The sequence below is a fragment of the Halichoerus grypus genome, chromosome 2 (assembly GCF_964656455.1).
Source record: "Halichoerus grypus chromosome 2, mHalGry1.hap1.1, whole genome shotgun sequence".
NCBI classification, from domain to species: domain Eukaryota; kingdom Metazoa; phylum Chordata; class Mammalia; order Carnivora; family Phocidae; genus Halichoerus; species Halichoerus grypus.
Genome location: NC_135713.1, coordinates 203,922,042 through 204,378,499, shown reverse-complemented (window position 1 = coordinate 204,378,499; position 456,458 = coordinate 203,922,042). Strand labels below are relative to the sequence as shown.

Here is a 456,458-nt window from a genome sequence, read left to right as displayed (position 1 = left end):
GGATTCCTTAGTATTCTACTCTATAGGTGTGCCCCCTACATATATCAGTCCCCTACTGATAACCTATTTTCATAAACAGTGCTGCAGACTCTGTACGTATGTCCTGGAGCCTTTGTAAGAGTCCTTAGAGAAAATCTTATCTATGGAATTTCTGGGCCCTAGAGTTTGTGCATTTACATTTCAGATATATGGTTTACTTGCCCTGCAGTGATACTTCTACCATTGGCAATGGGCCAATGATGGGACAAACTTTATATTTTAACTTAATAAATTACTCATGTCTTTTTATTGTAGACCCAGCAATAGTTGGAGTAGATCGCTTGTATTGTGTAGTGTTCCTGCTGTCTTTTATGAGGGGGATTAACATATTATGATGTCATTTGCAAATGTGCAGATTGTCAAAGCCTTGGAGACCGGATCCTTTAAGAATGTCAAAGTCTTTGTGTCCAGCCCAGTTTTGGGGACCAGAGGGTGTGTTTTTCCAAAAGCCCTAAGTCATCCTAGTCAGATGTCCCAGATTTTCTTGTCTTAGAGTGAGCGAGTCCTTTCTACTTGTAGTTACTGTCTTCTTTCTTCCTCTTCAACCAGAGCTCAGAGACAACAACAGACTCCCTAAACGCAAAGGGCGCACTTCCGTAACATCAAATGATATACTTCAAGGTGGAGTCCCCATCAAGCGCTCAAGTTGCTGACCCAGCTCTGGATTTTCCCAGTGGTTATGGCTCAGATCAGACCTTATCAGGAGTCAGTGGCATAGGAAAGCCCCTCTGAAGGGGTTACCAGGGAACGAAGCAGAGGTGTCTCTGCTACTACAGTCCCGGGTAGAGAACAGCACCCAAGGGCCCGTGATGAAGGTGGCCTGGCAAAGTCCCATCACCCGTCTATGTCCCAATTCAGAGTAGAGTCAGATCGTCGCAGGACAAGAGAGCTGCCGCCGCATAGCTTAGCCCATCTAAGAAAAGATGAACGAGAGGCACACCCTGGTCCAGTTCAAACAGGACTTACCTGCAGCCACTGTGGCCAGAGATCAGCATCATCAAGTATCCCCAGATCAGCAATAGGGGGGTGTATCCAAGCCGGGTCAAATCTATCCCAGGCCAGTTCAGCATGGATTAAGACCACTTGGCACGGATCCGCTTGCATGGCACCATCCTAGCACTTACCCACACGGTGTGGTACCCCTCAGCATGGGTCAGTTTGGTATGATGCCACCTGGAATGGATGAGCAGGGCTTGGTACCACCTGGCATGGATCAGTATGGCATGGTGCCACCATTGGTACCTGGCACAGAACAGCAAGGAGTGGAACTACCTAGTACAGCTCAGCCTGGTATGGTTCCACGTAGCACATATCAGTATGGCATGGTACTTCCTGGCATAGACCAACAGCCTGGTGTTGATCAGCATGGATTGGTACCCTTTAGTATAGATCAGCATGGATTTTTAATATCTGGCATGGATCAACAAGGATTAGTACTGCCTGGCATGGATCCACATGGATTGGTTCCACATCTTACAGATCAACATGGTTTGGTATCCCCTGGTTTGATGCAAGTTGCTGCAGATCAGCAAGGTTTTATACAGCCCAGCCTGGAAACATCTGGATTCATTCAACCTAGTACAGAGGAGCATGATATAATCCAGCCTGGGGCAGATCAACGCAGTTTGGTACCAACTGGTACAGATCAGGCTGCTTTGGCCCAACCTGGTGCAGGTCAGCGTGGTTTAGTGCAGCCTGGTGCAGGTCAGCGTGGTTTAGTGCAGCCTGGTGCAGGTCAGCGTGGTTTGGTCCAGCCTGGTGCAGGTCAGCGTGGTTTAGTGCAGCCTGGTGCAGGTCAGCGTGGTTTGGTCCAGCCTGGTGCAGGTCAGCGTGGTTTAGTGCAGCCTGGTGCAGGTCAGCGTGGTTTGGTCCAGCCTGGTGCAGGTCAGCGTGGTTTGATGCAGCCTGTTGTAGATCAGAGTGGTTTGGTCCAGCCTGGTGCTTACCTACCTGATTGGGTACAACCTGGTGCATATCCCAGTGGTTGGGGACAACCTGTTGCATATCCATCTGATTTGGTACAGACTAATGTATATCCATCTGTTTTGGTACAGCCTAGTGCAGGTCAGCCTGGTTTGATACAATCTGGAATGGGTCAGCAAGATTCAGCCCAACTTAGAATGGATCAGTATGCTTTAGTGCAGCCTGAAATGGATGAACATGGTTTAGTCCAAGTTGGAATGGATCAGCATGGTTTATTCCAACCTGGCACAGTTCAACCTGGTTTAGTGCAGCCTGGTGCAGGTCAGCGTGGTTTGGTCCAACCTGTTACAGGTCAGCGTGATTTGGCCGAACCTGGAATAGCTCAGCATGATCAGGTCCAACTTGGAATGGATCAGCATGGTTTGGTCCAACCTGGAATGGGTCAGCATGGTTTGGTGCAACCTGGTGCAGGTCAGCCTGGCTTGGTGCAGCCTAGAATGGATCAGCATGGTTTGGTCCAGCCTGGAATGGATCAGCGTGGTTTGGTCCAGCCTGGACTGGATCAACATGGTTTGGTGCAACCTGGAATGGATCAGCATGGTTTGGTCCAGCCTGGTGCAGGTCAGCCTGGCTTGGTCCAACCTGGAATGGATCAGCGTGGTTTGGTGCAACCTGGTGCAGGTCAGCCTGGCTTGGCGCAGCCTGGAATGGATCAGCCTGGCTTGGCGCAGCCTGGAATGGATCAGCATGGTTTGGTCCAGCCTGGTGCAGGTCAGCCTGGTTTGGTCCAACCTGGAATGGATCAGCATGGTTTGGTGCCGCCTGGTACTGGTCAGCCTGGCTTGGCGCAGCCTGGAATGGACCAGCGTGATTTGGTCCAGCCTGGTGCAGGTCAGCCTGGCTTGGTCCAACCTGGAATGGATCAGCGTGGTTTGGTGCCGCCTGGTACTGGTCAGCCTGGCTTGGTCCAACCTGGAACGGATCAGCGTGGTTTGGTGCCGCCTGGTACTGGTCAGCCTGGCTTGGTCCAACCTGGAATGGATCAGCGTGGTTTGGTGCAGCCTGGAATGGATCACCGTGGTTTGGTGCAACCTGGTGCACGTCAGCCTGGCTTGGTCCAACCTGGAATGGATCAGCGTGGTTTGGTGCAACCTGGTGCAGGTCAGCCTGGCTTGGCGCAGCCTGGAATGGATCAGCGTGGTTTGGTGCAACCTGGTGCAGGTCAGCCTGGCTTGGTCCAACCTGGAATGGATCAGCGTGGTTTGGTGCCGCCTGGTACTGGTCAGCCTGGCTTGGTCCAACCTGGAATGGATCAGCGTGGTTTGGTGCAGCTTGGTGCAAGTCAGCCTGGCTTGGCGCAGCCTGGAATGGACCAGCGTGATTTGGTCCAGCCTGGTGCACGTCAACCTGGCTTGGTCCAACCTGGAATGGATCAGCGTGGTTTGGTGCAACCTGGTGCAGGTCAGCCTGGCTTAGTCCAACCTGGAATGGATCTGCGTGGTTTGGTGCAACCTGGTGCAGGTCAGCCTGGCTGGGTGCAGCCTGGAATGGATCAACGTGGTATGGTCCAGCCTGGTGCAGGTCAGCCTGGCTTGGCCCAACCTGGAATGGATCAGCGTGGTTTGGTGCCACCTGGTGCAGGTCAGCCTGGCTTGGCGCAGCCTGGAATGGATCAGCGTGGTTTGGTCCAGCCTGGAATGGATCAGCGTGGTTTGGTGCCGCCTGGTACTGGTCAGCCTGGCTTGGCACAGCCTGGAATGGATCAGTGTAGTTTGGTGCAACCTGGTGCAGGTCAGCCTGGTTTGGTCCAACCTGGAATGGATCAGCGTGGTTTGGTGCAACCTGGTGCAGGTCAGCCTGGCTTAGTCCAACCTGGAATGGATCTGCGTGGTTTGGTGCAACCTGGTGCAGGTCAGCCTGGCTGGGTGCAGCCTGGAATGGATCAAGGTGGTATGGTCCAGCCTGGTGCAGGTCAGCCTGGTTTGGTCCAACCTGGAATGGATCAGCGTGGTTTGGTGCCGCCTGGTACTGGTCAGCCTGGCTTGGCCCAACCTGGAATGGATCACCGTGGTTTGGTGCAACCTGGTGCAGGTCAGCCTGGCTTGGTCCAACCTGGTATGGATCAGCGTGGTTTGGTGCAACGTGGTTCAGGCCAGCCTGGCTTGGCGCAGCCTGGAATGGATCAGCGTGGTTTGGTGCCGCCTGGTACTGGTCAGCCTGGCTTGGCCCAACCTGGAATGGATCACCGTGGTTTGGTGCAACCTGGTGCAGGTCAGCCTGGCTTGGTCCAACCTGGTATGGATCAGCGTGGTTTGGTGCAACATGGTTCAGGCCAGCCTGGCTTGGCACAGCCTGGAATGGATCAGCGTGGTTTGGTGCCACCTGGTGTAGGTCAGCCTGGTTTGGTACCATCTGGTACAGGTCAGCCTGGTTTGGTACAGCCTGGAATGGATCAACGTGGTTTGGGCCAACGTGGTGCAGCTCAACCTGGTTTGGTCCAACCTGGTGCAGGTCAGCCTGGTTTGGTGCAGCCTGGAATGGATCAGCGTGGCTCAGTCCAAACTGGTGCAGCTCAGCCTGGTTTGGTACTATCTTCTACAGGTCAGCCTGGTTTGGTGCAGCCTGGAATGGATCATCGTGGCTTGGGTCAACGTGTTGTAGCCCAGCCTGGTTTGGTCCAACCTGGTGCAGGTCAGCGTGGTTTGGCCCAACCTAGAATGGACCAGCGTGGGTTGGTACAACCTGGTGCAGGTCAGCCTGGTTTGTTTCAGCCTGGCATAGGTCAGCCTGCTTTTGTCCAACCTGGTGCAGATCAGCGTGGTTTGGGGCAAGTAGATCAGCGTGGTTTGATACAAGCTGGCACAGATCCACATGGCTTTTTTCAACCTGGTGCATATCCTCCTGGTTTGGTACAGCCTGGTGCATATCCGCCTGGGTTAGTACAGCCTGGTGCCTATCCACGTGGTTTGGTCCAACCTGGTGCCCATCCACAAGGTTTGGTGCAATCTAGTGCCTATCCACGTGGTTCGGTTCCACCTGGTGCCTATCCTCGAGGTTTGGTCCAGCCTGGTACATATCCAGAAGGTTTCCTGCAGCCAAGTACTGATCAGCGTGGTTTGGTTCAACCTGGAATAGATCAGCGTGGCTTGAGGCAACCTGGTACAGAACGACGAGGCTTGATACCACCAGGCACAGAGCTTCGTGGCCTTCCAACATTCCACCCTGAATTTCCAAGATTTTTCTCACATCCATATCAGCATGGTGTAATACCTCCTGGCAGATATCAACATGATCAGGTGTCACCACTCCTAGCCAATCAAGGTTTGGCATCACCAGGTATTGGCCAAGAGGGTTTATCAGAAACTTACCAGCAAGGTTTGTTACATCGTGGCACAGACCAGCATGGCCTAACACCATTAAGCACCCGTGTGGGATCTGTACAGCGAGATGGACAGCACTTGGTATCACCTGGCCCGGATCAGCAGGGCCAGGTACAAGCAGGTACAGACCAGCGTGACCGTGCATACTCGATCCCAGAATCTTGTGACCTATTGTATCCCGGCCCTCACGGCCCAGGCGTTCTGGGGGTAGATCCGTACGTCCAGACAGGTTTGGATCCAAAACAAATATATGCCTCGGACCAACCTGGAATTTCTGTCTGGACTACTCCAAGCCAAGCAGCCACCTTTGCCAGGAGCACGGACTCTCTTAACTATCTCTACCGAGTCTCATCAGAAAAGAGTGATTTCCAGAGCGAAAGACAGGATTCACTGGATAAATTGGCTCCGAGCTTCCCCATGGCAGTGGAAACATTTCGTCTGATGGGAGAGCTCATTGGCCTCTATGTAGAGCTCAAGGAGAACATGAAAGAGCTGGATGAGGAGCAGGAGGGCCAGACCGACTTGGAGAAGATCCAGCACCTGCTCGGGCTCATGGGTGGGTTCCACTGGTGCGGAGGATGGACCACTGTCTGTGTATTCAGCATCCCCTGGCCTCATCTGGCGGCTGGGCTTCTTTCTGAGTCACTGCAAATAGCATGTCCCTTCTTAGCCTTTCTGGGCTCTACGATAGCCTTTGGGGTCCAAAAGATAGAATTAAACCAGTCGGAGCGAAGCAGCCTCAGGAGAGGAGTGAGGCGGTTCCGGTGCCCTGGCAGACCCTGTGGACAGCAGCTGAGGACGGTGGGCGGGGAGGGAGGATGCCGAGGAATTCAACTTCACCTTGGTCCATGCACAGCTGTGGGCCCGGAGAATAATTAAGATTTGAGAGATGGGTGGAAAGTATGGGTCAGTGGTCCCAAAGCCCTTTAGGATAGTAAGCACTGGGTGGATTTTTTAGAGGGTAAGGATACCCCCCTTTCCTTTCTTCCCATCCTCCCCGCTTCCCCAGTCACCAGGAAAAGCAGAAGTGAGGTGTCCTGCTGCTCACTGGGGTAGCTTCCGTGTGGGGGCTGGGAATGGGGATTGGGAGCCTGCTGGAGATCTAAGCCTTCTGACTAATAAGGCCTCCACTTTTCACAGTCAAAAAGAGTATACCTGCTGACCTGCAGGAACAGCTGAAGACCTTGAAGTCCTTGACCAAAGAAATTTGGCAGGAAAAAGCAAAAGTAAGTAAGGGAGGGTCCGCCCACTTTGCCTTTGAGTGCCAGTAATCTGATCACTTCCCATTTGTATTTTGATGGATCACAGGATCCTTGCAGGACATCATTATCTCATTGGATCTTTACAAACCCGTCAGGTAGGAAATGCACCTCAGCTATCATCATGTTCATTTCCTGATCTCAAACCTGATGCTCAAAGCTCTTAAGATCTGGCTGAGCCAACAAGGAGGCCAGTGCTCCTTTCGTTACATGGGGGGCCATTTCCAACAGCTCCCACTGGTACTGAGGCAGCCTTGGAGCCAAGTTTGTGGGACTGTCTGGGGCCGGTGGCCATGGAAGGGGTTACTAGGTCTTCAGTTGTTCTCTTAAAGCCAGCTGTCCACGTGATGGACGGATGGACGGACAGGTGGATGGATGGATGGATGTCCAGAAGGGACACACTGACAGATGGTTTTTGTTAGAGGCTTAGATTAGGACGAGGACTCGGGAGAGGGGCTTGCTCGAGCTGCGGACACATATGCAGAAGGCAAAGAACTCAAGCCTACCTGACCTTCCTCTTCATTGGGTTTGTAGATGGACAGGATACAGAGAATCCTGGAGGGCACCGGGGAGCAAGAAATAGGAAAAGAAATGAAGAATGGCCAGCTGAGCTTGCAGCTGGGAATCCTCAGGTAAAATGCCCCTGCTGAGGGCAGCTTGTGTCCAGGCATCTCATCTCCCCAGCCGAGGAGGTGATGGCAGCCTTCGGTTCACTCACAGTCTGAACTGGCCCCTGTCTTTGACCCAGGTTGTGTCTGCCTTTCAGGGTGTCCGTTTGTAGTTCAAGTTGCTGGTGGAAGTTTCCGAGGTTCTCAAAAGAGTTCAGCACCAGGGCTTGGGAGGAAAACAGCTACCAGTCTCTGTCCCCAGTTGGAGGCTGGAGGAGAACACTTGCCAGAGGCCCCTCAGAGCCCTCTCTTTGTGGTGCCAGGTCGCACCCCCTAGAAACCTCTCAGGCCAGCATGGGGGTCCCCACTTCCCAGACAAGCAGCACCCGGGACTCCCTAGACAGAGCCTGCTGCAGGGAGGGCCCAAGAGCTGTGGTGTGCGTCTTCTTTCTGTCCCTGATGGGACTGGTGGGCCTGGGCCCTGGGGTGGGTGGCGGGGCCAGGCTGTCTCTTTCTGCACATCTCTCAGAGTTACCGTGGCTGACATTGAGAAGGAACTGGCCGAGCTGAGGGAGAGCCAAGAGCGGGGCAAGGTCAGCATGGAACATTCAGTCTCCGAAGCCTCCCTCTACCTGCAGGACCAGGTGAGACCAGAGCTCTTCTCAGAGTGAGCTGTGGATGGTGGGACTACTAGACTCTTAGCTGACATACAATTTGCAAATATTTTTGCCCATCCTGTGGGTTGTCTTTCCACTCTCTTGTTAGTGTCTGCCTTTAAGATTTATTTATTTGAGAGAGAGAGAGAGAGCACAAGTGGGGGAAGGAGCAGAGGGAGAGGGACAAGCAGACTCTGTGCCAAGTGTGAAACCTGACGTGGGGCTCAGTCCCACGACCCTGAGATCATGACCTGAGGTGAAATCAAGAATCGGACACTTAACTGACTGAGCCACCCAGGCACCCCGATAGTGTCTGCCTTTAAATCTTGAGTGATGCTTCGTCGTCGGTCATCCCAGAATGTTCCCATTGAAGAGCTTCTGGACCAGGAACAGCCCTCTGAGTGCTTGCAGAGGATAGGATAGGAAAAGCCACTCGGCCAAGGGGACTCATGTCAGGAGCCCCCTCAGTGATAGAGGCCCCATTCTGGGCCACTCCCACGTTTGCCAGGACACTGGCATGTACCATTTCTTTCTTTCTTTCTTTCTTTTTTTTATTTATTTGAGAGAGAGAGAGAAAGCACAAGCTGGGGAGAGGGGGAGTAGAGGGAGAGGGAGAAGAAGACTCCCTGCCGAGCAGGGAGCCCGACGCGGGACTTGATCCCAGGACCCTGAGATCACAACCTAAGCCAAAGGCAGACGCTCAACCAACTGAGCCACCCAGGCGTCCCTGGCATGTACCATTTCTTGACCCCAAGCCAATTGTCCAGTGTGGGGCTTGAGGAGCAGAAGATTATGTGTCCGCAGCTCCCGTCTAAGCTTAGCAACCTCCAGGGTTTCCGGGGGCCACACTCGGAGAGAAGCCACGCCTCGCCGGGCAGGCCCAGGCTCCCGCCACAGCCTCTTCGAGGCACGGGCCCCCACTCTCCCAGATCGCCCACCGTCTTAGCTGCCTACGTCCAAACACACTGCTGCTTTCCCATGCTGCTGCTTGTCCCGGAACATCCTTGTCGCCCCCACTTACCCAGCGGGCTCCTACTGGTCCTTCACAACTCCACTAAAATGTCCATAGTTTAGGGAGGCACCTTCCTCTCTTCTAGAGAGAATTAATCCGTCCTTTTTATCCCACGGGCCCTCTGACATGCTCTTACGGACTCTTCAGAAGAGTGTAGGCTCTTCCGGGTGCAGAGCAAGGGTCTCACGAACTCAGGCAGTAGGGCGCTTGGTTGAAAGTGCCTTGGTGTGCGGGGGCTGGAAAAGGCAGGAACTCCTGGGCCAAGGGGGCCGTCTGGCCGGGGCCGCTCCTTCTCTCTTTCCGTGTCTGTTTCTGTGTGTCCCTGTGCCTCTGTGTCCCTGTCCTTATCCATTTCTCTCCAATACCTCCACATCTCCCTCCCACTGTGCTCCCAGCCCGCTCTCCCTTCTCTCACACATGGCCCACGGGGGCTGCCTAGGCCCCGCGCTGTCACACACTTCCAAGAGAGGGGGTTCGGTTGGTCCAGCCCCTCTCTGAGCCCGGCCAGAGGTCCCACGGCTGTGGGACCAGCTGCCCCAGAACTGGGTGCCAACCCGGGCGGGACCAGTCGTGTGGTGACGCACGGGGACCGTGGGACACAGAAGAGGACAAGAGAGCCAGTGCAAGGCATCTGCTCTTGCCCAGACCGAGAGAGGCCCCCGCAACAGAAGTAGCACCCATCCCGCTGATTTCTTGTTACTGACATGCGGGGTGGGGACAGAGCCTGTGTGAGCCCACCCCTCCCGTCCCCAGGGCCCCAAGCTGCGTCTGGGTGTCGTCAGGCTCCCCTAAGTGTTTGTGGACTAACGGCCATCACCACTCGAGGGTTTAGCTAGAGGAGATGTGTCCTCACACTGAATCAGTGAGCTGGCTGGAGAAAGGTCCAGAAGCCTCCCTCCTGTAGGGGTTTTATTCAGCATCAAGGCTACACTCGCTGAGAACTCTGTTCACTATTTAACAGACGGGCACTGGGCACCTCCTGCGTGCCCCACATTCTGTGAGGCACTGGGGGTGCAGCAACTGCCCGAATCACGCGGGCGCTGACAGCGTGGACAGAACGTGGCCATGCCTCGCTCACTGCCCTGCACCTGCCTTCTTGCCCGCACCCAGCTTGACAAGCTCAGGACGGTCATCGAGAGCATGCTGACCTCGTCTTCCACGCTGCTGTCCATGAGCATGGCTCCTCACAAGACCCTGTCAACCCTGAAACCTGGCCAGATTGACCCTGAGGCCACCTGCCCCGCCTGCAGCCTGGACCTGAGCCATCAGGTCAGCACGCTGGTGCAGCGCTACGAGCAGCTCCAGGACATGGTCAACAATCTGGCAGCCTCCCGGCCTTCCAAGAAAGCCAAGCTCCAGAGCCAGGTGACTCCCACTGGCCCCCCTCCCAGCGTGGCCACCCATGCCCCACAGTGGGGAGCCACAGCCCAGCGGCCCACAGAGTGGGGAGCGGCTGATAGAGCTTTAACTGGCCTAAGGGCCAGTTTTCCATAGTGGAGCCCTTTACTGACCCCACAGGAGTCCCTGGGCCTTTCACTAGGTCACAGCGAGGACAGCAGCCGAGCTGGCTCTGGGGACAAGAGACCTGGCTCCGTGGGGATGGGACGGCACAGCTGGCTGAGGGGTGGAGCCGTGCACTCATGTGCCTCGGGGGACACTGGCAGAGCTTTAGGGTTCATTGACTCCCCTTCACACCAGTCTTCCAGGCCCCTTCTTGATTCCCCACCAAAGGGCAGGCTTTCCGGTGGGGACAGGGAGAGTCACAAGTCCCTGAGTCCTGCCTCTTGGCTCCTGGAGTTCAGATCCAGCCCAGGGCAGGTGGGGAGACTGTAGCCCCCATCCCAGCTCTCGGGAGCCACAGGGCAGCTCACCACTCTGGAGCCTCTACTGGTCACCCCCAGCGGCAGACCAGTTCCCCCAAGGCTAGACCATGGGGCGGTGGGGGACTGAGGCTCACATCCCGTTGGGTGGACACACAGAAAGAGCAGAGAGCCTCCCCACTATCGGGGGGCAATTGTGGAGAGCCAGAATGGGGTCCAAAGTTGGCCTACCTGCTGGGTGATTTTTTTTTTTTAATTTATTTGAGCGAGAGAGAGTGAGAGTACACGAGCAGGGGAGCAGCAGAGGGAGAGGGAGAGGGAGAAGCAGGGAGCTCCCTGCTGAGCAGGGAGCCCAAAGCGGGACTCGATCCCAGGACCCCGAGATCATGACCTGAGCTGAAGGCAGACGCTTCACCGACTGAGCCACCCAGGCGCCTCTGGGTGATGTTTTAAGGGCTGATCAATCAGGGCAGCAATACTGCCCAGTGGCCCCAGGGAGCCTGCCTTTGTGCCACCTGCCACAGGATGAAGAGCTGCTGGGCCATGTCCAGAGCGCCATCCTGCAGGTACAGGGCGACTGTGAGAAGCTCAATATCACCACCAGCAACCTCATCGAAGACCATCGGCAGAAGCAGAAGGACATTGACGTGAGGGGCCCGCAGGGCTGCCGGGGCGGGGGCGAGGCCGTTCCCGTCCTGGCTCCTCATTCTCTGCTCCCTCGCCTCCCAGGTACTGTACCAGGGTCTAGAGAAGCTCGAGAAGGAAAAGGCCAACAGGGAACACCTGGAGATGGAGATTGACGTGGTAAGGGCCAGGCCCGGGAGAGCCACCTTGCGTCCCACAAGTTCTCAGCGGTCATTCTTTGAAAGGCCAGGAGTGAAGAGGAGCCCAGAGGGGGAGCTCAGCGTCCAGGCTTGATGCTTCAGGGCAATGGGGCCCCTCCATGGCTCTCTCCCATGTGGGGGGCCCCCTCCTCTCTTTCCGGGCAGAAAGCCGATAAAAGCGCCCTAGCGGCCAAAGTGAGCCGTGTCCAGTTTGACGCCACCACGGAGCAGCTGAACCACATGATGCAGGAGCTGGTGGCTAAGATGAGCGGGCAGGGGCAGGACTGGCAGAAGATGCTGGACAAGCTCCTGGTGGAGATGGACAGCAAGGTGAGGGCAGGGGGCAGCTCCTGTCTGGATGCTGCAGATGGCCCCCCCACCCCCGCCTGGCTTTCCCAGCGCTCACTGGTCACTGCCCCACTCACCCCACCCCCCTCAGCTGGACCGCCTGGAGCTGGACCCCGTGAAGCAGTTGCTGGAAGATCGCTGGAAGTCCTTGCGGCAGCAGCTCAAAGAGCGCTCTCCACTCTACCAGGCAGACGAGGCGGCGGCCATGCGGAGGTGGGGCACGGACGACAGCGGGGGCTGGGGGGGTCCCCAGATGAACAGCTCTGGGGGAATGGCTGATCCCACTGGACCATCCCACAGCTGCCGTGACAGAATTTGAGAGCTTGAAAAGCTCTTCCAGCTTAGGCCAGTTCCTTAGGGCGGAGAAAGGGCGGGGAGAGAGGCTAAGGCTCTCTGGCACGGCTGTGCTCCGCGGGGCCGCCGTGCCGGGGACAGGCCCACAGTCCCCAGAGCTGAGCCTGCTCGTGGGGGGCTGGTCCACGGAAGGCTGGAATCCCAGGGTTTCCATTATTGGCCGCCAGAGGGCCCCCGAGGTTTACACAGGGCATCCATCAGGGGCCCTTTGAAGCCCTGCTGGCTTTGGGTTAGGACAGGTGGGTGCTGGATGGGCGCCCCAAAGCTGGCATGCCTAGGAGCTAGTGTGTTCCCAGGGAACTGGGACCAGATCTGCCACCAGGGTGGTGAGCCGAGCTTCCGGCCCGCCTGGCCTGCAGAGGGGCTATGGCCTTCTGTGTCCTCCGTCTCTCCCATTCCCGACCCTCTGGGCAGGGCACTCACCATCTGTGTGTATCCCACTCCTCACAGGCAGCTCTTGGCACATTTCCACTGCCTCTCCTGTGACCGTCCCTTGGAGACAGCTGTGACTGGACAGTGAGTGCCCACACCTGGCCAACGCCAGCTGGTGGCGGTCATGGGGGCGGGCCCAGCAGGGCTGTAGCTCCTCCATTCCCTACCTGCCTCCAGCTCTTGTCCTTCCTCGTCTCCTCTCCCCTGGGTCCATTCCTGTGTGCCTGACCGCTTGCTAGCCCTCCGTCCTTCCCTCCGCCTCACCCTGGACCCGAAGCCTCCTCAGGCACGTAGACTGTGGAGTCCTGGATTTGGGAATGGGATTTCTCACTCCCCAACCCTCCTCTTCTTTCTGTCCCTGCCCAGATTTATCCCTGTGACTCCTGTGGGCCCAGCCCTGCCCGGGCACCGTTCCCTCCGCCCCTACACTATCTCTGAGCTGGAGCAGGTCCGGCGTCAGAGCCGCAAGTACGGGGCAGTGGGCTCCCGGGCAGGGCTTCACAGGCCAGACGGGGGCAGAGGCTGGAGGGCGAGTGTGGGGGGCTCCTCCTCCTGGCTGGACAGTGGGGGGCACGGAGTGATTTCTGGGCTAGCCCCCCAGTTCTTCCCCGTAAGAGGAAGAATGGAGACCTACTTAGTAATCCCCTGCCTTTGAGTCCCTATTGGGGGTCCCGGTGGGACATTGCCAAGGGTGCTGGCTGTCTGGGGGAGCTCCTCTTTACCTCCTTACACTCCCCCCGGATGCTTCAGCTGTCTCAGCAGCCCCGGCATGGGAGGAAGGGAGGGGGTCATCACCCAGCCAGAGGGTGGGCTCAGTGAATGTGGGGGGAGAAGGTGGGGAAGTATTGCACACTCCCTCGGGCTCCTGCCCCCCTCCCCGCTGCATTTCCATCTCCCAAGGATGGGGGTTCGGCAGTAAGGATGGTTTCAAACTGCACTTTGGAGCCCTCGGGGTTCCAGGGAGGCAAGGCTAAGTGTGCAGGGCTTCTCCCCATTTCAGCTTCTGCCCTGCCCCATCCGTGGTCCCTCGGAGTGCTATGGGAAGGGCTCCTGCCCACACAGGGTCCTGCTTAAAAAGGCGCAGATAAAGCGGTGGAGTGGGCCAGGGTCTGAGTGTGGGCTCAAGCTGGTGTGGCCCCCTTACCCCTCCGTCTGCCTGCGCCCCACAGCCTAAAGCTGGGCAGTACTGCCTTCCCTCGGGGCGAGTTGGCGCACATAGAGCGGAGCGTGGGGCGCCTGCGCACCATGCACTCCAAGATGCTGATGGACATCGAGAAGGTGCAGATCCACTTTGGAGGCTCGGTCAAGGCCAGCAGCCAGATGATCCGGGAGCTGCTGCAGGCACAGTGCTTGAGCTCCCCCTGCTACAAACGGTAGGACCGCACAGACTGGGCCGCTGGCCGCGGGGCTCAGCTTCTGCGCGCCCACAGCCCTGAGAATGTCTCATCCACCGCTGGGGAAAGCCCTGGCAAGGGGGGGTGGCGGGGCAGGGGGTAGAAGGAGGGTATTAGAGGTCTTCAGGGTGGCCCAGCAGTGGGGTTGCTCGGCTCACCCATTCCCTTGCTCCTGCCCTGGCTCCCGGAGACCCCCGACACAGCGGTCCCACCTCTGGCCGGCTGGCCCCCACCATAGGTGGGTCGCAGGTGACACCTCCTCCCGGTGACCCTGCCGTCCCCATCACAGGGTGCCGGACACCGCCGACTACACGTACTCGAGCGTACCCCGGCGCTGTGGGGGCAGCCACACCCTCACCTACCCCTACCGCCGCACCCGCCTGCAGCACCTGTCCCCGGGCCTGTGCCCCCCCGAGGAGGTCCAGATCGCCATGAAGGTAGGGGGTGCTGCCTGGGAGTGAAGAGGGAGGGCCCTGACGTGACCCCACGTTCTCAAGTCATTCTGGGAAAACCACCTAAGTCACCAGAAGGGCGGATGGCCAGCCCTCTGCCCGGAGGCTGTTTCTGAAAGCCTCTGGTTCTTAGGCTTTGTTGGGAAGAATGCCATCCTGGCCACCTGCCCATCTAGCACTACCATCCCCACCATGGGCCCTCTCTTCACCCTGGCCCTGCCAGAGCCCTGGGGGAGGGTTCTGAGCACCGTTTGGTTCTGGGAGTCAGGAGAGGACGTCACTCGGTGCCCCCCAGCCCTTGTGGAGGAAGGACCGGGGGGCACACTCTAGGTGCCACATGGTAATGGATGTCCCCCTCCACCCCCACAGCATGATGAGGTGGATATCTTGGGCCTGGATGGACATATTTACAAGGGACGGATGGATACAAGGCTGCCAGGCATCCTGACCAAAGACAGTGAGTGTCCCGGGGGCCCAGAGGCTCCTTGCTCGAGTCCCCGGGGGTCTGTCCAGTTCCTGGAAGGCCGTGGGGCCCCTGGATCCTGGGTGCCTTCTTCCTCCGCTACCTCCCTGATTGCAAACGTCCTGAAAGCCCCAGGTCAGTGTTTGCAGGTCGGGGACAGCCGTCCACTCTCAGCCAATGAGCCGGGACATCATGGCCGCATCTTTCTTGTCAGCCTTCCTCCTCGTGCTGCCTCACTGGCTTGCCTGCCTCAGCCTCTGTTCCCAGCACCACCGGGGCCGAGTTCTGCCCCTCCTTCAAAACTCAAAATGACCCTCCTCAGCCCCCCACCACTTGGAGAATTTCCCACCCCCCTGATGCCCACCTCCAGCGACCCAGACCGCACTGTTTATCACTCCCCACCTGCTCTTAGAGCGCTGTGTGCACCTGTCTAGCCGCCTGCCCTCCTGAACTGTGAGCCCAGGTCAGAGCCCACCCAGCAGCAGGCACAGGGCTCCTGGGTGTAGGTCCCCAGAGCATAACTGAGTGGGTGGGGGGGTGGATGGACGCACGGACATGGGAACGAATGGAGTGCTTAGAAGGGGCATATCCATCAGTTCAGACCGGGAAGGACCCCGGCTGAGGCTGGCTGTGACCGGTGGCCCTGCAGCCCTCTCCCCATCCCCACGGGTCCCCACAGAGCTCTCACTCGGCGTCTCAGAACTGACCCCCCCCCCCTTCGCTGTCCCCCGCCAGCCTCCGTCTCCGGGATGGCCAAGCACAAGGCCAAGCAGTCGCGGCCCCACGTGCATAGGCAGCAGTCCCTGAGCGACAACGGCCAGCTGCCCTCGCGGCCTCAGAGTGCTCAGATGCTGGCGGGCAACAGTCCAGGTAGCTTCCCTTCGGCTGGAGCAGCCTTCCAGGTGGCCTCCCCACTGCCCCAGGGCCTCTCCTGCTTGCCCCGCCGGCCCCCTTTCCTGCCCCTGATGGTCTCTGCCCTCATTTCCCTGGAGAGAGGAAGTGCGTAGGAGCCGAGAGATGGGATGGGAGGGAGAAGAGAGAAAGTCTGTCTTTACTGAGTTCTGTTATGTGCCAGGGCTGTACTGTCCCCATGTCCCAGAAGAGGCAACAGGGGCAGGGTTGCAGCCCAAGGCTCTGCCTCCAGACCCGAGTCCTGCCCCGGCTCACAGGGGCTCACTCTGCTGAAGCTGGTGCTCAGCTCTGGGCGGCAGCTGGTGGGCACCCCTCAGTCCGACCTTGTCTGGGGAGGAGCTTCTCCTCACCCCCAGGCCTGGAAGGCCCCCTGAGTCCCCATTCTCCCCTGAGGGGCTAAATCCTGCCTGAAAGTCTGGGCGCTAAGGGTCCCCCAGGGTCCAGCCACACTTGGGGGCCAGAGAAGGACACAGGCCTGGAGCCACGAGGCCGGACCACCTTCAGGTGACTCTGAGCAAGTCTCCCCCCGTCTCCAGACCTGTTTCCTCATCTGCCCATAAAGGGGTGCTGGATTGGTGCTACTCAGAGTCGGGGCGCCCAAGAAAGGGGATCTAACGAAAGGGGCTGACCTTCTTCCTATACAAAGTTACGTTCTCCCAACACTTTGCAGATGCCTGCAGGAGGTTCAAGGGCCGCCCCCCCTTCCTCCACCCCTGTTAAAGGCCCAGCCCTAGATGCCCTTTACCACCCATTCCAGTTCCAGCGCTCAGTGAGTGCCTGGAGGAAGCGGAGACAGAAATGATAGCCCTGGTCGTGGCACCTCGCCTTTAGTGAGGGTTCTCACCAGCCAGGCACTGTGAGGGGCTTTACACGTACGAACAGGTTTTAATCCTCACACCAACATTAAGAGGTAGGGACCACTGTGAGCATCACTTACAGCTGAGAAAATGGAGGCACAGAGAGGTTAAGGTACTTGCCCAAGGTCAGACAGCTAGGAAGCAGCGGGAGTGGGATTCAGACCTAAGCTGTCTGCCTCCGGAACCTATGCTGGTCACAACGCATGGCAGGTGACTCAGTGGCGGACGGGCCGGGACAGACGACTCGGTGGCGGACAGAGTGCGGGGCTGTGACTGCATTCTTGGGGGCACTTAGCTTCCTCCTTCTTGGCACTCCACTGTCTACTCCGAGGGCACCTAAAATGTTAGGGGAGCAGGGGAGGGAGAGAGGGCAGGCTTAGGAACAATTCCTGCACCTGTTGGTGTGAACAGTGCCTCAACAGCCCCTGCATTACTAGAGGAAACATCACTGAAGAGGCAGGCTCTTGGCCACCGACGGAGGGCTTGATTATTTTTAACTCCCAGAGATGAGCAAGGAGCTCTGCTCAGGAGCTCCCGTGCAGGCTTGCACTGCCCACCACAGCCCTGCGGGGCCCCCTCTCCAGCATTCTGCCCGCCCCCCAATCGGCCTGCCCTTCGTGCAAGCTGGGGAGGGCCTGGCAGGCTGCGGTGGGTGTGGGGAGTGGGACAGAGCCACCTCAGCCCCCATGTCTCACAGCTCCTCCTCGTCCGCGGAAAGACAGACCCTTGTCCTCCGAGGGGCACCTGGCCCAGCCCAACGCGGCCCACCCGCCCAGCCCCAGCGAGATGGAGATGCAGATGGACTTGCCTCCCGGGGAGGGGCTCGAAGAGCCCACCCGGGGACCGCGGTCCACCACTGCTCATTGACCAAAGTTATTAATAAATGTTTGGGAAGAAGCTTGGGGGCAGCGAGGCTTCTATGGGCTTGTCTCGGGAAGATGGAGTGGAAGGGGAGGGACCCAGCCCGGGTCCAGGTGGCCGGCCTTCAGTTATTGGACAGGTCGGACTTACAGCCTGAGAATGAGACCATGACCCCCCCCCCCCAACAGATGAAGCTACCCTCCAAGGGTGCGGGGGCTTCAGGAGAAGCTGCAGAGGCCGGACCCCAGACCCGGGGGCTGGCGGGCCGCAGTAGGACCCACTCTCACCCCTGTCAGCTCTCTCCTGACCTCAGCGGGACCCCGAGGCTGCTGCCTTCCGGTCTGGGGAGGCTGGCCCACAGGGTGGCCTGGCCGACTGGGGCGTTCGGGAGGGGTTGGGGTTCGTGGTGTCCGTGCACCAGCCGTGCCGTGCAGCCAAGGTGAGGGTGGCAGCGCCCGGCTCCTGGCACCATGTCCCGGGGGAGCAGGGCCCCCGGGCACCTGGGAAGTTTTCGGTTTGCCGGCCTCTGCAGCTTACCCTTGAGCAGCTGCTGCAGAGGCCGAGGGGCTGCCTGGCCTAGGCTGGTTCCCTGCTCCGCTCACCCCTCCCCAGAAAGAGCAGAAGGGGGTCAGGAGGGGGTTTGCCAGGTGACTGCCATTTGCCCAGCAGCCTCCAGGCCTAGCCTTTGTCCTGCCCCAGCCCGCTGGGCTCCACTAGCCCCAAACAGGCACGAGGGTTCAATGCTACCCTGAGTCCTTTGTGCTAAGGGTCTTGGCAGGTTTGAGGGGACAGAGGAGCGAGGGGCGGGGACTGAGCTCAGCAGGTGCAGCAGCTGTAAGGGACGAGCCCCCAGGTCCCACTGGAGTCCTGGGGACAAGGGGGAACTGCCCTCCCCCTGAGGCCTCTGAAGTCACAGAAGCAGCTTTTCTGTCTTCAGGTCTGTCCTCATGGGGGGCCCCCACCCCCAGTCCCCATCACCCCGACATGGGAAGGGGAGGTCTCACACAAGAGGCCTGCTTTAAGGTGTGAGTGGATGGGGTGACAAATGACACACGAAAGGAAAGTGTGGCAGGAAACTGCCCAGAAAAGGGTTTCTCCCCAGTCCCGTGTGGGCAAAGGAGGGTGGGGTTGGCTGGGGGTGTCATGGCGTAGGGCAGGTGCTCCCTATGGGGTGGGGGGGGCTTTCCCCTACTTTCCCCATGGGCTGAGACCCCATCCATCTTCATGCAATGATCTAATGCTCTGGCTAGACAAGAGGAGGGGAGCAGCTTGAACCTGGGGGCCCGGGTCGGCAGGCCTCACACCAGGCACCCTTTCCTCCCGGAGCAGGGGGCGGGGCCAGCTCCAGCCCCTCTGCTCCGGCTCGGGCTCCTATTTCTCACCTTGCCTGAGAGATGTCAGAAGGTTGCCAGCTCAGTGTCCCTGGCCTAGAATCCAAACTCACCAGCTTGGCAGGGAGGGGCAGAAGCAGGCCATCCCAGCCCTCCACACCCAGGCCTCCTCCGCGCAGGCAAGGACGGGGAGGGGAGGACATTCCCCAAGCAGCACAGGCCAACCCCCATCCTTGCACCTGGGCCAGGCCGCCCACCCTCCCCAGGCTGTGGTCCCAGCGTGGCCGCCCACATGCCCTGCAGGGACTTCCCCTTGCAGCCCCGGAAAGCACAGGTGGGCTGGCTGAGGGGTGAGGCCGGGAGGAGGCCCAGGGGTTTCCAACCAGGAAACAAAACTGAAACGACTAACCCAGCCTCAAAGTAAACCATCCCATGCAGAGGGGCTGAGGGCAGCTGTGGGCAGGTTCTGCTCGGCTCTGCAGGGGCCGCTGGGCGGGCAGGCTGGAGGAGGTGGCCTGGCCTACTACGCAGGGCCCTTCTCAGGTGTCACTCCCACTTTGGGTATGAACCTCCAGCCCCTGCAGCCCCAATCTACAGCATGGTCGATTACAGGGCTCTGGCCCCCCGAGGGAGAAAACAAGCCCCCCCAACACACACACGTTGAAGGGGTCTTGGGGGGCAGGGGGGTGCAAGGTAGCATCCCTCCTCCCCAGCATGAGGCTGGAGAAATCCCAACCCTGGGGCCAGCCACCCACTCCTCCAGCCCCACCTCAGCGCCAGCACTGCCGGATCATTTGAGCAAAGGCCCCACTGGGCCAGGAATCCCCAACACTGCTTCTGTTCTAATGGCTGGAGGCTGTGGGGAAGGTGGGAAGGGAAAGGAAGCCAGTCCCTTTGGGGACCCACCCTGTCTCTGTGGATCCCGGACAGCCCTGGTTGACCTCTGGGGGATGGCCGCTCAACATGCACTCAGGGCCAGGCTCCCCCAAGAGGCTGAAGACAGGAACAGAAGGGGTGGGCCCAGCGGGAAGATGCCTGGGGGGCCTGAGCGGCGGGGGGGGGGGGTCCTGCCAGGGGCCACAAAGTGGAGGAGTAGCTCCCCCCACCGCAGACAAGGCTTTAGGGCCAAGCGCCAGCCTGTGGCAGGCCACACTGCAAGGGCCAAGGGGAGAGGGTCACGGAAACCAGTCAGGCCCAGGCCCCACTCTCCCTCCCATACTCAACTGGACCCAGCCGGTTCCATCAACCCCCTGGTCTGGACACCCCTTCTCTGAATATCCAGACCAGCCACATGGCACCGAAGCCCCACCCCCAATCACAGCACACCAGGAGCCCCACCCCCCCCTTCCCAAGGAGAGCCTGGTTTCCTACCAAGGCAAATAAAGGCACCGCAAACTAGGGAAGTTAGAAAAGTCTCTTTTAAGTTTTTAAATTAAAATTTCACCCTGGTGAGATGATTGATCTGGGAAATAAATCCAAGGCAAGCTCTCCACTCTGTCGGGTGGGACACACAGTGGGAGAGACAGGGTGGCCGAGGAGGATCAGGACCCCTGCTAGGCAGAGCCTGAGTCTCTGGCCCAAGCCAGCTCTTTAGTTCTGCACAAGCCCCGCACATCTGGCTGGCGACGGGTGACACCAGAAGAGACCCGGAGCTGCAGGGCCCCTGAGGAGCCAGCCACGGAAGTCCGGTTAGGGAGAGCTCGGATGGCAAGGGGCCTCCACACCTTCGGCCGACGGGCGCTTCAGGGAGCCCCTGCTGTGGAACTCCTTGAGTGGATCCACGGTGGTCCTCGATTCCCGAAGGCGTGACCTCCGAGAGGCAGCTAGCAGACCCCTCATGACTGCAGGATCACCCCACCTGGCTTCCAAGCACCTGCCCTGGGACGAGGGGTGGAGGGAAGGGGTGCTGGCCCAAGGGGACGCTCTGGCCCTTCCCTGCCGACCCCAACACCTCGGTCAGCCAGCCCCATTCTCACATACATTAGTTATATTTATATTTTCATATATATTATAGTTATATATTAAAAAGAGAAAAAAACTTGTCTGAAGAGAAACTCCTGAAGGACCCAAGTGGCTCAGGAAGTTTACTATCCCTCCCCAACCCACAAAAATTATTTTATAAAATCTTCCAGTGCGATCTTCAGGAAACCCCCACCCGCCCCGGCTCCCCCCACCCCGGCCCTCCTGTGTCCCCACGACCCTGGACTGCCCCCCCCCGCCCCAGCTCCAGCCCAGCGCCCGGCAGCATCCAGTCTCATCTCTGGCCATCCATGGCAGCCATGGCTTTCTGCTGGGCACCACCCTGCTGCGCTCCGGGGGGCCACGTGGGCTGTGGGTGGTGGAGGTGGTGGAAGCTGTGGGCCGTGGGGGAGGAGGGCGGGATCCAGGCGGCCTGGTGGCTGGGTGGGGACGAGGCCCAGAAGGGGCTGAAGCTTGCAGGGGGGGAGCAGGCCACGGCCGTCATGGGACTATTGCTGCCCTGCAAGCCCTCGGAGGCACGAAGCTTGGAGAACATGGCCAGTGCGTCAGGGAAGTTGGGCGGCGTGGCAGGTGTGTTGCTTGGGGTGCACATCTGCTGGGAGAGAACACAGGTGTCGGGAAGGTTATGGGCACACGCCACCCAACTCTGAGCCATGCCCAGTGGACCCCCACCAGAGCCTACGGTGGGGCTCACCCAGGCCGGCCCCTCCTCCATTCCCATTTTCCAGTTCACGGGCGGCTTCCACAGAACAGAAGCACCCTTCTCGCCCTGAGCCAATACAAACAATAAAGACAAACCCCGACAATTTTTATCAAAACCAAAGAGTGTTCCCTGAATGCCGGGCAGGGATGCCCCCGAGCAGTGTCCGCAGCAAAGGGTTAATTCCAACCAGAAGCCAGGCTGCCCGATTCAAGTGAGGACAAGGGAGCAGCCCAGGACACCAGCGCTTAGCGCCTCAGCCTGGGTAAGAAACCAGCTGGCGCCCTCAATAATCCGCCCTCAGATGTTCCGAGGTTGTTGGTCAAAGGAAGGCAGCCAGACGCAGGGTCTCCCTCCACTGCTCAGGGAGAAGAGAAGCCGCACCTTCCCAGCGTCTGGGCTCACTCCACTCTCAGCACCAGCGGGCAGACCTTGGAGGCTCTGTCTCATGATCCCAGTTGTCACAGTGCCCGGGCACAGATGAGGAAACTGAGGCCCGGAGCTCAAGTCGACGGACCAAAACACACCCGCTGCAGGCCACAGGCTGCGGAAGATGGGATTCCTGGGCTCGGATTCCCAGGGCGGTGAGGGGGGTCCGAGGCCCCAGCCCTTCAATCTCTAGCCAACCCTGACTCGTCTGTGCTTCACGCTTCGGCTCCCCAAGGACAAAAACCAGGGATTTGGGTTTTCTGTGTCCCTAGCATCTCCTCCGTGATGCGTTGGCGGGATGCCAGCAGAGTCTCAGCCTGTTCAGTCCCCTCAGCCCTCCTCCTGGGGGTACTTACAAACACCCCAACATCTGCTGTTTTCTGCCACTACCCTGGGAGGGAAACTCCCCGAACTCTCCAGTATCCCCCACCCTTTCTGATCAGGGACCCCAGCCGGGAAGGGCAAGGACTGGGGTAGGGTGCTGTACTGTGACTGGCGCCCCCCCCACCCCCAGCAGCATGGTGGGGCCAGGGGGTGCCACTCAGAAGTCTCTCCCAGGACCCTGGGGAAGAGGCAGCAGAGAGCAAGGCCTACACAAAGCCCGTTCTGACCTCACAGCAGCTTCTCCCTTTCCCAGGAAGCCAGGGAGTCCTTCTTTGAATTTCTCCTAATTTTAGCAACACCAGCCCCTCCCCCAGGCACGGGGCTGGGGGAGCAAGATTCTAGGGCTCTTCACCTCGCAGAGGGAGCTTTTCACAGCTCTGCAGTTAAATCCCAGCCAGAAATGGGGAGGGAGGCGCATCTGTCCTGTTAACTGGGCCAGCACCCTATCAGCAGCCAGGGAGCTCCAACCATTGTCTTCCTCAGGGGCGGCCACGGGAGACCCAGCAGGCCTGGCCCCACCCAGACCACTTCCCTCCTCCCTCCACTATTCCCCGCCCCCCACCCCAGGGCTGACTTCTCGGCAGCAGGAAACAATGAATGGGGGGTTGGGGGGAGAGGCCAATTGCATCACAGCATCGTGACTTCCCCAGTTGACCAAGCCAGTGAAGCTGGTCTCAAGAACCACCCTGCCGCAGAGAACGGCCTGGCTCGCCTGGACCGGGGGCCTCCTGTGCCCACCTGGCTGTGTGAGCTCAGGCAAGTTCCTTAACCTCTCCGAGGTTCGCCCTACTTCGGTAAAAGCAGGGGTTTGGACCAGATGCTTGCAAAGCCCCTCCAGCTCTTTGCTTCTAACAACTATGGACGGAGCCCACTGCACCCTGCTTCCAATCTAGTCCCTCACTCCTCTTCTCAGTGCCCCTCAATTCAACCCGGAGCCCCCCCTGTCTGGGAGGATGCCTCCAACTGTGTGAATATACAGTAACGCATGGGGACAATCATTTATCAGTTACTCGTGCCCTGGGGTCACTTCTGGTATTGCTATTATGCCATCACTGTTGTCTTGCTTTTATTTAACTTTTTCCTTTGTCTCTCTCAAAAAACTACAGACTCCTTGAGGGCAGGAATGGCATTCTCCACTGTGCTGATGAAGTACTCAATACGCGCTGTATTGATGGATACACCGATTATAATATCTGTTACAAAACCGGCCTTGAGGGAAGCTTTAAGAGATTATAATCCCTGGGCGCCTGGCTGGCTCAGTTGGAAGAGCATGCGACTCTTGATCTTGGGGTCGTGAGTTCCAAACCCCATGTGGGGTATAGAGATTACTTAAATAAATTAAAAAAAAAAAAAAAAAAAGATTATAACCCCTTGGGATTTGCAGAGAAAGAACAACGAGGTCTAAAGGGGCCAGTAGTCCCCGCTCTCCCGGGTCAGCCTCCCTATTCACAGCATCGCAGAATGGCTGTGCCGGAAGCCCCTGGGCTTTTTTGAATGGCCACAAGCTGGTGGAGCAAACCTCAAGGCTCTTTTGAGAGAGAGGAGGCAGGGTGCTCCCAGGCTCTGCTGCGAGGTGGGAGCCAGAGCTTTCCCATGGTCAAGTGCAGGGGAGGGTCTCCTGGAGATGACCCCTCTTGGTTTACAAGGAACCTGGCCTTAGCTGCCACGGCCCTGCAGCTCCCCCAATTCTCCCACTGTATTCCAATGTTTTTTGTCTTTTGATTTATACACAGCATGAGCCATTCCAAGCGGAAAGCCGGTTAAAAGGTCAAGAAAGACCCTTCTACTTGTCCTTTGCAACTAGATGAAAACAGGGCACCAAGGACAAGACACAGCAGAGGAACCATCTCAGCTCCTCCAGGAAAGGCAGCAGCTCTGAGAAGGGAGCCACGGGTAAGGACACCAAGTGTTAAAAATGCCAAAAATGCACTCTGAAAGCCACAACAGATCTCCTGGGGAATAATGTTTTACAATCCCTATGGTGGAGCCCAGTCCCTCCTCCCCCAGCAGAGCTAATAGGTAACTAGGGGGGTGGGGTGGGGAGGGGAGGGGAAGGCATTCAAGCTTCTAAAGTGAAAGCCATGTCCTGTGCCCCCGGAAAGCAGAACACCCCACTGGCCAGGAGGGCAAAGGCTCAGGCCGAGGGGGCCAGCTTGGGAAAGAGAAGAAAGCAAATCCAGACCTGAACCGCTCTGTTTCCTGTACTTTGTGTCTTTACATACTGAAATTAAATGCAAATTCTTGTCCTTATCTTGTCAAAATCCCTCCGTCCTCCACACTCAGGGCAGGTCCCTTTTCCAACAACAGGAAAGAGAGAACATACCTCTCTGGGTAGAGCCTCGCTCCCTGAGCCAGGGTGGATTTATCCCTTTCCTGTTCCCTGCAGAGCTGGCTTGTTTGGATGCGGGGCTACCACTCCGACAGCAAGACGGGGCTCCCGGTAAACACAGACACCCCAGCTCCGGCGCCCTCAGGCCCTTCACTCGGGCTCCCAGTTCCCCCAGACAGAGTAGTTATTATCCGAGCCCCCTCCCCACGCCCCGCCACCCGCTACTGCCCGGCCACCCCGCCCTCCTGCCCGCTCGCCCCGGGGAGCGCGGCCGGCCCAGGCCTGAGGTGGAGGGTACGGCAGCCCGGGAGGCCGGGCCACGAAGTTGGGCGAGCCGGCCGGCCCCGGGAGCCGCTCTTTCCTGGAAGACATTTTGGCTCTTTGTTTACATCGCGGCGCGGCGCTTCCCGGCAACATGGCTGTCACCGCCGGCGGCTGACAGCGGCCCCCCGGCCCGCGCCCTCGGCCTCCGGTGGGCTGCGGGCCGGGGAGGACGCCCCAGCTCCCCGCCGGCGCCCGGACCCACTTACCATCTGGTGGTGGTGGTGGCTGTTGGGAATGTTGGTTTCTTGGAAAAACGTGCTCAGGGCGGTCTGCGGACAAACACAGCGGCAGGGCGGCGGTTAACGGGGCCGGGGCCGGGACGGGAAGCCCCCCCCCCAACCACCGCCCGGCCGGCCCGGCCCCGCGAGCACGGCTGCTCCGCGGTGTCCCCTCGGACGGCCCGGCCCGGCCCGCGGCGCGCCAGGGGGCGTCCCCGGGCCGCGCGCCGGTGTGTGTGGGGGGTGCCGCCGGCAGGGCCCTCCGCGCCGCCCCCGGCCCCGGGCCCGCGCCCCACGCGAGACCGCGCGGCCGCCGATCGCCTGGCCGGGCGACATAAATAGAGCTCCCCGTCCCCGGCGGCGCGCCGCCGGCCGCCCCCGCGCCTCCCTCCCCCCCGGGCCTCAGCCCGCGCGCACCTCGAACTGCCAGTGGGCCGCCTGCAGCAGCTGCTTCGCCTGGTCGGCCGCGCAGCCCGCGGCCAGCACGAACTGGTTGATCATGACCTGGTGCCGCAGCTCGTCCATGTTCACCGACATGGCTCCGGCCGCCGCGCGATCCCGGCTCGGCGGCCGCGGGAGGCCGGCCGCCCTCGGCTCGCGCTCGCCGCCGCCCGCCCGCGGCCTCCGGACCCTCGCCGCCCGCCGCACGCCGCCCGCCCGGCGAGTGTCCCGGTCCGGCTCCCGCGGCCGCCGACACCACAAACAACGGCGCGGGGCGGGGCCGGTGTCCAACGTTCGGGGGCCGCGAGTCGCCGCCGCTGATTGGCCCGCGCCGCTCGGCCTGCGCCCGACTCTGGTGCGGACGTTCGATTCGAATCCTGCAGCCTGCGGCCCGCACTGTTTCTCTTTTCGCCCGGTCGCGCCCATTGGCGGAGGTCGGCGCCGTGGGGCTGCCCGGCATTGGTCGGCCGCTGTGTTTTGGCCCGTCCGGGCTCCTGGTTGGCCACGGCCGGGAGTTTGGGGCGGAGCCGCGCGCGCTGATTGGCCTCCCGTGGGCCCGTTTGAACTCAACTTGAAAACCTTGAGTGTCTGCTGATTGGCCGAGGGCCCTGTGTTTGCTGTTGTAGGCTTGGGGGTGGTGCGGCCAAGTTCATTCATTACTTCATTGAAACTGAACATGCTCAGCTGGAAAAGCAAGACAGAGTGGCTTTGACTCATTTCCTCTGAAAGATGTGGTCATCTCGAGACACAGAATGATCAAAATAGAAAACAGAGGCTTTGCAGTTGCTCAAGTCCCAAAATTGTTTATTTTTTTAAGACTTTCAAGCAGCTCTACTTTTTTTTTTTTTTAGCCTTTTATTGAAATATAAGGTACCCGCTTTCTGCCTCCTTTCAGTCACTATCCTCCCCAAAGGCCGAACAGTCTCTTTCTGGTTTTTAGACCAAAAACTTTGCTATCTGAAGATGTAAACCAATGTTAACATACACTAAGCATAGTTGCAAAGGGGAAAAATTAGTGACTTTTTCAGTCATTAATATCCCAAGCCGGGAACTTTTCTTTTTCTTAAATCGCTTGACCTAGCTGCAGTTTTAATTTCTACCATCTTTCTAAAAATAGTGTTTCTAGGGGCGCCTGGGTGGCTCAGTTGGTTAAGGATCCGCCTTCAGCTCTGGTGATCCCAGGGTGGTGGAATGGAGCCCCTTGTCCAGCTCCCTGCTCAGCGGGGAGTCTGCTTCTCCCTCTGCCCCTCCCCCCCTTGCTCTCTCTTCAAATAAATAAATAAAATCTTTAAAAAAAAAAACAGTATTTCTATACGTGCACTGGCTCTCAACCCTAGCCATTTATTTAGTTTTTTAAAGATTTTATTTATTTATTTGACGGTGGGGGAGATGGTGAGGGCGGGAGCACGGGCGGGGGGGGGGGTTGGGGGAGGGAGGGGCGGGCTTCCCGCCGAGCAGGCGGCCCAATGCGGTACTCGATCTCAGGACCCTGGGATCATGACCTGAGCCGAGGGCGAACGCCTAGCCATCTGAGCCACCCAGGGGCCCCCAACCCTAGCCATTTAAAAACAAGATTTGTTTATGTGTGCTGAGCTTCCATCTTCTGGATAAGGATGTGACCTTCAGGAGTGCCTGTCTGGCTCAGTAGGAAGAGCATGTGACTCTTGATGTTGGGATTGTGAGTTCGAGCCCCACCTTGGGTGTAGAGATTACTTAAAAATAAAATCTTAAAAACAACAACAAAAAAAAGGGATTTGACCTTCAGGGCTGTGTCTGGGAATTGTAGGCGTGGGGAAAGAACTAGGAGTTGAAGCAGATGGAGGAAGGGGCAGAGAGGTTACAAAGGTAAATATTGCTAGGGATTCACTGTTAGAATTTCTGTTTCTGAAAAACTTAGCAAGTTTTGGATCTGAAATAGCAATCACACGGTATATTGAAATTAGTTAAGGATCTGCAGAATAGGACGCTAGAAGAAAGCAAGCCATGGTTCTATTTTGACTTTGCCTAAAGTGAATGTAAGTCTCTAAGAAAACTTGACCATATAAAAAATAAAATATAAATAAGAGAAAAAATTACACCCGATGTTTATGTACTGATGAAAAACAGCCTCGGGCATTATAATGAGCTTGTCCCATTTAGTTAGTCTTTTTGTTTGTGTGCTTGCTTGTTTGCTTTATTTTGAAGGGGAAGGAGTCAGCTTTTTGACTGCTTCTTTTGCCATAATAAGGCGCACATGGGCTGAGCCCCAGAGTGTGGCTGGAGAGTCAAGTACAGCTTGCAGCCCTTCCCTTCCAGTAATTGCAAGGTGAAAACAAAAGTGAGCAGCCAGCAGCTTGTATTGCAGGGAGCTCAGCCCCAGAACAAGGAAGTACTGTCATTGTGGGGTTCCAGTTTTCACAAGTACATACAGGTGGCAAGCATGCCACGGCCATGAGTGGTAGGATTTACCTGGGCAGAGGCATTTCAGCCTGCAGGATCCCTTGGGTCTTGATTAAGAAGTTCTCCAGGAAAACCAGCGTCCTGAAAACACCAAAATTGCCACCCCACTCCCTCCACACCCCCAGAGAGAGGGAGAGCAACAGAGCTCTGTCTCTGATCTTGCTGTGAGAGGTGGGAATGCTCAGTCAATACTTTGGCTTCTGAGAATCTGGTTGGAGATGAATTCGGGTATGGCTTCCCCTTCTCAGGCTGGTTAACACAGGAGTGTCCCTGTCCTGGGAGCGCAGGGAGAATGAATGAGGTCATGTTTGTAGAGGGCTTTGAGCTGCTGGGATGAAAGCAACTCTCCAAGTGCGAGGTATTATTAACCGAAGGTATCATTATTTTAATCTGAGAGGACAATGTGCGGCAGGTAAAACAGAGCAATAAAAACCTGCCCATTAATAACAAGTCAAACAGTGGTAGCCTCAGAAGGAAGAAAATCCTCGTTCCATCAATGGTCTGAGCTATAGAGGGAGCCGAGACCTGGAAGAGAGACGGTCACAGCCGGTATTTCCTGGGGCGGCTCCCAAGGATGTTGTGAATGTAAGTCGGGGAGTGGGTGCTGAGACAGGCAGCAATGGCCAGACCACAACAAACCACCACCACCTACCAAGCACTTCCTGTGAGCCAGGCACCTTTCTAAGAGTTTAATGTTAGTGAACTCATTTCAATCTTCACAAGAATCCAGAGTCCCATTGCACAGCCGGGCAGGTAAGGCACACAGGAGGGGAGGAGCCTCCCCAAGGTCACAGTAGTAAGAGGTGGAGTGAGGCACGGTGTGGGGTCTGGTTCCAGAACCTCATGGTTACCCCTTATGGCTCGCCCCCTTCCTTCGTGCTGGAGAGGTTGCCTTTTCCACACAAGGGCTGTCAAGGGCACTGGGATTTCCACTGGGGATACTTGGACATGAGTGAGCCCCCGATGGGGAAAAGGGGACACCAGCTGTCTTTGTATCTTCGTATTTCTTGTTTCCCTATTGCTGCTTCAAGTTGCCAGAACAAAGGGACAGGTGGCCAGGAGAAGCAGAAAGAAGTTGGGGGAAGGCGAGGGAGGGTGCGAAGGATGCCCGCGCCAGGATGAGAAGGCAGCACGAAGGCCAGCAGCACTGAGGCCCCCCTGGGCAGCTGGCTGAGGCTGGACGGTCCGGCCCGGGAAGCGGGGGCTCAGGTGCTGACCGGTGGGATGGCTCCCTTCCCCTGTCTTGGACTTCCAGTGCTGCTCCTAGCTTTTGTTTGCTTCCCGCAACCTATGTTGTGCTACTACTTTTCAGTGAAAATTGAAGCTATTTCTACTATAGATAGTAGGGTAGGTAGACCTTGCTGCTTCGAAGCATTAGTTTTTTTTCCCTAGTCTTTCTCCTTAAAGAGGATGGGGGCTAGTGCAGGAGTACTCCCTCTACTCCAGGCAAATCCCAGTTCTCCTCTGTGATAATTGAGATTTATGTCTATTGAGAATATACTATGAACCCAGCTCTGTGCTAAATCCTTTGTTTGAATTACCTTATTTAACAGCCCAGTAAGGTGGGGACTGTGCCTATCCCCAATTAGCAAGTGAGAAAAGCAGGGTCAGAGGGGCGCCTGGGTGGCTCAGTCAGTTAAGCGGCTGCCTTCGGCTCAGGTCATGGTCCCAGGGTCCTGGGATCGAGCCCCGCATCGGGCTCCCTGCTCAGCGGGAAGCCTGCTTCTCCCTCTCCCACTCCCCCTGTTTGTGTTCCCTCTCTCGCTGTCTTTCTCTCTGTCAAATAAATAAATAAAATCTTAAAAAAAAAAAAAAAGAAAAGAAAAAAAAAAGCAGGGTCGGAGAGGTTAAGTGACTTGCTCAAGGTCACTCACCTAGCTCCGGGTGGAACTGAGCTCTGAACTCAGCATGTGTGTTTGCCCCCAAAGCTGGCACTCTTAAATATCATAATCTACTTTCTATCCCTGCCTAGCCCCTGGCATCCACCTTATCTCCTCCCTTGGTGTTACTAGAAAGATAGAAAAGTGTGTCTGGGTTGTTGGAAGTAGCAGGAAGGTCAAAGCCATTCTGCAAGTGATGAGTTCATGCTGGTTTACACCAGATTACATTTTCACCAAATGCCACATGTCCCCCAAGGGACAAAGGCCATACCACTCCCAACGTAGTAAATGGCATTTCCTAAAAGCGGCACTTGGGGCCCGCACTCTGTCCTGCGCCAGCAGCTGGGTGATAAGGTGGCCCCACCTCCCGTGGCCAGGTGTGTCTCATGGTAGGTGAGTCTCTGACAACCTTTCGAAGGGACACCGGAGGTGGGGTCTTTGCCAAAGGGGAGAGAAAGGCAGGGTAGAGAGACAACTTTCTAAGGAAGGTTCTCCTTCTCAGGGGCCTTCGATTGTCCGCTTGGACTCAGGCTCCCAGCCACTTCCTCTCAATGGTCTAGGAATTGACTGGCGTGGAGCCGGGCCTCTGTAGCCTCACCCTTGCATTCAAAAACGTGGGAGATCCGTTGCTATGGCAGCTGCTGACTTCAAGTTTTGAGGCAGCCTTCTTACCTGACCCACCCTTTTTTTTGTTTTTTTGAGAAATATATCACACACCAAGAGTTCGTATATAACCTCTGCGCGGTTTGAGGAATAATGAACAATCACCCACGTACCAACACAGAACCTAAGATGTCCAAGACTAGTACCTTTGAAAACTCTCACGTGAGCCTCCCCAAAAGCATACCTTCCTTTCCTCCCCAGACCTTAATCCTCAAATTTGCATTAATCATTCCCTTGCTTTTCTTTGTCCTTTACTCCTGTATGTATGTATCTCCAAACAATGCGCTGTGGGTGTGACAGATTGATTCTTTTGCATACGTGGTTCACCCCTTCTGCCCTCCATCCCTCTCTTCATTAACTCTGCTGGGTGAGCTCTGTGGACCCCGCGCCCCCACCCTTTACCAACATGGGTCTCTTGCAAACAGGGCTGGCTCTCTTGTTCTCTCTTCCATGACCCCAGACAGCAACTCTGATCCAAACTAGCAATCATAGATGGTAAGAAGATAGGAGGGCTCCTTGAGGGAGGAAGAAGTGAAGCTGGGAAGGATTCAGGTAGATAGAAAGGAGAATGAAAGGAATTTTCAGAAGGGAGAACAGTACGAACCAAGGCACAGAGTTACTTTGAAAGCAAGTTCATAGCAAGGAGTTTTCAAGCATCTTTTGGGAGACATAGGGTGGGGGCGATGCTAAGCTTGGATAGGCAAGGCTTAGAGTGGACCCTCTGTGGGCTGTGGGGCAGGAGGGGGTGGTTAGTATCCTTCCCTTTGTTTCAGGAAAATGGCACATGCTTTTGCAAGGTGGTGCAGAGACTCATCAAATTAATCAGGTCAGGCTAAGCTATGTTCAAGTAAGTACAATCCTAAAATCTTACTTCTCACCAATACAAAGTTTGCTGCAGTTGGTTGACTCTCAAGAAGAACTGCCCTCTGGGCAATGACCTGATGACCCCGACTGTGGGAGTTTCCACGATCATGAAGCTCCCACTTGATAAAGCCCTTGGGTGGCTGCCTGTTTTTATAAATAAAGTTTTATTGGAACCCAGTTACCCTTATTTGTTTCTGTATTATCTATGACTGCTTTTGTACTATAGCAGAGCTGAGTAGTTGCAGTATGGATCACAAAGCCTAAAAGGTTTCCTAGCTGTCCTTTGCGCTGTGTGGAACATTCCAGCAGGCAATGTGAGCGCTGGAGAGTCGAGCCTTGGCAGTTACATGTTTTAGCCAAAAAGTAACACACCTCTGTTCACGGTTCCTTGTCCAGAAGAATCACGTGGCCTCTCCTAATCCAGGGGGAAGCAAGAGATAGAGGAGACCAGGGTATTGATGAGCATTATTACCATCTAACTGCCATGTGGCTTTTCCACAGGCGCCAGGCTGCTGGGCAGCGAGGATGAGCCTATTTTCACCTGCTTATCTCTAAATCCCAGAGGCCCAGAGGGAATTTACATGGCCTACCACTCGAGCAGAGCGGAGGGCAATGTTGAAGAGGTCTGGAGTTTCTGATCAGTTGCTGCTTGAGGTTTCAGGAATTTTCAGGAACACAGGAAGTCAGGGCAAGTCCTGGAAGAGACGTGTTTGGTTAAAATAAAGTCCCTGATCTTTTTTTTTTTTTTGCAAGTTTGGCAGTGATAGGTGCCCTTCTCCTCTAGGAACACAGGGCACCTTGGGGTGAAATTTGGACGTGTGCTATTTCCTGACCCCAAAAGCCCAAGCCACACTGATCATTTTTTGGACCAAGCACGGGTGCTGTAAATGAACCCAGGGCAGCGTTCTGCATAAAGAGGAAGGAAGTATTTACCGAGAACGAGAGCACTGCGTTGTACACAACAGAATTGGGAAACCACCAGAATGTGCCTCATCACCAGCAGTGCCCAGGCCTGGCCTGCCCCTGGGCCCGGAGAGCAGTCAGAGAAAATCCCTCGTCCTGCCCTTCGGCAGCCTCCAGACCAGAGCTTCCCCACTGACCAGACTGGGTACGGAGCCCAGTCAGCAGAAGGGACTGCTCCAGGAGATAGGGCGTCTCTCCAGGCCTGAAGGCAGTTATGAAGCACAGCGTCCACAGAGAATATCTGCCAGAGCTCTTGGAGAGAAGTTTAAGGCCAAAAAGGATTTCTATAGACAAGAGGACATGGAGTGTCAAAGGGCTTGTTGAAAAATGGCCCCAAAGGAAAAAAAAAAAAAAAGGTCCTAGTTCAGATAAGGAGATGATGTAGAAGGAAGTGGGTAGGAGAAGGAAGACAGATTAAATATGGAGGGAGGCAAGGCAGAGGTGGGGCTGGAGGGAGGGCCCCGGGCATTGCCCTTTATTACTGCTGCCGCTGCGGACGGAACCACTCTGCGAACTTGGGGACCAGCAGGCCTGGTACTGGGACAGGTTTCCTCTGGAAGCTGGTAGGACAGGCAGTCTGTGGGGAAGACCGGGGGCTTTGGACTCAGATGAACCTCAGGCAAGTTCCTGCTGCCGACACCTTCTTGAGGGAGCTTCGGTTTCCCCACCCAGGAAATATAACAGTGCTAATCTCTTCGGCTTGTTTTAAAGATTCAATGAGATAATCCATTCAAAAGTGCTTGGATGGAGTGATTGCTCAAAAATTATTATTCTTGGGGCACCTGGGTGGCTCAGTCGGTTGAGCAACCAACTCTTGGTTCCAGCTCAGGTCATGATCTCAGGGTTGTGAGATCGAGCCCTGCATGGGCTCTGTGCTCAGGGGGTAGTCAGCTTGAAACTCAATCCCTCTCCCTCCCGCCCCTCCCCCCCCACATGCTCACTCGCTTTCTCAAATAAATAAATAAAAATCTTAAAAAAAAAAAAGAAAGAAAGAAAAATTATTATTCTTTGGGGCACCTGGCTGGCTCAGTCAGTAGAGCATGCGACTCTTGATCTTGGGGTTGTGAGTTTGAGCCCCACATCAGGTGTAGAGATTCCTTAAAAAGAAAAAAAAATCTTAAAAAATGATTATTCTTCATATGTATTTCAATAGCCTTGTGCACTTACATATGGGAAACAATGGATCCAGTCCTTTGGTTGGGGGTGGGGGTGCATTCAAAGAAAGGTAAGACCAGGGGTGGCAGGTAAACAGGCTCAGGGAGTGGGCAAACCCTGATGGGCAGCATTTGATGGTTTCTGTGGTTTAAATAGTCTCTTTGTGGCCAATTTCAAGCTACTAACAGTTTAACACCTGGCTGGCAAAATTCCTGAACAATCAGCTCTAGAGAGCAGGCTCCAACCCAATGAGCTTTCTCTCTAGTTAGCAAATGACACGTAAGTGCAAAGTTAACAATAGCGACTCCTAGATACACCCCTGCCCCCAGTCCACAGAGGACTGATCCAGATCCGGAGCTAGAAGGCCATTTAGGGGTGGCAGTCCCTTTGGTGCAGGGACTGAGGCTGTTGCATTTGGGGGAGGAAAAAGCCTGGCTTTTTCTCTGGCCATTCAGCAGCTACCACAAGTGTGATGGGTAAGAGGTGTTCCTGGCATTTTGAGTTCCCAATGGGCACGGAAAGATGATATCTCAGGGGACCCAACCCCTGGGCTCTGCCTCCGAGCTGTGGGGCACCAACCTCCCTTTCACCATATGCACACTGAAGGCAGGGCCTTGAATGCACGTCCTGGCTCTGAAATCCCGGAATTCTTTTTTTTTTTTTTTTTTTTAAAGATTTTATTTATTTATTTGAGAGAGAGAGAGAGCACATGAGAGGGGGAGGGCCAGAGGGAGAAGCAGACTCCCCGCTGAGCAGGGAGCCCGATGCGGGACTCGATCCAGGGACTCCAGGATCATGACCTGAGCCGAAGGCAGTCGCTGAACCAACTGAGCCACCCAGGCGCCCTGAAATCCCGGAATTCTGACATAAAAAAATACCTTGGGCATTCAACCACTTCACAAACAAAAAAAAAAAATTTTTTTGGATTAACAAAAGTTAGCATTTATTGAGCACCTGCTGTCTCCCTTGCTGTATCCTCCTGCTTTCTATACCTTGTCTAACTGAGTGTTCAAGTAGCACTTTGCTATTCTCATGGCATTTATACAGGAGGAAGGTAAGGCTCAGGGAGATTGAAGGACTTTCCCAGGGCACACAGACAATAATAGAAGAGCTGGGTTTTGAACCTTGTCCTACATGTAGGTATCAAATGAGTTATACAGAAAATGATTCGTGCGATAGGACTTCTAAGAAAGAAGAGTCAACGGTGGGCCAGGGTTCTCAGAGGCGGCTTCATAGAGAAGGTGGGATTTCAGCTGAGGGGATTCACCTCTGCACGCATCAGTCGCACCTGTAGAAAGGTTTTCCATGAGCGAACACATGAACAGGAATGATAGCTACATTCGCGGTACAAGTGGGTTATATGAGAAGCAGAGGGAGGAAATCCCTCAGGGGTAAAACACTTGTCTTGTTTAAGGTAATAGGGAGCCACTGAAGGTATATGGGCAAGGGAGTAGCATACCAGGAAAGTTAACCCGAGAGTGATTTTTTTTTTTTTTTAAGGATTTTATTTATTTATTTGAGAGAGAATGAGCAGGGGGGAGAGGCAAGGGAGACGGAGAAGCAGGCTCCCCACTGGGCGGGGAGCCCGGTATGGGACTCCATCCCAGGACCCTGAGATCATGACCCGAGCCGAAGGCAGACACCTAACCGACTGAGCCACCCAGGCCCACCACCCCAGGGTGATCTTTAGAGGCAGGACCAAGAAGCAGGAAGACCAGAGAGAAAGCTAATGAAATCGCCAGACCTCTCTTCATACATAGATTTCATCTTGGAATAAAAGATAACAGTATACAACTAAGCAATATAATAAATATACACCTCATGGTGCATAAAAAAGATCTAGGGCTTCCAACAGTACTGTGAGAACCAAAACTGTAGGTAGTACCTCTGTTTATTACTCGGCAGGCTCGACACAGAGTCTTTGAGGCACCCTAATGAGGATGGTAGTTATCACTTAAATAAACAAGCAATTAGCTCAGGAATAAACGTGTCATTGTAAATTAAGTCATTGAATCGCTGGCCTGTGGTGGACTTTAGCCCATACTCAGGCTTTAGCAGAGACACATCGTTAGTGCGTATAGGATGCTTTTAACCCACTTGGTAAGAATCTGATCTGACCCTCCGTAGCTGCTCTCACTCCCCTCTTCTCATCTGCTGCGCTTTGGTTCCTGTGCCTGCAAGGAGTTAGGTGACGATCTGACCTCAGCTCCAGTTTCTGAGGAGTGGAGGGGGAAGTGCAGCTGAGAGAAGCTCACGGCTTTCTTATTCCTACTCAAGCGTGGTTATGGACAGCTTCCATGCAAACGCAGTGTATTGCGCGTTGCATCCGCACTGTTTGTGTTGGGTTTCTGAGCTTTTCCCTTGAGTTGATTTGTCTTCTTACATTGGCCCTAGAACACAGCCTACCCTGCAATAAAAAGAAACCAAACCAGCAGTACGCGTTTCGCTTAGCAAGACCCAGTGCATGGATGGAGCCTGGGATCCCCGAGTTCTGAGCCATGCTGCTATTTGTATGCCTTGGGCCAGTCCCTTCCCCTCCCCAGGCTGCTGCTGCTTCATCTGTCAGGTGAAGGGGCTGGACTAGATGACCTTTAGACTTCTTCCAGATCTGATGCTCCCACCAGGACATGCATCGTCAAGAAACCCTAGGAGAAGGAAGAGAATTCATTCTCGTTTTCTTCCTTTGAATTTCTAAGTAACCACAGTTGATCATTGGTTAAAGAGGGGTACGAGGGCTGTCGCCACGCTGCCTCTCTCACACTCTGGTTTCTCTGGGTCGCAGGAGACAGAGGCTGGGCTTTTTGCCTGCCTGGTGTGTTTACCTGAGAAGGGCAGTAGGGGCAGCCGAGTGGATACTGGGCTGAAATAGCAGTGCATTCTTTTCGCACTGACTTCATCGCACAGAATGTGCAGCCCCAGGTGGGGCCGAGCTCAAAACCAAAAGCAGGGCTGGGCAGATGAAGGCAGAAGTGAGTGTACTGAAACTAGCTTACAGGGTCTGGTATTTGATAGAACGATCTGGAAGTCAACTAAAATAGGGGTGCCTGGGTGGCTCAGTCGGTGAAGCATCTGCCTTTGGCTCAGGTCATGATCTCGGGGTCCTGGGACCGAGCCCTGCATCTGGCTCCCTGCACAGCAGAGAGTCTGCTTGTCCCTCTCCCTCTGCCCCCCACTCGTGATCTCCCTCCCTCCCTCTCTCTCTCTAAAATAAAAAAAAAATAATGGAAGTAAACTAAAATAAAGTGCAATAGAACAGACTCTCCTAATTTCTTTTCTTTTTTTTTTTTTTAAGATTTTATTTATCTATTTGACAGAGAGAGACACGAGAGAGGAAACACAAGCAGGGGGAGTGGGAGAGGGAGAAGCAGGCCTCCCGCGGAGCAGGGAGCCCGACGCGGGGCTTGATCCCAGGACTCTGGGATCATGACCTGAGCCGAAGGCAGACAGATGCTCAACGACTGAGCCACCCAGGCGCCCCTCTTCTAATTTCTTTAAACTAGTCCTTTAATAGGATTAATGTCCCAGGTCCCTCATTTCTGCAGATGCCAGATGCCCAGGCAGCAGGGCTAAAACTAGGGACAGGCGGTTGAGGTGCCTACCTGGGCCTGGCAGCGAGCGTGAGCGCCACGTGAAGGTCACGCACCCCAGCACCTTACTCTCCTCACCCTGGGCTCGGCCACGCAGGGCAGCTTAAGCATCGTCTTTCATTTTGGTCTTAAATGGAAAAGTAGATTAAGAAGCTACAGACCCAACTGGAGTTTGCAGCCCTGGGAACAGTTCTCCTTTGTTAGCTGCACGCAGCTGAGGAGGAAATTAACAATGAGGAATTCACATTTGGCAAGAAGCAAAATATGAAAGCCTGATTGCTGGCTTCCTAATGGACAAGGTTATTTTCCTCAACAGAGAGGGTTAGGTTGCCCGAGGAACCATCTGCAGGGTCCGAAAGCATTTAGGATCAGACCCCTCTGCCAGTGTCAGCCTAGTCCACCGATCTGGAGTAGGATGTGAAATTCTCTTCTGGTTGTTTTAGCTTTAATCCACTGAAGCCATGGCGCAAGGACTGAGAGTGGGATCAGGGGCCATGTGTCGCTGATTGGGCCCTATCTTTTGGAGAGACCTGCACTCACTCAGAACAGCCAGAGGTATAATCTTCCTATCACCCTAGCAGGGACAGAACGGCCAAACCAACAGCAAAGAAGGGGTCTGTCTTAGCCCCAGCCCTTTTGGGTCCCAGAGACATCCCCCCCCCCGCCCCCGCCCTTTCCCCTGCTGTCTTGGGAATGCTGTGCTGCAAACAGGGCTGCATCTGTCAGCTTTTCACCAGCAGGCTATCTCTCCTTCCTGTTACAGGAATCTGTGAGAATCGTTCAAATGAGTGGATTGTCACAAAGGTGGAAAATGCACATCTGAGCTGAAATCAGGACAGCCCAAATGAGCAAAATTGAAAGCTCTAAGGGATGAGCTGACCTCGAAATTACTCTTACCCTGTGCTTCCCCCACCCGCTTCTCCTTTCTCCCTTAGACCCAAGGTTGAGAAAAGCTGGGACCTGATAAAATGTGTGGCTTTTCCCTCCCAGCCTTGAGTAGATGCTCAGAGGAAACCCGTGAGACCCTTAAACGCTGGGTTCTCTGCGGAGATTCTCCCAAGGGCTGCTTGTGTAGCATGCAAATGGAGAGGATGCTGTGAGGCCGTTTACACAAAGGATGCCTGGTATTTGCATGTAATTTCCCCACGCACCCTGTGCCACCCCTCACCAGACCATTTATTCAAGTTAAAAGCATTTTTATGGCTCTCTTGATGGCAATCACTTCTGGATTTTTCCTTTGTCTGTGCCGTCTTCTCCCTCAGGCCCTCTCCCTGGCCCAGATCTCCGGCAAGGGAGCCAAGTGGCGCCAAGGAAGGACCAGAGAGGAATGCAGGACTGGCCCCCAAGAGGTGGCTGCTCCAAGGCTTGGTTGCATATCTCTTCTTTGCCCTGGGCACTGGCTGAAGTTCTCTTTTCCCAAACAACAACACTATGTGATTACATTGGAGAAAGTGGGACTTGAACTCAACTCCCAGAAAGTCTCTTTGAGCTACAATTTTCTCCAAACTATCCCCTATCCCTTTCTCTTCTGCCTCATGAGCCTAGAGGGCTGGTTATCACTTCTTTTTGTTTTTTAAAATTAATTGAAAAGAATTTTTTTTTTGAGTAGGTTCCACACCCAATGTGGAGCTTGAACTCACAACCCTGAGATCAAGAGTCACATGCTCTACCGACTAAGCCAGCCAGGCCACCCTATTACTTCTCTTTATTTATTTATTATTTATCTATCTATTTATTTATTTTTCCTACTATTTCTTTTTTAAAGATTATTTATTTATTTATTTGAGATAGAGAAGGCAAGCACGAGCGGGGGGTGGGGGAGGAGGGGGCAGAGGGAGAAGGAGAAGCAGGCTCCCCGCTGAGCAAGGAGCCCTATGTAGGGGTCGATCCCAGGACCCTGGGATCATGACCTGAGCCGAAGGTAGACGCTTAACAACTGAGCCACCCAGGCGCCCCCCTAAAGATAAATTCTTAATAAAATAAAATTACCTGGCCCTCACTGGCTGCTGTGAAGAAGCAATGAGTGGATCAAGGCTCAGTTAAAAAGAAATAATAGGAAAAGGGGAGCCTGAGTGGCTCAGTTGGTGAAGCGTCTGCCTTCCGCTCAGGTCATGATCCCAGGGTTCTGGGATCGAGTCCCACATCCAGAACCTTGCTCAGCAGGGAGCCTGCTTCTCCCTCTGTCACTGCTCCCCCAGCTTGTACCCTCTCTCTCTCTGACTAGTAAATAAATAAAATCTTAAAAAAAAAAAAAGAATTTATCTTTGAGTAATCTCTACACCAAACATGGGGCTTGAACTCACAAGCCCTGAGATCAAGAGTCATATGCTCTACAGACTGAGCCGGCGAGGCACCCCAGGGCCAGGTTACTTTACAGACGAGAAGACCGAGAATTGGTGAGAGCTTAGTTCAAAGTTATGTAACTGGTTAGGGTCTTGATTTGTCCAACTCAAAGTCAGTGCTTTTTCTCTGTCTCCGTTTCTTCGATTGTAAAATGGGGGTGTTAAGAGCACGTACTTCATAGGGTTACTATGAAGGATGAATGCTTTAATATGTAAAAGCGTTCAAAACAGGGCCTGGCAGAGAGAGTGTTCAATAAATGTCCACTAATAGTACTGTGCTATGCCTTGTTTTTCTTTTCTTTTCTTATTCTAAGCATTGGATTCCTGACTCATTTGTGGGAGGAGGAACCAGTTAGGCTTAGACAGTGTTATCTAAGATTTGGAATGAACCCGTTTCCCAGACTCAGAGCAGGCTGAGTTGGGAACAGAACAGATCCTTGCAAGCAACAGAACTGAGCTGCCCTATTGAGCCACATCCCCGCCTGGCTCTGACTGAGACCCTCAGATTCGGAGAAACCCATAACGAGGATGGTGCAGGATGTTAAGGGCAGGAAGAACAAAGGTTTCTGAGCAGATCCCAAGATGATGAGGCAACATTTTACTCTGCAATGTGCTGAAGGCCTTCTATTTTGAGGTGGTTCTAGATTCTTCATGACTGATATTGTACCTATGGTTACTATAAGGTAGGGCCTGCACGAGGGGAGAGGAGTATCAAGAAGGACATCAGTTCCCTCCCAGAGATATGTACGGAAGCCTTCCAGTGGTTAGGGCCAGGGGCTGGAGGGAGGGCTCTGAACTCTGCCAGGTGCTTGGGAGAAGGCTGCCCACCAGCTTGTCTGGGCCAGGGACTTGACCTGTAGCTCAAGCCCCTCTTACAGCATCAGTCAATATAAATAACAGCAATGTGTTCCTGCCATCCTGGGGACTCTGGAGAAAACCAAGGCAACTGGGCTTCGGTGCCTTTAGCACCAGGTCTGTTGCTGAAAAGAGGGCAATGAAAAATGCAAAATGGAATCAAGAAAGAGCTAGACTCTATAAAAAGGCTTAGCGAACCTAATCAAGGGAACTGAACACTCCACAAACTATACTTCAAACATTGTGAAAAGTTGTTGAAGTCATGTTCTAGCAGTTGAAATTTCTGCTGATCAGTCCACTCTCTCAGAAAAAAACCCACCAGACCCACAAATAAAATAAAAGGTTTAAAATACAGATGTCTATAATTAAGCTTTAGAACGTCGCCTTCTGCCTGTCCAAGCCTCCCACAGTCTTGTGTGCTTTTATCAAGAGGGGCCCCTTGTTCTGCCTGGCCCTATTTGCGTTCCCCTGCGTTGACTTTTCGCACGCAGGCCTCCAAAGTTTCCAAAAGATGCAATCAGAGGTTGGATGTCTTGATCTTATCTTGGGCTGATGCTCTCCAAACTTCAGAGCTACAGGAGCCGCCTCAGGGACCCAAAAACAGAGTGCATGGAAAGAGTTCGGCGCTCTGAAAGGAGCTACGTGAGAGGGATGGCGACATCTTCCTAGCGGGTTACCGGTATTGAGTAATCTCCCCGACCCCTGGGAGATGGGATCAGCAGGGCACTTTGGGGCAGAGGCGCTGGGGGGCGAGAGAGATGCTCACGCCACGCAGTCCTCTGCTGCGAACGCACTCGCACCGCTACGGCCGGGGGCCGGGGTCAGGGCCCGCGGGCCGGGGGCGCCCCTCTGCCGGCTCCTGACCGCCGGCTCGCTGATGCCAGGGGCGGGGCTGGAGCAGCCTTCCCTCCGCCGGACGGCCGCGCGCCGCCTTCGGGGGGTCTGGGAGAATGGCGAGCAGCCTCCGGGCCCGACTGTCGTCCGACCCGGATCCCGCAGACACCCCCGGCCCCCGCCCGTAGCCTCGAGCCCCCAGCCGGCTCCCCGCGCCGGGACCGCCGCCGCTCGCGCCTCATCCCGCCGCCCATTGGCTGGCGCGCCGCCGACGCCCCGCCCCGCCCCGCCATTGGCCGCGGCCGCCGCGGGCCCCGCGCTCGAGCGGTCGCTGACATCACGCGGCCTGAGGCGGCGGCGGCGGCGGCGGCGGCTGCGCCCCCGGCCCGGCCCGCAGACCCCCTCGGCAGAGGCGCCGCCGCGGGGCCCGGCGGAGGATGGTGCGCAGCGCGCCGGGGGCTCCCCGCTGCCAGAGCCGCAGCGCCGAGGCGGAGCCGGCCGCGGCGGGCAGCCGACCCCCGCACCGCGCGCGGGGCGAGCGGCCGCGGTGAGGCGCGAGGGTGGCGCGGGCGCAGCGCCATGGGGGCCCTGACCAGCCGGCAGCACGCGGGCGTGGAGGAGGTGGACATCCCGTCCAATTCCGTGTACCGCTACCCGCCCAAGTCCGGTGAGGGCCGGCGGGCGCGGGCCGGGGCGCGCCCCGGGGCCGGGGGTGGGAGGTCTGCGGGCCGGTGCGGAGGGGTCCTCGGCGGGGTGGCCGCGGTGGCCGGCCGGCCCGCCGCCCGAGGACGCGAGCGGCCTGCAGGCCGTGTGCCCGGTGGCAGAGACGCGTGCGGGGGGACTGCGGCTCCCGAGGGGCGGGGTGCCCGCGGCCCCGACGGGACCCTTGCTCCGCGCCCGGTGCGCCTTTTCCCCTCGGGAGCTGAGGGCTCGGGGAGGCGGGCCTGGCATCCCGCACCGGCGCCTGTGCTGGGGGGGGGGGCGGGGGGCGGCCGGGGTCCGCGCATCCAGGCCTCTGGAGAGGGAGGCACGGGCGCAGGTTGGAAGTAGGTTTCTCAGGGCGAAGCTTCCAATGCCTGCTGGAGGATGGAGGCCCAGAATGCGTTTGCAGGGCTGCGCTTTTCAAGAGGCTGTCAGAAGCCAAAAGAAGTGTTTAACAGAAATGTTTGGGAGTCTGAGTATCAGAGTCAGCCGGGTTGTCCCTTTGCCAGAGTAGCGGCAGACCTGGTTTTTAGAATGGGGATAGCTTGGGGACAGGGCACAGGTATTTAAAATGTACAGAAGTATTCCGTTTGTTTTCAGAATCATTAAAAAGGTAAACGTGTCCAGCCTCTGGGTTGTGGCATAAAGCGTCAGAGGTGGAGGAGGATTTTGACAGCGAAGGATAGAGGATCACAAGTGGATTGAGCACCGGCCAATTCTGGACTGCTGGTGCATGACCTAACTCTATGCTCTTTATTTTTCATTGCTTTTCTCAAGACTTCTGGGGGACCGGTGGCTACCATCTTCTCTTTGGCCTAGGACCCGAGGAGGATTTTGGTGATCTTGGAGAGGTGTCAGAATTAGAGCCTTAGAATAAAGACATGCTAATGAGATGAGCTGGTTTCCCAGCAGTATGTCCCGTCTGTGCCAGGTGGAAGCAGGGACCAGACAATGGACCTGCACCCTGCAGAGTGTCTGCGAGAGCTGTGTTTCTGATGCTTTTGTGCCAAAGCATGAATCCTTGCCGACATGAATATGATTAAGAGCTGTTTTAGAACAGTCTAAGATAAAGCTGCGGATCTTTAGCGTTTTAATAAAACTCTAGCTAATTACGACTATATGAAACCAATGCCAAAAGAAGCATGCACTTTGCTTTTTAATAGACAAAAATATGCACAAGTATTTGTGGGTTTTTTTTTTTCCCTGAAATCACTTAGCTTTTATTGATCACAATATGGAACATGTTTTGCTGAGCTTGGAGATTTCAGTAGAGTTTGCAGTCTCAGAAGAGGATTCACCCTCCCTTCACGTGTGGGAATTAGCATAGGTAAATCTCTAGAAGGCTGTTCCCCAAAGGATAGTAAGTAATACAAGTATGAATCTTGGATGATGATCATAAAAGGATCAAAAGGCCGAACTGAAACTTTTCTTAACCAACACACTCAGTGCTAACAGTCTGAAATAATTCTCTCCACTCCATCCATGTTTTAAAAGTGTTAACTAGTTGTAAATCATTTTTTTTTAAAGATTTTATTTACTTATTTGAGAGAGAGAGAAAGAGAGCACATGAGAGGGGGGAGGGTCAGAGGGAGAAGCAGACTCCCCGCCAAGCAGGGAGCCCGATGCGGGACTCGATCCAGGGACTCCAGGATCATGACCTGAGCCGAAGGCAGCCGCCCAACCAACTGAGCCACCCAGGCGCCCGTAAATCATTTTTAATTGGAAGTTATGTATGTGAGAAATCTTTACAACAAGGGGACCACATTATTTATGTTGAAGATAAAACACAAAAAATAAGAATCAGGAGCACCTGGGTGGCTCAGTTGGGTAGGCATCTGCCTTGGGCTCAGGTCATGATCAGGCTCCCTGCTCGACATGGTGTCTTCTCTCTCCCCCTCTGCCTCCCCCCACCCCAACCCTGGTTCTCTCTCTCTCAAATAGAAAAATAAAATCTTAAAAAAAAAAAAAAAGAATCATAACATTCAGGTCCCAGTCAGCAAACCTTGGTGTACTTGAGAATTTCCATGAACTTGTATATGCTCTAGTGTGGAGGCATCTCCCACCCTTCATCTGATCTTTAAATTGACCTGTCTTTTTGTAGGATGACAGTATTGTAGACCTGAAAGTAACCTTTGAGAGAATTTGGCCCAGGATATGCTCATCTCACCGATAAGAAAATGGAAGTCAGAGAAACAAATTAGTATAGCCAGGGTCACCCAGTTAGTGCTCTTCTCTCTAAGCCATCAGCCTCTGCCTTTCACAAGGAATTGGACTTGTGATGATTTGTGGAAAGGAAGCTGTTCTGCGCCAGGACTGAGACAAAACTCAAAGGTCTGTCCTTGTTGAAGGATCAGACTGGGTTGATTTTGAGAAGTCTTATCTTTTTAAAAAAAAATATTTATTTATTTGACAGAGAGAGGGAACCCAAGTAGGGGGAGTGGGAGAGGGAGAAGCAGGCTTCCCGCGGAGCAGGGAGCCCAGTGCGGGGCTCGATCCCAGGACCCTGGGACCATGACCCGAGCCAAAGGCAGACGCTTAACGACTGAGCCACCCAGGTGCCTGAGAAGTCTTCTTATCTTCAGTAGTGATAGAGCAAAGCAAATAGCAGAGTCTGCTTTCTTCAGGTGACCGGCTAAGCCGAGACCTCTGGCTCTCTGGAAAGTCTCAAGCTCTGCTGCCTGTGGAATAATTTCAAAAAGCAGCTCTGTCATCCGTCCCTGTCTTGATGATCACAGTGCCCAGCAGAATTGCTTTCCTTATTTTGTATTTTTAGAGGAACCCCTTAGTTTTGTATGCTCACTGAACTGGAAATATTTAGAAATTATTGCGAACAGTGGATTTCATGTTGAAACTTAGGTTCATTTTTTTAGAGATGGGTGGAAATAAAATAGCCTAAATTTTTTACGATTATTTATTTTTGGGGGGCGCCTGGGTAGCTCAGTCAGTTAATTGTCGGACTCTTGATCTCAGCTCAGGTCTTGATCTCGGGGTCATGAGTTCAAGCCCCACATTGGGCTCCACGCTGGGTGTGGACCTACTTAAAAAAAAAAATTTATTTTTTGAATGAGTAATGTAAGTTACATGATTCAAAGTTTTTTTTATTTTTAAAGATTTTATCTATTTATTAGAGCGTGAGTGGGGGCGGGGGGGTGGACAGAGAGAGAGGGAGAGAAAGAATCTCCAGCAGACTCTGAGCAAAGCCAGAGGCAGGACTGGATCCCATGACCTTGAGATCATGACCTGAGCCAAAATCAAGAGTTGGATGCTTAACCAACTGAGCCACCCAGGCGCCCCCATGTTTCAAAATTTAATAGGATGAAAAGTCATACAGTGAAAGTCTTGTTCTCACTGTACTATTCATCTACCCATTTTCTTCCCATATACCTCCCATCCCTGTGTAACCACTTTTAGTTTCTTTGGAATTCTTCCAGAGTTTCTTGTGCAGATAAAAGCATAACATGCAATTTAGACTGTTCTGTACCTTTTTTCCCACTTTTTAAAAAAGATTTTATATTTTTAAGTAATCTCTATGCCCAGTGTGGGTCTTGAACTCACAACCCCGAGATCAAGAGTCACATGCTCTACTGACTGAGCCAGCCAAGTGTCTTTTTCTTTTTTTTTCACTTTTAGAGATATTGGAGGTCTTTTTATGTTATTTCCATATTAGAGAGTATCTTTGTTCTTTTTTTTTTTTTTTTAGATTTTATTTATTTATTTGACAGAGAGACACAGGGAGAGAGGGAACACAGAGGGAGAAGCAGGCTTCCCGCGGAGCAGAGAGCCAGATATGGGGCTCGATCCCAGGACCCTGGGACCATGACCTGAGCCGGAGGCAGACGCTTAACGACTGAGCTACCTAGGCACCCTGTTTTTAACAGCTGTATAATATTCCTTTGTATGCTAATGCCCTGTTTTAACATAGTCTTCTGTTGAACATTTGGGAGCTTTTTTTTTTTTTTTTTTTTAAAGATTTTTTTTTTATTTATTTATTTGAGAGAGAGAGAATGAGAGAGAGCAAGCACATGAGAGGGGGGAGGGTCAGAGGGAGAAGCAGACTCCCTGCCGAGCAGGGAGCCCGATGCGGGACTCGATCCAGGGACTCCAGGATCATGACCTGAGCCGAAGGCAGTCGCTTAACCAACTGAGCCACCCAGGCGCCCCATTTGGGAGCTTTTTGTTGTTGTTGTTTTTTCAATTTTTTACTGTTGTAAACAGTGCAGCAATGATGGATGTTATACAAATGTTCTTAGGTGGTATTTAGCTTTCTTAATAAACACATGATTTTTAGTCATTTAAATAACAAGGCATGGTGGGAGCTCATTTCTAGATAGTATTTCTGCATTAGCATAGAAAGCTATTTAGAGCACTGTTCTGTGTTTGGTTGTACCTTTGTAATTTTTGAGTTAGAAGCTATGCATGCTTTTAAATCCTTCTCTAAGATCTTCCCTTCTTTAAAAGCCCATGATCATTTGTTTAGCAAAGGTATGGCTTTGCTGAGGTGGTTGTTTTTATGCATGCATGCTCATCTTTTGAAAGGGGTATCCACATTAATAAAAGTCATTAGGCCTGTTTTCTCTATCCAGCAAGAAATGGGCATACTCTAAAGACAATTTAATTCATTGTAATTCAGCACCTAATGAATCTAGTTTATTTCTTTCTACATATTTGAGTAAATTGAAAAACAAGAGTAATTCATTTTGCTCAGGTTGCTTTTTTTTTGTTGTTTTAAAGATTTTATTTATTTATTTGACAGAGAGAGATAGTGAGAGCAGGAACACAAGCAGGGGGAGTGGGAGAGGGAGAAGCAGGCTCCCGCCGAGCAGGGAGCCCGATGCGGGGCTCGATCCCAGGACCCTGGGATCATGACCTGAGCCAAAGGCAGACGCTTAACGACTGAGCCATCCAGGCGCCCCTTGCTCAGGTTGTTAAGAGCTAAACCTATTATAAAAATTCAGAATGGTAGAGTCCTGAGCAGTTAGCATTGTTATTCTCCAAATTTTTGTTACATTGGAGTACATATATGCTTGTCACGTGGGTCTGTCCTATGGCAAGAGCAGTTTTTAAAGCACAGGTCATGGGATGCCTGGGTGGCTCAGTTGTTAAGCGTCTGCCTTCGGCTCAGGTCATGATCCCAGAGTCCTGGGATCCAGCCCCGCATCGGGCTCCCTGTTCAGCGGGAAGCCTGCTTCTCCCTCTCCCACTCCCCCTGTGTTCCCTCTCTCGCTGTGTCTCTCTGTCAAATAAATAAAATATTTTAAAAAATGAATAAAGCACGGGTCATGTCTTTGTCCGTTAGATAGTTATAAAAGTTACTCTTAACTTTTAGGAACATTAATATTAGTTTTGACACCAAGGACTTAAAAATCTGGAACTCACTACAGAATAAAGAATTGTTTGGTTCCGGCACAGTTAGATACCTCAAAATTAAGTAAGTTCCTGAAATTCATAGTAAATACATTTAATACAATAAAAACCTCAGTGTTGCTCCATTTAATGATGAAGTCATCAAGATCAAGAGTTCAAATGCTAGTATTTTTTTTTGAGAGAGAGAGCGTGCATGCACACGTCCACACATGTGCGTGCGAGTGGAGGGGAGGGGCACAGGGAGAGGGAGAGAGAGAATCTTAAGCAGGCTCCGCACCCAGTGCAGAGCCTGATGTGACTTTACCTCATGACTGAGGGTCATGACGTGAGCCGAAATCAAGAGTGTGTCGCTTAACTGACTGAGCCACCCAGGCGCCCCTCAAATGCTAGTATTATTTTTTTAAACACTTCAAATGTAGTACTTCTCCTGTTGTTTTTTTAAAGATTTTATTTTTTTATTTGAGAGAGAGAGTGAGCGAGAAAGAGCATGAGCAGGGGGAGGGGTAGAGGGAGAAGCAGACTCCCCATTGAGCAGGGAGGCCTATGTGGGTCTCAAGCCTAGGACCCTGGGATCACGACCTGAGCCAAAGGCAGACGCTTAATGACTGAGCCACCCAGGCACCCACCTCTTAAAACATGTAATATTTTTGCTTTATTTGTACTTCACTTCATTATTAACAGACTGATTTCTTTCACTTCTTGATTTTGTCCTCAGATTTAGGGCCTTTGATTTCCTTATATGATGGTGGTTATGTTCTTTGGTTCTTTAGCATCTCTTTTCTCTTTCTGTTCATTACCATTAATGTACATTATTGAGCACCTGCTCTGCACCAGTATATGGATTCTGATCCTTGTGCTCAGTGATTTTGATTCCTATGGCAAGCAGCAGGATAGCTCTCAAATCAACTTTGTAAGTCAGAATATGGGTCACAGAAGGGAGTATTAACAATACAAGCTATTTGTATTAACAATACAAGCTATTTGGTGGCAGAATCATTTAGTATTCTCCAATAAACAGAATCAATAGGAGATATATTTTATTAAGATTTTATTTATTTATTTGACAGAGAGAGAGAGAGAGATCACAAGTAGGCAGGCAGTCAGAGGGAGAGGGAGAAGCAGACTTCCCGCTGAGCCGGGAGCCCGCTGTGGGGCCTAATCCCAGGACCTTGGGATCATGACCTGAGCCGAAGGCAGACACTCAACCGACTGAGCCACCCAGGCGCCCCGATATATGTATATTTTAAAAATATATGTATATCCCTTAAAATAAAAAGACTTATTTTAAGGAATTGGCTCCTGTGATTGTGGGGGCTGGCAAGTCTAAAATATTTAGGGCCCGCCAGCAAGCTGGAAACTCAGACAAGAGTTGATATAGTCTTGAATCTGAAATCTCTAGAGCAAGCTGGCAGAATGGAAACTCAGGCAGGATTTCTATATTAGAGTCTTAAGACAGAATTCCTTCTTTTCTGGGGAACCTCAGTTTTTGCTCTTATAGTCTTCATCTGGTTAGATGAAGCCCACGCACATTATCAAGGGTAATCTCTCTTACTTAAAGTGAACTAATTATAGATGTTAATCATGTGTGCCAAATAACCTCACAGCAACATCTAGACTAATGTTTGGATAAACAACTGGCACCATACCTTAAAATTTAAGTTGACACATAAAATTTAACAATTATAGTGGTTTCCTATTTTAACTAATTATTCTTGCAAAGTAGGTGCTAAGCTCGAGGTTTTAGTTGCTGAAAGAGTGCTTGTGCTATGAAAACATTTTTTTAATCTAAAAATTATAGCCTTTAAAAATCATTATTTAAAAATTATGCTCCTTCCAGAATTTTAGTGCTTATCATCTATATCAGAGGTAGAATGCAGGCATACAGAGATAAATAAGAATACAGATATACCATAACCAACTGGGTTATATCCTGAGAATGCAGGGTTGGTTTGATATCTGAAATCAATGTTAATATTTTATATATCAATGCTTAATATCAATCAATATTAATATATTGTTTTAGTAGAATAAAGAATAAAAACCACATGGGGCGCCTGGGTGGCTCAGTTGGTTAAGCGACTGCCTTCGGCTCAGGTCATGATCCTGGAGTCCCTGGATCGAGTCCCGCATCGGGCTCCCTGCTCGGCAGGGAGTCTGCTTCTCCCTCTGACCCTCCCCCCTCTCATGCTCTCTCTCTCATTCTCTCTCTCTCAAATAAATAAATAAAATCTTTAAAAAAAAAAAAAAAAAAAGAATAAAAACCACATGATCATTTCAATAAGTGGAGACAAAACATTTGACAAATCCAGCCTTTTCAAGATGAAGAACACTTAGCAAACTAGGAATAGAAGGGCATCTATGGAAAGCCCAGCGAATATCATACTTAATGGTGAAATACAGAATGCCTTCCTGCTAAGATCAGGAACAAGGCAAGGATGTCTGCTTTTGCCATTCAGTGTTGATGGGAGATTCTAACTAGTATGGCAAAATAAACACACATACACGTGTAAAAAAATATCTTTAAGGTATTCAGATTGTAAGGGAAGAAGTAAAACTGTCTATTCACAGATGACATGATCCCGTATGTAGAAAATACCAAGGATTCCACAAAAATACTACTACAATTAATAAATGAGTTCAGAAGGCTGCACATCCAAGATCAACATACAAAAATCAATTCTATTTTTACACACAAACAATAATCTGAAAAAGAAATTAAGAAAGCAATTCATTCCCAATAGCATCAAAAAGAATAAAATTCTTAGGAATAAATTTTTTTTAAAAATAAAGATTTTATTTATTTATTTATTTATTTATTTATTTATTTGACAGACACAGCGAGAGAGGAACATAAGCAGGGGGAGAGGGAGAAGTGGGAGAGGGAGAAGCAGGCTTCCCGCTGAACGGGGAGCCCGATGCAGGGCTGGATCCCAGGACCCTGGGATCATGACCTGAGCCGAAGGCAGACGCTTAACGACTGAGCCACCCAGGCGCCCCTTTAGGAATAAATTTAACATCAGAAGTATAAGACTTGTACACTGAAAATTCTAAAATGTTGCTGAGATTGATGCTTTAACTAAAGAAGTTTAAAAAGATCTAAGTAATTAAACATTTCATGTTGGAAAACTCAATATTGTCAAGATGCCAACGTTCTAAAAATTGAGTCAAAGTCCCAACAGACTTTTTTTTAAAATAAATTGACCAGCCGATTCTTATATTTACATGCACATGCATGTACAAGGATTTAGATTATCTAGAACAACTTTGAAAAGGAAGAATGGGGCATCTGGCTGGCTCAGTTGGTAGAGCATGTGACTGTTGATCTCCAGGTTGTAATTTCGAGCCCATCGTTGGGTGTAGAGATTACCTAGAAATAAAATCTTAAACAAACAAACAAACAAAAGGAAGAACAAAATTGGAGGACTTTCACTACCCAATTTAAAACATTATTATAAAACCATAGTGTGGTTTGGCACAACAAAAGTTATATAGATCAATGGAAGAGAATTGCAAGTCAGAAATAAAACCTTATATTTATGTTCAGTTGATTTTGACAAAAGTACCAAGTCAAGGGGTGCCTGGCTGGTTCAGTTGGTTATGATCTTCTTCGACTCAGGTCCGATCTTGGGGTCTTGGGATGGAGCCCTGCATTTAGCCCCAGTGGGCTCCGTGCTCAGTGGGGAGTCTGCTTGTCTCTCTCCCTCTGCCCCTCCCCTCGCTTGTGCTGTCTCTCTCTCAAATAAATCTTTTTTTTTTTTAAGATTTTTATTTATTTATTTGATAGAGAGCACAAGCAGGGGGAGCAGCAGGCTCCCCACTGAGCAGGGAGCCTGACGTGGGGCTCAATCCCAGGACCCTGGGATCATGACCTGAGCCGAAGGCAGATGCTTAACCTACTGAGCCACCCAGGTGCCCCATAAATAAAATCTTAAAAAAAAAAAAGTACCAAGGCATTTCAACAGGAAAAGAATAGTGGGTGTTTTTGTTTGTTTGTTTGTTTTTGTTTCAACAAATGGTTCTGGGACATTTGGATAATAACAAGCAAAAAAAACACAAAACTTAAACTCTTCACATCACCAAGAATTAACTCAGAATGGGTCATAGAATGAAAACACAAGTCACAGAATGGGAGAAAATATTTGTAAATCGTATATATGATAAGGGGTTTGCATCAAGAATATATAAAGAACTTGTACAATTCAATAAGAAAAAGACAACCCAACTAGAAAGGGAACAATGGTCTTGAATAGACCTTTCTCCAAAAAAGGTTATACAAATGGACAATAAACACATGAAAAAATGCTCACCCTCATTAGCCATTAGGGAAATGCAAATCAAATCTACAATTAGATACCACTTCACACCCACTAGGATGGCTATAATCAATATAACAACTAATAACAAGTTTAGTGAGGATGTAGAGAAATTAAAACTCTGGTACCCTGCTGGTGAAAATGTAAAATAGTGCAGTTGTTTTGGAAAACTGTTTCACAGTTGCTTAAATGATTCACTAATACCACTTCTAGGTATATATACGTCCAAGAAAAATGGGGAATAAATAAATCCACACCAATATGTGTACATGAATGTTCATAGTAGCATTTTTCATAATAGCTAAAAGGTGGAAATAACCCAAATGTCCATCAACTGGCAAATGGAATAGCTGATAAAATGTGGTAAGTCCATACAATGGAACATTATTTGGCAGTAACAGGGACTGAAGTATTGGTATTTGCTTCACCATGGATGAACCTTGAAAATATTAATGTTAAGTGAAAGAAGCCAGATGCAAAATGCTATATGTTGTATAATCCCGAATGTCCGTGAGAGGCAAATCCGTTGAGACAGAAAGTAGATTAGCAAGTGTCAGTGGCTGGAGGAAGGGGGAAATGAGTGACTGCTAGTGGGTTTCTTTTTGTGATAATGAAAATGTCCTAAAATTGTGGTGAATAGTTGCATAACTCATTTGAATATACTAAAAAACAATTGGATAGTACACTTTAAATAGGTGAATTGTATGGTGTGTGATTATATCTCATTAAGCTGTTTAGAAAAACGGGCCTAAATGTAAGAATGAAAACCATAAAACCCGTAAAAGAAGATATAGGAGAAAATATTTATTTGTTTCAGGATTAGGCAAAGAGTTCTTTGATATAGCATCAAAAGCACAATCCAGAAGAGAAAAAACTGGTAAATTGGATTTCTTCAAAATTAAGAATGTTTCTGCTTCAAAAGACATTAAGAAGCTGAAAACACAAGCCACCTTCTGAATGAAAATATTTGCAAAACACACGGATAAAGGATTTGCATCCAGAATGTACCAAGAACTTGAACAACTCAGTATTAAAAAGACAACCCAATTTAAAAATGGACAAAAGAGGGGCGTCTGCATGGCTCAGTTAGTTAAGTGTCAGACTCTTGATCTCAGCTCAGGTCTTGGTCTCAGGGTCGTGGGTTCAAGCCCCGCGTTGGGCTTCATGCTGGGCGTGGAGCCTACTTAAAAAATAAAAATGGACAAAAGAGTTGAATAGAGATATCACCAAAGAAGATACAAGAATGGCTAATAAACCCATGGAAAGGGACGCCTGGGTGGCTCAGTTGGTTAAGCAGCTGCCTTCAGCTCAGGTCATGATCCCAGGGTCCTGGGATCGAGTCTCGCATCGGGCTCCCCGATCAGCAGGGAGCCTGCTTCTCCCTCTGCCTGCCACTCCTCCTGCTTGTGCTCTCTCTCTCTCTCTCTCTGACAAATAAAAAAATAAAATCTTAAAAAAAAAAAAAAAAACCATGGAAAGATGCTTAATACCAGTAGTTGTTAGGGAAATAAAATTAAAACCACAATGAGGTAGTACTTCACAACCAAGAGGATAGCTACAATAAAAAAGACAATGTCACGTGTTGGTGAGAATGTCGAGAAATTGCAATACTTGTGCATTGCTGTTGGGAATGTAAAATGGAAACAGCCACTTTGGAAGAGTTTGGGCGAGTCTTAAAATGTTAAACATAAATTTACCTTATGATCTAGCAATTCCACTCCCATGAATCTCTCCAAAAGATGTCACACACAGACATATATACAAGTGTCCATAGCAGCATTGTTCATAATAGCCAAAAAATGGGATATAATCCAAATATTCATCAGCTGGTGAATGGATTAACGAAATGAGACATATTCATACAGTGAAATGCTGTTCAGCAACTTAAAGGAATGAACTAGTGATACAAGCTGGACTACATGGATTAACCTCAAAAACATTGTGTTAAGTGTAAGAAACCAGTTGTAAGACTATATTATATGAATCCATTTCTATGAAATGTCTAGAAAAGGCAAATTTATGGAGATAGAAAACAGCAGTGTTTGCCTAAGGCTGGGGAACGGAGTGGGAGTTAGTTGTAAACAGGCATGAAGGAACATTTTGGGGTAATGAAAGTGTTTTCAACTGGATTGTGTGATAGTTAACCAAAGTTATTGAGTTGTACGATAGATGAATTTTATGCTGTGTATAGTATACCTCAATAAAGCTGTTAAAAATAACAGTACAGAGGGGTTTATACCAACTGAATAAAATACAGAGAAGAGCTTGATCAATTAGGGTAGAATTCTTGGGAGCAATGGCTCGTCTGAACACACTGAAGGGCTCCCAGATAGTCCAAGGGGAAGAATAGTATTTGTAATGGCTGGGAGGTTGCCGGTGTGCTTTTTAAAAATTTTTAAGTTTTTATTTTAATTTTTAAAGATTATTTTATTTTATTTATTTTTTTAAAGATTTTATCTACTTATTTGAGAGAGAGAGAGAGAGAGAGCGCACAAGCCGGGGAGAGAGGCAGAGGGAGAGGGAGAAGCAGACTCCCCACGGAGCAGGGAGCCCAACGTGGGGCTCGATCCCAGGACTTCGGGATCACGACCTGAGCCGAAGGCAGACGCCTGATTGACTGAGCCACCCAGGTGCCCCTAAAGGTTATTTTATTTATTTATTTTATTCTTATGTAATCTCTACACCCAACACGGAGCTCAAACTCACAACCCCACGATCAAGAGATACATGCTCTCCAGACTCAGCCAGCCAGGCGCCCCTTTAAGTTTTTATTTTAATTCCAGTTAGTTGCATACAGTGTTATATTAGTTTCAGGTGTCCTTGCCAGTGTTCTTGATGGATTTAGAGAATAATAAATAGATTAGTTGGTTGAGGCAGAGAATTCTCCTAGAAGAAAAGTAGTGAGAAATAAAATTTGGGAAGGGGGTAGGAACCAAAAGAAAAGAACCAGATGGTGTTCTAAGGAAGATTTATCTCTTAGAGATATAGGTTGTAGGGAGAAAAAGACTAGAAGCATAGAGATTTTCTAGGGAACTATAACCTGATAATCCACTGTCATCGAACTTGGAAAGGGCTGAGGTCTTGACAAGGATGCTTTGCACAAAAGCACACATTCAATGTTTGTGTGGTTTTGATGACTATGATATTTTTAACCTGAGTGACCAGAGAAGTAAAGCACCATTGACAGAAATTGGGAATCTGGGGCAGAAACTGCTTTTAAAGTGAGTCCCAAATGTCAGCCAGGGCTTTACTGCTCCTCAAAATGTAGGCAGATTAGACAGAAACCCACCCACTCCCCCAAATCATAGAGTATAGACTTCTCATGCCCCTTCCAAGATTTCTGTGAATTCCCAAATGACCCATGGCACAACCTTGTTGGCTCCTGAGCTCTAGCTTGCTGTCCCTGCCCAACAATAAATGTGATTTCAGTCCATTCTTCAGTTTCTCCAAAAAATTCCGTTCGCATAAAGTATTCAAAGTGTAGATTCTACTAAATATTTGTGGAGGGTGATGAAGTTGGGGTTTACATTGCAGAAACACAAAGGAATAGTAAGCATCATCACCCTAAACTGTACTTCAGCTGGGGAGTTTCACTGGCTATTGAGTTCACCAACCTGAGCCTTCATCCTAACGTTTCTTTCCTCTTACCTCTCCTTTTTTGACTCTTCTCCTTACCCTTTCCTCAGAAAAAAAATTAGAGTCGTTCGAGTTGCATCAATAAGCAACAAACGTACCCGGCACTTGGTGTATTGCTCTCCATTCTAAGTAGCTCATTAAGGTATATTCCAAAAAAGATCGTGCCTTTGCTAAGAGGAGTTCTGGTGACAGCTCTTAAGATAGAATGCTCTTTATTACCCCTCTCCCAGAAGAAAAAAGGTTATTCGTTGAATTTGAAGCAAAGATAGGATATCTAGATGAAAAGATATGGCAGGTGGTTAAAGATTTGGGCTGAAACCAAAGGAAGATCAGGGGAAAATGTTTGGGAGTATGGGAAAAGAGAAGCCAATGTGTGTTAATTGCCCACTGGGCCTAACAACAATCCTTTGAAAGAGGTGTTACTATCCGTTTTATAGATAAAGAAACCAAAGCCCCAGAAAGTTAAATAACTTGTCCCGGGTGACCCAGTAGAGGAGGGCAGCACCGGGATCAAATTCAGCTGTTTTAAATCAGAGCCTCTGCTTTGGTTCTATGAGGAAGAGAAAGAGGGAGGGAAAGAACGAAAGAAAAGGAGAGACCTGAGCTCTTGAAGACACATCCATGTTTGTGGGCCGCATGAAAGCATGAAACAAGTTTTAGGTAGGAAGAGACTCAGAACCATGAGGATTTTGGAAGCCAAGGGGAAAAGAGCCTCAGAAATGAGCATGGAAGTCTTCTGAGCATTCATAAGGTGAGTGAAGTGTGAGAATACACTTGGCCTGCTGGGTGTTCCAGGGAAGAGTTTCAATAGAGTGGTGGAAAGCACTGTAAAGGCTTGAGGAGTCACTGGATGTGGGTGGGAGCAGACAGGAATGACAGATGGGTGGCCAGTGGGCGGATTTTAAGGCATGGCACATGGAACTCTTTTTGTATTTGTTTTTTAAGTTGAGAAGACCAGAATATTCTTGCAGCAAGAAAAAAGCCTGTGGAAAGAGGAATAGAAACAGAGAAAGAGAGAGGTTGTTGATGAGGTCTCGAGGAGGTAGAGACAGTTGGGGATGGGAACTCAAGTGGAAAAGTCAACTTTGGAACGGGGAGAGAAGGACTACCTTCTTGAGGCCAGAAGAAAGTATGGGTAGAAATATAGGGAAGTTGTAAGGTTTTGAAACTTGTATAATGTTGAAGGGTTTTGAGGGAATGTCGTAAAGTAGAAGGAAGACGGTAGGGGGGTCAGGGTTGGGACCTTGAGAATGGGGGAAAGGTTTGGATCCGTTGACATGTGCCTTGCTTCAAATACTGTAAAATTACAGTTGTTAAAACTATATGGTACTCAAACAAACAAACTTCATTGTGCTTGTTCAGAATAGAATAGAGTCCAGAGCTAGATATATATAGCATGATAAAAATAGATTTTCAATTTAGTGGGGGAAATGGAACGTTCAATAAATGGTGTTCGTAAAGTTTCCTATTTGGAAAAAAATGATTAACACCTTATCCCACACAGTCCATAAGGACAAATTCCAGATGTAAAAACAATCAAATAGCAACAATAATACCACCCAGGAGGGAAAAAAGCAAGCATGCAATGTAAACTAGAGAGGAGGGAATGTTCATCAGTAGAGAACCGGTTAATTAAATCTGGATGCTCAATGGGAATATAGTGTAATGGATGAGAGTACACATAGGCATTCTGGAATAAAAATAGCTGCATTTCGGACCTGACACTGCCTCTTATTACCTGTGTGATCTTGGATAAATTACTTACTTTCTCTGTGCATTTATCATCAGTTCGGTAAAATTAAAAAAAAAAAACTTATATCACCCACCTGATAGGGTTGTTGTGAGGAATAATCTATTTGGTACCTGATAGTGCAGTGCTGGTACATAGTAAGTCCTCAATGTGAGTTATTGTTATGTAGGCATTAGGAATAATGAGTTCAATCCATAAGTGGACATGGAAGGATGCCTACAGTACATTAGGCAAAAAAAAAAAAAAGAAATGTAACTTGCAGATCAGTATGTGTAATATCCCAATTAAGTTAAAAAAGAAAATAAAACAGAAAACCCGAACGTGTTTATATACGTGTAGGAAAATCTGGAAGGCCACAAACCGGTTGTTAATAGTGGAGTTACTTCTCACGGAGTTGAATTAGATTATCGCTTTTTAAATTACATACTTCTGTGTATTTTTATTTTTTGCAAAAGGCATGTTTTACTTGTGTAGATTTTTTTTAAGATTTTATTTGTTAGCATGAGCAGGGGGGAGGGGCAGAGGGAGAGGGAGAAGCAGACTCCCTGCTGAGCAGGGAGCTTGATGAGGGACTCAATCCCAGGAGCCTGGGATTATGACCTGAGCCGAACGCAGACACTTAACCGACTGAGCCACCCAGGTGCCCCTAGGTGAAGATTTTTCAAATACATGAAATCCTAATAAGATTCCCATAGCCAATTTTCTCATATTTTAATTTTGTATAAAATTATTTTTAAATACAATTCCATTTTCTGCAGTAATCGAGTATATAGCTCCATTAGTTCAAAAGCAAATAGTTGAAGATTAATATTTTTCACTTACAGGCAGGATATTTGTTTGTTTTACTGTGACATCAATAAAAATAAAAAGAAGGGAAGATTGCATCCCTATCAAAATACCATCAACATTTTTCACAGAGCTGGAACAAATAATCCTAAAATTTGTATGGAATGAAAAAAAAATGCTGAATAGCCACAGGAATGTCAAGAAAGAAACCAAAGCTGGTGGCATCACAATTCCGGACTTCAAGCTATATTACAAAGCTGCGATCATCAAGACAGCCTGGTACTGGCACAAAACATAGATCAGTGGAATAGAATAGAGAACCCAGAAATGCACCCTCAACTCTGTGGTCAACTAATCTTTGACAAAGCAGGAAAGGATATCCAATGGAAAAAAGACAGTCTCTTCAACAAATGGTGTTGGGCGAATTGGGCAGCCACGTGCAGAAGAATGAAATTGGACCATTTCCTTACACCGTACAAAAAATAGACTCAAAATAGATGAAAGACCTAAATGTGAGACAGGAATCCATCAAAATCCTAGAGGAGAACACAGGCAGCAACCTCTGTGACCTCAGCCACAGCAACTTCTTGCTAGACATGTCTCCAAAGGCAAGGGAAACAAAAGCAAAAATGAACTATTGGGACTTCATCAAGATAAAAAACTTTTGCACAGCAAAGGAAACAGTCAACAAAACCAAAAGGCAACCTACAGAACGGGAGAAGATTTTTGCAAATGTTTTATCAGATAAAGGGTTAGAATCCAAAATCTATAAAGAACTCATCAAACTCAACACCCAAACAACAAATAATCCAATCAAGAAATGGGCAGAAGACATGAACAGACATTTCTCTGAAGAAGATAGACAAATGGCCAACAGACACATGAAAAAGTGCTCAACATCACTCAGCATCAGGGAAATCCAAATCAAAACCTCAATGAGATACCACCTCACACCAGTCAGGATGGCTAAAATTAACAAATCAGGAATGACAGATGTTGGTGAGGATGCAGAGAAAGGGGAACCCTCCTATACTGTTGGTGGGAATGCAAGCTGGTGCAGCCACTGTGGAAAACAGTATGGAGGTTCCTCAAAAAGTTAAAAATAGAGCTACCCTGCAACCCAGCAATTGCACTACTAGGTATTTACCCCAAAGATACAGATGTAGTGAAAAGAAGGGCCATATGCACCCCAATGTTCATAGCAGCAATGTCCACAATAGCCAAACTGTGGAAAGAGCCCAATTGTCCATCGACAGATAAATGGGTAAAGAAGATGTGGTATATATACACAATGGAATATTACTCAGCCATCAAAAAAATGAAATCTTGCCTTTGCAAAAACGTGGATGGAACTAGAGGGTATTATGCTAAGTGAAATAAGTCAATCAGAGACAATTATCATATGATTTCACTCATATGTGCAATTTAAGAAACAAAACAGGAGCATAGAGGAAGGGAGGGAAAGATAAACTAGGACATAATCAGAGAGGGAGACAAGCCATAAGAGATTCTTAACCATAGGAAACAAACAGGGTTGCTGGTGGAGGATGGAGTAACTGGGTGATGGGCATTAAGGAGGTCCCGTGATGTAATGAGCACTGGGTGTTATATACAACTGATGAATCACTGACCTCTACCTTTGAAACTCATAATACACTGTATGTTAATTAACTGAATTTAAATTTTTTTAAAAAGGGAAGATTGCTTATAGATCTTGCAATAAAAACTCCCACTTAGCATAAGATAGCAGCTAAAATCCCAAATACATTTTACTTTATCATTTAATCCACACAAATTATCAAAATTTTTTGCCTGCTCAACATTTTTGTTTTAGTTTTATAAAACATAAAGTTTCCATGACTTAAAAAGTTTAAAATCTTTGATTTGCAATTGTGCTATGACAGTAAATAAATTGCTATTACTTAGAGGCCTAAACAATTTTTTCCCTAAGTCTGTTTCTATAGGCAGACATACTTCAGTAATTTCACAGATTTGAAAGAAAAGTTTTTTTTTAATTAGAATTTTTGTTAACATGTAGGGTACCCATAAAGTTTAATGTGTACAATGTGATGATTTGATATATGTATATCTTGTAAAAGGCATACAGAGTTGTAGAAAAATGGGAAATGGGTTTAATTGTCCTTCATTGTGTGATGTTATACTTCATAGCAGTTTGGTGGCAAATGTCAGAATATCTCATTGGGCCAGATGTAACTTATGGGATCAATTGAGCAATATTTAATTTCACTGTGATGTTAGGAATATGCCCTAATAGCTTACATTCATTGGGTAAATTATTTAAGACAGTGAATTTTTTTTTTAAGATTTTATTTTTAAGTAATCTCTACACCCAACATGAGGCTTGAACCCACAACCCCAAGATCAAGAGTCGCATGCGCTGCCGACTGAGCCAGCCAGGCGCCCCAAGACAGTGAATTCTAACTGAGATATTTTGTTGTTGTTCACATGATGAGAAACAAATAGTTGTATTTTTCTTTGTGGGCAGTTAAAGTCAATTTATTGATTTGGACTCTTGGTTCAAACGTTGTCCTTAGTACAAGTTCCGTTGGAGTTGCTCTGACATTTCTGTAGAGTCAGAAAGTATTGATAAGTGATTAAGATTAAATCCGTTGGTGAGGAGGAGTGTCTGGAGCTATGCTCTCTCCTGTGGTAGCCACTAGCCTCATGTGGCCGTAGAACACTTAAAATGTGGCTAGTCCACATTCTCTGTAAACAGCAGAGAATATGCACCAGATTTTGAAGACTCCATGCTTTAAAAAAAAAAAAAAAAAAGAATGTAAATAGCTTCTTAATAATTTTTATACTGATTGCATGTTGATAGAATATTTTGGATATTTTGGGATATTGGGATATCCAATATTGAGACAAATAAAATATATTTAAAAAATAAATAAAATAAAAATAAAATTAATTTTGCTGGGCACCTAGGTGGCTCAGTTGGTTAAGCGACTGCCGTCGGCTCAGGTCATAATCCCAGGGTCCTGGGATCGAGCCCCACATCAGGCTCCCTGCTCAGGGGGAAGCCTGCTTCTCCCTCTCCCACTCCCCCTGCTTGTGTTCCTGCTCTCGCTGTCTCTCCCTCTGTCAAATAAATAAATAAATAAAAATCTTTAAAAAAAATACTGAACTTGGATTAGTGTTGGACATTCTGGACTAAACCTTTTTTTTTTTCCTTTATTTCTTTTTATTGTAGTGAAAAATATGTAACATTAAATTTATTATCCTACCATTTTTAAGCATATAGTTCAGTAGTGTTAAGATCGCTAGAACTTTTGGGCACCTGGGTGGCTCAGTCATTAAGCGTCTGCCTTCGGCTCAGGTCATGATCCCAGGGTCCTGGGATCGAGTCCCCCATTGGGCTCCCTGCTTAGTGGGAAGCCTGCTTCTCCCTCTCCCACTCCTGCTGCTTGTGCTCCCTCTCTCCTCGTCTCTCTCTGTCAAATAAATAAAATCTTTTTTTTAAAAAAAAAAGGTCGCTAGAACTTTTTCTTCTTGCAAAACGGAAACTCTATACGCATTAAACACACTCCCCCTTCTCCCTCCCACTCATACCTTATGTTTTAAATATAATTTTGGAGATCTGTGTATGATGTGTTTTCTTTTTTTTCCCCTTTCCTGATATATAATTGACATATAACATTGTGTAAGTTTAAGATGTACAACGTGATGATGTGATATATGTCTGTCTTGTAAAATGATTACCACAAGATGTGTCTTCTTAAATCCCACAAAGAAATTGAATATGAATTTTGGTGAAGAAATTATAGCTAACTTGGGGCGCCTGGGCGGCTCAGTCGGTTAAGCATCCGACTCTTGATTTTGGCTCAGTTCATGATCTCAGGGTCGTAAGACTGAGCTCTGCGTTGGGCTCCATGCTAGGTGTGGAGCCTGCCTAAGATTCTCTCTCACCCTCTCCCTCTGCCCCTCCCTCTACCTCTCAAAAAAATAAATAAGAAATTACAGCTAGCTAATAATGAAAAACTTGCAGTTTATCCATTAATCGTGTATGTCCGTATTAGCAAACAGGCGAAGTATTGTAGTGTAGCTCTCTTTCCCTACCATTTCTGATTTTAGAGCATGGTTCATGCTAAGAAGTAAAAATGTGCACAAGCTGTCCAAAAGGCGTTTTTTTCAGGGACTGTGAGTGTGTTAGGTGTTATTGGGCTGATATGGTAGCTCTACGTGACTCTGCCCTGGTTCGTCCCTTTAGACAGCTGGGGCAAAGAGAAAGCTTTATCCAGGCTGCAGATGGCGGATTTGTTCTGTCTCACTAGCCTAACTAGGGCAAGTTATTAGACGGGTCCATTTCAAAAGAAAGCAACAAGCCAGCTTTTGGTTGCCTTAAGCTCATTTTTTCTTTTAACTGATAAGGTATTTTTATTTTAAGTGCATCAAGGGAGATCATCTTTTTAAAGGAATTTTGCACGAACTCTGCTACTGAAATGAAAAGTCCTTTCTTAATCTCTCAAATATTGACCCTAATTTTAAATCTTTGTATATTTGTGTTCTTGATTTTTAATGTAAGGCAAAACTACAATTAGCTTTACACTGCTTTCTTGATAATTTCTTCTCTTCTAATATTATGGCAAAAAAAAAAAAAAAAGCCATTTCCAGTAGAACCCTATCACCATCTTTAACCCTATGCCCCCCAAGCCATTAGTGCTCTCCTCTTGCTGGGATCAATCACTACCACCTGTAAGTTGATTATCTATCTGGACTTCATTGTCCCTTCATCCCTCACCTGACTGTTCACACATGCTAGAAACTCAGCATGTCCCCTACTGAACTGAACCGTATAGCTCCAGACACCAAACCTGCTTCTCTCCATTCTTTATTCATGTCTTGGGCAAGCCATCCATCAATGTAAAATCTTTTTATTTTATTTTATTCTAGTAATTTCTATCCCCAACGTGGGGCTCATACTCACGACATGGAAATCAAGAGTCACACTCTCTACCAACTGAGCCAGCCAGGCTCCCCAAAATCTTTACCTTTTAAAATTTCAGCTAATGTATAATAACTATGTAACCTCTAATGTATAGAAAATATATTTTGGTAAGGTTCAGTAGTAAATGACTTAATTATTTGAGATGACTGCTTCTACTTAAGGCAACTGGGCACCTCCCCCCTCTATAAATTATGCACTTGGAAAATAGGGCTTGCAAGTGCTCGACATAAATAATTGATAATTAAGCTTTTCTAAGTGATGAAACTCACTGTTGTATCACCGCAGATGGCTGACGTTTATATTTTTCAGTTTTGGTGGGTAACTTTCACGAGTTCCTCAGTGATAGATTTCGGCTGCTTTTACTCTCAAATAATGTTTTCCTATTTGTTGTTTAATTAAAGAATTGCCTCACTTTGTGGTGAGTGATTTTATCCACGTTGCTTTGTGTAATAAGTGTTTCTAGACTAAAGCTCCATGGGAAGAAAACCCAAGAATGAATATTTGGTTCAGTTTTTCTGTTAGAATTTTCTTCTCTGTCTTCCTTCCTGTGGCTTCTTCACAGGCTGAAAGTGCTGAATCTCACTGTTTTTAGTGTGCAGTAAACTTTCAACAAAAGTTGAAATTGGTTTAGAAAATGTATCTATACCCTCACCATGTGATGGATGACGACGAAGCCTCTCACTGTTTCAGAAGTTCTTTGGGTTAATCCAGGAATTGGGGTATGTGAGGAGAGCCTTGAGAAGGCGTTTTGTGACATAAGTCCTTCCCTTCGGATGGCTTACCTTCCTGGGAGTATTTAGATTATAGAAATTTGGGTTAAGAGGCATTCATTTAGTCATCTAGGTTGGAAAGTATTCCCAGACGGAATTTGCAGCATTACCTAGGCCTCCCATGGTGACTTACCAGTGCTGTCACGTCCTGGCACAGTCCTCGTCTGTCTGGGCGAGGCAGATGGGGATTCTGACCCCTGACTGCTGATCACCTCTCGTTATTATCGTGTTAGAAATATCCCTGCCTCCTGGCTAGTCAAGGTGGGGCAAGGAGCGCCTGCCCTAACTGACATCCCTGAAACCCTGGCTGTTCGCAGTTAGTGAATTTGAGACTGAGGGTGTGTGTGCATGAGTGTGTGTGTGTGCATGAGTGTGTGTGCGGGCTGGTGCATCTGTATCCTAGCCCTGAACTACTGTCCTGTTAAACTCCATAATCTGTGTGGTGATTGGTAGGTAAAGCCAAGGACAGCTATATTATTTACATTCGTATTTTCCTGTTAACGATCATTTTGAAGCAAATATGAAAAAGGAAGAGCCTTCATTGGAAAGGGTTACAGAGGTCTATACGTAGTGGTAGGCAGGTACTGAGACTTCTGTGTGTAGGTACGAGCTGGCTTAGGAAGATCGAGGCAAAGAAATGTGTGTGTGTGTATAGGCTGATACCTGCAGTTAAGATTCCTGAATATACAGAGGATAGAAAATAACCACTTCAAGTTTAAGGGGAAAAAAAACAGGAACAAAATACATGTATATGTTCATTAATGTGCACTGAGGGGCCTTCTGGTCTTTTGGCTGATGGTATTATAGACAGATCATGATAAGGATTCAATTGATAATGTTAAAAGGAAAATCGATCTCTTTACGTTGGGTATCTTGGGTTCTCACTGCTATGATTTTGCTTATTTTGTGCCACTGTCCCAAATCGAGAGACAGTTCTCTTGGGATTAACAGTTACACTAATTATTTGTTTGAAGGGTTAACATTTTTTTTGAGTTGGCTTTTTTACTTGGTTTAGTTTGACTGGTTTCTGTTTGATGTTTCTGTCTCTCCCTGTCTAGGAAGCTATTTTGCCAGCCACTTCATTATGGGAGGAGAGAAGTTTGACTCCACGCACCCTGAGGGTTACCTGTTTGGAGAGAACAGTGATCTGAACTTTCTGGGGAACAGACCAGTAACGGTATGGTTATAACCTGTTTATTTCCAGGTGGGGCTTCGGTGGCCAATTCAAACAGTCTTATAAAGATAAAGTTTGTAATCACTGGCTCAGTAGTGTGTGTAGCTTCGTGTGAGTTGAGAGGGGCCCTGGGAGCCAGACCACAGCCCTTTTGCCGGCAGTGGGTCTCTTGTCCCTAGAGGCTGACCCGTGGAAAGGCTGCTGGAGTCTGCCTAAGGGTGAGGACATCTCCCATGCTCTGGCTGTCCTAAGGATTCTTGTCTCTGCCTAAATGCCACCTCCACAGACAGCCCCCTCCCAGCTCTGCTAGCGCATCCTCACCTTGCTTTTTTCCTTCCTCATAGTACTTAACAGCATATAGGCTTTTATTTCTGTCTCGCCCTCTGTTTATTATCTGCCGTTTCTTTTAGAATGTAAACTTCACAGGACAGGAGGTATTTTTACTGTTGCACCCTAGCACCTAGAACAAAGCCTGGTACATACTGACCAGCCCTTAAAGATTTGTTGAATGAATGACCGAAAAGTTTTCCCTTGATATCTGAATTGATATTAGACTATGTCTCTGTTCATTCAACTCATTCCATAAACTCTTATGGAGCATCTTCTCTGCACCCAGCTGAGGCTTCGGAAGAATGGCTGCCATATGGCTTGTGAGTAGCCGCTGTGCGCCAAGGAAGGTCCTCGAGACTTTTCAGACATTATTCCTAATCTTCATAAGGAACCACCTGACAGATTTATCATTATTATTTTTTTTTTAAAGTAAGCTTTAAAAAAACGTGTGAGACTTGAACTTACCACCCCGAGGTCAAGAGTCTGGTTCTCGGGTATTAAGAAGGGCACTTGTGACGAGCACCAGGTGTCGTATGTAAGAGGTGAATCACGAAATCCTACACCTGAAACTAATATTACAGTCTGTTAACTAACTGGGATTTATTTTTTTTTTAAAGATTTTATTTATTTGAGAGAGAGAGAATGAGAGAGAGAGAGCACATGAGAGGGGGGAGGGTCAGAGGGAGAAGCAGATTCCCTGCTGAGCAGGGAGCCCGATTCAGGACTCGAGCCCGATTCGGGACTCCATCCCGGGACTCCAGGATCATGACCTGAGCCGAAGGCAGCCGCTCAACCAACTGAGCCACCCAGGCGCTCAACTAACTGGGATTTAAATAAAAACTTGAAAAAATAAAAGTCACGTGCTCTGCCGACTGATCCAGCTAGGCGCCCCAGAAGATTTATTATTTACCCCATTTTATAAGAGGGAGACCTGAGGTTCCGAGAAACGAGTAATGACAATACTAGCGTTTGCGGAGCGCGTGCTATGTTCCAGGCACTGTTCTCAGTGTTTACACGAAGTTTTCCCAAAGTCAAATAACCAGGTCTGCATGGCCGCAGATCAGTAACCCTTCCACTGCTTCCCATTGCTTCAACACCTGCTACCTTCCTCCAGAAGCTCCCAGTGTATGGGGCAGACGAAACATAGGAACAGGAAATGTCTGAACAGCAGCAGAGGTCTGAAGTGATGGGATGCTGTGGGGCTTGAGAGTGGGAGAGGAGGACGGCATGCGCAGGCCGCTGGTGCTGAGAAGAGGTGGAGGGTGTTGAGCGAGGCTTTGGACACACCGGGGTTTTCGCCAGCGGGGTGGGGAAGGGGCTTTGCAGGAGAGAGGTGCAGAGGATGGGCCTAAAAGCGTTCCCATTGTCGACTCAGCAAACAGTTACCAAGCAACTGCTATGGGCCAGGCACTGTGATAGGTGCTGGGGATACAAAGCTGAAATGAGCATGGTTTGTTTCTCCCTGGAACAAATAAGGAAGCCAGTCTGGCGGGAGTGGACATTTCCTGATGGCAAAACACGATTGGAAAGGTAGGTGGGGGACTCCATTACCTCCAGAGGTTTTTGACTCGTTCCTGTAGGCTGTGGGGAATAGTGAAGATTTTTAGGCAGATAAGTGACCTGGAGAAATTTTTTTTTTTTTTAATGATATGTTTCCATTGTTTTCTTCTTTTGTATGTGGAGTGACCCCCTCCTCTCATTCACAGTCCAGGAGTGCTTTCAAAATGCCCCATCCTTTCTGCTTCACGTTTAGTCCTGCCAACTAATGCTCATCCAATGTCTGCTCTTTTCTTTTTTTTTTAAAGGTTTTATTTATTTATTTGACAGAGAGAGACACAGCGAGAGAGGGAACACAAGCAGGGGGAGTGGGAGAGGGAGAAGCAGGCTCTCTGCGGAGCAGGGAGCCCGATGCGGGGTTTGATCCCAGGACCCTGGGATCATGACCTGAGCCGAAGGCAGACACTTAACAACTGAGCCACCCAGGCGCCCCAAATGTCTGCTCTTTGATTTTGTTACTCTGCCTTAGCAATTAGAGTAGAGGGATCTTCCTTTTTTGATAGAGCCAGTAAGAATTTTGCCTCCCTCCGCGGGAGTCAGCTCGTGCTTGGAAAATGGCCCTTTCTTCTTATGGGGACTTGCCATTTGCATCGGTTACTCCCTTTCTATTTCCTTCCCTCTGGTGTCAGAATAGGGGTTTTTTTGTTTTTAATTTTGAACTTTTCAGGCCATAGAGATTATTTAAAAACAAATAAATGCTTCCCTAGGGTCATTTGGAGCTTTCTGCTGGCTGGCACACCTTCCCAGTTCAGTTGCCTCGTTGACACTTCTCTGTGAACCCGTGAGGGACTGAGCTCCTCCCGAAGCCCTGAGCAGCTTTGACCTTACACTTGAGACTTTTTCCCAAGGAGTGTCAACACTGGACTTTTTGTTGTTGTTTCTATGTAGTCATCATTAAATATGTTTGATGCTGTACCAAGCAAATGTTTCCAAAAGACAGCAAATCAGAGTAACTTCAGATGGGCAGCGGGAACTGTAGTATACAGAATGAACGCGGCACGTTCCCTTTTCTTTCCCCACACGTTATTCCATAGTGGTAACAGCGAACATTTACTGGACACTTCCTGTTTGCAAGGCCTGGTTGTTCTAAGCTCTTCATCTGTGTCCTCTCATTTTGTCCTCACACCCTGATGAGGAAGGTCCTTATTGGACAGATGAGGAACATGGGCACCAGGAATTTAAGCAAGGATCAGCAAGCCTGTAAGTGATTGAATCAGGATTTGAACCTAGCAGTCCAGCTCTAGAGGCTGAAGCACTCTGTTGTTGCTGCTCGTCAGGGCGTGTGTGCTCAGGATCTCTGCCCACATCATGTCGGTGAGTCTGTCCGAGTAGGTCATCAAGTGCAAATTGTGAGATGCGGAGAGAGATCTAAAAGTAGACCTAGTGGCAGGGACATGATCTCTTGGAGTATCTCTTGGGAGAGCTGCGATGTGGTGTGTAATTCCATCTGCTGCTGTGACCTCTGCGTTTTGCTGTTACTGCACATCACACCTGATTAGGGGACGGCCCAGAGATTGGGGATGGACTTGTAGCTTGATTTCTGAGGAATGGACTTCTACTCTCTAGAAACATGTCCCTGGGGTCAATAACTGGGCATCCGGTTGCAGAAGAGAGAAAACAGCCTTTTAAAGGCATCAAGCAGCTCCTCCTTCCAGAGAGTATGAAGATGGGGAGAGGAAGATGTTGAAATAAATTGTTATATAAAAATAAATACCATAGACTTCTTGGCTTGTGGGACTTGTGGTCTTTCCTGTCATTTCTGACTGATCAGACTTAAAAGTATCTCCTGCAAACGTATCACTCGGCCTATAGTTTGTACCGGAGCCCTGCTGATCTAAACTTACAATAATCCGTCAAAGCCAAATTTGGTATCAAGTCCTAAGGGTCAGATTTAAAGAACGAGAGTGTGCATATACCTAGAAGGATGGTGGAAGAGAGGCTAGAATCAAGATTTCAGGTTTTGTTTACATCTTACCATTAAACCCTTTGCAACCCTGGCAGATCTATTGCTAAGGCTCTCGAATTACCCAGTGTAAGTGGGGAGAGTTCTGACATTATAGGAATGTGATGCTTGAAAAATGCCTTGGAATTGCTGGATAAAAAGAAGCCCAGAGCAATGGTGGCTACAGTGCTATCCCCTCAGGTCGGTTATTTATGCAGCTACTGAGAGTTTTCGGTGGAGAGAATATTCACTGGCTTTTAAGTAACTGTCTTAAGTAGTGAACAGGGCTTCTGAAGGTCTTTCTGCTCTGATCCCTGCATCTAGAGGAGCTAAGATCCCTGTGTTTGTGCATCACAGTTATAAAATGTTAAATAAAGACCATCCTTCCCCTTCCTAGGTGGGGAAGAGCCGGTGCTGATTTTTTGCTCCTTTACTGAGCTAGGTCTTCTTTTGTCAAGGTAAATTACTGCGAAAACTCTAAGTTATTTAGAGGCTCAGTGAACTGAGGATTGACAGAGAATCAAATGATACCTGCGTCCAAATGTATCCTCTCACCTTTGAGGAAAGTAGTTGAGTTTTGGTCAAGCCCCTGATACTCCACATCATCTTGTGTGTTCTGTCCCTGGGCCGCTGGGGACAGCTTTTTCTCCTCATGCTCCCTGCAGCCAGGGCTGCACAGCTGGCCTTAAGAACCAAGGTGCACACAGGTGGGCCTTTCTTCTCCCCCTAATAGAGATACACCCAATCAAGTCTCTCTAAATTGAGCCCCTTTATTCACATGTGTGCAGGAAGAGCAGGGTATTTTATTATATTTTTTATTTATTTGAGAGAGAACGAAAGTGAGAGAGATCACAGAGGGAGAGGGAGAAGCAGGCTCCCCGCTGAGTGGAGATCCCAATACAGGGCTCAATTCCAGGACCTGGAGATCATGACCTGAGCTGAAGGCAGACACTTCACGGACTGAGCCACCAAGGCGCCCTGAGAGCAAGTTATTTAAAGGAACTTGACAGTATATCCATTTGTGCAGTAGAGTTTTACACATGTGGAGCTTTGTGTCAGTCATGGTGCCATTCATTCGTTCAATAAGTATTTGCAAATCATATGCTGTGCTAACAACCGGGAGTGCAAAGATGAAAAAGACTTGGCCCCTGCCCTGAGGCACTCCCAGTATGATGGGGCAGATTGCCCCTGACTGTGACATGTTCTGGTAAGTTCTATGTGACTGTATGAGAGACAGGGCCAGAGTGCTCTGAGAGCAGAGAGGAGTGAGGATGCCTTCTACCCAGGACACTGGCTCTGAGAGATGACTCCTTGGACTGGGCAGGATGAGCAGGATTTCCCAAGTGGATATTGGGAAGGTCATCAAGGCAGAATTAACAAGCAATGTAAGGAAGCAACTAAGATGCAGACGTGCCTGTTGGGTTTCCAGAATGGTGAGTGGGCTGTAAGGATTGGATTTTGAGGGATGTTGGCGAGAGGTGAGGTTGGAAAGACAAACTGGGCCCATGTTTGAAGGGTCATGAGGATTGTACTGAGAAGTTTATGCCTTTCTCTGTAAGGCAGCAAAGAAGGTCATACTCATGAGTTGCTTTGTCACTGACCGGCTTCATGGTGGTGCTGTTTCAGGTATCGGCCATGAGTGAGCCTCAGTTTTCCCGTCTATAAAAATACCTATCTTGCAGATACATTTTAAGAATTCAAAGAATGACAGCTATTATGATTTGATTGACCTTTCAGAAAGTTAATTCTTTTTTTTTTTTTAAGATTTTATTTATTTATTTATCAGAGAGAGACACAGCGAGAGAGGGAACACAAACAGGGGGAGTGGGAGAGGGAGAAGCAGGCTTCCCGCTGAGCAGAGAGCCCGACGTGGGGCTCGATCCCAGGACCCCGGGACCATGACCTGAGCCGAAGGCAGACGCTTAACGACTGAGCCACCCAGGAGCTCCTAGAAAGTTAATTCTTTAAATCACCTCATGGTGTAGAGAGTGAATTGGAAAGACAGAAGATGAGGGACCAGTTGGGTAGTGGTTTGTTTTAGTTAAGGAAGAAGATACAAAGGGCCTGAGCCAGAATAGTGGCATTAAAAATAAAGATGGTGCAGATTCAAGAATTGTGGGCAGTATGACTTGAAGGCAGGGAGTAGTTAGGGACATGAGGAGCAACCTCTGTGGGACAGCTAACACTTAGACTGGATGCTGTGTGTGGGTTTTATCTGCAGTTTGGTTTGTGCCCAGGCCCCAGTGTCCTCAGACGGGTCAGTCACAATACAGGCACCCTGTGTTCAACTGCTCGGGCTGCTGAAACAAAACACCGTAAACTAGGGGCCTGAACAACAGGTATTCATGCTCAAGTTCTGGAGGCTGGGAAGGCCGAGATCAAGGTGCTGGCAGATTTAGTTCTGGTGAGGGCCTTCTTGCAATTGACCTTCTTGCTGGGTCCTCACATGCTGGAAAGAGAGTACTCTCTCCCTCTTCGTCTCCTTTTAAGGGCACTAATCCCATCTTGAGAGACCCACCATTATGACCTCATCTAACCCGAATTACTTCCCCAAAGCCTCATCTCCAAATACAGTCCCATTGGGGGTTAGGCCTTCAACATATGAATTTTTAGCAGGACATACAAGAGCCCGTGGCAAGAACATGCCTCTTTTCTGTGGGTATGTGGGTATGCCTTGTAGATTGAGTTATTTGTCTTTTGCATGCTATCATCTTTCTTCCTTTATAAATTGTACTACAACTATGTTTAGCATTTAGTTTGGCAGTATTTATATTTTTAGTTATGCAGACCCTTTAAGTCAAGCGACTTCATGGGGCGCCCGGGTGGCTCAGTTGGTTAAGCGGCTGCCTTCAGCTTAGGTCATGATCTCAGGGTCCTGGGATCGAGCCCCACATTGGGCTCCCTGCTAGGCGGAGAGCCTGCTTCTCCCTCTCCCTCTGTCTGCCGCTCTGCCTACTTATGCTCTCTCTCTATCTCTGTTAAATAAATAAATTAAAATCTTAAAAAAGAAAAGTCAAGCGATTTCATTTCTCTGAATCTCTGTATAAAAGAGAAACACCCTCCTTTATATTCTGCTACAACACTGATTCACTTTTGACACCAGACGTGGGCTTTGCACGCATCAGGCAGGAATTGTTAAATAAATTATAGTGTGTCTACACTAAGAACTGGTATTCAGCCAAAAATAAAATAGATTTGTACCCACTGAGATGAAAATATGTCCATGACCACATGGTTTGCTGAAAAAAGCAAGTTGTTATGTATAATGTGGAATCTGATTCCATTTCTGATCAAAATAACAGTGTGTCACAATATACGTATGTTTGTGTATTTATATTTGTAGGTACATAAAATACGTCCGAGAACAATGCATTTTACCCTGTCACAGTGGTAACTATTGGGGTACATCAGTGAGGGGAGGTACTTCTGACTTTGTATTCTTCTATATGAATACGTATTTGAATTTGAATTTTTCCTAATGAACACATTTTTATTTTTAAAACAGAAGCATTTAAATTTTCTGTAAAAATAGGAAAAGGGACTACTTACTGCTAAGCAGGGGAGGAGACAGTTCTAGGAAAATACATGGAATAGGAAAGTTAAGGAAATTCATAAAATAATGGCTTAATTGTTTAGTGAACTGCAGGAAGGGTGTGGCCTGCTGAGTGGGGTTGGGGGCTTGTGGAGAATAACAAAAAGATCAGAATAGGCGGTGAGGACTGGAGCCAGGTAGCTGCATCCCGTTGGTGGCAATATGCAATGATTTACCTTTAGAAACATTCAATTCGAGGTGCCTGGGTAGCTCAGTGAAGCGTGTGCCTTCGGTTCAGGTCATGATCTCAGGGTCCTGGGATCAAGCCCCAAGCTGGGCTCTCCACTCAGCAGTGAGTCTGCTTCTCCTTCTCCCTCTGTGATCTCTCTCACTTTTGTTCCCTCTCAAATTTTTTTAAAGATTTTATTTATTTATTTGACAGAGACGCAGCGAGAGAGGGAACACAAGCAGGGGGAGTGGGAGAGGGAGAAGCAGGCTTCCCGCCGAGCAGGGAGCCCGATGTGGGGCTCGATCCCAGGACCCTGGGATCATGACCTGAGCCGAAGGCAGACGCTTAACGACTGAGCCACCCAGGTGCCCCTTAACTTACTTTCTGTTGTTTTTCTTCTCACTTTTTTATTGTGGATTGTGAAATATTTATATGTGAGTATATGAACCATGTATCTACAGTTTAAAGAAACCGTAAACAGCCTGTACCCGCCACCCAGACCAAGAAGTGGAACACTGGCAGCACCTCCGAGGTTCTCCCGTGCCTGACCCTGATTGCATCTGTGTTACTTTGTTAAATAACAGCTTTATGGAGATATAATTCACCATGGGTTTCTGCATGGTAGAGTTACCATCTTTCTCTTTGTCGTTAATAAGTATCTTGGGGAAGATAGTTTGAAACTACTGCTTAGATTTCTTTTTTTAATGCAAAAAGCGTCAACTAAGTTTGCTCCTTCCTTTAGCTAAATATGCTGCATTGGCCAAGTCTAGTGAAATAGGGCGTTCCATATTAGATCTACTGCCTCGCTTTGAGATGTAAGATGGGGATCATGGTTTTCTCTCTGGTGTGTAAACTTCAGGGTATAGTTATATGGATAGAAGCTATAGAAAGGGGGCACCTAGGTTGCTCAGTTGGGTAAGCATCCGACTCTTGATTTCGGCTCAGGTGGTGATCTCAGGGTTATATGGCTGAGCTCTGCGTCGGACTCTGCACTGAGTGTGGAATCTGCTTGAGATTCTCTCTCTTCCTCTCCCTCTCTCTCTCCAAAATAAATAAACAGGGGCGCCTGGGTGGCTCAGTCAGTTAAGCGTCTGCCTTCATCTCAGGTCATGATCCCAGGGTCCTGGGATCGAGCCCCGCATCGGGCTCCCTGCTCAGTGGGGAGCCTGCTTCTCCCTCTCCCTCTGCCTGCCCCTCCCCCCGCTTTTGCCACGCACATGCACGCACACGTTCTCTCTCAGACAAATAAATAAAATCTTTTAAAAACTAAATAAATAAAACCTAAAATAAATAAAATAAAATCTTTTTTAAAAAGGCTTTAGAAAGGGGTTGCAGTATAACCTGAAGTGATGACAGAGAGGAGAGAAATTCTCTGGAGAAGAAGCTTTGCTGGGGATGAATGAGGAAGAGGAGTTTTTAGTAGCTGTTGGCCTCTAGTGGGTTACTTTCTCTGGATAAGAATTTCAAAATCAGTTTGGATTATAAAAGAAAGGAATTATAAAAGGGAGAAGGAAGTAGAGGAGGAGAAGGAGGAAATAGTTACTTTTCCGTTCTTACCTTTAATTTGGCATCTGTGCTGGCTACGTAGATGGTTTTCTTTACTAATCATTAGGCCATGCCCACTGTGGATCTTTTTCCCTTCCCCATTACACAAATCGTTCATTGATTGACTCAATCATTCTTTCACTCATTTACAATTTTTTTTTTTTAATTTATTTATTTTGGAGCACCTGGGTGGCTCAGTCATTAAGCGTCTGCCTTCGGCTCAGTCATGATCCCAGGGTCCTGGCATCAAGCCCCGCATCGGGCTCCCTGCTCGGCGGAGAGCCTGCTTCTCCCTCTCCCACTCCCCCTGCTTGTGTTCCCTCTCTCTCTGTCTCTCTCTCTCTGTCAAATAAATAAATAAAATCTTTAAAAAAAATTTAAAAATTTATTTATTTTTAGAGAGAGCATGAGCAGAAGGGGCAGAGGGAGAGGGAGAGAGAATCCCAAGCAGACTCCACGCGGAGCACAGAGCCCGACGTGGGGCTCAATCTCATGACCCTGAGATCAGGACCTGAGCGGAAATCAAGGGTCTGATGCCCAGCTGACTGTGCCACCCAGGTGCCCCTCAGTTACCATTTTATTGAACACCTGTGATATTCCAGGCTAACGTTAAACACTAGAGAAACAAAGGCAGATAAAGTGCGTCCCTGAACTAAGAAACTTCTCCAACAGCCAGGAAACGAGAACATCTTGGAGGAGGGGCTGAGGAGCAAAGGTACGCAGGCATCTAAACAAGATGAGGGCCGTGTGCTCCGATGATTCCATCTAGCAAAAGCTTAGCATCCAGAGGGCTGTGGAGCCGGGCCTAGAGGGAGGGGCCTTGTCTGCCTTCCTGCAGGCTTTGGACTTTTCTCCTGTAAGCATGGGGAACCACTAGTGGGTTTTAAACTGGGAGTCCTAGAGTACACATTTTGAAAGATCACTCAGACGACAGTATAGAGGATGAATTAGAGGGTCGTGAAGACAGGTAAAGGGGCACCAGATGTCCACAGGAGATTCAATGGAAGTCTGTTCTCAGGTTGCAGTGGGAGTGAAGAGGATGGCCCTGATTCCTGAGGCAGGATTTACGTTGGTAACCAATATAAGCAGCAGAGTCTCAGCTTTGGTAACCGGACTGTCTTCGAGGCCCCCCAAAGGACATGGCCAGCTAGTGGGTTTTCCTGTTCTGTGCGGCAGACCCATCCTAGCGTGCCGACTCCTTTACGCCTTTTGATCTTTTCTTCCAACAACTGCTGTCGCAGGTTCTGGAATCCATTAGTGTGGTCCGTTGCTTTTCTGAGTTCCCATGAGGCCACCTTCCCCAGCCCAGGTTAGACCCAGGGCCCTTGCCACGGTGTTAATTCTGTATCACGAGAATATGTCCCCACACCAGCAGGCTCTCCCTCATCCAGCTTTATACTCCACACCCCTTGATCCAGCACCCTCAGACCACTCCCACATACTCTGTTCCGACCTGTGCCTGTATTAGCCTGGGCCTGCATATCTTTGGCATAATAACCCCCCCTTCTCTTAGCAGGCCTGCAGGCCCCAGCTGAGTAATACTCAGATTGGACCCTAATTATGGCCTATGACCTGGAGGGAGGATGGGGCAGCGCCTTTGTAGGGCAAGCACTGTCTTGTCTTGTCTGAGACCGCTGTGTCATCTTCAAGCAAGGGCGATTCCCCTATCTTCCAGGGAGAAGAAGCCGGCCACTTTGCAGGTCCAGGGAATCTGAGGTTCACGGTTCTCAGGTGAATGTACATAGACATCTCCTTCTTAAGCCTTAGAGTCCACTCTTTCCCCACCGGGGCCCCGACTTTGACTTCCTAGACTTACCTGGACTGAGAGCTCAGCCTTCTTTTTGGTTCGGCCATTCCTTAAAATTAGGTCCCGTGCCTGTAGGAGATGACTGTCTAAAATTTGCCAGGGGAGGCTGGCTGACTGTCACACTCGGCCTTAAATTGTTGACTGCTGTATCCGAGCCTGGCTTTTCCCTTTTCGATGAACGGATGGCTCTTAATAGCCGCTGCCCACTTCTCCGGTTTTATTAAATCCATTTCTCTTGTACTTCCTGTACCAGAGACCGTGGACCAGCCAGTGCATCCCCTGCCTGTGTCGCACCACCGCAGCACGCCAGGGACCATCTGGGCGGGTGGGTCCTCACTGCCATCTGGCTGGTGGGTAACCTACCCCCAGATTCCACCTGCACAGTCCACTTCCTTAGGCAGCTGCTGATAGCAGCTTCTCTAGAAACAAACCTGAGATGGAGATCTTTGTGAGAGCTATTTATTGAAGGAAGGCTCTCCTGGGAATGTGGATAGCAGAAGCCAGATGGGGCAGGGGAGCAGAAGTGAACGATGTGGTCTTGGCAGAGACTCGCTTCTGCCTGGTCCCTCGGGGAAGCTTTGGAGTACAACTTGTACTGCAGAGTCGTCCTGTCTTGAGGCAAGGGGCCTGGCCTTTTGTACGCCCTTGCCCATGTCTCACTGGCCACTGACGGCCCCGGGGTGCTATGATGAAGGGGAGATCAGGGGTACTTTCTTGGGCCAGGAGGCTCTGGTTCCTAATTGCTGGAGAAGAAGCAGCAATGGGCTGTTTGTTGCCAACATTCTCAGCAGCTGGAGAACGGGAACACAGTGAGGGGGTGGAGGCAGGGTGCGAGAGCATCACTGCGCAACTCATTCTCACATCCGCTCTTGCTTTTTTTCTCACCTTGCTTTTTTTTTTTTTAAAGACTTTATTTATTTATTTGACAGAGAGAGACACAGCAAGAGAGGGAACACAAGCAGGGGGAGTGGGAGAGGGAGAAGCAGGCTTCCCGCTGAGCAGGGAGCCAGACATGGGACTCGATCCCAGGACCCTGGGATCATGACCCGAGCCGAAGGCAGATGCTTAATGACTGAGCCACCCAGATGCCCTGGCTTGTCCTTTTTAAAAGTGATATTTATTGAAGTACAACAGATACACCAAAAGGTAACAAATCCTACATGTACACTTGATTTTCACCAAGCAAACACACCTCTATGACCAGTGTCCAGATCAAGAACTAGAACACGGCCAGTCCCACAGAAGCTCCCCTGATCCCTCTTCCTATCACCACCCCTAACTCAGGGTAACCGCTATCCTGTCTTCTCTCCTGATTTGATCTTTATATAAGTGGAACCATACAGACGGGCCCATTTATGTCTGGTTCCTTTCACGCAGAACGGTTGTGAGATTTGCTTATTTCATTGCGTAGAGTGATTGTTTATTCTCCTTGTGCATGTGCTCCGTGTGTGAGTGCCCACAGTTCATCCACACGATGGTTTATAGCATTTGGCATTCTGTTGTGTGGGGCTATGACAAAGAGTGCTGCTCTGACCATCCTGTTGTGTGTATCTCAAGGCGCGTATGGATGCATGTGTCTTCTGCCTGTACCTGGACTGGCATTGCCTTGGCACGGGAGTGTGCTCTTGTAGATACTGCTGAGCAGTTTTCCAACGCAATTGCACCAATTTTCCTCCAACCAGTTTGGTTTAGAGTCCCCACCACCTAGTATTTTCCACCTTTTTCATCCTGGTGGGTGTGTAGGATTTTCATTTTCCTGATGATTCATGAGGTTGAGCACCCTTACATAAGTTTATTGGCCATTCGTTTTCCTCTTCTGTGAAGCACCAGTTCAAATCTTTTCTATTAGCTTGTTTGGTTTTTCTATTAGCTAATCTGCTTTTTCTTTCTTGGTAAGGAAATACTAAGAAAATAGGAGTCCTTTCTCAGATAAGTATATTGCAAATGTCTTTTCCCACTCTCTGCTTGCCTTTCACTCTCTCTTTTTCTTTGAATTTATGTATTTTTATTGAGATATAATTGACATACAGCATGTTGATCAGACATATTTATGTATTGCAGTAGGTTTGTAGTCTTAGCTAACAGCTCTCTCAGGTCACATGGTAGAGAACCCTAACCCTAACCCAAGCCCAGCACAGCTCTTGAGTGCTTCCTGCAGAATTCAGTAAAACTTCAGTATTTTGAGGCCCGAATAACTCAATGTGAGGTCAAGCCAGATCTGACAGGAAGAACATCCTATTGAAACTCAAGCTTTTTAGCTTTTTTTTTTAAAGATTTTATTTATTTATTTGACAGAGAGAGGCATAGCAAGAGCAGGAACACAAGCAGGGGCAGTGGGAGAGGGAGAAGTAGGCTTCCCGCGGAGCAGGGAGCCTGATGTGGGGCTCGATCCCAGGACCCTGAGATCATGACCTGAGCCGAAGGCAGACGCTTAACGACTGAGACACCCAGGCGCCCAAGCTTTTTAGCTTTTAACAGAATTTTCTTGTTCATCTATATTCAGTCCCAGCTACAGTAATTCATGTTTTCCTTTAACACCAGAAGTTCATCTAAACTGAAAGGAAATGTAGTTCTGTCCAGTGCTGTACCATCATGGAAGAGGAAACTAGGATGTTTATACAGAGACACTTTAAAACAGGGTTTTTGTTTTTGGACTTTAAAGAGCTGCTCCCCATCTCACCAGGATGTGTCCTGCTTTCGGGAGAGGGTGTATAGGCATCTCAAGCTGCAGTGAATTTCGTTGCCCTTCGTATCCCTCAAGTCCTGGCTTCTCCCCTCTTCCTAACATGCACGAGAGGCCCGTGTGGCAACGGAGCACACGGTGTTGTGTGCGAGCTGAAAGAGGCCTTTGGGTATTTTATGTAAGCATTGTAAAGAATGTGTCTTGTCATTCTGGAAAGGGCAAAACTATAGGGATAGAAAACAGATCAGTGGTTGCCAGGGACTGGGGTGCAGGGAGGGGTTGCCTACAGAAGGACATGAAGGAACATTTGGGGGCGATGGAAGTGTTCTGTATCTTGATTATGATGGTGGTTACATAGTTGTATGTGTTTGTCAAAATTCAAAGAACTGTGTACACTAAAAAGGGTGAATTTTACTTTTGATGAAAATTAGATCTCAATAAACGTGACTTAAAAAAAAAGAGTATGTCTTAGAAAGGAGGAGTAGGTGGGCGCCTGGGGGACTCAGTCGGTGAAGCGTCTGCCTTTGGCTCAGGTCATGATCCCGGAGTCCCGGGATCAAGCCCCGCATCGGGCTCCCTGCTCAGGGGGCAGTCTGCTTCTTCCTCTGCCCCTCACCTGACTCTCACTCTCTCTCAAATAAATAATAAAAATAAAATCTTTAAAAAGAAAGAAAGGAAGGAGGAGTGGTTCATAGACATGCCAGTGCTCTCTCTGAGGCCAGCTGTCTACATAGCTCAGGGGGCCCCTGTCCATGGGCGGACACCACTGAGAGAGGTGCAGAGCTGGGGGTACACAGGGTGCTGGGAGGGGTGCAGGGCAGCCTGACCTTTGTATCGGCAGCCCTCAGCCTTAGTCCTTAATCCCAGCTCCCCAGAAGTGGGTACGTATGCCTCCCTGCAGGACAGAAGCTGGTCGTCTCAGACCTGTGCTTGGTTTTCTTCGGTGGCTCGTGGTTGTTTTGGGTCATGCTGCAGAAGTCCTGTTTGTTAGACTGCCAGGGCCACAACCTTGCTTACCTCCCACTGCCTTCCAGTCATGAGCTGAGAACCTCAACGAGCCTTCCGGTCACCGTGGTAGGACTTTATATGTCCCCCTGATAGCCCGCTGTTCCTGAGAGGTTAAATTCTAATAGAGCATGTGGCAGATTTGCAGTAATTCTCCTGGGTCACAACAAAGTGAGATAGATACATCCTAATGCTATTTACTCCAAGTGCTTTAGGATTCATAGATAAGAGATATTTATCTAATTGCTGATATTTCATTCATACGTTCATTTTCCTAAGTACAGGCATACCTTGTTCATGGCGCTTCACTTTCTTGTGCTTCGCAGATGTTGAGTGTTTTACAAATTGAAGGTTTGTGGTGATCCTGCATTGAGCAAGCCCAACAGAATTTGTTCGCTTCATGTCTCATGTTGCGTTTTGGTAATTCTTACAATATTTCAAACTTTGTCATTATCGTATTTGTTATGGTGATCTGGGATAAGTGATGATGACTGACTCGCTGAAAGTTCAGATGGTGGTTAGCATTTTAGCAATAAAATATATATATTTTTAAAGATTTTATTTATTCGAGAGAGAGAGTCAGAGAGAGCACAAGCAGGGGGAGCAGCAGAGGGAGAGGGAGAAGCAGACTCCCTGCTGAGTGGATCCCAAAGCGGGGCTTGATCCCAGGACCCTGAGTTCACGACCTGAGCCAAAGTCAAACACGTAACCAACTGAGCCACCCAGGCGCCCCAGCAATAAAATATTTTTACATTAAGGCATCTACATCATTTTTTTACACATAATGCTATTACACACTTAATAGACTACAGCATAGTATGAACATAACTTTTTTTTTTTTTTAGATTTTATTTATTTATTTATTTGAGAGAGAGAGAGAGAAACAGCATGAGAGGGGATAGGGTCAGAGGAAGAAGCAGGCTCCCCGCCGAGCCGGGAGCCCGATGTGGGACTCGATCCCAGGACTCCAGGATCATGACCTGAGCCGAAGGCAGTCGCTTAACCAACTGAGCCACCCAGGCGCCCCTGAACATAACTTTTATAAGCACTGGGAAACCGAAACATCCATTTGACTCACTTTATTGCAGGGGTCTGGACCCGAACCCACAGCGTCTCTGAGGTATGCCTGCATTCACAGCTGTATTAAAGAATTTAAAGAATTCTTGTAAAGATGTAAAGAATACATCGGGGCGCCTGGTTGGCTCAGTCGGTTGAGCATCTGATTCAGTTTCAGCTCAGGTTATGATCTCAGGGTCCTGAGATCGAGCCCCACATTGAGCTCGGCACTCAGCATGGAATATGCTTGTCCCACTCCCTCTGCTCCTCCCCCTACTCTGTCTCTCTCTCTCATAAATAAATAAAATATTTTTTTAAAAAAAGAAGATAGTATTATCACTAATGATAATCACGAATGATCACTAATGATCAACAATATTTTCATAGCACTGTATGATCTTTAAAACATTTCTTATTTGATTTTAATTACCCTAGGAGATAGACGAGGGCTGTAAATCCCATTTTACAGATGAGGAGACTGATGCCCAGAAACAATAAATTACTCACCCGAAGTCTCACTTATCAGTAAGAGCAAGAATCGAGGCCTGAAACTGGGTCTACTGGCTCCTGGTTTTGCCATCACTTTATTAAATAGTCTTCTTTTCTTTTCTTTTTTTTTAAAGATTTTATTTATTTGACAGAGAGAGACACAGCGATAAGGGAACACAAGCAGGGGGAGTGGGAGAGGGAGAAGCAGGCCTCCCGCAGAGCAGGGAGCCCGATGCGGGGCTCGATCCCAGGACCCTGGGATCATGACCCGAGCTGAAGGCAGACGCCTAATGACTGAGCCACCCAGGCGCCCCTTAAATAGTCTTATTTTCATTTTCTGCTCCCGCATGCAGTTCACTGGCAGGACCAGAGGGTCTTAGCTCCTAGTTAAACTTAATAAATGTTGTTGCACAAACCCTTTATTAAAAAAACACTTGGCAGTGTGTGTTTTCCAGTTACTTTGTAAAGAACACTCTTTGTGCCAGCCTGCCGTTTAGCCTGAGGGGCAAATATTCAGAATCCTGAGAGTCATCATGGGCACATGCTATACTCTTCTGAAGATCTTATTCATGTATTCGTACCTATTTCTATCTTCTCCATGTTCTGGTCTAATCACTCTGGGTGATACAAAGACAACTCTAACATGGATTTTTCCCTCAAGTTTATAATCTCGCAGGAAGAGCAGACATACACACACATGGGGAGGACGTGATACACGAGTTGTTCAGTTTCACAGAAGCTCTGAGAAAGGAACTTTATGACATAAGTTTTGCTGACTCGGAAAGTGCCACTAAAACACTTGAACTTGCGGTTTGTTGGTTAATGCTGTTTCTTAACAAACCAGAACACAAAGATCCGAGTGGTATTCAGCAGTGAAACTAAAGCATCTGTGTTGTAGGAATTTCCTCGAAATTTCTTTGAAACATACTGAAGCTAAATGTACACACTCTCACCTCTGTTTCCTGTTGTCATTGGACACGCCACCTTACGGGAAACTATGCTTATTGCTGTTGCATTTCAAAGAAAAATTTGGTTAATTTTTTCAGCTTTTATTTTTTTTATTTTTTTATTTTTTTAAATTATTTATTTGACAGACAGCGAGAGAGGGAGCACAAGCAGGGGGAGTGGGAGAGGGAGAAGCAGGCTTCCCGCGGAGCAGGGAGCCCGATGCGGGGCTTGATCCCAGGACCCTGGGATCATGACCTGAGCTGAAGGCAGATGCTTAACGACCGAGCCACCCAGGCGCCCCAATTTTTTCAGCTTTTAAAGAGATGCATAGTGGCCTTAATTTGTAATGAAAGTGTTCTACAAATTCTATAAAAGTCAAAGACTTCTGAGTCCAGTAACAGTTCACTACATGTACAGAATAGCATCCCCAAGAAGCACACTTATTGTAATCTCTAAAGTGGTCTTGCCAGACCCATCAGGTAAAATAGCAGCCCCAATTATTACAGAAGTCAATCTTTAGAAGGCAGCACTGATAAATGAGCTTTGCAGTAAAGGTTGCTATAATAAAAGAAGAGAATGTAGTCCCTAGCCATTTTTCTATTTATTAATATTTTAAATGCTGGAAACACAAGTGTATGTCCTCAGTTAACCCATACCTTAAAATATGTTTAAAAGAAAGAGGAGAGGGGCGCCTGGGTGGTTTAGTCATTAAGCATCTGCCCTCAGCTCAGGTCATGATCCCAGGGTCCTGGGATCGAGCCCCCCGCATCAGGCTCCCTGCTCAGCGGGAAGCCCGCTTCTCCCTCTCCCACTCCCCCTGCTTGTGCTCTCTCTCTCACTGTGTCTCTCTCTGTCAAATAAATAAATAAAATCTTAAAAAAAAAAGAAAGAGGAGAGCATCTGGTTGGCCTGAGCACTTCACAGAAGTAGTGATAGTAATAAGTACCAGTGGGCAGAGGTGACGGTCTACAAAGTTATTTCACAAATAATAGCTAAGCCATTGTCTCCTGGCCTCTAACCTCCCCAGATGCTGGGGCTGGGGCCCAGGGGTCACATTTCTCCATCACCCACTGCTCCCTGCCCGGCTTCGCCAACACGGGGTGCTGGAAGGACTGGAGGAGGAGAAGGGCCCACCTTGGAAGTCCAATAGGGACTGTACCGAATCTGTAGATTGCTTTGGGTAATGTGGACATTGTAACAATATTAATTCTTCCAATCCGTGAGCATGGAATATTTGTCTTCCGGTTTGTCTGTGTCATCTTCAGTTTCTTTCTATCAACTATACTCAAGAAGAAGAAGAGAAATTCTGAGTCCCAGGTTCAGCAGGCCTCTGGGATCTGATAACCCCCACCTCTCCCCTCTGTTCCCTCAGCCCAAAGGGGAGGGGAGCTGCTTCCTGAGGTCACTCGCTGTCAGCTCAGTGTCCCCTTCTCCTGTTTTAGTTCTCTAATGCCTGTTTAACCAGTCCTTATATTAAATTCTCTCTATTAAAATAACCGGTGTGGTTTCTGTTTTCCTAACTGGACCTTGATTAATAGAGCCCTTAATCTCACAAGTTATGAGGTAGCTAATAGTAAGCATATTTTACTGGTAAGGAAGTGGGGACTTAGTGAGGCACAGTAATTTCGTCTGAAATTATACGACCAATAGTACAAGAGCCAAGACCCACACCTTCTACTTTGAGATCCTCTGATTTCCATTGCATCTTAGCATTTCTCTTGCTGAATAACCTCTTACACAACCATGGTCCATTTATCCAAACTAAAAGTTAGCATAGGTGCATTGCTATTTTTTAAAACTACAGACTTTACTCAGCTTTCTTTTCACAAAATCCCCCCTCCCCCCCAAAAAACCCACTACAGACTTTATTAGGACCACACTAGTTTTTCCACTCATGTCTCTTTTTCGTTCCCGAATCTAATCCAGGATACCACACCTTTGCTTGTCACATCTCCTCACCTCTGTTAATCTGTGACAGCTTCCTGGTTTTTCCTTATTTTTCATAACATTGACAATTCTGAGATGTACTGGTTAGGTATTTTGTAGAACTTCCCTTGGTTTGGTTTTCAGGTGTTTTCTTGTGATTAGACCAGGGTTATAGATTTGGGGGAAGACTACTAGGAGGTAAGTGCTCCCCTGATTGCACCACCCCAGAGGTACATGACAGCTCATCTTAGTACTGCCGTTGGTGACCTTGATCACTTGGTCAAGGTGGTGTCTGTCAGGTTTACCCACTATACGTCTTTCCTTTTCCATAATTTATTTGTTAGAAGCCAGTCACTAAATCCTTGCTGAACTTTTGACTTCCCACTTAATTAGGGAGCTATGCTTTCTTAACAGATTATTAACTAGCACTTAAAGAATCTTTGTATTAATGGTCAAGAATTACAAACCTAAGAATCAGATTAACGATGTTAGGTGATGTGACCATGTATTGCTTCTTGGGGAATTATTATCCATTGTACTATCTTTGTTTTGTACCATGTTTAAACTTGGAACTTGGCTATTTTTAGTCTCAGAAAGCTTATGGTTAATGCCAGGACACCTATTTATTCTTGATGAACTGGAATCACCCTGGCAGGCCCTAAAAGGTGATCAGAAGCTCAGGGTCTTAATAGCCTGCGGGAAATCAGTTAAAAGAGGAAGAGCCATAGAGACACAGTTGCTGAGAAGAGGAAAATTGGAGATGTTAAATGATGTGGCTAAAGAAGTGGAGATTTGCAAGAATGGGCTGAGAGGTGACAGGTGACAGACATGGAGAGATGCGGAGGTCTCAAGGAGGAGGCCAAGGGAGGGATGGGGATGGAACACAGAAGGACAGGGAAGCCAGTGACAAAAATCGACCTTGGAGTTGGACTCTGCACCTGGCATATTGTAATATGTGCATTTTGTCTCTGAGATTCACCATTTATATTCAACCTATAAAGGTTATAGTTCTAGCTGCTAGGTTTCACTGTGTAGCATACTTCAATGAGCTTAGGCTTTCAAAGGAGCCAGATAAAGTAGTGCAGTTGGGTTATATAACCTTAGGTATTCACTGCTGTTAAAGGGTGACTGAAGAATAATCCGAGCTCTCAAAGCTTTTGGAAGTTTAGCAGGACAAAGTGGAGCGAATGTCGCCTTGTTAAAGTAGCTGCAGAATACAGATCATAATATTAATAACTTAGAAATTAAAGTTATTGGGGCACCTGGGTGGCTCAGTCGTTAGGCGTCTGCTTCGGCCCAGGTCATGATCCCAGGGTCCTGGGATCGAGCCCCGCATCGGGCTCCCTGCTCAGCGGGAAGCCTGCTTCTCCCTCTCCCACTCCGTCTGCTTGTGTTCCCGCTCTCGCTATCTCTGTCTCTGTCAAATAAATCAATAAAAAAAAAAAAAAAAGAAATTAAAGTTATCAAGACATATGCTGTAGGTTTTTATTGTATGCTAATTATATGGGATTTACAAATCTCATGGTTAGCTGAAGAAAATAAAATCTCAATAGGGTTACTGACTCAGAGTAATGGCTTTCTTCCTAGGGATATATCTGCAAATAGATAGCCTAGGCAAAGTCACCAGACCTTACCAGGGCTGAGAATCCTGTCATTGATTGGCTTGTAAACTTAACTATTTCTGTATTTCATACTGTTATTCTTTTTTCTCAAGCCAGAGCATATTTTCTTTCCAGGAATATGAGAGGAGACTTGACAACTCTTGTAACTAATCTTGGACCTTATTTATGTCATATTAGAGTCAGTATATTTCAGTGGGAGCACAGAAGGACAGCTTGGAGTTTTTCAACTTGAAGACCAGCTTATGGTTTTTTTTGTTTTTGAAATATGGAATGAAGAAGACTTTGTTCCTCTTGCCTGTCTTAGTAATTGGCCTGTTGAAAAATGACTGGAAAACTAACACTTGGTGGCATTAGAACATTCATACGCTTCTTTGGGGACAGAAAAAAATATGTGTGGTATATTTTAAAATACCTCTTTCGACTAATACCGGTCCTTGTCTCTCTGGGCATATTCAGTGTCAGGCATCTCAAAATCTCTTGTTTAAAAGTGGATTCTTATTTGTGAGCTGGGTTATGAGTCTTCCGACCAGATGAAATCCGGAAGTCAGGTGTCTAGAATGGAGTGCTTGTCTGAAAGGAGTAGTTTCTCTGACCATTAGTCATTATTTACCAACTTGCTGGAGGGAAAAGATGACTGTCTGCTTTAATAAAAGCACTTCTTTTTTCCCTTTTAACCCCCTTTAAAATTATCTGGTGTTAGGCAAAATCCTTTATAGCTAAAAACAGCTCATCTTCAGGAAGGTACTTTTATTTTAGAAGCACAGTATGAGTGGGTTGTGCTTTATCTGGGTCCTGTTTGGGGGGGTGGTGTCTTGGTGAGAGCTTTCTATCAGTGGGGAACTGAAAGTCGGGGAGGTTTCAGTTGTCACCAAAGCAGTACATAGCAATGGTCACTGACCCAGATCTGTGTGATTTTATGGTGGATGCTTTACTCTGCAGTGGATTTTTCATGCTTTTCTTATCACCTTTTAGGGTGATTGGAGAGAATTGGTTAACTGGGCGTAATCTCATCCTAGGGTTTAAATATTTTGGAAAAGGTCAACATCAGATGTGATGTCACATAGCCATGACATTGGTCCTGTGTGCTTCCTGCCAGGGAACCTTGCAGAGGAGTTAACAGACTATAAATAGACTGCCTTCTTGGATTGATTCCTTTGGTAACCGAACCTGGACACAGAGCATCTTTGTGTTAAGGTCATCTTGTGACACCCTCTTAATGTCTCCCTCACATCTTTGATATACGTGAAAAGAGTGTCTCGCATGTTATCAGCTTTGTGATCACCAGTCTTTCTACACTGGTGATTGACTCCCCACGAGTCATGGGAAATGGAATGGATGGGAAATTAGTGAAAAAAGGTTTCACTGCTGTAAATATAGCTCATTTGACGTTCTGGTCCACAGCAGGCCCAATACAGTCTGTCTCAGGGCTGGTTAAATAGGCAAATTTGTATTCATTTCACAACGTTCAAGCCGAGACTAAACTGTTCTCCCCTAACACTGATTTAAGAAAATGTTCTAAAGCATCACCAGTCTAAAAATACCCACTGGTAAGTCTTGGACACACTACACATCTGAGAAGAGGGGAAGTAGAGAAAGCTGAGAAAATAAGCAGACATTAAATAAAAAGGAACTGAAATTTAAATATAAAAGCCCTAAAATCTATAAAAGAAAGCATTCATGTAGTGCTGTAAATGAGTTATTCATACGACCCCAGATGTTGGTTTCCATAGTAACTATTATCTGATTCTTTGGCACAAATATTACATATCTGCTAATGTATAAAATGAGTACTTTTCTATCTTAATTATAGATTATCTAAAATAATATCCTTTCTCTTTGAAGCAGGGCTTTGGCATTTGGAGCATTTTCTTTCCTAAATGAAAACTGAATTAGTGCATTTTAATTTGTTTTTCTCCCCCACCCTTTTTTTTTTTTTTCCCTATTTTTCAGCCTTTTTTCCTATTAAGTTTCCTTTCAAGGAATGTTCATGGCATCATTGTTTGTAATTGTGAAAACTAGAAACAGATCAAGTCTTCATTAGTGAAAGATTAGTGAGTACATAATGGTATGAAGTAGACTTCTCTAAAAAATCCAAGGCTCTTTGGAGACACGATCAATTCCAGGGATGGAGAAAAACATAAGATTAACCTGGAATATCTTGTGACTCTAAAAAGTAAGGAAGTGCTCACAAATGTTGGAGGCATTATCAAAGGACAGAGTAGCCAACTGAGGGAGCCCCCAGCGGCCACATGGAGGCTGCTGTATGCATATGACCAAGCCCAAGGCTAATAGCAAATGTTAGCAAATTATGTATTTTTTATTTTATTTATTTTTTTTTTTTAAAGATTTTATTTATTCATTTGAGACAGAGATACAGAGAGAGAGAGAGAGAGAGAGCATGAGCAGGGAGAGAGGCAGAGGGAGAGGGAGAAGCAAGCTCCCCGCCGAGCCAGGAGCCCGATGTGGGACTCGATCCCAGGACCCCGGGATCATGACCTGAGCCGAAGGCAGACGCCTAACCATCTGAGCCACCCAGGCACCCCAGCAAATTATGTATTTTTTAAAAAAAACTTTTTATTGAAGTTAATTAATTATTTTTCTGAATGACTGTAGTCCTTTTTATAGACTGCTGGGAATTACCCAATAATTTACAACTAAAATAAGATATCTTACTACCTTATAGGCATTGTGAACATATTTTCTACAACAAAATCTGAGTGCATCTGTTGGGGTAGTTTAACAAAATACGTGAAATTAGAAATTAGAATGGTTTAAAAAATCTAGGACGGGGCGCCTGGGTGGCTCAGTCAGTGAAGCATCTGCCTTCAGCTCAGGTCATGATCCCAGGGTCCTGGGGTCGAGCCCCACATCGGGCTCCCTGCTCAGCGGGAAGCCTGCTTCTCGCTCTGCCACTCCCCCTGTTTGTGCTCTCTCTCTCTGTGTGTCAAATGAATAAATAAAATATTTAAAAAGAAATCTAGGATATATGGTTGATACACACACACACACACACACACGGACTCATTCAGCGGCACACGCTGCTTCTGTTCCGTCTAAACTGGCAGTTCCTCATTTGGTCACTAGGTGGCACTTGGCCAGTGTCGGGCAAGTGTAAAAGGAAACTGATGAACACTAGGATAAAAGGCAGAAGAGGAACTTACTTGCTCAGTGTTCACACAGAACCTGGATGAGCAATCCCCTGGGGCCCATTGAAAGGAAGAGTTCATTTGGCTGAGCCTGTACTATACTCCTGTGCTGGACTTGAGATGTTCGGGATTTAAAGGACTCTGAGATTTGGGCTAATTTCAGTACAGACACAGCAGGCCAGTCCTGGGAGGGTGCTGGACCAGATGCAAGCTGTCACAGCTCTGGGCCCCCTACGGACAGAACCAAGAGAGGGGTGCCTGGTCCCTCACCGAATCCCAAGCCCAGCACGCGACTCAGGGCGAAGTGAGAGTATTGAATGGATGGATACACATCTTTGTTCCTTAAAAATAGTTTCGAGGAGAAACCACTGTGTTCTAGAAATATCTGTCAGTACCACGCTTTTGAGCAGCTCAGGCAGGAGGTGAGCAGTGGCTGCTTCTGCTGGTGGCGGTATTCTCTGGCACCACCATACCCTGAATGTATGTTCGTGTCTTCCGCAGGTGCTCTTAGATCTTGCAAACGAAAGGATTTTGTCGTGCTGTGCTCCAAGAAAGCTCTTCTCTAAGACCTTAGATACTCCTGTTAAAATTTAAAAGGAGTATTGCATTAGATCTGCTTCTGTAGGTCCCGCTGGCTAAGCGTAAGGATGTAATCCAGAGTTTCGACTAGCTTTCAGAACCTGAACAGGATTTGGTATCTTTTGCAGTGAGTGTTTAACTGTCAGACTCTCTACACTTTACACAGCCTCCTAGAGAACTCCCGGGATCAGAGCAGCTTGCCCTGCACTAGCTGAGGCAGCTGCAATGGAAGGAATGTGGCTTTGGAGTCAATTCCTGGTTCTGGGTTCAAATTCTGATGCTACTACTCATTAGCCCTGGATCTTCAGTAATTATACAAATCTTTTAATTCAGTTTTCTCATCTGCAAAATGAGGATGTTAATACTGACATTCTTCATTTATCTAATCAACCAACATATTTTTGAGTTCCTCGAGGACCTGACAATCTGGTGTGCATGGCAGACATGTCTCTTAGTGTTGAGCATATCAAATAAGAATGTACATTTTATTTATTTATTTTTATTTATTTATTTATTTTTTATTTATTTTTTTTAAAGATTCTATTTATTTATTTGAGAGAGAGAATGAGAGAGAGAGAGCATGAGAGGGGGGAGGATCAGAGGGAGAAGCAGACTCCCTGCTGAGCAGGGAGTCTGATGCGGGACTCGATCCCGGGGCTCCAGGATCATGACCTGAGCCGAAGGCAGTTGCTTAACCAACTGAGCCACCCAGGCGCCCCAAGAATGTACTTTTTAAATTTGATTTTTTAAAAGATTTTATTTATTTTTTTATTTGAGAGAGAGAGCACACGAGCAGGGGCAGAGGGAGAGGGAGAAGCAGGCCCCTTGCAGAACAAGAAGCCCGACCTGGGACTCGATCCCAAGACCCTGGATCATGACCTGAGCCGAAGGCAGACGCTTCACTGACTGAGCCACCCAGGCACCCCAAATAAGAATGTATTTACACTGGAGGTGGATGGTGGTGATGGTAGCATGACATGTGAATGCATTTAAGGCCACTGAACTGTGTGCTTAAAATGGTGAAGGTGAACATTTTCATATTATGTGTATTTTACCACAATTAAATAAAGTAAGATAAAAAATTATATATATATAAAGAACCCAGCCTGATCCTGGCACATAGTAGATACTCAGTAAACATCCACTAAATTAAGGAGTAAATGGTGATAAGGAAGGACCAAACAGAGTTTCTTCTCTCAGATACAACCTTGGCACAACTAGGCCCGTCAAGGGGAAGAGATGGCCTTTTCAATCTTGTACAAAACATGCCACCAGGTCCACAGATGGAGGAAGACTGCCAGGCCTTCTGTAAGGCCTATCCTGACTTCTTGCCTCGAGCTCAAGATGGCCTTATGGAATGCCTTCCCATTTCTCAGACATCATTCTGGAGTATATAAACTGAGCGACTTCATGAAGGATACCTAAATGCAGTTTCTGGAATTCTGTTGCACTTTTCATAATGAAGACAGGCTTTAGGTAAAGACTAGTGGACAAAGAATAAAGTTTGGTCTGCTCGGAGACTAATGGACAAACCTTCGAGGTCAGTACCTTTCTGACAGAGAACTGAAGCTCCAGGATTATTCTAAGTGGAAGACGAAGAACACTCATCTTTCTTTTTCACTTTCCTTTTGTTTTTCTTTTTTTGGGGGGGAACGGTGAAGAATGAAAGAAGAATTGCCTTTTTTTTTAAACTCAGGTAGGAGTTATGGATAACTCCCAAGTACCTGTGCAAATGAATATGATTAACTTTGCTACTCCAGAAAAAAATTTTAATCCCAAAGTCATTTATTTTGGCTTTAGAATAGACTAGCATTTGTGTCGGATTTTCTTGCCTAATTACTTTTTGCTTAAGCTTATTTTAAAATTGTTTTAAATTCCTTTAGTGTGACAGCCTAGGGAAGTGGGGGGTGGGGAAATGGGCCACAGAGAGGATCTGAACTAGAATTGCAGCTTTCCTATAGAAAAGCCTCCTCATATGCTGCCAGTGGGAGAGCAAAATTGGAATCAGCTTTCTGGAGAACAATTTGGCAAAATATTTTTTAAAGTCTTAAAAATATGCTTACTCTTTCATCCAGTAATTCCACTTCTAGGAATTTGTCCTAAGGAAGTAATCAAACAAGCATGCAGAAATGTAGGAACAAGGCACTCACCACAACATTTGTATTGGCAAAAAAAAAAAAAAAGACGAAAAACGAGTAAAACCAATGGAAAACTTTGAATACTATGAAATTGATTAAATAAACTATGTCCTTTTCTCCAACGTGTGTAGTCATGTTGTCTGATTATAGACTTTTTAAATGTTTACCACATCTTTATAAGTGAAAAAGAGAATAAAATAGTGGGCACAGTTTGAAACCGTGCCTAGACACAGAGAAGTATAGGTGAGGAGATGGATGGATGGGGGGATGGAGGCCTATCTCTCCAAGACACATCCTGCAGTGTTAACTTTGGTATTGCCAAGTGGTGAAATTGTAGCCGATTTTGTATTTTTTGTGTGTTTTTCAGATTTTCTACTTGAACATGTATTGCTTTGTAATTAGAAAAACCAACAGTCCTATATTTTAAGAGAATATATGTTTAATGTATCAATGAACACATTTAGTGTTGCTATATAATACCCACAAAGTGGGTAATCTGAATGCACATAAGGTAGACGGAATGTATTTACTTCAGGGTCACATTCATACAAGTGAATTATCAGCAATCATATTAAATACATAAAATCAGATGTACCGTAGGTTAAATTATGTTTCCCAAGAAAAAGAACCACATTCAGCAAAAATCTGTGAAGGCACAATTAGAGGATCATGTCGGTGTCCTATTTTCTGATCCCAGCACTAGGAGGTAGACAGTTCTAGAGCTAGGAGTACCCCAGTTTTGCCAAGCTACAAAGACTGGTCGGTGGGTTTTCTGTGAATTATGTGTAAAAAAATGTTTATTGTCCAGATAACACTAGGAACAATACTGGCAGCATTTAAAATCATTCTTAATTGTCTGAAAGCAAACCCCATTTAAATTTTCTACTGCGTCCCCTTATCTCATTATCATCATGCAGAACTCCACATCTCAATGGGGAAAGAGTGAAAGCATAAGGTAAATGACAATCATAAACCTTTGATGACCCCAAAATAGCTCTTGGCTCACATTTTCAAGAACTCTGCTTTATATAACCAGCTGCAGGGAAAATTTGTTCTTCACTGTTTGCAGCCTCAGCTCTGTACACATGATGGGGTTCTCTTTTATTTGCAGTTCCTAAATTCCGAAGACACCATGTGGCTTCACTGAAGGAAAAACCTTGCAGGTCTGGCTCCCTGTTGTCTCAGGTCAGATGGAAAAGCCTTTTGTGATTAACTCGGCCACAGTGTGTCCTTTGGTATTTGGAACTTCAGTAGGAGTTTTTATTAGTTATCCACATTTTGAATGCTGACTCAAATAAGCTGCCTACAATGGAAAAAGCAGATAAATCTAGCCTTTTGACGCCAAATCGAATCCCCGTTCTCCCACTGGCTGTGACCTTGAGCAAGTTCACTTAACTTGTCGGGTCTTGGTGTCCTCAGTTAGGAGAGTGGGGCCTTCCCATTTCACCTCGAAAGGCTGTTCTTTGTCAGCCATGAGGCTTTGTGCCAGCAGGGGACAGTTATGGTCTCTCTAAACACACTGCCTTCTCCCACTTTGTTTCTGACAGTTTCCTTATGCTGCCCCACCTCCCCAAGAGCCCGTGAAGACTCTGAGAAGCCTGATCAACATCCGGAAGGACACACTAAGACTCGTAAAGTAAGTTCCCCTGGGGTGGGGCTCAGGCCAGGTTCTAGGTGCAGCGCAGCCGACTCCCCCCAGAGACTTGGGAAGCAGTTACTGCCAGACCCGGAGTCTGATCCCCCGGGGCTCAGGGACGTGAACCGCCCTGGCACTGACCGAGCAGCCCCGGCCCCGGAGATTAGGTCTTCCTGCATCTAGATTGTTCAGAACTTGGCGTCTGTGTTTGTGAAGGATTTTCCCTTTCCTGGAAGCAGTCCTTATTATCCTCGTTTTATTATTTTTTTTAAAAAAGAAGAATTACTGCGGGAACAACTGAATTTTGCCACTGCTTCAGCAAGCCTAGGGAAAAATGGGATATTTGAAGTTGGAATATAAAATCCTTATTTTATTGCTTACATTTACCCTTCGTCTCATGTGTCCTTCCTCTGAGGAACTCGTAGTGCCCTCGGCTGGTTGGTTAATATCATCATCAACATTAATGATCATCAACACTTGCCTTCTCTGTGCGATCCCTAGGATAGTGTAATTTTGACCCTGATGCTGCAGATAACCAGTCTGCTAATGCACTCGCTGGTCCCCTGGGAAGGCAGATTTGGCTAGGGCAAATGACGGGTCCCAGATTTTTCTAAATGGACAAGGAAGATGTCAGTCCTGTTAACATTGGGGAAGTTTATTTCTCTCAGATAATTGTTTTAATATAACAACTTCATTAAGATAAAACTCACATGCTGTACAATTCACCCATTTAAAGTGTACAATTCAGGGGAGCCTGGGTGGTTCAGTTGGTTAAGCGTCTGCCTTTGGCTCGGGTCCTGATCCCAGGGTTCTGGGATTGAGCCCCACATCGGGCTCCCTGCTCAGCGGGAAGCCTGCTTCTTCCTTTCCTGCTCACCCTGTTTGTGCTCTCTCTCTCTCTCTGTCAAATAAATAAATAAAAATCCTTTAAAAAAAATAAAATAAAGTGTACAATTCAGTGGTTTTTAGTATATTCAGAGTTGTGCAATCATCACTACCATCGAATTTTAGAACATTCTCGTCACCCCCCAAAAGAGACCCTAGACTCACTCGTGGTGACTCCACATTCCCCCCCCAAAACTCTCTTCCAGACCTAAGCAACCACTAATTTACTTTCTGTCTTTCTCTCTTCATTTTTATATTTCATTTGTCCCTGAAGTTTTGACTGCTTCCCCAACTATTCCCCCAGCCCCGGAGTCCACTCTGGGGACCAGGCAGCCTCGGAGGGAGGTGCTCTGCTGGGGAGCAGCCTGCAGCTGGGGGCTCGCCCTCCCGGGGGCGCTTCACCCTCCCTGGGGCAGCCCCCGAGGCAGCAGAATGGATTGAGGCTCCTGAGGCCACTCTCTGCACTGTGTTTCTCTCTCATCACACGTGGCTATGGCTCAAGGGCCACACTCCAGCAGACTCTGCAGTGCTGGGAGGCGCTAGCAGAACCCCGCCTGGAAGCCGAAGACCACCCTGCTTCCCAGCTCTGCAAGCACCGAGCATCGTGCTCACATAAGTCCCTGAGCTTAGAGAGCAACACCACACTTTACCTTTCTTGGCTGTTGTCAGGATTCAACAAGATAATAGGAGAAAAAACACCTGCTGTTCAATAACTGTTAGAGTGAAGGGTGTTCTTCCTCTGTTTTTCCAAGATTACGGGAATAGGGTAGATTCTGATTCATATATTTCCAGGTAAAGATGGAGGATTGAACATCTTTTGCTTCCAGTCAAAACCCACTAATAAGAGTATTTTTTAAAAGCATTAATCCAGAAGACCTGGGGGGATAGGAAAGAAGCCACAGCAGTGCGGTTTAGGGACTAGAACAAAGGCAAGTGTTAAATAACTTAGCAGGCCCTGGAGATCAGAATCCTGAGTGAGCAGAAGGAAAAGGGGAGAGTCACCCAGTTAAACTGTTACCCCCGAAGGCTCAGGAATTGGCAGTACCAGGACCTCTGGACACCAAGATGGGAGGCAAAAATGAAGAGGATTGGTGGGAAGCATGCTGAAGAGGCTGTCAGATCCCCCCCTATGCTGCACAGCCAGAGTTGCCCTCCCCGCACCCTGGCGGAAGGCTGGCAGACGATTCTCAATGGAAAAGTTAAAACAGAGACCCTGGACTCAGGGGACCCAGGCAGAGCTAAAGTTGAACTCAGTACTAAAAATGGGGGTTAAGTAAATTTAGGTACACTGGATGTTGAACCCTCCAGCTTGCCGCCCTCACACCTTCTGCCCCCAGGCCCTCGTCCAAAGAGAGGAACACTGTCTCTGAGGAGTAGAACCCTCCCGGATGGGAAGACCAAAGAGACTGGCCTTGGAGATTCCTCCAAAGACCCAGATCAGTCCCTCGGGAAGCCCAGGGTCCCCAAACTACACCATGCACTCAGGGTTCCAATTAGGACTTTTAACTTTCGTTTTTTTAAGATTTTATTTTATTTAGTGTGCCTGGGTGGCTCAGATGGTTAAGCGTCTGCCTTCAGCTCGGGTCATGATCTCCAAGTCCTGGGATGGAGCCCCATGTCGGGCTCCCAGCTCAGTGGGGAGTCTGTTTCTCCCTCTCCCTCTGCCTCTCCCCTTGCTTGTGCTCTCTCTGTCTCTCTCTCTCTCAAATGAATATTTTATTTGAGAGAGAGACAGCACCCACACAAGCCAGGGGAGGGGCAGAGGGCAAGGGGAAGCAGACTCCCCACTGAGCATAGTGCCCAACCCTGGGCTCATCCCAGGATCCCAAGATCATGACCTGAGCCAAAACCAAGAGTCAGACGCTCAACTGACAGAGCTACCCAGGCGCCTTTGGGTTTTAAATTTCTTTTTTTTTTTTTTTTTAAGATTTTATTTATTTATTTGACAGAGAGAGCCCACAAGCAGGGGGAGAGGCAGCAGGAGAGGGAGAAACAGGCTCCCCGCTGAGCAGGGAGCCTGATGTGGGGCTCTATCCCAGGACCCTGGGATTATGACCTGAGCTGAAGGAGACACTTAACCGACTGAGCCACCCAGGCATCTCTGGGGTTTTAAATTTCTTAAATATGAGCAGACAACCAAAGATTCTTAGATGTGTAAGGAATGCCCATAATATGAAAGACAGTGGCAGAACAAACCAACAGGGGAAAAAAAGACTCAGAAATTAAAAACATAGTAGCAGAAATGAAAAAGCCAATAGAATGGAAGAAGAAAAGTTGAAACATTCCAGAAAATGGGGGTGAAAAGGTTGAGATACAGAAAAGAGGAAAGATACAAAGAATAGAGTGCCAGTGTACAAGGTCCCACATCCAACTAATGGTTCTGGAAAGAAAACAGAATATAGAAGGAAGGAAATCATCATTAATGACATAACTAATTTAAGACAATTTCCCAGAACCAGAGGGCCTGAGTTTCTAAATGGCAAGTACCACTGGAGCGCCCAGGTCAATGGATGAGAAGGCAAAGGCCCTACATCAAAGGAAAACAGGGTCAGCAATCAGAATAGCTTCTTCTTGGGAGCAACACTAGAAGCTGAGAGATAATGCAGCAATGCTTTCAAATGGCTTTTTAGAAGTATTTATAACCTAGAACTCCTTACTCAACCAAACTTTCAATGTAGTATGACTGTAGAATAAAATCTCTCAAAGAGTTTGTCCCTCCGACGCATCCTAGTGGAAGAGGGGCCCTGCCACAAGAAAAGCGTACCCTGAGGAAGAAGTTAGGAGATGCGGGAAGGAGGTGGTGGGGACTCCCCAGGGTCATGAGGGAGGGTGGTCCCTGGAGGCTGTGTGCGGGCACACAGCAGGCCTGGGGTCCCCTGGGCACCTCCTCAAGAAGACGAAATGCACGGAGCACCTGGCGCTTCTGAACATGGAGAGAGATTTAACCAGCCAGCAGAGGGCTAGGGTTTGGGTGGGTGATAAAAGACACAGAAAACTGAGCCACTGAAAAAGGAAATGAGCCCAAACTCCAAGAAAAACTGATGCAGGAAAAGACAAATAATCAGCGATTACTCTGTGGCTAGGTTGGGGATCATGTGAATATAATCTCAGTAATGCAGACACGAAGGTACTGAGCTACCAGAATCATGAAGTACGCACTGGGGGGCGGCGTACTTATATGGGGCAGCGAGAGGAAAGAGAAAGAAAACCTGGCTCCCGTGGTAGGAAGTCCGTGGATAACACCTGAAACTGAAAAGTCAAGAACTGTGTGAGCATGTTCTGTAGAAACATGCAGGTAAATGCCAAAATGATCAGCTAAAAGAGGTAGAGATGGTTTCTGAAGAGGCGGGGGAGGGGGGGGGCTGCTGCTTTTGTGACAGGCCTTGTGGAAACTATGTAAACTATGTGAGTAGTAACTTCAATTACAGTAAAAACAAAAACAAAAACAAAAAAATTCTGGCCAATGCCCAAGCGTTCACTAGCGCTGTGAAGTATCAGACATCACTGAAATGCCCCCCCCAGTGTCATGAGGGGCTCGGCCAGCATTCAGAGTGAAGACGGAGGCCTAAAGTCTATGGCCATGGAGAGAAGCTCGCCATGTATTAAGTTAAAAAAAAAGATAAATTTAAAAATACTGATTTGCCATCCCCCAAATGCTGAGTCTGTGTGGTTTCCCAGGTGTGCGGAGGAGGTGAAGACCCCTGGAGAAGAGGTTGGCAGAGCTAAAGTCCGCTACAACGTGGAGTTCACCTTTGACACTGATGCTCGAGTGGCCATCACCATCTACTATCAGGCCACGGAAGAGTTCCAGAATGGGATTGCCAGGTGAGAACCAGAGACCAGGTGAGCCGCGTCCTTCCCACACGGGGGAGGGTCCACGCCTTCCACACTCGCCCGTGGAAGGAAACCTGCTGCTACCGCCAGGTGAGACCTCGCTCCTGAATTTGGATTTTCGTCCCAGAGCCCCACCTCTTTACCTTTTCCCTGCAAATTGTGCCATCCTGTGCAGTGGCAGGTGGCCGCGGAACTTTCATTTCATCAAGATGCTATTAAACATGAATTAAGCGACCTTTCTGTGGATGGGTGGGTTGAATGGACGTTTAGCGGCATGACGGAGCAAGAGCAAAGGAAATGGATGATAAAGGAAATATTTTCTTTCCTTTCCTTTTCTGTACCCAGAGCGTGCTGATGTTGAGACCAGGCGTGGGACAGAGGAAGTGGCCCCTCTGTCTGGGCTCGCTGCTGACTTTCACTTTGCTTCCCTCTTTGCTCCACAGCTACCTCCCCAGAGACAACAGCCTGCAGTCGGAGACGGTGCGTTACAAGCGAGGGGTGTGTCAGCAGTTCTGCCTGCCCTCCCACACCGTGGACCCCTCCGAGTGGCCGGAGGAGGAGGTGAGCGGCCTCTGGACCAGGCGGCAGGCTGCTGGCTGGAGGGGCAGGGGCAGCTTCCTCACGTGGACCCAGAGGGGCCTAGGGCCTCGTCCAGACTACGGCCAGCAGTGCCCAGGCTCCCTGGAAGCTCGGAGGCCACGCTGTCCTTCAGCCCTGTGACTCTTTCACGCCCTTAAGAGATACCTGATGTCGTTAATTTTTCTATTCCAAAGTAGCCCATTCACCTCAGATACTTGGAGAAAGTCATGCTCAGAGAAAAGCACCTGCAAGTTAGAGAGTTTTATAGCCACAAGGCTTTAGAAAGAAACCGTGGCCTTCAATGAAACAGACTTAGGTGGTCACGAGGTTGACGAACCAGAGCAGAGATGAAGTTAATGCTTCTTTTTTTTTTTTTTTTAAGATTTTATTTATTTGAGAGAGGGAGAGCATAAGCAGGGGGAGCAGCAGAGGGAGAGGGAGAAGCAGGCTCCTCGCTGAGCAGGGAGCCCAATGCGGGGCTTGATCCCAGGACTCTGGGATCATGACCTGAGCCAAAGGCAGACGATTAACCGACTGAGCCACCCAGGCGCCCCGAAGTTAATGCTTCTTGACAACACCTCCCTCCCTGATGGACTACTGTGCCATTTCAACATGTTAAATCCTTTTTTTTTTTTTTTTTTTCCTTTTCTCTCCCTTCAGCTTGGCTTTGATCTGGACCGAGAGGTTTACCCTTTAGTGGTCCACGCCGTGGTGGATGAAGGAGACGGTAATGGGCACTTTATGTCTTCTTTCGCTGTACACACTGCCCTTTGGTGGTGCACGAACAACAGGCCCTCTCCATCGGGATCAGGCAGGTGGTCTCTACGTCCCCGCGTGCTCCTCAGGCGGACGAGAGCAGCACGGGTTACAGAATGTGCCCCTTCTCCTCACAGCCCAGAGCGTTGGTTTGCTGGGTACAGGGAATCGGGGAAGGTAGACGGGCATCAAAGTGTGATGTTGGGCTTTCTTCCTCATCCATGTGCCTTTATTTTTTTTTTTTTTCAGAGTATTTTGGCCATTGCCATGTACTGCTGGGCACTTTCGAAAAGGTGAGTAACTTCACAGGGCCTCACTTTATTACTTTTAACTGGCTTTTGTGTGGGGACGCGGGCAGCCCTGTCTGCCGGCTGCCTGAGTGCAGCAGGATGGGTCTGGCTCGAAGGCTGTGGTCAAGCCGGAGGCTACCCTGGGGTCTAGTTGCAGCCCTGCTGCCAACTTGCTGTGTGACCTGCAGCTCCCGAGGCCTCAGTTTCCTCTTCTTAAAATGGGAAGGTCAGACTGGATACTTGGAAGGCCCTGCGGGTGTGAGGAGTCTGTAGTCGCCCGCATGTGTAATTGAGAGCAGTAACCAAGCACACCTGGTACCATCCGGCCCCTGCTTCCAGGTCATAACTGTTCTCGTTCATTCCAGCACACAGATGGAACTTTCTGCGTAAAGCCGCTCAAACAGAAGCAAGTGGTAAGTATTTGACGGCCAGGGGTCCTCTGTGTCCCCCCACCCTTCTTTCTTTTGATCTTTCTCTTTTTTTCTCTTTTGCTAAGCACCCTTCTTCTCTCCTACCACCCTTTTTTTTTTTTTTAATCAAAGAAAAGTATAAAAGGGAGTACTTTTGTGTGTTAGAAACTCCTTGGGTGGCCTGAAAGGAATACTGATGTTGGGTGTCTTTATTGTTCCAGAATTGTTGGTGTTGCGGCGGCCATTATCTGAGCAGAGGACTTGAGAAATGAAAGGACAAGATTTGTCTCTTGACATTAGGTTTAGGGAGAGCTCTTTTTATTTAAAATGCCAGGGTGAGAAACATTCCAAGCTAAAGGATAAAGTGTTGGGGTCCAATTCAGAGCCAATTAAGCCCAGGGCCCTAATTCATCCCACCACCGCTTTTCGACCAATCCCAAGTTTACTGGCCATCTGCCCCCTTCCAGAATGACCAGCAAGTTCTGCCTATGTCTGCTCCTCCCCCTGCTAGGTGCCAGTACTTTTTTTTCCACTTTTGCCGGAGTGGGAGCAGAGTCAGAGAGAGTGAGGAGGGGAGAGTGGTGCCAGGGGCATTGGCAGGCCCCCCTGCAGATGGGTGATAGATGCATTATTCATTCTTGGGGGTTAAATGTTCTTCCCTCTTCATGAGGTCAATAGCAGTCAATAACACCTGCGTATAAATTTGTTGATAATATCCTTTCCAATTTAATCAATTAGTAGGTTGAAACAAGTTTTAAAAGGCAGAGGAGAAAACAGATCCTGAGCCCAGGGTACTGCCTGGGAAGGCCAAGCCTTGGTGAGTTGTCTCATGGGGAGGCCTCGTTCTCCAGGACACCTAGAGAGGATGGAAAGGCTAGGGTAGCTCAAGGTAAATGGTTTATCTATTTTCCTATTGCCAGCTTGACATTAGCAACAGACTCTGTCAAACTGGAGAGTGGGATATGAAATCAGTGACAGGCTCAGTCTTAGGGGAGGACCTCAGTGGGACAGAGGTGAAGCAGAGGGAGGAGTGGGCTCACAGAGAGAAGCAAGGGAAGGGCCTGCTTTGGCACTGACGTGGCCCAGGCTAGGGCAAGTGGGCATTGAAGTTGGGGCTTTAAGGAATAGGGCCAAGAGGGCTCCTTGGCCGTGTGGGTGGTGGGGTGGCTCATGCAGGTGGAGGGGCTCAATCGGCCTCCCCTTCAAGGTCCTACTCTCTTTCTGTCTCTCTTCTCATGTTTTCCCTTCCACTCCTTCCCTTGCCTGTTTCTCCTCTCTTTCTTTCTCTGTTCCATTCCTTTATTATTTTTTTCTAAGATTTATTTATTTATGGGGCTCCAGGGTGGCACAGTTGGTTAAGCGTCCAACTCTTGATTTCAGCTTAGGTCGTGGTCTCAGGGTCATGGGACCCAACCCTGCATCAGGCTCCGTGTTCAACTGGGAGTCTGCAGGAGATTCTCTCTCTTCCTCTTCCTCTGCTCCTCCCCCTGCTTGTGCGCTCTCTCTCTCTAAAAATAAATTAATTAATCTTTAAAAAATAAAATTTTGGGGGGGCGCCTGGGTGGCTCAGTCGTTAAGCATCTGCCTTCAGCTCAGGTCATGATCCCAGGGTCCTGGAATCGAGCCCCGCATCGGGCTCCCTGCTCTGTGGGAAGCCTGTTTCTCCCTCTCTCACTCCCCCTGCTTGTGTTCCCTCTCTCGCTGTGTCTCTCTCTGTCAAATAAATAAAGAATCTTTAAAAAAAAATAAAAAAATAAAAAAATAAAAAATAAAATAAAATCTTTTTAAAAATAGATTTATTTATTTTAGAGAGAGCGCGAGGCAGGGAGGGAGAGAGAAACTTTAACAGACTTTGTGCTCAGCATGGAGCCCGATGCAGGGCTCAATCTCGCCACCTGATCATGACCTGAGCCGAAACAAAGAGCTGGACACTTAACTGACTACACCACCCAGGCGCCCCTCCTTTCCTTTATTTTTATAATGTCCACACTTCACTTCTATTATATAGCTAATGCTTTTATTTTGATGCATATTCTTCCACCCTTTTGCTCGTCTGTGCCTTTCTTAACTATGCTTTCCTGTCCGTAACAGTGAGCTGCAGTACACGAATTAGTGTTGTATTTGTGAACTTTTATGTTCCCTCTTGGGCATAACGGTGGGTGAATTAAACATTTGATTTTCTTTTCCCTGTCAAAGAGAAAACATAAGTAAATAAAAGCATCCTTTACTTGTCTAGGCCTTTGATTTTTTTCATTGTGAATCAGTAGTCCTTGGTTACCAGAGAAGGTTGAGGGGCGAGTTCCCACTTTCTCTCCGTGAGTCAGCCTGCCCTTGAACTTTGCTGTTTGCTCTTCAGGTAGATGGGGTCAGCTACCTCCTTCAGGAGATCTATGGAATTGAAAACAAGTACAACACACAAGATTCTAAGGCAAGTTCTACCCAAAATTCTGAATGTACTTTTCCCAGGAGGCAGAGGGAGAAACGCTCCGATGAAGCTAGGATCTAGGGGTTTAGCATGCCAAACTCTGGAATCAGTTTGGTCCGAGGAGGGTATTTTCTTCCTCATTCCAGATGCTTATGCTTACATCGCTTTGGAAATGAAAAGCATCGGCAGGTTTGGAGGAGTTCCTCTGCAGAGGTCTGGCCGCTCAGTTACCCGGCTACCCTGCAGAGTTCCCACATGGCCACCGCCCTTCCCCGTGTGGTCTCCTTATGTCTCTGCCCCGACCCCCTAGGATGGCTTGAGATAAACAGCTCCCAGAATAAGTGAAACCCAGTATGCAAACGCACGTGCTAAACTGTAAAGTCCAAAGTAAATGTAAGATTTTATTCTTACTCCCCGTCTCAGCTCTTCAGGCAAGCTGCTTGCAAAGAAAACAGAGGACGCCCAGGTCTTTGTGTCACTGACTACGTTTCTGTCTCCCGGGACAGGTGGCTGAGGATGAAGTAAGCGACAACAGTGCCGAGTGTGTGGTGTGTCTCTCCGATGTGCGGGACACTCTGATTCTGCCCTGTCGCCACCTCTGTCTGTGTAACACGTGCGCTGACACCCTGCGCTACCAGGCCAACAACTGCCCCATCTGCCGACTGCGTGAGTCCCAGAGCCGCAGGCCGAGACCCAGCGGGAGGGTCTGCAAACTGACCGCCGGCCCGCCGCGCGGGAGGGGGCCCTGTGGCTTGTGCCCCGGCTCCTGTTCATCCTGACTCCTGCACCGGGATGGCCTGATGTTCTGTTTCCTTCTTCTAGCCTTCCGGGCACTGCTCCAGATCCGGGCCATGAGGAAAAAATTGGGCCCCCTGTCCCCAACCAGCTTTAACCCCATCATCTCGTCCCAGACGTCTGACTCAGAAGAGCATTCGGTGAGTTGGGCTGGGCACCGGGACCACCCGGGAAGCACGCGCTCTGGTCTCCTTGCTGGCTCTTTGCACCTTTCATCCTTCTTTACCTGACTTTGCAACAAGTAATTAAACCTTGACAAGCTGCAGTGTTTAGTAAGCTGGCTGAGGTCACGTTGTGTTAAAACCAACCAGTATTACAAAGGAAAATTGGATACTGATCATTAAATCCCCCTTTTCCTCCCTGGGAATTCGGCGTCCAGTTAATATTCGCCGTGCCTGGAGCAGCCTGCTTGCCTCCTCACCCCAGTCGGGAGCTCCCCCTAAGCAGGAACAAGGGGATGACTGTTTTGCACTGGAATACCATTTACTATGTTTATCTGGGTCCTTGAAGGAGGTAACTGTTTTTCTTTATCCCATTTCATGGCTCCAGCAACTGGGAGCCAAGTGGATGACATACTTCACTTCCGTGTCACGGTGCAAGTAGATAGCGCTAGAACGCAGCCTGGAAGCTGTGTGGTCCTAGCGGACGCCGTCTCCACATTCACACACGAGTGGAGGAGAGCCCTCCTTCAGTACGTGGTATTAGGATAATTAGTTAGCTATTTAGGGAGGAAAAATCAGCTTAGAACTTCACTCCTTACCAGCTTAACAAGTAAATTCCAGACGGAGTAACTAGTTAACTATATTAAAGCAAAAGCAAAGCAAACCAAACATTAAAGACTGAGAGTAAATTCTAGGTGAGTCTTTAGTTGACTTTGAATGGGAGAGGACTCTCTAAGCTTAAAAGCAGAGGAACGCTACAGAAAAAATAAAGTGTAGATTTTACCACATAAAAAAATTAAAAGTTCAGGTGTGTAAAAGATGTGTAAAGGATTAAAATTAAAAGGCAAACCATGAATCATTTAAGGAAAAAAAAAATGTCTTCACAACATTTATATCAGAGAGAAACCTAATATCTTTGCCATGGCTCCTATGAATCAAACAGAAAATAAATGGACAAAAGATATTTTTTAAAATTCTCAGAAGAGGAAAAAAATTAAAATTAAAATTAAAAAAAATAAGATTCTGGGGCGCCTGGATGGCTCAGTCGGTTAAGTGTCTGCCTTCGGCTCAGGTCATGATCCCAGGGTCCTGGGATCGAGCCCCACATCGGGCTCCCTGCTCCGTGGGAAGCCTGCTTCTCCCTCTCCCACTCCCCCTGCTTGTGTTCCTGCTCTCGTTGTCTCTGTCAAATAAATAAATAAAAATCTTTTTTTTTTTTTATAAAGATTTTTATTTATTTATTTGAGAGAGAGAATGAAATAGAGAGAGAGAGCATGAGAAGGGGCAGGGTCAGAGGGAGAAGCAGACTCCCCGCTGAGCAGGGAGCCCGATGTGGGACTCGATCCCAGGACTCCAGGATCATGACCTGAGCCGAAGGCAGTCGCTTAACCAACTGAGCCACCCAGGCGCCCCAATAAATAAAAATCTTAAAAAATAAATAAATAAATAAAATTCTTAGAAGAGGATGCTTAGCTGGTTAAACGTCTTTTTTTTTTTTTTAAGTTAACCACATTAAAAATCCACAATATGCAAATTAAAATGAGATACCATTTTTCACCTTTCAGATTCGGAAGCTTTTTAAAAGGGACTCCATGGGGGGCATATGCGTGGTGCAGTCTGTTAGGTTAAGAGTTCCTTCCGCTCAGGTCAAGATCTTGTGGTCCTGAGATGGAACCCCGCACTGGGCTCAGTGCTGAGTGAGGAAGGAGTCTGCTTCAGATTCTCTCCTTCCCCTGCCTCCTCTGCTCCTCCCCCTGCTCACTTGCACCACATGTGCCCTCTCTCAAATAAATAAATAAATTAAATAAATAAATAAATAAATAAATAAATAAATAAATAAGGGGCACCAGTCGGTTAAGCGTCTGCCTTCAGCTCAGGTCATGATCCCAGAGTCCTGGGATCGAGCCCCACTTTGGGCTCCCTCTTCGGTGGGTGGGGGTCTGCTTCTTCTCCCCCCCCCCCCCCCCCGCTTGTGCTCTCTCTCTCTCTGACAAATAAATAAAATCTTAAAGAAAAAAAATGTGGTTTACAGTAGGAAATGTTGGACGCTGCTAAATCCCTAGCATGAGTAGAAGAGGTAGGAAATGTGGACTCTATGAAAAGGGGACGTATATGAAGGGAAATATTTATGTTTGCTGACATAAGCAGGGTATAAAATTGTTATTTACAGAGTATAACTGTGTAAACCATACAGAGAAAAAGATTGGAAGAAAATATACCAGAATGGTAATAAAGGTTTTATTTTGGGAGATTTTATTATTGATTCTTCGCCCCCCCTTTTCTTTATCTTTCTGTATTTTTCAAATTTCCTGTAATAAACATATATTTCCATTACGATAAAAAAAATAAACATTACTAAGAAGTTCATCTCTAAGCAGAATCTAAGAATATGGGTTTCTTTGACATTTTATCTTTCTTTGGCCTCTTACAGAAGCTCTTCTTGCCAGACCAGATGTAAAAGAAAACATTTTTCAGTGTAGAGCAAGAAACACGATCATGCCATAAAACAAAGAGTACTTAATTAATTTTTCAACCCGTCTCTGATTGCCCTAGTCCTCAGAGAACATTCCGCCAGGCTATGAAGTGGTGTCTCTTCTGGAAGCCCTCAATGGGCCCCTCACCCCGTCCCCAGCGGTCCCAGCCCTCCACGTGCTTGGAGATGGCCACCTGTCAGGAATGCTGCCCTCCTACGGCAGCGATGGCCACCTGCCCCCTGGCAGGACACTCTCCCCGCTCGACCGCCTATCTGACTGCAGCAGCCAAGGAATCAAGCTCAAAAAGAGTCTTTCCAAGTGAGTGGTTGGTGCTCAACCGTGTTGACCCTGGGGTCCCTGGTGATATGCTTTCACTCCCTCTTTCCCCTCCTCAGTACCGGCTCATGTCCTGGGTCCCTAGGGCAGGGTAGACCCTTTGGGCTGTTCCCAGAGCTCTTCGTTTCACGGAAGACCTGGGGCTAACACTCATGCAGGTTATCCCACTCCTTAGGGGGCGGAAATAAGGTGGCATGTGGGTACTTAGGAGAATCCAGACAGGCACATCTTGTGTGTTTTTGGTAGGGGGACGGGGTATGGGGAAGAGGACATCCCTGGGGTCAGTGAGGCCCATGGGGAGCATAGTCTAAGGACTGAAGGACATTATGATCTGTACCTATACCTCTTAGGCATTTAAACCCAACTAGGCACCAGCCATGAGGAGCTTTCTGTGGCAGAGTAAGGAGCATATTTTATAGGTAAAAATAATTGAGACCCTAAAAATGTCAGTGGTTTTTTCCTGGTTCGGACACGAGTTATTGAAGGAGTTAAAGGTAAAGCGGAGATTTTCTGACACCCAGAAGGGCTCTCAGTCCCTCCCGAGGGCTCTTTCCCACCTCCATCCTCCTTCTTAAGACCTGGGATCCGCCCCTCCCCTCCCCTTCCCTCTGGGCCTTCTTCTTCCTGTGGAGCCTGGCTAACGGGAGTGCAGGCCAGTTCCATTCTTTACATGGACACTGGCTTCAGATGCTCCTCTCTCTGGACTTTTGCAGGTCTGTGTCCCAGAATTCTTCCGTGTTGCATGAAGAGGAAGATGAGCGTTCTTGCAGTGAGTCAGAGACCCCGCTCTCTCAGAGGCCTTCAGCCCAGCATCTGGAAGAGGTAATCTCGTTCTCCGTTTCTTGGACCTGCAGGTACTTTTGTCCCACCGGCCTCTCCAGGTGCATCCGCTTTCATTCGCTCCTCAGGCCAAGCTTTCCTTCCGTTCCTCCTTTCAACAATATATTGAGCCTGTGTTAGGTGCCAGGCGCCGTTCTGTACGCCGAGAACAGTAGCAGTAAGGAGACGACAAAGTCCTCGCCTTTGGGGTGCTGATATTGGGGTTGTCTTGATATTGGGGTTGTCTTGATATTGGGGTTGGGATGGACCCCAGGGCAGTAAAAACTGGCTGTGGATCAGTGTGTCAGATAGGGGAGAGAGGGAGCTCGAGGCTAGAGGAGGGGGTTGCTGCCTTTAAAGAATAGTCTGTGGACAGAGATGGAAGGAGGTGAGAGTGTGCGAACGTCTGAGGAAGGCGGGTTCCAGACATAAGGACAGTGGCTGCAGAGCCTGGCCGAGGTGCGCTGGGAGCCCAGTGCGGTGGGGTGCTGCCCGTGAGCCCCGCGGGCTCTATTTAGCAGGCTTATGACACCTGCTCTTTGTACGGCAGTGAGCTAGGTGAACTGCAACAGGCAAAATTGATAAAGCGGTCCCTGACCTTGGGTCCTCGGGGTCTAGCTGGGGACAGGACATGCACACAGTTCACAGCACTATGTCTAGCACATAGTTGTTGTTCAGTACGTATTTGTCGGGTGGATGAATGATGCTTTTTCTTTGAAGATTTATTTATTCACTTGTGAGAGAGAGAGCACGCGCGCGCACATGCTCAAGTCGGGGGACGAGCAGAGGGAGGGAATGTCTGCCGAGCGTGGAGCCTGACACGGCACCCATTCTGCAGCCTGAGATCATGACCTGAGCCGAAACCGAGTCAGATGCCTAAGTGACTGAGCCACCCAGGCGCCCTCGAGTGAATGAATCTTAACTATAGAGAATGAATGAACGTGAACCATGGAGAGCTCCGCCAGAGCAGGGACAGTACGGTGCGGTGGCAGAGACATGAGAGATTATGTTAAGTGGAGAAGACCAGGGAGGTGTGCTGGAGGAGTAGCATGCACGCTGGATCTTGGCGTTTTTTAGACTCGTAGAGAAAGGCAAGAGAAGCATTCTAGGTGGTGGGGCAGTCCGTGCAAAGGCCCAGAGCCAAAGCTGGGGCACTGCGCAGGCCAGGGGTACGGGAGAGCATGGCCCACGCAGTTGCAGACCGGGCTCCCAGAGAGCAGCTGAGCCCTCGGCAGGCCTCCCTGGCTCAGGCAGGACGGAGTGCCTGAAGTCCAATAAAAACAGAACTCCTTGGGGCTCCTGGCCGCCTCAGTTGGTGCAGCTTGCGACGCCTGATCTCAGGGTCATGAGTTCAAGCCCCACGTTGGGTGTGGAGCTTACTTTAAAAAAAAAACAAAACCACAGAACTCGTGGAGAAAAGGGGGTGGAGACAGAACCCCCATCTGCCCGGGACGGGGTGAGGGTACTAGCGCAGGGGGCTGCTAGCTGGGTGTCCGGAGGGGGGTGGGAGGCAAACGGGGTGTTTGTGCGAGGATCGTAGAGCTGGAACTAACCGATATCCAAGTGGGGCCGCGTCGCAGGCCGTGAGGCCTCTGCTGGTTTTGTGTTCTTCAGAAGGAAAGCGGTTTCTAGTCCTGGGAAACCCGGGGTGTTCCCGTGTCACAGCTGCTGGGTGACCCGTGTCACCTGAGCTCCAGCCTTTGTATGGCCCGAGCAGATGCTGAGCCTCCGGCAGGATGTGCTGACTGAAGTCGGCACCTCCCCTGGGAGGCAGCCCTTCCAGCCCAGGGCTGCGGGGAGAAACTGCCCCTGCTCCGCACAGAGCCTCCTGACGGTGGGGCCCTCGGCCCCTGGTGCTCCCTCCTTCCCCGGGCCCCTGGCCCTCACACCCTTCCTCCGTTCCCTCCAGGAATGTGGTGTAACCCCAGAAAGTGAGAATCTTACCCTGTCATCCTCGGGAGCTATCGACCAGTCATCTTGCACGGGGACGCCTCTCTCTTCTACGATCTCCTCCCCAGAAGGTACACGAGGGAGCGGGAGCGATTTCACGTTGTTCTGCTCGGCCCAGTCCTCGGCGCTCCCGACAGCCCCTCCAGAGGGACTCGGGCCGGCAGGTTGATACCTAAGCTGCGTGAAAACCAGGCCCCTCTCAGAGGCCGGGGGGTCCTGCTGCCGACTGCGGGGAGGGCTCATCTCACCCCCCGGCCCTGCCGTCATGGGCTCCTTGAACGCTGACTCAGGGACAAGCAGATCCTTGCTCCCTGGGTTGGGTTCTGAGCTCTAAAATGTGAAGGAGCAGAACCTCAGAAGACCTGAAACCTAAACCTTTGTCGATGAGGCTGTGACAAGGCCACTGTTGTCCCCGCTGCGTGAGCACAGGGAGGCCGCTCTGCTCCTCGGTTTGCTCCCAGAAGCCATGCCTGACCTCCCATCTCCTTCCTTCCTCCTCTGGCTCCACAGACCCTGCCAGCAGCAGTCTGGCCCAGTCGGTCATGTCCATGGTGTCCTCCCAGAGCCAGCACTCCCAGATCAGCACCGACACGCTCTCCTCCATGTCCGGCTCCTACATCGCCCCTGGCACTGAGGAAGAGGCGCTCCCCTCGCCGCGGGCCGCCAGCAGGGCCCCCTCAGAAGGAGAGGTAGGGGACGGATGAGGGGCATTGTCTCTGCTGCTCTGTGCTCTGCACACGCGTCCAGAGTAGCTCAACCCAGGCCTGCCAGGGATCCCTGCCAGGTCGCCCGCTGTGCTGGGAAGGAGTGCCATGGAAAACAAGGTGGGGCCGTTGAATCAAAGCCTCCCTCACGCCTGACTCCTCCGTCTCCTGCCACGTCTGTCCCGAGGACCTGGTTTGGGTTTGCCGGCGGGCCGGGTGGGAGAGCAGTGGTGTCCGGGCCTTGATTTCTGCTGCTCTTTGGCAGGTGATGCCCACGCGGTCTGCAGACAGCAGCTTCATGGGCCTGGCCGCCGAAGAGCAGGACGCAGAGGTAGCGCGGTAGCGGGCGGCAGGGCTCCCTCCCCTCACAGGGACTGTTGGCGCTGGCGGGGGGTGCGATGGGACGGGGGCTGTTCTGGAAGAAGCCTTCCGAGGGGGCGTGTTTGGCTCGGTTAGGGGTGGGGTGTGGTGTAGAGGGAAGAGTGGCTACGCGTGCTGGTCAGCGGACTGTCCCTTAGCACAGCACAATGGTCGCGTGTAGCAGGCGTCCTGGAGGGAGTCCTAGAGGGAGCTCTTCCCGGCCAGACCCTAGACCTGAGGATGCGGTCGTCCTTCGTTCACTTAGGATTTACACAGAATGACTGTGGCGCAGGCACCTCCTGGCACCGGGAGACATAAAGACCCCAGTGACCTGGTTTTAGCCTCCCCCTGTCCCCCCGCCCCGACTATATATCCTCATCCAGGGGCGCCTGGCTGGCTCAGTCAGAAGAGCATGCAACTCTTGATCTCAGGGTTGTAAGTTCGAGCCCCACGTTGGGTATAGAGATTACTAAAAAATAAATAAACTCTTTACTCATCCAGGAGCCCCATGGCAGGTGGTGGGGACAGGATTAAGGTTCAGCATAGAATGCCCTGACGGAGGTGCTCAGGAAGTGCATGAAATGCCCAGGTCACAGTGAGGGCACTAGAACTTTTTCTTGAGCCAGATGCTCTCATGGGAGTATCTGGATAGGGTTTGGGATCCTAAGGAATTTCTGGAAGTTATATGATCTTACTATTTGCTTCATTTGACAACGTTTATTTCCACCTTCAAGAGACAGTATGAGCTAAACTGTTACCAAGGCTAATCCTGACATTCCCTGGGTACATCTGTAATGGGGCTCAGACCTAGTCCCTGTGGGCAGACCATGCCTCCCCAAGCAAAATCTGTCTCTGCCAGACCTCCTAGGCTTCTCAGCCACGATGGGAAATGTGTGCTATTGACGAAGGCCCTGGAGTGAGATACCATTAGGCCAGTGACTTCTGTCTTCAGCCGATCAATATATTCACTTTACTGCTTTTATAGACTCATAGCACCTTCCTTCTGTCCTAGGGAAATGATGTTATAGAGGAAGAGGATGGATCGCCCACACAAGAAGATGGTAAAAGACCTGGTCTTTTGCTCCCTCTCATTAGATTCCTTTCCTGGGTGATCTTTAAAGGGTACAGAAAGGGGCACTGGTATGACTCGGTGGCTCCACTCAGTTGTGTGGCTGTTGGGGAAAGCTTGTCTTCCTGATGGAATAGCAGAGCAAGCAGAGTATTCGAGGACCACAGTGGTCTTCTTGGCTCTTTCAAGGCCTCAGTGCCAAGGACGTCAGGACGAAGCTGCTGCAGAAGGCACACGGGGAGCTCTGTATCTGTGTGGACTAGGTTCTGAAGCTTCTTGGGCAGCCCCCGTCACCTTCCTTCCCGCTTCCACTTTTCGGCCGGGTCCACAGAGCTGCTCTGGCAGCTCTGATGTTTAGCAGCAGCAGTAAAACAGTTTCCTCCACTTGGGAGAAAGGCCTGTCAGGCAGTTGGTTTGGTTCTGCGTGAGCAAAGAAGATGGCTGACGTTTCGGTAGCAGAGAGACCTTAGGGGCCAGCGGGCACAGAGAAGGTGTGAGAAAGAGTCCGGCACCTGCAGCTCAGCGTAGACAAGGATCTGTAGGCTGCCATAATGACTTGCTTTACTGTAACGCAGGCCTCCATTATATCTTCAGATGGAAGTGTTTTGTGTCCAGGAAGGCTGGGAGAGAAGGAATGATCTCCAGAGCAAGGAAGTGGGAAGAGGAGGTGGGGCCGGGAGAGTCCCCTGGGAATGGAATCGCCCCGGCTCCGGGAGCCAGCATCTCTGTCCTGTGCTGCTCTGAGGGGCCTCCCGCGGCAGGGCACCTCCACAGCACACCTGGACCCCAGCCTGGACGCAGATGTCATCCTCGTTGCTTCTGCTTTAGCGCTGGCCGTCGCTTGGGGAGTTGAGGGGTGTGCATGCTGGCCTGACCACTCCCGCCTGACCCTGTCGCCCCGAAGGAGGGCCTGGCCGCCAAGGCTGCGCCTCGGCCACACGTGCACGCCAGCCCAAGACAGGCTCGGGCGCTTCTTCCACTTGGTTGATGTCTTCAGTGCTCGAGGTTCCCAAGTCTCACCCTCTGTGATTGCTTCCCCCCCATAGAATGTTCGCTTCTGAAAAATGCAGGGTGGCGGGCGGTTTCCGCCTGACATTCCATAGCCCACACAATGGATCTATGTTTTTTCCTCTCCCTTTCATCAAGAGAAGACCGGAGGCATGGGGGAAGCTAGAAAAAATAACATCTGAAACCTTCCCCTTCCCTTTACATGTCCGTAGGTTTGTGCTCAGACCCTTAAAACACACTCAGAATAACAAACTAAGTTTCATAGGAAAATAAAACATAATTTTGTGAAGGTGGTGATCCTGACTAATATGCAAAATTATGGAACCTGAGACCTTTAGTTTTTGTTTTATGTATTTATCATTTTACAGAGCCTTGCGGTCATAAACACCCGACGGGCCCCGACAGACGCAGGCAGGAGCAGGGGCAGCCTCTCTCCACGCCCCCTGTGCGGCTCTCTGTGGAGCCCACGTCCCGCAGCTCTCCAGTGGTCTCCCCACCTGCTGGGAAGGGGCCAGTTCAGGAGACAGGGCAGGACAGGGCAAAAACACAGACAGGTCCACGCAGTTTGATTCCTTTATTGTCCACTCTTTACCCACTTAATTACTGTCTTTTTTTTAACATATGATTTGATTTTTTTGTCTCCATCCTTAAGATTTTTTTTTTTTTAAGGACAGCAAAGCAGAGAAAAAATACAGCCAGCCCCTCTCTAACTGCGTTAACTCCGTTACAGGCCAGAGGACATGCGCATTTCTAGGTATGGAGTGTGACAATAACAATGACTTTGGCATCGCCAGCGTGAAAGCACTGGACAATAAGCTGTGCCCTGAGGTCTGCTTACCTGGTGAGTGGCAGTCTGCTGAACATGAACTTGGTGGGAGACGCTCCCCTGCTCGCACCCCTGCTCTCACCCTGGGACACCCACCTCCTGCCCTGCCCTTCCTGCAAGAAGGCCTGGGCTATGCTAGGACGCTGGAAGCCAGATGCTGGAAGGAAGTGAGGAGGCCTCGGGAGAGTCCTTGAACTTTGTGCAGACAGCAAACCCTGCTCTGAGCAAGACTGTTAGGACAGGAAGACAGGAGTAAAACCCCCTCTCCTTCTGAATTGGCCTGACTTCGCCGCCCTCCACCCCGATCCTGGGGTGGGGTCCCATGGCAGGTGGCCTGGTCTTGTTTTCATCAACAGGAAGTTTGAGGCAGACCCTGCCTCTCTGAGAAGGTCTTGGAAAGATAGCCTGAGTCCTTGAAAAGGGGATCCAATCCCTAGCTCCTCGGAAGGAATTTGTTTAGTTAGGAGCAGGGAGGAATTTGAAAGCCGACGTGGTTTCGATTAGCACATGGCTCTCTGAGCCAGTGAGCTTTGGGTTACCAGTCGCATTGTACTTACTATACTTGGAGGTCAGGGGTCGAGGATGACTATGCTCCCTGGAGCCCTAACTTTAAATTTGGTCAGGACTATCGACATGCCCCTTGTCCCTTCTCCTGATACTAAGCTGAACCTGGGGTAACTTCTTACGCAGGAACCATGCTAATCACACTGTGAGCACTCACCTCCTTCTAGTCTATGTGCTCGTTCAAGGGCTCCACGAACCGCTTCTCTGAAGCCAAGTCTTGCCCAGGTGGACTAGGTCAAAACCGCCCTCACAGCAGAGATTGTCCTCCACGTTGTGGTGTCTGTAACCCCTTCAAGATCCCCTGAAATGAAGACTTACTTGAACTCAGAACAGCCACGTCACCTCGTGGGTCCAGTGCTTTACTCGCTCAGCGAAGCGGCTAGAGGCTTTGGAGCGGTGCGGGCGGCCACTGTCCGTCAGCCTGCGAGAGACACCAGGCCTCTCACGCCCGGCCCCACACAGGCTGGTGGCCCGGAAGCCGTCATTCCCAGAAGATGCTTTCTCCGGTTGTTTTCTATTTAGTGTGTCCTGAAGATACTGCCCAGGACTCTTGACGTTCAGTGAGGCCAAAAGATGCCATGTCAGTCCTCCTGCTTCTCCCGCCTGCTGGTGGAGGAGGGAGCGTGGACCCAGTCGGGCCTGGACTGGAGCTGTGGGGCCCGGGCACACGTCACTTCTTGCCTTCCCACTCCTCACCTCGCTTCCGTCTGTCCATTTGTTTTTCACGTCTTTTTGCCAAATGTAAATCTGTCTGTCTGGTTTGTTTCTTTTGAAGCTCATTTCTGTTACGTAGACTTCGTGTGGAAGTTCATGTTCACCGCGCCAGCCTCACCTCCCGCCCCCCCGCCCCCGGCCACGCTGTGTCCGACACCACGCTTGCTGGGCGTGCGCACATCCCAGAGGCTCCTGCTTACGTCTCCAGTCCTAACTGGCAAGGGCCTGCATTCATTCGATAGATTCTCTGAGAAAAAATATTTGCAAAGATAAATTAATCCCTGCTCCACAAAACATGGGATGCTTCTGTGGCAAGCATTACGAGAAGGATTTGAATTGGCACCCCGTGTCACTGGGCGGGGCAGATGACATCTCTGTCCTCTGCCCTGTGTCTGTGGCGCTCTCTAGCAGCCATCCTTTGGCTAGGCTCCTGCCTCCCTCGAGGGGTGCCCCCACCCACCCCCGTTTTTTGGCAGAGGGAGCTGCCGGGAACTGTCTTAGGCCATGCTGGTGGAAACGGAGCTTGTTCTGCTTCCTCCTGCCCCTGACCCCCTCTGGCCAACCTGCTTGTTGATATTTATTCCACTTACGGGATTGCTTGCGGAAAGAGGAAAGGACCCCGGGGTCCCTTATGGTGCTCTCAAGAGCCAGCGGGCTGAGACGAGACTAGGTTCACAGTTCAGGCCAGTCGTGCAACCAAATGCCTGTGACGCCTGTCGGGAGAGCAACTCAGGTAGAAGCACTTGAGGTGTCCCCTTGTCCCCTCCCCAGAGGTCACAAGGGCTCTTAGGGGAGAGGGAAACACATCTGCTTTCTTGGTAAAATGTTTCTCTGGTTCTGCTGTTAGCATCACACTGGTAGCAGTGGGATGGGGACCTCTCGGGAAGCATCTGTTGGGTTAATAACAGGAGTATCCACTGCGGTAGGTCCCGTGGAATAAATAGGCCTCCTCATGCTCAGCTCTTAAGTTCACACTTCCATCCTGTGACTGAGACGCCCGCGGGCTGGCTTGGCTCCATGTTCTGCGGCCGTCAGGACACCTTCTCAGGCACTCGGTCTCTGCTTGAGTCTGTTTCCCTCTCCAAGTGGCGCCGCTCCCTTTATGGAGGGCTGAGGTTCTAGAAGCAGAGCCGCGGGGAGCCTCCCATGCTCTCCCCTGCGCCACATGCTGTCCTCCCCATGCTCATGCGCGCTCTGCCGGGAGACCCAGCTGATGACGAAAACCACACGGGTCCCCATCCTCACCACTCTCATCGCACTCATGGGGGTGCCACTGGGAGGGCGCCCGTGTCCCACCAGCCCTTCTTCCCCTAAGAAGCTTCTGAGCCTTCTTGGGCCCCAAGACCAAGGGGGTGGCATGTTCTGAGATTGTTCTCAAAGGTCTCAAAGGACGGAAGTCGAAGTTGGCAGGTGCCGGTGGTGAGCAGGTTAGAATTGTGAAGCCAGGCTAAGTAGATGTGGTTCCAAGGAATCGGATGGAGTACACACAGGCAGCAGCAGGGGCCAGGGCACCAGCGATGAGTCTGTGAACAGATTCTGGGTAGTGTGTGTGATGGAGAAAATAAAGCAAGACTCATTTGGGTTTGTTGGTGGAAATAGAAATATATTTTTAAATGACCTCATTGTGCAGGAGTGGACGTACCCAGTGAAACGGAGCAATACCTACAGAAACCTGAAATTCAGGTCACTCCTCTCTTCAAGCCTCACGACCTGAGATGGAGGTGCTGCTAGGAAAGTTTACACTTCATAGACACGAAGGGAAAAATCTGAATTCGGTTTCTCTTTCCACTGGAAACTCTTTGAGACAATCACACTATTCTAGCGCTTACATCTAATCAGTGGCTTGGTAGAGGCAGGAAAGGGGTGTGCGGAATTCCCCTAAATATGCTCCCCAGATCTACCTCTAGAGGTCTCTCTGCTCGCCCATTTCTCCTCCTCTAGATGGGACTTGCAGGGAAGGCACCTTGATCTACCTCCACGAAGGATTTCAGTCACCAAGCTCCCGTGTCTGGCTGGAGGGCTGCACGGGGCCGCAGGAGAGTCCTAGCAGGGTTTTGCTGAGGGCCCATCACATCCCGTGCAGCGGGGAGGGCACCTCGTTATCGCTGCTCAACCTCCGCCTCGCCGCCGAGTGGATCAAGAAGCCCGGGAGAACAGATGCTGGAGCTCTAGTCTTGAGGCTATTCCAGAAGGAACGGTTTTCAGCCCTGGCTAAGGCTTCTGGAGTGGTGGCGTTGGTAGCAAGCACTCCTGTGAATTCAGAGTCAGGACAGCCTGTCGGGCCGGCGTCCCGTGGCGAGCTGGTTGGTGGCGGCGGCGGCGTGGATTGTAATGTGTGCGTGTGTGTGTCTTCTCTCTTGTTCACCGTTTGCTTTTGGTCTCTCCCACCAAACAGCCGCCGTTCCGGAGTCCTGCCCCATAAACATTGAGGACTAGGTAGGACATCTACCAAATTCTATAAGTGAACGAACAGCTCATTGCATTTTGGGGGTTCCTAACCTAAAGGGCAGTCTTGCCTTCTCTTCGTCCTGTCACACTTGAGCACCATCCTTAGAGGAGAAAGCACTTTTGACCCATGTCCCAGACTCCAGGGAAGAGAAATCTCCAAATTCCATCTGGGTGTGAGAGATACCTACGAATTTTCTGTTTCGCCCACTTCTCTTCCTGGGGGCCCACCTCCACAGACTATTAGAGCCTTAGGATGGATTATCACACCAGGACCCTTACGGTAAATAAGCAGTTTATACCTACTTAATCCTAGTGTTCAGACCATTAGAGGGGCTTGGGCTGGCCCTAGTGTGAGGCTGACCCCAGACGTGGGAGAGCAGCCCCCTCAAACACGAGCACAGTGAGCCTCGGGCCCTCCCTGTGCACCCGGGCAGCCGGGTCTGTCCCCTGCAGGAGTCCTCTGAGGGGCCAGGCCTGCCCCGGAGGAGGGCAGGGGTTCCTGGTTCCCTCGGAGGAGGGCGGGGGTTCCCGATTCCCTCGCAGTGTGAGATGCGCACTGTGGCGGTGCGACAGGTTGGGGGGCACCATGGAGCAAGCGTGCCTCACCGGGCTGGGGGTCCTCATGAAGGCGGGCCACGTGGAGGTGCAGCTCCGGAGGGCTGCGGGGAAGGCCGCAGGGAGGGCCGGGGGACCCCATGGAGTTAGGTCTTCACCCGGAGCCTCTGTCTCGGGGGAGGTGGGTGGTTCACGCTGCACTGGATTGGATGAGCCTGTCTGGGCCAGGAAGACAGTTGAGGGGAGACCCCGGGAGAAATGAGGGTGGCCTGATAAGCGTGGGGGCTGGTTGTTGAGCACACCCTACGAGTCAGTCCTGTGAGGAGAGCACTCAGCCCCCATTTGATGGGTGGGAGAACCAAGGCTCCCAGTGAAGTGAGCTGCCCAGGAGCATGCAGCCAGGCAGTCAGGACCCAGGAGTGAAGCCCGGGTTTTCTGACCACAGGCGGACAAACAGGAGGCAGGGATGGATTAAATCCAGAGCACCAAGGACAGGGCAGCCAAAGATGGGCTTCCGGCCCCAGCAGCCAGTGCTGATCGGGCAGGAGTGGCGACAGATTTGGGGGAGGATGAGAAGTTTAGTGCGTGCTGCCTGGGGGGTCCCAGGGCTCTCGGGCTGGTGTCTCCCGGGGTTGACGGTGACCTCAGCGGGCTGCTAGGGGCAGGAGGGGATGCACAGCAGCAGGTGGGCAAGAGGGGTGCTGCAGACATCACCCCGGCTCCCCACCCCCATGCCCTTCTGTCCCTGGCACCCTGCTGGGCTACCAGCCCCCACAGCAAACACTGACACCGGACCCACATTAACACGCTCTTCTCACTCTCGTCCACTGCTTCCTGCCCTGGCGAAACCTCAGCTACACCTGGTTTCTTTGTCCTGTCCACCCTAACATACAGGCAAACTTAAACAGACACAGAAGTGGATTGCAGGGCAAGTTCACGGAACAAGAGCTACCCTGCATGTTCCTCTCCGTCCATAGTCTCCACAGTGGCCGTGACTGTACTTAGCCCGGTAGGACAGGAGCAGTCCCCTGCCCCTAAGGTGCCCACCGCACCCAATTCTCTTTCCCTCGCTGTGGCCCGTGCACACGCACGGGAGTTTCAGATAACACGCATCCTGCTAGACTCCGTGCCGAACTCCTGGGCTGTCCCGCTGGAGAGGCCGTCTGGACCCGGCCAGAGATCGGCTTCTATTCCCTTCCTTCTCTCCACTCCAGGCACCTGGCAGGCCGATGACAACGTTGTCAGTCGTCGGAACGCACAGCGCCGGCGCTTATCATCCGGCAGCCTGGAGGACCCCGAGGACAGGCCCTGTGTGTGGGGTCCTTTGGCCGTCTGAGAGCCCCAGCCCGTGCACCTGGGCTCCCTCCTGCCCCCACCTTCCATCCTGGCCTCACTGGACTGCTGGCCTCCTGGGCGTCCTCAGCGAGACCATGAAGACTCTGCATCCAGACGAAAGCTGGACGTGGAGGTCCACCCGCTCCTGCTCCCAGCCCGGTCTCCTCCATAACCATGACCCTTCCCCCACCAGCAGGAACTCGAAGCCTCCTCTCTCCTTGTGGGCTGGAGCCTCTCAATGAACTGCTGCTCATGGGACCCTTTGCAGAGACTCTCTGGAATGTATCCACCCTATCTTGATCTTCAGGTGGAGCCGAGATCCACAGGCTGGTTGTTTCTCATCTTTTTCTCCTTAGGGGGCGTACCAAGAGGACCTGGAGTTTTGGCAGTTTCATTACAAACACCCATCTGGCATTTTCTTGTCTCTGGAACATCATAAGCAATTTGAACCCTCCACTTTGGGGTGGGGTTGGGGGATGGCTCCTGTGAGAAGGGAAAGCCATTTTGCACTCTAAGCCAAGTTTCCCTCAAAAAGCATTAGGAGCTCCTTTCTGAAGGATGAGAAACGGTGGCAACCAAAAAGTTGGTTGAAAAAACAGTTCTTGCTTCTGGTCACAGAGCTAGTGTCCTGGGCCTCGTGTGTCTGTCTGCTTAGGAAGGAGGCCTTGAATCTGAGAATCCCCCAGTTACATGATTACCCTTAAGAAGGTTATTCATGGTCAGGTGCATTCATGAAGGCCTGGGACACCATCCTAAGGTGACTTCTCAAAAAACACATTTTTGGCCACTTCTGTCTGCCAGGCACTGTGTTGTTAGCTGTCCTATATTCTCACATTTCATCACTGCACCCCGTCAGGTGGCATTCTTACACCTATCATCCCTGTCTCCACCCCTTCTTGTGAATAGTTGATGAAATAGGCAGAGGGAGGGGGTTGAGCAGTGATTCTCAAGTTGGAGCCCAGGAGTCCCAAAGGAGGAGGAGCACGCTGCCGAGCTGGGGCTAGCGCTGATGGGGGAGCCTCCCCACCCCACGGGTTTCTCTCCCCTGCCTTCCAGATCTGCTGAGCCTGGCGGGGCGGGGGGGGGGGGGATGGGGAGGTACTCCTTCCCCAGGCTCTTTAGAGATTCAGAGATACTGTTCAAATCATGTGCCCCCCAGCCCTCCTCAGCCCCGTGTAAGGCATGTAGACAAAAGTCTGAAACAGCGAGGAGTTACTCCTCCTCTCTCAACACTGGTGTTGCCAGGGGTTCCACCTAGTTCTTGGACAGATGTGTTGTCCACTGGCTTTGGGGAAAGGTGGTCTTTTAGTGGAGCATGAAATAGGGAAGCAAGGTCACATACAGCCATTTGTGAGGCTGAGATGCCGTGGAGCCTTAAGCTCTGCCCATCATGATGGCCTGTCTTCATATTTGGAATCGTTACCTGAAAGAGTTTTTTCAGGGCCGTTTCCAACACCCCAAAGAGAGCCCGGTGCCCAGGGAATCCTTCGCACCTTCTGTGTAGCTTCTTTGCACTGTCAGGCCTTGTGGTTATGGCTTAGGTCCTGCCCTGGTTGGGGGAAGGCCTGTTGTCCTGACAGACATGACATGAACCAAGCCTGAATCGAAGCTTCTGTCCTGAGTCCCCATGTCCCCCTCTCCGAGGGCCTGCCATGGACTCTGCTGCTTCAGGCCCCACTCCTTGTCCTTTCTTTCCCCCAATATTCTTACAGCCCCTTGTGTGTTTGACATTGGAGCAATAACCCCACTTCCTGATGTCCTTGAAGTTTAAGCCCCAGGGAATGGGGAGCTTCCCTTAGCCTGGGGTGGTGGCACACAGCCTCGGATTCACAGTGTGGTGTTACCCGAGATGAAAGAGATGCAGGTAAACAGTAGCCACAGTGGCCAGGAACCCTGAGGGGAAACCATTATCACCCTCTTCTGAGGAGGACCAGCCTGTGTCCTTCCTCGAAGCACATGCTGGGTCCTCCCCCCAGCAAGAGGCTCACAAAGATTCTTCAAGGCCTTGGTTCCATAATCAAGACATGCCTGGGTTAGAAATGGCCCTTTCACCCCTGTTTCTCAGACCGAGCTTTCCATCTCTCTCTCTCTCTCTCTCTTCCCCTCCCCGTCTCCCCTCTTTGTTCTTATTTGGCTCTTAGGCAAGCAGAAATACCCCATCCAAAGGAGCTGCTCTTTAGTCAGCCTGATCAGGGAACAGGGCAGCTGCCAACCCTACTGCCCCAGTCCATCATCCGGAGACAGTCATGTTCTGAGCAATTGACCCAGAGAGAATGGGATGGGGCCTGGCTCTTCACCTGAGGGCACAGACTGTCTGGAGGCCTGTGGCTTCTCCCGCCAACTCCCGCCAGAGGTCTGAGCTCTCCCGTGGCCTCCAGGTGGTGTGGTGATCCAGAGCCTTTTTCCCTTCCTCACCCAGTTCCACACACCAGAGTTTATGCCCACATAAACTCTGGGGCATCTCCTGGGCACAGACCCACACACTTCGAGCTGTCTCACCTGGGGAGAGTTCGTGTCCTGCCCGCCTGATCTTGGCATGCTGGTTGATCACTTCGCTTTAGGACCTGCACACCTGGTGTGTGCAGGTGTGTGTGTGTGGACTGTTGGTACCATCCGTGTACCCCCTCCCACTCATGGGTACACTCATGGTCACACTACAGTGGGGACGTCAAGGATGCAATATTTATGGATTGCTGCATGATTCTTAAAAACGAATAAAACTGTTTACAAGGGAAGGAGAGCTGTTAATTGTGCCCTTGGCTTATTTGTGAAAGTCTCTGACTTTGTCCAGTGCTCAAATATTTTTACTCAAGAGAATCTAGAAGTGGAGGAGTGGGAGAGGGCATGGGGTAGGGAAAGACACGCTCCGGGGTAGGAGGTGGACACTGATGTGCCACCCTGTGGGCACAGGCTTCCCACCCCTGCCCTCCTGCTTCTGGGCAGAGGCCTGAGTAAGGAGCCCGCACCCCACCCTCACCCTTAAACCGGAGAACTTCCACCACTGCAGCTCCTCAATAATTGAAGAGCAGGAAAGCTGGTGGGAGGAGGGAGGCCAGGGGAAGGGACGAGGAAGCCCCTGGTGTCCCCCCACCCCTAGTCCCTGCCACTTAAAAGTTGGTGACACTAACGGGGCAAATGACCCTGCGAGGAGAATTCAGCGAGTCGTGGCTTCTCTTGAGTTTCACTCACCGGCTCCGTTTCCTCAGCTATCTGAAAAGGAGGGAGAGCCCCTCCGCAGAAGCCTCTGGAAGGTCAGCTTCCGGGAACCTTGCAGAGTACAGGGGAGGGGAGGGAGCCGCTTACCGGGAAACCCTACCCGCCGCGGGGCGTCTGGGATCGGTGCAGCCGGGACCTGAGCGGCAGGTGGCATCGGAGAGTCGGACCTGCCTGCGGGCACCGAGACGACGCTCGGGGTGGGGAGGGTGGGAGAGGGCACAGAAACGTGAGCCCAGAAGAGAGGAAAGGAAACCCCAAGCACACGGTGCCCGAGCCCGCTCCCAGCCTGGGCCCCCGCGGAGCCGCCAACGCCCCGGAGCAGCCGGGACCGGAAGGGAGCGAGGGCAGGAGAGCGGCGGCCGGGGCGAACGGCTCCCCGGCGTGCCCGGGGCCTCGGGCGGGACCGCGCGCTTCTCCGAGCCCTGCGCGGGGCCCTCGAGCGGGAATGCGCGGAGCGGGGACGCGGTGGCGGGTAGGGGGCTGGGTGGCGCGGGAGAGGGCGGCAGAAGGAGGGAGTTCCAGGAGAGTTACCGCCAGAGAGAGTGGCTAGGGCCCGCGGTCTCCTTGGAAACGTGCTGACCAATAGCAGCAGCGGAAGCTGTTTATGGGGGCGGGGCGTCGCCATGGCAGCAGAAGAAGCCTTTGCAGCGGCTACTTAATGCCGGTCCGGGGGCCACCCGCGCTCAGAGAGGCGCCGTCGGGCGGGGGGGCGACAAGAAGCGCTGGCGGGGCCGTCGAGCTGGGGACAGAGAGCCGCAGGGGGTGGGAGGAACTTCTTCCAGAACCTTCTTTTGGCCCGGGCTGCTCTCTGAGCCAGGTAAGGGACTGAGACGGCTGCGGCCGCGGGAAGGGAGGGTGTCGGTACCAGCCCGCTCTCCCATCCGTCCTCGACGGAAGTGGTGGACCCGGGAATGACATCTGAGTTTGGGGGACACTTACTTCTCGCCCCCCCCCATAACTCCTATCCTGTTTCCTTCCTTCCCCGTTATCCCCCATCCTAATATCTCTTTTCAAAGATCAGACGACCTCCCCGTCTCCCTCCCGGTGATACTGCCCTCCTGGGTTCCCTCGCCCCATTTCCACTTGTTGCGGGGGGGGGGATGATTTCCCGCTCTTGGGGAGAAGGTGATAGCCTCAGAGGCCCCTACCCTCCTTCCTCCTTTGGCTAATAAAGTCGCTTCTAAAACCTTGGAGAGGAAAAGGGAGACGGACCCAGTGGGGGTCGGACCCCCGGGCACAGCTTCTGTTTCCCAGACCTCGGCCAGAAAAGATCCTCGCCAGCAGCGGGGACGATTTTAGAGGAGCCTCCCCCTCGCACACACTCTCCCCTCGGGGGCGAGGGGGAAGTGCTCAGCTCCCGCTGTGGTCCTCCCCAGCAGGTACCACATTCATATTCGGAGGAGGCGACCCCGTGGTCGCGGGATGGAAGCGCGCGTCCGGGAGGCCCTGTAACCGGAGCCGCGGGAGTCAGCGGGCTAGAGAGCGCTGCGGGATACCCCCCGGCTCAGCCCGTGGATGTTGACCGCCCCCTCGGAGAGTCCCCGCAGACATGGCGGAGAGCTGGCTACGCCTCTCGGGTGCAGGGGCGGCGGAGGAGGCCGGGCCGGAGGGCGGCCTGGAGGAGCCCGACGCCCTGGATGACAGCCTGACCAGCCTGCAGTGGCTGCAGGAATTCTCCATTCTCAACGCCAAGGCCCCCGCCCTGCCGCCGGGGGGCACCGACCCCCACGGCTACCACCAGGTGCCGGGCTCGGCCGCTCCGGGGTCCCCCCTGGCGGCCGATCCCGCCTGCCTGGGGCAGCCGCACACTCCGGGTAAGCCCACGTCGTCGTGCACGTCGCGGAGCGCGCCCCCGGGGTTGCAGGCCCCGCCCCCCGACGACGTGGACTACGCCACCAACCCGAATGTGAAGCCGCCTTACTCTTACGCCACGCTCATCTGCATGGCCATGCAGGCCAGCAAGGCCACCAAGATCACCCTGTCCGCCATCTACAAGTGGATCACGGACAACTTCTGCTACTTCCGCCACGCTGATCCCACCTGGCAGGTAGGGGAGACGCGGGTGGCGGCCGCTCCCTCCCCGCTCTCCTCCTCCCTCCCCACGCCAGGGCAGACTGGACTAAAGTTCCCAGGTCCGCAAGCCAAGTAGGCTCGGTGCAGCCAGGGCCCCAGGGGAGGAAGGCCATCGAGGAAGGACCTCAAGGGAGCCTAGTGCTTGGAACTGCCCCTCCTTTGACTTCAGAGAGGGAGGAGGGAGGATGTTTAAAGGGCTTTAGAAAGGGGGCAGACCCCGAAATTCCTGGGGAAAGCACCTGTCACTCATCCAGTAGACCCAGCTCAGAGACCAGGGTCAGACTGTGTGTGGACATGGTCCCCTAAGAGAGGATGATGGACTAAGGGACACATTTTTGTCCCAAGTCCTAGAATTCCTAGACACCGCCCTGCCAAAGGACACTTGTCAAGGCCAGACTCAGAATCGGATGCTGGAGCATCGCCCCTGCCAGGCTCTGCATCCTGTGTTGTTTCAGTTGGCTGGGGGAGGGCAATGGGGTGTGAAGGCCAGCTGCGTCCCAGTAGGGCTATGGGGTCTTCCTAAAGTAAAGCTGCTGCCCCAGCCCCTCACCCCAACTCCTCCCCTGTTTCCTGCCTGCTGTCCTCCCCGCTCTTCTCAGTCAGCCTCCCTGGGGGGACAATTACCTGAGCCAGGTGCTTTCCACAGGGGCTCTCCCTCCCGCACTGGCTTCGCGTTCCAAGTCTCCGGAACCTGGCACAGAGCAGCCAAGGGGCCCAAGCCTCCACGTAAACATCCCAGCCTTGCCAGGGGGCACGACCCACCCACCCACCCTGCCTTCTGGGCCCTAAACCCCTGTCCCCCAGCATGGTTTGGACAAGACAATGCACCTAGGAATGAACAAGGCAGGATGGTGATTTGAGGCCAGGCAGACACGAGTCTGCCATCATCAGGATCAGGGGCTACTTAGGGACAGAGGCCCCAGAACATCCAGACTTTTCCCTGGGGATACCCACAGGGAGCAGGCTGGAGAAGCACAGTCCCAAACTCTTCCATATTTGCGTGGGCCCTGACTCTGGCGCAAGTGCCATTTGTACCCTCAGTGAGAAAGCAGAGAGACCCCCAGCCCCCACCCTCCCCGAAACCTGTGAAGCTCAGGCTGCAGGAAATGGGCCTCAGGAATGAGCCCTGTGCTCTAGGCTGGGTAATAATCAACTGAGGCCTCCATAGCCTGGGTGGGAGGAGGGGGCCATGGGGGTGAGGGCCCAGGCCAGCAGCCGGCTCAACAAACGAGCAAAGTCCTCAGATCCCCCCCACACTTCATCCCTACGCGCTCAGAGCACACACCCTCACACCCTGGCTAGCCCGGCTCCCCCCACCCCTGCCTCCACCCACCCACTCCACAAACAGAGAGGGCCAGCCAGGCCCAGGCGGAGTGAGATGGCTGTCCAGGCCCTGGGGGAGCTGAGGCCTTTGGCCCGAGGCCGCAAGCGGTGGGGTAAGGGAGGGAGGGCAGGCCGGGGTGGCACTGCGAGCCACCCTGCGGCTCAGGGCTCGGATGACTGAGCAGGCACATATCCTGGCAACAGGGAACAAAAGCTCCCGACAGCACTCCTGGCTCCCGGTGCCCAGTGGCTGGTGTCCCAGAGCCGCTGGTCAGAGCAGTGCGGCCGTCCCTCCTCCCGTGCGGGCAGGAGCTCTCGTTGCCGCCCGTCGCTGGCCCTTCCCACTCACCCAGCCCACCTCTTTCTCTCCTCTCCCCCGTGCCCAGAATTCCATCCGCCACAACCTGTCCCTGAACAAGTGCTTCATCAAAGTGCCTCGGGAGAAGGACGAGCCGGGCAAGGGGGGCTTCTGGCGCATCGACCCCCAGTACGCCGAGCGGCTGCTGAGCGGGGCCTTCAAGAAGCGGCGGCTGCCCCCGGTGCACATCCACCCGGCCTTCGCCCGCCAGGCCTCGCAGGAGCCCAGCGCCGCCCCGTGGGCCGGGCCGCTGACCGTGAACACCGAGGCCCAGCAGCTGCTGCGGGAGTTCGAGGAGGCCACCGGGGAGGCGGGCTGGGCTGCGGGCGAGGGCAGGCTCGGCCATAAGCGCAAACAGCCGCTGCCCAAACGGGTGGCCAAGGTCCCGCGGGCCCCCAGCACCCTGCTGCTGACCCAGGAGGAGCAGGGCGAGCTGGAGCCCCTCAAAGGCAACTTTGACTGGGAGGCCATCTTCGACGCCGGCACTCTGGGCGGCGAGCTGGGCGCGCTGGAGGCCCTGGAGCTGAGCCCGCCGCTGAGCCCCGCCTCGCACGGGGACGTGGACCTCACCGTCCACGGCCACCACATCGACTGCCCCGCTCCCTGGGGGCCTCCGGGGGAGCAGGCCGCCGACAGCCTGGACTTCGACGAGACCTTCCTGGCCACGTCCTTCCTGCAGCACCCCTGGGACGAGAGCGGCAGTGGCTGCCTGCCCCCGGAGCCCCTCTTCGAGGCCGGGGACGCCACCCTGGCCGCCGACCTGCAGGACTGGGCCAGCGTGGGCGCCTTCTTGTAAGAGGCCGGGCCCCGCCCCACCTCCGGACAGTGGCCAAGTCAGGGCCCAGACTGCCCCCCAGCACAGGCCCCTGGACACCCTACCGCCCAGGCAGGGGCTGGGCCGGGTCTCCCGAGGCTGGCCCCATGAGGCCGCACGGCCCCCAGCCCGGGCTGCCCTCAGATTCCGGCCCAGGAGGCTGAGAACAGGGGAGGGGGGGGCCCAGGTCCAGAACTGCTGCCTCCCCAGCACCGCCCCCCCCAATACACACAGTGTTTCATTGATCCTCCTCTCGCCAGCCCCGGGACGGGCTCAGGGCCCTGCACCGTGGGAGCTGCACCCGGAGGGGCCCTGGCCAAGCTGGGGAGCGACAGTACAGGGCCCGCCCCAGGGCACCTCAGCTTCCACGCCTCTCCCTCTCCCGCTGTCCTCCCCAGGTCTCTATCCAGAGAAAGGTCCCAGGTACAACAAATGCTAATTAGGTGACAGCAAATTAACCCCCTGGAGGCCTCTCCGGGCAAAGCCTCCCTGGGGCTGGGGAGGGGTGGGGGAGGAGTGGGGCTGTGGGGGAGGGGCGGAGGGCAGAGACAGAATGAGGTCCGGGAGCCTGGTGGGCGAGGAGGTTTTGTAAGGCCTCTGGGGCCTTCTCCTGGCCCCATCCCTAGGGGTGGAAAGGGAGTGTAAATCCCTCATCTTTCAGCCGGACCTGAGGCAGAGCGCGGCGGGGAGTTGGGGTTCTGGGGGGCTGGGGGCAGGGGTATCTGAGCTGCAATGGGGAGGAGGACAGACAGACTAATGTAGTGAGTATAGCGATAGGCTTAACAGGGAGAGGTGCAGAGCTTGCTAGAACCTCTGGGACCAGGAAGGCTGGGATCGCCCACATCCCTGCCTGTACTTGCTGGGGGGGAGTGTCTCACTCTACCCGGAGCCCCTCCGTCTGCGTCCCACATCCACCCTCCTGCCCTATGGGGCAATTTAACCTTTTTCATGGAAAGTTATTTACAATAAAAAAATTTTTAAAAATAAAATGTTTAAAAATCTGAAAATGGACCTGCTTGCAACTTTAGGGCCAGTTTGGGAGGAGGGGGTCTTTCTCTTCACCGCCGGAGGGGGAATGGCTGGGAGGAAGATGGGGAGCACCGAAGGCCTCAAGAGTGTCCCCTGATGAACTCCCCATGACTTCGGTGTCCCCAGGGAGAAAGGGGCTGAAAGGCAGCCCCCAGGGGTCCCCTCCAGCCTGGGGCCTCAGCACCTCCATCTGCACAATGGGGAGAATGGCACCCTCAGCCCCGGGAAGTGGGCGACAAAGAAGACGCAGCCCCCTCCCTGGTCCTGGGGACTCACAGGGGCCGAGCACGCCCAGGGCTCAGCTCACGTGTCTCTGACCGCCAGGGCCTGCCCGGGCTCGCCTGCCTGAGTCTTCGGTCCCGGCCCGGGCCTGTCTCCAGCACCACCCTCCCTCGGTCCTCTCCTGGAGGGACAGGGTGTGAGGCCAGAGGGCCCCAGCCTGGCGCGTGCTCACCAAGCCTGGCGCCTTCCCTCCCGGGCCCAATGCAGGCTGGAGGAGGAGGAGGAGAAAACCACCAGGGAAGTCAAGGTGCCCAGACCCTGCTTCCCCACTCGCTCACACCGTGCGCTCTGTGAGGGACCCGCCTACCAGAGTCCTGAGGGGGAAACCGAGGCACAGGAAATGTGTGTGGGGGTGACACCCAGCAGCACCTTTCCCTCCCATCACCCCAGCTTTGTCTGGAGCCCACCTCTCCACCCAGCCCCCTCCCACACACACGGCACAGACGGGCCCTGTTTCGCACAATCCTGCCCAGCCTCCACGGACCCTTTTCTCCCGAACCCCCTTTCTTTCCCTTCTCTCAAGTCTGGCGCTTGGCCAACCTGGCATTCCCAGTGCTAACTTGCTGCTTTCATTTGCTAATTATTCCAAATATTTCAGGAGAAGCGCGCACACTGCAGGGCCAGCCAGCGAGGTTGGGGCCTTACTGAGCCCAAAGCCAGGCCACCCCCGCCCCACAGCAGGCTGAGGAGGTTTGCCCTCCGCTGAGACTCTCTTCGCTCCCCAAGCTCCCTCCCTCTCCCCACCACCCACCAGCTTCCTCTCCACAGTCCCCAGTAGAGGCCTTCTCCAGGGGCTCCCCAGGGTCAGCCTCCAGCCCTGACCAAAGGGGGTACACCCTGGATTGACAGGTGGGGTGGGGCCCGGGCATGAGCATTTTTAAGGGTCCCCAGGTGCTTCCGACGTGTAGCGAAAGCGGGGAGGCGGCTCTGAAGGGGCTGGGCCCCGGGGCTTCACACACACACACACACACACACACACACACACACACACACACACTCTTCAGCCCGCAGCATCAGGGAGTGGGGAGAAAGCATGCACCTGCTTATCCCTCCGATCCATCCCTGCCCTGGCCCTTGGCTGGGTGGTTTTTTAAACAAAGGTGTTCGTTTACCTCATATTTATTTATTTATAAATTCAGTGTAATCCCAATCTAAATAGATTTCACACCATTTTCCAGTAAGTTGCAGACCTGACGCCTGTTAGCACTAAATACTTTAGCGCCTATTTCCGTAGAACAAGGACACTCCCCCGTAAGCCTAGCACCACCGCGGAGCGGGGACACTGACGCAGATGCGCGTGATCCCTCTAACCGCAGATCCCTGTTCAGATTTTGCAGACTGCCCCACCCCCAGCCTCCCACGTTGTACTCAGTGGTCCGTTCTCTTTGTGGCTTTGCACCCCGGACCGAAGCTCTCCAAGCAGGCTCCTCGTGTCCTCTGATCCCCACCTTTGAGGTGAGAAGCCCCTGAAACCACTTCATGCTTGAGTGTGGGGACAGCGCCTTCCCAAAGCAAAGAGCCAGCCTTCTGTCTCCTGACATGCCACCTTTTCCGCCCTCCTCCCCTAAGGTGTCCCCCAGCAGGGACTGTAATGGGGGATGGGCAGGAGCTCAGACCTTGGGAGCCCTCCACTCCCTGCCTCTGCACATCCTGTTCCACAGGACAGGCCACACACACACACACACACACACACACACACACACTCCAGTGACTCTCAGTGTCTGGAGAACCCTGGGATTCCCCGAGCCCCACTCCCTGCCGCTGACCTGGAGCAAACAGACCAGGCCCCCTGCAGAGCTGAGGGCAGGGTTGGCTCTCCACCCCACCCCCACCCCAGCACCCACACTTGCAGAAAGGGGGTGAGCTCTGGAGGGCTGGCAGGAAGGAAGGTGAGGGTTGGGGGAGAGGTGGGCAGGAGTCAGGTGCACTTCCATCTGGGGCTGAGGCCCAAAGGTAAACAGGTGTATTTGGACTCCTGGCAGGGGGCAGTGGGCTGGCCACATGGGGCAGGCCTGGGCCTGTCGGGGGTGGTGATGTGGCAGGGAGGGCTGCATTAACAATGGGGTGGCCGAGTGGCCCCAGGTCCTGCTGACACAGTCTTGTGTGATGAGGAGGAAAACCCAGGTAACAACGGAGCGGAGGACCCTGGGGTAAGGGAGAGGACACTGTGAGGCCACCCAGCATCTGTATGGCAGCCCCGGGGGAGGGGGAGTCACCTTCCTCCTGAGGCCCAGGTGTCTGTCTCAGTCTGTGGCTCCCAGGTCAGGTCGGACACCATAGGGTCAGAGCCACCATAGAGGTGCTGGGGCCTGGACTTGCCCTGTGTGTCAGGAGCAGGCAGGGACCCCCTGGAGGGCACTGCCCCCCAGAAGCCAACCAGCCCGAGTGGCAGGGCGGGGTGAGGCAGGTGCACATTAACCAGGGGGAGCGACAGGGCCTGAGGTCTCACTGCTGCCCCCACCTCCTCACCAGACTGCTAGCCCAGCCCATCACCCTGCCTGAGGCTGTTGTGAGTCCAGACCCTCTTTCCCTTTGAAGGAAGCTGAGCTCCCCCAAAAGCAAGAGCTCCAGGAAGTAGGGAGGGCAGGCTTCATGCCTACACCCCCACCCCGCCCAGGCCCCCTGGGGGACTGCCCAGGCCCTCCCAGCCGCCGTTTGCCCAGGGAATGGAGCTGAGGCCCAGACGCTGCCCAGTCTTCTCTGCTCCTGGCCCAGCCACCACCGCTCTGTCAGCTGCCCTGTTCCCACCCAGGCCACCCTGCCCCCCTTCATGCCTCACTCTGGGCACTGAGCCCCTGTCTTCACCCCAGAGGGCATCCTGGTTCCCTTGAACTTGCTTACGGTGAGCTCTTGCCCAGCGATGCGGGGGTAGGCAGGGTGGGACGGAGTAGCACCCAGGCCCTGCCTCAGGGTGCTCGCAGCCTCCTCACAGAGCTCCTGGCCTCCATTAGACCCCGAGTCGCCCGGCTCCAGGGGCATCAGGCTCAGCGGCCCCAGGGCCCCATCCTGGTGCCCAGAGTTCAGCCTCTGACACCCTCAAGTCTAGACCCCTGGGGGCAGACAAACTGCTGTCTTGCTCATCCCTACATTCACAGGATCATAGGGAGTGGCCCGCTTCTTAAGTATTGAATGAATGAATGCATGAATGCATGAACAAGCCGACTAGGTGGGTGGATAGGAAGTAGAAAAACATCCAAGTAGCCTTGGCAAGATGCTGCTGCGGACAGTGAACACGAAGGGGCTCTCTGGCGGCGGCGGGGCGGTGGCTGGGGTTGAGAAGGTTCTGGAAGCCCCCGGGGTGGGGGGGGAGTGAAAGCACTCCAGCCAAGGGGATCTTTGAGAAAAGCCCCAGGCCACCCTGTTCTGGAAACTGAGGTCCCTTTGCTGACCCTGTGGGTTGGACTGGGGTAATAAAAGGGGCAATGGGGTCCTGAGTGCCAGGGAGGCGGAGTGGGACGTGTAGCAGCTGTGAGCCGGGGGGGGGAGGGGGGCGGGAGAGGACACCCTTGTAGGAGGAAGGAGTGGAGGGAAGTAGAAGAGGCCCAGCCTTCCTCCTTCTCATCCGCCTCAACCCCTCCTCCACCAGGGGTCCTGAGAGACAGGGCTGGTGTGGACAAACTGGTGTGGCACTCAGGGCTCTTCCACATCTTTCCTTACCCCACCCAAACCCACAGTGTGGGCAAACGGGCCAGCTACGAGGTCACCAGGACGGAGCAGGGCCCAGCTCCACTATCCCAGCTGTCCCTGTGCCCCAGGATGGGGCCCTGGGGCCGCTGAGCCTGATGCCCCTGGAGCCGGGCTCCTCGGGGTCTAATGGAGGCCAGGAGCTCTGTGAGGAGGCTGCGAGCCCCCAGAGCCCGGAGTTTGGCTAAAGATTAACCCTGGCCTGCTGGGAACTGCCTGGGAGGCTGGTCCAGGAGCAGGCGCTGTCCCACAAGGCCAGGCAAGGCCGGTTTCGGAGAGAGGGGCTGGGGGTGTCAGAGGTGCAAGAGGGTGGACCTCACAGAGGGCCAGGACTCACCCCCCATCCACGTTCGTTCCCTGGGTCTCTCTAGGCTCCCTACTTCCTGTGTGGGTTTATTGGGAGGGAAGGACATTGAGGGTCTCCCAGGCCCGGAAGGGATCCCCGCGGGGGGTGGGGGGATCACCAACTAGGTCCAACAACCTCCACACAGAAAGAAAGGGGCCACGAAGAGAGAGCAATCTCCACCCTGACCCCCTCCCCAAACTTCAGCTCCTCTGGCCCGGGAAGCTTTTGTCTGAAGGAAGAGTCTGGGAGGAAATCAGATTGGGGCGCTGGGGCGGGGGGGCGGGGGGGGGCAGGTGCAGGAGGCAGGAGTTCTGAGTTTACTCCCAGAAGCAAGATAGAGATTTCCTCAGGGCTTGAGGCATCTGTCAGGGGAGGAATTTTGTTCTCAGAGCTTCGCTCATACAGTATGGTTCCTCTTCTCAGCTGACGCTCCTGACACCCTCCTGCCTCACCCAGGAGCCCCTCGAGCGCCCCTTTCCTGTGCCCTAGGCACCTCAAACTCTCCATACCCCAAGCCTGACGGCCCACCTTCCCTGACAGCTTCCTTCCTGCGGCATTCCTCACTCAGCCACCTCACCTCTCGCCGGAACTCCTGGCGTGGTCTTTTTATCCTCATATACTCTCCATCAGGTAGCCAGTGGATCTTTCTTTTTAAATAAATTTCAATTTTTTTTTTTTACCATAATGATATATGTACTTGTATTTAAAAAATCAGTTTTATTTATTTTTTTAAAGATTTAATTTTAAGTAATCTCTACACCCAACACGGAGCTCAGACTCACAACCCTGAGATCAAGAGCTGCATGCTCTATGGACTGAGCCAGCAAGGCACCCCTTAAAAAATCGGACTTATTACGGGGGCGCCTGGCTGGCTCAGTCAGAAGAACATGCAACTCTCAATCTCAGGGTTGAGTTCAAGCCCCACAGTAGGCATGGAGCCAATACTTTAAAAAGTATTTTTAGGGGCACCTGAGTGGCTCAGTCGTTAAGCATCTGCCTTCGGCTCGGGTCATGGTCCCAGGGTCCCAGGGTCCTGGGATCGAGTCCCGCATCGGGCTCCCTGCTCCGCGGGAAGCGTGCTTCTCCCTCTCCCACTCCCCCTGCTTGTGTTCCCTCTCTTGCTGTGTCTCTCTCTGTCAAATAAATAAAATCTTAAAAAAAAAAAAGTATTTTTAAAGATTTGGAGATGTCAATTATATCTCAATAAAATTGAAAAAATAAATAAAGACTTATTATGTAAAAACAACAAAATTCTCCTGTCCTTCAGGCAAATCCCCAGAAGTAACCTGACCACTTTTTTTTTTTTTTTAAAGATTGTATTTATTTATTTGAGAGAGAGCACAAGAGGTGGGGAGGGGCAGAGGGAGAAGCAGACTCCCTGCTAAGCAGGGAGCCCGATGTGGGACTCCATCCCAGGACCCCGGGGTCATGACCTGAGGCAGATGCTTAATCAACTGAGCCAGCCAAGCGCACCTACCGTGACCACTTTCAACTCTTTCAGTTGTTCAGATATTCCTTGACGTATTTCCAATTACTACTGCCAGCGCTGGATTTTCAGTTTATCTGCACTTCGTGCTCTGGCTTCCTGCCATAGAAGATGAAGATGGAGTTGTCTCCATCCTCCTGCTGGGTGAGGTTTTTGGTTAAACAGACAGGGATCTGATGTGACCATGTCCCGCATACTGCTCACTGCTGAGCTGGCAAGTGTCCTGTGAATATGTATCCTTTTCATGTAGGACGCAGGAGGTCACACGTGCCCTGTTTCTTGTCATTTACCTGGTTTTCTGTGTACTTATGGCTAATTCCTCACAAATGTTCCAGAAGGGCTTACAAATCCTTATCAATCCTATTCTCTGCAAATACCTTTTAAAATAATCCATGAATACCCATGTTAGAAAATTGAAAAAGATACAGAAGGATCTTCAGGGAAACATGAAAAGCAAATGTCCCTTCTGTCCTGACCCCAAGTCACCCAGCTCTCCTAGGAGGCAACCACACTTATTAGTTTCCTGTGTGCCTTCCAGGGCTATTTTACACACATACAAGCATAAAATATCAATATTGAATTCCAAGTGCAACAGAGAATGTGTTATAGTCTTTTTTTCTTTTTTTTAAGATTTTATTTATTTATTTGACAGAGAGAGAGAGTGAGAGCAGGAACACAAGCAGGGGAGTGGGAGAGGGAGAAGCAGGCTTTCCACTGAGCAGGGAGCCCTATGCGGCTGGATCCCAGGACCCTGGGATCATGACTGAGCCAAAGGCAGATGCTTAATGACTGAGCCACCCAGGCGCCCCTCTCTCTCCTTTTTTTTTTTTTTTAAGATTTTATTTACTTATTTGGCAGAGAGAGACACAGTGAGAGGGAACACAAGCAGGGGGAGTGGGAGAGGGAGAAGCAGGCTTCCCCCGGAGCAGGGAGCCCGATGAAGGGCTCGATCCCAGGACCCTGGGACCATGACCTGAGCCGAAGGCAGACGCTTAACAACTGAGCCACCCAGGCGCCCCTCTTTTTTTTTTTTTGCAGGCATCCCTCCCAGAAACTGTCTCCCCACTCAGCTGCAATCAAGCTTATCCTAGGACTTCTTTGCTCCTCTCTCATGCTGGATTCTCTGTTTCTACTTCTACCCTTTGTTTGATGTATTTCCAGAAACTTCTGGAAAGGGCGCACAGGAGGTGCACTTTTTGAGGTCTTGAATGTCTAAGTGTATCTTTAGCCAATTCTCCTATCTGATCGCCAGTTGGGCTGGCTATAAAGTCACCCTCAGAAACAGGAAGCCAAGGTCATTGCTGCTGCTGGGAAATCTGCTTCCCCTCTCCCTCCCTGCTCCCCCCCCACCCCCCCACCCTGGGATCTTATACTTTGGCATTTGATTTATTTTCCTCTTTAGGAAGTGTTTAAGGTCTCTGCTTTATCCCTGATATGCTGAAAGTCCGTGATGGTGGGCCCTTGGTGTGGGCCTTTTCTTCATTCCCTGCGATGCTCCACGCAGTGGGACCTTTTAATCTGGGACAAAGTCCAAAGTCTTTATGTGATCCTTTCTTTCCCTTCATTTTTTCTGAGATGACTGTTTTCAGATTTTAAACATTAAATTGTACTGTCCGTTCTCTCCTACTTTCTATGGCTTTATCTTTTTGTTTTACTTTCCGGGAAATTGCCTCATGCCCTTTTTTGAGTCAACCCCTATGGCTCGTTCACCGTCCAAGCAACAACCACTAATTCCATTTCTATCGCCCTGCGTCAGTTTTGCCTATTTTAGAATTTCATATGAACGATATCAAACAGTTTGTACTTTGTGTTTGTCTTCTTTCACTCAGCGTATTATTATTATTATTTTTAAAGATTGTATTTATTTGACAGAGAGAGCAAGAGAGAGCACAAGCAGGGGGAGAGGCAGAGGGAGAGGGAGAAGCAGACTCCCCCCTGAGCAGGGAGCCTGATGCGGGGCTTGATCTGAGGACCCTGGGATCATGCCCTGAGCCGAAGGCAGCTGCTTAACCACCTGAACCACCCAGGTGCCCGTGAGCGTATTGTTTTTTGAAATTTACGTTGTTGCATGCATCAGTGGTTTGTTCCTTTTTATGGCAGAGTAGTATTCCATCAGATGGCTTCCGCGGTTTGTTTATCAGTACGGGGCCTTGTGAATACAGCTGCTATGAACATTCTTGGACAAGGCTTTTGTGGTATAGCTTTTTTTTTTTTTTTTTTTAATCTCCTTTCACTTGGATGGGGCTCAGGAAGAGAAGACAAACACACGTGGTCCACCTGCCTGCCATGCTTGACTGGTTTATCCTGAGTTGATTTTTTTTTTTAAGATTTATTTATTTATTTTAGAGAGAAATAGAGAGAGAGAGAGAGAGAGAGAGAGAGCATGAGCAGGAGGAGGGGCAGAGGGAAGAGGGAGAGAATCTCAAGCAGACACCCCACTGAGAATGGAGCCTGACACGAGGCTGGATCTCACAACCTTGAGATCACGACCTGAGACCTGAGCAGAAACCAAGAGTTGGATGCTTAACCAACTGGGCCACCTAGGTGCCCCTATCCTGAGTTGATTCTTAAGAGTAGGCCTGGGTAGGGGTGCCTGAGTGGCAGACCTAGGCTTCAAGACTGGTCTGAGGGATCTGTAGGCCCAGAATCCTGGGGTGGGGGGGTGGGGGCTGGAGGGCGAGGCTGGTCTGTTTGCCCTCTCTGTGGGAGGCTGGGGGCAGCTGGAATGGTCCTCAGTCATAGAGGCATGCGCCTTTAGTCTTAGGAGCCTTCTAGTGTCACCTACAGGTGAGGAAACTGAGGCACACAGAGAGGAACAGGTCTGAGGACATCAGCACAGATAAGGTTGGCTTTTCTTGGGCTAGGGGACCCAATTGGACATTTGCCACCTGTCCATTCACTGCGCCCCTGGCATGCCCCTTTATTTCAGCACGTGGGCAGTGTGCGTGCCTCTCCTGCTGGATGGGGAGCCCCAGGAGCACAGAGGCCGTGCCAGGTTCTCCATAGAGTGTAGCTGGATGGGTGGAGGGGGCGGGCAGAGCGCACCCCAACTTATCAGCAGAGCTAGATCCAGCAGCCAGGGCTCTGAGCTGGGAAGACAGTGGGGAACCAGGAGAAGAGAGCCCAGGTCTGTCCTCCCTGCCCTCAGGAACTCCAGGCCTCAACTCCCAGCCGAGCCCTCCTCCTCAGCCTTATTAACAAGCCCGTGCTGCACATGTGTGGTGTCTGGGAGCTCACGTGCACCGAGAAACAGGTACACCATTCACTGGCTTCCCTCTGCTCATTCATTCATGCATGCACTCATTCAACGGATCCAGACAGAGGGGAAGATCCTTCCATCGGTGTGGGGGACACGCACAAACAGAAGACCAAATGCTCAGAGCAAGAACAAGTGGGCCCCAAAAGTGCCTTTGGGACCCCCGAGACAGGATCATCTCATTCAGTCCCCTGCCTCAGGGCAGCTACCGTGTCAGGGAAGGAGACCACCTGGTTTCCCACCAAAGAGGCAGGATCCATCAGTCCTCAGCATCAGGGATTGACCTGGCCCTCAGCCAGCTCCTGGTAGGAATCCCCGTGTCCCCTCCACCCTGGCTAACAGCTGCAGAGTCCCCTCTGTGCTCCACCACCTGAACCAGGCCACTTTCTCTCAGTGCTGTCTCCTGAATCCACTCCAGTTTTTGTCCAGATCAGTGCGCTGGCCTGCTCACTTGTGTCCCTGCCTCAGGCCACCAAATACAATCCTCCTCACCAAATACAATCCACCCTTAGCTGATTTGGTCCCCAAGGCCACCCTCCTTCCCCTCCCAACCAAACTCAGCTCTCCTCTCTGGACATCCCTTCCCAGCTTCCCAGCTGCTGTAAGGCTACCCCTCTTCCACGGGTCCCTCTTCCCCACTTCAAACTCCAGGCCACACACCCGTGTCTCCCCAGGCCTCCCTGATCTGCCTGATCTCCCTGATCTGGTGGCCGTGATGCTGCTTCCCCAGCCTGTATCCCAGAGGCTTGCAGTGCACCCTAAATTCCCAAATGTTTCCAAGAGGGCAATCTTCTTATCTACCAACTTAGCCAGCAGGCTGTCGGCCCCCTGAGGCAGGCCTTCCTCTCTTCTGCTGCCTATAGTTATGTTCTGGGTCAGCGCAGTTAATGCACAAGTAACTGAACCTGCCCCCTCAGTCCAGAAAGATCCACCCTGCTTGGAGGGAGGGCACGTGTGGGGGCACTTCCGGGCCCCTGCCCCAGGCAGAGAGAGGCCGCGGACCTTCACTCCCTGGGGTCTCTGCGCTGCAGAGCCCGTGGGTGTCCGGGGAGGCGCCGGAAATTGCTGAGTCACGTTCGGGGCACGGGGCCCCGGGGGAGCCCGGCTTTCCGGGAGCGGGGCTGCGGGAGCGCGCGGGGCGCGCGGGGGTTTGGGGCTGCGAGGACGCGCCCCGGGGTGGGTGGGTGCAGGGGGCGCAGCCGCATCCGGGGTGGGGGGGTACAGGGAGCGGGGAGCGCGCGCAACGGGCCGCCCGGGGTAGGTGGAGGTGCAGGAGGCGGGGGCGCGCCCGGGGGGTCGCCCAGCACCCCCGCCGAGGCCAGCCCGGCCGCCGGCGTCCTCGGTTGCCAGGAGCCGCGGGACCGAAATGCGGCGGGTGCCGGCGGCTGACGTCACCGCGCCCGCTGGCCCGGACCCCCCTCCGCGATCCCCCCCCCAGCGGCCGCCCTGGCCACCGGCTTCTGCCCCCACCCCCATGCCCTCCCGCGCGTTCCTCATTTGCTGGCTTCGTCTCCACGTTGCTCTCTTCAGGGGCCCCCCTCGCCCCCACCCCTCTCCCACCCATCCACCTGCCCTTGGCCGCTCTCTTCCTTTCCTTGCACCCCCTGGACATTCTCGCAGGTTCCAGTCCCCGGGCGCCGCGGAGAGGTCCGTGGGTGTCGGGCGCCCCCTCGCGGCCCCCTGCGCCCGGCCTCGGGCGTGGGAGGAGATCGGGCCCTCGCCCCCCGGCCCCCCTACCCGCCGGGCGCTGGGGTGCAACTCCTGGGTGGGCGGGGGTCGTGCGCCCCCCAGCGGCCCCCGCTCGCAGGGTTCTGGAAAGCTGAAGGCCGCGTCCTCAAAAAGGGACCCTGAGACTGAAGATGCCCCAGGGAGAGCAGGCTGGAGAAGGGGCAGATGTTGCTCCAAGCAGAGAGAGAGAGGGAAGGCCTGTCTCTTCCATTTCTTCACGCGTTTTTCTGTGGAGCCTGCTGGGAAGTCTGTGGTCTGACATGAAGGGGAGGGAAAAGGGGTGTGAGAGAGAGTCGTGGCCGGGGCAGAAATGGGGAACTGAGTCAGGAGTAAAGGGACAGGGAGTGGCCCGCTGACCCTGGAGGCTCTGGGGCCATGAGGAATCATCTGGCCTTTAGGGACTGGCCTCCCCAGCTGGCTTCCTGCCAGGCCTTGACCCTGGGATCAGAAGCCAACCCGTGCCTTCTCCAAGCCGGGCTGACTGGGAGCTAGAGTTTGAAAAGCTGATAGGAAATGTCCCTCAAGTGTTTGTTGTCCGGATCCACACAGTGGAGAGCCTCTTGCCTGGTGGCCAGAGTCAGAGCCAGTGGCCGGTGACCAGGGCTCTCCGGTGTGTCCTGGAGGCAGAAGTTCCCCAGGCCGAGGGACAACACAGGGGCTGTGGCATGTGTAGGGCTGGCAGCAGGGGAATAGCTGGGTGCCTCTTTGACCCACTCTCCCACTTTGGGATCTAAAAGGCCCCTGGCCAAACGGACTTCTTCAGGGTCTCGCCAGTAACCCTGGCGGTTAGGGCCTCCAGGCGTATCACCTAGCCAGGATGTGGGACTGTGGTCGTGGCCCTGGGGTGTCCAGCTGGTCCCAGGAAGGTCATTCCCGTGTTCCTGTGTGAGCCAGCCTGTAACATGTTGAGAGACAAAATGGAGGGTCTGCTTTCCAGGCCCGGGTCTGGCACCTTCTAGACACTTCTGGCCCTTCTAGACACTCGGTTTCCCCTTCCCTAAGGGCAGTGACACCACTTCTCGCTCATACACACACAGGTGGTTGTGAGGACTCCAGGAGTAACCATCACGAAGGCTCAGCATGGTGCTAGGTACTCATGGCACTCATACCACAGGCCTACTTCCTGGCCTGTAAATGTGGGAAATGTCACTCACATGTCTCCTCAGCCCACACCTTGCCGCTCCTGCTCCTTAAGCCATCCAACGTTTGGCACTCACTACCTGGTTGACTTCATCAACCTTTCTTTGATCTTATTTTTTTTTTAAGGTTTTATTTATTTACTTGAGAGAGAGAGAGCACGAGTGAGAGAGCAGAAGCAGGGGGAGCAGCAGAGGGAGAGGAAGAAGCAGACGCCCTGCTGAGCAGGGAGCCCGACGTGGGGCTCGATCCCAGGACCCTGAGGTCACGACCCGAGCTGAAGGCAGATGCTCAACCGACTGAGCCACCCAGGCGCCCCTAGGACACATTTCCAAGCAATGGTAGCTGCAGACACCAAATAGTTCCTAATAGACCCCATTTACAGCCAGAAAGGCCAGTGAAGATCTGGGGTGGGCACTGCTGAACATTGCTTGAGCACCTACTGTATGCCGGGCCTTTTATATATGCTGTGTCACCTAATTGCCACGGCGTGTTAGACAGCAGGGCCTTCCCTCAGCTGAAGCAGCCCAGCTAGTGGCTGGCAGGGCGGGGAGCGGGCCAGGCCTGTCTCCCCTCACAGCCCGGCTCTCACGCCCCACTCTGTGCCATCATAGCACCGGCTGGGATTTCAACAGGGGCTGGCCACCTCACGGAACATACTCCTTTGAGAAGATGTGTCCAAGGCCGGACTCCCACCTGCTCCACAGACCTCTCTGAGGACCCGCTCTGGGTAAGGTGACAAGGCGGGTGGGTGGAAAGCTCGGGTGGGGGGGCGTCTAAAGAAGGGCGGGAGAGGGTACCGATTCTTTTCAGCCACGTCTGTGCTGGTGTTTCTGTTCCTTGTGAGTATGTTGCTGTGATTCTCAGGGTAGAGAGTTTCACAGTTGCCTCAAAAGACGCCCCCCTCTTTCCCCTCGGCTCCCCACTCTGAGACATGTACCCACGAGCTTAGCTCACGGCTTTGGTGCTCTCTCCGGGCTCCTGCTCCTCCCTTGTCCTCCTGCCTTGAGCCATCATGCACTTTTCATTGGCTCCTCAGAGATTTGTCTCTGTGTTGGACCAAGGCTGGATGCTGGGGAGGCAGCCCGTTAGAAGGCCAGCGGAGGCCTTCCTGTCACCCGCGTGACACCATCAGCCCTGGAGGCTGAGCTTCCCTCTGGCTTTTGTCACTCAACTGTGAGGACCAGTTGCTTCTTGCCTGCCTTTGATCTGCCCTCAGCGGGGCTCCCTGGGGCCTGGCCACTCCTCAGCTCTAGCTCTTGCCTGTGAGGCTCTTCCTGGCAGCAAATCCGTGCTCTCTGCTGGTCACTTCACAGGGTCCACCAAGAAAACTCTGGCCCAACTTTCTAGACCCCCTTTCCGAAGTCACGCTTTGCCTCCATCCCTCAAGGGGGCAAGGTCCCAGCCTCTTTGAAGACCTGAATTCAAACCAGTTTACTCAGGGGACATTCAATTTGCAATTGTGACAATGATTTTAAACTTCACCTAAAAATAAATAAATAAACAAAACGGAGAATATCTAGAAAGTTTCTTTGAGAAGACAAAAAAAGACCAAGAAGGAAATATGCAACATTACATGTATTAAACAGTAAAAGTTACGTTGCTTTAACTGGTCTGATGCTAGTACTGAAATAGGGAAAAGTAGTTCAGTGGAACAGAATATATTCCCCCAAAATAGGTTCAAATATATATGGAACATATTTTTGATATAGGTACCATTTCAAACTAGTGACTGAATCATGAATTATTGAAGAAATGGTATTGGGACCATTGGCTATCCATCTGGGAAAAATTCAGATGGCTCAATGATATAAACATAAATATATATATATTAGAAAAAAGCAAAAATGGGGCGCCTGGGTGGCTCAGTTGGTTAAGCGACTGCCTTCGGCTCAGGTCATGATCCTGGAGTCCCGGGATCGAGTCCCACATCAGGCTCCCTGCTCGGTGGAGAGTCTGCTTCTCCCTCTGACCCTCCTCCCTCTCATGCTCTCTGTCTCTCATTCTCTCTCTTGCAAATAAATAAAATCTTAAAAAAAAAAAATTTAAAAAAAAAAAAAAGAAAAAAAGAAAAAAGAAAAAATGGTTTAAGAAAAAAAAAAAAGAAAAGGAGAGCTTACCTGCAGTGAACCTTTCCATGAAAGACACAAAACCCAAAAGCTATAAAATAAAAAGTTTGGTCAATATGAATAAATAAAATTCTAGGAGAAAAAAATCAGCAGCAACAGAATTAAGCCACACATAAACGATAAAGGCGAATTTCTTTAATATACAAAGGATTTTGCAAAACTAGTATGGCCACTAAACAAAAAGATAGTCAAACTTACTTTTTTAAGTCACATATAACTGACATGCAATGTTCTATTAGTTTCAGGTGTACGAGGTAGTGATGGGACAATTAGGTACATTAGCTCACCACTAGAAGTGTAGTTACCATGTGTCACCACACAAAGTTATATTATTAACTATCTTCTCTAAGCTGTGCTTTTTATCTCCCTGACTTATTTATTTCATAACCAGAAGTTTATATCTCTTAATTTCCTCAAACTTACTTTTTTTTTTTTTTAAGAGAGGGAAAGATGGGGAGGAAGGGGCAGAGGGAGGGAGGGGCAGAGGGAGAGAGAGAATCGTAAGCAGGCTCCATCCACCACGCTCAGCGCAGAGCCCAACATGGGGCTCGATCTCACGACCCTGAGATTATGACCTGAGCCAAAATCAAGAGTCAGACGCTTAACTGACTGAGCCACCCAGGAGCCCCTCAAACTTACTTTTAATTGAAGGAAAAAATTAAACATGAGATGCCATTTAAACTTTTTTTATAAATAGTTTTTATTTTTTAGTAGAATTCTAGGTTTACAGGAAAAATTGTGCAGAAAGTGCAGAGTTCCCACATGCCTCCCCTGTCTCTTTGCAAGAGTTAGGATTTCTAGCACGATGTTGAATAGCAGTGGTGAGAGCGGACAGCCTTGCCCTGCTCCCCATCTTAGGGTGAAAGTATCTAGTTTCTCACTACTAAGTAATGATGTTAGCTATAAGTTTATTGTAGATGTTTTTATCAAGTTGAAGAAGTTACTCTTTATTGCTGGTTTTTTTATGAAAATTGTTATCACGAATGGATGTTGGATTTTCTCAAATGCTTTTTTTTTTTGCATCTATTGATATGATCATATAGTTTTTCCTCTTTAGCTTATTGATGTGATGGATTACTTTGACTTTCAAATGTTGCATCAGCCTTTCATACTTGGGAATAAATCCTACTTGTATAATAATCCCACGGTGTATAATTCTTTTTAGACATTGTTGGATATGGTTTGCTAACATTTTGAGTATTTTTGCATCTGTATTCATGAGAGAGATTGGTCTGTAGTTTTTCCTTCATGTAATGTCTTTAGCTGGCTTTAGTTTTAGGGTGATGCTGACCTCATAGAATAGGTTTGGAAATATCTCCTCTGCTTCCATTTCTGAAAGGGAGTGTAGAGAATTGGTATCATTTCTGCCTTAAATCTTTGGTAGAATTCATCAGTGAAATCATCTGGACTTTGTGCTTTCTGTTTTGGAAGTTTATTAATTATTGATTAAATTTCTTTAATAGATATACTCCTACTCAGATTATTTACTCCTCTTTGTGTGAGTTTTGGTAGATTGTGTCTTTCAGTCAATTGGTCTGTTTCACCTAAGTTATCAAATTTCAAACCATAGAGTTGTTCATAATATTCCTTATTATTCTCTTAATGTCCATGGGATCAGTAATGATGACCCCTGTTTCATTTCTGATATTAGTAATTTGTGTCTTCTCTTTTTTTCTTGATTAGTCTGAGTAGAAGTTGTCAATTTTATTGATCTTTTTAAAGAACCAACTCTTGATTTCCTTGATTCTCTTTGTTAATGTCCTGTTTTCAATTTCACTGATTTCTAATGCCTATTATCTCTAATATTCTGCTTATTTTGGATTTCATGTTTTTTTTTCTAATTTCCTAAGGTGGAAGCTTAGATTTACTGATTTTAGATTTTTTTTCTCTAATGTATCCATTCAATGTTATAAATTTTCCTTCAAGTACTGTTTTCACTGCATCCCACAACTTTTTTTTTTATTAACATATAATGTATTACTTGTTTCGGGGTACAGGTATGTGATTCATCAGTCTTAGACAATTCACAGCGCTCACCGTAGCACATACCCTCCCCAATGTCCATCACCCAGCCACCCCATCCCTCCCACCCCCCTCCACTCCAGCAGCCCTCAGTTTGTTTCCTGAGATTAAAAGTCTCCTATGGTTTGTCTCCCTCTCTGGTTTTGTCTTGTTTCATTTTCCCGTCCCTTTCCCTGTCCCACAACTTTTTTTAAGGATTTTATTTATTGAGAGAGAGAGCATGCACACAATGAGGGGGAGGGGCAAAGGGCAAAGGAGAGGGAGAAGCTGACTTCCCGCTGAGCAGGGAGCCCAACGTGGGGCTCAATTCCAGAACCCCAAGATCATGACCCGAGCTGAAGGCAGACGCTTAAGTGACTGAGCCACACAAGTGCCCCTGCATCCCACAACTTTTGATAAATTCTTTTTTCCTTTTCATTTAGTTCAAAATTAAACCTGAGATGCCATTTCTCATCTCTCATCTCTCAGATTGGCAAAAATGTTAGATTGATAATCCTTAGTGTGGGTTTAGGTGGGGGGAAGGAGGCACATTGTACATTGGTACTGGAAGTACACACTAGTTCAGCAAATTGGATGGCAATTTGTACGTCTCTATACAGATTTTAAAAGTATATGTTTTAGGGGCGCCTGGGTGGCTCAGCCGGTTAACCGTCTGCCTTCAGCTCAGGTCATGATCCCAGGGTCCTGGGATGGAGCCCCACATCAGGCTCTCTGCTCAGCGGGGAGCCTGCTTCTCCCTCTCCCTCTACTGCTCCCCCTGCTTGTGCTCTCTCTGTCTCTCTCTCTCTGTCAAATAAATAAAATCTTAAAAAAAAAAAAGTATGTGTTTTAATTTAGGGAATGTATAGATGTCCATACAGGGGCGGTCTGTGCAGGACGTACCAGTCATCTATGCATAGAGGCGGAGTTTCCAATAGCAAAAACCTGGAAACAACCCAAGTGTCCATTAATGGAGGACAGCGTTTCTATATTGTATCTCTTCTATGAAACACTGTGCAAAGGAGGGAGGAGATCTCTGATACTGATATTGAAAGAAGATCAAGATACTGGGGGCACCTGGGTGGCTCAGTCGGTTAAGCGTCTGCCTTCGGCTCAGGTCATGATCTCAGGGTCCTGGGATAGAGCCCTGCATCGGGCTCTCTGCTCAGCAGCGAGTTGGCTTCTCTGTCTCCCTCTGTGATCTCTCTCGCTTTCGCTCTCTCTCAAATAAATAAAATCTTAAAAAAATAATAAAAAATAAAAAAATAAAGAGAGATGATCAAGGTATACTGTTAGGGGGACACCTGGGTGGCTCAGACGGTTAAGCCTCTGCCTTCAGCTCTGGTCATGATCCCAGGAACCGCCCCCCCCCCCCCCCCCCCGCATTGGACTCCTTGCTCAGCAGGAAGCCTGCTTCTCCCACTGCCTGCTGCTCCCCCTGCTTGTGCTCTCTCTCTCTCTCCGATAAATAAATTAATAAAGTCTTAAGAAAAATGGTATACTGTTAGGATGCAGGCCACAGGAAAGGATGTTTACTGTGATGACATTTGTGTTAAAAACAAAACAAAACAAGAGCTTATTCTGTGTAAAATGTGTTTGGATTTGTCCAAATGCATTAGGAAAGTGGTCATTCTGGTTACATCTGGGACAAAGGGGTTTGGGGCTCAGCGGGGAAGAGGGCTGAAAACCTTCTGTTTTTCACCTTCTACCCTCTTTCCAGTTTGAATTTTTTAACCTTGAATAAGAATTACATTGAAAAATAGTTTTAAAATCAAACTGCAGGGGCGCCTGTGTGGCTCAGTCGTCGGGCGTCTGCCTTCAGCTAGGGTCCTGGGATCGAGCCCTACGTCAGGCTCCCTGCTCCGCTGGAAGCCTGCTTCTCCCTCTCCCACTCCCCCTGCTTGTGTTCCCGCTCTCGCTGTGTCTCTCTCTGTCAAATAAATAAGTAAATAAAATCTTTTTTAAAAAGATTTTATTTATTTGAGAGAGAGGAGAATACTTTAAACTTTCTTTCTGAAAGTTTACGTTTTACTAGATATGGTTGTCATAAATATAACCTGCTTTTTACAATGGATTTTCTTGAAAATCAGATTGGTGGTTTTGCATAGCAACAAATAACACTCCTGAGCCACCCAGCATGGGGAGGTGGGGAGCAGCCTCTGGTGTATCCTCTCCCAGCCAGCTGTGTTGACTTAGCGCACCTGACCTCTCTGAGCCTGAGCTTCTTCATCTGCAGAAGGGAGACAACAGCTGTGCCTGACTTGTACGTTTATTGTGAGGATTAGACAAGAGGACGAGTAAGGATGGTGTTTGTAACAGAGATGGACAAACAGAAAGCTCTCCATATAGGATAGCTGGCTACCAAATTACACTTAGTGAAAGAGATTTGAGAAAACACACAAAAGCACACTGATATGTAGTTTATTTGCAAAAATACAATGATACTGTGCCAAGTTCAAAGTATTTGTTCATGAGCATAGGGATCCTAAGACTTATAGAACAAGATGATATCGCTGTTTTTCTTGAGCATCTACCCTGGGCTAGGTGCTGTTCAGAGAGGCAGGTGCTGAAGGGGGCTCTGTGGGCTGCTCTACCAAGTCCAGAGTCCTTTCCACCATAGTGCTCCAGGCCCTCGTTCTGTACTGTGGCACTGAACTTTCCCCTTTACTTAGTTCTCAGGACTGCACAAGGACTGCCTCAGTGAAATCATCCCAGGTGCCCTCCCACAATGACTCTGCCTTTTTATCTCCCCCATCTCCAACAGGGCTGCACTTGGAGATTTCCTTCAATCCCACTTTCCTGGCTACCCACCAGATCTGAAATTGTCCTCATGCCCCATCAGAAGAGCTCCCCAATCTCTCTCCAAGCTCCAGGTCCCATTTCTTCCTCCTCTTGGATGTGGTGGGTCCTGAGGGGGGGGGGGGCGGGGCTTGGGAACACTAGGACTTGGTATCCCAAAATATTCTCACCCACCAGCACACGCCTTGTTGTCTATCCCTTTCTGCCTGGATGCTGGATCCACAGAACTGAGCAAAGCCACACAGCTATTTACCTCCCCAAGGACTAGGGTCAGAGGCAGGGTTGGCAGGGAAGGGATGGAGGAAGGAGTGACATTAGGTTTTGCAGGAGCTGAGTCTTGTGGTGAAAGCTGAATGCCCAGCCCCGCAGGAACCTCCATCCAGGAGTGTCCCTGCTGGAGGCTCTGGGCAGAGGAGTTAGAATGTTTTGGAACTCTGGAGAAGGGGCCCTGCCGGCCCTCCAAGCCTTTCTGATTGCCCCAAAGCCTCTATGAGAAATAGTTAAGGGGCTGGGCCCAATCCCTCAGACAGGTTTGACATCTTTCGGCCTTCCCCTTGCACCTTTTCCAGACGAGGTGAGCTCCCAGCAGAAGACACTTCACCAGCAGACAAGTTCTCACCCCCAACAGATAAAACCACAGAGCTCTCTCCAAAACAGACGCTCTAGGGTGAGGCTTGGACAGCACGCTCCAAGCAAGCCCCCCGCTCCCCCGGAATGGATGCTCCGAGGACTCCGCCAGCCCCGGGAATTTGGCTGGGCTCCACACAAGCCAGATTTATGGTTACGGATGCCACCGGGGCCGTGGGCGACCACTCTGTCCCCAGCCTACCCCCCCACCCCCCGTTCGGGGCTTGCACACAAGGTCCGCTGCATACTTTTGCGTAATGCAGGGCCGAAGGAAGGAGCGACTACACAAGCCCCTGGCTCATCAAATGGCCACATGTTCCGGGCCTACTGTGTGACACGCTCTGTGCTGTGGTCTGCGGGGAAGGCGACATCCGTGCCTGGATATAAAATGCGAACTAGGGAAACAGACTTGTGGCCTTCCCCAGCGGCCTCTGTCAAAAGGGTCGGCCTTCACACGAAGACCGCAAGTGAACTCCAGCCGTCCGGTCAGCGGAGCGATACAACGCTGCTTGTGAGCCTTTTCTGGCAAGTCCGAGAACCCCGGACTTGCCACACCCAAGATGGCCACCTTCCCAGGCCTGTTACCCAGTTCCGCTTGCCATTCCCAATATGGCGCCACTAGCGCGCCGTGGGGGCGGGGCCAAGGGCGGAAGTGGGTGTGGCAGAGACGGGAGCCGAGGGGGCACGCAGAGGCTAACCAGCGGGCAGTGGGAGCCGCTGGGCCGAGGCGATGATTCCTCCGCAGGAGGCGTCCGCCCGGCGGCGGGAGATCGAGGACAAGCTGAAGCAGGTGAGGCTGGGGATGGGGAGCAGGAGAGGGAAGGGGCCGAGATCCGGGCCGGGGCATCTCCTCAGGGAGGAGGCAGGGCTGGGAGGGAGCACTCCCTGCGAGGAGATAGGGTTGGGGGCGAGGCCGTGGGGCTGGGACGCGGTGTTCGTTAGCCTCCAGCTTCTTGTGATATGCTCCGCTCCGCTTCCCCCAGGAGGAGGAGACGCTGTCCTTCATCCGAGACAGCCTGGAGAAGAGCGACCAGCTCACCAAAAACATGGTGAGTAACCCCTCGGGTGGGAGGGCCAGACAGGCCTCCGGACTGGAGGAGAGCCCTTTTTACAAAAAGCCAGGGGTTCGAGCCTGGGTCATGATGGTGGTAAAGTGTGGGTTTCTCCAGCAGCAGTGTGGGGTGTCCCTTATCTAGCTCCCCCGTGTTCTGCTCCTTCACGTACGATGCCGCAGCGCCTGCTGGCGCAGACTTTCCGCTTTCTCTCCAAGGTCTCCATTCTTCGTTCTCTCCTTCCGCGAACATTTAGCGAGACTGATTTCTGTGAGCTGGGTAGTGGTCGTGTGTCATCCTCAATTCAGGTGATGATCAGCGGGCAAGGGTGGCCTGAGATTTTGAGATTACTGAGGGCAGAGAAAACTCAGGCTTCACCTCAGAGGGCTTTAGGGGTAGAAGGAGCTTTGAAAGCAGAGCTGGGATCTGGTTCTCGCCCCTCCACTTCTTCTTCTTCTTTTTTTTTTTTTTTTAAGATTTTATTTATTTATTTGAGAGAAAGAGAGAGAGAGCGGGGTGAAGGGCAGAGGGAGAAGCAAGCTCCCTGCTGAGCAGGGAGCCTGATTCGGGACTCGATCCAGGGACTCCAGGATCATGGCCCGACCCAAAGGCAGATGCCCAACCAACTGAGCCACCCAGGCGCCCCCTCCACTTATTTCTGTGTGGCTCCTGACAGGTAACACTGAGCTTCAGTCAACTCATCTACTAAAAGAGGCAATGCCAGCCTCCCAGCGTGGCTGCGAAGGTCGTAGGAGACAATGCACGGGAATGCATCTTGCATAGTAGCTGGTCTACAACAGGTGCTCAGCAAATAGGAGTTTCCTTCCTTATTTCTAGAGGAGACTGGAAAAGCTCATATTGAGTAGATACAAACTTTGGGTATGTGTTTAGGAACACAATCATAAAGTCCTCATCCTTATTAAATTATTAATTAGAGATTCACCCTTAGAGAGAGAGGTTTTGAAGGTACTAGCAATGCATTTGAGGCTACTCTGTATGAAACTACTTCCTGTTCAGTCTAGGAAAGCTTCAGAGAGAAGTGAAATTGAGATTTGGCTTCAGAGGGTGGAAGGGAGTCCCTCCGGGGGTGATTATCTTAGAAGGAGCTCATCTGATGCACGAGCTGCTTCCTGCAAGGCAGACTTCATCCAGTTTATTTGGACCGCCTCCTGTGTGCTCTGCACGTGGTAGGTGCTGGGGATACAGTGGTGAACACGTACACCCCATCCCTTCCCTCTATTATCTAGAAAATCAGAGGAGGGGCATCTGGGTGGCTCAGTCAGTGAAGCATCTGCCTTCGGCTCAGGTCATGATCCCAGGGTCCTGGGATCGAGTCCTGCGTTGGGCTCCCTGCTCTGCAGGGAGCCTGCTTCTCCCTCTCACACTCCCCCTGCTTATGCTCTCTTTCTCTCTCTGTCAAAATAAATAAATAAAATCTTTTTTTATAAAAGAAAGAAAACCAGAGGAAAGGCAGCAAATGCCAAAGACCTGGTGGGTGGGTAGAAGCAGTCCTGGGACAAGACTCAGTCCTGAGACTGGGCTGTCCCCCACAGGTGTCTATCCTGTCATCCTTTGAGAGCCGCCTTATGAAGCTGGAGAACTCCATCATCCCTGTGCACAAGCAGACAGAGAACCTGCAGCGACTGCAGGAGAATGTTGAGAAGACTCTCTCCTGCCTGGACCATGTCATCAGCTACTACCATGTGGCCAGTGACACTGAGAAAATCATCAGGGAGGGGTGAGCTAGGGCCAGAGGCTCACATTGCTAATACCTCTTGGGCCACAACGCTAAGCTTTAGAAGAGAGGGTTTGAATATAGTTGAGCCCGGAGTCCCCTGTATTAATTCTCTTCTCTTCCAAATACCATTCTCTTGGTCCTTCCTCTTCTTCTTCCATCTGCCCAGGCTGATGCAGCTCTTTTCCTTCACAGCCCCACAGGCAGGCTGGAGGAGTACCTGGGGAGCATGGCCAAGATTCAGAAGGCTGTGGAGTACTTCCAGGACAATAGCCCAGACAGCCCAGAGCTCAACAAAGTGGTGAGGGGCCAGTGGGCTACTGTGGGAGGTTTGGAGACACCAGTCCCTGCCCTGGTCTCATGAGGGACACTGGACCGTTGACAGCCACTCCCCTCTGCTCCTGTCCCCAACCACGCAGCTTCTGCTAGTCACTTGTCTATACTCTGTTTCTCCAGATTTGTCTATTCCGGGCTTCTCATATGAATGGAATCGTATAATATGTGACCTTTTGTGTCTGCCTTCTTTTACTTCATGTAATGTTTTGAAGGTTCGGGCACATGGTGGTGTGTGTCAGTTCTTCATTCGTGGTATGGCTGAGGAACGTTGAATTGTGTGGATGGACCACATTACATTCGCCACTTGATGGATGCTCCACTTTTTGGCAGTTGCAAATAATGTTGCTCTGAACCCTCATGTATACTTTTGTGTGTGGACGGATGTTTTCTGTTCTCTTGTATGTTCTGGCTATCTGTTTCTTATTGGGTATATAATTTGCGAATGTTCTTTCATCCTGTGGGTTGTCCTTTTACTGTTTTGATGGTGTCATTTGTAGGACAAAAGTTTTTCATTTGACGTAGTTCCATTTATCTATTTTTTTTCTCTTGCAAACCCTTTTCTAACAAGAAGACAGGGTAATGGCCCATTGGGAAAATCATGGGCCAATATTTGTGAAGCACCTGTGTCTTGTAAAACTTTGAGTTTCCCCTGTGAACATACAATTTGAGGGAACATGGGGCAAAGACATAAGCAGAGAGGGCTTCCTGGTGTTTCTTCTCCGGGTTAAAGGAAGTGAAGGCAGAGGAGGGGCCAGCTGGATGCTGAAGCAGCCGAACCCTCTCCCTTCCTTCCTCCCGTTGTCCCCGTAGAAGCTGCTGTTTGAGCGTGGAAAGGAGTCGCTGGAGTCCGAGTTCCGCAGCCTGATGACCAGGCACAGCAAGGTCGTGTCCCCTGTGCTCATCCTGGATCTGATCAGCGGTGAGGATGAGCTGGAGGTCCAGGAGGAGGTGCCGCTGGAGCACCTGCCCGAGGGAGTGCTCCAGGACGTGATCCGTATCTCCCGCTGGCTGGTGGAATATGGCCGCAACCAAGGTGAGAGGACCCAGGTGGCAGGGCCACACGGAGTGGGGTCTTCTCCCCGCTTTATTTCTTTAATGCACCTGGATTTTTTTTTTCATAAAAAGAAGTTTAATAGGAAATGATATACAAGCAATAAATCTATAGCTTATGTGACTGTGTGAACATGTCCACAGCTCCTAAGCTGCACTTTAGGGGGGCCTTGGGCTTAGCAGGAGATTTTTAGGGAGAAAAGAGAGGCCAGTGGACAGCCTCCAGACCCCTGTGCTTCGGCCCATTTTTTACACTGGGGCTCCTTGCAACACCTTGGTTGGGAACTGCTGAAGTGTAGTGTTTCCTTGCCCATTTGCATTTTTGGATTCTCCAGTTTTCCGGTATTGATAGAAAGTGCTGCAGTGAGCATACTTGTGTGGATTGCTTTCCTTATATAGGGAGTTCTTTGGGTGTTTTCTCAGAGATGCAGCTATCAGGTAGAAGTGTCCAAACAGATTTGTACCTTTCTGCCATTGGAAGCTCATCTCCAGGTAGGTGGGGCCAGTCCAAAGAGCCATCAACGGTCCCATGGCTCTTTTTTCTTCATTAATTTTATTTATCTTAGCCAGGGCTGTCATGGTCCTTTTTAAAAAAATTTGCATATCACGAATGGCTAAAGATACAGTGTGTTTTCATTCACTGACATTTGTTGTCTCTTTGCCTCCTATAAATTGCTCACATCCTTTGACCCCTCACCAAGGTGAATCTCGATGTTAATTTTGTTTATTTATTTATTTCTAAAAAGATGTTATTTATTTATTTGAGAGGGAGAGGGTGTGCGCGCGGTGGGGAGGGGCAGAGGGAGAGTCTTAAGTAGATTCCCTGATGAGTGTGGAACCCGACGCGGGGCTCGATCTCACAACCCATGAGATCATGACCTGAGCTGAAACCAAGAGTTGGACGCTCTACCGACTGAGCCACCCAGGTGCTTCCTAATTTTATATTTTTTATCTAAAAGAATTTTACCTTCAAAACTTAATTAGCAGTTCTATTGGGGGATATTTTCCCTTTTAAGATGGCTTAATTTGGGACCAGGCTATGTGGGTGGCTGGGAGCCATAGCAGATGCTAGGAACGAGTTAGCAAACTGAAATAGGCTCTACCACTGCTCGGCCCGCTGCATCTAGAGGGGAAAGAGAGGCAGGGACCCAGCTGCCACAGATCTGTCACTCCCTCTCTCCTCAGATTTCATGAATGTCTACTATCAGATTCGCTCCAGCCAGCTAGACCGCTCCATCAAGGGCCTGAAGGAACATTTCCGGAAGAGCAGTTCTTCCTCTGGGGTTCCCTACTCCCCTGCTATCCCCAACAAGAGGAAAGACACGCCCACCAAGAAGCCCATCAAGAGGCCAGGTGAGCCCCCACTCATGCCCATTAAGCCCCACCCAGAAGGCTGTGTGGGACCTGCGTGGCCTTTGGCCGCCCTGGGGTTAGCAGCGTCGGCCCCATCAGAGCTTATCCTCCCAGTGGCCCCTGACTGTGGGTACAGAGGACAGAAAGCAGGTGTCTTCCCACCTAGCAAGTCCCCATCTACTGAAGCTCCATGCTCCGGGTGAAATGTCCTTGTGTGTCAGCCGCAGCCTGGCAAGCCGCTGTCTCGAGCTGCCGAGAGATGCTGTCCTCAGCTGAAGGAGAGGCTAGGATGTTGCAGGGCAAGGGGCCGCCGGGAGCAGCACCTGGGAGAGAAAGCTCAAGAGCCAGGGGCTGCTTCCACCTTAGCCCACACTGCCGAGCTGTGGCTGCAGGGACATGCCCGGTGTGGCCTGTGGGACCCGCCCCTCGTGACAGCAGGCTGTGTGTAGAGTGTTTCTCGCCCTTGCCCCTCAGAGAGCACCTGCTCCTGCTCAGGCCTTTAATTGGGGTTTGGAGAAAGGGCAGCGTAGAGGCTGCCCTCAGGGGCCCAAGCGAGCAGAGGACTGGTGGCCCCAGCAGGAGGTGTACCGCCTTCTCCCGTCCAGTGCAGATCTCCTGGCCGTCATCTAAAAACCTGCTCCTAACAGAGACTGTGCTGAGCCAGCCTGCTGGGCCGCAGCTGCCGGCACTCGGTCGGTCCGTCCCTGTGCCTCTGTGCGTTGGGCAGGGGCTGTCTCCCTCAGTGAGGCTGTGAGGCTGCCTGCCTTGGCTTGTCTGGGCTCTCTTCTCCATCTCTTCTCTGACAGGCCCACGGCGGGGTGGGCAGACCTGGTCTGCACTGCCCCCAGAGTGTTGGCTGGCCGTGGTGGGGCTCACAGTGGGCCTAGTCTGTCCTTGGCTTATGGGCCCTGGAGGAAGACTCAGGCTGCAAGGATCCCTGTGGTTGCTGCAGAGTTTCAAGATTGTCAGCAGCCAGGGGGTCGGGACTGATGTGGAAAACTAGGGAGCCAGGCCCCTGGGACATCCGCTCCTGGCTTGGAGGAGAGGAGCAGGGAGGCCTCAGTCGGTCAGTAATTTAATACCAATCTCGGCATCTCTGTGGTCACTGGGCACGTGATGGGCTTGGCGGCTGCCCGATCGGTGTCCTCGGTCTCCGTCCACGCCAGCGTGCCGGCGAGGCTCCTCAAGGCCCGTGTGCAGGCCCATCTGCTGCGGGTTTGCTGTGGGGCAGGAATCTGATTTGCTCATTAGCAGGACCGCTCACTGAATGGGGAGAACACAGGGAGACAGATGCTGAGCCGGGGCCATGAACTTGGTCATTAGTAGCTGATTGTCACGTGGTCCAAACAGAAAGAAAGGAGCCACTCCAGACCTTGTCCCTTCTCCCCCAGCTTTTTGGGGGGGGCTGCCAGAACCCAGCCAGCCTCACTGTGTTCAGAGACACGGCTGGGGGTGGGGGACGCAAGAGTCTCCAGGGAAGATGGACCAGAGTTACGTGTGGGGGCCTCTTTCCCGCTCCTAGTGCATCTTATTAACAAGGCAGCTGTCCTCGTCTGTTTTAAATGCTATTTTATTTCCCGCATTTTCTGCCCTGAGGTGTCTCATTCCCACAGAGGTGGCTGACCCCGGAGGCTGTAGGCACTGCGGTTTTGTTTTTGTTGATTTCACTTTTGATACTAACTGTTGTTTTTTTCCTCCATGCCGCGAGCATGCCGGCCCCCCCACCCCGCCACCATCTACCATCCTGCTTCCGTTAACCCCCAACCAAGCTTCTGAGTTTTCTCCGATTGCTTTGGGGGTTCAGGTGACTTTGGTGCACGGGGCCAGGCTGCCTCAGGGTCTCCAAGCCTTCTGTCTTGGGCACCGCTCTCCCAGGAAGCTCAGTCCTGTCTCACCAACTCCCGGGCTCTGCTTTCCGTCGACCTCCGTGTGTCCACGTCCCAGCACTGAGCATGCCCGGGAGCTCGGCCTCCTAGTGTTTCGGGCCGGGCCATGGGCCTCTCGGCCTCGGGTCCCCAGACTCCGCTAACCTGGCTGTGCCCTCTGGGTGTGAGAGCTTCGTCGCCAGCTCCTCCATCCTGAGCCTGGTCTATTCCAACTTAAATGCCACTCAGTAGTGTTTTTTATTTTTGGCTTCTCCTGATGGCTCTTTGCCCATCTCATCTCCTTCACCCACTGCATTTCCTAAAGAGAACTCAAATCCAGAACCGTGAGGGTCGGGAGCAGAATCGGGAGCTCCGTGTGGGGCATGCCCTGTGCCTGTCCCTTCCTGCCCATCTGCAGCACCTCCGGGGGGTCCTGGAAGGGGCCTGCTGGAGAGATGGCATGTGGGCATGCTCACTGTTGGGGGGCTGGGTATGGGGCTCGGGGAGGGGGGCAGGTGGAGGCCTGCTGCTGTTTTCTCTCACTCATTTCCTAGGTCTTGTCTCCTCTCTGTGTGGTTCTGGTGACAGGCACGATCCGTAAGGCTCAGAACCTTCTGAAACAGTATTCCCAGCATGGTCTAGATGGGAAAAAGGGGGGCTCTAACCTCATTCCTCTGGAAGGTAATCACCCTGTGTTCTTTTCCTGTTCCCTCCTCCGCCACCATGTGTGCACTCTCGTGGCAGGGCAGAGCCTCCAAGCCCCCAGGAGGGCCACGGGAGAGTCCCTGGGAGGGGGCAGGGGTGGGGACAGCAGGTGCCTGGTGCCGCTCACTCCAGCTGGCGCAGGGCAGGTGCCGTGGCCTCGGCCTGGTCCTGTCTGGCTGACGGCAGCTCTGCCCTCCCTGAGGCTTCCTACTCCCTCCCTGTCTCTGTCCTTGTCTCCTATTTGAACTCAGAGAAAGTTCTTTGTTATGGGCAGCCCTTTCACGCTCAGACCAGCAGTGGCAGGACCAAGCTGGCCTAGGCCTCCGGGCCAACCCCACCTCCCCCAGCTTTAGAAAGGGGAGTGTGTGCCACGAGGGGGATGGGCAGCCTGTAGGCCATGTCCCTCCTTGCCTCCTGTCAGAGGAAGGACAGCCCTGCCCTGGTGGACCTGACCTTCCTTCCAAAGAGTAACCCTGGGGAACCAAAGGAGGCTGTCTCGTTCACTCAGCAGTGACATTTCTCTAACTGCGAGTCTCCCCAAACATGGTGAGGTGGGTAAAGCCCCTGGGGCCGAGCGTCAGACCCTCCGCAGCTGCCAGAAGCTCTCCAGAGCCTTCCTTGGTCCTCCCACAGGCTTTCTCTTGGCCTCGGGCTTGGAGAACTAGCTCTCAAGGACGGTCTGGGGCACTGCAAGTCAGGCTTGAAATGGCTGTTCCCAAGGTGGTCCGTGGCAGAGGAGGGGCTCAGAGCCCTCTCCGGTGCCCCTTCCCCTGCCCCCCCCCATCTCACATCCCCTCCTGGAGATCGAGGGCTTCTTCCCTGTCCCCGAGGGGCAGCCCGCCCAGCCCCTGGATAAACGCTGCTTGTGTCTGTACGGCCGACGTCTCGCTAGGTCACGAGCATGATTTCCGAGTTAAGCACCTGTCCGAGGCCCTGAACGACAAGCACGGGCCGCTGGCTGGTGAGTACCGCAGCCCAGCCCGAGGGCAGCCGCCGCTGCCTTGGCCGCCGTCCCCGGAGGGCTCTGCTCTGAGGATGAGCCAGGCCTGTTTGCCTCTCTCTCTCAAGTCTCTCTTTTGGGCACTAGGTCTCCTTGCCTCTCTCCAGATGGGAGTGTATGCCTGGCTCTCGGGGCCTGGGCCAAGGGGAGAAGCTGCCGCTACTTGGAAGGTGGCTCCCTGGAGGGCAGGGAGCCCTGACATCTGACTCCAACAACAGCTCCGAAGCTCTGACTCGGAGCCCGTTCCTTTGCTTGTGGGACCAGGTTGCCTATGGGCACTCCCTGCCCCAGCCTCCGCTAGTGGGACCCGGGTCTCCTGGGGCAGCTGACCAGCAGAAGCCCTCCCTTTCTGGGACTCATCGCCCCTTCTCAAAGTTTGACCCCATGCCAGCTAGCCTCCTAGCCGTAGCCCACTGCCTTCTTAGACATTCCAGGTCTGGCGGGGCTGAGAACTGCCTTCAGTGGCCTGGCATTTTCTCAGATGGGTGACTACGGTGCCTGCCTCTTTGAGGTGGGCACCAACCCGTGGCTGCCCTCTTTCTAGTACAATTCAGAATCCTCAGTCCTGGGGACAGGTACACCATAGCCAGGAAGCCGATTTAGGGCTCTTCCCTCTTCATCCCTTCATCCATCTCCCCACCACCTCTAGTACCTGATGCTCTGGGACATAAACACTGTCTGGCAGAGCTGAAAATGAAGCCAGGACAAAGGCTGGATTCAGCCCTGTTTTTTCTCTTCGAAGCAGTCGGGCCTGCTGGAATGCTCTCAGCTTTCTGCCAGAACAGTCTGCCTGGGCTACAGGCCAGGAGCTGGGGAGACCCATGCCCCCCCAGCAGGGAGAGCGGCTGTCCCCAGACCAGCAGCTCAGGGGCACCGCTGTCCCCCCAGGGAGAGACGACACGCTGGACGTGGAGACCGACGCCTACATTCACTGCATCAGTGCCTTCGTCAGGCTGGCCCAGAGCGAGTACCAGCTGCTGATGGACGTCATCCCTGAGCACCATCAGAAAAAGACCTTTGACTCCCTGATCCAGGTCCTGCCCCGCCCCACCCTGCTCCTGGGCCCCAACCAGATGCCCCCGCAAAAGCTGCGGCTGCAGAAGCTGGAGTTTGGGCCAGACCTCTTGGCCTGTAGCCTTCAACTGTAGCTACCCACCATCTCCACCGTGTGTGTGCAGGGGCGGGGGGGGTTGCCGTCCCCTGCTGGGGCATGCTGGCTTCCCCCAGCCCCTCCAGCGGCCCTGACCGTCCCTGGGAGGCAGGTCTCACTGCTCTGCCCCCTCTGTGAGCCGCGTCCTTGCTCTGCTCTCTCAGGACGCGCTGGACGGGCTGATGCTCGAAGGGGAGAACATCGTGTCTGCTGCCCGGAAGGCCATCATCAGGCATGACTTCTCTGCCGTGCTCACTGTCTTCCCCATCCTGCGGCACCTCAAGCAGACCAAGCCTGAGTTTGACCAGGTGCTCCAGGTATGTGGGTGGGAAGGCCCTTGGGGACACGGAGGGGGGGCCGTGCGGCCTGGCCTGGCTTCTCCGCCTTCACACGTCTGCTCCGAAGCTGGATGGAAGCAGCTTCTGCAGGGCCCTGGGTGAGGGGACTCCCTCCCAGGGTGACGGAACAGGAGGGGAGGCAGTGGGGGGCAGGGGAGCGGCTGGTAGGGAGCGGGGTCCACTCTGCAGCTGTGTGCTTCCTCAGGGGACGGCTGCCAGCACCAAGAACAAGCTGCCCGGCCTCATCACCTCCATGGAGACCGTTGGAGCCAAGGCCCTGGAGGACTTTGCCGACAACATCAAGGTGCTCTCCCTCTCTCCGGGGCCACCTGCGGCCCTAGAAGCTGTGGGCAGGACCACCAGGCACCTGCCTCGGGAGCTCCTGCAGAGGGCAGGCCGCCAAGAGGGGCTGCTAGTCTCCTGTCAGTACCCACTTGCCTCCCTTTCTTTCCCAGGGGGCTCCTGAGCCCCCAAGGGGTGACGCTCCTGCCCCATTTTTCCTGTCCTGTCTCACTGGCCTGCGTGCCTGAGGGGTGCCCTGACCCCTGTCTGCCAGGAGGTGGCACCAAGAGCAGACCGCCTGGGGCCCGGGGTGGGGCCCAAGGCCCTGGGAGCAGGTTCAGGAAACTGGGCTGTTCTTTCCACAGAATGATCCGGACAAGGAATACAACATGCCCAAGGATGGCACCGTGCATGAGCTCACAAGCAACGTAGGTGCTGCCCAAGGTCGCCTGGGGGGGGAAGAGGGCCTGGCCTGGCCCAGAGCCGGCATGCTGGTGGCAGGATGGGTGGCAAAGTACTTAGTGTCTCCGGTAGGGCAGGAAGCTTACAACCACCCTTTTCACGGGGCAGACCCCTGGCCCTGCACCCGCCTGGAATGGTCCAACGGGGTGCATTTGGGAGGAGATGTGACCTTGAGGTCCTGCCCTTGACCTTCTTCCTGGACCTGTTTTTTCCCCACACAGGCCATCCTCTTCCTCCAGCAGCTCCTGGACTTCCAGGAGACGGCAGGGGCCATGCTGGCCTCCCAAGGTACTCGGCACCTCCCAGTGGGGCCCCCTACCCGTCCCCCACTCCTCCCACTTGTCTGGAGACATGGGGCGACTGGCCACCTCTGGGAGAGATCCCCTCCTGCCCTGTGGAGTGGGGTTTGACTGTGCCTTTCCTGACCCGACCTCCCTCCCTTCTCGCTCCTTCCACCGTCCTCGCTCTGGAGAGTGGCACTCCCTGGTTCGAAGATGCCCTGCCTGCCTCGCCCCTCCTTCCGCATTTCTCCACCTGCTCTTGTGTCCGCCCGTCCTCCCGATTAGTCTCACACAGCTGACCGTCCCGTGGGCTGGCGTCTCAGGGCCAGCCTGGTGTCTCCCCGCTGACCGCTGCCCTGGCACTGGAGCTGGGGAGGTTGGCGTGGAAGGAGGTTGGCATTTCTGAGCACCGAGACCCAACCCAACTTGTTGGGGCCCCCGGGCCCTCCCCTCCCTCCAGTTTGGGGGCGAGGGAGCGAGGAGCAGCCTCTGGCCTGCAGTTCTCCAGATCCCCACTTGGCTGCATGCTCCCTCACCTTCAGGGGTCCAGCCAGGGTGTGTCCTGCCATCTGTGTTCTGGCTGTCACGGGGAGGGGTCTGCTTGACTCGGGGGACACGGTTTCTAACCTGTGTTTGCACTTTGCGTCTTTCTCCCTTCTTTGTCTCTCCCCCTTTCCCTCTGAGTGCACTGCCTTTCACTCCGTAGTTCTTGGGGACACATACAATATTCCTTTAGACCCCCGAGGTAAGCAGCAGGGCTCTGCAGCCCCATCCTACCGCTCTGAAACCCCATGGGTGAGGTTCCTTGGGGACGGAGGCATCTGGACAGACTCAGGACCTACTGGGGAGTGGGAGTCAGGGGGGACATGGGTCTTCGGGGTGCTCCCAACTCTCTCAGCTCCCTGCAGGGCCACTTTCTGTCCCTGAGCTTATCCAGGCGGCACCCTGAGTGCACCCTCCAGGCTAGCCCAGCACCTGCCTGCCCCCTCCCTCCCCATCCACCGCCGCCGCCTGGCCGCCTGCTTGTTCAGGGGAGCCTGGTAGAGGAGGTTGTGGGAAGTAGGGGAGAAGGGGGAGAGGCCATGGGGAGCCTACTCTAAGACCCTGCTGTTGACAAATGGGATAAGTGGGCCTCGTAGTAGTAGACAGCCCCCAGCATGAGTCGGGGCTGGGGGGCAGGGGGTGTCCCACTCCTGTCCCGCCAGCCTTCCTGCTGATCACAGGCCAGCTCATTAACCTTGCCACCCATCACCATAGCGGGGCTTGCCCTGGGTTCCGGGAAGACGCTGAGGGAGTGCTCCCTGCAGCAGGCAAGGAGCCCAGCAGCCCCCACCCCCTGCCCTGAGCGCCTCTGCATCCAGTCTGCCTGAGGAGGGCTCAGGGGCCCCTCCCAGGGTTTCCAGAGCTGCTCCCAGGGCTGAGGGGAGGCCACAGAGGGTCCTGGCTGCTGCCACGGCTGCAGTAACAGGCCTTCTCTCCTCCCAGAGACCAGCTCTTCTGCCACCAGCTACAGCTCCGAGTTCAGCAAGCGCCTGCTGAGCACGTATATCTGTGAGTGCTGTCTAGCTGGCAGCCCCCGGCGCCCACCTCCCCTGCCTTTTCCCTTCCTCCCTTTGTGCCCTCCTGCTAGTCTTGGTCCAGTCCTGAGCCCCCTCCACGACCTTTGGAATTGTAACCTAACTTCCGGTTTAGGGGCTGAGCGGGGCTGGGCAGAGGGCTCCTGAGGCTTGTGGAGTCTGAAGTTAGGAGGGACGAGGACAAGGGTTGGAGTTGGTTCGAGGGCCATTGACTGGGTCGTTTTGGTCAGACTGCCCATGCATGTAGCCACACCCTCCCTGTGCAGGTAAGGTCCTGGGCAACCTGCAGCTAAACCTCCTGAGCAAGTCCAAGGTGTATGAGGACCCGGCTCTGAGCGCCATCTTCCTGCACAACAACTACAACTACATCCTCAAGGCCTTGGAGAAGTGAGTGGCTGCAGGTGTCTGCGTGCGCGCGGCTCCCACCTGCCCCGGTCCGCCCGCCCACCCTTCCGGGGCTGCCTGTGCCCTCTGCCTGGCCAGGCGGGGAGAGCAGCGCTTTACCCCTTGGAGTCCCAGGACCTGGGGCAGTTTAGGGCAGGCCCCATGGGTGCTGCTGCGGAGACCAGCAACCTTTGGGCCCCAAGAGCCAGTTCGGTCCTCTGCTCCCTCCCTACCCCCCCCCCCCCAGGTCTGAGCTGATCCAGCTGGTGGCCGTGACCCAGAAGACTGCTGAGCGCTCCTACCGGGAGCACATTGAGCAGCAGATCCAGACCTACCAGCGCAGGTGGGCCCCGCTGCGCCCTCCCCTCACCCCCAGGCTGTATCCTTCACTCACTCTTCCTGTCCGAGCTGCAGAGTGGGGTCAGTGATGGGGAAGTGCTCCCCTGTGGACCTGGCCCTCCGCTTGCTGTTTAACCACACCCACAGGGTGGAGAGGGACCACCCGCCCCTAGCACCACCTGCTCCCTGGGGGCTGCTCTGGCCAGCATTTCCAGAGGGTGCGGTGCCTGGGGTGCAGGCGAAGAAGAATGGGAAGGCTGCCTGACAGAGGTGTGGGGACGTGAGGCCAAGCGAAGAACAAGGTTGCAAGAGCACTTGAACTTGCTGAACCTCGCTCTGCCGTGCTCCCACTGCTCCTCATCCTCATTTCTCCTTGGTTTGTGTGTCTCCCTTTGTGTGTGTCTCCTGGGAGTGGTCTCCCTCCTCCTTGCATTGTCTGTCCTCTGCTCCCTCCTTTCTTTCTCATCTGCTTCTCGGTATTTACCCTCCAGGAGATCGATGTGAAGTGTAGCTGCTAGTATTTGTTCAATTTATTGAATTCTGTTTCCTGTTCTTAATTTTAAAAGCCAGCAGCTTGAACATTTTATTTTCCCAAGGAAAAATCTCAGCTGTGCTCTGCTTAGTTGTGACCCAAATCCATTGCCGACCTCCCCCTCCCCTAGTAGATCAAGAGATTTAAAAAACAAAACAAACCAGCCCCTGGGAAGCAGTCCCTCCTCTACCTTCTGCCTCTCTCCCCACCTGGCAGCTGGTTAAAGGTGACTGACTACATCGCTGAGAAGAATCTACCTGTATTCCAACCAGGAGTCAAGGTGGGCGGAAGGCCTGGTCTGGGAAGGGTATCTAGCAGATGTGATACTTTTTGTCACATTTCTGGGGGAAAATGGACAAGCATCCCACTGGGATGAGCGAAGGATGCCTGTGGCCACAGGGCAGCAGGAGAAAGGGCTGGGCTCAGGTGTTTGGGGAAGGAGCCAGTGGCCGGGCAGTTCTGCTCTGAGGAACACTTTCTCGGCCCTCTCCCACCACCCCCAGCTCAGGGACAAGGAGCGTCAGATGATCAAGGAGCGGTTCAAGGTGAGTTGGGGTCCCCTCCCCTCCACTGCTCCTTGCTGCTGTTACAGGGACATGGGCCCAGAGTCTTTGTCTTTGGGTCACTTCTATTTCCACCTTTTTTGGCGGCCAGGGTTTCAATGATGGCCTTGAAGAATTGTGCAAGATCCAGAAGGCCTGGGCTATTCCTGACATGGAACAGAGAGACAAGATTCGCCAAGCTCAGAAGAACATTGTCAGGGAGACCTACGGGGCCTTTCTGCACAGGTGAGCACTCTGTCTCCACCTCCCCAGCCCTGTGCCCCCCACTTCCCCTGCTGGGTCTCTGCTCTGTTCTTCAAGAAAACCCAGAGGGTCGTGTACGTGTGGGTGGCAGACCTGTGCCCTGGGCTCTGCTGTGGGGCCGAACTGGGACATGACTCAGGGGCACCCTGTCAGGAGTGTCTTAGGCTGAGGTGGAGCTGGGGGGCCGCCAGCCTGCCGCTGACCTCAGCACCTGGTCAGGTATGGCAGCGTGCCCTTCACCAAGAACCCGGAGAAGTACATCAAGTACCGCGTGGAACAGGTGGGCGACATGATCGATCGCCTCTTTGACACGTCTGCCTGAGCCTGCTGCTGTCCCTGCCTGGTTCTGCCAGATCAGCCATGTTATTGGACAGATAAATCAGTGTTAACTTGCCTCTGGGCCTGGTGAGTTTGACATCTTTTGGGACAGGGACCTTTTTCCACCCCTTCTCCAGCCCAGAGCCCTGTCCCCGAGCCCTCGAGTCCTGGTCTGCATTTCTTTCTGGAGCTCCCCCAGACCAGCACTCTGCCAGAATACCGGGGTTCCTTCCCACCTTAGGTCTCATGAGCCTGAGCCTGCTTGGGCCACATAATGGCTTCCAGACAGGAAAGGACAGAGAGGAAAGACAAAGGGCTTGTGCCCTCAGTTCCCTCATGTGTACAAAAGCGGGAGGGTAAACAGCCCACCTCCGGCCCAGTTCAGAGCTGGGGGTGGAGAAAGCCCCCTCTAGCCCAGAAACGTGGGCAGGGCCCAGAGGGACAGGCCACAGTACAGCCAGAGGGCATGGACAAAAAGCAAGTAGGATTGACCCGCTCATGGATTTAGTGTGGAAAATGTATTCCCCATCACCCACGGTCCTGAAAATCGGGGGTGTTCTACCTCCCAGGCATCCCCTACCTGGCTGGAGCAGGAGTGCCCTCTCCCCGCGCCCTCTGGGGTCCAGCACTCTGCAAAAGGAGTTCTGAGAAGCTCTGGCCACCCTGTGTGGCCTGACCCAGGCTCCTGTCTCCCGGTGCCCGGTGCTCCCGGGCCCGAGGCCGAGCAGCAGTAGTCGCAGAAATGGGGACCAGATGACTGGTGCACAGTGATGGTGACAAGTTCAGGAGCACAGTGGGGCTTGGGTGCAAAGTGGCAGCCCCACCTACTTAGGACAAGAACGAATAGCTGAGCTCAGCGAAGACAGACCCTTGAGGCGCAGGCGCAAGGCACCAGGGTGATGGGTTTATTTCATGCTCTGCTTGCCTGCTATCAGAAGGGAGAACTCAGAGTGGCCTGGGATCCTCCGGGCTTAGGGAAGAGAGTCGTCCTCCCTCCTCCTCTCTGCAGAGACCCTGTCATGGCCCTCCCTCTGCAGCCCCGGGCCCGGCCCTGTCACAGCCTGGGCTGCCTGCCGTGGGGTATGGCCTTGCCAGGGCCTGGGTCAGACTTGCACGTTGCCCACATCCAGAGTCCGATGAAGAATTGGCTACACACTACCCCCACCACATACACCAGGAAGAAGATGTGGTCAGCAGCCTCAGCCCAGCTCCTTCTTGACCCCTTCACTCTGGGAGCTTCTGCTGGGGGAGGAGGCAGGCAGTGTTTCAGGGCTCACCCAGCATGTTGGCCCAGAGCAGCGGGGTGGGGGGGGCGAGCCCCGGGGGCTGTGAGCCTGTATCTCTCCCTCCCTTAGATTTACAACCCGTGAATGTTGGGGTCTGGCCCACTCCAGGCCATCTTGAGCGAAGAAGCACCCTTATACAGAGGCTCCGAGGGGCATAGCGTTATTTCGGGGAGTTTGAAGTCACCTGGGCCCTTAGGGAAGCTACCCTTGCTCCCTGCTCCATACCTGCGACTTCCAAGGACAGACAAGCCGGTCGACGGAATGCATGGAGCCCCTAACCAGCCTGGTGACCCTCAGCCCTACATGGGCAGCCCTGTCGGACCTGCTCCTGGCCTTATTCCTCCCTCTACCCCGGCGCCAGGAAGGGACCCTTGCCCACCTTCAGGATGTGGCCCTGGGTCCCCACGATCCTGCTGCTCCCCTCTCGGGGCTGGGCTGGGGCTGCTCTCGGAGCTGAGGTTGCCCCAGGCCGGCAGCGCGGTCTCCATGGTGCTGACGGACAGCAAGAGCAGCAGCACCGTGAAGTAGTAAACTGGGGGCGGGAGGGGGTGGGGAGGTCAGGGCCGGGTCTGAGCAGAGCACCCCCCCCCCCCCGCCCCCGGGGCCAGGTGAGGGGCACACGACGTACTGAGCAGCGGGTTGCAGGAGGAGGAGCTGGGCAGGGCCTGCACCAGGGAAGAGTGGAAGACAAAGTAGCCCAGCAGCAGGGTCACCTTGTAGGCCATGCGTTCGGTGGCCCTGAGGGGCAGCAGCCCCCCGCACATGTCAGGCAGCAGCAGCGCCTCCCCAGGTACCAGCAGAGCTATGATGGCCTTCAGCGCTGTGTTCTGCAGGCGCAACTGGAAGGAAAGTCGGGGCTTTGTGGGGGGGGGGTGCATGGGGGGCTGGGCAGCTGAAAGGTGGCACCATGGCCTCTGACCACAAGCTTCACGCCCCCATCAGCCCTCGTCAGCCACGTTCCAACTCACCGTCACCTGGAAGCAGGGCACCAGGTGCTGGGGTGGGACTTGGGTCTTCAAATCCCGAACTACGTATTCCCTCTTGATGCTCACGATCTCGTTCACTGCACGGGCCCGGAACTCCAGCTCTAGCACTGGAAGGGGGGCAGGGGAGAGTGGGGAAGTAGGAAGGAGGTGCCCCTGGCCCTGACTCTCTCGGGAGTATGCGGCAGGGACAAGCCGGCATCCAGGGCTGATGGAGACTTCTGATGGTGGCTGGGGGCAGACCGGGAGGTGAATGCGCTCTGTGCACGGGCTGGGCAACACCCCACGTTCTCTCCAGCCAGGGGAAGGGCCTTCTCAGATTCAGAGGTGAATTTTCATTGTAAAACTAAATGCACTTGGCCCCACTTCTTGGAGGGGGACGTGGTCTGGATTCATCACCCAGGCTATCCTCTCGCACCTGCAATATTAGCCTCAGGGCGGGCAGCAGCTTTAGTATTTCCCAGGGGGGAGGGGTGTGAGGCAAGGGTGGGGGTTCTGGGGCAAGCTGGACATCACCCGTGGGTCTGTGGGATATTTACTGGGTGGCTGCAGCAACTTTGGCCTCTAGGCTTGACAAAAGCAGCCCAGACACTGCAGTTTGGACCTGGCTGTTGAGGGCAGCTGCGGGGCGGGGGGGGGAGCGGCACGGAGTGGGGGATATTTAGGAGGTGCACATGAGAAGCAGGCTCTGCTCTAGGATCTCTTCAGCTCCCCTAAGCCTGGGGTGGACTGGTGTGAACAGGCTGGCTGCCCCCATGTCAGATGTCCGCTGGAGGCCAGAGGCTCCCCCTCCCCGACCCCACCCCCCACCTCCCACCCCCCAGCTCCTGTCCAGTCAGCACCAGTGTTGCTGAGAGCATAGAAGCTGAGGTTGCAGTCGCTCTGGTCCCTGGGGAAGTGGAGGAGCTCAAAGTCACAGTTGGTCTCCGTGGTGAGGGCCAGGTACAGGTCGACGTGGCCGTCGGGGTCCACTCGGGCCCGCGGGCTCTGGTCCTGCCAGTCCACCCAGAGCCTGTTGGTGGAGGGAGATAGCACAGCAGGAGGCTCGGCCACTTCTCAGAAGGGGGAGGTGGGGGAGACCCCAGCCTAGCCCAGCTGCCCTCTCCTGCCATCCCGGTTCCAGAAGGGTGAGGGGGACACGAGGCAGTGGGATGTGCCTGTGGTCTGGCAGGGCCACCGGGGAGGGGGACAGTCACTAAGGAGGGCCTCCTGTCACAAGAACTCTCGCCTCACTTACGCCTCCTGAATAGTGAGTCCCGGAGTCCAGAGTGAGTCCCAGGGCAGTGTGACTGCATGCTGCGGGTGGACACTTGTGTTCCAGGCCAGACGAGTGTCCAGCCAGGACTGGCAACAAAAAGAAGCCACTAAGCCTCCCGCTCCCATATATATGCAAGCCACTTGGCTTGGCAGTTTCACGAAGACCAGTACTTCTGAGCTGGACGAGGAGAAGTTTCTCCCATCCCACCTTCCCCACCCCCTGGGCTCTCACGAGCCGAAGCAGCAGCATGGAGGACAGTGTGTCCCGCAGGATGTCCTGAGGAAGGGGGCAGTGTGTCACCCGGGGGGTGGGCGCTACGGGACAAAAGGCAGGAGCCCCCACCACTGGCTGGGGCTGTCTTGGCCCATCCCCGGCTCAGCACCTGGGCCCTATTCCCTCCGTGGCTGGAGGACACTTACCACGTTAAATACATTGGACACGAACACCTGCACATCCACGAGCAGGGGCGCACTCCCATTGTTCGGAATCTGGATGGTTTCCTGAACCTCCTGGGGCCAGTTGAAGTCGAAGAAGGATGGCCAGGCTGAAGGATGGAGGTCAAGGTCATTTGGGTGGGTGCCCTGGGGTCCAAATCCTAAAGCTTAACGACTTTACACTCTCCACCTACCAACTGTTGGCGAGCGAAATCCACGCCCCTGGACCAAGGGCCCGGTGGTGCTGAGCCTGAGGAAGGCCAAATGGAGCAGCAGAGGCTGCAGGGCCATCATCAGGGGCTGCATGGAAGGCTGGATGGAGCAGCAGAGCCTAAACTGCAACCTCAGTTTCAGTTGCTTCTCTGGGGGACTGGGCAGTTAGAGGCAGGTGCTCTGTGCAAGGGCTCTGGGGCCTTGGAGCTGGCATCCCACCCCAGGGTTCTGCAAACACCTGAAGACAAAGCACAGGACCCAGCCCCGCCCACCCTGCACCTGTCTAGGCTTCCCTGTCCCGCTCCATTTCCACCACCTGGAAGTTGCCCCATTCAAAGACCGCCAAGCGGACGTCCCCCTCCCGCCCCAACACACACACCTTTCCCCAACTCCATCCTTCCGATCTGGGCAGATGCCATAGGCCTTCCTGTGTTTCTGCAGCAGGTGCTTGCCTGGTTAAGTACTCAAGCCCTTGCCAAAGTGCTCTGCACTCAACATCATGAGATCCGTAAGCCCTTGAGAGTTTTCCTGCATCTCCTCAAACACTGAACTGATTCCATGTAAAAAGCCTTGAAAGGGTCAAGAACTCCAGGAGTTGGGCAAACCCGGGGCAGGGTGGAGGCTAGCTCATGAGCAGAGCTGTAGCATTCCTGCTCCAATACCAGATTCTCAGCCTGCTCCAGCCCAGCGGTGCCTTAGAGCTGCTCCTGGGTGCCCTGGAGGAGGACTGGTGGGGGTGAGGGGCGCCTTTCCTAGCCCAGCAGAAAGGGAGACCTGACCCCAGACAGCTGTAGTGAGGGAAAGAAACCCCAAGGCTGAAAGTGGGTGGGCACGGATTGGTCTGCAGACACTTAGAAGGAGCCCCAGAGAGCTGGGAGCGGGGAGGGACCTGCCACTCATTGGCGGGCGAACGTTACTAGGAACACACATGGTGTCTGCGCCTGGCCATCGACCCACTTATCAAGTGGGCTTAAACGCTCCGCCTGCCTTTGTCGCACGGATAGGTGGCTACTGGTTCGCTGATCTATATATACCCGGTGCCTCTAGATGACCACCTGCACGGAACCTTGGTCGTCCTGCGCTTCCCCATCTCAGGGATTTCCAGGGGAACTTTAACTTGGCTGCCTTCGGTGTGGGCCACCCTCTTGCCCTGTGGATCAGCAAAGCACCTTGCACCCATCCACCCAGAGGCTTCAGCCCACGGAACTTCCTAACCATGAGATATGCCGAGACACAGCGCGTGATTGCGCGTGAAAAGGTTTGGTATTTTATTAACAGATGAAATTCCCTCCCCGATCCCCCGACCTCTGACTCCAATCCTTTAACACCAAAAGCATACTCGCTAAGTGTCAGGTCGCATTAACTGTCGGGATGCCACTGGGAGCATTTTGGTCCCGCCAGGACGGGCCGGGTACCAGGCTCAAGGCCGGGCTGCCGAGTGTCGCCAGCACAGGAGCGGAGGTCCCGGCCGCCTCGCTCACGTGCGTCACGTCGGTGGACTCGCGCTCCAGCACGCTGCTGCCGCGGGTGCCCGGCGCCGAGATGCACACGCGGCCTGAGGCTCTACGTGGGGCGCGGCGTAGCAGACCCGCGCAGATCTTGCGGAAGCCCTTGCGGAAGTGCTTGGAGACCAGCGCGTAGACGATGGGGTTGACACAGGAGTTGGCGTAGGAGACCAGGTGCGAGAGGATGCGCAGCGCGTAGGTGGCGGGCGTGAGCGGGAAGCGGCCGAACCACACGCAGAGGATAAGCGCGTGGTGAGGCATCCAACAGAGGCAGAAGAGCGCAGCCACGATGATGATCATGCGCGTCACCTTGCGCTTGGCGCGCCGGGCGCTGGAGCCGGCGGCCACCGGGTCAACGGTGCGCCAGAGGTAGCGCAGGGTGCGCGCGTAGGTCAGGCCGAGCACCAGCATGGGCAGCAGGTAGCTGAAGACAAAGGTGCAGAGGTCCATGGCGCGGCGACGAGGCGCGCTCCACGCCGGGTGGCACACAGTCAGGTTGGCCAACTGCGACTGGCGGTAGTAACTCAGGTAGGGTCCGGAGAAGAGCAGCGACAGCCCCCAGATGAGCCCGATGGCAGCCAGCGCGTTGCGAGGCGTGCGCAGCTCGCGGGAGTGCAGCGGGTAGCGGATGGCCAGGTACCTGTGGGTCAGGCCAGGAAGGGAGACGGGTGAACGGGTGGCTTCGCGGGGGTAGGGCCAGACCCTTACACCTCGAGCCCCTCACCCTCTCTCGAGGAAGGTCCCTAGCACACGGTGGCACCGCACTCGCCGGGAGCAGCCCAGACATCCTCAGCTGCTTTGAGATGTGGGGCGGGACCGCAGCAGGAAAGGCGCGCGTGCAGGCCACTCATCGGCTCTTCCCGGGACTATGGCCACAGTCACACTCCACCCGGGGAAGGCACCCCAAGGTTGAACCGGCTTTGGGGCTCCGGGAGGCTGTGATTACCCACCAGTGACGGTGCCGGAGAGGTAGGACCCAGGCGCCTTGAGGCCCTAGCAGACAGCCTGGAGACACCGGAAGGTACCGCGAGGGAATTCCTTAGAGAAGCCGACGCTCTATGGGTCTCACCAGCGCTCTCGGAACCGAAACACTCCCGGCTCAGTGGAACTGGGAGGTATATGGGGGAGGTGGCCTCATCTCGCTGCCTGTCCAGGGAAGGTCAGGAGGATGTGGGGGTAGAGGGGGCAGGGGAGATACTGGAGTCGGACCCAGATTTCCTCCCCAGGAATCATCCAGGTGTCCTTCCAAGCTCCAGCGGGGAGGATAGAGGAGACCCTCCGGCGTTCTCCTCTCTCTGGGCCTGGAGGTGGGGGGTGAGGGGCGGGGGTTGGGTCTAGGGACCCTCGGGCGTGTTCGCTTGAACTCTGGCGTGGGCCCTTGCTTAGCACCCAAATTCCGCAGTCCGGACCGGAGTCGACTGCGCCGAGCAAACCGTGGCTTCGAGGCTAGCGAGGTGGAGGCGCCTACGTTTGACGCCAGGAGACAGACCGTTGGCTCCACGCACACGATTACTGGATGGGGAGACTCTGAACAAGTCAGTTCTGAACTCAATCTCATCTGTAAATTGGGCCCAGTATTCCCTCCCGTCCCAGCTTCACAGAAGCACTGAGCTCAAGCGAGAGGAAGCACGCAAAAACGCAGCGGGCTCGGAAACGCCGCGCTTTGTCCGGCGCCGGCGGCGCTGGGGAGCCGAGGTCTGCGGCGTGGAGCCGCGGGGACGCACCTAACGGAGGGACACCGCTCTCCCCTATTCTTACTCCCCCGTCCTTCTCCACTCCAGCTTGCCTTTCACTCTCTCCCGGTCCCTTTGCCTTCTTAGTGTCCTTTTCTACTCTCCGCGCGCCCCTCCTCGAGCCTGGAGTCCCGCTCTCTTCTTCAGCCCCCACCTGGGTGCCTGCCCCCCGGGGCCGCCGGCGCTCTCGCTCACCTGTCCAGGGAGACGGCGGCCAGCGTGAAGCTGCTGGCGTACATGGTGAGGAAGATGAGGAAGTGCACGGCCTTGCAGAGCAGCGAGCCGAACACCCAGCCGTCCAGGGTGTAGATGGTGGCCTGGAAGGGCACGCAGCACACGATGAAACACAGGTCGGCCACGCCCAGGTTGAGGATGAACAGGTTGGTGGTGCTGACCGCCTGGCCGCCGCGCAGCAGCACGGCCAGCACCAGCGCGTTGCCCACGGTGCCCACCAAGAAGATGAGCGCGAACAGCATGGGCACGATAACGGCCTCGGGCTGCCAGCCGTCCCTGCCGCCCGCCTCACTCGCGTCCTCGGCCCCGGGGCCACCCGAGCCATTCATGGCGCCCCCCCGAACCCGAGGCTGCCCGGGCTCCCGCCGCCGTCTGGGTTCTGGCGAGCGCGCAGCCCCCGCGGCTGCAGCCGCTGCAGCGCCCAGCGCGAGTCGCGGGAGCTGCGGGCGGAGCGAGTCTCGCCTGGCTGGGGCGGGAGGTGGGGGTGCGCCGGGGTCAGGGGGAGGAGCGAGCAGCCGGAGGGGTGGGCTGGGCCCCGCGGCAGGCGGCCGCGCTGGGGGCAGGGCTGTGGGGTGGCCCACCCCGGGGACAGGGGCCGCGCCTGGTGCCCGCTCCCCCGCCCGCCGGCGTCGTCGACGCGCTCCAGCAGCCGGAGCTGGTGTGTGCCGCGCGGTGCGGCGAACGCGGGAGTGGTGGAGGGAGCGACCCCTGGGGCCTGAGTGTGCGCCGCCGAGCCCGGAGCGCCCGCCTGGGACCGCGCACACCTCTCCCGCAGCCTGGCCGGCGCGCCGGGCCTCCCGGAGCTGGCTTGGGGGGGCGTCCTCGGAAGATTCCCGGGCGGCCCCTAAGGGGTGGCGGGGAGGTGACAGGGGTGGAGGTGGACGGAGGGGCCGCGGCTTTCCTCAGCTGGCGAGGCGGACGGCACTGCCGCGTGCTGCGGGCCTCTTCTGTGTGCCGGTCGCTGTCCTTGGCGTTGGGCCTCCGTTCCTTCAGTACTGTGGGATCGTAGTACTTTCTGGGGGGGCTCTAGTGAGCATGGAATGAGATGTGTGGCCTGAAGCCAGTTAATTGAATCTCAGTGATTCAGATTCCTGTCTCCTCGCCCTAATACGATATCCAAAAAGGGAAAACATTAAGGAAATAGCAGAGTCCCAGGAGCATTTTCCTGCATGGCCAGGAGAGTGTCTAGGTTGCAATAGAACTTAAATAATTGTTTCTAATTTTGACAAATTAAGCATCAAGCGCCTGTAACTCGGAATCATTGCTGTTTCTTTCTTTCTTTTTTTTTTTTTTTAAAGATTTTATTTATTTATTTGACACAGAGAGACACAGTGAGAGAGGGAACACAAGCAAGGGGGAGTGGGAGAGGGAGAAGCAGGCTTCCCGCGGAGCAGAGAGCCCGATACGGGACTCGATCCCAGGACCCTGGGACCATGACCTGAGCTGAAGGCAGTTGCTTAACAACTGAGCCACCCAGGCGCCCATCATTGCTGTTTCTATAGAATGACCCACATCCCCGCTCCCGGTTCACTGGTTCTGAAAATCACCACCTTCTGCCACTGTAGCTTGATCTCTGCTTCACCTTTCCCTGCCCTGTTCATCGGGTCCCAGTGTGGAACATTCTTTTTCCTCTCCACTCCCCACCCCCCATCCCAGGATTTCAGCCCTAAAGCCCTACTCTTATTCCTTTGGGCAGGGAAACCTTATCCACACCCCTGCCCTACCTGCCTGCCTATTCACCGAATAGAAAGATAACAGCAGTTCATATTTATGAGATGCTTGCCATTCATTTGTTCAGTAAGCATTCATTAAGCACCCACCCCTTTCCAGACATTGTTCTGGGTCCTTAGGATATACCAGTGAGCTCTAGAAAGATCAAGGCTCTCCGTGAACTTCCCTTTAGCAGAGGAGACAGACAATAAACATAACTCAAGTAAGTTATTAACCTATTACAAATTGATAAGTACTTGCAGGAAAAATATATCAGGGTAAGGGAATTGGGAGTACCGTGGTAGTGGTGATGGTGCAATTTATTTTTTTTTTAAGATTTTATTTATTTATTAGAGAGAGAGACAGAGAGAGCACAAGCAGGGGAAGCTGCAGGCAGAGTAGGCAGAGGGAGAAGCAGGCTCCCCGCTGAGCAGGGAGCCTGATGCTGGACTCAATCCCAGGACCCCGGGATCATGACCTGAACCGAAAGCAGACATTTAACCGACTGAGCCACCCAGGCGCCCGTAATGGTGCAATTTAAAATACGGTGGCCAGAGGCACTGGGGTAGCTCAGTCGGTTGAGCATCCGACACTTGATTTCAGCTTAGGCCTTGATATCAGGGTGGTGAGTTCAAACCCACACTGGGCTCCACGCTGGCCATTGAGCCTACTTAAATAAAATAAAATAAAATAAAATAAAATAAAATAAAATAAAATAAAATAAAACAAAATAAAAAAGGGTGGCCAGGCAGATCTCATTAGGAAGGCGATATTTGAACAAAGACTTGAAGGAGATGAGGGACCTAGAGTAGAAGATATCTAGGGGAAGAGCAATCCAGAGAGAGCAGTCAGTGCAAAGATCCCAAAGCAGGAGTGTGCCTGTGTCCCTAAATAAGGAAGCTCCTATGGCTTGAGTTGATGAATAAGGAGATTGGCAGAAGAGGTGACAGGCATGATATGTACAGATTTTTCCATTGCAAGGAATGTGGCTTCTAGTCTGAGTGAAATGAGGAGCCACTGCAGAGTTTTGACTAGGGGACTAACACCATCTGACTTGCTTTCTAAAAAAAAAAAAAAAATCTTTAGTGAAATATAATTCCCATATCATACAATTTACCCAAATGAAAGGGTGCATTTGGTTTTTAATATATTCACAGAGTTATGCAGCCATCACCATAACCAATTTTATTTTATGTTTTAAATATTTTATTTATTCATTTGACACATATATATAGAGAGAGATAGTGAGAGAGCACAAGCAGGGGGAGCTGCAGGCAGAGGGAGAAGCAGGCTCCCTGCTAAGCAGGGAGCCTGATGCAGGACTCGATCCCAGGACCCTGGGATCATGACCTGAGCCGAAGGCAGATGCTAACGACCGAGCACCCCAGGCGCCCCAGTACTTCATTGCTTTTTATGGCCAAATAATATTCCATTTTATGGTTATACCAATTCTGTTTATCCATTCATTTGTTGACGAACATTTGGGAGACTTTTTTTTTTTTAAGATTTTATTTATTTACTTTTTTTTTTTTTTTTTTACAGATTTTATTTGTCAGAGAGCACAAGCAGGGGGAGCATCCGGCAGAGGGAGAAACAGGCTCCCCGCTGAGCAAAGAGCTATTTTACTTTTTTTAGTTATCTCTACACCCAACATGGGGCTTGAACCCACAGCTCCAAGATCAAGAGTCTCACACTCCACTGACTGAGCCAGCCAGGTGCCCCGAGCCTTATTTCAGATTTATTTTTAATTATGGTAAAATACACAAAACATACAATTTACCATCTCGGACATTTTAAAGTCTAGGACCCAGTAATATTAAGTATATGCAAAGGCGCCTGGGGGGCTCAGTCGGTTGAGTGTCCAACTCTTGGTTTTGGCTCAGGTCATGATCTCGGGGTCATGGGACCGAGCCTCCTGTCCGGCTCCGCACTCTGCAGGGAATCTGCTGGAGATCTCTCTCTCCCTCTGCCCTCCCCCTGCTTGCACTCTCTCTCTCTCTCTATAAATAAATAAATAAATAAATAAGTAAATAAATAAATAAAGTATATTCACATTGTTGTTCAACCGATCTCCAGGACTCTTTAATCCTGCAAAATTGAAACTGTGTATCCATTAAACAATAATGAATATTCCCCATTTCTCCTGCCTCCAGCTCCTGGCAACCACCATCGTACTTTCCATAAATCTGACTACAGTCGATCCCTCATACAAATGGAATCATACCATATTAGTCTTTTTGTGACGGGCTTACTTAATGTAGCACAATATTTTCAAGCTTCAGCCATGTTGGAGCTTGTGTCAGAATTTCCTTCCTTTTTAAGGCTTAATATTCGGGGGCGCCTGGGTGGCTCAGTCGGTTAAGCGGCTGCCTTCGGCTCAGGTCGTGATCCCAGGGTCCTGGGATCGAGCCCTGCATCAGGCTCCCTGCTCAGCAGAGTCTGCTTCTCCCTTTCCCTCTGCCTGCCACTCTGCCTACTTGTGCTATCTCCCTGTCAAATAAATAAATTAAAAAAAATCTTTAAGGCTTAATATTATTCCACTGTATGGATATGCCACTTTCTGTTTATCCCTTGAGGGCCACTAGGTTGCTTCTATCTGTTGGTTACTGTGAATAATGCTTCTATGAATGTGAATGTACAAATACCTCTTGGAGACCCTGCTTTCAGTTCTTGTGGATATACACCCAGAAATGGAATTGGCAGATCAAATCATAATTCTTCAATTTTCCAAAGAACAGTCATACTGTTTTTCACAGTGGCTGCGCCATTTTACATTTGCACCAAAAGCACACCAAGGTTCCGATTTCTCCATATCCTCACCAATACATGTTATTATTTTTTTAAACAATAAAATTACTTTCTTTTTTTAATTCTTTTTTTCTATTCTGTTCTTATTCTTTTTCTTCTCCCTCTGCCCCTCCCCCTACTTGTGGGCTCTCTCTCTCTCTCAAATAAATAAAATCTTTAAAAAAAATAGTAACCATCCAAAAAAAAAAAATAGTAACCATCCAAAAATAAATAAAAAATAAATATAGTAGTCATCCTAATGGGTGTGAAAGTTCATTGTGGCTTTGATGTGCATTTCCCTAATGATTAGTGATACTGAGTAGAGACTTTAAATTGCCTCATTTCTTTTTTTTTTTTAAGATTTTATTTATTTGAGAGAGAAAGGGGGCCTGCACAGGCGTGAACACATGAGCGGGGGGGAGGGGCAGAGGGAGAGGGAGAAGCTGACTTCCTGCTGAGTGAGGACTCCATCTCTGACCCTGGCAGATCCCAGGACCCTGAGATCATGACCTGAGCTTAAGGCAGACACTTAACTGACTGAGCCACCAGGTGCCCCTAAATTGCTTCATTTCATCTTCATAAAAACCGTCTTAATTGGTTATCCCCATTTCACAGAGAAGGGAAAAGGTTTAGAGCGAGACTAAGTTCTTCGCCCAACTTCTCCCAACCAGTAAGAGGGGAGCCAGGATTGGAGAAACAGGACTCAGACTCCAGAGCCCACAGTGCCGTATTGCAGAGGAAATATTCAGCCTCCCTCGCCTCAGCACTTCTCCCTCCTGAACTGCTGGACTGCTCGCTCCAAAGTCCAGAGACATACGTCCCCAGCAGTCCCAGAAGTTCCTACACCGGGTCTCAGCTTGCTGACCCCTGACCCCGCCAGCGATTCCTCTGGCCATGGCTTTCTCAGGGTGGGCCCCAGAGGACGGCGCAGAGGCGACTCCCTCACAGGTGGAGTGCTTCATGAGGGTGGCGTGGGTACCGCATCTCCCGAGTATCCAGGGAGGTAGACACCCCGAAACCCAAAGTCCTTAGCCAACCACCCCCGCCCTCTGTGCTTGGGACGTGAGCCGGATCCCCCGTGCAAGGATGCAGGAGGTGGGGGGGGGGGCCATCTCCGAGTCCTCCGCCCTCGGTGGACCAGAGGAGGGCTTGCCCCGGAAAGATCTCACTAGCTCCGGTCTCCCCGCGTGAACAAGCCCTCAGCCCCGCCCGCCCCGACTCAGGAACCCGAGCCCACGCGCAGGCGCGCTCCAACAAGTGGCTCCCGCTGGCTGGCCGGGCCGTCGGCCCTGGAGTCCGCCACTATCCCGTCAGGCCGTCGGGGCAGGCCTCGCTCTCTTCCGCCTCCGTCGTCCCGCCTCCTCTATCCCGTCTGGCTCTGCGGCGCTGGGGCAAGATGGCTGCTGAGAAACAGGTTCCCGGTGGCGGCGGCGGCGGCGGCAGCGGAGGCGGCAGTGGCGGTAGCGGTGGTGGACGCGGCGGCGGGGGAGAGGAAAATAAGGAAAACGAACGGCCTTCAGCTGGATCGAAGGCAAACAAAGAATTCGGGGATAGCCTGAGTTTGGAGAGTATCCTAGAGTAATCAGGCCTAACTCGCAATGACTACGTGTCGATATGCAGGGCCGGGGGCGGGAGAGGCGGCGAGTCCCGGCAGGTCCCGGGCAGGAGAGGCCGAGGGTTGCAGTTTCTCTCGCCCTTACTTTCTGGCACTCAGAGTTACAGGGTCTGTTTTTCGACCGGTCTTTTATGGCTTCTCATTCGCTTTCCAGGCTGGGGAACGTTCTTTTCTTTCAAGCGGCCCCGGGATGTTGGGCAGATTCCTGCAGTTCCTCGCAGCTGCCCGTTTGGAGGGCTGGTGACGGGGATGACACTGTGGCCACCCCAGTGAGCTGGGCTGTCTTAGCATCTTGAGTCACTGCACTGAAGAGAGGAAACTGCAGTATTGACGTTTTAGCTTAATACTTTTGTCTGACAGCTGTTGGAGAACGGATAGTAAAAATTACAGTTTGACGCTTTGGCAGTGGAGGCAAAGATTGATTGCTCTGAGGAAGAGCTTGTTGCCCATTTTGAATATAAACGTAGCTTAACATCACTTGTATTGCTTTCTTAATAGCCCTGTAGGCATTTTATCTTGTTGAGAGTCTCGTTTAGTTGATCCGGTGGAATGGATCTGTAGTTTTCATCAGAGTGTATCACCGCTGAGTGCCTGAGACACTAGTTTGTGGCTTTTTGAAATGAATAACAAACGGAGAAGATGTAGGTGAATTTCTGAAATAACATATTTAGCTTGACATCTTAATGTCGTTTTCAGAGGATTATAGTTTCACTTTTGAACTGGTGATCTAGTTCTAAATGGATATTAGAATGCCTTGATTCTTTACAAACCTTACAGCTTCTTATTCCTTTTAGTTGTTGAAATGGTGCTTTTAGTGTTCGATATCTTAACGTAAGTCTGTAGAGGAGCATTGAGGAAACTTTAAAAGAGAACTAAAATTGTAGATAAAGGTCACAGGGCTTCCTAAAGTTTGGTACAAAATCTTAAAATATTTTATGATTCTTAATACGGAGAGTTTGGTCAGAGCTTTTTCTTTAAAAGAAGAACTAATATTTTTATGCAAGCTGTGGCCTAGTTTCGTTGGCATGTGCTAACCATAGGCTCATGCAGCACCACAGCTGTTAAGGAAAATTAGATTTGGCAGATGTAGGAAGTTACGCAAATAGAGGAGTAGTACACGTCATTTATAACCTGAATCTGCTTGAATGAGTAAAATCCTGGGTCCAGGTGTAAATCAGTGAGAACCATCCCAGTTATAATCAGTAGTTAGAATCCAGCAACTTTATTTAAGCTGTTAGATTTCAGTAATCCTCAACGGCTAATACCCTCCTTTTCTAGTTTGAAAGTAACAGTTCAGGCGATCAGTTTTTCTGCTTGCTTTGCCCTGTCCTATGACAAGATAGCTATTGAAAATGATTACGAGAGATTTCAGTAATTAGTGTACTAAGCATTTCAGAAATGTGTAACATGCTGTGGTTTGATACAAATATAGACTAATGGGAATATGTTTTGATTTATTTGGATTCTTACCATTGTAAGCTTTTCCTTAATCTTGGCTCTAGTTCTTCAGATTATTAAGGAATCCCAGCAGCAGCATGGTTTACGGCATGGAGATTTTCAGAGGTATAGGTTAGTATCATGTGTAAGATATATGGAAATTATTGTGGAATTTTCAAACTTGGTTTGCTTTTGTTAATATCCTACTTATTTTGCTGTGTCAGAAAGTATACTTAGAAAGTCTGAACTTATATTGAGTCCTCAAAATGTACTTTTCAAACTTAAAATTTCACAATGAATAAAAGGAGCCAACGTTTTTATCCATTTTGCCTCACAATATTGCAGATACATTGGAGGTTTCTGTTGAAAATAGCAAGCAGTTACGTTAATAATTTTTTAAAAAACTTAACCGTATTGTCAGAGACTTGGTTAAATGCGAAGTTTTCCAGTTATTTATTTATTTATTTAAAGTAAGCTGTGTGTCCATTGTGGGACTTGAACTCGCAACCCCAAGATCAAAAGCCGCATGCTCCACTGACTGAGCTAACCAGGCACCCCATATAAGGGGAGTTTCTATGATATCATTATAATTTATTGGTAAACTTTGTAACAGCTTTCAAGTTGGAAAACAAATTTAATATGACTCTTAAAAATAGAATAGATGCCTAATGTATAATATAGTTCAGTACTTTGGAGGCAGAAATATCCAGACTTTTAAAAAATTTTTTAAAGTATTTTATTTATTTGATACAGCGAGAGAAGAGACAGAGCAAGCACAAGCAGGGGGAACAGCAGGCAGGGGAGAAGCAGGCTCCCCGCTGAGCAAGGATCCTGATGTGGGACTCGATCCCAGGACCCTGGGATCATGACCTCAGCCGAAGGCAGCTGCTTAACCGACTGAGCCACCCAGGCGCCCCCCAACCATTTTATATTGAAGATACAGGCTTTGGGGGGGAGGGGCAGAGGGAGAGGGAGAAGCAGATTCCCAGCTGAGCATGGAGCCCAGTGTGGGGCTGGATCCCAGGAGCCCGGGATCATGACCTGAGCTGAAGGCAGAAGCTCAACTGACTGAGCCACCCGGGTGCCCCTGGCTACGGACTTTTAAAAGTGCTACTGAACAAAACACTCTACAGATTCTAAAGGAGTGAGCCATGTCATAAATGGTCCACAACACTGGGTGACGTGAGCAAGGTGGGGAGTGGTAGAAGATAAAGTGGGAGAAATAAGCGGGGCCAGAATGGGTAGGGTCCTATAAGCCAGGGTGACTCGTTCAGGTTAATGTAGGCACGATGAAACAATGAAAAAGTTTTAATTGGAGACTTCTAATTGTAGGGTTTTTTTTTAATTATTAAGGAAATTTTCAAAAACATGTAGAGATACTGCAGTGAATCCATCACTCAGTTATTACAGAGATCAGCTTTCTGCCCTTTTATCTGTTCCCTCTCTTTTTTTTTTAAGTTAGGCTCCATGCGGAGCGTAGAGCCCAGTGTGGGGCTCGAACTCACAAGACCTGAGCCGAGATCAGGAGTTGGAGAGTTAACTGCCTGAGCCACCGAGGTGCCCCTGTTCCCTCTCCTTTTTCAAAAAATGCTTTTTTATTGAAGGATTTTTTTTTTTTTACCATTCTATTGCCGTATAATTTATATACAGAAAAGTATACAGAAAGAGATGAATTTTTCACAATCTGTCACCAGCAGACATTATCAGACGACATTACCAGCATCCCAGAAGTCTCCCTTTTGCTCCTTCTAATCACAAACCCTTCCTCCCAAAAGGTCACCACAGTCATGACGTCTGACACCTTAGATTAGGTTTGAAATATGTTTCCAGTGACACCAGTCGTACCGCCCTGCAGGTTTTAGTTAACTAAATGTTTGCAAGATGATGTGTGGTGTCTGTGGTAACCATAAGTAGAACATCTCAAACCTTTGACCTTACTTTATTGTAGAATGTGCTATTGAAAGTACTATTGGGTTGCCTGAATTATTGTTGTTTTTTTATTTCAGGGGCTACTGTTCCCGTAGACAAAGACGTCTTCGGAAAACACTCAACTTCAAGATGGGGAACAGACACAAATTTACAGGGAAAAAAATAACTGAAGAACTTCTGACTGATAACAGGTATTGACTGCTCTGTGCTAGTTGTTAAATACTTCTCGCTAATGCGTTTATTGAACAATTGTGTGTTAGACCCTGTGCCAAAACCCTTTAATTCCCTCAGGTGATTCTTCTAGGAGCTCTCTGGAATAGACATGTTTACTATTCTTAAGTCATAGGATGAGGAGACTGAGGCTCAGAGAGGTTTGGTAACATTTTCAGGAGGTGTGGCGGAGTGCTAAACGCTAAAGTCCGTGATTAGAACCTGATGGGGTATTGGGTAAGGTTCTGGAATGCAAGTTTCAGTGTATAAGTGCTTACTTAAATCCATATATCTTAAATGAAATCTGCTGTGTGTGAATTTTCCAGAAGAGTTTTATGTTTCGGTGCTGAATGCAGCCATTCTTAAATTTGCAGAAGGATCACTCTGTCAAGCAGCATGTATTAAAGGTCTCTAGGCCAGTTCCTCAAATTTCAGCCCGTGGGCCAAATTGGTCCTTTTGCCACCTGTTTTTGTAAAGTGTTTTGTTTGTTTTGTCTTTTTTTTTGAGAGAGAGAGAGCGCGGCGCTTGAGCAGGGGCACAAGCACGCACAAGAGGGGGGAGGGACAGAGGGAGAGGGAGAAGCAGACTCCCCACTGAGCACGAAGCCTGATGGACGCCAGGTTCAAACCCAGGACCCTGGGATCATGACCTGAGCTGAAGGCAGATGCTTAACTGACTGAGCCACCCAGGTGCCCTTTGTTTTTTGTTTTTTTTTTTTTTAGGTAATCTCTACACCCAACATGGGGCATGAACTCACAACCCAGAGATCAAGAGTTGCATGCTCTAGTGACTGAGCCAGCCAGGCGCCCCTGGGGGATTTTGATAGGGAAACCGGGAAGCCTGCATTGAGGAGGCTGGACCTTGAGGGGTTTCTGAGAGGAAAGAACATTCTGTGTGAGGGGAAACAGCTTGCCTTGGTGTCTGAATGTACTTTAGGAATTACAGTGCTCTGGACAGTTAGCTGCTGCTTAGGCAGCAGAGAGGCTGGGAGCTTGGTGTATGGAGACACAGAGAACTAGAGCATGGAGCCCATGATGGGCTTCAGCAGGAGGTATTGGTTAAATCTGATGAGAACAGGTTAGGAAGGGTCTCTGTGATAATGAGATCCTTTATTTTGAAGAGATAAGATTAAGCTCACGTTTAAGGAAGATTAATCAAGGCAGTAGCTTAAAAGATTTTCCAGTATCATAATAAAGTGGCTAATTTATTCAGTCTTTATTAGTAAGTGCCAGACTCCGGTGTAAGTGTGTTACATGTATTACTACACGGGAGACTGAGGCACAGAAAGATTAGTACTTTGTCCAGTGTCACATAGTTAGTGACAGATGGTCCTGAGATTCCAACCCTGACTCTAGAGCCTTTTTCTTAACCACTTCAATATGGTGCCTCTTAAGGACTTGGTTTTCAGCTGGGTTGGGATGGAGGGGGTGTTGATTCAAAGATGAGGCCAGATTGTGTGCCTGGGCTCCCTCTTTGCTAAAATTGGGGAGGAGTAAGTCTGCGTTTGCCCAGTTTGAGGTGGTGGCAGGTGTTTTTAGTGAGCTGTGTCTGGTGGGTGGTTAGAAATTTGAGGTGGAGCCTGATCGGAGATGCTGGTTGGGCGCCATGATTGATACTGGGAGAAGAGTAGTGCTTTTTCTTCTTTTTCTTTTTTTTAATATTTTTTTAAGTTTTAGAGCTTGAGTGAGAGGGGCAGTGACAGAGGGAGAAAGAATCTCAGGTAGACTCCACGCTGAACGCAGAGCCCGATGTGTGTGGGGCTCGATCTCACAAGTCTGAGATCAAGACCTGAGCCAAAACCAAGAGTCAGACACTTAACCAATTGCGCCCCCCAGGCCCCGAGAAGGGTAGTTCTGAGGAGGAAAGCCAGGGAGGGTGTCGGGAGAAGTTGAGAGGCTGAAGATCGTGCCTTGGGGAATATCAAAGTCTGATGCTCTTGGCGTTCATTGTTCAGGTTGCCCGTTTTCTCTTGCTTAGGTATTTGCTTCTGGTTCTGATGGATGCTGAACGAGCCTGGAGCTATGCCATGCAGCTGAAACAGGAAGCCAACACTGAACCCCGAAAACGTTTCCACTTGTTGTCTCGCCTGCGCAAAGCCGTGAAGCACGCAGAGGAATTGGAACGCTTGTGTGAGAGCAATCGCGTGGATGCCAAGACCAAGTTAGAGGCTCAGGTTAGTGTCTTTTTTTTTTAAAGATTTTATTTATTTGACAGAGAGAGACACAGCGAGACAGGGAACACAAGCAGGGGGAGGGGGAGAGGGAGAAGCAGGCTTCCTGCCGAGCAGGGAGCCCGATGCGGGGCTCAATCCCAGGACCCTGGGATCATGACCTGAGCCGAACGCAGATGGTTAACGACTGAGCCACCCAAGTGCCCCTCAGGTTAGTGTCTTAACGTCAGCTTTGCTTTATTGTGATAAGAGACGTGATTTTATAGTTAAATGGAACAGTTTCTTAATGTTACAAATTGACAGAAGAGGAAATAACATGGTCTTTTTCTTTTTAAAGATTTTATTTATTTATTTGACAGAGTGAGAGACAGCGAGAGAGGGAACACAAGCAGGGGGAGTGGGAGAGGGAGAAGCAGGCTTCCCGCCGAGCAGGGAGCCCGATGCGGGGCTCGATCCCAGGACCCTGGGATCATGACCTGAGCCGAAGGCAGACACTTAACGACTGAGCCACCCAGGCGCCCCTGGTCTTGCTTTTTCAAGGCGAAGTTGGCATCTCTTATTTTTGTTTTTGAGTTCTTGGCTTGTTTTTGTTTTCTTCCCCCCTTACTTTATGTATGTATGTAATCTCTGCACCCAGTGTGGGCCTTGAACTCATGACCCCAAGATCAAGAGTCATATGCTCCACCAACTGAGCCTGCCCTTGAAATGGAGATAGAAAGCTTGACTCTTAGATCTGGGAAGTTCACAAAATAATTTTTTTTTCAGGGCTCTCTGCATTTTTAAATTTTATTTAAGTTCAGAAAAAAAAAATTCAGCTACCATATAGTGTATTAGTTTCAGAGAAATGAGATTTTTTTTTTTTTTTTTAAAGATTTTATTTATTTGACAGAGAGAGACACAGTGAGAGGGAACACAAGCAGGGGGAGTGGGAGAGGGAGAAGCAGGCCTCCCACGGAGCAGGGAGCCTGACATGGGGCTCGATCCCAGGACCCTGAGAGCATGACCTGAGCCGAACGCAGATGCTTAATGACTGAGCCACCCAGGCACCTCTGAAATGAATTTTTAAAAAGAGATAGATACTGCAAATTTACGTTCAGTTTCTGATACTGAATGTTATATCCTGGAAGCTAATTGTTAAGTCACGTGAAGAAAACAGACTTTTTTTTTTTTTTAATTCTAGTCAGTGAATGAATCATGGTGAATTATCTGTGTATCACATTTTATTTTATTTTTTTTAAGATTTTTATTTATTTATTTGACAGAGACACAGCAAGAGGGAACACAAGCAGGGGGAGTGGGAGAGGGAGAAGCAGGCTTCCCGCCGAGCAGGGAGCCTGATGTGGGGCTCGATCCCAGGACCCTGAGATCATGACCTGAGCTGAAGGCAGACGCTTAACAACTGAGCCACCCAGGCGCCCCTGTGTATCACATTTTATTAAATGAAGTTTTCTCTCTCTTTTTTTTTAAAGATTTTATTTATTTGACAGAGACAGCGAGAGAGGGAACACAAGCAGGGGGAGTGGGAGAGGGAGAAGCAGGCTTCCCGCTGAGCAAGGAGCCTGATGCGGGGCTCAATCCCAGGACCCCGAGATCATGACCTGAGCCGAAGGCAGACTCTTAACGACTGAGCCACCCAGGCACCCTTTCTCTCTCTTTTTTAAAAAAAGATTTATTTATTTAAAGAGAGAGCAAGTGTGCCGCGGGAAGGGGCAGAGAAAGTCTTCAGCAGACTCTGCTCTCTGAGCGCGGAGCCCGATGTGGGGCTTGATCCCATGACCCTGAGATCATGACCTGAGCTGAAACCAAGAGCTGGTCGCTCAGCTGACTACACCACCCAGGCGCCCCAATAAATTTTCTCTGTTAAAATCACCCTGAATAGGGGTGCCTGGGTGGCGCAGTTGGTTGAGTGACTTTTGATCTCAGTTCGGGTCTTGATCTTAGTGTTGAGTTCAAGCCCCATGTTAGGCTCCAGGCTTGAAGCCTTCTTAAAAATAAATAAATAAAATAAAATAAAATCACCCTGATGAATATCTCTGTATTCCTGATGTCAAAGCTGAAAGCAGGTGGAGGAGATTGAGCGGTGGCCTTGGCTCTTGGGTGTTGAAGCAGCTCCCTTCTTCCCCTTTCCAGGCTTACACGGCTTACCTCTCAGGAATGCTGCGTTTTGAACATCAAGAATGGAAAGCTGCGATTGAGGCTTTTAATAAATGCAAGTAAGTCCTCTGGTTCAAAAGCCATGGCCAATTTCGATTGTACATAGTCCCTTTCAAGCTGCAGATCACCTAATGATTGTTTCTACAGAAGTACAGTTATTCATTTATTTAGTTAAGATTTATTTATTTTAGAGTGTGCATGTGGGAGAGAGCACTCAGTGGGGAGGGGCAGAGGGAGACGGAGAATCTCGAGCAGACTCCCTGCTGAGTGCGGAGCCTGACATGGGGCTCAATCTCATGACCCCAAGATCATGACCTGAGCCGAAATCAAGAGTTGGACACCCAGTCGACTGAGCAAGCCCCAGTTACTTATTTTGTTTTCCTTCCCTTCCCTTTTAGGAATATTGATTATTCTCATTCATCCTTAGAACCGTGCCAGTTCTCATAGTTGGTAGAAGGGTCTCAAAGTGCCGTGTTTTGTTTTTAGCCATCGTGTTCTTTTTTATTTTCTTGAAGTAAGGCTGCTGTGAAAGCTGGTGTTTCTTTCCTCGCAGAACTATCTACGAGAAACTGGCCAGTGCTTTCACAGAAGAGCAGGCCGTGCTGTACAACCAGCGTGTGGAAGAGATCTCACCCAACATCCGCTACTGTGCATATAACATTGGTGAGCAGGGGCTGAGTGCAGCACAGACGGGTGGGCTGGTGGTGGTTCATCCCGGAGAGCCTAGAGGATTTGTTTAACTTTCGTGCTTTCCTTGTCCCTGCATCCGTCCTCGGCACGGGTTTTGGCTGATGAGAAAAGTAGAGCTGTCGACATCAGCCCAGCTTAAAGTCACAGAAGGCAGTTCCTGTGCTTTGTTTCCATCCCGCCAACTTCTGTACTCCTCAAGAGCTTTGTGAAAGGACTTGAGGTTCACTGAACTGTGCCTGTGCAAGAGGAAGAGCTTGGAGTTGAATCTAGTGGTTCTTGAGAGATCAGACCAGACCCTTGAGGATTGCTGCTCAACAGCTCTCTCTTTCTCAGGGGACCAGTCCGCTATCAATGAACTCATGCAGATGAGATTGAGGTCTGGGGGCACTGAGGGTCTTCTGGCTGAAAAATTGGAGGTAATCTAGTCTGTACGTTTTTGTGAAGTCTTTGGTTGGAAAAAGTCTAGAAAAAGAAGTAATTCATCATCTCAGTACTCATTGTAATTGCTATTAATATATGCATATTTATATTCATGTATTTTTAACAAACTTTTTTCATTTAATATTTTAAAGTATTCGTTTTTTTATTTCATTTATTTTCTAGGCAAGTAATGTAGGAAAATAGAGAAAGTAGGAAATACAAAAGATGGGGGAAAACTAAAATCACATGGTAAAATCAGAGGTAACCACTACTACTAAGGTGATGAATAGCTTACAGATTTTTGTATACGTAGGAAAGAAAGGTATATGTACATATATTTTTTAAGATTTTATTTAGAGCGAGAAAGAGCACAGGCTGGGGGAGAGGGAGAGAGAGAGAGAATCCCAAGCAGACTCCCTGCTGAGTGCAGAGCCCAACACAGGGCTCAATCCCATGACCCTGAGACCACAACCCAAGCTGAAACCAAGAGTTGGACGCCCAACTGACTGAGCCACCCAGCTGCCCCAAAAAGGCGCATGCGCTTATATATGTATATGTTTGTTTTTAAAGACTTTATTTATTTGTCAGAGAGAGAGAGGGAGGGCACAAGCAGGGGGAGTGGCAGCAGAGGGAGAAACAGGTTCCCTGCTGAGCAAGGAGCCTGATGTGGGACTCAATCCCAGGACCCTGGGATCATGACCTGAGCCGAAGGCAGATGCTTCACCAACTGAGCCACCCAGGGGTCCCAAGGCATATATTTTTTAAATGGGATCTCAGGGGGCGCCTGGGTGGCTCAGTTCTTAAGCGTCTGCCTTCGGCTCCGGTCATGATCCCAGGGTCCTGGGATCGAGCCCTGCATCCGGCTCCCTGCTCCGCGGGAAGCCTGCTTCTCCCTCTCCCACTCCCCCTGCTTGTGTTCCCTCTCTTGCTGTGTCTCTCTCTGTCGAATAAATAAATAAAAATCTTAAAAAAAAAAAAAGGGATCTCAGTATACACTGTTCAGTAACGTGCTTTTTATTTTTTTAATTTTTAAAGATTTTATTTATTTTGAGAGAGAGAGAGAGCGCATGAACGGGGGGGGGGAGGGGCGGACGGAGAGGGAGAAGCAGAGTCCCTGCTGAGCAGGGAGCCCAATGTGGGGCTCGATCCTAGGACCCCAGGATCATGACCTGAGCCAAAGGCACATGCTTAACCAACTGAGCCACCCAGGCGCCCCAGTAACGTGGTTTTTAAATATAACATCTCGAGTGGTTTTTTTTTCCACTTCAGTAAATATTCCTACATTGTCATGTTTTGATAGCCACGTAGTACTCTATTGTACTGAAGTCTGCTTCATTTGAGCACTTCACTATTGTTGATTAAGTGATAAATAGTATTACCATGAATATCAGTGTTTTTGTACACATTCTTAGTTATTTCCTTAAGATACATTCCTAAGTATGGGGTTGAATATTTTGGAAGCTTTTGATTCATATTGACAAATATCTTTAAGGAATTTTCTACTAAATTACATTTCTGTTTATAGAATATACAGATAGTTTCTCTCCTATACTCTTACTGAAACTTAGTGTTGCTCTTTTTAATTTTTTTAAGTTTTCAAAAATTTTTTGTCATTATTATTCTTTTAAGTAGGCTCCACATCCAGCATGGGGCTTGAACTCATTACCTCCAGGCCAAGAGTCACATGATCTACTGACTGAGCCAGCCAGGCGCCCCAGTGTTGCTCTTTTTTAACTTTCTGTTATGTCCTTTTAATGTTTGAGTTTCTATAAGCTAAGAGATGATACCAAGGGGCGCCTGGGTGGCTCAGTCGTTAAGCGTCTGCCTTCGGCTCAGGTCATGATCCCAGGGACCTGGGATCGAGCCCCACATCGGGCTCCCTGCTCGGCAGGAAGCCTGCTTCTCGCTCTCCCACTCCCCCTGCTTGTGTTCCCTCTCTCGCTGTCTCTCTCTCTCTGTCAAATAAATAAATAAAATCTTTAAAAAAAAAAAAAAAAAAGATGATACCATGGAGGAATTTAAATACAATTTGTATACTACTTTGTAAGGCCTAATATGTTAGTTATAGAAAGAGACAACTAACAGTTCTTTCTACCTTTCACCACCAGCAATTAAAGCTTTGACTTTTGAAAACTTTCCAGGCATTGATCACTCAGACTCGGGCCAAACAGGCAGCCACCATGAGCGAAGTGGAATGGAGAGGGAGAACGGTTCCAGTGAAGATCGACAAAGTGAGGATCTTTTTATTGGGATTGGCTGATAACGAAGCAGCCATTGCCCAGGTGAGGGGCAGCTGCCCGTTCCCTCTTCCGTGTGTGTCTGAAGTTGTCCTTGTGTGTTTACGATGTAGATGGGTGTTCATTTCTCACAAAGCAAAAATTTGTCTTAATGCTATTTGAGATTTGGTCACCAAATTATTGTAAAAGTTGAGCTCATAGGAGAGTTCTTGCATTGAGAGGGCAAAGATAATTGGCAGCGGCAGTCCTCGACGTGGACGTGGAAATGAGAGCGGTGAGAGGCTGGCTTAATGCGAGGGGTCCCGTCCGGCCCAGCAGGTGGTGCAGCGGCCTACTGTTGTGTCTCTCTGACCTCTTGTGCTAGCCTTCTGTCCCTGAAGGGGCCCCTGTCATTCCTGAGCCTCTCCAGGAGAGTCTGGCTAAGCCAGAATATCTTGTTCTACATGTCGCGTTTACGCCATGTTCATGCAAAGTGGTACTGCTCGATGTTGCTTATGGACATAATTGTTACCTGTTCGTGGGTATGAACAACTGAATAAGTTCCAAAAGATGAGAGATCCTGGTGATCTTGCTTTGTACAAAGTAGACAGTGATGAAGACACTTTCTGGATCTCTTCCTCCATGGGGTAAAGAGCATCTTAAAAAAACACCCAGCTGCTGAGCAGGTCTGCAGCTTGCCCCAGGGGCGTTTCCTGCCCCTTCACAGTAAGCCATTGCACCCTGAATAATCTGTACGTGGGAGTGCTTTGTTGGTTGTGCTCATCAGTTGTTTTAAGCGTCCAAACTTTTCAGTGACTTCTTCCGAAGTAGCTACTCTGGGTTGAGGACAGCTTTCAACAGTGGGAGAACTTCTTTGTGCCTCTGTCTAGGTTGTGTGTTGCTTCTCTCGTTTCTCTTCGATTTGCATAAAGGGCAGAAGACGAGAGCAATACTAGTAAGTTGATTTGTCCTTTAAAAGACTGAGAAGCTTTTCTGGAGAGCATTTCATTGGCACTGTTGTATGGTAGTGTCTCTTCTGGACTTCGATTCTCATAGCAGCTCTTGAGCTTATGTGGTTGGGTTAGTTCTTTTGTTCACTGTGGTATGTTCTGGAAGAGAAGAGCTGCCGTCAGTGACAATGGGGCAGGAGTTCTGGCTGCGGTCAGGGTTGGGGGGTGGCCATGCGGCAGATTAAATGGGGGGTCTCTTCAGGAACGGGCCACACGTATATTAAAGGACAAGGAAAGCTAACATTTACTAATTTTAAAAAGTTATTTAGCTTAAAGTTTAGAAAAGGTAAATGTTTTAAAGTCCCATTTCCCATATACCTTCATTGATGTTGCATTTGCTCATAAAAAGGACAACGCTGGATTTCCTTTTAGCCTTTTTCATGTTCACAAGTGATGTTACGCATTTTTTTACTTGTAGAAATCATACTGCAATCTGATTTTGAATCCTGTTTTTCTTAGCATGTTATAACGATTTTCCATGGTCTTATTGTATCAGTTCACAAAATTTAAAAATACATGGTGGTCACTTGGACAGAGACACCTCAGAGATGAGCAAAGGAGGGTAATAGTCTTCCTTAATGTCCCAGATACACTGTTTAAAGCTTTCAAGTTTTTACTTTTTTAATCTTATGGGGTGGGTGATATTCTCATTGTACAGATGGGAAAACAGGTCTGAGAGAGACCATATAACTTGAGCCATACTCGTCTGATAGAAGGGAGTGCTTGCCTATAAACCATGCCCATTTGACTCCAAAGCTCGTGTTCCTTGAACTTTTCCATGTATCAGGAAGGCTAGTAACAGGATCATTTTACTTCGCTTTGGTGAATAGCTAATGTAATCTTAATATGGTACATGGTACAAAAGCAGAGTCCTGGGCCCCTGGATTAGATGGAATGAGCAGAACGTTAATTGAAGCAAATAGTCCTCTCCAGTTTAGTAGATTAGTTGGGGCAGGGGAGTTTCCCATGTGGAAAGAGAAGGGATAGTGGGGTTTTATCTGAATTTATCTTTCTCCTGCTTTGTATGCATAATTAAAAAATAAAAACCCACACGGTGGAGATCTTTTGCCTTATTCATAAAATCAGCTTGAGCTATATTAGATGAAGTAAAAGCATTTTACAATTGCACTTGAAGCCATTGCTTTTAAAATTGAAGATCATTTCAATCGTGATGACTAGTTGAGCTTTGTGTACATTTTTAAAAGGATTACTCTCAGATTTGAGTGTTAGCATATTTGAAGGGTTCACTTCTGGGTCTTCAGGTCACTGTTGCTCCTTTTTTTTTTTTTTTTTTTTTTTTAAGATTCATTTATTAGAGTGTGCTCTCCGGGGGGAGGGGCGGGAGGAGAAGGAGAGAGACTCTCAAGCAGACTCCCCACTGAGTGAGGAGCTCGACAATGGGGCTCAGTCTTATGACCCTGGACCCTGAGATCACGACCTGAGCTGAAACCAGGAGTTGGACGCCCAGCCGAGCCACCCAGGTGCCCTGTAGCTGTTCCTTCTAAAGCAGTTCAAGAGTGACCAAAATTTTGGTAGTAATGGCAAGAAAAAAAGAGCAATGTTGGGGTACCTGGCTGTCTCAGTCGGTGGTGCGTGCAGCTCTTGATCTTAGGGTCGTAAATTCAAGCCCCATGTTAGAGCCTACTTGACAAAACAGCAGTGTTACTCCAACATTGAATAGATTTAAAAAAAAAATAACAGTTGATTCTTGAACAACATAGGTTTGAACTGTGTAGGTCCACTTACAGGTGGACTTTCTTTTGATAAATATAATACAATGCTGTGAATGTATTTTCCATATGACTTGCTAAATGTTTTCTCTCCCCTAGCATATTTTATTAAAAGAATATAGTATATAACATAGATTATAATGTATAGAATCTAGGATATACCAGAGAGGAGGTGGTTGGGCGGGATGGGGAAAGGGTACACTGATGAAAAAAGTTATAAAATCATTAAAAAAAAAATACTCAAGGCCCCACCCACCAGAGATTTTGATTTAGTAAGTCTGCATTGGGGCCCAAGAATTTGCTTCTCTTATAAGTTCCCAAACGATGCTAATTCTGCTGGTCCCAGGACCATGCTTTGACTAGCTCTATGTATTTTAATTATTTATTAGATATTTGTGAAGAGATGAAAAAAAATTAAAAGGCTTTGGCAAGGGGCGCCTGGATGGCTCAGTCTTTGAGTGTCTGCCTTCGGCTCAGGTCATGATCCCAGGGTCCTTGGGGCTCCTTGCTCCGTGGGAAGCCTGCTTCTCCCTCTCCCACTCCCCCTGCTTGTGTTCCTGCTCTCACTATCTCTCTCTCTGTAAAATGATTAGATAAAATCTTCAAAAAAAAAAAAAGGCTTTGGCAAGCAGGAATGGCATACGGGTGTTTAATTGCTGTTCCATGGGCTACGGTGGAGTGTGTGAAGGCTGTAAGAAAGCAGAGGCTTAGAGGGAGCCGTACTGAGGACAGTTTCACATCTTTCAATTTGAGAGTAAAGGCTGAAGAGGGAGGAATATTTGAAGGCTATTAACGTAATTTTCAGTGTTAAATCAATCTTGTATATCTGAGGTAACCCCACTTGGTTATGGTATATTATTGTACTTTTTATACATTGCTGGATTTCATTTGCTACTATTTAAGAATTTTGCATCTATTTACATGAGGAAGTGGCTTATAATTTTCTTAGAATGTCTTTTTTCAGGGTTTGGTATCAGGGTTGTACACACCTCATAAAACAAGTTTGGGGGCGCCTGGGTGGCTCAGTCGTTAAGCATCTTCCTTCAGCTCAGGTCATGATCCCAGGGTTCTGGGATCGAGCCCCGCATCAGGCTCTCTGCTCGGCCGGGAGCCTGCTTCTCCCTCTCCCACTCCCCCTGCTTGTGTTCCCTCTCTAGCTGTCTCTCTCTCTCTCTGTCAAATAAATAAAATAAAATCTTTAAAAAAAAAAACAAGTTTGAAGATTTTCCTTCCTTATTTCTGAAAGAATTTATGTAATACCAGTATTTTTCTTTTTCAAATGTTTGTTGTAATTCACCAGTGAAACTATTGGGCTTAGAGTTTTCTTTGTAGGAAGGGTTTGTTTTTCCTTTTTTGGGATGGGATATAATTGACATAAAACATTAGTTTCAGGTGTACAGCATAATGATTTGATATTTACGGGAAGGTTTTTTTTTTTTTTTTTTTTTTTTTAAAGATTTTATTTATTTATTTGACAGAGAGAGACACAGCGAGAGAAGGAACACAAGCAGGGGGAGTGGGAGAGGGAGAAGCAGGCTTCCCGCGGAGCAGGGAGCCCGATGCGGGGTTCGATCCCAGGACGCTGGGATCATGACCTGAGCCGAAGGCAGACGCTTAACGACTGAGCCACCCAGGCGCCCCTACGGGAAGGTTTTTAAATTTTGTTGCTTGTTTTAAATTTAATTCCTTTATGAGATAAAGAGCTACTCCGATTTTCTGTTTCATCTTATGTCCTTTGCATGAGTCTTATTTTTAAAAGGCATTTATTAATTTCGTGTACATTGTTGAATTTATTGACATAAAATTTATAATATTTCCTTATCATTTCAGTGTTTGTTGGATGTGTAGTGTTAGCCCCTATTAAGTGCCTGGTTAATTTGCTGATTGCAGTGAATACAGTTCTCTGGTTGTTAAAGATCTTACAGTGCATTAGGGTCCCTTCTAAGTATCAGAGGTCTTTAAATAATGTGGCAGATGTGAAAGATGTAGATCAGACAAAATGTGTGTCAGTCCCAGGGAATCCCGGTAAGGTTTTAACATTAAAACAGTTCAGTGCCTACTGTCCTATACACACATATGTATCAAATCTAGCCGTTAAGTAAAATAATTCAAGTACAGTATGAAATAAAGTTCAGTTAAATCCTTAGATGTCGGGTCTAGCACTGTAGCTGATTAAATATCTATTGAATTGAATCAACCATGGGTTATTAACTAGGGAAAATGCCCTTTGGCCATTTGAGGTTAATCCCAGGAAGAACCACGTGCCCCTTGGTGCCACTACCAGATTATTTGGCTGGATGTCACACAGGTCTTCTCCACCTTCCCTGTTCTCATTGTGTGGGTTGTTCCCTGCCCTGGGGACCAAGAGCTGTGCCTTGGAGATGCAGGGCTCTTGGTTTCAATGTTCTTTTTTTTTTCTTCGTAAAGATTTACTTTTCAGTAATCTCCACACCCAGCATGGGGTTTGAACCCACAACCGAGAGATCAAGAGTCGCACGTTCCACCGACTGAGCCGGCCAGGCGCCTCTTCATGTTTCTTCGCCTGGCTAGTGTTGGTATTGGCCCCGTAGGGACTGGAATGCAAGCATTTGGTAGGCCGTTTATGCTTGCTTGTAGAGGTTTTGTGACATTTAAATACTAGACTAACAACAGTTTACTGAAAAGCATAGAAGGAAGAAATAATTCAGGGAGATAAAGTGTTAGACTGAAAAGACAAGAGCAGGGAATTAATCCGCTGCCAAAATCCAGTTGCAAAATTCTTGGTCTCCTGAGCCAGGCTTTATGTCTTCTTGGGCTGAATAATTGTGTTACTTTATAATTTGTTTCTGTTTTGTTTCATTAATCCTTGATTCTGCCTGACTTGTCACTGGTGGTTGCATTGTGAGGATGTTGTCAGCTCTTTTGGAGAGATGGCCGGTTTGATGAGTTTTATCCTTGGGTTATGGTTAATAATTTAATGTGTGGGCGAAAGGGAGACCATTTGTCCTTCTCTTTAAAAAAAAAAAAAAAAAAAAAGCTGTTCCTAAGTGAGGTTTGTATTCTCCTTTACCAGATTTCCATGTGTTGTTTCCTGGACCTTAGTGGCCTGGGGAAGGCTTGGTTCCCATTCCCTTGGTTCTCCTGCGGGTGTGGTGGAGAATGTGGTCATACTCGCCTTGTCTGTCTCTTAGTCACACCGCCACCTTCCAGCAGTCTTTGTAGACAAGTGAAAACAATCTGGAAACTCTCTTGAATAGCAGGGGGTCTCTACCTCAGGACACACAGCAGCTGCATTCCCTCTTCAGGTCCTTGAGACACGTCTTGAGGCTGTCAGCACATCTTGGGGTGTTCCAAGTTTTATAAAAATTGATCTAGAATTTGTTTTTATTTATTAGGTCCAAGTAACACATTACTTCTGGGTTGAAGATTTCTCTGTCTCAGAGGCACGCCTGGAAAAAGGTGCAGGCAGACCATAAAGTCTTATGCAGGGAGTTTGCCGCTTGGGTTTAGGAGCCCATTCCTGTTGGTTCCATGACTGACTTGGGTCTGCATGTAGATGCTGAGGAATCCTGCCTCTGCGTGTAGAGAGGTGTTTCTTGTTCGTTGTCTTTTCAGGATGATTTTAGCCTCCAAGATAGGTATGTAAATATGAGTGAAGTAGCAAAGTACGTTTCAGGCTTCCTACTTGGAGACATTTTGTTCAGCCCGGGGAGAACCCTGAGAACCTCTGCTGCAGAGATTAGTGATCTCTGAGTCACCGTGCAGTGTGGGTGGCAGAAAACCCACGTGACTGAAGCTCTCCCCTTCCGATGGGCTTTTTCCTGCAGTGTGGTTTCAGTCTTCGGTAAAGTTCCCAGTGGAACTTAGACTTCTGTGGAAGCAGTGGAAGGTTTGCTTACGTTCAGCACCTTGATGTAGAGGTGTCCTTATTCCGAGGGAACAAGAGTAATACATGGCAGTAAAGAGGTTTATATTTTGCATCATTTTAGTTTTATTTGAGCTGCACTCTCTCTACAGTAAAGCAGACAAATCCTGTGTAGCTGGTGAAATGAAGTTTACTCTTCTCTTTATATACCCATTGCCCCAAATGTCGAACTTCTTAAAATGGTGTTGGTGGCATATCTGCCAGATTGTAAGACATCAGAACTGATGCATGAGCTCATCCTGCCTGCTAACAGTGTGGCTCCGGGGTGTGTGTGTGTGTGTGTGTGTACATGTCCACAGTGTGTATATGTGTACAGTGTGCATGTGTGCAGTGTGTGTGTGTGTGCGCAGTGTGTGTGTGTGTACAGTGTGTGTGTGTGTGTACATGTACACAGTGTGTGTGTACACTGTGCGTGTGTGCAGTGTGTGTGTGTGTACTGTGTGTGTACGTACACAGTGTGTGTGTGTGTACACTGTGTGTGTGTACAGTGTGTGTGTGCGCACAGTGTGGCTCCGGGGTGTGTGTGTGTGTGTGTGTGTACATGTCCACAGTGTGTATATGTGTACAGTGTGCATGTGTGCAGTGTGTGTGTGTGCGCAGTGTGTGTGTGTGTACGTACACAGTGTGTGTGTACAGTGTGTGTGTGCGCACAGTGTGGCTCTGGGGTGTGTGTGTGTGTACACTGTGTACTGTGTGTGTGTGTACAGTGTGTGTGTGTGTGCACAGTGTGGCTCCGGGGTGTGTGTGTGTGTGTGCGCGCACAGTGTGTGTGTGTGTACTGTGTGTGTGTACTGTGTGTACACAGTGTGTGTGTACAGTGTGTGTGTGCAGTGTGTGTGTGTGTACTGTGTGTGTACGTACACAGTGTGTGTGCGTGTACACTGTGTGTGTGCACAGTGTGTGTGTGTGTACTGTGTGTGTACGTACACAGTGTGTGTGTGTACACTGTGTGTGTGTACAGTGTGTGTGTGCAGTGTGTGTGTGTGTACAGTGTGTGTGTGTGTGTACATGTACACAGTGTGTGTGTACACTGTGCGTGTGTGCAGTGTGTGTGTGTGTACTGTGTGTGTACGTACACAGTGTGTGTGTGTGTACACTGTGTGTGTGTACAGTGTGTGTGTGCGCACAGTGTGGCTCCGGGGTGTGTGTGTGTGTGTGTGTGTACATGTCCACAGTGTGTATATGTGTACAGTGTGCATGTGTGCAGTGTGTGTGTGCTGTGTGTGTGTGCGCAGTGTGTGTGTGTGTACGTACACAGTGTGTGTGTACAGTGTGTGTGTGCGCACAGTGTGGCTCCGGGGTGTGTGTGTGTGTACACAGTGTGTGTACTGTGTGTGTGTGTACAGTGTGTGTGTGTGTGCACAGTGTGGCTCCGGGGTGTGTGTGTGTGTGTGTACGTACGTGTATCGTACACACACGCGCACACACGGCACCTGCTGCCGAGTCTCTTCACAGACCCGAGTCAGGTCGTTAACTGTTACACGGCTGCCCCCGTCCACAGGATTTGTGCTTCAGAACATTTGGCCAGCAAGCAAGACTGTTACTACGAAGAGTCTTGCTAACTTGAGTTGCTGCTTAACGGCGTTTTATGTGAAGTGCTTCTCTGCGCCGTTGTGTACACTAGACACTTGAACACCTGTGGCTGTTTACACTTAAATTAATGAGGATTTCAGGTGCTCAGTAGGCACATGTGGCTGATGACTGCTGGACTGGACAGGGTGGCTGAGAGGGTTTCCATCATCACAGAAAGTTCTTTTTTTTTTTTTTAATAAAGATTTTATGTTATTTTTTTTTTTAAAGATTTTACTTACTTATTTGAGAGAGACAATGAGTGGTGGGGAGGGGCAAAGGCAGAGGGAGAAAGAGAAGCAGACTCCCTGCTGAGCAGGGAGCCCGGTGCGGGGCTCGATCCCAGGACCCGGAGATCGTGACCTGAGCCGAAGGCAGATGCTTAACTCACTGAGCCACCCAGGCATCCCAAAGATTTTATTTTATTTTATTTTATTTTATTTTATTTATTTATTTTTTTTTTAAGATTTTATTTATTTTGAGAGAGAATGAGAGACCAAGAGCACGAGAGGGAAGAGGATCAGAGGGAGAAGTAGACCCCCTGCTGAGCAGGGAGCCCGATGTGGGACTCGATCCCGGGACTCCAGGATCATGACCTGAGCTGGAGGCAGTCGCTTAACCAACTGAGCCACCCAGGCGCCCCAAAGATTTTATTTTTAAGTAATGTGTACACCCAGTGTGGGGCTCGAACTCACATCCTGGAGATGGAGAGTCTCATGTTTCCCCGGATTGAGCCATCCCGGTGCCCCATCACAGAAAGTTCTGTTGGACAATGCTGTTTAGGTTTCAGTACATTAATAGTGGCTATGTTTGCCTTTAGAGATTTATAGAATGAGTGTGCCCCTGATTTTTTCCTAAGTTAGTGAGCAACAGAAAAGTCAATATAAGTAGAAAAGTATGTTTGATTTATATTGGGTAATTTACAAGGAAGTTCTTCCCCCCCACACACACTGGAAACTAGGAAAAACATAAGAGTTCTTAAGGGAAGGAAAGGTTTTTCTTTAAGCCCCTACCAACCTCTTAAAGGAGTGGGCAGTAATGGGTTTTCTTTTGGGCTATCTTAGAGGTCAGTTGAATGTCAAGAGATCCGACTGGATGTTTCTGTGGAAAGTCAAATATAATAATGGAGTGTTGATGTTTTAATGTCACAGTGGGTCTGCCGGCAACACAAGTTCATCTCCTTTCTGCCTCTCATCCACCCCTACCAGCTCAGTCAGATTCTTTAGAATGGTAATGTGGTTTGGCAGGTACTCCGTTAATGAATCACTTTTCCCTTTTCCCAGCTGGCTAATAGAGGGGTGACGCCCTTGAACCTTGTGCAGACTGTCATGGAGTGCTTGTCAACCTCAGCGTACCCACAGGGAATATCTAAGGGCACACTTTCTGTGGTGAAAGGAGCTTCGTGTGATCCTTAGGAGAAATATATTTTTGACTTGGTATTGGTTAGTAACGTTACTCACTTGGACCTAAAAGAAGTCTAGGATAGGCAAGTCTTCGGGGTACGTTTGTAAGGGTAACTCTGCAGGCACACAGTAGGCCTGAGACCGTTTGTTCTCGTGTGCCGTGTTTCAGGAATGTCGGGGGCAGGTCCTGAGCAGAGGCGGAAATGGTGGAGGAAAGTAGTAGAAAGTTCTATGATAGGAAAAAATTTAAAGCATCTGTTGTTTGACAGATCATTTCAGATCAGTTATGCAGATCCTTTTTCAGTGTGCTCACTTCATATTTATACATACATGTGTATATCTATCTATCTATATATATATATCATTCCGTTTCCGTATGAATAATGAATAAGCCTATAAGAAAAATCTTACCTGGTAGAGACTAGTGACAATTGAAACGATCTCTGATTTGGGGTGTTTCTGGCTGGATGTGTGTGTTTGTGTATGATGGGGGGGAATCAAGGCACAGTTGTTCCCTCCTCCCATTAGAATACTGTAGCTTACTCAGAGGAAAATTTTTTTACTGCATTCTGCCCTTGTTCAGGCTGAAAGTGAAGAAACCAAGGAGCGTCTGTTTGAATCCATGCTCAGTGAGTGTCGGGACGCCATCCAGGCCGTGCGGGAAGAGCTCAAGCCCGATCAGGTAGGACTGTCAGCTGGGCCACCGGCTCTTGCTCCTGGCTGAGCTCCTTCTCAGTCTGTGTGTCTTGTTCTCGGGGCGGGGGTGGGGGGGGTGGGCCCAGTGGTCTGAGTGCACAGACTCTTAGCCAAGGTATTTTTAGATCTAGTGATGGGCTGACAAACGACAGAAGCCTCTGAACTCCCCATCAGGTTGAGAAATTTTCTCTCCATCCTGTTCTTCCTAATGGATTCATTTATTACCTGTGAAGCCTTTGGTTGCAAATTCATGGCTCCAGGTGGACTTTTCCAGTGCTCCCTTTTTCTAATGTCACTATGATTTCATTCGGGCATCTAGGCTGAAAACCTTGGGACTGTCTTTGTCTCTTTCTTCCCTATCACCAGAAATCCTACTAGCTCTCCCTTTGACTTCTCTCTCCACTTTTCCATCCCTCGCCCCTGCCCTGTTTCTGATTTTGTCCTATGCCTGGACTGCTATGGAAGTCTGATGGCTTTTCCCATCTTGGTCTGGGTTCAGTTCTCCAGGTCTTTCCTGCCAGCAGCAAACATGGGATCTTTCTAGATCCCATCTCCCAGGTCTAGAGCAGTGGGCTGCAAACTTTCATGATAATGCAACCCGTAAGTAGAATTCAGCATGTACCTCTGATACATTTATTTATAAATCATATACTTTATTCAGTAGAAATGAGAAAAATAGAAGTTCTGATTTTCTTCTTATACCCCAGTATAAGAAGTCGGGTCGTGTGCACCCTGCTTGAGAGCCCATTGGTTTAACAAGTGCAGTTCCAACTCCATGAGCCGGTGTCTGTTTCCAGATCACACTCTGCTGCTCCCCCCTGGGTCCTCTGCGTCACGCTGCTGTACTCACTGTCTTGTTACTCTGCCTCTCCCACCCCCGTGCACTAACCACACTGTTCTCCTTTCCCTCCTCACACCTGGCTTGTCGTCCTCTCCCTCTTCGCCTGTCCAGCCCCCGTCTGGTGTTCAGTGTCCAGCTCATAGTTCATCATCTCTTGAGAAGCCTGCCGGCACCATCCTAGCCCAGCATCTCCCCGTGTTCTAAATATCTGGTACTTGTGGCTGTAATTTTTGTTTGGTAGTTAATCAAGAATTGCTTTTTAACATTTCGTATATTGTTTTATATTTTTCTGTCCTATTTTTTCCAAGATTATAAGCATATTAAAAACAGCTATATAGTTTACCATCTGCCCGTGGTGCCTTGAGTATAAAATGTTCAATGAATATTTGTTAAGCTGTAGTCCCATTTCCTTTTCCCATTAAGCTGCCTTTGTATATTATACTTACCTTCATCCACTTAGTCGCTACATACAGAGCCCTGCCCTCCATCATTCACCTTGAACTCAGCAGCAGTTGCAGGGACACCTCACAGAGGGTAATGAAGATGGTGATACCACAGTGTCTTAGTTTCTCCTATGGCTGCTGTAACATTACCACAGACTTAGTGGCTTAAAACAACACACATTTATTCTCTCACAGCTTTGGGTGGTTGTTTTTGGTTTTTTTTTTAAGATTTTATTTATTTATTTGCCAGAGAGAGACAGCGAGAGAGGGAACACAAGCAGGGGGAGTGGGAGAGGAAGAAGCAGGCTTCCCACAGAGCAGGGAGCCGGACGTGGGGCTCGATCCCAGGACCCTGGGACCATGACCTGAGCCGAAGGCAGATGCCTAACGACTGAGCCACCCAGGCGCCCCTGGGTGGTTGTTAATCTAAAAAAGGTTCATAGCGGGGCCCCTGGGTGGCTTAGCCATTAGGTGTCTGCCTTTGGCTCAGGTCGTCCCACTTCCGGCTCCCTGCTCAGCGGGAAGCCTGCTTCTCCCTCTCCCCCTGCTTGTGTTCCCTCTCGCTGTGTCTCCCTTTGTCAGATAAATAAATAAAATCTTAAAAAAAAAAAAGTTCATAGGACTGCATTCCTTTGCAAGGGTTTTTTTTTTGTTATTTTTTTTTTTTAATTTTATTTTAGAGGGGGAGAGAGAGAACGTGAGCAGGGGGAGGGGCTGAGGGAGAGGGAAAGAATCTCAAGCAGACTCCGCACTAAGCGTGGAGCCTGACGCAGGGCTCGATCCCACGACCCTAAGATCACGACCTGAGCCAAAGCCAAGAGTTGGACACTTAACCGACTGAACCACCAAGGCACCCCTCCTTTGGAAGTTCTAAGGGAGGAATCCATTTCTAGCATTCCAGAGAATGCATTTTCCAACTTCTAGAGGCCACCTACACTTCTTGTCTTGTGGCCCCTTCCTCCATGTTCAGAGCCAGCAGCTTAGCACCTTCACTCCTTTCTGACTTCTACTTCAGTCCCAATAACTTCTGTCTGTCACCGGCCCTCCTGCCTCCCTCTTAGAAGGAACCTATGATTATACTGGTCCCACCTGGATAATCCAAGCTAATTAAGAGATCCTTAACTTCATCCCATCTTGAACCCTGTGAGGTAACACCTTCACAAGTCCTGGAATTGGGATGTATGTATCTTGAGGAGCCATTGTTCAACCAACCACAAAAGGCTGAGCTGACAGTCTAAGGGGTTAGATCTCAGAATGTGGGTCTAAGGCACAAACCCGGAAATGGTGCCATGGGCTGTGGACTGTCTGCTGTTCATGCTTTGGGTCTGGACACGGGAGCAGTGGACAGGAAGCCTGACTGGCCATTCTCTGAACTCTCCTACTTAAGTCCAGTTTTTAGATGCTGGTGACAACTGTGTGGCCTTGTTCTAGAATATGCCCAGGAGATCTTTGATATTTCAGGACCCCTAATTTACTAGAGCCTGTGCCTGTGTTCTCAGGCACTTTGGAGACCACACCATGGAATGAGGTGGTCAGAGCCAAGGGCGGGATCAGCTGTTTTATCTTTACCTTTATTGCTTTCCACAGAAACAGAGAGATTATACCCTTGAAGGGGAGTCGGGGAAGGTATCTAATCTTCAATACCTGCACAGGTAAGGGCTATAATTTTTTTACTGTTTAGCACTGTAGTAAAATATATCCTTGGAATGAAAGAGTATATATAATGTTTACGTGCATTTTAATTTCTGATTTATTATTTAGCGGATAATACTAACGTACATATGCATGTTTTATCACATAGGAGTGTATATATGGCATTTGTATGTTATCCTATTATACATACAATTTTAAATTTTATACATTAAGAAAAAGAACACAACTAGTAACTTTGAAGCTCCCTTTGGCCCCACGCTGGTTATTCCTCTTTCTCTTCCAGAGGTAACTGCTTTCCTTTTGCCAGGCTCCGAAAATTACTCTCCTCTGTGTTCCGAATGTTTTCTGTCATCCCTTTTACATTTAAGTTCAGTTTCAACTCCAGTTTGATTCTCTCTGGAGTTTATTTTTGAGTGTGGTGTAAGGATCTCCTCCACCTTTTTGCGTGAGGATGATGGATTGTTTGGGTGCGGTTTATGGACTGCACCGTCCTTTCCCCACTCACCTGCGGTGCCAGCTCCGTCCGGCATGCAGCCCGTTTTCTCCTCTCATGCTCTTTTCTGGATGCTCTTCTGCTCTGCTGATTTATTTTCTGTACTTGCACCAGTACAGTGAATGCCTATGACTTGAGTCTTGGTGTCTGGTGGAGCAAGCCCCCCAGCAGGTTTTTCCTCAGACACAGCTGGACGCTTTCTGTCCCTTTGCTCTTTCATATACATTTTTAAATCACCTTGTTAAGTTTAATTTTGTTTTAAAGGTGTGGATCATTCTGTTCACCCTGAAGAGGGGTGGAAGGAAGAGTGACAGTTTTGGAACTTTGTGGGGAGAAGTAAAATGACTTGGGAAAAAGTGCACTTCTCATTAGATTCTCTACCCCATGTGACCTTGAAATCTTCATTGCTTAGTTACTGCTTGTAATTTTTTTCATGAACCTGGCCATTTTCAGCCATTCCCCTAACCCCTCCCTTTTTGTAAAAACACCTCCCTGTACCTTAATCTACATGAGGGAATTAGATATTATGTGAATGTCGAGCAAGAATGACCATTTAATGTCTTGTATTCAGCAGTCCTGTGAGAAAGCCGAGGCCCAGGAGGTTAAGGCACATGTTTGTAGTTAACAGCCACAGAGAGTCAGAATCAGGAGTTGATCCAACTTCCTAACCTTGAAAAGACTCTGAGAGCTTTAACAGGGCTCAGAAAACCTTCAAACTGTGATGCCCCGGTGCCCCCGGATCCATCCGCATAACCATCCAAAGAGAGCGTCCCTTAGTATCTTCTGAGAAGAGAAGGTCATCAGATGAGTAGGAGCTCAGTATCCTTGTCATGTGGGCCAGGCAGTTAACTGATCCTTGTTCCAGGAACGGGTTTGCCATCCATGGATCATCTCAAGGACTAACAGCGACCTCTGAAGTCAGTAGCTTTGGGGCTCTTTAAGACAGAAACAGAGGATATAATTCAAACTAAAATCAGATTTGTCATAAGGTCTCATACCAGCCCCCTGCAGATCTACCACCCAATAGCAGCCAGAGTTGAGGCCCAGGTCAAATGGCCCTGCTGTGTGACGCCCTCGCCCCCACGCCCTTCCCCTAGGTCAGTCCCAACTTGTGGTCCAGTGCTCTTCTCAGAACGCCAGCTTCCCTGAGCATAACCTGAGCTGACGTGTGGTACATTCCAGCTACCTGACTTATATCAAGTTGTCGACGGCTGTCAGGCGGAACGAGAACATGGCCAAGGGGCTGCAGAAGGCACTACAGCAGCAGCCGGAAGATGACAGCAAGCGCTCCCCGCGGCCGCAGGACCTCATCCGGCTCTATGACATCATTCTGCAGGTGACCCTCGAGGACTGGGGAAGCAGGGCCTGTCCTTCGCAGACACAGAATGACTTAGCTTTGCGTAGCGAAGGGGCTGGGACCAGCAGCAGCTGTTAGTGGCTCAGGAAGAGAGGCCTTGTTCTCAGCCGTGAGCCGCGACGCTCGACGTGTGGGTGCGGAGAGGCCAGCAAGCCCTCGGGTGTTCCCTGAGCGCCTCGCCTGTGCAAGATCCTCTCCCACGTGCTGTGGGACTCCTGAGACCTGAGGCCACACTGTCTTGGCGCACTGGGGGTTGGTCAGTAAGAATGAGAGACACATGCACACCATCCAGGCATCTATGGGAGCTGTCAGACGGAGGGCCACTCTGAAATGAAAGATCAGACCAAGAGATCCCCTCTAGTTGACTTGGTCTGAGAAGTCTCGGAAGGAGGTGAGGTGTGAATGGAGTCATAAAGGACAACCAGGCTTTCGGTAGCAGAGAGGGGGTGGTGGTGACACTAGGCGGGGCTGCTGCCAGGCCACTCCTCACAGACCTTCCCGTTATTGCTGGCCTGGGCTCTCTTTTTGCCTGTGTGTGTTTTTACAAGGTCTCCTGTCAAAAACCCAGTCTGAGGCCTGCTCTTGATGAGTTCTCTTGTTGTATCTCTCGTGCAGAATCTGGTGGAATTGCTCCAGCTTCCTGGGTTAGAGGAGGACCGAGCCTTCCAGAAAGAGATAGGCCTCAAGACGCTGGTGTTTAAGGCTTATAGGTAAGGTCCCATGGGGCGGATGGAGTTCTCCTATGCTGCCCGCTGGCTCTGTGAGCTTTGGGAGCATGGACCAGACTCCAGAAGATTGGGTCGTTGGCTGTATGGTTACCTTTCTGATGGTCAGAACAGTCAGCCCAGCATGTTCAAGGGAAGCCTTTGCTAAAGGTACTGGCTGGGAGTTTCCAGTGTACCTCATTTGCTCTTTGGATAGGGCGGAGGAGGTGGGGGGGTACACGTTAAGGTCTTCTCCCTCCTCTTCCCTCCTTCCTCCTGGTGGAAAAGGAACAAGTGTAGGAAAAGGTGTTAGTTAACAGAACCAGAGTGGAATCTGAACTGAATTAGGAGAAAGCTAAGGCTCCGTTTTTTGTTTTTGTTTTTAAATGAATCGTGTTATTTGTAACTTGAAGGTGGGCTGTGTGGAGCAGGAGAAGGGTGTGGACAGAATGGCAAAATAGAGCCGGTGTGTAATTGCCCACCCCACCCTCCATCCCCCCGGCCGTCACACCCCAGCACTCTCTTACTCTCTGGCATGCCACATCTTCGCTCTTGTTAGCCCTCTTCCTGGCCCGTGTTCTGTCAGGGACCAGCAGCCCTCAGGCTCTGTTGACCCCAGTGGAATAGTTTGCATTAGCAAGAGGATTCTTGGGTTTGGTTTTTGAAAAAGAGGTGAGCAAGGATGAGCGAGCTGGCTGGACGTGTGGGCGGTGGGTGGGACTCATATTTGGGCAGCATTCCTCCTCCGGGCCTGTCCCAGCTTCCACCATGTGCCTTTGGAGCCGCAGAGTCAGACAGTAAGTAGAATACAGTGGGTCTGTTACAGTGTGGGACGTGCACAGCACAGGGAAGAGTGGAGGGTAGCCTGGCAAGCCGGGGCATGGAGAATGTCGGGGTCTTCCCTGCACTGATCCTGAGGTTAAGAAGCCTGTTTCCAAATCTAAAATTGAGCCTAAACTTCAAGGAAAGCCTTGATCTTCTAGAATATTCTGGTTCTTTCCCTTCCCCGCCAGGTGTTTTTTCATTGCTCAGTCCTATGTGTTGGTGAAGAAGTGGAGCGAAGCCCTTGTCCTGTATGACCGAGTCCTGAAGTACGCAAACGAAGTAAATTCTGACGCCAGGGCCTTCAGGAACAGCTTAAAGGTGTGGCACTGCTCCTTGCCCCCACGCCCAGGGAAGCTATGCAGTGAGACGACTTCAGGCCCATCCTCCCTGGCCAGCTGCGGGTGTGGTGCGGCCCTGAGCGCTCCAGGCCTGAGATGGACTCGGGCACTAAGAAGGAAAGCCATTCCTCTGGTTAAAATAAACTTCAAGTACTGTTCTCAGATTTGGCTACATGTTATAGTCACCTGAAAAGATTTTTAAAAGATGGCTGTCTGAGTCCCATCCCCCCAGATTCTGGTTCTGATCCCTGTAGGGTCTGGGGTGCGCATTGGGATTTTGTAAAGCCCCTCACTGATTGTGATATGCAGCCGAGTTGAGAGCCAGTGATGAAGCCTTTCCCCACAAAGTGTGCCTGTACCAGCAGCAGCATTTGGGAACTTGTTAGAAACGCAGACTCCCAGGCCCTACTCCAGGCCTACTGAGTCAAAATCTGCCTTTTAGCAACCCCCCCAGGCAATCTGGGTATACCTCAAAGCTTACCTGCTGATGGAAAGTACTTGGTGGTTTGGTTCGTTTTGCTGCTTGTTGAATGACAGCTGGCTTTTTAAGCTGTGGACTGCTGTAATGATGTAGGGATCGAAGCACCAACTGGTCCAGGGAACCCAGGCACGTTTATTTACTAGTGGAGACCGTTTGGAAAGGCCAGCCGGGGTTGCCCTGGGCAGGCTGGCGCGGGAGCCGCTGCTCTGTGGGCGTTCACCTGTTCCCTCAGAACAGCACTGGGTTCCGGGATAACATACACACCAGGCTTCTGCCTTCAGAGCCACACAGACTTGCGAGACGTGCGAGAAGGAGGAGGTCCTCCAGTGAAGGTTGGGGATGGGAAGGAGTCGGTGAGGGGGTATGTGACCAGCATGGTGGCAGCGTAATGATGGGGTGTCCTTGGCCCCGGGATGTGAGGGCGGACTGTGTGGACGATTATCCCAGGAGGCAGGAAGAGGCGTTTACAAATCCCTGTCTGACCTAAGTCTGAGAATAGAGGCGGGAGGGGTTCAGATCTTTCCGGATTTTGCCAGGTGGGAGACTGCAGCCTGCCACGGGGCCCCTTTGTGCTTCAGTCTCCTCCTCTGTAAAGTGGAGTACAGATTAATTCAGGATTATTACGAAAATGGAATTAGCAATTGTGTGAACTGCTCAGAAGGCACCTGGCCCATCATGCATGTTGCGTGTGATATGCTTATTCATAATATTATCCTCGCTACGGTCTCCAGGCATTATTACTTAAGCTAAGGCATCACTTTTCCTGTCTGGAACAAGTTAGTGCCTTTTTTTTTTTTTTTTTAAGATTTTATTTATTTGATAGAGCGAGTGAGAGAGAGAGGAGCAGGAGGAGGGGCAGAGGGAGAAGCGGGTCCCCGCTGAGCAGGGAGCCTGATCTGAACTGAAGGCAGACGCCTAACTGAGCCACCCAGGTGCCCATTTTGTTTTTTTAAGTAGGCTCCACGCCCACTGTGGGGCTTGACCTCACGACCCTGAGGTTAAGAGTCACATGCTCTATCGTCGGAGCTAGCAGGCTAGCGTTTTTTGTTTTGTTTTGTTTTTTAAATAGGGTAAACTGTTTATAAAGTCTAAAATCCTGTGAAAATAGTGGTGGGATCACTTAGCTCAGCTTAGTTTGGCGCACTTGTCTGGCCCGGCTCTGGCTCATGAGTACATGTTTTTCTGAATCATTACAGGACCTGCCCGATGTGCAAGAGCTCATCACGCAAGTGAGGTCAGAAAAGTGTTCTCTGCAGGCAGCAGCCATCCTTGGTGAGCCACTTGCCTCTTCTTGTGACATGTTCCCAAATTTCCTTCGCTGGTATCCCTCCCCTCTCCCGCCCCCTACACTCCTGTTCTAGTTAATCTGTAAGATTTTTATTTTTTTCTGCCATTATTTCTGCCACATGAAGGCATCAAACTGTGTGGAAGAATTTATTTATTTACTTTTTTTTTTTTAAGATTTTATTTATTTATTTGACAGAGACACAGCGAGAGAGGGAACAAGCAGGGGGAGTAGAAGAGGGAGAAGCAGGCTCCCCGCAGAGCAGGGAGCCCGATGCGGGGCCCGATCCCAGGACCCTGGGACCATGACCCGAGCCGAAGGCAGACGCTTAATGACTGAGCCACCCAGGCGCCCCTACTTATTTATTTTTTAAGATTTTATTTATTTATTTGAGGGAGAGCAAGAGAGTGAGCACAAGCAGGGAGAGTGGTAGAGGGAGAAGCAGGCTCCCCGCTGAGCAGGGAGCCCCATGTGGGGCTCGATCCTGGGACTCCAGGATCATGACCTGAGCAGAAGGCAGAGGCTTGACCCAGTGAGCCCCCTGGGTGCCCCTGTGTGGAAGAATTTAGAGAACCAGTTCCGAGGTTCCTCCTCCTTAATAGTATTTTTCGTACAACCGTCGGGGCTCCACTGGCCTGACAACGTTGCTTCTGGGGTTTATCGTCTGTCGGCGCTGCTTAGACCTCGGCCCAGGAAGGAAAGGGCTATAACCTCCCCACGTGTTGCTGCCTTTGCTCTTGGGATTTAGAACCCATACATGTGACAGGTGTCATTTGTGACTATATCGTGTTAAGTCCCTGTTCTTACTGAATCCCTATGCAACTTTCAGATGCAAGTGACTCCCACCAAACGGAGACTTCCTCCCAAGTCAAGGACAACAAGGTATGTCTGGGATGCAGCTTTTGAGGAATAAAGAGTAGAATTCATAACTCACTAGAAATGTGTGCTCAGTTGTAGAACAGACAACGCTTCATCTCTAAGCAAACCCCCTACTTGCCTCCCTTCTGCTCAGAGACGTCACAGCTGCTTGTATAAGGTTTGCTCGTGTCAGCTAGCTGGCCCCAGATAAGGAGCTTAGGAACTTGGACTGTGCGGCGCGGCTGGCTAGGAGCTCGGCCTGGGACGCCCAGTACGCCTGTGCCCCTGGCCTGGCCCACGCCGCTCTCCACCTCTCTAGGTTTTGGTGACTCTCAGCTATGAGGTGGGGACGTGATGACACCCTCGTAGGAGATTGGTGGGGATCAAGCGAGGAAGCCCATGTAGGCTCTGAACTGGGTGCTCAGCACGTAGTGCGTGTTCCACTGGTGGTCAGTGATTAACTCCTGGGTTCCTCCCTTTGGTTTGACTCCCAGCCTCTGGTCGAACGGTTTGAGACATTCTGCCTGGACCCCTCCCTCGTCACCAAGCAAGCCAACCTCGTGCACTTCCCGCCGGGATTCCAGCCCATCCCTTGCAAGCCTTTGTTCTTTGACCTGGCCCTCAACCATGTGGCTTTCCCACCTCTTGAGGACAAGTTGGAGCAGAAGACCAAGAGTGGCCTCACTGGATACATCAAGGGCATCTTTGGATTCAGGAGCTAACCAGGCTCTTCTTGGGGGCAAGGGGAGATTCTCACTCTTCATCTGTGTTGTGAGAAAACCCCAGCAAGTTCCATGATATTAAATCCAGGTCTGCATTGGCCCCGGGCAGGAGTGTAACGTCCTCAGCCCTGCGTCCCTATGTCTTGTGTGTTTGTGCACTTGCCGTTCTTAACCGGTGTGCTAGAAGGGGGACCCTGCCGTCTTCTGGTGGATGTGTGCGGGATCCCTCTGTCCGCACCTCCTGGGGGAAGGGCCGCTGCCATCTGGCCCCGTGGCCTGTGGGAGCCGTGCTCGGGTGGGTCCACGCCAGGCATGGATGGGAGCTCGGAACTTTCTGTCGTGTTTCTTCAGTACCGCGGATTTGCAGTGGACTCCTCCTCGCCGTGAGCACCCAGAGTCCCGTGAAGAGTCTGTGGCCAGGGACCGCTGGCAGCGCCGCCCCACAGCTACGGTCAGCCTTACGCCCTGTCACCTCCAAGTGGGAGTGAAGTTTCAGAACAAGCAAAGAGCTCTATTTTTAGAAGAAATGTGTTACACTCAGAAATGATGAAAACAAATCTTATATTAAAAAGGCAAAGATGCTGGAGACTGTGCCCATTTTTTTACATGCTCTCACTCACATCTGGGCCCAGCGCCCTCCTAGGGACCTTGTCGCTCGATCCTGTCCTGTCGGGTGTCCCCTGACTTCTGGCAGCTCGGGTGTGTCTGAGGCCAGTTAAGGGAGTATTAGAGGCACTTTCTAAATCTGAAATTTTTAGATGCCATAGATTATATTTAAATCAATTTCCTTTTTTTTTTTTAAAGTAAGCTCTATGCCTAATGTGGGGCTCACACTCATGACCCCGAGATCAAGAGTCATGTGCTCCACAGACTGAGCCAGCCAGGTGCCCCCAATTTCCTTTTTTTTTTTTTTTTAAAGATTTTATTCATTTGAGAGAGCACACAAGCAGGGGGAGAGGAAAAAGCAGACTTCCTGCTGAGCAGGGAGCCCGATGAGGGGCTCGATCCCAGGACCTGGAGATCTTGACCTGAGCCAAAAGCAGATGCTTAACCATCTGAGCCACCCAGGCGCCCCTCCCCGGATTTCATTTTTAAGTTTTTCTTTTAGTGACCCTTTTTCTATTTCTATCATAGCATCAATAATAGAAGTCCCAAAAGCAGTGAAAGAAAGCGAGCAATAAAAGTGATTTAGACATGAGATGTATCTGAAACCTCTGAATCCCTTTGGAGGTGGAAACTCGCCCCATAGGAAAGCGAAGCCACAGAGGGAAATGTTGGCTTCAGTGTGGCGTAAACCTGGAGCTGATTAGAGCAGCTTGAAGGGAAGGCTGGGTGGTTAAAGACCTGAGAACATTATTTCAAGCTGGACCCACTGTGGGCATGGACATGCCTCTTGTTTTCCCAGGGAACTGCAGAGGGGGGAGTTGCCAGAAGTTAGAAGACAGGAAGACAAATCAGACTTCTTTGTTAGAATTGAATGTTGTCAAGGACTCCAGATGCTCAGATTGTGATCTCTCCTCCCCCCAGGATTTGCTTTGGGTCAAAGAGCCTTAGGAAGCTGATTTTGTTTTTATTTTATTTATTTTTAAAGGTTTTTTTTTTATTTGAGAGAGAGAGAGGGAGAAGCAGACTCTCCACTGAGCAGGGACCCGACTTGGGGCTCGATCCCAGGACTCTAGGATCATGACCTGAGCCAAAGGGAGACGTTTAACCAACTGAGCCACCCAGGCGCCCCCTGATTTTGTTTTTAAATAGAAAGTTGTATCATCTGTGCCATACAAGTCAGCCGTTATCCTCCCTCCCTCTGAAGATACAGCACAGATGACCTGAGCATGAGGTCTTGGAATTTGGTCCCGAAGGCTTAAGACTGTGTCCCTGATGGGCTGAGGGAGCCCTGGGGGTCTTTATCCTTTTCCTTGCCCTCTTCCTGGCTCCCCAGCTTGGCAACAGCAGGCTGTGGACTAGGTTCTGTGCTTCCCTCGCCCATTCTCTATGCCAACCGGCTGCAGCCACAGCTGGGTCAGGCCCCCAACGGCGGGCCCCCATGCAGGCAGCCCTTCAGCTTGTCTGAGCTGGTGGCTCCTTCTGCCCTCATCTGGGAAGACGTCCCTTTGTCTTGCTCATGGCCCTTCCTACCCCTCCTGCTCTCTTTAGAGTGCCGGCATCAGTGGGGAGGTGGAATCCAGAGTCAGTCATTCTGATTGACCTTTCCTAAGCTTTTCCTTTCTGTGGCCACACTAGAAATTCCCTTCCTCCCGGTGTCCCCGGGAGCTGCTGTGCGTGGTAGTGGCTATGGTCAGCCAGTGAGGCTGTTAACAAGGCGTGTTTAGTATTAAGAGCATGTGTTTACACAAGAAGACAGCCCTGGCAGGGCCAAGGTCTCTGGTTAGCTTGCACATCCCTCCACATAGGATCCCTGGACATTAAACAGGCTGTCATGGGAGACTGCGCCAAAAGCAGGACCCCATCATGTCCTCAGGCCAGGAAGCAGTGCTCACGGCCATGGGTTCAGAGTCGAGCCCTGGGCCGCTCCTTGGGCCAGCACATTTTGCTGGGTAGATGTACAGAACAAAGTGCCAGTAGCCACACAGTGGAACAAGAGTGCAGTCTTGAGGTGTAAGTGATGGATGCAGGTACTCACTTTGCTTCCCGTGCTCATTCCTGCAGTTGGGGCTCCCATCCCTCCCCAGGATGAGCTACGCTTGCTCAGTAGGCTTGGACCCTGCAAGAGGCTTCTGTCTCCCCAATCCAGAGAGGAGGAGAAGCTTACTTCGGGCTCTGCCTTACAGCTGCCGTGCTAAGGGCTTTTATTTTCCTGTCTGTTGAGTGGTGGTGGTCTTGACTTGCAGAAACATGAGTGGTGAAAATTACCAGGAGATAATGCTGAACATCAGATTGAAAGACATAATTTGGCCAAGTTTGTGGCCTCTAACCCTGTTGGTTCTGTTTGGAAAAACGGAGCGTTGAGGCAGCTGGGCCAGAGGGGCTCTGACCACTCCGTTTCCTGGGTGTTTTCTCCTTTCCGTGTGCGTTGTTTCGAGGTACTGTCTCTGGTTTTACTTTACGCTGAGAATTCTTGGATTCCCCTGTTGGAAATGAAACACTGACAGGCTTCGTTCCATCTCCTTCCTCTGGTGGCAGCCTGAGCCTTTCACTGGCCGGCAGGTGACGGCCGGTGGTGGTAGCGCGCCCTGCCCCTGCCACGGCTGGAGACCATCCCGATCTCTCCTCCCACTGAGGTGATGGCCTCACCCCCTCGAGGGGGGATGCTTGACCCTGGGGACTGCCGAGGTAGGGGCTGCACGGATTTTGCACACTTGGCATCATTAATCCCCAAAGCTAGCCGATCACAGAATTCTAAACACGTTGCTGTGCAGCCTTCACAAGCTTGGACCCTTCAGAGGTCTAGGAAAACACCCAAAGATAGCAAAAATATGTGTTGGGTCTAATTGTATTTCTAAGACAGTTGTTGCTACAGAAGAGACGGAAACCAGGTTTAGCTGTAAAATTTATCGATGTTCCAAAGCGCAGAGAGAGATTGGACGCTGCCTGCATCCTGACAGCAGCGGCGGGAAGAGTCGAGCCTGTCGGTCCGCCCGAGGCGCGAGGGGCGAGCTCGGCCCCCCACCCCCGCCGCAGGCCGGCTCGGCGGTGTTCACCGTGTTATAGCCGGTATAGGGTTATGAAGTGTGATCTCAGATGACGAATACGGATGGAGTACTCGTGAGAACCTTTTGTCTGACCTTTCCGAGCTCTTACGGGACTGTGAGCTCAGCATCTAAGGTTTGGTTTTTATTTTTGCTTTGGGGCAGGATTGTGACGGCCCATCGGTCCGATGAGCTGCTCCCTGCTGGTGCCAAGACCGGGGCGGGGCCCTGCCTTCCCCTTGGCCCTGCCCTCTGTGGGGATTTTCACGGCGTTGGAAGGGGGAGCCTGGCTTCGCTGTAGTCCCCATTTTCGGCAGATGGTTTCTTCACGTCCACTAACTGCAGCATGTATCCTCATGCTCAGTCTGTGGACTGAGGAGTCACTGGACTCCTCACACTTGGAAAAGAACCACAGCCCTTCTATTCGGCTGAGCTTTTCCCAGGGGTCTTCTGGCAAGAGGCAGGGCAGGTACGACAGGCAGGTGACCGGTCCCCGAAAGCTGTGATGTCCGTTAGCTCTGGCTTGTCTGTGGAATGGAGAGGGCGTGGGGGTCCTCACCCAGAAAAGAGGGGCATCTGCTTCTCTGACTGTGAGAAGGAAAATGTGCAAAGGGTTTACTTAGTACCTAAGAGGCACCTGACAAATAGGAATTTCCCTCCCTTCACTGCCCCCCCTCCCCGCCCCCGGGACGGCGCCGGCATTAGAACACGGGCTTCTCCACCCAGTGCTGCCTGTGGCCCGCGCGCCGTCCTGGCTGGGACCTGGGGCCTCGCAGGGGGATCTCCTACCTGGCCAGGACTGAACTAGGGAAGTCTCTCTTCCAACCGTAGCCCCACAGTGAGCAGCTCTCCCTGGGGACAGGGGGACAGCGGGAGCCCAGTGTCCAGGAGGCGGGGCTGCTGTGCGGGGAGTTGGTGGGGCCCCTTCCGCTGACACCCAGCGCCCTCCCTTCCCTCAGCGCGCCCCCACCGCCTTTCTCTGCCGCCCTCCCCAGGCCAGGCCCCCAGGCCAGGCCCCGCTGGGTCTAAACAGCATCACCAGGACAACAAGCCGAGTCCACTGAGCTGCCCGCGTGCTTCCAATTTCCTGGCTGTAAAGACTGATTAGGAAGGGTTGCTCCTCAGCCACGAAGACTGTTATTAGTTCTTTGTTTTATAAGCCTTTTCCTTCCTCAGACCGGTGACCGGGGCTCAGTGCAGGTCAGCCCCTGCCGCTTCCGTTCGGCCCGGGTGACTCCCTCCCACGGCTGAGCTCGCGAGTGCCACAATGGCCTGGCCGCCGCCCGCAGACCTGAACTTCACAGGAGGGCCCAGAGCCCTCGGGCGACCGGGAGACCGGAAGGCCCAGCAGCTCCTGAGGCTGCGTGGTGGCCCAGAGACGTGGCTGTCCCAGCTCTGGTCCCGTGCCGGGACTGGGCCGGCCGCTGTGGCCCAAGGCTAGGGAAAGGGAGTCACTCCTAGAGGGGAACAGCCTTCACCTTGTCCTCTCAGGCAGACTTGGGACTTGAGGACTCCTGAGGTCACCCGGTCATCCTCTGTCTCACCGTCTAGTATGGGGGACCCTGATCTCCCGACAGTAGGGTGGGTTGGTTGGTTGGTTGGTTTGAAGTGCTTCCTCTATACTCTCCCTGTAAAAGCCCCAAAAGGAATAACCAGCTCCTTTTCCTGCCTTTTGTGCTCTAGATAGGCAAGCCGTGGTCGCCTTCTCTTCTCTCCTTCAGCATTTGTTTTAGCAGGCTTATTGGGCAGACTCACAGCCCAGAGAGCCTCCTCCAGACCACCCTGTAGGTTCCTGGGGCCACAGCTTTGCCTCCCTCAGCACCTGCACGCACAGGGAGACTCAGCCCCAGCTCCCCTCCTCACCGGCCCTCATCCTCTCCAGGCCCAGCTGGTGGAGGCACCTTCTCTCCTCAGCGCCCCAAGGAAGTGTGAGGCAGGAGAGGTTATCAGCCAGCTCGGCTCCAAGGGTCTGATGGCAGAGCTTTTGTACAAACAGAGGGTAATTTCCTGAGACGGCAGAGCTTGTCCTGACCGAGGAGCATATGGGAGCGTGGCAGGTTATGGCTCCCAGGGCAAAGTCGGGAATTGCCATCATCTGCTTCAGCAGGGAGAGGAATGTCCCCTGCAGGAGGAGAGAGTGGGTAGCTTAAGCCCTGGTGCGCTATCCAAGCTGCCACCCTTCGCCTAGCTGCACATGTGCATGGCGGCCTTGGAGCTGGCAGCTCGCGGCTTTCAGTCCCGATCAGCTCGCCTGCTCTGGCCCCCCACCCCGTGAGCTGTGAGTGGCCCGCATCGGCCTGCCTGCCAGCTCCAGGCTAGGGGGTGTGAGAAGCTGCTACTTGGAGTCCTAGCTGGCACGGTGCCGGGGGGGAGACCCCGGACCAGTGGCCTCAACCTCCCACTCCACAGAGGAGGAAGCCAGTGTCGGGCGAGGGGAGGCCCCAGGGGCAGGACAGGGAGCCAGGCCTGGGCTTCCTGCCTGGTTCAGAAGGAGGAGATGTGGCAGGGCGAGGCCTGGGAAGGCTGAAAGTTGTTGCACGCTGTCCAGCTTCTAGGCCAGGGCTGTTTGGTACAGTTGTCCAGTTAACCCTTGAAAAGCCTGGGTCAACTTATATGGGGCTTTCTTTCTTTCTTTTTTTTTTTTATAAATTTTTTATAAATACAGTCCAATGCTGTAAATATATTTTTTCTTCCTTACGATTTTCTTAATGACATCTTTTCTCTAGCTTTCTTCGTTGTGGGAATACAGTATATAATACGTATCGCACACAGAACATGTATTGAGCGACCATTTCTGTTACTGGTAAGGCTTCTGGTCAACAGTAGGCTGTTAGTAGTTAAGTTTGGGGGGAGTCAAAAGTTATACAGAGATCTTCAAGTGCATGGGGAGGTCGGCGCCCCAACCCCCACATTGTTCAAGGGTCAACTTAGCGTGAGCCACAAATGCAAGCCCAAGCCACATGTGTAATTTTAAGTTTTCGAGTAGCCACATTTTAAAAAAAGTAAAAAGCAGATGAAATTGATTTTTAAAAGTGTATTTCATTTAACACAGTGTATCCAAAATATTGTGGCTTTAATCAAGATAAAAAAAATTATTGATGAGGTATTTCACATCTTTCTTTCCACACTGAGTCTGAGTTCCAGCGACTGAAATCTTGTGGCTGCCGTGTGGGACCGTGCAGGTCTCCACAGAGGCTCTGTCCCATCCTGGCCACCTAAATGGCCCTTGTCTTTCTCACATATTTAAAACCCGCATCTTTCTTTCTTTGTCCCTCTCCCTTCTCCTGTGCTTTGGTCTTGGGGGTCAGAGTCACTGCCATGTGACTAGGAGCATCTCCCAGACGAGGCTGTTCCTGCCGGCTGCATGTCAGCCCCTATCTGGGGCGCTGGGGCCTGATTTGATTCGGCATTAGACAGTCACGCCAGGAATTCAGCTCTTGTTTTTCTTGCCATGAATCAGTTAGCCCTAATCTCGGGCGTGTGAGAGCCTTCTGTGCCGCTCATTTATTTCCAGGAGAGCTTCTGCAGACAGGAGACAGAGCTCAACCGTTCCAAATCTCAGTCTGGTTGCCTTTCGCCTCCTGCCATCGGCAGCCGGGGTCTGCATCCCTCTACCCTGTCCAGCTTCGGGGGGCTGGGGAGGGCTCCCCTTGCTGCTCCTCTCCCGGGGCTGGAGTCTAGACATCTTTTCCCCCTGGGCCCCCTACCTCCAACGACCACCACCTCCCAGGAAGGAGCCCCGAGTTCTCGGGGAGGCAGGCCAGGGGGCTGAGGGCTGCAGTCTCCTGCCTCCCGTCTTGGCTCTCCTGGGCTCGTCCAATCTCAAAGATAAGGAAGTGAGCTCTGTGGTTGGAGATGAGAGGCTGGCGCGTTCAGGGCTGGCTCCTGGATCCTGCAGTCATTTAAACAATGGCCCCTTTCTGAGGACAGTTGATTGCAGGCCTGCTAGTAGTGGTTCAAAGAAAATTGTTACCCAGCAATAACATGGAGGAGAGGCTGGGGTGGGGGTGCATGGCCTCTAGGCCTGGCCTTCTATCTCTGGCTCCAGCTCACACTCAACCTCAGCTTCCTTGTTGCTACTTGTCAAGGCCCCCTGGTGCCCTCCTCACCCCCGCTGTCCCCCCAGCCCCTCCCCTGCCAGGATGGGTGACTCCTGTGTCCCCTCTCCAGGACCAGGTTCAGTGGCTTGTCCATGAGATGCAGCCAAAAGGGACTCCAACCTCTTCTGTCCCACTTGGGCATGTGACCAGTCTCAGTTGTCCCCCTGCCCTCTCTAGTTGGAGAGATCCATCCCTACGTCTTCTCTGTTTTCTGCCCTCAGCTGGGCTTTACCAGGATGTCCCCCATGCCCCGAAACCAGCACAGCCGCATCCCTCCCCTTTGCTACTCGTCCAGCCCGCCCTCCACCGACGCTGTCATGGTTCCAGGGAGTGGCTCTCTAGCTGTAGAAGGATTCTTCGACGTGGGCAGTGAAAGGAGGGCCTGCAAATAGGGGGGCACCGCAGGAGAAGGCAGCTAGCAAGATGGCCTGCCTGGCACTCGATGCAAGGAAGAGGCCAATAAACTGGCACCATGTCCACCACCCCATCTGACTCCAGAAAAGCCACGAGGGGCCCCTTCTGGGGGACCGAGTGAGGAGAGGCCGGCAGCAAAACCCAAGTACAGTGGGTTCCCAGGGGGCTCAGCCAGACCCTAGGCTCAGCAGCACCTGGAGGCTAATGCTGGGGGTCCTGGGGTGAGGGGCGCAGGGGGCATCCCAGCCCCTCCGGAGCTGGTCTGAGACTCTTCGGAGGATCCCACAGCCACAGACAGGATGACACTGAGCCAGCCAGGAAGGTCAGGCAGTGGGACTGTGGGGTTGTCGTCTGGGGAGCCGACTGGGTGGTGCCCGCTTTTAAAATGTACCTTGTGCCAGTTGTCTGGGGTGAATGCCCCCTGTGGCTGCCCCGTAGTGGTGACGGGGAGCGGCGCCCCCTCTGCCGGGGCGGGGTGAGAGCTGTGGGTGGGGGCATGCCTGATCGCCTGATGGCTGGGCCTCTGTCCATCTGCAGCCCTGTCCCTCCGGGGCCCGGCTCTTTCCCCGTCTGGGTGTGATCTCTGCCGGTTCCCTCTGGGTGTGTGGGTGTAACAAGTCCGAACCTTCTCTGGGAGTCGGCGGGCTCGGGCGCCCCGCCCTCTGGGCTGTGCCCTTTCCTCCCCGAACTGGTTGTGCAGGAGCGGCCGAGTGTGGGCAGTGTGGGTGCGTGCGCGGCAGCCCCGGCCCACGCTCGCTCACTGCCTCACCTGCGGGGAGGGGCCTCCCAGAAACCGCCTTCCCGGTGCCCGGCCACCCCACCTCACCAGAGCCCAGCCGAGCAGCGAGCGAGGACACACGCCTGCCGCCCGCCACCTGCCTGCACCGGCCGAGCCCAGCCTGCGCCGGCACCCGCCTTTACGACCATGTTCAAGGGTCTGAGCAAAGGCTCCCACGGGAAGGGCTCCCCTAAGGGCTCCCCGGCCAAGGGCTCTCCCAAGGGCTCCCCCAGCAAGCACAGCCGGTGAGCGGGGCCTGGGGCAGCGGGCTGGGGCGGGAGGGGGTGGTGCCAGGCCCAGGTGCTCTAGCCTCCTGGAGATGGCAGCCTGGCATTCAGGACCAGCCCAGTGCTGGCATTTAGTGTCCCCAGGCCAAAAGTCTGGGGGTGGTGGTGGGGTGGACTCTCTCCCAAGCCCAAACGGGGGCCTGGGGCTCCCACGTTGTCCAGGGGGCCTGAGGGCCGCAGGTAGGGGTGCTCTGCTGGAGACACACTGCATGGGGAGGGGCCAGGGGGCTGGGAGACCGGAGTGCTTGGCTCCGTGTCTGTGGCTCTGCCCTCAAGGCTCTGCTTGGGCTGGGCTGACCCTTGGAACCTGGGCCCAGGGTGGGCAGAAGGACTGAGGCCAAGAGGTGGAGGTGGGGTGCCTGGTGCGGGGGGGCGGGGCTGTGCTGCGGAGCCTCAGCTGCAGCTGTCCTCACAAGGCTCTCCCCTCGGGCCTTGAGTTTTGTTACAATGTTGGGGTGATTCTTGCACCACGTGGGTATGAGGAGAGGCTGTGGGGAAAGGGGAGGGCCCGCGGGCCAGGACATCGCCAGAGCCTCCCTCTGCTCCCCCGGCTTCCCCGCCGGACGCAGCCTGGCTCTCGGCAGCCACATGGGCCGCAGACAGACTTGGCTGCTTCCCTCCGTTTCTTCCCTCACCGGCCCCTGCAGGGCGGAGGTGGCAGATGGGAGCAGAGATGAAGGGCTCATTACCCTGATAGGGATCGGACCGGGGCGATGACGCGGAGGCTGGGCTTCTGGGCGGACAGGAAGGACAGCAGTTAAGACTCTCACTGGAGTGATCTGTCGTCCCTGGCGCTCCGGGGCCCTGCCCAGGGTGGAGTGTGCCACCCCCGGTGGGAGCAGCCCTCCCAGGAGGCCGGGCCTGAGGACAGGTCGCCCAGGGGTCAGGGGTCAGGACCCACAGCTCCCTGTCCCCAGGCAGGCTCCTAGCCTGGGGCAGCTGGGGGCTCTGTCCACACAGCCAGGTCGGCTCTGGCTGCCGTCCCCCAAACTGGGGTCACTGGTCCCCTGCTGTGCAGTCCATTCAACATATATTTATTGAGCACCTACCGTGTGCCAGGACTGTTGTGGGCACTGAGGTGCCGCCTTACACAGAACCAACAGGTCCTTGCCTTCATGGAGCTCACATCCTAGTGGAATAAACACCAGCACGTGTGGATGCTTCAGAATGCACTCATTCTCCTAACACAGTAGCACTGTGATGTAGATATTATTAAAGCCCCACTTTACAAGTGAGGGCACAGAGAGTTTAAGTAACTTGCCCAGGGCCACACAGCAGTAGTGCTAGAGAATGATCAAACCCAGGCTGTTTGGCCACAGAATTCTTTCAGACTGGGTCTTCACTGGCACTGCCCCTCTGCCTGGGCAGGGACGTGGGGGTGGGGTGGGCTCATCCTTCAACCCCTAGTTCAAGGCCCAGCTCAGTGAAGCCTTCCCTTCCCCAGGACTGTAACTTCATAGGGTGCTGTGCTTATGAACCTTGGACCACTCTACTTTTATTAGGTCTGCTTGGGCCTCTAGGCCCCAGAGAGTGAGCTCAAGCACACAGCAGGCGCCCCATGGAAAGGACCTTGTGGGGCCAGATCAGGCGCGTACTCTGCTCCTTGCTGTGTGACCTGGAGCATGTCAGGTCCTAATCTGGTCTTAATCCTCAAATCTGGGCACTGTCGGCGTGCCCCAACAATCTCTTGGCCTCCCCCGCCCCAGGGCTGTGCAGCTCCTCCAAACGGTTGTTAGCCTGGGCATAGGCAAAGCCTGGGGTGGTGAGGGGGAGACAGGCTGGGTGGGGGGAGGTTGGGGTGGGGGACAGCCGGTCCAACTGGCCCTCCCCAGAGCCCAGCCGTGCTGAGCCATGATTCACTCCCAAGGAAGTGGCAGGGAGCTGGGTGGGGTTGGAAGCTCCCTGCCAGGACAGTGATGTTGGTCTGCTGCATGGTGCCAGGCACCTGAACCCCCAGGTGAGGACAGTGCTCCCCCACCTTCAGGGCTGGGCATCTCACAGAGTCTCCCACAGAGAGAGGCCAGAGCTCCCCAGGTCCTAGACGCCTCCCTCCCGGGCAGTGAGCCCAGCTGGAGGACAGGACAGGGCAGAGGGAGACAAGGGACCCCACGCAGGGGGGACAGAGGGGTCTTTTCCAACCATGCTGGCTCTGTCTTCCCCACCCCCCACCGCACCCCAGGGCTGCCACCCAGGAGTTGGCCCTGCTCATCTCCTGCATGCAAGCCAATGCTGACCAGGTGGAGAGGCACATCCTGGAGACCCAGAAGAGACTGCAGCAGGTAAGGCCTCAGCGGCAAACGGCGGGGAGCGGGGGGGGGGGGGGGCATGGGAGGCTCACTAAAGCCCCAGAGTGCCCACCGGGGGCGGCTAAAGTGGGACAGACAACCCTTGTCCCTCACCAGTCTTTCCCCAAACACGGTGGGAGAGAGGGTTCAGCTCTCCTTTTCTGTTGGACTCCCAACCTGGTGGGTCAGAGGGGCTCGGGGTGGGGGGGGGCCGGGTCTCCCCTGTGTCCCTGCACCTGCCCCACCGATGCCCTGGGCCGGGCCCTCTGCCAGTGTGGACACCGAGGTTGGCCGTGCAGCCTGGGGAACTCAGGGTGGGCTCAGGCGGCAATGCGGGGCCGCAGGGATGTCGTCCCCCACCTACAGGACCAGCTGCGCAGTGAGCAGAGCCAGGCCCTGCAGCACCGGCAGGAGGTGGGCCACAGCCTGAAGGAGGCCGAGGTGCTGCTGAAGGACCTCTTCCTGGATGTGGACAAGGCCCGGCGGCTCAAGCACCCGCAGGCCGAGGAGATCGAGAAGGAGTACGTGGGGTGGCAGCCAGGGCCAGGGCTCCAGGACGGAGGCGCTGGGGTTCCAGGGGAGCCCCAGGCCCAGCCCTGACCTGCTGGCCACCTCCTTGGCAGCATCAAGCAGCTGCACGAGCGGGTGACCCAGGAGTGTGCCCAGTACCGTGCCCTGTATGAGAAGATAGTGCTGCCGCCGGACGTGGGGCCCAGGGTCGACTGGGCGCGTGTGCTGGAGCAGAAACAGGTCAGGGCTGTCCTCCATGTCGGAGACACCTCCAGGAGCTCAAAATCACACCTGGCACAATCAGAGAGCAAAACTGAGCTGTGTGCCATCAGGGGCCTGTTGGTGCACTTGCACCTGGGGAGGGTCTGGGACGGGAGAGAGAAGAGGAGACAGTGCAGTCAGGGAAGGCTTCCTGCAGGAAGCGGCATATGAAGAGGCTCAGAGAGGTGGGAGGGCTTAGTTAGGCTGGGGTGAAATGCCGAGGAGAGGACATTCCAGAAAGAAGAAATAGAGGCTCCAGCCTGGGGTGTGGTGGGAAGTGGGGTTTTCTGGGCAGGCAGGCAAAGCCAGGGCACCCTGAACATCGGGTGAGGAACTGTGCTTTGATGCCACAACAGAAGGGGTGCCGTGATGACAGTGAAGGGACAGTGGGGGGGGGGAGGGCATGGGCAGAGGAGGGTGTCACAGGGTCCCAGAGCCTAGCGAGAGGATTCTAGGCAGGAGGTGCCGAGGCCAGGGAGGTAAGGAGGCAGGGAAGAGTAGGAGGATGTTTTAGAGGCTGAGCCCTGTGTTCTGGGGACCAGTAGGAGTCAAGGGCTGTAGTCATGAAGATGCTCAGGCCTCGGCCCGGGCCACTGGAGAATAGCTTGTCCCCCAGGGTGAGCTGGTTGCCGATCCCCGAGGCCACCCAGCTGGCCCGTCCACCCTCTGCCCAAACGACCAATTCCACTCCTCCATATGTGGACGCGGGGAGGACGAGGGAGGGCCGCCGCCCCAGCCCTGCGGCTGCACTGAGTGGCCAGCTCTCCTGCAGAAGCAGATCTGCGAGGGCCGGTTCGGGCCGGGCATGCCAGAGCTGGAGGAACAGGTCGCCGAGCACAACATCCTGCAGAAGGAGATCGAGGCCTACGGGCAGCAGCTCCGGAACCTCATCGGGCCGGTGGGTGACGTACCTCCAGGCCTGGCCCTCCAGCCCTACCCCCACTTTCTCCCATCTGAGCCTGTGTGACCCAGCAGGCCCTCTGGGGCAAGGGATGCGGGTGGGGGCACAGTCGGCCCAGGGTGTGGGCGGCCATCTCCCCTGCACCCCGCCTCTCACTGAGCCTGCTTTGTCCCCCACCCCCGTCCCCCCATTGGTCGAGGCAGGACGCAGCCACCATCAGGAGCCAGTACCGGGACCTCCTGGTGAGCAAGGGAAGGGCTGGGCTGGGGGGCTGGGCTGGGAGTGGGGCAGGGCCCAGCTGCCTGCACCCTTGGTGGGGGGGGCAGCGTTTCTGGGCGCAGGCTGACGTGGCCCCCTGCTACTCCTCCTCCCGCCCCACGTCTCGCCGAGCACAGAAGGCGGCCTCATGGCGCGGGCAGAGCCTGGGCAGCTTGTACACGCACCTGCAGGGCTGCACGCGCCAGCTAAGTGCCCTGGCCCAGCAGCAGCAGGGCATCCTGCAGCAGGACTGGAGCGACCTCCTGGCGGACCCCGAGGGCGTGCGGCGGGAGTACGAGGTGGGTGGGGGAGACTGGGGTTGGGAGGGGGGACAGGGGCATCCTCAGCCTGTCCCCTCCTTGCCCATGCTCCTGACTCTGCCCCCAGCACTTCAAGCAGCACGAGCTGCTGAGCCAGGAGCAGAGCGTGAACCAGCTGGAGGATGATGGGGAGCGCATGATGGAGCTGGGGCACCCGGCTGTGGGGCCCATCCAGGTGCGAAGGACAGATCCCGCCCATTGTCGCAGGGACACCTGCTCCCTCAGCCGGTGGAGGTGGGGAGGGGGGCTTCCCAGGGAGGCTGGGGAGAGGGAGACCCGGCCCAGGTCTGGGCAGCAGATGGGGGCACAGGTCTGGGCGAGCATGGCCTGAGGGCTCGGTGCTGCTGTCCGCAGACCCACCAGGAGGCCCTGAAGATGGAGTGGCAGAACTTCCTAAATCTCTGCATCTGCCAGGAGAGCCAGCTGCAGCACGTGGAGGCCTACCGCCGGGTGAGCCTGGGGGCGGGGGAGCAGGGCCAGGCAGGGGAGACCCCCGGGCCGGGCCATCGAGGGGCCTGGAGAACGCCACAGGACGCGTTCACATGGAGGGAGACAGGGTGCCTCCTAAAAATGGCAGAGCTGTGTCGTTGTGAATAGGTCCCCAAAGGAAAATGATGTCATGCGAGCGTTCGCCACAGGGTGATACAGCTTCCAGGGAGGGTTGGTTCTTTTTTTTTTTATTTTTATTTTTTTAAATTTTTTTTTTTTTTTTAAGATTTTATTTATTTGCGAGAGAGAGAATGAGAGACAGAGAGCATGAGAGGGAGGAGGGTCAGAGGGAGAAGCAGACTCCCTGCTGAGCAGGGAGCCTGATGTGGGACTCGATCCCGGGACTCCAGGATCACGACCTGAGCCGAAGGCAGTCGCTTAACCAACTGAGCCACCCAGGCGCCCCAGGGAGGGTTGGTTCTTAAGGGGGAAAAAACCCCTTCCTCTTTTTTTTTTTTTTTTTTAAAGCGTTTATTTATTTATTCATGAGAGACAGAGAGAGAGAGAAGCAGAGGGAGAAGCAGGCTCCCAAGGAGCAGGGAGCCCGATGTGGGACTCGATCCCAGGACCCTGGGATCATGACCTGAGCCGAAGGCAGACGCTCAACCGTCTGAGCCACCCAGGCGCCCAAAACCCTTCCTCTTTTTATTTTATTTTATTTTTTTTATTTTTTTAAAAGATTTTATTTATTTATTTGACAGAGAAAGACACAGCGAGAGAGGGAACACAAGCAGGGGGAGTGGGAGAGGGAGAAGCAGGCTTCCCGCAGAGCCAGGAGCCCGATGCGGGGCTCGATCCCAGGACCCCGGGATCATGACCTGAGCCGAAGGCAGACGCTTAACGACTGAGCCACCCAGGCGCCCCCCCTTCCTCTTTTTAAGCATTAATCACCAGTATACATCCCTGAAGGATATGCGGCATATCTGTAGTATTACAATTTTATAGAGATGGTAGCAAGATTAAGGAAAAGACGTCCCAAAACTCTCCTTAGAAGGGATGATAATGAAAAGAGGGTTGAGAAAAACGGACAAAACACTCAACAGGGACTTTTTTTTTTTTTTGGTAATTTCTACCCAAAATGTTTCATATGCTTTGAGAGGGACAAAAGCCAAAGAGTTTTATTCTTCCTTTTTAAAAAAATATTTTCGGGGCACCAGGTGGCTCAGTCGTTAAGCGTCTGCCTTCGGCTCAGGTCATGATCCCAGGGTCCTGGGATTGAGCCCCGCATCGGGGTCCCTGCTCCGCGGGGAGCCTGTTTCTCCCTCTGCCACTCCCCCTGCTTGTGTTCCCTCTCTCGCTGTGTCTCTGTCAAATAAATAAATAAAATCTTTAAAAAAAAAAAATTTTTCCTACGTCACCACCCTACCATTATCACGCCTGTGGACAGGAATTCCGTAGCATCACGGAGCTGCGCGATGTTTCTTTTTTTTTTTATGTTAATCTCCATACATTACATCATTAGGTTTTGATGTACTGTTCCATGATTCATTGTTTGCATATAACACCCAGTGCTCCATGCAGAACGTGCCCTCTTTAATACCCATCACCAGGCTAACCCATCCTCCCCCCCTCCCCTCTAGAACCCTCAGTTTGTTTTTCAGAGTCCATCGTCTCTCATGGTTTGTCTTCCCCTCCGATGTCCCCCCCTTCATTCTTCCCCTCCTGCTATCTTCTTTTTTTTTTTTCCTGGCTGGGATCGGGGGTGGGTGCCTAAGTGTGGGGATCTGAAGCAGATCTGAGGCAAATAATACATTATATGCGGGATGTTTCTTTAGAGCGTGCTCCCAGCTTCCACTCCAGCCCCGATCCCAGCCAGGACGACTGCAGGTGCTGGAGTGAGCAGGAGAGCCCCGCCTCCACCTGGGCAGGAAGGACAGAAGCCCAGCTGTGTTATAACACTAAACACTAAAACAAGCTCAGTGGGCCCAAAATGCACCATTTGCAGAGCACTGCAGCGGAAAAGGCCCCCCGGCCTGGAGAGCCGACTGCCAGGGCCTGACAGTTTGCGTTTAGCTGACTTGCAGGGTTGGTGGGCAGTGGGCTGCCGCGAGCGCTGCCCCTGACTGCCCACGACCTCAGTTCCAGGAAGAGGCCGACTCCGTCAGCCAAACCCTGGCAAAGCTGAACTCCAGCCTGGACACCCAGTACAGCCCCGCCTCAGGGGCGCCCCCTGGTGCCCCCACAGAGCTGCTGCAGCAGCTGGAGGTGAGAGCGCCCCCCCCCCGGCCCCCCCCCAGGCCACCTGCATCCTACTCCGGGATTGGGGCTGGCCCCTGTGTCTGGGCCTCACCCTTCCCAGGGGCTTAGTCCTGCCCTGAGCAGCCCCTCCACCCCAACCAGCAGATTCCAGAATCCTGGGCCTCCTGGAGGGGCTTCTTTTCCTTTCCTGACTTAGAGATCCTGTCTCCATGTAGACCAGACCCCTGGCTCTCATGGGGGAGGGGAGGTGTGGGGCAGGCGTCAAGGGCAGCCTGGGACCCCACAGGCAGAGAAGAAGCAGCTGGCAGTCGCTGAGAAGACCATTAGGGACCTGCAGTGGCGTAGCCAACAGGTGGCCCCTCTGCAGCAGCGCAGGAACCCGCCCCAGCAGCCCCTGCACGTGGACAGCATCTGCGACTGGGACTCAGGAGAAGTATGGGCTCGGCCCGCCCATCCCCACCCTGCCCCAGCCCTACCCCTCTCCAAGCCCTGCCCCGCCTCTGGCCCATCCCTGCCCCTACCCCATCTGGGCCTTCATTCCTTCCCTATTCCCTGCCCTGAACCTCCACGACATCCCCCCCCCCATCCCCCAGGTGCAGCTGCAGCGGGGTGAGCGGTATTTGCTGATGGACAACACTGACCAGCACACCTGGGTCGTTCAAGGCCCAGGTGGGGAGACCAAACGTGCGCCAGCCGCCTGCTTCTGCATCCCAGCTCCGGACCCTGAAGCCGTGGCCATGGCCTCCAAGTGGGTCTGCCGGGGGATCCTCAGGGGCAGGAGGCAGGCTGTGGGCCCAGACCAGGTCCTGTGGTGTTTGAGGCCATGGCCTGGCCTTCTCCTGGACCCGTGACTCCTGGGGTGGGGTGCGGGGTTTGGAGAGAGAGGAGAGACATCCTTGTCTGATCTCCTCCTTGTTCTAGGCTGGCCTCGGAGCTGCAGGGCCTGAAGCAGAAATTGGGCACAGTCCAGAGCCACCTGACGGCCAGTGCTGAGCGGCCCTTAAAGACTGGCCAGCAGGGTACTGAGGGTCGGCCAGGGACTTGGGGAGTTTGTTGGCCACCGTGGGGGGGTTGCGATGGGCAGGGGGTGGCTCTGGATTAGGGACTTCTGCTAGGGGATTCCATCTCTTGGGTCGGCAAGCACCAAGCTTTGTCCCTCCCCTGGTTAGGCCCTGCCCGCCGTCCCCCTCCCTTCCTATCCCACACAGGACGCTCTGGGGGCCCCCAGGGAAGAGCTGCTCCTCAGGCAGATGGGCAGACGGGAGGTAGGCCCTGGACCCTCACGGCACCCTATGCCCCCAGCTCCCACTGGCTCAGCCCCAGGAGACCCACAGGCCCAGAAGCTCCTGACACAGATGACTCGGCTGGATGGAGACCTGAAGCAGATAGAGAAGCAGGTGCTGGCCTGGGCCCGGGCCCCGCTGAGCCGCACGACACCACTGGAGGACCTGGAGGGCCGCATCCAAAGCCACAAGGTGGGTGGGTGAGCGAGGACAGCGGGGATAAGAAACGGGCCTGCGCTGGGGGTGCATGAACTAAGGACAAAGCAAGTGTGGGAGCAGCCGCAGGGACCCAAGGCAGAGGAAGGGAGTGGACAGTCTGGGGCTCAAGCAAGCTGGTTCCCATCCTGGCTCCTCCCCTGACCAGCTCTGTGATCTTGGGAAGTCACTTAACCTCTCATCACCAAAAACAGACACAATAATACCCAATTCATCTGGATGAAGTGTACTAAGGCCCGGGAAGGTTCTAGAGGGGCAGGGCCCAGAATAAGGGCCCTGTACGCCACACTGGGGAGGCGTTCTGGCCAGGGTCCCGAGAGCAGCAAGGAAGCCTGAGCGTCTTCGGGGTGATTTCTCCTGGAGGCAGGTGGGGGCGCCTCCCTGGCCAGGTTGCAGTATGTAAACACCATCACAAAGAACTCATCCTCCGTCCCTCCCCACACCTGGGGGGGTACAGTTTGGGTTATGTCCTTCCCAACCGGTTTCTAGTCAAATGTATCCTTTGGGTTTGGTTTTTAAATGTCTGAGTCATGTCCTTACACATCATCGTGCAGCTTGTTGTCCGCTCCATCTTGTCCCGTAGGGATGAGGACATAGCGTTTCCCAGGTCAGGGGCCCCAGGGCGGGATGAGTGGGAGCTGTTGCAGGTTGGGTCTGCTCTGAGCCGGCGTGCTGGGCGTTTCTGAGGAAGTGTCATGGGGGGGGGGAGAGCAGGGGGAGGAGGCAGGGGCAGAAGAAGGCCGAGGGCTATAATGCCACCTCAGCGGACACCACCTCCACCCGGAGGCTCTGCGGCCGACAGGAGGCTGGGCCGTACAGCCGTGTGGGCAAGTCACTGGTTAGGACAGCACGGGGACCTGGCAGCCTCCAGTGCGTCCTTGAGTCTTGAAGTCACCGCTTCTCCGACGTCAGGCTGGGGCCACAGGAAGCCCAGTGAGACCGGAAGGCAGGCAGTGCGCCGTCCATAGTCCGGCATCGACGGCTTGCGGGACGGATGAGGGAATGAGGAGGAGCAGAATAACCCTACGTGGACAGAGCTAGGGCTCTGCCGCCCGACCTGGGGCGACGGGGCAGGGAACTGACGTTTTGTGCAGGGCACAGAGACACAGGGTCACGCTGCCTCGTCCCATCATTCTTCAGAGGAGGAGACTGGGGCTCAACCAGGCTGCCCAGGGTCATCCACATGGGGACTCTCGGGGCCAGGACTGTCCCCGGTCTCTGGCCTGTGCCCAGGCTCATACCCACCACACTCTGAGGCCAGGTGGGCAGGGTCTGGTTGACTTGGCAGGAAGGAGACCTCTGACCCTGCCCCTCCCTGCCCCAGGGGACAGCCCAGCAGCTGCAGGGCCTGGGAGCAGAGAAGGAGGCGGCCCAGCAGGAGTGTGAGGCGTTTCTGTCCACCCGGCCTGGGGGCCCCGCTGCCCTGCACCTGCCCCTGGCTCTCAACAGTGTCAAGAACAAGTACAGCGACGTGCTGATTCTCTGCAACCTCTACGGGGAGAAGTGAGTGCTCCGGGGAGTGGGGAAGGGGGCAGCTGGGTGGCATCGCTGGGGTGTGGCTGAGGGAGGGCCTGACCTTGGGCCGCCTCGAGACAGAGCCCGAGCCGCCCTGGGCCTGGAGCGCCAGATCCAGGACGTGGACAGGGTCATCCGAGGCTTCGAGTCCGCCGTGGCGCAGGAGGCCCCCATCCCCGCTGGCCCGGGGGCGCTGCAGGACAGGGTCAGCGAGCTGCAGGTGAGGGGCCGGGCGGCCTCCTGGTGGGAGGGGGCACGGCACCAAGCATTCACGGGCAGGTGGGGTCTCATGGTGACTCGTGGAACCACGAGGGTGCATGGCGCCGTGTCCCCTCCTCCCAGCGCCTGCGGAAGGAGCTGCTGGAACAGCAGGCCTGTGTGCTGGGGCTGCTCCGGGAGCTGAAGGCCACTGAGCATGCGTGCAGCGCCCTGCAGAACAACTTCCAGGAGTTCTGCCCAGACCTGCCTCGCCAGCAGCGCCAGGCGAGGGCCCTCACCGACCGCTACCACGCTGTGGGGGACCAGCTGGACCTACGGTGAGTGGCTGGGCCATCGGGGCTTGAGGCACGCCCCCACGGTGCCCAGCCGCTAAGCTGTGTGACCTCAGACTGGTGACTTCGCCTCTCTGAGGCTAGTTGCCTCACCTCTAAAACGGGGTGATAACAGTAGCTGTCTCCCAGGGTGAGCCTACCTACCTCCCCGGCCGAGACGGTCTGGCCCATCCCTGAATGCCCAGCTCCAACACAGGGCCAGAGTGAGGGGGATCAGCCTGGTGGGTCACTCGGGCCTTCTGACTCGTCCCAGGGAGGGAGGCGCTCACCAGCCTCCTCCGTGCACCCCTCACCTGCCGCAGAGGGCAGAGCTCACCTCTGCTCCGGGCCTGCTCCTCCCGCAGGGAGAAGATGTTGCAAGATGTCGGCCTCACCTACCAGCAGTTCAAGAACTGTATGGACAACCTGAGCTTCTGGCTGGAGCACCTGCCCCGCAACCAGGTGCGGCCCAGCGATGGGCCCAGCCAGATCGCCTACAAGCTGCAGGCGCAGAAGGTGAGGAGCTGGGGCTGCAGGTGACCTGGGGACAGGTCAGGCCCTTGACCTCCCCACGGGTACAGCTGCCTGGGCGCATGTGGCCGCCTAGTGGCCAGTGTTCTAAGAGACCTCAAAGCTCAGAACTCAGGCCTTCTGGGGGACCACCAACCACCCACCCCCCACCCTCAATGCTCCACCTGGCCCACAGAAACGGCAAGGCCGTCTCCATTGGGGGTTCCAACTCCTACCGCATCCTCTTCCTCATCCTTGCCAATCCCCGCCTATGCACTGGCAATGAACCAGAGGCCGCGGGTACAGCCGGCTCTCAGGCACCCCACAGTCTGGTGCCTCGCAGGCCATGACGCTGGTAAGTGGTCTGGTGGAGAGCCCACGGCAGGACACGTGGGGGCAGGACGAGTGGTCTGGAAGGCAAGGGCCTGGGGCTGCAGGAGGATGACGGTGTCTAAGGTGAGAGTAAGGGAGTAATGCCAGGAAGGTGGCTTGGGACAGACATTCTTAGAGCTGCCTGCAGATTAGAATCATCCAGGGGGCTTTTAAAACATCCCTGTAGAGGCACCTGGGTGACTCAGTCAGTTGGGCATCTGCCTTCAGCTCAGGTCATGATCCCGGGTCCTGGGATCGAGCCTGCCTGGGGCTCCCTGCTCAGTGGGGAGCCAACTTCTCTCTCTGCCTCTACCCCTTCCCCTGCTTGTGCTCTCTCTCAAATAAATAAGATCTTTTTTAAAAAATTAAAAAAAAGAAAAAGAAAACCAGCATCCCTGTACCAGAACCCCACTCCAGACTGATTAAATTGGAATCGCTGGGACCAGAACATCAGTACTCTTTTTTAAAGTTCCCACAAGTGAATAAAGGGGCAGCCAGGCTTAACAACAGTTGGGACAGAGCAGTGGTTCTCAGGGGGTGGTCCCTGGACCAGCAGTCCCAGCATCAGGGAGACACTTAGACGTGCAAATTCTCAGGCCCCAACCCAGATCTGCCCAGAGGCTCTGGGGGTGGGGCCTCAAATCTGTTTTAACGAGCTCTCTAGGTGGTTGTGATGCACAGCACTGGGTGAGAACCTCCCTGCTAGAACAGGAGCCTGAGGGTCACTAGGCAGAAGGAAGGGACTGTGCCAAAGAGAGGAAGGAAGATTTCCTGGAGAGAATCATGCCTGGAAAGGCAGTTTCCCAGGCGACCTCCCGCCCCTGTGGGGTGCTGGTGGCGCCCCGAGGCCCCTGCGGGGGAGACTGGGTGAGTGGTGTTTGCTGACCTCCCCTGCCTCTCACTTCCTTCCTGGCAGAGGCTGCAGCAGGAGGTCCAGGGCCGAGAGCAGGACAGGGCCATGGTGTCCCGCCTCTCCCAGGACCTGCAGGCAGCTCTCCAGGTGAGCACTTTCCTTCCTCTCCCCTCCCTCCTCCTGCCAGTCCCCTGCTCTCCCACCCCCAGCGGCCCCCACCGACCGAGAGCCTGTTGTCCTTCCCTCCCTGCTCAGGACTACGAGCTGCGGGCAGACACCTACCGCTGCTCCCTGGAGACCACCCAGGCAGGCTCAGCCCCCAAGAGACCCCGCGTGGCTCCTCTGCAGGAGAGCATCCAGGCGCAGGTGAGATGGGACAGAGCCGGCGGGGCTCGGCATCCCCCGGCAGCGGCTCTGCAGGCGCCACGGCCGGAGCTGACCCTGCCGTCGCTCTGCCTCCCTTCGGCCTCTCTAGGAGAAGAGGCTGACAAAGGCCTACACCGAGCTCACGGCTGCACGCCAGTGGGAGCTGCACCAGCTGGAGTTTGCCAGAAGGATGCTGGAGAAGGTATGGCGACAACACCCGTTCTGTCCCTGTGCCGGGCGGCCTGGGCTGCTCCTCGACCCGACCCCCTCTTCCCTTCCTCCTCGCCCTGCAGCCTGCGGCCCCAGGGCACGCACCGCGGCCCGGCCCGAGGGGGGCAGCTCCCCGCCTCCCCCTCCGCGCCCCCCCCCCCCCCCAGCAGCTCTTCCAGGCTGGTATCCATCTCAGAGTCAGGCCCCGGAGACTCATTCAGGGCAGGCACAGCTTCACCACTGGGAGGTCTGCTGGTGGGGACAGGAGAAAATCCCCACGTCTTCAGCCCTCAGACCAGCCACAATGGGCGAGAGGCCACCCAGATCTCCATGCCTGGGGCGCCAGGAGACAGAAGCCCTCTATGACTCTTGGTGTCTGGCTGAGGGACTTGCCAGCTTTCTCCTACCCAGAGGAGTACCCCAGAGGAGCGTGGGCCCATATCCGGGAGCCTGGATGGAAGGGGAGGGGGAAAGGTTTGGAAAGGAGACCTGTCCTGTTTGCACGTTCTAGTGCAAACCCCGCCCGAACGCCGCCTTGCATCCTAACATCGTGGGGCTGAGGGGTCCCCTCAAAATCCTGCATCCAAGCACCTCAGGTCTGTAGCTCCCACTCCTGGGACCTACCAGAAGTCTCAGGAAGCAGGGAGGGGTCTCCGATCTCAGGGTGGGGTGGGGTGGGGCTGGTGGAAATGGGGCTCATCCCTTTCCTCCCCCTCTGCTCCAGTACTCTTCCCTTCTTCCTCTCCCTCTGCAGAAGGAGCTCAGTGAGGATATCCAGGTGACCCATGACACACGGCAGGGGTCTGAGGGCCCGGCCGGAGCAGGGAGGGAGTCCGAGGCCCTGAAGTCCCAGCTGGAGGAGGAGAGGAAGCGGGTCGCACAGGTGCAACAGGAGCTGGAGGAGCAGAGGAAGCAGCTGCTGCAGCTGAGGACGCAGCGGCCCTTGGAGAGGCTGGAAGAGAAGGAAGTGGTGGAGTTCTACCGGGACCCCCAGCTGGAGAGCAGCCTGTCCAAGGTGAAGTCCCAGGTGGAGGATGAAGGCAAGAAGCGGGCCGGCCTGCAGGCAGACCTGGAGGCGGTGGCCCAGAAGGTCGTCCAGCTGGAGAGCAAGAGGAGGGCCATGCAGCCTCACCTGCTGACCAAGGAGGTCACCCAGATCGAGAGGGACCCCGGCCTGAGTAGCGAGGCGGCCCAGCTCAGCGGCGAGATCCAGCATCTGCGGGGGGAGAACGCCACCGTCTCGGCCCGGCTAGAGGTGCTAAAGAAGGAGCTGCTGGCCCTGGAGCAGAAGGCGCCGAACGTGAAGGAGAAGGTCGTGGTGAAAGAAGTGGTCAAGGTGGAGAAGGACCCGGAAATGCTCAAGGCAGCCCAGGCCCTGAGGCGGCAGTTGGAGGAGGACACGGGGCGGAGGAAGGCGGCGGCCGAGGCTGTGGCCAAGCTGCAGTCTCGCATTGAAGACCTAGAGCGTGCGATCAGCGCCGTGGAGCCCAAGGTGATCGTGAAGGAGGTGAAGAAGGTGGAGCAGGACCCAGGCCTTCTCGAAGAGGCGTCCAGGCTGAGGAGCCTCCTGGCAGAGGCCAGGAGCAAGAACGCGACACAGGCACGGGAGCTGGAGGACCTGCGTGGCAAGTACAGCGTGGTGGAGAAGCAGAAGCCCAAGGTGGAGCTCCAGGAGCGTGTCCACGAGACCTTCCAGGTGGCTCCTGAGACGCAGCAGGAGATGACGCGGCTCCGGGCCCAGCTGCAGGAGACCGCCAGCAAGAGGAGCCGCGTGGAGCAGGAGGTGGAGGGGCTGCTGCCCGACCTGGCCGCCCTCCGGGCCCAGAAGCCAGCGGTGGAGTACAAGGAGGTGACGCGGGAGGTGGTGAAGCACGAGAGGAGCCCCGAGGTGCTGCGGGAGATCGACCGCCTGAAGGCCCAGCTCAACGAGCTGGTCAACGGCAGCGGGCGGGCCCAGGAGCAGCTCATCCGGCTGCAGGGGGAGCGCGATGAGTGGAAGCGGGAGCGGTCCAAGGTGGAGACCAAGACGGTGAACAAGGAGGTGGTGCGCCATGAGAAGGACCCAGTCCTGGAGAAGGAGGCCGAGCGGCTGCGCCAGGAGGTGCGAGAAGCCGCCCAGAAGAGGCGGGCCGCCGAGGACGCGGTCCACGAGCTGCAGAACAGGTACCTGCTGCTGGAGAGGAGGCGGCCCGAGGAGAAGGTGGTGGTGCAGGAGGTGGTGGTCACTCAGAAGGACCCGAAGCTCCGCGAGGACCACAGCCGGCTGAGCCGGAGCCTGGACGAGGAGGCAGGCCGCCGGCGGCAGCTGGAGCGGGAGGTGCAGCAGCTCTGGGCCGGCGTGCAGGAGAAGGAGAGCCTGCTCAGCTTCCAGGAGGACCGGAGCAAAAAGCTGGCCGTGGAGAGGGAGCTGCGGCAGCTGACCTTGAGGATCCAGGAGCTTGAGAAGCGGCCTCCCGTGGTGCAAGAGAAGATCATCATGGAGGAGGTGGTCAAGCTGGAGAAGGACCCGGCTCTGGAGAAGTCCACGGAAGCCCTGCGGCAGGACCTGGACCAGGAGAAGACCCAGGTAACAGAGTTGCATCGGGAGTGCAAGAACCTGCAGGTCCAGATCGATGTCCTCCAGACCACCAAGTCGCAAGAGAAGACCATCTACAAGGAAGTGATCAGGGTGGAGAAGGACCGGGTGCTGGAGGGCGAGCGGTCCCGGGCGTGGGAGGTGCTTAACAGGGAGCGCTCGGCCCGGCAGAGCCGGGAGGAGGAGGTGCGGCACCTCCGGGAGCGGCTGGACAGGGCCGAGGCGCTGGGGAGGACCTGGGCCCGGGAGGAGGCTGAGCTCCAGAGGGCCCGGGACCAGGCGGACCAGGAGCGCAGGCAGCTGCAGCAGGAGCTGCGGGAGCTGGGGAGGCAGAAGCAGCGGAAAGTGCTGCAGCTGCAAGAGGAGGCGCAGCTGCTCACCCAGAAGACAGAGAGCGAGCGGCAGAAGGCCGCTCAGCAGGGCCAGGAGCTCTCGCAGCTCGAGGCGGCCATCCTCCGCGAGAAGGACCAGATCTACGAGAAGGAGAGGACCCTCCGGGGCCTCCACGCCAGGGTGAGCAGGGAGGAGCTCAACCAGGAGACCCAGACGCGAGAGACCAACCTTTCCACCAAGATCTCCATCCTCGAACCTGAGACAGGGAAGGACATGTCCCCGTACGAGGCCTACAAGAGGGGCATCATCGATCGAGGCCAGTACCTCCAGCTCCAGGAGCTCGAGTGCGACTGGGAGGAGGTCACCACCTCGGGCCCCTGTGGCGAGGAGTCCGTGCTCCTGGACCGCAAGAGCGGGAAGCAGTACTCCATCGAGGCCGCCCTGCGCTGCCGGCGCATCTCCAAGGAGGAGTACCATCTCTACAAGGACGGCCAGCTCCCCATCTCCGAGTTCGCGCTGCTCGTGGCCGGGGAGACCAAGCCCTGCTCCTCGCTCTCCATTGGCTCCATCATCTCCAAGTCCCCGCTCGCCTCCCCAGCCCCCCAGGGCCCCGGCTGCTTCTCTCCCAGCGTCTCCTTCGGGCTCAGCGATGACAGCTTCCCCATTGCTGGCATCTACGACACAACCACGGACAACAAATGCACGGTCAAGACGGCCGTGGCCAAGAACATGCTGGACCCCGTCACGGGGCAGAAGCTGCTGGAGGCCCAGGCGGCCACAGGGGGCATCGTGGACCTCCTCAGCCGGGAGCGCTACTCCGTGCACAAGGCTATGGGGAGGGGGCTGATCGAGAACACTTCGACGCAGAGGCTGCTCAATGCCCAGAAGGCCTTCACTGGCATTGAGGATCCCGTCACCAAGAAGCGGCTGTCGGTGGGCGAGGCCATCCAGAAGGGCTGGATGCCGCAGGAGAGCGTGCTCCCCCACCTGCAGGTGCAGCTCCTGACCGGGGGGCTCATCCACCCCAAGAGGACCGGCCGCATCCCTGTCCCTCAGGCCGTGCTCTCCGGAATGATCAGCGAAGAGCTGGCCCAGCTCCTGCAGGATGAGTCCAGCTACGAGAAGGATCTGACAGACCCCATCTCCAAGGAACGGATGAGCTACAAGGAGGCCATGGGGCGCTGCCGGAGAGACCCCCTGAGCGGCCTGCTGCTGCTCCCGGCCGCGCTGGGGGGGTACCGCTGCCGCCCCGCCTCCCCCCGGGTGCTGCGCTGACGCGGCCAAGCGGTCCTGGGGAGCGCGTGTGGGGGGCGGGCGGACGGCAGGCACCCCTCACCCCCAGAGCAGCCTGATCCGAGGGGCGGGTCTTCCCTCTGTCTGATCGCGGTGCTATTACTCAAAAGTTGGCGATGGTGGACCCCCCTCCCCTAACTCTGCTGCCCAGTCCATCCCCCGACCCCGAGATCAGCACATCTGTTTTTCCTCCCCGCTCCCCCACCCAGTGCTTCCAATAAACGAATTCTCCCAGCGTCTAGTTTGAGTTTGGGAACACAGAATTGATTTGTCTGAGCCATGAGCACAAGGGGCAGCGTGGCTGGGGGTCCTTCCCAGGTGGGAAGTGGACACGCCCGACCAGCCCTGCCGAGGGAACGGGTGCTTCCAGGGGCTTCGGCTCCCTTGACTCTGGGAGGGGTGTGTTGGCAGGTCACGGAAAGATCATGAACAGCCCCTCCCCACCACCTCTGTTCTGGGTCTCTCGGTTCGGGCCAGGAACTGTCTCCAGCCCTCTCTGTCCACCTCCCCCTTGTCAGCAAGTCCCTGGTAACCCCTTGAGGAGAAAAACACTGGCAAACTCAGGAATACATCACTTTTATTTCCTGTTCTTAAAACCAGGGGCGAACGAACATAAGCATTTCCTAAGTACGAGGCAACAACCCAGAACCACCACACACACCCTCACCCACCCTGGGATCAGGAAAATGTCCTCTCTCTCCCTTGCCCCCGCTTCCTGTTTAACTTGGACTCTTCGCTGGAATGCAACTCTTCCCCAAAAAACATTTTAAAGCCATAAAGACCAGCAGGGGGCACCCTTTCCGGAGGGGGGGTTGTCTGGCTCCGCCTTGCGGCCAGGTGGGGCCGGCTTCGAGCTCTCCCCGGCGACTTGTTCCAGAGCCAGGGGATGCAGTCTCTAACATACCCCCTTCCCCCTGGTGCATGGAGCTTCCATGCCCCCATCTCGAAACGGCATCGTCAAACCCAACCAACAACACGAGAACTTGCTAACGTGGGGGCAGAACTAACCCAAACTCAGCCCCCTTGGCTGCTGAGGCCAGATTCCTCAGAGCTTTGCTCTCTCCCAGATACGCTTTCTTGGGAAGTGCGTGGGGAGGCTGGAGAGAGGCTGGGAAGCCCCGGCCTTCTCAGCGGCAGAACCGCTCCAGCACGCACTGGTGGGGGGCCGGGGAGGTCTCCGTGGACGAGAAGTATGGATGCACAAGGGCAGCCTTGGCTGAGATCCGCCGGCTGGGGTCGTACTGCAAGAGTTGCTGTGGAGGAAGGAGGAGGAAAGAGACTGAGCCTTGGTGCGGCCAGGCCCGAAGAGGAGTTACCCTCCAGGCCCCAGGGGGCGGGCCCCAAGCTCCAGAGCATCTGCCTTCAAACCAGAACCGTGTGTAACCACTATCTCCCGGCTCCCGAGCCAGTTCTGGCAGCTCCCGGAATCTGGGGACAAAGAACTAGTTCTAGGCCGGCCTGGGAAGTCATCCCCATCTCCTGCAGCCTAGAGGCTGGGTCCGTCTGTCCTCTTCCTACCTGAGGTTCCCAGGCCTCTGCCTACTTCTGGCTGAGACAGACGTCTCTCCGTGTATCAGGAAGGAGAGGGCCAAACCTGTCTCGGGAGCCTACTTGAGGGTGGGGCAGGAACTCAGAGTCCCTAAGCCCCAGCTAGGCTGTGGAAGGACCCCTTGCCCGGGAGTAGCCAGGACGGAGAGCTAAGAGCCTTGGCTGGAGGCATACGCCATCCTGCTGGCCTTGGGTTGGTAGACATTCACAGGTGTCTGGGAAGATGAAAATACTGCCCTGCCTTCTTCTGGCCCAACACCAGATTAGAGACAGATGTGGCTCCGAGTCTTTGTGGGCAATGGGTGGCCTGCCTGAGGCCTTCTGGGCAGTCTGGCCTGGGCCAGCCCAATGGGGCAGGATGGTGCAACGGGACAGGTGAGCTCAGACTGTGGCAGGGGCCCAGACAGCAGGGAACAGCCTCATGTGAAGAGCAACTATTGTGGAGGGAGGCATGCTCCCTGCCTGCGAAAGCTTACAGAAAAACGGTAAGTGGGGCGCCTGGGTGACTCAGTTAAGCGTCTGCCTTCGGCTCAGGCCATGATCCCAGGGTCCTGGGATCGAGCCTTGTGTCGGGCTCCCTGCTCTTCATCACAGCATAAAAACAGAACTAACCAGAAGAAAGTAGTTTTAAAAGGAAACATGAATGCTGGACTTAACAGGGGAAGGGCCTCCAGGCTGAATAATCAAGATGCACAGGGACAGAGACAAACTAGTTGTGTTCAGGGGTCAGAAAAGAGACCAGCTGGACTTAGGAGGAGCTAGGGTGACACAAGGGGCTGGCTGACAAGGAGGCACTTCCGGTGGCCGCAGCAGCATGTCTTGCCCTCTGCTGCCTCCCACCCGCCTACCATGAGCAGGTCCTTGCCCTCTGGTTCCAGACTGGGCACGATCTCCTCCAGCCCCTTCCTGGTCCACTTGGGGAAACTGCCCTTATAGTCAGGCAGCTGGGTGACCCCTGGCCACGTGGCTTCACTGGGTGTCCCCAGGGTCCGAAAGATTCGGAAGAGCTGGTCAATCTCAGAGTCGCCAGGAAACAGGGCTCTGCGGGTCACCTGAAATGAGGAAGAGGAGGTGTGGGACCCACTCCCTTGTCCTCCAGAATCCAATCCCAGATAAGCTATCCTTCCCAGGGCTGTGCTAAGAATCCCGGCCTTTTCTGGAATAAGGTTCGCTTCCTTAGTCCCGTAGCCCGTCCCAAACAGCCCCGAATCCACCTCCAACAGGAGAATCAGAGTCCCACTCGCACCCCAGCAGGACCCTGCCCGTGGCCCTGGCCTCCGTGGCCATGTTTGTCCCTCCCTCTACCATCTCGGCAAAGATGCAACCAATGCTCCAGACATCCACAGCTGTGGAATAGAACTTGCTGCCCAAGAGGATCTCAGGGGCACGATACCAGAGTGTCACCACCTGCGGGGGCAAGAAAACCGTCATTCCGGGTGGCTGAGCGCTCAGGGGCTAGCCCTTCAGCGGCCTCCTCCTCCCCTTTGTGCCGCAGTACCTCGTGGGTGTAGGTGCGTAGGGGCACCCCAAAGGCTCGAGCCAGCCCGAAGTCAGCCAGCTTGATGGCACCCAACTCGTTGATGAGCAGATTCTGGGGCTTCAGGTCGCGGTGGATGACCCGATGAGAGTGGCAGAAATTCACCCCCTGCAGCAGCTGGTAGAGGTAGCTCTGCCGAGGAGAAGCGCAAGGAGGAGCTGGTTGAGCGGAAGCCGCGCTGGCCGAGCGGGGCCTTCCCGTCCTTCCCCGCCTTCCCCGTCCTTCCTTCCCCGTCCTTCCCCGTCCTTCCTTCCCCGTCCTTCCCCGCCTTCCCCGTCCTTCCCCGCCTTCCCCGTCCTTCCCCGTCCTTCCCCGTCCTTCCTTCCCCGTCCTTCCTTCCCCGTCCTTCCTTCCCCACCTTCCCCGTCCTTCCCCGTCCTTCCCCGTCCTTCCTTCCCCGCCTTCCCCGTCCTTCCTTCCCCTTCCTTCCCCATCCTTCCCCGTCCTTCCTTCCCCGTCCTTCCCCGTCCTTCCTTCCCCTTCCTTCCCCGTCCTTCCTTCCCCGTCCTTCCTTCCCCGTCCTTCCTTCCCCACCTTCCCCGTCCTTCCCCGTCCTTCCTTCCCCGCCTTCCCCGTCCTTCCTTCCCCTTCCTTCCCCGTCCTTCCCCGTCCTTCCTTCCCCGTCCTTCCTTCCCCACCTTCCCCGTCCTTCCCCGTCCTTCCTTCCCCATCCTTCCCCGTCCTTCCCCGTCCTTCCTTCCCCATCCTTCCCCGTCCTTCCCCGTCCTTCCTTCCCCGTCCTTCCCCATCCTTCCTTCCCCGCCTTCCCCGTCCTTCCCCGTCCTTCCTTCCCCGTCCTTCCTTCCCGCGCTACCTTGACCAGGCGCAGGGGCAGCTCGGAGGCTGCGGCCGAGTCCATGTACTTCTTCAGGTCCTGGCTGAGGAACTCAAACACCAGGTAAAGCTTCCTCTCACTGTGCACCACGTCCAGCAGCCTGGCCGGGGGGACACCAGTCAGCACGCGGCTCCCAGCGGGACCGCGACAGGCCCCGCTTCCCCACGTCCTTCCCCAGCTCACCTGACGATGTTGGGGTGCTTAAGCTCTTTGAGCAGGGAGATCTCCCTGATGGCCGTGCTTGGGACTCCCTCGGTTTCCCTGCAGGGAAGGAGCGGACAGCAGTGGCGGCAGCGACCCGGGAGGGGTGCGTCTGCCCCGGGGGAGGCACCCGTGAGGTCCGTGTTCCTAAGAACGGCCTGGCCCCCCAGCGACGGGGCACTGTGCTCCCCAGCACCTCCTGACACCACCAAGGGCCCTGGGCAAAGCGTGGCCGGAATGCGGACGTGAGGGCCGCCCGGGCGCCCTCAGACATGGGGGTGAGGGGCAGGGGCCGCCCCCGGGGCGGGGTGTCTCGGGGGCCGCGGCGGCACTCACAGATCCAGCCTGATCTTCTTGAGGGCCACGAGCTGCCCTGTCTCCTTGTTCTTGGCCTTATACACCACCCCATAGGTGCCCTCTCCGATCTTCTCCACCTTCTGGAACACATCCATAGCCGCAGAGCTGCCCAGGAAACAGAGGGCGCCTGGGGCATTCACCGCCACACCCAGCACCCCCGCCGCCCCTCCGGCCCCCACAGAACACCCTGCCCAGCGCCCCCCCCCCCCCGGGCCCAGGCCCGCCTCTGCGCCCCCCCAACCCCGGAGCCCGCCCGGCCCAGGCAGGAAGGTGCCCCAGCTACGGAGCGCAGGAGGGCCCAAACTTCTCAGCAGAGCCCCTGCCTCGGCCCAGGCTCTGGGGGGTGAAGGCTACCCGGAAGGGCAGCCTGGGGGGGCTGGAGTCAGCCCCAGGGCAGAAGTCAGGGGTTGGGAAGGGTTTCTGGAGCCACACTCCTGCCCTAGGCCGCACGGCCACGGTGAGGGGCTGGGCCCCAACTGTCTGGGACGCTCGGCCTCCTCTGAGGGCAGAACTTCGGTGGGGGCAGCCCCCCTGCATCCTGAGCCCACCAGCCCGGCCCTGGGGGCCCCTAACACCCCTCCCACAAACCCCAGCCCAGAATTCACCAGAAACCCTGTGCTCCTGGGGCCTCACTGCCGGCAGGCTGCCTGCTCCGCGGCTCCCCCTCCTGGCCCCCTCCGGCGCTGCACCACGTGCACACAACGCAAGGTCTCCCCCACTGGGGCCTTTATTCATGAGGACCTTCCAGAACCCTCCATACTCCCCCTCGAGGCTCAGGTCCCAGCACCCCACAGCTCAGCCTCCAGCAGGCTCCTAGCGGGGGGGGGGGGGGAGGTGTCCAGAACAATCCAAATTAGCAACCCCTCCACTTCGGTCCAGCTCCAGAAAAAGGCTGTCACTCTGGGGAAGGTCCTGCATCTTCTCTGCTCAGGCATCTCCAGTGGGCTTGGCCTCAGGAGCAGGCTGGGGGGGACAGTTGCCAGGAATTGCCATTTGCTCCTGGCCGTTGTCCCTCTCTCGCTGGTACCTCCTCTGCTCCCGGACGGCTTGTTCCAACAAGGGGAGATTCATTCCTTCCACACAGGTCAGCACCCGGGCCTTCACCACGGAGCCTCCATCTGAAAGTCACAAGCACGAGGCACTAGCAGTGACTGACCCCCGTGTCAGCAACGCACCTCAGACGCATTCCAGCTGTTTCCCCCGGACTCACTCTCAGGATGAGTTTGAAGGATGGCATTCGGATACTGGTAATCTTTCTCTACTTGGGCTTCAGAACGGTGGGCCTGCCGCACACTATCCCCACACGTGTCTGGAGCTTAGGGGAGAGCCTGAAAATCCCACTTTTCCATGGAGGAAGGGCCAGATAGATGTCCCGTCTAACATCCGTCCTTTGTCATCTTAATTCCCGCCACCTTCCCTGCCCCAAGTGCCCAGGGTTGAGGAGGGGTCACAATCACCATCCCAGTTCTCCATTTGTACTAAGGGAAGGGCCTCCTTGGCATACTGGGCCCCACTGGCATTGAAAATTGGGGCAAAGAGAACCCCATAATTAGTAAATCCAAGGGGAGAGTTTGGCCTTGTAGAGGTAAGTCATCCCACCCTGGACGAGGGGCTGGGATGTGCTTCTAGCACATTGCTGTGTTGACCTGATGGAAAGATCTGTCAACGTGCAGGTGACATCAAGCGGGAGAGACATCTGGGCCTGCCCTAACAGGTTTTTTGTTTTTTTGTTGTTTTTTTAAGTAGGCTCCATGTGGGTTGAGAGAACAACCCCGAGATCAAGAGTTAGATGCTCGACCAACTGAGCCACCCAGGAGCCCCGTTTTTTTAATTTTTTTCATCCATGTTCTTTATGCTCTCTGGTCACGTCAACAAACATAATCAGTGTTCTAGGACATCCTGTTTCCTTTGATGCGGTTTTGAGATACAGGCTCTCTGGTTACATAGATCATGCCTTGCCTTCCTCCTAGTCTAGACCACTTTCTTTCTTCTTTTCCTTGTTTCTTTTCCTTCCTTTCCTTTCCTTTCCTTCCTTCCTTTTCTTCCTACCTCCCTCCCTCCCTCCTACTCTCTCTCTCTTTCTTTTTTTAAGTAGGCTCTACACCCAATGTGGGGCTTGACCCTGGCATGGGGCTCAATTTCATGACCGCGAGATCATGACCTGAGCCGAAACCAAGAGGCAGATGCTTAACTGACTAAGCCACCCAGGCACCCTGCACAGAACTTTCCTTACATGATGCCTATCAGCTCTTTCCTCCCATCAGCCTGGGGAAACCCGCCCTCCTAGATTTATATTGAGGAACATGTTGTTTCTCCCTGTGAATGAAAAATATTATTAAACATGGAAGTGACCTTAAGAAATATGATTATCACAAGGGACAAACTGGGAAATTCTTTTTTTTTTTTTTTAAAGATTTTATTTATTTATTTGAGAGAGAGAATGAGATAGAGAGAGCATGAGAGGGGGGAGGGTCAGAGGGAGAAGCAGACTCCCTGCTGAGCAGGGAGCCCGATGCGGGACTCGATCCCGGGACTCCAGGATCATGACCTGAGCCGAAGGCAGTCACTTAACCAACTGAGCCACCCAGGCGCCCAAACTGGGCAATTCTGTCAGTCCATCTGCAGGTCCTTGTAACTGGGATACAAGAACAGCGTTTGAAGAAATAACTGCAGGGAGGGGAGAAGAGAGTCTACAGACAAGATGGCTAGAGAGTCCTTTAGGGGAATTTTTTTCAAGCTTAACGAATCCAGAGCAACAGAGAGACTGAATGCCAAGGGCAGTGGGAATGCAGTGGGTGGAGGCATGGGTAGGAGAGAGGGAAGGGGTGATGGAAAGAACAGACCTTTTAGGATGTCTGTCCAAGCAGGGAAGGAGGGTCACAGCGAGGTAGGGACACAGAGCAGAAGATGATGACACTGTTATTATTTTAATATAGAAGAAGCTTGAGTGATTTATACGCTGAGAGGGAAGAGGCAGGGGTAACAGGTTAAGGACTCAGTTGAGAGGGCAAAGTCCCCGTGGGAGGACAGCCATGAGTCACGCCGCAGGGAAGATGGGCCCTTCCTCCTCCCAGACGGGAAGAAAGGGGCCACTGGTGCGTGTGGACACGGGTAATTTTAGGAGGGGCTCTTGCTGCAGCCTCTGTTGGACCTGGGACTTAGGAGGTGAGGCAGTCTACTGAAAGGGGCGAGGAGGTGATGAAGTAGGGGTCTCCTGTGACAGGCGAGTGCCGCACGGTGGGAGGGGGTGGACCGGGACGCGCACAAGGCCCTGGTGCAGGCAGTGGTGATGGAAGGCAAGGGCCGGAAACTTCCACCAGGAAACGGGTTGCCATGGCAGCGAGGCCCGGCTGGAGCAGAGGAAAGTGAACAGGAGAGAAGGCAGGAGAAAAAGGAGCCCGAAGTGCACAGGTCCTATGGGGCTGAAGAGCAGGGAGGTACCAGGAGTCAGGGCTGCAGTCCCAGGTGGCACAGGCATGGCCGTGGCTGTGGGAGGCAGAAGTGGGGCAGAACCGGTTGGCCGCAGAGAAGAACAAAGGTGTGAACAGCAAACCCGAGCGGCTAGCAGGCTGCTGGCCCCACCTCTGGGCCCTGCGGCGTGTGTGACCGGGAAGGCTGACCAGGCTCTACATGGGGATGGGAGGGGAGCTGCGGTCCTGGGAAAGAGCCAGGTTTCAGGCAGACAAGGGCATAAAAAGCCTTTCAGGGAGGAGCGAAGGTTCCAGAAGACACAACAGGAAGGCTTGTAAGGGCAGGGACCAGCTAGAAGAAAACCAGACGGGTAGGATTTATGGCGAGGGCTCAAGGGCGGCCTCTCGCTGTAGGCAAGGTCACCTACAGCCTGGGAATTCTCCTAGGGACTCCTAGGAAAGGCTGTGTCCCAACACCCCCACCCTGGGAGGGAGCCCTCAGGCTGTTGGATGGTGCTCCAAGAACCTGTCAGAGCCAGTGGGTTTCTGGCAGGCATTTCTTCACCTTTTTGGTCTCCTCGGCTCGCTGTGTGCACAAATTTCGGGAAGGTGACTTTATTTTTCTTTTTAAGTTTTATTTATTTAATCTCTACACCCAATGTGGGGCTCGAATGCACGACCCCGAGATCAAGAATCATGTGCTCTTACGACTGAGCCGGCCAGGTGCCCCAGAAAGGTGACTTTAGGAGGCCTCTTGTCTGTCCTTAGAGCTGCTAACCTTGCCACCTGATAGATCTGTGTCTAGTCGATGTTTGTGCCCCCCTGGACTTAGGACCTGACCGGGACCAGACACATAGAGGTTTGAAAGCAGCCAGGCAGGAACGTTGCAGACCAGGGATCAGCAGCCACCTCCACCCTCAGCCCACACTCTGGCCCTTCCTCCTCAGGGCTCTTTACTTCCGTGTGTCAGTTTCAAACGATGAGCACGTCTTACTGAGAAATTAGAAATTTAGGGGGAAGTTTTTTCTTAAGAAAAAAAAAACACACTGGGTGCCTGGGTGGCTCAGTTGGTTAAGCGACTGCCTTCGGCTCAGGTCATGATCCTGGAGACCCAGGATCGAGTCCTGCATCGGGCTCCCTGCTCAGCGGGGAGTCTGTTTCTCCCTCTGACCCTCCCCCCTCTCATGTGCTCTGTCTCATTCTCTCTCTCAAATAAATAAATAAAATCTTTAAAAAAAAAAAGAAAAAAAAAAACACACAGATTGTGATGAAAATAATGAGAAGCAGTCAAGTAGCCAGAGCCCCGGGAGAATGCTGCCTGACCCGAGGCTTGATCATTCAGGTTCAGGTTTGGGGGGCGGGGGCAAGGACACCTGAGAGTGTTGCTTGCCGCCTGCGCCTTCCAGGTGCGTCGGGGCCGATCCATCCGCTTCTACAGCGGGGCCTTTGGGGGAGGCCCAGGTGTTCCTGGCTGATCCCTGCTGTGCGGCGTTCCTGCCGTGCTTTCGTGGACCTTTCGTGGACCTTTCGTGGACCGACGGGAGCAGCCAGTGTTAACGATCCTTGCCTGGATTCATTATTTTATCAGGACTTTTAAAGAAGTGCCTTTCGACATTTCCTGCATTTATGCACTGTGATTCTTCTCTCAAGAACATTTCCTCACCCACTGTGAGCCGTCCCTGAACTACAATCCATTCAGAAAAAGGCAGGGCAAAGAAAGTTTAATGCAACCAGGAGGAAGCAATCAGCCAATTCCAGACCCGAGCTCTCTAATAAATGGCATTAAAAAAAAAAAAAAGGACAGAACTCTTACAGAGACTTGGGGTACGTAAGCCAAATGCAATAAATGGACTTTGGATCCTGATCGGAACTAACCAATTTTAAAAAGCCATGGAGGGGAAGGGAGTGAACATGGACAAGGTATTAGATTATATCAAGGGACAGTTGGGGATGACGGTGGTAGTGGTAGAGGCATATGAGGTGTTTACGGGGAAATGAAATGATGTCAGATTTGCACCAAAAGACACCAGCAAAATATTTGTATCTGTATTTGCAGTTGGGCCTTAGCATCCTGGACACTGGGCTGTGGGCTCCCGGGAGCTCCAAGGATGCACTGCAGGGCTGGGGTACAGGAGAAAGCCTCAGGTGACCGAGGCTATAGTCAAAGTGGAAATCATTTGTGCAAAGGCCCTTTGTACCCATTCCCACCCTCACTCCTGATGCCTCTCTCAAATCAATAAGAGGGCAGGAATTCTGCGAGCTAGCTCAAAGGCTTAAGCCTGAATAAAGATTAACTTTTATTAAATCAAAGATAATTAAAGTAAGCACTATCTAATAACATTTTTTCTAGCACATTTCATCCAGAGTTAAAAACCACCATGACTTTTAGGAAGGAAGTTGGTGTTATAAGGTAAGAAACAAATGTTTGCATCCTTCAATAGAGCAATTCTACTTTTAGGAAACTATCCTGAAGAAAGAACACTTCACAGTTTTCTTTTCATAGTAAACAGGAGAGTTAAAAGACAAAAATTACAGAAGAGGAGATTAGGAAAACAACTTTTACATTCCCCAAACAGCAAGGGTTTTTTTTGCCAAGGCCTGGAGAGAACAGTTCTTTGCTCAAGTTGAGAAATCTCAAAGTATCTTACTTTGAGAGAGGTTTCAAGCAGACTCCGTGCAGAGCGAGGAACCTGACACGGGGCTTGATCTCACCCCCTGAGATCACGACCCAAGCCGAAACCCAAGATTCCCACACCCAACAGACTGCATCTCCCAGGTTATATCATTTTGCTTTTTTAAATTAGTGAATGGGGTGCCTGGGTGGCTCAGTCGTTAAGCGTCTGCCTTCGGCTCAGGTCATGATTGCAGGGTCCTGGGATCGAGCCCCACATCGGGCTCCCTGCTCCATGGGAAGCCTGCTTCTCCCTCTCCCACTCCCTCTGCTTGTGTTCCCCTCTCTTGCTATGTCTTTCTCTGTCAAATAAATAAATAAAATCTTAAAAAAACAAAAAAAAGAATCAGAAAATGGACAAAGACAGTGCATGAGGATATTAACTGTAGCATTTTTAATATATATTGAGGTATACAGTTTTTTTTTATTTTTTACTTATTTTTTTTTAAGTAGGCTCCATGCCCAGCATGGAGCCCAATGCAGGGCTTGAACTCACGACCCTGAGATCAAGACCTGAGTTGAGATCAAGAGTCAGACACTTAACCAACTGAGCCACCCAGGCGCCCCAAAAGACACAATTTTTTTTTTTAAAGGTTTTATTTATTTGACAGAGAGAGACACAGCGAGAGAGGGAACACAAGCAGGGGGAGTGGGAGAGGGAAAGGGAGAAGCAGGCTTCCTGCTGAGCAGGGAGCCCAGTGAGGGACTCGATCCCAGGACTGAGCCGAAGGCAGACGCTTAACAACTGAGCCACCCAGGCGCCCCAAAAGATACATTTTTTAAAACGTTTTTCCCCCTCTGGCTATAAAAGCAATACATCTTCATTGTAAAATGCTAATACAAGTACAAAAAAATCCCACAGTCCCACCACCCAGAAATAACTGCTATTAACATTCTGGTGAATAATCTTTCAAACTTCTATGTATATAAAAAAATGTATATTAGGTGTGCCTGGCTGGCTCAGTCCACAGAGCATGCGACTCTTGATCTTGGGGTTTTAAGCTCAAGCCACACGTTGGGTGTAGAGATTACTTAAAAATAAAATCTTTTAAAAAAATGGGATCATATGATACATATTGTATTGTAAACTGCTTTTTCTTAGTAAGATATTGTGAACATCAGGGCACCTGGGTGGCTCAGTTGGTTGAGCATCCGACTCTTGATTTGGCTCAGGTCATGATGTCAGAGTCATGGGATTGAGCCCTGCACTGGGCTCTGCGCTAGGCATGGAGACTGCTTGGGATTCTCCTCTCCTTCTGCCTCTCCCCGCTTCCCCTCTCCCCGCTTCACCCCTGCTCACGCTCTCATGCGCTCTTTCTCAAAAAAAAAAAAAAATATTGTGAACATCTCTTCATGTCAACTGATAAAAATTTACAGCACCATTTTTAATGACTGCACAATATCCTACTAACTGAATATACCATAATTCCTTTAACCAGTAAATGCACAGTATATTTATAAGAGCAAAAAATGGAAACAATATAAATGTGCAATGGTCTTGTGAATTGATACACATCTAATCTATAAAATATTATATAGCCATAAAACATTACTACATCTACAAAAATTTTAAAAACATGGGGAAATGTTTATGGTACAATATGAAGTCTAAATAACCAGATACAACATTACATAGTATGATACCAACCATGTAAAGGAAGACGACACAGGGACAGCCAGGAGAGAGAGGCAAAGAATTCATTCAAGTACCTAGGTTTTAAAAAGCAACCTTCAACTCTTTTTTTTAAGATCTTATTCATCTATTTGAGATAGACAGTGAGAGAGAAAGAGCACAAGTGGGGTGGGGGGAGCAGCGGGAGAGGGAGAAGAAGACTCCCCGCCAAGCAGGGAGCCCGATGCAGGAACTTGATCTCAGGATCCCGGGATCATGACCTGAGCCGAAGGCAGACGCTTCACCGACTGAGCCCCCCAGGCGCCCTGCAACCTTCAACTCTTGATGCCAGAGAGATTCTCCCAGGTTGATGGGATTCCTTCCCTTCTATTTCTCTTACCCTGACTTCCTGGCCTGTTATTCCAGCCCCATCCTCGCCTTGCCTTAGTTTTCTAATCTATGGAACAGCAACAATAAGACTCAGTTTAAAGACCTGGTGGGCAGGGGAGATGGGAGTGGGGATTGGTTAGCCCGGTGATGGGTACTGAGGAGGGCACGTACTGCATGGAGCACTGGGTGTTATAGGAAAACAATGGATCGTGGATCACCACATCAAAAACCAATGATGTATTGTATGGTGACTAACATAACATAATAAAATTTAAAAAAATAAAAAAATAAAAAATAAAAAATAAAGACCTGGTGGGCAAATTCAAAAAGATGGAAGCAAACCGTGTAGTACCAGGCCTGGCATGTGGTGGGCCTTCAGAAATTAGTGATTTCTCTCTTCTCTCACTTCCCTAGAGCAGGTCCACTGAGCCCGATCACATGTGTTTCCCATGAGTCCTTGAACTTGTGGGCTGCTTTGGAAGGGAAGCTAGTCCTGCGGGGGACTCCTGTTGGGTCAGAAGCCAGGCCCCGTCCTAACCGAAGACTGCCCCACCCAGGACCCAGTGTGAAAAGGGAATGTGAAGCCACGGCTTACCCTGGTGCTCCAGCTCTCCAAGGACAAGGTACAGGGAGTCCTTCTGGGCTTGGAACGGCTCCACCAGCTTAGTGCAGACCAGGATCTGGTGCTCGTCAGATCCATGCTGAGCTCTCAGCGTCACTCGGGATTGGGTCACATCATAGAGGCACAGCCTGCAGGTCAGGGAAAGTGTGATCATTTTTGTCCAGAAAGAGAACAAACACAGAAAGCTCGAAAGGTTCTGGGAGGCCAGTATACCCATGCGCCTCTGATCAGAGAAATAAAAATGGCAGCAACAAGTCAGAAAAATTGTTTTCAGTCTACATTGTAAAGATATAAATTACATGCATTACAAGGCACCTGTTTATTTATTTATTTATTTTTAAAGATTTTATTTATTTATTTGACAGAGAGAGACAGCGAGAGAGGGAACACAAGCAGGGGGAGTGGGAGAGGGAGAAGCAGGCTTCCCGCCGAGCAGGGAGCCCGATGGAGGGCTCGATCCCAGGGCCCTGGGATCATGACCTGAACCGAAGGCAGACGCTTAACGACTGAGCCACCCAGGCGCCCCAAGGCACCTGTTTAGAGAGTGTTGACAAAAGTATACACTGATGTAACCAGCACCCCGATTAAGATGTGGCCCATTTCCATCACCCCAAAAGTTCCCTTGTGCCACTACTCTGAAGTCAATCTCCCCATCTCCCACGCCAGGCAACCACTGATCTGCTTTTGGTCCCTACAGGTGTATTTTCCTACTCAAGCACCTCATATAAATAGGATCACAACAGCATGTATTCTTTTGTGTCTAGCTTCTTTCACTCAGCGTGATGGTTTCGAGATTCATTTGTGCTGTTGGATAAATCAGTGGTTTATTCCTTCTATTGTTCAATAGCACTCTGTTGAAATTATTATTATTTTTTAATATTTTATTTATTTGACAGAGAGAGACACAGTGAGAGAGGGAACACAAGCAGGGGGAGTGGGAGAGGGAGAAGCAGGCCTCCCGCCGGAGGAGGGAGAGAGGGAACACACACACTCGCTGTGCTCCCACTCCCTGTTTGTGTTCCCTCTCTCGCTGTCTCTCTCTGTCAAATAAATAAAATCTTTTAAAAAAATGATTTTATTTATTTACTTGAGAGAGAGAGCATGAGCAGGGGGAGTAGCAGAGGCAGAGGGAGAAGCACACTCCCCGCCGAGCAGGGAGCCCGACGCGGGGCTCGATCCTAGGACCCTGGGACCATGACCTGAGCCAAATGGCAGACGCTTAACTGACTGAACCACCCAGGTGCCCTCGTTGTGGTTTTAATTTGCATTTCCCTGTGACTAATGATGTTGAGCATCTTTTCATGTGCTTATTATCCATTTGTGTATATATATATATCTTTTTGGCATATGCAAAATTGTTTACTTTCTGTATGACTGCTAAGTGTTATGTATATCCTCTCTTGTGAAGTGTCTATTCAAGTCTTTGCCCTCCTCCTTTTTAACATTCTGTAACATATGCTTTTCCCCTCTGGTTCTACTTAGGTATAACCGAAATATAATAAACTATACATACTTAAGGTACACACTTTGACATTTGACATTTTATACACTTGAGCAACTGTCTGCACAATCAATAATGAACACATCGTTTCATCACCCTGAAAAGTTCCCTCTTGCATTTTCATATTCCTCCAACACACCACACCCAGGCAATCCTTGCAGGCAACTGGCCTGCTTTTTTTTCACTATAGATTTTTTTTGCATTTTCTAAACTTTTACATAAATGGAACCATACAACATCTAATTTTTTTTTGGCCTGGTTTCTTTTTTTTTTTTAACGATTTTATTTTTTTAAAGTAATCTCTATACCCAACACGCAGCTTGAACTCACAACCCTGAGATCGAGAGTCGCATGTTCTACTGACTGAGCCACCCAGGTGCCCCATCAACAGTCTTTTTAAATTCAGCCACTCTAGTGGGCATACAGGAGTACCTCGTTGTAGTTTTAATTTGCATTTCCCTAAGGATACTATACATATGTGGTGTGAACACACACCCATCCACATATTCATGTACATCCATACACAAGCGTGTCTAAATTAATCACCAAAAGGTTAGCAACGGCTGTCCAGAGAGAGGGATTACGGGTGATTTTCACTTGCTTTCTTTATACTTTTATGGATTGTCTACCTTTTTTCCAGTGAAAACATATTAATGTTTTAGCACTTAAAAAATAAGTTGACAAGGGACGCCCAGCTGGCTCAGTCAGGGGTGCGTGCGACTCTTGATCTTGGGGTCATGAGTTTAAGCCCCGTGTTGGGTGTAGAAATTACTTGAATAAATAAAACTTCAAAAATTTTTTTAAAAAAACTAGACAAACTTATAATAACACCATTTTAATTGTTTTTTTCTGGCGGGGGAGTGTGGGAGGCACTGAAACATCCCCCCACCCTATGAAAAAAACCACTCTCACCTGCCGAATGTTCTCAGTGTACCCCCGTTGGGAACTTGGCCAGCACTGACTTCCCAGGGGAAGTAATAGATCCCAGGTTTGGGCAGCATCTCAAATAGCTGGGCGGGATTTCTGAAGATTCCTGACAAGCCAAGCAGACCACAAGACTGAGATTAGCAGATACCCAAGACCAGCAACACCTGATAGGCTAGTTCCAGTGGCACTTTAATATTTAAAGATATTTAAGAGTGGGAGTTTAATATTTAAGAGTGGTAGTTTAATATTCAAAAAAATTTTTGATCGGTTATGCATTCACTAATTTATTTATTTATTTATTTATTTGTTTGACAGAGAGAGACACAGCGAGAGAGGGAAGACAAGCAGGGGGAGTGGGAGAGGAAGAAGCTGAGCAAGGAGCCCGACGTGGGGCTTGATCCCAGGACCCTGGGATCACAACCCGAGCCGAAGGCAGACCCCCAACGACTGAGCCACCCAGGCGCCCCATTCACTAATTTAAAAAAGCAAAATGATATAACCTGGGAGATGCAGTCTGTTGGGTGTGGGAATCTTGGGTTTCGGCTTGGGTCGTGATCTCGGGGGGTGAGATCAAGCCCCGTGTCAGGTTCCTCGCTCTGCACGGAGTCTGCTTGAAACCTCTCTCTCTCTCCCTCTGCCCCACGAGCACCCCCCCATGCATACGCACGCTTTCTCTCTCAAATAAATAAGTAAATCTTAAAAAAAAAAAAAACCTACGTGGAGAACTGTCGTCCCACTCCAATCCCTCTGCAATCCAGTCCCACCCCGATCCCCCCGAAGAGGGGTCTATAAAAGGACAGACAGTATCTCACCATCTCTGTCACAACTATTCAATGTTGCCGTAATAGTATGAAGACAGTCACAGACAATACACACAGAAACGAGTGAGACTTGCTCCTTAAGCTTTATTTACAAAAACATGCAATGAGCTGGATCTGATCTGTGTTGAAGTTTGCCAACCCTGGCCCTTAAAGAAAATCATTTTTATTTATTTCTTATGTAACCTTCCAGGGTTTCATTATGCAAACAATAACAAAGATATTTATTTCCCCTCTATACTCTAAATTTCTTTTTTTTTTTAAGATTTTATTTATTTGAGAGAGAGCGAGCACGAGCAGGGGTGGGGGAGGGACAGAGGGAGAGAATCTCAAGGAGACTCCACACCCATCACACAGCGTGCAGCCAGACTCAGGGCTCAGTCTCATGACCCTGAAATCATGACCTGAGCCGAAATCAAGAGTAGGAATGTTTAACCGACTAAGCCAACAGGTGCCTAACCCCTTCCCTCTATACTATATATGCTGTTCTGTATTTTGATTTTTTTCACCTAATATATTTTTTTAAGATTTTATTTATTTAGAGAGAGAGAGAGAGAGAAAGAGAGCGAGAGCACAAGCAGGGGGAGTGGCAGAGAGAGAAGCAGGCTCCCTGCTGAGTAAGGAGCCCGATGTGGAACTCGATCCAGGACTTGGGATCATGACCTGAGCTGAAGGCAGACGCTTAACCAACTGAGCCACCCAGATGTCCCAATATATTTTGACATTCTTTCATAATTGTACATAAAGTGAGTCTTTTTTTTTTTTAGTAGGCTCCACACCCATCGCAGAGCTCAGGGGGGGCCTGAACCAATGACCCTGAGATCAAGAGCCAAGCTGAGATCAAGAGTTGGACGCCCAACTGACGGAGCCACCCAGATGCCCCTACAGGTTTGTTTTTTTAAATATAAATCTAAAACTATTCTAAAATAAAAAGGTTATTTAAAAAAAAAAATGAAGACCCCAGGGTGCCAGGGTGGCACCCTTCCGTTTGGGTTTCTCTGATGTTTTTCTCATGGTTAGACTAGGGTTATGAGTTTTGTTAGTAATTTTAAAAAGAGAAAGAAAACATTGGTTTAATAAGTCATGTGATAATAATGCAAAGGACACTTGGCAGGCTTTTTAAGATGAGGCATTGTATGCACTCATATGGCAGGATCGCCAAGATAGACCATCAGGGAAAAAGGTAAGGAGCAGGCATGTACATAAAATACATACATCTGTGTATGTGTGAAAGAACACTCCAGAACATGAGGATCCACGTGTAGAAAATGTTAGGGAAGTGGGGATTCAGGAATAATTATTCAGTGACAAAGGAACCCTGAAGGTGATAGGCTTCAACTGTTTAACAGGCTAAACCAAGGGAGACAGAAACACAGGAAATGTCAATGAAATCATCCCAAGTAAGATCCTTGCAGAAGCCAGATGATACAGCTTTAGCACAGAAGCTTAATGTTAGGGGCGCCCGGGTGGCTCAGCTGGTTAAGCGTCTGACTCTTGATCTCAGCCCAGGTCTTGATCTCAGGGTCGTGAGTTCAAGCCCCACATTAGGATCTGCACTGGGCATAGAGCCTACTTAATTAAAAAAAAAAAAAAAGTAAAAGAAACTTAATGTTACCTAGAACCTTGCATAACAGGTGTTGGTACCCTCTAACGAGGTCATCAGCACTGTCACTGGTCAATGTTCAAGGATCATTTCAAGTCAGAACAACAGCACAGGGGCAAATGGCCAAGGCCTAGTCCTATTGCCCTAAGTGCAGATGTTCTATATCCCTGCGACCAGGGAGCGGAGCCATTCCTGGACCCAGAAATGAGAGAGCCCCCAAATCATCTTTGGCATGAGAGAGAAGCAAAAAACAAAACAAAGCAAAACCAAAAATCAGCCAAGAGAAGAAAAAAATGTATTGGTTCCTATTTTGGGATAATGGGGACAATTCTGTCCCATCTAGCAAAAAGGTAAAAACTTAAGACTCTTTTTTTAAAAAGTAATTTTTCTAGGGGTACCTGCATGGCTTAGTCGGTTAAGCGTCTGACTCGGCTTCTGCTCCGGTCATGTGTGATCTCAGGGTCCCAGGCTTGAGCCCTGCATTTGGCTCTGTGCTCAGTGGTGAGTCTACTTGAGGATTCTCTCCCTCTACCCCTCCCCCCACCCCCCTCCCCATCTAAAATAAATAATCTTTTTTTTTTTAATTTTTTTTTTAAGGTTTTTATTTATTCGAGAGAGAGAGAGAGCACAAGTAGGCCGAGCGGCAGGGAGAAGGAGAAGCAGGCTCCCCGCCGAGCAGGGAGCCTGACGCGGGGCTCGATCCCAGGACCCTGGGATCATGACCCGAGCTTAAGGCAGCCACTTAACCGACTGAGCCACCCAGGTGCCCCTAAAATAAATAAATCTTAAAATTTTTTTACTCTCAAGTACCACATATACTATAAACTAAGCTATAAATAACTATGTCATTAAATTTATTTTTTTTATTTTATTCATACAGTAGAATTGACTCTTTGGAGGGGTATATGCTTTTGCAAATTTCAACCTCATTTATTTTTTTTCAAGTTTACTTATTTATTTAAGTAATCTCTATGCCCAACACGGGGCTCAAACCCACAACCCTGAGATCAAGAGTAGCATGCTCTTCTGACTGAACCAGACAGGCGCCCCATCATTGATTATTCATTCATCCATTTCTTTATGTTTAAAGATTTTATTTATTATTTATTTATTATTTATTTGAGAGAGAAAGCGTGCAGGAGTGGGGTGAGGGGCAGAGGGAGAGGGAGAAGCAGACTCCCCGCTGAGCAGGGAGCCTGATTTAAGGGTTCAATCCCAGGACCCTGAGATCATGACCTGAGCCAAAGGCAGACACCTGACTGACTGAGCCAGCCAGGTACCCCAGTTTTTAATTTTATTTTATTTTATTTATTTTTTAAAGATTTATTTATTTTTGGGGGGGTGAAGTGCAGAGGGAGAGAATCATCAAGCAGACTCCCCGCTGAGTGCAGAGCCCTATGCAGGGCTCAATCCCACAACCCATTAGATTACGACCTGAGCTGAAACCAAGAGCCAGACGCCCATCCAACTGAGCCACCCAGGCGCCCCACCCCTGATTTTTTTTTTTCAAGCAGAAGTTGCTATGTGTTTATTAAGACATTTCTGTTAATTTCCTTAAGCGCAGCTGGCTCAGTAAATCATTATCCATATACCATCAGACATGCAAGAAAGTTTCTGAGAAGCTGTACCAAGGCTGGCTTTTCTTATGGCTTAGCCAGGTTTCCGTTTGAGTAATAACCTGTACTGTAGTGCCTTGCCCTTTCCATTCCCCAAGGCAAAACATCCACTGCTGGGAGAAAAATCCACAGCATGAACAAGGGAAACAGGCTTCTTTTTTTAACGACTGGGAAATTTGAAAAATACCGTACAGGAAGGATGGGAAGGATGGTGACCCGATTTGACTGCTTCTTTCATTTTTTTCCGAAGCAATTGGTAAGATTTCTATGGTAGGACTGAAGGTCAGAAAAGTAATACCTGTAACTAAGTTCATGATAGCTTTTATCAGCTTTGGGTTTCTTTCTTGGAGATAAGAATCTTCATTGTAGGGGCACCTGGGTAGCTCAGTCATTAAGCATCTGCCTTCAGCTCGGGTCATGATCCAGCTCAGGTCATGATCCCAGGGTCCTGAGATTGAGCCCCGCATTGGGCTCCCTGCTCAGCGGGGAGTCTGCCTCTCCCTGTGCCCCCCACCCACCGCTCATGCGTGCTCTCACTCTTGCTCTCAAAAATTAATAAATAAAATCTTTTAAAAAAATTCATATCGAATCTATGCACTTCACTCCCTCCACAGTCCAAGCTTTCATTAGCTTTGAAACTGGTCTGTTTTCCTTCTATTTTTTCCTTCTATTTTCCTTCTATTGCTCACTCTCTTCAGAACCACCACAGTGATATTTTAAAATGGAAACTATGCCACAGGGAGTACTTTCTGCCAGAACCTCAAGTCTGAATCTAACAATGCCTCTAGATACAACCAACAGCTTACAGAAAATACAGAAACCGAGGAACAAATCAAAGACATCACAGAGATGGTAAAATCCAGATTGTGGGAAATTCAATGCGAAAAATGACCTTTTTCTTCTGTTTCTTTCTTTCTTTTTTTTTAAGGTCACACTGGGTGTGACCCTGAGATCAAGACCTAAGCCACCCAGGTGCCGCTTGACCTAGCTTTTTCAACAAATAAGTTGAAGAAAAAAATTGTACAGTGGAAACCTATACATTAAAAGAGACTTAAGATTCTTATCAACCAACTGCAATGTGCAGAATTTGTTTGGACCCTGATTTGAACTAACTAACTGTAGACAATTTTTTATGAAACATTTGAATATCGATTGTAATGACCACAAGAAATTTTTGTTAATATTTCCAATTGTGATAATGGTATTGGGATTGTGTTAAAAATAGTTTAAAGATACATACTAAAAGTCTTTATGGATATGATATCAGATTTGCTTTAAGTTAACATGGAGGGGGAATTGGGTGAAGGTACAGTGGATAATTATTGGACCTGGGTGAAAAGTAGATGGAGTTTATTGTATTATTCCTTCTACCTTTGTACATGTTTGAACAGTTCCACAATTAATATTTAAAAATGTAAATCAGGTCACAAAACCCCACTGAAAATCAATTAAAGGCTTCCTATTATAAATTCCTATTAAAATTTAAAGTCTTTGTGTCGGCCCACAGTGCCACATGGGGTCTGCACCTGGCCTACCTCTCGGCTCTGACGTTTGCCATCACACTTCTAGCTCACGCTCACTCTCAGGACCTGCATACTTGCTCTTCCTCAGACTTGAGCAGTCTTCCCCAGACCTTCACATAACTGGTTCTCTTTCCCTATTTAGGTCTCAGTTCATCCTCCGACTCCTCAGCAAGGCCTTCCCTGTCCACCCTATCTAAATTAGCATTCTCCACCACCCCCAGTCCCTCTATCCCCTTAGCTTGATTTATTTTCTTCATTGTCGTTTACTAAGTAATAGAATTTCAGAGCGTGATTTGTTTACTTCTTTAATGCCTCTGTCTCCCACTAGATTATCAGCTCCATGAGGGCATTATTCCTCACAGTATCCCCTGTGCCTAAAACCGTGTCTGGGCATTATGAAATATTTATTGAATAGAATGTATTCATGAAGATCATCTACCCCCACACTCAAACTGGACACAGGGAACCCAAACCACATCTTACTGCCTACATTAACAGAACTTTCTGGTCCTATGCCTTCATTAGCACTTTTTTTTTAACTCTTCTTGACTGTCCAGCCCAGGCAAATGGTTTAACCATTAACAGCCAGTTTGCTTTCTGAGGTTATCTGAATTCCCTCGCCTTGATGTTTCCACCAATTTTCTCCTGTTGTACTGGGGTTCTTACCCAGTCCTGAAATGAAAGACACGCCTTAGACTAAATTTCCAACTCTCAATAAATTCTGGCCTTACCTTCTCCTAGACACTGCCAAAGGTTTGCCAAGTAGTGTTTGTCCTTACCTGAGTAAGCAATCACCTCACCTTCGTCTTATGATGTTGTGTTGTGGTATTTGGGGAGGGGGCTTTTGACAAGAGGACAATCCAAACACAGCAGCCAAACTAAGTATTTTAACGCCGGGGGGCATTAAAAACATAATCAGTAACAGTGCCTTGCCCTGATATATTGGAGTTTGGGGCAAAAGGAAAAATCAGTAATAATGATCTTGTCTTTATTAATCTTGATTAGTGCTCCCTTAAATTATATCGGAGGTGAATGCCTCATTTACCTTACCGTATTCCCGGTACTGTTACTAAAAACTGATGCAATAAATAACAGAGTATGAAGTGCACAGTTTTAAAAAATCTGTGGATTTTTTATGTGGATTCGTATGTTGTTTGAAGTTATAAAGGTATATTAGGGAGAGATAAAGGAGATGGTGTAGTGTGCTCTATCTTCATCAAGTATTAAGTCAAAAGGTAACTAAAACAAGAGCTAGCATGTATTTTATGTAATCAGAATTAAAAACACAACTGGTTAAAAGTGGCTGCCTCTGAGGATGGGGAGCTCTTGCTTTTTATTACAAATTCTCCGATACTAGGTTTCCTAAACATGGACATCTATTACTTTGACGACGACGGTGGTGATAACTGTGAAAGCAAAAAAAGTCTGGATTCCAAGACTCCTAAACGGCCAGCTCGGCCACATTCTGGTCCACACCCACCCCATTAATGGGGAGGAGGGCCCGCAATCCCACACCCAGCTCCCCGAAGCCAATGCTTCTGGCAGCAAGGATGCCATTATCTGAACAAAAGATTACTGGAGGCCTCTTCCCCGGCGACTTTCGTCCTCCTTTTTTTCTCCAATTTGGGAGGGTCTGGGGAAACCCCACGACAACCCTCCCCAGCAGCGCCGCGTGGCCCAGAAGTTCAAACCACCCCACCCCCGGCCCCCACCAACGACCTTCAGCCCTCGGGAGGCCTCCACAGGCGGACCCGGAAGCGGCGGGACGGACACGTCCCAAGGCGCAGGCGCAATCCTCCTCAGCCGCGTTGTCCCGCCCCTTCCCTACCTCCTCGCCAACCTGTCGGGGTGTCGCGGCGGCCTCGGGTTCCCTCTTTCCGCCTCGCGCGATCGCGTGACGAGGGAGGGGCGGGTTACCAGGAGCGCCTGGCTTTCCTCCCTCCCCGCCCCCCGGGGCAATTTCTTGACGGTCTTCCGGGGTTGCCTCCCCGGGGGGGCCGCTCTAGGACGCCCCTGGACGAGAGCGGAGGACTCGCCCGCCCCGCAGCCGCGTACGGTCACCACGCCCGCGCCGGCGCCGCTCCGCCTCCGCCGCGGTCGCTAGCGCGCCCACCGGCCGCGGTGAAGGAGAAGGGGCGGGCCGGGGCGGGCCGAGGCGGGCGGGGGCGGGGCCTCGCGCCGTCCTGGGCTGCTCTCAGGGTCCGACCCGCGCTGGAGCTGCGGACACCCGTCGCCGACGCTGCCGCCGCCGTTTTGACCCGGGCCGCCACCGCCGCTGCGTGTCGCCACCATGAACCAAGATCTTCGCAGGGAGCGGGCAGCCGCCAGCTTCAACCCGGAGCTGCTCACTCACGTCCTGGACGGCAGCCCCGAGAACACCCGGCGCCGCCGAGAGATCGGTGAGGGCGGCGGGGCCGGGCCTCCCTCCTTCCCCGAGCGCGGCTCCGGACTCGCTCGATGCGGAGTCGCGGGGGCGCTGTGGAGCCTGGGCCGCAGCGCCTGGCTCAGCTTTGGGGAAGCCGGGACCCCCAGTCCCAGGGCCGGCCTGTGGAGGGGTGAGGGGTGTCGTCCCTCCCGAGCCCGCGCTCCGAAAACCCGCCGGGATTCCAGGAGGTGTCACGGAGCCCTGACTTTGTCTTCCTGTCTTCCTCTTGATGCCCTCTCGCTCCCTTGCAGAGAACCTGATCCTGAATGACCCAGACTTCCAGCACGAGGACTTGAATTTCCTCACTCGCAGCCAGCGTTACGAGGTGGCTGTTAGGAAGAGTGCCAACATGGTGAAGAAGATGAGGGAGTTCGGCATCGCGGACCCAGAGGAAATCATGTGGTTTAAAAAGTAGGTATGCCTTAGCCTAGATGAAGTGCCCAAGCCCAAACCTTAATTTAAACGCGCAGCCCGTGGTGTCCTTTTTCATCGTGCTCGGCGTTGGAAGACTCAGACTGCTTATTTTCACCCCACTTTCCAGTGATGTGTGTGAAAACTAGTGTTTACTTTTGTATTTAAGTCTTTTAAAGGGATGACGTTTGTGGAATGCTGAGCATGAATGGAGAGGCTGCAGTTTTCATTCTCAGGAATCTGTACCTACTAGCTCCTTTGGCCCAGACATCTCAGTGTAGAGTGATTTAAATTGCAAAACGCCTTTGCTCTTTGTAACAAGGAGGTTTGCTAAATTGAGAGGCTGAATTCGATTTTCGGTTGCAAGACCAAACAATATTTTGGAGCAATAACAGATTGTATTTCCTTTTTTTTTTTTAAGATTTTATTTATTTGACAGAGAGAGACCCAGAGAGAGAGGGAACACAAGCGGGGGAAGTGGGAGAGGGAGAAGCAGGCTTCCCACCGAGCAGGGAGCCCGATGCGGGGCTCGATCCCAGGACCCTGGGATCATGACCTGAGCCGAAGGCAGACGTTTAACGACTGAGCCACCCAGGTGCCCCACAGATTATATTTCCATATGAGAGTGTAGATCTTGAGTTTAAACTGATGGACAATGTGGGGTAGATGAAGAACATGAGTCAAACTTCAGAGTGAATAGAAAATATTTTAAGAACCTAGCATTCTTGAATCTGGTGGCAGTGTTATTTAAATGGCTCTCCGGCATATGAGACCTCCTAAAACCAGGCCTTGGTGCTAGTGTTGGAAAGAGTATGTACTTTTTCTTTTTCCAGACCATCTGTTTTTTTGTTTTGTTTTGTTTCTTAATTAGAAATAAAAGTAAGCACTTTTTTTTTTTTTTTTTTTTTGCCTTTATCTGAATGAACACTCTAATTACATGATCTGAGTACAAGATTTCTTTGGCCTGTATGTTCTCTTACACTTCTCATTCATTTCTGGGCACTTTCTTTTTTGGGGGGGTTTCAACATTTTAGAAGAATTCCATTATTTTCATCAATAAAGATTAAATGATACGAATGGTGTGTATTCAAGAGCCAAGAAAAAGGGAACATGTAAAGTTACAAGTTCTGCATTTATGTAGTGATGGAAATTTCTCCTTTATTCTACTGCCTCTAAAACGTTTGGTATCTAATTTTTTCAGTGTGACCTGGTTACTATTGTTGAGGATGAAATAATGTATTCTGGTCCTTAGGACTGTCCTGAGAATTCCTTTCCCTTTTAGTCATCAAATTATGACTTACTTATTTTTAGTAGCCCAAATCAAAGTATTTACCAACTTCCAAGTGTTCTTTTTTACTTTTGAAATTTGTAACTCAAAGCTGTGGGGATATTGAGGTAGAGTACCTCCTAGAAGATTACATTTCTGAATCACCTGAGTTGGGTTTTAGGTAAACTTCAAAAATGGAAGATTTTATCCTTTTTTAAACAACCCAAAAAAAAGAGGTTTGTTTTGTTTTACTTTTAAGTAGTTGATGCAGTATGTTTCAGAATTGATTAGATTTCATAATCCGTGGTGGTTCATGAAGTGTAAGCAAAGTTGAGTGAAGTCGCAATGAAATAGAGCAAATTCCTTTATGTGGGTTAAAGAGCAGAGGACATGAGCCAGTTGTTTTGCCTGTCATTTTTTATGATACAAACCTTGCTGTTTGGGGAATATAGAGTACCAAGGTTTTTTGTTTTGTTTTGTTTTGTTTTTTAAAGATTTTACATATTTATTTGACACACACAGAGAGAGAGAGAGAGCACATATAGGGGGAGCGGCAGGCAGAGGGAGAGGGAGAAGCAGGCTCCATGCAGGGCTTGATCTCAGGACCCTGGGATCATGACCTGAGCCAAAGGCAGCCGCTTAATGACTGAGCCACCTGGGTGCCTCTAGAGTACAAAGTTTAACACACCTTTTGACATCCTTCCAGTATCCCTAGGATAGGACAGGGAGATCAACTTACGTGAGAGAAGGGGATTGAAAATTAGTCTTGGCAGTTACTGAATGCCATTGAATCCAAGCCCACCATCAGTAGTAGCTCACACCTGAGTTTCATGTACCACTAAGAAAGAAAAAGTGCTGCCAGTTAACTATGACCTCCCGTTATTTGTGAGATGCACCTGATTTCTTAGATGCTAAGTTGGGGGAGTGATGCCAGACAGATGAAATATAGTAATATTTCTCTTTCAGGGGATTTTGAGCATTTACTGGTTTCTTTACAATTATTTCTCCTATCTCAAAATTCATATATGGGACTGTCTTGAAGTCGATGGAATATTAGTAAGATACTTTGAGATTTCTCAACTTGAGCAAAGAACTGTTCTCTCCAGGCCTTGGCAAAAAAAACCCTTGCTTTTTGGGGAATGTAAAAGTTGTTTTCCTAATCTCCTCTTCTGTAATTTTTGTCTTTTAACTCTCCTGTTTACTATGAAAAGAAAACTGTGAAGTGTTCTTAAGAGTAATTTAAAATTCTAATGAGAATCAGCCATGGTTTTTGTTACTCTCCTTCGGTTTTTAAAGCTGATTCCTTGAAAAGCATCTTCAGGAGGGATTAAACATAATTTAAAAACAAGGACTGAGATTTTGTGCATGAGTTGATTTTCAAACTCTCAAATTCTCAAATTCTTTTGAACTCAAAAGAATCTCAGTATGTTTATTAACATAAACATTCGACAGTCTTTGTGTCACCTATTTTTCCCTCTGAGTTTTCTAGAATTATATTGTGTCATGATCATTATTTCAAATAACCCCACAGCCTCCTCACTTCCCTTCCGGGGAATAGGAGTGTCTTATGTTGCCACTATTTTTGGCACGTAAACTACTACTTCTCTTCCTCAGAAACTCTTGTAAGTTCGTTTCCTATTTTAGTAAAATATAATTGTTAGGGAATGCTGTGGGGCTCTTGCCTTTGAGAGAATGATATCCACATTTCTCTTCCTCATCAGGCCTTTGACTCCCACTTTAGTGAGGCGGGGCGTCACTTCTCTACCGTCCAGCAGCAGTAAACTCCTGTTGATCCAAGTTACTTGGAAGCTAACTTCTGTTCATACCCCTCCTTTTTCCTGTTGCTCCCTCCATTCAGTTTAAATTGATATTCGATATTGGTGTAAAAATTATGGAACCTCCGGGTTAAAAAGGCATTTTTTTATGTTCCTTGGATGCAGGCATTCCTTAGATGGTTCAGTCTGCCCCAAGCACCCCTGAAAAGTGATCTTCGAACCTAAAGGTGGTAGGATTGGTTTTAGGACCTCCCCAAAAGTGAATTGGCAGCCTTCCCCCTTTCTTTTAATTCGGGCTGTGCTAACTGGACAGACCAAGATAAACTGGTGACACTGCTTCCTCCTCATTCCTTGAGGAGTCATGAAGACCAGTTAAGTGATACTTACTTTGTACTTTGAGCTCTTTATATATATAGATAGAACAAAATAGACACCCCTAAGATCTTTAACAGTGTAGCCAGGGCTGACTAGTGTATGTGATTTGTATTTTGACTATTTCACAGATTGTGTTTTATGAGAAAATAGTTGAAGACAGAATTTCAGTGTGATTGGAATTCCCTTAAACTGGAGTGAATATCAAGACCATCAGAGATAAATGTTTAACATTCTCACATTTCTACTTCCCCACCTGTAAACTCCGAAGACCTTTAGAGATCTGTGGTTTGGCCCTGGAATATGTATTTACTATCCTGGATGTTTGCTTTGGTTATTTGGGGAAAAATTAAACTATTCCTTTAGAAGCTTTTGTTAGCAGCTCTACAAATAAATGTTCTATGGAGTTCCTTTTGATTTTCAAAACAAGTAAAACTTGAAAATAAAGCAAACACACATTCCAAAGAATCCAATAAAACCAACAGATGACACCAACAAAAACAAAAAAACAAAAGGGATTTTTAGGCTAAAACTTGGGTAGAATTTGCTTCCTGGATGAAGTGTAGAATTAAAGAATTCTGGCCCTGAAATGACTTGGGCAGGGAGGGAGTAGATAACACTGGATTTGGTCTTTTAGGTGGGAAAATGGTAAATTTTACATTTAATTTCTTAAGAAAAGGGTTGAAATTTTCCCAGCCTCAATCCTGAGGGCCATGGTTGTCTGGCAAGAATGGGTGGTAGAATGCAGTTTCTAGAGTAAGGCTGAGATCGTTTTCTTTTCTCTCCTGTAGAGTGCATTTGGTCAATTTTGTGGAACCTGTGGGCCTCAATTTCTCCATGTTTATTCCTACCTTGCTGAATCAGGGCACCACTGCTCAGCAAGAGAAATGGCTGCTTTCATCCAAAGGACTCCAGATAATTGGCACCTACGCCCAGACGGAAATGGGCCACGGTTAGTCCACATTTGAGGGTCAGTGGGTAACCCATCTCAGGACTTAAACTGATAAATGACTCCTGATGTTTGGTTTTTCCTGCTGCTACACTTTAATTTGTCTTTCAGTTGTTAAGCCTTAAATAAAATTCAGCTTCTCATTTTCTCATAGGTCATTTCCCCATAAACTGGTCCAAGACTCTAGCCTGAAACATCCTTCATTGTTACTTCTAAAAGCCTTTTTACCCTTGCTGCATATATCCCATTTTAATGGCTGTTGAGCATTTTGGAAAGATGGGATTGAAAATGTGGCAGAATTAAGCGTTGGTGTCTAATTATAAAAAGAGACTTTGTTGGAAATTCGTGAGAGTGTTAATGCTTTAGCAGTATCTGGAAGTTGCCTCTCTGCTTTAATGAAGCTAAAGATGGGGATTTTAAGGGGGGGGCAGAGGGTTAGAGCATTTAAGTGTCTTACTCTTTCTTTCTTTGCCCAGTAGCAGGCTTATAAGGCAGTTTGGAGAAAAGTTCATGATTCTCTTCATTTGATTATAGCAGTTTTTTGTTTTTTTTTTTTAAAGATTTTATTTATTCATTTGAGACAGCGAGATACAGAAAGAGAGAACATGAGCAGGGGGAGAGGCAGAGGGAGAAGCAGGCTCCCTGCTGAGCTAGGAGCCAGACGTGGGGCTCGATCCCAGGACCCTAGGATCATGACCTGAGCCGAAGGCAGACACTTAACCATCTGAGCCACCCAGGTGCCCCAGAGCAGTCTTTTTATTATACTTTTTTTCTTTACATATTTTTGGACTTCGTATTGCCAGTCATTCTTGGTTCAGTGGCTCAGTCGGTTAAGTGACCGACTGAGGTCTTGGTCTCAGGATCATGAGTTCGAGCCCCGCGTTGGGTTCCATGCTGGGCGTGGTGTCTACTTAAAAAAAAAATTGTTTATAAATGGCCAGCTCCTTTCAAAAAGTTTTGTGTTTGGTCTTAATGTGAAGGAAGTTTGTTTTCATAGACAAGGCCATTGGGAGGTTTGGGGGTTTTGAATTTGAGCTGCCCAGTCTCATTCCCTAATTTATCATAAGGCTTCCATTACGTAAATAAGGAGAAGAGGAAGAGATGCAAATAGCATGAAAACTTCATTTTTGTGTTTGATTTGGTGCTTTTTGATTGGTGAAATGGTTTAAGGAAATGTTCTTTATCACAATCCCCATGAGAACTGCAGATTCTGGTTGTGATGTTATCTTATGAACACCCTGCCAAAACACCCAAGACTTTCGCTTCAGGATGGCCAATACTGAAATAAGCAGACTGAAGAAAAGTTTTCCTAAGGGAAGGAATATAACACTCATAGAGGTCTTCCTGTCTGGGGGAGGGAGAGAGAGAGTGTATGAGAGTGTGTGTGTGTGTGTGTGTGTGTGTGTGTGTGTGTGTGTGTGTGTTGTAATCTTAAATAGCTTTGTGGTACAGAACCCTTCTTTTGTTTAAGTATGCATCATTGTGGAATTTATTTGACTTATAGTCAGTGCTATTCATAGGAGGCATAAAGATGTAAATTATTCTGAGGCTAAATGGGTTTGATTGTATGTCTCACTGGTCTCACCCTTCTGCTTCTATAAAGTATGTTGTAAATGTATATTTGCCCTAAATTTTGAAAGAGAAGAAGTAACGAGGACTTGAAGTTTCTGGTCTGAGGAGCACAGAAATTGGACTGAGGTCCTATGTTGGTCTGAGTGAGTTTGCTTTTTTTATTAGTTTTTTTTCCCTTATTGCTTCTCTTTTTCGGATATTTTCTTGTATTTGAACCAACTTTGTCTTAATCTCTATATTTTAGAGAACGGAGTTGTGAGATTAGGTCTTGTTTCTCGCTGGAATCTCGTCCATTCACATTGCTGTTTGTTGTGCTTCGTCCACTGCTGTTCTTTTCTGGGGGCACCAGTCAGTTTGTTGGTTAATTTGCGCCCTGTGACAGTATAGCCTTGTGTAAAATAGTAAGTCCTTCAACGTCAAAGAGACTGGAAATAGAGCGACTTGTGCAGATGGAGGTTTGATGGTTCAATCCAGAGACTTCAGAACGTTGACTGGCCAACAGTGATTATCTCAAGTGTCACAGAATTGGCTATAACTTTGAGTTTGGGATTCTTTCAGCTCTAGGTAGGTGCTGAGAAGTGAGGAGACAACAGCATTGCTCAGGCTCCTTCCAGGATCCTGAAGGGTCTTAAAATTCAGTCCCCTGCACGAAGTCTCCGTCATCTCTTTTCTCTCTTCCCTCCTCTAAATACTCACCTGTGCGTAGAGGCACACGAAATCCGACACACACTTGGTCTGTGGGTCTGTGAGCCTTATTCAAGGGCAGAAGTCTGGGCTGAGGGGCGCACCTTCTCCCAGGGGTCCTGGTGTCGAAGGGACTGTCTGTGGAACGTGGTCCAGCAATAATCCTCTTGACCATACCTTTCTCCGGGTCCCAAAGCAGGTAGTGTGCTTGGTCTTCACAGATACTTGGTCGCTTCAAGTTCTGGCCACTTTATAGCAATTCTCCTTCTTTGTTTTCTGCTGTTGTTAATCAGGAAAATAGAGCTTATACAATACAGTTACCGTCCTTGCAGATCGGTGCGGTATGTCAGCAGCTTCCCATCACCAGTACTCAAATATGAACTAAAGCACCTCTCTTCCTTTGAAACTTGAGAAATAGATAAATAGTAAACGGGACTGTGTAAGTCACTAGTCTTTCTCCCTGTATTTTCACTACTGTCTCCTGTCCTCTTTCTTCCGAGTGAGTCTCTTTCCTGTTGGACTTCCCATGAGACTTGCTCCCTAGGTTTTGGGGCTATTCTAATTCCCCACCATGATTGTTAATAACAATATAAACTTCTTTACAAAAACTATGCCCTTTAAGGTTATGCCTTCAGAATATCTTTCTCAGAAGTAAATTACTTCATTGAAAGGAGTGAACATTTTATAGCTATTGTTGCATAGTTTAAGACTTCTTGAAACACAGAACAAGTTTATAGTATATTTAGCAAATTATTAGTGTACCGTGTTTCCATAAGCCCCATCAACGTGGTTACTTTAATTTTTTTTGCTACCTTAATATATATCTAGGAGTTAAAGTTTTAATTTTCCAAAGCCAGTGAGCCTGGATGTTTTGGCTTACTGTCTGTATTTCCTGTGTATACACTGGGTTTTTCTCCTTTGCATATTGATTAAATAGAATCTGTACATTGATCTTACAAATATGTTGTATCCTTCGAGTATTTTTTGTATTGCCTTCTGCTTTGTTAAACACTTTGGCTTTATGTATTGAATGCATCCTTCTCTGAGTAGGTATAAATTTTTTTCCCCCATATCTTGGATAATTATTCCTTTATTTTCTTTCAGTTGTTTTTTTTGTTTGATTTATGTTTAATGCTTTGACTTGTATATGGTATAGAATGATGAATGAATCCCACCATTTGTATGTTTATTAACTAGTATTTTTCCCCCGTTCTTTCCAGTTCTTAGAGTTTTATTGTTTCAATTTATTTTTGGAACCTTAAAAATATATTGATTAGTTCCTTTGTTTTTCTCCTAATATCATAAACATTGGTTCATTGTTGCTTTGTAAGATATTTAAAAATCTGATAGGATAAACCTGCTGTTGTTATATTTTAAGACCTACATATTTGGTGTTCTTGTATACTTACTCTCCTAGGCAAATTCCGATCTTAATTTGTCAAATTCTAAATTATATTCAGCAGGAATTTCAAATCCGTGTTACATTAAATCCTTGTATTTCTTGGGAAGTACTATCTTTATTATGATAAAGGACTGACTTCTCAACCAGGAATTATTAATTTCTTGACTGTTACGTATAACTTCTTCTATTCATCCTATTAGGTATTGATATTTTTCCTAATTAAATCTTTACTATCCTGAGCTAAGTTACATAACAAATTTTAAATATTTTGTAGTGTTTGTAAATTGCTTTTCTCTTTACGAGGTTTCTGCTTTAAGCATCCTAATGGATAAGAATGCAGTTGATTTTTTTTTCTTCCTTAGAGCCTACAGATTTTCTAAATTCATTCATTATTGATGGTATTTTGTTGTTGATTTCCTAGGATTATAATCATGCTGTCCACGGATATGCTATTTTAAGTCCTTCCTTTCTTATGTATTATTAATCTAATCATTTTGTCCTCAGCGTTGGCTGACAGCCCCGTGTCATGTAGAGGGAGAGACTGGGAAAGCCTTTTGGTGTTACGGTTTTAAAAGAATTGACTGTAGCACTTCACCAAAGTAAAATGTTGGTGCTTTGTAATTTTAAAATAAATGATTTAAAAATAACATATAATCTTTATCATGCATACATAACCAACTCTTTGCAACAAATACTTGATTTAAGTCAAAAAAACTATCAGGTCACTTTGTCCTTATAACATGTCTAAATTTCATCCACTTGTGAATATAATCCTTACCCTTGTCATAAGAGACCTTTTTCTCCTAAAAACATTCTTCAGTCTCAAAGGGTTTCTGATTACAGTAGTTTATCTCTGCCCCACTCACTGTGTTTTGTGGTAACGCTGACATTTGTCATTCCGTTATCCAGCACACTGATGCAGACCCCTCCTATGAGTCTGGTGGGCTGCTTCAGAGTGGCCCGTCCTCCCCAGGAATCGCTCTGGGTTCTAGCAATGCAAAGTCGTCTTCCAGCGCTAACAGTGGACCTTCCCAGGCCACGGGGTTCAGTCCTGGATCCACCAGTTTGCTCCTGGCAGGTCCCAGGTGTACGTTGATTTTTCTTCCTAGGCACCATTCTTTTCTTCTTTTCTTTTTTATTTTTTTAAAGATTTTATTTATTTATTTGACAGAGAGAGACACAGTGAGAGAGGGAACTCAAACAGGGGGAGTGGGAGAGGGAGAAGCAGGCTTCCCGCTGAGCAGGGAGCCCGATGCAGGGCTCGATCCCAGGACTCTGGGACCATGACCTGAGCTGAAGGCAGACGCTTAACGACTGAGCCACCCAGGCGCCCCGGCACCATTCTTTTAAAACCTAGAGGCAGTGGCATTCCTGTTTGTGAGGGAAAGCACTCTCTCATCACACGAATGTGTTTTTCTGGAGGATTTCCACTGTTTCTTTAACTTTTTATTTTTTTTATTATTATTATTTTTTTTTATAAATGTTTTATTTATTTATTCATGAGAGTCAGAGAGGCAGAGGCAGAGGGAGAAGCAGGCTCCCCGCCTAGCAGGGAGCCCGATGCGGGACTCGATCCCAGGACCCTGGGATCATGACCTGAGCTGAAGGCAGACGCTTAACCATCTGAGCCACCCAGGCGCCCTCTTTAACTTTTTATTTTGAAATGATTATAAATTCATAGGAAGTTGCAGAAATAGCACAGAGAGATTCCATGGACCTCTCACTCAGTTTCCACCAGTGCTAACGTGTTACGGGGGATTTCCCTTTGCCACTTCCAAGGAGAGCTGCTCTGGTTTGGGCAGCTCTCCTTGGTCTCTCTGGTGTCCTCATCATTGTGCTCAGTCCTGGTTGCACTTGCACGAGAATTTCCCTAGCCAGAAGATGTGATTGGGTGGTAGGATTCTTGTCCTCATTCTGCCATTATCTTCCTGATCTAAAAGCACTTAACTCACCTCAGCCTAATTTCTTTATAAAATGAGCACGTGGGTCACACAGTCTTTGATTTTTCTGTGATTGGGTAACAGAAAGCACAACCACGCAACCGGAAGACATAGCTGATCAGCCCTCGCCTGAGCAGTGCGCCCTGATTATTTTCCTCCTTACTTTCTCGACAAACGGAGAGGTTTTTTGGTGGTTTTTTTAATACTTTATTTATTTATTTATTTGGCAGAGAGAGACACAACGAGAGAGGGAACACAAGTAGAGAGAGTGGGAGAGGGAGAAGCAGGCTTCCCGCGGAGCAGGGAGCCCGATGGAGGGCTCAATCTCAGGACCCTGAGATCATGACCTGAGCCGAAGGCAGACGCTTAACGACTGAGCCACCCAGGTGCCCCCAAACTGAGAGGTTTTAAAACTGAAATGTTGCATAGGCTAATTTCTAAGATAATTAAAGAGAATAATAAGAGCAATTTAGAGTCGGTTAAGTTAGAGCTAGAAGTTCAATGGGAGGCCAGTGATGTGGAAGGATAACAAAGGCATATCAATTTCCTATTAGAAAGAAATTCACACAGAAGTCTAAGGCATCTGCAAATTTTAAGTTGAAAAGAGTGACTTTAGAAAGTGGATTCAGGGGCACCTGTCTGGCTCAGTCATAAATAAATAAATAAATGGATTCAGAATTACAAAAACTTAAGATGTTTATTATCATTAGTAATAATTCCCACATAATTGGCTTGTTATGCATGAATATGTTATTTGTAATTATTATTAATGGTCTTTAATAGAAGTTGCATGTCTTTTTTATTTCTGATACTAATCACTGGGTGAAGAGCATTGTCAATTTTTGTATTAAATTGTTTCAGTAGGGCATGGCTGGTAACCGGATTAAAAAAAAAAAAACCAGATTTATGTAGGGAATGTGGATCTATGCTGGATGTTTTATGAACAAACACGAAGAATTCCAGCCTAGAAGCATTACTGAAATTGCTTTTAGGAAAGCCTTTCGGCTGGGGCATCATTTTGTCCGTCTGAGATAACAAAGTTCTCCTGTCTCACATTCTCATCAGAGTAAATAATTGTACAACTTAAATTCTCCATCCTGTACAACCTCTTCAAATTTTTTATTTCCTTTGATTTAATTGTAAGGCTGGACTCCTCTGCCCGACTCGCATGTTTATGCTGCACAGGCTTTGGAATCGGTAGCCAATCCTCACCAAGACTGATTATTTAAGAGCTGAGTAGCGTAAGAACAAACTTCTTGCCAACTTAAGAAAAATGAAATTTACCAAGAGTTGATTAAAGTAATACAGAAAGAGACAGTGCTCCCCCCCCACGATAATGTCCACCCAACTAACTTCATACTTACAGAAGGTTTTTTTTCTCCTTCCCCTTACTCTGTTCACATTTGCTGATTCTCTCACACCTGATGACTCTTCTCTCAAATGCCCATCCTTGGTGTTTCTTCGAAGTTTTGTGCACCGAGGGCGGCCTGAGCCTCTGGATCTCCACTTGGGCATGTTCTTGCCTACTTTACTTCACCAGGCAACCGCGGAGCAGCAGGAACGCTTCTTCATGCCCGCCTGGAACTTGGAGATCGTTGGCACTTACGCCCAGACAGAGATGGGCCATGGTACGGTGCATTCAGTCTACCTTCTGGGTTGGGCGGGGCTCTGCAGGCTTAGCGTATGTGGAGAGCCCACTGTATGTTAGCAAGGGCATATCCACTACCGTGGTCTTTCTGCAGAAGCCAGGTTTTTTTATATATACAGGTCTTGGCATAGACGTGGCTTTGGTCAGTGGAAATTAAAGGTTACGTTGTCACAGAGATATGCTGATTATTCTTTTTCATGGTTCCCTTTCAGTGAGTCAAGAATTACAAGTTAGGATTTATTTACTGAGTGGTTTTTCAAGTTCACTGGAGTTGTGTAGAATTTGTGTGCATGTAGCATCTGAACGCATCTTTCTTTCTTCGGTACGATCTGATTCCCTTTCCTACGGATACCTTAATGGACTTGCACAAATTCCAGAAGAAACACAGATCAGTAGTACAGGTGCTCTCTGACTTGCTTGAGGGAAATGAGTGGCTTGTAGAACCATAATTCAGTCAAGGTCTGAAGGGTAGCTTGGCCAAAGATTAAGGAAAAAAAAAAAAAAAAAGATAAGCTGTTTTGGAGGGAGTGGCTGTCCCTGTTAATCTGGTCTGTATTGGTGTCTCTGTTTGCTATTCATTTCCTTCTGTCTTCTCTTTTCCTATTTCAAGGTTTCAGAACTGATCTAATGTAATGTATATTTGCCATGTGCTCTCATTTCTGTGCAACTTTATCTTAATTTTATAGCTAATTTGGCTCTTGGTACTAAATTGTGTTTTACAGGATTTTTACAAGACCCAGAGTGGAGTGTTGTTTGGTTCCATTGTGCATTTGCAAACATTCTGTCATTATCTGTTCTGTTACTCTGTTACTTCTTTTCCTGTAAAAACTTCTTTGCTGAAAGTGGCTGGTTCCTTGATTCTCACATGTACGTGAGAAGGTTGTGGATCACACATGAAGTGGCCATTTCTGTTCCTCAACTTGGAGGTTTCTAAATGTTTCAAAGTTTAAGTGTTTAATGAGGTCTGGAATCATCTAAGCAGTTTGGAAAAAGGTTCTCAGCATTGGCTTCAGGATAGTGTATTAGAGGGAGTGTCACTTAGAATATTTTTCTGTTAACTGTTTTCCAAGAATTTTGGCACATTTGTATTAGGATTTAAAGCATGAATCTTTGTCCATCTCCAGTAAACATGACACTGGGAACTCTTCTAGTCACAGTAATGAACCAGCCAGGGTCGAAGTTAAGGCTTGGCGTTGGAAATCGCAGCGTGCACTCAGACCTTATTACTGGACCTTTAGAAATCAAAAAAAGGTCACTGTTCCAGGTCTTTTTCCCCATAGTGTATATCTTTTTGAAGTCTGGTTTTCCATTCTAGAAATCACTCTGAAGTAAGTCTTTAACTTATAAGAACTTTGGCTGAAGTCTCTTTCTGTCACCTCTTATCTTAGTCTTTGTAAATAGAGAAGCCCAGAATGTTGAACTGGTGTGTAGACACCATACATGAGTTGAAATTGGCACATTTAAACTTAGAGATGTTATTTTAAAAGAGCAGTTAACTTCCCTGTTAGGTTCCTATCCTATGATCTTGTGAAAATACGATTCTAAACTGCCTTTATATTTTCTTTTGGTTGATCTAAATAGAGGTGCGTTAATTAAAAAGTATAGAAATAGAACATGCTTGACATTTATATTTTCACCTTGATAGGAACTGCCTGGTTTGAATACAGGAAATTATGGGGCGCTTGGCTCAGTCGGTAGAGCACGTGACTCTTGATCACGGGGTCATGAGTTCGAGCCCAATATTGGGTTTACTTTAAAAAAAAAAAGTATAGGGAAGTATCTGTATTGGTTATTAACTATTTGTAGCTCGTCTACAAATATCTTGTTTTTGTTAGATTTTGTTGTTCTCTGAGATACTAGAGCTGAAAAGACGGGGCAGGAGATTTTACCCTGTGCCTATTTGTTCCCATATTTTATCCAAGGTGAATGTAACTTATTTCCTTAGGAACTCATCTCCGAGGCTTGGAAACCACAGCCACTTACGATCCTGAAACTCAGGAGTTCATTCTCAACAGCCCTACTGTGACCTCCATCAAGTGGTGGCCTGGCGGACGTATGTGAATTTTTTAGCATTTGTTGGATGTTTTGACGAGTTATTACAAGATGGTGTTTAGGATGTAGAGCTTCTATGGGAATATCATTTTGAAATGTAGGAAACACTCTGAAGGCTCTTCTCGGCTGTTGATACTCCTGTAGTGCTTGTTGTAGACCTGTCCTCCACTTACAAGGCACAGAAGGGACAGCTGTCTCACTCTGAACTTTGCACTTGAATATTCCCATCATTAGCGCAGTTTCCTTAGTCACCATGTAAAGCAGCTTAGTCTTCCCTGTGTGGTTATAAGTAATTTAAATGTAAACAGCTGCGTGGGGCTAGTGGCCACTGTTTTGGAAAGCACTTCATTAAGGGAGAAAAAGGAAATAAATTAATGTTTTTATGGTTATCCTAAAAAAAATTTTATGTAAATGAATGAGAAATAAGTAGAAAAGAAAATAAAGTCTTTCTAATTAATTTTTTTTTAGTGAGGTCTTTCCTAAAATGAAGGATTACTATCAAATCAACAAACTGTACACCTTAAACTTACAAATGTTGTAGGTCCATAATATCTCAATAAAATGTGTATAAAAGCTTTTAGATATATAGAATGAAGGATTGCTTTGCCAAAATTCAATAAATTTTAATGACTATCAGCTTAAGTGAATTTCTTTCTGAAAACTGGGCGTGGTACTGTTGTAAGCCTCTTGGGTACACTTTATCGATGGAGGCTGGTATTTAACATACGGTTTTTCCCCATCTTTTATTTCTGTCCTTTGAAAGTGTAAGAAGTTTGCTCACTTCTCTCTCCTGTTCTCTTTGATGTTCCAGTTGGGAAGACTTCAAATCATGCAATAGTTCTTGCCCAACTCATCACTAAGGGGAAATGCTACGGATTACATGCCTTCATCGTACCTATTCGTGAAATTGGGACCCATAAGCCTTTGCCAGGTTAGAATTGTTTGTCTGCTGTTGAGATGAAAAACTAAACCGATCGCTTTCTTCTGCAAAAAGCATAGCACACAATGAAAGAGGCCAGGGCAAGCCGGGAATTGCAGAGCACAAGCACCTTGTGACTTTCCTTTCATCTGGTAGGTATTACCGTGGGAGATATCGGCCCCAAATTTGGCTATGATGAGATGGATAATGGCTACCTGAAGATGGACAATTATCGTATTCCCAGAGAAAACATGCTGATGAAGTATGCCCAGGTATCTTTGGAGGAGCAGAGGTGTCAAACATGGGGGTTTCAGCGGCTGTTGATAACCACGGGGTTGCAAGGGTGTGTTTTTTTGGAAGGTAGTAACATATTTTTACTTCTGATGTTTCTTTTATTAAGGACAGTGAAATCAAGAGCGGTTGGCAGGTATAAAGAACATATTCTAGTTTGCTAAACCAGTGGGTCTCAAACTTTAGCATGCGTTAGAATCACCTGGAGGGCTGTATAAAGTAGATCAGGGTGGGGATGAGGTTTTGTATTTCAAGCAAACTCCCCGGAGATGCTGCCATTCTGGGGACCACCCTTTGAGAATCATGAGCACAGACTGCCACTTGGGTTTAACAGAATGAAGCATCAGTCCCATGTTCTTTGTCCAGGTGAAGCCTGATGGCACGTACGTGAAACCTGTGAGTAACAAGCTGACCTACGGGACCATGGTGTTTGTCAGGTCCTTCCTTGTAGGAGAAGCCGCTCGGTCTCTGTCCAAGGCTTGCACCATTGCCATCCGATACAGCGCTGTGAGGCACCAGTCCGAAATCAAGCCAGGGTAAGGGAGGCATCTGAGATTGCTAAAGACCTACCTTTGACCCCATTCAAATATCAAAATTCCCAAATGTGACCTCGAGAATATGCATTGGCCTTGCAAAATCAGCTAAGGTGGCAGTATGCTGGGTCTGCTCCTTAAAAACTAGACTTCCTTTTTTTAAGTAGAAAGATGAGGATAGCCACCTTATTATTTTTAACCTAAGAAAAACAGTAATATTACTTGAGCTTTATAAATGAAATGTTTAGGGGCACCTGGGTGCCTCAGTTGGTTAAGTGTCTGCCTTCGGCTCAGGTCATGATCCCAGGACTCTGGGATCGAGCCCTGAGTTGGGCTCTCTGCTCAGCGGGGATCCTGCTTCTCCCTTTCCCCCTGCTAGTGTGCTCTCTCTCTCTCAAATAAATAAATATCTTTTTTAAAAAAAATAAATGAAATTTTAGAACACTAAAGGCAGTTTGAAAATCCTAATTGCTCCTAACAGCTATGAATTGGGTATGTTGGGAATGGCATGAATGGGACTCCCTGTTGTGTTCATAGCCGTAGGTTAGTCTTACTGCCTTTCACTTGAGTGTGACTCCCTGATGACCTTTTTAACTTCTATAGAAGGAGTAAAGAAATCGATAAGAGCTGACCGTCTTAGATGTCATATGGTTAACTCTGTGCATTGGGCCTTCTCCAAAATTATGGTTAAAATAGTTTCTTCAGCCATCTAGTGTGTTAGACTTCTTTATCATTGCTTTCCTTCTATGAAGTTAACCTTGATTTTTGTATGTTGCTGTGAGATAGTTTCCTTAGTTATACTGCAAAGACTAAGATAGATATGAACTTCACAGCTAGAAAATACTCTCCGCCTAGGTGGTTCAACAAGGTGGTTGAGAACATGGTTTTCTGTAGCCAAACAGCCTAGATTTCAATTGAGTGAGGATCTACCACATATTCGCTATGTGACCTTAGGCAGGTTCTTAACCTCTTTTTTCCCCTTGGTGAAATGGGGAGAGTGCTAGCTTTTCAGTATGTCAAAGTATTTAGACCAGAATCTGGTGCATAATAAGTTCTATGTAAGTGTTTACTTTTGTTTCTTCTCTATCCTTTAGTGAACCAGAACCACAGATTTTGGATTTTCAGACCCAGCAGTATAAACTCTTCCCACTCCTGGCCACTGCCTATGCCTTCCAGTTTGTAGGTGCGTACATGAAGGAGACCTACCATCGCATTAATGAGGACATTGGCCAAGGGGATCTGAGTGAACTGCCTGAGGTATGTGTTTCCTCATTCACTTGTGGGCACCCTTGCCTGTTGGATAATGTCCAGAGAAAACTAAATGTTGGGATTTCTTGAGAAGAATCCATGTGTTCTCAAAAGATACAGCCATTATTTTAATTGAAAGTGAATCAGATATGAAGATATGTGGGTTTTGTTTTTTAAGTTTCAGAAGTACTACACTGTGTTGGTTGTTTATTAATCAAAGGAACGTAAGCGGTGACTTTTTTGCCAAGTGGAGCACTGTGGAAGGGAGTGTGGGAACAATATGAATTCAGGCCACCGAGATGACCGTGCTTCAGTTTGCACGCGTGGCAAGTGATGTGGCGAGTGACCAGCACTGTTAGGGGAGGAAGAGGGGGCTTCTTGCTGTGAGGCTCAGACCGTCGGCGCCACCTGCGCCCTGACAGCCTGTGCATCCCCCTCCAGCTCCACGCCCTCACTGCCGGCCTGAAGGCTTTCACTTCCTGGACAACTAATGCTGCTATCGAAGCCTGTCGGATGGCGTGTGGCGGACATGGCTACTCTCACTGCAGTGGCCTTCCAAATATCTATGTCACTTTTACCCCCACCTGCACCTTTGAGGGAGAGAACACTGTCATGATGCTGCAGACGGCTAGGTGAGAATCTGATTTGTGCTTTATCTGTTGTTAAAACGTTTGAGGGGCGCCTGGGTGGCTCAGTCCGTTAAGCATCCAACTCTTGGTTTTGGCCCAGGTTGTGATCTCAGGGTCCTGGGATCGAGCCCGGCGTCAGGCTCCGCACCCAGTGCGGAGTCTGCTTGGGATTCTCTCTCCCCTCTCCCTCTGCCCCTTTCGCCCACCCGCATGCTCACTCTCTCTCTCTCTGAAAAAAAAAGAATGTTTGAGTCCTCTTCATCAGTTCCTGTTCCCGTGTTTGCTCTTCACGTTACATTTGTTCCTGAGAGATGGTGGTTTTGCCTTCCATCTCACCCACTGGTTTTATCTTGTGGTCGGCCGAGCGAGTACAAAACACCTATCACGTTGCTTAAAGTCACTGCAAGAGTTCATCTCTGTTTCACGAGAAGCATAGTTACTGAAAGCATGTGCACTGGTGATTTTTAGGTTCCTGATGAAAAGTTACGACCAAGTGCACGCAGGGAAGTTGGTGTGCGGCATGGTGTCCTACTTGAATGGCCTGCCCGCTCAGCGCATCCAGCCGCAGCAGGTAGCAGCGTGGCCAGCTCTGGTGGACATCGACAGCCCCGACAGCCTAACGGAAGCATACAAACTTCGTGCGGCCAGGTGAGCCCCCCCCTCAGGAGCTGGGGGGCCTCTGGGGGCTGGGGCCTGAGTACTGCCCGGCATTTCCTGCAAGCTCCGGTTTTCTTTCACTTCTTAACAGATTGGTGGATATTGCTGCAAAAAACCTTCAAAATGAAGTGATTCACAGAAAAAGCAAGGAGGTAGCATGGAACCTAACTTCCGTTGACCTTGTTCGAGCAAGCGAGGTCAGTGATAGTTCTCCCTCTCTCTCTCTCTCCTCTTCTCTCTCTCCCTCTCCATCCTTCACACCGTCCCAACCCATTTTCTTAGTGCAGAAACCCTTGTTGCTGTGCGGTGAATCTTTTTCAAAGGTTCTCTCACTCTGGTGTTTTCTTTTTATCTAGGCACATTGCCACTATGTGGTAGTTAAGCTCTTTTCAGAAAAACTCCTCAAAATTGAAGATAAATCTGTGCACGCTGTCTTAAGGAATTTGTGTCTCTTGTATTGTCTGTATGGAATCAGTCAGAAGGCAGGGGATTTTCTTCAGGTGAGTATTTTCTGAATTTAAGTCCGTTTTTTTTTGTTTTTTTTTTTTTTGGTAGAAAACTCTTTGTGGTTTACTTTATAGCTGTGTGTGTGCACATATATATGAATGTCTGTCTGTATACGTGTATATATGTGTTTGCTTGTTTTATCTCTTCTAGGGAGGTATCATGACAGAGTCTCAGATTACCCAAGTAAATCAGCGCATAAAGGAGTTGCTGATTGCAATTCGCCCAGATGCTGTTGCTTTGGTGGATGCGTTTGATTTTCAAGATGTGACACTCGGCTCTGTGCTTGGCCGTTATGATGGGAATGTGTATGAGAATTTGTTTGAGTGGGCCAAGAAATCCCCACTGAACAAATCAGAGGTACAAAAAACAATGTCTTTTCACCTTTTGAAATTCTTCATTACATATTAAGGCAGGAAAGACCTCAGAGGTGACTCCTCTGTGAAAGTTTTGTTGTTGTTTTTTTTAAAGATTTTATTTATTTATCTGACAGAGACACAGTGAGAGAGGGAACACAAGCAGGGGGAGTGGGAGAGGGAGAAGCAGGCTTCCCACTGAGCAGGGAGCCAGACGTGGGGCTCGATCCCAGGACCCTGGGATCATGACCCGAGCCGAAGGCAGACGCTTAACGACTGAGCCACCCAGATGCCCCTCCTCTGTGAAAGTTTTGGAAGCTCCTGTGGCCTCTACGGACAGTCACTTTGAGTAACAGATTCAGAAGGAAAGTGGGTTGTTCCCACAGTACACAGGTCTTTCATCTCCTTGAGTGTTTAGTAACTATTGGACATGTTCAAACATATACAAAAATAGAATACTGTAATACACCCCTGTGTACCCTTTGTCACACCTCAGTGACTAATCTCCTGGCCATTGTGTTTCACCTGAAAATGCTCCCTCTGCCCCGAGCGGTGCGCCCCACCCCCCGTCTCCCCTGGGGATTATGGTGATACAAATCCAAGATACTAGATAACTTTATCCATGGATATTTCAGTATGTGTCTCTTAAAAGATAAGGACTCTTTGAAAACATGACCACAGTGCCATTCCGCCCCCAAATAGGAATCATGTCATGAACTACCCAGTGTCCAAATTCCTCAGTTAACTGGTTTTTTTTTTTTCCTTCAGTGTTTTGGATCACGATCCAAATAAGGCCCAGATACCTTCTCAGTTAAAAGTGTGCTAGTTGATGCTGCAGGCCACTCGTCAGTAATTCTTTCTCTCTCCCTTCCCTGCAGGTCCATGAGTCTTACTTCAAGTACCTGAAACCACTGCAGTCCAAGCTCTGAAGGGTCGTGGGGACAAGTGCAATTCGCTCCAGAAAGAGCTGGACTCGACACCCCTTACACTTGTCACACAAAGCTGCTTGGGATCTTGACCAAACTCAGAGAGCTATAGAGCAAATGATAAATTGAGCCCTTTCCTCTTTTCATAAATGAAGAAAAAAATGAACAGATTTCAGAGATTAAATGAAAAAAACGGATGTGTTTTAAGTGCCATTAACACTGCACGAGGCCTGTTGGGCATCAGAAAGAGCTTTAAGAGATGCAGCATGACTTCCATCTGTGGTGCTGCTGACCCCAGTAGGCCATGACCTCGGATAATTCGTAGAATGTAACTACTAAGTAGTTAGTTATTTTCACCTCTTAATTGCTAATCACTGGATCTGTAAGTGTTTTTAAGCAAAGGTATTTTTTAAGTGGGGTCAAGCCCTTCCCACCTTTTCTGCTAAATGTTCTTCCGCTCCTGCCATGGGCCCTGGCCAAGAAACAGGACTGAAGAGAAGGGATTCGGGGAAAGAAACAAATCAGGAAACTTAGCGTGAGTGAAATGTGTGCCTGACACGTTGACACGACTTCTGCCCGCTTGCCCCTCTTTGCCGACCTGTTGTTACCACCTAACTATTCGCCGTAGCATCTTCCCGGCACAAGGGGAACGCCAGCGCAGGGCTAGCATAGGATCACTGTCCCGTGTCGTTAGGAATTAATCTTCCATTCGAGGGATCCCTACATCATCGGTGCAGTAGCACAGCAACTCACTTTGTCCCAAAACTTCTTGGGAAGGGGCAAAATGCAAAATCATCTCTGCATTTGACACTTGGCAACTGATGGCACCTCCATGAGTGGTGATTCATCTCCCTCCCCCTTGCCCTGTCCTGGAAGAGATGCTAAGAAACAAGAAGGGATCACAGTTCCTTTGTAGTAGAATGCATATAGGGAGAGCTCTCTTAGTTGCAGTTACTGTGACTGTGGTGTCCCTACCAACTGGTTATTCTGGAACAGTCCAGATTTTCTATGTTCTGCCATTTGTCATAAGCCGTTACAGTGCTTGGAGCTCACAGTGTCTGGCCGTACAAAGATAGAAGCATCACTCAGGCCACCTCTTCTGCCCAGGAGTACCACAGAAAACTCCCTTGACAAACCATGTCTTCTGGTTTTTGGATATAAGTCATTGAATCAATATAATCATCGAAACTATGGCTAAAGGATAAATGCAAGTTCCATAGAATCGCTTTCCTATTGTACATTGGCTTTATTTTCAGTCTTTTTCTAGGAGCTTGATCTGAATTGTGACATTGTCCTTTGAGCTGAAATCTAATTTACAAAATCATTCTACATTTAAAGGTTAAACATGTACTTCCTAATGAAGGTTTTTCGTAAAATCGATGTAAAACAGCATCAGTTGATTTTTTTTTTTTTTTTAAGATTTTATTTATTTATTTGACAGACCATGAGAGGGGGAACACAAGTCGGGGGGAGTGCGAGAGGGAGAAACAGGCTTCCCGCTGAGCAGGGAGCCCAGTGTCGGGCTCGATCCCAGGACCCTGGGATCATGACTTGAGCCGAAGGCAGACACTTAACGATTGAGTCACCCAGGTGCCCCATGATTTTTTTTTTTAATAACCTGTTAACTGTATCTGTGACATCTGTCTCATGAAACCAGTTGTTCTCGAATCAGTCTTGAGAACGTAGTATAATTCAGGTGAAATGTCATCCCTACCTTGGGACCCAACATAAAATCTATCCCAGTGAAACCAGTTATATGAGACTTTTCATTGCCAGCAGAAATCCTTCCACCAAGAGAGCTGACTGGGAATTGTTTTAAGATTGAAGTAACAAGCACTGTGTTAATTTCTTTGGGATGGATATATCTTGACAATAGTTCAGATTCTTGGAAATAACAGTAAATCGCTTAATATTGACCTGTTAAATGTAGAATTGCTTCAAAACTAGTGGTTAAATACCTTATTCGCAGATGAACATCTGTAGTTGGGATCTGAATGTGTTTGAATTAACACCCACCTAATCCCGCTGCATAGATCTGGGATCTCTCTAGGCAGGTTTGAGCAAGTTGTAAACACTACAGAGCCACCTTCAGTCCAGCACCTTGAGTATTATTTAAAAGCGAAATCTGATACTGTTTTTATTAATATTGGGATTTTTGTCTTGTACTTTATTCACCGTAACCTAAGAATATAGTAAAACCTCCCTAATTTGTACTATCACGAGGAAAAGAGAATGCCACATAATTAAAAAGTCTAAGCTACGAAGAATTTTAAGGTCCAGGTTTATGACGTTATGAGGTGCAGGTAACACTAAGAATAAAACCAAGCGCACCCTCCCCAGTGGAGGAATGCATGTTTGTCGGCAGCGGCAGATCCAGTTTGCACTCCCAAAGAAGCCAGGTCTGTGCTACAGATAAGTTTGGTTCTTTTGTGAGCCATTTTCACCAAAAGTACAAAGATAAATTTAAACCTACTCTTCTCTAATATGATAAATGCTAAGAGAATGAGATTTTTCTATTAGATACTGATAGAAGCCTTTTTTTTTTTTAAGTACTATGAACAGAACTCAAAATTGGAATTTTGAGGTTTAATATAAAGGATTTTGCTATTGGATGAAGGTTGATTCTTCCTGAAGTGTTTGGAGCTCTACTTTGTGCTCTACTAGATATATACAGAGGAGTATTTCAGTGGACATTAGTGGTTTCAAAGCACAGTTGGTTCCAAAGCCTTTGGGGCCTCTTTCATGTTCTTGGCTTAAGGACATAACAGTGCTAAGTATCAGCTTATCTTCAGAACATTGACCTAATTGCAACATTAACTATATTCATATGCTTTCTGAGAACTCCCTGCCTGTCATTTCAGATTTCATATACCTGGAGGCATTTTACAGATCCTAAACATGCTAGGTCTTAATTATTGGGTTTTCTTCAGCGCAGGGCTTTGGCTGGAGAAACATGACATTGAAATTCATGAGGAACGAAAATTGTTTCGATGGCTTGGCTCGCAAGCCCTCCTGCCTTTTCTGAGCCTTTTCCATCCGTCTTATTAGGAAGAGATGAGGTGCGGGTCTGCACGCCTGCTAACCTTTATAAATGTGGTAGGTATGCCCGGGGTCTTAGGTTGCCTTCAAGCAGTGCCAGGAAAGGTTCTTCTACCTGAGACCAAGAGTCTTTTGTTGATTCTCCTTACTCAGATAAAGATTTTGATTATTTTCATGAAATAATGCAGAGGTCATTTCAGCTAAGTATTTACTACTCCATTCTTGGAGGATCTGACCAAGTCACACTGTAAATGACTGAAATTATTTTTTATTTTAAAATACCAATAGACTTTCGCTTTTAGCTGTACACACTAAATTCTCACTACCTATTCCTGTGCTCCGTGATGGTAAACACAGAAACTTGAGGAATCTTTTTTTTTTAAGTGAGGACAAGAAACATGAGGAATCTTTAGAGTTACCAGGTGTTAGCTGTTGCAGACCTGCAAATTCCTAGATTCCAAGGGTTTTTTGTTTCGTTTTTATTTTGCTTTAAATTTAGTTGGGCCACTGGGGCAACTAAGGATCTGCCTTTGGCTCAGGTCATGATCCTAGAGTCCTGGGATCAACCCCACTCGTGCTCTCGCTCAAATGAGTAAATTTTTAAAAAAATAATAAATACATTTGGGGCGCCTGGGTGGCTCAGTCGTTAAGCGTCTGCCTTTGGCTCGGGTCCTGGTCCCGGGGTCCTGGGATCGAGCCCTGCATCGAAGCCTGCTTCTCCCTCTCCCACTCCCCCTGCTTGTGTTCCCTCTATCACTGTGTGTCTCTGTCAAATAAATAAATAAAATCTTAAAAATAATAATAATAAATACATTTAATTGGGCCATTGATTATCTTAGGAAGATCACGAAAAATTGGGGAGTGATTCTAAGAATTCTGAACCAAAATAGGTTGTTTTGCCACAATACTGTTGACTACTTCATAGTTTAGGTAGCAAATATATAACCTTCCACATAATATTCAGACTGCTGAGATAAACACCATTTTATTTCCAATTGCTGTAGATTCAAGGAAATTACTTGTATTCTTCAGAGTGTATAATTCCTTGCTACCTTTTCCCCTTTTACTGTTCGGGTTTGCGTTTGGTTCCTACCTGACAAGATGCATTTAGCATGTAGTTACCCATCCCTGGCTGGACCTGTCAGTGCAGGCGCGAGTACCGAGGAGGTGCACGGGTCCAGAACTTCTGAACCATGATTGGACAGCTGTGACCCGCCAGCCCTGCTTGGCGTGGGCTGCGGGTAAGCCAAACCATCACCCCCTTTTACCTTTGTAAAATTGAAAAAAATCCTTAATAAAATCTGTGGTTAACACAAAATGTGTTACGTGCCTTTATTGGGTGGCAGTACTGCGTTCTGTTCTGACTCCACAGCTTTGATTTTCTTTCTTTTTTAAAGATTATTTGAGAGAGTTAAAGCGCACAAGCAGGGGGAAGGGGTAGAGGGAGAAGCAGACCCCCGCAGAGCAGGGAGCCCACCATGTGGAACTTGATCTGAGGACCCTGGGATCATGACCTGAACCAAAGGCAGATGCTTGACTGACTGAGCCACCCAGGTGTCCGCAGCTTTGATTTTCACAATTGAAACGGTCGGTCACAGCCATTTCCCTAAGCTTCGGGGTGTGGGACACATACATAATTGTTCATGGTTTCGCACATCAATTTTCCAATCTTAGTACATTTCTCATGCCCCCCACCCGGCCACAAGTCAGCCCTCAGAGGAAGTCCTGGAACCCAGGCCCGGCAGTTCCCGGGGAGGGCGAGAGGAAGAAGCCGAACTGCCTTGGAGCCCGCCCCCCTCCTCCCCAAGTGGCCTGGCGCCTGCTCCTAGCAACGCGCCGGGCCGCGAACAGAGGCTAACGGCCGCGGCGGGGCGCTCTGGGAAATGTAGTTTATCTCGGCGTCCCCTGTTCCCTTGACTCTGGTAAATGAACGGACCGAGGACTACAACTCCCAGGGTGCCTCGCGCTTCGCCTTGCACTCGAACTCCGGGCTATTGAGAGATTGGCGTCCGCGGGACTCCGGAGCGGGAGGCCGGAGCGAGTTGGGGTCGAATGGGGACCGGACCAGCGGCTATGGCTAGCGGCTGCGCCTCCGCGGGGAATGGCGCGTAACCCGGGAGATTTCAGGGGCTGGGAGGAGAGTAGGCCGCGCTCGGGGTTGAGCTGGGATGGGCGCATGGAGGGGGTGACGCAGGGAGGGGCGCGGAGTCTCCGGACCTACGGGGTGACTCGGAAGGGCCCTTGCTAAGGATTTTTAAATGCCTGGCACGGAGTTGGTTGAGCAGATGCGATGACGCGATGGTACTCTGTGGCACTTTCGGCCTTTGCAGACTTCTCAGAGATTCCCCCGGTCTGGGAGGCTAGGACGGAATCCCTGGGAGATGGCAGAAGCTCTCCGGTGTGATGGGAGACAAAACGTGTTTGGACCTGTAGGTCGTGAAAATTGCCATTATAAAGAAAGAGAAACAAACACTCAGAGTGGCCCCTATAAGTAATCCCAGATGAATTTTGCATTCTGTTAACAGGACCTGCAACACCAGACAAATAGAGATGACCCTCTCTGACTCCTTTCTTCCAAGGCAGGGACTGTCTGCCTTGGTAATGCTCAGGAGGGGTAAGGAGAGTGACAATCTGAGTCAAACACTTCGCTGTTAATGGATTAAGTCGGATTTACAGTTACCGTGAAGGGAAAAATTTCTACCATCGGTGAAAATAGTTTCAAGGAGTAAAACCAGCGCAAACATCCACTCTTCGTGCTGAATGCACAAATGTAGTCATGGGTGTTGCCTGGGAATGCATATTGGCCATAGTACCAGACACCCACCTCCTTTCTGAGATGGGTACCTACCATCTCCTGCATCCTCTTTCAGGATAAGAGATGAGGACCACTGCACTTGGTGTGAGTAATCTCCAGGCCTCAGCTCATTAAGTCACCGAGGGCACTTTGCTTCTCATCTAAGTAGCTCTCCCTATAGGGAATTTTTAATTTATGGAACTAGATTTTAACCTCTTGAATGGATAAAGTGAGAGAAACCTTGATGGGCCTTGGACCCAAGCACTGTTAAAGCTACATCATTTTTAATCAACCACTTGAATTTTCTTCACTAGGGAGGATGAGCCTGATGTGGGCAGAATTCAAATGACCTGAACAGCACTGTGAACAAGCTACAAGCAGCTCCCAGAGCCTTGAGATGGTAGGCAGAATGCAGACTCTCACCACTACTTCCACCCCCAAGATCTTGACTGCCTGGAGAACTTTAGGGGCTGGGTGACAAGGACTAGGATATGGTCCCCAGAGAAGTATGATGGGAGGTAGAATTGATACCAAACTTATTAAAAGATGAGCAAGCCTTCTGAGCCTCTGAATGGCCAGCCGGAAGCATTTATAAGTGTCCCTTGCTGATGTTGAGAAGTCAGGGACACAGAAGAGGGGAAAACCTTCCCAGTCGTGTTACATCCTGCCTGGGAGGGTTTCCAGGTGGCATCTGGAAATCAGGGAAAAGGAGACTTCTGCCCACCGGATGGCACTCACAGTGGTGTCCATTGCTGGTTAGTGGGGGCTGTTTCCGTGCTCTGAATGAGTCTATTCTCAGAAACTCTGGGAAAGCATAAAGAGCTCTGTCTCTAAATGCCATTGGTGCTCCTTTTCCTCTGGTGACTTGGCAGAAGGCACAACAATTTATTCTGTATTCTCAGTTTCAGCCATGTTCACTGTTTGATTTTGTTAATGTGGTTTGTTTTTCCAATGTTAGGCACCGAAAACCAAAAAGGGATTGAAAGGTAAGTGGAAAAATGGAATATCACCCTTAAGGCAAAAATAATTCCCCACCTTTCATCCAAAAATAACATAGACGTGTCTGTATCTAAATGTTCTTGATGTGAGTCTTGCTGGTTTCCCCCATAATTGCACAGGAAGCTCTGGTCTTCGTAGGGGACTCCCTGTGCTGCCTGTTGGCCCTCAGAGTAATCCAGAAATAGACAGGGGTGGGGCTTGGGGAAAAAGTCCTTCTTGTCGGGATCTGTATTGAGCAGTATGTGGTTGGCGTTAAGGGCGGTAAAGGCACTTCAGCTGGGTGCAAAAACTAATTCAGTACTTGTACTTTGGGTTCCCCCCATGTGCCCCAGCTAGGGGAGGGGGAGGTCTCAGATGGAAGGGCACGAGGAAGCTGTTGGCATGAAAGAAGCTTGTGTGTGCCTAGAAATCTTGGACTCTTTTCCCAAAGAAGCACACGGGGCTTTATTCAGAGTCTGGAAAACTGGCTTGTTGGCCAGTGTGTCCTGTAGAATGCAGGCGCTCCTGAAAATCCTCACCATCATCCTCTGAGAAAGTTATTTTCAATTTCTACCCTGGGGTCCTTCAACAAGGCATTGCGATCTGTTGCCAGAGAGTTAGGAAACGTCTTGTGGCCATTGAAGAGAGAGCTGGGCCCCGGTCCCAGTATCTGAGCGCTCTAGTGGTGAGGAGTCTGGAATTGGGATGAGGTCTCAAGACATGAGGCTTGTTAATGACATTCTTTCCTTCTGAAGTCTTGACAGTTCCTTTTCTGTTTGTTCTAGGCTCCATTGATGATGTCCTTGGTGACCTCTTGGGGGATGAGAGTAAGTGCCCCTTCTGCAGAATCCCCTGATTTAGGCTTGTTCTTTTTTTTTTTTTTTAAGATTTTATTTATTTATTTGAGAGAGTGAATGAGATAGAGAGATCATGAGGGTCAGAGGGAGAAGCAGACTCCCCGCTGAGCAGGGAGCCCGATGCGGGGCTTGATCCCGGGACTCCAGGATCATGACCTGAGCCGAAGGCAGTCGCTCAACCAACTGAGCCACCCAGGCGCCCCTTTTTTTTTTTTTTTTTAAGATTTATTTATTAGAGAGAGAGAGTAGGGCAGGTAGCAGTGGGAGAGACAGAGAGAGAATCCCAAGCAGAACCCCACTGAGTGCAGAGCCTGATGCAGGGCTTGATCTTACGACCCTGAAATCATGACCTGAACGGAAATCAAGAGTCAGACTCTTCACCAACTGAGCCATCCAGGCCAATCCCCCCCTTTTTTTTTGATTGAAATCTTATTCACAGAAAATTCACTCTTTTCAAGTTTATAATTCACTGGCTTTTAGTATGTTCACAGAGTTAACATAATTATCACCACAATCTAATTCCAGAACACTTCCATCACTTTATAAACAAACTCCATGCCCATTAGCAGTCCCTCCTATTCTCCCTTCCCCCCAGCCCTAGACAACCACTTATTCACTTTTCTTCCCTGTGGGTTTGCCTGTTCTAGACATGTTGTATAAAATGTCACATCATACTTGGCTTTTGCATCTGGCTTTCTTCACTCACCACGGTGTTCTGGAGGTTCGCCCACACTGAGCCATTCCTGTCTTCATTCCTTCCTACCGCTGGACAGTATTCCAGTGTGTGGATGGACCATGTTTTGCTGATCCACTCATCACCGGTGGTGGACACCTGGGTGGTTTCCACATTTGGCCCAGGCTGTTATGAATGATGCTCTTAGGAACATTCAGGTACACGTTTTTGTGTGGCCATATGTTTTCAGTTCTTTTGGGGTGTATACCAAGGAATGGAATTACTTATATGGTAACGCTGTGTTTAACTTTTGAGGCACCACCAGACTATTGTCCACAGCAGCACCATTTTGCATTCCTGCCAGCAGCGTTCGAGGGTTCTGGTTTCTCCACATCCCTGCAAACACTTGCTAATTTTCTTTTTGCTTATGCCCATCTTGGCGCGTATAATACAGTTGCATCTCGTTGTGGGTTTTTTTTAATCTTTTAAAATTTAAACTCAACTAATTAACATATAGAGTATTATTCGTTTCAGAGGTAGAGTTCAGTGACTCATCAGTCTTACGTAACACCCAGTGCTCACTCCATCACATGCCCTCCTTAATGCCCGTCACCCTGTTACCCCATCCCCCACCCCCTGTCCTCTCATGGTGGTTTTAATGTGCATTTCCCTAGTGACTATTGACATTGAGCATCTTTTTCATGGGTTTATTGGCCATTTGTGTATCTTCTTTGGAGAAAAGTCTATTCAGATCCTTTTTTTTAAATTGGGTTGTCTTTTTACTATTGAGTTGTATGAGTTTCTTATATATTCTGGATATTGTGTGTGTCCCCCTCTGCTGTAATGAGGAGCGGGGCTTCTGGAGTGTGGGGAGCTCACTGGGGGCAACCAGACTGAGGCTCCCCCGACCTGGCACAGAAGAACCCATGGAGGGCGCCTGGGTGGCTCAGTTGGTTGGGCGACTGCCTTCAGCTCAGGTCATGATCCTGGAGTCCCGGGATCGAGTCCCGCATCGGGCTCCCTGCTCAGCGGGGGGTCTGCTTCTCCCTCTGACCCTCTTCCCGCTCGTGCTCTCTGTCTCTCATTCTCTCTCTCTCAAATAAATAAATAAAATCTTTAAAAAAAAAAAAAAAAAAAGAAGAACCCATGGAGCCCAAACCTTGTGTTCAGCCGAGAGCTCTGGGTGATGGAAGTGCATCATTCTTCCTACGCTTGATGGGGTGCGGTAGGGTTGGGCTCTTCATTGGGCCCCAGTTGGCATTTAGGGCGAACTTCCTGGGAGAAGGTTTTCCTGGGAGAGCTTGGTGGGGAACTTCCAGTCCTCTCCATCTGACTCCAGTTCACTAGCCAAATGGCATCATTTCTGTTCTGTTTTTTTCCAGCAACGCTACCTGAGGAGCCTGTTAAACTAGCTTCACGTGCCCGAGACGCCCCAGGTGCCGCCCAGGCACTCCCTTCTTCCCAGGCTCGAACGAAGTAAGAGCAGGACTGGCTTGGGTGACTGTCACCCCTTCAGTCCAAATGCTGTTGCCTCCTCACCGCCCCACTTTCCACCTGCTGTGTGCCCCACTTCTGCTGTCAGTTACTCCTCCCTTCCCCCCGCTCCTGGCCCGTGAGGAACCTGAGGAGTGGGGAGCGAACTGACCAGGGGTCAGAAGTCCTGGCTGCCAGTCCTGCATATGCTACTTACTGTGTGATCTTGGGTGACTCCTGAACCTCTCTGAGCCTCAGTGTGCTCATCCCCAGAATAAGAGAATTGGCCTAGGTCAGTGGCTGTCAGGTTGTTCTTCCAAAGTGTTCCTGACCATTGAGAGATAGGAGGGAGTTTTGTGAGCTCTCCGCCCTCCACCTTCATCTTAGCCAACGCAGTTCTGTTTTTCTCTCTCTCTCTCTTTTTTTAAAGATTTTATTTATTTGGGGCACCTGGGTGGCTCAGTCGTTAAGCGTCTGCCTTCAGCTCAGGTCATGATCCCAGGGTCCTGGGATCAAGCCCCACATTGGGCTCCCTGCTCTGCGGGAAGCCTGCTTCTCCCTCTCCCACTCCCCCTGCTTGTGTTCTCTCTCTCGCTGTCTCTCTGTCAGATAAATAAATAAAATCTTAAAAAAAAAAAGATTTTATTTATTTATTTGTCAGAGAGAGAGCACAAGCAGGGGGAGTGGCAGGCAGAGGGAGAAGCAGGCTCCCCGCTGAGCAAGGAGCCCGAGGCGGGACTGGATCCCAGGGTCCCAGGTTCCTGACCTAGGCCGCAGGCAGACGCTTAACCGACTGAGCCACCTGAGAGTCTCTCTGTTATTCTCTCTTATCTGTTGTTTTTAACAGTTGTTTTTCCATTTTGTGGCTATTTTTTTTTTTTTTGATATCCAGTGTTAAAATAGTCTCAAGCGTACTGCATGGCAGTGGGACAGGTCGAGTTATGCTGTGCTTACCACAAGTGTTTGACAGATTGTTTTTAAAGGGCCTCTACTGCTTTAAAAAAATGGAAAGTCTCTGCATTAGGGGGGCTGTGAAATTCCTTTAAGCAACTCTGTCCCATTCTCCTGGAGAAGTCTTCCAGGTTCACCGGGGCTCTGGGCCACCTTCCTTTCTCGGAATCAATTAGTGCCCTGGGGATGCAAGTGGGTGCTGATTGCTCCTCTTTGCAGGTCCCTCCTGGAAGACTATGCCTTTGACACCACGGCAGGCATCCCAGGACCTGATGCTGAGGTGAGCCTGGTCCACCCTACTGCCCACCCTCTCTACTTATCCCCAGAAGCAGTGGAATGGAGGTGGTGGCTGGGAGGTTGCTCACACAAGGGTTCAGGAGTTTCTGCAAAGCCAGTGTGTTCTTTTTTTTTTTTTTTTTAAAGATTTTGTTTATTTATTTGACAGAGACACAGTGAGAGAGGGAACACAAGCAGGGGCAGAGGGAGAGGGAGAAACAGGCCCCCCACCAAGCAGGCAGCCCGATGTGGGGCTCAATCCCAGGACCCCGGGATCATGACCTGAGCCGAAGACAGGCACTTAACGACTGAGCCACCCAGGCGCCCCTAGCCATTGTGTTCTTAAAATAATACCCAAGGGCTACCAAATGGACCCAAATGTGAACTCAACAAGCTTTTCCTTCCTGCCAGTGAGATGAGCTAGAAAGTAGAGCTCCCAGCAGGTGTTGGAGTCTTGGATGTTGCTCCTTGTAACTGTGTTTCCAGTAAGAAGCTTCCCGGCTGTCCGGTTACATAGTTGGGAAATGGCATAGTGATGGCCTGTCGTGAAAGGGTTCTTTCCACTGAGCAGGGACAGAAAGTGGCAGTGCTTTCTGGATCTCTGCACCTGGGCAGGTTTGACTTCTGAGGACACTTCAGTCTCAGGGGAAGGCAGGACTTCCTGCTGGTACCCTATTGGCCGGGCTCTGCCCCTGCTGGGCCGTCTGCCCTCACAGAAGCAAAGTAACGAGCCAGAGCTTTATTGGGCCTCAGCTAACATGTGTCCTTGCGCTCCTGTGGACTTAGGTGTCCGACGTCTCAGATGCAGACCCACAGATTTTGCTCCAGGCAATGAAGGTACCTACTGGCTTGCACGTTCTGGGAGCAGGGGTAGGCATAGGAATGTTCTGTGCCAAGTCTTCCTTCTCCGTCCCATTTTTCTCTTTACAATTTGTGTTCCTGAGCCCTTCCTAGGCAAGAGAGGAGCTCATCCGTGAGCTGCTGCCCTTCGTGTCCCTCTGGATAGAAATCCAGTCTCCTGGTGTCTAGAGATTCATCCACCGGGAGACACAGTCATGCACCAAGCCCCTAGTGCGGTGGGGCTGGCTCCCACCCAAAGACACCACCCCCCTTGAGGGGAAAGAAGGAGAGACTCTCCTCTAAGGCTGCTTCTTAACTGTTCTCTGTGTTTCTCTCTACATCCCCTGCCAAGGCCCCTTCAGCCCAGCTGTGCTCTCATTGGATCAAGCCCCAAGCTAAGCTTAGCAATGGAATTTTAAGACATAAATTCTGTACAGTTTACAAGATAATCCCCCAGGGCTCAGGTGGCCTAGCCGGGGTCTGCAACCTTAGGTCACCTTGGCTTCCCTGCCCTTCTGTCCGGCAGCACCCTCCTGCCTGATGTTCTGCCTCTTGTCCTCCTTGTTAACCCATGGTCCCAGGCCAAGGCCAAGCGCTTGCTTTCAGCCATGGGGGGGAAGGGAGGGCTAAAGAATTGGAGTCTGTTCCCTTCTTGGCTCCATATTCAGCCTCTTAACCTCATCTTGAAATCACTCTTCCCCAGGGCCCACCCCTGGCACCCCTGGCTACAGCCCTCCAGTCCTCTGACTCAGCGGCTGGTGGTGACATCAAGTCTCACTCCAGAATCCCCGCTCGCTCTGCGTCCCCGTGGTCCAGTTTTCTTTCCCAACTCCTCTATTTCCTGCATAGTCTCCCCTTTTCCCTGTGTTCCTCACACCTCTGCCCCTGGGGTGCCAAGCGTCCTCCCAGATACAAGTTCTCATCCCCTTACGAGGGTCAGCATTTGGCGAGTCTGAACGGGGGGCGGGGGTGGTGGGAGGCCCTGACTGCCTTCCTCTGCTGGCTGGGTGCCTGGCCCCTTCTCACAGCCCGGAGGCAGTCCCTCTGGGAGTCTTCAATCCCGGGGTCCTGCTGTTTTGTTCCCACCATAAAGAGAGCCTCACCATTTACTAAGCCTGTGGCAAACAGGTGCTAGTAGGTGGTGTGGAGGTGCAGCCCTAGACCTGGCCTCTCACCTGTTCTGTAAGCCGGTCGGGGTCAGTTCCCCAAACTAGGCCCCCACTTGTCCCCATGGAATGTGGAGGCCATATCACCAGGCTTCTCAGAGCACAGGGGCGTTCGGCACCCCTAGCTGAGCACCAGTGAGCATTCCTCCCTCCCTCCCGCTTTTCCAGGATCTGGACGACATGGATGCCGATCTCTTAGGTCTGAAGAGGTCTAATCTGGCCTCTAGCAAAAGAGCTGCCAAGGGTCCTGGGAAAGAAGAGCTGCCTAGTCATCCCAAACCTGCCGGCATATTGACAGCCGGTGAGAAAGGTGAGTAGAAAGAGTTTCTTGAATCTAGGGACACTGAAGGGACAGGGAAGATACTCGGAAGGCAGCTCTCATTCCTGTGGGTTTTCTCTGTTTGTGGTTGGGGAGGGGACAGCTTCCTCCCTCCCTAGTGTGGTTCCAGGCCCTCTAAGTTCAACATGGCAGCTCCCAGAGAAACCGTTTGAGTTAAATTGGGGAATTTGGTGGGAGCCTGTGTACCTCCCAAGTCCATGACTGTTTGGAGTGACATGTGACTGGGGGGCAGGAGGTGGCTCCAGACCACGTTTCCCTGGCAGAAGCCTGTGTGAGAACCGGGGAGGTGTCAACCCATCCCACCATTGTCTCCAGGCCATGAGCCCTCAGCCTCCCCAGGAGAAGGGCACGCCAGCCCAGGGTCCCCATTATGGTGTGGCAGGAACTTGGCTGGGAGCAGCCAAGGCCTATGACCTTGCCTTCTGTTTGCTTCTTACAGGGGACACCGTTCCTGCCAAGAAGCCCCCTCCCTCTCCCAGCAGCCTTGGGCATCAATACAGAAAGTTTTCCTTCGAAGGTACCACAGGCCCCGCAGTCACGCTTCTGAGAGTGGTGGAGCCTGGCTGATGCTCACGTGCTTGCCCGGGGTCAGGTCGCTGCGTGTGTCAGACGGGGAGCAGACTCCTGGGGCCACCGGTTCAGCTCCTCAGGAATTCAGGGAGGGACTGATGGTATTGTGTGTGGGGGGAGATTTGGATCACTTCTTTGCAAGACTTTGAAGCCAGACATCAGCCTGAAGTGAAGGTTTTATAAAGCATAAGAAGAATTCCCCTTCCTTTTCCAAATGCACAAATGTTTTACTTCACTTCTGCCTGGGGGACGCTTCCAGAAGGCCGCGCAGGCAGCAGAGCCCTGGGGGTGCACAGACAGGCCCAGGGCCGCCCCCCGGCTCCCTGTCTCCCTGCCAAGGCTGATGTGTGTCCTGGGTGTTGAGTGGCCTGTTCATGTATTAGAGCAGCTAGAAATCGCCCCTCGAGTGATGGCTCCCCCACCAGAGAGCAGGGCTGGTTTTCCTGAACAAACGGTGCAGTCTGACCTGTGCTTTCCCTTCTGGCCGTGAGACTTGGAAGACCCATTGGCGGGACTTCTCTCCGACGATGAGGAAGGAATCACCAAGAAGCCCCCTGGGACCGAGAGTAAAATGGCTTCCGAAAAGAGCCCAGCCCCAGTCAGAAATCAAGGTAGGGAGGGTGGGCTTGTTGCTTGTCCGGGGCAGATGCAGGTGGCACAACCAGAGACTCCGCCGGGCCGGGACCACATGGCTAAGGTCCTGGACCAAGAGATTATTGGTGTCTCCGAACAGGGAGGTGGGATGCGTGAGCTGGGGCGGGGCGGGGGAGTCAGGCCTATGCGCAGACCAGACTTGTGCGCTGCTTGCAGCCACACCCGGAGATCCGGGTCGCGGAGAAGCACCCCCTTCGGCCCCTTCAGACACCACAGTTGAGGGCACGGTGGGCCGTGGGCACTGTGTCCTGTGCCCTGTGTTCTGTCCTCTAGGTCCATCTATTCCACTAACTCCTGGGGACACCCCGGTCCGAAAGAAAGAAGAAGTGCTATTTGATGAGGAGGACGATGTTGTGGCCACCCTGGGGTTTGCAGACAGCCCCACAGCAGAAAGGAGGCAGACAGGCGACCAGTAAGGGTCCTTAGGAGCGGAGAAACCCTGCCCATACAGCTACCTCTGGCACAGGGAAAAGCTAGAGGGTGGGCACGATGCAGGCCCCCAGGCGCCCCCCCACGTTCACGTGCACCTGTGTGTGTTCCATCCCGCAGGGAAGGGCCCCGTCCTGCTCGCTCCAGGCTGGATGAGCTGCTGGGTCGGGGCACTGCCGCCAAGCTCCTGGCCCGCCCGGGCACTGGGGAGCACAGGGAATTCAAGCTGGACAAGAAGTACCAGAGGCCCCAGGGTGAGGAAGCTTGCGGGGCAGGGGAGGCGAGGTGGAGGGCTCCCAGACCACGCTTTTACCACAACCCACAATGAGAAATAAGCTACATCACAACACACATTATCATAACTGAGACAAAAGCATCACGGAATGATAATTACCACATTCAGTATTCTGTTATTTTTTTATTTATACGTTATCTGATTTGTAAATACATTGGTTGTGACTTGTGAAATTGGTTTCTTGACCTGCTGATAGGTAGCAGCTCACAGTTTGCAAAAGCTCACTCTAGACCAGTGTTTCTCAAAGTGTCGGCCCGTGGGCCAGCCGTTGAGAATCACTCTCATGGCACGGGCAGCTCAGCGGGCCTCATCTAAAGGACGTCTGGGGCAGGACCCTGCCAGTGCCTTTTTCACAGCTCCCAGGTGATGCCTGGCATGTGGGATCCTGAGACCTCGAGCTCACACCCAGTGCCGGACCCCTGCCAACCGCACGGCAGCTTCACCTCTACTTACTTGCTGACACGTCAAGCTACCAGTTCAGTTTTTTTAAACAGAGTTCTGCAGCCACAAAATGTCTAATTCCCTTGCTAGAGATCACAGGCTTCTTCATTTACAGACAAGGAAGATTCCTGGGGTGATGAGGACTTCACCTTTGGGGCCTATCAGCCCACCATGGGCTCTTGTGAGGGCCGCCAGTCCCACCGGCAGTCGGTCAGGTAAGCAGGGCCCGCAGAGAACATGGCCTTGGGGCAGGTGCCCACCAGGAAGGAGGAGGTGCCCCATGCTCCCCCATCCCGCCGACAGTCCTGTTGGGGAAGCATGGCGTACAAGGCCCAGGGGTGGCTGTCCGCAGGTGCTGAAGGAAGAGGGGGGTTGCCCAGTCCTGCGCATCCAGGCCCATTTCCTTCCAGCCTCCTTGGAAGGAGAAGGAGGAGGTGGTCCCAACACCGCCCGGGACCCATAAAGCCATAAACAGCTGAGGGATGTTCAGTCCCAGGGCAGTGAGACCATGAACCTTCAGTGGCTTCTCACGCCCTGCTCCCCAGGAACGGCCTTGGGGCCACCGAGACGCTGCCGTGGGCTCATCCCTGTGTGCGGCGAAACATTAAGTTAGTGGGTAGAATTTTCTGAATTTGGGGTTTTCCTCCCAGTATACATTTTCAATTTTATGTTTGGAAATGATTTCAAACTGACAGAAAGGTTGTAAGAATGGTACAAAGAGCTCCCTCCCGCGCTTCGCCCAGAGTCCACAGTTGTTGATACTATGGCACGTTGGCTTTGTCAGCCCCTTTCCATCTAAATAACCTGCACACGCATTGACATTTCTCCCAGTCCCAGTACGTTCTTAGCCCTCAGAACATTCTGCCAGGGGCCAGTAACGCTTCTAGGCAGTGGCCAGATAAACGAACAGGTGACATTGTTGATAGAAAACCTAAAACCACTTGATCCAACTGATCTTTCTCTGGACGTGTGTGCCCGTGGTTGTCGTTTGGTGCTGTTTGCTATGGATGGAATTGTGCCCTGTTCAAGATGTCTGTGTTCGGTGGTGTTCCCCAGTGGTGCTTAGCCAGCCGCTGCTCTGCCGCCCGAGCTGGGTGGGCACTGTGCTCGCTGGGTGTCGGGCTGGCTGTGCGGAGCCCCGGGCGCCTCTCACTCCTTAGCGTGGGCCTCAGAGTCACCCCCGAGCAGCAGAGGGAAAGGCTGGTTGGGGGGCTCTTAGGATGGACTGCTTGCCCTGCCTTAGACCCCCTCCTCTCTGTCTTGAAGTAGGTTCTTAACAGAAGGTGGCGCAGACACCAAGGGAGAACCAGGCTCCAAACAGAGCACCCCAGCGGCCTCCAGCCCCACTCACCCCAGGAAGGGAGGAGCTGACTGGTTGGGCCTCAAGGACGACGACCTGCTCCCTCCCTCTCCCACCAGAGAGGCTCAGAGGGGAGGCTCAGCACTCTCCACTCCTTCCGTGCTCCCTCCCAGGAGCCAGCACTCTGACTCAGGCCGGTGCTCTGCCCCAGCTGGACTGCCTTCCTCCTCTTTGGGGCCAAAGCCACCAACGGAGAGTGCAGGTTTCCCTGCCAAAGCCAGCCAGCCTTCCCAGCTGGGAGTGTCTAAGGACAAAGAGGAAGAGGATTGGCTGAGCCATGCCTTGTCTCGGAAGAAGTCCCAAGGTCTGGCCAGAGAGGAGCACACAGAGGCCTCTAAGGGCCAGAACCTGGTGGGAGCAGGAGGCAGTCCCCCTTCCAGCAGGTATGGGCTTGGGCTGCTCTCTAAGGGAGGGAGGGCCGGGCAGGGGTGTGGGGGGCCAACCTTGCCCATCCTGGTTCCTCAGTCAGGAGTGCCGGCCTGCACCACCTCTTAGCTGTGCCTCTCTACCTCTCTGGACACTACAGAGAGAGGGTCTGGCTCCCCATCCTTGCCCAGGTGCAGACATGAGGGGATCGGGAGGCTGTTGACACTCACACCCTGACTGTCGTGTGGACAAGGGCTGATTTGATCAGGCAGGGACAGAGGGTACCCTGATGTGACAAAGGCACAGTCATCCCGGTGCCTCTGAGCAAGGGCCCTGCCCATAGTGCCCTTGAGGTCCCAAAAGACCCAGTGTCCAAATTATTGGTGCCTCTGCTGGCCTGCGCTAAAGGACATGACATATGCCCATGCTTTGGGGGAGTGTCAGAGAAGACAGTGACTAAGGGGCAACTCCTAGGGAAAGTCACCGTGTGGCATTCCTGTGGGGCAGGACAGCAAGGGACCTCTGAGGGCAAGAGGGCAAGACTGGGATCGTCCAGAGGAAGTGGCAAGATGCCGTGTGGCCAGAGGGAGGAAGAAGTGAAGTAGGCAATTGTGCAACAGGCCAGGGACATAACCCAGCCCCAGGGTTGGTGTGAACGAGGAGGGTAGCTTTGACCTACCTCTGAAACCAAGGAGAAAGCTTCCCTTTGGTCCTGAGAGCCAGCCAAGGTGGGTGGGAACCACAGACAGGAGAAGAGAGGAGCCCAAAGGGAGCTGGACCTGGCCGGAGAGTGAGCAGAGCCCCAGTCTAACTCAGCAAAGCTATGTGGGCCAGAACAAGGCCTTGAACTTGAACTTAACTCTGGTGTCTATAACGTGTGGATTGTTTTTCCTTGGACCGTCAGCAGATGGTTGGTGCCCGTCCACTGTGCCCTAGTGGGCCCTGGGGCCAAGAAGGGGTACTGGAAGGCTAAGGGCTCAGACTTGGGAGGAGAATTCCCAAGATGGGACGATGGGAACAGGAGGGGCGCTGAGGGGACGATTGGCCAACAGCTTCATGCTCAGGCCTTGTCCATATCCAGCCTAACTGGAACCTTCTGCCACCTTTGCTGTAACACTTACTTCCTCAGCCAACCTGTTCCCAGCACTCAAGGGTTCAAGCAAGCAGCCGCTGGAGGGCCCTCAGGAACAGCGACACAGAAGCCACCGACCAGACCTGCCACCTCGGGGTATGTCCACAGGGGGCTGAGGGGGGTGAGAGGCTGGGTTGGGCCTGCGTGGGCCTCCTTCCTTAGAGATGATGGGCAGCCAAGCTGGGCTCTGACTTGGTTGGTTTGGCATGCGGTATGTGCTACCTTGTATCGGGCCCACCGACTAAGGGGACCTGAAGCCGGGCCTGGTCTCCTTTACCCAACCAAGACCTCACTCTTAGTAAACTGCCAGCTACCAGGCCTTCCCAGTCAACTCTCTGAACCTGTTTTCCTTCACTGCCCACGCCAACCCTCTTCCGGTCTCCCTGTGTTCTTCTACACAGTAGGCTGTTCACCTTGCCACCACTGACCGCCCCCCCCCCAATCTCTATGTCCTTAGGTCCCCTGTGACTTGGAAACAGGCTGCCTTGACCCTCCCTGCAGGTGACCCAAAGAGGGGAACAGCCCTTGGAGACCTCTCCAGCATTGGTTTGTTTTCTGCTTTGTTTGGTGCTTTACCTATGGGTGTGGAAGAGGCACTTTGAGCTTCCTTTGGGGTCCGGGAAGACAAGTAGAGCTGGACTCCCAAACACACACAGACACACGAGACCTCCAGGCCTTTGTGGGCCTCTTGCTCATTTCTCTGCTGTTGCTTTTCAGAGCCCGCAGCTTGTGTCCCGAGCTCCCAGGAACCCCCAGGGCCTTCTGTGCCTGCCCAGGTAGGCAGGGCGGACAGACGACAGCCTGCAGGGAATCGTGTGTGGGGAGATCTGACGGCACTCCCCCCAGCGCTTCCCTCAGCCTCTAGCCTCGCCAGTCTCAGGCAGAGTTAGTTGGCTGCTACTTTGCTGACTGCAGGAGGAAGGTAGAGGTGGCATCCGTGCGGGGGCAGCCAGGAATACTCCAGTCAGGAAGCAGGGCTGCACGTGTCCCGTGTTCCATCTAGAAAGCCGCCTCCACAGCTGCCATGCTCCCGCTGCCGCTGCACCTGTTTCCCAGGTGTGGGAGGCAGTCACCTCTGAGCCCGGCAGTGAGGAGACCCCAGAGACCTATCCCCAGGAACCCAGAAGCACCTTTGGAGATGGTGGGTGGTGGGCAACCTGCAGGAAGTAGAGAGGCGCTCGACATCTGGACTCGGGGTCGGGCAAAGGAAGCTTTGTCATAGCTGAGACACTGCTAGGGCTCAGCTGCTTGTCTAGGAATCTGGAACACCTGCTGGGGAGGATGTCATGCTGAGGGAGGCGGGGAGGGACAGTGACCGCACCACTCCAAGCCTCGGCATTGGCCTCCGGGTGTCATGTCTCTGTCCCCATCTGCGGCCACAGATGAGGCGCAGGGCCTGGGAGGGCCAGAGGTAGCTGAGCTCAGCTGAATCCCTGTCCCCTACCTGGACCATCTCCCACTGTCTCCTACAGTCCCTGCTCCTCGAGTCCCTGGCGCAGAGCCCGCTGCCGGGCGCAGACTACCAGAGGCAGCTCCTGGCCGCCCAGGTGCATCTGCAGAGCGGCACGGCCGAGCTCCAGGCCGACCTTCTGCAGAGCCAGGCCCGGCTGGCAGAGCTGGAGGCCCAGGTGAAGGACAGAGGGGCCCTGGGCTGGGGGGGCGAGGCTGTGACGAGAGGGTCTCCCTCTGAGGGCTGGAACCAGTTGGCCCAGGGAGCCCACCTCCCCACCCTCCCGCCATCTCCAGGTGCGGAAGCTGGAGCTGGAGCGGACCCAGCACCGGCTCTTGCTAGAGAGCTTGCAGCAGCGGCACCAGGCCGACCTGGAGCTCGTCGAGAGTGCCCACAGGTACCCGCCGCTCCTCCCGCCCGGGCCTCCCAAACCTCAGGGCTGGCCCTAGCCAGTGTGCTTGGAGGGGCTCTTTGGGTATCTGCCCTCACCCTCTGAGCACCACGGCCTTGTGTTTTGCTGGCAGAAGCCGTGTCAAGGTGCTAGAAACATCGTACCAGCAACGGGAGGAGCGGCTGCGGAGGGAGCACGAGGAGCTGTCGGCCCGGTATCTGTCGTACTGCCAAGAAGCCGAGCAGGCCCGCGCCGAGCTCGCAGCCCAGCACCAGCAGCGCTTGGCGGCTGCCATGCAAGAGAAGGACCATGAGATGGAGCGGCTCCGGGAGCTGCAGCGGTGAGGGCGAGGCCTGGGGGACAGGCAGGGCCCGGCCATCTTCGAGGATGGCCAGAGGAAGTCCATTCCCTGGAGTCGCCAAGCCGTGGCTCAGCAGCTGAGGCTTGACCCCTTCCCTTCCACATGAGGACCAAGGCCAGGCACACTGACCCATTACCGCCTTTGAGTGGAGGGCCCAGCACTCCCCCAGCAGTGGGGTAGAGGTCCCTGCAGGGCCTAAGGGGTCCTGGCAGCGGCAGGCAACCCAAGCACCTAGCTCAGCATGGGCCAGGCCCCTCGCCTGCTGGCGCTCTTGAGTCTGGTGACTAGATGGACCCGGGACGAGGTTTACACTCTTTTTTTTTTTTTTTTTTTTTAAAGATTTTATTTATTTATTTGACAGAGAGACACAGTGAGAGAGGGAACACAAGCAGGGGGAGTGGGAGAGGGAGAAGCAGGCTTCCCACTGAGCAGGGAGCCCGATGTGGGGCTCGATCCCAGGACCCTGGGATCATGACCTGAGCCGAAGGCAGACGCTTAACGACTGAGCCACCCAGGCGCCCCGAGGTTTACACTCTTGTGCCCGGTGTGTCCATCCGGTTGCCTTTCTAAATGAGAACAAAACTAAGAAAAGCTACATAAGGGAGCCGGTCGATGTGGGCAGAGCAGGCATTTCAGCACTTCTCAGATTGGCCAGACAAGAAAAGGCTACCCACACACCTATCTTTTTTCCTGTGTATGTCCTTTGCTAAGTAATGGAAGGAGTCTCCCTGTTAGAGTGGTTGTGACATCGAGGCCCCAAGACACATAAGGATGGGGAGCCAAGGTAGCGGAGGCAGTGCCTGGAGGAGAAGAGGAAGACGAGGACAAGGAGGAAAGATGCCAGGGGAGCTGAATGGCAAGCCCTCTGGCGCAGCTTGGCATGCATGCTCACTGCGCTGCCCTCGCTCCCCTCAGGGCCTCCATCCTGGAGATGCGCCAGGACCACGAGGAGCAGCTGCAGCGGCTGAAGCTGCTGAAGGACCGAGAGATTGACGCGGTCACCAGTGCCACCTCCCACACGCGGTATGGGCGCCATCTGGGCCCTGCCCGCCCGAGGGGCAGGGCTGGGGCCCGGGGCCAGGCTGACCCAGTCCCCCCGGCCCCAGGTCCCTGAATAGCATCATCGAGCAGATGGAGAAGTTCTCCAGCAGCCTGCATGAGCTGTCCTCCCGCGTGGAGGCCTCACACCTCACCACCGCCCAGGAGCGGGAGCTAGGGTTCCGGCAGCGCGACCAGCAGCTCAGAGGTACCAGGTGGGCCGTGGGTACCCCCTGCACCCCCATCCCGCTGGGACAGAGGGCGGGTACTGAGCGCCCCGTGGCCCCCCAGTGCTGCAGGAGAGGCTGGGCCAGCAGCAGCGGGACATGGAAGAGGAGAGAAGCCGGCTCCAGGAGGTCATCGGGAAGATGGAGGCACGCCTGAACGAGCAGAGCCGGCTGCTGGAGCAGGTGGGCCGCCCTCCCGCCGGCAGGGCCTGTCTCCCCAGCACCCCAGGGATGCAGCCAGTGCTCCCCTTTGTGCCCTTCCTGCCCACCTTGCTCAGATCTGTCACGTTCATCCGTCTACTGAAGCCTGTGCCTCCTGAGCTCTAAGAGATGCATTTTTGAACCCCTTCATATCTTTTGTATAGAAGAACAAGCTTGATTCTCTAAAAAAATGATACCTTTCCTTTCCTTTGTACTAGGTTATAACATGATACGTTATACTGAAAAAATTAAAATACAGTACAGTTTCTTCTGTACAGTTAGCAGTACAGAAGGAAATTAAAATCACCCACTGGCCAGAGACAGCCACTGAGGATGTCCTGTATCCTCCGTAGACTTACCGACATTAGATGTAGGTGTGTTTGTATCGTGAACCGTATGTATTCAGGTCTTCTTGTAAATTTCTTAAGCCCCTGCCTCAGGCAGGCATGGTCAAGTTGCTAAGCTCGTTCTAGTGTGGCCCCTGGTCCCCCGGCGTACGCTGTGTCACACCTGCCCCGGCCACCTGCCTGTGAGACAGGCACGCAGAGTGCAGCAGCTTGCATCTCGGGGAGCGGGGCTGTGGGGCGGCCCAGTGCCTCTCGGTGGGAGCTCCTGACTCCAGTGAGGGAAGCCTGGGCCCTGGCAGCCCTGCTTGGCACTTCCTTCTATACCTCTCTGGAGGTGTTTGTGGCATAGTGTGGGAGAGGCGGGGCGGCTGCACAGCTCCCTGGGGCGCAGTCAGGCCTGACGGGGGGCGGAGGGGGCGGGCAGGGTGTCCAGGGAACGCATGTCCTCACCTGGCCCCCAGGAGCGATGGCGGGTGAATGCCGAGCAGTCCAGGGCTGAGTCCACGCAGCGCGGCCTAGAAGAGCAGAGGAAGGTCATGGTCCAGCAGATCACCATGGAACGGGAGGAGCTGGAGAAGGCCAAGGTGATTGCAGCCACGCCATGTACAGCTGTGACCCCTGTCATAAGCCTCAGGATGCTCAGCCTGTGCCCTGGCCCTCTTGTCCCAGAGCACCTTGCTGGAGGAGCAGAAGTCCGTCATGCGCAAGTGTGGGGAGGAGCGGCGGCGCCTCGCAGCCGAGTGGGCCGAGTTCTATGCGCAGCAGAAGCTGAGTAAGGAGCGGGCTGAGCGTGAGGCAGAGAGGGCGCTGCAGGTGGACACCCAGCGGGAGGGCACCCTCATCAGCCTGGCCAAGGTAGGGCCCAGAGCCTCCAGGGCAGCCCTGGAGCTCAGCAGCCCTGCCCTTTCCTTCCCCGGCCCTCACTGCTCCTCCCTCGGGATGTATTCCCTTAGCAAAGAGCCTAGAGATGACAAGAATGTAGAAATGAAAACAATCATATAATAATAACTTCCTTTAATTGTCCTAGGTGCTTTATATACATTCTCTCATTTAATTGTCATCACGTTTCCCTGACTTAGATATTCCAGAAATGAGGAAGCTGGGGTTCAGAGGAGTTGAGTCCCGGGGTGAGGGGCAGCCCCGATTCTTGGCCCCAGGCCTCTCTGACCCGTCCTTGGACCCCTTGCCACACTGCCTCCCTCAGAGTCAGGGTGGATCGGAGCCTGGGAAACCAAGGGGAGGGGGAGTTCGCTCCGGAGGGGAGAACGCACCCAAGGCCTTGCGGTCTCCAGGAGCAAGCCGAGCTGAAGATCAGGGCCAGTGAGCTCCGAGCCAAGGAGGATCAGCTGGCGGCCGAGAGGGAGGCCCTGGAGCGGGAGCGGCAGGAGCTGCGGCTGGAGAAGGAGAGGGTCAGCGCTGCTGCCCTGTGCACCAGGCTCCGTGCCGAGGAGGTGGAGAGCATGAGCCAGGTGCCGGGCTGCTGGGCTCGGGGGGGCGTGGCCGGGCACGCACCCAGCCAGCCCCGCTGACCGTCAGGTAGCCTCGCTGACCGCAGGTAGCCTCGGAGAAGTTGGAGGAGGGGCAGCGGGCGCTGCGCGAGGCCCGGCAGGTGCAGCAGGAGCAGCAGGCGCGGCTGCAGCTGGTAGAGCGGCAGCAGGAGCGGCTGCGGCAGCAGGAGCAGCGCGTGCACCAGGCAAGGCTCCCCCCGGCTCGGCCGCCCCCGCGACCCCCTCCAGTCTCCCGCCCTCGCAGCCACGTCCTTCTCTCTGGGGTCGGGGACAGGAGCACGTGAGTCTGGCCCAGCAGAGGCTGCTGCTGGACCACATCCGACAGGACCTGCCCTCCAGCCCCGTGGTGCTGCTCCCCAGGACCCAGGGCCCGGCAGCCTCCTGCCTGGGTGGTGAGTAGCTTCCAAAGGATGGGCCGTGGGCGGGGCCGGCCCGCTGGGGGGCAGTGCCCGAGTGGCGTCCCTCACTGGAGTCGGGGGCCCGTTAACATCTGCTCGCCAGTCCCTTGTTACGCGAGTCACACATGTTCGTTAGGGAAAGCTAAGTAAGAGAGAAGAGAGGGGAAAGCTGCTTTGTAAAAAGTTAATCTCGACCTCACTCTCTAGAGAAAACCACTTTTAACATTTTGGTGCATAGCGTTCTACACTGTATGTTTTCAAAATAAAAAATTGAGATCATCTCAGTTGTTTTCAACCTTGATTTCTTTCATTCAGAAACATGTATATGGAACATGTTTTGCTATCAGTAATGAAACATTTAACTGTAATTCTTAATCAGCATCATTGTCCATTGTATCCCATGATTCCATACTGAGTGGTTTTTTGTCACTAAGATAAACACCCTAGTGGAAATGTTTGTATATACATCTCTATGCCTTTGCCTGATTATTTCCCATGAATAAAATCCTAGAATTGGACTTGCCAGGGAATATCCCGTGAGCATTTTCAAAGGCTTTTGAGAGTCGGTGGAAGTGCCCAGAAGGTTGGCGCGGTTGCTGCGGCCCACAGTGGTGAGAGGGCCGCAGGGACCCAGCTGTAGCTGTCCTGCTGTCCCACCCACGCCGCAGCCCCTGACTTCCTCCTCGGCCTTTTCAGCCACTGTGGCTCCTGCCGCCACCGCGCCCGGGTGCAGCCGGCCCCCCGCCGGCCTGGGCCCCTCGTACCTCCACGCCAAGCTGGTGCTGCTGAAGCACACAGCGGAGCAGGTGAGTGTTCCGAGCGGAAGGCAGCCCCAGCTGAGCCGCCCACTCGCCCTGGGCCCAGGGCTCCTCTGTCCACACTGGTGGGAGGCAGGAAGGAGCACCCTGGCCCCAGGGAGGGCTGAGTCCCCCCACCCCACAATAATAGTGCAGATTGCCCACTGAGCATCTCTGAGACCCGTCCCCCAGGCCTGGTTCTGTGGGATGCAGCTTGCATCCATCACCTTGGTTGAACCTCACAGTAACCCTGTGATCAGAATGATAGGAGCTATCACTTCCAGAGCATTCCCTGCATGCCAGGCTCCGTGCTAAAAGCTGTATGTGCGGTACGAGCCTCTACCCCCACTCCCCCAGTCCTGCAGGCAGGTAATGTTATTATCCCCAGTTTATAGACAGGTTTACAGAGGTGAAGTCACGTGCTGACAAAGGGCCTCACCATGACTGAGACCTGCGCTGTCTCACTTCCGTGCCCCCACTGCCCCCGCCGCATCCCAGAGCCAGGGAGTAATGGAGAGAGGGCCCCCGAGTGAGGCCTGGCTCCACCTTGCTCTCAATCCTGCGACCCAGTGTCCCTGTTCACAGAAGTGGGTACAGGAGGGAGCCAGGCAGTGGGGACTGCTCACTCAGCCCTGCCTTTCAGGACCGTGACTTCTTGGAGAATGAACAGTTCTTCCTGGAGACCCTGAAGAAAGCCTCCTACAATATGACATCCCATTCAGCCTGAAGGGCGCCACCGGCTCCTCAGCGGAGGCCTCCAACCCTGGAAGTCTCTCCCACCGCACCCCTGGCTGCCGGCTCCGAGGAGGGAGTACCCAGGGCCTGGTTACAGCTCCTCCTGGGGACAGGGTGCGAGCACGTGCTCTCTGCACACTCCAGCCTCCAGGGCTTGAGGAGCAGTGGCCTCTGGGGAGATGGGATGCTGAGGGTGCCCCACGACCCTGCCAGCCACAGCTTCGGTTCTCCTCCCCCAGACTTCCAGCTCAGATCCAAGGGCTCACTGGGCTCTGTGAACCCCTCCCTTCCTCAGCAGGCAGATGGTTGGGGGATATTTTCACCCGGGCCTCTTCTGAGGCGGGGGAGTCTTCTAGAGAGACGCCACGGACAGCCTCCTGCCCTCTCTGTCTGAGAGGCCTACAGAGACAGCACGGGCTCTCCTCCCTAACTGGGACACAGAGTCAGAGCACATGTTTGGAAGCGCCTTCTATCCTCTTGACCAAGGAGGCGGGGGGTGTTGTGGGGCACAGAGGGGGCAGGGAGGGCGCCGTGCCCAGCCAGGTTTTACCTCGCAGTCTTGTGCTCTCAGGTTGGCTGGCAGAAAGTCCCTGCCTCGTTCCCAGCTGCCTGAATCACTGACCAGCCCTCACGAATACTGGCCTGTCGCTTCTTGTAATTAGGGCTTCCCAGAGGCAGAGCTGGGCGTGACAGTGGGGTGTGGTGAGGGACCAGTAGAGAGGCCTCTCTGTCCTGTTCACCTGCTACGAAGCCACAGCAGGTGGGAGCAAAGACCAGGGAGTGAAGGCCGCTGCCACAGTTGGGAGGGTAGAGAGCACTGGGGACCCCCACAGGGCCTTACCCAGGCTGCCGCCCCTGGGAGGGCGCCTTTGCACTTCTCCCTGCAGGGGCGCCAGGAGAGGGGCGGCGGCTTGGCAGTTGTCCCAGCAAACCCGAGGACAGATGGACTCCACTAACATAACCACGGCCACTCCTGAAGCGGCTTTCCTCAGCCAGCGACTGGTTACCTTCCACTGGAGGACAAAGGGCAGAGGAGGACGAGGCTGAGGGGGTACCAGAACAGCTTTCAGAAGGATCTTCATTTACCAGCTATTTCCAGCCTTTATCTTGGACCCATTAAATTGCTATATTCTTAACGATTCGATTGTTAGAATTTGCCTTGACTCCTGAGAGTTTATACTTATCTCTTAGACGTGTTCCCTCTGTGGCACTGTTACGTGCTATAAAGCTGGCTGGCGCTGGGGCCTTCCTGAATCTGTACATTCACTGGCTGCCTCACGACCGGGAGAAGAGCGTGATGATCAGCCCTACCTCACACATGAAGGAACAGAGGCTCAGGGAGATTAAATCGTTTGCCCAAGGTGACAGCAAATAGCAGAGCCTTCTCAGGCTGATTCGAAAGCCGCAGGGTCTCAGCCACCTCATTCCACTGCCTCCTTCTAGAAGAGCATGCTGCACACAGGGCTGTGGAGAGGCACGAGATCTCCAAGCTGCTGCTCGGGGTGGTGCCTGCACTGAGGAGGGAAGCATCAGTGTCCCATTAGAAACCTCATGAAGCTTGGAACTCCGTCCTTCTCTCCACAGACACCTAAACGAGTTGCCGCCTGTGTGAAGAGCCGCAGGGCTGTAAGCACGGGCACAGCCTGGGAGAGCTGCCATTGACTTAGTCCCCTGGCAGACAGGATCACCCAGCAGGGAGACCTGCAAGGGAGAGCTTGGTCTTCAAGACAAAGAGAAATGAGTGTAGAATTAGGAAGCAGGTCTGTCTGGCCTCATTTATCTTCAGGGCAGTGGGTATGCCCTCACTGTTTTAAACGGTGAGACTATATTTGCACTTTCGAAAGCACATCGTGGCTGTGGAGTGAACACACCGGAGGGGGCGGGTCAGAAGGCTGCTTGCAGGGTGCAGGGGAGACTGAGGACAGCACTACCGGGGATGGCAGTGAGGGGTCATGGACCTGATGCCTGGCACGGAGGGTCAGGAAGGGAGACGTGTCAAAGAGGACCCCCAGGTTTCTGGCTTGGGCAACTGGGTGGTGTCACTCGATGAAACAGCCAAGTAGAGACGCTCCACCGCCCTTGGGTTGTAATGATGCTTTACTCAGTACCTATAACTGCTCCATATCACTGCTCCTGGCATTAAGGTGTGGCAGGGAGCTGAGTTCTCCCATTCCATCAACTTCTACCCCAGGCCACAGACAGCAGAGGGCTACCCAGCTGTGTATCTGCTGGTGCTTTTCCCTTCAAAAGTATCAACAACGTTTCAAGGTCTTAACCCAGATGCTTAATTCAGTTTGCTGTAGAGAGAGGTGTTGGAGTTAAGTGACAATGAGGAAAGACACGGGGTGGGGGGGGAGTAGGAGGCATTACTTCCACTTCAAGAGTCATCCGTGTTTATTATTTGTTTCCAGTTGATACATGGAATCCGTGCTTGCCTTTCAAACAGTTAAATCCCAAGTGAGCCCGTTCTTGGAGCTAGGACCGTGAGAGAACAAGTGTTTCCCGAAAGTAAGGGCTATCGTTGAAATCCAAGCCACCGGGGGTCAAGGGCCTACACGCCCCTCGCGTCAGTACCCCGAGGCCCTCGGTATCCTCCGCAGAGGGGCAGGCTGTGGTGTATGCCGCCTCCTGGTGGCTGGCCGCGGCCAGGGGCCCGGACCGCCCGCAGCTCCGCCCCGCCGGCCACTGGGCACTTCCGAAGCTCGCCGCCATCGCCCGACGGGAGCAGCTCGGGTCTCCCGGGAAGGAGGAAGCTGGAGCCCGGGTGGGGGCGTGGCTCGTAGGACGCGAGCCCGGGGGCGGGGCGGGGCGGGGCCTCCGCGGGACGCTCAGGCGCTGCTCCGGCCACCTCTGCGGGGTCCTTGGCGGCGGCGGCACAGGGGCCGCCGTCCTGGGGAAAGATGGCGGCGCCCTGGTGGCGAGCCGCGCTTTATGGAAGTCGGAGGTGGCGGGGCTTCAGCACCTCGGGTGAGGGGTCTGAGGTGGGGCGCTCTTGGAGGTCCCTGTATAGCCCGAGCCCCGGGGCTCGAGCCAGCGTCCGCCCCCGGCCTCACCTCCCGCTGTCTACCCGCAGCCGCCCTGAACCGCCGGACCGCCCCTCTGGGGCCGATGCCCAACGAGGACATCGATGTGAGCAACCTGGAGCAGCTGGAGAAATACCGCAGCTTCGACCGCTACCGGCGCCGGGCGGAACAGGAGGCGCGGAACCCGCATTGGTGGCGGACCTATCGGGAGCACTTCGGGGAGGAGTCAGGTGCAGGGCGACCGGCCTCGCGACTGGGGGGCGGGGGGCCGCCGGCGTCCTCCCCGAGCACTGGCGGAGGGGTCCTGCCAGCGCCCACGTGCGCACTGTGGGCCATTTAGTCCCACCAGGATTCTTCACACCTTTTGGTTCTTTTATTTGGAAGATTCCCTTCTCCCGCTGTTAAGAGTTCCACCTTATACTTCTAAAATCCTTTCCAGGTTTCTCCTCCCCACCCCCCCATTCCGTGTTAGAACGTCCCTCTGTGCTCCTAAAATACTGTGTGTAGCCCTGGTCACACCCTATCCTGACTTTGTTTTCACTGGTCCTCTCCCCGTATTGGGATCCCTGAGGACAGGGATCTTGCCTGTCTTGACCATTTGATCCTTGCACCCGCATAGTGCTTGGCCCAAAGGTGTGCAGTTCTTTCCTGAATGAAATCGAAAGCTCTGGGCAAAGTGACTCGGGGATGCTGCCCTTGAGCAACCTACTTCCCGAGTACATCTTTATGTGGAAAGCATTTAGGGAGGCAGTTTTATGATGGCTGAGGACACAGGGATGGCATCCACATGGTCTGATTTAAACCCAACTTCTTAGGAGGTGATGCTGACAGGCCAGGTCCAGGGACCTAGAGAAGGATCCCTGATGCACGCAGGATAAGAATCAAACTCCAGCCAGCAGAAGGTAAAAGCAGAATTTCTGGAAGGTATAGAAAGAGTGCAGGTACGGACAGCGTGTTTGGGAGATTCAGAAAGGAAAGGAGGGAGTCTCCTCTTTGATTGGGGCCTGGGGGTTTTTACTGAGGATTGTGGTCTGGTGCACATGTCCTCTCAGGCATCCAGGAACCAGTTAGAACAAAGATAAGGGCCCAAGTCTTATTCCTTGGAGCCAGGGGGTCTTGGCGTTGAGATGTCTAGAGCTGGTCGTCTGTAATACGCATACTGTGGCTTCCTGCAGTCATTCTCTCCTGGTCCTTCCTTAGGTGTTATCTATTCGAAAGAAATCATTAATTCCTTGTTCCTTACAAAAGGCATCCATAAAGTGGGGGTGTGGGTCCTAGCAAAAATAGAAGTAGAAAGGGGTCTGTGGCTGGCTCAGTTGGTAGAACATGCACCTCTTGATCTCAGGGTTGTGAGTTCAAGCCCCATGTTGGGCACAGAGTTTACTTAAAAAAGAAAAAGCAGGAAAAGGAGCAAAAAGCATATTTTTATGGAGTCCTTCAGTTTCCCTATCTCAGAGTGACTTGCCTGAGCTTCAGTTTCCTCAGTGTAAAATAAAATAATTGTGTCTGTCACAAAATTGTTGTATTAAAGGTTTTTTCAGATAAATCCATCTTTGACGAGGGTTCAGTGCATCTTATTGTTACTGTCTAATCTAAGTGGAAAAAGTATCGAATCGAAAGTCTTCTTGGGCCTTGTTACTCAAAGTGTGTTCTGAGACTCGCAGCACAGGCTTTACCTAGGAGCTTGTTAGGAATGCAGAATCTCAGGCCCCACGCTAACCTGTTGATTCAGAATCTGAATTTTAACAAATTTCCCAGGTGACTTGTATGGTGAGTCCATTAAAGTATAAGAAATGCTTCTTTAAGTCTTTATAGCTTCAGCTAATTCTACCAAGGACTCAGGTGAATGTCCATGGCCAGGTGTGAATAGGCTTGAAGGTCATTCCAACCATAATTAAGATGATTATCTATCCACCTGTATTACCCACGACCTAGACAGTGTGACCTGGTTTAGGGATCAGAAAATGCAATCTCAAGTCGAATCCAATTTGCTTAGTTAGCAGTTGGACCCTGTTCGGGTCTGGGAAGCGGACTGCACCATATGATTTAGTTTTGTGAATTAAAGGGTAAGTTTTACCAGCAGAACTTGGGCAAGTGAGAGGACTAGGTAGGGACTGGCAGCTTCACTGAAACTTGTTCCCACTTTCTCCAACATATCTTCCCTCCCCAGATCCCAAAGACAAAATTGACATCGGGCTGCCCCCACCCAAGGTCTGCCGGACCCAACAGCTGCTGGAGCGGAAACAGGTCCTCCGGGAGCTGCGTGCCAACTCAGAGGAGGAGCGAGCTGCCCGCCTCCGCACAGGTAAGCCCTCCCAGGGGAGGGGGCCCCACCGTGTCCCCGCCCCCACGCTGCATCCTGACCGGCATCTTTCCTTACCAGCACGCATCCCGCTGGAGGCTGTGCGGGCTGAGTGGGAGAAGACCTGTGGCCCCTACCACAAGCAGCGTCTGGCTGAATACTGTGGCCTCTACCGAGACCTGTTCCGTGGCGCCACCTTTGTGCCCCGAGTCCCCCTGCACGTGGCCTATGCTGTGGGTGAAGATGACTTGGTGCCTGTGTACCTCGGCAATGAGGTCACGCCAACGGAGGTAACTGCTCACTCGTGTCCTTCTCCCACTGAGTGTACAGACTCGTCCCACCCCGGGACCACGGACAGGTCCTTTGTGAAAGCACTGACAGAGGCAGTTTTTATGGCAGTGAAGGGCATAAGCTTGGTACCTATGTAGGCTGGTTTGGGGTTTTGTTCTTCTCCATCTCCCCCTTTTGGTTTCCTGGTAAACAACACCATGGTGATTACAAAGGAAGGAATATAAGATGAAAGGAAAAGCTCCATCTTGGCATACTCCTGCCACTAGCCCGCTGTCCTCAGAGCCTTCCTAGCCCCTGTCCATTGATGTAAGGGCCACCTTGTGGTTCAGATAGCTGGCTAGGCAACTCTGCAGGGTTCCTTCTGTAAGCTTCTCTTTGCTGACCTGCACCTCGAAGGACCGTCAAGGGCGTTTGGATCAGAGTGGGCTCTCCCTTCTCCAAAGCTCCCTCAGATTCCTCCCCTCCAGAAGGTCTGTTTACAGCAGCTTGTCTGTCCCTGATGGGGGTGACACCTTCCCTGTTGTCTCCCCACCAGGCTGCCCAGGCCCCGGAGGTGACCTATGAGGCAGACAAGGGCTCCATGTGGACACTGCTGCTCACCAACTTGGGTCGGTATCTGGGGCTCACCAGGCCTCTTGCCTCCCTCACCTCCCAGGAGCCAGGGTTCTGGGGAGTTAGGGGCGGGGCCTGGGGGGAAGGGCAGCAGGGCCCAGCAGTTAGTGGGGTCTGTTTGTGTGCAGATGGACACCTGCTGGAGCCAGATGCTGAATATGTCCACTGGCTGGTGTGAGTACCTGGGCTGGGGGAAGGGGTCAGAGGCATGTGAGGAGGCCCTGGTATCCTGGAAAGAGCTGTAGCTGGATTTCGGTCCTGGCTCCACTGTGGCTTAACTGTGGAACTTTGGATTAACCTTCCACCCAGGTGGCAGCCCCTCACCCCTGCTTCCTGATGCTGTCAAGAACCCTGTGATCCACTGGCTGAAGACAGGTCTGGAAGAAAAAGCAGGCAGTAGGCCTTGGCTGTTCCCACAGGCCTCTTGTCCCCCTGAACTCATTTCCTCATCTGTAAAACTAGGGTGGTACCACCCCATGCCTTAGCCACCCAGAGGGGCTCTGTGACAATCAGATGGGAAAAGGACAGTGAGAGGCCTCTGGCAGCTGTGACTGCCCAGGCTGGGCTACTTTTTGCTCAGTGGCCTTTGGCCCTGGCATCAGGGTGGCAGAGGTCAGGCGGTTGATCCCAGCTTTGAGACTTCTAGGTAATTGGAGCCAGTGACTGGGAGGATGGTTTCTTTTTTTTTTTTAAAGATTTTTTTTTTTAATTTATTTATTTGACAGATAGATAGAGAGCACAAATAGGCAGAGTGGCAGGCAGAGGGAGAGGGAGAAGCAGGCTCTCCGCTGAGCAGGGAGCCGGATGCGGGGCTCGATCCCAGGACCCCAGGATCATGACCTGAGCCGAAGGCAGCCGCTTAACCGACTGAGCCACCCAGGCACCCCTGGGAGGCTGGTTTCTATCATTTTTAGTCAAATGCAGTTACTAATCTGTGTAACAGGATCCTCTGGGTAGTTCTATGTGGGGCAGGTACAGTGGCCATCCTGGTGTCGGGATGGGCAAACGCTCCCTGACAAACCCCAGAGCCTTCAGGAAACAGAGATGCAGCCCAGAGGTGGTGTGGTTCTCTAGCCGGCCCCACCGGCTCCCCGCGGCCTAGTAAACAGGCTGCTGGACCTCACTCTCTCCCTGACCATCTCTAGCCTCTGAGCCCCTCCTGTTCCCTTCACAAGTTTGCAGTCTGTCCGAGGGTTCACAGAGCATTGCCTCCTACTTGACTGTTGGATGAAGATCATTTTAGGGTGTGTCCTCCCAGGGAGTGACGTCAGTCTCTAGGGAATATGCAGATTGGAATGCTCTTGCTGCCGCCTTCCTTGAGTGGTAACTCATGGATACTTTTCCTCCCGCCAGAACCAACATTCCAGGCAACAGCGTGGCTGAAGGACAGGAGACTTGTCCCTACCTGCCCCCCTTCCCTGCCCGAGGCTCTGGCTTCCACCGCTTTGCCTTCCTGCTCTTCAAGCAGGATAAGCCAATTGACTTCTCTGGAGACACCCGGCCCTCACCCTGGTAATCTGCAGCCCCCCTCCCACCCCCCCATCCACATTCCCTCTCCCCTCTCAGGCCACCTTCCCCGGAATGGTCTGTCATGCTTGGTTCTTCTGTCTCTTAACTTAGGCTTGAGATGGGCAGAAGGGTAGTTGTGCTAGGCAGATCCTAAGGGGCTTCTCAGGATTGCCTGTGGGGCTGGCTGGAGGAGGGGTGTGGGGCTCTGATGCCCATTCCCTGCTCTTAAATGCTCCCCATTTTCTTATAGCTACCAGCTTGCCCAGCGGACCTTCCACACTTTTGATTTCTACAAGAAGCACCAAGAAGCCATGACACCAGCTGGCCTGGCCTTTTTCCAGTGCCGCTGGGATGATTCGGTCACCCACATCTTCCACCAGCTTCTGGGTAAGGCCAGAGTGGGCTGGGGGCAGGGCAGGGGCGGCTGGCCTGAGCTCACAGACCTCTCCTGACCTGCCAGGGAGAAGTGCCACTGGGAGGCATGCCACTCCTTGGGTGGGCTGGCTGGGCAGTCGCAGGCTAACAGACGAGGGAAAGGGGCTCGGTCCAGCATCAGTCCACACCCATACCCCCCTCTTCCTGCAGACATGCGGGAGCCCGTGTTTGAGTTTGTGAGGCCACCCTCTTACCACCCCAAGCAGAAGCGCTTCCCCCACCGGCAGCCCCTGCGCTACCTGGACCGGTACAGGGACAGTCACGAACCCACCTATGGCATCTACTAAGTGGCCAGAGTGCAACCCACCTCAGAAAGTGGACTGGGCTGGGCTGTGGGCTTCTAGGCCCTGCTTGAGGCAGCCCCTCTGTGGCCCTCCCAACCCAGGGTTTGGGAATGAAAAGAGCTCTCCCCAAGGGTGGTGGCCCGGGTGGAACATGTGAATAAAGATGATTTTTGCTGTAACTGGTCTGGGTCTGTGTTCTGGGAACGCTCCAACCCCACGATGGATCTGTAATCCTTCATGGATGGAAAGAGAACCGCCTCCCGCCTCAGGAGGTGACCCCCTCAACTCTGCCTCTGAAGGGTGTCAGGCCCTGAGATCAAGTGGCTGGAGGCAGGTCCAGAAGAAAGGCAGTGGGGCTTGGCTGCTCCCATAGATCTCTTGAAAGAGCTTTGCCAGCCCTGAGCATTGGCCCCTTGCTGGATATTCACAGCATGGTTGGTGGCAGGCTGCTGGCAACAGGCTGGGATGCTCTCAATGAGAAGCAGGTCTGAGACCTCTGGCCACACCCTGCTTAGGGCCCAGAAAGCCCCTGTACCTTGCTGGATGGTTAGAATATTCTTTCTCCTCTAAGTAGCCAGTCAACAGGAGACCTTCCTTTTCTAGGAAGAGGAGCTTCCTGTATTACAACGCAGAAGACGGAATGCTGCATTGCATTGAGGGTACCCTGCCTCAAAATTAGGCCAGGTTGGTTAGAAAAATAAGGAGAATTAACCCTCCATCAACTCACTCTGGCCCAGCACACTGCCCCACAGCAGGTGGGTTAGAGTCAGGATTCCTCTCCTCTGCTAATCTATAAAAAGTGAGGCTCCAGGGGCGCCTGGGTGGCTCAGCTGGTTAAGCATCTGCCTTCGGCTCAGGTCAAGATCCCGGGGTCCTGGTATCAAGCCCTGCGTTGGGCTCCCTCTCCCTCTCCCTCTGACACTCCCCTGCCCCTTGTGTGCTCTCTCTCTGTCTCTCTGCTCTCTCTCTTTCAAATAAATAAAATCTTTAAAAAAAAAAAAAAGTGAGGTTCCAGAAGAGCTCCCAACTGCAAAGAAGGAACTCCCCAGCAGGGGGCCCACACGGAGAGTGGATTCCAAGAGCAGTTGAACCTTACTTTGGGTTTCCACTAAAGGGGGGATTTGAAAAAAACACTGGATTGGTCTCTGTGTTGGTGACCAGAAATTTCCACCTCACTGTTTACTTTAAAAGCACCAAAATTTGGCGTAGCTTAGAGAAAGGAGACACCCCAATCTGGCAAATGCCTGAAACAGCTCAAGGAAAAGGGCAGCGGAGCACCTGGCAGGAAAGCCTAGAAGGAGCACGAGCTGTGTGCCCATTGCTCTTACTGACCGGCGCAACCTCGTGCAGTCTCATTTAATCGCCAAAACTGCTGGGAAGTAGCTGCTGTTGTCCAGGTTTCCAGATGAGGGGTCCGTGGGGGCCTTCAGCCAAGAAGAGGCCCCGAGGCCTAACGGGGTTCCCAAAGGTTCTGGTCCCTGGAGGTGGGGGCCGCTCCCCTACACAGGAGCCGCTTAACGAGGGTTTGGGGAAAGGGGATGGAGCTCCCAGAGTGGGACCACCGAGAGCTGGACCCCAACTCCCATCCTGGGGCGGCATGAGCAGCGAGGGTGGCTCGGAGCCTGGACAGAGGGAAGAAAGTGGGCGCGGCGAGGGCCCAGGTGCCCGAGGTGGGGGAGGCAACAGCCGCTCTGCTCCAGCTCCACTGGCCCTCGATCCTCCCCGCCCCCGTCGCGCCTCGCGACTCCGGCCCGCTTTCGGAGGCCCCGCCTCGCCGGCCTCCGCGCCGCGCCCCGCTCCTCACTGCCCGCCATCCCCGGAGGCCCCGCCCCCGAGCCGCGCACCGCCCGCCCGCTTTCGGGAGGCACCGCCCCCCGCGCACCGCCGCCGCCGCCACCGCCATGGCCGCGCCGCCGCTGGAGGACGAGCTGACGTGCTCCATTTGCCTGGGGCTCTATCTGGAGCCGGTGACGCTGCTCTGCGGCCACAACTTCTGCGGGGCCTGCATCCGGGACTGGGGGGACCGCTACGACAAGGCGTGCCCCGAGTGCCGGAAGCCCTTCCCCGACGGCGCCGAGCTGCGCCGCAATGTGGCGCTCAGCGCAGTGCTCACGGCGATGCGCGCCGGGCCCGCCCCGGCCGCCGGCCCCGACCCTGCCCGGGCCTCTGGCTCCGCCCCGGGCGCGCGCTGCCCCCGGCATGGGCGGCCACTCGACCTCTTCTGTCGCACCGAGGGTCGCTGCATATGCAGCGCGTGCACCGTGAACGAGTGTCGCCTCCACGAGCGGGCGCTGCTGGACGCCGAGCGTCGGGAGCGCGAGGTGACACCGGGGTGCCCTGCCCTGTCTCTCTCGGCGCCCGGACTGGGGCGGGCAGCTTAAGCAGGAGGAGGCTTTGGGATGTTTGTGCGTATTCAGGTGCTTGGAATAGAGATTTCGGAGCTGGTGACAGGCCCAGGGTGAGACCCCAGGACTGAGTGGCTGAAATGGAGAGAAGGAAAGGGCTCTGAGGTGAGGATGTCAAGGAGCCGAGAGCCAGTGTTGGAGGATACCCCCGTGGCTTGAGAAGTCACAGAGAATGAGGATGAGATGTTACTGCTGAGGCTCTGAGCATGAAAGTGGGTAACCCCGGCCAGCAGGTGACAGCAACAAGGAGGGAGAGAGTGGCAGGTGATACAGGCAGATGGCACGTGCACGCCAGAGGAGCCTGTGTTTTGCTAGAGCGAGGTGAAGTGATGTGGGGTGTGAAAGGACAGATGCGCATCCCTGGGGGACAGTCAGGTAGAACCAAGAGAGAGTGACCCCTCCCCACTTCCTGCCTGTGGCACATTGTACAATGCTGGAGGCCATGGGGCCTGGACAGAGACATTGGGCTTAGGAAGAGCTATCTGATGGCTTTGGCCAGAGTATCAATTTCTCTGTCCTGTTTTCTCATCTGCGAAGTGGGGATTATGATGGCCCTTGCCTCATGAAGTGTGGCCTGGAGAAGCAGAAGCAAAACAGGCTCTTGACCAGAGGCTGGGAATGATGCTTTGTCCTGCTCCCATAAAAACACAACATTCTAACCCTCAGGGGTACCAGAAGAGTCACAAATAGGGGTGCCCTCTTCTCCCCCATGCCCAGGGCTGGGGCTGAGGACTGGCCGGGCATCTGGAAGAACCCACCCTGTACATGTACTACACTACCCACTGGTCAAATAGCTTTGGTGCTCTGACTTGTCACCCCTTCCCTGCAAGGCTGCCGAAGCCAGAAGTGTCACTCACACCATTTATTGACCAGAGGTAGTGCGGGGTGGGTTTACAGCCCAAAGACAGTGGGGGCTCTGCTCCAGGTTGCTCAGCCTGCCAAGAGGAACTGGAAGTCAGGTTTAAAGCCCAAGGCCTCTGCTCGCCTGTGTACCTCCCCGCTCCAGTTGGAAACGGGCTTTGTCTGGGTCTCCCTGGGACTCTGACCCAGTTCACCTGGGGCTCAGACCAAGGCCGGTGTTCTGTGTGCCGGTCAACTGGTCAGCCTTGCCTGGGGTGGCACGAGGAGGGGGTGCCCCACATCTGCAGCTGTTTGTTGATCGAGGTGAGGACTTCACAGCCATCCCTGGTCCCCTCTTGTCGCTTGTTCCCTGGTGGGCACCACAGGCCCAGCTGAGAGCCATGCTGGAGGTCAGCCAGCAGCAGGCCACCCAGGCCGAGAGGCAGCTGAAGGAACTGCAGCAGCAGAGAAGCCAGATCCAGGTACAAGGCCTATCTGTGCGTCCTCATGCTGTGTCCTTCAGGCAGCCACCAGTCACTCCCTGGGACCCTGGGTAGTAGATGTGAGCTACCTTGAAAATGCTCCCGGACCCAGGGAGGGAGGGACTGAGCAGGGTGGGGGGAAATGTTCCAGGGACCCTGGCTACCCGCATCCCCCACCCCTCAGCCCAGTGGGCAGCCTTGGCCCTGGCTACCCTAGGCCACTGCTTCGCCCACACAGAGCTCGGCCTGCAGCCTGGCCTCCGTGATCTCTGGCAAGTTCAGCTGCCTGCTGCAGGCCCTAGAGATGCGACGGGCCTTGGCACTGAAGGACATCAAGGTGGCCGAGACCCAGGCGCTAGCACAAGCCCAGGATGGAGAAGAGCGACTACAGGGCCACCTGGAGGCCCTGGCTAGTTATGACCGCGGGGTCCGGGACCTCCTGGAGCTGCTGGATGACCGGACCTTCCTCCAGGTACCAGACCTCAGGGCAGCAGGTTGGGGGGACCAGCGTCCCTGCACCTGGCACACAGGCTCACTGCAACTGTCCCTGGGGCTCAGGAGTCACAGCTCCTGGTCCCCCCGGGGCCTCTTGGGCCTCTGACTCCTCCGCAGTGGGACGAAGATCAGCAGCTGGCCGGCCTGAAGGAGTCACTGAGCCGGCTGTGCGACCTCCTCCTGGATGAGGGGGGCCACCCCAGAGCACCAACTGAGGCTGCTGATTTGGGCCCCGTGGGTAAGGTTGGCCCCACGGTGGGTGGGAAAGGGGGATCAGGACTCTGCCCCCCACGAGCTCCCCTCCTCATCACTGCCCTAACACTTCTTTGCCTCCTAGAGGCCCCAGGCCCCCTGGCACCAGTCCCGAGTCCGGTTTGTCCACTGAGGAGGAAACTCTGGCAGAGTAAGGAGACCAGCAAGCGTGTGTGTGCACGTGCACGTGTGCATTGTGCGTTCGTGTGTGCATGTGTCGGTGGGTGGGTGTGTACCTGTTGGCGGGGGGCACATGCTGCGACTGCCCCGCCCGGGATGTCTGCTCCGTGCCCGTCCCCCCCACTGCACACCTGTCGTAGGATGCCAGCCTCTCACACATGGGGCCAGTAGAGCACGTAAGGAGATTCTGGGCCTGCAAACCCAGGCTCAGCTATGAGTCTTCCACTCGTTACCAAGTCAGGTTACCTTGGGGAGCCTCAGTTTCTTCCTCTTTGAAATGAGGTGAATGGAAGGTTCCACTCGCAGGCCGCCTGCTGTGGTGACGTCACCACTTGCTGGTCGCCTGACGGACGCGTGGCTTTGCACTGGTGGAGCTCCAGGTGCCATCTGTCCCCCTGGGGACAGGACTGTGGACGTGCACAGGCGCCTTCCCGCTCACCTTCCGTCTGTCCGTCCGTCCCTGACAGATTATCGCAATCTGACCTTCGATCCGGACAGCGCCAATCGCCACCTCTACCTGTCTCGTCAGGACCAGCAGGTAAAGCACCGTCGCAAGCCCCGGGACGTGGCCGGGCCAAGCTGCTTCGAGCTCTGGCAGGTGCGCTGTGCCCAGAGCTTCCAGAACGGGCGACACTACTGGGAGGTGCACGCATCTAACCACTCGGTGACCCTGGGCGTCGCCTATCCAGACCTGGCGCGGCACAGGCAGGGGCCCCACACAGACAACATCGGACGTGGGCCAAGCTCCTGGGGGATCTGTGTTCAGGAGGACAGGGTGCAGGCTTGGCACAACGGGGAGGCCCAGCTCCTCCCAGGGGTGTCGGGGCAGCTCCTGGGCATGGACTTGGACCTGGTCTCTGGCTGCCTCACCTTCTACAGCCTGGAGCCCAAGGCCCAGCCCCTGCATACCTTCCATGCCATCTTCACCCAGCCCCTCTACCCTGTCTTCTGGCTCCTGGAGGGTAGGACCCTGACCCTGTGCCATCGGCCTGAGGCCAAGCTCCCTCCGGAGCTCCAGGAAGAGGCCTCAGAGCCCAGCTGAGGAAGGCACAGGATGGAGCTCTAGGCCAGGGACAGCTGCCACCATGCCTGTGCACCCAAAAGCTGCCCAGCCCCTAGCTTGGGGACCTGAGGCCACAGCTATAAGGGGACCAGCTTTGGGCCAGAAGATCGACTCAGAACTAGGCTGGGCCACTTGGAAAGAGAGATTGGGAGGGAGCCCCAAAACCGGAGTTCACTCTTCCAGCATCATTGAAGGGCACGGGGACTAGGAAGGGACTAAACCGGGAGGACCCTGCCTGAGCAGAGCCCACTTCTAGGCGCTGCCTGTTCATTCGAGGTTGATGCCGCTCCCATGGGCTCCTGGTCCTGCAGGAGAGCGTGCGCGGTTCGGGCCTCGCCACACAGTGTGGCAAATACACTCTCCGCTGCCACGGGCCTCCTGTGAAGGTGACAGAGATCAGAGGAATTGGGGGGGGAGTTTGGGGGTGCCACAAAACACAATTCCTAGAGAAAAGTGATTTTTACCTCCTTCCTCCCTCTTTTTGTTTTTTCCTTAACATTTTGGTATATCTTAGTTTCTTTTGTACATACTTGTGGTTGCATTTTATTTTATTTTATTTTATTTTTAAAGATTTTATTTATTTATTTGAGAGAGAGAGAATGAGAGACAGAGAGCACGAGAGGGAAGAGGGCAGAGGGAGAAGCAGACTCCCTGCTGAGCAGGGAGCCCGATGTGGGACTCGATCCCGGGACTCCAGGATCATGACCTGAGCCGAAGGCAGTCACTTAACCAACTGAGCCACCCAGGCACCCTGTGGTTGCATTTTAAAAACACTTGTGTTTTTTGCATTTTTTTATTTAGCATAACCATTTTTCACGGTATTAATATTTTCCCCTGAATGATTACCATATAAACGGTCTCTCTAATGACTACCAGAATTTATTTCCCTAATACAGGCGTCCTCTGCCTTCCAAAAGTTCAAGTTCTGCCACTTCGCTTTCATAAAAGACCTACATTAGCATGGTTTAGGATTTCTTTTGGTGAGTGCAGACAGGTGCTAATGGAGGTCTCTTGTAAAGCAAAGTGGCAGAACCTCAACTTTTGAAAGCCAGGGGTACTCTCTGCTGTGTGCTGTTTCTGCTTATGAAAGATTTCATAAGGACGCTCTGCTTTTGGTTACTGCAGGGGAACCCGTATCCAACTTTGAAATTATTTGAGGCTGTAAAAATTTCACCCTGATGCGTATTTTTGAGCAGGAAGCTTTGACCATATCCATGGCTATGTATGTAGGCTGAATTCCCAGTGGACTTGCTCAACAGAAAAATAGTAAGGGGCACCTGGGTGGTGCAGTCAGTTGAGCGTTTCTTGGTTTCTGCTCAGGTGGTGATCTCAGGGTCGTGATGCCAGGGTCTGCTTAAGACTTTTTCTCCCTGGGGCGCCTGGATGGCTCAGATGGTTGAGTGTCTGCCTTCGGCTCAGGTCATGGTCCCGGGGTCTTGGGATCGAGCCCCACATCAGGCTCCTGGCTCAGCGGGGAGCCTGCTTCTCCCTCTCCCCCTGCTCATGCTCTCTCTCTCTCTGTATTTCTGTGTCTCAAATGAATAAATTTAAAAAAAAACTTTCAAAAGACTCTTTCTCCCTCTCCCTGCCCTCCCCCCTTAAATAAAATCTTAAAAAATAATAATAATGAGCACTTGAAGATTTTATTTTATTTTATTTTAAGATTTTATTTATTTATTTGACAGAGAGAGAAACAGCGAGAGAGGGAACACAAGCAGGGGGAGTGAGAGAGGGAGAAGCAGGCTTCCCGCAGAGCAGGGAGCCCGACGCGGGACTCGATCCCAGGACCCTGGGATCATGACCTGAGCCGAAGGCAGTCGCTTAACCGACTGAGCCACCCAGGCGCCCTGAAGATTTTATTTTTATACAAATGGCCAAAATGAAGCAATCTCGAGTCAGGCGGACCCTTCCCCTCCTCGCCCCTACCAGCCAGCTTAGCTGGACACAGCCTCAGCCCCTGTCCCCTCTACCCAGGGGAAGGGGATTAAGTGCAGTGATGTGTATAGGTTCCAGGACAGTGCTGGCTTCCTTTGTTTTTGTTTTCCCTACTCAGAATGTGCTTTCCTGACGATCCCTGGACATACGTTTGTTAGTGTTTCTGGAAGTGGGTGCTGGGACCTGAAGCAGCTGTAATTCTATTACTTAAAACATTTCACTTCTTGATCTGGGTGGTGGTTACAAGGATATTGGCTTTATAACTGTTTATGCTGTACATGTATGTTTTATATACTCATGAATAATTGTTTTACGATAATTTTTTTTAAAGGATAACACATGCAAAAACACATACTCCAAAAAAAAAAACCCAAAAAATTTTTTATTTGTGAAGAATACATCTCCCTCCCACATTGTAACGTGGCCCCAGCCACGGCCAGGGCTGCACACTCTGTCCTGCGGGTGCCTCCCCAGCCTGTGGCTCTCTGTTCAAGGGCGGGGCCAGGCCTCTGATCAGTACAGCCTGGGCAATGAGCTTCTAGGAGGACTCCTAAATTGGGGACTCCCCAAACATGGGGAGAGGGCTCTCGCACCAGGCAGGCTGACAAAGCGCAGCTGGGTTGACAGTTGCTGAGAGACCCAGCAGGGGAGGAAGCAGGGTTGGGCTGGCCAAGTGACTGGCATTGCTGGCCATCCGTGTACAGGTTCTGACCATCACCACCACCAACCCACCCGCCATCCCAAAGCCCCAGCATGCATGTCTGACAGGCGGTGCCCACACTCTGAAAGGGAGAGAGAAAGGAAGAACAGCCCCCTTCTGCTTTTGTGGTGGGAAGGATTTGGGGTCTTCATTCTATGATATTACTTTTTATCAGGTTGTTAGTCCTTTCTGTGTTGTTCTGGAGGAGTGTTCCTTATTGTGACTGTTCACTTTTATTTACATATGATGAGATGCTACTGCCCTTTTTATAGAAAACTACCCAGTTTTGTAGACTGTGCTTTTCAAGTAGGTGTGGGACAAGTATGTGCAAATTGTTGGAAAGCTGCTTCAAATGATATGCCCTCAATCCACCCAATTCTGACAGAAGTCTGTCTCCTCTCTGGGAAAAACGCACTGGGAGAGAGGGGAAAAAGAGCATGGACTTTGGGGTATAACGTTTGTAAGGGGGATACATTTGATTAGCCTGTGGGTGTTTCCAGCATATCTGCCCCACCCCTTTAGTATCTGGGCTTCTGTGAGGCAAAATCAGGAGGCACACCACAGCAGGGCAGGGGGACAGGAGAGATTTTAAAAGACAGGGGCCTTAGGTGCCAGGGGAGTTGAGGGAGTTGGATTGGAGGCTGCTGTTCTCCAGGCAGGAAGGGATAGGAGGGAACAGCATGGTGACTGTAGGAGATGTGGCTTCAAGTAACATGGGACTGGAAGCTAGAAGACAGTGGAGCCAGGCTTTCTGAGGGCAAAGGATTTCCATTCCAGGATTTCATACCCAGCCAAACAGTCAGTGTCAGAGTATGAACAAAAACCTTTGGGGGCACTTTCACACCCATTCTCAGGAAGCCCCCAGAGGATGTGCTTTTCCAAAGTAAAGAAGTAAAGTCAATGAAGGGGAAGGAAGACCTGGGACCCAAGCAACAGGGAGTTCAACACAGAAAAGAAGTGATAAAGAATTGAAGTCTCCAGAAACTTGAGCGTGAACATCCACAGGACGTTCAAGGCTTATGAGCACGTGCTTTACGGATGAGGAGATAAATGCTAAAAGAAACAGGTAAGATATTGAAACTGGCAGTCATGGGAGCAAGCATCTGGAGTAGGTGGGGCACAGAACTGCCAGTTTTTGTTATAAGCCCATTAAATTGTTTACTTTTTGGAGAAAGAACAGCAAATAAAGCCTAACCCCAGCAGGAGAAGAGAATAAAGATTAGAGCAGAATTCAATGAAATAGAAACCAAAAGAACAGTAGAACAGATCAACAAAACTAGGAGTTGGTTCTTGAGAAGAATTAATAAGATCGATAAAGCCCTGGCCAGACTTATCAAAAAGAAAAGAGAAAGAACCCAAATAAATAAAATCATGAATGAAAGAGGAGCGAACACAACCAACACCAAAGAAATACAATTATAAGAACGTATTATAAGGGGCGCCTGGGTGGTTCAGTCGTTAAGCGTCTGCCTTCGGCTCAGGTCATGATCCCAGGGTCCTGGGATCGAGCCCCACATCGGGCTCCCTACTCAGCGGGAAGCCTGCTTCTCCCTCTCCCACTCCCCCGCTTGTGTTCCCTCTCTCTCACTGTGTCTCTCTCTGTCAGATAAATAAAATCTTTAAAAAAAAAAAAAGCAACTATATGTCAACAAATTAGGCAATCAGGAAGAAATGGATATATTCCTAGAAACTAAACTACCAAAACTGAAACAGGAAGAAATTAAAAACCTGAACAGACCCTTAACCAGCAAGGAAATTGAAGCAGTAATAAAAAATCTTCCAACAAACAAGAGCCAGACAGCTGCCCAGGGGAATTTTACCAAACATTTAAAGAAGAAGTAATACCTATTCTTCTGAAGTTGTTTCAAGAAATATAAATGGAAGGAAAACTTCCAGACTCTTTCTGTGAGGTCAGCATTACCTGACCTCTTTCTCGCTGTGTCTCTCTCTGTCAAATAAATAAAATCTTAAAAAAAAAAAAAAAGTATTCACCACGAGCAAGTGGGATTTATTCCTGGGCTGCAAGGGTGGTTCAACATCCACAAATCAATCATTGTGATACACTACATTAATAAATGAAAGGACAAGAACCATATGATCCTTTCAATAGATGCAGAAAAAGCATTTGACAAAGTACACGCATCCTTTCTTGATTAAAATTCTTCACAGTGTAGGGTTAGAGGGAACATACCTCAATATCATAAAAGCCATATGCAAAAAGCCCACAGCGAATATCATTCTCAATGGGAAAAAACAGAGCTTTTCCCCTAAGGTCAGGATCACCTTAGGCAGGGATGTCCACTCTCACCACTGTTGTTTAACATAGTACTAGAAGTCCTAGCCTAAGCAATCAGGCAACAAAAAGAAATAAAAGGCATCCGAATCAGCAAAAGAAGTCAAACTCCCACTCTTCACAGATGACATGATACTCTATGTGAAAAACCCAAAGGACTCCACCCCAAAATTGCTAGAACTCATACAGGAATTCAGCAACGTGGCAGGAGATAAAATCAATGCACAGAAATCAGTCGCATTTCTATACACTAACAATGAGACGGAAAAAAGAGAAATTAAGGAGTCACTAGGAATAAACCTAACCAAAGAGGCAAAGGATCTGTACTCTGAAAGCTATAGAACACTCATGAAAGAAAGTGAGGAAGACATGAAGAAATGGAAAAACGTTCCATGCTCTATGGATTGGAAGAACAAATATTGTTAAAACATCTATGCTATCTAGAGCAATCTATATGTTCAATGCAATCCCTATCAAAATACCATCAACATTTTTCACAGAGCTGAAATAAATAATCCTAAAATTTGTGTGGAACCAAAAAAGACCCTGAATAGCCGCAGGAATGTCGACAAAGAAAACCAAACCTGGTGGCATCACAATTCTGGACTTCAAGCTATATTACAAACCTGTATTCATCAAGACAGCCTGGTACTGGCACAAAAACAGACACATAGATCAGTGGAACAGAATAGAAAATCCAGAAATGGACCCTCAATTCTATGGTCAACTAATCTTTGACAAAGCAGGAAAGAATATCCAATGGGAAAAAGACAAGTCTCTTCAACAAATGATGTTGGGAAAATTGGGCAGTCACATGCAGAAGAATGAAACTGGATCATTTCCTTCACCATACACAAAAATAGACTCAAAATGGATGAAAGACCTAAATGTGAGACAGGAGAATCCTGTCAGAATCCTAGAGGAGAACACAGGTAGCACCCTCTTCAACCTTAGCCGCAGCAACTTCTTCTTAGAAACATCGCCGAAGGCAAGGGAAACAAAGGCAAAAATGAACTATTGGGACTTCATCAGGACAAATTTTGAAAGCAAAGGAAACAGTCAACAAAACCAAAAGACAACCGACAGAATGGGAGAAGATATTTGCAAATGCCTTATCAGATAAAGGGCTAGTATCCAAAATCTATAAAGAACGTATCAAACTCAACACCCAAAGAACAAATCATCCAATCAAGAAATGGGCACAAGGGGCGCCTGGGTGGCTCAGTCGTTAAGCGTCTGCCTTCGGCTCAGGTCATGATCCCAGGGTCCTGGGATCGAGCCCCACATCGGGCTCCCTGCTCAGCGGGAAGCCTGCTTCTCCCTCTCCTACTCCCCCTGCTTGTGTTCCCTCTCTCACTGTGTCTCTCTCTGTCAAATAAATAAATAAAATCTTTTAAAAAAAAAAGAAAGAAATGGGCACAAGACACGAACAGACATTTCTCCAAAGAAGACATTCAAATGGTCAACAGACACATGAAAAAATGCTCAACATCACTCAGTATCAGGGAAATACAAATCAAAACCACAATGAGATACCACCTCACACCAGTCAGAATGGGCAAATTAACAAGTCAGGAAACAACGGATGTTGGTGAGGATAAGGAGAAAGGGGAGCTCTCCTACACTGTTGGTGGGAATGCAAGCTGGTGCAGCCACTCTGGAAAACAATATGGAGGTTCCTCAAAAAGTTGAAAATAGAGCTACCCTACAACCCAGCAATTGCACTACTAGGTATTTACCCCAAAGATACAAATGTAGTGATGTACCTGCACCCCAATGTTTATGGCAGCAATGTCCACAATAGCCAAACTATGGGAAGAGCCCAGATGTCCATCGATAGATGAATGGATAAAGAAGATGTGAGATACACACACACACACACACACACACACACACACACACACACACACACTGGAATATTACTCGGCCATCAAAAAAATGAAATCTTGCCATTTGCAATGACGTGGGTGGAACTAGAGGGTATTATGCTAAGTGAAATAATTCAATCAGAGAAAGAATTAATATGATTTCACTCATGTGGAATTTAAGAAACAAAACAGAGGAACATAGGGGAAGGGAGGGAAACATAGAACAAGATGAAATCAGAGAGGGAGACAAACCATAAGAGACTCTTAATCATAGGAAACAAACTGAGGGTTGCTGGTGGGGGATGGGGTAACTGGGTGATGGGCATTAAGGAGGGCCCGTGATGTAATGAGCACTGGGTGTTATATACAACTGATGAATCACTGAACTCTACCTCTGAAACTAGTAATACACTCACTCTATGTTAATTAATTGAATTTAAATTTAAAAAATTTAATTACTTTTTAAATTCTATTATTTTGAAATGAATACAAATCAAAAATTGTACATCAAAACGGGGTGCCTGGCTGGCTCAGTTGGAAGAGCATGCGACTCTTAATCTTGAGGTCATGAGTTTGATCCCCACGTTGGGTGTAGAGATCACTAAAAAATAGATAAATAAACTTTAAAAAATGTACATCAAAACCATTCAGTGCTACCGTGGGACATGGCTTGGGTCCTATTTCAATTTCATAGATGCAAGCGAGGCTGGGAATGGCTTGCTCATTACTCCCATTTGCTGGATGGCTTTTGCTTGGTTTTGCTTCAGTTTGACCTTTTTCTTTTCCTTTCAAGCAGTACTGCAGCCCTGTAGATAGGTTCATATATGAGGTTTAGGATTATTTTCAGGTTGCACTTTCTGGGTTTCAATTCTACCTCCTCCACTGGAAGAGTTGTGTGACCTCTGGCAAGATACGTAACCTGTCAGAATTCCATTTCTCATCCTTCATGACATAGTTCTTGCAAGGGCAGAGTGAAATGCAGGCATGAACATGCTCCTACAGACCTCAAAAGTGCCAGTTACCTTTTCCCCTTAAGAGCCAATTCATTTCAAAAAAGAATTACTCTGTCGGACAGCCTTAAAGCTACGATAATGGAAATGAAGTATTAAAACACCACCATCTTGAAAATCACAGCTCTATGCTTTCCTAGGGAAGCCGATCTTCCTGAGCAGGCTCTGGGCTGGGAAGCAGAAGGCCGGCTGGCGCTTATCCATGAACATGCCCCAACCCAAGTGGCACCCCTCACCCCTGCAAAACCAGGCGGGTCTGTGGTCTCAGCAAGCCCCTGCGGCCTGGCTGCCAGGCCTTGGAGCAGGGTGCTGCTGATGCCTGGGCCTCCGAACTGTTCCTGGGTCTTGGCAAACAAGAGATAGTCATGATCGAGTAGCGATCCCAGTGGAAACCAACGTATGGAACTCATTACTCGCCTTCCTGCCAAACTGGGCACACCCAGCCCGGTTCCGCTACTCCTCTGCTGAAAGAGCTTTTCCCGCCCTACTTTCTGCACGCCTGCGTCCTAGCAACCCATGAAAGCCCAGCTCAGATGCTACTTCCTCCACAAGGCCCTCTATGATCTGCCCCCTCTTCCCGTGAGTTCCCCCCGGATTGCACCCCTCATTTAATATTTCATAGATCTTCGTTTTCTTCTCTCCTTCCAGGAAAGACGCAAGGAGGCTCTGCATAACATCTTCCTAAATTAGACATTCTTAAGCTGGGGGTCTTGGTGAGAAAATCCTCTGTAGTTTCACTCTTCTCTAAACTGAAATTTCGCATTTCTTTCTATAACAAATGGAGAGAACACACCACAGCGGAGTTAGCAATTCTGTGACTTGTCACCAATAGAAATTACAGATAGTTCCATAGCACATTATGTGGTGACACGGAACCTGAAATGTCACTTACGTTCATCACTATTTCAAAAATACATTACTAGGCCTCCGTCAGATATTGTTATTTATTGTGTTAAAGAAACACAGATATCACAAATTTATTTTTTTTATTATTTTGTACCTGTATTTCAATGCAATCGGTTTCCATGAAATCCTATGCATTTTGTTTTGTACAATTAAAAGCATTACTTTGGAAAGGGCTGCACCTGGCATCGAGAGGGGCCCTGGTGATGAGAAAGGTTAAGCCCCACTTCTGGATGGAACCCCCCTGACCCTTTTATTCCTTCCTCTTTATACTCTCGTCAGCAGGAGGCTTGGAGGGTAAGGAAGAATTGTCTCAATTATTCTATATTTTTTAATGAACTTTTAATTTTAGAATAGTTGGAAACATACAAAAAAGTTGCAAAGATAACTCAGAGTTCCCAGATACCTCACTCCTAATTCCCCTTTTGTTAACAGCTTACATGATTATGGTGCATTTGTCACAATTAAGAGCCAATATGGGGTGCCTGGGCGGCTCAGTCATTAAGGGTCTGCCTTGGCTCAGGTCATGATCCCAGGGTGTTGGGATCGAGCCCCGCATTGGGCTCCCTGCTCAGCGGGAAGCCTGCTTCTCCCTCTCCCACTCCCCCTGCTTGTGTTCCCTCTCACGCTGTGTCTCTGTCAAATAAAGAAATAAAATCTTCTTAAAAAATTATTAAAAAAACAATTAAGAGCCAATATTGATATATTTTATTAACTATAGTCCGTAATTTATTCAAATCTCCCTAGTTTTCCCCTAACAACTGTTTTCTCTCTCAGGAGTACATCCAGAATACATATAACATTTACTCATCACATCTCCTGAGGCTCCTCATGGCTGGGACAGTTTCTCAGACTGACACCCTCACTTTTTTTTTTTTTTTTGCTCCTTTTTTATGATAATCTTGAAGGTTTTGAGAAGTATTAGGCAGGTATTCTGTAGACTGTCCGTCCACTGAGATTTGTGTGATGTTTTATTTTTATTTTTGTTAAGATTTTTTTATTTATTTGTCAGAGAGAGATCCAAGTAGGGAGAGCAGCAGGCCCAGGGAGAAGCCGACTGAGCTGAGCAGGGAGCCTGATGTGGGCTCGATACCAGGGATCATGACCCAAGCCGAAGGCAGAGGAACAAACGACTGAGCCACCCAGGCGCTCCTGTGTGGTGTTTTGATCATGATTAGACTGGGTTATGGGTTTGGGGGAGGAAGACCATATCATCCCAGGTACTTACTGTCAACATGACCTTGATCACCCAGCTGGGGTCAAGCTTGCCAGACTTCAGCACCTAAAGTGACTTCTTTGCTCCCTTTGGAAGAAAGTCACTATGCACCGCCCGCATTAAAGGAGTGGAAAACCAGGCTCCATCTCAGAGTATCTACAACTATTCTGCGTTCTTCTCAATGGGAAATATGCCTATGCTTCTTCATTTATTTTCCCAGTCATTTATTTATATAAGTGTGCACTCGTGGATGTTTATTTTATACTTTGGGTTATAAGTCAATGCTACTGTATTTTGTTGCCATTTTATTTATCTTTTTACTTCTTTTTTTAAAAGATTTTATTTATTTATTTGAGAGAGAACACGCTAGAGAGCGAGCGAGCCAGCGACCGCGCACAAGCACGAGCAGAGGGGAGGGGCAGAGGGAGAGGGAGAAGCCGACTCCGGCCTAGCGGGAGAGGGCGGGGAGGGAGCCCTATTCGGGGGCTCGATCCCAAAACCCTGGGATCATGACCTGAGGCGAAGGCAGAGGATTTACCGACTGAGCCACCCACCCAGGCGCCCCGCCATTTTATTGTTTTTAAACATTATTAAGTGCATGTCTGAATGAGCCTTAAATGCCTCCATTTGGGGAACCCACACCCCTAGCCCCAGGTACACCGCAAGTGCCTGGGGATGGGGGTGGGAGTCCGTGGAGGGGAACTGAATTCCTTCAGACAAGGCACTTGGAGGGTGACATCAACTTCCCATTTCAGGGTTAGAAAAGCCCAAGTTCCCCACAAGGGGTAAATAGAGTCGCTAAGGGGCAAAAACACGCGCACATCAGCGGTTAATTTTCGCTGCAGTCAGCAGCTCGGAAACTTTGCTAACAAGTGCCTCGGAGAGGTCTGGAGCGCGGAGGGGCTGGCGTGGCCCGGTGCGAACGGGTGGGAGCGCCCGTCCCCTCTGGAGTCCGGGGCCTGGCTATGGGGGGAGTGGAGGGGGGTGGAGGGGTGAACTCCTTCCCAGCTTCCTTCCAGTGTGCCCCCCTCGCACTCTCTGCCCTCCGCCCTCCCCTTGGACCGGGAGGGACGGTCGTCCAGGAGCCCCTCGGGTCACACGGGGCCGAAGACCGGCCGCGCAGCCTGGGCCGGCGCCGGGTACACCGGGACCCGCAGGCGGGTCTGCGGCGCTTGTGGGGGGAGGCGGGCAGTCCGAGCCGCGGACGGAAGGGGGCTGGATCCTTGGCCTCGGTCCCAGGGGGCGGCGCCGCAGCGCGAGCGGGCCGGGTCCCTCCCAGGGCGGGAGCAGAACAGGCGGTGCCCGGGCGGCCGCGGAGCTATGGACGGCAGCGGGCCCTTCAGCTGCCCCATCTGCCTGGAGCCGCTCCGGGAGCCGGTGACGCTGCCCTGCGGCCACAACTTCTGCCTGGCCTGCCTGAGCGCGCTGTGGCCGCACCGCGGCGCGGGTGGCACCGGCGGGCCCGGAGGCGCGGCCCGCTGCCCGCTGTGCCAGGAGCCCTTCCCCGACGGCCTGCAGCTCCGCAAGAACCACACGCTGTCCGAGCTGCTGCAGCTCCGCCAGGGCTCGGGCTCCGCGCCCGGGCCCGGCCCCGGCCCGGCCCCAGCGCCGGCCCCGGAGCCCACGCCGCCCAGCGCACAGCCCAGCGCGCCGCCCAGCGCCCCCGAGCCTTCGGCTCCCTGCGCTCCTGAGCCCTGGCCGGGCGGCGAAGAGCCGGTGCGCTGCGACGCGTGCCCCGAGGGCGCTGCCCTGCCTGCCGCGCTCTCCTGCCTCTCCTGCCTCGCCTCCTTCTGCCCCGCGCACTTGGGCCCGCATGAGCGCAGCCCCGCGCTGCGCGGACACCGCCTAGTGCCGCCGCTGCGCCGGCTGGAGGAGAGCCTGTGCCCGCGCCACCTGCGGCCGCTCGAGCGCTACTGCCGTGCGGAGCGCGCGTGCCTGTGCGAGGCCTGCGCCGCCCAGGAGCACCGGGGCCACGAGCTCGTGCCGCTGGAGCAGGAGCGCGCGCTCCAGGAGGTGGGCGCGGGCAGCGGGGGCGCGCCGGGGCGTGTGAGGGCCGCGCGCGGCCTCCGAGGGCCAGGGATCCCCGCCCCCACCCCTCTTCCTGGTAGGGTCCTAATGTCCTCCTCTAACCTGAGGCTCTTTGCTGTCCTTTCCAATACTGACAATGTCATCCATCCCCTCACTGTGGGACGTTCTGCTCGAGATGGGAATGGGGGTTGGAGGGGCCCAGAGAGAACGCGGAAAGGACTGGAAGGGCAGCCAGGGGGCCTGAAGCCGGGGTCCGGGCCGATGGGGGTCTAAGGCAAGGGGGAGCAGAGTCAGGCCCGCGGGCTCCCGGACCGGCTGATCCTGACAGCGCGGCTGTTGGGCCAGGCTGGGTTCTTGCCGGTTCCAGCTCAGATGGGGCCTGGGCTGAGGCATCGGGTTGAGATGGGTGTGGCAGGCGACAGGAGTGTGGCAGAGGGTGGACCGAGCATACAGACCGCTCTTGTCCAGCTGTTCCGGGGGCCCGTGGTGGGAGCATGTGCTCGCAGTCCGTCAGCTACCTCCGCCCCCAGTTTCCTCTGGCCTCCAGCCCGGTCTTGATGCCTCTGGCCTTGGGATTTTCCGTCTCTCCTGCCTGGAGCAGTGACTCACAAGACCCAGGGGACTTGCCCGGAATCCCCATTTTTCAGGCCTGGACTGGGGACACAGACTCTTTGGGGACAGGGGACAGACAGCTGAATGCCCTCTGAGCAGCACCTACCCCACTCTCTCTGCCTCTACCTCACTGGAGGAAGCTCTCCAGTGAGTGTGAGCGACATTGAGGAGCATCGATGCGCCTGTACTTGCCCACTGGTCAGAGAGGGGAGGCTGACCACCCACAAGCCAGTCAGCCTCCTCCCCCCCCCCGCCCCCCCCGCCCCCCCCGCCCCAGGCATTTGGGTATGACACCCGCCTGGGCTTGGGGCACCCTGGCATATTATGGGACATCATGGCCACTCCCAGTCCCACCTACGCACAGATACCACCCCCCGGTCATCCCTCTTCTCCCCCTTGCTGAGGCCTGGTAGCCCAGTGTAGGACGGTGGCCTCTGCCTGGCCCCATGCTAATTAACGGTGTCACCCACAGGCGGAGCAGTCCAAAGTCCTGAGTGCTGTGGAGGACCGCATGGACGAGCTGGGCGCTGGCATTGCACAGTCCCGGCGCACGGTGGCCCTCATCAAGGTCGGACCCCATGCTAACCCCGTCCCCGAGCCATCCTGGGAGCTTGGAGCATGCTCTGTGCACTCCAAAGAAGCCTGTGCTCCGGGCACCGCCTGCCCCAGCCCCCCCGCCCCCCCGCCCCCCCCCCCGGGGCATGAGCGGCTCCCCTGACCTGGCATGGGTCCAGGACCCCTCGGCCTGGTCCCTCTGTCCCCGCAAGAGGGCAGGGTGGGAAGGTGGGGTCTCGAAAGAATGGGGCCAGCGTAACGCTGTTCTGGCCCTCACCCTTGTCCCCTGCGTCGTCCCGTGCAGAGCGCAGCCTTGGCGGAGCGGGAGAGGGTGAGCCGGCTCTTCGCCGAGGCTGCAGCCATCCTGCAGGGGTTCCAGACAGAGGTGCTGGGCTTCATCGAGGAGGGGGAGGCCACCATGCTGGGCCGCTCCCAGGGTGACCTGCGGCGGCAGGAGGAACAGCGCAGTAGGCTAAGCCGGGCCCGCCACAACCTCGGGCAGGTCCCTGAGGCCGACTCCGTCAGCTTCCTGCAGGTAGGCGCCGCTCTTAGGGCCAGAGAGGGTGCAGAGGGGGGACAGGCAAGGAATGGAGAGAGAGGGCAGCGGGTGCCTGGCCCCCGGGGCTGTGCCATCCTCCCGGCAGCGCTGTCTCCCCCAGCCCGAGGAGCTGGAACCAGCGAGGCCTTAAAAGTCATTTATCTGGCACAGGGGTTGCTGGCACTGAGGCTGGCCCTGGAGGAGGGGTGCGGCCCTGGGCCCGGTCCCCCGAGGGAGCTCAGCTTCACCAAGTCCTCCCAAGCTGTGCGGGCCGTGAGAGAGGCGCTGACTGAGGCCTGTGCCGGCCAGTGGGAGCGGCTGCGGGGGCCGGGCGGCGAGGAGGAGGAGGACCTGCAGAAGTTGGGCACGGAAGGTGGGTGCCCCCCCCCCAAGTGACTCACCCTTCCCCAGTCTCCCCACACGGGCCCCCAGGCCTGGTACCCGTTCAGGAGCGGAAGATGGAAACTGCGGGCCTGGCGCAGGGTGGGACCCAACTCCTACCAGTGACGGGAGCCACCACTCAGTAATGACCCGTCCAGCCCCTTCGGCCACAACCTAGGGCATCAAGGGGGCTTCCCCTGCCCTGCCCTCTAGCTTCAGAGGGGCTGAGCCGGGAGGAGGTGGATCAGGGGCAGAACCCAAGGACCAGGCTTGCGTGTGAAGACAGGGTGCCATATATGGATGTGTGCCTGTCTCCGGGTACAGGCTGGGAGGAAGGAGGAGGAGAGGGATTTCGGTCACAGGTTCAGAGGAGGAGCACCTTGCACTGCTGCCCAGCCATGGGCCGCTGGAGAGCACCCCTCCCCGCTGTCTCTTCTGCAGCTGATGCCGAGTCCCAAGACCCCGATAGCACCAACAACCTCGAGAGTGAGGCTCCCAGGGATTACTTCCTCAAGTGTAAGTGGCCACCTAGGTTCTCCCCTCTGGGCCCTCCCAAGGCTGCTGGGCTGAACCCTAGCACACAAAGGCTTGGATTCCCACCCCCCGTCATCCTTAGGGTGAACTGGGCCACCTCACGGGGTGCTCTCCAGTCGGGCTGAGTCGTGCCGGTCGCTAAGGAGGGGAGAGGCTGCGTTTGGGGCGGTGGGCCCCTCGGGGAGGGGCTGTCCCACCTACGCCTGGCCCTGAGCCCCCTGTCTCTCTCCCATCCGCGGGAGCAGTTGCCTACATCGTGGATCTGGACAGCGACACGGCAGACAAGTACTTGCAGCTGTTTGGGACCAAAGGTGTAAAGAGGGTACTGTGTCCCATCAACTACCCCGAGTCACCCACCCGCTTCACCCACTGCGAGCAGGTGCTGGGCGAGGGCGCCCTGGACCGGGGCACCTACTACTGGGAGGTGGAGATCATCGAGGGCTGGGTCAGCGTGGGGGTCATGGCCGAAGACTTCTCCCCGCAAGAGCCCTATGACCGGGGCCGGCTGGGCCGCAACGCCCACTCCTGCTGCCTGCAGTGGAACGGACGGAGCTTCTCCGTCTGGTTCCACGGGCTCGAGGCGTCCCTGCCCCACCCCTTCTCGCCCACCGTCGGGATCTGCCTAGAGTATGCCAACCGAGCCCTGGCCTTCTATGCCGTGCGGGACGGCAAGATGAGCCTTCTTCGGAGGTTGAAGGCCTCCCGGGCCCGCCGAAGCAGCACCCTGGCCTCTTCCATCGAACCCTTCCAGAGCCGCCTGGACAGCCATTTTGCGGGACTCTTCACTCGAAGGCTCAAGCCTGCCTTCTTCCTGGAGAGTGTGGACGCCCATCTGCAGATCGGGCCCCTCAAGAAGTCCTGCATATCCGTGCTGAAGAGGAGGTGATGCCGGAGGGCATCTCAGCTCTTGGGAAGCTTGCTTCTCTGTGCCCCCATCTTGCCCCACGGAAGGCGCCTTGGACTCCCCCACCTCCCCAGGCTTCTCATTCCTGGAGGCCTCCACCTTCCATATACTTGGCCTTCCGCCTCTCGAGGAGGAGGCTCCCAGTCCCCTTCAAGTGCCCCTCAGACCCAGTCCCCCTGCAGGCCTTGTTTCTGGGAGAGAAAGCCAGAGCTGGGGCAGATCCAGGCTACCCCAACCTCTCTTTTTCCAGGTTCCTGGGACAGTGCCTGGCACGTAGTACGTGCTGAATAAATACTTGTTGAATGAATGACTCCTTTTTCTATCCTTCTCTCCAGCCACCAAGAATTCTCACCTTTGGAGAGCTGGCCTTGAAAGGCAGGAGGTCCCAGGATTCCTGGCGGGGGCGTGGGGGGGTGGGGGGAGCCCTGGCCCAGCCCTTTGGGGCAGCCCTACTCCCTGGTTCTGGGCCGGGGCAGCTGGAGGTGGCTTCTCCCAAGGGGGCCAGCCCCCCAGGCATTCTGGCTGCCTGAGCGTTTGCCTCGACGCCTGTTCCTGTGAGCTATTTTCATCCTTAATGCCACAGCCCGATTTTGAACCTGCCTTCTGGTGTTTGTGCCCAGGGCTAAATGCAGACCACACACCCCCCCAGAGCAGGACACCACTCCTGGGTGTGGGCAAGAAAGTTCGAGAGCTCAAGCTTCTTTCACATACACACCTCAGTCGGGGAGGGTTGTGGCCGAGAGGGCCCCAGGGTGTGGCTGGAGGCGAGAATAGCTCCAAGAAAGGGGTCTGTGTCCTCCTCTGGAGCCCGCCTCACTGTCTCCACACCCAGCCTTGCAGCTGGGACGGGGCTCCGTGCTGGGGAGATCCGGGCCCTGCACCCCAGCAGAGCCTTTGCTTCTCTCCCAGGAAGGCCCGGCGTCCCCTGCTGCCCCAGAGCCCGCAGCCTGGCCTGGGGTGCCCACTGCGTTCAGCTTGCCCCCGGAGGCTACACAGCGAGTGTGTTTCCAGGCCAGTCCTGGTCCCTGGGTTCTCTGTGGCCCAAATGCCCCCTAGAGAGGGTCCAGGCCTGGAGGACAGGGACAGACAGAGGCCTCTCAGGCGCTAGCCCAAGGTCAGACGGGACCATGGGTGAGTTATGCAGCCAGACAGCAAGGCCATACAAGTCTGGCCCTGCCTCGGCTGCTAAAAATAGCCCCTCCTCAGAGCTCTGCTTTTGCCCCAGCAGCCAGGATGTTGTTTTTCCGGGTGGGGCCTCCTTGCTCCTGGAGCTTTATGTTTTCCAAACGGTTTCCTTGGCAGCCAGGGCCCCAGATCACCAGAATGGGGACGGCTGCTCCTGTCACCATCACACACATGGGCAGATGGGGGCTTGCTAGAGTCCCCTCACCTGCAGAAGCCTCCCACCTTTCACAGAGCCCCTCCCACCGCCACATCCTCCGCTTGGTCTCAGCTCACCCTCCCCCAGCTAGGCACTTCCTACCCCACACTCTCCCTTTGCAAAGAACCCTCGGGTCCCTGACTTTGCAGGGCCCTGGCATGTCACGGAACGTGAGCTAGACAGAGGGGGCCCCTGGTTGGAATTCGGGCCTGCCTAGCCAAGCCCGCAGCCACAGCAGTCCCTGCTACTTGCAGAGTGATGCCCAGCTTCCAGAGCTCATGGAACCTTGTGCATCGTAACACCAAATCCCAGCGTCTATCGCTTTACAGCTCAGAGCAGGAGACGGGCTCATCTGGGCTGCACAGCTAGCAAGCGGCTGTCTGGGCCGGACTCCAGCTTTCAGCGTTATCCCCGGTCTGGAGTGTTCTCGGCAGCCCTGCACTTCCTCTGCGACTCTGGGATAATGCTAGAGCGGGAGGGGCGGCGTGTGTGAGAGATGCTCCAAGAAGATCCCAAGCTCCAAGGAGGTACACTGAGGCAGGGCGGGCTGGCAGAGCAGGAGGAGCAAGCTGGGGAGGCCAGCCCCTCACTGCCCCGGCTGACACTTTAATCAGAACAGATGGTACGGGCTTCATCCAGACTGCTTGCAGAAAGAGAAAGTGTTTAAAAGAAAAACATGTTAGAAAACCACCCATCTAGTCCAAACCTTCTACCGCTATCATTTCCAGATGAAGAAACTGAGGCATGGGACCACGCAGGAGCTGCCCAAGGCCACCCAGTCCGGGACACCAGCTCCACGTTCCATGGCTTAGGTACGTCCTGTGCTTAGAAATCTACACACACACACACCCTGCTTCCCAGCAGTGTCCCTTGTGTAAGAAGTGCCCTCCACCGCACCCCAGTTCCCACGGCCACCAGAGCCCTTGGCAGACCTGTGGTCTCCAAGCTCCTACCAGAGCCCCCCCCCCCCCCAGCCCCTGCTGGTCACACAAAATGGTGGAGAGCAGAGAGTGTGAAGGGTCTTCTGAGGCTGTGTTTGGTATTAGCTGAATCTGGCTCCTGTGGGCCAGGCGGGGAGCCAACTTCCACTTCGGCTTTGTTTCTGTGGGAAAATGAGCTCCAGAGTTCCAAACAGCGGACTGAGTAGTGGCCTTAATCGCTGCTCTGTCTTAGCAGCCACCGTCCTGTATCCTCATGTGTTTGCATTTGCCCCCCACACACACTCCAGGAGGAAAGTGGCTGAGCATCCTCTCCCCTCCCTTCTCGTCCCCTCCCCTGTCCCCTCCCAAGGACAGGCCTTCCTTCACACTCCCCTCCTCCCAGGCTCAGGGTGAGGCTGGACCCAGACTGTGGCCAAGCCGGGAGGGGCTGGGCGGGGCGGGGCTGAGGCCTGCAGATCCCCGCTGGGCTGGTGCTAGGGGTTCTGCAGGGGGGAAAGTGGCATCTAGCTGCCGGTCTGCGTCCCATTCAGCCCCACACGTGACACACGAATTCCCATTGGTGCTACCATGCAAACAAAGTATGCAACGTAGATCACTCCCTTGTTCCACAGTCACATCTTCCAGAAGATGCATAGGAACTGCAGGAGCCCCTTAGGAGGTCCTCATGGGCTTCACCCAGGGTGGAACCCTCAACCTCCTTCCCCAGGGCCCTCAGAGATCCATGGCACAGAGCACTGAGGCAGGCAGGAAATAGGCTTTGGTATTCTGTGTACTTTATCTTTAAAAGACATTCAAACTTTGAATTTTACTCCATTAAGAGCTCCCATTTTGCTTTAATGTAAAAAGCAACACTTTTCTGCCCCAGCAGTGGAGAATTTTTGGGTGTGAGTTTTGGAATCAGAAAGTTTTGGCTAAAAATTCCCCTTCCGCCATTTCCTGACCATAGACTTTGGGCAGGTTGTGAGCCCTTCCACGCCTGGGTTTCCTCACTGGTGAAACAGGATAAGAGTGGAACCGCACAGCATTATTTTGAAGATTGAAAGAGATAATGTAGGCGACGTGGTTGGCACAAGTCCTGGCACAGATTGAGCTTTCTTTTTTTTTTTTTTAAGATTTTATTTATTTATTTGACAGAGAGAGCGCCAGACACAGAGAGAGCACAAGCAGGGGGAGCAGCAGAGGAAGAGGGAGAAGCAGGCTCCCCAATGATCAGGGAGCCCAATGCGGGGCTCGATCCCGGGACCCCAGGATCATGACCTGAGCCGAAGGCAGACGCTTCACAGCCTGAGTCACCCAGGCACCCCCAGAGTGAGCTTTCAATAAGTGTTGTTGTTATTATTATTCCCCAGAATAATTGAGTAAAATCAATACTCTTGGAGGATTTGTCCATCCTTGGGGGATCCCCAGATTTGTTCTTCAGGAGCTGAGATGAGCCCAGACCTTCGTCTGCCAGGACACTACGTTACGTCCCACTCACTAAGATTGGAAACTTTCACTCACTCATTTAACAATATTTATGCAGTGTGGGGCCCTGTGCTTAGTGCTAGGGATACAGGCATGAGTGACCTAAACAGGGATGCCCTGCCCTCATGGGACCTCACAAAGGGCTACACGATAATTGTCGCACAAGGGCCACACCCCACCTTCGGGAGATACCCAAAGGCACCGAACACAGAACCTTGACCAGATACGTCCACACCCATGTTCCTCAGAGTTATTCACAGTAGCCAGATGGCAGAAGCAACTCAAATGTCCATCGATGGACGAACGGATAAACAAAATGTGGTATTTACATATAATAGAATATTATTCAGCCTCAGAAAGGAAAGAAACCCTGACACCTGCTACCACATGGATGGACCTTGAAGACATTACACTAAGTGAAATAAGCCAAATGCAAAAGGACAAATCTCGTGTGATTCTATTTATATGAGGTTCCTACACTAGGCAAATTCAGAGACAGAAAGTAGGATGGTCCCTACCAGCAGCTGGGGGAAGAAGGGGGTGGGGAGTTAGCGTTTAGTGGGGACGGAGTTTCGGTTTGGGACGATGACAAAGATCTGGAGATGGATGGCGATGAGGGCCACAGGACAATGTACTTAATGCCACCAAACTGTGCTCTTGAAAAGATTAAAACAGGGGTGTCTGGGTGGCTCAGTCAGTTAAGCATCTGCCCTCAGCTCAGGTCATGATCCCAGAGTCCTGGGATGGAGCCCCGAGTCAGTATGGCTCCCTGCTCAGTGGGGAGCCTGCTTCTCCCTCCCCCTCTGCCCCTCTCCCTGCTCATACTCTCTCTCTCTCTCAAATAAATAAATAAAGATTAAAACAGTAAATTTCTTTTAAGTAAACCTTACCCCCAATGTGGGGCTCAAACTCATGACCCCGAGAGCAAGAGTCGCATGCTCTCCCGACAGTCAGCCAGTCGCCCCAAAACAGTACATTTTATGTGATGTGTATCTTACCGCTGGGGTGGGGGGGAGGTTCAGAACGTGTCTCCTGTGCGAGAGACACTTGAAAGACAACAGATGCAGGAAGGGCGTTCTGGCCTCCCCTTTTCTTCCTGAAAAGAGGAGATAAAACTCCCACGTGAAAGATGGCCTTCCTATACCAGGAGGAAAAAAACATTCTTATCACCAGAGAGGGGATGTTGAGGCCTAGAGACATCTATACAAATCAGCCTTGTTAAAACAACTTCCTTGAGCCTTCTCCACGATTACTCCTCTTTGTGCAGCCTCGTGTATAAGCACTTAGGCCTAAGTTTTGGGGTCTTCTCTTTCCCACGAAGGCTCCTGGGAACATACAAAAATAAAATCTGTCTGCTTTTCTCCTGTTAATCTGTCTGATGTCGACTTAATTCTCAGGTCCCACTAGAGACCCCAAGAAGGTAGAGGAAAAGTTTTGCCTCCCCACCACCACAATAAAACAAAACAAAACCCACGTTTCCCAGATATGGAAAAAAAGAAAAGGACGGTGGCCTCGAGAAAGAACCCTACTAGGGTCGGGGAGGGGCTAATCCTAGGGGTGACCTCCTGCACGACAGAGAGCTGAGGCCTGCTGGCCAAGGACAAACAGGGCAGGAGTGGGCAGGGCCTGGCCAGAACATTCCCACCCCCCCACCCTCCCACCCCCACCACCCCCGGGGCGGGAGCGCAATGAGGGTAGGGAACAGCATGAGGTGGACAAGCGAGGTCTGGCTTAGCAGAGCCTGGTCAGGATTCTGGACTTTTCCTGGGAGCAGGGTGTCACATGGGGAAACAGTACAATCAGATTTGAAAGTCTAAAATCACTCTGTAATTTAGGTGAGAAGTGGGTTTAAGGAGAGAGAAGTGGACAAGAAGGACGAAGGATGCCCCACCTTGCGTCTTTCCAGGAAGAAGGAGAGGAGTCCTCCCCAACCTCTGGGAAGGAGCATCCAGAATAGCAGGGAGGGGCCCACATCCAGGACAGCCTCTCTGGGCTCTCTTCCCCCTGAGGCCCCTCCATCAGAGGGGTGGCTCCTCAGTGCTGGGGTGGGGACACCTTCAGAGGTGACACCCTTGTCTCTCCAGCTTTCTGGGGTTTTGGAGGCACAGAAGTGGAAACAGACAGCAGGAGGTTTGCGCAAACACTCCTGCAGCAGGAATTGCTCACAACAGGCCATGCAGCTGCCTCTGGGGACATTGACTTTGACAGAGCCGGGAGGTCTGGACTGGGAACGTGGGGTGGGGCTCATCTCCATAGCAACCAGAAATCACCCCAGACGTGCCCTGGCTCTGCCTCCTGATGGAGGAGCAAGGAACAGGCGTTACTGAAAGAGCCAGTCAAAATGACCTGCCCCGACATAGCTCACGTCCACATCACCGATGCCTCACACGGCATCTGCCTCCCCAGCATCGCAGCCCACCCAACCAGCAGCAGATGGCCCAAAAGTGAGGGTCACCAGGAGTTTTCTTTCTCTCACTGGCTTAGTGGAAAGAGGACAACTGGGTGAGTGAAAAAAACCGGTATATCGAGCGTGAATTGGTTCCGTAATACTCAGGTATGAGAAATGTCGGAATTTTTCCTAAATGAAATAAAATTTGATTATGAGCTGCCCTTTGCCAAGAGGTTAAGGTATTCAACCTCAGGCATGTTTGGAAGGGTGGTGGTCCTTCTCCTTGGTAGAACAATCCTCTGGGGTTTACACGGTGCCACCAGCCAGGAGAGCTTCTCTGGGGGTTGGGCCTTTTCTTTCCACAGGGGCAGCTGCTGAGATACCCATTGTCGGGGCCCAAGTGGTCCTTGTACGGCGAGCCTTCTCTGCCCTGGGCCAAGCGAGGTTTGGGGATCGCGCCACGCTGTCATCTTTCTGCTCCAAACCCACTGTCGCAGTCCACTAGAGCTGTCATAACAAAGGACGACAAAGTAGAAACTATCGTCTCAGAGTTCTGAAAAACAGAGTTTGAAATCAAGGTCTTGGCAGATTTAGTTCTTTCTGAGGCTGAGGGAGAATTGGTACCAGGCCCCTAGCTTCTGGCAGTTGCTGACAATATTTGGCAATCCTTGGCTTGTAGATCTCTGCGTGCATCTTCCCATGGCCTTCTCCCTGTGTGCCCGACTGTGTCCAAATTTTCCCTTTTTATAAGGACACCAGTCATATTGGATTAGGGCCCCCCTAATGACCTCATCTTTAACTAATGACATCAGCAACAAGCCTTCTTCCATTTAAGGTCACGTTCTGAGGTACTAGGGGTTAGGATGTCAACATACGAATTTGGGGAGGACACAATTCAACCAATAACACTCACCCTCTACATCTGGCTTCCCGATGCTGGGGTCCCCCCGGGCCACCGCCGGCGGCTCCCTGCAAGGCTCGGCCACCAGGGGGCACTAGAGAGCTCGCAGGGCTGGGGGAGGGGAAGGAGGCCGGGCTCCCTAGCTGCTCCGGGCTCCCCACCATCACAGGAAGGCTTCTTCACTGGTGGTGGCAGCTTCATACGCTTCTGGGATACTTCACCTTTTCCTTTACCAGAGCTTTATTTTATTTTATTTATTTTATTTTATTTTATTTTTTTAAAGATTTTCTTTATTTGACAGAGAGAGCACAAGCAGAGGGAGAGAGAGGGAGAAGCAGGCTCCCTGCTGAGCAAGGAGTCCGATGCGGGACTCGATCCCAGGACCCTGGGATCATGACCCGGGCTGAAGGCAGCCGCTTAACTGACTGAGCCACCCAGGCGTCCCACCAGAGCTTTATTTTAATTCTTTACAGTAAATTTTCCCTGGTCCAATAGCTGCTGTGGTTTCTGCCTCCTGAATGGACACTTTCACACAACCCAAACCACAGTTCTTGGCGTTCGGCCCCCCTACTCCCAACAGCCACACCCCACCTCTTGGGATTGCCGGATGGGAGCAGAGCTGGGGGCCTACCACTGGAGAATCCCCCAAACTCTGCTTCTGTCCCTGGGCTCTGGGAAGCACCCCTTCCCCTCTCTAGATCCAGCCACTCACACAACCCCCCCCCTCCAGCCCTACAGCCCCAGCTGCACACTGTGGGCCTTTCTGTCTTTGAAGGATGTGGCCACTTCTGCGCTCAGCCAGCACTGAGAACATCGCTGGAGAACCCGTAAGCCCGCCCTGGGAACGAGAAGGCTCGCCTGCCCTCTTGGCTAAGAGATGGGAAGACGCCTCTCGACCTTTCATCGGCTACCACGTAAAGAGTGAAGAAAGAACGTAATATCCACACAACCGCTTTGCCACACAAAGAGGCCGAGACTTACCTAAAGCACACTGACACAACCCTTTAGCATACTGATTTGGGAACCCTAAATGTGAGACCGTATCAGCTTTAGGAGCTGGGTGGATGTAGGTCCCCATGGTGGGGGTGCGGGGTGGAGGTGCTAGCCTCAACTCCAAACTTCCCTTCCCTTCTCTCCCCGTCCCATCCCACCCACCCCCACCCTCAGCCTTTCTTCTGGAACAGGGGTTTTCAAGCTGAAGATTGCAAAATCAATTTAGTGCATAACAATTAGCAATTTTTCAAATTACAAAATAAAGTAGAAAATTGCAGAGTACATCAAAATCTAAAATAAAAATGGTCTCAAAGCTGGTCTAGTAAAATCTTTTATTTTTTGCTTTTAGCTGATGTAATTCTGTCTCCTTTTAGGAAAAAAAAATAGCATGCATGATAAAATGCTTAAGCAATGTTTAGATGAATTTTAATAGCATTAAGATTTGTTCTGGGAAATTAGTTACCCACTCACCCACCCAGCTGTCTTCCGTCAGGAGCCCGGTGACCAAACAATGGCTGACAGTTCTTTTTCTCTAAAACGTTCCCTTCAAGAGGGGATCTGTGAATTGGTGCACCAGGGGCCTTTTTCTTGGCTTGCAAGGTTGCAATAATACTTTTCCATGTGCTAACTAATGCAACAGAAAAGCCTTCTTCAGCAGCATAAAGTAAGGGTAGGTATTGATTCGGGAAAGTTGTACTCAAGCCCCGTGGGCCAGCCACCAGCGGACACAGCCTGCAGGCCTGCCCTGAGCCCCCAGCCACGAGGAGGAGGGAAGCAGTTCTTGTCAGGTTTGGATTCTGAGGAGCGCCCACGGAAAATGTGGATCAGTTCTGGAGCGGTTGTCGTTTCTGAGAAGGAATCAGAAGCAGCGGGGACTGCCTAGGGATGGGGGACTGTCACTAGGTGAGCGGCTTAGCAGTGGGGCACCCCCACTAATTGCTGGGAATTGCAAAGCCTGTCTGGGGTACCACTGATAAGAAAGCAGCAGTCGCTGAGAGGGGGCTGTCATGCTGTCTTATAACTGCCACATGTCCTTGGGAGGGAAGCATGTTTTCTGCTAGCTTTGCTGTAGGCTCTGGGTCTAGCCTGACTGACTGTTGGGCTGTTGTTTTCTATTTCAGTCTGAGTTGATTTTTACTCTTTCAGTCCCAAACAGGTCTTTCCTTTTCCCTTTTTTTTTTTTTTAAAGATTTTATTTATTTGAGAGAAGGAGTGCACAATCAGGGGGAGAGGGAGAGGGAGAAGCGGGCTCCCAGACTCGATCCCAGGACCCCCACGATCACGACCTGAGCCGAAGGCAGACACTTAACCGACGTGGCCCCCCCACGTGCCCCAGGTCTTTCCTTTTTCGGTTGCACTTATAAATACAGATCTGTGTGTACCCAGTCTTGATATAAAATGTATTTCTTACTGTGGGTCAAGGTTAATAAAAAGCCACCATCTGGTAAACTGCTTCCTAATCTTTTCAATGTTGTGGCACACATCCAAAGTGATTCTTTGTTCAGTACAAATGGTATTTGTTCTGCTCACTGGGGCAAATATATGATGCTTCCTGGGGCTTCAGAGGTGACTGGGCACTGGCTGTCCTGGGTGAAAGCAGCAGTATGTCAGGCCCATTCGGGCTCCTGCTTAGCACACCACTTAAGAAGCTTCCCTCTGGAGAATAGGAACTATGACAGTTCAGCGAAAAGTGATCATTTCTGGAAACACAAAGAGCCTATGTGGACTCCAAGGCAGGAGAGGTCTGAGGTCTGAGCCCTGGGCCCAGATGGGGCACTTTGCCGCTGACTTGGTTCAGTAATGAACTGCCCTTGAGCCCCTCAGCGTGGGTCCTGGAAACCACTGGCCCCCTTCACAGCTGGGAGTGACTCTAACAATGTGTTCACATGGTCATATATTTTAATTTTGTTATTATTTTTTTTTAAGATTTTCTTTTATTTTTTTTTTTTAAGATTTTATTTTTAAGTAATCTCCACACCCAACGTGGGGCTCAAACTCACAACCCCGAGACCAAGAGTTGCGTGCTCTACTGACTAAGCCAGCCAGGTTTCCCACAGTCATATGTTTTTATTAAACTTGCAAAAATTGGACATTGAAGCTGGAACCAACTGAGCCTGCTAGCTCTTCTCCATTCTGACTTCCTTTTCAACACATTTCCTCTCCTGTCAGGAGGCCTAAGTGTGGCCACAGCTGTGTATACTGTGTATTCATGATTGTGTATTTTAGTTCTGAACAAAGCCTCCAAAAGCTGCAATAGCCTCTGCCACCAATGATGGAGTTGTGCAAAGGGGTGGGGGTGGGACTGGACTGTTTCCCCACCTTCCCTTTTATGGTCCTCAAAGCAATCATTCTTACATAACCTTTACTGGGTGGATTTTCGCTTTCTTTTTGAAATGTGTTAATAATATCTAGAATGTGCACAGTAAACAATTAAACAGTACAAGGAAGTATACACTAGATGGGGCCACCAGCGCACCCCAACTCCCAGACCCATGCCTCAATGGGATAATGCCAAAAACAATGTCTGGTGGCTCTTTCCAGAAATGTTATATCTAGATCTAGATCCTAATTTTAATACAAGCGAAAGTTTTTTGTTTTTTGTTTTTTTGCAGAAGCATATTCATACACCTGTTTGTACTTAACAGACTGGTACTCTTTCTGTATCAGCACATGGAATTTGCCTTCATTTTTTTTTTTTAAACAGTGGCATAGACTTCATGTGCCAAAATTAATTTAACTACTGGGGCAGATCTTACCACGTGCATTCATTGCACTTGTCCTGCAAGGTCCCACCTGCTTGTGCTTAAGACTTCATAGAAGGCTGTTACATGTCTCAATCTTTCTGGGTTTTTTTTTAAAGATTTTATTTATTTGAGAGAGAGAATGAGAGAGAGAGAGAGAGAGAGCATGAGAGGGGGAGGGTCAGAGGGAGAAGCAGACTCCCTGCCGAGCAGGGAGCCGGATGTGGGACTCGATCCCGGGACTCCAGGATCGTGACCTGAGCCGAAGGCAGTCGCTTAACCAACTGAGCCACCCAGGCGCCCCATCTTTCTGGGTTTTGATTCTTCACCTAGGAAATCTCTCTCAAGAGATAAGTCAAGCAGGTGAGTCCCCATGTTGGCCATCCCGTGTCAGGGAATCAGCTGTCTGCTTAAACTCAAACTCTGATCCCTTAAGATTAATGATGCACCAGCCCCACCACGTGGGGAGTGACACCCCTCCTTACCCCCTCAAAGATCCACCTCGGAGATGGTGTTAGTTTACACAATAACTACAGCTGCCCAGGGGCGCCGCCCAGTGCTGGGTCCCAAGCTGCAATGAGTCAGCTCTATTTTGTGAGCCACATAATGGGGCCGCAGGTCTCGCCTTGTGCCTAGTTCCATTCAATTACTGCGAGTCTTGTTTAAATCTTCCAGCTGCAGGGCGGGCCGGACTGAAAGCCAGAACGTTCTAGAGGGAGCAGCGCCACCGCGAGGCCAGCTGCGGTGGAGACGGCCGGAAGGTGGGGGCGCTCCCGACCGGACAATGGGTTTGGTGGAGGCGTCGGGTCGGGGCACCGGGTTCCCCTCCCCACACGGACATTCTCACCCCCAACCTCGGAGGGTCTGGGTCTGACTTCATGACACGGACATAAGTTTTTCCTGACTCCTCTCTGCCAGCCCGCCAGCCCATCAGCCCACCACGTCCTGGAACCGGGCCTTGCACTCATCTACAAGGCTACAGTGACTACCGAATCCGGGGCAAAGTCACAGACTCAGGGTTCCGCAAATGCTCTTTGAGCGAACAAAGATGCCCCAGCAAGTGACTGTTCACCATTCCCCACACCCGGTTTAGATTACTACCCTCATTCTGTGAGTATGCACTTTTGTGCTCAAGGCCTCTACGATTAATTCCCCCGTGGCGTGTCCAACTGTTTATTCCTGTCCCTTTGAGGACGGGATGGGCAGTAGGGCATGCGCAGGCCGATTAGTTAGGCAATTAGGGGAGTCAATCCAGGCCTACGGTCTGGAAGACTACAAGTTCCAGAACGCATCCTTCCACTAGCGTAGGGAAAAGCCGATTGAGGGAGAATTGCCTTCGGGGAATTGTAGTCTTCAGCTTGTTTGTGATGCAGACGGAACTCGGGGGGTGGGGGGGAGCGAGTAAACTATTACCACGTGACGCTCGAGATCAGGTGGTTGGGCCAGGCTCCGCGCAAGAGCTGTGATTGGCTGACTCTAATACGAACGACGCCACTAGGGGCGGGCCCTAGAGGGGCGCAAGCGCACTGCGTTGGGAGTCTCGGGACCCTTTTCCGAGAGACTATGGCGCTCAACAAGAATCACTCGGAGGGCGGCGGAGTGATCGTCAACAACACCGAGAGGTGAAAACACTGCGGAAGGATCCTGGAGGAGGGAAGGGAGGGGGTGGGCGGTGGGCAGGTGGGCGGTTGGGGATGAACCCGTGAACAGGATAAACTGTCGGGGTGCGGTTTGGGGGAGGGTAGCGGCTGGAGGCGGGGCCGGAGGCAGAGGGTGGGTCGCGGAGGAGCGGCTGGGATGTCGCGATTAGCCGTGGGATGGGGGGTGAGGCGGCTGGAGGGGGATGGGGCTTGGGGACACAGGTGGGGCCCCGCGGTCGCTCTTGAGCCCCTTTCCCGGAGTCGATGACTTCAAGAGGTGGGAAGAGCGTTAGATAAAAAATAGCCACTTTTTGAGCGGTTACTACGTTACTACGTGCCAGGCCGTGCTCCTCTTCTACTTTAATATGTAAGTGCGGCGCGGCGGATCATACTGTTCAACACATTTTACAAGTAGGGAAACTGAGGCACGAAGAGGCTTAAGTAACTTGCCTGAGATCACAGAGCTGTAAATAACAGATGGGATTCCAGGAAAGGCGTCTTTACTCTAAAGTCAATAGGCTTAACTACAGTACATAGGCTTCCAGTATATTCCAGAACTGCTGAGTTTCCAGATGAGAAACTGAGGCCCAGAGGCGCAGTTAAATAGGTATTTGTCAGATGAACACATTTCCTGGCACGGTGTCCGTCCTTGTGTCTTTCTTCCCCGCCCCCCTGGCCCCTCCAATCAATTCTGTCCTCTCTTCTGTCTGTGGACTTCTCGGGGGCTTCTCTCTTGCTCCTTGGGCACAGGGAATTAAACCGTCTAGCCTTGGTTGAGCTACGCTGACCCTGAAATGCCTCTTGAAGGCAGAAGGCTTATGAGGAGTCTGAGTCCTCAGAAGAGACTTGGTGGGATCAGAGCCTTATAGCCTGCCAGGGCCAGCACTCAGGAATGCTTGATGAGTCAGGAGAAAGCCTGGGATGCCCCTGGCTTCAGAATGCTGACGTTCCCTCCATCTTACCTGCTCAGGGTCTGCTGGACCAGCCTATTCCTGGTATGACCTCTTTTCTCTGAGCTCTACTTCTTAAATATATATATATATATATTTTTAAGATTTATTTTAGAGAGAGAGAGAGGGCCCGTGGAGCTCAGGGGGTAGGAGCAGAGGGAGAGGAAGAGAGAGAATCCACAAGCAGACTCCCATGCGGGGCTCAATCCCAGGACCCTGAGATCATGACCTGAGCAGAAACCACGGGTTGGCCACCTAACCGACTGAGCCACCCAGATGCCCCTCTGAGCTGTACTTCTCTTTTCTGGTACCAGTCCTCTTCCCCACCTTCCCTAGTGAAGAAAGTTGTGATATTTGGGAGGAGGAGGAAGACAAATGGAACCATGTGGACTTGGACCTTGTTATCTTATAATCAGAGAAACCTCACATTGTTCCCGGTTTGTCTCTCTGTGTACGAGCCAGTCCCGGGCCTGGAAAAACACTTTTGATGCCATTTGGTAACATCTCCTGGGACTCTTTTTCTTTCTTTCTCAGTGGGACTTTGTGGGACAAGAATGTATCTGTCCTGGTGAGCCTCCTACCTGGCTTCGGGCTCTGTGCTGCTAAATAATGGTGTGCCTTGTTTTAGAAAATGCTTCAGCCTCATTTCTGAAAAAAATTGTGTGTACGGCAACTGGAGTTTAAATTAGTGTTTAAAATTTCATGTGTAAAATAGTGAGCCTTATTCTTCAAGTGATGAATCCCTTTGAGAGTGATGAAAGCCACAAATTCTTCCAGCAAATGCATGGACACCATCATCTCAAGGGCTTCATGGACTCACACCCCTGCAGACCCAGTTCAGGAAGCCCAGGTTTAAAGGAACCGTGACATCAGCCCTTTGGTAATGCGTAGAGTCATGCCTTAGAGGGTTTATATTATCAGTACTAATAAACCAATGAAAACAGACACCTATTATAGGGTCTCAGAAGAAAATGAGAGCGTTAACCCAGGTAATCTAACGTGATTTGAGGGATGACGGTGTTACAGCTTTATTGCCCTTGGCTCTTCTGCTGTGGTCACCTGGGGGGTCTATATGTGGGGCTTGGGGAAATTCTATAGACCCCCACCTTGCTCATCTCTTCTGAGGCTGTATTAATGGTTTCCTAGCAGTGGTGTCCAAACAGGTTTGAGACCCGACGTGCTGATCACCTGCTTACCGGGGGGTGGGGGGACGGGGGACGGGGGTTGTCAGTCCCTGGGGAAAGCAGGTCATGGCTCTGAACTGGCTCATCAGGGCCTGTCCTCGTTTCTCGTCACAGCATCCTGATGACTTATGACCATGTGGAACTTACATTCAATGACATGAAGAACGTGCCCGAGGCCTTCAAAGGGACCAAGAAAGGCACCGTCTACCTTACCCCGTACCGGGTGAGTCGCTCTGTGTGATGGTTTGAAAGCTTGTTCCTGGTGGCGGACGGTGAGTGTTAGGTCAGCCTCAGCCTCATGAGCCCAGTGGCCTCTGAACCTGGTGAACGTTAGCTCCTCGCTCACGTGTTTCTGTCATGTGCTCCTGGGTTCTAGAACCACCAGACTCTCCGGGCAGCTGAACCAACCCCTAGGCATTGAATCCATGCAAATTCCGGAACGGTTGGTGTGAAGTCTATGCTGTTGGGTGCCGCTGCCCGGATGACTTGGGCCTGGAGTGGGGAGGCTGTTAACGATTTTGATTTCTGTAAGCGCAGCGCACGAGGCCTTCGTGCACGTCCAGAATGACAAATGTGGTAAACAGGATACCGTAACATGGCCAGAGCCTCCAGGCTGGGCAGACAGCCCGGGACAGCCCTGCAGAGCCAGGAGTGCCAGACTGCAGCGTGGGCCTTGCCTGAGACCGACCCAGGCCGACGGGAGCCTTCCAGAGAAAGACAAATGGCCATTCTTGGAAAAGGTTCACTGCCCATAGCTACCAAGAGTTAGAGTTAAAGATGGTTGGAAGAAAGGGGCATATCTTCCAGTTTTCATCACCGAGACTTAGCAGAGACAAGGGAGCCTCAAAACCCCTTTTCTGGTGGCATCTTCAGTCCCAGATTGAAGGGTTTAAAAGAGGGTTTTCCGGGGCGCCTGGGTGGCTCAGTTGGTTAAGCGACTGCCTTCGGCTCAGGTCATAATCCCAGAGTCCTGGGATCGAGTCCCACGTCGGGCTCCCAGCTCAGTGCGGAGCCTGCTTCTCCCTCTGACCCTCTCCCCTCTCATGCTGTTTCTCTCTCTCTCAAATAAATAAAATCTTTAAAAAAATAAAATAAAAGAGGGTTTTCCAGTTGTGGGGTGGGACACTCTTGCTGTGTGGGCAGCCTCCTTCTCCCGGGATCCAGCACCTCCTCCCCTCCTTCGCTCTCCTTTCTGTGAAGCTCGGGCTACACCTCCCCCTTCTGGAAGCCGAAATTCCCTCCCCCTGCCTCCTTGCCCTAGCTTTACAGCCCCCTTCACTTGCCCACCACATCCACCACTTAAATGGCAGAGCAGCCTCTCCCTCTCACGTGCCCCGTGAGCAGCACGTTTTCCTGGTGAATACCCACGTTCAGCCTCTCCAGCCAGGCTGCACGGAGAGCCTTTCACTTTCTTTCTTTCTTTTTTTTTTTTTGTAAATATTTATTTATTTGACACAGAGAGACACAGCGAGAGAGGGAACACAAGCAGAGGGAGTGGGGGAGGGAGAAGCAGGCTTCCTGCCGAGCAGGGAGCCCGATGTGGGGCTCGATCCCAGGACCCTGGGACTATGACCTGAGCTGAAGGCAGACGCCCAACGACTGAGCCACCCAGGCGCCCCGAGTCTTTCACTTTCAAAGCTCTTTCCAGGAGCGTCTGGTGCAGAGCTTGCCCTGGGGCCGCGGGGCCCTGGCCCTGGGAGCAGACTCCTCACACACAGGAAGTGATAGCAGAGCGGGCCAGGCTGATACGGGCACTGATGGCTCTCATCCTGTCTCCCTGCAGGTCATCTTTCTGTCCAAAGGCAAGGATGCCATGCAGTCCTTCATGATGCCGTTTTATCTGATGAAGGACTGTGAGATCAAGCAGCCTGTGTTCGGTGCAAATTACATCAAAGGAATGGTGAAGGCTGAAGCAGGAGGTGGGTGATGGGGGCTCAGGGACACAGACGGGGCTTCCAAAGAGGTTTTCTGGCCACGCCTCTGCTGTCTTAGAGACATTCCTCTTCGGCTGTCTTAAACACCCCCTGGCCTTGTCCTCTTCCTGGCTCTGGATTAGCTTCCAGGGCCGCCCACCTGGGCTGCCAGCTATTGAGCAGAGGGGGGGCTTTTAACGACGAGAGCCAGGAGAGGCAGCCGGTGAAGATAGCAGCTCTGATCAGCTTTTCGGAGTGAAATCGGCCAAATGACTGAAAAATAAGTGAAAATTCTTATCGTGACCTGGGGGGTGTGTTCACATTTTAGGTATGGGAAGACCTGCATCAGGGCTTGGGGATGGCCTTTTCCCTACAGCCAGGAAGAGCCAGCTGCCCCCCCCCCGCAGAGGCCCTGCTGGGTGGCGGGCTTTTTTGCAGACACCAGAGACCTCTGTGTTGAACTTGGCCTCCCCCTCACACCCAGCCAGGTTGAGTCTTGCTCTCTAGGGGCTCACAGTTCCCCTTAGGCAGAAGCCAGGCTAGAGGGGCCAGAGGTCCATCCTTAGGCCCCTCAGGAGGAGGGATCTGCTCCGGGAACCTGCTTCATTGAGGAGTGGGAGGCTCTAGTGCTGATGAACTTCCACGGCTGGGGATGGGGTAACTTAGAAAGCTTGTTCCAAGAAAGAAAGTCCTCTGTTCCAAAGAGAGCCCTGTGGACTCGCTGTGTGGGCCGCGCCCCGAAAGCAGCCGGGCGGGAAGGCGGGCGCTGCAGAGCCAGCCCTCTCCCCACGGGCGCTGGACAGAGACCTGGAGAGAACAGAGCGCCATCTCTTCAGGTGTCACCTGGCTGCTCTTCCTGAGCTGTTGACGCCCTGTTCCCTCCGCAGGCGGCTGGGAGGGCTCGGCGGCATACAAGCTGACCTTTACGGCGGGGGGCGCCATCGAGTTCGGACAGCGGATGCTGCAGGTGGCATCTCAAGGTATCGAGGCTCTGAGCTCGGGGTGAAGACATACTCAGATGTGTGGGTTTTAATTTGTTCGTTTGAGTTTGTTTACTTTTTGTTTTGTTTTTTAAGCACTCAGGAGATAAGTCTCTGGGCCCCGGGCCGACCGGGACTGGGCATTGGGAAGGAAGCTTGTCATTAGCATCACTCTGGCCTGTACCTCAAAGGCTGGGTTTACCCGGCCTGGAGCCTGTATGGGACGTTTGGACAAAGCTCTTTGAACTCCAGGACGTTTAACTATGGCCTCATAAAAATGAACAAGAAACCCCGCCATTAGGCTACCAAGCAACAGACAGTTTAAATCACCCAGGGTTGTGTTCAGACATCCTCACACTGTCCGCAGCCTCACCCCAGCTCCATCTGGGACCCTGTCCCCGAGCCTCCCTCTTTCTCCCTGTCCATCCATCCGCCCCTGTCTGGACCTCCCCTGCCCTGGCCTCTCTCCCCATCCAGATCCCTCACTTCCTCCCTGACCGAGGCTGGCTCAAGCGTGGGTGGGGAGCGGAATGGGGCGGGGTAAGGCATGTCTGCTGTGCACATTCCTGGGACCCTGCAGCTCCCCTCGGTAGGCGACACTCATTTCTCTCTCCCCTTGTACTTATAGCCTCCCGAGGCGAAGCCCCCAATGGAGCCTATGGGTATTCTCACATGCCCAGCGGGGCCTATGTCTTTCCCCCGCCCGTCGCCAATGGAATGTACCCCTGCCCTCCTGGCTACCCCTATCCACCGCCCCCACCTGGTGAGTGTGTCCTTTGCTGCCCACCCCTCACCCCACCCACCCGCTAACCACCCCCACCCAGGCCAGGGGGTTGTTGAGGGGAGACTTGTTCTTTGAGCTGCTTCAGGACTAACAGAGGAGCTGGAGAGGCCCCGGGAGGTGCCCACTGAGGGAGCCAGGGCTAGGCTGCTCACTGGGTCCCTTTCACTCTCTTGCTGAGCAGAGTTCTATCCAGGACCTCCCATGATGGACGGGGCCATGGGGTATGTGCAGCCTCCACCACCACCCTACCCGGGGCCCATGGAGCCTCCAGTCAGCGGCCCTGATGTCCCCTCCACTCCTGCAGGTGAGACCCTGGGCTGCGAACAGTCCTGGGCGGGGACCAGCCCTCTCCTCTCTGGGGCTGCATGGAGAGCCTCAGGACAGCTAGAGGTTGGCCAGGAGCCCCAGGTGGTGAACGACCCTTGGCCTTGGACTAGTCCAGGGGGCCGGCAGTGTGGTGGCTGCTGGGGAAGACCTGTGGATTCCAGCGCCCCACCCTCTTCCCCCAGCTAGCCGTGTGCCCGGGGGCAGGGAAGGTCTCCCTCTGTCGTCTCGTCAAGCACAACCAGAAGGTGGCAGCACCCCCTGTGGCTGGACTGTGGGGAGGATCAGGTGGGGAGAGAGGGCTGAGGGCACTGGAAGGGACCGGGTAGCACCAGCTTCCCAGAGCTGTGCCTGGCGGGAATCTCTGGTCTCAGCGCAGCTCCGGGGGCCACTGGAAGAGGGGAGGGCTCGTCGCTGGGGCTTACCCCGAGTGTGTTTCTCTCGCAGCTGAAGCCAAGGCTGCAGAAGCGGCGGCCAGCGCCTATTACAACCCGGGCAACCCACACAACGTCTACATGCCCACGGTGAGCGGGGACGGGGAGCGGGCGGGCAGTGTGCAGGGCTCTGGGGGCGGGAGACCTTGTCGTGGACCTTCTGATGAGATCTTTCTTCCTTCCTTCCTTAGAACCAGCCTCCGCCACCTCCTTACTACCCCCCAGAAGATAAGAAGACCCAGTAGACCCCTCCCGCCCCTGCCTCCCATCCCTCGTCACTCTTCCCTTCCCTTCCCCTTGGGGCTGAGGCTGGGGCTAGGGGGGTGATGGAAGGGCCTTGTTCTTCCTCCAGGTCTGATTATAAAACACGTCGCAGGGACTGGTGTTGAGGGAAGGGGGGGCCCCTTGACTCGGGAGCTGTGCCTCCCTGCTTCTCAAGCTAGCTCGGAGCCCACGGCGCCGCTCGGATGCGCTTCCCTCTCACCGTGTCTGGGGCTCTGCTCAGGAGCGCGGGCATCCCTCTCGCTCCTGTCTTGCTCTAGTAGCTTCTGCCCGTGGAAGGATTCTGGCCACCTGCTCTACCACAGTCCAGCTCCCTCGTTTTGGAATCCACTTTATATTCAGCCTTGTGACCTCCCTCAGACCAGCCTCGCGTCTTCCTGAGGGCCCCCGCCGGGCCCCCCTCACATTCCCTCCACTCTGGTCTGTGCCTCCCCATGGAAGGCCACCTTCTCACCGGACTGTCAGCCCGCATTCCAATCCCAGCCAGCCTCCAGCCCAGTCACGCTCACCTTCGCCTCCCTGTCCTGTCCTTGGTCACCTGTTGCCACCACTTTGACTTTTGGAGCTTTAACTTGAGCTTCCAAGGGGTGGGCGGCATCGGGCTGGGCCACTGCTTCCCTCCAGGTATTTTTGGCTTTTGTTTCCCTCTGCCTTCTTTCCCTCTAGAAGGGGCTTCTCAGACTGGAGAATGCATGTTCATTCCATCATGCCATTTGGGGGCTTTGGGGTGGGCTGGAACAGAGGCCCCTGACCTGAGCCTGTGTGCTGACCATGACCTCTCACCAGCCCCTCACCCTGCCCTCTACCCTTTAAGCTTCATGCCTAATTGGTGATATGCCCCCTGGATGCACTAAAATTTGCTCTCATTTGCTTCTGGACCGGCCGTGAAGTGAGGAGATGGTTATTTAAAGAGAATTCCCTATTTATTTGACAAGAAACAACAACAACAAAAAATCCCAGTTAATATATTAATGTGAAATAAACCCTGTTTGCACCTTGATTTGTTTGCTGAAAATGTGAAGTAGTAAAAATGAAGTGACTGGACCCTTTCTGGCTCTGTGTGTGGTGACCAGTGTGAGCTCTTGGGAAAAGAGAACAGTCTGGCTGCTACGGCTCTGGGGGGTTCTGGGGAGACCGTTCCCTCCCGGTGTGAGAGTCCCTTGTTCCCACAGCACTTTGGGGCCCAGGACACTAAGGCCTCCCACATCTCTGCTCCGTGGTGGTTACTCAGCAACTTGGCCCACCCACGGGGTCCCCTGGGGCCTGGGGCGGCCGAGCAGCTGCTCTGGGCCGGAGGCCTTGGAGGCCCGTGCCGGCCTGCTGTGCTCACCACCTCAGGGAGATGCAGCCCTGGCCCGTCTCTGGCCACGAGGTGTCTGCGGGAGGAACATGTGCAGCAGTCTCTCCAGTGCGTGACTTCTTGTGAACCTCCGTGTCTGGGGGCGGGACAGCTAGAGTTCTTCCCAGGGCCTAACGCCCCTGCCCCGCGCCCCTGGGCCCTGGCCTGGAGGAGGGCTGTGGGCGTGGCACCAGTGGGTCTGGGAGCTCTGAGAAAGGCCAGCACTAGAGCACTGGGGTGTCCTCTTTCCTGTCCCTTCTGGCTGGGCAGCGCCGCCTCTCCAGCCGCTTCCTCTGGCCAGCCCCGCCCCGGAGCCCCTGGGGTTGGCCAGCCCCCAGAAGGGCATCTGAAGGGAGCACCTCCTGACCGGCCTTGTGGGGGCGGGGGCCGCAGGGCCGTCTCCGCCCAGCATGGCTTGGCCCCGTCACCTTGGTGGAATGTCACCTGTGGGGTGGAGCAGGCCGAGCAGTTGGCTGCCTGCTGGGGAGATGCCTCTCGAGCCTCCACCCTGTGACCTGTCCACCCCGTGCCCTGCCCACCCCCACCCTAGGTCTCGGGTCCGTTCAGGGAAGTCTGTGGGTGGGAACCCCACCGACCCAGGGCAGCTCTCCCCTTGGTCCCTGGCCCAGCTGGGCACACCCGTGGTGTGGGGGCAGGCCCTGACGCCCCCTGCTGGGGAGCACTGGATACCCCCCCCAACATGCACCAGGGCCTCCGTGGGAGGGCGGGGTGGGGCCAGACCCGCCCACCAGGTCCACTTGCCTCCAGCCTGATAGAGTTCCTCCCAGGATCCCAGCCGGCCCCAGGAGGAAGGTGTAGGCCTCTGAGGTGGTGAAACCCTGACCGGAACCTCCCCCCCCCCCCCCCGCACGGGGGAGGCACCCGGTGCGCTTTGCATAATCCTGTGGCTTCACTATCTTCACCCCGCGGTGGCAGCTCGGTGGAGGGGAAGGGCAGAGCGGCCACCATGGCGACACCCCTCTCCCACCCCCAGCGGCGCCCCCCCCTCCTCCGCCAGGCCATCAAGATAAGGCGCCGCCGGGTCAGAGATCTGCAGGATCCGCTGGCCCAAACCGCTCAGGAGGTAGGAGTGACCTCAGTGAGGAGCAAGAGTGGCCAGGGTGGGGCTCTAAGGTCTCTGGGTTGTGGGGCTCTACCTCTCGCGGGCTGGGGTTGAGGATGTGGTCCCCTTTCCTGCTTGTCGCGGCACCTGGGCAGGGCCTTCTGGGTTGGCAGGCTGGGGTCCACCATGTGTTCTCTGGGCCATCCTGGGTCTCAGGTCTGGGGTCGGAGCCTCTCTTAGCCTCCTCCCTCTGGAGGGGCCCCCTGCCCGCCGCAGCCTCTGGTCTTCCAGCTCCAAAGACACCGGCTCCTCTAGACAGGGAGTGTCCCTGCTGTGGGCCAGGCGGCTTGGGGATCGGTCGCGCAGCCCCCAGGGCTGCTTGGCATGACCCCCCAGTCTCCCACCTCCACTGCTGGGCCTCACTTCCGCCGCGGGGGTGCGGAGCGTGGCCGCCCGATAAGCAGAGCTGCTTCCTCTGGGGAAGGAAGGAGGTTGGGGCCACGGGTGCAGCGAGCTCACGCTGCTGGGGCAGCTGAGCGCCAATGGACCTCAGCCACGGCAGGCGGGGGGACGAGGAGGGCGGCCCGGGGGCTGGACTCCCAGGAGGACTGCTGTGGGAACAGGTGTGCGGTGCTGGTGGGTTGGAGGCCGGGAGCTAGGGACCCCGCAGCCCTGGCCTGGCCTGCTCTGAGGAGCCGTTGCTGCTGTCTGAGCCCCGGTCCAGGCCTTGGGGACACCTTGCCTTTCACTTTACTCCTCAGCTCGAGCCTCCATCCCACCACCTCTCCCCTGAGGAGGTAAGAATCGGAGTACTGGGGGAGGCAGTGGGGTGCTGGGAACACACTCCTTGGCTACTGGCCAAGGCTGACGGCAACAGCAGGGGAGGGGGGCACTTCTAGGCCTAACCCCCCACCCCGCGCACATTGTGGGCGCCTTGTCCCAGCTTTGGGCGCACAGTGGTGGTGCCAGGGCGGCTGGGGGAGCTCACCTTGCAGTGGGCACCCTGGGGCTCCTGAGGTGACCCTGCTGTGTCTCAGCGGGCCCTGCTCTACGAGGAAGCTCTCTACTCCGTCCTGCACCGCCTCGGTCAGCCGGAGCCCGGCCATGTGCGGGACGCCTCGGAGCTGCTGCGGTACCTGCAGGAGGTGAGTGCAGCCCCCCCTCCGCCCGCCATCCTGCAGCCCGGACCCAGGAGTCCTCTCTTCCCCGCCCAGCCCCCCCCACCCTGCGCCCCTAGCCGCCTACACTCCTACCCCACCAGGCCTTCCACATGGAGCCCGAGGAGCACCAGCAGATGCTGCAGCAGGTCCAGAAGCTTGAGGTAAACCTGGTCCGGGGCCATCCTAGGCTAGGACAGGGGCTGAGAAGCCCAGCTCCCTCTGGGACTCAGGCTCACCCTTCTGTCCTTCTAGAAGCCAATATTTTGTCTGAAGGCAACTGTGAAACAAGCTAAGGGCATTCTGGGCAAAGATGTCAGTGGTGAGTAGGGGGTGAGGGGCCCTGAGGGTCCTCTTCCCAGCTCCTCCTTCTCCCCATCAGTCCGTCCCAGACCTCAGCTGGAACTCCCCGCTCCCGGATGTCCCCTGGGTGCTGCTGGCCCCAGGGCCTTTGAGTCTGGGTTGGGGAGGGACTCTGCCCCTGGGATTGGGGTGATGAGGGAGTCTCCCAGGGAGCCCTGCCAACACCCTGGCAGCCTTGTCCTTCCCCTCCTCCCCAGGATTCAGTGACCCCTACTGCCTGCTGGGCATTGAGCAGGGGGTGGGCGTGCAGGGGGGCAGCCCTGGCTCCCGGCATCGGCAGAAGGCTGTGGTGAGGTACACCATCCCGGAGGAGCAGACCCACCGCACCCAGGTCATCACCCAGACACTCAACCCGGTCTGGGAGGAGACCTTCATCCTGTACGTGGCCCTGCCCCAGCCCCTATCCCCTCAATGAGATGAGCAGGACTTCCTGGCTCAGGGGAGGGGACTTGGCTTGACCGGAGGAGGGGCCTGCTCCCGAGGCCAGAGACAGACAGGAAGCACAAATGCCACGTATGCTGGGTTGATGTGGGGGGTAGGCCGAAGCTTTACCTTAGGGGAGGGAGGGGGAGTTTGCAAGGAGGGGCTCGGACGGGACAGTGGGTAAGTGGGGGTGGGAGCTTCTGGGGACAGGCTCTGGCCGGGGTCCGGCCCTCCAGGGCCCTCAGCCAGGCCCTTTTCTCCCCATAGGGAGTTTGAGGACATAAGCAACTCGAGCTTCCATCTGGACATGTGGTGAGAGGCATGCGCTGCCCGTAGGGGTCCGGGAGAGAAGAGAGGTGGTTCGGGGTGGCAGATCCTCCTCCCAAAGAGGTCAAGGGCTCCCAGGACACCCTCTCTGCCTCCTGCTCAAACCTTTGCCCCCCGCCGCCACAGGGATATGGATACCGTGGAGTCCGTCAGACAGAAGCTCGGGGAGCTCACAGATCTGCACGGGCTGCGAAGGTGAAGGCCACGGGAACGGGTTCCTGGGGGAAGGAGTGTGGGCTGCCCGCCCCATGCATGCGAATCGGTTGCTGGGCCACAGGCTCTGTCCAGGCCCGGGGGCCACAGGAGGGGGACGGATCCCAGCCTGACCCCTCCGGTGCCTTGGCCCACCCCCCTCATGGCCCCTGCCTGGAACAGGATCTTTAAGGAGGCACGGAAGGACAAAGGCCAGGACGATTTTCTGGGGAACGTGGTTGTCAGGCTACAGGTGAGTGGGGTCAGGAAACAGGGACTCGTGTGGGGTTCAAGGGAGGGGCTCTGGGTCCACATCAAGCCGAGCCTGGAGTGGGCCTCCTGTCGCCTCCTCTGCCCCCAACCGTGTGAGGCTTATGCTGCCCATGGGCGTGGCCCCTCCCGCCCACCCGGCCCCCCCAGGACCTGCGCTGCCGGGAGGACCAGTGGTACCCTCTGGAGCCCTGCACCGAGACCTACCCAGACCGCGGTCAGTGCCACCTGCAGTTCCAGCTCATTCACAAGCGGGTAGGTCTGGGGCCGAGAGCAGGGGCCTTCCAGTGGCCTGCCTGGGTAGGGCAGACGGGCTGTGCTAGGGAGAGGGTCCTGTCCTCACCACCCTGCCGGCCCCACTGCAGAGAGCCCCGGCAGCCAGCCGCTCCCAGCCCAGCTATACGGTGCACCTCCACCTGCTCCAGCAGCTGGTGTCCCATGAGGTCACCCGGCACCAGGTACTGCCCTCCCAGGGCTGGCGGGGGGGAGGGGGCGCGTGGGGCCTACCGGCCAGCTCCTGACACCCTTCTACCTGTGCCCTCAGGCAGGCAGTACCTCCTGGGACGGGTCGCTGAGTCCCCAGGCTGCCACCATCCTCTTTCTCCATGCCACGCAGAAGGACCTATCCGACTTCCACCAGTCCTTGGCGTGAGTGTGCCTGGGAGGGTCGCCTGGGAGGCACCAGCCTCTGCCTCCCTGCCTGTCCTCCTACAAGCTGGCAGGCCAAAGTCTAACCCTCGAGAGATTTCTCTTTGGCCCCAACTGTGTGTGTCGAGTTTTGAGTCCGTTGCCAACTCTTAAAAATCTGGAGATTTTCCATACAGAGTCACATCTCCAGCTTCCCGTGTACCCCAAGTGCATTTGTTCTCCTGGGCTAGCAGGGGGTCGCAGCAGAGCACCTGGCCTCCCCCACCCCTCACGGTTGCCATCGGCCCAGTCACTCCCTGACGCCCTCTGAGTCCTTCTGGGCATTTGAATTTGCTACCCCTGCCCCAGACGACAGCCTTGTGGCCCAGCTCCAGCGCTCTGGAGTCCACGGATTTGTGCGCCGGCATTACCAAATAAATCTGTGTCAAGGGCTTGTCACGTCCCCCGGGCCCTAATAGGTTGTGGGAACGTGTTCGAGTGCAGGTGGGTGAGGCGTGTGGAGCCGGGGGCACCCCAGGTGGAATGAGAGTGGGTGTGGCCCGGGGCCACGGCGGACACTTGGCATTTGAGTAGGGGGCGGACGGAGGTGGGGGACAAGGGCAGCTTGTAGGACCGTGGGCAGGTGGGTATCCCCAGGCAGGCAGGGAGGGGGGATGCAGGCGGGGCACCCACAGTGAGGCCCCAGTGCGCCCTCAGGGCCCAAGCATGTAGTTCGGGTGACCGCCGTGTCCCGGGAGGGACTGGGCAGCCCTCTCCCCCCCGTCCTCCATCACTGTCCCACTCGGGTCTCATCTCAGCTTGGTCGTCACCTCCGTGAGGTGTCCCCTGAACTAAAGGGGAGTCCCAGCTGATGCTTGCCACGTGTGCATGAAGGCTCAAGTCTCCACATCTGAGTTTTTCAAAAGGAGCAAGAAATCCTGAATCTTTAAATCACAAGTATCCCAAGCGGACAGGGAGATGATTCATTTACCTGTTTGAAAAGCACCTTGACTAGGCTGATGGGGGCCGGCAGGGGGCGTGGGGCAGGGCGGGCGGGTGGGCGGCGGGAGGCGCGAGGCCCCAGGGCGCGCTGGGGGCTTCCTGTGTCGCAGGCAGTGGTTGGCTTATAGCCGCCTCTACCAGAGCCTGGAGTTCCCGAGCAGCTGCCTCCTGCACCCCATCACCAGCATCGAGTACCAGTGGATCCAGGGCCGGCTCAAGGGAGAACAGGTGGGCTGCGGGGGAAGGAGCAGTGTCGGGCAGGCAGGGCTCCGGGAGGCGGCAGGGCCGCCTGTGACGCAGCCCCGACTCTGTGGCCCTGCAGCTGGACGAGCTGACCGCCTCGTTCGGCAAGCTGCTGGCCTACGGCCTCTCGCTCCTCCGCCAGTTCCGGTCGGTTTTCCCGCTCTCTGTGCCCGACTCCCCGGCCCGGCTGCAGTCTCTGCTCAGGTCAGCGGCCCGCGCTCCCCCTTCCTCAGTGGGCAAGGGAACAGGGGAGAGCTGGGGCCCCTGCGGCGAAGCCCGCTGCAGCTGAGTGCAGGCCTTGGGCAGGAGGCGTCGGGACCCAGCTGTCTGTCTCCGCAGGGTCCTTGTACAGATGTGCAAGATGAAGGCCTTCGGAGAGCTGTGTCCTGACAGCCCCCCACTGCCCCGCCTGGTGACCGAGACGCTGAGGGTACGGGACTCACCCTGGGGACGAGGAGGGCTTGGGGCTGAGCCTGGCACCCCTCCCCGCTCACCGCCTCTTTGCCCGCAGACTGGCACGGTCCAGTGGTTCCACCTGAAACAACAGCACCATCAGCCCATGGTGCAGGTGAGGGGGCTTGGGCGGGGGGGGAGGCGGGGGGGGTGCTCACCCCCTGCAGCCCTGCTCAGCGCACCTCTGTCCCTGCCAGGGCATGCTGGAGGCGGGCAGAGCCCTGCTGAGCCTGGTACAGGACATCATAGGTGACCTACACCAGTGCCAGCACACGTGGAACAAGATCTTCCAGAAGTGAGCAGGTGGCTGGGTGGGGACGTAGCGCGGCAGGGGCTCAGAATGGGGACCAGAAGGGCCCCGGGTGTGCTCCCAGGTCACACCTGTGGCCTTCCTTGCAGCACCCTCAAGATCGACCTCTTCTCCATGGCTTTCCTGGAGCTGCAGTGGCTGGTGAGCTCCCCCCTCCCCCGCTCCCCGGGTCTCCAGGCTTTGCCCTCCACCCTGGCTCAGGAGCCCTGTCCCCATGCCTTCCCTTTGTAGGTGGCCAAGCGGGTGCAGGACCACACGGCGGCGGTGGCGGGCAGCCCCGTGTCCCCAGAGATGGGCGAGAGTCTATTCCAGCTCTATGTCAGCCTCAAGCAGCTCTGCCAGCTGGACCCGGGCCCCGCAGAGAGGTGGGCAGCAGGCTGTCGGCACGAGAGAGAGAGGAGGGTCAAGGAGGGTCTGCGCTAGCCCGGCATTCCCCAGGCTGAGCCCCAGCTCCCCCCAGGGATGGAGTCCTGGCCCTGGATGGCTTTCACCGCTGGTTCCAGCCCGCCGTCCCCTCCTGGCTGCAGAAGACTTACAGCGTGGCCCTGGCGCGGGTGCAGCGCGCTGTGCAGATGGACGAGGTGGGGGCGGGGCCTGCGGCGGGGCGGGGCCCGGCTTTGGGGGTGGGGCTAGGGGCTCTGCTTGGGCCTCTAGGATGCGCGGAAGTTGGCGACCAGCTCTTGAGGCCAGTTGCATGTACAACGCTGCCTCCTGATATCCTTGGTTTTAAGTGTGGCTTTCCTTCGCAGACTGATCTTTGCAGCCTGGGGGTCTGGGTGGAGTCTTGCTCCTACCCCTTGTAGCCCCCTGCCCCCCCTTGCTGGTGGTAGAAGCTCTGAATGCCTGTGGAAGGAAGGAGGGAGGGAGGGGCACGAATCTGGCAAGCCCTGAGCCCTCTTTTCTGCACCCTCCCCCATCCCCCAGCTGGTGCCCCTGAATGAACTGACCAAGCACAGCACATCAGCCGTGGATCTGTCCACCTGCTTCGCCCAGATCAGCCATACTGCCCGGCAGCTGGACTGGCCCGACCCAGAGGAGGCCTTCATGATCACCGTCAAGTTTGTGGAGGTGCGGCGTCTTCCCGTGTCCTTCCCCACCTTTCTAGGACAGCCTCATTTGACTTGCCCTGTTTCCCCCAAGCTCTTGCCCTAGCAGCCTCCGAAGCCTAGGTCTTAAATCTCCAAGTCACTGAGATTTCCATGCCTCCCCCCAGTGGCCCCCCCCTCACTGATCATCCTCTCCCACCGCAGGATACCTGTCGCCTGGCTCTGGTGTACTGCAGCCTCATAAAGGCCCGGGCCCGGGAGCTCTCTGCAGGCCAGAAGGACCAGGGCCAGGCAGCCAACATGGTAAGGGCCAGAGCTGGATGTCGGGCCGGGGGTGGGGGTAGGGATTGCCGGTCCTGGCAAACTCCAGCAGCTCTGCATCCCTGTGCCCGTGCCTGCCCTCAGCTGTGCGTGGTGGTGAATGACATGGAGCAGCTGCGGCTGGTGATCGGCAAGCTGCCCACCCAGCTGGCGTGGGAGGCTCTGGAGCAGCGGGTAGGGGCCGTGCTGGAGCAGGGCCAGCTGCAGCACACGCTGCACGCCCAGCTGCAGGGCACGCTGGCTGGGCTGGGCCACGAGATCCGCACCGGCGTCCGCACCCTGGCGAAGCAGGTACCTTGTCCAATTCTCAGGGACCCCACCCTGCCCATCCTTGGCCTGAAGCGCCCCCAGCAGGACTCGGGCTGATGTCCAGCCCCTACCCCTTGCTGAACCTAAACTCAGGCTCCAAGTGACGTCACCCTGTTTTGTGCCTCCAGCTGGAGGTGGGCATTGCGAAGCACATCCAGAAACTCGTGGGCCTCAAGGAGTCTGTCCTGCCTGAGGATGTGAGTGGCCCTCCCTGCTCACCTTTGCCAAAGGGGCTTAGGGTGGCAGGGGGCTGAAGGCCGGGGGGTGTCAGAGATAAGTCCCCCAGACTTGGGCAGGAAATGTTCCCTTCTGGGCCTCGGTTTCCTGCTTGGATGCTTAGGGGGAAGGGGTGGGTCATTCCATGGGCTCCCCCAGCATCCGCGTGGGGACTGCAGTGGGGGAGGGCTTAGCCTTTGCAGCCAAACCGATCTGGGTGTGCATCCTTCTGAGCTCCCTGTTTCTACAAGCCAGCTGACTTCAGCGTCCTCACCTGTCCGGGGGCAGAGAGAGTGATGCGTACCTTTGGTTGTCTGGGAGAAGGTCATTCAGTAATTCAGCAACTATGTAAGCGCTCTGTCATGGGCAGAGATTTAGGCATGGGGTTATGGATCAATGAGCAAAACTTACAAAACTCCCTGCCTTCCCGGAGCTCACATTCTGGTAGGGGAGTTGGGAGAAGAGCTAGACCGTAGCTGTGACTAGAATGAAACGTGTATGTGTGCACACGTGACGCGTTAGTAAGTACTAGAGAAAATGAAGATATGTATATTCGTATTTGTGTTTTTTTAAAAGATATTTTTAGACAGTGGCTAGAGAAGGCCTTCCTCAGGGGGTGACAGCTGAGTCAAGACCTCAAGGAAGCAAGAGAAGGAGCCCTGAGGATTTCTAGGGGAGGGCACGGCCAGGGCCCTGCGGCAGGACCCCGCACGGCCGCTGACGGGCTCTGGAGGAGGCCGGGCAGGGCTCAGCTCTGGCACACGTTCCGAATGAGGCAGGCAAAAGCTCGTGGCCCTGTTTCCTCTTCCGAGTCAGGGCACGGGAATGGGCCAGAGCCAGACTTGCCACCCACCCCTCTTCCCAGGCCATTCTGCCCCTGATGAGGTTTCTGGAGGTGAAGCTCTGCTACCTGAATACCAACTTGGTGCAGGAGAACTTCAGCAGGTGTGCGGCAGCCTCCCACCCTGTGCCCCCCCCCGCCCAGCCTCGGCCATTTCCAGGAGAGGATGCAACCAGCCTCTGCTTAAATGCTCACTCCTAGGGACAGGGAGCTCACTACCTCACACACCTGCCCATTTCCCTTTAGGCGGAGCAGAAAGCTGCCTACCCTTTCTCCCTTAGCCCTGGGCTGCCTGTCCCTCCTAACATTACAGGCAACTGATGTTCCTCTCCCAGGATCCAGGGGGACTTCTCGTTAGGGTCTCTCTTAAAGCAGGGGCCCAGCACACGAGGCAGCAGGACTAGACGTCAAGGACGTGGGCTCTGGCCCACCTGGATTCAGACTCTAGTTTTGCTGCTGCTCGGTGGGTGGATTGAGCAGATTACTCAAGTTTTCCATGCAGATGATCATAGTTCTGGCCTCTAGTGAGGATCAAGTGAGTCACATGGGGTGCCGAGCGCAGCGCCTGTGCAGAGGAAGTGGTCGGTAACGAGCTGCACAGCGATGACCATGGGTCCTCCCCATGGGAACTGGGCTCTGAGCCTGCTGCCCCTCCCCCCGGAGGTCCACTCCCAGTGGTGCGGCGGGGCCGGGGGAGCCCACCGCTGTTATTTCTCAGGCCACAATATGCCATTTGTTCAGCTAAAACGGAGTTAAATCTCCATTATAGGGACTTGACTCACTACAGTCTCAAAAGCCGTTAGAACGTTGTCTGGTGCCTAATAAGCACTCAAATATGCTGAATCCATTAACTGCCTTGAATACAACCTTCCCCATTCTTAATTACACAACCCAGTTTTGTTTTGTTTTGTTTTTGTACTGAACTGCTTGACTCTGCTTTGACATGTGAACTTTCAGTTATTTCAGGTAGTTAGGACTGCGGCTTCGTTGCCACTTTTTTCTCCCCAGGGGTAGTAGATGCTTGTCTGTGTTGAAATCCCATTCATTTTGACCACTCCCATACTGAATCATGATTCTGTCACTGGGGGACCAGCCTCCCTGCCCCTCCTTGTTTGTTGGGGTTTGATAATCCTACTGAGGGAGGTTCTTTGCTAGGTTGTGAAACATATTGGTTGGGACTGGCCACATCTGTCCCCCCCCCCCCCCCACGTGTCCTCCTTCCCTCAGGAGACCAGCCCTCCCTCCCTCCACCCCTGCCTGCTGCCCTGGTCCCAGCCTTACCGGAGAAGCAGGTGGAAGTGGAGGGTGGGGTGGGGAGGAGCTGGGGGTGGGCCTGGGTCCCTTTCTCAAGAGTGTCTCTGCTTCCTCTCTTCCATCCTCCTGTCCTGCGACTGGCATCCCTCTGCACCGCACCCCAGCCTCCTGACCCTGCTCTGGACCTACACGCTCACCGTGCTGATGGAGGGGGCTGCCTCCCAGCGGAGCTGCCCCCTGGCCTCCAGCAGGCTGAAGACTGCACTGCAGGTACTAATAGCGGTGACAACAAGTAATAACCCGGGCGGGGGGGGGGCTGATGTCTCACCCACCTGATGTCTCACCCCTAGAATCTGGAGATCTGCTTCTACGCAGAGGGCTGCGGCCTGCCACCCGCAGCCCTGCACACCGACACCTTCCAGGTAGGGGTCTTTGGTGAGCTGGTGGGGTGGGGGGGAGCCTGCCTACCTGTGTCCAGTACCAGCTGCATAATTTACAGGGCCCAGCACCGAAAGAAACTGCGGGCCCCTTTTCAAAAATTAAACCAAGCAGAAGGTTCTTTAAGCGCGGGGAGGGGGCAGCTGTGCGACTGTGTGGGGGGCACACCTGTGAAGCCCACCCAGAGCTTTCCTATCACATCGGTATTGGCCGAGCCGAACCCTCTGAAGGGCGGCACTGGACTGGGTTGAGTGTGACAGTTCAGGGGACTTCTCAGCTGTGCCTCGGTCCCAGGCTCTGCAGAGGGACCTGGAGCTGCAGGCCGCTTCCAGCCGGGAGCTCATCCAGAAGTACTTCTGCAACCGCATCCAGCAGCAGGTGAGGCTCTTTCCTCCGTGTGGCTCCCGGCACCCCTGGAGGCCCGCCCCACTCTGCCCCACTCCGCCCCACTCCGCCCCACTCTGCCTCCACTCCGCCCCACTCTGCCTCCACTCCGCCCCACTCTGCCTCCACTCCGCCCCACTCTGCCTCCACTCCGCCCCACTCTGCCCCACTCTGCCCCACTCTGCCTCCACTCTGCCCCACTCTGCCTCCACTCTGCCCCACTCTGCCCCACTCTGCCCCACTCTGCCCCACTCTGCCTCCACTCTGCCCCACTCCGCCCCACTCCGCCCCACTCCGCCCCACTCTGCCTCCACTCTGCCCCACTCTGCCTCCACTCTGCCCCCACTCTGCCCCACTCCGCCCCACTCTGCCTCCACTCTGCCCCACTCCGCCCCACTCTGCCCCACTCCGCCCCACTCTGCCCCACTCCGCCCCACTCTGCCCCTGCGCTCCACCCTTAGGTGGAAACGGCCTCCGAGGAGCTGGGGGCTATCACAGTCAAGGCTTCCTACCGCACCTCTGAGCAGAAGCTGCGTGTGGAACTGCTCAGCGCCTCCAGCCTGCTGCCCCTGGACTCCAATGGTGAGTGCAGGCTGCGCGCCGGCCACTGCCCGCGTCCTCGCTCTGCGCACCCCCACGCCCCTCCCCGTGTCCCCGGCAGGTCTGCTCTCCGGAGAGGGAGCGCTGGGCGCGTGTCCTTCCTGTTGCCAGGAGGGGGCAATGCTGCGGAGCAGGGCACAGTGGCAGGGGCGGGGAACTAGAGGCGGGGAGCTGGGATATCCTTGGCAACGTCACCTCCCCAGGTGACCTCCCCACTTGCCAGGCTCCAGCGATCCCTTTGTCCAGCTGACCTTGGAGCCCAGGCACGAGTTCCCTGAGCTGGCCCCCCGGGAGACCCAAAAGCACAAGAAGGACCTTCACCCCCTGTTTGATGAAACCTTTGAATTGTGAGTGGGTTCCTACACTCGCCACCCTTCCCCAGCCCTGGACTTCCCTCGGACCTGCTCCTCCCACGGTTCCCCTGTGATGAAGGCATTTGGGTTCCAGGGAGGGGCCCCTGGAACAGGGCTTTGCTGGGACCCTGCGAGGAGTGGGACTGCGGGGGAGAGGGCCCCCACCTGTTGGGACTTAGAGGCTTGCTTCCAGGGAGGTCCTCTGTTCCCCGAGACAGGAGGGTCTGGGGAACACAGGCCCCTGGTTTAAAGTACCAGCCCAGAGTCAAAGGAGGTGTCTGTCAGGGCACACGCCAGGCCGAGAACTGACTTTGCCATCCTAATGCCCACTGTCTGCCCTCAGCCCTGGCCTGTCCCCAAGAACCAGCGATGACCTCTTGGGGGGGGTGCCAGTGACCATGTAGGGGCAGGCAGCTGAGCCCCGCTCTGTCCCCCATTCAGCCTGGTGCCTGCTGAGCCGTGCCAGAGGGACGGAGCGTGCCTCCTGCTCACGGTGCTAGACCACGACACGCTGGGGGCTGACGACTTGGAAGGGGAGGCCTTTCTGCCACTACGCTCCGTGCCGGGCCTGACTGGGCCCGAGGAGCCTGGCGAGGTGCCTCAGACCCGCCTGCCCCTCACCTACCCTGCACTCAACGGTAGGCCGGAGCCCCAGGGCAGAGGCTGTGGGGCTTCGGGTGCAGGGCCTGGCCCAGCACTGGGGGTGCAGGGGAGGGGCAGCCCGTAAAGGTCAGGCAGCAGCCCCTGGGGACGCGGATGGAGCTGGGCTCAGAGGAATCCCTCCTTGGGTGTGGGAGCCAGTGGAGCCAGCGTGGGGGCTCGTGCTGCTGAGTAGATCTCTCGGGCGCATCAAGAGACCACTGAAATCTGTTAGGCCAAGTGTGGTGTGACTCTTTGGGGATGGGGGGTCACCAGTATGCTTACCTGGGGAGAGAGGCTGGGTCTCCGACTGGGGGGCACAGGCCAAGTGTCCTCCAGGCTGGATAATAGGTGACATGTCTGAGCACTTACCGGCCACTCCTAAGCACTCGAGACGTATTAACTCCCAATCCTACAACCACCTAACGTGTCAGATACTATTATGGCTATTTTACAGATGAGTGAACTGAGGCACAAAGAGGTTAACTAGCTAGGCTTAGGTTCTCATATAAAAAGGTAATAGTTGCAACCTGAGGCGCATCTCAGCGTCTTCCAGTGCAACTCGCGGTCATGCCAGAGGCGCTGATGGGTCTCGTCTTATCCGTCGGGCTGTCTTGTGAGCGTGGCCGGTGTGTGTCCATCACTAGTTTCCAGGATGGCTAGAGAATGGGTCAGTGTCCCCTGCCACTACCCAGGCACCGCCCCCCCCCGCCGCAGTCTGACCCCCAAACGCCTCTCTTCACAGGGGATCCCATCCTGCAGCTGTTGGAGAGCCGGAAGGGTGACCGGGAGGCCCAGGTGTTTGTGAGGCTGCGGCGGCAGCGAGCCAAGCAGGCCTCCCAGCATGCCCCAAGGCCCGGGCGGTAGCAGTGGAGGTTAGGGATGGGGCTGGGTGCCCGGTAGGGACGGGCTTTCCTGAAAGGTCTGGGTTCTCCCCACCATAGTGCAAGCCCTCCGGCCTGGCCTAATGCTCCAGAAGGGCCCTGCAAGCCTGGGGAACCCCAGCGTGTGGAAGGCCCAGCACGAAGATCCCGTCTGGTCCTCCTGCCAGAGCAGGGGCCCACGGTGCTGGTGCCAGGAGCCTGTTAGTATTTATATTCCCTTCCTCCTGCCTGCAGCCCTGGCCTCAGCATTCCCCACCGAATCTCAGCACCAGGGGGAGGGGGCAGCTGTCTGCGGCTCCCGCCCCCGCTTCCCTCTTTGGGGCAAGCTGCTCTGGCAGAGACCTCTCGGCCACCTGTTTCTGGCATGCCTGTTCCAGTCCCTGGGGTGGAGGTTAGGCTCCCGTGGGCCTGTTCTTTAGCACCCCTACCTTGGTTCACTGGGGCCAGGGCTATGGCACAAAGCCTCCTGGGGGAGGGAGGGGACCCTGCCAGAGACGAGGCTCCAGCTGCCCCGGTGGGGAGGGCGGCAGCTATAATGAAGGGAGCCTGGCTCCTCTCCTGAGGTGGCTGCCGGTACCCAGGCTAAGGAGCCTACAGCCAAGGAGCTTCTGGCTCTGAAGAGGTGAAAGCTGGCAGTGGGGCTGGCATGGAGGGGCAGAAGCAGAAAAGACAGCTTGGCCAGCCGTGTCTACTGAGGACACCTCCTCCCTGGGACAGTACCTGCCACTTAGGAACTTTCTTAGCAAAAATAAAAAAACAAAAACAATTCATTGTCCTCTAAGGAACTATACCGTTGGCCTGCACTGGGGCCCAGAAGTTTAGTCAGGCCATGCAAACCCCCTCCTCAGGCCTCTGGCAAGGAGACCCTGAGCTGCCCCTGACCTGGGGGGGCCTGGCCCACCCCTCACTCCCTCATGTTCTAGAGCAGGTGTGGGAGTAACTGATGCACAAGCAGGGCTTCGCACAAAACGTTACTAGGCATGTCAGTTAGTGGTTGCTGCCTGGCACTCCAAGGGGAGCACCGGGAGTGGGGGGTCTCCCAGGAGTGCAGGCTGAGTGGCTATTCAAGGGCTTACCAGGGTCCCAGCCTGGCCTGGGGGGGGGAGGTGGCCACTGTATTGGGAGTCAGAGCCCAAGGCCAGGTTGTCATTCTAGCTGTGTGACCCTGTTGGAGTCCCTTAACCTCTCAAGTATGATGGCAGTCGGAGGTCAGATGAGATCACCTCCAAGGCTCCTTTCAGCTCTGAACCTGAGCCCCATACAGAGCCCACTAGGTGCGTTTTTCACAGCCACCTGCTAGGCCCGCTTAGAGCAGAGGAAGGAGGTGGCTCAAAGGCTGAGACCCTCCTCCTCCCTTCTAGTGCTTTTATGAGAAGCAGTCTTTTTCTGTTTCTCTGGGAGACAACTAGGGACCTGTTGTCTTTCGCAAAACAAGTAAACAGGTCCCAGCTGATAATGGATCCTTGAAGAGTCCTACGCCTAGGAGGCCTCCCAGGCTAAAGGTCTCCAATTCATTTGCGCCAGCAGGCCTGGGTCGGAGGGCACTTGAGCTCTGTCTAGGGGCTTGAAGGTGGCTTTAGCCGCCTAGCTACACCTCGGGTGGGGGCCTGAGCTCCTTCCATGGCCTAGGTGGGGCTGGAGCCAAGGCTGGGAGGGCCAAGCTGACTCTTCTGATAGTTCAGAGGCCCTTATTTGGGGCCCTGCTCTCCCTTACCCCCACGTAAACAAGCTACCATTGTAAGTTCATATTTTATTTCCAATAGGTTTGGAGCTTTGTTGATTTTTGCATTTTTGTAAAAAAAAGTTTTCACTTAATTCATTGAAAGCCCTTTCGTGCTGAGCCCAAGGGGGAGCCTGGGCCAGGCCAGACCCTTCACAGCCCTCTTGCTCCCACCCCAGACCCCCAGCGCTGGGAGCAGGGTGGCTTCCCTCCACCCGCTCTGCCCTCCCGCCCCCACTGCATCTTTCTGTACAGAACAATTTTTAAAATGGAAGCTAAGACACAATATACATTGGACAGGCACGCACACACATGTACACACGCGTCCGCTCCAAACGGGCAGGACGTCAGCTGCACTCAGAGAGCACCAAGGAATGCATACGGAGCCCCTCCCGGTGAGGAGGGCAGGGCCTAAGCCCCACCTTGGTCCCCAGTCCGCAGCTCCTCCCCACCAATTGCCCTGCTAGCTGCCAGAGGGGGGCAGGGGGGAGAGGGAGGAAGCTGACAGCAGCTGGGGGGTTATGAAGAGGGCAGTGCCAGTCTGGTAGGTGGTCCTGGGGCCAGGGAGGCTGCTCTGGGGGCCCGGAGGGAGAGGACTGAGGTGGACCCCTGGCCTCAGGAACCTGAGGGGTAGAACTCCCGGGCCTTGCCCCTCAAGGAGCTTCAAGGGCCCAGGGTTGGGAGCGGGGCTGGCCCCTGCAGCTTTGGCCTGCCAGCCCCAGACTAGATACACATTTGGTAAAACCTAGGAGCTAGGCTGGCTGAGACCCCCAGCACACCCCCCTCTCAAGCCTCATGGCTGGGAACCAGGTCTGTCCCCCAGATGTCCACACCCCTGGCTCTGGCCCTGGCCTGGGGAGGTGCAGGGAACAGGGCCTGCCCTGAAGGCTTGGTCCCTCCCCTTGGCCCCTTCCAGCTTCCTGCTCGGGCCCCAGGAAGAAGTTAAAACTAGTTAGTTTTCCTACATTAAAAAGAGAAACCTATCCCCTGCCAAAAGGCCGGTGGGCAATGAGGGGACTTTGTCTCTGCAGTGGAAAAGGACAGAGTGGGCAAGGGGAGGGCTGCAAAATAGTTTTTTCTTTTAAAAAGTGCTTGGTAAGTCTGTTTTAAAGTGTGTGTCTATATCTATGTACAGATATACACACAGACACTGTTCACACACTGCTGCCCACGCACACTTGCACACGCACAGAAATGTATACATATACAGAATCATATACATATACATACATACATACATACATACATACATACATATATATATACTTTAAAAAGTCCTAGGAAAGAAGATCTGAGCCGGGCCAGGGCCAGGCCTGCAGGGTCACGACTGGAGGGTGTGGGCCCGGCTGGGCTGGCAGACGGGGCACTCGCTGCCCTCGGCGCAGAGCTCACACAGCACGGCGTGTTGGCATGGCAGCACCGCTCGGTTCTGCTCCTGACACTTAAGGCATTTCACCGACTGCATGTGGAACACGGCCTGGGGAGGGAGAGGGGTACCGCGTTCACTGGCCCGGCCCTTCTTCACATTCACTTCAGTCTCCTTGGGACAAGGAAACTGAGGCAAAGAGCTCAGCGGCGGGCTCACAGGACTCAGCCGACAAGTGAGAGAGCAGAGCTGGAGCTCAGGCTGCTGCCCTCAAGGCTCCCAAAGTCTGCTTCCGGCCCCACCGGGGAGCGGGGAGGCCCAGGGCTGCTCCACAGCTCCCGCCCGACAGGCTCTTCCTCCCACAAAGCCCCTGCCTCGCTTGATCCTGCAGTGACCCTCAGTCCCCAGATGAGAACCATGAGGCCTGGCTACAAATGCCCAAAGAAAGAATGTACTTTTCTGCTGTGCCATGCTCCCCGGGCATCCAGCCGGGCACCGAGGAATGCAAAGCAGCTCTGGGGACCTAACCTAACATCCCTGGAATGTGTGCTGGTACGTGCAGCGCTCACAGGAGGACAAGCACCTCGATGCCACTGAAGGCCCAGGCCCAGTGATGTAGCTTGGGTCAGCCCTGCCCGAACTGGGGGGGGTGAGCACTGATACCTCTCCACCTCCACCTTTCTCACCTCCCCAAGGAGTGACATTTCCTCCTACCTCCCCACCTGCAGGCAGCATCCTGTGTCAGCCCAGTTGGGCAGAGGCTCTCAGAAGGAAGGTGGCTGTCCCTGGAGCAGCAAGGACCCCTCAGAGTCCAAGTCCTGGCTGAGGCTACTGTATGCCCCCACCCAGCGCTCCCCTAACCTCCTGGGCTGACCTTGTCCACTTGTTCCAGGTGGGCCCGCAGCTGCTTCTGGAGGGAGTAGAGGGTGGAGAGCGAGAGGGCCTCCAGGTCAGAGAAGGTGGGCAGGGCCTGCAGGTCGGGGCCCGAGTGCAGCCGCTCCAGTTCTTCCTGTAGCTTCTTAACCTGCCCCTCCAGTGCATCCCGCTGCTCCCGGGCCAGTTCGCACTCAGCACCCGCTGCACTGGCCCGCTCACCGGCCTCCTCTGCCTCCTTCTTCCAGGCATCACAAGCCTGTGGGCCCAACACACAGCGCCTCATCATGATGGCCCCCTGCCCCCGTGTCCCCTGCAAGCACCTCTCTGGGAGCCCGCATGGGCCACTTGTGGCTGCAGGGTCTGCTGGGGAGCTGGGTCAGCTGTCTGGGGAGGGAGGAGGCGGGCACTGCCTGCAGAGGAGAGAGATGTCAGGGCCTGCAAGAGACCCTCTCTAGGCAGGGAAGGGGGCTGAGCCCAACGCAGCAGGGGAGCCCAGGCAGAGGGGGGCATGCTGCTGGCGAGCACCTGCAGGAGCAGCCGGGCTGCAGCTGGACAGAGGAACCATCTCAAAACCTAGAACCCTGGCCCTGGAGCCCTGCAAAGTCAGGACTTCTGGGGAGAGGCCAGCACTGCTGTGCGACCAAACCAAATAAGCAACTCACAGTGGGAATGCCGGGCCTGGGGCGCCAGCCACCCCGGGGTCCTGGTTGGCAAGGCAAGTGTTTCCACAGAAGAGAGTGAATAAAACTGAGCTTCTGCTCTGTCCTCCAGGACCCCTGCCCTCCCAGCCCTGCGCCCGCTCTGTGTAAGATGGACTCAGGCTGGACGGCAACCGGCCCTGGGAAGGCGAGCGGGTGTGGGGCCCAGTACCTGCTTGGCCTGCTTCCAGGACTCCTCCCACTGCTTAATGGTGCCGTTGGCCTCCTCCAGCTCTTGCCGCAGCCGGGCCAGCTCAGCGGCCCCTGGCCCGGACAGGAAGGCAGGGGACGTGCCTGGGGAGAAGCTGCCAGAGGCAAAATGCTCCCAGATGCTGCTATTCATCCCGTTCAGACCTGCCTCGGGAAAGGGAAGAATATTAGAGCTCCGGAGGGCTTCAGGCCTGCGCCCAGGCCCTGGTCCTGTCCAGCCCTCTCCGGGAGGCTTCAGGGGGCTAGCTGTGCAAGGCTTCGGCAATGTCAGGCTGGGGAAACTCACAGGAATGTGTAGGGCCCACAGGGGCATCAGACCTACTGTCGCACCACCTGCTACTCAACGTTTGGCACTTAACTTCTGAGGCTCAGCATCCTCATCTGTAAAGTGAGGATCCCATCATTTGCCTCACAGGGTGATTCGGAGGACTGGGAAGTACTGCAGGGAGAGCAGTCTGTGAAGGAGGCTATTTATGATTGCGAACTGACTTGTAGGCTAGAGGGAGGAGAGCCTTCGTGCATCTTCTGTAAGGCTTGGGAGGAGGCTGAGGGGCAAAAACACAGGCCAGAGCCTCAGATGATGGCACAGCTAGAACAGGAGGAGTTCAGGGAGCCCTGGCTTCATTCCCCTTGTTTTATGATAAGGAAACAGATACAATGTGTTGCTAAGAATCACACAAACAGTAGGGGCGTCTGGGTGGCTCAGTCGCTTGGGCGTCTGACTCTTGGTATCGGCTCAGCTCATGATCTCAGGGTCATGGGATCGAGCCCCATGTGGGGCTCTGCACTCAGCAGGGAGTCTGCTTGAGATTCTCTCTCCCTCTGCCCTTTCCTCCATGCCCTCTTTCTCTCTCTCAAATAAATAAATAAATAAATCTTCCCCCCCCCACCCCCCAGATTTAATTTATTTATTTGAGAGAGAGAGCATGAGCGGGGCTTAAGGGCAGAGGGAGAAGCAGACTCCCCACAGAGCAGGGAGCCCGACGCGGGGCTTGATCCCAGGACCCTGAGATCATGACCTGAATCGAAGGCAGATGCTTAACCGAAGAGCCACCCAGGCGCCCCATGAATAAATAAATCTTAAAAAAAAAAAAAATCACACAAACAGTAAATACTGGAGCCAATATACAGTCAGAGCATCGGACTCCAAAGGCTTCCTCTTTCCAATAAGCTACGCTGCATGCTCCTCCAACCATACTCGCTCAGTCCTTCCACAGATGTTTACTAACACCATGTGCCCTCCTCTGTGGCCCCCAGGGCAGCCCCTATCTTCTACAGGGGGGTCCATACCCACGTCTGGCCTCACTCTGCCCACGCTTATTCTAATAATTTCTTTCTCACTCTCTTCTCCGCTAATCCAGCCAGGATGTTCCAGAAGCCTCCAAGCAATACGAGTGCACCCAAAATATGAGAGACATCATCCTGTGTGGAGAGCCTGAGATGTGCACAACCTATGAGCCTATGTGCCCTGTCTCAGAGGTGGGAACTCAGAACCAACACAACACCGTCCCAGCAGCAAGCTCTTCCCACGGACCTCTGCTCACGCTCAGGCAGCATTTCCTCTCTTGGAGAGGAGCCGCTTCCTCTCTCGACTGCGTCCCGCTCAGGTCCCCTCTATTATTCTGAATCACAAAGCCAGGCCTCTGCCTCCACACAACAGTGACAGTCCTCCGTATGCTCTCATGTCCGTGCTCCTCTGCCTCCCCGACTGGACCATGGCTCCGTACCAGCAGGGACTGTTGAGCTCACAGTGTACCCATAACTCTGCTCAGTAACTACATGGAGAAGGAGTGAATGAATGTGCAGCCAGTGAGAAGGGCTACAATCAAGATGCTTCCAGAATACGAGCAAGTCAGACAAATGTAACACAAAGCATCTAAACCTGACAGACTCGACATGAAATGTAACAGCCACCTCCAAAGCTGGAAAGATACTAAGAAATCAACGTGCTGCCCTGATCTCTGGAGTGAGATTAGGGAGCTCCCAGCCTGGTCAGAATGTCAAACATGGCTCAGGGGCTCAGGCTCAGTGTGACCAGGAAGCCCAGCACCCTCAGCGGAGGTTATTATCTCCTCCAACAGCTGCCGGGGGAGGGGAACTAAGAGCAGACGCGGCGGTTTGGGTACCGAGCTGTTTTACGTGTTACCTCAGCGAACACTCACACCAGCCCGCCCACGAGAGGGAACCCTGCCCGCGGTGCTGGAGCGTGCGGCTCTCCACACCCTGCTTCCAACGGCTGTGACTGACGTGCCCGCCAGAAGGCACAGTCCATACCGTTCTAACACTTGTGTTCAGCAAACAGCCTTTGGGGTTACAGCTAGGTCTGCCTGGTGCCTCTGTTTACCAGGAAGGCCACTTGGAGCCTATTCAGATTTTTCCCTTTGCCTCCAGTGAAGCTGGCTGTTGTGAGCCCGCCTGCGAGCGCTCTGAGCGACTGGGCAGAACCAGCACACTGGCAGGAACAGCACCTAGGCCCTGGCACTTGAGGCCACTGCTTCTCACTGCACACCGGCCCTGTGCCCAGCACTTCACTCATGTTATTTCATTTAAGCCTCGCCACCGTCTTAGAAGGAGGATGCTGCCATTATACAAATTTTAAAGCAGAGGAAACTAAGAGAGGCTAAGTTGCTTGTCTAGTTTTACCCAGCTAAGGGAAACATGGGACAGGGACCTGACCCACCTCCAAGCCATAAGCCACTTGCTTCAACCTCATTCTGCATTGCCTCTGGCTATGGACAAAGCACTTTCCAAAAGCCCAGATCCTGCCCCAGGTCTCAGAGACACACACACTCTCTTACCCAAAGATCCATGTGATGCTGAGGTCCCCAAAAATGTGTTTTCTGACTGGCTCAGGTGGCCCTGGGGCTGCTGCAGGAAATGTGAGGAGAGGCTGACAGGAGGGGACGGGGATGCTGAGTGGAAGGAAGCAGAACTGCCCAAGGAGCCGGGGATGTTCACGGGCGCAGAACTCTGCAGCAAACTGCCACCTGGAAGAGAGGCCCCGGAGGGCCAGTAAGGGCAGGGCAAGCGATGCGGAGCCACACCAGCAGGGGGCACCTCATCTGCCCATCTTGGGCCAGGCTGGACCCCTACGAGCCCTCCCTTGAGCGCTGCCCGCCCGCTGCCCACCCGCTGCCCAGTACCAATTGTGATGCTGCCTGGGTGGGGCACTGTGCTGTTATCGAAAGTCTTCTCTAGGGCGGCCACCCCAAACTCGTTCAGGTCCAGGTCATCCAAGGCAGACTCTGGAGACAGATTGGGGTGTGAGCCTCCTTGCCTCCTGAGAGGCCACACCACCCTGAGGTTCCAGGCCTCGCCTCCAGGACCCACCTGCCCTCTACTGCCTCCTCTTCACGCTCAGTCCCACTAGACCCATGCTCTCGAGCCTCTGCCTGTCGGGCTGCTGCTCTGCCAACACGGACGCCCTGAGCTATCTGCCTCGCCAAGTCCGGCTCAGATGGCGGCTTTTCCGAAATCTTCACTGATACCTCCAGGGGACCCAATGCAGGGTTCCTGACTCTGACAGAGGTCTTGTCTCCTGCTGTTACAGTTCATATGTCTCATCCCTGCGTTCTCTGGGGGCAAGCAAGCCTCTGGGCCCTCAGTGGCTACTGCAGAGTAGGTGCTTGACAAATACCCACTGCTCTCTGCTGGACTAGACTGGGAGGCTGGGAACAACAGGAACACCCTGTCTGCATCTCTTAACATCCCAGTGCTTAAAACACGATCTGGCACGAAGTAGCACCCATAAATGACTGCTGAGAGAGAAGGGCAGTGGCTTCAAATGGCCAGGAACTCTGAGGACAGTTGCACAGGTTGTTCACTACATGATACCTAGTGAGAGAATGAGTGAGGGCTGAATGACCTACGTCGTGGAATGAGACTGCACTTGTCCAGAGGAAGAGTTATCTCTTTCTAATTTGCACAACAGAGCAAACTGAAGGGCTACTTTCCTATAAGGTCTACTCTTGGGCCACACCTTGGGCTCATTTTCCCTTTTCAAAGGGCTCCGAGTGCCCACCCTCTAACTCTCCCAAGATAAATGTCTAAAGTGACAAGTACACTGGTTTGAATCTCACTCCAGAGACCTAGTTTCTCTAACTCCAGATCCAGTCCTGGACTTGGCAACAGAAATGGCCTAGTTACCTATGACTGACTCTACCGTGTCGCTGGTGGGATAGAAGGGCAGAGCATTTGCATTCATGCCAGGGACGCTGCTGGTGCCTGCAGGGCTAGGGGGAGTAGCTGCCAGGCTGGAGGTGATACTAGAAGAGATGCTTGAGGTCAGGGGGCTGCCCACGGGAAGGATGCCCAGCATGTCCTGCAACGAAAGAGTGAGGAGGAAGCAATGGGATGCCCGCTCATGGAGGCCATGGCCAGGGGCTAGAGATGGGGGCTGGGAGGGGCAGAGGAAATGGTGCGTTACAGCTCTCATCCGGATGCCCCCATGCCCAGACAGGACCCCACCCACTCGACACCTTGCTGAGAGGCTGGGATTGGAGAGCTGTGCCTTGCAGGCCGCAGGGCCCACTCACCCTAAGTGTACAAGCCCTACAGTAGGGGAAGGGAGAAGTCAGTCCAGCGCCTAGCATAGTACGACGTTCCAGAAATATTGTTTTTGACTGATGAGTCCAGGAGGTGACAGGTTCCAGGGCTTGACCCCACCCTCTCTGGATTTGGGGCTAGGGCCCCACTTTAGCCCTGCCCTCAGCTTGTGGGGAAAGCAGTGGTCCCACTCCCTGAGGCTGGGGATTCTGGGCCTGTCCTATCAATAGCAAGTGCCAGAAGGGGAGACACGGGGCTGAGAGCTATATACCTGTTTGGGCTGAAGCAGAGGCTGCTCTTGACTCCTGGGCTCTAGTGAGTGGGGTTTTAACTTGGCCTGAGAGAGAAAAGTCAGAGAACAGGAGATGAGTGTGGTCCTAGGGAGGGCCCCTGAGTCCAGGAGTCCTCCCAAGCATCAACCTGCCATGGCCCACTAAGGCTGACGGCACCTGTCACGCAATTCCCCTCTACACCACGTACCCTGCTCTCCCTCCCCACCCTTACTCCTTTCCCTACCGTAGGAACCAGGGGAGCTGTTCCTCTTCTCCCTGGTGACTCCAAGCCTCAGGTTAGACCAATTAGAGACCCTCTGTCCTGCTCCCCAAGGCCCTGCCACTCCATCAAGGCAGCATAGGGCAGGGGAAAGACCAGCTATGGGGTCAGAAGACCGAGATAGGAGTCCCTGCTCCTCTATTAACTGGCTCCGTGACAGGTACCTGGCTATGCTAACCTTCCTGTCTTCGCTTGTAAAACGGGACGGCCTCACTCCCTCTGCTTAGTGTTGCAGAGGCTGAAGACAGGGACCTCCTAGCTCCCAGTCATGTTCCCCATAGTCGGGCCAAGACAGCCCTCCAGGGCTTCTCCTGACCCATGCAGGGAGAAAGCTAACCTCACTGGGCTTCCCCTTACATCCCTTACCTGGCATTTAAAATTTTTCAGGTACTCAGCTCCCACCTGGTCTTCCCTCTCAAAGCCAGGAGCCTTCTTATAGCTGCCAGGGGCGAGGCCAGACTCCCCAGGGAAGACAATGCCTTCCAGGTTCGGGGGCTTCCTGATGGAGCCCGGGGGGGAGCCACAGAGATTAGATGGGCTTCCTAGATTGCTGTTTCTACAGAGGAGCTGCAGAGAAGAAAGGGAGCGGCTTTGTGGGCACAACGTGGGCTGGGGCGTGGCCCACCCTCCACCCCCTCCTCAGAGGGAGATTCCTCAGCAAGGGGCTCAGTTCTGTTTTCATCTGCCAGTGGGCAGCAACTACCATGCAGGGACCCCGAACCTCAGGAGGAAATTATGTGGGAGTGTGACAGAAGGCTTGTGTCCCTTCTACCAGCTCTATTCAGGCTGACCCACACAGGCTCTGGGTACACCACCCTCTACCAGATTTTGAAAGAAAAACCCTGGGGCAGAAAGAGTAGAACCCCCTTGGCCTGAGGCAAAATACCAGGGCCCACCAAGCACAGGCTGGGAGGGAACTGGGGGCATTAGAGGCAGGTGTTGACTCCTGGCTAGGCATGGTGCCCACCCACTCCCTGGACAGGCACGTACAGCGCTGAGGTCAGGGGCATGTGGGCTGGAGGGGCTCACAGGCACCGAGTCTCCGGCAGCAGATGGCATGTACAAGACGGGACCCGGCTGAGTGGGGCTCGACACAGCTGAAGTAGGTTGTAGATCGTCACTGAGGGGTGGCTCTGCAAGAGACAGGATCAGGGCGTCAGCAGGCCCCTGTGCCAGCTCTGTCCCTCCAAAAACACATCTGGGTCTTCTTCAAAGGAGACCATGCACCCCCTGTACACAGAGGGAAGGCTCCTACCTTCTTTCTATTAATATTGCATACTGTGCACTTACTTTGTACCTGGCAATTTGTATTAACTGTGAATCTTCACAATGACTAGAGGATGCAAATAATATTGTGGTCTCCATTTTACAGATAAGAAAACTGAGGCTCAGAGAGGTAAGGTTAATCTCCCTAGGTGGTAGAGCTAGGAAACAAAAGAGCTGGGATTTGAACTCTGATCTGCACTACTCCAAAGCCTGAGCCATTAATTACTTCTCTGTGTTGCCTCAAGCAGTGGGCCCCGTTGCCCATGGCTGGGGATGACCGCTGTGCCAAGAATATACTCCCCCCTCCCAGGGCCTTCTAATCCCAGAGATAAGGCCTGAGCCTGAAAAGAGGTAAAGGACAATCGGAGCAGTGGCTTGTGGTGGACACGAGTTTTAACTGGAGCTCCATCTCCGAGATGGGCAGTGGTGGTCTAGAGTGCAGTGTAAGAACCGAGAGCCGCGCTGTCCGACGCAGCAGCTATGAGCCCCATGTGGCTATGAGGGGCTGGTCTGAACTGAAACATGCTGCACCTACCTATTCGAGTGTGCAACAGATTTCAAAGACTTCGTTTGGAGGGAAAAAAAAAAAAAGTAAAATACTGATTTTTTTACACTATTTTTGAAATGATTATAATTTTATATTGAATTAACTAAAAATATATTGTTAAAATTAATTTACTTTTTTTTAAACATAGTTACTAGAAAATCTAAAATGACATGAAGGTTGGGGAGCCTGGGTGGCTCAGTCGGTTAAGCGTCTGCCTTCGGCTCAGGTCATGATCTCAGGGTCCTGGGATCGAGCCCCACGTCAGGCTCCCTGCTCAGCGGGGAGTCTGCTTCTCCCTCTCCCTCTGTCCCTGCCTCTGCTCTCTTTGTCTCTCTCTCTCAAATAAATAAAATCTTTAAAAAAATAAAAAATAAAAATAAATAAAAATAAAAAAAATAAAATGACATGAAGGTTGCAGTATATTTTCACTGGACAGCTCTGCTCTCAGCAGGACAGAGCGCCATGTTTCATTAGTGACGTCTGCCATGGATGTGGCATGGGATAGCTGCTGAGATCTGCCTAGTTGGTTCCGTGAGGGCACCTCACCCTGCCTGGGACTGTGAGTGCCTGACTAGGGGCCCGGTCCTGCTCTCTATCTCACGATCTTGGAAGCTCCAGGGTTTGAGGCCATTTACAGGGGGTTTGTGCAGGGGGGCCCGGAATTTCCAGTGAGGACAGAGCCTGCTGCGGGCCGCTCCTCTGACTGAGCCTGAGCAGAGGGTGAGGGGAGGAGAGGGAGGAGAGGCCAATGGGCACAGCATACGTTCTACGTGGGCGAAGGCGCAGAAAGGTCCTCGGGGACAGCTGCCCGACTGCTGCATGTCGTTGCACTTGGTGGATTTATAGATCTAGAGGGTAGAGCAGAGGCAGGTCAGGCTTAGGCAGAGAGGGACAGGCAGGCATGGGTGCCTTCAACATAGGAGGGTTAGCTTAGTAATCTAACCTTTCTCCTCCCCATTCCATGCCACTTCCCTAAGTCCCTCCCTACTGACTTGATACTCAAACTCCTGAAGCAGATATGGCTACCCCCATGCCAAGGACACCCTCCCTTCTGGGGTCACAGCTTCAACCAGCCCTGCTTCAGCCCTCACAAAGGGATCTTCTTCATGCTGCTTCTCCACTCAGGGTCTTGGCCAGGGCTGTGACCTCCAAATGTCCCTCTGGACATTAAGGAAGCCAAGATCACAGGCAGCACCCACCCACCACGGGGCACCCTGAGTTGGGATCTATGTATAACTTTCTACCCACATAAGGTGGCCTCTGTCCATATGTCTATCTCAGCATGTCTTAGCCTCCGTGTACCCATGGACAGCATGTGCCTCTATATACCCTACCAGATCTTGGGACACTGACATGGCCCAAGCTACACCATGGGGCCAGGGGGCGGGGGACATACAACAGCGAGGTTGCTGGTACTATAAGCTCTGATCTGAAACACCTGGAAGGGGCTTTCTTTTTTAAATCCTCATGTCACTGGATTGTAAGCATCATGAGTGGTACAAAGCCCAGAATGGCCAGGTCACTATGCCCAGTCCATGCCTTCCCTGTCAGGAGGCTGGGGGGAAACAAAACTGGGAGCAAGGGGCTGCTCAGGGACTATGGGCTCAGCACAAGGCAAGTTACCAAATTAGGGTACAGGGCTCCTTTAGGCACTGTGTGGACGGCGGCCTCTTCCAGGATGCTGTCAGCATGAGCTCTGCCCCATCTGCCCAGGCTCTCCGTTCCTCTTTCCTTGCACCCCCCGGGCACGTGAGGCCACCCCCAGCCCCCCCAGGCCCAGGCCCTCCGTTCCTTTTTCCTTGCCCCCCCCCAGGGCACGTGAGGCCCCCCCAGCACCCCCCGGCCCCGGCCCAGGCCCTCCGTTCCTCTTTCCTTGCTCCCCCCCAGCCCCCCCAGCCCAGGCCCAGGCCCTCCATTCCTTTTTCCTTGCCCCTCCCGGGCATGTGAGGCCCCCCCAGCCCCCCCCGGCCCCCCCCGGCCCCGGCCCACCTCCGGGTGGAACTGCTGCTCCGTACGGCTATGGCAGTACTGGCAGGCGTCGCCGCTCTCGCACTTGCCAGGGTCTCCCCACTCATCCCCATGCTTTACGTTCGGACACGGAGATGACCTGGTCCGGTTAGACGGCAGGGTCAGAGCGACGCACGAGAGGGAGAGAGCAGGAGCTGGGGGGTGCCAACTAGACGCCTGTTCAGGACCCCTCCCTGGTCTCCCTGCTTCACGGGGCCAGGCTCACAAAGAGAAAAGACGAGCTACACAGTGAGAGCCTTAATGGAGCCGGAAGCCAGGCTCTGCTTCTGTGGTCAGCACGGCCGTTATCAGCAAGAAGGACAATTTTGTCCCCTTCTGCCAGGTCCTCATGCCAAGCATTGTGCAGCTCCAGGAGGGCCAGGCTATAGCCAGAACCGTACTTCCCACACGATGGCTTGGCCCCGGCAGTCGTCCCTCAGGATCAGAACTGGAGGGGTCTTAGAGATGATCTGACCTAAGATCCTCATCTCATACCACAGGAGGATCCCAGAGGACTCCCCATCATTCAGCTTATCCTGCTACTCCCTCCCCTTATACCTGGGCCCTGCAACCCTGCAATCCCCAGGGCTGGCCTCCCGGCCTCCCTGCGAGCACACTGGAAGCAGCCCCCGCCACAATCCCTTCCCTGCCACCCCTCCCTCCCATGACTGGCCTGCCTGGGCCAAAGGACCTGTATTTGTGTTTCCGGGGGCTCCGCCGCCGGTCCTTGCTGTTGTGGTAGTAGGGACAGGCATAACCCTGGCGGCACAACCTCGGGGGCTTCTTGCACGGCTCCGTCTTATAGTTCCCCAGCACATAAGCAGTCTCTACACAAGGGGGCCAGAGGCAGGGGTCAGGCAGGTGGGGCAGGAGAAGCCACTTGGGAAAGGGTCCAGGAGCTCCGGCCACCTCCTCATGTGCCAATGCCAAGACTGAGACCCAGCAGAGAGGTAAGAACACCATCCCTCACTGGAGACACTCAAGGCTCATAGGATCAAAAAGGGCAACCTCAGAAGGGTCAAGAACACCTTTATATAAACACACCTAAGGGCAAAATGTGTCTGGGAAAGTCCCCAGAAGTGCCCCCAAATGAAAGGGCTGTGGTTGGATGTAAGGTGGGATGAAGAAGTGGCGGTGAGCCAAATCCTTAGGGCAGCCATGGGCAGGAGAGGAGAGAGGACAGACACCTGGCAGAGGAGGCACGGCCACCTGTGGGGCCACCCTTACCTTGCCACCGTGGCTCCTCACTGAGGATTTTTTCTATCATGGCATGGCTCGCAGCCCCAGCCGTCTGGCCCTCTATGCTGCCCTCTACTGTGGTCTGGCCGTTCTGCAAGGCCTCCATGGCCTGGAGCTCTCTGGGAGGAAAGGAGAGGACAGAGGGCGGGGACGGGGCATGAGGGGGGAAGCAGAGTGCCAGCCCCTGCACTCCATCTATGGCAGTCCCCGCGTCAGCAGCCAGGCCCCCACCCTGGCCCACAGCCATCAGCCCAGCATGGCATCCAGCCCACCTGATGTCGTAGACGGGGGAACGGAGGTCATGGGGCCCGTGGGCAAAAGCACAGTGCAGGCCGTTTTTGGTGCAGTTGCCTTTTGAGTCTGTCTCGTGGATACAGATTCCAGTCTTGTAGTAGCGCAGGTGGTATCTACGCTCAGTGTCCCCTGTGGTCCTGTGCAGGAACGGGCACCTGAAACGTTGGGGGGGGTCACTCACCTTCGCCCTTGGAGCCTGGGCAGTCAGCCCCTGCCCTCCCCCCCCTCCCTGTTGAAGGCTTTCCCCGTGACCCGGACGGTGCGCTGACTGAGGAGGCCAGCAGTGACGGGCCCTGCTGCGGTAACAGACCCCCCCTCCCACCACCTGTTGGATGCTGTAGCTTGATGGGGGCCCATCAGGGCCCAGGACTCCCACTTCAGCCTGCTCAGCAAGTCCTCTCAGAGGCTACTTGGCCAGGGCCCTGGGCTGACTTGAAGAGAAGCTCCAGAGGGGGGCACACTCCTGGGAGCGCAAGTGCTGGCTGGATCTGCAGGGGTCCACAGAGAAACGGCCTGCTCAAAGCATGGGCGTACCCTCTCATGCCCCAGTGCCTTAGTAGGCTGGGGACAGGGGGCTCGGGGGGTGGGAAGGAATAAGCCTTGTACCTCTGGGAGAAGTGTGAGTGCAGGGATGGTTCAGTGAGTTGTACCCACAGACCCCCAGCAGTGCTTCCCATTACCACCTCTGCAAGGCTCAGACAAGCAGGGTCAACAAATGCTCCCTCTCAGAGTGATGTCCCCAGGCTTGCCTTTTCTTCTACTTAGCAGAAGAAAAGCCTGTGTAGGGTTTCCCAAAAGTGGGTAAAGAAGAAGGGGCCTCCCCCAAAGGATGGGGGGGTCTGAGCCCAAGTCCAGGCCACAGGAAGGCAGGCCAGGCTGCAACAGTACTCCCAAAAGCAGCCTCTGGTTGGCTTCTCAGACTCTGCCTGGCCTATTCTGAGGGCATCTGACTCAGGAGACATGAGGCTCCTCTGAGGGCAGGCTGCAGGGAGGGGAGGGGGAGTACTCACTCGTCGCCCTCCGGGCAGAGGCCCGTGGCCTCGTCGTACTTGGTGCAGTAGACGTCGGGGCTGTAGTTGAAGGTGCCGTCCCGACGGCGGATGGACCGGCGACGTCTCTGGTTCACGAAGTGCCAGTGGAAGCAGGTGTAGGGCCGGTGCTGAGTGCATTTGTGTTGCACAAAGAGTGGGCACTGCTCCGTGCGGAATTCCTTCAGGTACCTGCAGGGAGAGCCCCCACGGAGGGTGGGCCAGGAGCAGAGACTTAAGCCCCTTGCTTCCCAGCATGAAATTAGCCACCACGGCCTCTGAGGGCCCTACTCTGGGGTGCTAGTTCCATTAGGACACCAGAAGAGGCCCAGAGCTAAGGGTGGACCTCAGCATCCAGACCCTTCCCAGTACCCAGATCCCAAGCCAGCCTGAAAAGCAAGAACCGTAGACCACAGCAGTCAGCTGTCTGCCATGGCAGCCAGTGGAGGGCTTAACCAGTGGCTTAGTTCTGAGCCCTCCCTGAGGTTTCCCAGGCCAAACGGCTGATCACAGGCAAAGGGCTGCAAACAAGAGCATGAGGAACCGCTCCCAAACTCCTGCAGGGTCTTCTGCTGCCCAGGTCTGCCTGCCAATCCCTGGGGTCTCACCTGTCCCAGGAGCAGGGCTGGGGCTCCAGGCTGTGGGCTGGGGAGGCTGCTGCTTTGGAACTGAAAGCCCAAGTCACAAGGTGTTCCTCTGAACTACTGAGTCAGAAAATTATTGTCCGACTTCCTCCCAGAGACACTTCCTAGCACTACACAGGTTAGTGCCTGGGAAGGAGCTCCTTTTACAGGAGCATCTGAAGGGACTCTCCCTCCCAGCCTTGCCTGCCCCCAGTGGTCTCACAACTGCCTATCTGCAGCAGCTGGGGCTGTTTACGTCCTGCCTAACCTGGGGATTTGGGGGCACGGTCCTTTTGGCCTCCTCCCAACCTTTGTCCCTCTACTCTGCATGTAATAGCCAAGAGACCCCAACATAGCACTCTCCCATGAACCACCCAGCGGAGGGCCCCAGACCCACTTACCCCCTTACAGAACATGCCATCCATCTGTGTTTTTGCTCACTCTATGTGTCCAGGTGGAGGGTGTCTTAGACTTGCCTACACAGCAGGGACAGGCAGGCAGCCCAGTTCTCTTTATTCATTCCCTTAAGCCCTAACAGTGCAGGCAACAAATGGCTCGACAGAGGGCATTTGATGCCAGCAATGAGGATGATTCCAGAAGGCACAGAAGAGCATGTGCAGAAGAGGGCACAGAGGGAACAACAACCTGACCTGAAGTAACTGTCCAGGCTTGGAGCAGCACCTGAGGCTAGAAGGCATGGGACAAAGGTGAGAGGATGTGGCTCATGCCAGGATACTTGAGGCCTTATTAGTCTGGGCATATAGAAGGTGTAGGGACAGGTAGGTTGAGGGCTGAGACTTTCCAGACAGGTTTTCTTTACTGCTAATGAAAAGTGCTAAAAAAAAAAAATCCTCTCCGCCTTAAAGTATGGAGAAGTGTCCAGGCGTATGTACGGGCCAGGGGAAGCTGGAGCTGGGTGCTCCTGGGGAATACAAATAAAGGTTTAAAGAGCAGTAAAACTTCCAAACAGAGCCTGCTGTTCATTCAGCACATATCTATTGAGCATCTACCAGGTGCAGGCACAGTGGCAGCACTGAGGACCCTGATGAAGAAGCAGGTCCTTGCCTTGGAAGCCCACACCTTCATGGGAGAGACATAAAAGTAACAGGCAGAATCAATCCAGTGTGGAAAAGGTTATAAAGGAGGTTTGCTGAGGGTTCCTTGGGAACCCAGAGTATGGGGCCCAGGCTGGGAGAGGAAGGGAAATGGGGAGGTGCTGGTGGGTGGAAGAATGGGGAAGGATGTTTTAGGCAAAGGGCTAAGTATGAACTTAGAGAGTACGTCTAGGTCCAAGAGTTCCAAGTACCTTTGTGGGATGTGAGTGGGGTAGAGAGGAACTGGAAAGGGGAAAGGAGGATAAGGTGAGGTGCAGGAGCCAAACTGCAGGGACATCATCTCTGGGTCCCAGGTACATTTGGAGACACCAGGCAGAAACCTAGAAGTCTCCCTAGGGCCTGATGTTCTCCTGTCCCTGTTGGCACTGGAACACAAGGTCTTTCTTTCTGTCTGGTTGGACAGAAAGCTGTACCTCGTGCTGCACACATGTCCCAAACCCTGGCACCGAGATGGGACACCCATCCTCCAAACTACTAGGCGGATCCCTCCTGGGCAGCACATACTCCCTCTGACTCTGGACCCACCAGGAGACTAACTCAGGAGGTAAGAGGTGGAAAATGGGAGAGGAGGAAGCAGAATCCAGGGCCAGGAGCAGAGAAGAGTGAAGAGTGGTTAGGGTTGTCGGATTAAACATGGGACACCCAGTTAAATCGGAATTTCAGATAAACCAAGTATTTCATGGGGCATACTGATAAAAATGTATCCATTATTTGAAATTCCAATCTAACTGGCAACCTGTATTTTTATTTGTTAAATCTGCCAACTCTGAGTGGTGCCTGTCTGCTTGTATCAGTGCCTCAGTAAAAAAACCAGGAGGCAGCCAGGGGAAGTCACCCTGACTTCGGGCATAGTCTGTCCTCTTGGAGAAGGAGCGTCTCAGCAAGCCTGCTTGCTTGGGGCAGCCATGTCCACAGTGCCACACGCAAATACCAGGGCTCCACAAGGGCTCTGGCTGGCAGGGATGCCACAGAGGACAGACACCAGGCAACAAATTATCTCACTTTAAGTCGTAGGTCAGGGCCTTGGTACTTTGCTTCCAGTCTCTCCCTTGTCCAATTTATACTACACAGCACTTGCTTATTCTTCCTAGAGCCCAAATTTAATTCTCACTTTCTTAGAAGTCTTTAGCTTCCCCCAGTAGCTCCAGATAAGTACCAACCATTCAGCCTGGCATCCCAGGCCCTAAACATCTGGCCCAATACTTTTTTTCCAGCCTTAATTCCCTTGATTCCTCTCCATTCCAGCTGCTAAAACTGGAGTCCTTGGTGACTTGCAAATAGATCTTTAACTTCCCTTTGTTTATGTCCGCTTCCTTACCTGTAGAAATCTTTCAAGGCTGAATTCAATGGTAATAAATCTGACGCCACCACCTCCATGTTGTCTTCCTTGACTTCCACCTATCCTCCCCTTTCTGCCCTTGTCCCTAGTTAAAAGTTATAATCTCTAAGTTTTGCCAGCATGTTCTCTAGACATTTTTATAGCCTTTATCCTGCAATGCATATTAATAATCTGTACATTTTTCTCTACTACTAGATTATAAAATCCTTGACAGCAAGTAAGAACTGAATGCAGTTTGCTGAATGAATACAAGAAATGAAGTCACAGTAGGGCAGAGCCCACAAAGCAATACCGACAGCTTTATGATGCCGCCAGCAGGCAGAGCATTGAGAGGTGAAAGCCTATCCCTATTCCCTTGTGGAAAGTACCACACAGCAGGAAACCTGTAACTCAGCAGATAGGGCAGAGTGTCCTGCAGAAAAGCCCCTCATGAGAGAAGGGGCTGAGTGACCAAATTTACACAGGCAGAGAGCCCACTTTTAACCAACTGCAATCAGAGGAGATAAATTTCTAACTTTCTGCTAAAATCATGAATGGAACTGTACCATCTGCTACCTAGGAACCAGAATGTTTGTTCAGAATTTCCCATTCTCCCTCTCCCACTTGACCCTCTGCTAACAGGCCATACAGTACCCAGAAGGCAAGGACAAAACCACTGAGAAATCACTTTCTATTTTCATGGATTGAAATTCAACAAATTTTCAGTGGACATGCACAACTGTCACTGTTAAGCTCCAATCCATCTCTTTCATCTTAAGGCTTTGAAAGTTCAAGATCTAAGAAACTAAATAGGTTGAAATTCACTCTTTAATTCAACAGGAGGGAAAACACACCAACTACTCACTCCCCCCCGCCCCAAACTCTGGGGAAGGCACAAGGGCCACACAACTAAGTTCTTCATACTCCCATCTCCCAGGAATACCTGCACTCAAGAATAAAAGCCAGTAACATAGAATAGTTTCAAACTGCAAGGCCTTGGTGAGCTACTATGGCCAAAATCAGTCCAGAAACCACACAGGCCCTGGGCAAGTAAGAGCTCTGTCACAGAAAGCCACGCCTTCAACCGGAAGAAGGGATGGATACTCGATTGCTCAGAGCTTCATCTTTACTAAGCAGTGTCTTCATGTCTGCCCCACGGCTGAGCTTAAATCAAAGCTACCTTTCGCTCCTTTTCAGGACGTCACATTAATTATCCTAGCAAAGGTTTATTTGTAAATGTAAAAGATTATTATGAAAGTCACACGCCCACTTACAAAAATTTTGGAAAATGGAGAAAAGGGCAAAATCGCCCTTAATCCCATCACTAATGTTAGCGTTTTGGTAAATTTTCTCTTGGTATTTTTATACAGATATAATCATAATGTACCTACCATATTGCTAAACCGCTTTACACAACTATTAATACTTTTCCCTAAAAACTTTTAAAATCAAGTATATGCAACCACATTTAAAAAAAAATCAAATGATACTTTCAACATTTATTGGATTATTTTTATTTTCCAAAACTCTAAGTAACAGCAAAAAGCAGGCTATTGGAAATCTAAATTCAATCACTTGCCCCACTACCAGTGATAGCACTTAAGGGATTAATGATAAATTCAGTAAGTTACATCACCCTGAAGGAGGTGTTAAATCAAGTTCTAAACTGCTACCAACCAGTTCAATTTCCAGCTAAACTTTAAATCCTATTATTCCAAGTTGTCTCACTTAATAGATTTATCAGTTTGGGTGTTTCACTCTCTTCCAGGGAGAAGTGTGAAGAGAATTTAAACAAACTGAATGAACGGAAAAGTATCAGAGCTAACAGAAAAACTATGTAAGTTTAGAGGCAATGGGGAGAAAGGAGCTGGTGTTCTAATCTGTATCTAGTCCCCCACGGCTTCTAGAATAGGGTCACATGACCTCACTCTGACTCTACCTGCCCTGCTGCCACTTCCCCAACAACAAACCAGACTCTAGAGCAGGGTTAGCAAACTTTTCCTGTAAAGGACCAGTTAGTATTTTAGACGTTGAGGGCCAAGAGGCCAAATTGAGATTAATATGTACTTACAGAACAAAACAAACTTCCACATTTTTTTTATTGATGAAATTCAAAATCTAGTAATTGGCTACAATTTTTGTAGAGGTTCTACTAATAAGATCAGATTTGGGGGGATGGGATAACATTTGTAAAGTTAAGGTACCTTTCATCAAATTGATTACAAATGTTCATCTGTTAATGCAGATTCTATAATCAGATTTTACAGATTTCATCTTTGAAAATGTCTTTCACATCTTTGAAAATGATAGATACTGCCAAACGCTGTTATCATTCCACAAGCATGATTTTAATTGAGCACATTCTTCTCTTAGAAGACATCTATAGAATTCTATTAGTCTTGATAGTTGCCTTTTAATCGCTTCCAATCGACAGTTTGGTGTAAACTCCTTAGTTACACAGGTAAATGGATTTTGAAATAAGGAAATTTCTTTTGCATTCACATCAAGCAGCAAAATCACTGCTAGAACTGTAGTTTGTGTTTAGAAATCATATCCACAGTAACTTTGTGTAGGAATGGAGTCTTGCCTTTAACTTTTTTTTTTAATTTTATTTTATTATGTTAATCACCATACATCATTAGTTTTTGATTCAGTATTCCATGATTCATTGTTTGTGTGTAACATCCAGTGCACCATTCAACACGTGCCCTCTTTAATATCCATCACCAGGCTAACCCACCCTCCCACCCCCCTCCCCTCTAGAACCCTCAGTTTGTTTCTCAGGGTCCATAGTCTCTCATGGTTCATCTCCCCGTTTTAACTTTTGACAGGACACAGGAAGTGTATAAAGTAGTTTGACACATGGGGCGCCTGGGAGGCTCAGATGGTTAAGCGCCTGCCTTCGGCTCAGGTCATGATCCCAGGGTCCTGGGATCGAGCCCTGCATCAGGCTCCCTGCTTGGCAGGGAGCCTGCTTCTCCCTCTCCCTCTACTGTTCTCCCTGCTTGTGCTCTCTCGCTCTATCAAATAAATAAATAAAATCTTTAAAAAAAAAAAAAGTAGTTTGACATGACTTACGATTCAAACATTCATTGTCAAAATAACTTTACTACAATTTAAGGTTTGCAAAGAAGCTGTCTTGTAATTTTAGGCTGAAGTCTTTAAGAAACCTTATCAAGTCTGCAGGAAAAGCCAATTTCCAAAGCTATTCAGCATTCAAGAATAGTGGTTGAGAATGATTCTTCTCATTCAGAAAAATTTCAACATCAGCGCTGAACTCAGAAAATTACAAGAAAACTTTACCACTGCTAAGCCATCAAACTATTGTGTAGTAGGGCATGCCAGAATATTCAGCTTCTCTAACAAAAATTAATGGAATTGATTCTCATGGTGAAGTCCACATGAGGGAGTAAAGTTCATTGCTGATTCTAACAGTTCAATGACACGATGGATTCAAAAATTTTTCTGCAAAGTACCTGCTAATGAATAACCACAGGCTTTAAACACCTTACATTTTCATAAGCTTTGTAAATTTGTCCAGTTAAATATTTTTCTGCTCCACACATTCTTACCATCATCAGCTGTTAACAGGTATTAGTAGATCATACGTCAGGTTGTACTGAGTTTTTCCTTAACTTTTTTGAAAATATTCTCAGCTGTCATTATTTTAAGCAGACTATTCATTGATGCAAATTCTTCAGTCACTTCAAATGAGGCACTGACTCCATGAAGAAACCAACTAAACAGTAACAGTGGCATCTGTTGACTCATCAAGAGCCCAAAGAAAACCTACATGAAATAATTTGCCTGGTATTTTGACTACTGCTATTCCTCCCAAGGACTTCCACATTTTGAGAAGCTGTTCTTGATGAAAGGCTAACACTTTTAAACAAGTCTGCTCAGGACACATTTCTTCAGCTGCTGCAATCACACACAATATAATTCATTCACTATCGTCAGTATCGGTAAATGGCTTTCCTTGCTCAGCTAATCAATGAGCCACTGGAGAAACTTACTCCAGTCATAGCCTCATTTTCCTTATTGTGAAGAAATTCTGCTGTGATAAAACAGTCCCTTTAAGATTTCTAATTTTTCCAGGGTGCCTGGGTGGCTCAGCCAGTTAAGCGTCTGCCTTAGGCTCAGGTCACAATCCCAGGGTCCTGGGTTCGAGCCCCACACCAGGCTCCCTGCTCCGCGGGAAGCCTGCTTCTCCCTCTCCCACTCCCCCTGCTTGTGTTGCCTCTCTCACTGTGTCTCTGTCAAATAAATAAATCTTAAAAAAAAAAAAAGATTTCTAATTTTTCCAACCATTTCCTTCCTGTGCGTTGGGCCTATCGTGACAACTCTTTAGTCTGGTAATGTTGATGGGTCTTCTCACAGCACAGCTCTTACTAAAGATAGCTTTGGGGGCGCCTGGGTGGCTCAGTTGGTTAAGCGACTGCCTTCGGCTCAGGTCATGATCCTGGAGTCCCGGGATCGAGTCCCACATCAGGCTCCCTGCTCAGCGGGGGGTCTGCTTCTCCCTCTGACCCTCTTCCCGCTCGTGCTCTCTCATTCTCTCTCTCAAATAAATAAATAAAATCTTAAAAAAAAAAAAATTAAAGATAGCTTTGCTACCTAATTTGATAACAAAAGAATTCACACTCCATCGTGCCCTAAAACATGACATTCCAAGTCCATTTTTCTCTTCCTCACCTGTCCTGACATGATTTTAATAAAACATTGTGGTGTGCTGATACACATGGACTGGAAACACTGTCAAGTTGTAATGGTGTCCTCGCCATGTGTACGCTGAACAGCGATACCAAGCGAGGGGAGTGCTGTGTACCGTCTCTGTCACGATATGGAATCTTGCAGTTATAGTGCAAAAACACTAGACAATATGTAAACCAATGGGGGAGGGTTCCATCAAAGCTTTATTTATGGATTCTGAAATGTGAATTTCATACAATTTTCATGTGTCATGAAATATTATCGATTCTTTTTCAACCGTTAAAAATGTAAAAATGTCTTAGCTCACAGGCCATACAAAGGCAGGTGGCAGGCTGCATCTGGCATTACAAGCTGTAGTTTGCCGACCTCTGCTCTGAAGAGTTGGTATTCCCCAACACACCACAACCCTCCCTTCACATCTCTACACTTTCGATGATATTGCTCCCGGTGTCTGGATCACCCTTTTGGCTTCTTCTCCACATGAGGGTTCCCTGACACAGCCCACTGGAGTTAATCACCCTCCTTCCATGTTTCCACTACCAAGGTATGAATACAGCCCAGAGAGCCCCTACCACAGTCGATTTCAACTCCTTTGTATGTAGCCATGTCTATCATTTCTCTACCTCTGCAAGAGCTGGCTCACAGCAGGTATTCAAGATAGGTTTGTACAAGAAAAAGCAAAGGCACAGAGCTTCACAAGTGGTACAAGCCTGGTCCATAGCAGCTATATACTAACCCAGCAAAACAGAAGCAATTCCAAACTCTGATTTAGGTGCTTCTCCTGGCAATTAATAAACCAGTAACTTCTCTAGCTACCTTCCCCACAATGTCTGCCCAGCTTTGTTCCTCACCCCGAACGCTAATTTTGAGATCAGACTCACATGCAGACTAGAAAAGCAACCAGACTTGTTCTGTTAATTCCTGGGAATGTGTGGAGATCATTACAAATGTATTAAATTCCTTTTTCTGTTTCCTCCAAAAACTAAGGGGTATTATGACTATTTGGCAAAAACTGGGTACAATCCAAAGATTTATCAAGAAAAATTACGGAATTATGTCCCCAGACTACAATTGGGGGGAAAAAAAACCTAGAAAGGAAAATACATTCACTATTATTGATTTTAGAGGTTATCTTGACTTTTCTTTACTGAATTGTGATTAATAACTTTTAGAATTAAAAAAACCTTTTTGTTGGGAAAGAAATCCACAATATTAATGACAGCTTGACAGGGAATCTATCCTGATCCAAAATTAAATGAAAGATGTTGCCAAAAGAGCTCCTTTAAGTTAAAAGTGAACTGGGGGGCGCCTGGGTGGCTCAGTCGTTGGGCGTCTGCCTTCGGCTCAGGTCATGATCCCAGGGTCCTGGGATCGAGCCCCGCATTGGGCTCCCTGCTCCGCGGGAAGCCTGCTTCTCCCTCTCCCTCTCCCCCTGCTTGTGTTCCCTCTCTCGCTGTGTCTCTCTGTCAAATAAATAAAATTAAAAAAAAAAAATCTTAAAAAAAAAAGTGAACTGTGGTAAATATTTTCGTAAAGTAAGTAACTATTAAAATGTCATCTGGTTTGTGATTTGTAGAACCTGATTTGGACACATATGCAGAGTGATTAGATTTGAGTAAAAAGGCAAATAAGCAACACAGTGACGGCCTCTGGAGAAGCAACAGGAGATGGTGCTGCAACACCAGACTTGTTGAAGACGCGACGAATCCCAATATACAGAATGAAGAGCAAAATGTGAGCCCAGCAAAAAGCGGACAACAGGCAAGAGACTGAGCCAACTGAAGAAACCCCAGATACCCCCTTTCCCCCCAACCTGGAGGTCATGACACTGAAGGGCCATGAGGAAGCACCTGCTCCTGGGGAGCCTGCTGCTCTCCTGGCCAGTCAAATCACTTTTCACAAGGCTCACGTGGGAAATGTGATGTGCCCGCATCTCTAATAAGCCACAAATACTCATCTTTATTACAGCTAGTCTCATAAAAACTAAATTTCATCTTTTTCAAGCAATGTACAAGTTTTACCATGGAAACAGAATCTTAAAATGCAAAAAAATGGTCTTGTTCTTCAATATTTTTTTTAAGTAAGCTCTATACCCAATGTGGGGCTTGAACTCAGGATCCCAAGATCAAGAGTCACATGCTCTACCAACTAAGCCAGCCAGGCACCACTGTTGTTCAATATTCTTTATTGAAATCTAACCAGAAATTGATAGGATTCTGCAACTAACAAAGAGGAAAAAAAAAAAAAAAAAACTCTGGAGTCATTGTCAAATATCACACTGTAGTATGCAAAGACTCAAATGATACTTATCTGTAATCTGCTTTCCATATTCATATTAACCTACCCATACATAACTCCCCCAAAAAATTTAGTCACAGAAATCATAGATCATGGCTTATCAAAATTCTTCATTTTTAAGTTTGAGAATAAAAGATTTTTTAAGTCCAAGGAAGATATTATAAGAGCTGATAAACAGTAGATTAAGAATCCTAAATTACTTATCCAAATACATACACATACACAATCATATATATAAATGTATTTCTTACAATTTGCTGCAAATCTTTCCCAATCTTTGAAGAGCTTAAAACAAATTATTATTAGTTCTAGACTGTTTATAAAGATATACATATACATTCTGTTTTGACACCAAACAAAGCCCAGAAACCATACAACTATGTAACAATAACCACATCAGTGGGAGTTGCCAGAAAATGGCTTTTTAAGATTTCATTTATTTGAGAAAGAAAGAAAAAGAGGGAGAGGGAGAGAGAGAATCTCAAGCAGACTCCATGCTGAGCGTAGAGCCTGATGCAAGGGCTTGATCTCACGACCCTGAGATCATGACCTTAGTCGAAACCAAGAGTCAGACGCTCAACCAACTGAGCCACTCAAGCGCCCCCTCTCTTTTATAAATTTTACTCATAGCAAATGGCTTTTAAAAAACAAGACTAAATAAAGTTAAAATTTGATTGGCAAATATTTGGACAATTCCAAAAAAGCACTATACGGCTATAGAGATTTGGTTTCCAAATCTCAAGTGATCCTGGTTTAAAACATTCTCTCTGGCAGAAAAGCAAGCTCAGATAGTATTATTCAGGCAGATAAAGTAAGCGTCTAATGAATCTCTGAGTGTGTCTGAACATTTAAGGTAGGCTTTGATTCTATAACTGACTTTTAGCCAGGGTACATATAGTAGGACCTTAGAGCCAGTGTGAACCTCCTGGATATAATACAACTATCCTAACACACAGAAACACACACAGGAACCCACAGTGTAAGTGCTACAGGCACTTATGAAAGCAAACGCTTTCAGGTGGGGGAGCCACTCATGGGTAAATGACTGCAGCCCACTCTTCACTGGAAAAGGTCTGACACCTGTGAGCCCTCCTGGGCCAGAGAACTAACAAGAGCCATGAACGATATGATGTTGGCAGCTAATCCTACAAGTCCCTGCTTCCTTCTTTCTAGGACTGTGCCCTTGACCTAAAGTTTTTGGAACTGGTAAAACTGAGGAGAGAAAATTCAGGGAAGGTTCACTCACATCACTGATTGTGGAGAATGTATGTGAGGAGTACTGAAAACCCTGGTTCATTCCACCCTAAGTAACACCTTGACTCGATTCAGTATTCCAGGCTTGAAAAAAACCCCAATTTGATGAATGTTCGAATATATACGTTTGAACTGATGTGTTATTTTGTACACTGTTTTCTGTAAAACAAAGTCTTTGGCCCTGTAAGAGCAGATCTGTTGTTTAGAACACAAATCCATCATGTAAGATACAGGTAGCCTGATAGAGGCTACTGGAAGAATGGCAACTGAAGTAAAATTTGGGTATGGAGGAGAGGAATATGCTCTCTGCAGACAACACTGACCCACATGTGCCCTAGGAACTGCCGATTCCACTTTAGGGTAGATGTAGCTAAAGAAGCATTTGGTTAAGGCTGTTGAAGGAGGTAGCAATGAAACTGAAAGCAGTAACTTGGGCATTGTTCAAATATTGGTAAGAATGATACTTACACTGTGCTAAATGCCATGTGCTATTTTAAGCACTTTACATATATTAACTCACTTAGACCTCGTAACAACTCCGTGGAATAGATACCATTGGTATCCTCAGGAAACTGACATAGAAAGAGGAAAGTCACTTGCCTAAGGTCCCACAGCTAGTAAGTGGCAGAGCTGGGCTTCAAACCCAATCCGTCTGGCCCTAGAGCCAGTACTCTTAAACACTGCACTGACTGCTATGTTTTTCTTAATTGAGCTAAAAAGAAAAACAAGAGTAATTGCAGATAAACATAAATGACTCTCTAGAAGCTGTTCAAAATATGTCAGGGAGTTTTTTTTAACAGGCCATAATTACAATAACCACAAAATAAGTTACTAAAAATAAAAAACAAAAATGTTACCTTTAACATGCTCTACTAGAAATTTAATATTCATTTTACGTATTCATTATAAAGTACTCTTAATTCAATTATAAAATTTAAGTTTTGGGTTTTTTCTTTTAAATAGAAAATACAAGTACGGGCTTCTAATTTATGTTATATTTGGATAGACTGATTTACACAAATCCTAATGTGATGGGCTACCAAATACTTGGCACCTCTAAGCAGTAAAAGTTACATCAAAAAGACATAGTAATGTTCTTACCAGTATTAATAGAAACTTACATATAAAAACTACTATTTGAAACTTTTAAATCATAAAACACCAGGCCAAAAGTTTTTCTCAAGCTCTTCTTTCCTAAGCATAACTATGTCTCCTCAATGGGGGTAGTTTCGTGACAATGCCAAAATTTTACAGGAAGGTGGGCACATGGGCCTTTCCCCTCCTCATTAGAAGTTAATTTGTTAGGACTTATGGTGGCCACATGATGTTTCAAATACTAGTAGGAAACAAATGAGTCGACTTAGGAACACAAAAAGTAAACTGTAATATAAAGAATAAGGAAAGGGATGAAACATTTCAATAAGCTCAGATATGACATGATGATGCTATCACAGGCCTGAGTATCTTCTTTATCTCCTAAATAAGTTGAGCCCCCAACAGGAGAAAGGTCACCTCACAGAGAACGCTATGAGATTTTTAAGTCGCTAGACTCCTTTCCATCTTCTCTTCCTCATCAGCTCTTGATACTGCTGTCAAATTCTACAAACTGGCAAAGAAAAAAGGGGTGAAAGTTGAGGGATTGTATAGAGAAATAATAAAAAAAAAATTGTGACTATTAGAACTAAAATATTATAGCGATTGTTATAATTTAAAATGCCTAAAACATGTGGCCTGTCCTTAAAGAAATGTCAAGTGAACATTAAAACAACCATAAAATACCTGAGAATGGAATTCATTACATTTTAGCAAGAACAGCAACTTTCTATCTCCCACCCACCCTAGGAAGCTCAATTCATCTTTACAAAGGCACTGGGGAAATGTGCTTGTTCCTTATAATGGCTGTCAATTCAGAGACAATTTGAAGTACAACTACCAACGACTAGGAGTCTCAAACTGCTGAGTATTCACTTCTTATCTCAAAAGCATCTCCACAGACCTAGAACATGAGGATATTCACCTAGAATGGATACACAGGGACTAAGCCATTGAGAAGGCTGGAAAAGGGGCACCAAGGAGCTTTTCACAAACTATAGGCTTTTCCATACCAAATGATGCTGCCAAGCCCTGACAGGCCATATGAGCCTGATAGACTCTTAATGCACTGATTTTTTTTTAAATACTTTTTAAAAAAGTAATTGAGATGTAATTTATACAACACAAAAATTTCACCATTTTAAAGTGTACGTCTCAGTGGTTCTTAGTATATTCACCATGTTGTAGAATTACTGCCACTATCTAATTCCAGAACATTTCCATCACCCCAAAAATAAACCCCATACCTATTATCATATGCACTGATTTTACCCATACTTTCTCCGCAGATATCTCTGTGGCCCATGCAGTATTTTAAGATGGCTGGCTGGTGTGAATCTACACAGTATCTATATGGTAGGAAAACAAGAAAGCTACATTGTCCAGAAGGATACTGAACCCAAATTCTTGGCATTTTTAGCAATTACACTAATGTAATTTTTATATATTGGCTAAGAATGGCAGAGAAACTTACATTCAACATCCATCTTCACTTAACACATTAGTGTGCCCCAAATTCATCCAAGATGTTAAAAGAAGGGAAGACAATCTACTAGGATTAGCCATAACTGTCCATAGTTGCAATTTCAAAACACAGAAGATGCAAATGTGGGAAAACCTCCTTTAGTATCAAGCATAGCTGGATTAAAAAAAAACAACAACAACAAAACGAAAAACTTAATCATTAAGTAAATACTGCCCCGCTTGGGAAAATAATCCCTACACCAGTCCAGTACTTAAAGTAATGTAGTTTTAAATGCAACCTTACTTTTATCATTCTTGTGACACCTAGAGCCTCTCCTAATGAGAAAAATAACCTTTAGGCAAAGGTCTGGCAGGAAAGCCTGCAGATGTGTGGTGCTCAGGCTGCTGCAGGGCTCTCATTACCTAAGTGAGCTCATGGCTTCTAAGACACACAGGAAGGAGACCTCACCTTCAGGCATCAGGGTGTTGAAAGCGGGAGGAAGTAGGTCCACGAGGGTGTCTTGCTTTTGTGCACTTATCTGGGGTGCTATTTCCAGAGAAGGAGCTCCTTTATAGAGTGTGCCCAAGATGGATTTCTCTAAGTTGCTCTCAGAGTTGTCCAGCTGCCCTCACCAATAAGTCAGTCTTTGTAGGTTGATAGAAACCACCAGTCAAAGCAGATGCAAATGGATTGTGGGGAAGCCTTCTTTAGTATCTAACATAGCTGGATTAAAACAAAAAAACTTAACCATTAAGCAAATCTTCATTTTAATCATTACTTTCATAGCAAATATCAACTAGGTGCTACACTTGGCTCTACCCTTCGCATGGGCACTTAATTATTAATGGGAATTTTGTGGGCTTGAGTGAAGACCACAATGAGCTCTTAATTTTCGTCCTGTAAGAAATCAGTTCTACTTGATAAACAAGTAAACAAGATCCAGAAATATTTATTGGTAATTTAACTCATGCTTGCTGACATTGCCTAGCAACACTTCCAGTGACTTCTGTTGTGCAACAAGTTGTACTCTAGTAACGTATTTACAATTTTACTGCAATTTGCAATAATGGTTTAAATACATTTTCATTTCCTGGATTTTCCAAAACACAGTCAGATGCAATCAAGTAAAGTTCATGACATATATACAATGTATAAATTAACAAATTTGCCTCAAAGTAGTTATCTGTGGAAGTAGTGCTACATTGTCCCTGTTTAAAGATGCCCAGGGAACAGTCCTAAGTTAAAAAAAATAAATAAATAACACTTGGCTAGATGAGGCTATAAAGCATTTATCCTCTACCTATAAGAAATCAATCACCCAGTGGCCAGTGAAACTCCAAAAAACCTTCACTAAACTAGAATTTCATTTTCCTTTACCCCAAGGGCATTAAGAGGCCTGAGAATCAACTGCAAGTGAAAGAATCCAAAAATTATTTACTGTCTTTAAGGCTTACACCCTCTTATAGGGTCTAAATAATAAGGCAGAAACCTGGATATTTTGGAAGGCAGGTTTTTTTTTTTTGGTGACCTTTCAACTATATATTTTTAATAATATAATTGTTATACAGTAAAAAACCGAAGTTAGCTAAATTTGTAGACACATTTGGGAATGTAATTGCTCCAAAATTTCCCATTCTTAAATCTGTTTTTATAAAACTCTTCTAATACAAGATGGACTTGTTCTGAAAACAGGTGGATTAAATTCAGTCTTTGTCAAATAAAAGTACAAATTACCTAGCAAGATGTGAGGTGGTTCTTGTATTGGAAGAGGACTAATACATGCACATTATCAGTTTACTGCATGCTAATCAAATAGTTGGAGGTGAGTAAGAGGAAATTCTAATATAGCCATTTTCTAAAGGGTTGGATTCCTCAGGTCTAGCACAAGTGCCTACTATACCAATTTGCTAAAAGGATTATTTCAAAGTTTTTCTTAAAGCAAGATTATTCATGAGTTTAGGAAAAAAATACCAACAAAATTATCATTCAAACTATGTTATGAATAATCCTCTTGGTTTAGGAAGAAGAGAGCTCAAATTCTAGGACTTTATTTGTGGGGCAAGAAGGCAAGCCTATGGAAAGGCAATATTTGTTTTTGGTGGATTCAACCAAGTTTGCCAAGACTGTCTGCCATTATGATGAGTGGCACTCAATTTTTAAACTTTTTTTAAAGTTTATGTTTAAGTAATCTCTACACCCAGTGTGGGGCTCAAACTTACAACCTTAAGATCAAGAGTCACATGCTCTGCTGAGCCAGCCAGGTGCCCCGAGGGGCACTCAATTTTAACGCATTTCTTCTGGATTATTGCAAAGATTATTGCCTATCACATAATCTCAGATAATATCAGGCACAAAAAACACACAAAGTTATTGTAATTCATGTACAAGTTGTAAAAAAGTAAAAAAAAAAAATTAACCAGTAAAAAAAATACATACCAAAAAAAAAAAAAAAAAAAAAGGTCTATATTTGTATTCCACAAAGGGATCTATGCAATATATAAGGCCATATTCAGACTGGTACAAATTCTGGAAATTCATGCTGCAAGTGAGAATTAAAAAAATGCTGGCCAGCTCAAAATTTTAAAGTAAACATTAAAATCAAAATAAAAATATTCCTGTGGTCTAACCTTCAAGGGTAACAAATGGGTTCACCTTAAAAAAAAATCAGTGCCAATAAGTGTACAAGTGCCATCATCTGTATCCTCAAACTCCCTGCGCTCCTAAGACCTGGGATGACAAGGGAATGAAGTTTTCCAAATCATCACAGCTTCTGAATGCCCATAAATCTACCAAGGAAGAAAATGGATGTCTACCTCTTATTTCTGGAGATAAAAACATAAACCTATACACAAATGAACAGTTAACAGGATATAAAAAGATGGGAACACCTACAACCTCCAATCACCCAATCCAGCTTGGGCGTTCATCTACTCCTGTTGATAACTAAGCCAACTCAAGCGCCAAGACTGATTATTCTGCACTTACCCCACAAGCAAAGGAAAGACAGATTTTTAAACAAATAAGCATCAACAGGACAAAAACGCAGATGTTAACATTTACACAGATGTTGACTCGTTTCATCTGTCAATTCAAAATGGTAAGAAAACCCTTCTAATATAGATTCCAGTCTACTCAATGACAACACAACATACAGAGGTTGCTGAAACATTACCCAAAGTATTATACGTATTTTACTGAAAAATAACCGAGCAACCAGATTATAAAGAAGTTCCAATTATGGGGAAGTATGCAGATTTTCAAATCAGAACCATACTGCTGCTTGACCACACCATTCAACTGACCAGTATCCTCTAAGGTAAGATCATTTCACCAAAACCGATGGAAGGATGGCAGAAAGAACTCCAGTGAGAAAGGACCCGCAAAGCAGTGGCCACAATAGAAAAGTAACAGTTAACACGAGTCAGACTGTAGCCAAGAAAAAGCTTCAACTTATTTCAACCAATAGCAGGGAATCTCACAAAGAAACCAATAAGCTTCCTAAAACCCATGTCCCCCAATCCCGAACCGTTTCCCAACGGGGCTTACTTCGGTGAGTGACAAACAGGAGCTCCTCCTGTCTAGTTTCAGTTCCTTCTACTCCAATAGAGGCTTCCTGCTCTCGGCTCACCAGGCGGCATTACTGGGTGGCTCTTAAGGGTTGCAAGCCTCAGGTCCACCTTGGGGGTCCTTCTAAACACGCACGGCACCTGGGAGCCCCAAACGGAGGGGAGGCGCTCAAAGAGCACGGGGGTGTGTGTGTGAAAATGGAATCCAACATTTTGCTGAACAGGAGGGCCCGCCTCTACAGCTTTCCTCCTCCCGAGGCACCTAGCACTAGGCGGTCCTTTAACGTGCTTGAAAGGACACGAGGAGGAGGCAAGGACCTACACTCAGACACACGCAGATTCGCAGGGAGGGGGTTTTCCAGCTACTGGATTCCTGCGGTGTGAGCGCCGGGGCTCCCTCTGCCAGTGTACTTCGCTTGGGCCTGGAGACACACTCGGACCCCATCGCCCTCGGGGTCCCCGACTCAAGCTGGTCAGCTGTCCCAGCGAGTTCCAAGCAAGAGAGGCCTCCACAGACAACATACGGGCTTCAGGGACACAAAAGGCCTCCCGGGCAAGGAACCCGGGGCGCCTGACAGAACCTCGCGCCGTCATTCGCAGCGGCTCTAAGGCTGGCCCCCGAGGCACCCATCCTGGTTCTGTGCTGGGCTCCTTATCGCCCCACAAGTGCCTGATACTGTGGTTTTACGGTCTGAGGAAGAGGTAGGCCTCACAGGCCTGGCCTGAGATGTGCGCTCTCCGAACCCCGCACTCCCGCCTTCCCCACTCAGCGGCGGGGCCCGGCTTTCCCGCCCCACAGCCCGACCAGGGGTTGGTGGCAGATGGAGGCAGTTGGGACCGGCCCCAGCAGGTTGGAACCGGTCTGGGCCGGGCCGGAGGAGGAAGGGGGGGAGGGAGAGGCCGCCTCGCGCTCTCCCTGCGCGCGTGACTCACGCTGGCCGCTGACGTCAGGCGTGCGCGCGCGGCGGGGGGGGCTCTACGTACGTGTAGTGCTGCGGTTTCTCGGGCTGTGCCTGCAGCACCTGAGCGGTAGCGGCCGGGGGCGCCGAGGAAGCTGCGGAGCCGCCGGGCCCGGGGCCCTTCGACATGGTCCTGTCTTCCTGCCTCTTCGCCGCTCCCCTTTTATTATTCAGTCTGCGCGGTCCGCGCCGAGGATCCAGTGCGCCTGCGCCGCGCCACGAGAACGTGAAGACCCCCCGCACGGCCGCAAGGGTTGCTGGGAGTTGTGGTCCTCCGTTCGGCTGGAATTTTACCGTCGGCAGAGGGTGGCTGCCAAAGGAATGGACCACAATACCCAGGGATCCTTGCAGACGATGTCCCGGATGCTGAGGGCCCGCCACGGCTTGTGGGGATTGCAGTCCCGCCGCGTTCCTCCTTCTTACTAGTGCGTTTCCAGTTTCTTAGGGGAGCTTTCCTTGAAACTGGAGCCTCTGGAGTAGAGAGGCCCCAGAGCTAGAGAGGCCCTAACGACTTATGTGAAACAGTCCAAGTGTAATTTCGCCACCAACAGTGTAGTAATTATCTCGCCATCAGACTTAGTAGGTCTTGGGTTCAGTGCTGATGCCGGCCCCAGGAGTGCTTCAGAATCTGTATTGTCCGTTCTTAGCTCTGGGCCTTTGTGCTGCAGGCACCTGCAGTCCGCCAACATCCTCTTCGTTCCTGCGGCCAGGCCAACTGGGGAGGCATGAAGGAAAGTCTGCCTATGGAAGTCAGCTTAAGAAATCTTTGCTAAAGTTGAGCTACACGACCAATACTCTGTTCCCGCGTCTTTGCGGAGGCGCTCCGTAAACCTTTACCAACCCTGAAACCTGGAACTCCACGACTTGGGTCCCTTCCCAAATCGACACCTGGCCTGACCGACTTGTTTCCAGTACGTTAGGGGCCAAGGACGAATTTAATCTCCGTCTAGAATAGTCTCAGGTACACCGACGAGTTGCAGGGGTGTTGAGAAGCGTCGCACACTGTCCAGAAGCAGAGCCTCGGGTTGAGTCGGGGGTGCAATTTAAAATCCACTGCAGTTTCCTTCTCCGGACCTCAGCTTTTCTGTGTTTTCCGACCCCACTTCCCACTAGTAGGGCGAAGTTCTTCACTCTGTGGCTTTTGTCAAATAAGCCAATTCCCTCTTTACAAAGTTCTTTATAGATCTATTGACAGTTGTCATTTCAGCTTTGTTTTCCATAATGAATCTATTTAAATCCCTTGTTTTTAAGACATTTATATTTGATTAGATAGGTTAACTAATGATTGTCACGTTAAGGAAAAACGTTCCCAATAACCTTAGGGGTGAGGGAGGGTGGGGTGAATGGAAAATTGTTAATGTTCAAGAATGACACATACTTTATTTAGTTCCGAGTAACCTCACATCAGAAGCCAAATTGTCTGCCTACAAAGTTGAGAAACTGGTATTTCCTAAACAGGCCAAATCAATTGTTTAACCACTAGGGGCGTGCGAAGATGAAAAATTCCAAAAGGACAAATAAAAGTTGTAGTGTATTGGTTTAACCCTGTTATTAAATCCAAGTAATTGGTTTATATGTTATCCCCAAAATACCTGAGTGTGATTTGAATGAAGAAATATAGTCAATAGCACTAGGCTTTAAGAAAGCGTACACCATAAGTTTCAGGATGAGTGTGTACTGGTAAAATTGGGAGATGATATTATCCAAACTGTTTAACTTACAAAAGAGGAAACCGAAACTCAGAGAAGTAACTTGCACAGTTCCTCAGCAAGCCCATGGCAGAACAGGAACTAGGACGGGAGCCTACATGCTGCATCACATTCTACATTGTTTTGATTGTATAAACATTTTTAGTTCTTTCCCATTTCCTGTGTTGCCTTTCCTCTCCTGTGCCAACTTAGGAAAAAGAAAAACCCGCACGACTGCCGAGTAAGAAGGATGAACTATTCCCACTAATCGTCCTTTAAGTAGATGAATGTAAATCTATACCTAGTTTCTGCTGGAGCAATTAGTTCTCCTCTAGTAATTAGCCAAACTGCAAAAAGAAAAACAAAACTGGAGTGTCTGTCCTCTGGAGGCTTGAGACAGACAGGATTCTGGATCTTTTAGAAAATCCTTGGAACACAAAGGCATTGTTAACTTAGGAACCCATTTCTTCCCCAGGCCATTTGGGCAGTCAAAAATGTTAACAGGGTATTTTTCTGGTTACATCCCAGAACATTTGAGAGCCTTTTGTGTGGGATCTAACCAGTGCCCTGATTCTTAGCCTTACTCAAGTTCTGAGGACAGGGCAAGAGCCTCCATCTTGGTTTCTCAGCATCGCATGAATGAAAAAGAAAAAATTTCTCCCGTACTGTAAACTTTGGGCAGAAGGCAGAAATTAAAGTTGAACAAATTATCACATAAAAGTTTAGGTATGTGATAATTAAATACAAATTGTGCCTGTTAAGATTGAGAGGGCTGAAATGAGAGGAATTTGATATCAGAGATTGGGTCAAAGACATTTTTACCATAGCAGCTTTTTCATATTGCTCATTTTCCCCCTCACTATTGATACTGAGAGCAGACCTTCCATGTCACAAGTAAATTTTTGAGGTATTTGTATTTATGTACAATAAACATTTGAGTTGAAATTACATGTACATGGTTTTGCTATTTTTTTTATTTTGATAATTTAAAATATTCAGTGGAAAAAAATTCACTAAACCCAGAGTAGGAACTATGGAATAAAATGCACGAAGCTCTATTTCAATTTTCTGAGTTTTGTTTGGCTGGTCTTAAACTTTACCCTGCTTTGGTATTTTATATACCTGTATCAGCAGGAGAACTGAAAATTACAATTCCTCAAAGACATTTATTTAGGCAAAGGTAGGGATTACCGTTTTTATACATTTGTCGTGTTTCTTAGAAGTAGTACCTACGAGAATATACCACTAAATACAAGGGCACATATTTAATTTTCTTTCGTTTATTCTTTATGGACATGCAAATGCTGTCCTAGGACTATTTCCATTTTGGCTGTAATCATTTCATTCAGTTGAATTACATAATTCAAAAATATGTTGCTCAGTAGGTTACTTCTTTAAGCTATTGAAATCACAAAGTATTTTGTGATAGCCTAAGAACATACAAAACAGTACTTATAAAATCATATATTGACATATTTTTTTGTGTCTACTATTTACCCCTACCTACACCACCAAACAAAAGAACTACTTTTTGGTTAAAATATATATGCGTGATATATAAAATACTTGGTAGTATAATATGATTTGCTGAATTCTAATTCTCTTTTACACTATGTACATAACCATCAAAATGTGAAAGTAAATAGTCAAGGGAACACATTTAATTTTACATTGGAAAATACTGACAAGAATTTCCTTTAAGTAACCTCTCCTCCTGCATTTTATTAGCGAGATGCGAATTTGGTCAGGTTCCTACCCACCCTGACCCTTAAGTCCTGATAGAGACCAATGCAATTCATTTGCATTGACTTTCTATTGTAGAGCTTTGGAACCAAGGGAAGGATCCAAACATAGCTTCATTTTATCCAATCAGAAGAGCTGCTTCGTGCTAATCTCTGATTCGTCCATTCCTCTTTGCATTCATCCAATCATCAGGCCACTTTAACAGCCAATCGGCGGCCTAGATGCCCACCAATCCGGGAGCGAGGCCGAAGCACGGCCTTTGTGTCGGGGATGTCAGCGCGTCGGCGAAAGCTCCCGCCAATAGAAAAAGTCGTTGGTGTATGCAAATTAGGCCTCTGTGACGCAGAGACGCAGCGTGAAGCGTGGGTATAAAAGCGGAGGCAAAGGGGGGGTTTGGAGCACAGAGCGGTTTGGTCGTTCGTTGGACGGTCTTCTTTCCTTTGCTCGGCGACTGCGGCTCTTCATTGGGCAGCAGGAGCGGCGCGGCGGTCGGAGAAGCGGTCTAAGACTTCGACATTGGGTAAGCGTTGGCAGGTTCGCTCGTGGTTCGAGACCCCGTCGGCCGTTGTTGCCGCGGGCCGCAGCCGTTGGAAGCGGAGTGCTGGCTGGTGCGGGCTGCTCGGGCCGCTGGCGTCGGGTGTGGGGCCGGGAGGTTTTCCCTTGGGGCTTCGTTCGGGAACCGCGTCTCCGCCTCCTTCCCGGTGGTGATTCAGAGGTCCCGACGCCGGGTTCCGGGCAAGCGGGGCCTCCGCCCGTCGAGGAGGGGAAGTGACTCCTCCCCGCGCCCCCCCTCCCGGGGGAGGCTGCTGCCGCTCCTCGCAGCCTGAGTCATTAGGGGAGGGGGAGGAGGCGGCGGCCCCGGGCCATCTGCCGCCGCGAAGAGGCGGGAGGGCAGGGGCACCGAGCCTGTCGCCCCTCCGGGGGGCGAGCGCCGCGGCCCGGGAGTCACGGATGTCTTCCTTAGGTAAAAGAAAATGGCTCGAACCAAGCAGACTGCCCGTAAATCCACGGGTGGGAAAGCGCCCCGCAAACAGCTGGCCACTAAAGCCGCCCGGAAAAGCGCCCCTTCTACCGGTGGGGTGAAAAAACCTCATCGCTACAGGTAGGCGAGGCGGCAGGAAAACAATGACGGGGCGGCCCGTGGCCCGTGTGGGAGCGCGTCCTGGGGCTGGCGCCGGGCGCTGGCCGTCCCCGGGTGTCCGCTTACACTGCCCTGCTCGCTGCAGGCCCGGGACCGTAGCGCTTCGGGAGATCCGTCGTTACCAGAAATCCACCGAGCTTCTGATCCGGAAGCTGCCTTTCCAGAGGTTGGTGAGGGAGATCGCCCAGGATTTCAAAACCGATCTGAGGTTTCAGAGCGCCGCCATTGGCGCGCTTCAGGTAAGGCGAGCACGGCTGTAGTAGGGTCGGAGGGCTCGTGCGTGGCTTCTCCTCCTCGACTGGAGTTTAATAGTGTGGCTCTTGTCCTCAACAGGAGGCCAGTGAAGCGTACCTGGTGGGGTTATTTGAAGATACTAATCTGTGTGCCATCCACGCTAAGAGAGTCACCATCATGCCCAAAGACATCCAGTTGGCTCGCCGGATACGGGGAGAGAGAGCTTAAGTGAAGGCAGTTTTTATGGTGTTTTGTAGTAAATTCTGTAAAATACTTTGGTTTAATTTGTGACTTTTTTTGTAAGAAATTGTTTATAATATGTTGCATTTGTACTTAAGTCATTCCATCTTTCACTCAGGATGAATGCGAAAAGTGACTGTTCACAGACCTCAGTGATGTGAGCACTGTGGCTCAGGAGTGACAAGTTGCTAATATGCAGAAGGGATGGGTGATATTTCTTGCTTCTCATGATGCATGTTTCTGTATGTTAATGACTTGTTGGGTAGCTATTAAGGTACTAGAATTGATAAATGTGTACAGGGTCCTTTTGCAATAAAACTGGTTATGACTTGATCCAAGTGTTTAACAATTGGGGCTGTTAAGTCTGACCATACATCACTGTGATAGAATGTGGGCTTTTTCAAGGGTGAAGATACAAGTCTTAACCACAGTGTAACTTACAGTTTCCTTAAAAAAGAAAAAAAAAAAAAAAAAAAGTAAACCTGGCAGCTATAGAATACACTATGTGCATTTATAATAGCTATTTTATATATTGTAGTGTCAACATTTTTAAATTAAATGTTTTACATTCACATGTGGTGGGGAGTCTTGTCATTAAGGTGTGTGTAATTTAAAGTCCAGTTGGTTTTCTCCTAACTAGACTGCACTTGTTTTCATAATAGTAAAATGCTTTGCAAATTATACCTTGCATAAGTCCTCATTCTACCACATGTTAACTAACCCTCTAGCTGATTAATGCAAACACTAATGGGGGGATTTTATTTATAAGGGCTCTAGACTATAATACAAGTTATTCACACCAGCATCATCTGTTATAATATTTAAACTAGTTAGTGCAGCTTTTCTTTGTGTAGTGGTTGTTCTCATAACTAGGTTGAGTTTTTCTCTACCAAGAGGAAACAATACCGAAGTTCTTTTCCTTGTGGAGTTTGTATTATAATAACCCTTAGAGTAAACTTGCTGTGGGGGAGGGGCACACAACTCCAGCTTCTTGAACCTCTGCCAGTTAAGATGGTGTCCAGTCAGGTTACATCTGATAACATGGTCCTGGGAAAATCACTTTATAGAGATGGCCTTCCAAGTGGTTTTAAAAATTATCCTTCTATTGAAATCTTTAGGTCAATTATGTATGTTGACTAAATTCACAAATAAACTTGTTTATTCAACTAAGTGTCAAAAACCTACATTGAATATACAGAGCTTAAATAGATACATTATCTTGATTCTTTGTATCCTGAAGTTTGAGCTTAGTTTATACCTGGTTTTGCTCGGTAGACAAAGGAACCATTTATACACAAAAGTAATAATGAATTTCTTTATACAAGTTATTTTAACACAAGTCCACAAGTATAGAACTCTTTGTTGGTCTAAGCTGCTTTTTTTCAGTATAAAGCTAGTTTTCTTGACCAGTGTTGGTCCGCTATATGCATAGGATCTAGATGTCAGCAAGACATGGGCACAAGAGCCACTGGTCATCAGACAAGCATTCTGGGTATTTGAAGCTGGTAGCTATAGAAAGATAGTTGTGCCCTAATAACGTAGCTTTTTTTAAAAAAAAATTGTTTGGTTTCAAATTCAAGGGACTTAGGGAGAGAGGCAAGCTAGGATAGGTTTGATTCTTGGCAACTTAATGAGCCTTCATGAGGCATCAAAGGTGGAGTCTGATCTATAACGAACTGGTTTTCTAGAAGGTTCATCATAACTAGCTCTGGAACAGTGACTTCCCAGTTCTGATGATCTCAGCATTGTGCTTCTGAAGGACACTGGTGTGATCCTGGACGGTGGAATGTGCTGTGGAGTACCTCCGCAGTGTCTGAGTACAAGTAGACTTTCACTATGGTGATGTCAGTTTGTTGAGTTTACTAGTTGTGATAACCCAAGTGGGGTGAAACTTGAACCTTCTACCCCAGCCCATCTTCTCTACATACTGATGTAGAGGTTTATGGATTTTACTGGGCAGCTGGGAATCTGCTGCTTTAAATAGTGCAGCTTGTGCTTCCAGACTTTGCGCATACTTAACCCAGAAGGCAAAAATATCTTTTGGTTCTAGGAAGCTGCCCACACAGGATAACCCTGGGTTTAGATGATGGGACAGACTCTGTAAGGAGAAAAAAGCTGGAGCTGATGAAGGTATCCTGTGCCCTTGATGGATGAGACAAAAATAAAGTTTTTGAAGTTGAGACTATTCCATCTTGTTAATGGTCTTCATTTGAATTGATAACATCTATTTCTTTCACAAATAAAATTTCCTGTGGGGAAATACCTGGAAAGTTGCCTTCTGACTCCCGCTGGGGGTGGGGGGAGTGCACTCAGTAATGACAAGCAGACCCCCTATTCTGGAAGGTGATACGTGTCACAATTTGCTTAGGACAGTGCCAGGTGACGCCTGTTGAACCTGTGTATTAATAGTGCGTTTCTTGACTGTCAGCGGACTTGGTTTCGGCCAGACCAGTTTTGTTGAGGGCTGGAAGTGCCAGCGTCCTGACTGTCCGGCTACCAGAAGATTTCTGAACCAAGCCACTTGATTGCCCTCGTCCTGAAGCCCTTAGCCTGTGCCCTTAAGAAGGTAGCTGAAGGGCCAAGTTGTTTGTGAAATTGCTGGTCACAAGCCAGGTCCACCTTCATGAGAGTGACCCCCATTGCTCTCCCTCCACACTTGTTTGTCCTGTTTCCCCTTTCACCCCCTCTCTTCTGTTAGGCAGTTACACTTTGTAATTGTGGACCTGTGGGCCCATGCTGCTGGGTCCGTAAAATAGCCCTGCTTCATCCCTAAGCTGGTCAGCATGTAGACTAGATGATTTAGACGACACACAAGTTAAATCCTATTTACAAAATTCAAGGTGGTAAAGAAAACTAGAGGGGCAAGCACTTCAAACCCGGCTTACTTCCAGAGATCGATCGGCGCATGCACAAAAAGTTAACTCCTCTCCATCGCAGCGCCCGAAGGAAGGAGAGCAGTTCTGGGAGAGGCCAGCAAGGGCCACCCCATGCCCCTTACCAGGCCTCCCAGCCCCCTAGGGGCCTCTGCTGCCAGCCAGAGCGATGTCTCCGAGTGTAGGGAAGCAAGCTCTGAGCCCACTGGCTGGACTGGAAATGTAGTCTTTCCCACTCATTTCCAGTCATTCCTCAGCTGTCTCCCAACAGCGGTCTTCCTGGAGCTCCCCCGACCTGGGTCCTTGCAAGCACTGCCTGTGGCCTGGGGGGCACTGGGGCCGGGGTCTGTGCAGCAGTTGGAAAGCAGGCCCCTCTGGATCACTTTCAGGTAGGGTAGTAGAGGGTAGACACAGTCCAGCTAGCTGTCTGCCATGGGGTCGGCAGGAAACTCAGGCTCGCCCTTCAGTGACTGCAGGATGGGGCCGGCCTGTGTTTGGGAGCAACAGCTGAGGGCCAGACATCAGAGCCTCAGGCCTACGGCCAACCTAGCCTGCCACGGGGAAGGGCGAAGTGCACACTGTGCACCACACCCATCTGCAGCTGTTGTCTGCCTGCTGGGGCTGTGGTCCACTGGGCCTAAGAGCTTTGAGTCCCCACCCTGCACATCCGGTCCCCACCCCTACCTCCTCATCCCTCATGTTGGGAGCACTTCAGAGTCATCTCACTGAGGCGATCACAGCCCATGTCCCTCAGTCCTGACCCAGGCACTGCTAGAAGAACACAGCCGAGCTGGCTGTGGCTTGTCTGGGCCCCACAGTCTCTTCTTCCCTCAGCCCGATGGTGGTCCCACCTGCCCCTGTGGACATTCCTCAGGGGTGTCCATCCAGCTGGGCCTGGCTTTTGGCCAGGAACTTCAGCACAAACAGCTGACCTTCCAGCTGCCTTCCTGAGGGCAAGGCTAGGGGAAGGAAGGAAGAGCCAAGCCCCTGGCCAGGTTGCTAACCCAAATCTTACACCACCCCCAGGGAGAAGGTTGAAAGTGCCCTCTTGGGCCAGATGGCTGGCCTTTTGGCTCCCTGACCCCTTTGTCAGCACGTGTGGGGAATGAGCAAGGCTGTAGGTCGAGCTGGGTGCAGCTGGGACAGCTTTGAGTTTATACATAGGGGGCTGTGCTGTGAGGTGGGGCCAGAGCCTGATGTCCTCCCTCCCTCCTGGGGGTGCCTGTTCTCCGTGGCTCTGCTAACTGCCCAGCAGCCCCTGACAGTGAGGGATCCCGCCCAGACACCACCATTGTTCCAAGCAGCATCATGGGACTTCTCTGTGATGTGGTGTGCCTGTTCTGGTGTCCTTGCCTGAGCATCATGCCCAGTGTGTGCCAGGGGCCAGGACCGTTGGCCACACACACCCAGGAGCAGCATTTTTAGCCTTCTGCCCTGAGCAGAGGACCCTCCTCCTCCACACCCTCCTCCACCATCGCCCTTCCCCATGGAGGAAGCTAAGTGTTCTGCAGTCACCCCCTCTACCAGGGAAACAAGGGGAGGGGGCTTTGGTGAGGTTATGGTCCCTGAAGGGGCTATAAGGTCACACATGACTTGGAAAGGGTGCTAGGGTCTGGGGTCTTAGCTCCAGCAGCTGCCAGCTCTCTTTCAGAAAGCTGCAGTTCTGGAATGCACACAGTGGAATGGAGGGTGGGCAGAAAAGGAGAAGCCCATCTCGACACCAGCAATACTGACAAGAAGGGCTCTGGGAAGGGAGGCTGGTGGGCTGCAAGCTTAGTGGGCTTTAGGTGGCCTCTTGCTGAGGGGTCTGTGAGGGACCGTGCACGTCCCCATGGAGGTGATACCCGGGCTCCATTAGCCCCACTCCCCTCCTAACCTCTCTGTTGGACATGCTGGGCCTCAGGACCTTTCCCCATAAGCTTCTCACTGCCTGGTACTGAGCCAAGAGCATCAGCAGAGGGACAGGATGGATTTGGGTCCAAGGCCCAGGCCTCATGGGCCTGAGGGTCTTGCTACAGCCTGCAGCCCTCTCCCTCCCTGGCACCGTGCCTTTGGGCAGTCTCAGTCTTCATGCCCACAGCCTATGGCCTGGAGGCCCGGACCAGCTGCAGTGCCCAGCGCAAGATGCAAGAAGAGATGGTTGTGGGCCTAAGCTGTCCCCTGCATCTTGTGAGTCTGGATTTCTCCCTGACCATCAGCACAGTGGTCATCAGCCTAGAGGGCGGGAACTTCAAGGACATGGTGGGGGCACCACATAAAGACAAAGCCTGGGGACTCCTGGGTGGTCAATCGGTTAAGTGTCTACCTTCGGCTCAGGTCGTGACCTCAGGGTCCTGGGATCGAGCCCCGCATCAGGCTCCCTGCTCAGCGGGGAGTCTGCTTCTCCCTCTGCCTGCCGCTCCCCCAGTTTGTGCTCTCTCTGTCAAATTAAAAAAAAAAAAAAAGACAAGGCCTGAAGCTGGCCCCTCTTAGCAGGAGGGCAAGAAGCTCCTGATGCTCTGAAGGCAAGGCCTGAGTCTTGCCTGCTTTTGGAGTCCTGCCCGGCACACAGCAGAGGCTCCGGACATGTTTGCTGACCGACCCGGATGGCCCTGGCAGCCTCACAGCACAGCTGGCTGGATCTGCTCCTGGCATGGGTGGCAAAGAATCAGCCCAATTCCCAAGAGCTTTGGTTCCTGGCCTGGCTTCCGAATCGGGAGTGTTCCCTGTAGAAACCGGGGCTGCCATGGCCTGAGAGAGCAGCTGCCCGTGCCCCCCTCCTCAATCCCTTATTTCAGTCTGAACTGTATGTCTTCACACCTTAGTGTGCAGAAGCTGCAGCTGGTCAGGATGCTCCGGGGGACAGGGTGGTGGCTGAGAGGACAGGCTCAGGGGCAGCTAGGCTCAGGTTCAAGGCCCAGCTCTCCCATTTGGATGAGTTCCTTTACCCATCTGTGCTTCCCTATCTGTAAAACAGGAATAAAAACAGTTATTACCTAATAGGCTTGCAAGGATTTAATGAAATAATCTGTGCACAGCATGATGACTAAAAATATTTGACAACAGAAGTCAAGGGCACTGGCCAATCAGAGCACAGCCTGGTAGTAAACAACCAGTACCGCAGGACAGGCTGAGTATCGGCCCTGGCACCAGGGCTGACTATAAGCTCGCTATTCGTGTCATCGATATTACAGAAGCTGTTATATTAATATTACAGAAGGGCAAAGGGGGTCCAAATCAGGAGATAGGTCAACCCTCCCCTATCGGGGAACAACCACAAAGAAGCTCCCAGAATGAGCGAGAGGGTGGGCCATCTGCGGAAAGCAAACATTTTCAGAGACAATGTCTATAGATATTAGCGTGGGAGACATGGACCCAAGTCCCCTCAGGAAACCAGGCTGTGATTGCAACAGAGGAGCCAGAGTGCGGCAGGGTTCCCAGCCCTTAATGGGTGTCCCCATAAGGTGCCACCTCCCCCCCACCCCAGTTCTGTCACATCTGGCCAGGAAAATGGGAGGGAGGGTCAAAAGTCAGAGGTAGACTTCCTTCTGAACAGATTTCATGTAACATGCTAGATGGGATTAAAAAACTGAGAGTAAACACATCTTCCAAATAAAATCAATGTTTCAGAGTTCATCAGTGAGCAAACAGGAGCACTGCCCCTCGGTCCAAGCCAGGTTCTCCAAGAACAACCAAAACAATACAAAGGATGAACATGGGGCAAATGGATGTGTTTTCAGTCGAACTGAAACAATGGAAATAAAAAGGATATAGGCCTCGCAGGGATTAGGATTCCTCCTCTCTCTTCTTACTCAGATAGCTCTTTCCTCCTCCAGCAGAGCACATAGCCAGAGGGGGCCAGATTGTGTCTTCCTCTTACCTAGAGCCACGAGAGCCTTTTATCTTTTATCTGGCCAATTGCACAGGAGAGTCCAATGATATCTGTTCAATTAATGGATGACTGATAATAATAGCAAACATTTATTCTGTGCTCACTAAGTGCCAGGTGCTGGGCTGGGCCCTATGTGAAGATTAGCTCGTTCAGTTCTTTTATAACAGGAATCACTTGCCCCATTTTACAGATGAGAGACTGAGGCTCCGAGAGGTCCCGTCATCTGCCTGAAATCACACAGATCTCAGATCACACAGATAGAGATTTTGGCAGAGATATGGGCTCAGGACTGTTAGACATCAAAGTTCAGGTAGGTAAAGGATTCACAGAGAAGGGGTTGCTTCATGCCACACTTCTCCAAGAGTGGTGCCCATTGGAAGGCATGGTTTGTGAGTTTAATCCCATTTTAACCAGCCCCAAGGGCCACTCATTGTTTTGTTTTGTTTTGCCTATGCCAAAAAACGCTTTACTGAGGAGTCATCAGATGAAATTTGGAATCATTTTCTCAGTTTTTTTTTTAAGATTTGTTTATTTTATTTTATTTTATTTTATTTTTTAAAGATTTTATTTATTTGACAGAGAGAGACACAGTGAGAGAGGAAACAGAAGCAGGGGGAGTGGGAGAGGGAGAAGCAGGCTTCCCGCTGAGCAGGGAGCCCGATGTGGGGCTCCATCCCAGGACCCTGAGATCATGATCTGAGCAGAAGGCAGACACTTAATGACTGAGCCACCCAGGCACCCCAAGATTTATTTTATTTATTTATTTATTTATTTATAAGATTTTTATTTATTTATTTAACAAAGATAGAGAGCACAAGTAGGCAGAGCGGCAGACAGAGGGAGAGGGAGAAGCAGGCTCTCTGCTGAGCAGGGAGCCCGACGCGGGGCTCGATCCCAGGACCCTGGGATCACGACCTGAGCCGAAGGCAGCCGCTTAACTGATTGAGCCACCCAGGCGCCCCAAGATTTGTTTATTTTAGAGAGAGAGAGTGAGAGAGAGAGAAAGAGAGTGCATGTGGGAGCAGGAGAGGGGCAGAGGGAGAGGGAGAGAATTTCAAGCAGACTCCCTGTGAAGTGCAGAGCCTGACTCAGGGCTCGATCCCACAACCCTGAGATCATGACCTGAGCCAAAATCAAGAGTCAGGCACTTAACTGACTGAGCCACCCAGGTGCCCCTCCCAAAGTTTTTAAAAAATAGTTTTGAGATACACCACACATACCATACAATTCACCCGTTCAAATTAGAAAATTCAGCGGTTTTGGTATATTCACAGATATGTACAACCATCACCACAGGCAATTTTACAGCATTTTCCTCATCACAAAGAGAACTCAGTACCCTCAGCTATCACCCTTTATCCATCTCCATTTCCCTCAGCCCTAAGCAACCACTAATCTCCTTTCTGTCTCTGAAGATACTCGCCTACTCTGAACATTTCGTATAGACAGAATTGTACAGTTTGAGGTCTTTTGTGACTAGCTTCCTTTGTTTACCATGTTTTCAAGGCTCAACAATGTTGTACCATGGATCGGCCTTCACTCTTTTTATGCCTGAGTAAAAATCATTGTATGGACATGCCACATTCTCTTGATTGATCCATTTATCTCTTTGGGTTGTTACCACCTTTTTTTTTTTTTTTTAAGTTTATTTATTGTTTTTAGTAATCTCTACACCCAACGTGAGGCCTTGAACTCATGACCCTGAGATCAAGAGTTGTATGCTCCACTGGCTGAGCCAGCCAGGTGCCCCAGAAGCACCTGCTGAGGCCAACAGTCCCACCCTAGGGGGGCTGCTGCCACTGGTCCTTCCGGGAGAGGCCATCTACTGCCACTCACCTTTTGGTTAATGCTGATAGTGCTGCCGTGAATATTAATGTACCAGTTTTGTGTGGACATATGTTTTCAATTCTGTTGCATATATACTTAGGAGTGAAATTGCTGGGTTATATGGAAACTCTATGGTTAGTATTTGGTGGAGATGCTTAACTGTTTTACACTCCCACCACAATGCATGAGGGTTCTGATTTCTCCACATCCTCACCAACACTTGTTACTGTGTCCACATCCTCACCAACACTTGTTACTGTGTTTTTATTTTAGCCATCCTACTGGATATGAAGTGGTATCTCTCATTGTGCGTTTGCTTTGCATTTCCCTAATGACCAGTGATGTTGAGCACCTTCTCATGTGCTTATTGGCCATTTGTATATCTTCTTGGGAAAAATGTCTGTTCAAGTTTTTTGCCCATTTTAAATTATCTGTCTTTTTTTGAGTTGTAAGAGTTCTTTATGTATTCTTGATACAAGGCCCTTAAATATATGGTTTGCAAATATTTTCTCCCATTCTGTGGATTGTCTTTTCACTTTCTTGATGGTGTCCTCTGAGGCACAAAAGTATTTAATTTTGAGGAAGTACAACTTATCTATTTTCCTTTTGTCTCTTGTGCTTTTGGTGTCGTATCTAAAAAGCCACTGCCTGGGACACCTGGGTGGCTCAGATGGTTAAGCATCTGCCTTCGGCTCAGGTCATGATCCCAGGGTCCTGGGATTGAGCCCCACATTGGGCTCTGTGCTCAGCAGGGAGCCTGCTTCTCCCTCTCCCTCTGCCTGCCTGTCTGCCTATTTGTGATCTCTCTCTCTCTCTCTCTCTGTCAAATAAATAAATAAAATCTTTAAAAAAAAAAAAAAAGCCACTGCCTAAGCCAAGGTCACAAAGATTTACCCCCATGTTTATTTCTAGAAGTTTTCAGAGCTGCATTTTTAAAAACTGAAGTGTAAATAACATAGTGTTATGTGAGTTTCAGGCATACGATATAATGATTCAACAATTCTATACATTACTCGCTGCTCATCACCATATAAGAGTATCAGAGCTGCATTTTGGGCAAACCCCCGACAGACCCCAAGCTCTATCCCTGGCCACAATACTCCCCAAAGCCCCCACCCTAGTCCCAAACAGGCTGCTTACATTTCAGCATTTCTGCTCCACAGTTTCATATAGGTGCAACCGTGGACAGGTGTCCAGGCGGGGGTTGGGGCCAGCTTAAAGGTTCAGGATGCAGGCTGGTGAAAGAGGAGGTGGTGAATGTCAGACTCTGCATCCAAGGCTCAAGGCTGAGGAAGCACCTGCTGAGGCCAACAGTCCCACCCTAGGGGGGCTGCTGCCACTGGTCCTTCCGGGAGAGGCCATCTACTGCCACTCTCCTTCAGTCTTCCATCGCTAACAGCTATGCCGGCGGGACCAGTCTAGAAAAGGGGCCTGTAAGAAAACGACTCCCTGGTCACCACCAAATTGGCTTTCCTTATCTCAATTTACACTGCGTGCTAGGCCCCTCTCAGAGACTCATAATCGGGGTCTGATGACCTCACAGCGGCAGGACTCTAGGACCTAGGAGAGCCCTTTGGGAAATCCAGGTCCGCTGGATGCGGGCTCCGCTGCTCAGGCTGTGGGTGGCCGGCCGGGCCGGTGTGAGTAGCACAGAAAGGGGCGCCGGGGTCAGGGAAGGGCAACCCAGAGCTTCCAGTCCAGCCAGTACCCCTCGAGGGGGCACCGGCCGGTCTTTCCCAAAGTCCGCCGCCGGCCCGTGGTGGGGGCGTCGGGGGTGGGCGTACGCGGCGGAGCGTGCTCAGCAGGTGGCTGGGGCCGGGAGGCGGGGCGGGGCGGGCCTGGCTCGGCGGGGGCGGGAGGAGGCCCGGGGTGGGGGCGGGGGGCGCGTACAGGAATGTGCACCGCCCCCGCGCGGCCCCGCCCCGAGCATCCCGCGCCGACCGGGCCGCGCTGCAGGGCAAGCGTCATGGCCGCTGCGAGACAGCCCCAGGCTGCGGAGCTGCTGGCCGAGGCCCGCAGAGCTTTCCGGGAGGAGTTCGGGGCCGAGCCCGAGCTGGCGGTGTCGGCGCCGGGCCGGGTCAACCTGATCGGGGAGCACACGGACTACAACCAGGGCCTGGTGCTGCCCATGGTGAGGGGCCGGGAGGGGAGCCCCGAGCCTCCCCCGAGGAAGGGCAGGCCTGAGGGGCGCGGGGAGGTGCCTAGTCCCTGCAGGATGTTGGGCGGCCGCACCGAACTTTAGCCATCCTCCCGCGAGTCTGGGGGACGAGCACGTGGGAGAGACCCGGGGATGGGGTATTTCCCACGTTGGAAGGGAGGAAGCGGGGGATCCGTGAGGAAGTAGGCTAGGAGGGGGTGTGCCGCTCGAGCCCGCCCTCTGCAGACTGCCGATCCTCGCCATCAACCTGGGAGTCTCCTCAACTTGTGGGGCCCCAACCGCAGGCGGAAGGGGGCGCTTCGGGCTCTGTCTTCCAGGGGCCCCAACCCCGCAGACCTGGGGGAACTAGCCCTAGACCTCCCGGCCCAGACGGTTCAGTTTACAGAGGAGGAAACTGAGGCCCAGCGAGGGCTAGTGACTTGCTCAAGGTCACAGAGCTGGTTCTTGGTGGGGCTGCGATTAGATCTGGGGCCCTTTCCACCTGGTGCAGCTTGGCAAGTGAGTGGGTACTGCACACCTGAGACCACTCCAGAATGGGAAGGCATCAGTTGGAGCTCCTCCGACTCTCTTTTCCTTTCGAGCTCTCCTCCCCCTTGCCCCACAACTGGGAGCCCATGTTCAGGCAGAGTCCAGGTGTACACTTCTGCCGCACTGGCCGTGCCCCTGAAGACCCAGGGGCAGGACCCAAGCCCCCAGGGCCAACTCAGCACTTAGATTCTTCCCCAAGACGTCCCCCATTCCTTTCTTGTTGAGTCTCAAAGGGAATCTAAAACCTTTCATTCTTCAGAATTTTAGTGTGGGCGGGGCCTCATCCACTGGTCAGCAGGCAGAAGCTGTACACACTCCCTGTCTCTCCTGCCAGGCCCTGGAGCTTGTGACCGTGCTGGTGGGCAGCCCCCGGGCGGATGGCCTTGTCTCCCTCCTCACCACCTCTGAGGATGCTGATGAACCCCGGCGGCTGCAGTTTCCGCTGCCCACAGCCCAGCGGTCACTGGAGCCCGGGACCCCCCGCTGGGCCAACTATGTCAAGGGAGTGATTCAGCACTACCCAGGTATGGGACCGAGGCCAGGGTCAAGTTCACACCCGTGCTAGGAGCACCACCTCTCAGCTACAAAGCTCATTAGCTCATCTAATCCACCACGGGGTAGCTTGCAGGGGGAGAGTATCCCCATTATACAGATGATGAGACTGATGCCCTGAGAGGTTCCAGAACTTGCCTTGAGCTGCCCATTATATGATGGGAGGAGCCAGGATTCAAACCCCTAGCCCGTTGGCCTCCAGAGCCCTAAACCAGGAGGAGAGCTAGGAAGACTGTGTCCCAGGAACCTCAGGGTAGGAGGATGGAGGGTGCTGGGGCCAAGGTGGCCTCTGACAATTGAGACTCATCCCTGGAAGCAGCTATCAGGCAGTTGCCTCCCTTCATACCAAAATACAGGCCCTCCTCGGGCCCATCCTCCCATATGGCCCATCTCACCACCACCCATTCTTTCCAGCTGCACCCCTCCCTGGCTTCAGTGCAGTGGTGGTCAGCTCAGTGCCCCTGGGGGGTGGGCTGTCCAGCTCCGCATCCCTGGAAGTGGCCACGTACACCTTCCTGCAGCAGCTCTGCCCAGGTACTTCCTAGACCCTGGCCCCTGATCCAGCCCTCCTTCCCTGAGGTGTCCTTGTGGTCAGAGCTTCTTCCTTCCTCTACTGTGGCTTCGGGAGGAGGGTGGGGAATCTCCCTGGAGTGTCACTGGAACTACCACGGCTCCCACCCGCCCCCACCCCACGCGCACCCCCCACCCCGGGCCCCAGCCTCCCCACCTCCCCCACCGAGTCTCCCCTGCCGCAGACTCGGGGTCCATAGCTGCCCGGGCTCAGGTGTGTCAGCGGGCCGAGCACAGCTTCGCAGGGGTGCCCTGTGGCATCATGGACCAGCTCATCGTACTGCTGGGGCAGAAAGGCCACGCGCTGCTCATTGACTGCAGGTCAGGGGCTCCCCTCATCATCAGGAGCTTCTGGGTGGAGCATGCCCACTGGCTGGTGTGGCACGCGGACACTTGGGCTTGTCATCTCCTCATTCCAACTCCATGCCAGGTCCCTGGAGACAAGCCTGGTGCCGCTGTCAGAACCTAAGCTGGCCGTGCTCATCACCAACTCCAACGTCCGCCACTCACTGGGCTCCAGCGAGTACCCGCTGCGGCGGCGCGAATGTGAGGCGGTGGCCCGGGCGCTGGGCAAGGAGAGCCTTCGGGAGGTGCAGCTGGAAGAGTTGGAGGGTGAGAGCTGGCTGGGCACCCTGCGGGGCTGCCGGGCCCTCCGTGTGGCTTTGACCCTGCCGTACACCCCCTCATCCCCAGGGGCCTCGCCTGTGCTCTGGCCACTGGCCCTAACACTGCACACCTAGGGCTCCTACCTCAGCAGGGCTACTCGAGATCTTACATTGTTTTTCCTTTTTTTCTTTTCCTTTTTTTTTTAAATTTTTTTTTTTTTAAGATTTTGTTCATTCATTTGACAGAGAGAGACACAGCGAGAGAGAGAGCACAAGCAGGGGGAGTGGGAGAGGGAGAAGCAGGAGAAGCAGGCTTCCCACGGAGCAGGGAGCCCGATGCGGGGCTCGATCCCAGGACCCCGGGACCAGGACCTGAGCCGAAGGCAGACGCTTAACGACTGAGCCACCCAGGCGGCCCCCCCCTTTTTTTTTTTTTAAAGTAGTTTCCACACCCAGCGTGGAGCCCAGCGTGGGGCTTGAACTCATAACTGAGATCAAGACCTGAGCTGAAATCAAGAGTCAGATGCTTAACCAACTGAGCCTCCCAGGTGCCCCTTAATATTGTTTTTTTCTTTAAAGATTTTTTTTTTAAATTTATTTGAGACAGAGAGATAGAGAGAGAGAGCATGAGCAGGGGGAGGTGCAGAAGAAGAGGGAGAAGCAAACTCTCCGCCGAGCGGGGAGCCCGATGTGAGGCTCAATCTCGGACCCTGGGATCATGATCTGAGCCGAAGGCAGACGCTTAACCGACTGAGCCACCCAGGCGCCCCTGTTTCTCTTTTTCTAACGTTATCTGAGAACCCTTTACTATGCCAGCATGTCATCAACGGGGCCTGTAAAAGCTACAGACTCCAGCACGCAAGTGTACCGTAACTTAATCATTTACTGATAATCACATGTGACACTGTGATGATTGTTTTCATACACGAGTTTATCTGCATTCTCTTGTTATTTTCTTAGGATTAGATTCTGAGGAGTAGGATTGCAGAGTCAAAAGTGCATGTATCTAAAAGGTTCCTGACACACGTGGCCAGGAAGATAGTATACTTGATAGTTTGAAGGTCAGATGAAAATCCCCTGGTTCTGCCACACCCTGTGAAGCCGATACCATTATTACTCCCCGTGTTTTGGATGAGGGACCCATAGTACGTGGCAGTGCTGAGCCTCGGACCAGGCAGCTTAGCCCCCTAGCCCGTCCCCGGCCAGGCTGCTGGCCCTGGGAGTTGGGCCCTCCCTGGCAGTGTGCTAGTGCCCTTTGCAGGGACGACTGCCAGCCCTGTGGGACCGCCTTGTGCTTCTCCTTGGTGAACTGTCCCGTTCAGACCTGCCCCGCCTGCTCCGTGCAGGTGACCTTGGCGGAGGTTTTCACACTGGAACACTTTGGCCGTCCCTCCTCTCCACTGCACCCCTTCCCCACCACTCCTCGGGGGGTCTCCCCTCCCTGGGGACCCCAGTGCTCCCCTCTGCCTTCAGAGTCCTGTGCCAGAAGCCCTACTCTGCCTCCTTCCTGTCCTCTGCCTGGCTCCTCCCCTTCTGCTTGGAAACTTGGCCAGTTCTCCTCCCTTCTAAAATTGAATCTCTTTCCTATGCCAGTGTTGGGGGAAGACCTAATGCTTATGGCCCCCATTTTGTCATCTATGTTCACTTCTCAATCCTCTCAGTCACCCCCCCCCAAAACAGCAGCTCTCCCAGGGGCTTCCACCCCCTCCCCTTGGCCGGCACTGGACCTGCTTGCTCACAGCCCTGTTTCTCTGCACGTGCCCGCCCCAGGCTTTGTCCTCAACCCACAGCACCAGCCACCACTGTTCGTTCCACTTAGGACTCTGATTGGAGCCTGCAGCCCCTTGCTCCCCTGGCTGGAGCCTCCCCACATTTCCACCTGCTGCCCCAGAGCCCCCACCTGATTCCCAGCGAAACTCCTCGTCCTTCCTCCCTTATAGGCTTCCCCTGCTGACTTCCCCTTGCCTGTTATTTCTTATCCTTGTCACTCCTGTGTGAGACCTCGGTCACCTCTGTGTCCTCACTGTCCCCCCTCCCACTCTTATCTCCCCTTCCTCCCCCCACATCAGGCCCCTCGTTGCTTTCTGAGTGTTTAGCAGCTGCTGTCTGGCTCCTGGTGCCTGCTTCTCCCAGCTCAGACCCTCTGCCCAAGGCAGTCGCTTTTGTCAGCCCTTCCCTGCTCCCAAACCTCTGTGGCATCCAGAATCAAGTAGCAAACCCCCCTGGCAATCAGGGCGGCCACGACCTACTCAGCTTGCCCTCCCCACCTCAGCGTTAGCCAGCGGGAGGGCCTGATCCTGGCGTGCCCTGCCTCTTGATCTTTGCCTGGGCTGTACCCCAACTCCAGAGCCCCAGCCTCCCCAGTTGATGCTCCGGCATAAAGAGCAGCAGGAGGATTTCTCCCTCTTGTGCTACTGTGTTCCCGTGTTCCCCCTCACCTTGGAAGCAACAAGGGTCTGGGGATTACCCTGCTGTTTAGTGAGCACCCACTGTGCGCCAGGCACCCTGCTGGGATGGGAGCTCTCCATGCGTTCTCTCTCTCAATGCTTACTGCGCCCCGAGTGACATGAGCATCCCATTCTATAGTTGGGGGGAGGCTCCGAACCTTAGTCACCAACACAAGGTTCTACGTGCAGCTTTGTCAGAACCGCCCCCCAGCCTCCCACCCCCAGGCCACCGCCTTGGCTCCCCCATCCCCACATTGGCAGGGCCCAGAGGTGGTGGGTGGCGGGCCCGCTGACCCCTTTCCCTCCCCAGCTGGCAGAGACCTGGTGAGCAAGGAGGGCTTCCGGCGCGCACGGCATGTCGTGGGTGAGATCCGGCGCACGGCCCAGGCAGCAGCGGCCCTGAGCCGCGGAGACTACCGAGCCTTCGGCCGCCTCATGGTGGAGAGTCACCACTCGCTCAGGTGAGGACCGCTGGGGGCAGAGGCTGAGCCCCGGGGCAGGGGGGGGCCCGTGCTAGGCCCGCCCTCTCCTCTGTCCTCTGCAGGGATGACTACGAGGTGAGCTGTCCGGAGCTGGACCAGCTCGTGGAGGCCGCGCTGTCTGCACCTGGGGTTTACGGCAGCCGCATGACCGGTGGTGGCTTTGGCGGCTGCACCGTGACCCTGCTGGAGGCCTCCTCCACCTCCCAAGCCATGCAGCACATACAGGTGGGTGGGCCCCAGCGCCCGGGGTAGGAGGGATGGAGAAGTGGGTCCCCGAGGCCCTGCCGCGCTCAGACCGCACCTGCCTCTCCCGCAGGAGCAGTACAGCGGTACCGCCACTTTCTACCTCTCTCAGGCGGCCGATGGTGCCAAGGTGCTGAGCTGCTGAGGCACTGCCCGGGGGTGGCACCCCGGGGGCAGGGGGCCTGCCGGGCAGCACGTCACGAAGCTCCAGGCCTCTGGCGCCTGCCCTCTGCATCTGGCTGCTCAATAAACTTGTGCCTCCCACCATGGTGACCCGCCTGCCTGCCTCTAGAGGTGGGTGTGTGCTCGGGGATCCGAGGGGCTGTGTCAGAACCGCCCCCCTGCTCTGTGCGGGCACTCCCTGGAAGAACGGACGGGGCAGAGCCGAGCGGTAGCAAAATCTATTAAGTGCAGAACAAAGCTGGGCCCTTGTCATGCTGCTCCCAGCTCTTTGGTTACACACAAATGGGCTTGGGCCTGGGGTAGGGGACTTGCAGCCAGAAGGGCCTTCTGGGACCTCTGCTCCCTTCATTCCTCCCAGAGGACACCTTCCCTCTGCTCTGTACTGGCCCTGTGATCAGGATGCGCGTGTGCCGGGCTGCGAGGGGTCCAAGGATGGAGTAGCTGAGCCACAGCCAGGGAGAGGAGGCAGGGTGGGGGCCCAGGTTCCAGCACACTGTTGGGTAAGGGTGGGGGGCTCAGGTCTGGAAGAACTGTTGGTCCACCTGGGTACTGAGGGTTCCACTGGTGGTCAGCGTCCGGCTCACAAACTCCTGGGTCACATGGCGGGTGAGGGAGCCACTTGCTTCCAGGTGTTGGGACCCCAGGGTCCGTCCGTCTGCAGGGGAAGAAGCACTGAAGGACTCTGCCTGGGGCCCTGGCTTTCCTGCTCTGAGAGCTCTGTGTTCCCCCCAGGAAAGCCCCTGCCCAGCAGCTCACCCAGGAGGAAGGGCTCGGTGGTGCTGGTGTGGGTGGTGGTGACGCTGCTGTATTCGCCTGGCAGTGGGCGCTGCAAGAGCCCAGGATGGCTGCCGAGTTGTGGGAAAGGGCCTGGCATGGGCAGATGGGCCAGTCAGAGATAACGGCGAGAGAAGAGGTGGCCAGAGAAAGGGTAGGGGTTACGAAGGGGTGAGGATCCCTACCTCCATCCTGGGACTCGATGGTGATGATGCCTTCACGCTCTGGCCCATAACCTTCAGTGGTCTTGGCCTGCACCTTGAACTTGTAGGGCACGTTCTCACTGAGGCCCGGCACGGTCAGCCGGCTCTCAGGACTGTCACCATCCACCAGGAACGTGGTGGCTGGCTCTGGACAGGGAAGATGCCTTTAGCCTCTGTGGCTCCCTCTCCACCCCTTCCCTGGCCACCCCGGACCTGGGGGCAGGCAGCACCTCCTCCATGGGCCAGCTCACAGGTCACCAGGTAGCCAAGGATGTTCCCCTCGGGCCTGCGTGGCCGCTCCCAGCTCAACTGCAGCGAGTCTGGGCTCAGGGCGGTAAACACCAGCGGGCCCGGGGCGCTGGGTGTGCTCAAGGTGAAGGTGGAGCCTGGAGGCAGCAGAGCAAGGGTGTCAGTGTGTGGGTGACTAGGGGACATCATGGGGGCAGCCGTGGGGTGGGGAGGCAGCTCACCTGGCAGGGGGCAGAGCGGACTCTGGGGGTGCACCTGCGACTCAATGGTGATGATGCCCTCGCGCTCTGGGCCCCAGCCTTCCTGGCTCTGGGCCCGCACACGGAACACATAGGAATGGTTGGGCAGAAGGTCTTCCACCACCACTGAAGTCTGGCTGGGGTTGGGGATGTTGAGCCGATACAGCTCCCCTGGGGGTGGGGTGGGAGACAGGGGAGAGGTGTTATTCCCGTGCCTACCCTAGGCTGCCACCAAGACCTGGTCATCACTCACCCAGGATTAGCTGTGGTTTGGGGGCAGGTGGGATCAGCCTGGAATGGCATGGTTGGTTGTTTAGGCTGTACACTATACAAGGGATGAGCGCAGCCTAAAATCCCACCTATGTTCTGGCTGTTTATGGGCCCAAGTCATGCTGCTCTGAGTTTGTCTTCCCAGGGAAGCACCACTTCCCAGCTCCCACAAAGCCATCTCCCAGGCCAGCAGAGGCCCTAGGTCCCTAAGCCAGTGAAGCCTCGGGCAAAACCCAGCAGAGGCAATGACCTGGAGAGAGGCCCAGGGAGACAGATGAGGAGAGAGGGGGCAGTGAAGGGCAGGGAGGAGCATGGAAGTGAGGAAAGTCTGGTGGGGACCATTAGTGTTCAAGGGACTTGGCTGGATTCCCGTCCAGCTGGGTGCTCCTGTGGGTCCCATCACAGGGCCGAGCCTGGCAGGCGTCCGCCCCGCAGCCCGCCCGCAGCAGCTGGGCCTCACCGCCGTTCAGCAGCTGGTACTCCACGCTGTAGCCCTGCAGCGCTTGCTCACACCGCGGCTCCTGCCAGCTCACTTTCAGAGACGTGGGTCCCAGCGCTGAGAAGACCAGGCGGGTGGGCGTGTTGGGCACACCGGCAGCCAAGCGGGAGTCTGAAGGCGGGAAGCCGTAGGCAGTTAGTGTCCGGGGTCTCTGGGCAGGAGTCCTGCCTCTGTCCCCTGACCCCCCTCAGCTGTCTCCTCTCCGCTGACTGCTGGCCCGGCAGCTCGCTCACCCTGCAACACCCTGTCCAGGCCACCCAGCACCTCCCGCACATCTCAGAGTGGGTGTGGGCTTGCCGGCCCCCCACCCCTCCCCCGCTGGCCTGGCGCCTGTCCTCCCCCAGCCCAGCACCCCTGGAAAGGACAGAGGCTGTGTTAGGCGTCAGCACTGATGGGGATGGGATGGAGGGTAAGGTGCTGGTCTGGGCAGTGGCTGCCATGAGCAGATGGGTGACAGATGGAGCAGGACAGCTGTGCAGACACAGGACGGCCACCCCCGTACTACCTGGGCCCCGAAAGGGCGCTGCTGGCTGCCCAGCCAGGATTATAGTGTCTCGGGAGTCCCCAGAGGGAGGGAACCCCTTCATCTGAGCCCGACTCAGGGGCCCCAGGGCCCAGGACAGCGGGAGCCTGCTCCTCCCCTCTTCCCAGATGGGAGGGAGGCCTACGGCAGGACAAAACGAGAGTGAGCACGCAGGAGGCGTGTGTGTTGGAGGATGGGCAGCAGGGCGGGGCCGGGCCAGTACCCCGAACCTCCTGGGGCTGGAAGAGAAGAAGGGTGGGCTGCGGACACTCACTGTGGGAGGAGACAGAGGTGAGGGTGGAGTAGTCTCTGGGCAGCGTGGCAGAGACTGAGTGTTCTGTGCGGGTCAGCGAGTGGTAGTCCCGCGTGAGGGTGGAGGACGCACTCAGCACCCGGTGGGACAGGTGTGGGCTCAGGTGGATGCCGTAGGCGGCGTTGGCCACAGTCACCCTGGGCAGGGAGTTGGCACTGCCCGGGAAGGCAAAGTCCATCCTCCCGTTCACCAGGTGCTCTGCAGGAGGAGAACAGGGTCACTGGGACAGACCTCTACTGGACCCAGAGCCCCATGGGGCAGCCTGTGGCCCTGGGACTTCCTAGGATTACCTATCTTCTGAGGGGGCCGGGAGGTGGGGGGTGCTCGGCATAAAGCCAGCCTCCCTTGGCCCACCAGGGACAGAAGCTCAGTGTTCCTGGCAGAGTCCAAGGGGTCACAGGCTTCTGCAGCCCACGTCCGCTGGCCCTCAGGATGCCAGTGTGGACCGTCTGAGCACTGCTGACCCCAACTGGGAGACTCCCCGCCCTTGCAGTTAGCCCTGCCTTCGGGGAGCCCAAATGCTTGCGCTGTGTCCCTTCAGGCCTCTGAGGGGTCTCCCTGGGTACCAGGGCCTGCCCTCCAGGACACAACACACTTCTGAAGTTGCACGCTCCTGCGGGCAGTCCTGCTTTGAGGACAGCCCGAATGCCTGCCCTGGGGGTTCCTTGGCTCTGGGGGTCCGCCTCCGCGCAGTGGCACCTCCCCCCGCAGGGCAGGGCGCCTTCACGGGCAGCCTGGCCACAGGGGGCTCGGGCCGGGCCCAGGCCGCAAGCGAGCGCGCCTAGGTGGGTGCGGGGTCGGGGCGCGCGGGGCAAGCCCGTCACCTCCGGGGGGCCTGGGTGTGGCGCCGCGCGCTAGGCCGCCACCCTCCCCGCCCGTGCCCGCGTCCGCGTCCGCGCGGTCGTCCGGGGGCCCGCGGGGCGGCTCGCCGTCGGAGGAGCGCCCGCTGCTGGCCGACAGGCGCGGGATGAGCTCCGGGGGCAGCCGCCACGTGATGCGCCGCAGGTCCAGCTCCTCCCCCAGCAGGGGCTCGAACTTCCAGCCGCCGCCTTGGGAACAACGAAGGGCCGCGTTGGCACCGCCGGCGGGCGCGGGCGGCTGCGGGAGGGGGCGCGGCGGGGCGGAGGCCAGCGACGTGAGCCGGTCCTCGGGCTCTCCGGAATCCAAGTGTGGTCGCGGAGCGGGCGACGGGCGGGACCCTCGGCCCGCGAGGCGGAAGAGGAGCCCTTCCGTGCGAGCCAGTGCAGCCGGGGCCGCAGCCGGTGAGGAAAGCCCCCCCACCCCCGGGGTGGCGCTGGCTCTGTCACCAGCTGTGAGGTCTCCTGGCCCGAGCCTCAGTTTCCTGTGTACCGGTCAGAGTAATCTCTCCCCTGCCTGCCTCCCAGGGACAGTTCCAGAAGCCACAGAGTGCGTCCCAGGTGGTGTTAGCAGCTGACTTTGGGCACCTGGTTCATACCTGCTGCTCTTTCAAACCCCCCACGACCCTTGGGTTTGGGTTCCTTAAGCCCAAGCTCAGCCCTGTCAGGGCAAGGATGGAAGAGAGTAGGAATCCTGGAGGATTTTGACTCATGGCATGGTATGATTGGCATCCTATTTTCCAGGTCAGAACACTGAGGCACAGAGAGGGTGAGCAGTTCATCTGATGGCCCACAGTGGAGCCAAAGCTAAAACTGAGTACCAGGGAGTTCAGCTGAGGGCCCTTTATCCCGCACTGCGGGGAATCAGGAGGGAGGAGGAGCAGGACCAGAGGACAGGGCAGGGCAGGGGGTCATGCCTGCCCCCTCCCACACAGCCTTGTCCCTGGGAGGTGGCCTGAATGTCCTGAGTCCGTGGCACCGCCTTCCGCGTGTAAGGCTGTGTTTCCACATGGTCCCGTGTGCGTGGCCCTGCACAGCCCTGTGTCCATCTGCTCCCAAGCAAGTCTGTTTGCCTGTGCACACGACCGCCCATGGGCCACATTGGCTTTGTCCCCTCTGTACCCCACGCCAGTATGGTGCTTGTCAGATGGTAGGCTCTGCAGATATCCATGTGGAGCCGAGAGGGACTGCTAGTCTTGATCTCTATGCCTAGTGGTCACTGGCCCCATTGCTTTCTCTGGACACCTGTGACAGCCCCACCTGCTCCCGGGGACATGGATCCCAGACCCACTCACCAGTGTCATCGGAGACGCTAGGCCTCTGGCTGCCAGGAGGGGAGCGTAGAACGTCATCACTGTACATGAGGAAGCTCTCGTAGTCTTCCCCACACCGGGCGTCCACAATGGGGATGTCCGGGATGATAGGGACTGCAGGAGTGGGAGGGGTGAGCCAGGGCCCTAGCCTCAGCCTCCTGTCCTACCCTACCCCCCCGCCCCCTCCCCCCGTGCTCCCCCCACTCACTGGACATGGGCCGCGTGGGTTGGGTGGCCAGGTTGATGATGGCCTCCCGCTCCGGGCCCCAGCCTGCCCCATTGCGCGCCTTCACCGTGTAGCGGTATGGCTGGGACTCCCGAAGGTTCTCAATGAGCAGCATCCGCCTCTTGGGAGCGTCCACCAATACCTTCTTCATGGGCCCGATGGGTCCTGGGCAGGGAGAGCGCCTCAGACGGGTCATTGTAGGTTCCTGCCTGGCCCAGCCCCGGCTCTGATGTAGCGGCCCCGCTTCTCGGGCTCTTTACTTCCCAGGGAGAGCACAGGGAACAAGGCAGGGAGCAAGCAGCTACGGGGCTTCTGGGTCGGGCCAGGCCCTGAGAACCTGGGCAGGGCTGGTTTCAAGAAGTGTCACCAACGCTCTGAAGGGCTCATCCTTAAGTGGCCGAGCCAGGACTAGACTCACAGTGGCCCCACTGTCACCTCTACTGATTGGTAATGGTCCCGTGTCCAGGGCACCACCACCCGAGCGCTGAGAGCAGAGATAGCCCAACGCCCACCACAGCTGCCGCGGGGTCACATGAGCAAGGACGGGAGCAGAGGGTGGGCTCAGGGAAGCTGCACCTCAGGGCAGGCTGAGGCTTGTGAGAGCTCAGGGTGTCGGGTGAAGGGTGTGCAAGACGACCAACAGTGTCAGGTTAGCCAAGAGCGGAGGCCAAGTAGCTCTCCTGCACTCACGGACACGCAGCCTTGGGAGGAAGGAGAAAGTGACCCCCGTAGCTCTGGGCAAGTTACAGGGCCTAGGCCCAGGGACAGCAAGAAGGGGCCTGCCACGTTGGAAGCCTTCTGGGAAACCAGAGAAGGCACAAAAGACTGGAGGCCAGAAAAGGTCCCAGTCTCCAAAGAGGTCCAAAGGAGGCTTCTGGAAAATGATACCTGGTAAGCTTGGTGTCTGCCCCCAGCAAACAACTGTGCTTAAAAAGAATTGGCTGGTGGAGGCCCCTCAGCCTGGGGGAGGTCTCTAGCTGCCAAGGTGGGCACTGTCTCTTGGCCCACCCCTCACATCCCTGTCAGCTAGTGGGAGAGGGGGAGGGGGCACCCACCAAAGTGCTGATACCCTCGACCAGGGGGCCATCTGGCACATTCCAGGACACAGCTGAGACCTCAGCAGGCTGGTGCCATGGCTGAAATCATTGGGAATGAACTTTGCACAGGATACACGGCGGGGTCAGAGGAGACTTCCTCTGTGACAGTGGTCATGGGGGGACTAGGTGTTATAAACCCAGAATGCACCAAAGGTGTGATGCAGCTGTTGAGGTCATGTGTGGTCTGCTTGGCTGGTAAAGAGCAATAAGCCTGATGTCTAGAATAATCTCTCTGTCCTCTGCCCTGCTGGGCCACTCCGGGAGTGCTGAGCCTGACCCATGTTAAGGTCCAGAGGTCGTGTGAAGTGGTGAGGTCCCCATCCCTGGGACTGACCAAGGAGAAGTGAGGGCACAAGGAGGAGGTCCCTGCACGTGCTGGATGTGGGACCGAGTTCCCTCACTTTTCTCATCTTGGCAATTGGTGGGGTTGCCCACCCTTCCCTCCCTCCCAGGACTGGGAAGAAAGAACAGTGCTGCCAAATAAAATGTTACATGAGCTGTACTAAAAAAAAAACCTGTTTATCTGAAACTCAGGGCATCCTCTCTTTGCTAAATCTGGCAACTCTCCTTTGGCTCCACGAGACCCCTGTGAAAATGAGCCACCCGGGTTCCCTGTACGGGAAGGCACCCTGAGCTTGTGACCCCAGTGCACATCTATCTCACGCCTCCCGTCCCCACCTGCCCTGTGAGCTTCCGCGCTTGGTCTTGGGATGCGACCAGCCCAAACCTGACCACAAACCTGACGATGCCTCAGGCCACCAGACATATGGGGCTCGACCAGCAACCGGGATGACATGACCTCCCTCCTGCTCTTTGCCCCCTCCCCTTCCTGCCATCCCCGGGGGCAGGAGGGGTCCAGGTCCTTACGGTTGTCCTCGTTGACCAAGCCGTAGCAGACCTCGTAGGCCGTGATCTCGCCGTTGGTCTCAGCCGGCTCAGCCCAGCTCAGCTGGGTCACCGTGGAGGAGACGACATTGAAGGCCAGACGCCCTGGCTCACTGGGTACTGAGGGAGGGGCAGGGGGCAGTACAGGGAGAAAGCTGTCAGCCGCAGCAGAGGGGGGGCAGGGTTCTGGGAGGTGGGGGGGGCAGGGCTGCGCATCAGGGTAGCTTGGGGACAGACAGGTGGTGAGGCCTCACCTTCCTGTTGGGTGCAGCAGGACACCGAGGAGCTGTAGGGGCCCTCGCCCTGTGCCCCATAGGCGCACACCTTCATCTCGTACTCGCAATACGGGTACAGGTTGGTGAGCTCCGCCGAGGGCACCTTGCTGTCAAGCAGGTGGGCTTCGGACTCAGAGTCACCCTGGATCCAGTACTTGACCTGCCCCCAGGGGAGGGAAGAGTCAGTGGGGAGCGGCGAGGGCCAGAGCTGCTCGTCCCTCCACGGACCTCCTGCTCTTATTGTCCCCTTTGCACAGATGAGATGCCAAGGGGTTGGTGATCTGCCAGGTTCACACAGCAGGGCTGGGACAGAACTGGGGTGTCTCCCGGGTGGGTGGAGGAGCCACATTCCAGGAAGGAGGGCAAATGTCTGAAAACTTCAGGGATGGGTCTTCCCTCTTCCCCAAGCAGATGGGGGTTCCCCCTGCCCCCTTGTGCCCCCGAAGCATGCCCTCTCCGCCCCCTCAGGGGCCCTCTGGCCTCAGGTGGCCCACATCCCCAGTGGGTACCAGGCCTCCCCATCCACCTCCCTCATTGCCTCCCACCTTACCCTGTACCCTGTTGGCTTGCCAGGAGGGGGCAGCCAGTTGAAAAGGATCTTCCGGGACCCGGCAGCCTTGGCATTGGGGTTCTGGGGGGCACCCAGGTCACCATGGTGAGGGAACGATGACAGTGTCTGGCTTGTGAAGTTCTGGTCCAGTTCGTCTGTAGTGAGCCAAGCCCGAGTGGAGCAGCCCGCTCAGCCACCCCCTCTTTGACGGAGGCAAGAATCCACCCTCACCACCAGGGGGCTCCCCCCAACCCTTCCCCACCAGCACTCAGCTGACAGCTGCCACCCCAGGCCCCTGGGGGTTTGGTGCCCCGACTGGTGCCACAGAGGGCATCCTGCCCTCCTGGTGGAGGACCCAGGAGGGTCTCTGGAGGAATGAGGAGGAGGAGGGAGTTCATCTGCCCTTCTTTCTCCCGTGGCAGCCAAGGGAATACTCCATGTGAGAACATGTGTTCCTACACACCCCCTTTTCTCCCCTCTACCCTGAGAATCTTCCCTCCTCTCCTCTCCTGTCTTCTGGGAAAATCTCTGGAGTGGGCTCACAGACACGGCCATCCTGGAGCCTAAGGACCCATAAGAACTGTTTGACTCTCCGGGAAACACCTGCATTTTAGTTGGAACTGAGACAAGTCAAAGGGCTAAGGCCTAGCGGTGGGGTTCATGGCCTGCCACTCCACCCTCTCTGGTTGAGAGCAGGATTGCTGCATAAAATGCAGGACCCCTAGTTAAGCTGGAGTTTAAGATAAACAACAAATAAGATAAGTATATCCCAACTGTTGCATGGGGCATACCTACACAAAACTTGTTCCTTGATTATCTGAAATCCAAATCTCACTGGGCATCCTGTATTTTTACTTGCCAAGACTGGCAGCCTCCGTGGAGAGGCCCCCAGCCCTCCCTCTGCACCTGCTTAAGCACACTCCCGGCTCTGCGCACCTGGGTCCCCAATGATGACGGTGGCTGAGTGGGGCTGGCCCAAGCGGGCCCCGAACTTGGGGTTGGTGAGTTGAATGTGGAAGCGGCGGGTCTGGCGGCCCCGCAGGAGGGAGTCCATCTCCTGCAGCTCCAGGAGCTTCACCTGCAGCTCCTTCCAGGTCTCCCCAGGTTGGAACAGCAGCTCACCCTCTGCGGGGATGTAGTCCTGGGAGTGGGATAGGGTCAGGGTCAGACCAGGGCTGGAGAATGAATCACACCAAGCACTCCACCCCGACCTCGTGCATACGGCAGAGACCATCACACACAGACAATCCCACGTGGACACAAAATGGCTCATGTTCCTATAACACCTCCTGTCCATCAAGCACTTTACAAATCTTAGCTCATTTGACCCTCACAGCACTGTGAGGGGGAGCTGTTACCGTCCCCAATTTACAGATGAGGAGCCGAGAAACTTGCCCAAGCTCACACAGATAGTTGTGCTAGAGCTGAGCTGAGATTTGAACTGAGGCCCAGAGATGGGGATTTCTAGCAGATACAGAGAGTCCCATACGGGCAGGCCCCACCCAGGGAGAGAGGACCTGCCCCCCACACTGCGGCTCTGAAGCCTGGGATCCCACCAGGCCCCAGGCCCTGCCTCCTGGATAGGGTGCCTCCATCAGCTCCAGTTTCCTTCTTTCTTTTTTTTAAGGTCCTATTTATTTGAGAGAGAGAGAGAGAGAATGAGCATGAGCAGGGGGAGGGTCAGAGGGAGAGGGAGAAGCAGACTCCCCTCTGAGCAGGGAGCCCAATGCAGGGCTTGATCCCAGGACCCTGAGATCATGACCTGAGTCAAAGGTAGATGCTTAACCGACTGAGCCACCCAGGCGCCCCTCCAGCTTTCTCTTTCAATGCCTCAGAGCTCTCCTGAGCGTCTGGGATGCGAGCGTCTGTGTGTACAGACATGTATGGGGTCCGTCAGCAGCAACGGGAGGGGGGGGTCCTGCTCACCTGAGACCACTAGGTGGCGCTGCAAACTAACATTTCAAATCTAGGCCCAGCAGGGGGCAAATTCAAGGGCTACAAACCCAGATCCCGAAGAGGCAAATCCAAGAAAAGCAGGAGTTACCTGCTAGACAACTGACCGGGGGGGAACACTTCAAACGTCAAAGTCACAAAAGACAAAATGGGAGAATTGCACTAGATTAAAGGAGACTTCAGACACATGACAAAATGCAATGCCAGATCCTTGCTTGGTTCTTGGATTGGGGCAAAAAAAAAAAAAAAAAAAGCTATCAAGGACATTGTGGGGACATGTGAACAAGCAGAGATCTGAATATGTACCAATTATCAGGTAATACTACAATGTGAGGTTTCTTAAAGTTGGTAATGATGAAGTTGTGTAGAATAGCCTTGCTCTCAGCAGGGGCCGGCAGAAGCTGTAGGGTCTATGTGATGTCTACAGCTTACTTTGAATAGTTCCGTAAACAAAATGAAACGGAACACAACTTTCTCTGTCTCTCTACAGTTACAGATGAGAGATGCATATCCGCACATACATCTCTATGTACGTGCATCTATTCCTGTGTCTACAGAGAAGGAAAGACAGAAAACAAATATTAATTGGCGACTCTATGTAAAGGGTAAATGGGCGCTAATTTTATTAGTCTTTTCATTTCTCTGTAGGTTTGAAGTTTTTCAAAATAAAAAGTTGGGAAATAATAATGTTTTTAAAAACACGTAAATACCGAAATATCTTTATAAAAGCACAACAGGATCGCCAGAATCTCTTAGATAATTTGGTGTATTCAGTGACATTTACGGACCTACAAATTCTTCCTTGGAACTTTTATTGGGAGCACTGGCATTCATGAGAACTGTTCCATCGAATAAAAGGAAGTGAAGAAGAGGGTGTGGTCAGGCTTCGGGAGCCCGCTGAGCACATGCTCCCTTGCATTTGCCTAACAGGACTGTGGGCCCCGTGACATTACATTCTATTACTCTCTAAGTGAATTGCTGATACGAATATTTTTAGTTTGTAAATGTTGATAATAAACTCAGAAAAACAAACAAACCTGTAAGCCAAGCCGAGCACATGCAACACCTGGATTTGGTTCTTCCGGAGACTGGGGCCCAGTGATGGAGGGGATGTGGGCCCACGTGCTTGGCCCTGCTGGCCTTCAAGGGCTGCTCCTGCAGCTTGGCCCTGGGAGGGCCTGCCAGGCAAACCGTGACAGCCCTTGGGGAGTCTGTCTAGGGCCATGTGGCCTCTGATCCCACCTCAAGAAGCCCAGAGCCCCAGGGGGCGCCTGGGTGGCTAAGTCGGTTAAGCATCTGACTCTTGATTTCAGCTCAGGTCATGATCTCAGAGTCCTGGGATCAAGCCCTGAACTGGGCTCCATGCTCAGCATGGAGTCTGCTCGTCCATCTCCCTCTGACCCTCCCCACTGCGCGCTCTCTCTCTCTCAAATAAATAAATAAATAAATAAATAAATAAATAAATAAATAAAATCTTAAGGAAAAAAAGAAGAGGAAGAAGCAGCCCAAAGCCCCAGGACTGGGGCAGATGGGGAAGTCCATTTCACTCTGAAGGGTTTGGCTGCCCTGATAGATACCGGCTTGTTGGAAGGAGACATGACTGCTCTGGACGTGTCCCTGGCAGCGATGGGGCCTCACCTTGGGCACCACTGGCACTTCTGGTGAGCGAGACACCCCTGCTGCCGAGTGGCGGGCGCAGGTAGAGGCAGGTGTGTCCTTGGGAGGCCAGCCAGGGGCCCCTCCAGCAGCCGGGGACTCTGGCTCTCGCTGGGACCCTGGGAAACGCCGTTGACCCCATGGTGGAGCCTTACCCGGTTGCCCTGCGCAGTGTTATCCTGTGTGCGGTAGGACACCTGGGACTTGCCATTGTCCAGGATGCGCCGGACGACAGGAATGCAGGCCACTTGCTCCCCGCCGCTGACCGAGTACTCGGGCTTCTCAAAAGACACTATCCCGCTGGCTGCAAGGACCCAGGCGACAGTCAGGGCGTCCTGGCCTCCGTCCCTTCTCCACACCCACCCTCCCTCTGGCCCAGCCCCGCCTCGACGCCAGGAGTCTGCCTCTCATTCCTCACCCCACCGCCCTCTGGGGAGAGCAGAGGAAGGGAATGGAAAATTCTTCCAGAAAAGACTGAGGGAGCTGGAACAGAGTCCCACTGACATCCCGGACGTGTCAGGGCAGAGGAAGGAGGCCAGGCAGGGGCGTAGCCAGAGAAGAGGCCCCGAGACTGAGGACCGGGCCAGAGCAGGACAGAGTCCTGTGTTTGTTGGAGCAGGTGGGCAGGAGGGCTCAGGGGCCAGAGCAGGCCCTCCGGATGCAGGAAGGACGGTCATCAACAAGCCGGGGTTCCCCGAGAAGCAGGTAGGGAAAGCAACAAGGGTGTCAGCGGGACGGTGTGTGCTTCCCCTCCCACAGCCCTTCCTGCTCTCCTGTCCTGGCATCCTACGGAGGTCTATTCAACCTCCTAAGTTCAAAGGCCAGAAGGGAGGGAAGAACAATGGGAGGGACGGGGGCAACTTCAGGAGGACCCAGCACCCTACGAAGAGTATAACAGAAGCTCCCACATGAATGCTCACTACCAGGCACGTACCGTGACGTACCCCTCTCGAGAGCCAGACGCCCATTTTACAGATGGAGAAACCAAGGCTCACAGAGGTTAAGTGACTTGCCTATGCCACATGGCCGGGCCCCATTTCCACTCAGGTATCAGGAGGAACAAGGGTTCACAGAGCCCCCTTTCTGCCCACCCCTGCTCCCTCCGCCCTGATCTACCTTGCTCCTTGATGATGGTGATGTTTACAAGGCGGCGGCCGAGGGTGGCGGTGCCCATGGGTACGTCGATAGCCTCCACCAGCAGCTGCTTCTCGTCGTCATCCTCGGGCCGGATGAAGAGGGGCACCCGCACGTCTACCAGCTCCACGCCCTCCTGGAACTCCACCATGCCCCGGGCATCTGGGTGGGTGTTGGGGGGGCAGAGAGGGGTCAGGGGGCCACACTGGGGTGGGAGGCACAAGGGAGTGGTGCAGGGAGCCTGCCCACCTACCCTGGTCTGCAGTGAGGGTGTAGTAGCCCGGGGCCACCTTGAGCTCGTGGAAGGACCCCTGTTCCACATGCTTCTCTGTCAGCTTCAGCAAGGCCTGCTTGGCTGAGCGGGGTGCCGTCAGCACCGTGTCCACGATGGTGTGGTCCTGCCTGGCGTAGGGGTGGGGGGTCAGGTGGGGATGTGTCAGGCGGGCCATGATGCTGGCACTTGACCCCCATCCCCCACCCTCCTGCTTTTCCTCTCCCCAGCAGGGGACAAGATGCCTGGCAGCAAAAAGTGCAGGGTCTTTGGAACTGGGCAGTCCTGGAGGCCCATGCTGGCCCCACCACCTCACTCTGAGCCTCAGTCAAGCCACTGTGCCTCCTTGAGCCTCAGGGTCCTCATCTATGAAATGGGGCCCCTCCCTAGGCCCTCCCAGCCACACCCCTTCAGGTGGGATCCCAGGAGTAGATGCAGGACAGAAAAGATGCTACGGGTATGGGCGCTGGAGTCAGACAGGCTGGGTTCAAATCCTGGCTCTATTTCTCAGTAACTAGGTAATGTGGGCCAAGATGCTTGACCCGGGGCTGCCCCACCCGTGTGCCTTCAACTCACTTTTTCCCGGCGTTGGGCTGCTGCCTGTGGGGACCAAGAAGGGGCTGTGAGCCTCATGGTGTCTGGGGTGGAGGCATGCCCTGCTTGGGGGGGTGTCCCCTAGAGTGGGCAGTATGGGCAGCCCCCCCCCACCAACCCCAGGCACCCAGGACCCACCGGAACTTAGTCTGCTGGAGCTTATGTGAGTCTGTTATCTGTCGGTACACCTCATTCAGCTGCCAGGCAAGGAAAGGCATGAGGCTGGCGTCCTGGGTAAGCCTCCCTACCCAGAGCCATCCAGGCCCAGGGGACATGGTTGGTTGGGGACATGCACAGGGGCCTGCACATTGCCTTGTCCCCTTCTGGAAACATTCATAGGATGACCCCAGGCCAGGCACATGTCCAAGGAAGCCCCTCTTTCCTATGCAGAAAAATCCAGGTTCCACAGCAGCTTTCCCTTGCTCTCCCTCTACCGGGATCACCCCCAAGCCCAGAGATCAGCTTCTTTGGCCCTTACATTCTCCTCCACCTCCTGGCGCAGCTGGTTACACTCTCGCGTGTCAGGTTTCAGCAGGTTCTCGGTGCACAGGCGGGCGAGGCGCAGGGACAGCCCGTAGGGCACTAGGGATAGGCGGGGATGGGGGTCATCAGCCCGCTGCACAGCAGGCATGCTGGAAGCCCCCTCCAGGAGCCACGCTAGGATGGTGGGGGTGGGGGGGACCGGCGGGCCGAGAGCCTGAGGCCTGGAGCACCATCAGGAAGGGCAGAAGGTGGCCAAGCCTGTGCTTGCACCCAACACCCAGAGAAGACGGGAATGTTGTGACTTGAAACCCGGAACAGCGGTGAATGTGCCCCAGGCCCCAGGGGCACCGCCAAGAGCCCCCGCCAAGCCCCCGCCCTCACCCAGCTCCGTGGGGTTGGTGCTGGAGGCGTGGGAGGCAAAGCCAGGCCGCTGCACGTTGTTGGTGATCTTCCATCGGACCATGTCCCGTCCCTTGAGGTTCCCGCTGCGTAACATGGGCGTATCCAGGTGGTCCGAGGCCATCAGGTTCTCCCGCAGCATGTAGTGGTCTTCCTTGAAGCCCACCATGTGACCTGCATGACAGGGTCCTCCGCATGGGGCCTCACCCTAGGCCCTCCCCGCCACACCCCCTCCGGGTGGGACCCCAGGCCTCCTGCCTCTGTTCCAGACTCAGCCCCTATTTCCCCTCCACCCTATCTGGGAGCATGAGCAGTCAGAGCCCTTGCCACCCCTGCGGATGCTGGGTCAATACCTCGGTTGCAGCAAGGGAGAAGTGCCAGGCAAGCCTAGGAGACAAGGTGGGTGCGGATGAGGGCTGGGACAGCTGCCTCAGCTCACAGAAGCCCCTCCAGCTACCCCGCTCTCCATGCCAATGGTCCAGAGGGGCAACAGTGCCTTCCCCAGACACCAGGATATCAAGGAAGTTGAAGGGATCTAGGTGTGGAGCACACAGGGTGAGTACGGAGGGTGATGGGGGCAGAGGATTCCCAAAGTTTGTGCCATGGGACCCTGGTCCTGCCAGATGATCTGTAAAGGATCTATGAGCCAACCCATTTGAGAAGCACTGAATTCATTCCCCATGCCCCTCTTAGAGTTTCACTATGCATACAACTAGATCAAAGGCTCTGAGAAGTCCCGCAGAGAGGAAGCCTCTTTCCCAAATGTATTTGATCAGAGATGTCTTTATCTCTGTAACACACACTAATATCCCACAATACTGGGGCTACTACACAGCGTCTCCTGTTTCTACCATTCAGTATCCCGAGCCAGGCCATCCTCCGTGCTTTCTTGCCTCTTATCTCTTCTCCCCAGTGAGACTATCAGCTCCTGGCGGGCAAGGCCCTTTCTTCCTTGTTGGCTCCCCTGGCCCTTTGCATGTGCCTGACCCGAGGACAAGTAGTCTCAGGTCCGGGCCACTGATGGTTGGCAGAGGCAAAGGGCTGGCGTGGGGAGGGCACTAGAGCTGGGCAGAAGACGTGGGTTCACCTGGCCTCTGCCACCTATGAGGACCTTGGGGGGGTTGGAGACCCCAGGGTGAGTGGAGACCCCGGGGTAAGTAGGGACACTCGTGGGAAGTGGGACCCTGGTGGGGGATGGGGACCTGGTGGGAGTAGAGGTCCCTAGGGGGGATGGGGCCCCTGGCGGAGGTGGGGTCCTGGCAGGGGGGTCCCTGGGGTAAGCAGCCCCGGCCAGGGGGTGGGGAGCCCCTGGGGTAAGTGGGCGCCTGGCGGGGGGGCAGGGGGGCGGCAAGGGGGGTGGGGGGCCCCTGGGGTAAGCAGCCCCGGTGGGGGAGGCAGGGGGTGGGGGGCGGCGGGGGGAGTGGGGGGCCCCTGGGGTAAGCAGCCCCGGTGGGGGCGGGGGGGCGGGGAGGCCCCTGGGGTAAGCGGGGACCCTGGCAGGGGGGTGGGGCCCCTGGGGTAAGCGGGGACCCTGGCGGGGGTGGGCCCTGGGGTAAGCGGCCCCGAGGAGCCCCCACCTTGCAGCAGGCGCAGTACTTCCAGCAGAGGAGCAGTAGCAGCGCCAGGAGCAGCAGCAGGAAGATGAGCAGAGGGATGAGCCACCAGAAGGACCTGGGTGGGCAGTCTGCGGAGGAAGGGAAGGAAGATAAGGAAGGAGGTGATGCCCGCTCCCCACTGGGGCTGCCAGGCCACCCGCCGGCCCTGCCCGCCAGCTCACCCTTCTTCTTGTGTACCAGGACGGTGCTGTTGGGCCCGGGGGCTCCGTCGCCCTCCACCGTGTAGCTGTACGTGCAGTCATCCTCTTCATCCCGGAAGGAGCAGTGCTCCACCACCTCCTCTCCTACACCCACAGGTGGTCAGCAGGTGCCTCAGGCCTGGGGAGCTGCTCCCTACTCTGGGGCCCACCGCGCCCACTGCAGGGACACCAGTCCCTGGGCACAGGGCCAGGCTGAGGTGGGGCGCCGCCCTGTCCCCACCCAGGAGCATCAAAGGCTGCAAATCTGTGCCCCCCCCCATCCTGGGTGTCACTCAGGAACTTGGCTTCTAGGACATTTATCTGACCTGGAAGAGAGGAGGCTGTGTGCTCCCAAGGCCCAATGACGTGCCCCTCCTGTGTTCATATCCCTGCCCAGCTCTCTGCCCCCTGCCTAAGCCAGGTTCCCCCTCCGCAGACTCTTTGGTCCCTACTCAGCTGTGCCTCCTGCCCCCGGGTCTGTGGGTCCGGTCTGCATTCTGTGACCTCTCCCCGGGCTGGGATCCCGCCCCTCTCTCTGGTCTGCATGACCTCAACCCAGACTGTGAGCCCTCTGCCCAGCTCTACAGCAGCCCCGCCCAGCTGAGTGACACCCCTACCCATCGGATGCCCCGTGCCTAGGTTCTTAGCACCCCCGTCCTCGGCACCGCCTCACACCTCTCTTAAGCTCGTCCACCATCTTGACCTTGAAGCTGCACTCCTCGCACGTGCGGCCTTTCTTCTCACCGGTGCCCCAGGCTTGGCACTGCACACAGGAGCGCAGGTCCTCGCAGAGGCCCAGGCGGATCTGGGTAGGAGAGGAGGGGGGTGGGGGTGTGCTGGGTGGCCGCCAGGCCTGCTCCCCTAACCTCACTCACACCCCTGGCTGGCTCCTATATCACCAGGCTCAGCACTTCCTGCCCGCCCTGCCCTGTGCCTAAGGTTCCCATGCCCACACGCCAGTGACCTTGGCCTCACCGCTGAGTAGTTGATCTCACAGATGGTGTCCGTGTAGAGCGACTGCTGGTTACAGTGGCAGCGGCCACACTCGCAGTAGCCACGCCCATTACAGATGCCCTAGAGAAAGAGGACGCACCACTGAGGCCCTGGTAGCCCCATCCCTGCCTGAGAGGGTGGGTGGTGCTGGCTAGGGTCCGTTCTGCACCCTGCACTGCCCTCCTGGTGCCCCGGCCTACCCCACTGCTGTCGATGCAGGTGGCATTGCTGAGAGGACAGTCACAGCTCAAGCCTGTCCACCCAGGCTCACACACGCACTGGCCCATGGAACAGCGGCCCCGGTCTGCAGAGAGCGGGGAGGGGTAGGAGAGGAGAGCCACATTCACTCCTGCAGTCCAGGCTGCCCATCTGCCAGGCAGGGCCTGTGGTTGCTCAGCCTGAGCTGGGATTTCTCCAGCCAGGGGCAGATCCATCTCTTTTTTTTTTTTTTTTAAGATTTTATTTATTTATTTGACAGAGAGAGACACAGCGAAGAGACGGAACACAAGCAGGGGGAGTTGGAGAGGGAGAAGCAGGCTTCCCGCGGAGCAGGGAGCCCTATGCGGGGCTCGATCCCAGGACCCTGGGATCATGACCTGAGCCGAAGGCAGACGCTTAACGACCCAGGTGCCCCCATCTCTTCTTCACTTTCTTGGAATCTCCTTCCCTCCCTCTCTCCGATTCCATTCTGCCTTCTACTTTCCACTCTACAGCCAGAGTCATTATCCCAAAACACAAATCCAATCACGTGTCTCTCTGGTTTAAGAACCTCTAATGAGTTCTGGCCAATGCAATAAGGTAAGAAAAAGAAAGAAAACATGTAAGTATTGTAAAGTAAGAAATAAAACTGCCATTATTTTAAATATTAGGAACATGGGGTGCCTGACTGGCTCAGTCAGTGGAGCATGTGACTCTTGATCTCAGGGTTGTAAGTTCAAGCCCCACATCAGGTGTAGAGATTATGTAAAAATAAAATCTTAAAAAATATATATTAGGAACATGTCACAAAATATCAAAAAGAACTTGCAGATAAATTATTAGATTTCATAAGTGATTTTTTAAAATTTTCTAAGCTTATAATGCCCTTTTTAAAAGATTTTATTTATTTATTTTAAAGATTTTATTTATTTATTTGACAGAGAGAGAGATAGCGAGAGCAGGAACACAAGCAGGGGGAATGGAGAGGGAGAAGCAGGCTTCCCGCTGAGCAGAGAGCCCGATGCGGGGCTCGATCCCAGGACCCTGGGATCATGACCTGAGCCGAAGGCAGATGCTTAACGACTGAGGCACCCAGGCACCCCAATAAATAAAATCTTTAAAAGAAAAAAAAAAGAGGGATGCCCGGGTGGCTCAGTTGGTTAAGCGACTGCCTTCGGCTCAGGTCATGATGCTGGAATCCCAGGATGGAGTCCCGCATCGGGCTCCCTGCTCAGTGGGAAGTTGGCTTCTCCCTCTGACCCTCCCCCTTTCATGCTCTCTCACTCTCTCTCCCTCAAATAAATAATAAAAAAACAAAATCAAAAAAAAAAGAAAAAAGAGAAAAAAAGTTCAATCTAGACTAGAACTGGACCCACCCTGGATGGACCCCAAACCCCCCGCATTCTGGTCCTGCCTCCTTCTCCAGCAGCCTCCCCCTCCCCTCCTCTCACAGCTGTGCCCGTGCCAAATGCCTGCCTTCCTCCAGATATGCTGGGCTCTCCTTTTGTTTCTCTGAGCACACTCTGGCATGGACGACTGAAGAGGAGACATGACAGACAAAAGCAAGAAGGGAGGAAAGGTAGGAAAGCAGGGGCTTGACCTCCAGTGACAAGTAGACAGTTGGGGCTAAATAAGTAATTGATGGCTGGATTTTCATTGATTCTCCTCCATTCAAACCACTCAATCCTTCCTGTGGCCGCTGGGTGGGTTCTGTGACCCTTGCCCTGCTTGGAAGCCCTGGCCACACTGCATAAGCCCGTGGGGCTACGGTGGACACGTAACTCCAGGCCCTGAGAGAGGAAAGACCGTCATGCCACATACCAGCAACCACTGAGGATTCAGCTGGATGGGACCAACCCTCATGAGATGGCAGAGACCACAGGACCTCAGGGGCAGTGGTCTGAAGCATGAGCAGGGGCCTTGGGCATCAAGTCTGCAGAGGGGAGGGAGGTCCAGGTTGGGGTGGCCTTGGGGGAGGCACTTGGGGAGCCCCAAGGGGGGCTAGGTCCGAACTTGGGGATTCTGACTCCTGGCCTGGCCCTCCACCCAGGTCAGGACCCCCAGGTTGCCCTTGTTGTCCTGAGCCCCCCAGCACTGGCCGCCAGGGCTGCCGAGCTCACCGTTACAGAGGACCCCGGAGGCACGGGGACACTGGAAGTTGTCATACTCGCAGAACGGCCCCTCGTAGCGGCCTTCTCCGTAGCACACGCAGTGGCCACACTGGCACTCGCCACGCCCGGAGCACGGCTTGTCCTCGTCCTCCCGCAGGCAGGGCGCTATGTCACTCAATGAACCCGTGGAACAGCTGCAGGTCTTGCCACTCCTGAGGAAGGAGCCAGTCACTTCCCCACAGCCCACGGGGAAGGCTGGGGCTTTTACCAACCCATTGCACAGATGAGGAAGCTGAGGCTCGGAGAGAACCTCAGTGGGTCCAAGTCACACAGACAGTGGTGCCTGAGCTGAGACTCAAACGTCCGTCCCAAGACCCTCCCAGGGTCCCTTCCTCAAGTCACCATGGACTTGTTCGGTGTCTTGAAGCTTTAAGAGCTCTCACTACCCTTATGATGAGCTCATTTCTGATTAGGTCACACGTGCGCATGGTTCAGAATACCAAATACAAAGGGATGGAGTGAAAAGTAAGTGTCCCTCTCGTGTCTGTCCCCCATCAGCCAGTCCCCACACCCTGCTGGCCACCACTGTCCTGATTCTTGCACCTTTTCTCAGAGATATTCTTTTTTTTTTTTTTTTTTAAGATTTTATTTATTCATTTAAGAGAGAGAGACACACACAGAAAGAGAGAGAGCATGAGCAGGGGAGAGAGGCAGAGGGAGAGGGAGAAGCAGACTCCCCACTGAGCTGGGACACCAACGTGGGGCTCGATCCCAGGACCCTGGGATCAGGACCTGAGCTGAAGGCAGACCCTTAACCATCTGAGCCACCCAGGCGCCCCTCAGAGATATTCTTTATGTCTATGTATTTTGAAGTACTTTGAGCTGGATCCCCCTCACAACTGGGCATGCCCCTTTCCAAGCCTCTCTGTGACCCGCCATCCCGCCCTCAGCTGGGTATCCGTGGTGCACCCCACATCAGAGCCTTACGGTGGCCAGGGCACCCCCGCACACTCACCAGCCCTCACTGCACACACAGTGTCCACACACGAAGTCGCCGTGGTGGTTGCAGCGAGCTGAAAGCTCCTCTTTTTGCTGGAACGAGATCATGGTGGGGTGCAACAGGGCCCCTGGACATTTCTGCTGCCTCTGCCCCTCAGGGCACCCCGCAAGGCAGGCATGGCCCCCGGAGGCTTGGCTTCATTCCTCGGGGCCTCAGGGCAGTTGGCCAGCCCTTCCCTCCCGCCTAGCAGGGCCGCATCATACCAGCTCACATGGACACACGTCGCAGATGATGCCCGCATCCATCCAGAGGCCGTCCGAGAAGGAGGGCTTCAGGTGGATGTTGCCCTTCTGGTCCTCTTCCCCCAGCTGGCACACGTGAGTCCCATCCACAGCCTCCATAGCCCGCAGCTGCACCTGGTATGTGCCCTGCAAGGACTCCACTGTCAGCCAAATGGACATTGATAAGAGGCCCCTGTGGTCCATTCGCTCATCTGAGCAACCGTCCGAGCTCTGTGCTGATTAATCCCCACTCCGCAGATGAGGACAAGCTGAGGAAGGTGTCAGAGTCATCCCTGTGGCTACCCAGGGGGCTTTGAACCCAGGCCTGTCTGACTCTGAAGGCCACACTCTTTTTTATTATTATTATTTAAAAAAAAAATTTTTTTTTAATTTTATCTATTTGACAGAAAGAGAGAGACACAGCGAGAGAGGGAACACAGCAGGGGGAGTGGGAGAGGGAGAAGCAGACTCCCCACTGAGCAGGGAGCCCGATACCCTGGGATCATGACCTGAGCCGAAGGCAGACACTTAACAACTGAGCCACCCAGGCGCCCCCCCAAATTTTTTTTATTAAGTAATTTCTATGCCCAACGTGGGGCTCAAACTCATGACCCCGAGATCAAGAGTTAGCCAGGAGCCCATAAAGGCCATGCTCTTGACCTCTGCTCAGGCAGACCCCCCCCTCGGCAGGGCCTTGTGCCCATCCTCCCCTTCCCAAAACCCCAGAGGCTTACCACTTTCCCCCGCTGGATGTGAAAGGACCCAGTATTCGTCTTTTGTAAGTCATTGGAGGTGACCTCTGTCCGCAGGCCTCGGGGGCTTTCCAGGGCCCGGATGTCCAGGTTGGAACGAATGCGCTGAAGAAGGGCAAGCAATCAGTGGTCTGGGAGGGGGAGCCTGGGCTCACCCACCCTGGCTTGGCCTGGCTGAGCTCCACCCACTCTGCACCGAGGACTGAGGGGGAGTGGGGGGACCAAGGTGGCAGAGCCCGCAGGAAGTTGGGGCCAGGCTAAGGTGGGCATCTCAGGGTCCCCAGGGAACAGCAGAGGCCCTTCCTCACTGGCCTATCTTATTTCTCAACCTCTACTTGGGCCCTCCGTTGCCCATTCTGCCTCCTCCCCAGCCCTGCCCCAGAAGGACTCCGACCGGGGCCCGCGCTGGCCCTCACGTTGAAGGCTTCCTGCAGCAACTCCACGATGTTGGAGGAGTCCTCTTGCAGCACCCCCAGTGAGGAGACAGGAAAGTACGTGTGCAGCTTCTGTGGGAGAGAGTGCCAGCCCAGGGCTAAGCCTTCAGCAAGTATCACCGCATTGAATCTGGACAATAGCTTTGGGGTTATCCTCCCTTTGCTGATGGGGGAGCTAAGGCCTAGTGTGTTCTGGAGCCTGCCCTCCTCACCCCTACCTGCTTGGGAGTGGGGTTGGGGGATGGGCACATGAACTCCCTTTCCCATCAGGGTCCACCCCTGGGGGAGCCAAAAGCTCTGGGAAGGAAAGAAGGAAGAGAGGGAGGGAGGGGGGGAGGGAGGATGTCTGAGAAGTCCTGTGGACTCCCCTCCCGCCCCCCTCTTGCCCAGGGAGGCCTCCGCCCCGCACCTCGTAATAGCTGTAGGAGTAGTTGGTGACAGCGAAGATGGGGATGATGTTGTGTTTGCCAAGCAGGCGCACCAGGGTGGGCACGGACGGATAGTCCTGCGTCTTGTACTGGGTATAGGTGCCCGAGGAGTCCAGGTGGCATGCCTCGTCATTGCGGCTCATGATGCCCGCCAGCACGTTGGCACCGTCTGCCTCATAGTGGAAAGCCGACTCGGTGGAGAACACCAGCAGGTGGGTGCTGTCGGGCCGCCAGCCAATGTTCCTCTGGGAAGGACAAGGAGGGGAGGCCCATCGAGCAGGCCGCCTACTGAGGACATGTGTCACAGTGTCGTGTATGACTGAGAAAGCGGGTCCCAACATGAGCTCAGCTAAGCCACAGGATTCACGGCATCACGGACAATGCACGTGACAGCACGTGAGCCATGGCGGTGGGCAGCGGAAAGCGGCAATGAGGATGCGGGAAGGATGCGGGCGGGCTCTGTGCACACAGTGGTCACCACGCGAGACCCGAGCTAGCTTCATCCGACTGGCCCCCCAGGCTTCCTAATTACTCTGAGGGAATATTTTAACTGCATGGGAAAATGTACACCCACAATGTTGAATGAAAAGGCTGGTTAGGGGAGCCTGGGTGGCTTAGTCGGTTGAGCGTCTGCTTTTGGCTCGGGTCCCGGGATTAAGCCCCGTGTTGGGCTCCCTACTCAGCGGGGAGCCTGCTTCTCCCTCTCCCTCTGCAGCTCCCCCTGCTTGTGCTCTCTCTCTTCCTCCCAAATAAATAAATAAAATATATATAAAAAAAAGAAAAAGCTGGTTAAAATAGATACAGCTGTGCGTGGATTTGGAAAACTGTATTACAAGCTAAAATGCTCGTGACAGTGTTAATTGAAAAAAAAAAAGAAAAAAAAAAAAAAAAAAAAAACAGGGGCGCCTGGGTGGCTCAGTCGTTAAGCGTCTGCCTTCGGCTCAGGTCATGATCCCAGGGTCCTGGGATCGAGCCCCATATCGGGCTCCCTGCTCGGCGGAGAGCCTGCTTCTCCCTCTCCCACTCCCCCTGCTTGTGTTCCCTCTCTCGCTGTCTCTCTCTCTGTGTCAAATAAATAAAATCTTTAAAAAAAAAAAAAAAAAAAAAGCAAGTTTCAGAATTTTAAGTACACTGACTCCAGCTATATAAAGTAAGGAAAGGGAACAAAATATGCTGGTGGGATATCAAGTGGCTGGCTGGCTGGCTGGCTGTGGTGAAATTATGGGCGATTTCTGTTCTTTGTTTTCCAAATTGTTTATACGATGGGTATATTATTTTCAAAATGAAAAAATTGCTGTGCACGTAAAAACTGCCCTCTTCAGCTGCCCAGTGCAGTTGGAGACTGTGGGTCCTGGAAGACTGGCATTAGCAGGGAGATTGGTGGTAGGCTGGCTTTAGGGCAAGGAAGATTCCAGAACCCCAGAACTCATGTCTGCTTTGCTGGTCAGTACAAAAGCAGCATGCCCACATGCTCAGGCCGGGGGACCTTGGATCCCAGCACATCTCAACCTGGCTTATAATTGTGGGCCCCCTGGAGGGTCTTAGCTTGTCTTTGGGCATAGGGGTCTCGGCCTGACACCAGAGCAGGCTGGTGGGCAGCTCATGCCCTTGCAGAGAAGCACAATCCTGGTCTGGGTGGGCAGGGCTCTCCCTGGCACTCACCGTGCACACGGCCACTTGCAGGATGGCATCAAAACCTCCTTCAGGAGCGTCCAGGTTGCCTGAGATCCGCTCCCTTAGCAGTTTATTCCGAAACTCTTCCAAGTTTTCCGTCAGGCTGATGACATTCTTGAAGGAGAAGGGGGCGTCACTGTTGGGCCAGGGCTCCTTCAGCCTGGGCAGAGGTGGAGGGAGAGAGAGAGACAGAGTCAGGAGAGAAGACCCCCATGCCCCTGTGCCCACCCTCTCTGAAAGTGGCCCACTGGTCCACTTCGACCAGAACACTTGGAAGTGCCCTGGTAGCGAGGAGGTGGGCCCCGTGGCTGGGACCCCTGCCCACTCGGTCACTCACTTCTTTCTTTTTTTTTTTAAGATTTATTTTATTTTTTAAAAAGATTTTTATTTATTTATTTGAGAGAGAGCGAGCGAGCAAGGGTGGGGGGCACATAGGGAGAGGGAGGAGCAGACTCCCAGACTCCCCAGCTGAGCAGGGAGCCCGATGGGATCATGACCTGAGCCGAAGGCAGACGCTTAACCGACTGAGCCACCTAGGGGCCCCTCAGTCACTCACTTCTCAGGCCTCATGTCTGTCTGAGGGACGCTGACTTTGTCCACAAACTTGCCAAATCCAATAGTGTAGTCATCAGTGAGCTCGCTCAGGACCTGGGCTGGGTGTCAACAGGAAAAAGAGGGGGCAGCTGAGCCCCAACACCCCCACATCAGCAGAGGGGGCCAGGGGCTGGCTCGGGAAGGAGGAAGAGGGAAAATAACCTCCTGTCAATACCTTGCAGGTGAACATCAGTTCATGCTCACAGTAGCCCTTGTCCCTGTTCACAGACGAAGGAAATGGGACTCGGGAGGCCCAGAGTCATGCATGGAGCAAGTTGGAGGGGGCAGCCAGGAGCCTGGAGAACCTCAGCCTCATGGCCATGAGTGTGCTCCTTGTCAGGGTCAGAGGGCTCTGCTGCCCACCCAGCCTGAAGCCCTGAGTAGTTAGTGGGGTCTGGCTAGGACCCACACCTCAGAATGGGAGGGAAGGGATTTCTTGGGGGGCTCAGATATCCTATCCTTCTTTGTGGCATGGGTATAGCCATCCTGAGCCCTAGCCTCCCAAGCAGGGACCCAGCCAGCTGGATGAGGCCACCCTCTCCATTCCCTACCCCACTGTCCTCTATGCTGGCCCAGCCATACCCAGTCTCTCTCCCATCTGCTTGAGGTTGTCCAGATCATCAGACATGGAGTTGGAGAAATCCATGAGGATGTACAGGTCCATAGGGCTCTTCTCGGGCTCGAACACCTTCAGCTCAAAGTGTTGCTCCTCGCCAGGCCGCAGCCGGACCCGTAACCCCTGGGGCGACACCTGGCTGCGCTGCAGGTTGGGGTTGATCGGGGTGTCCTGTGTCCAGGGGAGGGGGACAGCTGGCTGGAGGGTCACTCCAGAGACCTGATGGGGAACCTCTCAGCCCAGCCAGCGGACACAGTGGACCCCTGTAAAAAGCCGGCCTCAAGCGTGGGTGGGCCCACTTCCCTTGACCCCCACTCCGGGCACCTCTGTGATCTCGAAGCTGCTCTCCATGACCACTAGGCTCTCCCACCGGCAGCCGGCAGCCAGCAGCTCTGCCTGGGTGTTGCAGCGCCGCTCCTTGAACATCTGGCCAGAGGAGGTGGGGTCAGGGGGGCAGTGCCCATCCCCTGGCTGTCCCAACCCTGGATCTCTCCTGACCCTTGCCTGTTCCACACCCGCCTGGCCTGAGGCTGGGCTGAGGGTGCGGCAGGTGTGGACTTGGCTAGAGCCCGGCGTGGGGCATGATGGGGTGGGGCACCCAGGTTGGGGAACTGGCCAGGGCTGGCGCTGGGCTCAGGATGGCAGGCAGGCGACAGCAGCTCACCTGGTCCGTGCAGTAGGCACATTCCCTGTCCACGCGGATGCACTCCGTGCAGCTCTTCACCTGGGCCCTCTTGCAGCGGTTCGCTGGAGGGCAGAGATGAGCAGACCCAGTGAGATGAACCTCACCAGGGACCAAGTCCTTTCCTGCGTGTATCCTCATTGGAGAGAGGCAGGGATTCTCTCTCACTTTACGGAGGAGGAAATGGAGGCCAGTGGGTAGGCAGTCTGCCCCACTGGCATATCTGGGGCAGAGCCAGTTCTCACACCTGAACTTCCCCTCAAGTCCGGATGGTGCGGGCTGAGACAGAAGGGCTGGCCCATTTGCTGGTGGGGACACCCTGGCCGTCCCTCCCCTGCTCCTCCAGGGGACAGGGGACTGTGTCTGCCTTGCTTATTGCTGTTTCCCGGTACCCAGCCCAAGCCCAGCACACAGTAAATTGTTAGTAAATGAATGAAGAAAAACTCCAGAGTTTCCCCAAGGGTTACTGGGATTCCCTTTGGTTCTGTTCAGTTAAAATCTCAGTGAGGGGGGCGCCTGGGCGGCTCAGTCGGTTAAGCGACTGCCTTCGGCTCAGGTCATGATCCTGGATCCCGGGATCGAGTCCCGCATCGGGGTCCCTACTGAGTGGGAAGTCGGCTTCGCCCTCTGCCCCTTCCCCCCACCCCCTGCTCGTGCTCACGCATGCTCTCTCTCTCTCAAATAAATAAATAAAATCTTTAAAAAAAAAAGAAAATTTATAATAAAAAAAATCACAGTGAGGACCTACTGTGTACACTCAGGGGGTGGCCTCCTGGGCGGTGGGCGATGGTGTGTGGTCAGTGTTTAACACGGGCTCTGGTCGGGAGGGAGAAGCCCTGCCTTGCAGCATTGCCCATGTTCCCGCCATGGTCTATTCCAGGCTACCAACACAGCCTTCTCTGAAGGCAAAATTTTTATCGGTAGGAACTGACCGGAAGAGAGTCACCGGCCTCTCCTCCAAGTTCCCACAAAAAACACTCGGCAAGTGCCTCCAGGTCGCTGAGTGGGCAGCTTCTCTCGCCTCTAGAGCAAGTCTTCCTCGGTGTTCTGGGCCACAAGGCTCAGGCTCACTGCTCCCCAGCCCTCGAAGCGGGCCGTGGTTGTTTGTTGAATGGCCAAGTGAGCGTCGGGGTAAGACGCCCTGTGGGCGGCCTCCATATGAGGGCAGTGCCTTGACAGGGGTGCCCCCCCAAAGGGTGCTGCGGAGGCACGCCAGACTCACCCATTTCCCCGGGGAAGCTGACGCCCAGCAGGACTGCCAGCAGCAGCCTGGTCCACGGGCTGGGACTCGGTCCTGCCATCCTCTTCCTCCTGTATAATGACAGCAATAACTGACATAAGACGTTCCCCAGCCCGGGTCCCTGCCGGTCAGAGCTCCAGCATTCCCACCGCCCATGGGTGGAAACTGAGGCTCAGACAGCTCAGTGATGTTCCAAGGCCCCACAGCCTGCAAATGGCGGGATCCAGGGCCCCAACTCCTCTTGCCATCTCTGGAGTGACTAGATGCCCTGCAGGCCTGCCCCCTGCCCCGGGAGGCCCCACCCTCGCATCATTGAGGACTATGGGCTTTGAGCTTGTGCTCATGCCAGGTCTGCTACGCTGATCTCGTGGAGAGCAGGGCAAGGCTTATTCTGCCTTTGGCTTTCAGATCCCAGTGGGCCTGGGTCAGGTCTCACCCAAGGTCCCACCCCTTGAGGGCCTGGCTCTACCCTCCCGCCCCGTCTCTGTCTCTGTCGTGGCCTAATTGCCCTTTAAGGAAGGTGGTGTGGCCGGGGGAGAGGGGACCCTCCCAAGATCTGGGGCCTGCAGAGGGGAGGAGGGAGCTGGCTGTACCCAGCTAGGCTCTGCAATGACTGCCTGGCCCATCACTGGTGGGGTCCCCTGCCCTACCCCTACCCTGCCTGCTCCAGAGTTGAGTTTTTGGGGTCCCTGAGCAGATCATCCTTCCAGAAGTTAGTCTGGAGCTACGTTACAAGCCTCTCCCCGCCCCCCCCCACACACACAGACACACACACACACTGTGTTACCTCCCCAGGGTTGAGGAAGCCTGTGGAAGGGGGCAGGAAGGCACTGCCTCCCTCCCTCTAAGGCATGTGGCTCCCAGGAGGCCATCAGCAGCCCCAAAACATCCACAGGCTGGGGAAGAGCTGCCATCTCAGAGGGGCCTGGGGTAAGGAAGCCCTGAGCCAGCCGGGGGAAATGACTTTCCTGCAGCCTTGGGGTGTAGGCACCACACCCACACGCTACACAATACAGGCTGCAGATTTGGACCTCCCCGGGGCACCATTATACACGCGGGTACGGGCACTGGAGGGCCGAACCCGGCTCTGACTCACCCTCCCGTGCCCACAGGCTGGGCACAGAGCAGACACGCGCCCAGCACTTCACCTACGGGATGGCTATTTCATCTCCGCAGGAACCCGGTGGGGGATGACTGCATTACCCCATCTCCCAGATGAGGAGATAGAGATGGGGCACAAGGCTGCAGGGCTTCCTCATCCCACAGCCAGCAGTGGGGGTGGGGGGGTGGGGGAGGGCGGACCGGACCAGGGCAGTCCAGACCCGCCTCCATTTAACTTCTTTGTTATCCTCAGAGGCCATAAGATGGCAGTTAGGGAGCTAGTTATGCACTCAAGAGTGTTTTTGTTTGACTCAACTTGTGTTTACGAAGTTTTAAAAGTAACTGTCAACATTAAAAACAATGAGATTTCATGGAAAATTTAGGATTATGGGCTTACTGGAGGTTGTGGCCACAGGCCTGGCCAGGTGCTCAGGACGTGCACTCTCCAGGCAACCCTGGGAGCTCTCCCGGAACCACACTTCCTCCCACCCCACAGGACCCCTGCTTTCCTCCCACCCCACAGGACCCCTGCTTTCCTCCCACCCCACAGGACCCCTGCTTTCCTCCCACCCCACAGGACCCCTGCTTAGCACATGTGCACCTGCCCACCATAGCCCCTGCCTTCATGTTTTCGCATCTCCTGGCCCCTCGGCTGCTCTATCACCCCAAGAAATCGGGGCCCATGAGACAGGCACCCCTTCCCCGCTGTCCCCCAGCTCTCTCTCTTCTCTCAGCCCCCAGCATGGAGAGAGACCCTCAGCCTTCATTTCCAGCTCTGTCAGATCCTGGGGCTCAGGGTGTGGCCAGGCCCTGATGGGGTGGGAAGGGGCCCAGCTGGGCTCTCAGAAGCCATCGGAAGTCCCTGCACCACAGCCAGAGGGCCACCAGGGGCTGAGTGGGAGAGGGGGCAAGCGCTGGAGGAGGCTGCAGTGGTGGGCATAGCTCCCAGGGCTGCTGAATGAGGTCAAGAGAGCTTCCTGGAGGAAGGGAGTCCTGAGCTGACTTTGGGGGGAGGTCAGGCATGTACTTGGCCAAAAGGAGAGTCAGGGACTCCCCAGACCTCAGCAAGCATGTGCTTGGCCAAGGGGGCAGTCAGGGACTCCCCAGGCCCCAGATGGCCTTGCGGCACTGCACACAGCAGGCCAGGCCTCGGCAGACATGGAGAGCCTTTGCCTTTAGGTGGCTGCTGCCCCCCGCCTTCTTTGCAAACCCCAGTGGGCCCAGCCCATAGGCCTGCCAGCCACCGCCCAGCCTCTGCCCACTTCTCCAGAACACCCACCCAACCCTCAGGCCTCTCTCCCTGCTGCCCTCCTTTAGCGCCAAGGTCTCAGGGCCAAGAGCCCCGTCCGGCTCCACTGCCCCGCTGCCCCAGCTGCTCCCCGGGGCACACCCTGGCAGCCGAGGCATGTGCCCTGGGCAGGATGGGGCCAAGGCCTGCCAGCTTTTAGGAAGGGAAGAGCTGACGAAATAAAAGCCACCCGGGTCTCCCAAAAGGGTCCCCTGATCTGCCGGCCAGGCTGGGGTGGGCACTCACTTTCCCCTCCTCGCCTCCAAGGGCCCAGAATGGACGCCCAGCTCCAGCGGTCCGGGGCACTGGAGGGGCGGGCGGGGTGCGGCCCGGCGACCCCCCGACTGCCCGCGGCCCGCGCCCAAGCCCCTGGCGCCTGCCGCGGTCGGAGGCCGGACCTACCTTGGCGCGCACTCGCGCCCTCCCCGCGCGGGGCTCCGCTCGGCCGCTCCGGCTGCAGCGCGCGGGCGAGCCGGGACTGTCCGGAGGGCGGCTGGCAGGGAGGGCGGGCGGCGGGCGGCGGCCGCGGGGAGGGGACCGCTTTATGGGGCGGGCGGCAGGTGGGAAGGAGGCGCTGGTGAGTCAGGCCGGCCGCATTCCTGCGCGCGGCGCGCACCTGTCGGGGCAGGAGCCGGGCGCTGCCGCCGCCGCCGGGCCCGCCCCCCGGAAAAGGCTGCGGCTCCCCCGGCGCCCGGCCCCTGCGCCCCGACCGCCGGCGGCGGGGGCGGGGGAGGAGCCTCCCCCCTCTCTCCAGTCCAGCCCCGGGCGCCGCGCCTCCCCACCCCTCCAGGCTGCAGACTCGGGCGCCCGGCTGCCTCGGGCCGGGGGTGGCCTGTTAGCCCCCGGCTCCGCCCGCCGCCCTCCCACCTCCGGACGCTAGGCTGGGAGCAGCCCCGCTGCCCCGACGGCCAAACCCGCAGTCGACCGCGCGCATGCCCTCCGTCCTGTGCCGGCGCGAGGCGCGGGCCCAGGGATGCCGCAGCCCGATCTGTCATTCCCGGGGTCCGCTCGGCCTCCCCTTCCCCCCGCCTCCACGTGTGTCCAGAGGGAGATCCCAGTAAGGACTGCTTCCCTGAGTGTCCTCAGGCAAGGTACTTAAACCTCCTTAAAATGTGAGTAATACCCATCAAGTGGCCGGCACCGACCCGACATGGAGTGGGCACTCAAATTGTTATAGTTGTTCTCGACAAGCCGGTTCACAGATCTGACCCCTGCGGTCCTCTGCGTGCAGTCTTTCAAGTGCCACACGTGTTCAAGCTGGAGCCTCTCAAGTTGCTCCATGACCCCAACCTCGTCTCCTTCTCTCGCCCGACCTGCCAACAGTGCCAGACAACACCCCATGGCTAGCAGCCCGGCTCCCCAAACCATGCAGCTTCCGGCCACCGTGCTCTTGCTGGAGGCTGGGCCCTCTGCTCGGGATGTCTCCATTCTCCCACACCGCTGCCCCCAACCAGCCTGGTTTATCCTTCTTTCACTTGAAGGCATTGTGCTGATGTCACATGCTCCAGGGAGCCTCTTGACCTCCCTGCACCCTTGGTTGGATTATGTGTCCCTGTAGCCGCCCCCCCACCCCAGGGCCTGGCTTTTTCTTCTCATTTGCCATATTGGCTTGAAATGATCTGTTTAGGGGTTTCTCTTCCCCACTAGACTGTGAGCCCTGAGGATGGATGCTCTCTAGCACATCTTTTAATTTCCAGGACCTAGCACAGTGCCTGGAACATAGCAGGTGCTCAGTGAAAGTGTGGCTGAACCAGATGGGATTGCCACAGAGCCTCCCAGCTGTCAGTGCTCTCGTCTCTAAACAGGCTTGTGCCCTGCCAGCTCTCAGACGGATCACGGGGGCAGGTGGGACCGGATGTGGAAGTGCCACGGATACATGAGTGCTCCCTACAACTGTGTAAGCCACAGTCTCCCTTGCCCGCCTGCCCAGTGGTCTTTTTTTTTTTTTTTTAAAGATCTTATTTGGGGCACCTGGGTGGCTCAGTCGGTGAAGCATCTGCCTTCAGCTCAGGTCATGATCCCGGGGTCCTGGGATCGAGCCCCATGTCGGGCTCCCTGCTCAGCGGGGAGTCTGCTTCTCCCTCTCCCTCTGCCTGCCACTCCCCCTGCTCTCTCTCTCCCTGACAAATAAATAATATTAAAAATAAATAAATGAAGTAAGCTATATGCCCAACGTGGGGCTTAAACTCACGGCCTTGAGATCAGGAGTCCCATGCTCTACTGACAAAGCCAGCCAAGCACCCTCTGCTTAACAATGGGTCTCCAAAGTGGACTGCAGACTCTCCAGGGATGTGCCAGATGATCCACTGTTTTTGTGTTTGACAATGTCAAACACAATTGTAGAGTGGTACGTGTGTCTACAAATAAACAAGGTAAATGATCAATAGTGGATGTGTGATCAAAACAGTCTGGTGACCATTCTAGAGACCCACTGTCAACCACCTCTCTAACTGAGGGAGACACCCCTCAGGTGGACAGTTGCTAGGCCTGGTCTCTCCCTGGGGCTAGGGGATTGCTCAATAGACCCCTGTTAAATTATTTTTCCCCCAGGGGCATCTGGGTGGCTCAGTCAGTTGAGCATCTGACTTGATTTCGGCTCAGGTCATGATTTCAGGGTCCTAGGATCAGGCCCCACATCGGACTCCCTGCTC

General features: G+C 52.4%; 21 protein-coding genes, 5 long non-coding RNA genes and 1 pseudogene across 95 annotated transcripts in view; 18 read left to right on the top strand and 9 right to left on the bottom strand.

Moving 5' to 3' along the window:
• Window positions 1-223, bottom strand: part of LOC118533374 (cytosolic 5'-nucleotidase 3A pseudogene) — a 1,204-nt pseudogene extending 981 nt beyond the window's left edge.
• QRICH2 (glutamine rich 2) overlaps window positions 1-17,706 on the top strand; it is a 31,988-nt gene extending 14,282 nt beyond the window's left edge. Inside the window, 20 exon segments of the mRNA XM_078066130.1 lie at window positions 698-759; window positions 761-994; window positions 996-1,667; window positions 2,409-3,543; window positions 4,828-5,898; window positions 6,483-6,568; window positions 7,136-7,233; window positions 7,739-7,853; window positions 9,988-10,242; window positions 11,222-11,344; window positions 11,427-11,501; window positions 11,687-11,851; window positions 11,961-12,082; window positions 12,674-12,739; window positions 13,022-13,123; window positions 13,825-14,028; window positions 14,339-14,486; window positions 14,871-14,958; window positions 15,700-15,834; window positions 17,431-17,706. Of these exon segments, the coding sequence (XP_077922256.1) occupies window positions 698-759; window positions 761-994; window positions 996-1,667; window positions 2,409-3,543; window positions 4,828-5,898; window positions 6,483-6,568; window positions 7,136-7,233; window positions 7,739-7,853; window positions 9,988-10,242; window positions 11,222-11,344; window positions 11,427-11,501; window positions 11,687-11,851; window positions 11,961-12,082; window positions 12,674-12,739; window positions 13,022-13,123; window positions 13,825-14,028; window positions 14,339-14,486; window positions 14,871-14,958; window positions 15,700-15,834; window positions 17,431-17,600 (5,126 nt within the window). The 3' untranslated portion in view covers window positions 17,601-17,706.
• Window positions 17,707-20,325: 2,619 nt separating this feature from the next.
• UBALD2 (UBA like domain containing 2) lies at window positions 20,326-26,098 on the bottom strand. 2 transcript variants are annotated; one of them, XM_036088642.2, is made up of 3 exons: window positions 25,707-26,098; window positions 25,278-25,340; window positions 20,326-21,500 (listed from the first exon to the last, which is right to left on the bottom strand). In XM_036088642.2, exons 1-3 carry the CDS (start codon window positions 25,824-25,826, stop codon window positions 21,180-21,182), a joined length of 504 nt encoding a protein of 167 aa, XP_035944535.1. In that variant the 5' UTR covers window positions 25,827-26,098; the 3' UTR covers window positions 20,326-21,179. The 2 variants fall into 2 exon arrangements, with proteins under 2 accessions (XP_035944535.1, XP_035944536.1); XM_036088643.2 differs by having other exon boundaries at window positions 20,326-21,497; window positions 25,707-26,091.
• Window positions 26,099-41,848: 15,750 nt separating this feature from the next.
• On the top strand, window positions 41,849-120,978 carry RNF157 (ring finger protein 157). Of its 5 annotated transcripts, XM_078066125.1 has the most exons (20): window positions 41,849-41,979; window positions 64,661-64,779; window positions 92,858-92,946; window positions 97,510-97,656; window positions 98,109-98,226; window positions 98,905-98,971; window positions 99,250-99,293; window positions 99,656-99,703; window positions 102,057-102,128; window positions 102,632-102,791; window positions 102,948-103,060; window positions 105,635-105,873; window positions 106,605-106,713; window positions 108,620-108,731; window positions 109,171-109,349; window positions 109,630-109,695; window positions 110,737-110,785; window positions 112,532-112,642; window positions 116,301-116,341; window positions 118,123-120,978. In XM_078066125.1, exons 1-19 carry the CDS (start codon window positions 41,892-41,894, stop codon window positions 116,339-116,341), a joined length of 1,971 nt encoding a protein of 656 aa, XP_077922251.1. In that variant the 5' UTR covers window positions 41,849-41,891; the 3' UTR covers window positions 118,123-120,978. The 5 variants fall into 5 exon arrangements, with proteins under 5 accessions (XP_077922251.1, XP_035944464.1, XP_077922253.1 ...); XM_036088571.2 differs by lacking the exon at window positions 116,301-116,341; XM_078066127.1 differs by lacking the exons at window positions 116,301-116,341; window positions 118,123-120,978 and adding an exon at window positions 113,714-115,487.
• A 997-nt stretch (window positions 120,979-121,975) lies between these two features.
• Window positions 121,976-126,516, top strand: FOXJ1 (forkhead box J1). Of its 2 annotated transcripts, none has more exons than XM_036088575.2 (3): window positions 121,976-122,276; window positions 122,839-123,506; window positions 125,242-126,516. In XM_036088575.2, exons 2-3 carry the CDS (start codon window positions 123,009-123,011, stop codon window positions 126,007-126,009), a joined length of 1,266 nt encoding a protein of 421 aa, XP_035944468.1. In that variant the 5' UTR covers window positions 121,976-122,276; window positions 122,839-123,008; the 3' UTR covers window positions 126,010-126,516. The 2 variants fall into 2 exon arrangements, with proteins under 2 accessions (XP_035944468.1, XP_035944467.1); XM_036088574.2 differs by having other exon boundaries at window positions 122,836-123,506.
• Window positions 126,517-128,738: 2,222 nt separating this feature from the next.
• Window positions 128,739-146,755, top strand: LOC118533353 (uncharacterized). Its single transcript, XR_013445219.1, has 4 exons — window positions 128,739-128,793; window positions 139,590-139,705; window positions 145,870-145,978; window positions 146,474-146,755. It is a non-coding gene; the product is annotated as an uncharacterized LOC118533353 (long non-coding RNA).
• A 418-nt stretch (window positions 146,756-147,173) lies between these two features.
• On the top strand, window positions 147,174-162,172 carry EXOC7 (exocyst complex component 7). Of its 12 annotated transcripts, XM_078066120.1 has the most exons (22): window positions 147,174-147,321; window positions 147,515-147,580; window positions 147,802-147,891; window positions 149,137-149,321; window positions 149,514-149,619; window positions 150,465-150,687; window positions 151,890-152,057; window positions 154,511-154,603; window positions 155,520-155,588; window positions 156,516-156,661; window positions 156,942-157,094; window positions 157,321-157,419; window positions 157,763-157,825; window positions 158,081-158,147; window positions 158,847-158,885; window positions 159,626-159,691; window positions 159,984-160,104; window positions 160,349-160,444; window positions 161,189-161,252; window positions 161,476-161,517; window positions 161,627-161,760; window positions 161,998-162,172. In XM_078066120.1, exons 1-22 carry the CDS (start codon window positions 147,262-147,264, stop codon window positions 162,098-162,100), a joined length of 2,253 nt encoding a protein of 750 aa, XP_077922246.1. In that variant the 5' UTR covers window positions 147,174-147,261; the 3' UTR covers window positions 162,101-162,172. The 12 variants fall into 12 exon arrangements, with proteins under 12 accessions (XP_077922246.1, XP_035944454.1, XP_077922249.1 ...); XM_036088561.2 differs by lacking the exon at window positions 147,802-147,891; XM_078066123.1 differs by lacking the exon at window positions 154,511-154,603.
• Window positions 162,173-163,150: 978 nt separating this feature from the next.
• Window positions 163,151-166,348, bottom strand: ZACN (zinc activated ion channel). Its single transcript, XM_036088577.2, has 9 exons — window positions 166,252-166,348; window positions 166,043-166,167; window positions 165,855-165,899; window positions 165,603-165,709; window positions 165,208-165,377; window positions 164,351-164,475; window positions 164,011-164,221; window positions 163,762-163,914; window positions 163,151-163,335 (listed from the first exon to the last, which is right to left on the bottom strand). Exons 1-9 carry the CDS (start codon window positions 166,346-166,348, stop codon window positions 163,151-163,153), a joined length of 1,218 nt encoding a protein of 405 aa, XP_035944470.1.
• Window positions 166,349-167,619: 1,271 nt separating this feature from the next.
• GALR2 (galanin receptor 2) lies at window positions 167,620-170,071 on the bottom strand. Its single transcript, XM_036088578.2, has 2 exons — window positions 169,704-170,071; window positions 167,620-168,415 (listed from the first exon to the last, which is right to left on the bottom strand). Exons 1-2 carry the CDS (start codon window positions 170,069-170,071, stop codon window positions 167,620-167,622), a joined length of 1,164 nt encoding a protein of 387 aa, XP_035944471.1.
• A 5,526-nt stretch (window positions 170,072-175,597) lies between these two features.
• SRP68 (signal recognition particle 68) lies at window positions 175,598-207,979 on the top strand. Of its 2 annotated transcripts, XM_036088572.2 has the most exons (16): window positions 175,598-175,807; window positions 177,357-177,423; window positions 179,298-179,411; window positions 181,409-181,604; window positions 183,732-183,814; window positions 184,309-184,418; window positions 184,779-184,861; window positions 187,007-187,147; window positions 197,281-197,379; window positions 200,265-200,329; window positions 202,006-202,159; window positions 202,796-202,890; window positions 203,898-204,027; window positions 205,725-205,800; window positions 206,643-206,695; window positions 207,166-207,979. In XM_036088572.2, the coding sequence occupies exons 1-16, from the start codon at window positions 175,636-175,638 to the stop codon at window positions 207,391-207,393; spliced, it is 1,866 nt and encodes a 621-aa protein (XP_035944465.1). In that variant the 5' UTR covers window positions 175,598-175,635; the 3' UTR covers window positions 207,394-207,979. The 2 variants fall into 2 exon arrangements, with proteins under 2 accessions (XP_035944465.1, XP_035944466.1); XM_036088573.2 differs by lacking the exon at window positions 177,357-177,423 and having other exon boundaries at window positions 175,641-175,770.
• Window positions 207,980-216,291: 8,312 nt separating this feature from the next.
• On the top strand, window positions 216,292-234,145 carry EVPL (envoplakin). Of its 2 annotated transcripts, none has more exons than XM_036088532.2 (22): window positions 216,292-216,577; window positions 218,799-218,898; window positions 219,271-219,425; window positions 219,528-219,654; window positions 220,448-220,573; window positions 220,780-220,818; window positions 220,972-221,133; window positions 221,222-221,329; window positions 221,509-221,604; window positions 223,723-223,848; window positions 224,129-224,275; window positions 224,436-224,590; window positions 224,764-224,861; window positions 225,145-225,317; window positions 226,666-226,844; window positions 226,938-227,076; window positions 227,199-227,392; window positions 227,752-227,902; window positions 229,185-229,268; window positions 229,377-229,487; window positions 229,597-229,689; window positions 230,452-234,145. In XM_036088532.2, the coding sequence occupies exons 1-22, from the start codon at window positions 216,480-216,482 to the stop codon at window positions 233,878-233,880; spliced, it is 6,090 nt and encodes a 2,029-aa protein (XP_035944425.2). In that variant the 5' UTR covers window positions 216,292-216,479; the 3' UTR covers window positions 233,881-234,145. The 2 variants fall into 2 exon arrangements, with proteins under 2 accessions (XP_035944425.2, XP_077922245.1); XM_078066119.1 differs by having other exon boundaries at window positions 219,249-219,425.
• Window positions 234,146-234,458: 313 nt separating this feature from the next.
• On the bottom strand, window positions 234,459-257,137 carry LOC118533338 (cyclin-dependent kinase 3). Of its 4 annotated transcripts, XM_078066115.1 has the most exons (8): window positions 239,404-239,493; window positions 238,356-238,481; window positions 238,002-238,079; window positions 237,798-237,918; window positions 236,945-237,115; window positions 236,752-236,853; window positions 236,295-236,498; window positions 234,459-235,151 (listed from the first exon to the last, which is right to left on the bottom strand). In XM_078066115.1, exons 1-8 carry the CDS (start codon window positions 239,445-239,447, stop codon window positions 235,026-235,028), a joined length of 972 nt encoding a protein of 323 aa, XP_077922241.1. In that variant the 5' UTR covers window positions 239,448-239,493; the 3' UTR covers window positions 234,459-235,025. The 4 variants fall into 4 exon arrangements, with proteins under 4 accessions (XP_077922241.1, XP_077922243.1, XP_077922242.1 ...); XM_078066117.1 differs by lacking the exons at window positions 234,459-235,151; window positions 236,295-236,498; window positions 236,752-236,853; ... (2 more) ...; window positions 238,002-238,079; window positions 238,356-238,481 and adding exons at window positions 247,055-247,209; window positions 249,495-249,615; window positions 256,910-257,137 and having other exon boundaries at window positions 239,081-239,494; XM_078066116.1 differs by lacking the exons at window positions 234,459-235,151; window positions 236,295-236,498; window positions 236,752-236,853; ... (2 more) ...; window positions 238,002-238,079; window positions 238,356-238,481 and adding exons at window positions 247,055-247,209; window positions 249,495-249,615; window positions 256,898-257,136 and having other exon boundaries at window positions 239,081-239,494.
• Window positions 250,971-255,015, top strand: LOC118533340 (uncharacterized). The gene is made up of 2 exons (XR_004916189.2): window positions 250,971-251,215; window positions 254,245-255,015. It is a non-coding gene; the product is annotated as an uncharacterized LOC118533340 (long non-coding RNA).
• Window positions 257,138-257,221: 84 nt separating the features above from the next.
• On the top strand, window positions 257,222-281,986 carry ACOX1 (acyl-CoA oxidase 1). Of its 3 annotated transcripts, none has more exons than XM_036088540.2 (14): window positions 257,222-257,468; window positions 257,746-257,905; window positions 269,334-269,494; window positions 271,460-271,567; window positions 272,378-272,497; window positions 272,642-272,757; window positions 273,143-273,312; window positions 274,404-274,566; window positions 274,999-275,189; window positions 275,655-275,834; window positions 275,935-276,040; window positions 276,200-276,343; window positions 276,501-276,707; window positions 277,582-281,986. In XM_036088540.2, exons 1-14 carry the CDS (start codon window positions 257,360-257,362, stop codon window positions 277,630-277,632), a joined length of 1,986 nt encoding a protein of 661 aa, XP_035944433.1. In that variant the 5' UTR covers window positions 257,222-257,359; the 3' UTR covers window positions 277,633-281,986. The 3 variants fall into 3 exon arrangements, with proteins under 3 accessions (XP_035944433.1, XP_035944434.1, XP_035944435.1); XM_036088541.2 differs by lacking the exon at window positions 269,334-269,494 and adding an exon at window positions 262,111-262,271; XM_036088542.2 differs by lacking the exon at window positions 257,222-257,468 and adding an exon at window positions 262,111-262,271 and having other exon boundaries at window positions 257,766-257,905.
• A 668-nt stretch (window positions 281,987-282,654) lies between these two features.
• Window positions 282,655-304,855, top strand: FBF1 (Fas binding factor 1). Of its 10 annotated transcripts, none has more exons than XM_078066110.1 (31): window positions 282,662-282,772; window positions 283,194-283,282; window positions 283,777-283,862; window positions 284,421-284,448; window positions 285,226-285,267; window positions 287,353-287,446; window positions 288,614-288,674; window positions 289,457-289,507; window positions 290,845-290,986; window positions 291,456-291,533; window positions 292,078-292,197; window positions 292,514-292,652; window positions 292,790-292,923; window positions 293,521-293,620; window positions 294,672-295,148; window positions 296,261-296,359; window positions 296,721-296,809; window positions 296,981-297,039; window positions 297,736-297,891; window positions 298,010-298,110; window positions 298,238-298,444; window positions 299,381-299,488; window positions 299,572-299,711; window positions 299,795-299,913; window positions 300,740-300,862; window positions 300,948-301,133; window positions 301,571-301,747; window positions 301,834-301,971; window positions 302,061-302,178; window positions 302,881-302,990; window positions 303,625-304,855. In XM_078066110.1, exons 3-31 carry the CDS (start codon window positions 283,860-283,862, stop codon window positions 303,706-303,708), a joined length of 3,483 nt encoding a protein of 1,160 aa, XP_077922236.1. In that variant the 5' UTR covers window positions 282,662-282,772; window positions 283,194-283,282; window positions 283,777-283,859; the 3' UTR covers window positions 303,709-304,855. The 10 variants fall into 10 exon arrangements, 9 of the variants coding, with proteins under 9 accessions (XP_035944426.2, XP_077922236.1, XP_077922237.1 ...); XM_078066111.1 differs by having other exon boundaries at window positions 283,194-283,567; XR_013445217.1 differs by lacking the exon at window positions 282,662-282,772 and having other exon boundaries at window positions 282,796-283,282; window positions 303,625-303,830; window positions 304,604-304,855.
• Window positions 297,310-300,656, bottom strand: LOC144380895 (uncharacterized). Its single transcript, XR_013445218.1, has 3 exons — window positions 300,291-300,656; window positions 299,144-299,265; window positions 297,310-297,420 (listed from the first exon to the last, which is right to left on the bottom strand). It is a non-coding gene; the product is annotated as an uncharacterized LOC144380895 (long non-coding RNA).
• Window positions 304,856-306,525: 1,670 nt separating the features above from the next.
• Window positions 306,526-312,351, top strand: MRPL38 (mitochondrial ribosomal protein L38). Its single transcript, XM_036088552.2, has 9 exons — window positions 306,526-306,683; window positions 306,790-306,969; window positions 308,910-309,044; window positions 309,123-309,331; window positions 309,868-309,940; window positions 310,073-310,118; window positions 311,298-311,456; window positions 311,704-311,840; window positions 312,039-312,351. Exons 1-9 carry the CDS (start codon window positions 306,617-306,619, stop codon window positions 312,173-312,175), a joined length of 1,143 nt encoding a protein of 380 aa, XP_035944445.2. The 5' UTR covers window positions 306,526-306,616; the 3' UTR covers window positions 312,176-312,351.
• Window positions 312,352-314,047: 1,696 nt separating this feature from the next.
• On the top strand, window positions 314,048-319,516 carry TRIM65 (tripartite motif containing 65). The gene is made up of 6 exons (XM_036088546.2): window positions 314,048-314,493; window positions 315,804-315,899; window positions 316,138-316,371; window positions 316,458-316,632; window positions 316,732-316,797; window positions 317,294-319,516. Exons 1-6 carry the CDS (start codon window positions 314,074-314,076, stop codon window positions 317,866-317,868), a joined length of 1,566 nt encoding a protein of 521 aa, XP_035944439.1. The 5' UTR covers window positions 314,048-314,073; the 3' UTR covers window positions 317,869-319,516.
• A 9,577-nt stretch (window positions 319,517-329,093) lies between these two features.
• On the top strand, window positions 329,094-333,673 carry TRIM47 (tripartite motif containing 47). The gene is made up of 6 exons (XM_036088543.1): window positions 329,094-329,827; window positions 330,927-331,022; window positions 331,314-331,544; window positions 331,719-331,920; window positions 332,370-332,444; window positions 332,708-333,673. Exons 1-6 carry the CDS (start codon window positions 329,135-329,137, stop codon window positions 333,346-333,348), a joined length of 1,938 nt encoding a protein of 645 aa, XP_035944436.1. The 5' UTR covers window positions 329,094-329,134; the 3' UTR covers window positions 333,349-333,673.
• Window positions 333,674-345,645: 11,972 nt separating this feature from the next.
• On the top strand, window positions 345,646-353,667 carry WBP2 (WW domain binding protein 2). Of its 2 annotated transcripts, XM_036088668.2 has the most exons (8): window positions 345,646-345,798; window positions 348,065-348,173; window positions 349,734-349,869; window positions 350,751-350,843; window positions 351,472-351,606; window positions 351,809-351,931; window positions 352,399-352,475; window positions 352,577-353,667. In XM_036088668.2, exons 1-8 carry the CDS (start codon window positions 345,740-345,742, stop codon window positions 352,628-352,630), a joined length of 786 nt encoding a protein of 261 aa, XP_035944561.1. In that variant the 5' UTR covers window positions 345,646-345,739; the 3' UTR covers window positions 352,631-353,667. The 2 variants fall into 2 exon arrangements, with proteins under 2 accessions (XP_035944561.1, XP_035944562.1); XM_036088669.2 differs by lacking the exon at window positions 351,472-351,606.
• A 1,127-nt stretch (window positions 353,668-354,794) lies between these two features.
• UNC13D (unc-13 homolog D) lies at window positions 354,795-376,652 on the top strand. 18 transcript variants are annotated; one of them, XM_078066089.1, is made up of 32 exons: window positions 354,799-355,090; window positions 355,831-355,866; window positions 356,107-356,214; window positions 356,331-356,390; window positions 356,482-356,548; window positions 356,763-356,967; window positions 357,280-357,324; window positions 357,466-357,534; window positions 357,715-357,784; window positions 357,952-358,056; window positions 358,167-358,259; window positions 358,346-358,449; window positions 359,541-359,658; window positions 359,753-359,877; window positions 360,013-360,103; window positions 360,185-360,241; window positions 360,324-360,421; window positions 360,526-360,577; window positions 360,668-360,801; window positions 360,897-361,017; window positions 361,361-361,504; window positions 361,687-361,785; window positions 361,888-362,094; window positions 362,241-362,309; window positions 363,194-363,273; window positions 364,588-364,693; window positions 364,774-364,845; window positions 365,156-365,239; window positions 365,707-365,827; window positions 366,069-366,192; window positions 366,640-366,836; window positions 373,953-376,652. In XM_078066089.1, exons 1-32 carry the CDS (start codon window positions 354,974-354,976, stop codon window positions 374,000-374,002), a joined length of 3,228 nt encoding a protein of 1,075 aa, XP_077922215.1. In that variant the 5' UTR covers window positions 354,799-354,973; the 3' UTR covers window positions 374,003-376,652. The 18 variants fall into 18 exon arrangements, 11 of the variants coding, with proteins under 11 accessions (XP_077922216.1, XP_077922218.1, XP_077922219.1 ...); XM_078066085.1 differs by lacking the exon at window positions 373,953-376,652 and adding an exon at window positions 367,583-368,487 and having other exon boundaries at window positions 354,800-355,090; XM_036088649.2 differs by lacking the exon at window positions 373,953-376,652 and adding an exon at window positions 367,583-368,487 and having other exon boundaries at window positions 354,801-355,090; window positions 356,787-356,967.
• On the bottom strand, window positions 369,457-402,678 carry UNK (unk zinc finger). 14 transcript variants are annotated; one of them, XM_078066101.1, is made up of 19 exons: window positions 402,498-402,631; window positions 398,416-398,670; window positions 397,957-398,121; window positions 397,730-397,831; window positions 385,094-396,996; window positions 384,052-384,261; window positions 383,020-383,196; window positions 382,736-382,866; window positions 382,200-382,335; window positions 381,491-381,608; window positions 380,265-380,349; window positions 378,679-378,821; window positions 378,055-378,255; window positions 377,408-377,473; window positions 376,738-376,912; window positions 375,390-375,836; window positions 372,554-372,735; window positions 371,682-371,939; window positions 369,457-370,918 (listed from the first exon to the last, which is right to left on the bottom strand). In XM_078066101.1, exons 5-19 carry the CDS (start codon window positions 385,111-385,113, stop codon window positions 370,763-370,765), a joined length of 2,505 nt encoding a protein of 834 aa, XP_077922227.1. In that variant the 5' UTR covers window positions 385,114-396,996; window positions 397,730-397,831; window positions 397,957-398,121; window positions 398,416-398,670; window positions 402,498-402,631; the 3' UTR covers window positions 369,457-370,762. The 14 variants fall into 14 exon arrangements, with proteins under 14 accessions (XP_077922227.1, XP_077922222.1, XP_077922226.1 ...); XM_078066096.1 differs by lacking the exon at window positions 385,094-396,996 and adding an exon at window positions 401,494-401,654 and having other exon boundaries at window positions 397,761-397,831; window positions 402,498-402,593; XM_078066100.1 differs by lacking the exon at window positions 385,094-396,996.
• Window positions 370,914-372,559, top strand: LOC144380894 (uncharacterized). The gene is made up of 3 exons (XR_013445216.1): window positions 370,914-371,359; window positions 371,536-371,699; window positions 372,455-372,559. It is a non-coding gene; the product is annotated as an uncharacterized LOC144380894 (long non-coding RNA).
• A 3,598-nt stretch (window positions 402,679-406,276) lies between the features above and the next one.
• H3-3B (H3.3 histone B) lies at window positions 406,277-409,703 on the top strand. Its single transcript, XM_036088675.2, has 4 exons — window positions 406,277-406,423; window positions 406,868-407,005; window positions 407,130-407,283; window positions 407,378-409,703. Exons 2-4 carry the CDS (start codon window positions 406,878-406,880, stop codon window positions 407,504-407,506), a joined length of 411 nt encoding a protein of 136 aa, XP_035944568.1. The 5' UTR covers window positions 406,277-406,423; window positions 406,868-406,877; the 3' UTR covers window positions 407,507-409,703.
• Window positions 409,704-411,307: 1,604 nt separating this feature from the next.
• LOC144380893 (uncharacterized) lies at window positions 411,308-417,692 on the bottom strand. Its single transcript, XR_013445208.1, has 3 exons — window positions 417,230-417,692; window positions 413,191-413,336; window positions 411,308-412,810 (listed from the first exon to the last, which is right to left on the bottom strand). It is a non-coding gene; the product is annotated as an uncharacterized LOC144380893 (long non-coding RNA).
• A 308-nt stretch (window positions 417,693-418,000) lies between these two features.
• GALK1 (galactokinase 1) lies at window positions 418,001-423,938 on the top strand. The gene is made up of 8 exons (XM_036088667.2): window positions 418,001-418,220; window positions 419,110-419,299; window positions 419,742-419,861; window positions 420,083-420,218; window positions 420,328-420,509; window positions 423,260-423,410; window positions 423,494-423,656; window positions 423,748-423,938. Exons 1-8 carry the CDS (start codon window positions 418,056-418,058, stop codon window positions 423,817-423,819), a joined length of 1,179 nt encoding a protein of 392 aa, XP_035944560.2. The 5' UTR covers window positions 418,001-418,055; the 3' UTR covers window positions 423,820-423,938.
• Window positions 423,939-424,057: 119 nt separating this feature from the next.
• Window positions 424,058-454,420, bottom strand: ITGB4 (integrin subunit beta 4). Of its 6 annotated transcripts, none has more exons than XM_036088647.2 (41): window positions 454,210-454,420; window positions 451,401-451,489; window positions 450,161-450,243; window positions 449,821-449,922; window positions 449,463-449,667; window positions 448,843-448,939; window positions 448,275-448,446; window positions 446,594-446,857; window positions 446,167-446,256; window positions 445,733-445,855; window positions 444,981-445,145; window positions 444,733-444,809; window positions 443,727-443,929; window positions 441,609-441,712; window positions 441,391-441,489; window positions 441,091-441,220; window positions 440,398-440,520; window positions 440,198-440,304; window positions 438,974-439,007; window positions 438,603-438,794; window positions 438,217-438,320; window positions 437,877-437,935; window positions 437,721-437,744; window positions 437,127-437,275; window positions 436,856-437,035; window positions 435,895-436,043; window positions 433,067-433,271; window positions 432,131-432,285; window positions 431,560-431,740; window positions 431,288-431,425; window positions 429,306-429,488; window positions 429,080-429,211; window positions 427,752-427,976; window positions 426,889-427,125; window positions 426,597-426,755; window positions 426,053-426,202; window positions 425,305-425,493; window positions 425,065-425,220; window positions 424,817-424,981; window positions 424,614-424,724; window positions 424,058-424,512 (listed from the first exon to the last, which is right to left on the bottom strand). In XM_036088647.2, the coding sequence occupies exons 2-41, from the start codon at window positions 451,477-451,479 to the stop codon at window positions 424,373-424,375; spliced, it is 5,640 nt and encodes a 1,879-aa protein (XP_035944540.2). In that variant the 5' UTR covers window positions 451,480-451,489; window positions 454,210-454,420; the 3' UTR covers window positions 424,058-424,372. The 6 variants fall into 6 exon arrangements, with proteins under 6 accessions (XP_035944540.2, XP_077922206.1, XP_077922208.1 ...); XM_078066080.1 differs by lacking the exon at window positions 454,210-454,420 and adding an exon at window positions 454,054-454,119; XM_078066082.1 differs by lacking the exon at window positions 454,210-454,420 and adding an exon at window positions 450,927-451,077.
• Between the last annotated feature and the right edge of the window lie 2,038 nt (window positions 454,421-456,458).

Coding starts and splice junctions, on each gene's coding strand:
- EXOC7 (XM_078066120.1), top strand. CDS start 147,262: ATGATTCCTCCGCAGGAGGCGTCCGCCCGGCGGCGGGAGATCGAGGAC. Junction 155,589..156,515: donor CAAGCACGGGCCGCTGGCTG/GTGAGTACCGCA, acceptor CTGTCCCCCCAG/GGAGAGACGACACGCTGGAC. Junction 157,420..157,762: donor ACTTTGCCGACAACATCAAG/GTGCTCTCCCTC, acceptor TTCTTTCCACAG/AATGATCCGGACAAGGAATA.
- SRP68 (XM_036088572.2), top strand. CDS start 175,636: ATGGCTGCTGAGAAACAGGTTCCCGGTGGCGGCGGCGGCGGCGGCAGC. Junction 177,424..179,297: donor GGAGATTTTCAGAGGTATAG/GTTAGTATCATG, acceptor TTTTTATTTCAG/GGGCTACTGTTCCCGTAGAC. Junction 205,801..206,642: donor GCAGGCAGCAGCCATCCTTG/GTGAGCCACTTG, acceptor TGCAACTTTCAG/ATGCAAGTGACTCCCACCAA.
- TRIM47 (XM_036088543.1), top strand. CDS start 329,135: ATGGACGGCAGCGGGCCCTTCAGCTGCCCCATCTGCCTGGAGCCGCTC. Junction 329,828..330,926: donor AGGAGCGCGCGCTCCAGGAG/GTGGGCGCGGGC, acceptor TGTCACCCACAG/GCGGAGCAGTCCAAAGTCCT. Junction 332,445..332,707: donor CAGGGATTACTTCCTCAAGT/GTAAGTGGCCAC, acceptor CCGCGGGAGCAG/TTGCCTACATCGTGGATCTG.
- H3-3B (XM_036088675.2), top strand. CDS start 406,878: ATGGCTCGAACCAAGCAGACTGCCCGTAAATCCACGGGTGGGAAAGCG. Junction 407,006..407,129: donor AAAAAACCTCATCGCTACAG/GTAGGCGAGGCG, acceptor TGCTCGCTGCAG/GCCCGGGACCGTAGCGCTTC. Junction 407,284..407,377: donor CCGCCATTGGCGCGCTTCAG/GTAAGGCGAGCA, acceptor TGTCCTCAACAG/GAGGCCAGTGAAGCGTACCT.
- RNF157 (XM_036088571.2), top strand. CDS start 41,892: ATGGGGGCCCTGACCAGCCGGCAGCACGCGGGCGTGGAGGAGGTGGAC. Junction 98,972..99,249: donor CGTGGTGGATGAAGGAGACG/GTAATGGGCACT, acceptor TTTTTTTTTCAG/AGTATTTTGGCCATTGCCAT. Junction 99,294..99,655: donor TGCTGGGCACTTTCGAAAAG/GTGAGTAACTTC, acceptor CGTTCATTCCAG/CACACAGATGGAACTTTCTG.
- ZACN (XM_036088577.2), bottom strand. CDS start 166,348: ATGGCCCTGCAGCCTCTGCTGCTCCATTTGGCCTTCCTCAGGCTCAGC. Junction 166,168..166,251: donor ATTTCGCTCGCCAACAGTTG/GTAGGTGGAGAG, acceptor TCCATCCTTCAG/CCTGGCCATCCTTCTTCGAC. Junction 163,336..163,761: donor CCCAGGGCCACATCCTGAAG/GTGGGCAAGGGT, acceptor CTCCCCCAGCAG/AAGCTCCCAGAGTGAAGGGG.
- MRPL38 (XM_036088552.2), top strand. CDS start 306,617: ATGGCGGCGCCCTGGTGGCGAGCCGCGCTTTATGGAAGTCGGAGGTGG. Junction 310,119..311,297: donor GAATATGTCCACTGGCTGGT/GTGAGTACCTGG, acceptor TCCTCCCGCCAG/AACCAACATTCCAGGCAACA. Junction 311,841..312,038: donor CATCTTCCACCAGCTTCTGG/GTAAGGCCAGAG, acceptor CTCTTCCTGCAG/ACATGCGGGAGCCCGTGTTT.
- TRIM65 (XM_036088546.2), top strand. CDS start 314,074: ATGGCCGCGCCGCCGCTGGAGGACGAGCTGACGTGCTCCATTTGCCTG. Junction 316,372..316,457: donor ATGACCGGACCTTCCTCCAG/GTACCAGACCTC, acceptor CCTGGGGCTCAG/GAGTCACAGCTCCTGGTCCC. Junction 316,633..316,731: donor TGCTGATTTGGGCCCCGTGG/GTAAGGTTGGCC, acceptor TTTGCCTCCTAG/AGGCCCCAGGCCCCCTGGCA.
- EVPL (XM_036088532.2), top strand. CDS start 216,480: ATGTTCAAGGGTCTGAGCAAAGGCTCCCACGGGAAGGGCTCCCCTAAG. Junction 221,330..221,508: donor CGGCTGTGGGGCCCATCCAG/GTGCGAAGGACA, acceptor TGCTGTCCGCAG/ACCCACCAGGAGGCCCTGAA. Junction 229,269..229,376: donor ACCTGCAGGCAGCTCTCCAG/GTGAGCACTTTC, acceptor CTCCCTGCTCAG/GACTACGAGCTGCGGGCAGA.
- GALR2 (XM_036088578.2), bottom strand. CDS start 170,071: ATGAATGGCTCGGGTGGCCCCGGGGCCGAGGACGCGAGTGAGGCGGGC. Junction 168,416..169,703: donor GCCGCCGTCTCCCTGGACAG/GTGAGCGAGAGC, acceptor CCTGACCCACAG/GTACCTGGCCATCCGCTACC.
- FOXJ1 (XM_036088575.2), top strand. CDS start 123,009: ATGGCGGAGAGCTGGCTACGCCTCTCGGGTGCAGGGGCGGCGGAGGAG. Junction 123,507..125,241: donor ACGCTGATCCCACCTGGCAG/GTAGGGGAGACG, acceptor CCCCGTGCCCAG/AATTCCATCCGCCACAACCT.
- ACOX1 (XM_036088540.2), top strand. CDS start 257,360: ATGAACCAAGATCTTCGCAGGGAGCGGGCAGCCGCCAGCTTCAACCCG. Junction 257,906..269,333: donor GAAATCATGTGGTTTAAAAA/GTAGGTATGCCT, acceptor GTTTCTTCGAAG/TTTTGTGCACCGAGGGCGGC. Junction 272,498..272,641: donor GACCCATAAGCCTTTGCCAG/GTTAGAATTGTT, acceptor TTCATCTGGTAG/GTATTACCGTGGGAGATATC.
- UNK (XM_078066094.1), bottom strand. CDS start 402,601: ATGTCGAAGGGCCCCGGGCCCGGCGGCTCCGCAGCTTCCTCGGCGCCC. Junction 383,197..384,051: donor CTCTGCCCGGAGGGCGACGA/GTGAGTACTCCC, acceptor CCAACGTTTCAG/GTGCCCGTTCCTGCACAGGA. Junction 375,837..376,737: donor CACGGTAGAGTCAGTCATAG/GTAACTAGGCCA, acceptor ATCTGTCTCCAG/AGTCTGCCTTGGATGACCTG.
- GALK1 (XM_036088667.2), top strand. CDS start 418,056: ATGGCCGCTGCGAGACAGCCCCAGGCTGCGGAGCTGCTGGCCGAGGCC. Junction 419,300..419,741: donor AGTGATTCAGCACTACCCAG/GTATGGGACCGA, acceptor CATTCTTTCCAG/CTGCACCCCTCCCTGGCTTC. Junction 423,657..423,747: donor AAGCCATGCAGCACATACAG/GTGGGTGGGCCC, acceptor CCTCTCCCGCAG/GAGCAGTACAGCGGTACCGC.
- ITGB4 (XM_036088647.2), bottom strand. CDS start 451,479: ATGGCAGGACCGAGTCCCAGCCCGTGGACCAGGCTGCTGCTGGCAGTC. Junction 433,272..435,894: donor ACACTGCGCAGGGCAACCGG/GTAAGGCTCCAC, acceptor TCCCACTCCCAG/GACTACATCCCCGCAGAGGG. Junction 424,725..424,816: donor CATCGAGTCCCAGGATGGAG/GTAGGGATCCTC, acceptor TGCCCATGCCAG/GCCCTTTCCCACAACTCGGC.
- FBF1 (XM_036088533.2), top strand. Junction 293,621..294,671: donor TCCCACCGGCAGTCGGTCAG/GTAAGCAGGGCC, acceptor TCTGTCTTGAAG/TAGGTTCTTAACAGAAGGTG. Junction 298,111..298,237: donor CTCGTCGAGAGTGCCCACAG/GTACCCGCCGCT, acceptor TTTTGCTGGCAG/AAGCCGTGTCAAGGTGCTAG.
- UBALD2 (XM_036088642.2), bottom strand. CDS start 25,826: ATGTCGGTGAACATGGACGAGCTGCGGCACCAGGTCATGATCAACCAG. Junction 25,341..25,706: donor CGGCCCACTGGCAGTTCGAG/GTGCGCGCGGGC, acceptor GTTTGTCCGCAG/ACCGCCCTGAGCACGTTTTT. Junction 21,501..25,277: donor GCCACCACCACCACCAGATG/GTAAGTGGGTCC, acceptor GTTCTCTCCCAG/CAGATGTGCACCCCAAGCAA.
- WBP2 (XM_036088668.2), top strand. CDS start 345,740: ATGGCGCTCAACAAGAATCACTCGGAGGGCGGCGGAGTGATCGTCAAC. Junction 348,174..349,733: donor TCTACCTTACCCCGTACCGG/GTGAGTCGCTCT, acceptor GTCTCCCTGCAG/GTCATCTTTCTGTCCAAAGG. Junction 349,870..350,750: donor GGTGAAGGCTGAAGCAGGAG/GTGGGTGATGGG, acceptor TTCCCTCCGCAG/GCGGCTGGGAGGGCTCGGCG.
- LOC118533338 (XM_078066115.1), bottom strand. CDS start 239,447: ATGAATCTCCCCTTGTTGGAACAAGCCGTCCGGGAGCAGAGGAG. Junction 238,482..239,403: donor GCCGTCCGGGAGCAGAGGAG/GTACCAGCGAGA, acceptor TTTCCTGGGCAG/CTCTGCGGCTATGGATGTGT. Junction 238,080..238,355: donor AAGAAGATCAGGCTGGATCT/GTGAGTGCCGCC, acceptor CCTTCCCTGCAG/GGAAACCGAGGGAGTCCCAA.
- UNC13D (XM_078066085.1), top strand. CDS start 354,974: ATGGCGACACCCCTCTCCCACCCCCAGCGGCGCCCCCCCCTCCTCCGC. Junction 358,057..358,166: donor TCCAGCTCATTCACAAGCGG/GTAGGTCTGGGG, acceptor GCCCCACTGCAG/AGAGCCCCGGCAGCCAGCCG. Junction 358,260..358,345: donor ATGAGGTCACCCGGCACCAG/GTACTGCCCTCC, acceptor CTGTGCCCTCAG/GCAGGCAGTACCTCCTGGGA.